Here is a 474,920-nt window from a genome sequence, read left to right on the forward strand (position 1 = left end):
GAGTTGTTTGCCTGTTTACTACAAACCTGGTCTGTTCTTTGCCTTCTTTGCCCATTGGGAGTGATTCTACCACCTTTCTGTAAATTGTTTCTTGCAAGACTGAGTTAAAGATCAACCTTTCAATAACAACAACACTACATATCAAATTTTAGTGATAGAATATCACTAAATTTCCACTGATTGAGTTAGAAATTAATCATAGCTTTGAATGTGTTAATTGCCTATCCAAGTGGTAGCGCAGTGGATGGAGCATCGGATTGGGATGCAGAGGACCAAGGTTCGAAACTCCCAGGTCGCTGGTTTGAGCGCGGGCTCATCTGGTTTGAGCACAGCTCACCAGCTTGAACTCAAGGTTGCTGGCTTGAGCAAGGGGTCACTCAGTCTGCTGTAGCCCCCTCCTCCAGTCAAGGCACATATGAGAGAAATCAATCAATGAACAACTAAGGAGCTGCAACAAAGAATTGATGTTTCTCATCTCTCTCCCTTCCTGTCTGTCTGTCCCTATCTGTCCCTCTCTCTGACTCTCTCTGTCTCTGCCACAAAAAAAATAAAAACCCAAATAAGGCAGAAAGAAAGAATTATTAGAGTCAAAATGACTAAAGATTAACAAAAATAAGAGCTAATTCCTTCTGAATGTCAATAAAAATAAGAAAACATTTGGTAAAGTGAGAGAGAGAAGACTACAAATATAAGAATGAGGATTGGTTTTAACAACAGATACAGAAGAAATATAAATCATAAAATACTATATACAATTATAGATATAAATGTTAATACATTAAATATATTAACAGCCCTGGCCGGTTGGCTTAGTGGTAGAGTGTTGGCCTGGTGTGCAGGAGTCCTGGGTTCGATTCCCGGCCAGGGCACACAGGAGAAGTGCCCATCTGCTTCTCCACCCTTCCCCCTCTTCTTCCTCTCTGTCTCTCTCTTCCCCTCCCGCAGCCAAGGCTCCACTGGAGCAAAGTTGGCCCGGGCACTGAGGATAGCTCTATGGCCTCTGCCTCAGGCGCTAGAATGGCTCTGGATGCAACAGAGCTACGCCCCAGATGAGCAGAGCATCGCTCCCTGGTGGGCATGCCGGGTGGATCCTGGTCAGGCGCATGCGGGAGTCTGTCTGACTGCCTCCCCGTTTCCAACATAAAAAAAAATTATAAATATATATATATATAACTTATATTATATATATATATATAAACAGATTGGGAGATTTTATTTAAAAATTATAAATGAACACACCTAACTTGTTTTACATGTTTTGTTAGATTCATATGTTTCATATTTTGAGCAATTGTAAATTGTATTATATTTTTAATATCCCTTTCCGTGTGTTCAACTATAGAGAAATACAACCGATTTTTGAGTACTTATTGTATATCCTGTAACTTTGCTGAACTCATGTATTCATTCTAGGAGTTTTTTGTATTCTTTGAGATTTTTTACACAGACCATAATGCCATTTGCACCAAGGCAGAGTTTTATTTCTTTTTTTTTTAAGTTCTATTTTTAGATTTTATTTATTTATTTTAGAGAGGAGAGAGAGAGAGAGAGAGAGAAGTGGGGAAGGAGCAGGAAGCATCAACTCCCATATGTACCTTGACCAGGCAAGCCCAGGGTTTGCAACCAGCAGCCTCAGCGGTCCAGGTCGATGCTTTATCCACTGCGCCACCACAGATCAGGCTGGAGTTTTATTTCTTATTTTCCCATTTGTATGCATTTTATGTCCTTTTCTTGCCTTACTGTGCTAACTAGGTCTTCCAGCACTATGTTGAATATGAGTGTTAAAAGCAGGCATCCTTGATTTGTTTCCTATCTTAGGAAGAAAGAATTCAGTCTTTCATTATTAAATATGATGCTAACTCTAGGGGTTCTGGCAGATGTTCTTATCAAGTTGAGGGTGTTTCCTTTTATTCCTAGTTTTCTGAGAGTTTATTTCATAAATAGATGTTGGATTTTGTCAAATAGACTTTCTACATCAATTGATAGAGTCTATTGTTTTTCTTTACCTTACTAATATGGTATATTACACTGACTGGATTTTGAATGTTGAATCAACCTTACAACTCTAGAATACACTGCCATGTATACAATTCTTTTTTACATATTGCTGAATTCTATTTGCTAATAATGTCTTGTTAAGGATTTTTAGATGTATTTTTATAAGGGTTATTGATCTGTATTTTTTTTTCTTATACTGTCTGTCTGGTTTTGATATCAGGGTGATACTGGTCTCATAACATGGGTTGGGAAGGGATCCTTATTCTATTTTCTGGAAAAGATTATGTAGAATTGGAGTTAATTCTTTGAATGTTTGGTAGAATTCTCCACTAAAACCATCTAGACTTGGAGGTTTCTGTTTTTGAGATTTTATAATTACAAATTAAATGTCTTTAAAAGTTACAGAGTTATTCAAACTATTTCTTTCACATTGGGTAAGTTATGGTAGTTTGTGCTATTCAGGAGTTGGAATATGGTATATTTAGTTAGTCTCAAAATACCACCTAGGCCTGACCTGTGGTGGCACAGTGGATAAAGCGTCGACCTGGAAATGCTGAGGTCGCCGGTTCGAAACCCTGGGCTCACCTGGTCAAGGCACATATGGGAGTTGATGCTTCCAGCTCCTCCCCCTTTCTCTCTCTCTGTCTCTCTCTTTCTCTATGTCTCTCCCTCTCCTCTCTAAAATGAATAAATAAAAATTTTTTTAAAAAAATATCACCTTACAAAATAGTTATGGATGATAAAGAGGAAAAGAGTAACTTTACACTGGCAATGTCTGAGAGACACCACCTTAACCAACTGATCAAGGTTAACATAACTAGCAATGGGCAAATTGAAATCATGTACCACCTGAAAGAATACAATGAGAAGAACAATTGTGTGCTATTCTTGCCAAAGATAAATATACTAAAACCCAAACACAAGGAAATCTCAGACAAGCCCAAACTGAGCACCAGTCTACATAACTGTCCTTTAATCTTCAAAAATGTCAAAGTTATGAAAGTCCAGGGAATAATGAGATCATATTCCTTGGACTAGAGGAGACTAAAGGGAGTCAACAACTACATTCAAGGAGTGCTCTCAGATTGGATCATCAAGCCATAAGGATACTTTTGGGATAAATGATGAAATTTGGTAGGCTACTGAGAAACAGATTCTGGTTTGTATCAATGTTAATTTTCTAATTTTGATGGTTGTACTAGGTTGTATATATGAATGTCCTTGTTTGTAGAAAATACATAATATTTGAGGGTGATGAAATATCAGCTTGTCAATTTACTCTCAAGTGGTTCAGAAAAAAATCTTTTTGACTTTAAAAAAATTTTCTGTAAATATTAAATATTAAAAAATTTTGTAGGCCCTGGCTGGTTGGCTCAGCGGTAGAACGTCGGCCCAGAGTGCAGGAGTCCTGGGTTCGATTCCCGGCCAGGGCACACAGGAGAGGCGCCCATTTGCTTCTTCACCCCTCCCCCCCTCCTTCCTCTCTGTCTCTCTCTTCCCCTCCCGCAGCGAGGCTCCATTGGAGCAAAGATGGCCCGGGCGCTGGGGATGGTTCTGTGGCCTCTGCCTCAGGTGCTAGAATGGCTCTGGACGCAACAGAGCAATGCCCCAGAGGGGCAAAGCATCGCCCCCTGGTGGGCATGCCGGGTGGATCCCAGTCGGGCGCATGCGGGAGTCTGTCTGACTGCCTCCCCGTTTCCAGCTTCGGAAAAATGAAAAAAAAAAAAAATTTTGTAAATGAAAAATTTTTCCAGACAGCTTCTTCCCATTTTAGTCATTCTATTATTCTAGTGATCTTAAATATTGATTAATATATTTTATATACATTTGTATTGAACATCATGTACTTATTTGGGGATCTCTCTACTTGTATATTATTTCCTCAATGAGATTATAAAACACCAAAGAAGGCCTGACCTGTGGTGGCGCAGTGGATAAAGCGTCGACCTGGAAATGCTGAGGTCGCCGGTTCGAAACCCTGGGCTTGCTTGGTCAAGGCACATATGGGAGTTGATGCTTCCAGCTCCTCCCCCCTTCTCTCTCTCTCTCTCTCTCTCTCTCTCTCTCTCTGTCTCTCTCTCTCATCTCTAAAAAATGAATAAATAAAATTAAAAAAAAAAAAAACACCAAAGAACATAGCTTATGCCTCTATTTCCTTTGTATTCCCTTATGACTGCTCTTAATAGCCACTTATACACATTAAACGTTTTGAAGCATGAATTATCTGAATAGTTGAATTGCTTCTTTCAATTTAAATCATGGAAAACTTTAAATCATCTCTCTGAAGTATTAGAATGGATTCAGGAACCAAGTATGTGTTGATTGCTCATTCACACCAATCAGTAGCCTCCAGGATTCATAGTAATACGTGCTTTGGTGGAAAAATGAGTCATTCCACTAACACACAGCTGGACTCTCACACCCAGAACACAATGGGTATGTGGAAATCTGAGTGAAGCACAAAGAATCTATATCTGAACAAGAGTTCACATTCTTCCTGTTCTGTTACATTGTGAAATGGAAACCATTTCCTGGGAAAAGGGCCAGATTCCACAAATGAAATGGTTTTGCTTAGATACGTACAGCTGCTAACCACTTACTGTTTTTATTAAGATCTGGTCTTGGTTCCAGCTGGAAAGTTGAAAGGAAGGGTGTGGGAATCCTCTTGTGAGCAATAGAATGAGTTTAACAGAAAGTCTTCTTGAATACCAGCTCTTGACTGGTTCAAGTGCTAGAAAGAGAAAAGCGTTATGTACATTTCTTGCCACCAATGATGTGTCAACCATTCCGTCATGTCCCTTTATATGTATGAACATATTTCAACCCCAAAACAACCTTAGTATTGTTTATTATGTGAAAGTTCAAGTGCGGAGAGAATAATGTAATGAATCCCTATGTACTATTACCTTGCTTCAAAAGTGCTTAACATATGACCAACCTCATTTTATCTATATCCCATCCACTTCCCTCAGGGTTATTTTGAATCATATCCTAGGTGTGGTATCATTTCATCTGTAAATACTTCAGTATATATCTCTTAAATATAAGGATTATTTTTATTTTCTTTATTCTCCTTGTTTATTTATTTTGTTTCTTTTTAGATTTAGTGACTGATATGTATTTATTGCCATCTTATTTATTTATTTTTTTTTGAGAGAGAGATACAGGAAGGGAGAGAGATGAAAAACAACCATTCATAGTTGGGGCACTTTAGTTGTTCATTGATTGCTTCTCATATATGCCTTGACCAGAGGCTCCAGCTGAGCCAGTGACCGCTTGCTCAAACCAGAGACCATGGAGTCATGTCTATGATCCCACACTCAAGCTGACGACCCATGCTCAAGCTGGTGAGCCTGCACTCAAGCCAGATGAGTCTGAGCTCAAGCCAATGACCTCGGAGTTTTGAACCTGGGGCCTCGCGTCCCACGTTGACACTCTACCCACTGTGAAACCAAAATAGTCAGGCACTTTTTATTTTTCAATTGACATACAATATTATGTTAGTTTCAGGTATACAACCCAGTAATTAGACATTATATAACTAAGTGATCACCTGATAAATCTAGTACCCATCTGACACTATACATAGTTATTACAATATTATTGACTATATTTTCTATGCTGTACTTTACACCCCATGACTATTCTGTAACTACTAATTGTAGTGCTTAATCCCATCACCTTTTTCACCCATTCTCCCAAACCCCCTCCCATTTGACAACTGTCAAAATACTCTCTGTGTCTATGAGTCTGTTTCTGTTCTGCTTCTTAATTTATCTTGTTTTTTAGATTCCACATGTAAGTGAAATCATATAGCGTTTGTCTTCCTGTCTGACTTATTCCACTCAGTACATTTCCCTTGAGGTCCATCATGTTTTTCCAGATGGCAAGATTTTATTCTTTTATGGCTGAGTCATATTTCATTGTATATATGCACCAGTTCTTTATCCACTCATCTGTTGATGGACACTTAGGTTGCTTGCATATCTTGTCTGTTGTAAATAATGCTGCAATAAACATATAGATGTATATGTCTTTTTGATGTAATGTTGTTAGGTTTTTTTGGATAAATACCCAGAAGTGGAATTGCTAGCTCTTTCTTTGTCTCTTGCTATCTAGCTTTTGTTTTAAAATCTGTTTTGTTTGGTATAAGTATTGTTACCCAGATATTTTTGTTGTTTGTTTCCATTTTCATGAAATATCTTTTTCCAACTTTTTACTTTCATTTTTAATTTTTTTGGTGTGACAGAAACAGAGAGAGTCAGAGAGAGGGACAGATAGGGACAGACAGACAGGAAGGGAAAGAGATGAGAAACATCAATTCTTTGTTGCAGCTCCTTAGTTGTTCATTGATTGCTTTCTCATATGTGCCTTGACTGTGGGCCTTCAGCAGACCAAGTGACCCCTTGCTCAAGCCAGCAACCTTGGGCTCAAGCTGATGAGGTTTGCTCAAACTAGATGAGCCCGCACTCAAGCTGGCGACCTCAGGGTCTCAAACCTGGGTCCTCCACATCCGACACTCTATCCACTGCGCCACTGCCTGGTCAGGCTCATTTTAAATTATTTTTATTGACTTTAGGGAGGAAGGATGGGTGGAAGAGAGAAACAGACAGACAGACAAGAACATCAATTTGTTCCTGTATGTGCCCTAACCACGATCAAGCTGGCAACCGCTGTGCTTCAGGATGAAGCCTTAACCAACCAAGTTATCTGGACAGGGCTCCAACTCTTAACTTTCAGTCTCTGTGTGTTTTTATTTTTATTTTTATTGAACTTATTGGGGCAACATTGGTTAATAAAATGTGTGTGTCTTTAGATCTGAAGTGAGTCTCCTGTAGATAGCATATGTAATGGTCTTCTTTTGTTATCCATTCAGCCTCAATATATTTTTTGATTGGAGCACTTAATCTGCATTTAAATTAATTTTCTTGAATATGTTTTTAATAAACAAAAGAAGAAATGAACTATTTCTCCTACAGACTCATAGGTTAATGAGTGGGTTTAAGTATTGTTAGTCTGATAAAATGGTTACAGAGTTCCCCGTCAGTTTTCACCTAATAGTTTTAGCAGGCATTAATAATCATTATCTAGCCTGACCGGGCGGTGGCGCAGTGGATAGAGCATCGGACTGGGATGCGGAAGACCCAGGTTCGAGACCCCGAGGTCACCAGCTTGAGCGCGGGCTCATCTGGTTTGAGCAAAAGCCCACCAGCGTGAACCCAAGATCGCTGGCTCCAGCAAGGGGTTACTCAGTCTGCTGAAGGCCCACGGTCAAGGCACATATGAGAAAGCAATCAATGAACAACTAAGGTGTTGCAACGCGCAATGAAAAACTAATGATTGATGCTTCTCATCTCTCTCCGTTCCTGTCTGTCTGTCCCTGTCTATCCCTCTCTCTGACTCACTCTGTCTCTGTAAAAAAAAAAAAAAAAAATCATTATCTAGATTATTATTTAAATAGAGGCTGCAAATTAGTGACATTCTATCATTCTTTCTTCATTTATGAGCTGAAATTATTTATAAATAGAAACTTTTCCACCGATGATTTGGTTTCCCTGAGGTATAATTCAGAGGGGCAGGATAAAAGCTTAGTTATTTCCTTTATTTCTAGTTTTCAAAATAATGGGTTGGTTCTTGAGTATTTTCCAAAGGTGATTTCAGGGAAGTTTTTGTTTGTTTATAATCATTATGAGGCCTGGATGGCTTGGTTGGTTAGAGCATCATCCTGAAGCACAAAGGTTGACATTTTGATCCCTGGTCAGGGCACATACAGAAACAGATTGATATTTCCTCCTCTATTTCTCCCATCCAGGTACTAACCAGGCCTGACCCTGTTTAGCTTCCGAGATCAGACGAGATTGGGCGTGTTCAGGGTAGTATGGCCGTAGACTTCCTCCTCTATTTCTAAAATCAATAAAATAAACATTAAAAATAATTATGAGCTCATAGATTTAAACATATTTGATGTATATTAACTGAAAAGTAAAGTAGCAGTGCTTTTCTATACATACTTTACTACTTATATAAAGAAAGACTGTTTTTACATTGCTTGACCTGTGGTGGTGCAGTGGGTAGAACATAGACCTGGAATGATGAGTTTGCTGGTTCCAAACCCTGGGCGTGCCCAGTCAAGGCACATGCAAGCAGCAACCTTACAAGCTGATGCTTCCTGCTCTCCCCACCACCACCTTTCTCTCTCTCTCTTCTCTCTCTCTTTCTAAAATCAATAAATAAAATCTTTTCAAAAGGAGAAAGAGGCCCTGGCCTTTTGGCTAAGTGGTAGAGTGTCAGCCCAGCATGTGGATGTCCCGGGCTCAATTCCCGGTCAGGGCACACAGGAGAAGTGACCATCTGCTTTTCCAGCCCTCCTTCTCCCCCTTTCCTCTCTCTCTCTCTCTCTCTCTCTCTCTCTCTTTCCCTCCCACAGCCATGAGTGCTGAGGATAGCTCAGTTGATTTGAGCATCTGCCCCAGACGGGGGTTGCCAGGTGGATCCCTGTTGGGGTGCATGTGGGAGTCTATCTCCCCTCCTCTCCCTTTAAAAAATTAATTACAAATAAATAAACTGACATTAAGAATGTTAATTTTAAAGGCATTTTCCAGGGAATAGCATAGGATTAGTGCATATTAAATCAAATCTTCTGTGGTTTCTACATCTGTTCTATCACATAATGAAAATTATAGTATGTTAAACTCCCCTTTCTCTGACAGTCTCTACATGTTATCAGTCACTACGCCCTATTTCTGTTTCCTCTTATAGATCTCTCGTATCAGATCTCTTCCCTTTATGTACACTGTACTCCTTTAATCTAGATGGTCATCGTTTCATGCTGGGGCTATTGCAGTTGCTCCTAATAAAGTTCCCTGCTTCTAGTCTCAGCCCCTTCCAAACTATTATTTACATATCCTCAAATAATTGTTTTTCAAAAATTCAAATAAATTTTTCTCTCTCTTTTGGTTACAATCCTTAAGTAGTGCCTTATAACCTTTAGAATAAAATCCACACCCTTTAGCATGTCTTCCGGGATGCACTATGATTGGGCAACATTTCCCTGCCCAACCTCACCTTTAGCCTTTCTGCCTTCAAACAGCTTATACTTTAGCCTCAATAAGATATTTGCCTTGGCAAATAGCCATGAGGGCTCAGATATCCTCATGCCTTTACCAAGATCTTTCCTATGTTTTGAATCCTAACCCCTCAGCTACCTTTATCTGCTTGACAAATGCCACAGCTCAACTGCTCTGAAATGTCTCCCGACCATTATGTAAACAGAAGCACTCTTTCCCCTGTGCTATCATTGCTCATTATATATATAATGCCTTTTAGGGCCGTTATCCCATTAAATTGTAGTTGTTGAGGTACATGTCTAGCTCTGATATTAGACTACAAGTTCCTAACCATATCTTTCCATCTTTGGGTCCTCATATTTTGGTATTGGGATGGGCACTTTATAGGCACTTGATAAATATTTGTTAAATGTTTGACTGAATGAGGTTGAAAATGATTTTCTGAAGCACTACAAGGTCTCAAAAGGCTTTTTAAAGTATAAAGATTAATTTCATAGGCATACTGAATGTCACAACTAGAAGGAAACTTTGAAATTTTCTACACTTATTTTTTAATTTATAGATGAAAAATCTAAGAACTAAGAGAGAGGAGCAGAACTAAGGGAAGAAAAACTATTCACTTGAAATCACCTGCTAATGTGGAAGTTGAGCCATGAATAAACATTCTGTTCAGCAGATGTTTAATATAAAATGAATTTCTTCTATTCTAATAGATTATGTATAATCTATTTTACAGATTAAACATTCAGTTAACAAGATATTAAATTAACAGGAACACTCCTCTATCTTTGGATAAATGGACTCTTTATTATAATCCAGTTCAAACTGGGATAAAGGCCCTGGCCGGTTGGCTCAGCGGTAGAGCGTCGGCCTGGCATGCGGGGGACCCGGGTTCAATTCCCGGCCAGGGCACATAGGAGAAGCGCCCATTTGCTTCTCCACCCCCCCCCCTCCTTCCTCTCTGTCTCTCTCTTCCCCTCCCGCAGCCAAGGCTCCATTGGAGCAAAGATGGCCCCGGGCGCTGGGGATGGCTCCTTGGCCTCTGCCCCAGGCGCTAGAGTGGCTCTGGTTGCGGCAGAGCAATGTCCCAGAGGGGCAGAGCATCGCCCCCTGGTGGGCAGAGCGTCGCCCCTGGTGGGTGTGCCGGGTGGATCCCAGTCGGGCGCATGTGGGAGTCTGTCTGACTGTCTCTCCCCGTTTCCAGCTTCAGAAAAATACAAAAACAAACAAACAAAAAACTGGGATAAAGTTTTGTTATCTTGGCCAGGGATCCCTATTTCCTTTAACTTGATAATATGTCTGATTAAACTTGAGCAAGTCATTATCCCCACAAGTCTAGAAGACATGATAAATACTCATATGTTAATTAAATTTACTAAACTCGCAAAGGATAACCATATTTGCAATGTTTAAAGAGAAACTCATTATTGCCACTAGTTCTGCCTATAGATGGGCACATTAAAAAAAATTAAACCCTTTTTAAATAGTAGAATTTGTGCTAAGTATGGCTGGTATGCAATTACAATTTTCATTCAAATTCCACTTATTTGTTTATCACAGAAAGATTAAGCATCATATTTATTAAGACAACTTTTTTGGGTCAAAACAAGAAATAATAAACTGAAATTTCTTTTTAAAAGTTGTTTGCTATTCCATAACGTAATGTCTGCTAATTCATTTTCTTTTTTTTTTTTTTTTTTTTTTACAGAGACAGAGAGAGAGTCAGAGAGAGGGATAGATAGGGACAGACAGACAGGAACGGAGAGAGATGAGAAGCATCAATCATCAGTTTTTCATTGCTGCACCTTAGTTGTTCATTGATTGCCTTCTCATATGTGCCCTGACCGTGGGCCTTGAGCAGACTGAGTAACCCCTTGCTCAAGCTAGCGACCTTGGGTCCAAGCTGGTGAGCTTTGCTCAAACCAGATGAGCCCAAGCTGGCAACCTCGGGGTCTCCAACCTGGGTCCTCACATCCCAGTCCGATGCTCTGTCCACTGCCTGGTCAGGCCTGCTAATTCATTTTCTAAATTTAATTTTTAAGTTTATAATTAGTTAAGTTAAATTAAATTTTAATTGAATGTTCTAAATTAAATCAAGTTGCCATTTATTTACCCCATCCCTTTGGGTCTCAATTTCCTTATCTGAAAAATCAAATCAGATTTCTAAAGTAATACCTAATCTTTTTTTTTTTTTTTGTATTTTTCTGAAGCTGGAAACGGAGAGAGACAGTCAGACAGACTCCCACATGCGCCCGACCGGAATCCACCTGGCACGCCCACCAGGGGCGAAGCTCTGCCCACTAGGGGGCAATGCTCTGCCCTTCCAGGGCGTCGCTCTGCCACGACCAGAGCCACTCTAGCGCCTGGGGCAGAGGCCAAGGAGCCATCCCCAGCGCCCGGGCCATCTTTGCTCCAATGGAGCCTTGGCTGCGGGAAGGGAAGAGAAAGACAGAGAGGAAAGTGGGGGGTGGAGAAGCAAATGGGCGCTTCTCCTGTGTGCCCTGGCCAGGAATCGAACCCGGGTCCCCCGCACGCCAGGCCGACGCTCTACCGCTGAGCCAACCGGCCAGGGCTAGTAATACCTAATCTTGAAAGAACATTGTGACCCTGGCCAGTGGCTCAGTGGATAGAGCATTGGCCCAGGGTATGGATGTCCTGAGTGTCAACACCCGGTCAGGGTACACATTAGAAGCAACTATCTGCTTCTCTTCCCTTCCTCTCCCACTTCTCTCCTTCTTCCCCTCCTGCAGCATGTGGCTTGATTGGTTCCAGCGTAGGCCCCAGATGCTGAGGATATCTTGGTTGGTCCTAGTGCAAGTGAATCAGCCACAGGCACTAAAAATAGCTCCATTGATTCAACATGGGCCCCAGTTGGGGGTAGTTGGGTGGATCCTGGTAGAGGGCACATGTGGGAATCTGTTTCACTATCTCCCCTCCTCTCATTTAAAAAAAAAAAAAAAAAAAAGGCAGCCTGACCAGGCGGTGGCGCAGTGGATAGAGCATCGGACTGGGATGCGGAAGGACCCAGGTTCGAGACCCTGGGGTTGCCAGCTTGAGCGCGGGCTCATCTGGCTTGAGCAAAAAGCTCACTAGCATGGACCTAAGGTCACTGGCTCAAGCGGGGGGTTACTCAGTCTGCTGAAGGCCCGCGGTCATGGCACATATGAGAAAGCAATCAATGAAGAACTACGGTGTCACACTGAAAAACTGATGATTGATGCTTCTCATCTCTCTCCGTTCCTGTCTGTCTGTCCCTGTCTATCCCTCTCTCTGACTCTCTCTCTGTCCCTGTAAAAAAAAAATAATAATAATAATAAATAAATTTTAAAAAAAGAACATCGTATCACTAGGTTTCCTTACTGGACTAACATTTCATAATTAATTGATTTCAAGCCATAATTCTAAATTGAATGCCCTTTGAATATATCAAACTGTGCTAGGTGCTGCATAGATTTCAAAGAAATCCAAGCCTACAAGAGTTTAGCAGAAGAGAGCAAACATACACAGAAAGAAGCAATAATATAACATGTCAAAGGGGATGATGCTCATAATGGTCTTTGGAACAGGGTCTATCAGGTACACTGAAGTAGCAGGAGGTTAATGTAAAGGAATAGAAAGAATTAATAATAATCATCAATAAATCATCAATATATATTACATCTTAGGTACCAGGCAAAATCTGGATGCCAAAAACTAACAAATCTCCATTACATTGAATAAATGAAGTAAAGCCACAGAAGGCTTTTTTTGCAGAGGGAGACAACAAAGTAACATTTTAGGAAGATTAACTGGCAGTGCTGTGCATGCAGAGTGAATTAGAGGGAAGGGGTTAGAGCAGTGGTAGTCAACCTGGTCCCTCCCGCCCACTAGGGGGCGTTCCAGCTTTCCTGGTGGGTGGTAGCGGAGCAACCAAAGTATAAATAAAAAGATAGATTTAACTATAGTAAGTTGTTTTATAAAGATTTATTCTGCCAAACTTAGCGAAAATCCAACATAAAGTACTTGGTAAGTAATTACTATTATATGCTTTAACTTGCTGTAACTCTGCTTTATAAATTTTATAAAGTAAAGTTACTTCCCTACTTTATAAATCACCATTACTGTGGAAGCGGTGGGTGGTTAGAAACTTTTACTACTAACAGAGATACAAAAGTGGGCAGTAGGTATAAAAAGGTTGACTACCCCTGGGTTAGAGACTGAGTCCAACTAGGAAAGTACAGTAACAGGCAGGCATCAGTGGGACCAGAGAGATGGCTGCGGTAATGGGAAGGACAGGAGAACAATTATGGGAGAAAGATTGGCAGGCCTTGGGATTTCATTTGCTCTGAGAGGTGAGAGAGAGAGAGGAATTAAAAATAATTGCAAGGTTGGAGGCTGGTGGTTGAAAGGATGACGGCACCACTGATGGAAGTAAGAAAGGTCATGAGAAGTGATTTTTGAGAGAAGATATTAAATTCAGTTTATCTGTGTTGAGTTGGGATGATGGTGGGATATGCATCTAGGCTATAAGCAGTGGGAGATGAGAGAGAGGCTGAAATACTGGTAAACAATCACTGCTCCTTCTGGCCTCATGGGAGTTAGCAGCTACTTCAGGACTCTTGGTAATGCCTGGCACAGCAAGGACCAATAGAACTCTGCTTCTGCATGATAGACAACATCCCTTTTGATTAATTGATGTCTGTCTATGTCACTATTTTTGGGGTTTTTTTTAATTTATTCATTTTAGAGAGGAGAGGGAGAGACAAAGAGAAAGAGAAGAGAGATAGAAAGAGAGAAGGGGGGGAGGAGCTGGAAGCATCAACTCCCATATGTGCCTTGACCAGGCAAGCCCAGGGTTTTGAACCGGGGACCTCAGCATTTCCAGGTTGACGCTTTATTATGTCACTATTTTTGTTGTTGTTGTTTTTGTATTTTTCCAAAGTTATAAGTGGGGAGGCAGTCAGACAGACTCCCGCATGCACCCAACCAGAATCCACCTGGCATGCCCACCAGGGGGCGATGCTCTGCCCATCTGGGACATTGCTCCGTTGTAGCCGGAGCCATTCTAGTGCCTGAGGTGGAGGCCATGGAGTTGTCCTCAGCACCCGGGGCCAACTTTGCTCCAGTGGAGCCTTGGCTGTGGAAGGGGAAGAGAGAAATAGAGAGAAAGGAGAAGGGGAAGGGTGGAGAAGCAGAGGGGCGCTTCTCCTGTGTGCCTTGGCTGGGAATTGAACCCAGGACTTCCACACACCAGGCCAACGCTCTACTGCTGAGCAACCGGCCAGGGCCTGTTGTTGTTGTTTTTAAGTGAGAGGAGAGGAGATAGTGAGACAGACTCCTGCGTGTGCCCCAACCAGGATCCACCCAGCAACCCTGTCTAGAGCCAATACTCAAATTAATCAAACCATTTTTAGCGCCTGAGGTCAACAGGCTCAGACCAACCAAACTATTCTCAGTGCCTAGAGATGATGCTTGCAATCAAGCCACCAACTGCAGGAGGGGAAATGGGAGAGAAGGGGGAGAGGGAAGAGGAGAGAAGCTGATGATGTGTTCCCTGACCAGGAATCGAACCCAGAATGTCCATACACTGGGTCAATGTTCTGTCCACTGAGCCACTGGCCAGGGCCTGTGCCACTAGTTTTAAGTATACTGCTCACAAAAAGTAGGGGATATTTCAAAATGAATGTGAAGTGATAAAGTATCTCCTAATTTTTGTGAGCAGAATATTTTTAACATTTAAAGGACCAGAGACATGGATTTTAGAGTCATAGCAAAGAGGATGTCAGGAGTGAAGATGGAAAGAAAAGAGGGAGAGAGACTGGAACCCGCATAGAAGGCCGGAGACAGAACTCACATTAAATACTGACATTAAGAAAGTAGCACAAGCCTGACCAGGCGGTGACACAGTGTATAGAGCATCCCAGGTTCAAAATCCTGAGGTCACTCACTTGAGTGCGGGCTCACCAGCTCACGCAGTCATAAGCGTGGAATCCTAGACATGACTTCAAGATTGCTGGCTTGAACAAATGGTCACTGACTCGGCTGGAGCACCCTGGTCAAGGCACATATGAGAAAGCAATCCATGAACAACTACGGTACCATAATAAAGAATTGATGCTTCTCGTCTCTTTCCCTTCCTGTCTGTCTGTCCTTGTCTGTCCCCCTCCCTCGCTTAAAAAACAAAAAACAAAACAAAGTAGCATGATAGCTCAGTTGGTTTGAATGTAGTGCCCAACGCAAAGGTTGTGTGTTTGATCCCTGGTCAGGGCACACACAGGAATAGATCGATGTTTCTGTCTCACTGTTTCTATAAAATGAATAAAAAATAAATAATAAAAAAAAGAAAGTATAATGAAAAAGACAAAGGAAAGGGGAAAAGGAAAATAGCATCATAATTCATAGCAGGACTATTCATAGTAGCCAAAAATTGGAAACAACCTAAATATTCATCAACTGATGAATAAACAAACACCATGTAACATATATATATATATATATATATATATATATATATATACACACACACACAATGGAATATTATTCAACTATTAAAAGGAATGACTTGCCTCGGCTGGGTAGCTCAGTTGGTTAGAGCATCGTCCCGATACACCAAGGTTGCAGGTTTGATTCTGAGATCAGGGCACATACAAGGATCCACCAATAAATACATGAATAAATGCAACAACAGCTTGATGTTTCTCGCTCTCTCCCCCTCCTCTCTTTCTAAAATCAATTTTTAAAAAATAAATAAAAGCATCTTCCTACCATTTTGTGTTCTGGAAAACAGCTTACTACAAAGAATCACCCTTCTCCTTATGACTGACTCACAGATGCCCTTCTTATTTATTTAACAAGGACATTTAGATCCTGCACATTTTCATTCTTTGCCTCATAAATGATAATAGAACTGCTTGTTCCTGCTGATCGCTCAGAACAAAATGCTTCTTAACCAAACGTTGTTTAAGCTTCTTGCCTTCCTCCAGGCTCCTGATCTTTGGCCCACTCTCAACCTCAGCCAACACACAGCTCCTCTTGAGGATAGGCTGGCTTCAGGGAAAAGCGTTCTTTGATCTACTCTCATGTCACCCTTTCACCCATTCCCTGCAACTGGCTTTTCTTTTCCTTTTTTTTAGCTTTGTTTAGTCCTCTCTGTAAAAGAAAAACCCTTTTGTCTAGCCCTTGAGACACGGGCAGGTCACAGTGTTCTGTCTATTACAATAAACCCCCTCCCCTGATTGTAATAGTCACTTTCTTCCCATGCAATAATACTTTCAAATAAAATCTCCCTGTCCTAAGTCCAGATCTGGTTTTTATTTGACAGGTGTTTATTCTGGGGATGCTAAAAATGTTCTAAAATTGATTGTGGTTGCCAACTCTGTGAATGTACTAAAAAACCATTCAATTGAACACTTTAAATAGGTGAATTGTATATTATATAAATTATATGTCAATAGAGCTGGGGCTTTTGGCTTTTCTTGAGCAGATTTAAGTGCAGTTTTTAGAAAATAAAAGGAAGAAAAAATAAGTTAGCAAATGGGACCAGAAACAAATAAAAATAAAAGGCCACAAGGGAGAATCTCAAGGACAGCAGTACTAAATTCTGCAGAGTTCAAATAAAATCAGAGAAGGAGAAATAGTTCATAGAATATGAAGTTATTAGTGACTTTTAAATTTTTTTAATTTTTAATTTATTATGTTGACATAGTTTCAAGTGTCCTACTCAATATAACACTCTCTACATCCCTCATCGTACCCCCCATATTAGTGACTTAAATGCTCTTTTAGTAGAGATAGGAAGCCAACTTTTTGGATAAACTGCAGAAATCTAAGGACTGAATCAGGGGTAACAGATCTGTAGCACAGCAGTTCTAGAAAACAACGGAATTTGAACAAGAGAAAACAGACCCAACCTGAGGAGACAGAAAGGTAGAATCAATAAAGACTGCATTTTCTGTTTGAATGTGTTTGCTTTTGTATTCCATTTGTAAGATAGGACACCAGTGCATGTTGAAGGCACAGGATGAGGCAAACTTTATGGCATTTTCGTGTTTGTATTTCCTTGATGTTTTCTGTGTTAGCTTGAAACTGTTCTTGAGACTAAAACTCTTACCCTATGGCAAACTTGCTGTGTCCTGTGACTGCTTTCCAGCACCAAATTATACACAAGTTAGCACTTACTCAATATTTTTATTGTTTTCTGGTTCAGGAAACCTACCCTATGTATTGTTTGAAGAAGAAAAGAAGCAATTTCTGAGGAAGAGAAACATGCTGACATTATAGGCACTTTCCATGTAGGTCAGAAGGACAAGAATAGTGCCTATAAATCTGGGCAGGAAAACCTGTGGCAACCAGGAACCAGCCGCTGAGGACTGGCTTTCCACGTGGGATGGTTTGTTTCTCTGATGTGAGGACACATCATTCATCTCAACCATTTATTATTAACAAAACACACTGTCTCACTGTGGCAGATGGCATGGTTGGTTAGAGCATCATCCGGAAGTGCAGAGGTTGCCTGTTCGGGTCCCTGGTCAGGGCACATGCAGGAGCAAATCAATGTTCCTGTCTCTCTCTCTCTTTTTCCCTTCTTCTGTTGCTAAAATCAATATTTAAAAAAAAATGAACAAAACAAAACATTGTCTCCCAGGGATCTCTCCCAGCATGGATCCAAAACTAAATGGAATATATTACAGGCCGCGTCCCTCACATTTTGCTGAATCTTCTTAAATATAAAGCGATAAGACTTAAGGCAGAACCACAATAAGAGATGAACCATGCCTAGCTACTCACCCCTCAGCCCCACACTTTCACATCTCTTGTTGTTACTGCAGGGAGGATAGAAAGGGTCTGCCCTCCCGCCTCCTTTATACTTAGAGACCTTCTCCTTGTGAACCCTTTCTCATTCTCCGAAAGTAGTAGCAACCTTCTCTGAGCAGCTGGACAACCCTCCACCTTGTATGGAAAACTAGGCATCTGTCTCTCCTGCTACACTAGGAATTTCTCAACAGGAAAGACTGAGCTTTATTCATCCTCCTTGAAGTCCCCAGCCCAGTAGCTGGCTCATGGTAAGTAGTCACACTTTGTTGAGCATGTGGACGGATGGAGAAATATGATAGAGTGCAATGAGATTCTAACTGCTGACATGGTTGCATCCTGGTGTTCTTTTTCTGGGCCAAAGGGTTGTTTGTTTCCACTTCTCTACCCTTTTACAGACTCTGCCTCAGCAGCTGAACACACACAATGGAACAGTGTGCCACTCAGCAGTTAGAGTGAGCAACAGAAAATGCAAAGCGTCAACCCTGAATGCAAGCAATGGTACGCTAAATGCAATTCCAAATGAAGAAAAGCTGCTTATTTTCACTGAAATGAAGTCGTTTGGGAAGGACTGTTCCGCTCCGGTTCTGGGTGTCAGTGTTGATAGTTCACCAAGACTTAGCACGCCCCCTGTTGGATTTAGCTGGCAGTTAGTAAGAAGAGAGGAGAAACTTGATACAGATCCTTTCTTGGACATGGGTGTATAGGGATAGGGCCATTTCTGCAAAATTCTCTGTTAATGAGGCATCAAATGAGTCATGTATTCATTAGACTATCCCGGTAACATAGTTTGACTATCTCAAATACTATCATTCCTTTTTAATTTTTTTGTATTTTTTCTGAAGTGAGAAGCGGAGAGGCAGAGAGACAGACTCGCGCATGCGCGCAACCGGGATCTACCTGACAAGCCCACTAGGGGGCAATGCTCTGCCCATCTGGGGCATTGCTCTGTTGCAACCAGAGCCATTCTAGTGCCCGAGGCAGAGGTCATGGAGACATCCTCAGTGCCCGGGCTAACTTTGCTCCAATGGAGCCTTGGCTGCGGGAGGGGAAGAGAGAGATAGAGAGAAAGGAGAGGGGGAAGGATGGAGAAGCAGATGGGCACTTCTCTTGTGTGCCCTGGCCGGGAATCGAACCCAGGACTCCTGCACACCAGGCTGACACTCTACCACTGAGCAAATTGGCCAGGGTCCTGTCATTCCTTTTTGAAGAATAAAAATATTTTCCTGATTGGAAAGCCAAAATGGCATGGACTTAATTCTTTTTAGCAAGCATGCAACCACAAAAATCAGTCAACCTCTAAAATTCCTCTTTAGTATCCCTCCCCAAGTGAGGTTTAAATGATAATCTAAATGTTAATTGATAGAGAACTGGTTAAAGAATCTATACTTTGGAAAACAAGATAGAACAACATGGACTGATATGGAACAATCTCCAAGATATATTAGTGATAGAAAGAAAGAAAAATGCTGAGATATATATATATATATATATATATATATATATATATATATAATTATTATATGTGGAGAGACTTTCTATAGATGGCTCCACAAAAGAATAGTAAATAGGGCCCTGGCCGGTTGGCTCAGCGGTAGAGCGTCAGCCTGGTGTGTGGGGGACCCGGGTTCGATTCCTGGCCAGGGCACATAGGAGAAGCGCCCATTTGCTTCTCCACCCCCCCCCCCTTCCTCTCTGTCTCTCTCTTCCCCTCCCGCAGCCAAGGCTCCATTGGAGCAAAGATGGCCCGGGCGCTGGGGATGGCTCCTTGGCCTCTGCCCCAGGCGCTAGAGTGGCTCTGGTCGCGGCAGAGCGACGCCCCGGAGGGGCAGAGCATCGCCCCCTGGTGGGCAGAGCATCGCCCCCTGGTGGGCGTGCCGGGTGGATCCCGGTCGGGCGCATGCGGGAGTCTGTCTGACTGTCTCTCCCCGTTTCCAGCTTCAGAAAAATACCCTGAGGTTGCCGGTTCAAAACCCTGGGCTTGCCTGGTCAAGGCACATATGAGAGTTGATGCTTCCTGCTCCTCCCCCCTTTCTCTCTCTCTCTCTCTCTCTCTCTCCTCTAAAATGAATAAATAAAAAAAAGAGACTGTCAGAAAAATAGCAAAAAAAAAAAAAAAAAAAAAAGTAAATAGTCTCCTGAGGAAGAAATTAGTTGCTGCAGACAAAGGTAGAAAAAAAATTTGTTTACACTATATTTTTGTGTGCTATTAACAATTTGTATTTTGCGTGTCATCTGTGAAAATAATCTAAGTAATTTAAAAAAATGTAAGAGCCTTGTGAAGGTCCAGTAAGATTCTTTACTGTCACTCTTCTTTTTTCTAGAAATCTACCAATTCTCAATGAAAGTAACAAACTGCCAAAATACTGTTATTTTTTTTTCTTTTCTTTCTTTCTTTTTTATTTTATTTTTTGGTGAGAGAGAGATGAGAAGCATTAATTCGTAGTGGCAGCATTTTAGTTATTCATTGATTGCTTCTCATACGTGTCTTGACTGGGGGTCTCAACGAAGCCAGTGACCCCTTGCTCAAGTCAGTGACCTTGGGTTCAAGACAGCAACCATGGGATCATGTCGATGATCCCATGCTCAAGCCAATGACCTCAGAGTTTCAAACCTGGGACCTCCACACCCCAGGTTGATGCTCTATCCACTGTGCCACCACCAATCAGGCAATATATATGATTTTATGTACCGTTCATTCTCCTTTAATCTCAAAAAAGCTATTTGTTTCTGAGAGAACAGTTATTGCAGTGTTAGGGGGAAGTATTTTTCTTCTGGGGACTATCCCAGACCATGAGCTCTCCAGCTCCTTTCTGGGTTGGTGGCTCTCCAACTGGATTGATGGTGCCCCAAGCAGTTCTTCACACTTCTGAATGAGAATGCATGCCAGACTAGACCAGGTCTTTGCCAAGACCATCATCTATCTAGCTGGGGAAACCCAAGCTTGGTTTCCTGACTAGGGTAAAGGTTTGCAGCTTTTCTGGGGGAAAGGGGTTTGATGCTGCTCCAGCAAACTCATAGCTCCAGTGCCATGCTAAGGAACAAAATGGGGTTGCATGGGCAGCCTCTTTCCCTGGACTTCTGAGCTAAGGGTCCTCCTTGGTCCTGCTCCTTGGTACCTATTATAGTTGAATATTTGTCTGTAGTTAGGCTCTGTTCTGTTGGCTCAGTGAATAGAGTGTTGGCCTGGCCTGCGGGAGTCCCAGGTTTGATCCCGTTCAAAGCATCTCTCTTCCCCTTTTGCAACCAGTGCTTCGATTGGTTCCAGCGTGGGCTTCTGCGCTGAGGATGGATTGGTTGATTCCAGCATCCACCCTAGACAGGGGTTGCCAGGTGGATCCTTGTTGGGGCTCATGTGGGAGTAAGTCTATCTCTCCTTCTCTCAGGAAAAAAAAGAATGTCTGTAGTTAATCCTCAGGCAGACAGGCTTAACACCAGCACGTGTAGGTGACCATATGTGCCTGTGTGCCTGCCCTATACAATCGAAAGATACAGTGCAAAGGTAGGACTTGATGATCTCTCTGATTGCTGAACGCTGGTCTCTAGGATCTAGACAGAAGGGTGCATTCCTAGATCCTGCTCTGAGGTTAGTGTCAACCAGGCCTCGGGGCAGGGATCAACACAGGGAAAGCTGATTTTCAGTGAAAGGCTAGAAGCGGGTAAACGGCTTTACTTTCTGTTTTATTGCCTATTTAAATTTTATTCTGTTAGGATAACCCTAAGAGAAACCGAGAAGAGTTTTGCAGCCCCTCGCCACCACTATGACCCTAACTTAAATCCTCTCTTCCGTTCGTTCCCCCAGCAAACCTTTTAGCACAGCAGCTGGTAACTTGGGGGTGGGGTGGTTAGAGCTTCCTTCGAAAAGATTGTGGGCCCTTTCCCTTTCAAATAATGGGCACAGACCAATACGATGCAATATTCTGCATATAATTTCACGATCCCGTGTTTCACGCTGTAGAACTTAAAAGGCTAAGGCAGGTTTGCGGGTGAGAAGAAAAAGAGAGAGGGAAAAGTGGAGCGACATTCTAGGACCTGTTTCCTCTCCAGATCACATTCCACCGCCCCAGTCCCGCTCTCACCGCCTCCGCTCCCAGCGGAGGGCCTAGCCTCCCGCTCCAACTATTCCAACTATCCTCCTAGGAAGGGTGGGGCGCTCGGCTCCTGGGTCTCCCTCGGTTGCCTTCTCCCCCACCATCCTCGGTCTCCCCTTCGGCTGAGGTCCCACCCTTTCTGGGGTGGGGCCAGCCAATGGGCGACGAGACTCCCGGGTTTGGCCTGAGAGCGGGGGAGCTCCGAGATCCCCCGCCCCATAGTTCTGGCCGCGGTCCCGGGGCGCACGGACGTGGTTCGAGTTTCCTCCGCTCTCCGATCGTGCTTGTTCTCCGCCCCCTCCTGCTCTTCCTCCTCTCCGGGTCTCCAGCTCCAGGTTCAGCTCCACCCGGCCGGTCCCGTACGGCTCCGGGTAGCCATGGAGGACACCCAGCTCCATATCATCGAACAGCCGTTTTCCGGGTACTCGGATGCCGAGGATCCGGGGTCCTCGCTCGTGCGGGCGCCCGCGGCGGAGGAGCCGTCGGGGGCCGGCTCCGAGGAGCTGATCAAGTCGGACCAGGTGAACGGCGTGTTGGTGCTGAGCCTTCTGGACAAAATCATCGGCGCCGTTGACCAGATCCAGCTGACCCAAGCGCAGCTGGAGGAGCGGCAGGCGGAGATGGAGGGCGCCGTGCAGAGCATCCAGGGTGAGCTGAGCAAGCTGGGCAAGGCTCACGCCACCACCAGTAACACCGTGAGCAAGTTGCTGGAGAAGGTGCGCAAGGTCAGCGTCAACGTGAAGACCGTGCGCGGTAGCCTGGAGCGCCAGGCCGGCCAGATCAAGAAGCTGGAGGTCAACGAGGCCGAACTGCTGCGGCGCCGCAACTTCAAAGTTATGATCTACCAGGTGAGCTGTCCGGGAGGAGGAGGACCTCGCCCAGAGCTCCGCGCCGGCCCGGGGGCCCAGGCCGGGGACTGGGGTGGGGGGGACTGCCGGCAGCGCGGCGCGGCCCTCGCGCCAGCCCGGCCGGGCCGGAGGGACCCCCGGCCTCGGGCGCGCGCTGCGGGGTGTGGCGAGGCGCAGGGGGCTGGGGTGAGCAGCGGGCTCCTGCAGCGCGCAGAGGGCGCGCTCTGTACCCCGTGTCTCCTTACCCGTGTCAAACACCTACTGGAACCCAGTTAGGGGGCTGGACTCGGGGACACTGCCCCCGCAGACTGCTCCCAACTCGGCTCTGTCAAAAGCCTTTCTACTCCGAGGAAGTTTTGGAGAAAGCTGTGGGTCCCTGGCGGTTTTGGGGGGATCCGCTGTAAACGGACACTGGCGGCGCGGCCCGACTTTGGGGCCTCAGGCGCTGCCCGCCCGATATAGCGGGTGATTCAGGGCCCAGGCACGCACCGGCGGGGGCGGTGTCAGGCGCGGGACGCTCCGGCCAGCACACCCCCGCGGACCCCGCACCCCGCCTCGGCTCTGGCTGCCTACCCGACCCCCTCCGTGCGACCTGCCCCCCCGGCCTAACGGCACTTTCAGGCCCTTAGGGACACCCTAGCCGGCGACGCGCCGGTACCCTTGGGCCGTTGGAAGCAGGCAGGCGGTGGTGGGTGGGTGAGGAGGGCAAGAGGTACTGGTGAAGGTGAGTGGACCGTCCCCGCGGGGTCCCGCGGTCTGGGCACAGTGAATCACCAAGCATGCCTGCGGGGGTGGCGGGGGAGCTGGCGTCCCGGCGGGAGGAGGCTCGCGCGCCCCTGGCTCCACCCAGGCCGCTTGTTGCCTTTGCACCTTTCCCCATTCCTGCCACCGGCATCAAAAGGTAGTTTTGGTATCTTAACCCCGAAAAAACCTGTCCGTCCCCAATACCCCTCCCCAATGAGGGCATCCATGAGGGAGGCCTCACTGAGGGCTTGGTGATACTTGCCTGGGTGGGAATGTGCCCTGCCTCACCTCCTCTCGGCTTCCCGCAGGCCTGGTTGACGTTCCTACCCCAAGGAGGTGAGGTCATGGGGGTGGAGGGGTAATCTGCGCTCCCTCTCTCCCTCCTTCTCCCTGTCAAAGGGAGTGGAAAGAAAAGGAAGGCTAGATTTCCTACACCCCCTAGGTGAGAAGACCCCTATCAGGGAGCTTTGGTTTCACTGACCGACTCTGGGGTCTGGGGCCTGGTCAGGCCGGATTCTGGGTGACCATCTGGGATGCCAGTGAGGTCCTTGGGTTGGTCTCTCTAGAAGGAGCTGTTCAATATGCAGATTGGGACAAGTGTTTGGAGACAGTAGACACTGGGAGGTGGGTGAGCTGGTACTTACCTGAGGAGGTGTTAGTGGGACAAAGCAGAAGTGGCACTCCCCACCCCCCCTGGGACCAGGGACTGTCCCCAAGAGGCACTTGGCCTTGGAAAAGTTTTGCTTCTCCTCACACAGCTCTATCTAGTAATGTTTGCCCAGAGTTGTTTCCACTGACCTAACTGCTTGGAGGAAGAATAGCTCTGTGTGTGTGTGTGTGTGTGTGTGTGTGTGAGAGAGAGAGAGAGAGAGAGAGAGATTTTAAAAGAGATCTATCTAGCACTGAGGGGCATTGAGAGAACAAAGCAGGGGACCAGACCAGATTTATCTTCTTTAGTGTAGTAGAAGGTTGTCATGGAGGGCTGAGTGGGTGACCCTTCTCACTTTAACTGTCCCAGACCGTAGGACCTGGGAAAATTCTTGGTCTGGGGTAGACCTCCCTATGTCAAAGATGGAGATTCTGAGAGAACAGGAATGGAGGGGAGAGAGTTCGTGCAGAGGCCATAGCATCCCTGCCTTACTCCCTCTCAGCAGTTGGCAGCGATCTGGGGCTGTATGTTGTGTGTCTGGAGGGGGGGGGGAGAGGTCTAATCTCAGGGTGGCTTTGACTGCATCGGTGCTAAACCAGGGCCACAGGGGAACAGAGAGTTGAGGTAGAAGGAATAGCTCAAGCTGACAACCCTGAGGACCCTGAGCCCCCAAATGTCAGGGGAACTAACTAAAGTGGCCCAACTCTGAGAGGAGCTCAGAGTTAAAGAAAAGATTCCAGCAGCAGGGTGGGGCTCAGGGAAGCAGAGATTCCCTGAGCTGCAGAACAGATGTTTCAGGTGGGGGCAAGCGGGTGGGGTACTCAGATGCTGGAGGAAGGCTGAGGCTACTCCTCCCTGAGGTCTGCAGGCCTGGGAACAGAATGAGGTAAAAATAGCCCTAGGCCTTGACAGAGACCTAATAGGGAAGATTGGGGGCAGCAACATTTATGGTAAAATCAAGCTGTTGGGGTAGGATACTTGGGTGGCCAGGCAGAGAGAGATTTGGAGAAAGGCTTCCCAGGATGGTGTGACTTCCCCAGCATGGGAACCAGAACAGGGGAGGAGATTCTGTATTCCCCATGCAGATGTGGGAGATGATAATATGGCCAAGGGGGCAGGATGGAGGGAAGCCTGAAAGGGTGGGAAGGCCCCAGCTGTGGGATCAGGTCTTCTGGCCTCCCACACCTTCTTCCTGGGGGACATAGGAGGGAACTCCTTGTGTGGCCTCACACCAGATTCAGGGAACTGCTACACATAATGGCATCACAGGTTCAGTTTGCATTAGACACCCCCCCCACACACACACACACAATTCAGCCCCTGCCACCCACCCCAGGATATCAGAGCCTTTACCTTGGCCTCACTTCTGAGCCGTTTCTGTCCTTCTCTGGCATTTCCCTCGGTCTCACAAACAAAAAGTTCCTATCAGGTGACACGAAGCTAGGCAACAGTTAGTGAATGAGAGAAATGAATTGTACTAGGAGTGTGGGGTCAGTGGATTGAGAACTGCTGGGAGGATCGGGCACCACGCAAACAGGAGGAGTTGTGATCATTAAACAGCCAGTTCTCCCAGACAATAATTTGGATATTATTAGAGTTATTTTAGAATTCAGAAAGGGAAGTTAAAATGGAAATGTTTCCCGGAGCAGTTTTGATGAGGCGGTTAATGACCTACACATAAACCCATCAGACCTGCTCTAGGTGCTTGAGGTAGGGCCAGGAAGCATTTAAAGGATCGGGTGGATCGTGGGCATTAAAGGGGAGGACACCAGAGCTGGAATGACGGCTTGCTGATTTCTCCCCAAATCCTCACCTGACCTACAGCTCCTTCCTGCGCTCAAGGCAAAGCAAGGTTACCTTGTTCCAGAACCCCAAACCCTTGTCAAAAAAAATTTTAACTTGGGGTTCTAGTCCCTCTCGTCCCCCTAAACCTAAGAGCCATGGTCACTGGATCCAGAGCAGGGAAGGCGTTTTTAGGGTATTTCTAAGACTAAAGGAAATTATGCTCCTTGCTCTAATTTACTTTTTTAAGAAAATAAAGTCTAACTGTTGTAAAGGTCAGAGTCAAAAATGGAGGAGATGGCACAAGGTGGCCGACTGGTAGGGAGAGGAGAAGGATTACTGTCGCTGGGCAAGTGATCTCAGAGATGATTAGTGGTTTGTTCCATTTAAAAAAAATCATACCATTGTGAAGGCTTCATCATTTTGTCATCATAGATTTTTTTTGAGCTGGAAGATGCTTTAGAGATAATCAACTTCAGTTTCTTTATTTTGTAGCAGAGGAAGCTGAGGCCCAGAAAGGGGAAGTTGCTTGCCTATTGTCACTATAGTGATTGGAGGTCAAAGCTGAGGCCAGAACCCAGGTGCATCCCATCGCTTCTTCTGCTATACTTTCTGCTGCCCACCTCCTCCCTCCATTCCTGGCTCTGCAGCAGAAATCAGAGGGCAAGGGCTCGCCCTAACAGGGTTAATTCTGGCTCCTTCATTCCTCATGGAGATAGTTTCACAGTCCTGGCACTGGGGCTGCTTTGTGTGTGTGATGTGCAGTGTTGGCTAACAGTACAGTGGCTAAGGTTGGTGGCCTTCAGCTGCTCAGCCTCATAGAGCTGAAGAAGAGGCCATGGTGATCACCTAGCCCGATGATAGTGTGGGGGGTGGAGAGCAGGGTGTAAGGACCAGAGCTCTCTGGCCAGTCTGTGTGTCCCCTGGCATGGACTCTGCATCTGGCCAGAAGAGGACCACATTAGCTCCTGTCTCCTCAGCCTCCCTGCCACTCCAGCTTTCTCCCTGTGCCCCACAGGGCAGGCTGGCCCCTGCTGCATTGTGTTTTTGTGGCTGCAGGTCTTTATTCAACACTACTGTCAATGGAGTCTGGTAGTGCCCCCGACTCTTCCTCTCCCCTGACTTCTCTGGATTGTCCAAAGCAAGAGCGACACAGCTCAGCCCCTCAGGGGGGAGAGTTAGAAGCTGCTGCGTGGTGCCCCAGAATGTGGACCCACCTGTCATAAAGACATCTTGGTTTTTTTATCTTAACTTCTCTGTGCCTCTTGGTGTCTAATAGCCTAAGCATAGGTGGCGGGAAGGGTGGCAAGAGAGGCAGGAGGTGCGGACATGACCAAAGGGAAATAGCCAGAATCTGCCTCTTCTATGAGTCTCCCTCTCCTTATCCGGGGCGGCATCCAGTGCCCGAGGGCATGAGAACTGGATCAGCAGTGTCTGAGTGAAGACTTGTTGCCTTCTCTTTTACTCACTAGAGCCTCCCCAGTTAGAATCCAATGACTGGCCTCTTAGAAAACTCCTTTTTGGCCCTGGCTGGTGGATAGAGTGTTGGCCTGGTGTATGGAAATCCCAGGTTTGATTCCCAGTCAGGGCACACAGGAGAAGCAACCATCTGTTTTTCCCCTCTTCCTCTCCCCCTTTTCTCCCTCTTCCCCTCCCACAGCCAGTGGCTCAACTGGTTAGACCAAGGCCCCAGGTGCTGAGGATAGCTCCTTCAGAGTGCATCAGCCTTAGGTGCTAAAAATAGCTCGGTACTCAAGCACTGGCCCTAGATGGGGTTGCTGGGTGATTCCCAGTTGGGGTGCATGCAGGAGTATGCCTCACTATCTCCCTTCTCTCACCAAAAAATAATAAATAAGTAAAATTAAAAAGAAAACTTCTTTTTTACCCCCAGCAGCCTCTTCCTCCCATCACTCCAAACCCTGCCCCCAAAAAGCATCATCCCCTTCCCACAGCTGGTCGGGATAGAAGGCCAAGAACAGGACTGGGAAAGATGCTAGAGGGAGGAAGGGCGGGGGTTCCATTTAAAGTGTGTTTATTAATTCATGGGCCTGAGTTTGTTCCACCCCTATCAGCCCCAGGGCCCTTTCAATGAAGCATTTAAAATGTGGTTTCTTTCCATCCTAACACATTGTGTACTCCCTCCCCCTCCCTACTCACCCGTCCCCAACTCTGCATGCTCACCAAGGCCTCTTTCTCTCAATCCTATCTGCACCCATTCCAAACCCCATTTCAACCCCTTTTCCTCATCTTAGCCCAAGAAGAAGCTGAATGCACCCTCTGACCTGGTCACGCCCAAGATCGTGCCTTTTGACCTTCTGCCTGAGACTGAGCCCTTTGACCTGAAGCCTGATACAGTACCTGAGCTCCCACCCTTTGACCAGCCGCCTAGGGCACTGCCCTATTACCCAGAGCCTGTGCCTCTGCCCACTCCAAAGGAGCCAACAGCTGGTGGGGGCGCTTAGGGTCTCTTGGGAGCCATGGAGTTGTGGGCATGGGGTGTCACTATAGTCCACCATCAGCTCACCACTTAGTGGTGGTCAGTGTGGGAGGGTTGTCCTCTTTCAAGCCACTGCCCTGCGTGGGTGGGTGATGGGTATTGTAAAACGCTCTTGCATTAGGCAGAGTTCAGGTGAATGTGGTGTGTGCAGTGGGGTGGGAGGTGAAGGGAAGGGGCCCTCCCCTACTTCTTGGTTTCTATCTTAATAGTGACACTCCAGACACCATACTTGAGCTGCACCCAGTGCTGGCCTGCATGAAATTGCATGAAACTGCGCGGTGGCTTCAGCTTCCCCTCCCCTCCCCCTGCCGCCTCCTCCACAGGGGCAGGCCATTTTGGCTCCGGGCCTCTCTACAGAAGGCCCTTATGAGGCCCAGGCCTGGAGTCTGTTCTGTGTCCTCTCTGCCTCCCCCCGTGGAGCTGGGGAAAACATTTACACTTATTTTTTTCCAGTTTTTAAAAAATGTTTTGCAAAGAGCTCCCTCATATTTGCCAGATCCTGCCTTGGGCGGGGCACTCAAAGCCTGCCAACTCGGAGAGGCCAGAGGGGGGCCGTTTTAGCTGATTCTGGCTTGGCTCCTCTGGCCTCCCCATAACACAGTGTTTCTCAACTTTTATTTTTGTAATCATCCCCCCAAGGAGTCCCTTTCAGAGATTCTACCCCCTCGGTTGTCCCTTTCCCCATGAAATGTTAATTCTACAGCTATACTATATATCTGTTTATATACCGGAACTCTTTGAAGCACCACAAACTCTTACGATATCTAAAATCTTTCCTCACCCCCTAAGAATCAATTTCTATCTTCTTGGGGACAATGTCAGCCCTTTTGAGAATCACACTGTAGCGGAGAAGAAGGACCCTCTGCCTTTGGTTTCTCCTACCTCTTTGTCTTGGCAATCTAGGGTGGAGAGCCTGATTTTTAAAGACTTTTCCGGCCCTGGCCAGTTGGCTCAGTGGTAGAGCGTCGGCCTGGCGTGCAGAAGTCCCGGGTTCGATTCCCAGCCAGGGCACACAGGAGAAGCGCCCATCTGCTTCTCCACCCCTCCCCCTCTCCTTCCTCTCTGTCTCTCTCTTCTCCTCCCTCAGCGAAGGCTCCATTGGAGCAAAAGATGGCCCAGGCGCTGGGGATGGCTCCTTGGCCTCTGCCCAGGCACTAGAATGGCTCTGGTCGCGACAGAGCAACGCCCTGGATGGGCAGAGCATCGACCCCTGGTGGGGTGCCGGGTGGATCCTGGTTGGGCACATGCGGGAGTCTGTCTGACTGCCTCCCGTTTCCAGTTTCAGAAAAAAAATAAAAATAAAATAAAATAAAGACTTTTCCTTCCTTTCACCTCTCCCCTAGTCTGCACCCTTTAACGACACCTTCTCTGAGCAGATCTTAGGTCTGTAAGATACCTTTCCAACGTCTCTGGCCAGTCCCAGACAGTATTAGGGGACAGAGCTGGTGTGCTCTAAGTCAAGTAAGGCTCCTACCCAGAACTATATGACATTGTCCCTTCTCCCTGACAAATGTGAAGTGCCTGGCTAAGGACCAGGCACATATTAGGTGCTCAATTAAATTATAGTCATAGAGGCCTGACCTGTGGTGGCACAGTGGATAAAGCGTCAACCTGGAAATGCTGAGGTCGCCGGTTCGAAACCCTGCGCTTGCCTGGTCAAGGCACATATGGGAGTTGATGCTTCCAGCTCCTCCCTCCCTTCTCTCTCTCTGTCTCTCCTCTCTCTCTCTCTCTCTCTGTCTCTCCCTCTCCTCTCTAAAATGAATTAAATTATAGTCATAAAATTTCTTAAGTTTATACAACAGGGTTGGAAGGGGCCGGGGACTCCTCTGGGGCTTCTCTAAATTCCCCCCAGACTGGCACTTTCCTGGGCTGGGGAGCTGTGTGTGTTTGGCAGGTGGGGGGGGGGGGCGGGGAAGCTGTGCATGCTTTTGTTCAGACCTGGTCATTAAAAGTAACGCTGGAAACCAAGCCTGTTGGGAGTGGTGGTTTTGTTTAATAAAAAAATGTGAAAACAGAACAAGCGAGCCCTCCCTCCTTGCCACCCTGGAGGCCTTTCCTTTGGTTCAGGAGTTCTGCCAGGGAAGTAGGGGTGGGACAGGGTGCCTGGCCTCTGTGTCCCGAGTGGGGGGAGGTGGCTTTGGGATTGTGTTTATGGTTGTTGTAGCAACAGGCAGATTGGGTGGGCCTAAGACAGCACTCCAACACTGTGAGTCATAGGGGAAACCTGGCTTGGAAAGGGAGAGAAAAGAGAAAATCCATTAACAGAGGGGAAAAGCCAGTCATGCTGGTATACCCTCTCCAGAACCAGCCTACTGGACGTTGTCCAGGAACTTGGATCATGCTGTTTCTACCCCTATCCTCTGACCTCCCACCAAGAAAGCAGCTCCTCTGGTGCAAGCCATCACTCTGGGTGAAACCTACAATGAAGGAGTCATGTTCCTGGGTACCTACCTGAACTGGGGGATGCTGCCCCCAAATCCAGAAATAAGCCTCCCCTCCCTGGGATTGCTCCCTGATGTTCTATTTGAGATCTTTCATCAGACACTAGAAGTTGGGACTGGCTACAAGAAGTCTGCAACTCTCTCCCCAGCCCTGTTCACTTCCAAGCTCAGTTGGCAAAGACCTTTATCTAGGAAGCCAGAGGCCAGGAAGACCAGCCAGCTCAGCCTTTAAGGGGTGGGGTGGAGCAGCGAGGAGAATCAGGGGTGCTGGGAGTGGGGCAGGGAGACAATGTGGATTTGTTTTCCAGTGCCTGGAACTGTTTCCTGACTATTCCCCTCCCCCCATCACCCTTAGTCCTTCCCTATCCCATCCACACTGTCTGAGCTTAGTAAAAGGAAGGGGTTCTCCTCCACTCTTTGGTGTTGAGTATGTGGGGTTTTATTCTGAGGGGCTATAAAGGAGAGATCAGAGATGAAGGTTATTTTGATACAGTGCTTCAGGTGAATTCTAGGTGGAGATAGATGAAGAGTTTATATCCCAGAGAGTCCTAAAATGGCATGAAAGAGAGATGACTCAAGTAGAGGACAGGGAGAATGAATTGCAAAAAGAGAACCAAAGAGTACAACTGGAACTAAGAGGGAATGGTAAGTGAAATTGGGACCCTCCTATACTCCAAACAAGGGAGGAAAACACCCCTTCAATGTTTCTGTAAGTGGAAAAAGGCAGAGGGATGGACAGAATGAAGTAGGATGCCCACAGTAGTACTAAGCCAGCTATGGCAAGCATAGACTACAAGTCCCAGCATGCCTGATGCCTAGGTCATCTTGCCTGCTGGGAGGTGTAGTCAAGTAATGAGAGCTTGAGGTGGCTTGATGCCCAGGAAAGCTATTGCCCAGTTTGGGAGAAGAGGTGGAGCCAGCATTCTGGCTTTGTCCTGTTAATGCTATTGACAGGGAGGGAAGGAAGTTGGGAGGGGTGTTCTTAGTTTTCAGTGTAAACCAGGAAACTCTGGGGGGATGTGGATGGGAGGGAAAAGGAAAGAGGTTGGGAGCTGGGGAGGGAATTTCTATACCAGGTGGTGTGGAGATACCAAGTGGCCAATGTATATGTATGTGTATTTGCATGTTTATGGCAGGGCTTACCTCACGTTGCCTCATTTTTCTCAGGATTTTCTTACAATTCTGGGAAACAATTTTCAGGAAACCATTTAGAAAAACTGTGTCTCATTCCTTCGTCTGACGTCTGTAAAGAGCCTGGGCCAGAGAGGAGACCCTGTTTATGTTCTGGGCGGCGCTCCCTTTCCTCTTCTGTGTCACCCTCCCCTACCTTCTGGTGGGAGGTGATCTGGAGATGCTGAAACGTTGGCTCAGAGTCAGGATCTTGGAAGATCCTTCCAGAATGGAAAACAGTGCTGGTGCTGGGTCCTCCGAGGAAAGGAGGGAAGAACAGGCTCCAAGCTACAGGATCTCAGAGGATGTGGGACCACCGTCCTACTTCTGGCCCCTTGAGCTCCGATCTGGGGGGGGGGGGCAAGAATTGAAAAATAATCCTTCCCTTCCATTCCAAAGTCAGAGTCAGAATCGGAAGGAATATCTGTGCTGGGGAGAAAACATACCCTTGGCTGCTAGCCAGCTTTTTCCTCTTTCTTTCCAAAATTTCTCCATGGGGGGAGAGGAGAAAAAAGCACTGGTGGAGCCAAAGAGTATGAGGTCAAGGAGGGGGCATGGGCCACAGCTCCTCTTTCTTAATATTTGTTCTGAAATAGTTTGAAGCATGGGAAACGCATTTCCTTTACCTTGCCTTCAAGTTACCCTACTTGGGGTCGCCTGATATTGGCTGTGTGTTTATCTCCCTTCCCCTCAACCAGAAAAAACTTTTCACAAACCGCTTTGCTTTTAGGCTTGGCTCGGCAATGTGTGACTTAGTGCACCAGAGGGCGCTCCGCCCATTTCCAAAGTTAAGTTGTGTTTCCTGGGTCACACATGGCAAGGAGCGGTGTCATGAGAGAAGGGAGGATATAGGGCGCAAGGACAGGGCTGGAGGGCTGCAGAGATATTTAACCAAAGTGCAATTACACTACAAGCCGATCTCTGACCTGTAGCTCTATTCCCATTCAACACATTTATAGGGTGCAAACAAGGTGTGCCGCTCAGTGCCAGGCGCCGGGGATACACTGGCAAACAAGTCCAGGTCGATTTCACGTGCACCACGCCCTCCCAGGAGCACTGCCATCCTGCTTCGGGTTCCCCCAGAGTCCCCTAAATGCCCGCCCAGCCCCCCTCATCTCTTCTGCTCTGCTCTCCCTTTAGGATGAAGTGAAACTACCAGCCAAACTGAGCATCAGCAAGTCGCTGAAAGAGTCGGAGACACTACCCGAGAAGGAGGGCGATGAGCTGGGCGAGGGCGAGCGGCCCGAGGAGGACGCGGCGGTGCTGGAGCTGTCGTCGGACGAGGCAGTGGAGGTGGAGGAGGTCATCGAGGAGTCACGCGCCGAGCGCATCAAGCGCAGTGGCATGCGGCGCGTGGACGACTTCAAGAAGGCCTTCTCCAAGGAGAAGATGGAGAAGACCAAGGTGCGCACCCGCGAGAACCTGGAGAAGACCCGCCTCAAGACCAAGGAGAACCTGGAGAAGACGCGGCACACGCTGGAGAAGCGCATGAACAAGCTGGGCACGCGCCTGGTTCCCTCTGAGCGCCGGGAGAAGATCAAGACCTCGCGAGAAAAGCTGCGCAAGTCTTTCACTCCTGACCACGTGGTCTATGCGCGCTCCAAGACGGCCGTCTACAAGGTGCCGCCCTTCACCTTCCACGTCAAGAAGATCCGCGAGGGCGAGGTGGAAGTGCTGAAGGCCACCGAGATGGTGGAAGTGGGTGCCGACGATGAGGAGGGTGGCACTGAGCGTGGCGAGGCCCTCGACTTGCTGCGTGGGAGCAGCCCCGACGTGCACACGCTGCTGGAGATCACCGAGGAGTCGGACGCCGTGCTGGTGGACAAGAGCGACAGCGACTGAGTGGGATGCGGGATGCGGGATGCGTGGGGCTCTGCCCAGGAGGCCTTCCCCACCCACCCACTTTCCCTGCCCCCACCCTGATTCCTTTGCATCCTGAACTTTCTCTTTCGCATACTTTCTTGGGCCCCAAACAGGCTGACATGTTTCTAAATTGAGAACACCTACCTACCCCTCAAGGAGCACGCCTCCGAGTCTTATAGCTGTTAAGTCGGGAGGGGAAGGCAGCCTCCACAGAGGACAGTCCCAGTCTGGGCATAGTCTGGGTGCCCAGAGGGGAGTGATCCATGTCCTGGTTGTGTAAGTTGGGAAACTTACGGGAAAAGACTATCATTTCTATAGTCAGCCCCACTTGGGGCAGGCTGCCTTCCCCCGAACCTCCCCTTCGCACATCCAGCTGCTGTCATTCCTGCTCACTGAGCTCTTCTTTCTTATCCTGATCCCTGGAGGCTTCAAAGCCAAAAGTAATGTAATAGCAAAGAGTGAATACTGAAGACCTTTGCCCATATGGGAGACCCCTACTGGAAAGACTGGAAAGAAGCTTTTGGGGGAATATGGGCTCTGAGGAGAGAGGGCAGAGTGAGCCATGAACCTGGATGAGGGTCTAGCACAGGCTGGATCTGCAAAGGGTCCCAAGAAGGAAGGCTGGAACCGAGCAGAGCCCTGGGGAGCTGGGTTGGAAGTGGGCACTCCTACATGCTTACGCATCTACACACAGAAACACGTGGCTATGGCTTTAGGAAGGAGAACAGAAAATAGTATCGATAGAAGGTGGAAATGGGTGAAGAGAGAAGCATTTGCCTCATTAGCAGCATATGAAATAGAGGACAAGAATCCTATCTTACTGGGGTTCTCAGAAGACTGCAGGACCATTTCAGGACAAGGAAGGATGATGAGAAAGCGATGACCCAAAGAGAAAAGAGAGGTAAGCCTCATCCAGCCCTTAAGCTGGGATCTGGGTGGTGCCCTGGCGGCAGTCTATTTCTCAGAGCCCAGAAAATTAGGATCCCAGAAGGGCAGCACCAGTCTGTGGAGAACTGGGAGTTAGGAGGGAGGCAGACTAGAAAGAAAGCAGGGGGCTAGTGGCTAGGCCACCAGGCTGAGAGCTGGAGGGAGCTACCCAGCCGATTCTTCCCAAGTCCCTTCCCTAAAACTAGGCTTGGCTCGGCAATGTGTGACTAGCACAGGCTGGATCTGCAGAGCCTGTGAGCTGCAGAACTTGCCATGGGTTCCTTTCCGGAAACTTTGGGGGTGAGAGGGTTGCTACTCCAGGTTCTTCTCAGGATACTAAACGTTCCTCCCCAGTAAAGGAGATTGTCAGAGGCAAGGACAACTCCCCTTCCCTGCAAGTCACTTGTGGCACGGCTCACAAGTTCCCTTAGGAGGCTAAAGGATTCCTCCTCCTCCCCCAGCTCCTCTGCCTTATCCTCCCTGCTCTGCTTTTTAGAATTATAGCTAATTGCTTTAAGGGTTGGAGGGAGGGAGGGAGCCCGGGGACACAAACCTTTTCTACAATATAAAGCTTTGCTTCCTCCACCCCTTTTCTTGGTTCCTTTCTCTCTTGTGAATGCTTGGAGACAGGTCAGCTGAGGGAGGATGGGGATTGGGATGAGGTCCCTTGGTGCTGATGGGCTGAAGGGGCCTGAGTTGTGAGCAGATGCAGTTTCCTGCGGGCTCTGGGGAGTCTTTCATGTTGCTGTGTCCTGGTGAGCAGCCCGACCAATAAACCTGCTTTTCTAAAAGGATCTGTGTTGGATTGTATTCTCTGAAGGCAGTTATATAGGATGGGTTACCGAGGACCGGAGGGAAGCCTGAAGGGAGAGGAAAAAGAGAAGACTGTTGGTTTAAACTTGTCTCACTTGCCTGGAACGTGTGTGGAGTGTGTTGTTATCACCCCCATTTTAGAGATGAAGAAACAGAGTGACTTGTCTAAGGTCATGTAGCTGGTAAGTGGTGGAGCTGGGATTCTAAGCCAGGCATCCTGGCCCCATGGTGTAACTCCCTGTGCAGTCTGGATTCAATTCCCGCTGTCAGAAACACGCCATCCAGTCATGCCCAGTTAGCCTGAGCTTCCCCCACATACACACTTCAAAATTATAGAGGAGGCAGCCTTGGAGAGGGGAAAAATCAGAGGCCTGACTCAGAGGGCTGAATGTCATAAAGAAAAGATTCCAGGTCCTGGCTGGGTAGCTCAGTTGGGTAGAACATCATCCTAAAACTCCAAGGTTGTGTGTTCAATGCCCGGTCAGGGCACACAGGAATCAACCAATGAAAATACAAAACAAATTTTTAAAAAATAGATGCCCGGTCAAGACACATATGAGAAGCAACTATGAGTTGATGCTTCCTGCTCCTCCCTGCCTTGCCTTTCTCTCTCTCTCTTTCTCCTCTCTCTAAAAAATCAATAAATAAAATCATTTAAAAAAAAGATTCCAGTGCATGCTATAAACCAGTCATAGCCACACACATAGATAGTTCTCCCCATGACCCGCCTATTTTGTTGTCTGTGCAGCTTCTCTTCCCCATGAGCAACCCGCACCACCTTCCCTCAGGTTAGGGATTTCCTAGCGTGATGGACTCAGATCATCCTGTGGCTTCTGCCAGCATAAAAATCACCCGGGAAGGAGCGTCCCTAATAAACATGTCACTTCTGAGGCTCTACTTTAACTCCTGCTGCTACTGTAACAAGCTGAGTCTTTCCTAAGCCAGACATAACCCTTCACTCTCCTGCCCCCAACCCGAGTTCAGAGTTCTAAATCCCCCGGAAAGGTTGGTTTCTCACTACAAGCTATAGAAACTAATACTGATAATTCAGAGACTGGGGCCAAAAAACTTCCTTCTGATTATATTATATTCGAATACTCCAGTACATAAAACATACTTTATAGTTTAAATGCCTTCCTTTGACCAACTCTTTGGCATGGATCACAAGTTCCCTTAAGAGTCTGACTCTTGCCCCACTTCATACTGTTCTTTAACATGCTCTTTAGGGAGCCTGGTGGCCAGAAATGCACCACAAACTTTCAGGCCTCTGGGCCTTTGCTCAGGCTAGTGCCTCTGCCTGGAACGGCCTCCCCCTTCCCACTTCCCCTCTTAAACCAGCCTCTTTCCCACCTTCATCCCAGTCATACTAATCACTCCCTTCTCAGGGCTCCCATAGAACTTTATGTCAATAAGCATTTGTTGAGTAAATGAATGAATAAATGAGTAAATTGCAAGACCCTTTCCATTGCGAGTGTCATAAACTCACCTCAAACTGGCTTCAGCAGAAACAAAACTGAAAACAAAAACACAAAGGGAATCAATGTAATCAAAAAAGTTCCCGCCTGACCTGTGGTGGCGCAGTGGGATAAAGCGTCGACCTGGAACACTGAGGTCGCCGGTTCGAAACCTTGGGCTTGCCTGGTCAAGGCATATATGGGAGTTGATGCTTCCTGCTCCTCCCCCTTCTCTCTCTCTCTCTCTCTCTCTCTCTCTCCCCCCTCTCTCTAAAAATCAATAAAAAAAAAAAAAAGTTTCCTATAATAGTCCAGGGGTGTCTGGATGCAAGTCCCTTATGTAATATCATTAGAAATGTATCTCTCTTCCTATCTTCTCTTTTCCACTGTGTTTGTTTCATTAAAAATCAGATTTTTCTCATGTTTTGGCAACGATGATCATCAAATAGCTTCAGCATTAACAGCTGAACAATCCCAGTTAAGAGGGTTTCTCTCCACCCTGGCTGGGTGGCTCAGCTAGTTGGAGCATTGTTCTGATGTGGCAGGGCTGCTGGTTCTACCCCTGGTTAAGGCACATACAAGAGTCAACCAGTAAATGTATTAAGTGAGTGGAACAATGAAATTGATGTTTCTCTCTTTTTTCCTTTCTCTCTCTAAAAATCAATCAATAAAAATAACTTTTTTTAAATTTTATTTTACAGAGACAGAGAGAGAGTCAGAGAGAGGGATAGACAGGGACAGACAAACAGGAATGGAGAGATGAGAAGCATCAATCATTAGTTGTTTTGTTTTTTTTTTAATTTTAATTTTATTTTATTCATTTTTAGAGAGGAGAGAGAGAGAGGGAGAGAGAGGAGAGGCAGACAGAGAGAGAGAAGTGGGGAGGAGCTGGAAGCATCAACTCCCATATGTGCCTTGACCAGGCAAGCCCAAGGTTTTGAACCGGTGACCTCAGCATTTCCAGGTCTACCTTTATCCACTGCGCCACCATAGGTCAGGTCAATCATTAGTTTTTTGTTGCGTGTTGCAACACCTTAGTTGTTCATTGATTGCTTTCTCATATTTGCCTTGACCACGGGCCTTCAGCAGACTGAGTAACCCCTTGCTCGAGCCAGCGACCTTGGGCTCAAGCTGGCGAGCTTTCGCTCAAACCAGATGAGCCTGCGCTCAAGCTGGCGACCTCGGGGTCTCGAACCTGGGTCTTCTGCATCCCAGTCCAATGCTCTATCTACCGCACCACCATCTAGTCAGGCAAAAAATAATAACTTTTTATTTATTTATTTTTTATTTTATTTTTTTTGTATTTTTCTGAAGCTGGAAATGGGGAGAGACAGACCCCCGCATGCGCCCGACCAGGATCCACCCGGCACGCCCACCAGGGGCGACACTCTGCCCACCAGGGGGTGATGCTCTGCCCCTCCCGGGAGTCGCTCAGCCGCGACCCGAACCACTCTAGCGCCTGGGGCAGAGGCCAAGGAGCCATCCCCAGCGCCCGGGCCATTTTTGGTCCAATGGAGCTTTGGCTGCAGGAGGGGAAGAGAGAGACAGAGAGGAAGGAAGAGGGGGTGGAGAAGCAAATGGGCGCTTCTCCTATGTGCCCTGGCCGGGAATCGAACCCGGGTCGCCAGGCCGACACTCTACCGCTGAGCCAACCGGCCAGGGCAATAACTTTTTTTTTAAAAGCAGGTTTTTCCAAATCCTTCCAGCCAAAATCTCAGATATGATGCCCATTGGCCCTGATAGGTCACAAATCACCATGTCTCTCACCAAATCTAGGTCATGTACCATTTCTAGACCTCACTTGAAGGGTGGAATTGAGCATGAAGAAAGGTCGATTTCCCAAAGGAAAATTGGGTTGCTATAATTAACAAAAAGGGGAGAGGATGATGCCAGACAAAACAATAGATGTTCTTTCCGAACAATCTGTTTGTGATACTGTGCTAGGAGCCAAGAGACTAAAAAGACAACAAATCTAGCTTTTTAAAGGGTTTGCAATTAGTGGCAGAGGCAGATGCTCAAAATAGCTCAAACAGATAACCGTGAGAGAGTTAAAGCAAAATGCGATGGTAATCCAGTGGAAAGGAATTAATCCTGCTTCAGGAATATTGGAAAACGTAAAGGAAGAAGGGGGCTTTTAAGTTGTGATTCTAAACATGGGTAGGATTTCAAATAGATTTTGCTTGATTTTTGTGTCACTGGCGCCTAACAGTATCTCAAATACGATTGTATTGGTTAATGTCATTTGGATAAAAGTATAAGAAAAGGACCTTGGCCAAAAAGAGAAAAAGAATTTATATTGGAAGGCTGCCAAGATATCCTATGGACTCCAAGGAACTGTTGAGCTGCCAGGCCAGGAAGAGTAGGAATCAGGGGATCTCCAGGGACTTCTGAGAGGGAGTTGATGGATGGTCCTCTCTAAAATGCTGACATTAATGGAACCCAGGCTGTGTGCCTCTCAGTTTCAAATTCCAAATTCCTGGCAGAAAGAATCTGATTGAGCCAGTTAACATCAGTGTTCACTCTGGATTGAATAATCTATGGCCAGGAGGACAGGACCATGTCATATAAGTATGGCTGAAGGGACCCATTCCAGTATATGATTGAACAGGAGAAGAGGAGTTCCCAGGAAAGGAGGACTGGAGCCAGGTAGGACCCAAGAGATATCTGTTGAAACAGTAGGCACTCCATCTATGTTAATTAAATGAAAGCAATGAAAGAGGTGGTCCTAGAAGTTCTAGGAACAGATGAGTGTCAAGGGAGGGAGTTAGGGAGAGAAGAGATGGAATTTAGGGTTAAAGGCAGGACTGCCCACTGTTAGGGGATGACGGATGTTGGGAGAGCAACAGAGTAGACTGTGTAATGGTCAGGAACAGAAAAGGATATCTTGCTGGGTGCAGGGCACTTTTGAGACAGGCTAGTAAACCAGGACAAGTGGAATAAGGAAACTGAGGCAGATAAACTGCCATGCAGTTTAGAAACATCTAGTAAATTGCAAAATCTTATCTTTCCTAATCAAGACATATAGGAGTCAATGGTTTTCACTTCCCTTTCCCAAATGCGGGGTAAATAGCTTAAATCACCCTACTCAGGGAGATAGCAGAAATCCAATTAATGCCATTTGCCAACCAGACCCAAGGACAGATGAAGTTGGAATAAATCTCATTTTGGTCCATCAGCATAAAACTGATGAATATTCTATTCTATCCTCCCTTAATACTTTCCTTTAAAAACCCTTGAAGAAAGAAGAACCCAGCATACACCCTCCCTCCTGGGAGCATGCCCACACTGTTCTCTAACCCCTCTTCTTCACTCGATAAGTATTTATTGAGCATCTATTCCCCAGGTATTGGGGAGACAAGGGAACACCAAACAGGCAAGTTTCATTGTTTGGAACTGATAGTATAATGAAAAAGACAGGTAAAAAACCAAAACATAAATAAAATGAAAATTAGGATAAGAATTCCACAAAAAATAACATATATAGAGAGAGATTAAGGGGATGGGAACAACTATAGGTGGGGGTAGCTAGAAGAGGCCTCTCTGAGCAGGTGAAACCAGAAAGGTGAGGAGAAACTAGACATATCAAAGCTGGTGAAGGAACAAGATTGCCATATGGAAAGGCCCTGGGATGGGAAGTGGATGGCTTGGAATTTAGTGGGCAGGAGGGAAGATGGTGGGGTAAGAAGGACCTTAAAGGGGATAAGAAAAAGGAGAACTCCTTTATCCTAAGCCTCATGGAAGCCACTGAAGAAACAGAATGACAATATTGAGAGGACTGTCTTTTATACAGGAAGAAAGGGAGATGATGATGACTGAGAACTGTTTTTGCGCAAGGAAAGTAAAGGTCCAAGGAGTTTGTGTTGCACAGACCTGCTCTTCTCTGTGACTTTAGTGAGAGGGGAGTTGGGTGGCCCTCTGTGAATGAACCTTTTTGTTGTTGAGCCCCATGAGAATCCCATCACCCATACAAGTGCCCCTTGCCACTTTTGGTCACTGCAACGACTTGCTACCCATGTACTACCTCCTATGTTCTTCTCAAATTTTCTCTTCCTTGTTATGTCTTCTTCTTGATTTAAAGTTTTACTATTAATTCCTCCAGGGAAGAGGAAGTAAATAAAATGTTTCTAGAACTTTACAAAGTCTGATAAGTTTCAGTTCCTGATCTAGCCTACAATTCCTCTGAGCCTCTCTGAGGTGGCAAACGGAAGCCTATCCTGGTTACCTACTGCTGGATAGTAAACCTCCCCAGATCTTAGTGGCTTAAAGCAGTGACATGTATTTATTTATTAGACTTTATTTATTCATATTTGGAGAGAGAGAGAGAGAGAGAGAGAGAAGGGGGAGGAGCAGGAAGCATCAACTCCCATAGACAACATTTATTTTACTCATGAATCTGTAATCTATGTAAGGCTCAGCAAAAATGGCTTTTCTCTGCTCCATTTGACCTCTGTTGCTGTGGATTAAAAGCTGGGAGCTGGAAACATCTGAAGCCTGGCCCACTAGTTTCTTTCTTTTTTTAAAATTTAATTTTTATTTTTTTATTTATTCATTTGGGGGGGGAGAGAGAGAGAGAGAGAGAGAGAGAGAGAATGAGAGAGGGGAGCTGGAAACATCAACTCCCATATGTGCTTTGACCAGCAAGGTAAGTCCAGGGTTTTGAACTGGCAACTTCAGCATTCCAGGTCGATGCTTTATCCACTGCACCACCACAAGTCAGGCTTTTAAAACTTTTTAAAAAATACTTTTTACTTATTGATTTCAGAGAGAGAGGAAGGAAAAGAGAGAGAGATAGACAGAAACGTCGATCTGTTTCTGGATGTGCCCAGACTGGGGATCAAACTAGCAGCCTTCAGATATCAGGATGATGCTCTAACCAACCAAGCTGTCCCACCAGGGCTCACTCACTGTTGATGTTTGCTGTCAGCTGGGCTTAGCTGAACTTTTGCTAGAACATCTTCATGTGACCTCTACATATAGCTTGGACTTCCTCATAACACAGTGGCTAAGTTCCAAGGGTGAATGTCCCGGGAGAAAGAGTCGGGTGGAAGCTGTATTGCCCTCTATGACCTAGCCTCAGAAGTCATGCAGCATCATTTCCACTATATTCTATTTATTAGAAGTGAGTCACGAGGGAATGGAATTAGACTTTACCTTTAGATGGGAGAAGTGTCAAAGAATTTGCGGACATGTCTATAAACCACCATAAACTTACTGGGCTTCTGCATTCTGCTTTTATTCACTTGATAGGTGGAGAGCGGGGTCTTGCCTCTTCCCCTGCTTTAGACTCTTCTTGGTGGATCCAAGAGGAAAGTTAGGGTGGGAGAGATAGTCAAGGAAGAGCAGTTATTCAGGCTCTTAAAGCAGACACACTTGGATTTGAATCTTGGCTCTGCTATTTACCAGCTCTGTGTTCTTGGGGAAGTCACTTAACCTTGGGTAAGCTTCATCTTCTTCATTGGTAAAATTATGATATCCTTCTGATGTGGTTATTATAGAAATAAAATATGCTAATACATGGGTTATATAATACATACTTAGAACCCCCCTGGCCAGCCACCTCAGTTGGTTAGATCGTTGTCTCAATACACCAAGGTTGTAGGTTTGATCCCTGGTCAGGGCACATACAAGAATCAACCAATGAATGCATAAATAAGTAGAACAACAAATCTCTCTCTCAAATCAATAAATACAAAAATTAAAAAGATACATTCTTAGAGTACTTACTGGGTAGTACACAGTAAACATTTTATAAGTGTTAGATATTGCTGATATGATTACTTAACACTTGTTCATTCATATTTAATTAAATCAGGCATAGGTGAGTTCTGGGCTAGATGCTAGATGCTTTCAACCATGTGGGCAGAGTCCAGCCTTTGGAGTCAGCCAGACCCAATTCTCACTCTGAGTTTACCTGTAGTTTGTAGCTGTGGGACCTTAACCCAATCAGTTTTTCACTTTCTCAGCCACAGCTTCCTTGGTGGAAAATGAGAATTATAATAGTAGGTTCTGGTGAGGATCCAATGAGATAATCTATGTAAAAACCTTAGCTCAGTTCCTGGAACATAGTAATTACTTAATAGATGTTACTCGTTAATTTTATTTATCAGGAAATAGACTGATAAATGAATACATTACAGTCTGAGGTACAGACTGCTATACTAGATGCGGAAACAACCTGCTAAGGGAGTCCAGCACAAGAAGAGATTCACCTTGCCAGGAAGAACCTCAGAAAGCCCTGAGGAAGTGATATGGAAGCTGGGCTACGATGAATAAGTAAGAGTTTTTCAGGTAGAAAATGAGGAAAGAGAAGAGTGTCCAGGGGGAGGGAAAATCTGCAAAGGCATCAAGTTACAGAGGTGTTGATACGTTTGGAGGAAGATGATAAATTCATTGTGGGAGCTTAAGATGTGTGAGATGGATGGGATGAGGCTGGAAAGGGGGGAGTTCAGGGCAAAGCATTGGCTCAAGTAAAAGAAACTGCCATCTTTAAGTGAAGGGGGACTGGCAGAATGTGGGGAAAGGCCAGTGGCTGGCCTGGAGCGAGGTTTTGTAGGTGAAACAGAAAAGCTCATGGGTAGATTTTCAGTGTGAATGCCGAGGAGGACAGCTTCTAATGAGTCAGCTTTTAAGGAGTCAGGGGAGGAGGGTAGGATTTGAGTGGACAGAACAAAGGTATGGCATGTGGACTTCAAAAACCTGGCCATGATCCCATAGGGTATACCTCTGATCATCTACATAGTCTGAGACTGTCATACTATATTTGTTTTAGTTTTCTATCAATAAGTAATATGGCCTCTCCTATCTGCTATACATAATTGTTGTGAGAAAGAAAAGAGGTAAATGAGTATGTAAGAGTTTTGTAAGCAGTAGATAACAAAACAAATATTAGATCTCATGTTATTAGGGTGGCAGTTAACTGCATGGGACAGCACAGCTAAAGCAGAGTTTTAGTGAGTTGGAAGGTGGGGGATAGCTGTCTTGGATGAAGATTAAAGATAGACACAGCAGTCAACACACACACACACACACACACACACACACACACACACACACTACAGATTGATACAGCAATATCCACACTGGGTCTATGGGAGGGTAATCTCAAGTCTATCACCAGTGAATCTACCAGTTACCCTATACGTTCAGCTCTCACTTGGATATAAATGAGGCAATCCAAAGATCCAAATCTGGAGTCTTTTGCTGGGCTTCAGGTATCTGGGGAACCATGAGAATTTAAAATGCTGCCTGACCTGCGGTGGTGGCACAGTGGATAAAGTATCGACCTGGAACACTGAGGTTATCTGTTCAAAACCCTGGTCAGGGCACATATGAGAAGCAACTACTATGAGTTTATGCTTCCCACTCCCTGTTCCTCCCCCTCCCCCTTTCTCTCTCTATCTCTCTTCTCTCTAAAATCAATAAATAAAATCTTAAAAAAATAAAAATAAAAAAGCTCATGCTGTATATTTCTAGGGCTAGAATCCATAGTCTCCAGCAGAGTCCATCCTACCCCACCACCAAAGGTTAAGAATCATTGATTTTCTCACCAGAAATTAATAAGAATAGCTATCCTTGAGGAGAAGAACTAGTGGGGGCAGGGGGGAGATTTTCATGTTTAATTTTTAACTTTTCTGAACTGTTTGAATTTGCTAACCACAAAACATGTTCGTTTCATTAAAAAAACTGCCATCCAAAAATTAATGAATGGGACTACATCAGACTAAGAAATTTTTGCTCAGCAAGAGAAACTGATAACAAAATAAACAGACAGCCAACTAAATGGGAAATGATATTTTCAAACAACTGCTCAGATAAGGGCCTAATATCCAAAATATACAAAGAACTCATAAAACTCAACAACAAACAAACAATCCAATAAAAAAATGGGAAGAGGACATGAACAGACACTTCTCCCAGGAAGAAATACAAATGGCCAATAGATATATGAAAAGATGCTCATCTTCTTTAGTTATTAGAGAAATGCAAATCAAAACTGCAATGAGATACCACCTCATACCTGTTAGATTAGCTATTATTAACAAGACAGGTAATAGCAAATGTTGGAGAGGCTGTGGAGAAAAAGGAACCCTCATCCACTGTTGGTGGGAATGTAAAGTAGTACAACCATTATGGAAGAAAGTATGGTGGTTCCTCAAAAAACTGAAAATAGAACTACCTTATGACCCAGCAATCCCTCTACTGGGTATATACCCCCAAAACTCAGAAACATTGATATGTAAAGACACATGCAGCCCCATGTTCATTGCAGCATTGTTCATAGTGGCCAGGACATGGAAACAACCAAAAGGCCTGTCAATAGATGACTGGATAAAGAAGATGTGGCACATATACACTATGGAATACTACTCAGCCATAGGAAATGATGACATCGGATCATTTACAGCAAAATGGTGGGATCTTGATAACATTAATATGAAGTGAAATAAGTAAATCAGAAAAAAACAGGAACTGCATTATTCCATACGTAGGTGGGACATAAAAGTGAGACTAAGAGACATTGATAAGAGTGTGGTGGTTACGGGGGGAGGGGGAAGAGGGAGAGGGAAAGGGGGAGGGGGAGGGGCACAAAGAAAACTAGATAGAAGGTGACAGAGGACAATCTGACTTTGGGTGATGGGTATGCAACATAACTTAAGGACAAGATAACCTGGACATGTTTTCTTTGAATATATGTATCCTGATTTATTGATGTCACCCTATTAAAAAAATAAAATTATAAAAAACAAAACAAAACTGCCATCAGGGGTTATCTTGGTGGTGACATAGTGGACCCTTTAAAAATTTTAGCTTGGCCCTGGCCGGTTGGCTCAGCGGTAGAGCGTCGGCCTGGCGTGCGGGGAACCGGGTTCGATTCCCGGCCAGGGCACATAGGAGAAGCGCCCATTTGCTTCTCCACCCCCCCCCCCCTTCCTCTCTGTCTCTCTCTTCCCCTCCTGCAGCCAAGGCTCCATTGGAGCAAAGATGGCCCGGGCGCTGGGGATGGCTCCTTGGCCTCTGCCCCAGGCGCTAGAGTGGCTCTGGTCGCGGCAGAGCGATGCCCCGGAGGGGCAGAGCATCGCCCCCTGGTGGGCAGAGCGTCGCCCCCTAGTGGGCGTGCCGGGTGGATCCCGGTCGGGCGCATGCGGGAGTCTGTCTGACTGTCTCTTCCCGTTTCCAGCTTCAGAAAAATCCAAAAAAAAAAAAAAAAAAATTTTAGCTTTATACCCCGCCTGTACTAAAAAAACACAAACTCTAATAGCTGTTATTAAAAAAAAAAAAAACCGCCTGGCCTGTAGTGGCGCAGTGGGATAAAGCGTCAACCTGGAAAACTGAGGTTGCCGGTTCGAAACCTTGGGCTTGCCTGGTCAAGGCACATATGGGAGTTGATGCTTCCTGCTCCTCCCCCTTCTCTCTCTCTCTCTAAAAATCAATAAATAAAATATTAAAAAAAAAAAAAAAAAACCCAAAAAACCTGATACCAACACACACACACACACACACACACACATCATTCCATTATGCAAAGTACATCCTCTATGATGTAAGGTAAAATGTCTACATTTCCTATAAACTACTGGCTTCAATGCAGTAAAACTTCCGATCTAAGTTGAGCAGGAAGAAAAGGACAGGTGAGTTCAAGTATTTCAACTCAGAAGCATAAAAATACTGTGTATACGTGTCAATGTTTATATGTATATACTGTCTTCTGCATTCCCGTGAATTGGACAATGTGCGAGCAGTTGGCACTTCATGCTTCAAGTGACGGCGAAGAACAGGGTTAAATCCACTACCCTCTCCCCACGCACTCTAGTAATTACTCTATTTCCACGTCATATTTCCGGGTGTGTGTGTCCTGTCTCACGCAGAAACTGAAGTTCAAAGAGGGTAGGAGTTACCCCTGTTCTTTTTGCTGTCCCCTGAAACCCAATTGAGGTGTTGGACCCCCTGAGGATCTGGCGATGCCTGGGGACTAACTGGCTGATTCCCACGTGGTAAGTGGCTCCCACTCTCGGCGCCACGTGGTGTCAAGAACAGGAAAAAGGGAGAGCAAGCAAAGAGAGCCGCATCAGGGCATTTAAAGTGTCTTGACGTCACGCACTGCCAGGAACTCAGCTGAGTTTTTAGCAGGACATTCCAGTCATCTTCCCTCCCTCCCCTTGGGCTTCTGGGCCCAAGACCTCGGCAATTCCCTTGCTGTTGAGGAGGGAGGAGCACTAGGGCTTTGGAACAGCCATCACGGGGCGTTCCCAGTCGCTTGTTGGCGCCGCCCCTTCTCTTAGAGGCTCTCCTCATTGGCCAGTTGGTGGGGCTTTGGGTGTACAGTACACTCTCTCTGGCCTCTGGGTGGAGGAGAAAACTGGCCGTCTCATGAATTATGCAGAACAGCGTGTTGAGGCCAGGCTAGGGCTGGGCGGGGATTGGCTGGAGGGGCTGTAATTCAGAGGTTTCCGGAGCTGCGGCGGCGTAAACCGGGAGGGAGAGCCTGGGGTTCCATCGTCTCAGCAGAGGTAGTGAGCCGGGTCTGGATCCTTGACGAGTAACCCTGCTTGCCTTTGCCTCTCTCCGCGTCTGCTAGGAGAGACCCTGCGGCCTGAGGGAGCCCGCGGCCCGCACACCGGCGCAAGCGCACACCCCGGCTAGTCGGGCCTCAGCCGGAGAAACAGGTGAAGGGGGTGAAGGGTGGGGCCAACCCCCCATGGCTCCCGGGCCTGGGGATCCCGAGGGGCGCCGGAGGGGCTGGGAGCTTCTGTGCTGTTTGGGGAAGTTGTGGAAGGAAACTTAAGTGGGGCGGGAGCTTACGAGGAGACAGGGAGGGTCGCTCTGAAGGGACATCTCCCGGGGATGACAAGAGTGGGCCTCGGAAGGGACAGGGCGCGCTGGAAGGAAGTTTTCGTTCTTCGGAGAAAGGGGAGGCGCCGAGGAGGAAAGAATGGGCTTGAGGGGGAGGACTTCGGGGCGAGAGCACTCTAGGGTGGGGGCGGCAGGAGTGAGGGACAGCCCCCCGACTTCCTGCTCACTGGGGCTCCGGGGGCGTTTCGGCCACGGGAGCGACTGTCAAGCCGGCGGAGATCATGGGGAGGTGGGGGTGGTGTTGGAAAGAGCCTTCTTTTCCCCAGCCTCCCTTTCCTCGGTCTTGCCCTGTTCTCGATCCTTTAGGAGCCAGCTGTGCCTCTCTCGAGGTAGAAATAGGTGTCTTCCCCCTACAGCCTCATGGACTGGTTGGTTGTGGGTAGGATTATTGCATAAGAGTCAAGTTTCCTGTAGGGAAATTGACAGTCTTACATACTTTCTAAATTCCTTGTCATATTTTTCTAGGTTAAGCATTGCTTCTCTCTAACCCCCTTCTTAAAAATCAAAATAATCCCCCCCTCCCATCAAGCCAACTTTAGGGAGAAATAAACCTCTTTTCTCCTTGACATTGTTCTTTTATAAGCACCTGGTAAACTCGTCTAGAAGATAAATAATTGAGCCCTTGCTTTTACTGGATTGTGGTGTTGCTTAATTGCATAGGACAGAATGAACCAATCGAGAGTGGGAGTTTTTTTGTCTCAGAGCCAAGATCTTGGGTAAATGCAGAAGAGAGGGAAACAAAGACAGGCTGGCCTTGGACAAGCCATGTGTGCAAACTTTACCTGAGAGGGTGTTTGGGCTTAAGTTAGTAAAATTCAAACTGTCACCCAAGTTGCTTTTTCCATGTTTAGTACACATCCCTCTGTGTTATATCAAATGGGTGTTACACACATTTTCTTATAAAAAATGTAAATCCTGTGCATCTGCTGGTTTTATTAAAGGGTATATTTATTCAGTATATGGGTGGTGACTTTGGCTAGCTGTGCTGATAAAGCGTTGGTTTGAATAAATTAGAATAGTAAATCATCTCAATCTATATATGTGGCTTTAGACTGTTACAACTTGATTCATCCAGTTTTCTGTTTGTTATATATTAAGTATCTGTATTTCAACACATTTATTTCCTTATTACATGTGCCAGACTGGAGTACTAGGAGAATTTATGCTCGTACTTTTGCATAATGGGATAGGGGAAAGAAGTCTGCAATACAAAAAAAAATGTTGTAGATGTTGGAGGGTTGATCTTAGTCTCTATATTTGTTAGTGTATCCATCACAAATAACCACTAGCAAATTTATGAATCTTTTATTTTTATATGTAGATATGACTTGATGCTCAAGGGGTAGTTCATATAATCTTATCCTATTTTGTAGATAAGGAAATTGAAGCCAAAGGAATATGACACTTGTCCAAGGCAGCAGAGTGCCACAATGGTGCAACTCACACCTCCTGAAATTTTTTGTTCTTTTGACTCTGCTTAAGTATTTCGTCTTTGTGTGTGTGTGTGTGTGTGTGTGTGTGTGTGAGACAGAGACAGCGAGAGACAGAGAGAGGGACAGATAGAGACAGACAGACAGGAAGGGAGAGAGATGAGAAGCATTTATTCTTTGTTGCAGCACCTTAGTTGTTCATTGATTGCTTTCTCATATGTGCCCTGACTGGGGGACTACAGCAGAGCGAGTGACCCCTTGCTCAAGCCAGCGACCTTGGACTTCAAGCCAGCAACCTTTGGGCTCAAGCCAGCGACCATGGGGTCTCGTTTATGATCCCGTGCTCAAGCTGGTGAGCCAGTGCTCAAGCCAGCCACCTCAGGGTTTTGAACCTGGTTCCTCTGCGTCCCAGTCTGATACTCCATTCACTGTACCACTGCCTGGTCAAGTATTTGGTTTTGATGTAGAATGAGTATAGTAGACCCTGTTGGGAAAACTGTCAGTGAAATTCTAACCTACTTGGACAGTGAAATGCTACATGGGGAATATGTAGTAAACAGAAAAGTACAAAGTACAAGTGGGACTTGTTTAGGTTATTTTTCTTTTCTTTCTTTCTTTTTCTTTCTTTCTTGTTGTTGTGGGGTTTATTTTTGTTTTTGTTTTTTTAGTGATGGGTTCTTTTTCTAATTGCTCTGTCTAATTAACTTGAGAAGACACTTTTTAGTTGGCATAATTTATCAGAATTTAGCTATTTGTTAATGGAAAGAGATATTTATTAGGCAAACTTATAAATGTCATTTCAACCAAAATGCCTTGTGACTGGATCAGTGGTCATTTGTGTTTCCACAAAGTTGCTTTCTCCCATTTGCTTCTACATGGTTTGATATTCAGATGTGAGATGGAGCAGAGATAGTGACCTTCATTTTAGACACTGAGTTCAGTACCTTTTTACCTTATAGTTTTCTCAGATGTGGTATTCAAATGAACAAATACCCTTATATTTACTTTTGGCAACTTAGTGAAAGTTGCTGTGAAGAATAAAATGACTTGTTTACTGAAGTTTACTGAGGCAACTTGATAAATGCTTTACCTATTCAATGAAACATGTCCTCAAAGAGATGGGGGACAGTGTCTGATGATCAATACATTAGCTATTTTATATAAAAAACATGTAGCACAGATAAAGAACATTTCTGTTATCATGGTAAGTTCTACTGGGCAATGCTGCAGTAAGCGCCACAATCTTTAGAGGAAGGAGAGTTTATGAGGCCTGGAATTGTCTAGGAAGTCTTCTTGCTAAAGGAGAGATTTGATCTGGGTCCCAAATGATGGTTGGAATTTGATAGGTATAAAGAATCTGAGGAGAGGAGGTATGGCGATATAAGACAAAATCCTGGTAGATTAGGCAGTTAAATAGGGGAGAACGAGTGCCTACTTATAAGACGTCTTGAATACAAGACCAAGGAATTTTACAAGACCAAGGAATTTCAGTTCTGTCTTTTTCTCTTTTTGAGTGGGGGGGGGGGGGAGGGAGAGAGAGAGAGAGAGGGAGAGAGACAGGAGGGGAGAGAAATGAGAAACATCAACTCGTAGTTTTGTCACTTTAGTTGTTTGTTGATTGCTTTTTCATATGTGTCTTGGCCCGGGGGGCTCCAGCCAAGCCAGTGACGCCTTGGTCAAGCCAGCGACCATGATATGACCCCACACTCAAGCCGGCGACCCCACGCTCAAGCTGGATGAGCCCCTGCTCAAGCTGGTGACCTCGAGGTTTTGAACCTGGGACCTCAGCATCCCAAGTCAATGCTCTATCCACTGTGCCACCACCAGTCAGGCAGGTCTGCCTTTTGTAGGGGAAGCTTTTAAAGATGTTTGAAGCCAAGTACTGGTGTTTAATTATGGAGTGCCTAATGTGTCAGTCATGTGTCGGGCATTGGTTAATTTCTACAAAGTATATCAGTGCCCATGGCCTCTGTCCTAGTGGAGTTGTCATTGAGGGTGGTGACCTTATAAACTGGGCCAGCACCCAAAGAGAGGTGTCCTGATTTATCAGATTTGTGTGGGTTAAATGAAGAGATGTTTTTTGTGTGGGTTTTTTTTGGTATTTTTCTGAAGCTGGAAACAGGGAGGCAGTCAGGCAGACTCCTGCATGCGCCCGACCGGGATCCACCTGGCATGCCCATCAGGGGGCGATGCTCTGCCCATCTGGGGGTGTCTCTCTGCCGCGACCAGAGCCACTCTAGCGCCTGGGGCAGAGGCCACTGTGCCATCCCCAGCGCCCGGGCCATCCTTTGCTCCAACGGAGCCTCAGCTGCAGGAGGGGAAGAGAGAGACAGAGAGGGAGGAGAGGGGGAGGGGTGGAGAAGCAGGTGGGCGCTTCTCCTGTGTGCCCTGGCCGGGAATTGAACCTGGGACTTCCGCACGCCAGGCCGACACTCTACCACTGAGCCAACCGGCCAGGGCCAAGAGATGTTTTTTGAGGATTTAAAATTGGCTACAAATTGACCACTCACATTTTATGTCTTCCATGTTAAAAATTTTACTATAACCTTTGATTCATTCATAAAAACCAGCCAAAGAGCACTTGTAGGGTATTCCCAAATCCTGAAGAAGCTTTGGTGGCTGGAGCAGCCTTGGTGAGGGCCAGCAGGATGACATTGCTGGGCTGTTTCAGTCTTTGTTGGTTGTGGGGGGAAAAATGTTGTGGTTACATACTCGTTGCTAGGGACCTTGGCTTTCTCTGGTGCACTTTAGTCAGGATGGACAGATGGTACTTTGGTGATAAATTGGAATGTCTCCAGTTTTTAAAGGGAACAGCATATGGAAGAATGAATTTCTTTTAGGTCAGTTCTCATTTATCATGTTAGGATGATCACAACTCTTAGTTCAGATAGACAAACATATTATTTTTTGATAGCCAGTTATTATGCTAGGCAGGATCCAAGTATAATGAAACATGGTCCCTGTTTCCACGAAACTATGGCATTATTGTGGGAGATGGGGTGTGCTGTGTCATTATGGACTTAGGGCAGAGCAGATGACAGAATAGTGGTGTGAGGCCAAACTTTGTAGTCAAACAGGTCTGGTATTGGATCACAGACCTGCCACTTCCTAGTCAGACTCCAAGCCTCGGTTTTCTTATCTGTAAAAGGAGAGGATAACAGTACCTGTCTCCTGAGGCTGTTGAAGATTCAGTGAAATAATACAAGTAAAATGCTTAGCACAATGCCTGAGACATGGTAAGAACTCCATAAATTGAATTTCTTATTAAATGTTTAGTTAAAGAGATTGACTTCTCTTCAGGGGTGAGAAAAGGCTTTGTCATTCAGGGGCTTTACTGGGTGGGAACCCATAAATAGGGTTTTGTAGGATGAATAGGAATTCTCCTTCAAAGCTGAGTAGTGAACAGTTGCATTCAAGGCAGAAGGAACAGGAGTGTAAAGAGGCTTAACACAGCATAGTCAATTCAGGGAACTCTAAGTGGAGGTCCTTAATTTAGGAGAAATAAACTGAAGGGAAAGGAAGCTGTGGAGCTACAGCTCTTATCCTTTCTCTACTGTTAATAAGTGGGTTCAAATGTCATTAAAATAAATTGTTCTGTCCTGTTTACAGAACTAATACATGCTTGGTAAGTACTAAAGGGAAAAGGGGGGGGCAAATAGAAGAAGGAAAAGGGGGGATATAGAATGATGGAAGGAGATTTGACTTTAGGTGGTGAACACAATACAACAGATGATATATTATAGAATTGTACACTTGAAACTTAGATAATTTTATTAACCCAATGAATTCAATAAAAAAATTCAGAAATAGTTTAAAAAGAAGTAATACATGCTATTGTAAACAAATTGGAATTCATAGAAATATAAACTATTTTATATATTTCTGTTACTAGTTTGGTATATATTTCTCCAGGTTTTTTGCAGCCTTTTCTACTTATTAGTTTATCTTGGACATACATATTTATTGCAAATTTCTTTTTCACAGTTTATTTTTTAGATTTTATTTATTGATTTTTGGAGGGAGCGAGGGAGAGAGAGAGAAAGAAAGAGAGGAAGAGAAAGAGGGGAGAGAAGCAGGAAGCATCTACTCATAATAGTTGCTTCCTGTATGTGCCTTGACTGGGCAAGCCCAGGGATTTGAACCGTCAACCTCAGCATTCCAGGTTGACGCTTTATCCACTGTGCCACCACAGGTCAGGCTTCTTTTTCACAGTTTAATAAAAGAACAATGTGGAAGGCAGATCTGCCCCCTCCCCCATTAAATAAGTCTGGATTATATGATTTTCCTTTCTGCTACCTCTATCCATAACAATAAATAATGTTTATAATTAATGAACTTTTACCTGACCTTTGGCTCTTTACCTACATTGGATGAAGAACTTATATTTTGAGCTTTCCCTAAGGTAACTATATATTATTGCGGTGTCGCAATGGTAGGGCAGTGGGGCAGTATGTTTACGGGTTTCATAGTCCACAGTTGATATAGGAGGTAAAACAATGGACTATGAGGTCAGACTCCTTGGGTTTTAATCTTTATCTACCACCTTGTAGATCTTGGGGGTCAGTTGCTTTAATTTCTTTGTGTTTCAGTTTATCTAAAAATGCGAGTACCCGCCCTGGCTGGTTGGCTCAGTGGTAGAGCTTTGGTCCGGCATGTGGAAGTTCTAAGTTTGATTCCCAGTCAGGGCACACAGGAGAAGCACCCATCTGCTTCTCTACCCCTTCCCTCCTCTGTCTCTCTCTCTCTCTCTCTTTTTTTTGTATTTTTCTGAAGCTGGAAACGGGGAGAGACAGACAGACTCTCGCATGCGCCCGACTGGGATCCATCCGGCACGCCCACCAGGGGCTACGCTCGCTCTGCCCACCAGAGGGCGATGCTCTGCCCCTCCGGGGCGTCGCTCTGCTGCGACCAGAGCCACTCCAGCGCCTGGGGCAGAGGCCAAGGAGCCATCCCCAGCGCCCGGGCCATCCTTGCTCCAATGGAGCCTCGCTGCAGGAGGGGAAGAGAGAGACAGAGAGGAAGGAGAGGGGGAGGGGTGGAGAAGCAGATGGGCGCTTCTCCTGTGTGCCCTGGCCGGGAATCAAACCGAGACTTCTGCACGCCAGGCTGATGCTCTACCACTGAGCCAACCGGCCAGGGCCTCTCTCTCTCTCTCTCTCCCTCTCTTCCTCTCCCTCTCCCCACACTCTAGCATGGCTCCAGTGGTCAAGCAAGTTGGCCCTGGGTGCTGGGGATGGCTCCCTGGCCTTGCCTCAGGTGCTAAAAATAGCTTGGTTGCTTGGCAACAGAGCAGCAGCCTCAGATGGGCAGAGCATTGCCCAGTAGGGGGCTTGCTGGTTGGGGCGCATGCGGGAGTCTGTCTCTCTACCTCCCTGCCACTCACTTAATTAAAAAAATGTGGGTACCAGGTCCAGTTGGAGGAGAGTTGTGAAGGTTAAGCAAGACAATATATAAGTACTTTGCATAGTACCTGATGACAAATAGCTAACACTTGAGTGCTATTAATTAATATCATTAAAAAGCGCAGTATCTAACTACAAAATCAGGAAAGTTATGATTCACAGTAGCCATTAATGACCCAAAACAAAGGAAAGAAGGAGCAATTGGGCGATTCTAACCTAATAGGAGGAAACTAAATGAAGAGAGACCTGGGGGATTTTCATTGTGGTGGAGGAGATGGAGGCTGTCACGTAAAAGAAGTAGGCAAGGCAAACCAAAAATTCCTGTTTATACCATGTCCCCATGAGAAGTCTCTCTGCATCTTTCAAAACCTATGATTGAGACTCATTTATATGTCTTAAGCAATATTCAACACATAAAAAATTTATTACCACTTAGAAATTTGAACAGTCTCTTGGAGTTCTTTGTAACACAAAAAATGCAGATAATATTGAAAGTTTGTGGGGTAGAGAAGTCGGGCAAGGAGGGTGGGAAGCATGCAGTTTGGGGGTGAGGCAGAGTGAAGGGTGTCTATGAGGCTGGGAGGTGATTTGTTCCCTCTCATCTCTGTGTGTACTTGTGTGCATGTGTATGAGTGTGTGCTTTCATTGGAGGAGTAGAGCTATTCCTGTCCTGTAACTTTAGTTTGCAAACGAGTCTGTATTCAAAATAATCTTGTGGTGAAGAAGAACTCAGCTTGTCTACGAAACAGGTTCTTACACACCAGCTCTCCCGTTTGGGATCGGAGAAGGCAGGAAGGAAAGACCTTCCAGTTGTTTCTCGGCTGTATGTGCAGCAGAGCGTGAAAGAGAAAGTAAACTTTCTGGTAAATAAATGGCTTCCCCATTGTGGAGGAGGTGTGCAAATTATTAGGGGGATGTTTGGGTAATTTTTGTAGAAGCCATTTCTGAAAATTGATTTAGATTATCGAAGGTAAACTCAATTTTGGAAAACCCTGCCTTGTCTGGTGTTAACCACCTGTTTTCCCGCTTTGTTGATTGATTTTATTAGTTTGCCGTGTCCTGACCTCTCATTCTTGTTACAAGAATTAGAACATTTGAGTCTGAATTGAGCACTTGCTTAGGGGAAAGCTTCCTAAACTGCATGGTTTTTGTATATTTTCTAATGTTAATTTTGTTTTGCTGTTTAGCAAGCATTCTTTCTGACAGATCTAAAAGCATTAGACTTTTACTTTGGTCTTCCCTGCTTTCCCCCCTCAACCCACCCAAATGTAATCCTCAAAACCTCAAAACCAAGATGTTAGCTGTGTAATTACCTCTCCTAGAAACCCAAGTGCAATATTGCGCCCAGTTAGCATTAAAATAGTCGGCCTTTGAATGTTTTTCTACTCGTGGTTTAGACAATAAATATTTAATCTCCTACTGACTGCCTGATAGATCTGTTTTGTATTTGGGCCGTTTTTTATCAGTATGTTTAGGGAAAGCAAATTTATTGAAACATGAACCAAACTAAAGCATAATTAGGATGGTAACTGTCTAATTCACAGGGGCAGGTGAAATAATTGAAGTATTCTGAAGCCAAATGTCAATATTTATTCTTAATTGCCTATGTTATTGTCCCTTTGTATTAGAGTGCATAAATAAGAGTAGAATTTGCCCTGGTTAGATAGCTCAGTTAGTTAGAGCTTTGTCCCAATACACCAAGGTTGCGGGTTTGATCCCTGGTCAGGGCACATACAAGAATCAACCAACAAATGCATAAATAAGTGGAACAGCAAATTGATATTTCTTTCTCTTTCTCATTAAAATCAATTAAAAAACAACAATAACATTGTACTTATTTAAAAAAAAAGGGGGATTGTAAGTGGGCATAAGCATGTGGGACACTTTAGGGTCTTAATTATTATGTTGAAGAATCATGGAGCCATCTAAGATTCCTGTTTCTCCATTGTACCTCTGTGGTTCCAGTGGCCATTGTGGGGGAGGTTGTGCCTATTGGGGGACTAGGGCTTTATGGGAATTCTCTGTAGTTTCCACTTAATTTTGCTTTGAACCTAAAACTGCTTTAAAAAGTAAACATTGGCATGGCGTGTGCATGTCCTGAGTTTGATTCCCATTCAAAGTGCCCGTCTGCTTTTCCACCCCTTCCCCTTCTCACTTCTCTCTCTCTTCCCCTCCTGCAGTTGTACTTGATTGGAGTGAGTTGGCCTCAGGCGCTGAGGATAGCTCCATGGCCTCTACCTCAAGCGCTAGGAAGAGCTTGGTTGCTGAGCAACGGAGCAATGCTCCAGATGTGCAGAGCATCACCCACTAGTGGGCTTGCCAGGAGGATCCTGGTCCTGGCATATGTGGGAGTCTGTCTCTGCCTCCTTTTCTCTCACTGAATGAAAAGAAAAGTAAAGTTTAGCCTGACCAGGTGGTGGTGCAGTGGATAGAGTGTCAGCCTGGGATGCAGAAAACCCAGGTTCGAAACCCTGAGGTTTCCGACTTGAGTGTGGGCTCACCAGTTTGAGTGTGGTGTCACTGGCTTGAATGCAGAATCATAGACATGACCCTAAGGTCGCTGGCTTGAGCTCAAGGTCGCTGGCTTGAGCAAGGGGTCACTAGCTCTGCTAGAGCCCCCTGGTCAAGGCATGTATGAAAAGGCAATCAGTGAACAACTAAGGTGCCACAATGAAGAATTGATGCTTCTCATTTCTCTCCCTTCCTGTCTGTCTGTCCCTCTCCCTCTCTGTCTCTCTTACTAAAAAAAAAAAAAAAAAGATAAAGTTTATTAATTAAAAAAGAAAAAGTTCTGTTTTCTACAGAAATATCCAAGGTGTCCTTGGTCCAAAGTGCCCTAAATGTAGCTGTGTGATTCCATAGACTTCTACCTCAGTTAACCCTAAGCTTTACAATGAGAGTACCATTCTTTAATACCCACTGAGAATATTTTCCAAGTAATGGAGAATGAGACTGGAGGTAGGAACAGAAAAGACCCCTACCTCTCTGGATTGAACTGCTTCCCCTTTTCCAAGGAGATGTGAGTCTTAATCAATTTGCAGCAAGAATATATTAGCTTTGTTTTTCAGTTCCAGACTCCAGTTTTTTAAAAAAACTTATTTATCAATTTCTTTTTTCTTAGAGGGGAGGAGTGAGAGAACCATTGATCTGTTCCTGTACATATGATCTGTGCCCTGACTGAGGGTTGGACCCGCAGCCTTTGCGTATTGGGACAACCCTAACTAATTGAGCCATCCAGCCAGGGTTGCACTCCAGTTTTCTTTATTGAAACTTTTTTTTTTTTTTTTTAGAAATAAAGGGTGTGTAGTATATGGAAAGGCTTCTCCTCACCTTGTCCTCTGAACCGTCTTCCTCAGAGACAGCTGGTTACCTATCTCACTAATCTTTTCAGAGTGATTTATGTGTACACATGCAAACATATTTTTTCCTTCCTTTTTCAGGTAGGAACAAATTATACCCAATAACTGTATCTTTTTTTTGTCACTTTATCTTAGAAAACACTCCATGTGGATGTTTATATCTGCCTCATGTTTTTAAAGTCTGTAGAGTAGTATTCTAGGCTATGAATGCTATTATTTACTTAATTAATCTCCTAATGATAGGCATAGATTGTTTGCAGAATCTAAAAACAGAAAACGACATTGTAAATATCATCAATTTATGTTCAGGAGCATACAAATAAATCAGTATATGGTTTTTTTGGGGGGGGGTGTTTCTTTTTTGTGGCAGAGACAGAGAGGAGAGAGAGGGACAGATAGGGACAGACAGGAAAGGAGAGAGATGAGAAACATCAATTCTTCGTTGCGGCTCCTTAGTTGTTCATTGATTGATTTCTCATATGTGCCTTGACCAGGGGGTCTTCAGTAGACCGAGTGACCCCTTGCTGGTGCCAGCAACCTTAGGCTCAAGCTGGTGAGCCTTGCTCAAAGCAGATGAGCCCGCGCTCAAGCTGGCGACTTTGGGGTCTCAAACCTGGGTCCTCCACATCTCAGTCCGACACTCTATCCGCTGCGCTACCGCCTGGTCAGACAGTGTATGTTTTAATTGTAATATGCTTACTGTTTAGAAATGTAGCTTTTCAGTTAATAGAGTGCACGTTTTCCCCCTTAAATTTGAATATTAATTCTGGGGAGAAGTCTATCAACTTCATTAAATGAAACCCCAGTGGTGTTTGTCACTTGGGCAGGTAGAAATTATTACAACTCCCCCCAACCCCATTTTTAAAAAATATTTTATGTATTGATTTTACAGAGAGGAGGGAGGAGTGAGAAGTATGAACTCATAGCTGCTTCGCTTTAGTTGTTCATTGCTTGCTTATAGTATGTGTCTTGAGTGGGCAAGCCCAGGGTTTTAAACAGGTGACCTTAGAATTCCAGGTCAATGCTCTATCCACTGTGCTACCAGGGGCCAGGTCCCACCCCAGTTTTTTTTAAAGCTTGTGTTCATACACCTATGATGCCAGGGCCCCTATTGCATTGATGTCAACTTCCCCATTCCTAAAACGGAACAAACTTTTTGTTAAGCCCCATTGCTCCATTGGCAAGTGGGATAGGGTTGTTTATGTATTGTTCCCATGGATGAGTTGCTCTCTGATGCTTCTGTTTGAGTTGTCTAAAGCAGCAATTCTTTTTTTAAAAAATTTAATCTATTTATTTGAGAGAGAGAGAAACATCAATTTGTTGTTCCACTTTTTTATGCACTCATTGGTTGATTCTTGTGTGTGCCCTGACCTGGATCAAATCTACAACCTTGGTGTATTGGGAAGACTCTAACCAACTGAGCTACCAACCAGGGCAATAACAGCACCTCTCAGAGTATTGTCCCCAACAGACCCCTGTGGATTCCTGAGATCCTTTGGAGGGGGATGTCTTTGAGATCAAAACTACTTTATTTTTTTTTTTATTCACTGAGAGGAGGGGAGGCAGAGAGACAGACTCCTACATGTGCCCCCACCAGGATCCACCTGGCAAGCCCATTAGGGGATGATGCTGTGCCCATCTGGAGCGTTGCTCTGTTGGTCAGCAACAAAGCTCTTTTTAGCACCTGAGGCGGAGGCCATGGAGCCATCTTCAGTGCCCAGGGCCAACTTACTCCATTTAAGCCATGGCTGCAGGACAGGCAGGGAGAGAGAGAGAGAGAAAGAGGAGGAGAAGCAAGAGGGAGAGGCGTAGAGAAACAGAGGGTACTTCTGTGTGCCCTGACCAGAAATCAAACCTGGGACATCCACATGCTGGGCCGATACTCTACCACTGAGCAAACCAGCCAGGGCAATTTTTTTTTAATTATTAAAAAAATTATTATTTTTTTAAGTGAGAGGAGGGAAGATAGTGAGACAGACTCCTGCATGTGCCTGGACCAGGATCCACCTGGCAATCTCCATCTGGGGCCAAAGCTTTGACTATCTGAAACCAATGCTAGCAACTGAGCTATTTTTAGAGCCTGAGGCAGAGGCTCTATGGAGCCATCATCAGTGCCCTTGGCCAATGTGCTGAAATCAGTCGAGCCATGCTGTAGTAGGAGATGAGAATAGGAGAGATAAGGGGGGAGGGGGATGTGGAGAAGCAGATGGTTGCTTCTCCTGTGTACCCAGAATGGGTATCAAACCTGGGACTTCCTACTCTGGGCTGATGCTGTATCCTTGAGCAAACTGGCCGGGGCCCAAAACTACTTTCATAATATTATTTGTGTTTTTTACTTAGTGGCCTTTTCACTTATATTGATACTACTAGCCATTGTATCCACTGCATTCACAGGGAAAAAAGAACTGATGTCAGTTAATTTGAGTGATGAAACAATAAACAATATTAATTTCATTATCTCTCAACTTTTTATTTTTTATTTTATTTATTAATTTTTTTTTAGAGAGGAGAGAGAGAGGGGAGAGAAAGAAGGGGGGGAGGAGCTGGAAGCATCAATTCCCATATGTGCCTTGACCAGGCAAGCCCAGGGTTTCGAACCGGCGACCTCAGCATTTCCAGGTCGATGCTTTTATCCACTGCGCCACCACAGGTCAGATTATCTCTCAACTTTTGAGGATGTGTTCTTTAGCTATTCTGTAAATAAATGGGAAACCTGCATAAAGTAATTCTGCTGGATATAGAAGTAGAATGGTTGTTTCAAGGAAAAGCAGTATGGAATTGTTTGAGTTGCTATCTCAAACTGGCTGCTTTTTTCGTGAAGCGCCATTTTTACTTGAAAGAATAACCGACAGACCTACAGATACTGGTAACAAATGTGATATTTTTGATAGTGTAGAATTGTAGAATGAAATGTATCAACATTTATAAGGTCTGTCTGTGTGTCTCTGAAATAACACTTTCTAAATGACTAGTGCATGATATTACAAAATCATGCATGGGAAAACATTCTATTGAAAAAGCAAGATAGATGAATGAATCTTAATATAACTGAATGTTAAAAGTTCATTGATATGGTTTCAGATTCCATGTTGCCTCTACCCTATAAAAAATTATCACTTGAGTTTTAGTATAGTATCAAAGAGGAATATCCAAAATTATCTGAAAAGGCTATATAAAAATACCCTCCTCTTCTTTCCAAATTTTCTTTATATATTTTAATGTGAGCAACATACTGCAACAGATTGAATACAAAAGCATACATATGAGACGCCAGCTGTGTTCAATTAAGCCAGATATTAGAGAAATTTCCAAAACTTTAACAATGCCACTCTTTCCACTATTTTTTGTGTTTGGAAACTATAGCTATTTTTCATAGAAATATTATCTATGTTAGTCTGTAATAGGTTTATTATTTTAAAATGAATTGATATGTAAATTATTTTTCAGTTTTTAATTTCTGATACAAATACTAACAGATATAACCTGTATAAACAAAAACTCTTTGTAGTCCTTGATTTTTAAAGATACAGAAGGGTCCTGAGAGCAAAAAGTTTGAGAACTGCTGGTGTAAAAAGCCTTTGGCATAAGAATCCTTTTGGTATTTAAAAAGAAAAATTTTTTGGCCCTGGCCGGTTGGCTCAGTGGTAGAATGTCGGCCTGGCGTGCAGAAGTCCTGGGTTCGATTCCCAGCCAGGGCACACAGGAGAAGCACCCATCTGCTTCTCCACCCCTCCCCCTTTCCTTCCTCTCTGTCTCTCTCTTCCCCTCCCGCAGCGGGGCTCTGTTGGAGCAAAGATGGCCCGGGCGCTGGGGATGGCTCCTTGGCCTCTGCCCCAGGCGCTAGAGTGGCTCTGGTCGCAACAGAGCAACGCCCCGGAGGGGCAGAGCATCGCCCCCTGGTGGGCAGAGCGTTGACCCCTGGTGGGTGTGCCCGGTGGATCCCGGTCGGGCGCATGCGGGAGTCTGTCTGACTGTCTCTCCCCGTTTCCAGCTTCAGAAAAGTACAAAAAAAAAGAAAAAAAAGAAAAATGTTTTTAAGTGAGAGGAGGGGAGATAGACTCCTGCATATGCCCTGACCGGGATCTATCCGGCAACCCTCATCTAAGGCTGATGATCGAATCAACCAAGCTATTCTCAGCACCTGAGACCAGTGCTTGGACCACCCAAGCTATCCTCAGCGCCCAGGATGTCATGGAACCAGTCGAGCCACTGGTTGCAAGAGAGGAAGAGAGACAGAAGGGGGAGCGGAAGGGGAAGAGAAGCAGATGGTCACTTCTCCTGTGTGCCCTGACCAGGAATTGAACCTGGAACGTCCACACACACCAAGCCAATGCTCTATCATCTACTGAGCTTCCTGGCCAGGGCCGTTATTTGTTTTTTTAAAAAAAGATTCTATGATTCTGCCCCAGAGAGTCTGATTTAATATATCTGTAGTCATTTTGACGGGCAGCTGGACGTTCTGGTGCAAATGATCCTTGGTTTGAAAACTGCAGTCTTTAGATTAGTGAACTCACATCCACAGGGTTTAGAAATCATTATTGTTGGCCTGACCTGTGGTGGCGCAGTGGATAAAGCGTCGACCTGAAAATGCTGAGGTCGCTGGTTCGAAACCCTGGGCTTGCCTGGTCAAGGCACATATGGGAGTTGATGCTTCCTGCTCCTCCCCCCTTCTCTTTCTTCTCTCTCTCTCTCCCCCTCTCTCTCTCCTTTCTAAAATGAATAAATAAAAAAAAATTAAAAAAAAAAAAGAAATCATTATTGTTTTGGAGGTAAAGGTGAATGGTAGAGTAGACGTGTAATCTACCAAGGAAAAATGCTTTGGAGATTTATGTTTATCTGTTACACTTCGTGGTGTTCATGAACCTGAATATTGATCAAGGGTGGATTATAACTATCAAAACAATCATCACTTTACCAAATTAATGTTCAGTCTTTTTTTTTTTTATAAGCTAGCTATGAACTTGTTAAGACAGTTTCTGACTGTTTGGATTAATTTCTAAAGACAATTTAAGAATTGTCTTTAAATAGACCATTCTGGTAAAGAATTATCTTTAAATTCTCTAAGTAGTGCTCTTTATAATAGTGTTAACTTTCATTTATTACATATAAAATAGGTAAAGCTCTCATTTTCCTTCTTATAATTGTTTATATAACAAATTCAAAGAGAATTTCACTTGTCAGAGATCTTACAGCAGAGAGAAGGTTTAAAAACAGATAACTTGACCCCACTAGCCTGGAAGTTTGAGGACTCCAAGTTTGTGTTGGGCTTTACTCTTATCTGCATGGTCACTTAACATTTGTGTCCTTATGTGTAACCTGGAAATAACCACCTACTTGATAGGATTGTTACATTATATTGGCCAGTTGAGGGTTCTCTTCAGTTGAGTGGTTGACTGGGAAATCCAATGTCAATTCATGCCTCAGGCTAGGTTCTCCATGGGTGTGATTTTTATTTATTTATTTTAATTTATTGATTCGAGATGGGGGAAGGGAGGGAGAGAAAGAGAGGAAGAAGCCTGACCTGTGGTGGCGCAGTGGGATAAAGCGTCTACCTGGAACATTGAGGTCGCCTGTTCGATACCCTGGGCTTGCCTGGTCAAGGCACATGTGGGAGTTGATGCTTCCTGCTCCTCCCCTTTCTCTCTCTCTCTCCTCTCTGAAAATTGAATAAATAAAATCTTTAAATAAATAAATTCCTTTAAAAAAAAAAGAAAAAGAGAGGAAGAGAAACCTTGGTTTGTTGTTCCACTTATTTATGCATTCATTGGTTGATTCTTGTATGTGCTCTGACCAGGGATTGAAAACCACAACCTTGGCGTAGAGGGAAGAAGCATCTTTTCATGTGCTTTTTTTTTTTTTTTTTGCCATCTCTAGGTCTTCCTTGGTGAGGTGCCTGGTCAACTTACTATTATTTATTATTATTTGAGAGAGAGAGAGAAAGGGGGAGAGAGAAAAGCATCAACGTGTTCAGTTTAGTTGTCCATTTCTTGCTTCTCACAATATGCCCTGACTGGCAATTGGAGGGGTCATGCCATGACCAAGGCTCAAACCGGTGACCTCAGGTTCGAGTGAGTGCCCTCAGGATCAAGCCGGTGACCCTAACCTATGGAGGGTGATTAGTGACTCTCTGGAGGGTGATCAGGTCTTCCTTCTGCCCAGTAGGGCAGAACCTCAGCTAGCTACCCTTGCCCAGTGTTGGGCAGATAAAATATATTATGCTCACTTTGTTAAAGATGGCACTGTCCACGTGGAAGCCCATCACCCAGGTGATATTAATGTGTGTTGGGGGCGGGCTGTGGGCAAGCAGGATTCTTGTAGCCTGGGGCTTGGTTTTAGGACTAAGCCTTTTCCAGCCTTTTTGCTGTGGGGTGGTGCAATGCCATCATGCCTCAGATAAGTAACTTTGTATTAGAGGCTTCCCTATTTTGTATATTGGATTAAAGGTTTTGATTTCTGCACTATAAAATGGGGGCAGACCAGGAGCTTGCTCTCTCTGTCGGTTCCTGAGACTAGCATTAGAGAGAAGAGCAGAGGAAGCAGCCAAGATGGTGGAGTGCTGAGTGAGAAGCCAGTTTGTGCAGAGTTTGTGCAGGGAGAAGGAAGGAGATGGGGAACAGAGGAGATTAAGTCTGGTGAGCTAGAAACCTTTGATTCTAGGAAACTCGTTTAAGTCAGTAGCTTTGTGAGCACTGAATTGAGTGGGTTTTGGAGCCCAGTGTGTGTTTTTACTTGCCTGCCGGGTACAAGCTAGGATTAAAGATGATGGCCCACCAGTTCTCGGCTCCTTTGTTTCTTTACTGACTGTCCGAATCCAGTGCGAACTGCTGTGATAGTGGCCCTGGCTACTGGCTTTACACCCGGTATACCTTACTGTGCTTCAGACACGCCCCCGTTCCCTTTCCTCCTTTACCTGAATCTTGATAGGAATTCCCCTTTCTGCTCTGTGAGACATACACACGGGAAAATTCCCAGTGCGCACTCAGCAGGTGCATCTACAAGACAGTTTGGGGGCTTCCCAGTGGGGTACCCAGTCTGCCAAATGTGGGTGCCTCTCTTCCTTGCTTCCCTGCCAGTGCACCAAAACCTGTAGCAGGAAGCGGCCCGACGAAGGATAGACACTCAGATAACTTTATTAGAGGAAAAGAGAATTTATTAAAAGCCGATGGAGCATATGGGATTAGTAGCTCCAAAGACATGTACTCCCTGAAGTTGATTTTCTTACAGGTTATATCCCTTTAAGTTTACAGTATCTAAGCAATGGGCGTGTGATTTGTTTAAGGTTTCCTAGGACTCAAGGAGAGGGGAGGGAAAGTTTCAGTGGGGTCAGCAAGGGGGAAGAGGTTTCCAGATCACTGGTCATAGTTACATAGAGATCCTGCTATTCTTGCTTTGTATTGTAAGTGACTCTAAGCACCCATTTAGAGAACTATAGGATAGAGTTAATTTATTGCTGGCTGACTTGGTTACCCCTACTGGCTCCATTCCCTTGTATTCTTTTCGTTTCTTCCTTCTCAGGGAAGAGGGGGCCTGTCCCTCCTTCCTCATTGGTGTCCTCAGGATTAAGCCGGTGACGCTGGGCTCGAACTGGCAACCGTGATACTCCAGGGTAGTGCTCTGTCCACTGTGCCACTGGTTAAGGCAGTCAGATTATTATTTTTTAAATTGAGTTGTTTGTTTTCTTATTTTTGAGAGGGTTTTAGAGCTCTCTATATTTTGGATAAATTTAATTTTTCTTCTTTACAACCTTTAAGACTGTCATTAAATTCTGTCAGAGGTCAAGCTCATTCAGAAACAAACTTTAGGATGCTTGTAGTTAGTGTACCAGGGAAAGGAAATGAAGCCTTTACCTTTTCCTTCACTAAATTTAATACTCCAACTTTCCTGGATCTAGATAGGACTGGCCAGAGGGCCATAGTCCAGAGTACAGACATAGATACTGGTCTTTATGTTTAAATCCCTCTGTCCTTGCAGATAATGTGCTGGATGGTGTATTGATCCCTCCTTAAGGCCTGAACATTGCTGAGCCTAGGTGGATTGGAATAGTGGTGGAGAAATACTGAAAATTTGTAAATCTTTTGAGGGAGGAAAATCACTATTTCTAGAGGTCATTCTTCTTGGACGCTTTGAAATCACTTTTTGGGGTCAGATTAAGGGACAAAATGAAAGACAGTTTCCAGGGGATCCTGACAGCCTCTGAGGAGATGAATCCTAGAAGAAAAGTAACAAGAGTGACTTGAATGCCTTTGTGGACTTCTTTGTGGCTTTATCTTGGGGTTCAGAAATATTAACCTAATTAAAGGAAGAAATGTGATTTCTGCATTACCAAACTGAATAGATGCCACCACTCTGTCACCATTTTGTTCATCCTTTAGTGGTAGTAGACACAGTTGAACACCTCTTTTTGTCTTAAGACACTCTCTTCTTTTGGCTTCTGTGACTGCTGGTTTTTCTTCAGTTCCATTGTTCTTTCTATTGGGCCTTTCCTAGTTCATCCTCTACTGAAACACTAATGTCAGAGTGCCTCAGGCCTCTAGTTGGGGCTCTCTTTTCTTCTCTTTTTCTGTATTCCTCCCTACATTATCTTATCTGATACTTTGGCTTTAATTATTATCTCCATCTTGATGACTATCAAACGTGTACCTCCATCCAAGCTTCTCTAGGCTTCCAAAACCTGTATCCTGCTGTTTCCTTGACATTTCCCTTTGGACAGCCTGTAGTTGCCTCCTGTGTGTCTTATTCAAAACATAACTCTTACACTTTCTCACCACAGGCTTGTGCCATTCTCCCCAACTTTCCCTTTCTAAGTAAATGGCATCACCCCACTGTGCAAGTAAAAAAATCTAGGAATATCCTTAATTGCCCTGTTCTCTCGTATCTCTGCTTCTCTTCAAGTTATCAGCAAGTCCTATTGGTCTGCCTTTCAAGTTTTCTTAAATTCCTTTAATTGTCACGTCCTGGTTTCTGTTCCCACTCTGGTAGACTAGATACCTTAAAAACCTTCCTGAATAAAACACCAAGAAGTTTTAGGTAAACTGAGCTCTTAAGAAAGTTAGGGTAATCTTCAGAGGCAAAAATCAAATTGGACCTTACCAAAAAAGGGGAGAGAAGCCAGCCTGTAATGGGGATGGGGTGGAGGGTTGGGGGAGATGCACCTAGGTCTGTTACCAAGGATTGGAAGTTAACAGCCACTCTAGGGAGGAGACATAGTCCTGGCCTTGGTCTCGGTAAGGAGTTGGAACTGGCAGATCTCCTAAAAGAATCCCTAAGCATAGGCCCGTTTTAAGATTTAAATTTACATGATCTTTTTGGTCTTGGAAACTCCAAGCTGAGATTTTAAAGTCAAAAGATCTGTTTTCCAGAACAAAGAATTACTTCCTCTAAGGTGCCTTTTACCTGATTATTTAAAGTATGCCAGCCTGACCTCAGTCACTCACTATCCTCTCATCTTTACTGCTCTTGTCACCAGTGTTAATCACCTTCCTCATTTACTTGTCTGTATTCTTCCATGGCTAGGAGGGCAGACACCTATCTGTCCTGTTCATCACTCTAGGTACCTTGCCCTTGGTTCCAAATTGCGTACTTTTTTTTTTTTTAAATGAATGAATGGGCACATGAGTGGAGTTTGGAGATTCCTTCTGAGATGTTACCCAATATATATTTTTGTATTTTAATATTAAGCATTTCACTTTAAAACATAATTTTAATTTTTATCAAGTAAAACATACAAATAATTTAGAAATTGAAGAATACTGAAATCTTTTGTCCCATTTCTCCTTCTACATACTGTTTCCCAGAGACAGTCACTTTCAGAGCATTTAGCTTTTTCTTCTGGTATTTATGTCCTTGATTTAAGTAATAAGCTTATACTGTACTACCACTGCTACCACTACTATTATTTAGCAAGAGAGAGAGACAGGAAGGGAGGGATGAGAAGCATCAAATCTTAGTTGTGGCACCTTAGTTGTTCATTGATTGCTTAGTTGTGCTTTGACTGGGGGGCTCAAGCCCAGCCAGTGACCCCTCGCTCAAGCAGGCAAACCCTTGCTCAAGCTAGCGAGCCTGCACTCAAGCCGGTGTCCTCAGGGTTTCAAACCTGGGGCATCCCCTATGCCACCACTGGTCGAGCTCTTTTTTTTTTATTAATCTTTTTAGTTTTTACATGAGTTGATTTGAGACAAACTGATGACATGTGCCAGGATGCAAGATGTCAGGTGCTCCCCTACTATTCTTGCTATATCAAATTTTAAATGTCTTGACTTTCTGTCATCATTGATGAAGATTTATGTTTTTAAACCACTACTGTACCTTCCCATACATACCTCATACCTCATAATATAAGCATCATAATTTTTAAACTTTTGTTAAACCACTAATCATACATTTTATTTCTACTAAACAAATGTGTTGTTCACTGATGAGCCGTGTAGAGTACTCTGATTATGTTTCCATTCGCATATAAATATTTGTGTTTTTTTCCTGGACCTAATATTTTATTAAAAACTTTTTTTCCTTATTTCTATTGCTAACTTTCCCAAAGGTTCCAGCAGGTTTCTGACATGCCTCGTTGTTTACTTCAAATACTTAATTAAACACATTCACAATCTCTGCATTATCCCCCCCCCTCCCCCCGCCTGCTGCAGTTGGAATCTCCTTTTACCATTCTGCTATGTTGGATTCCCCTTTCTGTGGTCCTACGTCTTCCTCTTTCTGGCTTTATCGCTTCATGTGCTGAAGCTCATATTCTAGTATCACGCTATCAAGAAAAGGTGCATGGGAAGTGCATTTTTTGAGTTGCCACATGTCTGAAATATCTTTATTCTCTCTTCATGCTTGAATGAGGTGGGCAGTGAATCATTTGCTCATCATTTTGAAGGCGTTTTTGTCCCAATTGGCTTAGTACCTGTCAGTGTTTGTGTTCCAAAGTCTGATGCTATTCTGATTTTCAATCCTCACCAAGAGACCTGGTTCTTTTCTCTGGAAGCTTGCATAACTTTTTATTCCCACTGTTCTGAAATTTCACAGGATGTGCCTTAGTGTGGGTCTACCTTCATTCATTGGATTGGTTACTACATAGATGGGTCCTTTTCAAGCTGGAAAGGGAAATTATTTCTTTGCCAATTCCCATCTTACCATTTTCCCGGAAACTGTATATTCACTTTGTCATTTACCGGAAATTTGCATGAATTATTGTACCTATTAGCTATTGCTTAATGAAGATCAGCTTATGCCATTATATTAGCTTCTTAAGGTATTTAAGTCTTCTCTATACTAAAAGTATGTTACAGGTATTTTTTAAGATTTTTAAAATTTTTATTCACTTATGCAACAAATGTTTGAGCATCCTCTAGGTCAGGGGTCCCCAAACTACCGCCCGAGGGCCGCATGCAGCCCCCTGAGGTCATTTATCCGGCCCCGCCGCACCTCTTTCATTGGTGGTCAGTGAGAGAGCGACACAAAGCATGGCGTAGCTCACGCACATACTACTTCCGGTGACGCGGGACGCACGTGTCACGGCTCTGGAAGCGCGTCATATCACTTATTACGGCTAGCAGTGACAAATATGGAACTGGATATTGACCATCTCATTAGCCAAAAGCAGGCCTATAGTTCCCATTGAAATACTGGTCAGTTTGATTTAAATTTACTTGTACTTTATTTTAAATATTGTGTTTGTTCCCATTTTGTTTACTTTAAAATAAGGTATGTGCAGTGTGCATAGGGATTTGTTCATAGTGTTTTTTATAGTCTGGCCCTCCAACAGTCTGAGGGACAGTGAACTGGCCCCCTGTGTAAAAAGTTTGGGGACCCCTGCTCTAGGTGCTAGGGAAGTAGCATTGAACAGAATAAAGTCTTTGGTCATTTTTTTTTTTTTTTTTTGTATTTCTCTGAAGCCAGAAACTGGGAGGCAGTCAGACAGACTCCCGCATGCGCCCGATTGGGATCCACCCGGCACGCCCACGGGGGGGGGGGGGGAATGCTCTGCCCATCCCGGGCGTCGCTCTGTCAGGACCAGAGCCACTCTAGCGCCTGGGGCAGAAGCCAAGGAGCCATCCCCAGCGCCCGGGCCATCTTTTGCTCCAGTGGAGCCTTGGCTGCGGGAGGGGAAGAGAGAGACAGAGAGGAAGGAGAGGGGGAGAGGTGGAGAAGCAGATGGGCGCCTCTCCTGTGTGCCCTGGCCGGGAATTGAACCTGGGACTTCCGCACGCCAGGCCGACACTCTACCACTGAGCCAACCGGCCAGGGCTAAAGTCTTTGTTCTTATGGAGCTTACATCCATCCCTATCAGGTGGTGGTGGAAGGAGATAAACAAATACAAATATATAACATATTGGAGGGTGATCAATACTGTGAAGAAAAATTCAGCAACGGTATATGTACTATTTTGGATAGATTAGTGTTGAGGGACATTTGTGCAGAGACCTGAGAAGTGAGGCATTGAGCCATGTAGCTATCTGGCAGGGGTATCAACCTTTTTATACCTACCGCCCACTTTTGTATCTCTGTTAGTAGTAAAATTTTCTAACTACCCACCGCTTCCACAGTAATGATTTATAAAGTAGGGAAGTCACTTTACTTTATAAAATTTATAAAGCAGAGTTACAGCAAGTTAAAGCAAATAATAATTACTTACCAAGTACTTTATGTCAGATTTTCGCTAAGTTTGACACAATAAATCTTTATAAAACAACTTACTATAGTTAAATCTATCTTTTTATTTATACTTTGGTTGCTCCGCTACCTCCCACCAGGAAAGCTGGAATGCCCTCTAGTGCGCGGTCGGGACCAGGTTGACTACCACTGCTAGCTGGGAAAGAGCTTTCTAGGCAAGGAACAGAAATACAAAAGGCCTGGGGCAGAAATGCCCATGGTGTGCTTCAGAAGCAGAAAGGAGACAGGTGTGAGCAAAGGGGACAGCAGTGGGAGAGCAGGTGAAAGAGGCAAAGAGGATTATCTAGTGGGCCCTGGTCGCAGTTTGGATTTGTTTCCAAGCAGGTTTAAGCAGAGGAATAAAATGGTCTGACTTCAATTTTGAAAGGACGTGTAGTGTGGAGACTGCAGTGGAGGGGGAGGGGGACAGGGTGAGAGCATCACAGCAAGCTGGGAGTTGAAGGCAGTAATATTGGTCTGAGATGATGGTGGCTTGGTTTCAGATTGCAGCAGTGGAGTTGGTGAGAAATGCTCACATTCTAGATCAATTTTGAGGACAGAGCCAACAGAATTTGTTAATGGATTGGATGTTGTGGCGGGGGGGAGGAGGAAGAAGAGAGATTGGAGTCAGGGTTTATTTTCAAGGTTTTTAGCCTCAGCACATGCAAGAACGGAGCTGTCATTTGCTAAAATGGGGAAGATTAAAGGGGAAGTTGGCTGGGAGAGGTTTTTAATGAAGGGGTTAGTGTGTGGTACATTAAATTTGAGATGCTTGTTAAACATCCAAGTGGAGATATTGAGTAGGCCGTTAGATATAGGATTCTGGAGTTCATGAGAGAGGATACGGCTGGAGATATAAATTTGGGGATTGTTAGTATAGGGTTATTTGGAAGGAGTGGGACTGGATGAACTATTTAGAAAGTGAGAACATAGAGAAAAAGTAGGCTTACTGTTAAAATACATTTAACAGACTGACCAGGCAGTGGCTCAGTGGATAGATTATTGGCCTGGGAAGCTGAGGACCCAGGTTCGAAACCCCAAGGTCACTGGCTTGAGCATGGGCTCACCTGGCTTGAGGGTGCGCTCACCAGCTTGAGCGCGATGTTACTGGCTAAGGCATAGGATCATAGACATGACCCCATGGTCTCTGGTTTGAACCCAAAGGTCACGGGCTCAGCTGGATTGCCCTGGTCAAGACACATATGAGAAAGCAATCAATAAACAACTAGTGTTACGCAACTATGAGTTGAAGCTTCTTTATCTCTCTCCCTTCCTGTCTGTCTGTTCTTCTCTATCTTTTTCTTTCTCTCTCCTTTTTTTAGCGAGAGAAAAAAATTTTCTGGGGCCTCAGGTGGGAAGACTTGAACATCTTAGGGCAGTCATTGCTGCTTCATTCACAAATGGTGGCTGAGCTGGGATGAGACCAAATGCCTTCACGTAGCCTCTCCTTCTGCCTTGGGCTTCTTACATAATGTTGGCTGGGCTCTGGAGAATGAGCCTTCCAAGGGAATTAGGTGGAAGCAGCATAGCCTTGGAAGTTGCTTGTGGATAATTCTGTCATACTCTGTTGGTTGAACAGTCAATGGGTTTAGCCAGGTTCAAGAGGAAGGGACAAAGATCTCTTCTTTCAATGGGACAAGTACCAATGAATTTGAGGTCAAGTTTTCCAACCACCACAAATGCTCTTTGAATTTGAGGTCCTGCCCCCAATCCATATTTACTTTGAAGAAAGGAGTTCTAACACAGGATCCATGAATATGGACTCTTAGCCCCCATTATAAACTGCTTCGTGCTAAGCAACCAGAATTACCTTAATATCTCTTATAGGGAAAGGGACCTAAATAAATTTGAGAAATGGCTCTTTCTACCCTGTCCTGGTAGCTCAGTTGGTTAGAGCATCATTCTGATATGCCAAGGTTGTGGGTTTGATCTCCTGTCAGGACACATACAAGAATGAATCAATGAATGTATAAATAAGTGAAACAACAAATCAATTTCTCTCTCTCTTTTTTCCTTCCTTTCTGTCTTAAATTAATAATAAGTGCCTGACCTGTGGTGGTGCCCTGGATAAAGCATTGACCTGGAATGCTGAGGTCGTCGGTTCAAAACCCTAGGCTGGCCTGGTCAAGGCACATATGGGAGTTGAAGCTTCCTGCTCATCCCCCTGCCTTTCTCTCTCTCTCTCTCTCCCTCCGTCCCCCCCCCTCACACACACACACACACACACCCACACCACACACACACACTCATTCTCTTTCATTTTCTCTCTCCCCCAGCCTCTCTAAAATAAATAAATAAAATTTTTAACAAATAAAATTAATAATAAAAATGATAAAGATTCTTCCTTCTCTTCAAAAAGTATTGAATTATATGGTGGATTTGTAATGTTGAGGCTCAAAAATATCAGTTTCCTTTCTCTGCTTCATTTCAGTTTCCTTTCTTAAATGACTATTAATAACTTACACGGGCATTCTTGATCAGTGGATACTTTTATGACTTCTTTTAAAAACTTAAAAAAGTTTTTTATTTATTGATTTTAGAGAAAGAAGAAGGGAGAAAGAGACAGACAGAAACATCGATCTGTGTCTGTATGATCCCTGACCAGGGATCGAACTGGCAACCATTGCATATTGTGATAATAACCAACCAACCGAGCTATGTGGCCAGGGATATGACTCTTACTTGGGCTTCGGCCAAAGATAACAGGCTTTTCCCAGCAACTTGCCCTTCTCCTCCCTTCAGTTGACTTCAAGCCTGGAAATTGTGACATGATGATTTGCTTGCCCAACCTACAGTTGTTTCTCAAAGGCTTTTCAGCCTGCCTCTGATTCCTGTGAGAGTGGTTCCATCAGCATCCACAGCTTGTTGGAAGGATGCTTCACTTCTCTCCAGGAAAACTTCCAAGTTCTAGGTAGCCAGTCACCCCAGGTAGAACTCACCTTGTTTTTCTAGATGCGGAAGCCATTAGGAGTACCATGCTTTTCAGTACTGTAGCCATCAGTGACTGTTCAGTAGAAACTTTTGCAGTAGAGGTGGTATTTATGTGCATGTGCAAATGTGAGTAAAGTATAAAGGAAATGTTTGTTTGGTGTCTCAAGTCTAATATCCAGTTGCAAGCTCTAAATCTGCGGGATACAGGAGGGTTGCCCGCAGAGAGCTTCTCCTCAAATGGAGAAGATGGAATTCAAATAAGAGCAAGCCTCAGCTGCATATGTAAGAACTGCAGGCATTCAGAGTTAAAGCAGGGATTGGACCAGAGGTGAGTTAGGGAAAGCCTAACGCTGGCAGGAAGGGGACATATAATGCCACCAAGGGGAAAAACATTTTAGGCAAAAATATCTGTGAGAAAGGAACAACGTCTGGGAGGGTGGGGTGGGGTAAGAGGGAGATAAGTTGACCTGATGGAAGACAGGACATTTCTGAAAGTCATCTTGAGGCCGGAGAGAGGAGCTGGCGTTGGCCTACGTTGGCTGAGGAGTCGGAGAGCCTTAGGCTAGGATAAATATTTTGCAGGGGACAATGAGAAATTTGTTATGTTTTTGAGTTGGGGAGCACTGTGAGTTTACTGTTACTGAAAGGTCACTGCAGGATCATCTTTGAATTTTTCAAAAAGCAAAACTGAGAGGTTGGTCTGCTTCTCAAAAAAACTTACTGGATGCAGTGTCCTCGTCTGGGAGAATCTAGCTTTTCAATATAATTGTAATTAATGCCAGTGGTTTATTGATTCAAGACATATTTTTGAGCGCCTGTTATGAGCCAGGCATTCTACTGGATGCTGGGGGTGAGAGGGAAGACACATAGTGAGCAAAAGCCAGGTTTCTACCTGTCCTCATGGAGCCGGCAGTCCTGCAGAGTGGCTACAAGTGCAAGTTACAGAGTCACAGTGCTTGGGTCTAAGTGGTGACAGAAAGGAGAGCATGTGCAGGGCCTGCGGAGGGAGGCCTGAGTGTTCAGCAGCTGAGAAAAAGAGCCAAGTGAGTTCCAGGAGCTCAGCCAGCAGGTTGGTGCCAAGGCCAGGTGTTTGTGAACACCTGTGTACTGTGTGCCAGCTGTGCCCAAAGTGCTTTGTGTATGTTAACTCTAATTCTAACAATGACCCTGGGAGGTACGTCCTGTTTTCTCCCCCTTTTTACAGATGAGGGGACTGAGGCACAAAGAAGCAAAATAACTGGCACTTGCCCACATACGTCTAAGTGGTGGAGCCAGGACTCAAGTCTGGGCACTGGGGCTCCGGGATCCATGCTCTAAGCGCAGCACTCTTCTGACTTAATGTTATCCGTTTTGTTTCTCATCCTAAGAACAATGCAAGGTCATCAGTGGGGTTTTAAGTGGGGGAGTAGCAAGATCAAGTCTACGTCTTGAAAAGGTCTCTCTACAGTGTGGAGAATGGACTGGAGGGAGGCAAGCATAGGTGGGGAGACGGTTCACAGCTCTTGTGGCCGAGCTGCAGTGTGGCTCCGAGATTTCTGGCTGATTTTCTTTTTTTTTTTTTTTTTTTTTTAATTTTTTTATTTATTTATTTTAGAGAGGAGAGGGAGAGACAGAGAGAGAGAAGGGGGGAGGAGCTAGAAGCATCAACTCCCATATGTGCCTTGACCAGGCAAGCCCAGGGTTTCGAACCGGTGACCTCAGCATTTCCAGGTCAACCCTTTATCCACTGCACCACCACAGGTTAGGCACTGGCTGATTTTCTTTGACTCCTTTTCTTGGGGAAGGTGGGGTTTATGTGGTAACCTTATGTCTTAAGGGAATGGAACCTGATCATAATTTATAGACCGAATAGTCTTTAGATTCCATCCAGCCCAGTTGCTCTCCCAGTATCAGTTACTGCAGTGACATTTCTCCAGACAAGCACTGCACTTAACCTCCATTTGAATACCAAACACAGTAGGAACCTGGGAGTTTGTCCCTTACTCCTCACTTTCTCTGAGTCTTCTTTGCCCTTCAACCAGTCACCAAGCCCCACGACATCTTCCTTGTTAATATTTCTGGAAGATGTCCGCTTGAAAACATTTCTGAGGTTGCCATCTAAGTTCAGGCCACCCATGTCTCCCCTTGATTATTTAATTCAAGTTCTTGTACTCCATACACCCTGACTGTCTCTCCCTGACTGTGTTTGTTTTTTAGTGTGCCATGTGATACAATTAGAATATCATTTTAGATAATGGGCCATTTTCAGTGGGACTAATAGATCCTTTACTTGTAACACTATATATATATCTATTAAAATACCATAAGGTCACATTACTTGGTATCATGGTTGACTCATGGGTTACTTTTTTTTCTTCTGGTTTTTGTTTTTTAATTTAGAAAATTAAATTTAACAGGGTGACATTAATCAACAGAAGTACATAGATTTTGGGTAAACATCTCACATCATTTGGACAGTCGATTATGTTGTATATCCATCACCCAAAGTCAAATCACCCTCTGTCACCTTATGTTTGTATCCCTCTTTAATATCCTTTTCCCAACCCTCTCCCCCCATGGGTTACTTTTCAGTGAAACCTCCCACTCTAGCAAAATGGCTAAGAGCAGGAATTCTGGCCTGACCAGGTGGTGGTGCAGTGCGTAGAGCGTCAACCTGGGATTCTGAGGACCAGCTTGAGCATGGGATCATAACCATGATTCCATGGTTGCTGGCTTCAGCCCAAAGATTGCTGGATTGAAGCCCAAGGTCTCTGACTTGAGCGCAAGGTTGCTGGTTTGACTAAGGGGTCACTGGCATATATGAGAAACAATCAATGAACAACTACAGTGATGCAACTATGAATTGATGTTTCTCATCTCTCTCCCTTCATGTGTCTCTCTCTAGAGAAAAAAAAAAGGTCTGACCAGGCGATGGCACAGTAGACCCAGGTTTGAAACCCTAAGGTTGCCAGTTTGAGCGCGGGCTCATCTGGTTTGAGCAAAGCTTACCAGCTTGGACCCAAGGTTGCTGGCTTGAGCAAGGGGTTACTCGGTCTGCTGCAGCCCCATGGTCAAGGCACATATGAGTGAGCAATCAATGAACAACTAAGGTGCCACAATGAAGAATTGATGCTTCTCATCTCTCTCCCTTTCTATCTGTCTGTCCCTATCTGTCCCTCTCTGTTTCTGTCTCTGTCACAAAAAACAGGAATTCTGAAAACAAACTACTGTATTTGGGTTAGGATACCAGCTCCTTGCCTTTACTACCTGTATGACCTTGGGTTATTCACTTAAAATTCTGTACTTTGGTTTCCTCCTCTGTAAAATGGAGATAAAAATAACATCTCATAGAATTGTTGTGAAGATGAAATAAGTACCATATTTCCCCATGTATAAGACGTACCCATGTATAAGATGCACCTTAATTTTGGGGGCCAAAATTTGAAAAAAAATGTGTTACATAAAGTTATTGAACTCAAGTTTTATTTATCATAAAATTCATACAACTCCTCATCATTGTCAAAACTCCATCCATTAGCTTGTCCTCATCTGTATCTGATGACAAATCACTGTCTTCAACAATGAGCGCAAAAACAAGTGCGAAAAAGCGGGAAAAGCAAGTAAGAAATCTACAACCACTGTATAAGATGCACTCAGTTTTTAGACCACAAATTTTTTGAAAAAGGGTACATCTTATACATGGGAAATACAGTAAATAAATATATATCAAGTACTTAAAACAGTGTCTGGCACATAGTACTATATAAATATTAGCCATATAGCTGTTTGGATTGCTAATATCTTTTTCTCTCTTTTTTTTTTTTTTTTTTTTTTTTTTTTAGTGAGAGAGACAGAGAGAGGGACAGATGGGGCAGACAGGCAGGAAAGGGAAAGGGATGAGAAGCATCAATTCTTAGTTAGGGCACCTTAGTTATTCATTGATTTCTCTCTCATCTGTGCCTAGATGGGGAGGGGGGGGACTCCAGCCAAGCCAGTGACCCCTTGCTCAAGCCAGCGACCTTGGGCTCAAGCCAGTGACCATGGAGGCATATCTATGATACCACACTCAAGCCAGCAACCCCACGGTCAAGCCTGCACTCAAGCCAGATGAGCCCATGCTCAAGCCAGATGAGCCCATGCTCAAGCCAGATGAGCCCACGCTCAAGCCAGCGACCTCAGGGTTTTGAACCTGGGTCCTCTGCATCCCAGTCCAATGCTCTGTTCACTGTACCACCGCCTGATCAGGCTATCTTTTTCTTTCATTTAGATATCACTTAGTGTTTTTACCTTTAGTTTTTTTAGAACCTGGAGCTATCCTTAGGTGAACAAGAATGGAGATACTTAAAAATTTTAATGGAATTTTTTAGAGAGAGAAGGGAAGGGAGAGAGAGATACACAGATATCAACCCATTTTTTCACCCATTTATATACCCATTGGTTAACCCTTGCATGTTCAGTTCCAAACCAGGGAATTGAACCCACAATCCTGGCACATTGGGGCGATGCTCTAACCAACTGAGTGAGTATCCTGCCAGGACAGGAATGAAGATACACCGCTCACAAAAATTAGGGGATATTTTACCACCTCATATTCATTTTGAAATATCCCCTAATTTTTGTGAGCGGTGTATTTGATTTGGGAACCACCTAACCCACTTGCCCTCCCCTTGTCCCCTTTCATACACACACCAAATTACAATCACAGCAATACTAACTTCCTTCCTATGCCACTGCCCCACCCAGGCAATGAGGAAATTATTTAGCATAAGAAATGTTGATGAAAGGGATGCCGTGTCGGGAAGGAACAATACAGCAGTAAGGTACACCCAGAACCTTACTGTATAGGAGGGATGCTGTACATCCACTGTTTTTTCTACTTTTAAAACAATCCTTAAAAGAGGGGTACTTCCCCATTGTACTGAAGAGGAAGCCTGTTCAGTGGTCAAGTAATGTTTCCCAAACAAATAGCTGCTAAGTGGCAGTCAGAGTTTACACCCAGGCCAGCCAGTGCGCAGGCTCTCGTTACCCTGACCACATGCCCCACTGCTCTGGAACACTGAGTGGAAGTGTCACAAAGTGAGGTGGCCATGTGATACACAGAGTTGGTCTGTTTTGTGGTTTTTATATAGAGTGAGACCAGTTCTCAGGAAGCTTTAACCATAAACTGTGCACGTGGTAATTGACAAAGCATGTTTTGCTGTGTTACTTTCAATCTAGAGAGAATTATGTTAGGCTCTTGCTTCTTTAGTGTGAAGTGTTTGTGATCAAACATAGTTCTATCCCAAGTGAAGTATGGAGAATATATATCAGTTAGTTTTTTTTTTAAATTTCTTAACACTATTAGATTTGAAATAATAAGAAGTCTTGGTAATTCATAGTTCCCAGAATCTTTTTCTCCAAAACAGCTGCGTGAGCAGTACTAGATTTGGAGTAACTCTTGGTTTTGTTTTTAAAACCCTGGCTGTCCTTCGAGGTTCAGAGCACTAGGTTTTTTGTCTTGTTTTGCTTTTCACATTCCTGGTAGTCTCCGCCTCTTAAAGTTTAACTCTAAGTCTGATACATTTTGTTTTCTTTATTTCTGGATCTACCTTATTATCATTATTTCTAATATGGTAGATGGATTTTATTCAGGATGAATCTGGATATCCATTAGATAACTATGCAAAGGTAGTGCTAGTGGTAAGATTTGGAAGGGAAAAATCAAGTGCTTGGCACAGATGCTTTAACTCTTCCCAGATGAATTAAAGTGAGATAAGACCTGGCCGGTTGGCTCGTGGTAGAGCGTCAGCCTGGCGTGCAGAAGTCCCGGGTTCGATTCCCGGCCAGGGCACACAGGAGAGGCGCCCATCTGCTTCTCCACCCCTCCCCCTCTCCTTCCTCTCTGTCTCTCTCTTCCCCTCCCGCAGCTGAGGCTCCATTGGAGCAAAAGATGGCCCGGGCGCTGGGGATGGCTCCTTGGCCTCTGCCCCAGGCACTAGAGTGGCTCTGGTCGCGGTAGAGCGACGTCCCAGATGGGCAGAGCATCACCCCCTGGTCGGTGTGCCAGGTGGATGCGGGAGTCTGTCTGACTGCCTCCCTGTTTCCAGCTTCAGAAAAATACCAAAAAAAAAAAAAAAGTGAGATAAGAATGAGGGAAGTAAGGGAAGTAGAGTTTTTGGGGTTTCAAGTGCTACAGAGTGTCATTAAAAACTGTTTCCTTATTTCTCTAAGCTCTACTCCGATTTTATTTATTGATTTTTGGAGAAGGAGGGAGAGAGAGAGAGAGATAGAAAGGGAGAGTGAGAAAGTGGAGGGACAAGCAGGAAGCATCTACTCATAGTTGCTTCTTGTCTGTGCCTTGACCAGGCAAGCCCAGGGATTCGAACTGGCAACCTCAGAGTTCCAGGTCAACACTTTACTCACTGTGCCACCACAGGTCAGGCTGTACTTCTTTATAGATTAAATTTGCAGGATGAGTAAGGAACTCTAATTCAACTTCTCTTATCTCTCTATGTCCATTTTAGCAAGGAACAGTTGGTTTCTAACTTCAAAGCAAATCCTATTATTAATAATTGAATATACTTGAATATTACAGTAAGTATAGTTCAGATTGGGCACTCAAGTGTGAACATTTTGTCTTTCTAGGAAATAAAAATTAGATTTAAATATAGACTTCTTAATCGTAAAGGCAAACATCAAATCTTAAACCTTATAAAGGTACTACCTGACCTATGGTGGCGCAGTGGCTGAAGCATCGACCTGGAATGCTGAGGTTACCGGTTTGAAATCCTGGCTTCCCTGGTCAAGGGATATATAGGAGTTGATGCTTCCTGTTCCTCCCCCTTTCTCTCTCACTCTTTTTCTCTCCTCTCTAAAATGAATAAATAAAATCTTAAATAAAACACTTTATAAAGATTTGTAAGATGCCTGACCTGTGGTGGCGCAGTGGATAAAGCATCGACCTGGAAATGCTGAGGTCGCCGGTTCGAAACCCTGGGCTTGCCTGGTCAAGGCACATATGGGAGTTGATGCTTCCAGCTCCTCCCCTGTCTCTCTCTCTCCTCTCTCTCTCTCTCTCTCTCTCTCTCTCTTCTCTCTAAAATGAATAAATAAAATAAAAATTAAAAAAAGATGATATATTAAAAAAAAAGATTTGTAAGCAATGAAATTCTATGTTTATTATATACAATTGTACTTTTTTGTGTGTGAGAGATGGGTAGGGGGGCAGACAGTGCCAGACAGACAGGAAGGGAGAGAGATGAGAAGCATCAGTTCTTTGTTGAGGCACCTTTAGTTGTTCATTGATTATTTTCTCATATGTGCCTTGACGGGGGTGGGGGATTGGGGGGGCTCCAGCAGAGTGAATGACCCTTGCTCAAGTCAACAACCTTGGGCTCAAGCCAGTGACCTTTGGGCTCAAGCCAGCGACCATGGGGTCATGTCTATGATCTCATGCTCAAGCTGGTGACCCCATGCTCAAGCTGGTGAGCCTGTGCTCAAGCTGAATGAGCCCCTGCTCAAGCCTTGTAACCTTGGGGTTTCGAACCTGGGTCCTCAGTATTGCAGGCCAATGCTCTATCCACTGTGCAACTTCCTGGTCAGGCCAGTTGTACTTATTTTTTTAATTATCTGTTATTAATTTGAAATTCAAAGTCTTACTGTCAAGGATAATTATGAATTGTTAAGTTAACAATGGTCAGATAAAGCTCTAACATTTAAATGTGGACTCCCTGTCATTTATTACACCTTTAATCCTACAGTGAAAAATTCGTAAAGGTTTAGTGTCTTTGACTGGCATTAATTGCCTTTTACTTTTTCTCCTCTCTAATTTACTTTAAAGAGTTTGCAGCTACCTCATACAATTTTTGGAATGTGATGTGAAAATTAATAAATTGGAGCTTGCCAATATAAGTAAATTCAGGATTATATTGAAAACACTACTAAAGAGCAACTAATTGTGTTATGGACTTTAAATAGAAATCCCTTTTTACAGAAAAACATTTACTATATAATAAGCTTTAAATGAAAATACAAAGCTATAAAAATACAATGACCTGAATTTTTAAAAAGAAATAAGCCTAACAGGTAGAGCATCAGCCTGGGAAGCTGAGGACCTAGGTTCGAAACCCCAAGGCTGCCAGCTTGAGCACAGGATCTCTGGCTTGAGCATGGGATCATAGATATAACCCCATGGTCGCTGGCTTGAGCCCAAGGTCGCTGGCTTGTGCAATGGGTCACTGGCTCGACTTGAGCCCGCCAGTCAAGACACATATGAGAAGCAATCAATGAACAGCTAAGGTGCAGCAACTATGAATTGATGCTTCTCATCTCCCTTCCTTCCCATCTCTCTCTCAAAAGAAAAATAAAGAAATTTAAAAACTATATATACATTCTTGAGATAGAATAAAAGGAATTAGATCAATATGACAGTTGTAATTCTAGATAGTGGGATGGTAGGATATGGGTGACTTTATCTTTTGGGTTTTACCCCCCAAAATTTCCACTGTGAACATTATTTTATAATCTTTTAAAAATATTTTCTTAAAAGGACTGGTTTCGCCTGACGTGTTGTGGCGCAGTGGATAAAGCCTCAACTTGGAACACTGAGGCCACCAGTTCAAAACCGTGGGCTTGCCTGGTCAAGGCACTTATGGGAGTTGATGCTTCCTGCTCCTCCCCCCTTGTGTCTCCCTTCTCTCTCTTTCTCTCTCCTCTCTCTCGAATGAATGAATAAATAAATAAATAAATTTTTATTCATTTTTTAGAGAGGAGAGGGAGAGACAGAGAGAGGGAGACAGAGAGGAGAGACAGAGAGAGAGAAAGGGGGGAGGAGCTGGAAGCATCAACTCCCTATGTGCCTTGAGCAGGCAAGCCCAGGGTTTCGAACCGGTGACCTCAGCATTTCCAGGTCGACGCTTTAGCCACTGCGCCATCACAGATCAGGCAAATTAATTAATTTAAAAAAAAAGGACTGGTTTCTATAGAAATTAGTGCAAGTATATTCCCATGTTACTTTATACTTCGATTGCTTTAGCCACTTAACTTTTCCTGACAGCAAAGAGGAGCTTAGTGTAAGCAACAGGTAAAATACAAGTATGCTCTATTTAAGATATTGGTATTTCTAATATAGAATATGGGCAACACCCAAAGAAAACTTCCCTGACACATTGGAAGGTGGAACAGAGATTGTCTTCAGATCGCTGTCTGTTCTGGATGTGCCTGGTTTTCCTCCCTGTCCTCACGGTCTCCCCTCCCGCCGCGCCCCTGTTGTAAACCCACTGCTGCGTGGATGTGAAGTACAAGTCTTATCTTCCAAGTTTTATGAAATGATGTAATGAAACCCTTTGGTAAGTGGTCCTGGCTTGTGTTTCTCAACTTGCCTTTGATTATTTTAGATCGAAGTATGTAAATGAGAACTGGGACTTGGGACAAACATTTTTAGTGATCTTTACAGTAATAAGTTCCCCATTAGACAATAGTTTGTTTGCCTTATGACTTGTTGGTAAATTTATCCCCAAGGGGTTGAGAAATTCCTGTTTTGAAAAGTCCAGAAGGTCTTTGGTGACTCATTGTTTTCTTTTTCTTTTTCTTTTCTCTTCACTTGTAGAAAATAGTATCACACTTTCCTTCATATACTAACATTTACTCTCTTCTCACCTAAATTTAGTGAACACCTTGAGAGAAGTGAGCCCTGTGTCGTGCCCTAAGCCACCCACTGTGTGGAATGAATTGACTTCTCTCCTCTGCACCCGGAATCTGCTTGGCACTTAAATTGTGCAAATCACTTTCTGTGTTCTGGGGTTTAGTGAAAGTGGTATTTAAATCACAGGCTTAGAATTATTCCATAGATAAGAAATACTTTTGTTAGAATTTAGTGGGGTTCTTTAGATTAATTTGTAATTTGAAAAACCGAAATTGAGATTGTGAAATAAAGTGGGCTTAAAAAAAATTTTTTTTTTCCAGTAAAACAATTACCACAAAGCTAGTTGGCAATGGTTTTCCTAGACAATTTGGCCAGTGATCTCTTACAGATACATTCTTCTTATGAAGAGCATTTGGTTTGATTGTCCTGTGGCCCTTGTTGGTTAAATAGGGTTTGTAGCTAAGCAGACAATAGGGTGGTCTGACTCTTTGCCCATGTCCTCCTTGAAAACGCTACCTGCTCTTTGGCTTTAATTTACAGTAATTAAAAAAATATATAATATATATATGTATATATGGTATCTATTACAGTATTGCCTACAGTGATTAGACTAAGTAGAATGTAACATGAGTCATTTTTGGTGCTTTGATTTTATGGAAAATAACTGTTAGCTGGTTTCTGGTTTAAGAAATAGCACAATTACTGTATGGTTTACTGAAACTCCAACTAAAATCAAAACAACAACAAAACCCCTCTGAGTTATTGGACAGTTTTCAACAACTTGTAATTTGTTAATGGTACATTAGTTTGGAAAAGCAAGTATTCTTGCATGACCCCATTGTTAATCTGTAATTGATCAGGTATAATTGGGATGCTGCTTTATGGCTTTACCTTGAACTTCAGGGAGCAGACTGATGGCTCTATGTTTGTATTCAAGATAAGCAGTTTATAACACTGGGGTATGTTTTGAGAAGTAGATGTCTCTTTCTTTAAATCCTGTGTTAGAAGAACCATAGCTTTTTGGTTACGTAAGAGCAGCAGTGTCCAATACAAGTAGAATGCAAGTCACATATGTAATGTTAAAGTTGTTAGTAGCTTTATTTAAAGAAGTATAAAGAAATGGGTGAAATTCATTTTAAAAGGCGAAAGATTTATGCGATCTGAAGAGAAACCAGAGTATGGGTGAAGTTCATTTTAATAATATATTTCAGTTTACCTAGTATATTCAAAATGTCATTTCAATATTAATGGAATATTTTACCTTTTTTTTATTAAATTCAAATTTCAATGTGTATTTGACACTTAAAGCATATCTCAGTTTGAACCAGCTGCATTTCAAGTGTTCAATAGCCACATGTGGGTAGTGGCTAGCATATTTCAATACGGCAGGTCTAGAGTTTCATTATATTCGCATTGCAGTATAATCTACATAAATTGGCATATTATAGATTTCTATGCAGATCAGTTCCTGGGACACATAAGGCAGATCCTAATGTTTTGTAGCCTGTGAGGCAGATTTTAACTTAGCTCTAATGCAAATATTGAAAGAGTTCTATTAAGCTTTGATTTCTTGTTAGAGTAATACATACCATGGTTACAGTGCTTCAGCATGTCGCAGGTAGTCTGCTCTGAGAAATAAATAAATCAAGAAGTCCAACTGAGTGTATGTGTTTGTATGTATTCAGTCTTTCATTAAATGTTCTCACTATTCCAGAGAACCAGCTCAGTATTCTTTGATCTGTACACACCTTAGCCTTTGGCTATTGCTTGCAGTTTTGTTGTTTTGTTTTGTTTTTACAACTTCTTAAGACTACTACTTACTTGGTCTGTGTTGCTGTTGAGAAAGAGGGCTAGAGGTGGTTAGCGGGTTGGTTTCTCACCCCTGCACCCCTGGGGTATTTATTCATTAACCGGTGGACAGTGGACAGGCCTGGTATTTAGCTTCTCTTCTCTCATCCAAGACTGAGAAAGTCATAGACAAAATTACTTTTTGTTGAATAGGAGACTCTCAGGCAAATTAATGCTCATACTCTTAAACCTGTAGTCTTGTCCTCACTCAACAGTCCCACCCCACATTTTGGTCTTAGTTCAGGTTTACTGTGTATGCCATCTAGTTCACTTAAAAGGGGTGTTGGGTGGAAAGGAAGGAACTGACACCTGTTGAGCATCTGTTGTAAGCTAGGCACTGAGCTGGGTGCCTTAGAAATAGTATCTCAGTTGCCCTGAGGGGTGGGAATTATGTTCTCCATTTAATAGATGAAGTGGAATTCTGGAAGTAATTTTTCAACCTCACATAGCTCTGGTAGAGAATTATAGCACTTGGCATTATGTCCATATTGTCGTCTGACTTAGAAGAAGCGGTGGTGTGGTTCCAGAAGGACAGATTGTGAATGTGTGCGTTGTCTAAACTGGGAGAGACATGCAGGGTCCTTTCCAAAGCATCTTTTATCCTTAAGTCACTGCGTTGTCTAAACTGGGAGAGACATGCAGGGTCCTTTCCAAAGCATCTTTTATCCTTAAGTCACTGCGTTGTCTAAACTGGGAGAGACATGCAGGGTCCTTTCCAAAGCATCTTTTATCCTTAAGTCGCAGAGCTGACGCCTGTGCTGGCTAGATAGGGTATTTCTAGGTTGTTTACCCTACCGGGGCTTGTAGTGACCATGTGAACATTTTGGTTCACAGTTGGGACCCCTGATTCCAGCAAGATGGCCCAATGGAATCAGCTACAGCAGCTTGACACACGGTACCTGGAGCAGCTTCATCAGCTATACAGTGACAGCTTCCCGATGGAGCTGCGGCAGTTTCTGGCCCCTTGGATTGAGAGTCAGGACTGGTAAGTTGTTCTTGAGAAACTCCTCAAATTGTTAGGCTTTGGTTTGCATCAAGAAGCATGATCTACTGTAGCTCAACTCTGCTATTTCATCAAAAACATATGGGTACAGGTGACGGGGTAGAAGAGGCCAGGAGATACAGAGGTACTCTTAGTCTTGTATAAAATTTTCTATATTAGAAGCACAAACCATCAATTGACTTTTGGCACACCAAACAGCTGGCTTGCTGGTAGATGTTTTCAGGACTGATTTGTGGGGTGTTTTTTTTTCATTTTTTTCAAAAATTTATTTATTCATTTTAGAGAGGAGAGGGAGAGAAAGAGAGAGAGAGAGAGGAGAGGGGGAGGAGCTGGAAGCATGAACTCCCATATGTGCCTTGACCAGGCAAGCCCATGGTTTTGAACCAGCAACCTCAGCATTTCCAGGTCGACGCTTTATCCACTGTGCCACCACAGGCCAGGCGGGACTGATTTGTTTTTAATTTTTTTTAGATCCTTTTTTTTTTTTTTTTTAAGATTTTATTTATTCATTTTTTAGAGAGAGGAGACAGAGGTAGAGAGAGAGACAGAGAGATAGAAGGGGGGAGGAGCAGAAAGCATCAACTTCCATATGTGCCTTGACCAGGCAAGCCCGGGATTTCGAACTGGCAACCTCAGTGTTCCAAGTCGATGCTTTTACTTACTGCGCTACCACAGGTCAGGCTGTTTTTAATTTTTATATATTGATTTTTATCCAAAGAGGAAGGGAGAGAAAGACAGGAATATCAATCCATTCCTGCACGTGCCCTGACCGGGGATCAAACTGGCAACCTCCGTGCTTGGGGCCAATGCTCCAACCAATAAAGCTATTCGGCCAGGGCCAGGACTGATTTGGATCTCACTGACTTGGTGAGATCCGCTCTGTGTTCTGAGGCTTCAGAGGTGTGCTACAAATATATATAAGGTCTACCAGAAAGTTCTGTCCGTCTCTATCACAAGTTTCGACACGTAAGCACATGTTTATTTGGTGCATGTGTGCCTCTCTATTTTTATCACTTAATGTATACATACTGACGTAGCAAATTAAAACAAAGTTGATTCACGTTAGTCTTATGTGTGAAGCGATAATGTACCCATGGCTACTGATAAAGTTCATTTACGCCACTGTATTGTATACGAATTTCAACAAGGAAGAAATGCTACAGAAGCATGTAGAAATTTATTGAAAGTGTTTGGTGAAGGTACAGTTTCTGATAGGACATGCAGAAGATGGTTCGAAAAATTAGAAACAGGTGATTTCGACTTTTCTGATAAGCCACGTTCTGGGTGACCATCTTTGATCGATGACGATGTTGTTAAGACCACATTGGAGCAAGATCCTTTTCTGACAACATCAGAGATCGCAGAAAGGCTTAATTCAGCTCAGCAAACCATTTCGGACCATATTCGGAAGATAGGATTGGTGTGGAAATATATTATTTAATAAAGTTTATTGACGGTACGGTAGACCTTATATATATTTTTTTGTCTAAATGAGAATTCTATCATGGGAAGAAATTTGGGTCCTTCTGATTCACCTTTAATTAAAGGAAGGAGACACAGAGTAAGAGAAATAGACTTGTTCATAGAGGAGATAATTGCATAGAATTCCAACAACTATTTCCTTCACTTTAATGTGTTCAGATTCACCTATTAATTCTGATTTAATTCAGGCCTGTGACCTAGCTTTTCCAGAATTTAGTGAAGGGCCAGGAAGGTGACTCAGAACTATTGGAGATAGGCCATCCTACCCTGGAATTTCTTATTTGCTACTAATAATCTGACCATAGAGTTGACAGAGAATTTAAAGCAAAACAGCCAAACAGTCCACTTCACTCACATATTTCATAAGTATAGACTATGACAGTGGCTAATACCATCTAGAATAATTGTATATAATTATTAAATTGCTGATATTTATTGTTGCTGAGCAAGATAAATCTAAAATGATGAGTGGGTTAAAAAATTGGCTTTGCCTTGGTTTTATTCTTCTGGACAGTGATGTTGTGTGCGTATGTTTGTGGATTTCAGAATCATTCTTAGTATTCTTCCTTTTCCCAGGGCTTATGCGGCCAGCAAAGAATCACATGCCACTTTGGTGTTTCACAATCTCTTGGGCGAGATTGACCAGCAGTACAGCCGCTTCCTACAAGAGTCCAACGTTCTCTACCAGCACAATCTGCGAAGAATCAAGCAGTTCCTTCAGGTGTGGTGAGAAACTGAACCTGCAGAGAAGGGTTTTAGCTTTCTTTCCTGGAAGTATTTATTTTCTCATTTGGCTAAATAATGAGAACCTGTCTTATACTTTAAATCAAAAGAGAAGTAATTAGCTCTTTCTCAAATTTCTATATACTCCCTATGAGCAGCATTACCTAAAATTCACTTCTTTACTCAGTTGAAGTAGTAGTAATGCGATTGTTACAGTGATATTACATTAACTGTATAAACTAGGACCCCTCATAGGAAGATGGCTTTTTAAATGTTAAAGGTTTGGCTGTATTGGATGCCCCTGGGCAAAGTCACCTTCCTTTAAGACCAGGATAACGTGTCCAAACAACCAGAGGCTGTGCCTTTTCCCACCTAGCACAGCACATCACGACTGCTTTCTTCTCTTCTCCCTTCGCCCTCTGCTGACTGCAGCCAGGCTTTGAGGCCTTTGTTCCATGTAGTGAATGGAATGCTTAGCTTAGGAGGAATTTAGCTCTCAGTTAGCAAAGTGCAGTCCGTATCTCCATAGTCTACTGCTACTTTTCATTCTCCTTCTCTCCTCCTTATAGAGCAGGTATCTTGAGAAGCCCATGGAAATTGCCCGAATTGTGGCCCGGTGCCTGTGGGAAGAGTCTCGCCTTCTCCAGACCGCAGCCACCGCCGCCCAGGTGAGACCTGGGGAGAAACACAGTGCTATTGAAGATGTACTTCCCCCTTGTGTACAAGGCTGTGCTTGCTCTTACCTGGGTGTTAGGATATATATACTCTGCCTTCCAGGGTAGAAGTGCGCATTAGGTGGGTGTTAGTTATAAGTGGATTTTAAAGTTTTATACGATGAAAATAACTTAATTTTCTTCCTGAGTATATAATGCATTCTTCCCCCTTAAAAAAAAAAAGGTTAAAACATTACAGAAAAGTACAAAGGACGAAAGTTTTTTAAAATTTTGAAATGTCACTCCCTCTGTTTTTTCTTTCCAAGAAACCAACATTAATAGCACTGGGGAACAAATTTTTTGTTGCATCCACAAAAACACTTGTTCTTACCTAATTGGAGGATGCTGATCTCAAATCTGACATTAGTTTTTCTCTGTAAGCAGAGGTTTTTTGCAATTCAAGATTTTAGGTTTTCATCTTATTGTAAAATTTTCAACATTTAGTTTAACATAATGAAGTAGAATGTCTTCTTGGGCATCATCTTTGTGAAAATATGATAATTTATATAATACAGTAAATACACTAATACACTAAAAGATATGATTGCATCAGAATTTGTCTACAATTTCGAAATAGAACATATTAAAACATTTATATTAATAATAAAATTCGTGCAAAACTTATTTAAACTCTATTCAGACAAAAATTGCGTTTGTAGCTCTTGCGTTTGTGCACTTGTTGAGGACAATCTCGTTTGATGCTCCAGCATTAGTCTGCTCATCACTAATAGCTCCAAGATTTTTGGGAAACTTATCAAGGTGACTGTTTAGGAAGTGAATCTTAGTGCTCATGTTACAGCCAATGTCACAGAAAGCCAACAGCATCATTTGAACCAGAAGTTTATAGTTTTAACTGCCACAAAAGACTGCCATGCTGCTTTCTCCTCCTTATTCATCTTCCTGGCAAATTCTTCGTCACATATGAGGGTTCGAATTTGAGGTCCATCAAATACACCTGCTTTTATCTTCTCGAAAGACAGGGCAGGAAAAGCAGAAATAATATGTTGAAAGCATTCACTTTCTCTATTCAAAGCCTGAACAAACTGCTCATTAAGCCAAGTTTGATGTGAAGTAGGGGAAAAATGATCCTGTCTCGATTAACTACAGGTTCATTCAACAATATTTTGCATCCCTACTTCCAGAGCTTCACGTTTCGGCCACTCCTTCTGTGTCCAGTGTTTCTCCCGAGCTCGGCTGTCCCACAGACACAGAAAGCAAGGATACTTTGTGAAACCTCTCTGCTGTCCTAGCAGGAAATTTACCATTTTAAGATCCACACAAATGATCCAGTTATGCTCCTCATACTTCAGAAAGTCGAGGACAATTTTTATGTCATTCTTACTAAGTCATTCAATTCGGGTTGGCTAAACTGCTGAGGGGTTAATGACTGCTTGGCATCAGAAGAAGACCCTTCAGATTTTATAGCCATTTCCTCATGCATCTTATCAAAATACACTTGATCACCATGTTCATTTTCTTCATCCTTAGAAGAATTAAAACCATTGAAACCTGGAACCGGGAGTGTCTCAGAGTGTGGGATAGATCGTATTGCTGAAGGAATATTAGGATATGCGATCATATGCCATTTTTTCTTGCCGATGCCCTTTGTGTGGATCAGACAGAAATAACAGTCACTGCTGTGGTCCTTAGGTTCACGCCAAACCATGGGAATACCAAAAGGCATTCCTTTGTGTTTTCCTTTTGTCTAGTCACGAAGCATTTCCTCATAATTATGACACACAATATGAGGAGCCTGATTCTTGTCTTGATTGCTAAGGGGAACTTGAAAATAGGCAATATATGCACGTGTCACAAATGATGAAATATTGTGCCTTTGACGTTGAAGTGTGTAACAGCCACATCTATAACAGAAGGTGTCAGGACTTTCTTTTCATTTCTTACATTTACGCCTACTTGAAGAAGCCATGATTCAATCTTAAAATAAGAGGGTGTTTTTATCAGATAATAATTTTTTACATTTAAAAACAACTACAATTATGTAAAAGTGATGTTTGTAAAGCATTAATTACCTTGTGGTTATGTTCAATCCAAGAGTCGTTGCCCTTTAACTCCAATTTATTATTATTTTTTTAGATTTTATTTATTCATTTTAGAGAGAGGAGAGGGAGAGAGAGAAGGGGGGAGGAGCAGAAAGCATCAACTCCCATATGTGCCTTGACCAGGCAAACCCAGGTTTTGAGCCGGCAACCTCAGCATTTCCAGGTTGACGCTTTATCCATTGCACCACCACAGGTCAGGCCCTTTAACTCCAATTTAAAAACCAATGCATGCCATTGGTAACTGTAACAAAAAGAAATTAAAATTGCATAAAAACTAGAGCATGCACCAAAAAACGGATTTCAGATTTGGAATCAGTGATGCAGAAATATATAGAAACAGTTCTAAAACCTCATGCAACAGGAAATGAAAATATAATTGTTCCCCAGTTTGGTCTGGTGTGTATCCTTTCACACCTTTATCCAGGCTCATATAAACTAAATAAATATGCATACACAAATTATATTTAAATGGGCTTATTTCATTTAATATTATATCATGTGAATCTTAGTTCTAAGTCACACAATCTAAAGCTAACCCACTTTTTTATTCACTGTGTTGTAGTCTGTGGTAGAGTTGCTATAATTTCTTCAGATAGTCCCCCTTCAATAGATTTTCACTTAATTCTGGTTGTTTTTTCCATTATAAAAACCACTGCAGTGTCCCTCTATATGTCTTTATCTATTCATGCTTTGATTTCTCTGTGATAGATTTTTAGGCTTTTTAAAATTTTTTCTACAAAAAGCTTCATTGTTTCCATTTGGTCCAGTGTAGGCTGATTGTTTTTATAAATGATGTTCTTTTATAACATAGCAACACACATTTATATGTGCCTTGTCTATGGGTGCTTTCGTGCTGCAATGCAGGACTGTTTTTGACAGACTATATGACCCACAAAGCCAGAAATATTTAGCACCTTGCCCTTAGAAAGTTTGTAGTCCCTGGCACAGAGCTACCAGTTGGGTATCTGAGGCCTCAGCCCAGGCCTCCCTGTTATGTTCTCTGTTTACATCATCAGGTGTCTTCTTAAGTGTTTTTTATGGGTAAAGCACAAGGAGATAGGAAGACAAGCAGATGTGATTCCTGCTACCAGGGCTCTCAGTCTAGGTGGGATCATAGGTGCATGACACTCAATGTGAAAAAAACAGACCGAGGATGTGAGTCATTTTGCCTGGGGAAGTTGAATAATGTTACCCAGGAGAGCAAAACATTGCAGTGAGTTTGAAGGTGAATGAATTCAGGTGTGCTTGGCAGAAGCACATGCCTGGCTGAGTGGACAGCATGTGGGGAGGTAAGAGTGTGGAAACCTGCTGCATGCGGGAAGAGTGGGTGGTTTGGGGTGACTGAAGCACAGGAGGGAAGGTTTAAGTTGTTACGGTATAGTGTGAAACCTCTCGGTTCTGGGCTGAGATGTTTATTCCTGGAAGCAGTGGGAGACAATAGCTTACAAAGGTATTAGAAGCAGGTTTCTGCTGATGATATTCACATCTATTTTCTCCCTTTTAGTGAAGTTCCAACTGAGAAGTAGGCATGAGAATTGAATACAGATTAAGTGATCAGCTGTATTGTTGGTATTACAAGACTGGAAAGCGTGGCTTGGGTGGGTGACCATAGGGCTTTCTGATGCCTGCCCCTTGAGTTAGATCTTGGGGTGGAGAATTGGATTTATCAAGCAGCACTTCCCCAGCCATCCACAAAGAGCTTCAGAGACCATAGACTCATGCCCACTGACCACAGAGAGGTCGGCCTATAGAACAGTTTCTAGGAACCAGGCCCTTACTCCTGCCCCAAGGGGTGCCCCACAAAGGCAAGAGTGGGAGGAGGCACCAGTTGAGTGCTGGGTTCTTTGAAAATCTCTGTGTGCAGTCTCTCTCAGTCTCACCAATTGGATGAGTCACCTGCTATGAAGAGAATAAGTAGGGGTGGAGGTTGCCTTCTCAAAACTTCTAAGGGAAGTTTGTGATCTATGAGTTTGGGTATGGACCATGGGAATGGTCCCCTCTAAAATGGCATGTTTAGATCTATTTTGGAGACTTCTGGTAGCAGTGTACAGAACTCATTGGAAGTAAGAGAGCTTAGAGGCCAAAAGGTCAAGGGTTGGGGTTGAAACTGAGCCAGTGCACTAGCAATCAATTTGAGACTGTGGAATATAGAGCCAGGAGGATTTGGTGACTCTGAAGTCAGAGACAACTGGGAATTTCTCATTCAGAGCACTGGGTGTATAATGTCTTCCCTAGACTATCAATTCTGTTCCATTGATTGTATCTCAGTCCTATACCAGTATGTACCACACTGTCTTGAGCACCACAGCTTTTCCATGGTCTTTTATTTTCTTTATCAGAAGATAATCCTATTACTTTGACAAAATTTACCATTTTTAAGTTTTATGTGCCAATTGATATTTTTAAGGTACCAACCTCCCCTTGTACCCCAAGGTACTATCTCTTGATATGGCACTTCACCCTGGGACAGAACAGTTTTTTGTTATTCCACAGAAATGTATTGGACAGTGGGCGGGTGGGGGTAGAGGAGAATATAGGGGGGGTAAATGGTGATGGATGAAGACTTGACTTGGAGGAAGTAAACACACAATATGGCGTACAGAAGACATGTAGAAGAATTGTGCACCTGAAACCTGTATAATTTTGTTAACCAGTGTCATCCCAATAAATCCACTTAAAAAAAAAAAAAAGAAATGTTTTGGACACTACATACATTTAAATAGGCATAAAAAATCTGCTGTTGTAAATTGATCTGAAAATGTTACATACTTACCTCGGAGGAGCTTTTAGAAGGTAGGGACCATGACTCAGCGCAGCATGGGGTGTCCTAGTGCAATACACAGAGTAGGCTTATAGTATGACCTAGGGGGAAAAGGCAAGGGCACAGGTAGACGATGTGAGAGCTCGCTTGGCATCACTGCGACAGCAGCTGGAGAGAGTGCCAGCTGCTGCAGAACTGCCCGTCACAACGCCCGGCACGCTGCCTCTGTCTCCCTGTCCTGCACAGTGGCAGCAGCGTCTCAGGCCAGACAGGAAGGGTAGTGGCGTGGGATGGAGACTGGACAGAGGGGTTTTCTCCCATTTCCTGTGTTCACATGTGTGTCGACTCCCTCTTTTGGCAGCAAGGGGGCCAGGCCAACCATCCCACAGCTGCCGTGGTGACAGAGAAGCAGCAGATGCTGGAGCAGCACCTGCAGGATGTTCGGAAGCGAGTGCAGGTGAAGCAAGTGGGAATGGTGCCTGTGGGTTCTGCCTGTATCTTTTGAGGTTTGGGCTTAATTTTCATTCTTCTCAGCGACTTTCTTTTCCCTCTCCCCAAGGAAGTATTTTCTGCTTCTGTTTATTTCTTTTTGTTTCAACAGGATCTAGAACAGAAAATGAAAGTGGTAGAGAACCTCCAGGATGACTTTGATTTCAACTATAAAACCCTCAAGAGTCAAGGAGGCAAGTGAATATTAGAGACGTTAAAAGTCTGTAGAAAGTGAGTTTATGTTACTTGAGTTTCAGGACTTATTTGTCTTGACTCTGTGTTCAGGCTTTGGGGGTGGGTGTCCTTAGGGGCTACTGCTGCTTACGGGAACCTAGTTACGAAGGATAGGAGTGGTCCTTCAGGTCAAGGAGCTTTTTCTTCCTCCGCAGACATGCAAGATCTGAACGGAAACAACCAGTCAGTGACCAGGCAGAAGATGCAGCAGCTAGAACAGATGCTCACTGCGCTGGACCAGATGCGGCGAGTAAGAGCGTGGGACAGCTCCCCTGCGTGTCTCGTTCACCTGTGGGATCTCCGCATCTCGTGACAGAAGCTGCTTGGTTTCTAAGTTCCTTCTCTGGACTTGACTACAACATGTGGTTAGAGACGGTCTGAGGAAATGTTTTCTGACTTTTGTTTTGGTTTCCAACCAGAGCATCGTCAGTGAGTTGGCGGGGCTTTTGTCAGCCATGGAGTACGTGCAGAAGACTCTCACGGATGAAGAGCTGGCTGACTGGAAGAGGCGGCAACAGATTGCTTGCATTGGAGGCCCTCCCAACATCTGCCTAGACCGTCTAGAAAACTGGTAAAAGATGAAAGAAGCTTTTCCTTACTTCTAGAAAACTGTGCTAAATTATGGTCATAACTGCAGGCCCAAAGAGTTGGTATTATATCTCAAAGGGTGGGGACTTTTTGTCTAGAAAACTGGTAAAAGATGAAAGAGAAGTTTTTCCTTACTTCTAGAAAGCTGTGCTAAATTATGGTCTTAACTGCAGGCCCAAAGAGTTAGTACTGTATCTCAAAGGTAGGGGCTTTTACCTAGTCAAATTAAGTTCTAAGAGGTAAAACTTTCACTTTATTTGGACAACTTTTAAAATAAAAAAATATATTTACATTACTCTATTCTGAATCGGTTTTATTTTATAATTTAAATAAAGCTTTTGGTCTAACTATTTAACAGGCTAGATTTAAAATAATTATTATTGGCTCTGGCTGGTTGGCTCAGTGGTAGAGCGTTGGCCTGGTGTGCAGAAGTCCCGGGTTCGATTCCCGGCCAGGGCACACAGGAGAAGCGCCCATTTGCTTCTCCACCCCTCCCCCTCTCCTTCCTCTCTGTCTCTCTCTTCCCCTCCTGCAGTCAAGGCTCCATTGGAGCAAAGATGGCCCGGGCGCTGGGGATGGCTCCTTGGCCTCTGCCCCAGGCGCTAGAGTGGCTCTGGTCGCAACAGAGCGATGCCCCAGAGGGGCAGAGAATCGTCCCCTGGTGGGCAGAGCATCGCCCCTGGTGGACGTGCCAGGTGGATCCCGGTCGGGCGCATGCGGGAGTCTGTCTGACTGTCTCTCCCCATTTCCAGCTTCAGAAAAATACAAAAAAACCCCAAAACAAATAAAATAATTATTATTTTAATAATTAATAATTATTAAAGTTATTTTAATAATAATCTAAGATGACACATGCTCTTTATAAGGGAAAAAGTTCAAATCCAGAAAATTAACAAAGAGAAGAAAAGTCTTTTAAAACAATTACTCAGAGGTACTTACAGTTAAGATTTTGGTAAGCGTCGCTTGAGATAGCTGTTATTGTGTATATACGAAAGAGAAATCTGAACGTTCTCACATTAGTCCCTTTACATGCTGTTCTGCTCTTTCACGCATTCATCAGCTCTTTCACGCATTCATCCAGCATGTCTTTATGAGTATCCTGCTATGCAAGGCCCAATTATGAATGGGTTGCACCAGCTTGAATAAATTAGAAACCTGACATGGTGGGGAACCCAGATAGAGCATGAAATTGGAAATTTGGGGCAACTCTACATGAAAATGCCTGTTTGTTCACATCCTGACTAACCCCGAGTTTTGTTAATTTACTAAAAGCAGTTTTGAATGCTTTCTAATCAGGGAACTAAAAAGCCCAAGTTCTGGGAATGGGAGAATATAGTGCCGGAAGGGAGTTGGGAGCTCAGAAGTCCCGTCAGCTGTCCTGTCCCACCCCTGCCCATCTCCCGGCATCTTTGACTGTCCCTCTTTGAGGTCTTTCAGTCTTTATTAAACTGTGGTTGATGACCAAGGAGAGACACTAATATTTTCTATTCTTGGAGACAGACTTAATCAGCTTTCCTCTCCCTGTCCACTTTTTCTATGTGCATGTTATCAGTATTTTGCAACATCATGTCTTATCCTTTGATCTGTCGAAAGGGCTCATGGGGATCATGCAGTTCACCCCCCTCTCTCATGCAAGGGGACAGTCAGCCCCACGGGGGTGAAGGGACTTGGCCAAGGCTGCACAGATAGTGAATGAATGGCAGAGTTACCTCAAACCCATCCTTCTGGGCTCTTACCTCCTATGTTCCCACAGTCCTCACATTTTGGTGCAAGTATAAGTTAAGGTAAAAAAGTGAGTGCCAAATTCTGTATTTTACATTCTCCGTATGTGGGTTCTATTGCTTGTCACTTTCCAGTGATAACTCTGTTAGATACCTCCTAGTAACATAAGTTTTGACATCTCTTCCTCTGTGCCTAGCTCCCTCTTTGAAATGTAAAATTTTAGGAAGGGACTATTTTAAAAAGGCATAATAAATTCCCCTTTTCTTTCTAATGAAAAATAAATCCCCTCTTATTTAATGACATTGAATTGTACACATACAAATGGTAAGTTTCATGTTGTATACTTTGCCACACATAAAAGTCCCTCTTTCTTATTTTAGGGGACTGCATCGTGGTGTTTATATATTTATGGCATTCCCTTCCCCCTCATTTACCCGTGTACCCTCCCTTAGGTAACTGGTAGCTTTCTTATTTTATTGGCAGGATAACCTCGTTAGCAGAATCTCAACTTCAGACCCGCCAACAAATTAAGAAACTAGAGGAGTTGCAGCAAAAAGTTTCCTACAAAGGGGACCCCATTGTACAGCACCGGCCAATGCTGGAGGAGAGGATTGTGGAGCTCTTTAGAAACTTAATGAAAAGGTAACTTAGAATCCTTGTCCCTTTCCGTCATCACGTCCTTAAACGAGAGATTGGCTCGCATCAGAGGCCCAGCACAAAGCTGGCCCGCTGCGCAGTGTGTGAGCTTCTGTCCTCTTTCCCTTCCAGTGCCTTTGTGGTTGAGCGGCAGCCCTGCATGCCCATGCACCCCGACCGGCCATTAGTCATCAAGACCGGTGTCCAGTTTACTACCAAAGTCAGGTGGGCCACGGCACTTCCGCTTCTGCTAGCTACTGAGGGACGTGCATAGGATAGCAGAGTTGGTGGCCAGTCACAGGCAGTACTGTGGCGGGTATGGAACGGGTTGGTGAAATGCAGACTTGCTCTTTGTTTCTTCTGTCAAAAGCTAAGGAAGGAACAGCCATCTTTTTGAAGTTACCAGGGTTTATGTCTAGGATTCCACTGCTACAGCCTGGGTCCACAGTGTCTCCTGCTGCAAAAGGGGCAGAGTAACAACACTGATCGTTTTCTGTTCTTTGAACCTAGTTTCCTCTGAGAATTTTAAGGGAAAGAGGAAGGCTTAGTGACAGAGAAGCCGAGGGGGACCACAGGGCAGGTGGGTGGCGGCCTGCAGGGCGGAGTGTTACTTTCACACTCGAGTCCCACAGGTAGGCTGGGGTTTGCCCTTCTGCAGTGAAATTCCCCCCTTAGAACCTTGGTTTGGTGATGGGTTTCAGGTTTAATAGGAAGAAGACCAGCTGCAGAGAGCGTATTCCTGGAATATGTTTTATGAAATGGCTTTTATTATCCTTTGTTGAATCTCTCACAACCTTGTCCAAGTTCTTAGGCTTTTTTTCAATCCCTTTGGCCTAAAGGGGTGATGCTTAACTTCAGATCAAAGAGGGTCCTGGCAGGAAGAGGGATTTGGGCTGTCAAGTATTCACCTCGTAGAAAGAAAGAGTTAGGAATTTTACATTTCTGTAGCTAGAAGTTGCTGGGGAAGCCTACTGACACTTTTTTTTTTTTAAACTAGATTGTTCTTTGCTCAGAATTTTTTTTCTTCTTCTTTTGAAATAGATTGCTGGTCAAATTCCCCGAGTTAAATTATCAGCTTAAAATTAAAGTGTGCATTGACAAGTAAGTACTCCTTATCTTAGCTCTTTTTTTCCCAAATGACAGAGAAATGAGAACTGTGACAGATATCATATGAACTTAAGGGACTTTATCTCCATTCAGAGATCTTTGTTTTTCTGAACAAAAGTTTTCCTAAGACTTGCTGTGCGTTGTCATTTATGTGCCTGAACGAAACCACAAGGCTAGCGGTAGAGATTTGAGTTGTGATCACTATTGTAACTTTGACTCTCTCTTTTTCTTTAACTTTTTTTTTTTTTTCATTTTTCCGAAGCTGGAAACAGGGAGGCAGTCAGACAGACTCCCGCATGCGCCCAACCGGGATCCACTCGGCATGCCCACCAGGGGGCGATGCTTTGCCCATCCGGGGCATCGCTCTGTTGCGTCCAGAGCCATTCTAGCGCCTGAGGCAGAGGCCACAGAGCCATCCCCAGCACCCGGGCCAACTTTGCTCCAATGGAGCCTCGGCTGCGGGAGGGGAAGAGAGAGACAGAGAGGAAGGAGAAGGGGAGGGGTGGAGAAGCAGGTGGGCGCCTCTCCTGTGTGCCCTGGCCGGGAATCGAACCCGGGACTCCTGCATGCCAGGCCGACGCTCTACCGCTAAGCCAACCAGCCAGGGCTTTTTCTTTAACTTTTTACATGTAAATATACTTTATGCATAGGATATAAAATGGAGAATATATGGGAGAAATGGATACTTATAATTGTTCTATACTTTACCACAATAGAATACTTCTCAAAATTTGGCAATACCTTTCAAAAATGAAAATGCACGTACCCTTTGAAGAGATTAGAAAAGAGAAAATATATTCTTATTTTTAGGTAATATAATTATCTGGAAATTTTGTCAGAGTGAATGAACATAATTACTAATGAAATAAGAGATTTGAGGAAGGTGGTAGGTTTAATAAATAAGTAAGCAAAACTAATAACTTCAACCATATATTAGCATTAACCAGGTAGAAATTATAATAGAAAAATGATCTCACAATAAGGAAAAATACTCATATGTATATATAGTGATCAGCTTAACAGCAATGTTTAAGATCTATTTGAAGAAAATTATGACATTTTAGTGAGGAAGGAATATTGTAAAAAGTGATGAGACAGGGGTATGCAACACAATCAAATGTCAAAATAATCTGGAGATGTTTTCCCTGAACATATGTACCCTGATTTATCAATTCACCGCATTTTTAAGTGTATATAGTTCAGTAGCGTGGAGTGTTTTCACATCGTTGTACAACAGATCTCTAGAACTTTTTCATTTTGCAAAATCAAAACTGTATTCCTTGAACAACAAAATCCCCATTTTCCTCTTATCCAAGCCTCTGGTAACGACTATTGTAGTTTCAAAAACATTTAAAAATATACATATAAAAATAATGGGAGCCCTGGCCGGTTGGCTCAGTGATAGAGTGTTGGCCTGGCGTGCAGGAGTCCCGGGTTCGATTCCCAGCCAGGGCACACAGGAGAAGTGCCCATCTGCTTCTCCACCCCTCCCCTTCTCCTTCCTCTCTGTCTCTCTCTTCCCCTCCCACAGCCAAGGCTCCATTGGAGCAAAGTTTGCCCGGGCGCTGAGGATGGCTCTATGGCCTCTGTCTCAGGCACTAAAATGGCTCTGATTGCGGCAGAGCAACGCCCCAGATAGGCAGAGCATCGCCCCCTGGTGGGCATGCCGGGTGGATCCCGGTCGGGCGCATGCGGGAGTCTGTCTGACTGCCTCCCCATTTCCAACTTTGAAAAAAATATAAAAAAAAAAAAAGGGAGACGAGGTAAGAAACTGCCCCACCAGATATTAAAATGTATTCAAGTTGCAGTTACTAAATGAGTATGTTACTAGGAGAGAAGTAAACTGATCATTGTAACAAAATCCCAAGTCCAACATAAACTTTTAAGTTTATATAAGGAGTGAATGTATGTTTAAAATGGTATCTCAAATCAGTGAGGGAAGGATGCATTTTTCAGTAAGTGGTTTTGGCACAATTTGGTATCGACAGGATTCCAGTGAGAAGTTAGTTCTATTTTTTACTATCCATCTGAATAAATTCCAAGAGTATTTACATATATAAAACAAACATATCTTAAAAGCATAGGTGAATGTATAATATAATGGTGGTGAAACAGCAAAGTGGTAGCACCCCTTTGGAAAACAATTTGGCAGTTTCCTAAAAATGTAAATGTGCATCTATCTTATGACACAACCTTTCCACTTCTATGTATTAACCCAAGAGAAATGAAGGCATGTGTCTACAGAAAGGGTGTACACAAATGCCCATTCATAGATGAATGTCCATTAAGAGGTGAATGAATAAATCAATTTGTGGTGTATCTATAGAGTGTAACATTACTCACCAACAAAAAGGAATGGACTACAGGCCTGACCTGTGGTGGCGCAGTGGATAAAGCATCAACCTGGAACACTGAGGTCGCTGGTTTGAAACCCTGGGCTTGCCCGGTCAAGGCACATATGGGAGTTGATGCTTCCTGCTCCTCCCCCCTTCTCTCTCTCTCTCTCTCTCTCTCTCTCTTTCGCACTCTCCGCCCCCCCCACCTCTCTAAAATAAATAATTAAAAAAAGAATGAACTATTGAGACACATGGATAAACCTCAAAATAATTATGCTGAGTTAAATAATCCAGACCAAGAATAAAGAGTACATACTTTGTTTCCATTTATGTGAAATTCTGGAAATGCAAATGAGTCTGTAGTGACAGAAAGCACAGGAGCGGTTGCCTGGGGATGGGGGTGGGGTGGGTGGAGTGTGAAATTGGGGAATGGATCGCAAATGAGTATGGGGAAACTTTGGAAATGATAGGTATATTCGTTATCTGGACGGGGCTGATGTTTTCACAAATGTATATAGTATATATACATATATCAAACTGTATCAAATTATACATTTGAAATAGTATAATTTATTGTTCAATTATACATCAAGGCTGTAACACAAAAAAGAATGTTTTTTTAAAAAGAAACATAGGTTAGACATAGGGATACTTTCCTGATAATGAGGACTCTTAAGTTTTAAAATGTGATATATGAAAATGTATATATCTTCTGAATGGCTTAAAAATTGATCAATTTTAATCTGTTAACTCATTTGGGATGCAGTATTTAATAAATAGTAGTTACTAATTCTAAAAATGTTAAGTGAATATGTAGCAAAGGAGAAGGACTTTTAAAACAGTTTAACATAATAAAAAAGCAAAAGACCAGGAATGTGACTATATAAAAAGATTTCATATTAAAAAATATATGAGTTAAAGGGTAGTGGACACACTGGGAATATTATATCAGATGGGATGCTCTGAGTTGCAGGTAACAGTAAACCTGTTACAGAAAATCCAGTGTGACTTAAATAATAAGGAAATTTGCAACCCAGTATAACTGGAAATGCAGAGTTAGGGCAAGTTCCTGACAGTGAGGTCAGTGACTCATTGATGGCATCAAGGATGCAGAATCTCCTGTCTCTTCTCTGTCATCATAAGCACCACCTGCATTCCAAGGTTCCCTTCTGGGTTGCAACATGGTTGCTTGTAGTAAAGGCCACACGCTTCCTCGCCTGTGTTCGGCTGAAACTATGGAATGTAAATCCTGGTATAACTCCTTCCCAGCCTGACTGAGACCATGTAGGTCACATCCTCAACCCCTGGACCACTGCTCTGTGGGGATGCTGTGTTCTGATGGGAAGTGGACCTGAGCCGAACTGAAGTCCTTTTAGGAAGGGGCAGTAGATTCTGGGTAGGCAACCAGCTGTGTCTACTGCTTAAGCAGAAGCAGGGTTGTTACATTTCACATGTAAAATGTAAATGAATAGCTTATAGAAATTTCCAGCAGTGCAGCAGTTTTTCTATCAGAGTAAATTACAGGTGTTTAAAGTGGGTTTTAAAAAGAAATACGGGGCCTATTTTATATTAACACTGACTTCTGTTCTTAACAGAGACTCTGGAGATGTGGCAGCTCTCAGAGGGTGAGTCCAGCCTAGAGGCTTCCTTTCGTCCCGTTTAGTCTAACTTTGTCCTCTGGCTGTTCCGTCACTTACTTGGTTGGTTTTTCTCCTGTGATCAGATCTCGGAAATTTAACATTCTGGGCACAAACACGAAAGTCATGAACATGGAAGAGTCCAACAATGGCAGCCTCTCTGCAGAATTCAAACACTTGGTACGCAGGAGAAACCTGGACGCCCCTTCCCCAAGGGCCTCCGGCACAGGGAGAGGGTAGTGGACAGCCTCTCGTGACAAAAGTGCTCTTTGCTTTTCTTACAGACCCTGAGAGAGCAAAGATGTGGGAACGGGGGCCGAGCCAATTGTGACGTAAGTTTTGTTGGGACTGAAAACGAACTGGGAGGGTTTTCTTTGAGGGGGAGAAAAAAAAGGCCCAGAATTAGAGACACCAACCTGCCATTTCAGCTGTAGGCATTGAGAAAAGTCACTGTGGGCAAAATGACATGATCAGAAGTCACATTGTCCACACTGCTCTGGCTTGGAGCATTTCCTTGCTGGTCCCAGGAGTTAGCTCTCCATTAAGCAGGAGTGGAAAGTCCCTTGCTGCTTACCCACACCCATTTAGTAGAAAAGAAGCCTGCCACCTGGCCTGGGGCTTTCCAGATTCCTCTTCCAGCCTCTGCCAGCTGACGCTGCTTGGCTCCGTTTTTGAGGCCTGTTTTTCTCTCTGAGGTGGGGTGTAACATCTGAGTTAAAGTAGTTTTAAAAAGAAAAGAGCAAAACCTATCTGTTTTTTACCCTTTTTGTTTCTTCTCTGCCTCCCATTGATTCAGATTATTAGATTCTTAGTGTCAAGAATAAACTTTTTTTTCTAAGTGAGAGACAGACAGACTGACAGGGACAGGCAGGAAGGGAGAGAAATGAGAAGCATCAACTCGTTGTTGCAGCACTTTAGTTGTTCATTGATTGCTTTGCCATATGTATCTTGACAAGGCGGGGGAAGGGACTCCAGCCGAGCCAGTGACCCCTTGCTCAAGCCAGCGACCTTGGGCTTCCAGCCAGCGAACATGGGGTCATGTCTGTGATCCCACACTCAAGCCAGCGACCTTGGGGTTTCGAACCTGGGTCCTCAGCTCTATGCATTGCGCCACTACCTGGTTAGGCAAGAATTAACTTTAAAAAGAAAATAGGTACATGTGACCAAAAACTAGTTTTTAATCTTTTTAGAAAATTGCAATGCCTGTTCTTTTTCTGATATTTTTCCCTGATCCATTTTTCTCTTTTTAAAAATGTAGCAGGCATTAAACAAAAACAAAAACAAATTGAATTTATACTACTTGACGGTAAAGAGTGAAGTAGTTTATGTGTGATGGTAAAGAAAAATGTATGTGACACATTTGCTTAGAAAAAAGCAAGATACAAAACATTGTGAGTAGTATATTAGCATATTTATTTTAAAAATACACTACACTGTTTTTGCATGTTCATGTATGCATTTAAAAATTCTAGAGGAATTTGTACCAAGCAGTGCTTATGTATTTGTGCTGTTAGTATCTGATGCCACTCTATACTGTTTCTGTAATATTTGCATTTTAAATTAAACACATATTACTTTTATAATCAGAAAAGGAATATTTAAAAATGAATTGGCCTGACCAGGTGGTGGCGCAGTGGATAGAGCGTCGGACTGGGATGTAGAGGACCCAGGTTCAAGACCCCGAGGTCGCCAGCTTGAGTGCGGGCTCATCTGGTTTGAGGAAAAGCCCACCAGCTTGAACCCAAGGTCGCTGGCTCCAGCAAGGGGTTACTCGGTCTGCTGAAGGCCCGCGGTCAAGGCACGTATGAGAAAGCAATCAATGAACAACTAAGGTGTTGCAACGCGCAGTGAAAAACTAATGATTGATGCTTCTCATCTCTCTCTCTCTGTTCCTGTCTGTCTGTCCCTGTCTATCCCTCTCTCTGACTCACTCTCTGTCTCTGTAAAAAATAAATAAATAAAAATTAAAAATGAATTGGAATTCCATTTCTTAGAATCCATTGGTAGCTCTTGTTCAAAATAAGGTTGCTATACTGCTGGTAGAAGTATCAGTTGTTGTAGTGGTTTTGGAAAACAATTTGGCATTATAAAATGAACATGCCTTACAAACCTAGCAGTGCCACTCCTGGGATTTAACCACAGCGACCTTTGCACACGTGTACTGGAGACGTGTACAGAATGGCACAGCAGCCTGATAAGCCCTAAGTACAACTCACATAAACACCCAGCAGCGCTAGCATGGGTGAATGATTTGGGGTGCGGTCATATGATGGAACGCTATGCAGTGAAAATGAGTGAATTGCTGTGAAAAGCGGGTCACCAAAGAACACAGACAGTATGATTCCAAATGTATAAGGTTCACAAACATCTAAAACTTAACAATATATGCACTGTTTAGAGATATAATTATGGTAAAACATAAAGAGAAATTAGAAAATGATAAATCCAAAAGCAAAAATAGCAGTTACGTCTGAGGGGAAAGGGCCTGGTGGAGTTGGGGAAGGACACCCAGAGAATCTCAGTGAGAATGGCCTTATTTTTAAACTGGGTGGTGGATACATAGACGTTCATTGTATTGCTATTGTTTATGCCTTTCTCATTTTGTAAATGACCTGTTGGATCTCTGTACTGTTATAAAACCCAGTCAAGGTTCAGGTTGAGGCTTGTAGCATTGGAGGGTCTTGTGTTGAAGAGCACATGTGCATAGAGGTATGTCCGTGGCAGTTTGTCTGTGGCCACCTGCTGGATTACCCTGCTTAGTGCAGTGTGGCTGTGGTTGTTAGTTAGTACCAAATGTCCTTCTTGATGTTGTAGGCCTCCCTGATTGTGACCGAGGAGCTGCACCTGATCACCTTTGAGACTGAGGTGTATCACCAAGGCCTCAAGATTGACCTAGAGGTGAGTTCTGCTGCAGACGGGGGATGGCGCTGCATGCAGGGGTGAGTCAGGACAAGAACTTCTAGAGGGGGTTTGTACTGCAGAAGGTGGAGTGATGACTTTATTGGCACCGTGTTGATTTTTCTCCAAAGAAATCTTTAGTATCTAATCTGAGAGTATAGTTTTACTTAAGTGCTTAAAAGATACATGTGTAGGCCCTGGCCGGTTGGCTCAGCGGTAGAGCGTCGGCCTAGCGTGCGGAGGACCCAGGTTCGATTCCCGGCCAGGGCACACAGGAGAAGCGCCCATTTGCTTCTCCACCCCTCCGCCGCGCCTTCCTCTCTGTCTCTCTCTTCCCCTCCCACAGCCAAGGCTCCATTGGAGCAAAGATGGCTCGGGCGCTGGGGATGGCTCTGTGGCCTCTGCCTCAGGCGCTAGAGTAGCTCTGGTCGCAACATGGCGACACCCAGGATGGGCAGAGCATCGCCCCCTGGTGGGCAGAGCGTTGCCCCTGGTGGGCGAGCCGGGTGGATCCCGGTCGGGCGCATGCGGGAGTCTGTCTGACTGTCTCTCCCTGTTTCCAGCTTCAGAAAAATGCAAAAAAAAAAAAAAAAAAAAAGATACATGTGTACTCAGTTTCAAGCAAACTTGATATGAAAATCTGTATTTAGAAATTGATTTGATAAGCCCTGGCCGGTTAGCTCAGTGGTAGAGCATCGGTCTGGCATGTGGAAGTCCTGGGTTTGATTCCCGGCCAGGGCACACAGGAGAAGCGCCCATCTGCTTCTCCACCCTTCCCCTCTCCTTCCTCTCTGTCTCTCTCTTCCCCTCCCGCAGCCAAAGCTCCATTGGAGCAAAGTTGGCTCGGGCGCTGAGGATGGCTCTGTGCCCTCCGCCTCAGGCACTAGAATGGCTCCTGTTGCAGCAGAGCCATGGCCCTAATGGGCAGAGCTTGCCCCCTGGTGGGCATTCCAGGTGGATCCCGGTTGGGTGCATGTAGGGGTCTGTCTTTGCCTCCCTGCTTCTCACTTCAGGAAACTACAAAAATACAAAAAAAAAAGAAATTGATGATAGCTAATTTCTTAAAGTTAGAGCAAAACAATCTTTAAACATTCTAATGTTTTTAGTATGCAGAAAATCATGGCCTTTGCATTCTCTTTTTCCAGCTTGCGTGATCTTTAAATTAAAGATAGACCTGAAAAAGCAGGAATCCTAGTCTTTGATTTCTGAGGCCTCTCTGTTTAATAAGCAGATACGCTGCTATTCTTGAAGAATCTGTGGACTGTGACAGTGCAGCTTTGAGCGAGCCAGATTTTACACGTTCCTGGTTCTGTTCAGACAACACCTGAGTCCTGGGCCTGTGTTTGGCTTTCTCCCACTCTGGTGGCAGCGGGTGTGGTTCAGGGCATGGCCTTTTATTCTGAACCCCAGGAGATTCTGGTATAAGGACCTTTGAAGCCATGAGGGCCTTCCAGCACCCCAGCTCATCTCCCATTTACTCCGCAGACCCACTCCTTGCCAGTGGTGGTGATTTCCAACATCTGTCAGATGCCAAATGCCTGGGCATCCATCCTGTGGTATAACATGCTGACCAACAACCCCAAGGTTAGTGCCTGGTCCCCTGGACGGAAACCTGCCTTCTCTTCTGCCTCCTCGCTGCCCAGTGGTGGTTGTGGTACCTCGTGTGGGGCCTTGAGCCCCGCTCTCTCATCTAAATGAGCACATATGTTATTTTCAATAGAACGTGAACTTTTTCACGAAGCCCCCGATTGGAACCTGGGATCAGGTGGCCGAGGTGCTGAGCTGGCAGTTCTCCTCCACCACGAAGCGGGGGCTGAGCATCGAGCAGCTGACTACGCTGGCAGAGAAGCTGCTAGGTCAGCATTTTACCCCTTCGCCCTCCCGCGCTCCTCAGACAGGAAACCCAGCCTGTGGGCTCTTCAGTTAGGAACCTTTCCTGAGCGAGGCTCTGTGCCGGCCGAACGCGTGTGCGAACACGTGTGCGCCTGCAGGTGGGGAAGTTCGGTGCAGAGGAAGTGTGCCTCCCAGTGGTCATTCTCATGAGGTGGGAGGCAGATGGCTTTTCTCCTGGTGGCATGTCCCTTACGCTCCCAAGGTACTACTTTGTCCAATAGGATGGTATTTTAAAGTGCAAGTTAGAAGTTGGAGCTATAGGCTTGATGTCCCTGTTCAGTTCTTCAGCAAACTGTAGGTTTGTTTTACATTTTTTTTACCCTGGGAAAAAATTTTAGTAGAATAGTTTATGTGCTGCCTAGGCTATAAGTATCTTTGTCCTTGCTGCCACTAACTGTGACCTTGTAACGCCAGTTGTCAGCTTATTAGTGTGCGTTGCTGGTGCCTAGGCGCCCAGAGGAGGCCAGGTGACAGCAGGGGGACTTGATACACCATCTGCCATCTCTCCTGGGCTAAACATCAATTCAGGAAGCAGAGGGCTGCCAAATGATGGGATTGTGTGTGTGTGCGTGCGTGCACATGCATGAACACATGTGCATATTCACATGGTGGCAACTTTCAAACACATGAAAACCAGCGGTTTCATGGCCTATTGTAGGACAGAAGTGTATGAGTGTGTTCTGTTTTGAGAAATAAGATCTTCATTCAAAGCTGGAAATTATACTACTTTATTCTCTTTTTCCTTCAGGACCTGGTGTGAACTATTCAGGGTGTCAGATCACATGGGCTAAATTTTGCAAAGTAAGCATTCTTGTTAACTCCTTGCCATCACCTCTTGGGAATAGGTGCGGGAGGTGCTGCTTACCTGTTAGGTTGTCGTGGAGGGCGCTGGGCCAGTAGGACCTCCCTGAGGGCAGATAGGCCTGAGGATGTTGGTGGCCCGGAGACCCTAGAAAGGATAGAGCTGGGATGGTGGTAGACTTGGCTTTTCCATTATTATTTTCTCTAGGAAAACATGGCCGGCAAGGGCTTCTCCTTCTGGGTCTGGCTGGACAATATCATTGACCTTGTGAAAAAGTACATTCTGGCCCTTTGGAATGAAGGGTAGGTTGACAAAGTATACAGGGGTAACACCTCTCAAGGCCAGTGGCTGGAACCCCTTCAATCCAAACCTTTTTGTTCCTCTTTGGCTTCAGATACATAATGGGCTTTATCAGCAAGGAACGAGAGAGGGCCATCTTGAGCACTAAGCCCCCAGGCACCTTTCTGCTAAGATTTAGTGAAAGCAGCAAAGAAGGAGGCGTCACCTTCACTTGGGTGGAAAAGGACATCAGTGGTAAGCTTGGCTACATCCCCCTCTCCCCCACTCCACTGCTGCTGTCGCCCTGGCTGCTGCTAGTTTCAGGCACCCACTGCCCCCTAGTGGGCAGAAGATGGCCTTGCACCCCTGCCTGAGACTTGCAAAACACATTTGGGCGACTTCTTTTCTTTAAATATTTCCAGCTGAAGGATTAGTTTGCCAATTTTGTTTTGCTTGTTCCAGAGGCTAATATTTGCCTAGACATTTGTAATTTAAGTTTTATTCTTCATCTCCTTTCTTACCTACCCTGTTACTATATCTTGTGCAAGTAGTGGTTCAAGTGTATTATCTGTGACTCAGCTGGCTGGCTTCTCGGGAAGCCTGTTGAACATGTCCACAGTGCCAAGAGACAGGGCAGGATGTTCAGGGTCTCAAGTGCCAGGTTGACCTAAGTCTTTCCTTCTCAAAGGAAAATAAATCAGGTAGTTTTCTCTGAGGTCACCTAGCCACAAGTTCCATTATCTTCCCTCTCCATATCCCATGACAGGAAAGACCCAGATCCAGTCAGTGGAACCCTATACCAAGCAGCAGCTGAACAACATGTCATTCGCGGAAATCATCATGGGCTATAAGATCATGGATGCTACCAATATCCTGGTGTCTCCACTGGTCTACCTCTACCCCGACATTCCTAAGGAGGAGGCGTTCGGAAAGTATTGTCGGCCAGAGAGCCAGGAGCATCCTGAGGCTGACCCAGGTAGTTGTTGATTTTCCATGTCGGGCATTTAATTCTGGGGAAAAGTGGCAAATTGAAGGATCCTTGGAGAAGAGACAGAATGCCTGACCTTTGTTCTTCTTTATGGGAAAGACTGTTGTAGCGAGTGCTCTTGGGGTGGCTGACGGGTCAGAGAGAGGAAAGGACTCGGGGTCACTGGCCTCTGGCCCTCCGCGAGCACCCCTCTCCCCAGACACACTCCACACGCTGAGGAGAGAAAGCAAGGACTGGCTCTTCAGTAACAGGATGCCCAGCCAGCACAGCGCCTCTCACGTAGTAGATGCTGCAGCTTTATGACCCAGACTGAAGTCTAGCGTGTTTCCTTTCCCCGTCGCTGAACAATGCAAGCAGTGTCGAGTGGGATGAAGAAAGGCTCTCGGGAGGAAATGAGTGTCAGCAGCCCCGGGACCTGGCTTGAGAGCAGAATTAGGGAGAGTGGTGATTGAAAGGCGAGGTGGCAACTGGTGGGAGGGGTGTGGAATTGGTATCTAGAATGTGCAACCTATTGAAAAAAGGTATTTTTTAATGTGTTCATGTAAGTGACATGCAAATATTTGACACTAAACCCGACTCTAGTACTGTCATCAGCGTGGAGGGGCAGGGCCCTTCGTCTGATCCCATCAGCGTTTGCTGGTTTCCAGTCTCTGGATTCTCTGTTCAGATCCTGATAAGGAAACTATGATTTGCCATTTTTGTTTTTATTTAACTTTTCTTAACCATAGAGCCAACGGTGGCTTAAAGTGATCCTTTGAAGTTAGCTGCCCTGCCCCCATTGCTTTTGAAAAGATGGTTTTTGTGCAGATAGCTCACACACAAACCCACCAGCTTCCCCTCCCACTTTCATAGGAATGCCCTCTGAAGAGTTTCTTAGAGCAGGAAGACTAGGAATTGGAAGAGGGAATTTGGGCTAATTGACAACTGACTTTTCTTTCCCCCTTGTTCTGGTTTTGAGTTTTGTTCATATTCTAGAATAGTTTAACTCTCACTTCCTGTCTGCTACTTATCTCTCTTTCCACGTTGTGCTTCAGTTGGGAGATCTGTTTATCAGCCTCTGTCACACTGCTCTTTGTTCCTTCTGCAGGGGACAATTAGGTCCACGTGCTGGTCCCTAGACTAATTTCTTTTAGGCGAGAGACAGGAAGGGAGAGAGATGAGAAGCATCAAGTCATAGTTGTGGCACTTTAGTTGTTCATTGATTGTTTCTCATATGTGCCTTGACTGTGGGGTTCCAGCAGAGCTGTGACCCCTTGCTCGAGCCAGCGACCTTGGGCTTCAAGCCAGCGACCTTTGGGCTCAAGCCAGTGACCATGGGATCATGTCGATGATCCCATGCTCAAGCTGGCGACCTTGGAGTTTCGAACCCAGGACCTCAGCATCCCAGGTTGACGCTCTCTCCACTGCACCACCACTGGTCAGGTGATCCTTTGACTAATTATGCTTTCAAGATCCAAGTTCCCACTCTGAGGCTGTGCCCTCCATTATGATTCACCCCTCCTGTGTGATGGGGAGGCAAGGTTCTTTCCTACCTGGAGGCATTAGTGTTGTCTCAGGGCAAGATGCCAATCAAAAAAAGGAACTAATTACTGAGTGCTCTGCCTGCCCCCTGGGGAGGCAGGTGTATGTAGTGTGCAGGGAGGCGCTCGGTGTGGTGTGAGCCTGGAGATGTTGTCAAAGGGACATGTAGGGGTGGGCGGGGGTGTGTGGATCCCCTGGATCAAATGGGCATCCTCAGGAAGGTGGACCTGTGACTATTTCCTTCCAACTCCAGTCAGAAAGGGATTATTACCTCCCAGAGATAGATTTTCTTCCCAGGACTCTCCCTTCCTCTTTAGTTCTCCATGAACCCACACAGTGTTTCCTTATGGCTTTGGCAGAGGAGCCGCTCTTAGAAATGACAAAACCCTTTCCTTAAAAATTGGATAAAGTGGCCCTGGCTGGCTGGCTCAGTGGTAGAGCATCAGCCTGGCGTGCAGAGGTCCCGGGTTCGATTCCCAGCCAGGGCACATAGGAGAAGCGCCCGTCTGCTTCTCCACCCCTCCCCCTCTCCTTCCTCTCTGTCTCTCTCTTTCCCTCCCGCAGCGGAGGCTCCATTGGAGCAAAGATGGCCCGGGCGCTGGGGATGGCTTCTTGGCCTCTGCCCCAGGCACTAGAGTGGCTCTGGTCGCAACAGAGCGATGCCCCGGAGGGGCAGAGCTTCGCCCCCTGGTGGGCAGAGTGTAGCCCCTGGTGGGCGTGCCGGGTGGATCCCGGTTGGGCGCATGCGGGAGTCTGTCTGACTGTCTCTCCCCATTTCCAGCTTCAGAAAAATACAAAAAAAAAAAAAAAAGAAAGAAAAGAAAAGAAAAATTGGATAAAGTACATTCACAACCTTGTTTGGAGCCATAAATCAGCTTTTTGCCTTAGCTCTCCTATGCTGCTTCTGTTCCATCTCAGGCTGAAGCTCTTTTTCTCAGCTAAGTTAAACCCTTTTCTACCTTGGCGTGTCGGCTTCCCTCAGGTCTGGGCCAGATGGACTTCTGAGACACCAGAACCCTGCCTCAGTAGCTTCTTTGGATTCTGCTCTGAATGAATCTTATTTCGTGGCCAAAAATAAACTTAGGTGACAGGGCTCTAAGGACCCCCTTTTTCTCAGATAGCCATCATACTTCCTGATTCCTCGGTTTCAATATAAGCCCCTAGCTTTATAAATGTGCATCTTTCAACCCAACCCCCCCCCCCGACCCTGTGCCTCCAACGTGATGTTTCACCTGGCCCCCCCAGATTTCATGCCAGTGCCTCCAAGGTTCCTTGACCTCTCGGGGTAAGCATTTAGCACCTAAGATTCATTGATTGCAGCTCTCACGTGTCTAACTGGAGAACAGGACTTATAAATGGCAGAGATGGCACTTTCCCTCCCCCCGTTTATTTCACACGAGGGCTTGAGAGCTTTGCTGCAGGTTCTTCACCTTCTATTTTCCTGCCCGGACTCAACTATACTTCCTTTTATAGAAAGGCTGCTTTTTGTGTGATGTAGTTATTCAACTGGAAAGTCACTGGTACTGTCATCTAAAAATGTAGTAAGAGCAGATTTGTGCCAATAGGAATCGAAGCTGTAACCCTTCGCTTTGGAGCCACCAGCGTTAGAGGCTGCACGTTGTCTTAGACTTGCTGGCATTGGTGTCTGCACAGGACACTTGGACTGCATCAGCTCTGCTCCTGTGTTTAGAGAAGTCACTTGAGTGATACTATCCTCAGACCACATCCAGGCAGTTAAACGTTTACACAGTCCAGGGAAAGAATGAACACAGTCTGGCATTCATCTGGGCGCAGGTGGGACAAGGCTATGCCGAAAAGTCTTTGTAGTTAAGGAAAGCTTTATGGACAGACTTGAACTTCCTTCCAAGCTGCAAGGGCCTAGGTCATCAGATAGTGCGCAGGGAGGGAGGGCGGCCCTGAAGGGAATCGCAGAGAGTCCTGAGTCAGCCCTGGGCAGCAGCCGGTGTCCTGCCACCCTGTACCCCGAGTGGGGGCACAGTCAAGTCAACCGCGTTCTCCTTCCCAGGTGCTGCCCCCTACCTGAAGACCAAGTTTATCTGTGTGACACCGTAAGTGGCTTCCTTTCCCAATTTCACCTTCATTTCTGATGTCCTCAGTTACCCCAGGGAATGGGACAGTGGGTGAGAGTTATCCTGAGAAGGGTTGGAAGGCCCAGGGCTATGTATAGTACTCAAAGTGACCTTGTGTGTTTAAAAAGCTTGAGTTTTTATTTTTTCTGTTGGAGACCAGAGTTTGATGGCTTGTGTGTGTGTGTTTTGTTCTTTTTTTTTTTTATCCATTGTGTCTTGTCAACCCGGCCCTTCCCCTCCTGCTGCTCCCCATTTCCTACAGAACGACCTGCAGCAATACCATTGACCTGCCGATGTCCCCCCGCACTTTAGATTCATTGATGCAGTTTGGAAATAATGGTGAAGGTGCTGAACCCTCAGCCGGAGGGCAGTTTGGTGAGTATTGGCTGGGCAGGCGGTCCCTGTGGGGGAAGTTGGTCCCCTTTGTGTGACGGCGCATGCGCGGAGCCAAGAGCTGGTCCCGCGGGTTCTAGCAGGGGCTCTAGCGCGGTGCCGTCCAGCAGAAACGGGCCGCGCCACGTGTGTAAGTGTCTGTTTCCCAGTAGCCACGTTAAAAACCACGAAAGGAAACAGGTGAGGGTAATTTTAATACTTTTTATTTCACCCAATAAATCCAAAATACTATCGTTTCAGTGTGTAGGAAATGGGTGCAGTGCTTTTGCACTGAGCGTTTGGCATCTGCGGGGTGTTTTGCAGCCACAGACCCTCTTGCTCCAGACTAGTCACGGTGGCCCAAGCTGCCGCGTTCCGCGGGGCAGCCCGCATCTGCTTTACCCTCGTAGAGCTGGGGATGAGTTCAGGGAGGACGGGGACTGCGCCCTTCCAGAGGGCAAGAGCCTGTAGGAAGGAGAGTGAGTCTGGGTTCTCTGACCCCGCCCTGGCCATGAGGGGTGGGACACTGAATGGCAGAGGTTGCCCTGAGCCTTTGTCCTCCGGAGGGCTAGGGTGTGTGCCCTGCCAGCCGAAGGGCTCAGGCGACTGAACCAGCTCTCCCTGTCTGTCCCTCCAGAGTCCCTCACATTCGACATGGAGCTGACCTCAGAGTGTGCTACCTCCCCCATGTGAGGCGCCGGGGACCGGAGCTGCAGAGATGACGGGCACCTGTCTGTGTTCCACAGCCGAACCCCAGAGCATCGGAACCCCTACCTTTGTGGTTCCAGATTTGTTTTAATCTCCTACTCTGCTATCTTTAAGCAATCTGGGCACTTTTTTTCAAATAGAGAAATGAATGAATGTGGGTGATATATGCTTTTATCTAAATGCAAATAAGAAAGCGTTCTCTGAGACTGTGATCAGAAGATGTGGAAGGGGTGGCAAGAGGGAGAAAAAGGAAATGTCTTTGTTGCTCCCCTGCCCTCCTTTCTCAGCAGCTTGTTGTTGTTAGACAAGTGCCTCCTGGTGCCAGCGGCATCCCTCTGCCTATTTCTGTAAGCTAATGCCACAGGCTGCCTCTAGCTGCATACCCCTGGCATTGCACTTTTAACCTTGCTGACATCCAAATAAAAGATAGGACTTTCAGAACCAGTGAAAGATAGGACTTTCAAAGCCCCTAGATTTCTTTTTAAATTAAAAAAAGAATAATAATTAAGTGGGAAGAACACTGTTTCAGCGTAGCTTTTTCTGTATTTAAGAAAACTCAGTCAATAGCCTCTTCGGTGCTTTAGGCATTCAGCTTTCTTCAGGCTGATACTTTATACAAACCCCGAGAAGGACTTCAGGTCCAACCCTTAAAAGACACCTGGAACTGTGGCTTGGCCTTTGGTTTTGAAATAGGAAGCTTGAAGGAGAACCTGAACAGTCTAGGCTTTTTTTATAAACAGAGTTTTTATTTTCCCTTTTATGTGTTGGCCTATTCGTAGGTAGGCTGGGCGGAGGGTGGCTTAGAACCTGTCTCCCCTTTCCTCCTGGACTTGTGCTCCTGTTCCAGAGCCCGGGTGGTTCTGTGGGTGCCTTATAAGGAATGGGAGGACTTTCTTTCCTTCCCCTAGTCCACCTGACCCCTCTGGTGGCATGGCTCCTAGCAGTGTCCAAAGGTCCTTTTTCCTGTTTGCTTTAGGGATCCTGGTCTCAGGACCTCCTGAACTAAGAGGGAGAGAGTTATAGGTTGAACATGACTCAGACTGTGGGGCCCCAACCAAGGGTCTGGTCGAGCTCAGGGAATGTGGTTCTTATCCCAGTTTCTTGGTGATTGCCCACAGCACCTGTAATTACTTCTTCATTTGGTTAACCCAGGGGCAAAGGCTTACAGATAAACTCAGTCTGTGCCTGCCTGAGGGAGTGTGCATCTCCCTCCCCGCAACACTGGTGACTGTCAATCAGTTCCATTGGGGCCCTGCAGATGAGGCCGAGCAGGTCGAATATACTGTGCACTTCAGAACACTTAGGAGCATGAGGGGTATTGCTCTTTGATACTGGGTCTCCTCTGGCCAGAGGCAGGCTCTGGACAGTGCTCCAGAACCACCTTGTCAGCTGACCAGAGTTTCTATAGAATGCTGTTTGTTACACCCACATTAGCCAGTTCTGAATTAAGGGGATGAGGGCCTTCTCTCTAAGACGAACAGGGATTTGCCCTTGGTCATCCCTGTCGTCCTGCCTAGAAACAGTTGACAGGTAGTACAGAGCTCTCCTTTTTCCAGCAACACTCTCGTTCATAATAAGCTTGACTCATAAGATGAAAGATTTAAATCAGATAGACCTGGGGCAAGAATCCGGGCTGCTTCGGAGCAGATATTGGAAAATTCGGGACTTTGAGGTAGCATTTGTACTGGGTTTAAATATGATTGTAGCAAAGTTCTGAGAGGAGCTGAGACTTGGTTCAGCTGCTCCCTGAAAAAACCAAGCCCTCCGGGACGCGCCCACCTTTTCTCCAGTGCCTGCCCCGCCCAGCCCAGCCCAGCCGAGGGGGTCCCGTGATCGCTTCACCTACTTACGCAGTGGTTTGTAAGCTGCTGTCCTGGTCACTGCATCAATTCCAATGTATACTTCATAGTGTAAAAATTTATATTATTGTGGGTTTTTTGTTGTTGGTTTTTTGTTTTTGTTTTTTTGTATATTGCTGTATCTACTTTAACTTCCAAAAATAAAAATATATAGGACCTATGTGACAGTGTGGCAGCTCTGTCTGTGGCTGCTGGAGGTTCCCTTTCCCTGCACAGTTCTGAGGGGCCCTGACACACAGGCCAAGTCTGAGTCTGGGAGGAAATGGTGGCCCCCACTCCTGGGCTGGTCACCTCAGTCTCTCATTCCCGAGTTGACCCAGGCCTACTTCTGGGGCACTGAGCAAACCTTCCCAACTCATGTTAGTCACCAGCATCCCGGTGAGGGGTCACTGGAGGATCCAGGGGTCATACTCTTTTGCACAAAGGTGTCAGAGTGGAGGCCTCCCTCCTCCCTCTTCCCTTCTCCCTCCTTCCTCCTGTGGCCTTTGCAAGCTGGGCCTCCTGTCTGGGGTCTGATAAGCTACCTAAGGTGGGTAGGGACAGAGAGCCTCCCACCCCACCCCCAAAGCCTCTCCTTCCACAGTTGCTCCATTATCACTTTCTCTTCAGTCACCCAGTGGGAATGAACTAAACACTGAGCTGGCTGCTGCTCTGGGCCACAGTTGGTGGTGATAATTCACAGACAGCAGCGCCCACTCGCTCCCCACCCCCCTGGTGCAGAGGCCCACGGAGCTCGAGCTGATCTGAGCAGGAGTATGAGATGCGAGCCTCCTTCCCCTGCTGAGATGGAAGCGAGATTAGTGTGCTCAGGCGGGGCTGGCGGCTGCTTCCCTCCCCACCCCCACCCCCAGCGCCCCGCTCTGGGCCTCTGCTTCTCCTGGGGCGGGCTGCCAGCCCCTTCCCTTGCTTTGAGCTCAGACTGAGGCTCGTTAGCAGGTCCTTGCTCTCTCCTTCCCCCAAGGGCCCCAGTGACAGCCCCTGGACCTTGGTGCCAGAGGGGTCCAAATGGGGAGACCATCCTCTCCTGCTCTCTGCCCAGGCTCCTGTTTGGTCTCAAGCCACCATTTGAGAGCCCAGTAGCGTGGGATGGTGCCACCTGCTGGTGTCCGGGAAGAGGGACTGTTGTGAGGCTTTCCTGTGACCCTGACCCCGGAGGATGGAGAGTCATCTTGTGCCCCCCACCCACTCAGCTGCCAGCTTCAAGACTGCGCCTAGCGGCAGCCACAGTTCTTCCCCCACTCCTCGCGCCCCTTTCCCCCCAGTAATTCCCCATCTTTTCCCAAGACCTCGAGTCCTAGCTCGTTAGTCTTCTGAGAAACACTGACAGTGTTCCAGGGTGGTCAGCACCCTTAAAACACCAGCAAGGTGCAGAGCTGCAGTTCCAGGCTACACGACAGCGTCAGCCACATAGGTCGGAAGGAACACCACGCCACCAGCCCCCAGAGCTCCCCAACCAGGAGCCATACCAGCAGTTTTATGAAAAAAAATATTTTATTCAAAAACACTTTTCACAAATGTGTGTGGCCTATGTACAAAGTACAAAAGATTCCCTCTTGTCATCCCTACCTGCCTTCAGAGAGCTTTAAATCTGGAGCTCCCCATCTCCCGCCTCAGCTGCTCCTGGCTGAATGCCAGATAGCCTTAGAGGCCGGAGCGAGGGAGGCTGGGGGCCAGGCCTTCTCAGACCGCAGCCAGTTATGCAACTGTGATGAGGCCTCTCCCAGGTCCCACCCCCAGCGGAGTGGAAGCCAAGACCAGCTTCACCCTTCAGGCGGGATCCCACAGACATGCAGCGAGCGGCTGAGTTGCTGCCGTCTCTTGCTGCAGGTTCTTTCCAGGATTAGAGGAGATCAGTCCCGGGTCTCCAGGTGACCCACCATGTCCTAGGCCTGCCTTCCCCTCTCTTACCTCTCCTGTAAGCAAGAGAGGCAAGGGAAGAAGGCAGGCTGGGTGGAGGGGAGGGGATATTGGGTGGGAAGTAGGGGAAGTGTGGGCAACAGCATCAATGCTCCGGACGGGAGACCAGAAGGCCAAGAAAGGTCGCACTCAGAGCAGCTTTGACAGGTCCGACTCACATGACCCATTTCCGCAGTGTTAAGGACATGGCCATACCCTGGATAAGCTCTTAGTGCACAGAACGTCTGGAGTCCATATTCATTAAAGTGTAAAATATTACCTAAAATTGAACGCCAACCTCCCTCCTAAGGGAAGAAGCAATAGACCAATACGTGTACAAGAACAGATGCACATATATGCACATGCGCGCGCACACGCGCACACACACAAACACTTGGGGCACAAAGCTTCTAAGTCAGGAGTAAAGCTTAGAGACGTCACCTGTCTCTATTTCCCTTCTTGAATAACTTCATTCGAATAGCTGCTGCTGCTGAGCAGATGAAGGCCCTGCCTGCGCTGAGTACCTGGCGCGACAGAAGTGGCTCAATCTCTTCCACAACAATGAGGCCCGGGGGCTCCTGGGATACCTTGTTCTGAAGATCAAGGCGGCTGCCTGCCGCTGTTACAGCCACACACCCAGGACGGCGAAGGCGAGGCGGGCACACCTCCTACACAAATATACACAGGCACACGTACATGTGCTGCCTGCAAAGGCACCGATATGCACAGCAACACTAAAATCACAACAGGGCCCTTCACACAAGTATTGTTTCCAAAGAGAAGTGTGGGATTCAAACATTCAGGAGAGTGAGCCTCTGGCGGAGGTGAAGAGCCCATCAGGTGGGGACAGGCGGGGGTCCAGACTGTCCATCGGGCGGCGTAAGAGTTCCTCCACGTGCCGGGCTACATCCATGGTCTCATCCAGGTCAAATTCCCCATCCTGGTCAAGGACGGGGTCAGGACTGGTAGAGAAAGGGGGATGTCAGAGGGAGCTGGCCCGCCTCACAGCCCCGAGCTCCCAGGGGCAGTCCCGGGGCCTGCTCCCTACTCAGACCATAGTCTCTCATGGGAACAAGACCAGCTCTGGCCAGACTCCTGTACCCCGAGTTGAATTCATCAGTCCCTGGCTTGCTAGGAAGCACCCCAGTCTCATCTCTCACTACCTCACTGAGTGAGCGCAGGGATTCACTTTCCCTGTCCTCATCTGTAAAACCAGGTGGTTGAGCCAGTGAGCTCTGCCCACCTGCAGCGCTAGCCCATTATATCCTAGGACCATTCACTGAGCACCTATGGTGACCTGGACCTTGTAACCACGTAACTGCAATTCTTCCAGGCACCTGGAAGGTAGGCATTTATTCCACTTTACAAAGGAGGAAATGAGACTTGACTGCGTTTGGAATCTTGCTCAAGGCCACCTGGCTGGGAAACCCCAAGCCTGTGGTGGTCCCACTACAGCTTGAGCCTCTGAGGCATCCACACATCCAGCCCAGGCCACCCATAGCTCAGAAGAAAATTTATTCTCTACCCTAGGAGCTCCAGAGAGGAGCACTTGATACCCTGTTCCCATCCGTCACCTAAGGACAACCAACCCGTTCATAACTGTCCTGTGTAAAGCCCCTACGACAGCCTCATCTGTGCTAAGTGCTTGCCCCACACTCTCTCATTTAGCCCTGCCCCCAACCCCAGGAGACAGGTGTTCTTGCTTTCATTTGACAGATGAGAAAACAGCACCAGAGAGGCTCGATAATTTTCCCAAGGCCACACAGCTAGTCAGCACCACAGCAAGGACCCTATATGTAGTTTTGAAATGTTCTGTACTTTTTACTGCTGAGCTCACCCTCCCTGAGTCTGGGCACATGCCAGAGCCCAGCCTCGGCTGGGTGGTCTCAGACCTAGAAGAACTCTGGATTCCTGGGCCCACCAGCCCTCCAGGGGTCCAGCCCGAGGCCAAGCACCCAGTTTCACCCTTCCCCCATGGAGCCCCATAGGAAGACAACCTACTTCTGTGGGTACATGTTGTAATGAGCCTGGGGGCACACGGCTGGGGAGGGGGCTTGGTCCATGTAGGTGGCACTGCCCGCAGCGGAGTCTGCAGATGTCACGAACCTGTAGGAGGAAGCGGAGCAGAGCCTCAGCAGCCTCGGGGCAGCAGCTGACTTGGGGAGGGGCTCGGGGGGTATCCTGATGTCTTTCTCAGGGGTAGACGGACGAAGCGCCCACTGGGCCTGGGGCTCTGGCTGCAGAAGTGGAGCCCTGGGTATTGGCCCCGTGGTGACCAAGCCCAGTTCCCTCCGCAGGGTGGAGCCAGGTCTCAGGGGAACAGAATGCTGGGCGTGTGAATGGGAGATGGGGGTGGCGGTGAGGACAGCCAGGGGAAGACAGAGACAGCAGGAGGCCAGAGCTGGACCCCGGACACTTACTCAGGGACCACTTGCTTGATCTGCGGCTTCACGTATCCGTCCACTGCTTTAGCTGCCGAGGGGGGAACTGTGATGAGAACCAAAGTTTCCAGGAGCTCACCAGGGTGGCAGAAGCCTACCCCGTGGAGTCTGCTTTCTGTCTCCCTGGGGGGTCTCAGCAAGGATAAGACTTCCCACAGACCCCAGATGAACACCTGCTGGAGGCTACCCAGAGTCTGGCTTCAGTCCCCTCCCTTCTCCAGCTTCCTTTCCTGGCCCTCGCTTTCTCTCCCTCCGCCCCCACCCCTGCCAAGGCAACAGAATCAACACCGAGGAGCAAACCCAAGCACCGGATAGGGGACAGGTTGAAGAGGAAAAACCTGTCCACTGTGCTTCCTACACTCAACCCGGCGGCAGGACTCAGGGTGGGGGGTAGAGACAGCGTGGCGTGGACGGAGACAGGAGCAGAGCACTGTCTGTGGGTCTGAGCTACCCTGGCTCCTCCCCCAGCCCTGCAGCCTCTCCTTCCAGGGGTGCAGAAGTGAGAGTCTACTCAGCTCCTTTCTCTTTGCAGAGAAGAAAGTAGGCTCAGAGGTTTCACTTTCCCTCTCCTCACTCGTGAGCCCTGAAATCCTCCCACGTGCTCTGCACCATCCCATGACCAAAGCCCACAGGGGGAATGGCCCTGGGCTCTTCTTGGAGAGCTCCCGCTGCCTAGCCCAAGAGCGTGTCCTTGGGTTAGGGAGGACGAGGGCAGGACGTACCGAGCACAGGAGTGTAGTACTTGGAGAAGACCTCATCCTTGGGCCGGTCCGGAAACACGTAGATGAGATAGTTCAGGTCCCCCAGCCGGTCAGCCAGGGACCGGATAGAAAAGTCCCGCGTGGTGAATGGCTTCAGGTCCCACAGGTTGCGGTCAGCTGTGAAAAGGACAAGCTTGTTTCCACAACCCAGCACTGTCAGGAGGAGGACCGGGGTTGTGGGGTTTTAGGGACGGCCTGCAGACACATCTGGGCTTTTACCAGCCTGCGCTGCAAGCCCGTCCCTTGTGCTCCCTGGGCAAGAAAACAGCCGTGGGGACATTGTACCCAGCAAAGCAGCAGAGCAGATACCAACAAGGCTGGGTCAGGGCAGAGCAGGGAGAGCCTGAGACTGCTGAAGGACTCACCCAGCGATTCCAGAGCCTAGAGAACCAGTGATTTTAGATACTTCAAAATAGAAAATGATAGAAAGGGAATGTTTCCTCCCAGACTCGGAGCTCATTTCCTATCCCCCCCACCCCCCTGCCCGGGTATCTTCTATGGACGCGTGCCTGACGGAGAACAGGAAGCAGGAAAATTGGGGCTGGCGTGTGGACAGAACAGGGCACTCACGAGAGTCAAACTTCCAGGCAATGGTGATGCCCCCAATCTCTGAGTCACTGAAGCGCAACAAGAAGGTCCCATCGGGTTTGTTGATGAGCAGGTCATGGGCCTGTTGCTTATTCACAAAACCTAGGATGGCCCTGGGTGCATGGGGCATAGAGCATCACCGCTGGGCTAGTAGCCACTGTCCCGAGCCCACGCCCTCCCAACCCCCAGCCCGCCATTCCTCACCCGTCATTCCAATGGGGCTTGTGATGTTTCTTCAGAACCTCCATGACGCCGTCAAACCACTGCCAGAAGGTATAGTTCCAGCCTGGCAGGTTCTCCTGGGAACCCCGGGGAAACCCCAAGTCAGGGCTTGTGCCCCTGTAGACACGGGTGGCCCAGGAAACAGTCAGTGCCTTCTTGTCCCCATCTAGACCCTCTCCCAATTGCTCACCCTATCTGTCCCACACTCTGGCAGTCCATGAACTGACACAGTCCCCAACTCCTATCTTAGGGAACTGGAGAGTTAACTCGCTCTCTGGCCTCTCAGACACGGAGATCTAAGACTGTCCCATGGGGTGGGGATAGGAAGGCAAAGAGTTGTTTGAGCTATACAAGACCTCCCCAGTCATTCCCACCCAACCCCTGCATTTCAAAGAAGGGGAAACCACTGCACAGAGAAGGGAAGGGACCTGGAAGACTAGTGAACAGAACTACGACCCAAGGATCCTGCCTCTCAGCTCCGGGTGCCTTTCTGTGGTCCTGCTTTGGCTGTCCCGGCTGCCTGCATTTCTCAGGCTACCAGCCCCCTCCATCTCTCCAGCTTGTACGAGAGGGAGAGGCGCTGAGCTCAGGCAGTGCCCGTCGGTAAGGGAGGGGAGGGGCGGCAGGCACGGGTGGTCCCAGGCAGGCAGCCTGCGGTGGGCCCCTCACCCTGTTGAACTGGGACCAGGACACGGACATGCTGCTGTAGTCCTCGACGTGGCTGCTGCTGCTGTTGAACAGTTTCTGCGCCAGGAACAGGAGGTTCTCCTTGGTCAGGCCCCGGTTGCTCTGCACCTCGGCCTTGAACTTCATGTTGAGCGCTTCACACAGCTGCGGCCACAGCACTTTGTCGGGCACGGCAAACGGCACCCTGCCCTGCGAGGGAGAGAGGAGCCGGGGGAGAAGGCAGACCGATGGAGTGGGAATGTTTACACACTGACACAGAGACACAGACAGACAGATACTTAGAGGCAGAGGAGACTGAGAAAGAGCCAGAGAAGGGAAAGAAAGGTGGGTGTGCAGGCTAGAGACCCAGACGAGGGGACTGAAGACAAATATCAGGGACGTAAACCACAAGCAGAAGGAAGATCAGGGACCAGCTCCCAAAGATGAAGCTCACAGACCTGGGAGACCCTAGTCCAAGACCGAAGCCCACACAGAGCTTGAGGACATGCCAATGGCAGGGTGCTCACACCAGCTGCCCCCTCACTGGCGGTGAGGGGGCCACTCAGCAGATGCTGGAGGGGCTGGGAATGACCCTGGGGGATCCTAGGGTCTGGAGATGGGGGTCCCATGGGGACTTACCGGCTCAGCAAAGGCGTTGTCCCACAGCACAGTGGCAGTAGCATTGTGGTCCTGGCTGCCATGAACGATGACAACCACAGGAAGGGACAGGGTCTAGGGGAGGCAAAAGAGTGAGAGGTGAGGGCATACGACCACCATCTTGCCCTAAGTTTAGGCAAGACTCCCAGCCCTCTTTGCTCACCCACAGTCCCAACCACAAGCCCCTCCCAACAACACCACAGCAAAAACAAACACAAAATACTCAGCATCTTTCTTCTTGGCCCATTGCCTAAATTCTGCGGGCTGATGCCAGATTATAATACAGCCTCGCCAACAGGCACCAGCAGAGCGAAAGTCGGCTTTCTGATAGCATCACAGGGTAACTTGTCCAGAGCGTGTGAGGGAGGATTCAGAGCTCTCTGGCTTTCGCAGACCAGCCACGTGGCCTCAGGCAGGCACCTCGGCTTTCCTGGGTAATCTGTGGGGGATGGGCGTGTGGGGCCTCACCTTCACCTGGAACACGAGCTCATTGCTGCCGACACTGAACTGAGACTCAAAGAGGACCGTGAACTTCTCCTCGGTCACAGACTCCGCGCCTCGCCGGTCAGCACGCTTGATCCTCTTCAGTGACTGCAGGGTGAGGTCAGAGGGGAACAGGGAGACATGAGCTGTTACAAGGGCTGAGCTCTAAGCAGACCTTCCCTCTGAGACCCAGGCCCTGTCCTCACCATGTTTCTGAAGTGGGCGCTGAGGGTGCCCGTGGCCTGGTGGTATTCCATCACACAGCAGTTGTTCAAGATCTCTCCACTGCACTCACTGTGGAAGAGAGAGGAGCGCCATCTCCACACAGGCCCAGGCCAGGAGTCTGGTCCTGGCTGCCAACCGGGGCCTGCAGCCTCTGTGCCGTCACCTAAGAATGTTCCTTGGTGTGTCTCTGGCCTTACTTTCCCACCAACCTGAGAGTGCCCAAGCAAAATCTTCAAATGTCATTAGGTAGCAAATACCTTGGACATCAAGATTGATGTGAGGGCCTTCAGGGGCCTCCAGCAGCTCCTAGTGCACTTAAAATAAAAATCATGATCTAGGCCCACACGAATCACCGCGATCACCCCCTGTCCACCTCCCTGGCCTCTCCGGAATCCCCTCACTCAGGACAAGCAAGCCACGTCGCTCTGTTTGCCGAACATACAAACTTGGTGACAACCTCAGGACTTTTGCACTTGCTCTTTCTGTTGCCCCAAACACTCAAATATCTTCTGAGAAAAGGCTTTCCTCAAATCATCCATGTAATATTGAAACATCTATCCAGATGCTGTGATACCAATCTGTTTTCATTGCTTTCTACGGTTTATCACTCTTTGAAAACTGTCTTATTTTCAAAAGTATATGACTGTCTCCCTTCCCAGGCAAAATGTAAGATCTAAGAAAGGGAGATTTCTTACTTGCTTTATCATTGGATCCCTGGGTCACATGATAGGCACTCAGCACACATGACAAAGTGTGGGAAGCTGAACGTGCACATGAACCGCCCCCCAGGTGAAGGCCACCATCATCAGTGAGCAGCAGGCCAAGTCACTGCTCAGGCCCCCACTCACACAGTCACTCCTGCCTTCATTCATTCACCTTTCGTGGGTGGCCTGCCCTGACCCTAGAACCGAGCCCTGGGTTCTCTATCCACACACACACCTTTAGCACAAGGCCCATGTTCCCGCTGCCCAGAAGCCTTCCCTTTCCATCCTTTTCACCAGCTTCCTCCCATCCATCCTGCAGCCTGAAACTAAGTGTCACTGTGCCCCACCCGCACCGTGACCCCCTTCCACAGTGCTCTACAAGTCTCCTTCATCGCGCACTAATCATTTCCCATGTCTGCTGCCTGTTCTGCTAGTCAAGAGATTGTCTGAGGACACAGCCAAGTTCTGTTTAGATGACACTGTTTCCCAGTACTTAGCCCAGATCCTAGAAGACCCAGAGTGCACAGGAGGGACTGGGGAAGACCTCAAATCAGGAGGAGTGAAGTGTACGCGAGGACAGAAAGAACAGACTGGAGAGATACTGGGCCACGTCTGCAAAGCCAGGACAAAGGACTCAGGGAGGGAGGCCACGCTGTTGCATCACAAGAACTCCATGGGTAGGACAGAGGCAGCCCCCAGACTGATCTGGGAGAGGGGCAGACGTGAGGAAGGACACACGTACTTGCGGGGGTTCTCGTTCTTGAGCAGTGACTTGGCCTGCTGCTCACTGATGATGGTGGCCTTCACCTGGGGGGGGTTCATGTGCACGTTCAGCTTCCCACCCACCAGCAGGCGCACGGTGGCCGCAAACTTGGTCTGGGTCTTCAGGACCTGAGGGGGCTGCTTCTCAATGATGAATGTGCTGTGGGGACACAAGCGACAAGATGCTGTCTCAGGGGACAGGGCTCTGGCCCCTCCATGTGGGGAGGATGCCTCACACAGGGTTCAGCAGGCAAAGGAAGAGCAGGTGGCAGAGACCCTGGTCCCAGGGAATCTACTGGGAGTTGGGGAGAGTAGGGGGAGGGGCGGCAGTGATATGAACTCGGCGGCAGCCCACGCAGTGTTCACAGGAAGCTGGGGAAGGTCAACACCAAGCAGCCATAGCAACTGGGGACAGAGGGGACGGGGCATGAGGCAGAGACAGACAAGGATTCAAGGGAGAGCCACCCATCTGCAAAGCACACCCTGCCTCTCCCAGGCCAACCACAAGCGGGGCTGGGCGTGGCCGACAGGCAGCAGTCACCTGGTCACCAGGGCGGAGATGATGTCTGTGATGGTGGCGTTGACCTCAGCCAGCATCTCCTCCACCGGGCCGTGGATGGGCAGCTGCTGGCACAGGTGCTCAGCCCTGCGGATCTGCTGCCGGTTCTGCCAGATGATCTCGGCCAACTTCTCACACCTGCACACGAGCCCCAAGGCCAAAGGGAAGGAAACCGGCTTTACCCCAGCCCCCAGGGCAGAGGTGAAAAGGCTCCCAGTCTGGGGAGAGCCCCGAAGGCCCGCTCCACGCTCACCGGGAAGGCTTTCCGCCTGAGCCACCACTCCTGTCCACCAAGCAGGGCAGAGCAGCCCCGCCTTCCAGAAACAGAGACACGCAGGAGGCGAGACCTGATTTGGACCCAACCAGCCCGAGCATCCCTCTGCACAGCCAGCCCTGCCCCCTCCCCAACACATGAGTCCTTTTCCAGGGAGGGGGCAGGGCTGGGGGCACCGAAGTCTGTGTCAGAACCAGAACCACAGGTGAAATAAGACCTGTCACAGACAGAGCGAGCCAGCTGCGTAGGGAAATGGGAGCAGGATGAGCAGCTGGCAGCAGCTCGGTGAACCCCTGCCCCGCCCTCCCTGCCAGCCCTGCCCTCTCCCCAACACATGAGTCCTTTTCCAGGGAGGGGGCAGGGCTGGGGGCACCGAAGTCTGTGTCAGAACCAGAACCACAGGTGAAATAAGACCTGTCACAGACAGAGCGAGCCAGCTGCGTAGGGAAATGGGAGCAGGATGAGCAGCTGGCAGCAGCTCGGTGAACCCCTGCCCCGCCCTCCCTGCCAGCCCCTGCCCGCCCCACACCCATTACCAGGACTGCAGCACGTCCAGGCTGCCCTCAGGGGGCCCTCCGTTTCCCGCCAGCTGCTGCTGCCGCTTCCACTGGATCAGCTCGTCATCCAGAATGATGGTCTGCTGCTTCCGCAGCAGCTGCAGGGTCTTCTGGTGCTTCTCGGCCAGCTCCTGATGGAGGGGGGGCAGGCACTCTGGCTCCCAGAGAACGGCCCGCAGGGCCTCGCTCAGGGGGCAGGGCCGCCCTCTCCCCAACCTGCTCTGCCTCACACGCCCCCACAGGCCTCCTGCTCCCTGGGTCCTCTTCCTTCCTGGCTCTACCCCTCTCTCGGGTCCCCGACAGCCCAGGACGTGGACCCCCAAGTCCCCCAAGCCCGACAAAAGGGACGCAGACCCCACTCACCACCCGGTATTGCTGCAGCGTCTGGGCCTCGCGCTGCAGCCAGGCCTCCAGGGACACCTGCTTCTGCTGCAGGGCTGTCTCCCGGCTCAGACGCTCCTGGGGGTTCAGCTGGGCCAGCTGGGCAAACTGAGCTAGAGGAGGGACACGACACCCAGGACCATCACCTCCCAGCGTCCAGCAGCGAACCCACAGGAACCACACTCACCCCTTCTGCAGGCAACGCCCTCAAGGTGACACTCTGACCAATGGCAAGTCAGGGCTCCGGCAGCCAAGGGCACCAGGGATGAACAGGCTCCACTCCCTGGCCCCCCGACTCTCAGTCCCCTCTAGAGACTGGGGACACAGAGGCTGTGGGGACAGCTGAGGAGGCTCCTGCCACCCTCGCCCATGGCCCACACAGCTGGGTGCCCAGCCTTCTTCATGCTACACTGGGGTCCAGCTTGGAGCCACACTGCCTAGTAGGAAGTCGGCCCTGGCCGCTGCCTAGCTGGGTGGACTTGGGAAATCACTGCACTCTCCTGTGCTGCCGTCTCCCGTGGGTAACACGGGACGCTGGTCCCTGCCTCAGGGCTGCCGTGGGGATGAAAAGTGATAACACAGAAAATGCTCGAGAGGCTGCCTGGCACGTGTCAGCTCCGGCGGGACTTAGTCCTTGTTGGCGAGTGGGTAGAGGACAGGAGAGGGGACGAGCAGCTCTGAGCCCCAAGCTCCCACGCGGCCTCATCAGGGAAGCCCGGCTCCATGGCTCTGTCCGCCTCCCAGAGCGCAAGCCTCTCCCGGGAAGGAGTTTCCCCACCTGCTGGAAGGTGCCGAACAAGTTTGTCCAGGTTGGGTCACTGTGCGCTCAGCTGACCAACAGGAAGAGAAATGAGAGAAGAAAGAGAAGAAAGAGAAAAGAAGAGCGGCAGAGAGAGAGAGAGAGAGACCACTGCCCACACAAAAGCAGCAGGATTCTGTCGGGAGAGGAGGCGGTGCTCTTCACACGAGCTTTGGGAAGGTCACCAATGGCAGGAATGGGGTCAGTGAGGTCTAATTTCCTTTTTAAAAAAATCACTTATAGATACTTAAGACATAGGGAAGATAGAAAGAATGACACAAGGAACACCTGTGAATTCATAACCAGCTTAAGAAATCAACATTTTTGCTTGACCAGGTGGTGGCACAGTGGATAGAGCATCAGACAGGAATGCGGAAGACCCAGGTTCAAGACCCCGAGGTCGCCAGCTTGAGGGCGGGCTCATCTGGTTTGAGCAAAAGCTCACCAGCTTGAGCCCAAGGTCGCTGGCTCGAGCAAGGGGTTACTCAGTCTGCTGAAGGCCCACGGTCAAGGCACATATGAGAAAGCAATCAATGAACAACTAAGGTGTCACAACAAAAAACTGATGATTGATGCTTCTCATCTCTCTCTCTGTTCCTGTCTGTCTGTCCCTATTTATCCCTCTGTCTGACTCTCTGTCCCTGTAAAAAAAAAAGAAAAAGAAAAAAAAGAAATCAACCATTTTCACAGAGACACCTGTGTGCCTTCCGCAGCCTGCTAACCCATCTCCCCACGCCGAAGGGAATCGATATCCTAAAGACTGGGATACCTGCACCCTCCCAATAGCCTGTTTGAACATCCAGCGTCCTTACTTGGGCTGAGTCAAGAAGATATGAATATCTTGGTCAAGTTCCTGGCAGGCCTTGAGGGCCATGTCTCACCGAACTAGGTCCTGCCGCACGGTCACACATGCTGGGACAGACCAAAGCAACTCTAGACAGTCAGGAAGAGCCCAGAACAAGAAGAGAATCCAGTAATATGGCTCCAGTCACTGCCAGGGCCCAAGCAGGAAGAGCAGTGCCCAGCAGGGAACACAGCAGGAGTCTGGATGGCCACCTCAGGAGTCCTGCACCCACAGGGACATGGTGGTGTTCCCCCACCTGAGTCCAGCCTCCTGTGCAAATGACCCAGTTAGGTTTCTTCTGGCAATTTACAGAAATTTCTAGGAAGGACACCAGGAGAGGTGGGGCAACTGTCTGTTCCACCAGGGGAGCTGAGGCTTCCCTTGCTCAACCAGATCAATAGTCTGTGTTTCTAACGGGCGACCTTGATAAATGAGACTGAACTGACATTGCCTGATGGGTACAAACCCAAACAAGAATCCACACTCTAACCCATAATTAGGAAACAGAAAATCCAAGAACAGGCTCATAAATACGGTCAACTAGTTCAAGGCCTTGGGTAGAGAACTAATAGCCCGAATCTCCTGTTCCTTAATCTACGAAGTGGGACATCCTCTCTGGGGGATGGAGTCAGATGAGTCAAAGACATGATAGACTCATCCCACCAACACTTACTCAACACCTATTGTGATTCAGGCTATGTGCTGGCCTGAGGGTACAGAAAAACAGTGACAGAGCAGGGTTAGGAGGAAAGCTGAAACAGGTAAATTAAAAGAGAATCCTAAAAAAATTAAATAATAAAAAAAAAGAGAAACAAACACTGATAAGGGACAAAACTGAAAATAAATACTAAAGTGGAAACTTCAATCAATCCCTGGCCAGGTGGCTTACTGGGTGCCAAGGTCGGGGGTTCTATCCCCAGATAGGGCACATACAAGAGGCAATCAACGAGTGCACAAGTAAGTGGAACAACTAAGTGGAACGAGTTGATGTTTCTCATTCTCTCTCTCAATTCAATGAAAATATGTTTTTAATTTAAAAAATATTATATTAAATGTTAAGTACTAAACACTTTAATTAAAAGCAAAGATTAGCCGTAGTCAGCTGGCTCAGTGGTAGAGTGTGGGCCCCGTGTGTGGAAGTCCCAGGTTCGATTTCCGGTCAGGGCACACAGTAGAAGTGCCCATCTGCTTCTCCACCCTTCCCCCTCTCCTTCCTCTCTGTCTCTCTTTTCCTCTCCCGCAACCAAGGCTCCATTGGAGCAAAGTTGGCCCGGCCGCTGAGGATGGCTCTGTGGCCTCTGCCTCAGGCGCTAGAATGGTTCTGGTTGCAACAGAGCAACGCCCCAGATGGGAAGAGCATCGCCCCCTGGTGGGCATGCCGGGTGGATCCCAGTCAGGCGCATGTGGGAGTCTGACTGCCTCCCTGCTTCTAACTTAGGAAAAATACCAAAAAAAAAAAAAAAAAAGGCAAAGATTATCAGAATAAATGCAAGAGCAAGACAACTATATGCTGTCTACATTTTAAATTTAAAAAAGCATAGGTAAAGATGTGCTGTGCCAATCAATATAGGAAAGGAAGGCTGGAAAAGTTACAGTCACATCTAATAAAGTAGACTTCAAGACAAACATTATTTCCAGAGATCAAGAAAGATATTTCATAATTAGTAACCAATCAGAAGGACAATTACCATAAATATATATGAATCTACAAAGTTTCAAAATACATAAAAGAAATATTTACAGAAATAACTGGAGAAGTACACAATTCCACAATAGAATAGGAGATTCTAATACCTCTCTTTCAGCATCTGATAGAAGAGTAAGGCAAAAAAATAAAGACAGATCCGTGGTTCCCTAAGCGTGGGCCAGAGAGGCCTGGAGGGTTCCCAAGACCCTTATGTAAGGTCCACAAAGCCAAAACTGTTTTCCAAAGTCATAAGACTTTGCCTTTTTCTCTTTTAACCTCTTGAAATTATACACTGGAATATTGTAGAGACTGCAAGATATGTGAGGTTACAACAGGTTTAAAGCAAGACCCAGCTACCTCCTATTCACCCTAACATTAAAAAGATTGGTAAAACTGTAAAGCAATGCCATTATACTCATTAAACTTTGGTTTGGAAAATATAGATGTTGTTAGTTTTTTGTTTTTACCTTTTTTGGTAAAACTTTAGGATGTTAACATCATAAATATATACTTATTTGATATATACTTAAATATATGTATTTATACTGTTTTATATAATAAAAATATAAAATGTAGCATGCATAATATATAGACTATTGTATAAGTATTATATTATAACACACATTTAAATATATTAGTTATATATTTAAATACTTATTTTAAAATAAGTATTGTTATATTTGTTAACATTATTGAATTTATTGTTGCTGCTTTTAATGAAATATGGTAGAAAATACATCCTTTTCAAGTCCACCAGATACATCCATCACGATTGAGCATATGCTGGGATACAAAACAAGTCTCAATAAATTTAAAAGAATTGAGATACTACAGATTATATTCTCTGACAACAATAGAAGTCAATAATGAAATGAAAATGAAATCGATAATGATATGACATCTAGAAGAAACCAAATATAATATTTGGAAATTAAGCAATAGAACCCTAAGTGCCTCGGTAAAAGAATCAGAAGAGAAATTAGAAAAGGCTTTAAACTGAATGATGATGATGATACACAGTAAGTCCAAAATCATGAGACACAGCTGAAACATTGCTTCACAGGAAATTCATGGCTCTGAATATATATACATATTAGGGAAGAAGAAAGATCTAAAATCAGTGACTGAAGGTTCTACCTGAAGAAGCCAGAAAAAAAAAAAAGTGCAAAGGAAAAGGCAGTTGACATTTACTGTTGTCACTGGGATGGGTGACACAGCTCTGGGGTCAGTCTGGCATGGGAGGAAGACGGGTCATATTTCCAGAATCATCCTCAAATTGTACCTGGGGTTAATTCTCTTGAGTTCCCCCCCATACTCTTGTCATGGTTAAGTATTGGCATAAATATTAGTTAATAAAGTACAGGAATTTTTTTTTTTTTTCATTTTTCTGAAGCTGGAAACAGGGAGAGACAGACAGACTCCCGCATGCGCCCGACCGGGATCCACCCGGCACGCCCACCATGGGGCGACGCTCTGCCCACCAGGGGGCGATGCTCTGCCCATCCTGGGCGTCGCCATGTTGTGGCCAGAGCCATTCTAGCGCCTGAGGCAGAGGCCACAGAGCCATCCCCAGCGCCCGGGCCATCCTCGCTCCAATGGAGCCTTGGCTGCGGGAGGGGAGGAGAGAGATAGAGAGGAAAGCGCGGCGGAGGGGTGGAGAAGCAAATGGGCGCTTCTCCTATGTGCCCTGGCCGGGAATCGAACCCGGGTCCGCCGCACGCTAGGCCGACGCTCTACCGCTGAGCCAACCGGCCAGGGCTAATAAAGTACAGGAATTTTATGACACATCTCTGCAACTTATAAGCAACCCAGGCCAACTTACTTGTTCTCTTTGAGCCTCAGTTTTACCATCTGCAAAATAGGGATAATACAACTACCTACATCTTGGGACTTGTAAAGGTTGAACTGAATCATGCATGCAAAGGGCTTAGCCTGGAGCCTGGCCCACAGCAGGGGCTCCCTTACACAGAGCCATCACTCCTCCCAGGCTCTGGGGAAGGTTCCCTGGAGAGAGACACCCACCTAGCCCCAACCCTGCCGGAGCTCGCAAAGTGGTCCTCACTCCTATCCTCACAACACACAGCACCCGCGCTGCAGCAGCCTCACCCTGGATCCTCAGGCTCTCCTGATACTGGATGATGAAATACTCCTGGGTCTGCTGCAGCTTCTTCAGTTCATTCTCGGTGTCCTGTGTGACCAGTCGCAGCTCCTCAAATGTCTGGTTGATCTGAAGGTGTTTCTGGGACATGGCATCAACCAGGATCCCAGCAGGAGAGGTCCCCTGGAGACAGATCAGAGGTATAAGCAGCAGTGAGCTGGGCAGTGAGGATGGGAGGAAACCTCAGGCCTAGGGGAAACACCAATACTACAGACCCCAAACTCCAAACCTTGAGTAAGAAGAAAGGGCAATTTGAGTCAGAAGGAGAGGCATTTGTCAGAATTGGGGAGCAAGGCTAGGTGAAGACACGTGGTCTTTGTTCTCACTCAAGACCTTCTGTGACTGAGGGACGAGGGACTGAGGTGAACCTCTCACAGGCGGTGTCTTAGACCCCAAAGTGAAGTTATAGGGGAGGCATCGACAAGGGCTTTGCGGATCCAGACTTTAAAGTGACCTGGTCTGGCCCGACCAGGCGGTGGCGCAGTGGATAGAGCGTCGGACTGGGATGCGGAAGACCCAGGTTCCAGACCCCGAGGTCGCCAGCTTGAGCGCGGGCTCATCTGGTTTGAGCAAAAGCTCACCAGTTTGGACCCAAGGTCGCTGGCTCGAGCAAGGGGTTACTCGGTCTGAAGGCCCATGGTCAAGGCACATATGAGAAAGCAATCAATGAACAATTAAGGTGTCGCAACACGCAACGAAAAACTAATGATTGATGCTTCTCATCTCTCCATTCCTGTCTGTCTGTCCCTGTCTATCCCTCTCGCTGACTTTCTCTCTCTCTGTAAAAAAAATAAAAAAATAAAGTGACCTGGTCTGATCTCAACCAAGTCTTCAGGGCCTTTCCAATAAAATGTTCTTAGAATAAATTCCCAACTCCTTCCCATAGCCTCCATTGCCCCAGCTGATAGTCTCTGCCTCTTCCCACCCCCAGCTCCACTGCTGCCCAGCACACCAGCTACTTTCTGTTCCTTGAACACACAGCACATTCCTGCCTCAGTACCTTTGCACTTGTTCCATCACTCTGGAACATTCTGGCACCAAATCTTCCCGAGGCTGGCACTTTAACTCGCATATTTTCAGAGTGGCCTTGTCTGAAGGGTGAATTTCAAACAGCACTACTCTTGTCGGAGAGTATCTATGTAGTTCTTGGGTTTATTTCTCTCTTGTCTGCCTCCCTGTACTAAGATGTGAGCCTTCTAAGTGAGAGGACCTTGTCTGTCCTGTGCAAATCAAGGCCTTGAATATCAGAGGTGTCCAGGAGCAGCTTAATGGCTGGGGAAAGGAACGATTCCCACCCTCCACCCCCAGCCACATCAACACCTACACCATGGACAAGTATTTCTTTCTTTTTTTTAAATTTTTATTTATTCATTTTAGAGAGAAGAGAGTGAGAGTGAGAGAGAGAAAGGAGGAGGAGCAAGAGGCATCAACTCCCATATGTGCCTTGACCAGGCAAGCCCAGGGTTTTGAACTAGTGACCTCAGTGTTCCAGGTCAACGCTTTATCCACTGCGCCACCAAGTATTTCTTTTTTTTTTTTTTTTTGCATTTTTCTGAAGCTGGAAACAGGGAGAGACAGTCAGACAGACTCCCGCATGCGCCCGACCGGGATCCACCCGGCACGCCCACCAGGGGCGACGCTCTGCCCACCAGGGGACGATGCTCTGCCCATCCTGGGCGTCGCCATGTTGCGACCAGAGCCACTCTAGCGCCTGAGGCAGAGGCCACAGAGCCATCCCCAGCGCCCGGGCCATCTTTGCTCCAATGGAGCCTTGGCTGCGGGAGGGGAAGAGAGAGACAGAGAGGAAAGCGCGGCGGAGGGGTGGAGAAGCAAATGGGCGCTTCTCCTGTGTGCCCTGGCCGGGAATCGAACCCGGGTCCTCCGCACGCTAGGCCGACGCTCTACCGCTGAGCCAACCGGCCAGGGCCCAAGTATTTCTTAATTGGAGCCAAATTCACTTGTACATTTATAGATAGCTCTGTGATTGCAACAATTCAAGGGACACAAGGGTTGTCCTGGAAGACCCTTTGTGGCCTGACTTCTGCTTCCTCTCTGGCTTTACCTGTTGGGGCTCCTCACTTGGCCCCTTTCTCCCCAGCTGCATTGACTACTTGCAAGTCTTCAAATGTGATAAGATGCTTTCCTGCCTTCACATATGCTGTTGCTACTTTTTTTTTTTTTACAGAGACAGAGAGAGAGTCAGAGAGAGGGATAGGCAGGGACAGACAGACAGGAATGGAGAGATGAGAAGTATCAATCATTAGTTTTCCGTTGTGCATTGTGACACCTTTGCTGTTCATTGATTGCTTTCTCATATGTGCCTTGACTGCGGGCCTTCAGCAGACAGAGTAACCCCTTGCTCAAGCCAGCAACTTTGGTTCTGAGCTGGTGAGCTTTTGCTCAAACCAGATGAGCCCACGCTCAAGCTGGCGACCTCAGGGTCTCGAACCTGGGTCCTCAGCATCCCAGTCCAACACTCTATCCACTGCGCCACTGCCTGGTCAGGCGCTACTTTTGACTAAAAACTCCTCCCTCCTGATTTCCCCACTGTAGTTCAGACCTCCCCTTCCCCAGGACACACCCTCGGCCAGCCCGCCCAGTCTGAGCGGGGCACTTCTCCCATATATGCCCCCTTAGCACTCAGCTCGCCACTAGAGAATCTATCATCAGCTGAATTCCTTTCAGGGGGGCCCAGGTCTGTATCTATTTCTCCAGTCCTAGCCCAGGTTCAGACACACCACAGGACCTCAATAAAGGTTTACTGAATGAACTGCCCAATTCCTGATATCAGTGCTCGCAACAACGATAAATCTGACCCGTGCTCCTGGCACTATTCTGTGGTCTTTACCTGTGTGATATCATTTTATGAAATTTATTTTGCGTTACTGAAAGTAGTATATATAAGATTTGTACCACTGTCCAAGCAGATGTTCAATTCCTTTATGATTCCAGGACTTGAGGGATGAGTCCCTGTTCTGCCACTCTGGGCCTCACTTCTCTGAGCTTGCCTGTGTTAGTTCTTCTGACACAGACTTTGGCTCCATTTCTTCTCACAGACTTCACCAGAGAATACTTCTTATTTGGCCCCAGCCCCATTTATTGAATAACAATTTTTTTTTTTTTTATGACAGAGACAGAGAGAGAGAGACAGAAAGATAGGGACAGATAGGCAGGAAGGGAGAGAGATGAAAAGCATCAATTCTCTGTTGTGGCGCCCTACTTGTTCATTGACTGCTTTCTCATACATATGTGCTTTGACTGGGGGGCTACAGCAGAGCGAGACACCCTTGCTCAAGCCAGTGACCTTGGGCTTCAAGCTAGCAATCTTTGGGCTCAAGCCAGCGACCATGGGGTCATGTCTATGATCCCACACTCAAGCAAGTGAGCGACCCCGCACTCAAGCTGGTGAGCCCGTGCTTAAGCCAGCGACCTCAGGGTTTCGAACCTGGGTCCTCTGTGTCTCAGTCTGACACTCTAGCCACTGCTCCACCACCTGGTCAGGCTTCCCTGGTGATTTGTAACACCATCTCTGACAGAGTGAGTTTCCAGGTGTGTGTGTGTGTGTGTGTTTTCAGCTTCCTCTTCTGTTTCACTGATCTGTTCGTCTATCTGTGGCCCACATAGTATCTTATTTACTATATTTCCATGTATAAGACGATCCCTTGTATAAAACACACCTTAATTTGGAGGCCCAAAATTTGAAAAAAAATTATTACATAAAGTTATTGAACTCAAGTTATATTCATCATAAAATTCATACAGGCCCTGGCTGGTTGGCTCAGCGGTAGAGCGTCGGCCTGGCGTGCATGGGACCCGGGTTCGATTCCCGGCCAGGGCACATAGGAGAAGCGCCCATTTGCTTCTCCACCCCCCCCTCCTTCCTCTCTGTCTCTCTCTTCCCATCCCGCAGCCAAGGCTCCATTGGAGCAAAGATGGCCCGGGCGCTGGGGATGGCTCCTTGGCCTCTGCCCCAGGTGCTAGAGTGGCTCTGGTCTTGGCAGAGCGAAGCCCCGGAGGGGCAGAGCATCACCCCCTGGTGGGCAGAGCATCGCCCCTGGTGGGTGTGCCAGGTGGATCCCGGTCGGGCGTATGCGGGAGTCTGTCTGACTGTCTCTCCCCATTTCCAGCTTCAGAAAAATACAAAAAAAAAAAAAAAATTCATACAACTCCTCATCACTGTCAAAACTCCCCCATCCATTAGCTTGTCCTCATCTGTGTCTCATGAAGAATTACTGTTTTCAACAATGAGCGCAAAAACAAGCGTGGAAAAGCAGGAATTGCAAGTAAAAAAAATCTACAACCACTGTATAAGATGCACCCAGTTGTTAGACCCCAGATTTTTCGGGAAAATGTGCATCTTATATATGAGGAAATACAGTCATCCTCACAATAATCCTTCATGGTAGGTACTGTTACTACCCCTACCTGAAAAAATACAGACTCAGAGAAGTTAAGTAACTTGCTTGTGTTGCACAGCTAATAAGTGGTAGAGCCAGGGACTGAAGCCAGTGGGTTACTCTATCATATTGCCTCTCATACTTGCTCGTGTCTCTTATTTCTCCAGTGCTCTCATGCCAGTATTTATAAATCACAGTGTGTCTGGAGAGAAAGGACTTCCCAACTCCTCTCTCCATACCCATGGGACACTTACATTGTTGGCTTCTCGGACCAGCCTCTTTTCATTGTACAGAATGTGCCGGATGCAGCGGACCAGCTCCATGGGGTAGCGGTCATATGTGTTCTGAAAGAATCCAAGAGCAGCTGCCATGGCCATCCTCTGACCCACCATGCCTGCCTCAGTGCCATGCCCACACCTTCCTCTCCTCCAGCCCTTGCCTCGGCTTTCCCTGGGAAGCCTCAGGAACTGTCACCGGATGCCTGATTTGATTTCCTCTCCTATATCTTCATTTAGTTTGCAGTGCACTGAAACTCACAATGTACAAAGCCTTTCTACTCAACCATCGCCTAAGACTTTCACATCATAGAAACCTTATGATATAGCAGAAACGATTATCCCCATTTCAAAGATGAGAAAACTGATACTCAGAGAGGTTAAATTCTTATCCACAGACAAACAAGTCAAGGTACTTTCCGGCCTGGTCAGCTCTGGGTTCCTATTTTGCTTCCCTCTTCACCTCAGGTTTCTCTTGCTTCCTCCCTCTTCTGGGATGGATTTTTTATTTCTCTAGCACCCTGCTGCTTATATTTAAGAATAATTCTGTAAGAAATACTAGAGAGTTCCAATACATGCTTGACTATGATTACCACCCACACCCCTTTCCTGCTTCCACAAAAACTTCCTCTCTCCCCTATGATCCACTCCTCCAACCCTAAGGGAAGGAGAAACTACATCTTATATCTAAACTCTAATTCAAGGCTCTTTTATCCAGTTCTTGCCTGCAGGGCAACTCTGCTCCTCTCCTGCACTACTTTAAGAGCCCCAAGAGGGATGTCTGGTTGCCTCATTCTCTCATTTCTAGAATCTGTCAGTCTTCCTTTCTCCAATAAAGGAATCTTGAAGTCCTGACCAGGTGGTTCACTTGGTCAGAGCATACTCCTGTTATGCCACAGTTGAGGTTTGATCCCCGGTCAGGGCACATACAAGACACAACCAGTGAATGCATAAATAAGTGGAACAACAAATCGATGTTTCTCTCTCTTTTTCTGTCTACTTTCTTCCTCTCTAAAATCAATCAATAAAAATTTTTTAAAAAGGAATCTTGATTCTATCCCTTCTGCTTGCTCTGTCTAGAATGCCATTTCACCCATCCCCCTTCTCTTGGGGACAAACACATTCCACCCCTCACTTTGTAATATGCAAAAGAAATCCAACAGGTCTGATGTAGAAAGAGGGGGTGGGGGAAATTGGAGCACAGAAAAGTTGCCGATAAGTTCAAGGTCACGCTGTGAGTCAGTGACCAGGCCAGGAAAAACCCAGAGGTTCTGATGCTGGAAAAAGAAGGCGGACACTGCTTCCCTGCAGATGACCCAGGTTCACACCCACCTGGAGCTGTGTGGCATAGTGCCCCAGCTTGATCTTCAGCAAGAACCCATCTTCCCCCACTTGGTGCTCCGCCTTCTTCTGCAGCTCCTGCACCAGGCCCTCCAGGAGCTGGGTGGCCTGGGCTTGGTCCTGGGGATTTTCTAGATCAATGGCATCCCTTGGGGTAGGAAAGGGGAGAAAAGCCTCCTGTGATGTGCCCTTGGCAAGAAAGTCAGGCACCAAGAGGGACACAGAAATCCCAGACTCCTAAGGGTACTCCACAGTCCTCAAGACTTGTTCTGGGCAGCTCCACAGGTATCAGAGTCTAGAAACAGACCCTCTCCCTTCCCAGGCTCCCACTTCCCTGTTCTCTTTTCTCAGGAGCACAGCCCTTTCCTCGCAGAAAGTACCAGAATCACACCAGACCACAAACAGGAGACCAAAAGGCCAAGGGGCCTGAATGGCAGGCATAGGAAGACAGGCCAGGGCCACCTACCAAGGCTGGCTCTCGATCCACTGCGCTAAGTAGTGCCGGACCTCGATGGGGAAGTGCTGTCCATACAGCACCTGCATCTGACGCAGCGCATCTCCTTGCAGCTGCTGGGCCTGGATCCAGCCCGCCATATCCGTTCACCTAGGGTGAGTAGAGGGCTGAGGAGGCAGCTCCTCAGCGGAGGCGAGGGCTGGGCCTGTCCCTGTCCCTGCCATGCCCACCTATGCCTGGACCGCGGTCAGGCCAGGCCCCTCCCCTCCCACAGACACGCTTTCCTGTGCGGGAAGAAAGATGGTGAGGAGGGGAAGGGCGCCCTGCCCTCCAACAAGGAACCCGCTGAGGCTTGGGGAGGGGCTCTCGAAAGTCAGGTGCCCTCCTCCTCTTCCTCTCCCCTCGCCCCACCGGTGCTTCCCCAGAGGGGGGACAGCTAAAAACTGAAAGAGAAACTTGACGGCAGAGGCCCAAAGCTCTCTGGGGAGGGTTGCAAGAATCCCCCTACCCTACCTCGAACCCTGAGTACCAATTTCTGGGAAGGGGGGATATTCCAGCCCAAAGTTACGCCACCGACGGCGTCCGCTGGACGGCTGGGTCCCTGCGGGCACGTGGCTAGGGTTGCTAAGAGAGGGTTGGGGAGACAGACGCTCCGGCTCTTCGGTGGTGCCCGCGCAGCTGTGCCCCACGGTCTCCCACTAGGAGACCAGCCCGACAGCGCCCCCTGCCCACTGCGGGCGAGGTCGACGCCCACCCGCGGCGCCTTCCCTGGATCCGCGTCCCTCGTCCCCCGTCCGCGCTGCGCCTCAACTCCCTCTCGGTCGCGGGGACCATTCCCTGCACCCTTCCCGGCCGTCGGGCTTCGGGTTCCGAGGCACGGGGTCGAAACAGGGGTCCAGTGTCCCCTCTGCGCGCGCCGCCCGCGACGCGCTGCCTGGCCACCCACCTGGTGGCACCGAGCGGTCCGGCGGCGGGGCCGGCTCTGCGCCCGCGGCTCTCGCTCCCGGCCCGGGCTCCTGGCGGCTGCGGCGGCGGCTGTTACTACAGGAAGGAGCAGAGAGCAGCGATTTCCTCCTCAAAGGTCAGCTGCCTCCGATAGACCATACACAGCGCGCGAGCTCTCGCCAACACCCCTCCCAGACTCTGTCGCTCCCTCCCCGCCTCCGCCCTCGGTCGCTAGCTCCCCGGAGAGTGCGCAGCGGCGGCCGCGGCCCGGGCCCCGCGCGGTAAGCCTGGGCGGCGCCGGGCGTGGGGACTGCCCCGACGGCGGGGTCCCCCGGGAGTCCCAGGCGGCCCGAGCCTGCGGCTCGGACTGTGGCGAGCAAGAGGCGCAGGAGTGGCAGGGGAATGAGGGTGGGAGGGCCGGGAAATCCCAGGCTCTGGAAATCCCAAACCCGGGCCTCAGTTTTCTCATCTGTAAAAAGGGAGGAAGGAAGGGTTAGACTGGCTGGAGATGCCTTCCAGCTCTAGCATTTGTCATCATTCAAATTTTTCGATTTAAAAAGTAAATGTGTGTGTTTATGTGGGTTGGGGACACAACTTTTGTGACTTCAGAGGCAAAGCCCTAGGGAGGGGAAAGACTGGGGATTCCAGAGAAGCCAGCTCACACCAGGGCCCCAGCGCCCCTCCTTCCATTACTCCCACCACGGTGCACACACCCTCTGCAGTTGAAACAGGAAAGAACCTTGGCAGTCATATGTTTGGACCCTCCCCCCACCGAGATTTTGCAGATAAGAAATGAAAGTCCAGAGAGGGGAGGGGGCTTGCCCAGCATGACACAATGGGCACGTGGCCTAGTTGGCAAACTATGATCCATACATGACCCTACCCTTCCCCTCACCCAAGCCCAGTTGAATCTGAGGCTGGTCCTACCTTCAGAAAGGTCCAGAGAGGGCTGTCTTGAATCCTCACAAGTTCACGACAGCCTATAGGCCTGAGCAGAGCAGGGAACACCCTCCCTGAGCCTTGCCTGGGCCACAGCCCCTCCCTGAGAGCCCCCTAAGGGGCCTGAAGAGTTGGGCAAGGCTGGACTGGAAACCTTCCATCCCCTTTGCCCAGCTTCCCTCTCCTCTGGGCCCCCTTCTGCCTGACAACTGGTATTACCAGCACCAAGGGAGGGGCCAGGCTGGCTGCCCGCTCACAGCCCAGCTGGGCCAAGACTTCTGTCCTGAGGGGATCTTCTCTCTCCCACCATCCCTCCCTAATGTCTCCATGGACCTGCCCTTTTCTCTCCATTTCTTCCCCCCTCTCCCCCCTCCATTTCCCCACCTCCTTACCCCTCACTACCTCCCTGCTTTCATTCTTTATATTTCAGAGAAAAACCAAAGTTTAAAGCTGCAGAAGCTGGAATGTCTAGGTCCCACATATACACTTCCACGTGTGGCCACAGCCTTAGTTGGCAGGTTGACAAGGAAAGGAATTGAAAAGTGTAAGGGAGTTCGCAGAGGACTGAGGAAACCTTGCTCCTTAGATGCTCCACAGGGGACCCCTGGGGAGGAGGGAGCACAAGGCCCTGCCCTCCCTTCCTCCCCGCTCTGTGCCATGGGTTGTCAGAGCTGGGGGAGTACCTGCCATGAGAGTTAAGTGTCAGAGCTGGAAACAACCCTAGAGGTGATTTTACAAATGGGGAGACAGAGGCTGGAGAGGGGAAGTGACTTGGCCAATGTCACGCACCCTGTCGGGGGCAGTTCTAAACCCTTACCGCATGGAAAGTGGGGTTGACTTGGCACCTGGGCCCTCCAGGGTCTAACTTTGAGCAGGTGGGTAAGTCAGTTGGTGGGAGCAGATTCCTTGGATTTCCAAGTCCTCTGAGTTGCATCTGAGGGCAGAGGACCACCCTTGCCATGCACCCACATCTGGGCATTGGAAAAAAAATGATATGGGGGTGCCAGCTCCAGAGTGGAAGCCCTGCCTGCCCACTTCCAAGCAGCTGCCTCTCCAGCCTCCTCCCCAGGGTCTTCTGGGGGCCTGCTGCTCTAGCTGGCAGCCCCACCCACAGAACATCTGGCTGGGTTGGGCTGGGCTGGTTAGGGGATGGGTAATCCTGGGTCCTAAGAAGCTAACATTGAGGTGCCTGTGAACAAAACTGGAAGGGTTTGCCTAAGAGGATGCGCCCCAGTACCCTCAGAGCCCTCCTGGGTCCCCTCCCCACTTTGTGTCCAGCGGTAGCAGCTGTTCCGCTGGCTGAGCTCTGGTTCTCTCTCTTTGGCCTCTTAGACTGTGAGGCTCTGAATCACAGTGTCCGTCATCGCATGTGTCCTCCTCCCGCAGTGTGATTCTTATCCTTTCGATTCTCTCTCTCTCTAGGTCCTGTCTCATTCCCCATTTGCTTCTGTCTGGGTTTCTCCCCATTTCTTTGTGCCTCTGTTCTCCCTTAGAGATGCAGTGGGAAGGGGAGGAGCTTTGGAGCTTTCCCAGGATGGGCAAAGGTCACCCAAGGGAGTAAAAGAGGGAAGGGTGTCAGCGTTGGGTTGGGGCCAGAGGTGGCTGTGGTCGTGGCTCTGGATAACACAACTACCCAGAAATGACAAATTTGGGGTTTCTTTTTGCTTTCAGTCCTCTGGTTTGGTCTCTGCTATTTCTTACCACAAAGCACTCTGGTGGTTTTAGGGGCCCAGACTATAGAGGAGAAAAACTGAGGCCTAGGGGGTGGGGTTCAGGAAATTCAGAAACTGCCTAGGGTCTGGGCTGAGCTGGGTTCCCAGGATGGCCTCCCCTAACTGCCTCTCATCCCCAATTTCAAGTCGCAGCATTACATGAGGAGTGAGGAAGGATTAAAAAATAATCTTACAGATAAAAATAAAATCAAATAATTTAAAATATCTCACGGGAAAACATTCCCTCAAAGAATACTGACCTAGTTTATTTAAAATAATAATGATTCCTGGCCTAAGCTGTAGTTAGCACAGTATGCACATATCCTAAACCGAATCATGGCACATTTGTGTACAAACATGTTTTCTCTCTTTAGTTCAACTCCTCTTCACAATAGCTTTGAAGGTAGACAGGGCCAGAATCATCCCCTGTAATTAGTCCAGGAAAGAGACCTGTCCACAGCTGTCTGGCCAGTAAGTGCACAGCTGGCCTAGGACCCAAGTTGCCTGGCCCTCTGGGAAGGGTCTCAGTACAACCATTCTTGACTTCTCCCAACCCCAGCACACACCTGCAGAGTGAAGATGTCTCCTTCGACTGGGCTAGTCCATAATTGTTCTGTGGTACTTCACGTGGCACCTTCATCTCCAAGTCAGTCCATGTCCCTGCTCTGTGGAATGAAGCAGTATGACCTGTGTGTTGATCTGAGTCTATGGAGGAAAGGGAGAATTTTCCCAAGTCCTATTTCTGCCTCGCCCTTGGAGACCAGGTTAGCAGAGAAGGTCCTGATGATGCCTCTATCCCTGGGAAGAACAATTAGGGGTCACCTTGACCTAACCATCCCTGCAGGGTGGAGGGACGCCGCCGTACAGAGATGCCTTTGTTTTCTTTGCTGCAAGTCTCTTCTCCAAGGAGAGTTCCTGTTGTGCGGGAGCCAGAGGGGAGGTGTAGTGGAGGTGAGGAGCCTTCCCATGAAAGATGGACATGGTCCAGGAAGGATCTCTGTGGCCAGCAGAGAGGGGAGAGCTGAAGCTCTTGGGCTCTTAAACGTCCAGTTTCACCCCTACCTCGTCTCTGCAGGCATTGTCCACCTCCACTCCAGCTCCCACCCCAAGGCGACTAGAAGGGGACCACAGCCTCGTCCTCGGCATACACTGCCCCTCTAAGACCAATGTCCCTTCCTCTCCCTGAGGCTCTTCACCTTGCTGCCTCCCCGGAGAATTGCTGCCCCAATTCTTCTTGTCATTAAGACAGGGCAGGACCGAGGGCGAGTGTGTGTATGCATATGGTGAGGAATTTTGTGTGAATTTGGGGCTGGGGAAGGAGCTGCTGGGTCCTGGGTGAAGCCTGTTCCCCCTTCCTGCCTCTGTCCCCCTTCCTCTACCACTCTTCAGGGAAGTCAGTTTACAGTGAAGTCACCTAGAGAACACAAGGCCATCCCGCCTGAGGCATAGCAACTGTCCTCTATTTCTGGGAAGAGAGTGAGAGGAAGGGTGTGGGACTGACAGGGTGGGTGGGAGGGGGAGATCCTGCCGTCCTCTGCCCAGCGGCCCTGACCACCTGCCTTGGGAGAGATGCGGGCAGGACCTGGGCTAGGGTGGGAGGTCTTCTCCAGCATCCGTACTGAGTGTACAGTTCCCACCCTATCAGCAGGGCAGGGAGGAGCCCACCCTTGGCAGGGGTAGGCTCTGGAGCCTGGTGAGAGAGAGGAGAGGTGGGCATGGGCACAGAGCTGGCGGCTCAGTGAGACCGGGTGCTGTCTTGAGCAGGCCTAGGTCTGACCTTGCTCCCATCCTCATCCACAAAGACTGCCAGGCCCCTCTTCCCACTGAGCTACTTTCTCCTCCTTTCAGCTTACCAGGAACGCTCTTGTGGTTCCACCAGGCCAGCCTCCGACCTCAGGCCCTCTGGGGGCAGTGTGGAGAGGGCTGTGCGTCTGCTTTGCTGCCGTCCCCCACCACGCTGCCACTTTCCTTTGTTATGACTGGAGGGATTCTTTTCTCCCTGGCTTTGTTTCTCATTGTTCTCGGTCTCTTACTGCATAAACCTGCCCATACCTTCCCTGCCCTCTTCCCTACTCTAAGCCTCAAAAATAGGCTCCCCAGCCCCAGGAGCAAGTGGGGAATATAAAGCCAAAATGAAGAATGGGCCAATGTCCCATCCACTCCTCATTGGCTACCGGCCTGGGCTTCACTTGCTGCTGCGATCACACCCTAGCATGGACCTCCCCACCACTCTGGGCTTCAGCCACGCAGTTCCCCCAATGCACTGGCTTCTTTTCGCTGCAAGCCTTGGCCTCTTCCATTCTACCTACCCGGAATGCCATTCCTCTCTTGGTGGCATCCTCCTTATATTTCATAGGATCAGAGTGGCACAGAGAAAAACACAAAGGCTCTGGAGTCCTGAGGACCTGGTGCAAATCCTGGCTCTGCTGTGTGACCCTGGGCATGTAAGTCTGCCTCTCGGAGCTGAGTGTGCTCCTTTTTAAAAGGAGAACAGCAAGACCAATCCAGTCCCGGGATTGCCATGAAGACTCACTCCAGTGCCCAGCACATAGTAGGTGCTCAGAGACCTTGGCCAGTACAGCTCGGCATTTTCTTCTCTGTAGCCTCCCTGTATCGCAGGCCTCTGTATGGCTCTAACTAAAGGGGTGTGTCTCACTGGTTGGTTCATAATAGTGGCTTCATAAATATTTGTTGGATTAATGAAGACCTCTATAAGAGCACAGGGCTACCCCAAGCCCTGACAGTTCAGAGATTCCCTTGGCCCTTGTGCAGACCTCTGTTTCCCTCTCAGACATCCTGACCCACAGCATCCAGGAGGTTCTGTCCTCTGCCGCCCTGTCCCCTGCCTGCTTGTGTCTTACTGACCTGCTTTTCTGCTCATGGCAGCAGCCGCATCTTTGCCTGGTGCTGGGCTGACTGACTTTGAGTTCTTAAACCACCAGGCAAGCCAGCAAGATCGTGGCCCGGGGTGATTTTCTGCTGCCTCCTCTGTGTCAGCCCCGCCTTCTCTGGATAATGCAGGATCGCCCCAGGACTCGGTGAAGAGAGGACACAGTGACCGTGTCCCACGAGGTGGGGTGAGGGGTGGCCGGTGCTTTCCAGAGAGCCACCCCCTTGGCTCAGGCAGGAAGGGAGCCCAGACAGGTGAGACATACAGGGATAAGAGGGAGAGCAGCGTGTGAGAATCTCCAGGTGGCAAGACCCACAGTCACCTGCACGTCATCATCCACATCCACCTCCCTGCCACCCCCATGTCTGCTCCCTTCTGGCCCAAACTGGCTGGGGTTAAGCTGAGGTTCAAAAGAGGAAAAAAAAAAAGTTCATTCATCGAGTACCTTCTGCAAGCCACATACGATGCTTGGTTACTTTCATACTCACCTTTCTGCATTTTTCTTTTAAAAAATGTTTATTTTCCTAATGTTTTAATAGGTAGTACTGCATAAGGTATAAAATTCAAAAGAGTTAAAAGGATATATGGTGAAAAGTTAGTCTCTCTCCATTCCTGTCCCCCAGGTCCCATCTGCAGGGGCAACCATAGGGTCTTGTGTGTACTTCCAGAAAGATTCTATGCATTTGCAAACATATCCTAGACTTTAGCTCCCATGACTTACACGTGAGGGAAACTGAAGCCCTCAGAGGAGTGAAGCACTTTAATTAAGGTCACATAGCTGATAAGTTGTCAGAGCTGGGATTTGGAATCAGATCTAACTGTAAAACTCAGCTATTCTCACCACCCACACTCTGGCAGAAATAAGCCCTGGCCCCAATAGAGTGCCTGCTGAGCCACTGGCAGTGACAGACCACCAGTCTGAGGCCCTGGAGAGCTGGGTCTCTGTTGTCCAGTCTCGGGTATCTGATGCCTCCTCCTTGTGGCTCCAGGGTCCTGTTCTAATTTAGTTGGGAAGAATCATGCCCCTATGGAGGAAGGGAAGTTCCTAGGTGTCCTTCCATGGCTACTGTGTGGCCAGTGGTCCCCCAGGGCCAACCTGATCCCTGGGGTCTAGAGCAGTCTGGAGAGGGAAGCTAGGTGAGTGTAGATCTCTGGTAGAGTGGATCCTGGTTGTGGTTTCAATTACATTTCCAGAAAATGGCTTCATGATCTCCCTGTGGCTAGGCAGGGCTGGGGAAGAGTGGGAAGTGGAGGACCTGTTCTCTGTGGCAGCCACATAATTGTCCATGAGAGCAAGGGAGAGGGGCTGGAGTCAAGCCCTGGTTAAGAGTAAGTGATGTATGAACAAAGCTGCCCACCAGAGTTCTAGGCTCTCCCTCAAACCTTTCTCTTCCGGGTCAGGTTCGCTAGGAGATGACATCAACTCCCTCCTCTGGACATCTCTGCATGTGCCGGTATGCCTCTGGGACCTTTCTGTGTGGGTTCTCTAAAGGTTTTTTGGGATATCAGCTTCCTGTCCACTTTTTTTCTTTCTAGGATTCTTCATGTGTCTTATCTCAGTCTGGTGTCCCCTCAACTTAGATTATATCCCTGAGGCCCAGAAGAGGGTCTCACCTCATCTCAATTGGCAAGTAAGGAGAGGTAGGTATTGAACCTTCCTTCCTGTCTCAGGTTGACAACATTCTTGTTTTGCTGAGGTAGTGACCCAGGACATTCTGTCCTTTGTGCCTATGCACACAGGAGATGGACAAGAAAGAGCCTTCCCTGCCCCACCCTCCAAGGCATTCAAACGGGCACCTGCAGCACAGCGGCTGAGACAGCTGGACTGAGTTCTAGCCCTGACCAGTCCTAGGAAAAGGGGTACAAATCTTAGCTGTTACTAAAAACAATTATAATATTGATAGTTAATAGTGCTCTAGTGCTTTACAGCATTGGAAGCACTTTTTATGTATTAACTCCCTTCTTACCAAAAGGCGGTGAGACAGGTCCTATTACTATAACCATATTACAATGAGGAAATTGAGGCAGAAAACTTGCTCAAGGTCACATGGCTGAAGGAGTTGACAGTGAGCCTGGTTTTAGTCTGTGCTTTTAATTACTCTACAGCCCTCCTGGTTTCTATTTCTATTCCTAGAGCACAGAGTTTGTTCCTCAAATATTTACTGGGTGTCTGCTCTGGGCTGGGCACAGGGTGGACGTTTCAGGGGGCATGGGAAACTGTGTCTGCCGTTGGGGGAACATGTAAACAAATTGTCCTTCAACACAAGAGAGGTGCCATAATAGAGGCACTAACCTGTGGTGGGGAACAGGAAGGGCGAGGTTCGTACTGCCTGGAGCAAGTGTCACCAAAGGGCAGACATCAAGAGGGCAGGAGGACATTCCAGGCAGAGGGAACAGTATGCGTGTAGGTATGAAAGCTTACAAGAAAGAGCGATGCGGTGTGCCCTGGTGTCGAAACATCATAGACAGTGGCTGTCAGAGGGGTTGCCAGAGAGCTCAGGGCTGGTGCTTCCGTCCAGCTTCCTGCTCAGGCCTGTCCTCCTGCTCCAGCCTCCAACCTACTCTGTGCAAAGCATTGTGCCCGGTTTTGGCCCTGAGTGTGGGATAGAAGCAGGAGCCTGGGTCAGGGAGAAGGACTTTGTGATCAGCTATAGACACAAGGATCTTTGTGACTGGTCTTATTATTCTGGAGGTGAAGGGGAGGCTGCTGGGAAGAGCTGCCAAAAGGAGGATTATGGGAGAACTTGAGGCCTTGTTGATCGTGGTTATCCCTAGACATGAAGATTTTCAGACTGTAGGGAAAGGACCTCTGTGTGTATGTGTGGAGTCCTTTTCCTCCTTCTGCCACTGCAGCTGGGGCTTTGGAGATGTGACATGCCTTGCTTTGGTGCTGGCCCTTGGAGGGTTGCCAAGGAAACTGTTGGCCAGCTCCAGAGATGCATCTAGTGGAGAGGAGAGTGGGTGACTCAGGCTGCCTTATCACACACGGCATCGCCTCCCCATTACCTGGAAAAGGGTCTCAGAGACTTCTTTTCCCTGGATCCTACAGCAGTAATCCTGTTTATTCTTCCTTTTTTGGATAACAGTCAGGCCCTCCTGCAACTCTGACTGGTGGGAGCTAGTAAGATTCCCCAGGGAGTGAAATGGTCTCAGACGCCTCTGTCCCCATAAATTCACTCTGCAACAGTGGCCGGATCCAGTTGGCCTGGATGATTGTAAACTGCTGTGTCCATCCAGGCTTTCCGCTATCTGGGTGGTAAGCGGCCGGAGCCCTGACTGAAACGCTGTCCTGGGAGCAAACGCGGGATAATTATTGATGGGCCAGCAGTGGACTTCTGACCTCGGCCTGGGAAGGACAGGACCCTGAACGCGGGCCTCAGCCCGGGGGAAGGGAAGAGGGCGGTAGGCGGAGGGGGTGGCAATCCACGCGCCACAACAGTCTGGCCAGAGCCCTTCTAGTGGTGGTCGACACGAAACCACGCAGCATGTGCTCGTGGCCCGTGGGAGTTGACTGGAAAGCCAAATGGGGAAGCCACTCCACCTTGGCTACTAGGGGCTACGCGTGGCACCGGCCCCTCGGAGCGTGCAGCCACCGGGGTGTGCAGAGGGGGATCGGGTTTCTCCAGGGCGGCCGCGGAGAGGGTTAGAGGGACCGCAGGACTCGCGAGCGCGCTCCAGGCGGAACCAGGAAGCGGCGCGCGCCGGCGCGGGGCGCGCTCTGGGTAGCGGGCGGCGCGCGTGGCCGGTCTCCGCGCGCGAGCGGCGCGCGCGCCCTCGTGGGCCCGGGCGCTAGGAGAGTCGGCGGCCGGAGCCGTCACCTAGGCGGGACCCTGCGCAGGCGACTCCGGGCGTCGGCCCGGCCAAGGGAGGGAGCGAGCGGGCGAACGAGAGGCGGGCGGAGGCACCCGCTGGCGCCCAAGGGGCCGAGCGAGGTAGGAGCTGCGGGGCCAGTCCTGGGCTCAGCCCCCGGGGGAGAGGCCGGGGAACCCTCCCGGACGGGGCCCCGCGCCCCGGCCGCCGAGACGCCCGGCAGGGCCGCGCGCCGCCATCGCTCCCGGGCAGGGTGGCGGTCGGGGTGGCCGCGCGCTGGGTGAGGGGCGGTGGAGGCGAGGGGCCGGGACGCGCGAGGGCCATCGCGCCGAGGCCGTGGCGGGTGAAGGTGTATCGCAGAGGCGGTGCGTGCGCGCGTGTCTGAAGAGGAGGGTGTGGGGGACCCCGGCGCCCACCCCTGAGAGCCAAAGGGGCGCTGTCGGCCCCTCTCACTTTCGTGGTGCATTTCCGAATAGCCCCCGTCGTCGCCTTACTTTCCTCCTTTCAAAAGAGGTACCCGCGATTCCCGGGGGTGGGATGAGTCCGGGGGTGCCCGGTGGGGTAGGGGGTATTAGCGAAGCTTCAGGCAACAGTGTCTTATAAGGAGTCAAGGCAACAAGTACGAACATTTCGATAAGGCTCTGGGTGCGGGACCCCACATTAAGACCAGCCAGGCCCCGGCTCGTGTGTGTGGTAGTGGGATGCAGCGTGTTCTTTTTTCCTAGCCCAGGATAAAGAGTAAAAAAGTGCTCCTGGTGTCGGTGTAGGTATAGAGACGGAGGAAGGGGAGAGGAAGGGGAGTCGTGTGTCACAAAAACTGGTCTGAGGCTAAAGGAATCTGGCAAGATGGTCAGGCTGATCAAAGAAGAAAGAACTTGTGTGGGGCAAGAGGCGATTGCAAACACTTGTAGCCAGCAGTGATGGAAAAGGCAAAGAAGAAAAACAAGTACCAGCTTTCAAGAAGATGAGGTTAATGGAAACCACAAAGAATTTTAAAGGCAGAAAGATAGCAATCCTTCCCAAAGAGCCATGCCCGGTTCTTTTCCTTCGTGTCCTCTGTGATCCTGTCATAGCTTTGTATCAAACAAACAGTGCTCAAGGTGGGTCATAGAATGTTCGAGTTTGAAAGGATGCCAGGGATTATGCTACATTCTTTGTACAGATGAGGAAACTGAGACCCAGATAGGTGGAGTAGGTGGCCTGCCCAATTCACAGAGCTGTGTAGTAGTAGTTCAGGGACTGAAATGTCGGTCTGAAGACTCAGATCATTGCTCTTCCCAGAGCACAGTGAAGTAGATGTTCGCCTAAATACAATTTCATAAATTGTCTTTGGAATATTTGGGGGGAATGCCCTTTGAAAGGGCTAGTGTGTCATCAAAATATTAAACTGATCATAGGTCTTTTTTTTCAGTCTCGAAATGGTGTTTATCATCTGCTTGTATCTTAGGTTTCCAAAGTGGTTGGATAGTCGCCTAGGCCATAATAAGCTTTCAGCTGTTGATACCGTATATTATCTCAAATAATTTTGTTATCATTCAATTAAGATAATAGAACTTTGCCTATTTTCACTAGGTTCTTTTGTTCTTGTACATTTGTTTATGTGGTTTATAGTCATTTGCTGTAGTTTTTAGAAGAGGACATATTTAGTGTACCTTTTATGTTTTTCTAATTTTATTTGTAACACTGTGAACATTGGATTGGTTCTGATAATTATTAATGGATTGTACCATTTGAAGATTTATTTTAAGGCTTTGATGTTTTTGTTTGTTTTGGTACCAATTTCCATCTCATGGATGATCACAACTGTTAGAATTGGTAGCATAAATGGGAAAGGGGCTGTGGAATTTCAGAAAAATTGAATGTCTATAGGCAATTTGTGACGCCTGTCATGTTTCATTAAAAAAGTATCACACCTTTGGACAGGTAAGTATTATCTAGTAGATTACTTGTTTTCTGTAGCATTTGAAAGATGAACATTTCAAGCTCCTGGTTGAGACATAAAGGAAGGAATGAAGAGATCTTTCTTTAAAAACACAAAACATCAGGGAAAAAAAAAGTTGATTTCTATCACCAGTAGTTTGGTTATTGCATAACTTGAAGCTAAACTCTGTACAAAATCTTTGCTGTATACCCAGCTAAATAAATTATCCCACCTTCCCACTAGTCCTTGCCTTTTTAGGATTCACATTTTTGCCAGCAGGATATTAATATAGACTGTATTAAGAAATTTAAGGTGGATGTGTTTCTTAAATGGGTACTTCAGATATATGTGATGGAAGGGGAAAACAGCGCTATCATTGGAGTGTTACGACATCGGTATTTTGGTCAGCACTTCCTATTGTACCCCAACTTCTCATTTCATCTTTGTTTTCTTGCTCTCAATTGATATTTAAAAAAATATTGTTTCTATATACAAAACCCACACCAAGACTAGTAAAAGGTGTCATTTATTGCTCTTTTGGTATTTATGTCAACTTTTAAGTTACATTAAGTGTATTTCAAGTTATATTCAAATTATTTGTGGTGTGTGTTAGGTTTCTATTTATGAATGTCCATGGGGTGGTTCATTTGGCTTATTTTGGTATAGGTAGGTAATACAGATAGTCGTAAAAGGAAGGGTGTTATAAATAAGTAAATTATATGCTCAAGATTTTATTGCAGTTTAAAGGTAGAAGCAAAAAAAGCTTACCTATTCTAGTGCTTTATGAACAGGTATGTATTCATAAAATACTTACAGATTTCTGGATGTTCTAATTATCAGTGACACATTTTTCTTTTCTACTAGAGTATACATTACCACATTATTCCTACAAAAGGAAGCAAAAACCTCCCTTTTTAAAATTAATTTGTTTAGAGTATTTGAAACTTATTCAAGTTATCTGATAAGTCCAGGTTACTGAGTTCTTTAGAAAAATATACTTTTAGTACATAGTAAAGTATCAAAATTGTGTGACTCTGGAACTTCATAATAAAAATAATGTTTAAGAGTTAGCTCTAAAGTGTCACTGTCCCCAATTTTATGTGGTGTTTAAAGGAAAAAGCTTTTCTTTAAATCTGAGCTTTGTTAATAGAACTGTTCTAAAATCAGAAGTATTTTTTCCCCTGCAATGTTGGAAACACAAGAGTTTTGTGCTTATTTCTGGGAATAGAAAGTCAGATTTAACAATCTAGTTTCTGTTGATCAGACAGGTTTTTTTATATTTAAATTGTGAGTATCACAGTAATAAAAAGGTTTTTTTTTATTGTATTCATGCTTAATTAGCATGACCTTATTTTAAGGATTGACATTGTATTTTTAAAATTATTATTAATGATGATTCTTTACAATTGAAAAATCTAAGCCAGTTTAGAGAAGATGTTACATATATCTAAGTCTATGTGATTTTCACTAATCAAAGTGAGGAGTAATTTACAGGTGTTAGATTTTTAGTTGGTTGAATGAGACCCTCGCTTTTGGTGGTTTCAGGGTTTTAGATGACGTTTCATTACTTTTGTTAGTTTTGGTCACACCCATGACTTCCTTGGAAGGTATCTTTGAGGTTTGGTTTCCTTTTTTTTAAAATGGTAATATTGGGGTGGGGGTGCTTCCTGTTTGTATTTTCAAAATTAGGTCCACATATTAACCTTCTCGGTAGTGTCACATTGTAATTTTAAACAAAGCAAACATCACATGGCACATGGTTTGTCTTTGACCTGTTGTACTACTTCTTGACAGTTTTACGGAGCTTAGCCTGAATACCAATTGGGAAGGCAAGACTTTCCAAATCTTTCCCCAACTCTCTTCAGGGTGTAGTGGCCTTGGAAGAAATATTAATAACAGAGATGCAGTTAACCAAAAAAGGGAGGGGAACACTGCTGCCATCTGTTTCCTCCCAGGTATCTAGAAAATGCACAGCACTAAGAGTTGAAACAGGTTATGTGGAGCCTTGGATGCCAGCCCTTAAAGAAGGGTTGCACTAGATTTATATAAGATAGGATTCCATGTATTAAGCCAGGGGTCCCCAAACTTTTTACACAGGGAGCCAGTTCACTGGCCCTCAGACCGTTGGAGGGCCGGACTATAAAAAAAACTATGAACAAATCCCTATGCACACTGCACATATCTTATTTTAAAGTAAAAAAAAAAAACGGGGACAAATACAATATTTAAAATAAAGAACAAGTAAATTTAAATCAACAAACTGACCAGTATTTCAATCGGAACTATAGGCCTGCCTTTGGCTAATGAGATGGTCAACATCTGGTTCCATATTTGTCACTGCTAGTTGTAACAAGTGATATGACGCACTTCCAGAGCCGTGAGGCATGCTTACCACGTCACTGGAAGTAGTACTGTACGTGAGTGATGCCACGCTTTGTAACCTCTCACTGACCACCAATGAAAGAGGTGCCCCTTTCCAGAAGTGCGGCGGGGGCCAGATAAATGGCCTCAGGCGGCTATGTGCGGCCCACGGCGGTAGTTTGGGGACCCCTGTATTAAGCAGTGTCTATGGTAGTTTTTCTGACTTCACCCGAAGGCCATCCAGAATGTCATGGAGGAGTTAAATAAGAATGAGGAGACATTTAGAGTATGGTGGTAGAACTTTGGAGGAATCACTCTGAGACATATAACTCTTCCTTGACACTCCTGAGTAATTTCATGTGGTAGATTACTGTCTGTATGAACGTCAGAGTATGAATTATATGGAGTCTTGAGAAGTCCCTTCTTGAAAAGAGCATGTACTCATATTGTTTCAGTGATTGAAGCAAGTGGCCTTTTCTGGGCCTTCAACTAACATTATTCTAAGAAGTAACATGACTAAATAGACTCCTAATTAAATTGGCATTCAAATTTTCTTTTGGGATCAGTATATTAGCACGTAATACAGTTATTATAATTATGCAATTTGCAAATGGGGTTAACACAGAGTATTTTAACCTCTCATTCCTCCCCTCAGCATTCAAGAAAGGAGAAGTTATAATTTGTCATATACTGAATATTTTCTCTTTATGGTTTATTCATGATAATTACATCAATCCCCATGTATTATAATAGTGTTAAGATGAAGAATACATATATTGATTGATAAAGAACATTTATTTAGCATTTTGAAGCTAACTTGCAAAATCTCCACTCACTGTCTATTTATTCTTTCCTTGCCTTTGGTACTCTGACTAACTCTTTATTTTCCCCGATTTCTATTATGAAGAGAAATATCTCCATATTCTATGCACTGCTAGTTTTTGGAAGTGCTTGTGCTGACTCATTTTTTTAATTATACTAAGATATAGAGTATGGTTTGAGAGCAGTAATGAGATTCTCAGAAAATATGAAAACTTTCCTTTTTGACTCGTTAGAGAAAGGTTGGGGAAGACAAGGGGAAATACATCAATGAGCCAATCAATTATAGTTATTTGTTGGGATTAATTTGGTGACTAATATTTTCAGTGCCCATAAGGCTAGTAAAAGTGAATTTGGCTTGACTCTGCAATGATAACAGGACAGACCCAAGGGTTTTCTAATACTGCTTGTTTTCCCCAGTAGGGGATTTTTTTGCGTATGGGAAATCAAGCCGAAGTTATCAGTAACAGCCACATCCATGATTTGTATTAAAAGTGATGATTTACCACTCCGGGTTCTAGCACTGGTTACCGTGGGCTCATCTGGGAAGATATACTATCGATTATCTACGTAAGCATTATTATGTTGCCTTTCAAAAAGTAATCAGAAAATCCATTGAACAGTAAGTCAGATTATGATCCTAAGCCTAAAATTACAAGGATAATAAACTTAATATCTAATACTGTCCACTTAATAGTGCCAGGCAGACACTGTTATAAGCTCTTGCCATGTTGAACTCATGATCCTCAGAGGGGTGGGTATTATCCTCAGTTGAAAGATGAAGAAATGACCACAGAGAAGTTAAGTAACTTGTCCAAGGTCGCAGTGTTAGTCATGACGGGCTGGATCCAGATCCCGGCCCGTCCATTTCAGCGGCTGCATTCCTAACCCTTGCACTGCAAAGGAGTGCAGGCAACTGCAGCTTTGCAGGAGGACTGGCTTCTTTAAGGCTTCTGTTTCTTTATTTGTGTTCCAAAATGGACTCTTGTTTTTATTTTAGTAGAAAAATTTTAATATGTATTTGGAATTTTTTAAAGTTTATGAAGGTGATAAGTATTTTCCCAACTAATTGTATATGTTCCTGGTGGAAATTATATTAAAACAGAGCCTTAATGTTTAAGTATAAGTTGTCCTGTGTTCTTCCACTAGCATTACCATATACATCCTAGGAGAAGAGCTCTGAGCTGTCTTCTTGACCTCTGTTTACAAACAAAAGGATCTTTTGTGCTAGTGTGGCACGTGACATAAATATTGACTGAGGACACAAGTATCCAGCTTGTTTTATTTACAACTTTATTTTAAGGGGATTTATGGCCCTATTCTTGCTTTATTAAAGCTTTTGAGAGCCACTAATTGTGATTTCTGAGATAGAAGGACTCAAGAATTTAATTTGGGCAGAGGGTAAAGGCAACTGAACGAATTACTGTGTTTAGAGCTATACAAAGGTCATTAGAAATGAGTCTTAGAAATGTATTCCTTTTCATATCTGATGCTTACTTTCAGCACTTTTCCTTGGAGGTGGGTTGTGAAGTTAAATCTTGCAGATATAATTTACAGCCCTAAAGTATAGTGATTTGAATTTGAGAGATCAAGTCAGGGACGAGAAAAACTTCAATTCCCTGGGCAGAGAGTATAAACCATTTCAAATAAACAGAGATCTCAGCTTCCAGGATTGTCAAACTGTCACCTTTGACCAGGGTTGAATTTTCTTTGAATGTTGACAAAAGTTACAGTGTCAGTGGAAAAAGCTTAATGTGAAGTATCTATAACTCAGAATTTCCTTATGTTTATGTCAGTGAGATCCTACAATTAAAGCTTTTCTTTCTTTTTTTTTTAATGTCTGTTGCGTTTAAAAAGCTTTCAGTGGGGTTTTCCAGTGTTTAGGTAAGAGTAAGTTAGAAAGTTTGTGAAAACTATTTTGTGTTGTCTAAAATTCAGAGCCTGTAGCTGGCAAATCGCTTTGTTTTTTGTAAAGAATAGGGTTTAAAAATCCAACCTGGGGGAAGTGTTTTAACTAAGCTACGTTCATAGATGTCATTGTAGTATTTATAAAAAGAAACTCTTGAGCATTTAATCTGTTGAAGTTCTAAAAATTGGAATTGATCAGCTTTATTATATAACGTTCTTCCAGACATTCATGTATCCATAGGTTAGGTAAAATGATCTCTCAGAAATAATGCTGTTTCTATTTTTTCACTTTGTTTCATGTTTCTGAAATTTCTTGGTCATCCTTTAGGCTGAGAAAAGTAGTAAACTGGAGATCTACAGAAATCTACAGCTCTTTCCAGGATTTAACAGTCAGTTTGCCCTGTGGGCTTATGTTTTTAAGATTCGTGATCTGTTTCTAGTAGAAAGTGAGGGAGAATTATAGTGAGAATTGGACATTGTACAGCCTCACTCCAAAAGGTCTGGAAGATCTCTAATATATAGAGATGCAATGCAAACATTCCTTCTTTTTATGTTGTTGTTATTGTTTCAATTATGTAATGATAAATGGAAACCCTGAAGCTTATCCTAAGCATATTTTAAAGATGAGTTTATCTTACAATGAGTTTAAATAGCAAGTAAAAATTCTAAAGTCATTGTAAAGTCAATAGAGATTGGCCTTCCTCTTTAACTGCTGAAGGTATCAAAACAAAATGGAAAACATTTGGCTTCCTGAATGACATGGCTACAGTTAACATGCTGAGCTGGTGATGAAGCATGAGCCTTTGATTTTGCAACACCAGAGCAAAGCACCTAAGTTTAAGGAATGGGTCCTCAAGTAAGATAACTTACATTATCTTACCCACACATTTTAAATTTTGTCATGGAATGTGACATCGTCAAAATTCATGGTTTTGAATTTTTATTTGCCACATATGAACAATCTGAATTTGAACAGAATTTAGCCTTATGTACCAGTTATATTGGTAATTCTAACAGTACACTTAAAACAGTGGCTTTTATGGAACAACTCATGAAAGAATATATGGAGATATGTATATACATATAGATATATGTACATAAATATTAAAAACTTCTTTATGCTCACAATGCCAGAAACTGAAGGTAAATGACAAAACAAGAAAAATATTTTTAAGGTAGAACAAAAGTTAGTGGGTTAATATTCCTAATATATAAAGACTATATACAAATAATAAAGAAAAGATTATTTTCCCAGTGGGAAAATGAACAAAAGAAGAAATACAAATGTCCAATAATTACATAAAATTATGTTCAATTGCACTAGAATTCAAGAAATGAAAATAAAAATAATAACAATTTTTCCATTTAACAGATTTACAAACACTAGCAATATATAAAAAATAAAAACAGTGTTGCTTAGGAATGTGAGGACATGGATGCCTTCATTACTCATTGGTTGAAATGTAAATCGGTGCTTTTTTGAAGTTTGATGTGTGGATCAAGAGCCTTAAAAATGTGCCTACTCTTTTGCCTAACAGTTTCATTAAATGACATCATCTGAAGTGTGTTCAAAGATTTGGATATAAGGATATCCCTTATAGTGTTATTTAAAATAGCAATAACTTAGAAACAACTTATGTTCAGCATTAGAAGATTACTGAACTAAATTGAGGAGTTTCCATACAATGGAAAATCAGCCATTTTAAATCATGTTATAAAAATTATTTAATGACCTGGGTAAAGTTTATAATATATTACTAAATGAAAAAGAAAATAACAAAATCACATACAATTGCATTTGGAAAAAAGAATAGGCATTGAGAAAAGATTTCTTCTGGATTGTAAGATTCTGGGTGTGTGCGCATGCGTGTGTTGTGCACCTCCTGTTCATTATTACCTGAAATGCTTTTTCCTTTTTTCTTTCTTTTTTTAACAGGAACAGAGAGAGAGAGAGAGAGAGAGAGAGAGAGGGATAGATAGGGACAGACAGGCAGGAATGGAGAGAGATGAGAAGCATCAATCATTAGTTTTTTTCATTGCGACACCTTAGTTGTTCATTGATTGCTTTCTCATATGTGCCTTGACCGTGGGCCTTCAGCAGACTGAGTAACCCCTTGCTCGAACCAGGGACCTTGGGTCCAAGCTGGTAAGGACCCGCACTCAAAGATGAGCCCGCACTCAAGCTGGCGACCTCAGGGTCTCTGAACCTGGGTCTTCCGCATCCCAATCCAACGCTCTATCCACTGTGCCACCGCCTGATCAGGCCTGAAATGCTTTTTATTTTTTTTATTTTTATTTATTTTTATTTTTTTTCTGAAGCTGGAAACGGGGAGAGACAGTCAGACAGACTCCCGCATGCGCCCCACCGGGATCCACCCGGCATGCCCACCAGGGGCAACGCTCTGCCCACCAGGGGGCGTCACTCCGTTGCGACCAGAGCCACTCTAGTGCCTGGGGCAGAGGCCAAGGAGCCATCCCCAGCGCCCGGGCCATCTTTGCTCCAATGGAGCCTCGGCTACAGAAGGGGAAGAGAGACAGAGAGGAAGGAGAGGGGGAGGGGTGGAGAAGCAGATGGGTGCCTCTCCTGTGTGCCCTGGCGGGGAATCGAACCCAGGACTTCTGCACGCCAGGCCGACGCTCTACCACTGAGCCAACCGGCCAGGGCCTAAAATGCTTTTGTAATCAAGAAAAGTAATCACTTTTACAGAATGGATAAAGAAAATTTGATACATATATTCCTTCTTTATATTATATATAATGGAGTACTATTCAGCCAAAAAAAAAAAGGAAATCTTGCCATTGGCAGCAGCATGGATGAACTGTGAGGGCATTATGCTAAGTAAGTCGGACAGAGAAAGACAAATATTGTATGATCTCACTTAAATGTAGATCTAAAAAAACAAAAACAAACTCATAGAAACAGATCAGATTGGTGGTTGCCAGGGGCCAGGCATGGAGGAATGGTGAAGGTAGTCAAAGGGTACAAATTTCAATTGTAAGTTCTGGGGATGTAATATACAGCATGGTAACTGTAATTAACAATACTGTATTGCATTATTTAAACTTGCTAAGAGAGGTCTTAAAAGTTCTTACCACACACATACACAAATTGTGACTATGTAATGGCTGTGTTAACTAACCTTGTTATGGTAACCCTATATACATACATTAAGTCATCACATTATACATCTTAAACTTAGACAGTGTTATATCAGGTATATCACAATAAAGCTGGAGGGAAAATTAATTTTTAAAATGACATGTGTATTGATTTATCTTAGAATAAGAAACATTTTTGTTTTCAATTAGTATTTTCTTTCTAGGGGCAGAAAAATGACTAGTTTGTGATGCTTTTGTTAAATAGTTGGCATGGTATACTTATTTGGTATGGTTAAATGACATTTGTTGAACTATATTAAAATCATTATCATTGTATTCAACATTTGCAAAGTTAAAATAATTTGTGAGAATTGAGTTATATCCTGTACTTGGTGGAATGCTCCATATGCTGATAGAGAATTTTGTTTTCTAAATAGGATAAAGAAATTTTATTGTTTCACATGTGTATATGCTTTGCTAAGCTACCATTTTTTTCATGTTGAAGGTGTTTGTTTGACTTTTGAAAGAAAACTTAGATTAATTTATTTTAACGTCTTACAACCCTGACTATTGTATTATTTCAATGTATTTTCTGTATTTGTTTTTGTACTACTTTCTCTTTCATGATGATACCTACAAAGATTGCTAAGTTTCTTTTCCTTGTAATTCCATTAGTCGTGCTTAATGGCTTCCCTAAATGTTTATTATGGTATTTATTTGTGAATGTCTGGTAAAGGAAATCTCTAGTGAAAGATACTTTCTCTTGGGTATATGTCAGTGTTAATACAGAATACTTGTATAGCTAGCACTCGACTTACGACCACAATTGGGTCCAACAGACCGGTCGTAACACGATTTGGTTGTAAGTTGAGTAGGCTATATGCACAGTACTGTGAAATGATGTTATAAAAATCTTTAAGTCATATCTTATCATAATTTTCTTTCATTGTTATATATCATAATTTTCTTTGTTCATTTTATGCCATTTGTATCATCTCTACACCATTTTGTTTCTATTTTTACATTCATCAGGTTTAAGTAAAACACTGCATTACCAGTACAACTGGTTTAATATTTGCAAAACATACAAAATTACAAAATACAGGTGCATACAAAAATACAGGTGTAAAAAATACCATAGGAAACATTTTTCCAATTACAAAACATATCAAAATGTATAAACATGTAGGAAACATTTTATTGGCCGCTGGTGCTTGGCTGCGGATCGTTGATGTCGGTCATCTGAGGCAGCAGTTGGGGTTACCGGAATTGGTTTTCTCATAAACATTTGCGATCACATTCACTTTCTTTCCTCCTTTGTACTTGTTCATTGATTGCTTTCTCATATGTGCCTTGACCAGGGGGTTATAGCAGAGCAAGTGGCCCCTTGCTCAAGCCAGTGACCTTGGGCTCAAACCAGTGACCATAGGGTCATGTCTATGATCTCATGCTCAAGCCAGCGCCCCTGCACTTAAGCTGGTGAACCCATGCTCAAGTCGGATGAGCCCACGCTCATTTTCGTGTCAAGATCGATGGCCTTTCTTTCCTTCTTGGCAGGCTGAGGCGTAGACAAAGATAATTTCCTCTTGGTAGACATCTTGGGAGGGGTTTGATGAAAAATATCCAAGACACAAAACACAAATTGCTGTACTGAGTCTAGGATAACGTTTAAATGGTGCATGCGGAGATGGTAGTGCTGCCGGAAGCTGGTCCGCACTGTCCTACACCCAGCTGGGCAACGCTTGCGCTGCCAGACACTGAGCAATCATGGCTAGTGATTGTGGTCGTAAAGTCGAATGGTCGTAAATTGCATAGGTCGTAAGTTGATCAATATCTGTATTCTGACTTAATTAAATTGACATTATTTTTTTTGTAACTAGATTTAGTGTTTTTAAATTTTTTTATAGACTTTATTGGGGTGACGTTGATCAATAAAATTATATAGATTTCAGATGTACAATTCTATAATACATCATCTGTTTATTGTATTGTGTGTTAACCACTCCCAAGTGAAGTCTCTTTTACCATTTATTCCACCTTTCCCCTCTTGTACCTCCCCCACCCCCTTTCCCTCTTGTAACCTCCATAGTGTTGACTGTGAGTTTTTTCCTTTGCTTAATCCCTTCATCTTTTTCACCTGTCCCCCAAACCCCCAACCCCCAACCCCTCTGACAGCTGTCAGTCTGTTCTTAGTATCTATGACTCTGGTTCTAGTTTGCTTTTTAGTTTATTTTGTTCAATAGATCACACATATAAGTGAAATCATATGGTACTTGTCTTTCTCTGACTAGCCTATTTCACTTAGCATAATACTATCCAGGTCCTTCCATGCATTTTAACATTTTAAGGAGTTTAAAGAAGGAAAATAAAAATAAATTACAAGTTGATGTTTTAGAAGAATTCTGTACAACTATTTAGGTTTTACCACTTTGCAACAAATAAAGCTACAGTCTTAAAAAAAAATACGCATTTTTGAGCCCAGCAGACCTACTTATTTTCTGTAAAATTCATCTCAGTAAAAATCTGCCTTAACTTAGATTATGCCTTGTAATTTATTGTAATGAAATTAACTGAATTTTAAGTCAGTTTTAAGACAACTAAAATATAAAAGAAACCATATAGTATCTTTAATGCTTTTTAAACCTAAATCCATAAGTAGTTAGTTCAAATTCATGAAGATAAATATTTTCATGTATTGAAAATAAAACAGTAAACATATAGTGCCCAATATACCTTCATTAATAAATTCTGTTGATTTTATGGGTTTTTTTTGCTTATCACTTCTTACCTCCTCTGCCTCCTGAAAATGTGATAATTTTATTTAATACAAAAGTATGTTTTCCTTTGGTTTCAGTTTATTTGTAGTGGCTGATTTTCTCTGTAATCTGTTTTATCTGTGATATTATTGTGACCAGTTAGACTAGTTTCTTCTCTTATGTATCTGAGTCATTTTCACCAAACCATGAGCTATTTTATAAATCATGTAAATTTGGGACCTCAAATTTAACATCATATGTTTTATAATATGGCCTCAGTCAATTATACAACATATTTTTAAAGTTGATATATAAAATGATTTATTGCTTCCCTCATTAAAGCTAGTTACTTGTTTGTGTTACTTGTTATTTTGTTATTTTATCCAATTTTGAGAACTTGGTTATCCTCACAATCTTTTTTCAGTCCATAAACCTGAAGGTTATCCGTTAAAGTAGTTCAAATGTATGTAAAATTCAAAAGACTGCAAAAAAATTACTACTCATTTCAAAAGTTAACATAATTTTGTCTGAAACTCTTTAATCTGCTTCTTTCTCTTTAGCAGTTAGAGGGCTTTGTGAAGTTTTGTTTGTGTGGGTGGGTGGGGAGGGGGATGTTTAAAATACTCCCAAAGAGAGTAAAGAAATGTATTCCAAAATGTTATAGTAATTTGGCTACCAATCAAAGTAAGACTTAATAAGTACTAAGTAAATATTTGTTGACTAATGAATGAATGGGCTGTACAATCACATTTGCTTTTTAAGGCAAAGTTAGACAATACCTTGATCCATTAAACTATATATGCCAATGGTCCTTAACCATTTGGGGATTAGGGAACATTTGAGACTCCAATGAAACCATTAATCCTCTTCCCAGTAAAATACATATACACATAAAATTCTGCTTACTCTTCAAGAGGTCCATGGACTCTGGTTGCAAATCCCTAATATAAACAACCGGCTCCCCGTTAACACAGGTTATGGAGTTAGAAAATATGGAGAAGAGATAAATAATCCAAATATGCGGTTAAAACAGACCTCTAGTCTAATCTTATTATTTGGGGGCTCAGGAATGACTTGCTCCCTCAGAAACAATATCAATCTCCTTGAACATTTAAAGGTATTCCATTGTGTAGCCCTACCATAATTTAGTTAATCTATTAATGGATATTTAGGTTGTTTCTGGTTTTTCACTTTTATAGACAACATCATTGTGCAGATCCTTAGACTAAATAGATTTTTTCATATTTAACAGACCATCTCCTTAATGTAAGTTCTAGAAGTGGAGTTGCTGAGTCATGTACATAAATAGTGTCAACTGCCCTCCGAAAAGGCTATCCCAGCCATACGCCCACCAACAACTAGTGCGTGAAGGGGATGGCCATCTGCCTACATCCTTCATGACTGAGTTGACAACCTTTATGTCTGCTAGCCTCTTGTAGTTGTATTTCTTTGATTTCTAGCAAGATTGGACAGGGCCTCATATGTTTATTGCCCATTTTTATTTCCTCTTTCTGATTTATGTTTTTATATAAGTAGCCTGTTTTTCTATCTGGGTGTTTGAGTTTTCCCAAAGATCTTTCTGTCTAATATATTACCTCCCAGTTTCTTCTTCTTTTTCCTCTTCTTCTTCTTTCTTCTTTCTTCTTTCTTCCTTCTTCCTTCTTTCTTCATTCTTCTTTCTCCCTCTTCTCCCTCCTCCTCCTCCTCCTCCTCCTCCTCCTCCTCCTCCTCCTCTTCTTCCTCCTCCTCCTCCTCCTCCTCCTTCTCCTCCTCCTCCTCCTTCTTCTTCTTTCTTGTTCTTCCTCTTCTTCTATATTTTAGATTTCAACTTTGTGTAGTCTTCTGTTTTTGTTTTTTTGAGGTCCAAAGTATAAATTTTTAAAAAGATTTCATTTCTTGATTTTAAAGAGAGGAGAGAGAAAGGGAGAGAAAGGGGTGAGGAGGAGTGGGAAGCATCAACTCATTGTTGCTTCCCATATGTGCCTTGACTGGGCAAGCCCAGGATTTTGAACCAGAGACTTCAGTGTTACAGGTCGATGCTTGATCCACTGCGCCACCACAGGTCAGGCCAAAATGTAAATTTTTATGTAGTCTAATTCAGCAGTCTTTTCTTCTTTGATCTTACTATTAAGACATGCTTAGAAATACCATTCATACCCAAGAATTATTAAATTTTCATTTCTCTCTTTTTTTTTTACAGAGACAGAGAGTCAGAGGGAGGGACAGATAGGGACAGACAGACAGGAACGGAGAGAGATGAGAAGCATCAATTATCAGTTTTTTGTTGCAACACCCTAGCTGTTCATTGATTGCTCTCTCATATGTGCCCCGACCGTAGGACTTCAGCAGACCGAGTAACCCCTTGCTCGAGCCAGAGACCTTGGGTCCAAGCTGGTGAGCTTTGCTCAAACCAGATGAGCCCGTGCTCAAGCTGGCAACCTCGGGGTCTCGAACCTGGGTCCTCCACATCCCAGTCCGAGGCTCTATCCACTGAGCCACTGCCTGGTCAGGCTCATTTTTATTTTCTTTAGAATATTTTATACTTTTTTTTTTTTTACATTTGTCCTCAATCCATAGGGGATCTATTTCCTTTTTTATTTATTTATTTATTTTTATTTATTTATTTATTTTTTGCATTTTTCTGAAGCTGGAAACAGGGAGAGACAGTCAGACAGACTCCCGCATGCGCCCGACCGGGATCCACCCGGCATGCCCACCATGGGGCGACGCTCTGCCCACCAGGGGGCGATGCTCTGCCCATCCTGGGCGTCGTCATGTTGCGACCAGAGCCACTCTAGCGCCTGGGGCAGAGGCCACAGAGCCATCCCCAGCGCTCGGGCCATCTTTGCTTCAATGGAGCCTTGGCTGCGGGAGGGGAAGAGAGAGACAGAGAGGAAGGCGCGGCGGAGGGGTGGAGAAGCAAATGGGTGCTTCTCCTATGTGCCCTGGCCGGGAATCGAGCCCGGGTCCTCCGCACGCTAGGCCGACGCTCTACCGTTTTATTTATTGATTTTAGCAAGCGAAGAAGGGCGGGGAGAGAGAGAGACAGAGACACCAAGCTGTTTCTGCATGTGTCCTGACCAGGGATCAAAGCAGCAACCTTTGTGCTTCGAGACAATGCTCCAACTGAGCTGTCCAGCCAGCGTGGGAATCTATTTCTGTGTGAGAAGTGAAGGGGGAATATAGCTTTGTTTTCCTGAAAATGACAATAATCTACACTTATTGATCACTGACTGTGTGCCAAGCACTGAGATAAATGTTTCACATGTATTAACAGTTTTAACCTAAATCAATTCCAAATGGCTAGTCAGGTTTTTTTTAAATCCACCATTTTCCACCAGCTCCCTCTTTTTTCCCATATGAAAGTCCATCTTTATTCTCATATATGTTCAGATCTTCTTTTTTATTCTGTTCCATAGGTCAGTGTGTTTCTGAATATACTACATTGTCTTATTAGGGATTTTATTTGGACTATTAAAATTTTTCAGAGAATAAGTCAGAGAGATTAGAATTTGCATAAACTTCCTTTGAAATATGCAATAGGATAGATTTCTAATATGACTCAAAATGAATTTCACATTCTTTGAACAGATGGTAGATAATCACTAGTAGTTTCATTAAAGAATCACTAGATCTGGTTTTCTTAAACATATCTTTTTTTTTAGAGAGATTGTGTAACAGAAAAGGAATTTGTTCTTTTTCAAGTGAGAGGAGGGGAGATAGAGAGACAGACTCCTGCATACGCCCCAACCAGTATCCACCAGGCAACTCCCATCTGGAACCATGCTCACAACTGAGCTATTTTTAGCACCTGAGGTGGAGGCTCCATGGAGCCGTCTTCAGTGCCCGGGGCCATTGTGCTCGAACCAATCAAACCATCACTGTGGGAGGGTCAGAGAGAGAGAGAGAGAAGGAGAAAAGGGAGAGGTGGAGAAGCAGATGAACCCGTGACATCCGTATGCTGGGCCACGCTCTACTGCTAAGCTGACTGGCCAGGGCCAGAACAGGAATTTTTAAAAATAATAATACTCTGTAAACTTTCAAGTCAAAATAGTGTAGGCCCTGGCCGGTTGGCTCAGTGGTAGAGCATCGGCCTGGCGTGCAGGAGTCCCGGGTTCGATTCCCGGCCAGGGCACACAGGAGAAGCGCCCATCTGCTTCTCCACCCCTCCCCCTCTCCTTCCTCTCTGTCTCTCTCTTCCTCTCCTACAGCCAAGGCTCCATTGGAGCAAAGTTGGCCCAGGCGCTGAGGATGGCTCTGTGGCCTCTGTCTCAGGTGCTAAAATGGCTCTGGTTGCAGCAGAGTGATTCCCCAGATGGGCAGAGCATCGCCCCCTGGTGGGCATGCCAGGTGGATCCCAGTCGGGCGCATGTAGGAGTCTGTCTGACTGCCTCCCCGTTTTCAACTTCAGAAAAATACACACACACAAAATAGTGTAATTTCAGTAAGTACAGTAAGACTATGTATATATTTAAGTTTTAATTTAAAAGCTTAAGATTGCTTTCAAGAATTTTTCCTTCTAAGCAAGATGTAGAAGGAAAGTTATAAATGTTACAAATAAGACATTTGAACTAGAAAACTGTAAACAAGAGTTATATAGGAAATATGTAAAATATTATAGATGAGCATTGTCCAGGACAAATATATATAAATGTAATTTCATAGTAGCCACCTTAAAAAAAAGTAAAAAGAAACCAGTAAAATAAATTTTAATATTTTTCTTTAATCCAGTGTATCAAAAATGTTTCAACATGCAATCAACATAAAAACTACTGAGATGTTTTACATTTTTTTTTGTGCTAAGCCTTCAAAATCTAGTGTGTATTTACACTTACAGCATATCTCAATTTGGATGCAAAATGGTCACCAGAAATACATGAGCTGTGTTCAGATTTCATAAAATCTCTACTTTGTCAATAGAGTCGCATACCCAATTTGTCCCAAGTATATGTGCAAGTTTTCCAGTAACCGAGCATCAGTTTTCCAGTTTACATTTAAGTTAATTAAAACAAAATAAAAATTTTAAATTCAGTTTCTCAGTGACACTAGCTGTATTTCAAGTGACCAGTAGCCCATGTGACTAACGGCTGTCATATTGGACAGTAGTACAGTTACAGGCTTTCTCAAGAAACACAGTATATATAGGCTGTCTCCGACTTTTAACATCTGGCTTATAAAGACCACAAATTCAAATAGGGTCCCTCTCTCTTTTTTAAAGATTTTATTTATTTATTTTTAGAGGAGAAAGGAAGAACTGGGCAGAGGAACAAGCAGCATTAACATGTAGTAGTTGCTTCTGGTATGCGCCTTGACTGGGCAAGCCCAGGATTTTGAGCCAGCAACCTCAGCATTCCAGGTCTACATTTTATCCTCTGCGCCACCACAGGTCAGGTCTCAAATAGGTTCTCTTGCCCTCTGGGAACTGAAGCCTACTACTCTATTAGAGTACAGAAGGTTCTCTAACCTATAGAAGATGACACCCTAAATTCTCACCAGACAGCCACCCCAAAACACACAGATATAGTCTGCTGCACCAAGGGATGGTTGAAGCATTGTCCATGTCCTTGGAGGTCGCTCTCTTTCCTTGGGAGTAGAATTTCTCTAGTCCGTGCTATGCGGCACTGGGGTGAGAAACAGACAGGGTTGGAGGGATTATTTTGTTACTAATGTCCCTGACTAGAAATTCTAACCTCTTTTTCTTCAGAAACAAAATTATAAAGGGCAACGAGGTTTTGTAAGATTGTAGCTTAACTGAGGTTTTTGGGTTTTTCTAGGGACTTTACATCTCTTTATAACTTTGTTTCTATGAGAAAATATTCTATGTTCCAAACAGCAAACATGCAAATAGATTTCGGAATACAATTTCATTTGTAGGGTGACCAGAAAGAAGGTATAGGGAAGAGGCTGGGAGTTGGCTGCCTGTTGTTTCATTACAGAAGTGTTAAACTTTGATGCATCAGCCTAAATTGTCTCTTGTTACCTATGTGACCTTGCTTACAACTTTAAAACTAAAACAACCCCATTCTGTTTTGGGTATTGCTCTACTATCAGATCACTTTTAGACAGAGTTTTTGTTTATTTTGGTTTGCTTTGGGGAGGGAGTTGAAACTTAGTTTGCCTAGGAAACAATTGTATTCTTTTTTTTTGGTCTTAGCTATTATTAATTTTTTTATGGTATACTTGAAGTTAATGCTTAAAATTTGAGTTCTAGTTACAGCTGAAATTTTTCTTTCAAAAGAACCCCCCCTCCCCCGTCGGTTTAGTCTTATCTAAGGGAGGGGAGTAGTTTCTCATTCTCTGTGGATGAGGTGATGCTAACGCCAACCCGGAAAGACTGAACGCAGCTTTAGATGTCTGTCTTGGTAGAAAGATTCTGGAGCCTCTGTTGAGGCCTGAATGCCAGTGCGCTTGGTTCTTCAGGCCTTCCTACTTAGTTTATATTAATTTTTTTAGATCCAAATTCTAGAAAGAACTTTTGAAGAAATGGATAGCACTTCTGTGTTGCTCTGAATATTGGCTGATGTCTAAGCCAAATTAGCTGACTTTTTAATGTTAAATAAAACATCCAGTAGCTTTTAGTAAGGTGGGCTTTAGGAACCCCTTTATTTTAGTATGGTGCCAAAGTACGTTAATTCTAACACTTAAAACATTCTGATAAACTTTATTGAATGTTAATTCCTCAATATGATTGAAGATTATTTTCATAAAAGAAAAACATTTTCCCTAATATAATATGACAACCTATTTTATTTTTAAAATTTTTTATTGAATTTATTGGGTGACATTGGTTAATAAAATTATACAGATTTAAGGTGCACAATTATACAACACATCGTCTGTACACTGAATTGTGTGTTCACCATCCCAAGTCAAGTCTCCATCCATCACATCTATCCCCCCTCTACCCTCCTCCACCTTTTTTTTTTTTTCTACAGAGACAGAGAGTCAGAGAGAGGGATAGATAGGGACGGACACATAGGAACGGAGAGAGATGAGAAGCATCAGTCATCAGTTTTTCGTTGTGACATCTTAGTTCAGGGGTCAGGAACCTTTGTGGCTGAGAGAGCCATGAATGCCACATACTTTAAAATGTAATTCCATGAGAGCCATACAACAACCTGTGTACCTTAGCATTATCCAATAAAAATTTGGTGTTGTCCCGGAGGACAGCTGTGATTGGCTCCAGCCACCCGCAACCATGAACATGAGCGATAGGAAATGAATGGATTGTAATACATGAGAATGTTTTATATTTTTAACATTTTTTTTTATTAAAGATTTGTCTGTGAGCCAGATGCAGCCATCAAAAGAGCCACATCTGGCTCACGAGCCATAGGTTCTCGACCCCTGCCTTAGTTGTTCATTGATTGCTTTCTCATATGTGCCTTGACCACGGGCCTTCAGCAGACTGAGTAACCCCTTGCTCAAGCCAGCGACCTTGGGGTCCAAGCTGGTGAGCTTTGCTCAAACCGGATGAGCCCGTGCTCAAGCCGGCGACCTCAGGGTCTCAAACCTGGGTCCTCTGCATCCCAATCCGACATTCTATCCACTGTGCCACCGCCTGGTCAGGCACCATCCTCCACCTTTGTCAGTTTGTTCTCCATATCTGTGAGTCTGTTTCTATTTTGTTTGTTAGTTTATTTTGTTTATTGGATTCCACATATAAGTGAAATCATATGGTATTTGTCTTTCTCTGGCTGGCTTAGTTCACTTAGCATAATAACTTCCAGGTCTATCCATGCTATCTCAAAAGGTAAAATTTCCTTCTTTTTATGGCTGATGAGTAGTCCATTGTGTATATGTACCACAGCTTTTTTTTTTTTTTTTTTTTTTACGGAGACAAAGAGAGAGTCAGAGAGAGGGGTAGATAGGGACGGACAGACAGGAACGGAGAGAGATGTGAAGCATCAATCTTCAGTTTTTTGTTGTGACAACTATGCCTTTACCGTGGGCCTTTGGCAGACCGAGTAACTCCTTGCTTGAGCCAGTGACTTTGGGTCCAAGCTGGTGAGCTTTTGCTCAAACCAGATGAGCCCGCGCTCGAACTGGCGACCTCGGGGTCTCGAGCCTGGGTCCTCTACATCCCAGTCCGATGCTCTATCCACTGCACCACTGCCTCGTCAGGCTGTACCACAGCTTTTTTAACTACTCATCTACTGATAGGCACTTCACTGCTTCCAAATCTTGACTATTATATATAACATTGCAATAAACATAGAGGTGCATATATTCTTTCAAATTTATTAGTGTTTCGGGTTTCTTTGGATATATTGCCAGCAGTGGAATTTCTGTGTCATAAGGCAGTTCCATTTTAATTTTTTGCAATAATGTTGTACTGCTTTCCACAACTGCTGTACCAGTCTGCATTCCCACCAATAATGCACAAGGGTTCCCTTTTCTCCACATCCTCTCCAACACTTGTTATTTGTTGATTTATTGATGATAGCCATTCTGACAGGTATGAGGTGATATCTCATTGTGGTTTTCTTTTCTTTTATTATTAAAAAAATTTTATTTATTCATTTTATTTTTTTGTTTGTTTGTTTGTTTTATTTATCCATTTTAGAGAGGAGAGAGAGAGGGAGAGAGAGAGAGACAGAGAGACAGGGGAGGAGCTGGAAGCATCAACTCCCACATGTGCCTTGACCAGGCAAGCCCAGGGTTTTGAACCGGCGACCTCAGCATTTCCAGGTTGACGTTTATCCACTGTGCCACCACAGGTCAGGCTATTTATTCATTTTAGAAAGGAGAGAGAGAGGGGGAAAGAGAGAGAGAGGAGAGAGAGAAGTGGGGGAGGAGCAGGAAGCATCAACTCCCATATGTGCCTTGACCAGGCAAGCCCAGGGTTTCAAACTGGCGACCTCAACATTTCCAGGTCGAGGCTTTATCCACTGCGCCACCACAGGTCAGGCCCCTCATTGTGGTTTTAATTTGCATTTCTCTGATGGTTAGTAATATTGAGCATCTTTTCATATCTCTATTGGCCATTTGTATATTGTCTTCAGAGAAGTGTCATGACAACGTACTTTAGAATATTTAAAATATTTTCTTTTTAAAATTTATTTTAGAGAGAGAAGAGAGTGAGAGAGAAGGAGGGGAGAGAGAGAGAGATTCTTGTATGTGCCTTGACTGGGAATTGAATTGCAACCTTGGTGTATTGGACGATGCTCTAACCAACTGAACTGTCAGGCCAGGGCTAAAATATTTTCTTAGATGAAAATTTAAGTTGTTATGCTCCAAGGAGTCTGATTCTTTTGTCTTAAAATTCATTATATTATATTAAGTAAAATACTGTTGTGTTAATTTGAGAAACAGCTGGCACATTTTCAAGTATTTCTAAATATTTTCATTATATCTAGGTTTTACTGTGATAGTATTTGTTTGTTTGCTAGCTTCTTGTTTTTTGTTTAGCAAAAGAGAGACAGACAGGCTGACAGGAAGGGAGGTAAGTATCAACTCGTACTTGTGACACTTTAGTTGTTCATTGATTGCTTCTCATACGTGCCTTGACCCCGCGGCTCCAGCCAAGCCAGTGACCCCTTGCTCAAGCCAGAGACCTTGGACTCAAGCCAGCAACCTTGGGCTTCCAGCCAGCAACCTTTGGGCTTAAGCCAGAAACCATGGGGTCATGTCTATGACCCTACATTCAAGCCAGCGACCCCACACTCAAGCTGTCGAGCTCGCACTCAAGCGGGTGACCTCAGGGTTTCGAACCTGGGTCCTCAGCGTCCCAGGTTGATGCTCTATCCACTGTGCCACCACCTAGTCAGGCAATATTTGTTATTTGAGTAGCATTTGACCTATATTTTATTTCATGGGGAAAAAAAGAAACTAAATATTTGCTAGCCACCTAGCACCTTGTGCTGCTATGAGGTGATGGGTAGAAATTTGAGTTCCGTTGTGAATTTTAGTGTATGTGCTACTGAAGCGAGCACTCATTGCGAATTTTAACTTGATACTCTATATCAGGGGCCCCCAAACTACGGCCCGCGGGCTGCATGTGGCCCCCCGAGGCCATTTATCCGGCCCCCGCGGCACTTTTGGAAGGGGCACCTCTTTCATTGGTGGTCAGTGAGAGGAGCACTGTATGTGGCGTCGCTCACGTACAGTACTACTTCCGGTGATGCGCGACGCACGCGTCAGGGCTCCAGAAGCGCGTCCTATCACTTGTTCCGGCTAGCAGTGACAAATATGGAACCGGACATTGATTATCTCATTAGCCAAAAGCAGGCCCATAGTTCCCATTGAAATACTGGTCAGTTTGTTGATTTAAATTTACTTGTTCTTTATTTTAAATATTGTATTTGTTCCTGTTTTGGTTTTTTACTTTAAAATAAGATATGTGCAGTGTGCATAGGGATTTTTTTATAGTTTTTTTTTTATAGTCCGACCCTCCAACAGTCTGAGGGACAGTGAACTGGCCCCCTGTGTAAAAAGTTCAGGGACCCCTGCTCTATATTTTTTAGTACCTTGTACAGATTAAATCTGGAAATCGTCTTTGAAAGGTAAATTATTTGCTTGTGGCAAGCATGGAAGTTATTCTCTAAATAAAACTGTGTATGCTGGAAAAAAAGCTGGACTAATACCACACTGAAATGATCTTAACTGTGGAATCCTTGATTAGACCCAATTCGTTTTGCACATCCTATAGCTCCATAAATATGATAAACTCTGAGCAGGGATGAACAGATGTCCTGGTTTCATAAGAAATTGCTTTTATATTGTCAGGCCTTTCGCAAAAGCTAGTCATCGCCCTTGTCATTCTGATTTTGTTGAGATCCTTTGAAAACTTTTTTCCAAATATTGCTTTGAGTGCACAGACTTTGTTGTTTACCTGTAAGGTTTTATAATAGTGGTATCCTTTCGACCCCCAACAGAAATAAAAAGAAAATTAAAAACAGAAATGAGAAAGTAGACTATATTTATTTAAACTTTTAAGTGTTTAAGAGTAGATACTTGAGTGTAAGTTCCATAAAACACATGTTTATTTTGTCTCCTGCTGTATCTTCAGTACCTGGAATAACCCTTGCTCTAGTAGGTGCTCAGTTAAGTATTCATTAAATAAATACTGACTGTTTCTATGAGAAGGTTGATCGCATACATTTGTTTATGGTAGACAGGTAGATAGATGCTCATCTCTGATAATAAGCGTTGGTTGGTGTTGAAGGTACCTTAATTCCACTCATTCCCCTGTAATCTCCATAGAGGGGGTGTATTCAGAGACTGCTTCAACCCTCAAAGCATGCTTCTTACTGTGGAAGGGAGAAAAGAGAAGCGAAAGCCAATTCTCCGTTTCCTTAGGATTCAGTTAAGGATGGAAGAAATGTGAGTTTACTAGGCAAGAACTAGCTTTTTTTCCCCCATTAAAATTAAAATTTTAAAAAATTAGCCTGACCTGTGGTGGCGCAGTGGATAAAGTGTCGACTTGGAAATGCTGAGGTCGCCGTTCGAAACCCTGGTCAAGGCACATATGGAAGTTGATGCTTCCAGCTCCTCCCCCCTTCTCTCTGTCTCTGTCTCTCTCTCTCCTCTCTAAAAAATGAATAAATAAAATTTTTTAAAAAGTTAAAAAAAAATTAAAATTTTTACCATTTGAACCATTTTTAAGTGGTATTAAGTGTATTCACATTATAATGCAACCATCACTACCAGCTATCTCCAAAACTTTGTTATCCCAAGTTGAAACTGTACCCATTAAACAATAATTCCCGTCCTCCTCCCCCAGTCTCCAGCAACTGCCATTCTACTTTTTCTCTATATAAATTTGACTACCCTGGGTACCTTATACAAGTGGAGTCGTACAATATTTGTCCCTATCTGTCTGGCTTATTCTTAACTTGTTTTTTTAATTTGACCCTTTTGCTTGGAGTCTTGACAATTTTTCTTCCTCCTGGATTTCGAGTTCTTGCTTTGTACCTCGAGCTAGCCAATGATGCATACACAATAAGTATCCAAAGACAAGTTAATTCAACAGCTTGTTCCATACCGCCAGGGGGTTATTAAGCTTTGAAAATGTGATTCCTAATCTTTATGTCAGTAGGCTTATCTCTTCCGAGTCTTGCTGATAAACCTGCACTGACAGCACTATCAAAGATCAGTCTTTCTCTGTGTTTCATAAAGCAAATTGTTCTCATTGTTACAGCCTGATTATGAACTGGAAAATTACCGGTACATTATTATAATTGTTTATACAGACATTAAGGCAGACTCTACATGAAGGGCAGCAGCTACAAAAGAGGTGTTGATTGCAGCTTCATTATGAAATGATATGCTCATACTCGTTCCTTTTCTCTGTATTTTCCTTCCTGCTTCCCTCCTTCTCTCTCCTCCCTTCCCTTTCCTTTCTTTCCAGTCTAGCCCTCCCTCCCTGCCTTTCTTCCTTTTTCCTTCCATCTTTCCTTCCTTTTTTTCTCTCTTTTTTCATTCTCATTTTTCTGAGTAGTTGCTACAGAGACAACCTGATTCTATTATCCAAATATAAATAACATAGTAATGGCTTTCTATCAGTCTGCTCGGAGGGAGAGGGAAAACGAGAGTAAGAGAACTGAAAGTAAAGAGGAAATACCCTTAATTTTTTTTTGTTTAAAGGATAGAAACTAGTTGAGGAAAAAGAAATATCCTGGGAGAGCTGTTTGGTAAAGAAACACAGAGAAAGAGAGAGATAGGGCCTTGGAGAATGATTTAAAAAGTAGCCTGTGCAATATAGATTTCAAGCAGGATCTTAATTTATGGGTGACTTCTAGAGCCCCTTAACACTGAACCCTGAACACCAGGCTAGTAGAGTGATTTTTTCTACCCCCCTATAGCCACTGCTCATTTGCACTGGGCAGATCACTTCTGCATTCCTTGACTCCATTTTCTCTACCTGTAAAGTGGAGGGACAACAACTAGATCCAACCATGAGAGTTTGGGCCAACGCCATGAGAATCTGAAAGGTATTCTTAATATTCAATTTTAGTGATGTCTATAAATGCAGGTGTTAGTATACCAGAGACAAAAGTAACAATGAAAAATTCCCCCATATCAAATCTGACTCCTGTTGGAGAGGTGGAAATGGTTGTGATGGAGTTCAGTAATCTCAGTACTATGGGATTTCTGTGACCCTCAGGATGCTAGGAGACTCTTCTAGTCCTTCTTGTTTAAATGTGAAGGCCATCAGTTGCCCTGCCGCAGGACTCCCACATTTAGATTGCCAACATTTTGAAAGTTTACTAGTCACAAATAGATTCTTGCATTTTCCGTTCCTTGTCATAGGGCCAGTTCAGTATGCTTTTATTGGCGCTTGGTTTGGTTTTCTTTATAGCAGCAGCTGCTAATTAGTGACAGCGTCTGAGCAAGCAGCTTGTCATTTTTGGCAGGGGTAGGAGACATCCATAGCAGTTCAACACTGTATTTTCATTTGCTAAATTTACTTTGCTACATGGAAGTATGTCTTGAATAAAAATTGGTCTGTAATCAAACATGGTTGTATTTACTGAAATACCTGTGTGAGCTGGCATTTGATCCTGTCATTGAAGAACTCTTAGGAGATAAATAACAGATGCAGTGTCTATCAGACTAATGCTATTGGTCCTGAGACATCCGTCCATTGTTAATCCACATTCTGCATGTAGAACTTTATCCTATTGTTTTGGCACAATGATAAATCTTTCTGGATTGTATCTGGTAATATACATGTTAGCAGAAGGAGTGAATTGTTGATAAACATTGCACTTTCTGTTTATACTCAACTTATTTTTGAGATATCTTTTTTAAAAAAGAAACAGTTTAGTTTGCACAAATAAAAAGCTCTCTTTGGAATTTCTGCTCATATTAGCATCATCACATTTCATGTAATTTTCCTTTTTGAAATTGCTGCACCAGGGTGTTAGGTCTGTTTTACAAACTTGTCACGATATTTATGGAATGGTACAACTTGCAATTATATTTGCCTTGATTAGCACCAATGATGAGTCAAAACCTCCGTCACAGTTTCTACAGTGTGTGATTCAGTCCCATTATTCCTGTAATAAGGACTCAACTTAATGACCTCCACAGTGTTAAAAATAACATCTTGAGGAAATAACTGACCAACCAGCCATTTCCCACAATTTCGGTTCTTTGTGTAACTCAAGGTCTACCAAAATTATATTTATCACACAATTTTTTGAATAGCTACCATGTACCATGGAATCCAAATGAATGAGAAATGGTTCCTGTCCTATGATATCTTACAGTGTAGTCAAGTAACAGGTAGCTCAAAATTGCTCTAGTTCTTATGCCCAGAATAGAGGGCACATTCTCATTCTAGAGAGGTGAAGCATTCTACCTTTTAAAACTAGGATGATCGCCCTGGCCGGTTGGCTCAGCGGTAGAGCGTCGGCCTAGCATGCGGAGGACCCGGGTTCGATTCCCGGCCAGGGCACACAGGAGAAGTGCCCATTTGCTTCTCCACCCCTCTGCCGCGCTTTCCTCTCTGTCTCTCTCTTCCCCTCCCGCAGCTAAGGCTCCATTGGAGCAAAGATGGCCCGGGCGCTGGGGATGGCTCTGTGACCTCTGCCTCAGGCGCTAGAGTGGCTCTGGTCGCAACATGGCGACGCCCCTGGTGGGCGTGCCGGGTGGATCCCGGTCGGGCGCATGCGGGAGTCTGTCTCTCCCCGTTTCCAGCTTCAGAAAAATGAAAAAAAAACACAAAAAACTAGGATGATCAACATGATAAAAGGCATAGAATACAGGTATTGTGTTGATTCTTTTTTATTTTATTTATTTTTTTAATCTGGAAGCGGTAAAGATGGTATGAGGCACCTTTCTTTTTCATTTTTTTATTTTTTACAGAGACAGAGAGTGAGTCAGAGAGAGGGATAGACAGGGACAGGGACAGACAGACAGGAATGGAGAGAGATGAGAAGCATCAATCATTAGTTTTTCATTGCACATTGCAACACCTTAGTTGTTCATTGATTGCTTTCTCATATGTGCCTTGACCACGAGTAGGCCTTCAGCAGACCGAGTAGCCCCTTGCTGGAGCCAGCGACCTTGAGTCCAAGCTGGTTAGCTTTTGCTCAAACCAGATGAGCCTGCGCTCAAGCTGGCGACCTCGGAGTCTCGAACCTGGGTCCTCTGCATCCCAGTCCGACGCTTTATCCACTGCGCCACCGCCTGGTCAGGCATGAGGCACTTTTCATTGAAGTGTAGAATTTCCAGGTTCCTTGTTCCAAATTTCCCCTTGACGTGTTACATAACACTGTTAAATTCAGAAGTTGTCTTCCACTTATGTAAGAGTAACTACTTCTTAGTGGTGTCGTTAGTGAACCCAGATGATCTGCTAACATTTGGCCAGGTATTTAATGTACACTGTACACAGCAACGTGGTTATTTCTACATCTGTCATGTCAGTATTTATTATCTCAGGAATTTATCATTTATACCTGACCCATAACTTCATATGCACATCAGCATTAAGTAAGTTGACATTTAATTATCAGTATAATGTGAACAGTTATCCAGATGACAACTGACTTGAGTATCCTTTACTGTCCTATCTTACCCACTGGAATATTTCTCAAGCTGTTTTCTCATTTGTATCAATATGAATGATTATTGTCACTTTAATGAGAAAACTGGAGATTAGGATGTTCCCTGGTAAATACTGGGGATGGATAATAATGTATCTAATGGAAAACCAATAAGGCATTTGGGAACAAAAATAACAAGTATAACCAACCACTCTGCCCCTCATAGGAAATGTCACAATGTTAATTCTGACCACAAGCGGTCAGGATCTAGGTTTTGGCCTCATTGGAAAGTTACCCACCCCCAGCACTGTTCTTGTTTCTCTCCTCTCCTCCCACTCCCTTTTACAATCTTAACACTTTTGGCTAATTTCTGATTGATGTAGAGGCGTGACCGTGAACCACCAAACCCCCAGTATGTCTTCTGTTGGTTGTCAGTCAGGTTTGTCACCTAGATTTTCTCTGCCCTTAGGGTAGGGAATCGTATATAAAGCATTTTTGGAGTGTCAAATATTTTTTTATAGCTACCTGTGAGTTGCATTTTGTGTTAATTTACTTTGTAGCTTTTATCATAAAGCAGTCTTAAACCACAGGTATCTTGTGAGAGAAAATGCATTTGGATGGGTGAGAAGTTTCAGTAAGTACTAGTGTTTTAATAAGCAAAGAGCTGGCGCCCTGGAGGTGAACAGCGGTGCTGATCCTTCACTTTCTTGCTGCAGGAGTTTGGGCACATTTCCTGTTAAGCCTGTTTCCTCATCTGTAGAATGAAAATAATAATTGTACTGCCTTACAGGCTTTTCACGAGGACTAAATAAGGGTGCATATAGAGGGCATACAGGAGTGCATGAGTTCACGACGTAGTAAGAGCCCCTCGAATGTTTATTATTACTACTGTTGCTATTATTTACTATCACTACTCCTACTCTCTTTTTCTCCTCTCTGTGCTAGTTCCTTTGGTGTTATTTAAAGTTTGTTGATGAAGTGTAGAAAAGGCTTAGATATGTAATCGTTTATTTTGTTTCCAACATGAAACAGTTTCTAGTGTTGGTAACAGCAGTTAACTTAGCATGTATTACAAACTAACAAGTTTTTCCTTGAGCCCCAAGCTGTGTTCCTTTTGAAGGAGGTAATCTTAGAGTGGGTTACATACTCTCCATCATCAAAGCCTAGAATCTTTAGAACACAAGCCTGTCTCACAAAAAGCCTGGTGTCTCTGTTGCCACCACAACCTGAAACTAGAGGGTTGGAAACCACATAGAGCCCTATGACATGCTGTAGGAGCCCTTCTGAAGGACCCATCACATTTTCTTGTAAATCGTATGTAGACAAAAGTAAGCCAGGAACCAACCTGGTTGAAAAAGCTTCAAAAGTTTTCTACTTTTCCACCTTTACACTTAAAAGGCTCTAATTTGTAAATACTGCATGTATACATATGAATTTAAGAAAAAATATAAAAGCAAAATCTTAGTGATAACAACAGAAATGTGAAAAATAAATTATCTCTTAAAATTGGCAGTTAATATAATTAAATATGCTACTGTTTATGGTATTGAGCAGGTTCTTATCAATCTGATTCTTAGGGTTTTTTATATAAAAAGTGCTATTACTTTTTCAAAAAAATTTTAAATCTATTATTTTTTTTTAGAGAGACAGAGAGAGAGTCAGAGAGAGAGGGATAGATAGGGACAGACAGGAACGGAGAGAGATGAGAAGCATCAATCATCAGTTTTTCGTTGCAACACCTTAGTTGTTCATTGATTGCTTTCTCATGTGTGCCTTGACCGTGGGCCTTCAGCAGAACAAGTAACCCCTTGCTTGAGCCAGTGACCTTGGGTCCAAGCTGGTGAGCTTTTTGCTCAAACCAGATGAGCCTGTGCTCAAGCTGGCGACCTTGGGGTCTTGAACCTGGGTCCTCCGCATCCCAGTCTGATGCTCTATCCTCTGCGCCACCGTCTGGTAAGACTAAATTCATTTTTGAGAGGGACAGGGGAGAAAGAGAGAAAGAAAGAAAGAGAGAAAGAAAGAAAGAAAGAAAGAAAGAAAGAAAGAAAGAAAGAAAGAAAGAAAGAAAGAAAGAAAGAAAGAAAGAAAGAAACAAGTAGGAGGAGTAGGAATCATCAACTCCTATATGTGCCTTGTTGGGGCAAGTCTGGGGTTTCGAACTGGCAACCTCAGCATTCCAGATCAATGCTTTATCCATTTCGCCACCACAGGTCAGGCGCTATTACTTATCTTGAGGGACGATTTTGACAAATCCATAAGGTAACATTTGTTTTCAATCCTGAAAGATAGGAAAAGGTCAATAAACATTAGTTGACTGCATGACAAATGATATATAACTGTTTTGTAAATGTAACTATTTTGGGTTATATTTCACTTAGTTTTATCAGGCTAATAAAATTAATTGACAGTATATGAATATATATCAGCTAATTACAAAAAGCTGATTAGAGGCCTGACCTGTGGTGGCACAGTAGATAAAGTGTTGACCTGGAAATGCTGAGGTCGCCGGTTTGAAACCCTGGGCTTGCCTGGTCAAGGCACATATGGGAGTTGATGCTTCCAGCTCCTCCCCCCTTCTCTCTCTCTGTCTCTCTCTCCTCTCTGTCTCTCTTTCTCCTCTTTAAAAATGAATAAAAAAAAAAAAAAGTTGATTAGAGGCGTTCTTATTGGGGGACCATAGGGGGGAAAACAACATTTTACATAAATTATGATAATTGGTAGAATTGATGTTTTCCCATGTTATATTTTGCTAATACTTCTTTAAAATTAATATACAGTGTGTCCATAAAGTCATGGTGCACTTTTGACCAGTCACAGGAAAACAACAAAAGACGATAGAAATGTGAAATCTGCACCAAATAAAAGGAAAACCCTCCCAGTTTCTGTAGGATGATGTGGCAGCATGTGCACATGCGCAGATGATGACGTAACACTGTGCATACAGTGGAGTAGCCCACAGCCATGCCAGTCGAGATGTGGACAGTACAGAGGAAAGTTCAGTGTGTTCTGTGGCTCACTAAATTCAAATCCGTGACCAAAGTGCAACGTGAATATCGGTGCGTTTATGATGACGCGCCACCACATAGGAATAACATTACTCGGTGGGATAAGCAGTTGAAGGAAACCGGCAGTTTGGTGGAGAAACCCGTTCTGGTAGGCCATCAGTCAGTGACGAGTCTGTAGAGGCTATACGGGATAGCTACCTAAGGAGCCCTAAAAAATCTGTGCGTGAGCCCACATCGAACTGCACTGAATAGGTATGAAACTGGGAGAGTTTTCCTTTTATTTGGTGCAGATTTCACATTTCTATCGTCTTTGTTGCTTTCCTGTGACCGGTCAAAAGTGCACCATGATTTTACGGACATACTGTAGATGAAATGGCCTTTATAAGTCATTAAAAATGTTACAACTCAGTTTTTATACCTTGTATACCTTGTAATTTTTATGTATTTAAAGTTATTTAACTAGCTCTATTTCTTTAACTTAATAAATTATAATTTTTTATTTTTATTTTTATTTTTATTTTTTTTTTCATTTTTCTGAAGCTGGAAACAGGGAGAGACAGTCAGACAGATTCCCGCATGCGCCCGACCGGGATCCACCCGGCACGCCCACCAGGGGCGGTGCTCTGCCCCCCAGGGGGCGATGCTCTGCCCATCCTGGGCGTCGCCATATTGCGACCAGAGCCACTCTAGCGCCTGAGGCAGAGGCCACAGAGCCATGCCCAGCGCCTGGGCCATCTCTGCTCCAATGGAGCCTTGGCTGCGGGAGGGGAAGAGAGAGACAGAGAGGAAAGCGCGGCGGAGGGGTGGAGAAGCAAATGGGCGCTTCTCCTGTGTGCCCTGGCCGGGAATCGAACCCGGGTCCTCCGCACGCTAGGATAAATTATAATTTTTAAAAAAGTGATCTAATTTGTTGCCACTAGGAAGATTGGATGCATAGATGCTCTCTTAATTTAAAGAAGTCTACGTGAGAATGTGTTGTTTCTTTGAAGGTGGGCGGGTTTTCAATATTATTTCATAACTGTTTGGGTTACTACCTAAAGAAGATTTAAAATAATTTTTTCTGTCTGCTTCCTCTTTTTGTTCCTTGTCATTCAGTTTTTTCTCCATGTCTAATCTAAGAAACTGTATGACCACTGTATACATGCTTCTACTGATTGTCAGCATTGAACTTGGCCAGGGCCTTAGTGTGTTGGGCGATGATTTGACTTTAGTTTGAGAAGGGGAAAGCTAAAGATTTATTTTTATGTCAACCAACTAGGAACCTTACATGTTGTCACATTTATTATAGCCCAAATACCATTTTATTTTTAGGCAGTGACTTCTGGAGCGTTAGTGTAAGTCCAGGATGGTTCCAGCCCTGTCCTTTTCCTCATGTAAGTCCACATTAAACCTGGTAGTTTTTCACAGCCTCACTGCTGTTTAAAGTGTATCTCTGTGTGATTGTATTGGTTTTAATTTAGCCAAGTGAGACACTTTAAGGTTCTGGTTCTCACATTCGCTTTGTTTTTCTTTGGAGCTTTACTGGAAACCAAATGCTATTGCGTACAAGCTGCAGAAGCAGGAGGGGAAGTTGGCAAGAATTAACTGCTTTCTGTTTGGTCTGTCTGAGGCAGCTGACCTTTTGGAAGGAAATCGCTGCTCTTTGCTTCTTCCTGTAACAGTGCAGCCTGTAAAAGAGTGTAGACGTAGAAGCCGTTATCCTGGCTGGTGTATTACTGGCGCAAAAACTGTTAGTTCAGAGTTGGGAGTTTTTCAGTACACCTGTTGTACATCTTAGGAACATTCACCCAAGCTCACAGTGCTAGGCTCTGAATAGATATCCCGGTAGGGACATAGTGAGAAAGAATGTTTCCAAAAAAGTAATTTGTTTTTGCAAAAGTAATTGTATATTATACTTTATTGCAAAGTGCCAGTGTTAATGCTGTGATAAATGTTACCTTGTACACAGTTTTAGTTCATCTTAATGTTGACCATCCTGATACTGTTATTACTTCTTATACTGGATAACCTTTTTTCACTGAGAGGCCAAACATTTTGACTTCTAAGACAATAGTGAGATGTCACTTCATCTCAGAATTAGAATTAACTTAACACCTGCAACCCATTGTTGGAGCCACCTTTACTGCAGGTCTTGTTTTATTTAAACAGTGAGTGTTATACCCACACTTTCACCTTATCCTCAGAAAGCTGTAGTCAGGCTTCACAAATGGAATACCATCCAGCAAGCAAACAAACGAACTAGCTGACAAGGCATTTCTCTCTTAAAAGACAAGATTTGGCCCTGGCCAGTTGGTTCAGTGGGAGAGCATCAGCCCAGCCTGTGGAAGTCCTAGGTTCGATTCCCGGTGAGGGCACACAGGAGAAACACTTACCTGCTTCTCTCTCTCTCTCTCTCTTCCCCTCCTGCAGCCATGGCTTGATTAGAGCAAGTTGGCCCTGGGCACTGAGAATGGTTCCATGGTCTCTGTCTCAGGCACTAAGAAGAGCTCAGTTGCTGAGCAACAGAGCAACACCCCAGATGGGCAGAGCATCACCCCCTAGTGGGCTTGCTGGGTAGATCTCGGTGGGAGAGCATGCGGGAGTCTGTCTCTGCCTCCCCTCCTCTCAACGAATTAAAAAAAAAAAAGACAAGATTTTAGTTTTCCATTTATTTTAATCAAAGCATATTTAAGTTTGTTTTCTGTCATATTTTTTGAAAGGATTTACATTCAAATAAGTGTATATTAGCAAAAATGAAGTAGATTATGATTATGGTAAATGCAAAGAACACAGTTACCTGAAAATGGGGGGGGGGACATACTATATTCTTCTGCACTAAGTTTGGGTTTGGTGGGTAGGTGTGCTGTTCCCATGTAGTTTGGTCTTCCTCCCAGGTTACCTGTTGAGAGGGAAGATTGTTACGTGTGCGTTGCTGTCGATGTGCATGAAAGTGTAGAGCGCAGCCCAAGAATTGTCTCAGGGCTTCCATAGCAGGATTGCCCTGCAGTGCTGCCTTTCTGTTCTTGGGAACTGGCCTGCTCTGCTCAACCTTACTGAGATAGTGAACCATCCAAGAGGGAATACAAGTCTTGCTCTGGCTTTCAGTGTATGTTCTGGGCACAAAGTAAGTTGATGTCAACAGAAGAGGAAGATTTCCCCCCAGTTCTGTTGGCCTTTGGATAGGAATAAATTTAGGAACCAACAGCTAAGGCTTTCTGGGATCTGATCTTACAACTATAGCCTTCTAGAGGCCTTGAATTGTTACCCTTGAACTATCAAGGGCCTTCTCATAGGCCAGTTGTGTTCAAGTGTGTCATTAGGGGTAAGGGAATGCAGTTTTGAAAAAGAAAATTTTGCACCACTGTGTTTGGTTTTTTTTAATTTGATTTTAGAGTGAGAGTAAGGGAGAGAGAGAGAGAGAGAGAGAGAGAGACATCAATTTGTTGTTCCACTTGTTTATGCATTCATTGGTTGCTCCTTGTATGTGCCCTGACCAGGGATAGAACCCGCAATGTTGGCAAATCAGGATGACACTCTTAACTGAGCGATGTGACCAGGGCCTATGAGTGGTCTTCTGGGCACTTCATTCTATTAAGAATTGGTACAAGTTTGCAGGGTCAGTTGCTTAGTCATATCAAAGATGAAAAAAGAGCCAGACATGAACTTAAATATATGTATTTCTTATCCTGAAATATGACTTTCCCAAATACTTTTTTTCTTTTTCTATTTTTCGTATTTCTTTCAGGAATCAAAATTAGACCTCCTAAATTCAAACTCCACTACCTCTGAGATCACTCTTCTCCTGGTCTCATTCCAGTTTACCTCCCCTCCCTTTTGGTATTCTGAACTTTGGTAAACATTTTCACACACACTAAATATGGGAGAGTAGTTAGTATTAATATAATGAATTTCTATAGATTCATCACTTGAGTTCAAAAATTACCAAAAAATTTTCATATACTTTTCATATACATACTTTTTGTTTCTTCTGGACTTCAAAAAAATATTTACTTTTACACTACTTCTAGAACAGCGGTTCTCAACCTGTGGGTCGCCCACAGGTTGAGAACCGCTGTTCTAGAAGAAGGGTTTATTTTAAAAAGAATAATATGAATAGTTATTGAGTACAAAGCATCTTAAAGGCTTTTAATACCATAAAATATTAAATAAGTAGATGTCAAAATTACAAATTAATCTTAGCTGTTAGTAGTCCTGAACCACTACTTGAAAACACATTAAGTTGGTATATATTTGAAAATGATAGAATTGCATTTTTTTAAAAGAATTTTTATAATTCTTCCCTGGCCAGATAGCTCAGCTGAGCTTCATCCTGAAGCACAGAGGTTGCCTGTTTGATCCCCCGTCAGGGCGCGTACGGGAACAGATCAGCGTTCCTCTCTCTCTCCCGTCCTCTTTCTCACTAAAATCAATCAATACATTTAAAAAATATTTTATAATTCTAAAATCTTACTATTTCATGCCCTACTTAAATTAAGACTACCTAATTTGTAAGGAAGTGTCATAATCTGGATGCAATCGTGTTGGGAAATACTTCTTCCCGTGTCTTTTGTTTGTTTGTGTTTGGTTTTGGTTTTTTTTGCTTGTTTGTTTTTTGTTTTGTTTTTTTATTCATTTTATTTTATTTTTTTTTAATTTTTTAAATTTTATTTTATTTATTCATTTTTAGAGAGAGGGAGAGAGAGAGAGAGAGAGAAAGAAAGAGAGAGAGAGAGAAAGAAGGGGGAGGAGCTAGAAGCATCAACTCCCATATGTGCCTTGACCAGGCAAACCCAGGGTTTTGAACCTCAGCATTTCCAGGTCGACGCTTTATCCACTGCGCCACCACAGGTCAGGCCTATTTATTCATTTTAGAGAGGAGAGGGAGAGGGAGGGAGAGAGAGAGAGAGAGAGAGAGGAGAGGAGAGACAGAGAGAGAGAAGGGGGGAGGAGCTGGAAGCATCAACTCCCATATGTGCCTTGACCAGGCAAGCCCAGGGTTTTGAACCGGCGACCTCAGCATTTACAGGTCGACGCTTTATCCACTGCGCCACCACAGGTCAGGCCTATTTATTCATTTTAGAGAGGAGAGGGAGAGGGAGGGAGGGAGGGGGAGAGAGAGAGAGAGAGAGAGAGAGAGAGAGAGAGAGAGAGGGGAGAGGAGAGACAGAGAGAGAGAAGGGGGGAGGAGCTGGAAGCATCAACTCCCATATGTGCCTTGACCAGGCAAGCCCAGGGTTTTGAACCGGCGACCTCAGCATTTACAGGTCGACGCTTTATCCACTGTGCCACCACAGGTCAGGCTTTTTTTGTGTTTTTTTTTTGTATTTTTCCGAAGCTAGAAACAGGGAGAGACAGTCAGACAGACTCCCACATGCGCCCGACCGGGATCCACCCGGCACGCCCACCAGGGGGCGATGCTCTGCTCCTCTGGGGCATCGCTCTGCCGCCAGCAGAGCCACTCTAGCGCCTGGGGCAGAGGCCAAGGAACCATCCCCAGCACCCGGGGCCATCTTTGCTCCAATGGAGCCTGGCTGCTGGAGGGGAAGAGAGAGACAGAGAGGAAGGAGAGGGGGAGGGGTGGAGAAGCAGATGGGCGCTTCTCCTGTGTGCCCTGGCCGGGAATCGAACCGAACCCGGGACTTCTGCACGCCAGGCCGACGCTCTACCACTGAGCCAACTGGCCAGGGCCTTCCCGTGTCTTTTGCATGTCCCTTTATACTTGGTTCCAATGGGACAATGAGTTGTACTAACTGCCCCTGATTATTAAATTTATATTTCAAATGTTATATTCTAAACAAAATTTAATGAATAAAAGCTTTACCAGAAAACTGAACCCAAACTCCTTTACCTAAATGTAATAAGGGTTTGATTCTCTTTGACCTTTCTCTGGTATTTGTCCTCCAGCATAGATGCTGCATACACTTTTCACTTAACATTCTTCTATTTATATAATACTTTAAGAAAATGTGTCTACCTGGACTTATGTTTTAATGTAACCTTTCTATTTTAAATTGTTGCATGATATTTCATCAGGTTAAAATGTTATAGTTTAACCATTCTCCTATTCTGTACATTTAGATTATTAACAGTTTCCCACTGTTGTGTATTCTATTGTCTAAGGCTGTTCCTAGGAGCTGACCTAGTAGTGCAAGGTGCTCTTCAAAGCAGATTTTGTGAGGTGGGAACTTTATACTATAATTCTCAAGGATAATGAGAGGGAAGGGATTCTCTTTCATCTAAATGGTACAGAAACTCAATATATTGTAGTGACTGAGGAATTTTTATTTCCTGAACTAAAGGACTCATGCTGTACAAAAGACACATTCTAAGATGAGTTGGTGGTCTTAATGATCAACAGTGTAAAATGGATAGAGATCCAAACCTCACTAGAAATTCTGAGGCTCTCACAGGGCTGCCTGAAATAATTTCTTCCTCTTCCATAATGCAGATGGCCGTTACTCTTGGGCTACAGCAAATGTTTCTAGTTATGTGGAAAAGGGTATTGTTGTAGCTTCTTCCCAAGTAGGTTGTTCAAGTTGCTAAATGGATTTCAATCCAGGGAGAATGAAACTCACATGCATTCAAGGTACAGGCCACTGCGGCCGGCCGGCGCGAGCCCAACTTGCATGATAGCCTCCCACCGGCTGCAGCACAGAGTCTGAGAAGTCCAGATATTTATGTACTGCCAGGGACAATTTCCAGATGAGAGTCAAGCCTCTGCTCTCACTGCTTTGATGTTGTTGTTTCTGTCTTGAATTTTTGCCCTTAATTTTGATTTTGAAAGCATTTTTAATTACTGTGAAAAATGGAAAGAATAGAACAATGAATGTGCACATACATTTTGCCTAGATTGACCAATTGTTAACAGTTATTACATTTAGGTAACGCCTCTCACTATCCCCCATTCCTTTGAAAGTAAGTTGCAGACATGACTTTACCCTTTAATACCTGAGTGTGTTATCTACCAATAATGTCATTGTTTATCTTCTCAATGCCATTATCGCTCTCAAGAACTCTAACACTCTAATATTGATACAATAATATTCACTATATAGGCCATGTTAAAATTTAATTTAAATTTAATTGTCCCAGTAATGTCCTTTAGAGCTGTGGGTTGTTTTGTTTTGTTTTGTTTTTGTTTTTAATTATGTTCTAAATAGTTGTCTTTTTTTTTTTTAGTCTCCTTTAATCTTGAACAGATCCACGTTTTTGTCTTTGCTGAGTCTCACAATTTGTGTTTGATTGTTTCTTCATAAGCAGAGGTAGAACATTTCGTTTGTGTGTTCCTTTCTGTGCCTCACATCTGGAGGCATAAAATGTCAGTTTGTCCCAGGATTGGGGATGTTTGAGTACTTGGTTAAGGAAGATGTTGTCTGCCAGCTTTTTCCACTGAAAATATACCCTCTCCCCTTGGTGCATGAGAAGTGATGTGTGAGGTAATACTTTGACACTGTATAGAGATACCTGTCCTCCAACAAGTATCACCTGCTGTTTTTAGCAGCTGTGATGATCCTTGAGTGAGTCTACTCTTTTTATTTTTGAGATTGTGAGTGTTGGACCAAGATATACTTAGGGTGAGAGTTCTAAATACATAATAAATAACTCACTGATAAAAACTTGATCTTTATATTTAGCAAATAGCTGCTCTCCCTCTTCCCTCATGCCCTTCCTTCCCTCCCACCCCCGATTCTCTCTCCCTTACTTTTTCTCTTCTTCCCAAAATAATATGTAATGATTTGGCTGTGACGTCAAGATTTATGACTGATTGTCTTCCCAGAATGTTATTATCTCTATGTTGCCTGGGCAGATTTTTCCTTGTTTATTTCTTTGTGAGCCAAATACTTTTATTCTTTCTGTTCTCGTCCCATCTGTTTAATAATCTGACTTTGTTAGAGAATTGCCTTCTTGATGGCTTATAAAGTAGTGTTTAGAAATTTTTTTTTAAAGAGCAGATGGCTCTGGTATTGAGCTACTTCTAGATGGGAAAGTTTTACTCTAACCTTCTTATTCCGTGTAAAGCCAATTTTAATATGAACAAAGTCTTAATCCTTTATTGCTACTATTCAATATTTTTTCTGTCCCTCCAAGTTCCTCTTACTGGGTAACCACCACCACTGACTACATGTAATTATATTGATATTGACGCAACCAGGGAACTTGCTATTTATATTCTCTCCAAAGTCCCTTAGTCTTTAAATGACACTGATGTGGGTAACAGTTTTGGATCCTGGTTCCTTGCCTTATACTTTCCAGATTAGAAGCAGTGGCTTATACACCTTCTGTTTCACCTGCCACCTATCCCAAGCCTTTGCCCAAATCAGAGCCTCGCAATATTAGGTTTCTTATTCTAATCTCTTATTCTTTTTTTTAAAACTATGAAATATAGCAAACATACCGAAAAGTACAAAAAATAATAATGACCAACCACTAAAGTCTTCAAGACAAGGGGATTGTGGTTGAGGGGTACAGGCTCTGGGGCCAGACTGGCATATCCAGCCCAGACAATGCCCCTCGGTAGTGTGGGACCTGGAGCAAATACATCACCTCCAAAATTAACCTGTACCCATTAAAAGTCACTCCCTGTATGGGTTTGTCTATTCTGGACATTTCATATAAATGGAATTGATAATATGTGGCCTTTTATGTTGGCTTCTTTTCCTTAGCATAATGTTTTCAAGTTTTATCCATGTTGTAGCATGTGTCAGTACTTTATTTCCTTTTACGTCTGAATAATACTCCATTTTATGTTTCCATTTATATCCATGTTATTCATTCACTGATGGACATTTGGGTTGTTTCTACTTTTTGGCTATTATGAATAATGCTGCCATGAACATTTGTGTACTTGTTTTTGTAGACATGTGTTTTCAGTACTCTTAGGCATATATACGGGAGTGGAACTGCTGGGTCATATGGAAATTCCATGTTTAACCCTTTGAAGAATTGCCTGGTTACTTTCAAAGTTGTTACAACATTTTACAATCCTATGTAATATGCTGAGCCTCAATTCCCTCAACTATAAAATTGAGATAGTATTAATGCTCACCTCTAGGGTTTTGTGAGGATTAAATGGGTAGATTCATAGAAGCAGGTTTTTTTGTTTGTTTTGTGGCAGAGACAGAGTCAGAGAGAGGGACAGACAGATAGGGACAGACAGGAAGGGAGAGAGATGAGAAACATCAGTTCTTCATTGTGACACCTTAGTTGTTCATTGATTGATTTCTCATATGTGCCTTGATCGAGGGGCTACAGCAGACTGAGTGACCCCTTGCTCAAGCCAGCGACCTTGAGCTCAAGCTGGTGAGCCTTGCTCAAACCAGATGAGCCCGCACTCAAGCTGGCGACCTCGGGTCTTGAACCTGGTTCCTTCCGCATCCCAGTCCGATGCTCTATCTACTGCGCCACCACCTGGTCAGGCTGAAACCTTTTTTAAAACTTTATTTTTTTTTTTAAATTTTATTTTATTTATTCATTTTTAGAGAGGAAGAGAGAAGATAGAGAGACAGAGAGAGAGAGAGAAGGGGGGAGGAGCTGGAAGCATCAACTCCCATATGTGCCTTGACCAGGCAAGCCCAGGGTTTCGAACTGGCGACCTCAGCATTTCCAGGTTGATGCTTTATCCACTGCGCCACCACAGGTCAGGCTGAAACCTTTTTTAAACAAATGCCTGAGGGACTTTATTTGGGACTCTTAGGACACATCCAGATAAGTAACATTGATATAGATGCTTACATTTTCACAAAGTACAGTATTCTGCATCCAAAGCTGTTTTGTGTTGTTTGGAATGCTTGTGAACACTAAGTGTAAATAAGTAATGCTCAAAAAGTTCTCATCTTTGGCTAAAAATAAGATTGTGAATCCATTTCTCAGACTTTAGAGAAGCCCCTGTGATGATTTACCAAAGATACAAACCACTTCCCTTGTCAGAACATCACGCATTGAAGATGGAGCTGCCCGTAAATAAGCAGAAGAGAGTGTGTATTGAGGACACGGGGTACTGTCACTGCTTTTGTGGAGTAGAGTTCAATGGCAGGAGAAAGACTGGTGAGAAAGGGCAGGGAATCAGCTTATGACAGGTGTGGGTGTAGCCTAATAGTGGCCGTGAAGAGTTCTGACATGTATGAAAAAAAGCACTCCGTAGAGGCCAGGTTATATTGATATACTTGAAGGGAAAGTGTTTCTCTTCTTTCATAAACCACATATTTTAAACTGTTACATGATAATCTCAGTAAGTCATCTCATGTTCCATGTATATATAATTTTTAGTTAAAATGTAAAAATGATTCTATATTATTCAATGTACTTTTATTTTACATTTTTGATCACTCTTAGGCAAAACCTACTTTCCAGCACTATCACAGCATTATTTTGGAGTGGAATTATAAAGCACATGATTTATCAAAATGAAGTGATTACCACCTTACATTTACCAGCTGTTACTCTTCAAATGGCATTTTAGAAAATATTATGACATGTTCATATTTAGAGCCATAAAAAATATTCTGACAAGTGCTAAGAGCTTAGCATTCCACTCTGATAAAAACTGAGAACCAATATAAAACACAAGACAAAATAAATAGTGTGATGTTTATATATATAGTACTCCTGCATACATGGCACATTAACGTAGTCTTTCTTAAAACAATAATAAGCTCTTGGAATATGCTCAGCCAGCAGGACATGTGAAATATTTACCAAATGTTTGGTATGTATTTAATTTATTCAGCAAATGTTTATTGACTATTTACCATGGCAAGCCACAGTGCTGGGCACCAGGGACACAGTAGTAAATAAATGTGCTCCCTTCACTTACTGTTCTTACAAGTGCAGTGGGAAAGATGGACAAAAACAAATTAATGAAAACTAAAAGGAAAAATGACAAATTGTGGCATATGTTATTAAGGAACAAATAGACCATTGTAAATACAGACTCATCCAAATTATAAAATCGTCCAAATTATAAAATCTGTTTCAATATCTTGCCTGGGTATTTCACACTGATATCTTGTTCCATAATAACTTTTATTTTTTATTTTTTTGCATTTTTCTGAAGCTGGAAACAGGGAGAGACAGTCAGACAGACTCCCGCATGCACCCAACCGGGATCCACCCGGCACGCCCACCAGGGGTGACGCTCTGCCCACCAGGGGGCGATGCTCTGCCCATCCTGGGCGTCGCCATGTTGCGACCAGAGCCACTCTAGCGCCTGGGGCAGAGGCCACAGAGCCATCCCCAGCGCCCGGGCCATCTTTGCTCCAATGGAGCCTTGGCTGCGGGAGGGGAAGAGAGAGACAGAGAGGAAGGCGCGGTGGAGGGGTGGAGAAGCAAATGGGCGCTTCTCCTATGTGCCCTGTCCGGGAATCGAACCTGGGTCCTCCGCACGCTAGGCCGACGCTCTACCGCTGAGCCAACCAGCCAGGACAATAACTTTTAAAATAGCCTATACATTTGACCAAATTGTGTGGATACAGTTAAGCAAAAAATTTACTGATTGCTTGCTTATGTGTCACGCACTGTTACACACCCACGAGAAGGAGCAGTGAACAAAACAAGTCATTAGTTTGTGGTGATTTCACCCTAGTGGGAAGACAATAAACAAATATATGAGGAAGGTCAGGAAGTGAGCAATGATAGGAAGGAACAGGAAGTGGACTGAGGATAGGGACCAGAATACTGTGTTATTCGGATGGACTGAAAGGAGTCTCAGGAGAGAAAAGTTTTCCCCCTCTTTTCCTTCTTTTGTCTCTTGTGTCGATTCAGTTAATGTATGCACAATGCAAGATAAATTTCCTATCTGTTGGTATTGTTCACATACTCACTAAGAGAGCTATGGTGAGGTCTTCTTTCCATTTCCTTACCACTAAAAGAGAGTCATACCTACACTCTTTTCTTCATTCTTTTTTCATTCTTCCACACGCGTAAATGCCTAAGCACCTTCGTCCATCTATCTCTTTACCTTGTATCCAAAAAAAATATGCTTTGGTATCTGGTTCCAAGTTTCCAAAATCTTTGGATATGATTTATTTGATTAAAAATTACACTGTACAATTAAATGTCTTCCAGATGTTTGGTTACAACGTGGAGAGGGCTCTTCTAAACCAAGTGTTTCTCCTAGTTAACTCTCAGCCATTGAAATTTGATGTCTTGGGTGATCTTATTGATCCCAGCTTTCCTGTCCCAAAGCCATAAATAAAATTGTACACTGCTCAAGTGTTCTATAGCATTGCACAAGTCTAAAATAGGTGACTGGCACCCACCCCACACCTCACTGTTGGCTAACTGACTGGTCCCATAAATAGCTCAGTGTTACACGATCAGACAACAACTAACGGAGATGGGATTTTTGTTTCCTAACATACACATGTTGTCTCTGGTATTCAACAAAAATCAAAGTCTAGTTCACTGGACCCTAACTGTAACATCGCTCTTGGGAGAATTTTGCGAATCAATAGCCAAATTGTTTTGGATGGAATTCAAGAGAGCCCTGCCTTATACAAAATTCTACATTATGGATCAGAGTGTTAGAGCAAAAATCAGTTTTAGTCCCTTCTGTGTACATGAAAGTAATGTTGCTGCTGCAATCAATTTAAGCCCAGAGAGTTTCTGCTGCTTGAATTAAAAATTCTCAGGTGTGTCTGGGAAGATACCTTGGTAGTTTTATAAAACCATTTTTCTGAAATCAAGAGCATGTTTTAAAAACCTACCCCACTACTGGAATATAATGGCTCTTATTTCTGACTCTTTGCTGGAATGTATTGCTTTTATGTTGGGAAGTTTTTTTTTTAAGATTTATTGATTTTGCAGAGGGGTGGGGCTTGAGAAGTATCAACTCATAGTTGCTTCACTTTAGTTGTTCACTGATTGCTTGTCTGCCTTGACTGTCCAGGGTTTTTGAACCAGAGATCTCAGCATTCCAGGTTGACAATTTTTCTCCACTGTGCCACCACAGGCCAGACTGTTGGAAAGATTTTTTAAAAATTATTTTTATTTATTTATTCATTTTAAAGATGAGAGAGAGAGAGAGAGAGAAGAGAGAGAAAGGGGAAGAAGCAGGAAGCATCAACTCCCATATGTGCTTTGACCAGGCAAGCCCAGGGTTTTGAACCAGCAACCTCAGCATTTCAGGTCAATGCTTGATCCACTGCACCACCACCAGTCAGGCACTGTTGGAAAGATTTTTTAAAGGCTATAATTTAATCGATCATTGCTTCATAAATTCCTAAGCAATAGGCCCTGGCCGGTTGGCTCAGTGGTAGAGCGTCGGCCTGGCGTGCAGAAGTCCCGGGTTCGATTCGATTCCCGGCCAGGGCACACAGGAGAAGCGCCCATCTGCTTCTCCACCCTTCCCCCTCTCCTTCCTCTCTGTCTCTCCCCCTCCTGCAGCGAGGCTCCATTGGAGCAAAGATGGCCCGGGCTCTGGGGATGGCTCCTTGGCCTCTGCCCCAGGCTCTAGAGTGGCTCTGGTCGCAACAGAGCGATGCCCCGGAGGGGCAGAGCGTCGCCCCCTGGTGGGCGTGCCGGGTGGATCCCGGTCGGGCGCATGCGGGAGTCTGACTGTCTCTCCCCATTTCCAGCTTCAGAAAAATACAAAAAAAAAAAAAATTCCTTAGCAATAATTCAGAAGGTGAACCTTAGAGCATTTTCCCAAATAAATCTGTGCCCTTTGTGTGCAAAACATTGTTCCTTAGATAACTAGTGATAACACATAGGGTTCAATCCATGCTTTATATATTTTCACTTTTCTTTCATTGGCTCTTTATCAAAATGGCGGTTTTTTGTTTTTGACTTTTTTTTAATTAAGTGAGAGCAGGGGAGGTAGAGAAACAGACTCCCGCATGCGCCTCAATCAGGATCTACCCTGCAAACCCCCTGTAGGGGATGCTCTGCTTATCTGGGGCTGTTGCTCTGTTGCTCAGCAACCAAGCTATTTTTTTTTTTTTTTTTTTTTTTAGTGCCTGAGGCTGAGGCTGTGAAGCCATTCTTAGTGCCTGGTGCCAACTCACTCAAACCAATCAAACTGTGGCTGTGGAAGGGGGATCAAAAAATGAAAGAGAAGGGAGGAGAGGGGAGAAGCAGATGGTGGCTTCTCCTGTGTGCCCTGACCAGGAATCAAACCCGAGACTTCCGCATACCAACTGATGCTCTACTACTGAGCCAACTGGCCAGGTCTATAATGCCAGTATTTCTTAAAAGTCAAAATATCAAATCTAAAATAAGTGATTTTTTAAAAATCCCCGTGCTAATTCTTTATCATTACTGTTTAAATGCTGCTTATTCTTGCTTCAAGTTTGGAACAGAAGTAAAGAAAATGTCTATGGTGTTAAAGCTATAAGCAGATTTTCCCCTAATACTAGATCGGTACTTTTGCTTATAGGACTTCAGTACATTTTATAGTTGGAGCTTTACAGACCCAGTTATATAGCTGTTCATGGCCACACTGAACATCTACATTTGGAAAACATTTTAAAGCTAAAATTCAGTTCAAGAACCTTGATCTTCAGTCTACCAAAAAGGGCTTAAAAAGCATTTATCTTTAGCTTTTATGACTGTAGTAATATTTACTATAGTGGATTTAAAAGGGGAAGGGGAAAAAACACCCAAACCACCGATTGTTTGTTTAGCAGACTGTAAACATGGCTGTGTGGATCCAGGCCCAGCAGCTGCAAGGAGATGCCCTTCATCAGATGCAAGCATTGTACGGCCAACATTTCCCCATCGAGGTGCGCCATTACTTATCCCAGTGGATTGAAAGCCAAGCTTGGTAAGTGAGCAAAGTTTTCTACATTATATTTTGTGCAGCACAAGCATTTTGAAATTTGGAAAGATAACATGATGGAGACTTCAAACCTAATACATTAAAAAAAGTTGTGATCCATGAAGGGGTATTTAATCCCATCTGAGATTTTAGGAAGATGGAATAACTCTTGGTATATTTAAAATAGGGTATTTTCCTTTTAATAGTAAATTTGGGCTAAAAACATTTGAGCATTGCAGTTAATAAAAAACAATGAAGAAACATGTTTTGAGTGCCTATAGGGTGCCTAGCAGAGTCATGGGTAGTAGAGTTCATATGAAAAACTTAAAACCTTTGTCCACATAGAATTAGTGCTGAATGGGTGCAGATAAGGTATGTCTATTTGCATAATTTAATAAAATGTATTACTGAAAAATTTAACAATGAAGACATTGGTGTTTTTAAATTTACATGTAATTTATATGTGCACATAAAGAGTAAAATATTAATAATTATATGTTAGTGGCAGATATAACAAGCTTGTTACTTCTCAAATTACTCTTTATATATTCAGGGGGGGGATTGTTTTTAAACTCTTTTAGAGATAGTACAATGCAGTACACTTATAAAGCTTTTTAATTGACATTATTGCATGCCAGGCAGTAGGCTGTCCACTGCTCTGCTCAGGGCCGGGAACGTGTTGCTTGGTTACCAGTCTGTTGGTCTGATCCGACATCCATTCTATACTTCAGGCCCCCACCATTGTTGGTGAGGTGTCCTCTTTGACAGAGCCCGGGGGGAGACAGTCTTTATGCTACTGTCTGAGGAGGGCTGTATACCCGGCAGTAACATTGCCTTGGAATAATTGCAATTGTGTGTTAATAGCAGATTTCTCTTCAGAAACTAGAAATCACCAGGAAGGCAATTTGCTAGGCAATTTAAAAAAGAAATCTCAGCTTCATGTAATTAAGTGAGAAAAAAGAGAGCTAAATGTAAGCATGAGAGTTGCACCTTGCTTAGTGCTTTTCCATTTCCTTTTCTGGTTTGTTTGTTTGTTTTTCCCCCAGGAACAGAGAGAGAGTCAGAGAGAGGGACAGACAGACAGGAATGGAGAGAGATGAGAAGCATCAATCATCAGTTTTTCGTTGTCACACCTTAGTTGTTCATTGATTGCTTTCTCATATGTGCCTTGACCGTGGGCCTTTAGCAGACCGAGTAACCCCTTGCTCGAGCCAGCGACCTTGGGTACAAGCTGGTGAGCTTTTTGCTCAAACGAGATGAACCTGTGCTCAAGCTGGCAACCTTGGGTCCAAGCTGGTGAGCTTTTGCTCAAATCAGATGAGCCCGCGCTCAAGCTGGCAAGCTTGGGGTCTCGAACCTGGGTCCTCTAAATCCCAGTCAGGCTTCTTTTCTGTTTTAACGACTTGGAGAGTTCAAAAAAAACATTAATAGAAAGTTCCTGTTGATTTAAAATTTCATTTAGATTTCCCATGCCCACTTATTACTGAACAAATGTTTTTTTAATAAGTTATTTATTTATTTTTATTGATTTAGAGAGAGAGAGCGAAAGAAACATCGATTTGTTTTCTTTATTTATGCATATTCATTGGTTGATGCTTATATATGCCCTGACCAGGGATCAAACCCACAACATTGATATGTTAGGATGATGCTCTAACCAACTGAGCTACTGAATGAATGTTAAAAGACTTGTGTTGCTATTAAAAGAAATCTGAATTTTATTTAAACATATTTTTCAATTATAGCAACATACAATATTATATTAGTTTTAATTTATAAAGTAGTCACCCTGATAAGTCTAGAATTTTCCTTAGTTTTAGTTTTCTTAAGAATATAAGAATTTAGGCCTGACCTGTGGTGGTGCAGTGGATAAAGCGTCGACCTGGAAATGCTGAGGTTGCCGGTTCAAAACCCTGGGCTTACCTGGTCAAGGCACATATGGGAGTTGATGCTTCCTGCTCCTCCCCCCTTCTCTCTCTCTCTCTCTCTCTCTCTCTCCCCCCCCTCCATAATGATTAAATAAAATCTTTAAAAAAAAAGTAACTAAGTTACTAAATTATTAAAAAAAAAAAAAGAATATAAGAATTTAGGCCTGACCTGTGGTGGCGCAGTGGATAAAGCCTTGACCTGGAAATGCTGAGGTCGCCGGTTTGAAACCCTGGGCTTGCCTGGTCAAGGCACATATGGGAGTTGATGCTTTTTACTCCTCCCCACCTTCTCTCTCTCTCTCTCTCTCTCTTCTCTGAAATGAATAAATAAAAATAATAATAATAAGAATTAAAATAAAGAATATAAGAATTTAGTTTTAGAAAATATTTAGTTCTTCATGTTTACGCTAAGAAAATCTTTCTTATTTTCGTCAGAGAATTAAGTACAAGAACCAGTAGTGGGTTTCCGTGAGTTGTGCTCTGAGCCTGGGTCCTCTCCAGAACAGCTTCCTCAGCTGAGGAGCACCACTGCCAGTGAAACAGGCATCCGTGCCGGGCCACCGTCCACTGCTTCCAGGCTTTTATTTAATATATATTTTTATTTAGGCCATAAGAGCACACAGATTTAGAGTTTGGCTTTCTCTACTGCCTTCTCCAAGTGCAGATTTGAGCATATCATTTGATGAAATCCATTATCAACGTTTTGGTACACCTGTTTGCGCCTGTATTTGAAATTAGTTGCTGACTGACTTCAGGTTAGAGATGACAGCACTTTTTAGTGACCACCAGATCTCGTTTGGTTTCAGACCTGCGCAGCAGTCACTGAATGTCATCTCAGTCTGATAGCTGTTTGGTTTCTTCAGTGAGCTGAGGAATTGAGCATGCCAATAGCAGTCGTGGCCTGGGTTGGTTAAACAAAGAGAGTCAGGGCCAGGAGTTGGGATGGCGGGGCAGGAGGGAAGGAAGGAAGGCCTCCAAACCCTGTCATCTATGAAATGGCTTCTGAATGAATATGTACTTGTAGGATATTCTGTGTTCATATCACATGTCCGAATTAAAAAGTAATTCCCATTGATTAGAGAGAGAAAGGGAAAGAGAGAGGGGGAAAGGAGGAAGGGAGAATGGAGAGAGAGAGAGAAGCATCAACTCCTTGTTTCACTTAGTTATGTACTCATTGATTGCTTCTTGTAGGTGCCCTGACCAGGGCTCGAACCTGGGACCTCAGGTGCCCTATTGTGACGCTTTATCCACTGAGCCAAGTGGGCCTTCCAGGGCTTCTTAGAAATAGCAATAAATGTTGTTGCACCTGTCTTAAGAAATATTCTATGTGAAATTAGCAACATAAAGAACTACTTGAGGGTGGGAAAAAATGTAGGACATCTTTTTTCTTTCTTTTTTAAGGAAAATTTTCTATTTTTTTTTAAAGATTTTATTTATTTTAGAGAGAGAGAGGAAGGCAGTGGGGGTGGGGTGGCAATGCTGGAAGCATCAATTTATACTTCTCATATGTGCCTTGACTGGGCTGGCAACCTCAACGTTCTAGGTTGACGCTTTATCCACCGCACCACCACAGGTCAGTCATTTTCCCATTGATTTGAGAGACAGAGCATCAACTTGTTGTTTCACTTAGTTTGTTTTATTTAGTCATGTACTCACTGTTTGCTTCTCATCTGTGCCTGACCAGGAGTTGAGCCTATGACCTGTAGCATGCTGGGTTGACACATTAGGGCCTAGAACACCTTGATTTTACACTTCAGAGATACTAGATTTGACTCCTCAATCTCACTTTCAGGGCCTAGAACATTCTTGACCTTGTGCCCCTTACACCTGTGAAGGGGTGACTATAAATAGGAAGTTATCGGAGGCCTTGTTTCCCTCAGTGTACACAAAGCACTTTCCCTTCCCCTTCATCCCTAGCAGATAGCCCAAGCCCCAGAGCAAGTCAGTAGGAGGAAGGAGAAAGGGCAGTACGTTGTTTAAACAAAGAAAATGTACTACTGTACAGTTTACTGAGGTAGTTAGTGGACTAGGAATAGATTAATGTAGGCAACCAAGCAATTTGAATTGAACTCTCCTAAAAATTTTTTTTAAATAAATTTTTATTAATGTTAATGGGATGACATTAATAAATCAGGGCACATATATTCAAAGAAAACATGTCTAGGTTATCTTGTCATTAAATTATGTTGCATACCCCTCGCCCAGAGTCAGATTGTCCTCCATCACCCTCTATCTAGTTTTCTCTGTGCCCCTCCCCCTAACTCTCTCCCTCCTTCCCTCCTGTGTCCTCCCTCCCCCCACCCCTGGTAACCACCACACTCTTGTCCATGTCTCCTAGTCTTGTTTTTATGTTCCACCAATGTATGGAATCATGTAGTTCTTGTTTTTTTCTGATTTACTTATTTCACTCCGTATAATGTTATCAAGATCCCACCATTTTGCTGTAAATGATCCGATGTCATCATTTCTTATAGCTGAGTAGTATTCCATAGTGTATATGTGCCACATCTTCTTCATCCAGTCTTCTATTGAAGGGCTTTTTGGTTGTTTCCATGTCTTGGCCACTGTGAACAGTGCTGCAATGAACATGGGGCTACATGTGTCTTTACGTATCAATGTTTCTGAGGTTTTGGGGTACATACCCAGTAGAGGGATTGCTGGGTCATAAGGTAGTTCTATTTTCAGTTTTTTGAGGAACCACCATACTTTCCTCCATAATGGTTGTACTACTTTACAGTCCCACCAACAGTGGATGGAACTCTCCTAAAATTTGCAGTGAGTATTATGCAGAAATCACTTTAGCCAAAGAAAAGGTGTGATATGTTGAGGCTGCATTTATATAGTCTCAAGTGCATGTATGTATACATATGTATGTAATTTTTTTCCCCTAGGGACTCAATAGATCTTGATAATCCACAGGAGAACATTAAGGCCACCCAGCTCCTGGAGGGCCTGGTGCAGGAGCTGCAGAAGAAGGCGGAGCACCAAGTGGGGGAAGATGGGTTCTTGCTGAAGATCAAGCTGGGGCACTATGCCACGCAGCTCCAGGTGGGTGTGAACCTGGGCCCAGCTGTCTTCCCTGGGACAGACTCTTCCTTCAGTTAGCACTTCCTGTCGAGATTTGAGCTCTCTTCTTCAACTCAGCATTATTAGTTACATGTATAAAGTTCTTATTGTGTATTTTCCTGGTGGTAACTGTTTTTAAACTTCGTACTTGAAAATTATTTCAAATTTATAAAAAGTTGCAAATTGATACAAAGAAGAACCCCTACATATGCCCAGATTCACCCATTGTTAGTTAGCATTTGCTTTATCCTGTGCTCTCTACATACACACATTTTCGTCACTTGAAAGTAAGTTGCACACATCATGTCCCTTTGCCCTAAGACCTTCAGTGCCCATTTCCTAAGAATGTGAACCTTCCCGTACGTATTTATAGTACAGTTATCACCTTCAGTAAATTTTACATTGCTAGAACACTTTTAGGTAACTTTTGTCTATATTTCTATTTTGTCAATCGACTTAATGCCCATTAGGACAGTTTTCCTCCCTTCCAGTCCAGGATCTAGTCTAAGATCCCGTACAGCATCTAGTTGTTGGGTCTCTTTAATTGCCTTTAATCCTCAACCTTTCTTTGTCTTTTGTTACATTGACATTCTGCAATAATTTAGCTCCTCTATTTTTTTTTTTTCTGAAGCTGGAAACGGGGAGAGACAGTCAGACAGACTCCCACATGTGCCCGACCGGGATCCACCTGGCACGTCCACCAGGGGGTGATGCTCTGCCCCTCCGGGGCGTCACTCTGTTGCGACCAGAGCCACTCTAGCGCCTGGGGCAGAGGCCAAGGAGCCATCCCCAGCGCCCGGGCCATCTTTGCTCCAATGGAGCCTTGGCTGCAGGAGGGGAAGAGAGAGACAGAGAGGAAGGAGGGGGGGGTGGAGAAGCAAATGGGCGCTTCATCTATGTGCCCTGGCCGGGAACCGAACCCGGGTCCCCCGCACACCAGGCCGACGCTCTACTGCTGAGCCAACCAGCCAGGGCAGCTCCTCTGCTTTTTAAAGATAAAATGTATCTCATTTGGGGTTTGTGTGAAGTTTCCTCATGATGAGATTCAGGCTACATAACCCTGATCAGAATTCTAAATAAGTGATGTTGTATCCTTCTCACAGTATCACATCTGGAGACATACAACGTCCATTTCCCCCTCATTAGTAATTTTGATTGCTCAGAAAGGTGGTGTCCTAGTTTCTCCTTTGATGTGGCCTTTTTGAAATTTATTGATCCTGTGTCCAAGAATGTTGCCTTAGTACTTCAGGCAAATTAGGATACAAGAAATAAAATAATCTTCTTACTGTAGTTAGGCTTTTTACAATGTGCTTTTCTTGCCCCCATTGATACTGGAGGAGCAGCATTTCTCATGATTACACCATCGTGTCTCTAGGAGTCTCCTTCAAGGTGAGGTTAGGTCCATAACATGGAGTGGAACAAAGTGATGTCTGCTTTTGGATTCTTTCAGAACACGTATGACCGCTGCCCCATGGAGCTGGTCCGCTGCATCCGGCACATTCTGTACAATGAACAGAGGCTGGTCCAGGAAGCCAACAATGTGAGTGTCCCATGGGTATGGGGAGAAGTAGGAAGTCCCATCTTGCCCAGTTCTCTCTGGTCCCAGTTTTGTCATGGTGACTCAGGGTGCATCTATTGGTATCTGTTTAGATAGGACAGAGCATTGTCCTAAGGGGCACAAAGAAATAGAAGACTGTTCTCTGCTCTTAAGTGATGAAACTGCAACCACAAAACAATGTGAACAGTGTGAAATAATTTAACCCCAAATGAATAATTTTTTAGTTCAAGTGGTGTTTACATTCAGGTGAGATCACTTAAGAAGGACCTCTGCTGAGCCCTCTCTCAGCCAGCTGTTGAGGGAGAATCAGACCAGGTCCCTTTAAAGTCTGGATCCGCAAAGCCCTTGTCGACGCCTCCCCTATAACTTCACTTTGGGGTCTAAGACACCGCCTGTGAGAGGTTCACCTCAATCCCTCGTCCCTCAGTCACAGAAGGCCTTGAGTGAGAACAAAGACCATGTGTCTTCACCTAGCCTTGCTCCCTAGCACATGGCATTGATCAGTGAAAGAACATGGAATGAGGGGTCACCATCATTAGCAGGGAAACCCGGGTAACTCGGGCATGTTGAGCTCTGGTGTCTCTGAAGGGAATTAGATGAACCGTGTTGGGATACTCTGGTGGAGGCCAGAACTGCAACAGAAGTTTCTGCTGCGCTTTATGAGGATGCCATAGTCTGCCAGCTCACCGGTTTCTTCTCTTTTTCCACTCTGCCCCGATTCTCACAAATGATGTTTACAATTCCTGTGACTCAAAATTAAGCTTTTGGGGTTCCAGCCCAGTTATAGGTGCTAGCACTGGCTTTTCATTGGCATGAAGGCCTGAGGTTTTCTCCCATCACACTGCCCAGCTCACTGCTGCCTTCACTTTCCCCTGATCTGTGTCCAGGGCACCTCTCCGGCGGGAAGTCTGGCTGACACCATGTCCCAGAAACACCTTCAGATCAACCAGACATTTGAGGAGCTGCGACTGGTCACGCAGGACACCGAGAATGAACTGAAGAAGCTGCAGCAGACCCAGGAGTATTTCATCATCCAGTATCAGGAGAGCCTGAGGATCCAGGGTGAGGACGGGAGGGAGGGCTAGAGAGCCGCTCAGTATTGGAAGAGAAGCAGTTTCCTTTCTCTGGAGCAGCAGGGAGTCGTTTGCATTGAGAGCAGTGCTGGGAAGATGAGGCTCAGGAAGGAGCCAAGACAAAGACTTGCTGCTAAGAGTGTGGCTTTCACTGAGGCTTCCCATGCCCAGGGCGCCCCTGGCCCACTGGGGAAGACATCTCCTCTTGTAGGAAGGAGCTCCCAGTCTAGTGCACAGTACCAGGCAATGGTTTTGTATTTTATAAGTGCTACTTTACTGAAATTTTAAACTGAGTAGGGCCAGTGTAAGGGCTAAGGACTGTGTTTGAGGTGACACATCTTTAATGTTCTGCGCAGTTATTCAGACAGGCCATCCTGGGGCAGAGACTTCAATGCACATCAGTTGCCCTTAGACAAAGGCTCCCCTTCCTGGTGCTTTGGGTACAGAGAACTTCAGAGTCAATCTTGAGGCTGTGGCGCCTCAACAGCACCCCCTGTTGTTCTTGTGGGAATCTGGCAATGTGACTTAATAGTCTCCTCTCCTTGCATGCATGACCAGCTCAGTCTCAGAGAATCCGCACCACCAACCAGCCATTCAGGCGCGCGCGCACACACACACACACACACACACATCCGGTGCTTTTCTACTACCAGGCATGTGGGCTGGATCTTATTGATATTATTTATTAACTTTGTCTTTCCCATCAGAATATACATCCTTTGAGAAGGAACCATGTCTTATATTTTTATATCCTCAGGCCAGCACATTGCCTGAATCATTATGGAGTTTGAGTAAATGTTGGTGGGAAGATGCTACCGTGTCTCCTGCCCACCTGGTTCCACCAGACTGACCCCAGAGGAAAGACGGCCCAGTCCTAGATGAGGGAACAGATCCAAGCTATGAGTTCTACCCAAGGCCCTGGACTAGTTATCAGATTAATTATTCTGTACGTGGGTTTTCTGTTTCTTAGTTATGGGTTAGAGTGTGGATTCTTGTTTGGGTTTGTACCCATCAGGCAATGTCAGTTCAGTCTCATTTATCAAGGTCGCCCGTTAGAAACACAGACTATTGATCTGGTTGAGCAAGGGAAGCCTCAGCTCCCCCAGTGGAGCAGACAGTTGTCCCACTCTTCTAGTGTCCTTCCCAGAAATTTCTGTAAATTGCCAGAAGAAACCTAACTGGGTCATTTGCACAGGAGGCTGGACTCAGGTGGGGGAATACCACCACGTCCCTGTGGGTGGCAGGACTCCTGAGGTGGCCATCCAGACTCCTGCTGTGTTCCCTGCTGGGCAATGCTCTTCCTGCTTGGGGATTTGCTTCTTATTCTGGGCTCTTCCTGACTGTCTAGAGTTGCTTTGTCCCAGCGCGTGTGTCACCATGTGGCAGATGCAGCAGGACCTAGTTCGGTGAGACATGGCCCTCAAGGCCTGCCAGGAACTTGACCAAGATATTCATATCTTCTTGACTCAGCCCAAGTAAGGACACTGGATGTTCAAACAGGCTATTGGGAGGGTGCAGGTATCCCAGTCTTTAGGACAGCGATTCCCTTCGGGGTGGGGTTGGCTTGCACGCTGGGGAGGGCGCACAGGTGTCTCTGACTGTGGAAATGGTTGATTTCTTAAGCTGGGTTATGGATTCACAGGTGTTCCTGGGTCATTCTTTCTGCCTTTCCTGTAGTAGGGAAAACAGCTGTGTTAGGCTTGTTGGCTTGTTTCCTCGCTGCAAGCACTTTGCCTGATTAGTGCATGAGTATATGGCAGAAAGCCACATGTGTGTAGCCTATGTAAGGCTGCTGGTGCTTTCCTTGGTGGCGATTTTCCCAGATCACACTCCTGCCGTCACAAGAAGCAGTTCCCTGACTCGCTTAGCCGCCACTGCCACTGTGAGGGACTGTGTTCCTGATCCCTTACCCTTCACTGCAAAAGCAGTGTTCCTTTCCTTACTCGCTTACCCGTCTCTGCAAGCCTCCCACAGAGGAATGGCCCTATACTTTCCGTCTCCACAGTTCCTCTGCTGTCTGCCTGAATCCAGTGTGAACCTCTGGCCCCGACCACCAGCATTACACCTGTATGTTAATATCTCATAACTGATTTTTTAAAAAGAAAAATCAGACCTCACTGACCCCATTCCTGCCATTGGTGACCTTCCCAAAGCTCGTGTGAAGAGCGCCACCCTCCTCTCCCGACAGAATCCTGCTGCTTTTGTGTGGGCAGTGGTCTCTCTCTCTCTCTCTGCCGCTCTTCTTTTCTCTTTCTTCTCTTTCTTCTCTCGTTTCTCTTCCTGTTGGTCAGCTGAGCACACAGTGACCCAACCTGGACAAACTTGTTCGGCACCTTCCAGCAGGTGGGGAAACTCCTTCCCGGGAGAGGCTTGCGCTCTGGGAGGCGGACAGAGCCATGGAGCCGGGCTTCCCTGATGAGGCCGCGTGGGAGCTTGGGGCTCAGAGCTGCTCGTCCCCTCTCCTGTCCTCTACCCACTCGCCAACAAGGACTAAGTCCCGCAGGAGCTGACACGTGCCAGGCAGCCTCTCGAGCATTTTCTGTGTTATCACTTTTCATCCCCACGGCAGCCCTGAGGCAGGGACCAGCGTCCCGTGTTACCCACGGGAGACGGCAGCACAGGAGAGTGCAGGGATTTCCCGAGTCCACCCAGCTAGGCAGCGGCCAGGGCCGACTTCCTACTAGGCAGTGTGGCTCCAAGCTGGGCCCCAGTGTAGCATGAAGAAGCCTGGGCACCCCGCTGTGTGGGCTGTGGGCGAGGGTGGCAGGAGCCTCCTCAGCTGTCCCCACAAGCCTCTATCTCCCCAGTCTCTAGAGGGGACTGAGAGTCGGGGGGCCAGGGAGTGGAGCCTGTTCATCCCTGGTGCCCTTGGCTGCCGGAGCCCTGACTTGCCATTGGTCAGAGTGTCACCTTGAGGGCGTTGCCTGCAGAAGGGGTGAGTGTGGTTCCTGTGGGTTCGCTGCTGGACGCTGGGAGGTGATGGTCCTGGGTGTCGTGTCCCTCCTCTAGCTCAGTTTGCCCAGCTGGCCCAGCTGAACCCCCAGGAGCGTCTGAGCCGGGAGACAGCCCTGCAACAGAAGCAGGTGTCCCTGGAGGCCTGGCTGCAGCGCGAGGCCCAGACGCTGCAACAATACCGGGTGGTGAGTGGGGTCTGCGTCCCTTTTGTCGGGCTTGGGGGACTTGGGGGTCCACGTCCTGGGCTGTCAGGGACCCGAGAGAGGGGTAGAGCCAGGAAGGAAGAGGACCCAGGGAGCAGGAGGCCTGTGGGGGCGTGTGAGGCAGAGCAGGTTGGGGAGAGGGCGGCCCTGCCCCCTGAGCGAGGCCCTGCGGGCCGTTCTCTGGGAGCCAGAGTGCCTGCCCCCCCTCCATCAGGAGCTGGCCGAGAAGCACCAGAAGACCCTGCAGCTGCTGCGGAAGCAGCAGACCATCATTCTGGATGACGAGCTGATCCAGTGGAAGCGGCGGCAGCAGCTGGCGGGGAACGGAGGGCCCCCTGAGGGCAGCCTGGACGTGCTGCAGTCCTGGTAATGGGTGTGGGGCGGGCAGGGGCCGGCAGGGAGGGCGGGGCAGGGGTTCACGGAGCTGCTGCCAGCTGCTCATCCTGCTCCCATTTCCCTACGCAGCTGGCTCGCTTTGTCTGTGACAGGTCTTATTTCACCTGTGGTTCTGGTTCTGACACAGACTTCGGTGCCCCCAGCCCTGCCCCCTCCCCGGAAAAGGACTCATGTGTTGGGGAGGGGGCAGGGCCGGCTGTGCAGAGGGATGCTCGGGCTGGTTGGGTCCAAATCAGGTCTCGCCTCCTGCGTGTCTCTCTGTTTCTGGAAGGCGGGGCAGCTCTGCCCTGCTTGGTGGACAGGAGTGGTGGCTCAGGCGGAAAGCCTTCCCGGTGAGCGTGGAGCGGGCCTTCGGGGCTCTCCCCAGACTGGGAGCCTTTTCACCTCTGCCCTGGGGGCTGGGGTAAAGCCGGTTTCCTTCCCTTTGGCCTTGGGGCTCGTGCGCAGGTGTGAGAAGTTGGCCGAGATCATCTGGCAGAACCGGCAGCAGATCCGCAGGGCTGAGCACCTGTGCCAGCAGCTGCCCATCCACGGCCCGGTGGAGGAGATGCTGGCTGAGGTCAACGCCACCATCACAGACATCATCTCCGCCCTGGTGACCAGGTGACTGCTGCCTGTCGGCCACGCCGGGCCCCACTTGGGGTTGGCCTGGGAGAGGCAGGGTGTGCTTTGCAGATGGGTGGCTCTCCCTTGAATCCTTGTCTGTCTCTGCCTCATGCCCCGTCCCCTCTGTCCCCAGTTGCTATGGCTGCTTGGTGTTGACCTTCCCCAGTTTCCTGTGAACACTGCGTGGGCTGCCACCGAGTTCATGTCACTGCCGCCCCTCCCCCTACTCTCCCCAATTCCCAGTGGATTCCCTGGGACCAGGGTCTCTGCCACGTGCTCTTCCTTTGCCTGCTGAGCCCTGTGTGAGGCATCCTCCCCACATGGAGGGGCCAGAGCCCTGTCCCCTGAGGCAGCATCTTGTCGCTTGTGTCCCCACAGCACATTCATCATTGAGAAGCAGCCCCCTCAGGTCCTGAAGACCCAGACCAAGTTTGCAGCCACCGTGCGCCTGCTGGTGGGTGGGAAGCTGAACGTGCACATGAACCCCCCCCAGGTGAAGGCCACCATCATTAGTGAGCAGCAGGCCAAGTCACTGCTCAAGAACGAGAACACCCGCAAGTACGTGTGTCCTTCCTCATGTCTGCCCCTCTCCTCAAGTCCTCGCAGTAGGAAGAAGTGATCCTCCTAGAAAGCTTTCTGGACTCAGCCATTCCTATGTAGGAGTCCTGTTAGCCCTTCTGGCCTATTATGGCTCTCCGTGAAAGAATGCCGCAGGGTTCTTCTGTGAAGATATATGATTTGATTTCACTTAGTAGGAATGCATTCAGGAAAACATTTGTATATTTTTTGTGTACTGTATTTATTTCTTGTATATTTTATGGAGCTGACATTCCTTCTAAACACCACAAGTTTTTAAATACCTTCTGTGTGTCTTTCTACCCCATGTGAGCTGAGCCCTATTGGATTTAGAGTTGCATCTCTCTCTGGTTTGCAGTGATTACAGTGGAGAGATCTTGAACAACTGCTGTGTGATGGAATACCACCAGGCCACGGGCACGCTCAGCGCCCACTTCAGAAACATGGTGAGGATGGAAGAAGAGGAAGAACTGCTTTTCCTTAGTTGCCTGAGGGCTTTGTCACCTTAATTTTCTCCTTTGCAGTCCCTGAAACGAATTAAGAGGTCTGACCGCCGTGGAGCAGAGTCAGTGACAGAAGAAAAATTTACAATCCTGTTTGAATCACAGTTCAGTGTTGGTGGAAATGAGCTGGTCTTTCAAGTCAAGGTAAAGCCCTCCCTCAGCAGTGTGTGTGAGCACGTGTGTGAGTGTGAGTTGTGTATATCACAGAAGAATTGTTTGGATCACATAGTACCCTCTTTTTCATTATCAATGAACAGAAAGTGAGTAGACATCATCGTTAGAACTGTGTCTCTTAGATTCTCTTAAGAGGAACAAACAATAATGAACAGAAATAACTGGAGATGTGGGTAGAAAGAGTCAGGAGAAATGTCACTCAGGGTGAATCTGAGTAACAGTTGCAGTAAGTTTTAGACTTTTTTTTTTTTAAGGTTTTATTTATGGATTTAACAGAGAGGAGAGAGGCGGGAGGGATGAGAAGGATCAATTCATAGTTGCTTCACTTCAGCTGTTCATTGATAGCTTCGTGTGTGTGCCTTGACTGGGTGCACCCAGGGCTTCAAACTGGTGGCCTCAGCTCTCCAGGCCTACGCTGTGTCCACTGTGCCACCACAGGCCAGGAGTTTTAGAAATGTGTTACTTGTGTTTTTCCTACACTCTTTTCTCTTCTCTTACTCTCCAAGTAACTTAGAGAATTTGCTCCATCCTCTAGAAATATTTAATAAAATCTCTTTTACTCTATCTAAAATGTCTAAGATTGTGCCAGAGTGGAAAAGTCATATTATTCCCGGAACCATTCACATTCTGTGTCTAAGCATCCTCAGACTGAAACTCGAAGAAACAGTGACTGTGCTGTGATTAAAAAACAAAACAAAACAAAAACAACAACAACCTAACCAGATGAGAATGGGAAGAACACGCAGCCCATGGTGCTCAGCCCTTCTCCTGTCTCCCTGTAGACCCTGTCCCTCCCGGTGGTGGTCATTGTCCACGGCAGCCAGGACAACAATGCAACGGCCACTGTTCTTTGGGACAACGCTTTTGCGGAACCGGTGAGTGGATGCCTTGGGCCTGTGGGTCTCAAGGTCTTGGTGCCGGTGTCCAGAATCTCTTTCATGCGTTATCCCCGCAAAGAGCATAGAGATAATGCTGCTGCTCTGGGCGGGAGGCAGAACAGGGCGCAGGTAGAAGACGGAAAGCAGACGGGCTGGAAGGCAGGTCGAGGTTTCGATTCAAGCTCCGCCGTTTCCTCGCTCTGTGACTGTGGGAAATTCACTGGACCTCTCTGAGCTTAAGTGTCCCCTAAGTGTCTGCATACTGTTGTTAGACAGGTTAAATTAGATAACATGCAGAATACTTGTCACATACTCAATACTCAGTCAGTATTGCTCTGAGTCCATGGTGGAAACCATACATGGACATTCGGACTTCCAGGTCCCTTCTGAGGTCCCCTCTCGGGAGGTTACTTTAGCTTAGAAGCTGCTTCCTGTCATCTTCCATCCAATAAAGGACAGTGACATTTCATGTTTTTTTCCAAATTTTAGATTCTGTGATTCATCCCGTATCTCTCATGAAGAATGAGACGCTTTGTCCAAGGCTAACAATACACGTTTCTGGCTTCATGCACCCGGGTGCTATCTGAATGCCACTGAGTGCTGCGTGCTGAGCATTTTCAGAGCATCTCAGCAGGCAGAGTTCTGTGTGTCGCATAGTTCCAGTGGAGATTAGTCCAGAAAAGCAGGAGAAGAGGGTTATAGTTCTCTGGGACATAAAAGTATATTCTTTCCTAATGTAAACAGTCTTCTATTCTTAATAGTTTTCCCTGGAGAACAATATTTTTGCTGCAGAGGTGAGATTTTTATCAGAAACCCTATTTTTGTGCTCCAGACCCTGAGTTTGGGGCTCCTGTTAAAGACCACCTGCCTGCATCATATCCTGAGAAGCCTGGATAGGGTTACCCCATCTCTCATTTCCTTCCCTGCCCGCCCACGGACCTCCCTCCCCCGGCCACTTTGGCAACTCCTGCACCGTGTCATTGTGAAAGGATCCTGTCCAAATTAATAAACATTTTCAGAATGTTCGTAACTAGTATACATTTTATGCTATTTTAAAATAAATACATGCTTGAGGGAATTTATAGATACATGTGTGTATATGTCATGAAATAAGCACATTGCAGCATTGCTTAGCTAAAGATTGAAGGTTAATAAATAAATATCTATCTATGGGGTCTGGTTAAATATATAATTGTTCCCCCCTACTGTAGAAGCATTAGCAGCAACAAAAGAAATGAGGAGTTTCTTTATACTCTGATGTGAGGTCTCCTAGCTATAGTATTAAGTGAAAAAAGGGAGATGCAGAACGTGGATTTTATGCTTCCATTTATATTTTTTATTTTTTTAATTAAGTGTGTGTGGGGGGGAGATGGAGAGACAGAGTCCCGCATGAGCCCTGCCAGGGATCCACCCGGCAAGCCCCTCACAGGGCAATGCTCCGCCCATCTGGGCAGCTGCTTCATTGTTTGGCAATCAAGCTATTTCAGAGCCCGAGGCAAGGCTATGGAGCCATCCTCGGTGCCCGGGGCCAACTTGCTTGAACCATTCAAGCCATGGCTGCAGGAAGGGAAGAGAGAGAGAAAGGGGGAAGGGTAAAGAAGTAGATGGTCGCTTGTCTTATGTGCCCTGACCAGAAATTGAACCCAGGACATCTGGATGCTGAGCAAACGCCCTACCGCTGAGCCAACCAGCCAGGACCTTTATATATATGTGTGTGTGTGTGTGTTTTGTATTTTTCTGAAGTTGGAAACAGAGAGGCAGTCAGACAGACTCCTGCATGTGCCCAACCGGGATCCACCTGGCACATCCACCAGGGGGCGATGCTCTGTTGCAACCAGGGCCATTCTAGCACCTGAGGCAGAGGCCATGGAGCCATCCTCAGCGCCCTGGCCAACTTTGCTCCAATGGAACCTTGGCTGCGGGAGGGGGAGAGAGAGACAGAGAGGAAGGAGAAGGGGAGGGTGGAGAAGCAGATGGGCGCTTCTCCTGTGTGCCCTGGCCGGGAATCAAACCTGGGACTCCTGCACGCCAGGCCAACGCTCTACCACTGAGCCAACCGGCCAGGGCCCCATTTATATTTTTTAAAGGTAAAAATGATATATATTTGTTGGCCTGTGTAGAATACCTTTGAAGGTATGAACAAGAAGCAAGATTACCTGCGTTTGGGGAGGGAACTGGGTTGCTAGGGGACAGGAATAGGAAAAGTGACTTCACTGTATAACCTTCTGATACTTTTGAAATTTGATATCATGTGAAAGAATTGCCTGTTCAAAAACATATTTTATGATAATTAAAATGAAGTACTATGGCTGAATGGTATGGAAAGCAGTTTATTAAAAATTCATATTCTAACCTGTTTTTTGGGGGGGGTTGTATTTTTCTGAAGCTGGAAACGGGGAGGCAGTCAGACAGACTCCCGCATGCGCCCGACCAGGATCCACCTGGCACGCCCACCAGGGGGCGATGCTCTGCCCATCCGGGGCGTCGCTCTGTTGCAACCAGAGCCACTCTAGCGCCTGGGGCAGAGGCCAAGGAGCCATCCCCAGCGCCCGGGCCATCTTTTGCTCCAATGGAGCCTCGGCTTTGGGAGGGGAAGAGAGAGACAGAGAGGAAGGAGAGGGGGAGGGGTGGAGAAGCAGATGGGCGCCTCTCCTGTGTGCCCCGGCCAGGAATCAAACCCGGGACTTCCGTACGCTAGGCCGACGCTCTACCACTGAGCCAAACGGCCAGAGCCTCTAACCTGTTTTTAATAAAGATGTCTAACTCACAGTTATTATTCTTCCTTACGTTGTTTCACTTTGAACCAGAGTTCTTTCTTGGCAGAAGGTGTCACAGGCAGGGGTTACAATTGAGCCTACCTGTGTATGAGCACGTATGTGTGTACACACACACACATTCTCTCTCTACCTAGAGAACCAGTGCTTTAGATTTCTGTTTCCATTGAGTTTACAGTATAAGAGCCAGACCTCGATCATGTTTTGTTTTCATGGCCAGGAGCAGGTAGGATTGGACCATATATACGTTCAGCAGCTGATTTACAGGACACTGTAGATAGCATGAATTTATCCTCAGGCTCGGTGAGACAAACGTCTGTAACTACATCCAGCCATCAAGGATTTTCTTTTGCAGATTGAGGGAAGAAATCATGCAGCTGTTTTCTCATAAGGTTCCGGCCTCTCTCCCTCGCAGGGCAGGGTGCCGTTTGCCGTGCCCGACAAAGTGCTGTGGCCGCAGCTGTGTGAAGCGCTCAACATGAAGTTCAAGGCCGAGGTGCAGAGCAACCGGGGCCTGACCAAGGAGAACCTCCTGTTCCTGGCGCAGAAACTGTTCAACAGCAGCAGCAGCCACGTCGAGGACTACAGCAGCATGTCCGTGTCCTGGTCCCAGTTCAACAGGGTGAGGGGCCCACCGCAGGCTGCTCTGAGATCAGTCCTTCCAAACCAGATGCCTTCAGGAGTCTCCCTGGCCTGGCCCTCGTGCTCCCTGTCTCTTATAAAATGCACCCAGAGTAATAGGGAGCTTCTGAATAGATAGACAGCCACGTACTTCTTATGTGGAATATTATATCTTTAAATGTTTAAGTAAATTGGGCTTTGCATGCAGCTAGTGCATTTTGCAAAGGAAACAGAGCAAAGCATATCTCATGAGAAGGAAAGCCTTGGGGTGATCAGAAGGTCATGCTCTGATGTTCCCTGGTGTGTGATGCAAAGGCAGGCTCCCACGGACTCCTCGGCCCGCCAGAGGGAATGCCAAGGAAGGAAACTTCTTCCTCTAGCATCTGCTAATTGATATGTCACCTGTCACTCACATCTTTGATTTTAAATTTAACTTTTCTTTCTCTTTTTATACCATTCCCCCCCTTACAGTGCTTTAAATGCCCTAATTCAGAGATCTCATAGTCTTTAAGTCTAACTCTTTAATTCCTTTAAATGGTTGTGTGTTAACCAGTTGGCCAGCATGTTTGCTGGCAGTCAAAGGAGTTTTTTTAGGGGAGGCAGGAATTCCACTAGAATCAGAAAACTGCACTTTACTGGAGTAACTGCTGTGTGATGGAGCAGTCTCTGTGGCCTCCCAGTGTGGTCTAGTCCAGTTCAAATTTACAGACCCTCTGGGCATCTTAAGATGCAGGCTCTGACTCCATGGGCCTGAGATGAGGCCTAAAAGTTTGCATTTCTTAGAAGCCCTTGGGTGATGCTGCTGGTGCTGGTCATGGACCCCACATCAGAACAGCAAGGGACCAGCCCGCCCAGGCTGGAGGTGTTCGAGGCAGGGGTCCGGGTGTTGGTAACTGCTCTGTGCTGTTTTCCCCCACTTCCTCCTCTTCTCTCTATTTTGTTTTTTGTTTGCAGGACCATTTATTTGGGAAAACTCGGGCCGGTCTTTATATTTGTATGATTCTGATAGTGTAGAATAGATGTTTGTTTTCCTTTTGATATTTCCAGTGAAAATAGATCCAGGTAATAATACTGCTAGTGTTACTTTTGCCTTCTTGTATTCATTGTTGTATCTCCAACCAGGAGAATTTACCAGGGCGAAATTATACTTTCTGGCAGTGGTTCGATGGTGTGATGGAAGTGTTAAAAAAACATCTCAAGCCTCATTGGAATGATGGGTGAGAATCATCACTTCTTAAGTCAGTAAGTGTAAGAAGATCAACTTTCTGGTGTTAAAAAAAAAAAATCACACTCTGCTCCTTTGACCTTTGTGATCCAGGGCTATTTTGGGGTTTGTGAATAAGCAACAGGCCCACGACCTGCTCATTAACAAGCCTGATGGGACCTTCCTGCTGAGATTCAGCGACTCTGAAATTGGCGGTATCACCATTGCTTGGAAGTTTGATTCTCGTGAGTGCCCCTTTCTTTTTAAGAATAGAGCTTTTGTTGCAAAGTAAATACAATTTATTGAGTGCTTATTATTTGTTGAGGCCAGTACTAATTATGGGAAGCACACATGTACATCCGTGACAGAGCCGCAGATAATGAGGGAGCCTGGGTGAAATATGTATTACTGTGGGAAACACCCGTCCAGTTTTGAGCTGTGCAACCCTGACGTAGCTGCCTGTAATCCAATGTCTGTCCAAATCTCAGCTGCTTCCCTTTTGAAAGGTTCACCTTCTTATTACTCAACTTTGAGCTTATTTCAGTGAAGAATTCCTTGGATAGATTTGAGCCATTAGCATAGAAGTAATCTGCCATTTTAATGATTCCTTTATCCTAACATAAAAATATTGTCATTGATCGTTTTCATCTAAGAATGTTAGTTCTTTTCTCTGACCCTCACAATAAGAGTAGTTTTAGAGTTTGTTTCCTGTGACTTACAAAGATTTTAATAGCATTTCATAGTGCTCACACTTGTGGCTGTGAACATGCATTCTCTCTCTTACATCCTTTTGCATTGGGAATCAGGGAGTCAATAAGAAATTTCTTCTAGAAAGGAATAGAATACCATTTGAACTTGAAGTGACCTGAGGGAGATCATTGGATCTTTTTTTAAATTTTTTTATAGAGACAGAGAGAGGGATAGACAGGGACAGACAGACAAGAACAAGAGATGAGAAGCATCAATCATCAGTTTTTCGTTGCAACACCTTAGTTGTTCATTGACTGCTTTCTCATATGTGCCTTGACCGTGGGCCTTCTGTAGACCGAGTAACCCCTTGCTCAAGCCAGCAACCTTGGGTCCAAGCTGGTGAGCTTTGCTGAAACCAAATGAGCCCACGCTCAAGCTGGTGACCTCAGGGTCTCAAACCTGGGTCCTCCGCATCCCAGTCCGTCGCTCTATCCACTGCGCCACCGCCTGGTCAGGCAAGAGATCATTGGATCTTTAGGACAGTGGTATATGCATTGCCAGCTGTCTAACAGCTACTTAAAAAAAAAAGAAACAAACAAACAAAAAACAGCTACTTGTAGTATGTTTGGGTATTAAGATTTCCTGTTCAGAAATCATGTTTAGAATATGATTGTTCTGTTTTTTGATCTAGAGGAAAGAATGTTTTGGAATCTGATGCCTTTTACCACCAGAGACTTCTCCATCCGCTCCCTGGCTGACCGCCTGGGAGACCTGAACTACCTTATCTACGTGTTCCCTGATCGGCCGAAAGATGAAGTGTACTCCAAATATTACACGCCAGTTCCATGCGAGCCTGCCACTGGTAACAATGTTCGCATTCTGATTTGGTTTTGTTGTGTTTTGGTTATGTTTTAGTTGTGTGTGTGTGTGTCCGTGTGTGTGTGTCCATCTGTCTGTCTTGCATGACAGTCTTCACAGCACACAGTCACTGCTGTTTGAGCATTATCCAGGGCAGATGTAAATCCTGGGCTTCAGTCTTCAGTCGTACACAAAACACATCTGCCACTAACCCCAACTATCAAACTGAAGGGAACAAATTGCTTTAAGCTAACAAAATTAGGATGGTAAAATTTTGTTTTTCAATACAGATGGTTTTGTTTCCTAAGCACAAAAATATTAGGTCTTTATTATAAAATTTCTAGAAAAGTATGGAAAAGAACATTGCTATCACGCAACATCTCTCATCTAGAAACCACAGTAAATAATTTGGTAAATATTTTTCCAATCTATGTAGCTATGTAGTCTTCATTCAGTCAGTCAGTCACCAGATGCTTATGAAGTACTTCCGGTGTAGAGGTTAAAGTCTAATGTCAGAAGGAAGACAACAAACAAGTCAATAAATATGTTTATGTAGTGATGGATGCTGTGAAGGCAAATAAGCAAAGTTAAAGGGACAGAGAAGTGCCAGGGAGGAGAACGGGGGACAGTGTCTCACTGCTGCTCTGCCCCCTCCCCTACATTTCCCCCTACCCATCCAGCTGGCCTCCCGGGCCCTCCACGGCATTTTCTTTTTTTTTTAATTTTTTTTTAAAATTTATTTATTCATTTTAGAGAGGAGAGGGAGAGACAGAGAGAGAAAGGAGAGACAGAGAGAGAGAAGGGGGGAGGAGCTGGAAGCATCAACTCCCATATGTGCCTTGACCAGGCAAGCCCAGGGTTTCAAACCGGCGACCTCAGCATTTCCAGGTCGACGCTTTATCCACTGCGCCACCACAGGTCAGGCCTCCGCGGCATTTTCAAACACGCCAGCCGCCTTTCCATCCCAGGGTTCCTACAGCAGCCAGGGAAGGTTTCCCTGAGAGGGTGACATCAGAATAGACCTGAATGAAGTGAGGAAGTTCTACGAAAGATCTAAAGAGAGAACATTCTAGGCCTAGAGAACAAGTGAAGAAACCCTGAGATAGAAATGAGGTTGCCATGTTTGAAAGCCTCCGAGAGGACCCGGCAGGCCAGAGCTGGATGAGCAGGGGTGAGTGGTAGAGGGTGAGGGGAGAGCAAGAGAAGGGGCCCGATCATGTCAGATCATTCCATCCATCAGCTGCTGGGATCTGATATTTCTTAACTTAAAAATATTGGCAGAGTTACAGCTCAGTAAATATAATCTTACAACGTCATTGTAATGATTGCATAGAATTCCATTGTATGGTGATTCCACATGACATCGTCCATGTTGGTTATTTAAGGCACTAACAATTTAGGTTATTCAGTAATTTGTTATGATTAATATTGAGATAACCTGGTACATGCATCTTGTTCAACTATTTCCTTAGGATAAATTCCTAAAGTAGAATTTGGACCGAAGGGTATATATCATACTATTTAAGCGTTTAGACACATCACGGCCGAATTGCCCTCCAGAAAGCAGAATCTGTTTTCACCCCCATAGATGTCTGTTGGAGTCTCTGCTTCTCCATCCTCCTGCCAATCATAGATTCTGTCCATCACTTTCATGTTTGGCAGTGTGATCGGCATAAACATGATATCTCAGTTCTTATTTTCATTTCTTTGATTCTAGGTAAGGTCAAAAGACATTTTCATTAATAGTAATGATAACAATAAATAGAATACTAATAGCAGCTAACATTGGTTGAATGCTTCCTGTTTGCCAGGCCCTTTTCTGAGCACATTTTTATGTAGTATCTCATTTAATCCTCAAAACAGGTCTGTGAAGTAGGTACTATCACTGTCCCCCTTTTACATAAGAGGAACTGAGGCACAGAGAAGTAAATAATTTGCCAAAGGTCACACAGCTAAGAAGAGGCCAAGCTAGAATTTGAGCTCAGAGACTCTAGCACCAGAGCCTGTATTTTCTTAACCTCTGCTTTATTGGCCATTTGTCTGTTTTTCCATGAAATGTGTTCATGTTCCCTGGTTATCTTTCTTTTTTTTTTTTTTTTTTTTTGCATTCCTTTTTTTCTTGATGTGTAAATGATTTTCTATAGTAAATAAACCCTTTGTTATATATAGCAAATATTTTTCTCAGTGTGTCATTGTTCTTTTAATATGTAAGTTTTATTTTGCTGAAGTTTTATTTTACAAAGACTTGTAATTGGGCTATATAGAGCAATCTCTGTCAGCCTTTTCCCTATACTGTCTCTCATGCCTTCCCACCCTAATGTGATGGTTATATATCCTTGTGGGGGAAAAAAGCCAAAATATTACTAGGTGTATATGGTAATTGAATTAAATCTATCATTCCTGTTTTTTGTTAGCACAGTTAATCTCGATTTTTAAAATCATATGTTTTACAGCATTTCATAGGTTTTTATCTCTTCTGCCAATTTATAAAATTCTCTGTAGACTATAAAGCACAAACAAGCAGGAGATATTAAGAAAACGTAGCCCCTGACATTTGAGGCCTAGAAGAAGCAGGTTAGGATACCAAGCAATTTGTGAACCATGAAGCATTTTACTCTCTTGGGCTCCTCCATCCCGTTGACCATAGTTTAATCTTCATTGTGTTACATAGTCCAGATTATACTTATTCCCATACATCTCCAGGAAGCAAGGCTTCATTTGCCGACTTCAGACTATCCCATTCCTACAACCTATTAGCGGGATTTCCATAATCAGCCTTTTAAAAAGTTGTAACCACGGCTAGCCAGACCGCTTCCAGGTTGACCCCCTCGCCTGCCACGTCCCAGTGGGATTCTGTGGTGAGCGGAAGAGAAGCACACACCAGCATGCATTCTTTTTAACCAGCCACAAGCCATAGACTGTACTCACTGGAATGAGGAACTATCGGATTATCCCCAAATGCAGAAGCCCCAGGGGCATGAAAGAGCTTGCAAGTACATTCACTTTCCTAAAAGAGTGGATACTTCCGGAATCGTCAGATCAAATTAATTCCTCTTTAATGCTTAGATTTTTTTGTGCAATCCCTGCCAATTGTTTGTACATCTGCCACTTAAAAACCTTCATTGATAAGGAAACCAGTTCTTTCCAAGAGAGCCCATTTCTTTTTCGGGCACTTCTAATTATGAGAATATTCTTCCTTATAGGACTAGGACTTTGTCCTCTTCTGACCTCCTCCTGCTGGTCCTAATTTTGTTTCCTAGGACACAGAGCAAGTCCTGTCCCTCTGCCACATCTGTGACTTTAAACTTTTTAAAGACACTTTTTCTTTTCACAGTTAGTATGTAATTAATGCTTGATTTTGATTTGTATTGAAGTATGTATTTGCTGTGGTTTGAAGAATTTATGAACATATCCAAGCCAACTTGGGACTTCTCCCTTTCAGTTTTAGTTATTGAGGTTTGTCTACGCCACGTCGTCCTAACAGATTGAAATGTTAAGTGCTGTATCATTTCCTAAGATAAAATTAGGTGGTTGTCTCCTATCCTAAGAACAGAGATGATTCATAAGGGAGATTTCATTTTTATTCCATTTGAGAACTTTGGTTCTCATCACCGTTCCCCCCTCGGCAGCTAAAGCAGTGGACGGATACGTGAAGCCGCAGATCAAGCAAGTGGTCCCTGAGTAAGTGTCCGGGGTCCAGCTCTGGCCTCCTGCTGTCTCTGTCCCCCCCTGGCTGTCCTCATCCCTCACCGCCACCTCCTCCTGTTCAAGGCCCAGTGTTCCCCCTAAAACCTGGCTCCGCCCCTGGGGAGGAAACTGGGCGTGGTCACCATCAGACCAGTCCTGCAGCCAGAGCCCCAGGCCCAGTGGGCACTTGGTCCTTCTGCCCCTGAGAAAGACATCAGGATGCCCCCCGAGCCCCTCCCCAAGTCAGCTGCTGCCCCGAGGCCACTGAGGTTCTGCTCTGCTTCCTCCTACAGGTTCGTGACATCTGCAGACTCCGCTGCGGGCAGTGCCACCTACATGGACCAAGCCCCCTCCCCAGCCGTGTGCCCCCAGGCTCATTATAACATGTACCCGCAGAAGTAGGTTGTCTTCTTACAGAGCTCCACGGAGGAACTGGGTGCTTGGCCTCAGGCTGGACCCCTGGAGGGCTGGTGGGCCAAGGAATCCGGAGTTCCTCTAGGTCTGAGACCACCCAGCCGAGGCCGGGCTCTGGTGGGAGGGAGAGATTTGACTGGAAGATGTTGGTAGTTCAGAGTGGGGTTGGCCAAATATCATCTCCCAAAATGGAGATATTTTTCTTCAGTATAAGGACCAGATGGGGTTTAGATGTGTCTGGACAGCCAGTGTTAGGGGCAGTGGCAAGGGGAGGGGGGAATTTTATTTTATATATTTTTTTCTATTACAGTTTACATTCAATGTTACTTTATATTAGGTTCGGGTGTACAGCACAGACGTTACTGCGGGGGTAGATATTTTAGTCTGAATCTCTCTGTCCAGCTGGTGAAGGACTCTGTTTCCAAGTGTTCAGATCAGAAGAGATTCTTTTCCCATGAAGCGTAGGCTGAGGGTGCAGGCAGTCTTTGGGCGGCTCACCTGGCGGGCTGTGGGGTTTGGGGTGCTCTACTTCTCCTCGTTGGCCTCTGACAACCATCCCCTTCCCCTTCCTCTCTTCTCATTTCCTCCCAAGCCCTGACCCTGTCCTTGACACCGATGGGGACTTTGACCTGGATGATACAATGGACGTGGCGCGCCGCGTGGAGGAACTCTTAGGGCGACCTATGGACACTCAGTGGATCCCGCACGCACAGTCATGACCTCGCCTCTCCACCTTCCGCTTCTTTGTCCTCACCAGAGGAGTTACTCTTGTGGATGTTTTAATTCCATGAATCGCTTCTCATCAGAAACAATACTCATAATGTGAAGTGTTCATTCTAGTTGTGACTTTAGTGTTTCTGTGCACAGTGGCACCCGTGAAGGGAGTGTGTGTGTGTGTGTGTGTGTGTGAGAGTGAGTTTGTATGTTGTGGTGTTTCTCCCCCTTGCTGTCCAGAGTGTAGCTGCAGCACTGGGGCTACAAACACAGGCTGTGGTTGTTTTAACCTTGTACAAAAAGGCAGTTGGTTCCTTCAGCCCTGGAACTTGGCCGTGTGTCTTGACAGTGACCTGTGGCCGTTCAAGTAAGAGGACAGAGGGAGGAGAAAGTACCTCCTCTCTGGTGAGTCTTTGTCACTGTGTCTGCCAAGCAATTGTTATATAACCATGACCGTCTCTGCTTTTCTTCTGAAATGTAGAAACTGCCTTTGACAGAAAGCCAGTCCTCCCTCCCTGTCCCCTTACCCCGTTTGCCTGGGTAGGGATGGGAAAGGGGGCAACACAGGAGGGTTGTTGGGGCAAGGGGAGTGAGTCTCATGTCTTCAGATGGGTAGTGGCTTTTTAAATGACACGTATCCCATCTTACTGTTCTCTCTGGCCTTCCTCCCCCCTCTCTGTCCCCCTCCCTGCTTCTCGCTCAGTTGCTCTGTGTCCACATGTGCAGACCTGTTTGATGAACTGGAGGGAAGGAGAGAAGGTCCCGTAACCGAAGCTTACAGTGTTGATGGCCTTGGTTTTGCGGCCGGAGTGGGATGCCCAGCCCTGACTTGCGGGTGCTGAGAATGTTGTCCTGTGGCCCAGGGAAGCTGCCGTCCGTCCAGTCTGCCCACCCTTCCTCCGTGCTGGAAGGCTTATTGACAACAGCTTTCTGCTAATGTTGGATGGTATTTTTGTTTCTAAATTGGGATTTCTTCTTTTCCCCTTCCCACCCTAATTTGACATCAGAATTCTTTTTTCCTGTGCCAGGCCCTGTGCCATTCACACCTAGGTCACCTCGTTTCCCTACACTGTTCACACACAATGTCTCGGGGAGGGCCAGCGTGTTCAGCAGGTGGTGGTGCCCGCCTTGTGCAGGGTGCTGGGTGTTAGGCATTGGTAATTTGGGGAAATGCAGTTGGTGAGTTTGCTGGAAGTTTGGTGAGCTGCAAAAACAACAGAAAAAGCCTTGGCATAATCTTGTCCATAGTTTCTTCCACAGCTTTATACCGGAAGGAAGGAATGGGCCCTGGCAGGCAGCGGGGAAGAGAGGGGAGCAGGTACACTTTCCGGGTTAGGCCTACAAGGCCACCCTAGTCCCCCTCTCCAAAAAAAAAGGGACATGAGGACACCCAGGAGAGAATGGCCCTAAAACCTTATTTTTATACATGTGAGTAAATATATTTTTTTTACAAAAATAACTTCTGAACTTAGCGTTTTGATGATAAAGGAAAATATTCCTCTGTAGTAAATTATTTATTGGAAGATGACTTTTTAAAAGCTGCTGTTTGCCCTGGCTTGGTTTCATACACTGATTTATTTTTCTATGCCAGGCAGTAGAATCTGTCTGCCTCTGAGGAGTAGACTGACCTTCCATGGATACCAGCATTGGTGTAGGATGCTGCTAAGCCCCTATGTACCCCTCAGGATTAGATTAGAATTGCACCCGCGGGGATGGGGGTGCCGGGGAACGGTGCGAAAGGAAGGCTGACTGCGCTCAAACCCAGCCTCAGCCCTCGCCTGCCCCTGAGGATGTCCTCATTGTCCCAGCATGGGGGCGGAGGGCAGACATACTTTCAGACTGGTAGCGGATCCAGGGCATGCTGAGGGTGGAGTTGGGGTGGGTGGGAGGGTGGGTGCTGAGTGTGGGTCCCCATGCTGTAGAGTTGCTGAACTGTCCTCAGTTTTCCTGAGGCTGTGCCTATTGATGGGAGAGGTTTTTGACTGAAAAGTGCACTCGCTATCTGCATTGTACTTGCTCTCTTCTCTCTGTTCCTGCAAACCAGAAGAGGTGATGGGAAGCCTTGGCCGCCCCCACCTCTCACTCGCTCCCAGACACACACACAAGTCATCACAGCGTTCCGACTCCACGTGTGCTGTATGAGGGTTTTGTAAGGGGCGGGGGAAGACAAAGTGGATATAACTTAAAATGAGAGTATACTTTTATAACTTTTCTTTTTAAAACTTTGTGAAATTATTTCAGATACATATTTTAGTGTTGAGGAAGATTAGTATATAGACACCAAGAAAGTATTGTGTACAATTTTACTTGGAACAATCACAAAATAGTGTATTTTATGTTACAATAAAGGCTTCCTCTAAAAGGACAGTACGGAGTTGTGTTTTAATTTTTTTCCGTCAGGTGGCGGGGGAGGGTGGTTTGACAGGGAAAAGTTTGAAATCATCAGTGTGACTGAGAGGAGGAACTAGTTGGGAATTGGCTCCTCTGAGAGCAAGTTGCCAGCTTTGATGCAGATGGGGATATTTTCTCCCTTCCTGCTCATAGGATTCTTTGAAAATTAGAATGATAGTCTTTGTCTCCTAGTTTCCCGACTCCCCACTCTTCCTATTAGAAAGCTCACCTTTAAAATTCAGCACGGGTAGATTGCTGAGCCAGGTACTGTGCGAGTGTATGGGATGAGAAATTGTTCCTGCCTTCAAGAGGATTAGAGTTCAGGGAAAGGCAGGTAACCACCAGTTGTGATAAAATAGTGGTTCATGCTGCTATTAGTAAAGGTACCCCAAAACCATTGTCGAATACAAAAGAACACAGAGGAAGGGCACTGAACAGCTTGAGCTGGCTTTTTTTTTTTTTGTATTTTTCTGAAGCTGGAAACGGGGAGGCAGTCAGACTCCTGCATGCGCCCGACCAGGATCCACCCGGCATGCCCACCAGGGGGCGATGCTCTCCCATCCGGGGTGTTGCTCTGTCGAGACCAGAGCCACCCTAGCGCCTGGGGCAGAGGCCAAGGAGCCATCCCCAGCGCCCAGGCCGTCTTTTGCTCCAATGGAGCCTCGGCTGCGGGAAGGGAAGAAAGAGAGAGGAAGGAGAGGGGGAGGGGTGGAGAAGCAGATGGGTGCCTCTCCTGTGTGACCTGGCCGGGAATCGAACCCTGGACTTCCGCACGCCAAGCCGACGCTCTACCACTGAGCCAACTGGCCAGGGCCTTTTTTTTTTAACAGTGACAGAGTCAGAGAGAGGGATAGATAGGGACAGATGGACAGGAATGGAGAGAGATGAGAAGTATCAATCAGTTTTTCGTTGCGACACCTTAATTGTTCACTGATTACTTTTTCATATGTGCCTTGACTATGGGGCTGCAGCAGACCGAGTAACTTCTTGCTCGAGCCAAGGACCTTGGGTCCAAGCTGGTGAGCTTTGCTCAAACTAGATGAGCCCGCGCTCAAGCTGGCGACCTCGAGGTTTCAAACCGGGGTCCTCCGCATCCTAGTCCGATGCTCTATCCACTGCGCCACCGCCTGGTTAGGCTTGAGCTGGCCCTTAAGGAACAAAATAGGAGTTAAAAAAGGGAAAGGCACCCTGGCCGAAAAGCTCGGTTGCGTTAAGCATCGTCCTGAAGCACGGAGGTTGCTGGTTTGGTCCCCGGTTGGGGCACACACAGGAACAGATTGATGTTCTTGTCTCTCTCTATCCCTCCCTCTCACTAAAATCAATACATTTTTTTAATTAAAAAAAAAAAAAGCCTGACCTGTGGTGGTGCAGTGGATGAAGCATGGGCCTGGAATGCTTAGGTTGCTGGTTTGAAACCCCGGGTTTGCCCCGTCAGGGCACATAAAACAAGCAACTACTATGAGGTGATGCTCCCTGCTCCTACCCCCACCTTTCTCTCTCTCTTCTCTAAGAAAATCAAAATCTTTTTTTAAAAAAAGGGAAAGGCATTCAGTTTTTGGGGGGAGTTTGTGTGTGTGTGTGTGTGTTTTTTTGTATTTTTCTGAAGCTGGAAACGGGGAGAGACAGACTCCCGCATGCACCCAACCAGGATCCACCCGGCACGCCCACCAGGGGGCGTCGCTCTGCTGCGACCAGAGCCACTCCAGCGCCTGAGGCAGAGGCCAAGGAGCCATTCCCAGCGCCCTTGCTCCAATGGAGCCTCGCTGCGGGAGGGGAAGAGAGAGACAGAGAGGAAGGAGAGGGGGAGGGGTGGAGAAGCAGATGGGCGCTTCTCCTGTGTGCCCTGGCCAGGAATCGAACCCGGGACTTCCGCACGCCAGGCCGACGCTCCACCACTGAGCCAACCGGCCAGGGCCCATTCAGTTTTGAAATGGGCACATCACACACAAGTGTGCCATCATCCCCACCCCTGGAAATTTCTAAATATATGGTAATAAAGTAATACACTCCTAAATAACAAATGGATCAAAAAAGAAATCGAAGGTAAATTAGAAAATACTTCGAGACGAATGAAAATGAATACACAACATAAAACCTACTTGGTGCAGAGAGCAGACCTGTGCGAAGGAGCTGGGCTGTGGAAAGGAGAGAGAGGCTGCGGGACAGGTTGGGGGCTCAAAGGGAGGGTGTTCGTTTCTGAGAGCCTGGGTTGAGAGCACAGCGGGAGGGAGAGAGGGCTTAACCATGGCAGCAGAAGAACCTCATTCTAGAGCACAGCTTCTCAAACTTCCCAACAGTAGAGTAAGAGCCTAACTTCAGTGGGTGCCTTGCTCCAAGTTGCAAAACTACTACCTTGTGTCACAAAGAAGTTTGATTTTCCCTGGGACAAAACCAGTAAGCTAACACAGACGGTGACCCCAATTACCAGGTCAACTTAGGGTGAACTACATGCGACAAATGGTGCCATGGAGTTCTCTGACTTGAGGACTAGTTGTTATTTATCTTGAGAACACGTGTCATGGGTCCTATCTCCTTGGCTATAAACAGGAGTGAGACTCTTTTCTGTATTTGACAATGTCTTGCCTGGGATGCACATCACATCCTGGCTTAATGTTTATTCAATAGTAAAAGTGTTTTCTTTCCCACTACCTTTGCGGAGAGAATTTCTGGGTCGGGAGAAAAATGTTGGTTTTGAACAGTTCTCAAGCTTGAATCTGCTGCAGGATGGGGTGCGCCCCACCCCAGTTGAAACTGCTTCCTGGCACTCTTGTCCACAGTCAGCTTTCTCTTCCTCCACTTGCACAAGTTTGAGGACCACGCTATTCTAGCCCTAGCTTCCCAAGTCTGCCAGCTTGGGCCAGCACCCAGCTTGTCCCCATCAGGCAACCTGCTCCTTTAAGAGCACCCCCCCCATCCCAGCTCCTCCCTCAGGCCCAGTGGCCGGATTTCCCTGTTGTGAGGCCCAACCCTTTAAAGCAATGACTTCATCTTGCTGGCCGGCTGTATACTGAGACCAGAGTGCTGAGGGGGCTCTGGGTGCTGGGAGTAGGTACAGGTGGGCTGTGACAGGTGCGTGTGGGACATGAACCACTGCCTAGGGCTCGGGAGGGACACAAAGCTGGAACAGGGCGGATCCTGGGACAAAGCAGAGCCCCTTGGGAGTGGTCAAGACCTGTCATCCATTAAGCAGCCGCTGTGTGCCAGGCACGGTGCCAAGCCCTTTCGGCACCTTCTGAGGGAGTATTATATTCCCATTCAACAGATAGGGGGACGGAGCTCAGGGCAGCCACCCGAATTACCTGGGACTATACAGATAGCACGTGGCAGAGCCAGGATCCAAACTCAGGTCAGTGTGACTCTACAGCCTGATGCTCTCTCCTCTGCCTCACCTGCCTGACAGGGATCCTTGTCTTCTTCCCAAACTTCCTTTGAACTTAGTTTTCCCATAGAATGGGGGGGGGGGGTAAGAAACCAGTTGTTCCCTGAGGTCCCAATGCCAGCACTCTGGTCCAGTGGTGGGATTCGGCCTGTTCACACTGGTTCGGCAGAACAGACACCTAATTTTTTGTTGAGTTTGGCAAACCGATTGTTAAAATGGCATTTGTAATCAGGGTTCTCTCCAATGTGGAAATCATAAATTTACATTCCTTACTCTTTTTTAACATTCATATGCGCAACAGCGTATTCTAAGCATCTGTAGTAATGTTCATTCCATCCATAGATATAAAAAAATTGACAAAACTATTCTTATTTATTTATTCATTTCACAAAACTCATACCATTAATGAAATACTACATACATTTTAATTTCCTCACGTTTGGTACTTCAGTAAATGCATAACGTAAAGAGAAAAGGTTCCAAACAACCAAGGAGTGACAAGCTGTCATTGGAAATATCTTTGTGTGTGTGTGTGTATTTCTGAAGTGAGAAGTGGGGAGGCAGAGAGACAGACTCCCGCATGCACCCGACCGGGATCCATCCGGCATGTCCACTAGGGGGCGATGCTCGGCCCATCTGGGCTGTCGCTCCATTGCAACTGGAGCCATTCTAGTCCCTGAGGCAGAGGCCATGGAGCCGTCCTCCATGCCCAGTCCCACTATGCTCCAATGGAGCCTTGGCTGTGGGAGGGGAAGAGAGACGGAGAGGACGGAGAGGGGTAAGGGTAGAGAAGCAGATGGTCGCTTCTCCTGTGTGCCCTGGCCGGGAATTGACCCCAGGACTTCCACACACCAGGCTGATGCTCTTCCACTGACTCAGCCGGCCAGGGCTGGAAATATCTTAAGTAACAGTTTTATTATTTTTTTTGTCAGATGTTATTTAATATTTTTTCATTAATATTTTAAAACTCTTATAGTCTAGTTTTGTGTACCTCTTTTATTGTTCTTATTTGTTTTAAATGCATGAAATAGTGAACTATCTTTTGGTGTATCTTTCTTTATACTTACAACGGTCATGAGGGCAGAGAAGCAGTTCAATTATTTGAATCCCATCACTGCTCCAGTCCCTTCCTCCTCCCAGGAGCTGCCTGGAGATGCTGCTGCTGCTCCTGCTGCTGCTGCTGCTCCTGCTGCTGCCGCTGCTGCTGCCGCCACCACTGCGCATATTCCAGCAGCAGCAGCAGCAGCGGTCCCGACGTCCCAGGCTGTCCTGGCTTGCTAGCCTCCGGTACCGTGTGGCATGGGGGACCCTGTGCTGGGCGGCCGCCTGGCAGCAGTGGAGACTGGAGCAGAGCACGCTGCAGGTGGGCCGCTGCCAGCGGCAGACCCTGCGGTGGTGTCTGAAGCGGGCCCAGGATCCCTGCCCTCCCCTCAGGGGGAGCACAGGTGTGTTTTCCAGCGTCAAGGGAGGTGGTCCAAAGAGAAAGAAACCCCACAGGACAGTCAGATTCCAGAACCTGAAGACTTCCCTTCCCCTCTCTGCTGCCGTCCCAGAGAGGCCAGACCCAGAGACTCTCTCTCCCAGGCTGAGGGTTGTTCACAGTGAACTTTCCCATCCTGGACCCTGATAGCCCCCTCCCCAGATTCTTCTGTGTCCCTTCCTCAAGAGTCTCACCAATCTTGCTTGAAACTCTTGGGAAACCCTGTGGCTTCATGAGGAATTTATGATGTTTTTGGGGGCCACAGATATGAGCACCTTCCAGAATCGTCTCCCTCTGACCAAGGCCAGCCAGGCCCAGGGAGAAGAAAGTGGGGAGCAATTCCTGCCCCCTTCCTCAAAACCGCACCTTGGGGAGGCCTCTCTGCAGGTAAACTAAGAAGGCTGGAGCCCCACCATAGACCTCTACTTGTAGCCACAACCCTCCATCAGGGTGGGCAACGAATCCCCAAATGGGGGGCTCAGGGTCTGACTCAGGCTGGGGCCAACCACCTCTTTCATCTCCCCCCAGGCTACCTTTCTGGGTCTGGCAGCCCTAAACAAGGCCTACCCAGAGGTGCTGGCCCCAGGAAACACAGCCTGTTTGACTCCTACATCCCCCTGGCCCTACTCCCTCCCCTGGCCTTGGCAAGCCCTCAGCCAACCTAGCCCTCCTGGAGCCAAGGACCCTGCGACCCTGCTCCTGGAGGCACTGAGGTCCCCAGGGCTGCGGGCACTGGAAGCCAGGACAGCAGTTGAACTCCTGGACATCTTCTCAGGCCTGGAGGCTGATGGAGAAGAGCTGGTTGAAGCAATAGCTGCTGGGAGCCCAGGGGCACCTCTCCCTAGACGGGCAGCTGAGCTGCGGGAAGCCCTAGAGCAGGGCCCCCGAGGACTGGCCCTGCGGCTCTGGCCAAAGCTGCAGGTGGTGGTGACTCTGGACGCAGGAGGCCAGGCGGAGGCTATGGCTGCCCTGGGGGCCTTGTGGTGCCAAGGGCTGGCCTTCTTCTCGCCTGCTTATGCTGCCTCTGGAGGTCAGTAGGACTCAAGGGTGGTGAGCTGGGGCCAGGGGCAGAAGGCACACAGCTAGCTGCCATATAGTGAGGCCTACATTATCATCTGATTTAATCCTCCCCAACACCCTGTGCATCCTCCCCGACACCAGCAGCTCCATGTTAGAGATGGAGAAACTGAGGCTCATAGGGGTTGCACAAATGCGCACAGCACCAGCACCTGCCATATCCAGACCACTGCCTCTTCCCAGTTAGGGCCCCAGAGGCAGTGTGCGGAGCCTGAGGAGGCCACAGAGGGGATGGAAGGGTAGCAGTAGGATCAGATGCTCAGAGGATTGAGGCCCCAGGGTCCAGGGTGAGGGCCTAGCAGAAAGCAATGGCGCCACCAGATGAAGAGGCCGCTTGCTCCTCGCAGGGGTGGTGGGCCTGAACCTGTGGCCAGAGCAGCCCGGTGGGCTGTACCTTCTGCTCCCTTGTGCTCCCTTGATTGAGCTGCTCCCAGCCAAGGAAGAAGGCCGGGAAGAGGCTGCCACCACTGTTCTGTTGGCCGAAGCCCAGAATGGCAAGGAGTACGAGCTGGTGCTGACCGACCACGCCAGCCTTACCAGGTGACCACCTGCCCACCCCCCAGCCACCTCAGGCCTTCCAGGACCCGGTTGAAGGGCAGGGGCAGGCAGGAGCTAATGAGTCCTTGGGCCTGACCTCACCCCCACTCCCACCCGTCAGGTGCCGCATGGGTGATGTGGTACGGGTGGTCGGAGCCTACAATCAGTGCCCAGTCGTGAGGTTCATCAGCAGGTAGGTGACTCCTGGGGAGCTGAGGGGCTGTCCCTGTGCCCTGGGTTCCTCTGCCTCCCCCTCTCTTCTCTCCAGGCTGGGCCAGACCCTGAGTGTGCGAGGAGAAGACATTGGCGAGGACTTGTTCTCCGAGGCCCTGGGCCGGGCAGCAGGGCAGTGGCCAGGGGCTAAGCTGTTGGAACACAGCTGTGTGGAGAGCAGCGTTCTGGGTAAGCTTCTCCATCGGCTCCCACCCCTTATACTTGGTTGGCTGTCTCACAGCCCATACCCATCCTGCTGGGAGACCTCTAGGAAGGAGGTAAGACCCAGCCTCCTTTGCTGCTCCTAACAAAAGTCCTTCCCATGTCTAACTCCCATCCCTCCTACAGCAGTCTCTCCCCATTTCCTTTCCTGGCCAGTTTCATATTTAGGACTAGGCTCTTGGTTCCTCTCCCCTTACCCCCCTCCAAACCAACAAACCCCCAGTTTCCCATGAACCTCAGAGTAGAGAAGACCGGGGTGGGGCAGTGGGCACTGGCTTTGGAAGCTGCCCTATTCACAGGAGTGTGTGTGCACGGGGTTTGTCTGCAGATTGCTCTGGGGGCTCTGCTCCTCACTATGAGGTGTTCGTGGCACTGAGGGGGCTGAGGAACCTGTCGGAGGAAAATCGAGACAAGGTATATGAGACAGACACAGGATCTGACTGCATGTCCCCTTCACTCTGCACGCCCCCAGATGCAGTGGGTACAGCAGAGTGCTGAGGAGGTGGGGGCAGGGAGGAGAACCTTCCTGAGGCCCTGGGAAGGGAAGGATGAGTCCCACAGACACGCGTGTGTACACACGAAACTCCTACCCACACGTACAGTGGGCACAGTCGTGTGCACCTCATCCAGCCTCACGCAGGCCGTTCTGTTCTCAGCTTGACCACTGCCTTCAGGAAGCCTCTCCTTGCTACAAGTCCCTGCGGTTCCGGGGCAGCGTGGGCCCTGCCAGAGTCCACCTGGTGGGGCCAGGGGCCTTCAGAGAACTCCGGGCAGCCCTCGCTGCCTGTCCCTCATCCCCCTTCCCTCCTGAGATGCCCCGGGTTCTGAGGCGCAGGCCCCTGGCCCAGCTCCTGCAGAGGAGAGTGTTGTCCTGAGCTAAGGCCTGCCTACCGCCCTCTCCACCCCCTGAAGCTGCCTCGCTCATTTCTCTGGGGCCTCTCTGGATGGGAAGCCCTTGGCCAGGGTCTTTGATTCTGTGTCACCTGTTAGTTGCTTATCAGAGCTGCTGGGCCTTGGGGAGGTCCAACCTAGTTGGTCAGTTCTGAGGACGTAACTTCAGGGGTGTAGCTGATGCCACCAGTGACCTGCCTGGAGTCCCCTTGGCCCACCCTGGAGGACACTTCTAGAGAGTTCCCATACATGCTGATGGCTCCTGTGCCTCTCAGCCCAACGTGCCAGGCAGGCTGCAAGTGTTCCCAGGAGCAGCCCTCCGTCGACAAGGAATAGGAGTTGTGAATACCGACCTAAGCTTTATTATCCTTCAGTACGACACCTGAAGCGTATTCTGCATCAGCTGTCCACAGTGGAAAAGCTCTAATTAACACCGTTCTTAAGGCTTTCCTCCCATCCCTCCCATCTCCACTCCCTTATGTGTTTTCTAGGATCACCTCTCAAATAAATCTCTTGCACCCAGATTCTTGACTCGGGGTCTACTTTTGGGGAAACTGTTGTGGTCCCTTCTGCTCTGCTGCTGCCACGGCCTGCCCCTTCCCTTCAGCTCTGACCACCAGGGCTCTCCCCCCTCTCTCCACTGGGGTAGGCCCCACGTGTGTGTGCACTCAGGAGTCCTTGCGGACCTCTGCCATGGCCTAGGTCAACCCAGAAGACACAGAGCCCCCTCCTCCTACCTTCCCCACCCCAAGCTTAATCTAACCGTGAAGGGGTACTCTAAACTCCCCTGGCCCTGGCTCAGCCCAGGTCTCTTTCCTGGCCTGGCACCCACAAATCACCTCCATGGGAAGTGACTATACTGCCAATTATAAAGCGTCACAGCCGGAAGTGACTGCAGAGACCATGTGGTTAACAGCCCATCTTACCAGTGGGGACACTGAGGTTTCATGACGTTGTGACACTTGCTCCTCTGGAGTAATGCAGCACCTGTGTCTAAGTCTCCAATTCTGCCCCTGAATTATTTCTGGATTCCATGCCCTACATCCAGCTCCCTGTGCCCATCTACCAGCCCCTACATCAGCCCATGATTCTTTCCTACTGAAATCCTCCATGGCTCCCCAGTGTCCACAGGATCAAGACTAACCAGCTTAGCCACAAAGACCCTTTGACCAATCCCGGGCCTTGCTTGCCTGCCCAGCCAACTCTCTCCTCTTAGGGAAGCCATGAGCATGAGGACCACACCCTACTATCCCACATGAATTAAGCACTGTCGCCTCTGGGTCTCTGCTCAAGTTGTCCTTTCAGCAGAATGCCTTGTCCCCCAACCTTACCTGGTAGAAATCCCCTTTTCATTAAAAGCCTTTTCAGGGCCCTTTCTCCCACTGAGCTACCATTATATGCTAGGTCACACCCCCACCTGGACTTCAGAGTTCCTTGAAAACTGGGCATGTCCTATGTATACTGTTGCTCCAGAGCCCCGTGCAGGGCCTGACATAGAGCAGGTGCTCAATAGACAGTGTCCTGAATAGGAGAGACTCCAACATGGCGGCTCACTCACTGCTGATGGGGGGATGGAATCCCATCCCTCACCTCCAGGAAGGAAGCTGGGGAAGTCGAAGGATAACAGTATGTGCTTTTTCCCACTGCCCAGGTTCAGTTTCCAAGGCTTTCCATTTTGGAGGCTAGTGGAAGGGGCAGAGGGAAGAGAGCTGGGGGTGGGGGAACCCAGTTCAAAAGCATTTTTCAGTGGAGGAGGGAAGCCCTGGGGCCTCACAGACCTCAGGGGCACAGGCAAGGAGCAGGGGGAGACAGGCCTGCTCCGCGTGCCCTCCCCCCACACGCACCCTGTGAAGAATGGGTTTCATGACTACCTCCTCTCCTGACCCTAATTAGCAGCTGCCCCTCCCCACATTGTCCCAGGCCAGCGCCCCAGCCAAGGCCCCCTTTGTGCTCCCAGATTCCTGGGTGCTAGGTGGCCTCATTAGTGCCCGGAGACCGCCCTATCTCCAAGGAGCAGGCAGACAGACAAAGGGGCTCAGTGATCCAGTTCCAGCCTCTGAGTGCCCTGGCGGCCATTCTTTGGGCCCAGCCTGGAAACGGCCCTTCTGTGTGAAGCTAATCTTAGACTTGCCTTTGTCTGGCCCCAGAGAGGACGCAAGTTGCCTGTCTCTCCCCCCACCACCTCAGAGCCCTATAAACCCCAGGCTCCTGGTAGCAGGTCACAATCGACGGCCTCAAAGTTCCTAGCTATTTGCTATTTGGACCAGTGGAAACGACACCTTTCCCTGCTACTCCATTCTGAGCTCCAGACAACCATGAACCCTTCCTCCACAAAGGTAAAGACCCAGGGATGGAGGGAACTCATCATACCAGGGGGCAGTGAGAGTGCTTGCTCAGGGACTGGAAGAAAGGCTGAAGGTGTCTCCTCTCTTGGTCTTCACCTATGTAGGCTCTGAGGCAGGCAGAGGACCCTTGGCCGAGAACCTGCCTTTGTTAATGTTCAGTTGTGCCCTGTTCACCTAAGAGCTCGTGTTTATTGAGCACTTACTATTTCTCAGGTGCTGTGTTTGCACCTGTCATCTAATTTCATCTTCCCAGCAGCCCTGCAGAGTAGGAATTATTTAATATCCCGTTCACAAGTGAGGAGGCTGTGGCCCCTGCGAGTGTAGGAAACTGGGCCAAAGCCCAATTCAGGGTCCCCAGCAAAGGAGCAGGCAAACAAGGCAACTTGGATCCTGCCAGGCCATGTTTTGGAAGGGTTGGCCGCTATGGATAAGGGGAGCAAAGACTAAGTAGGACCTGTTACCCTGAGTGTATAAACTTCTGGTGCAGACAGACTCAGACACACCTATGTGTTTCAGGTGGAGTGGTAAGCACTCTAATGGGGGTGCAACGAATTAAGGATACTCAGAAGAGTCAGGGATTCATTCTGCCCAGGGGGCCTAAAAGGTTTCCTGCAGAAGATGCTGTGCTAGGACTTGAAGGATGAGAAGGTCAAGAAGGCAGATGAACCCTTCTTCAACCCTTCACACAGCATTGCCAAGAGGCAGGAAAACGAAGGGACAGCGAGGGAGGGACGAAGGCCAGGAGGGGGCGCCCAACCATCTGGGCAGGGTCTCGGTGTAAAGGCTGGATGCAGATGCTGGGGAAAGACTCACAGCGCCCTGTCTCCGCCTCCCTAGGTCTCCTGGGTCGCCGTGACGCTGCTGCTGCTGCTACTACTGCTGCCGCCCGCGTTGCTGTCGCCCGGGGCGGCAGCGCAGCCCCTGCCCGACTGCTGCCGCCAGAAGACATGCTCCTGCCGCCTCTACGAGCTGCTGCATGGTGCGGGCAATCACGCAGCTGGAATCCTCACGCTAGGCAAGCGACGGCCCGGCCCCCCAGGGCTGCAAGGCCGGCTGCAGCGCCTCCTACAGGCCAATGGCAACCACGCGGCCGGCATCCTGACCATGGGCCGCCGCGCAGGCGCAGACCCAGTGCCGCGCCTCTGTCCCGGGCGTCGTTGTCCCACTGTGGCCGCCACTTCTGTTGCTCCTGGGGAGCGGCCCGGGGTCTGAGCCGTTGCTCAGTCTATGTCCTGGTCCTGCTCTCTTCCCTCTGCCCTCTTGGTGTCAGCCCCCAGAAAAAAGTTCAATAAAGACGAGTCTCAGTTACTGTGTCTGGTCTCTGTTCCTGTGTGGTAGAGTCCTGCCCTCCAGGGGGCGTAAGAGTCTTGCGAACTATAAAGAGCCCGAGGGCCTAGAAACCTGGCTCTGGGGCACCTTACTTTGGGTGTCGTTGAACCCGAAACACTCTTAGATGGGGGGCTCCCAGAGCAAGGAACCGTGCAAGGCCCGGGGGTGCAGAAAGAACCACAGATGTGCATGCTTGGAGGGGAAGATGCGGGATACGTTCCTCGATACTCTGCTGTATCGGACCTTTAAGGACAGACACGAGAGGGGAGGGAGAGCAAGAAAGCCTGCGCAGGGGAGCCGAATGCGGCTGGGTAGGGTTGGAAGTAGAGCCGGTGGAAAAGGCAAGGAATATGAGGTTCAACATGAATCATCCAGAGTGACTGCAGCGTCTGCAGTGGCTGCAGGGTAGAGGTGTGGGGAGGAGTAAGGGACTGGATGGGAGATAGTTTGGCCATGCAGCCCAGATTTTAAAGATCCTCACAAGTCATCAGGCTTTGAGCTTTATTCTGTAGGTAGATGGGAGTCACGAGGTTTTATACTGAGATGGAGCAAGGTTTTCCTGTAACTTCAGCGGAACCCATCTGTTACGTGTTGAATTGTGCCCCATCCCCAAATTCACATGTTGAAGTTCTAACCCTTAAGCACTTCAGAATGTGGCCTTATCTGGAGGGTCGTTGCAGATATAGTTAAGATGAGGTCATATTGCAGTGGAGTGGGTGTCCATTGCAATATGACTAGTGCCCTTATAAAAAGGGGGAATTTGGACACAGAAATGCACGCAGGGAGGACCCGTGTGAACATGACAGCAGAGGCGGCTGATGCATCTAGAAGCCAAAGGATGACAATGATTGCCAGCAACCCACCAGGAGCAAGAAGAGAAGAATGAATCAGGTTTTCCATCACAGTTTTGAAAAGGAACCAAACTTGCCATCATCCCGAGCTTGGACTTCTGGCTTCCAGAACTATGTGACAAGAAATTTCTGTTAAGCACCCAGTTTGTGGTACCTTGTTACAGGAGCCCTAGGGAACTAATATAACCCAAAAGTAGAGAGAGAAAGATATGTCACTTTTAAGCAATCTAAAATCCTGATAATGCTGGGCTCAGACTGGGGTGGGGGCACACAACTGGCTTGCTCTCTCCCAAGACCATCTTTCCATTCTCAATGGCTTTAACTGTTTTGTTTCAGGAAGCAATAACCCTAAGCCTCCACACTGTCCCTGTAATTTTCTGCTTCTGGAGTGAAAAAGTCCTATGTCTGCTCTCACCTGGGACCTTCTTGCTGCTGTACTGGTTAAGTCTTGGAGAAGTTGGAGTTCAAGGTCCACCAGGAAATCTTTGGAGATTTGCAGACTGATTCTGTCCACCTTGAAAGTGTCTTTCTCTGCCCCAAACTTGCTTCTAGCCTCTCCTCCACTTGAATGGCAGCAGAGAGGAGGAGTGTTAAATCAAGACCATTGGAAGAGGGAGAATGGGTAGAAAATTGCTCTCCAACATAGTTATTTTGTGCCAATGACATGCATTATGTCATTAAATTCTCACAACCGCACGAAGTAAAAATTTTAGGTATTAGCTCCATTTTACAGGAGAGAAAAGTGAGGCTTTAAGAGGCCAAGTCACATATTTAGTAAATGGCAGAGCCTGGTTTCTATCCAACGGACTCCAAAGCTCGTTCTATCCACCCTGCTGGGCTAAGAGGCAGAATTTGGCAGTGTGAGTAATGCATTCTAGCAATTGAGTTTTTAGCCTTGTCTATCCCCAACCAGAAAAACTAGCCTCTTTAAACCCCTTGCCGTCTCACATGGGAGAGATCTAGGGGTGCTGCAAAATAGCCCAACTCCAGCAGATAGCACTGTGAACCAGGTACCATTCCCAGCGTGGGCGGAGAGTGGGGAAACCCGTGGGGCGGAGCCACAAGGGGAGCCAGAGAACCGCGCGTGGGCGTGGCCACCAGGAAGAGGCGTGCCTGACACTCAAGCCACGCCCCACCTCTTCGAGCCTCTGCTCTGGGTAGGCGTGTCCCAAATTCTCTCCTAGAAAGACTCGCGTGGGCCGCTCCCGTCCTGAAGGAGGGCCGCGGAGAGAGGTGCGGGTGTTGCTGCCGGCCCCTCCCTGTGCGGGGCACGTGGCGGGCACAGACCAAGCCCGGGAGAAAAAACCTGGACTCGTGGGAAAAAGAACCACTGGGGCGGCGCCGAGCCCAGCCGAAAGCTGAGGGGTTCGGAGCAGAGAGGCGGCGGCGGTTGGAAGCAGAGAGGGAGGGGAGGAGGCAGGTGGGCGCATGGGGCGCCCCGGCCCCGCCGGCAGCGCGCCCCCTTGGGCCCGACCGCACTGAACGCTCCCCGGCGCCTCGCCTCGAACTCTCCCCCGCAGGCCATGCCGGTCATGAAGGGGTTGCTGGCCCCGCAAAACACTTTCCTGGACGCTATCGCCACACGCTTCGACGGCACTCGTGAGTGGGGCCGAGGCTGGGGCTGCGGGTTCGAGCTGGGGGCCAGGACTTCTTCGGGGCTGGTTGGGGTCTTCTGGATGTGATGAGACCCGAGGCGAGAAGGGAGAGTGGGTCTGCGGGTCTAGGAACTCCCGAAGCCGGCTGGGAACGGTCAAGGAGCCGGCTGGGAACGCTCTGCGAGAGGAGGCGTGGGGAGGGCCAGAAGCGTGGGGGCTAAGACATGGGGTGCGACTGGAGGGACGAAAGGCCCTTCGTGCGGCCTTGGGAACGAGGCCTTGGGAGCAGCCCACTCGGGGCAGAGCTCCGCTGGGAGCGTGTGCGGCGGTGCCGAGATGCGGAGGTCGGACGAAGTGGTCAGGCGCTATGGAGTCTACTCCCAGGCGGCTCCAGCATCACCTTTCCCCAGGAAAAAGAGGGAGGGAGGGAAGGAGAGAGAAAAGATCAGACTTCGGCAAAACCTAGTTTAGATTAAGGCCACGCACTCCAAAATCGTGGCGCGTCTGTGTCTGAAGAGGGTGAGGCAGGAGGAAGGGTGTGTGTGTGTGGAGAGGGGGATCCGTGTGAGAAGGGGAGCTCCCTGCTCGCCCACCGCCGCTTGGGCTCCAGGTTCAGCACCTTGGACAGCCACGCTCCTTCCCCGCCTCTTCTCCCGTCTTTCCCTTTTCCTACTGTGCAGCCTTTGAGATCTTTGACTGCCCTACTGGGGCACCCTCGCCGGGATTTGGAAGATATAGGGAGCGATACCTGAGGGCGGAAACTGAGCGGCCGGGTGCCCTACTTGCCTCCCTAACCTTCCTCCACACTCTCCTCCCTTGTTTCCATAGTGCCCATCACCGGGGCAACAGTCCTGGGAAGGAAGGAGGCTGCTGCCCAGAGCCCAGCACCTCCCAGGCACCCTCAGTAACCCCATCATCCGCCCCCAGACATTCACCCTTCTTAGTGTCCCGGGACTGTTTGTGTCTCAAGTCCCTCTGCTCAGCTGAGACTCTGTCCCTGGATGGCCCATAGAGCCCCCCATGGCCTCCCACCCACTGGAACTGGAGGGAGCCAGGTCAGGTCTTGTTGCTGGGGTTGCTGGAACCACAACTACATTGCTCAGTCCCATCAGACTCTGAGCACTGGCGACAAGCCTGCTGAAATTAGCTAAGGGGATGCTGAAAAGAGGACCTTTCTTGGAATGCAGGAACTGAGGACGCTACTCATTACTGTCTCCCTCCTCCCACAAAGGAGGTTTGTGAGTTTGGGTAATCTCTATCTTTTAGTCTCCTATCCACAAAATGGGTGTGATACCAGTAGAATCTCTGCTCTGCCCTGTTCACTCTCCAATAGGTGGCAGGGTAGTGGCTATGGGTGTGCTTTGAAAGCTGTGCAAATGTGGAGGCGTCATCTCACCTTCTCAGTGTAGCATTGACGATGTTATCAGAGGTTCTCCCCTAGGTAACTCCTGTAACTTACAACAACCATGTGAGGAAGATATATTATTCCCTACTTTGCAGATAAGGAAGCTGAGACGCAGAGGAGTTAACTGCTCAAGGTTACACAGTCAGTAAGCAGCAGAGCTGGGGTGCTGGAACCCATTCCTTAACTCACCATGCTATGCTGCCACCTATAGTAAAAGCTTACTAGCTTGAAGGCAGGGGGATGAACTGCATGAACTCTTGGGGTTCCTTCTCTAATCCCCTAGTAGTCCCTGTCCCAGTTCCAAGCCATCCTTAAGTCCTTGTCTTTTTGCTCTATCTTTTCTTACTCTCATTTCAGAATATGCCAAAGGGGAATCCAGGTAGCATGTGGAAGCCTAGAAAGCTTCTGGCTCTGTGACTTCTGACCATAGCTTGGGGTCAGGGGGTGGCAGGGTTACTGCCCACCTGGAAGCTGAGCTCCATTCCTGGACTTGACCTAATCTTGACCCCTTCTTTCCACAGATAGCAACTTCCTGCTGGCCAATGCACAGGGCCCAAGGGGCTTTCCCATCGTCTACTGTTCTGACGGCTTCTGCGAGCTCACAGGCTACGGACGCACTGAGGTCATGCAGAAAACGTGTAGCTGCCGTTTCCTCTATGGTCCAGAGACCAGTGAGCCAGCCCTGCAGAGGCTTCACAAGTCCCTGGAGGGCCACCAGGAGCACCGGGCTGAAATTTGCTTCTACCGGAAGGATGGTGAGGGGCCTGGCCTGCCCTGCAGCCCTGCCCAGACCCCAGGCTTTACCCAGAGTCCACTTGGCGCAGTGGAAGCCTGAGTGCTGGCCCCCACACTTCCACAAGCTGCCTGTGTGACACTGAGTATATCCCTGACCCTTTCTGGGCCTTAGGTCTCCCATCTGGAAGGTGAAGGAATTGGCTGACATATCTTGGGTTCTTTCCAGCTCTAAACATTTGCCACACCCTTTGACTATGCCCAGGAACCAGGGGGTTAGGGATGCCAGGGGCTGCTCACCCTCGCCCTCCATCTTTCCACACCTACAGGCGCAGCCTTTTGGTGCCTCTTGGACATGATGCCCATCAAGAATGAGATGGGGGAGGTTGTGCTTTTCCTCTTTTCCTTCAAGGACATCACTCAGAGTGGAGGCCCAGGACTTGGCCCCTCAGGAAGCCATGGGGACAGTAATCATGGTAACTGCAAGTCTGGGGAGAAGGCGCAAATGGTCAGAGGTCCTTGCCCAAGGTCACACAAGACCTCTCCCAACCCAGCCTTATGGGATGTGCCCCCACTTATCTCCATATGCTTCTTCCCAATAGAAAACTCCCTTGTCAGGAGGGGAACCAGCTCAAGACTTCGATTCGCCAAGAGACAGAGCCGTACTGTCCTACACAGACTGAGTGGCCACTTTAGTCGCCGGGGCCAGGGAGACATGAAAACCAATAATGTGAGTTTTGTCTCCACCCCAATATCTCCCAGCCATGATGCTGAGGCACCGTGTTACTGTCTCCCTATTCCCCTATCTGTGAGGTCTCCCACCAGTGACTTGTTTCTGTCTGCCCATTTCTCATGTCCAGCTCTATGCTGTCCCATGTCCCTCCTTACCTCCTTCCATCCCTACCTCTTTGCTGCCTTGTTATTGACATTACTCTGCTCAGAAGATGTCACAAAGCTGGGACTCTAACAGCAATGACATCACCTACCTCTGGCTTTTAAGGCTGCCCTATGGGGAGGTGAAATCACAAGCTGTGGTCCTAGGGAGAAAGCCCCCACTGGGGGCCTTGCATCTAGCCCTGTGTACCACTCCAGGGCCCTGATAAACCATGGGATTGAGTCTCCAACCCTCTTTGTAGTCTCTTAGGGCTATAAGGAATGGGGTGCTGTGCCAGCCTCCCCTCACTCTGGGATATACCAATCCCCCACTGGGCCCCCAGAATCCAAGAGGAACTTGAGGGAGAAGTTAGTGACCCCTCAAGCTAGGGCATGTGCCTGATTTGTCATTATATCCTTAAGCAGGGTGCAGGTCACACCTTAAAATACTCCCCACAAAACATGATTCATTCAATAAGTGTCAGGTGCCAGCCCCTGAGCCCTTCTCCTGCACCTTCTATCTCTTCTCATGGCTGTGTTTGCAGTGCCCACTTCCCCCTTTCCCTATTCTCTTCCACTTCCTCCCCCATCCTTGGCTCCTTTTTCCCTCAGTGTCTCCAATTGTCACCCTTTTCCCCTTAGAACGTGTTTGAGCCAAAGCCATCAGTGCCTGAGTACAAGGTGGCCTCCGTGGGGGGGTCCCGCTGCCTCCTCCTCCACTACAGCATCCCCAAAGCCATCTGGGATGGTCTCATCCTTATCGCCACCTTCTACGTTGCGGTCACCGTCCCCTACAATGTCTGCTTCTTGGGCGATGATGACACTCCCATCACTTCCCGACACACCCTTGTCAGTGACATTGCCGTGGAGATGCTCTTCATCCTGGGTTAGACCATCTGCCCCACATACCCTGGTGGGTGGGCTGGAGGGACCCACTCATCCAAGCCCCACTCTATCCTGGGCTGCAGGACCCAGTCATTCAGAGCCCATCGATTTCCGGGTCTTTAAGTCCTAATTGTCTATGTGCCCTTACTCCTGATTGCTACAGCCATCTGCCTTTAGACCTTTCCTCCCTAAGGAGCAGCCAAAAGTCCAGTTTGTCTTCCCCATTCCTGCCTCTAATTCCATCCTGGGTCTCTAAGGCTTGTTTCCAGTTTACCCAGTTCCTCATCCCCTTGGCCTGAATTTCTAGGCCTAGACACCCCAGTAACAGCCTCTTGCCCCGCCAGATATCATCCTGAATTTCCGCACCACCTATGTGTCCCAGTCCGGCCAGGTGGTCTCTGCTCCTCGTTCCATTGGCCTCCATTACCTGGCCACCTGGTTCTTTGTCGACCTTATTGCTGCTCTGCCTTTTGACCTGCTTTACGTCTTCAACATCACCGTGGTGAGTGACCCCTGTCCCACTATGCAGCCTGACCTCCCAGCTTCAGCACCATATCTTCTGGTAAGGGATTGACTCCAGACCCAGACGCGGTCCTTCCCAGCCATCTTTCTGTGAGTATTTGTCAGGCAGCTGCGATGAGCAGAGCCCTGTGCTAGAAGCTGAGAAGGATCTGAGAGGGTCTGTGCTCTTGGGGAGCTCAGTTCACAATCTCTGAGGGAAGCAGAGACAAATGAAAAGCTAAGTGGGGCTACCAAGGCAGCACTGGTCTGATACTAAATGAGTGGTACGCTTCACATTTTTATTTAACAACTGATGAGCATTTAGCTGTCTGCAAAGCACTGTGTGGGGGGCATGACTACCGAAAGGGACAGCAGGAACAGGAGAGATGAATGAAGTGGAGAATGGGGCCCAGGTATTGTGGGCACGGAGCTGGCTGACCTTGGAGTTTCGGGCTGGAACATGGGCATGGGGAAAAATGATCTAAAATCTCTGTCAGTGCCAGGGAGGCCAAAACACCCCAGTTGGACAGAGGTGAGTGTGGCCTCAGAAGGGTTCCTGAGGGAGGGGAGAGGAGGGCTAGACTCTAGATAGAGAGTAGGAGTTAGCTGGCATACGATTCGGCTGGCAGGAGACGAGGAGAGAGCATTTGTGGGGAGCACAGCAAACCCAGACAAGGAGGGAGAGGCTGTGGGGTGGGTTTGGGGGCAATGCTAAGACCTGTGTCCTCCCGGCTCCCTAGAGACTGCACGGAAGTGCTCTGGAGTGGTCAGCTCTGCACCAGCCAGCAGATAGTAGGTCTTCTCAAGTCCAGCCTCTGTCCCCAGACCCCCTAGGTTTTGGGTGGGGAAGTGGAGAGCAGTTTCCCTGTGTGCTCCTCTCTCTGCCACACTTAGCTATAGTGGGAAACCACCTACACGCAGCCAGATTTAACTAGCCGCCAACGAGCTGTGGGCCTCTTCTGGCTGTGTACACGTGTGTGCACGCTCCCATGCACGTGCTTGTGTATATCTGCCCTGAGGCTCTGGCCATTCCAGGCAGAGCTTCCGACCCCTCCCCATCTCCTGTGTCAGCTGGGAAGACAGTTGTCCCCGAAGAGAGGGAGAGCTGCAGAGAGCCCCTGTCCCTCTTCCTAGGCAGTTCTTCCTCTGGGACCTTTAGGAGAACTCTACAGTTCACTAAGTTCTTTCACAAACATCATCACATAGGAGCCTCATAATAACCCTGCAGGTAAATTCTCTTATCCCTCTTTTTCAGAGATGGCTACAGAGGCTCAGAGAGGTTAAGTGGCTTGCTGAAGGTCACACAGCAAGCAGTGATAAGCAGGAGATTGGAATGAGGTCTCCAGACTCCTAGTCTAGTATTTTTTCCAGTATGGTTCCCTGCTTCCCAGGGTACCTAAGTGTATGGTGTGGTATAAGGGAAGGTGAAGAGCAAAGAGAGAGGATGAGGAGGCTTCGGCAGAGTTGCAGAATTGAAGGAGCCAGCCCTGGGACAATCTGGTTCAAGAGGGAGAGGAGGGCCCTGACCCAGGTCAGGTAACTGGGGGAAGCGCTGAAGGACTGAAGTCAGGAGCTCTGAGAGCTGGGGGCAGGCACTAAACCCCTGAGAGGGTCCGTGGGGGACCCAGGGCCACCTCCTTCACCTAAAATGAGAGAAAATAGCATGAGGTGGCTCAGGAGCCATGTAGTGCCAGCCCTGAAAGGACAGTGAAGGGTCTTCATACCAGCTTACCCACGCACTGTCCCAAAGTCCCAAGCCCTGCAGTGAGATGAGCTCCCACCTGCTCCTCATCTCCAAGATTGGAAGAACTAATTGAAGCATTAATAACCACAATGAAAATAGTCGTAATGGTAATATTACCTATGCTTACAGGATAATGACTAGGTTCCACTAGCTCCCCCAACCCCCCTCTAGCCCCACAAGGGCTGAAATCTCAAAGCCCAGGCTCCCTCAGTCCTAGCTCTCCTTCCTTCAACATTTCAGCATGCCCCTCTCATCTGCAGCTGACCCACAAGTAGAGAGGTCCCCTAAACCTTCCCCAGTCCTTGCCTCTTCCTACTCTACTATGCGTCTCTCTGTCTTGAGGTGACTTTCACCACACTGCTGTTGTCACTAACAGCCAGCTCTTGCCCACAGCTAGCTGTGCCTAGGACACTAGGGGCTCCATGCAGGGCCCAGAGGTTATCCTGTCTCTTCCCCGCTGTGACCAGGACTTACTCTTTCACAGCCCATGGTGAAAGAGGCAGTATGACTTTGGTGTTAGCCCAGATCTGAGTCCCAGCTCTATCATTTCCTTGGTCTGTGACCTTGAGCAAGTCACTAATCTCTCTGAACCTTAGTTTACTCATCTGCAAATTGGGAATGATGATGATAACTGGACAGAGGGCACAACTTTTAATGAAGATTACAAATACTTAGCCCAGTCTGACACATAGTAAGTACTTACTGTTGGCCATTGTTTTAGCATTATTCCCCCACCCACCCACCCCACCCCTGCATTTCCTGGTCACCTTCTCAGGACAACAGAGATATTTTTCCTGCTGCAGCTCCGCCAGGGTGCTGGGGAGGGACATGGAGACCCTAAGGAGTTGTGCCTCTGACAGCCTCCCCCTCTGCACTCCTGCAGACCTCACTGGTGCACCTGCTGAAGACGGTGCGGCTGCTGCGGCTGCTGCGGCTGCTGCAGAAGCTGGAGCGGTACTCGCAGTGCAGCGCCGTGCTGCTCACGCTGCTCATGTCCGCCTTCGCGCTCCTTGCCCACTGGATGGCCTGTGTCTGGTATGTCATCGGGCGCTGGGAAATGGAGGCCAACGACCCACTGCTCTGGGACATCGGTAAGCCAGTGAGGCCAGGCTCTCACTGACCACCCATCCACCTGCCCTGTCCACTCAGGCACCCAAGCTAATACCTCTACCAGTACCCACACCCACCACTCATATTCCTCTATTCATCCAACCAACATGCATTGAGCTCCTCCCGGATCAAGCAGGGGAATACTGATTTGACAATTAAGGGCTTTGCCTTGGGGGCAACTCACAGCCTACCAGGGGAGCAATCAAAATTCAGTATGGGCCCTGGCCGGTTGGCTCAGCGGTAGAGTGTCGGCCTAGCGTGCAGAGGACCCGGGTTCGATTCCCGGCCAGGGCACACAGGAGAAGCGCCCATTTGCTTCTCCACCCCTCCGCCGCGCTTTCCTCTCTGTCTCTCTCGTCCCCTCCCGCAGCCAAGGCTCCATTGGAGCAAAGATGGCCCGGGCGCTGGGGATGGCTCTGTGGCCTCTGCCCCAGGCGCTAGAGTGGCTCTGGTCGCAACATGGCGACGCCCAGGATGGGCAGAGCATCGCCCCCTGGTGGGCAGAGCGTCGCCCATGGTGGGCGTGCCGGGTGGATCCCGGTCGGGCGCATGCGGGAGTCTGTCTGACTGTCTCTCCCTGTTTCCAGCTTCAGAAAAATGAAAAAAAAAAAAAAATTCAGTATGGGACACACTCTGGTGGTAGGGAGGGTATTTGGGGAGAGGGAGCAATACCCATCCCTGGCCCCTTCTGGTAGCTCCCTACTGCTGTCAAATAGAGTTCACACTCAGTGCATACTCCATATAGTGCCTCAGCCTTTTTCTGTCCCCACCTGGTTTTTTATCCCACACCGCCTGTGCTACAGCCTCACTGGCCACCCTCAGCACCCAAGTTGTACTGCTTTCTCACCTCGGGCCTTGAACATGATTTCCTCTCTGTCTATTCTGTGCAGTCTCAGCTAAAATGCGCTGTCCTCAGGGAGCCTTTCAAGAACCCTACTTGCCTCCACCGCCCCATTGGGCTGGCTCTCCCTCACCCAGTATGACTCCTAAGATACCCTATGGTTCCCTTTTGCTGGCTCACCTCCCACCTCTGATGATTTATTTCATGTCTTTCTCCCCTCTCCCCTCCAGACTATAATTTCCACAGAGCAGGGAGAATGGCTGGCTCAAGTTCTAGCCCCCTGCACACAGGAGGTCCTCAATAAACTATTCAAGAGTGGCAGAGGCCCCTGAACAACTTCCCTGTAGGGAGTTGATACGCTTGAACTGCAACTGTAACCAATTCATGGTGGGGAGGCCCAGGCCCAAGCTGCTCCTCACATTTCCTGTGCCAGCCCATGCAAACCTCCCCTCTCTGTAAACACTTAACCAAGGTCAAGTGCAGGCAGCTCCGGGAAACCCAGTTCTCCACCACTGGTGCAGCCAGGGCTCCTTGCATCCCTCCATCCCCCAGGCTGGCTGCATGAGCTGGGCAAGCGGCTGGAGGTGCCCTATGTCAACGGCTCGGCAGGCGGCCCATCCCGGCGTAGCGCCTACATTGCTGCGCTTTACTTCACGTTAAGCAGCCTCACCAGTGTGGGCTTTGGCAACGTGTGCGCCAACACTGACGCCGAGAAGATCTTCTCCATCTGCACTATGCTCATAGGCGGTGAGGCCGGGCCTGCCAAGCCCCGGGGGTGGCCATGCTAAGCCAGCGTGCAGATAGGGAAACTGGGGCCCAGAGAAGGCCATCCGGACGTAGCCGTTCATTCATAGACATTTCCTCTGCACCTACTATTCTACATGCTGGCCCTGGGGAGTGCCACAAACAGGTGTGGCCTCTTGCTAAGGGTATGGGAAACCCAAGTTCATGACCTAATAGCGCGGTATAAGAGAAAAGTATCAGGTCTGACCCCTCTCGGGATCACTCTATTCCTCTCCCCAAGCCAGCACCTTGCACCAGGTAGGCTTGTAGAAGCCCAAGGGTTCTCCTGCCCTTCCCCAGGAACGGTTCAGGGCAGGATGGGCTTGGGAGTGGTGGGGGGGGGCGGGGTAACCTAACCGAGGCCCGCCGCCACCGCCGCTGCAGCGCTGATGCATGCCGTGGTGTTCGGGAACGTGACAGCCATCATCCAGCGCATGTACTCGCGACGCTCGCTTTACCACAGCCGCATGAAGGACCTCAAGGACTTCATCCGCGTGCATCGCCTGCCACGGCCGCTCAAGCAGCGCATGCTCGAATACTTCCAGACCACGTGGGCCGTCAACAGCGGCATCGACGCCAAGGAGGTAGTGTGCTGGGACTCCTGGTCTGCAACGCAGGCGGCGCGATGGGGCGGGGGGCGCCGCCTCGCTGGGTTTGGAATGGAGGCAGGTGGGGTCCAGGGAGGTGAGGTGTTGTTCACAAGGGCACACACCCACCAAAGTTCACATCCCTTTTCCTGTGCACTAGAAATTGGGAGCTGAAAGGGAGCTCAGGCCTCAGCTAATGCCATGTTCCCTTTAGTCAACATTTCCCAAGCACCTGCTGTGGGCGAGCCTCTGTGCTGGATATGGGGAGCTTGGAGGTGATCATACTCATCTCCTTCCCTAGGGAGACACCAGTCGGTTAAGGGAGGCAGACGGATAAATAAATTACACAACGAATGGGACTCTGCTGGAGGGATGTATGTGCCACTTGGGATCCTCATTGTGTCTTGGCCTAAAGGAGTCAGGGACAGAAGAGGGGTCACCATGAAGGACAAGAAGGAACTCGCCTGCTACTAGAAGGCCATCCAGGCAGAAAGAGCAATAGGAACTCAGGTCCGGAAATGTTGACGTAAAAGAGCACATGAGTTCAGGGAACTGAAAATAGTTCAGTGAGCCTTCAGGAACAGGGATGTGAGCACTGTAGGATGGAGAGGAAGAGGAGTTCAAAAGACTGAGCGATCAGACCCAGCTCATGGATGGCCTTGACTTTAGACTGTATCCTGCAAAGTGGTTAGGTGGGGAACGGCCTGCGGATTTCAGAGGTATTTCTGAGAGCGGACACCGTGAGACTCGGTGATCCTGATTGCAGAAGAGGGTCTCTGAGTGATTCCCAGGTTTTTGGCTCGGGGAGTGGGGTATGATGGGGCCATTACAGGGGTGACCATGAGAGACCAGTGTGGGGCCGTGATGAGAATGTGGTGCCTGTAGGAGATCCAGGTGGAGTTTGCCTTGGAGGTCATTGAAAACATAGGTCTGAACCCAGGTGTAGGGCTCTGGACTCACAGAGAGTGGGAAGTCATGGAGCTGGTTGCCATGATGCTGGAGACTGTGGAAAGTTAGAAGACAGCCAAAGAGGAGGAGCCTGGGGCAATAGGGACAAGAGAGAGAGCGGTCAACAAGCCACAGGAGCCAAAGGGCTCCATAACATGAGAATGGAACTGTGACTATTAAGTTTGGCTCCTAGGAGGCCATTGGTAATATTCAAGACGTAGTGTAAGCCTGCAATTTACAGATGGCCCAGAGGAAACGGATTGCTCCAGGTCCCCAGGGATTCAGGAGCAGAGCTGATTTCTTGTCTCCTGACTCCCCGTTTGACGCTGACCCACCAGGAATGACCCTTGCATTAGTAGGGTTGAATAACCCAGACATGTGTGAGTGACCAGTATGTTAACCACAGTCATTGGACAGACAGAAAAAGACCTAGTATCTGCCGCAGCAGTTGTGTTGGGAGGTCCACACACAAGTAAATTTGAGGTTAAACACACACAAGTCTTCTGAAAGGTCAGAAATGGTTAACTTCTAAGCAAAGGGCAAGTTGGAGTTATCTCTTTGGAGACAGCCCAGCACATCTGTAGAAATCAAGAAGCAGGGGAGGGGTGGCCAAAATGACCTATGCCCTCTATGCAGTTACTGCGCGACTTCCCGGATGAGCTGAGAGCTGACATTGCTATGCACCTGAATCGGGAGATCCTGCAGCTGCCGCTGTTTGGAGCAGCAAGCAGGGGCTGCCTGAGGGCCCTCTCCCTACATATCAAGACCTCATTCTGTGCTCCGGGCGAGTACCTGCTGCGCTGTGGGGACGCTCTGCAGGCACACTACTATGTCTGCTCAGGCTCCCTCGAGGTGCTCCGTGACAACATGGTGCTGGCCATCCTGGGTGAGGATCCTACCACCGCCAATAACTACCCTGGAATTTTCCCCCGGAGGTTTTGGGAGTGGCCAAGAATCTAGGAACTAGGATACTCCTAGTAGATATCTGGAATTCCTGCTGAGGAATACTCTTCCTTAGTCCCTTCACACTACTAACATCCCCTTTTGACCATCGTCCTCAGACTCCCCTAATTCCATTGGCATCCCTCAATCCATCAACCCTTCCTCAGTGACTGTCCCCCAACTCAACTGACTCTTCACCATTGACCTTTATGCTTTTTATTTTATTTTATTTTGTGACAGAGACAGAGAGAGGGACAGATAGGGACAAACCAGAAGGGAGAGAGATGAGAAGCATCAATTCTTTGTTGCGGCACCTTAGTTTCTCATTGATTGCTTTCTCATATGTGCCTTGACCCGGGGGGCTACAGCAGAGCAAGTGACCCCGGGCTCAAGCTGGTGAGCCTTGCTTAAACCAGATGAGCCCGCGCTCAAGCCAACAACCTCGGAGTTTTGAACCTGTGTCCTCTGTGTTCCTGTCCGATCCTCTATCCACTGCACCATTACCTGGTCAGGCTGACCTTTATGCTTTAACTGATCCCTCTGACCATTTTTTATTGATTATTCCTCCAGCCTTACATCACTCATTGACTATCTTCCAACTTCACCAGTCTTTCTCCACTGACCTTTTCCCAATTCCATTGATCATTTTCACCAATCCATTGATTGAGCCACCTTCAACCATCCTTCAAACACACTGACCATCCCTCAAATCCATTGACTAGGTATACCCTTATGATCCCTCTGCCCCAGCTCACTGTCCCCCCGCCTTACCCACAGGGAAGGGGGACCTGATTGGGGCAGATACCCCTGAGCCAGAGCAGGAGACGGGGTCAGGAGCAGGCCCAAGCCGTGTGCTGAAGACCAGCGCTGACGTGAAGGCACTGACCCATTGTGGACTGCAGCAGCTGTGCAGCCGAGGCCTGGCTGAGGTCCTGAAGCTCTATCCTGAGTGTGGGGCTGCCTTTAGGGCTGGCCTGCCCCGGGATCTTACCTTCAACCTGCGCCAGGGCTCTGACATCAATGTATGTAGACCCTCTATGGCCTCCATTTCCTCCGAGCTTCCTTCCTTCAAAGCAGACCTCCCCCAGCCCCAGAGGGAGCCTCATGCATTGCCTTCCACCTGGAAAGCATCTCTCTCAACCCCAGGCCCGCACATCCATTGCCCCTTCCGTGCTTAAAATTTTCCCAACCCCACTGGCCCTACTCCATTGGCTATCACCCAACCCCAAGCAGCATCTCTCACTACCTTTACTTCCAACTCTAGTGACCCATCTCCTGTTGTCGACTCCAGACTCCCCAAAGGACCCCCACTTTGGAAACACTCCCCCTCGTGTGCTCCTCCTTCATCAAGTCCCTCTCTAGACTGGGCACCATCCGCCTGGGCTTCCCCACCCACCAAATATTTCCTGAGCCCATTTTGGTTTCACTTTGTAGGTTACACCTTAGGCTTTTGTCTTTTATTGTTTGTCACACTGATTTTCCACTCAGGATTTCTCTGAGTTAGAGTTGGAGGTATCTCTGAATCAAATTTACAAAAAGACCCCATCTTCTCAAACCCCACAGCATCGATGGGTGGGTCTAGGAGGTGTTACACTAATGGAGTGGGGAGGTGTGAGTAAGCGGAACCCCCTCTGTCCCGACAGGGCCTCAGCTGCTTTTCCCGTTCCCCTAGGCTCTACCAGGTAACACTCCCTTCCTGGGTGGAGTTGAGATTGCATGGGAGAGAGGTTGGGATTGCTGCACCTTTCCTTGCTCCTCTGCTGCAGAGAGAGGGAGGGGGGATGGGGAGAGTCATCTACCAGTGAAGACTGTTACTTAATAAAGGGGCCTGTTGTTCACTGTCCTGCACCATCAGCTGCCTCCTTTGCCCACAGACACACTCAGAAAGCCTCGGCTCCTCCTCAGACAAGACCCTGCCATCCATCACAGAGGCTGATGCTGGGTTGGAGCCTGGAGGTGGTCCCAGGCCCCGCCGGCCCCTCCTGCTGCCCAGCCTTAGCCCAGCTAGGCCCCAGGGCTCCCTGGTCAGCCTTTTGGGGGAGAAGCTGTCCCCATTCTCAGCCCTTGTCTCCTCCCCTTCCCTTTCTCCATCCCCTCCCCCTGCCCTGGCTGACCAGGGCCACAGCCCCTCCTCCCATGGTCCTCCCAGGGGCTCTGCAGCCTGGAAGCCCCCCCAGCTTCTTATTCCCCCACTGGGACCCTTTGGACCTTCAGACCTCAGTCCCCGGTGAGACACCAGCCTCCCCTGGCTTCCCCATACCATTCCTGGTTTCCAGAACCTTCTCTGGACTCTTTCCCCAGTGCTCCTCCCTGTTTCAGTTCCATGAAGCCACCCTGCCCTTCCTGATTCCCCACAGCTTGCAGCCCTGTCCCACCCCTCTGACCATTGCTTCTCCTCAGCTCCCTGGCACTGCTGCCCCCATTCCCCCTCTGCCTGCTCTGTTCTGGCCCTGACCCTCTCCCCATGGGACTGATGACCACTGCCCCTGTCCCAGGATAGTGGATGGCATTGAGGACTCTGGCAGCACAGCGGAGGCTCCTACGTTCCAGTTCAGCAAGAGGCTTGAGCACCCTAAGCCCCATTCTCAGGCCCCTCCTACAGGTAAGGACCATACTCACCCGTTCATCTGCTATTTACTCATTCATTCATTCATTCATTCATCTACCCAGCTATCCATCCCACCTGTAGTAAGGGCCTACTATGTGCCAGGTGCTGTGCTGGGATACACAGATAAACCAGACCTGGCCCGCACTCCTAGTGAACTCCAAGCCTACTGGGGGAGACACCCGTGTACTCAGATAAACAATTCCAGAACAGCAGGCTGAGTACCACAACTGAGACAAGAACAGGCTCTGAGCTGGGACGAGAGAGCTCCCCTAACTCTCCCTTCTAGAGGAGGGACTCTTGAGTTGGGTCCTAAAGAGTAGGTAGAGTTTGAGGGCTGTTGCAAGGCATAAAGGCATGACAAGAGCACATTATGTTCAGGTATCACAAAGAAGATCTGTGCTTAGAGTGGAGGAAAGCAGGGGGTAGGGGGTGGAAAAACTGGGAAAGTCATAGGAATTCAAAACTAGCCTGGGAGTTGGGTTTCCCCATCACCCTGAGCCCAGAGTTTCCTGTCCCCTTGCTCTCTGTCTACCCGGCAACAGGAGGGGGCCCAGCTCAAGCTGTAGACTCATGCTCCCTGCACTCCCTGCATCTCACTCTGCCTGCAGGGACCAGGCCTAGCCAGGAACTGACCGCTGGGGCTGAGGAGGTGAAGGAAAAGGTCTGCAGGCTGACCCAGGAGGTGAGTGGGGGCTGGCTCCTCCCCTTCAACCTTAGAGAATATCATTTTAGGTTACGAGACATGCCTCATATAAAAGTATTTCAGGATTTGGAGTCAGAGTCTTGAATTTAAATATTTACACTAGACCTGTGGTGGCGCAGTGGATAAAGCGTCGACCTGGAAATGCTGAGGTCGCCGGTTCGAAACCCTGGGCTTGCCTGGTCAAGGCACATATGGGAGTTGATGCTTCCAGCTCCCCCCCCCTCTCTCTGTCTCTCCTCTCTCTCTGTCTCTCTCTCTCTGTCTCTCTCTCTCTCCCTCTCCTCTCTAAAATGAATAAATAAAAACTTTTTTAAAAAAAGAAAAAAAATATTCACACTAGTTGGATGACCTTAGGCAAGTCCCACAACCACTCTGAACTTCAATTTCCTCATCTAAAAATGGGGGGAAAGAATCCATTCTTCCCAGAGTTGTGAGGATGCAGTGAGAGCACACATATAGTCTCTCTGGAGCACTAGGTACTCAGTGATCACTACTGCCCCTCATTCCCAGCTGGCTCAGGTTGTCCACCCTGGAAGGAGGCCTCTCCCCCCTGCACCACCATGGGATGCTCTCCTACACGGAATGGCCCTCAACCAAGTCACAGTGCTCCAGGCCTTTCCCTACCCCAGCCTGGGAAATGAGTGCTAAGCAAACATGGGGGGTAGAGGACAGGGAGGCTGAGAGGCCTTCAGCCTTGGGGGACCTGGAACCCGATGTCTGAATCCTGGTCAGGAAGAGCCCAGATACTGTGTGTGGAGCCTCTGTCTCTGCCTCGTCCTCAGGGATCTCAGAGTTGCCACAGCAAACCAGGTCCAGCCTTGGGAGCTGGCCTTCCCTCCTTCTGATAAACATCACGCTTCCCAGGGGAGCACCTGGGCTGAGGCGGAGCCTGGGGTTAAGGGGTGGGGCCAGCTCCTGTACAGCAAGACTGAGGGCCAGTCCTGCTTCTGCTCACAGTTCTAGGCCAGTGGCTCCAGACCTGAGTGTCTGTTGGCACCTGGAAAGCCTGATAAAATGTGGACTCCTGGGTCTCTCTTTCTGGGGTAGGGCCCAGAAATCTGCATTTTTACAGTTATTGGTTGATTCTGCACTCTTTGAAATTTGAGAAACACGTGAGCTTATGTGATGGAATCATCTGACAGTAAGGCTCATCCGTCACTTCAAAGCCATGCAATCTCTTTGACCATATTTTTCTTCTTTTTTTTCTTTTTTTATTATTTAGTGAGAGGGTGGGGAGGCAGAGACAGATTCCTGCATGTACCCTGACCAGGATCCACCCAGCAAACCCACTAGGGGGTGATGCTTTGCCCATCTGGGGCCCTTGCTCCATTGCAACTGGAGCCATTTTTTAGTGCCTGAAGCGGAGGCCATGGAGCCATCCTCAGTGCCCGGGGCCAACTTGCTCCAATTGAGCCATGGCTGCAGGAGGGGAGAAGAGAGAGAAAGAGAGAGAGAAGTGAGATGGGGAGGGGTGGAAAAGCAAATGGGCACTTCTGTGTGCCCTGACTAGGAATCAAACCCAGGACATCCACACGCCGGGCTGATGCTCTACCACTGAGCCAAATGGCCAGGGCCGACCACATTTTTCTACATCTTGTAAAAGTGGGGTGTTGAGGAGGATGTCAATAGCTGCTGTCTATAATCTTTTTTTGGAAAGGGGCTGGCGTATTTACATCAAGACAAAAGTAATCTCGGCCCTGCCTTTTACTCAGGGTGGCCATGAGCAGAAAGTGGTTATGAAAGAACTTTGTAAACTGTAGAGGGGGCGCACCTAAGAGGGTAGTGAATGTTATGACACCTGGGAAACAATTTTGACTTGTTTTTAACAGATCTCCCACCTCAACCAGGAAGTCTCTCAGCTCAGCCAGGAGCTCCAACAGATGATGGGCCTGCTGCAGGCCAGGCTGGGTCCCCCAGGCCATCCAACAGTCTCAGCTTGGCCTTCAGACTCTCTGTGCCTCCAGCTGAGGCCTTCATTCGTCTCTCCCTGTCTGTCAGGATGCCCACCTAGTCTCCAGGATACTACTCTCGCTGAGGTCCACTGCCCAGTCACTATGGGGACAGCAGAGATCGGGGCTGCCCCCCCAACCTGAGACTATGTGTTATCCCCCTACTCCTCAAAGACTGACCTTGTGGGACCCTCCCCAGTGCCAGAGGCCTCACTCCCGACCCCAAGCCTCATGAGGCACAGCTTCTGGTCCAGGTCAGACTTATTCCACTGACTCTGGCCCTGGGCCCAGGCCTGTCTGGGGTGGGCATGGCCACCTGCCATCAGGGAGGGGCTGGGCCCGTGGCCTCCTGCCTTGGATCAGCAGCCATCAGCTGGTCTGGTTGACTCTGGATTCTCATGACTTTTTCACAAAGCCTGGTCACTTCCAACCCTTTTCCCTTTTCTAAACCTTCTCCTACCCTCCTCCTCTGGGAGGGGAGCCACCTGAGGTCATGGAACCCAACAGGCATGAGACAGAGCGCAGTGCCGATTGGGCTGGGCAAATGAGATGGCCTACCTTCTCCCCAGGATCTGGAGGCAGGTAGAGATGGGGAAGCCGAAGGGGATGGGGAAGGGCCCAGACACAGCCCAGGAAGTAAAGAGTGAGGCAACAGCAGGCAGGATTTGGGTGTCTACAATGAGAGGGATAGATGGCAGATTCCACAGCAGAGACAGCATAGTGATACAGTGAGGTCTTCTGTCCCAGCCCCTGGGTCTCTGCTGGACACCATGGCAGCAATGTTGCCTCAGAAGGGCTAGGTTTGAAACCCGGGTTGGTGTTTGAGCAGCCCAAAACTTCTTAGGCCTCTTACTGCTAGCCCCGCTGGAGGGGCTCCCGGCATCCCACAGCCTGTACAGGAAGCAAACAGATGACCCCTGTATATGTATTCTTTGGCTCTCAGCATTTTTTCAAAATATTAATGAGTTGCCAACATTAAAAATCAAGAGAGTACACATAAAAGTCCAGCTATTCCAGCCTCTCTAAAAATTTTGGGAGATCTGGCAGTCTCAGCGGGTATTGGGTGGCCACTGTTGTCTTTAAAAGGGGACTGCATTCTCAACTTCTTTACAGTCCCCATGTTTCTTAATCATCTCCTGATCCCCAGATCATTTATTTGTCTGGCCTCTGTGGATTTTTGAGCGTGCAGTCTTTGCCTTAGAGCATGCTCCCAAGTTCCTGTGTCCCAGGGGGTACGTTTTGGGCCCAGCAATATCTATTTCTATCACTGGGCACGGGCCTTTAACATCTCTATTTCTTTCTGCAGGCTGTCACTGAGGTGGTCTCTTCTGCTGCCAGCAACTTGAAACAGTCCCAGCAGCACTCCCTGTCCCTCCCCTGCCTCCAGACTTCAGCCAAGCCTGTTCTCCCCTTTTTCAAGGGCCCTGACTTCTCACAAACTCACCCTCGTCTCCAGCTCTCCTTTACCACTCAACACCTTGGGCTCACTTTTGGATAGGAAATAAACTCTTTATTTTTGCAGTTGTTGTCTCTGGCTGTTTCTAGAAGTTGGTCTGAGAGCCCCAGGGCTTTGGAGGAGCCTAAACTGCGGTCCTCCCCTACTATACCCCAGAGCCCTCTTGCTTTCTCTAGAAAGGGCAAAGGAACCAACCAATTCACTTGGTGTCACATTCATGCCACCAGAGGCCCCAGGGATGAGGCAGAAACCTTAATGAGTCACTATGGGTCATTATACTCCCTGTTATCCTTATCCCAGCCACAACTATAGATTCAGACTCTGTATGTGTGGGGACAGAGTTCCGGCTCAGCTTCACCTTCAGGGCTGGAAAGGTGGCCACAGGACCCCTTACTGATCCTGTACCTGTTGCAGGCCAGGTACAGCAGGGTCTGGGGGAAGAGCTTGTCACCAACCAAACACCTGGTAGGCATCCCACGCTGCTCCATCCTCTTTGCTTTCCTAAGCTCTCTCTTCCCTCTTAGCTTTCACTTTGTTGATTATCATTGCAGGGGTGGAGAAGGTGAGTGTTATGAATGTTGTTAGAAAGACACCCTGGAGCCTGACCAGGCGGTGGCGCGGTGGATAGAGTGGAGGACCCAGGTTCGAAACCCCAAGGTCACCAACTTGAGTGCGGGCTCATCTGGTCTGAGCAAGGCTCGCCAGCTTGAGCCCAAGGACGCTGGCTTTGGGCAAGGGGTCACTCACTCTGCTGTAGCCCCCAAGTCAAGGCACATATCAAAAAGCAATCAATGAGAAACTAAGGTGCCACAACAAAGAATTGATGCTTCTCAACTCTCTCCCTTCTTGTGTGTCCCTATCTGTTCCTCTCTCTGTCTCTCCATCTCTCTCTCTCTCTCTCTCTCTCTCTCTCACACACACACACACACACACACACACACACACACACACGACACCCTGGAGACCAGATGGAAATAGGTGTGGGTAGTTTCATGGCAGGTTGTCCCAGAAAGTTCAGTTCTCCAGCTCAGGCTCCAGAGTATGATTAGTGTTGGCTTGTGTCACAGGAACAATGCCCACAGTGGTCTCTAGGGTGAGCTTTGATCCCATACAGGTTTTGAGCAGTGCCCTTGGGGTTGAGATGCAGAAGCAGAGGAGGTATGGTTAGGGTTGGTTTAGGGGGTGGGCATATGCCTAAGTAAGTAGTCCTAATCCATACTGGGAGGAGCAAAGTGCAGGCAAACATAAATTATTCTGATCTGTATTTGTGGATGGGGAGAGACACAGCTCCCGCTGGGCAGTGGCGGGAGCTCTCCCTTTGATCTCAGCCAGTAGTCTCTAAAGAACTCTTCCTATGGCACTTGCATCACCTTCCCCATCACAGAATGTCCCCAACAATCGGCCTTCTATCGTTGACTTGGCCCGAAAGTGCAGACAAGGGCTTTCTCTGGGTTAACGAAAGCTCAGGACCGGTCCACGCGGCCTCAGGTGCATATTCATTCACATCATGTTCTTCCTTCCCCAATTCTGCACACACAGTCTACTGCCTTCTTCCAGCGCTCCACCACCCGCTTCTCCCGGGGCGCCTGGAACCCTCAGTGACACGATTGGCAGGCCTGAAGTTACCGGCCGGGCTCCGCCTCGCGGGGAGCGGGCTCCACCCTACGCCCAAGTCCTAGGCAGCCACCCGCTCCGCCCAGCGCTACGAACTACAAGTCCAGCCTTTCCTCGCGCGCGCTCTCCCGCCTCTCCTGCAGCCTCCACCCGCGTCGTTCGCGAGTTGGCCAAGAATGCCCCTCATTGGTCTCCCCGCTGTGTCAGTCACCTGGGAGTATTGAGGGGCGGGCCGGAGGTGAAGATCCGGATCCGGAGCGGCTGAAAGGCGGAAGTGGAGGCCGGAGACACCGCCGGGGGGAGAGGAGCGGAGCCTGTCCGAGCCCCGGCCCCAAGTAACGCCGCCGCCCCGGAGCCGCCGTGAGTGTCCCTGTCCCGGGACCCAGTGTCTCGCTCGCGTTGAGGTGTCTTCGGGGTAGTCCTTCCTCCCGCCCATCCCGGCTTAGAGTGAGACTGACCCCTCCCCCGACCCGTAGCCCCCTCTTAAGGAGTTCCCCAGGCGTCGGGCCAAAAGGGGAGCCCTTCTTTGCTTCCCTTCCTTGCCTTTCATGACTCCTGGGAAACTCTTAAGGCTCCCCTCTGGCCTGTCCAGTCCACTTGTGAGAAGGAGAGACCCTAAGTTCCGCTCCCTCTGCTCCCAGAATTGGAGGAATCTTTGCCAGGTGTGAAGGAGCCTGTCCCCCTTCTCTTTTAGAGGTGGTGAGGAGTGCTGTCTGTCGTCGTTTTCCTTCCCTCCGTCCCACAAAAACAGTTGTTCCTCCAACCCTAGAGGAATTTTATGTTGATTTCCTGGAAGGACGCGGGGGGTGGGCTTCCTGGGTGAGACCATTCCACACACACGCACACACACACAGGCTCCCACAACTCCTTACTTCCTCTCTTTCCTCGAGCCAGAGAGCCAACCAGGATCTCAGTAAGAGTTTAAATAGGAATGGCTGTCTTCTCCTTGTCTTGTCCCCTCTGCCCCAAGCCCTGCCTTCTAGTTATGTTGTTCTCTTGTGTTATCCTCTGAGTGTATCTCCCTTCCTGCCTCTAAAAATTTCAGCTGAGGTTTGCTCAATTCTAGCTACAGATCAGGGTGGATCTGCCCATTCATTATCTTCTCACTCCCCTCCTCCTCCCCCCTCGCTCCAGGCCCAGGGCTGTCCTTGCAGAGCATTTGAGTGGTTTCCAAGCGGTCTCAGAGGCACTGCTCCTCCTCCTGGGACTGCTGTCTGCTGGTCTTTGGGGAGGAGAAAAAAAGACCAAAAATGAGCAGCCTGGAATTGATGGGTCCTGGGCTATTTGTTTCACAACCCCAAACACACACACACACACACACACACACACACACTCTCTCTCTCTCTCTCTCTCTCTCTCTAACAGGTATATGCCACTTCTAGTTCCAGGGTCTATCTCTAGTCTCTTCTGGGCTGAACAGATTGTAGATTACAGAGGAATATATTGAAATCACAGGAGCACCTTTGGGTTCTTGATGTGCTAAGGCTTGTAGCTCAAATAATTCATACACATGCCAGAAAGTGCTGATTCCCCCGCCTTTCCAAGATACAGCCCATGCTGACATCTGATCCTTGTCTATGCTTGGGACTTAGGTGAGTGAAATGGCTGCTGTCTTGGATCATGCAGGGACATTCTTTGTTATGTGGCCAAAGTACAGGTCAGAGACTGTTCCTTAATGAGGGCAGCCTGACTCTTTGAGGCCATGGCTGACCCTAGCTATCTACAGTTGAGGGTGGGAGGGAAGGCCATGCAATCTTTGGGAATTTCTGTAGCTCTTCAGTGTTCTGGACTACCTCTGCTGCTCGTGGATGCTGCTTACAAGTGCTAGTCTTCGCCTTGAGATCTTTTTGACTACTGGACTGTCATCAGTGTCTGACTCCTACCAACTTTTGAGCTAGATCTGGAATGCACTTATTTCAGTTTTTTTATTGGACAACAAAAACACCTTTCTTATCAGGATCAACAGTCAGATCACAAGCTCTCTATCTGTGTGGGCTTCTTTGGAGGGTCATTGACTTCTACGGGCAACCTAGTTTTCTGTAATCTGGTTAGCCTGTGTCTGTGAGGGGCAGAGCCAGAGAGGCCTGTCTGCTCACCAGGCCTGACTCTTGGCCAGAGTTACCTCCTCAGCAGTAGGCTGTGGTTTCTGGAACTCTTTGGGAGCCCCGGGATAAGGCAGGTCAGTCTTCCGAGGGGACCTTCTTTGTCTGGACGTGCTCTCCTAGCTGTGATTCTGAAATAGGCTTTTGAAGGAGAGGCTCTCCCATTCAGAGAGACAAGAAAAGCACCAGTGCTCCGGGTGGTTAGGCAGCCACTTCTGGCATCCAGAAATCTCAAGAGATCTGACACTGTTTGGCAGAAAGAGAGAGGGCTCTGTGTGGGATAGAAGGAAGCCCCTCCTTACTAAGGTCCTTTCTCTCCTCTCTTGCCTTTTACAACTAGTGAGCCTTTTTCTGCCTTTATGCTATAGAGAGGCAGGAACAACTGATTTAGAAATCATTTTCAAGTTGCAAAGCTATTTTACCATGTGTTTGTCACAAAGATTCTGTGAGATAATGGGATTTGTACCTCCACTTTAGAGATGATGCTAAAAGAATTTAAGTGGCTTGCCTTAGAACATACCGTTAGCAAGCTGGGACATTGGATTTGGGATTAAATGTGCCTCATCTTTCCTGATAGTGGGTCCCCCTTTGGTCTGTTTGTTAGAAGAGTGAACATGCAAGGTGAGCAGGCAGTGACCCAGGTACAGACCCTTTAGCATTCCTCATCCTTGGTACTTCTGCTCTGCTTCTGGTTTTCTTTCGCTCTCTTACTCCACCCTCCTAGCCTCATTTTTTTTTTTTTTTTTATTGATTTTTTTAGAGAGAGAGGAGTGAGAGAGAGAGACAGAGAGAGAGAGAAGGGGGAGGAGCAGGAAGCATCAACTCCCGTATGTGCCTTGACCAGGCAAGCCCAAGGTTTTGAACCGGCGACCTCAGTGTTCCAGGTCGACGCTTTATCCCACTGCGCCACCACAGGTCAGGCCCTAGCCTCATTTTTAACCACCTTTTCCTCTGCCTGTGTAGACCGTGGCTGTTATAAGTCTCAAGTCAGTACTCTTTAGGGCCCAAGAGTTTGCTGACATCTGCATGCCATTAATTTCTTAGGAACCTGAAAGTCGTGATGGCTAGAAAATGAAAGTAAAAGTGAGTGAACTCAGGGGTCCCTCTGCGCAGGGTTAAGGGCATGGTGAACCAGCAGAACTGACCTCTGCTTAGCCCTCTGGTTCCCCTTTGGTGCTGCCTGCTGCTTCCAAGTGGGAAGAATGTGGCTCTCCACCAAGAGCTCTTTTCACTAGAATTTACATTGAAACACAGCAAGGTCATAAATTTAAATTCAGCCCCATCAAGCAAGTACTTCTTAGGAAGAACTTTCTTCTCACCCTTGCCCTATAAACAGGGAGGCAGTGTGATGGGAAGACATGAGAATTTGAGAGTAGCCAGACCTGAGTTGTCATCTGGATTCCCCTATTTAGCAGTTGCATGGCCTTGGGCTTTTTACTTGACCTTGCTGAGCCTCTGTTTCTTCCAGTATATTGAGGATACAAAATATCTTGCAGAATCAGAAACAAGGGGTAGTAGGAGCTAGTCCAATCCCTGGCACAGAATAGATACTCAACAAAATAACAATTTTGTGGGTCCATGGGATTTTGAAGGTACATCATAATTCATCCCTATGATTCTGAGTCAACATTTGTACCAAGTGTTGCTATGATGCCCAGTGCTTTGCTGAATGGTTTCCCATGTTTCCTTTCTTTCCTTCTTTTTCCCTTCCCTTTCCTTCTCTTATTTTCCCTTCCCTCTCTTCCCTCTAGAGAAAGGGTGAGGGAGGAAGGGAGAGAGATGAGATGCTTCAACTCATAGTTGCGTCACTCTAGTTGTTCATTGACTGGTTCTTATACGTGCCTTGACTGGGGGGTTTGAGCCAAGCCAGTGACCCCTTACCAAAGCCAGCAACCATTAGATCATATTGGTGATCCCAGACTCAAGCTGGGGACCATGTGCTCAAGTTGGCAACCTCAGAGTTTAGAACCTGGGACCTCAGCGTCTCAGGTTGACGTTCTATCCACTGTGCCACCACCAGTCAGGTTCATGTGTTTTCCTTGCTTCATAGATATTAAACAGAATTGCTGTGAGTTGTACTCCCATTTTACAGAACAGAATGCTAACTAAGCCCATGGTTATGCTTCTCCCACTGGGTTTCTCAGATCCTGCTGGGGTCATGTCCTGTGGATACTCAGAGCCACAGATGAGATGAGGTCTTTGCATCTTCTAGGCACTTCATTCCTACTCAGTTTTAAACATTTTCATATTAAGACAGTCCTGGATTGCCTGACCAGGCATTGGGGCAGTGGATAGAGCATCGGATTGGGACATGGAGGACCCAGGTTCGAAACCTCAAGGTCGCCAGCCTGAGCACGGGCTCATCTGGCTTGAGCACAAGCTCACGGGCTTGAGCATGGGGTTGCTGGCTTGAGCCCAAAGGTCACTGGCTTGAAGCCCAAGGTTGCTAGCTTGAGCCCAGGGTTGCTGGCTTGAGCAAGGGGTCACTTGCTCTGCTGTAGCCCCCCCCCCATCAAGACACATATGAGAAAGCAATCAATGGACAACTAAGATGTCTCAACAAAAAATTAATGCTCTCATCTTTCTTCCTGTCTGTCTATCCCTATCTATCCCTCTCTGACTCTCTCTGTTGCTGTCAAAAAAAGTCCTGGATCTGTTCTAAACTGGAATGCAAAGTTTGCATGAATTTAAGCTAAAACAGGAAACTTGACGTCAATAATTTGGTTGCAGCAGATTGCTTTGGGTTCGATTCCCAGATTCCTGGGGTTTTGCTTCCCCCACCCCCAACTTGAGTCAGGGGTACTTTTGTTGTGGCCATTTGAGAACCACTGCTTCAGGTAAGATTTGTAAGCTAGGATGTCCCCAAATTCAGGTAAAAGCACCTTGAAGAGCTTTGGCAGAGTAGAATAGGCTGTTCTTTAAATTAACTGTCTGATATTAAGAGATTAGTTTTCAGAGTTAATATCCTTAGCTCTTGTTTATGGGAGCGATAAATTCAAGTAAAAGCTAAACCTTTTGAGCTTTGTTTCCTATATGCCAGGCACTTCAGAGCCCTTTGCAAATATTGACTCCTTCAGTCTTCACAACAGGTCCAGGAGGAAGGTACTGCATTTAATCCCCATGTGATGGTAGGGCACTCTGCAGTAAGTGGCAGAACAGTGGACAGAATCAAAAGCCTGTGCTGGGATCCCTGTGCAGCACAGCCCCTCCTTGCCCCGCCTCTGGGCTAGCTGTGTACTCTTCCCTCTGCCTGGAAGGCTCTTCTCCACCTCACCTGCCTGGAAGCCGCACCTCTCTCCTTTCTCTCATAGTTCAGTTGGAATGTCACTTCCTCCACGAAGCCTTCCCTCCCCCAGGTAGGCTAAGGGCTTTTCTCTTCCCTTTGCTTTTCTCGCATTGCTTCTTGTCTACCTTCTGTCTCCTGTGTGAGCCCTGTTGGGGCACCAATCATGGCCTGTTTTGTTAATGTATTCAGTTCTACCATGGTGCCCAGCATAGTAGCCTCCACTGTGAGTATTTAAGGGCAGACAGTCACACCTGCCTTTGAAGCAAATACCTGCCCATTTCCCTTAACACTTCCTAAGCTCACACATCTTGGATATGGTGACCTGAGATTAGCATTCACATCCATCTGATCCAAAAGTTAGTGCCATGTCTTTGATCCATCCACCAGAAAGTTACTCACAGATGGGAGAGAAGACAGGTAAATAGGATGACTGTTAAGTATAGATGATAGAGGAGGTGGGTGGGGAGGATGTGGGGATAGCTCACAAACTAAATTCCAGAAGGTGGAGCTCTCCAAACCATTTCCAGCGAAGGATTTCACAGGGAAAGGCTGGCATGGCTTTGGCCAGCCACTGTCCTGTTGACTACTTGCTACAGCATGTGGATCTGGTCGCTGTGCTTCTGCAGCTGTGTGGGGTGAGGCAGCAGCAACCCCAGGCCAGGACTTAGCAAGGGTCAGTGGAAGTGAATTTAACTGTGGTCTGTGGGTGCGACTTTCCACGGATGCGCAAGGCTCATTTTTGAGAGAGGGTGGACATAGGAAAGTGGCCCAAGCAGCTGTTTACATCGGTATAGTGAGAGCAGCCCTCCCATTTGTAAGCCATAGGTGTGGCCTTTAAACTCCCCTGCCCTGTGCCTGCAGGATTTGGGTATTACCCTCTGATCACCAACTCGAGACTGTTAATGGGTCTCCCACCAAGCCCCTTTCCACTCCTTCCTTGGCCCAGCGCCCTGTAAAGTTAACTTATCTTTATGAACATAAGTTTGTGGTAACCAGAATCTTTGGATCTCTTTTTTTTTAAGTGAGAAGAAGGGAGATGGTGAGATAGACTTTCATATGTGCCCCAAGTGGGAACCCCCATCCTAGGCTGATGCTTAGGCCAACCAAACTATTCTCAGCCCCTGAGTCCAATGCTCAGACCAACCGAGGTATCCTCAGCACGTGGGGCAATGCTCTAACCTAGTGGTAGTCAACCTGGTCCCTCCCGCCCACTAGTGAGCGTTCCAGCTTTCATGGTGGGCGGTAGTGGAGCAACCAAAGTATAAATAGAAAGATAGATTTAACTATAGTAAGTTGTTTTATAAAGATTTATTCTGCCAAACTTAGCAAAAATCCGACATAAAGTACTTGGTAAGTAATTATTATTATATGCTTTAACTTGCTGTAACTCTGCTTTATAAATTTTATGAAGTAAAGTTACTTCCCTACTTTATAAATCACCATTACTGTGGAACCGGTAGGCAGTTAGAAAATTTTACTACTAACAAAGATACAAAAGTAGGTATAAAAAGGTTGACTACCCCTGCTCTAACCAGTCAAGCCACTGGCTGTGAGAGGAGAAGAGAAGCTAATGGTCGCTTCTCATGTGTGCCCTGACTGGAGATCAAATCCAGGACATCTGCACGCCAGGCTGACACTACCCACTGAGCCAACTGGCAACAGCCTGGATCTCATTCTGTCACAAGATGAGCTGCTGCCTTTTAATTTTTATTTATTTATTTATTTATTTATTTATTAAGTGAGAGGAGGGCAGATAGACTCCCATGTGTGCCCTGGCCAGAATCCACCTGGCAATCCCTGTCTGGGGCCAGTGCTCTTCCCATTTGGGGCCGTGCTCACAACTGAGCTGTTTTTAGCACCTGAGGCAGAGGCTCCATATAGCCATCCTCAGTGCCTGGGGCTGATGTACTTGGACCAATTGAGCTATGGCTGCAGGAGGGGAAGAGAGAGAAGGGGGCGGGGAGAAGTAGATAGTTATTTTTTCTTTGTTCCCAGAACATGAATTGAGCCTGGGACATCCACATGCTGGGTTGACACTCTACCATTGAACCAACTGGCCAGGGCCACCTTTTTTATTTTTAATACACTTGTTTCAGAATAGTTTTAGAAAAATTTTGACGGTAATACAAAGTTTTCATAAACCTCTGCATCCAGTTTCTGCTATTGTTAATATCTTACGTTAGTATTGTACATTTGGTACAACTGCTGAACCAGTGTTGATACATTATTATTAAATAAAGTCCATACTTTATTCAGATTTCCTTAGTCTTGATCTAATGCCCTCTTCTGTACCGGGATCCATGACATTCAGCTCTCATCTCTCCTTAGGCTCCTCTTGGCTGTGAGTTTCTTAGACTTTCCTTGTGTTTTGTGACCTTGACAGTTTTGGGGAGTACTGATCACGTATTTTATAGTGTGCCTGTCAGTTGGGATTTGTCTTATATTTTTCTCATGATTACACTGTGGTTATGAGTCTGAGTTTTGGGGAGGAGGACCACAGGTAAAGTGCTGTTCTCATCACATCATATCAAGGGTAAATACAATCACCATGCCTTATCACTATGGATGTCAACCTTGGTCACCTGACTGAGGTGATGTTTGGCAGGTTTCTCTACTATAAAGTTGCTCTCTCTCCTCCCCCTTTCTTCCTGTCCTCTTTGGATGAAATCACTCTGTGTAGCCCACAGTTGAGTAGTGGGGAGTTATGCTCCTCTCCTTGAGGGCAGAGTATCTACATGAATTATTTGGAATTCTTGTACACAGACATTTGCTTGTTCTCCATATTTGTTTATTTATACTAGTATAGACTCATGGATTTTTTTTTTAATTTTTGCCTCGATTTGAGAGAGAGAGAGAGAGAGACAGAAACATCAACTTGTTATTCCATTTAGCTCCATTTAGTTGTGCACTCATTGGTTGTCTCTCGTGTGTGCCCTGACCCGGGATTGAACCCAAAGACCTCGGCGCACTGGGGCGATGTCCTGTCCACAGAGCCACCCAGCCACGGCCAACTCATGGATATTTATTTTACATTTTGGTTTGTAATCTAATACTACTTTATTTTATTGCTCAAATTGTTCCAGCTTTGGTCATTGGGAGTTCTTTCAGGTCCCTTGGACATACCCCCATCATTGTGGGGGTTTTGGTTTTCATTTTTTGAGCATTTACTTACTTTTCAGCATTATGAGATATTCCAGACTTCCCTTGTGTATTCTTGCCCCAGTCCTAGAAGCAGCCGTCTCTGCAAGGCCACTACCTTTTCGGCAAACATTTTCTCTAGGTTTTGTTAACGTGGATGGATTCAGGTTGTTTTTTCTTTTGATGGTTAGTCAGTCACTGAAGACTCCAGAGTTGGGTAAGGTGAAGGTGCATCCAGGAAATCCACTGTGTAAGAATCCTGGGAGTTAATCCCAATAGCAGTCTGTTGCCTCTCTACTCACCCATTCATACCTCTCATACCCCTGCCGAATGCTTTGACTGATCCCCAAATGGTCAGATCTGTTGTTTACCCTGGAGTTTACTCTCCAGTTGGGAAGATGAGGTAATAATTGTTCTCTCTTTCAGACACTAAGTTTTCCAGCCAAACTTTTCAGGACTCTGAGTCTCATAAGAGAGTCCACATGGTCTGGGCCAGCATTCTTTTGCTGGCATTCAAAAATGGACCACCCCTTTGGGAAGGTTTGTGCAAGGTTTATGGCTCTAGGCAGGCTCAACGCAGGCTGTCACTTTGAGCTGTAATCCTGAATCATTGACTAGCTTAAATCCTTCCATTCTGCTGTCATGCCTCTGAAGATGTGTAACTTGAGCACTGCTAGAAACACTAACTTGGGATCTTAACAGGAGTTGGTTTACAAGCCTCTTGCCTTCTATTCATAGCTCTGTGTGTGTCCCCTTCAGGTGGCTCTGTTAGAAGCATCCCGGGCATGGGGGAGGGCGTGGGTGGCCTCCCTAACCCTGGCTGCTTTCCTAGTCATCAAATCGCTCTTTGAGCTACTCAGAGGCTGTGGTGATTAATGGTGCCAACTTCCAAACCTCTAGTATTTTCAGCCTGGTTTTTAAAAGGAACTCTGGTTTCTTTGTCAGCTGTCCTAGTCCTGTCCCCTCCCCCTCCCACAACTGAACTACTTCTTCCCTTTCTTGAAAGAGGCTTTGAGATGGAAGGGAGGGCACTTGAGCTTTAAGATGCTTTGTGTTGTGGCGCTATTTTTTTTAAGGGGCTATACTTTGCCTGATTGCAGGGTTTTGACTCATTGCTGATTTTTTTTTGATGGTGGTGGTCTCTCCCTCCATTTTTGTGACTTTGGAAGCCAGTCTTCAGAGAATACAAGGTTAGGCTTGTTGATAGGACAGCAGGTGTGAGCTAGTACTTTTTCAAGGACACTGGTGAAAGTTGTTTTAGACCAGGCATTCCCAAACTACGGCCCGCGGGCCGCATGCAGCCCCCTGAGGCCATTTATCTGGCCCCCCCGCCACACTTCCAGAAGGGGCACCTCTTTCATTGGTGGTCAGTGAGAGGAGCACTGTATGTGGCAGCCCTTCAATGGTCTGAGGGACAGTGAACTGGCCCCCTGTGTAAAAAGTTTGGGGACCCCTGTTTAGACTGTTGGGGCTGCTGTACTAAAACCCCAAAGACTGAGAGGCTTATAAATAAGGAAATTTATTTCTCACAGTTCTGGAAGCTGGAAGTCCAAGATCAGGGTGCCAACGTGGTAATAATCATAAAAAATGGAAGGCCCTGTTCCAGATTGCAGACTGCTGACTTCTCTCTGTGTCCTCACATGATGCAAGGGGCAAGGAAGCTCTCTGGAGCCTCTTAAAAGGGCACTAATCCCAGTCATGAGGGCTTTGTCCTCATGGCCTCATCACTTTCCAAAGGCACCAACTCTCAATACCATCAGGTGGGGATTAGGATTCCAGCATGGATTTTGGGTGGACACAAACATTCGGACACAGCAATTGTCCAGCTCAGCATTCTGTCTAAATGAGGGGCGCTGAACCATGTAGTCGGGAAACTGAAAACAAAGGAATTCGTTAATAGTACCTGGAGTTCTAGATTGAGGAATCCACTTTATTCGGAGGAGCTTCGAGGGGCAGGGCTTCCCTGCCCTGGGAATATTTACTGCATGCTTACTCAGAGCCAGGCCCTTGGCTCAGAGTCTTATTATGTGCAACCTCTTCCCAACAGCCCTGGGAGATGGGTACATTCTCTCCATTTCATATGTGAGGAAATGGATTCAGCAACACCACACAGGGTCACCTTAGTAAGTGGTGGCTCCAGGACCTGAACTGCAGCTTGTCTGACTTGAGCACTTGTGCTCCACCCCAGTGCAGAAGGAACTGCCTGGGGTAGTGAGGGGTCTTCTCTGCTGGGCTGCGGCTCTCTGGGCATCTGAGCCATCCTGCAGAAGGGTGTGTATTTAAGCCCTTAGCTGCCCCATTTACTTTCCAAACCTAACCAGGCCTATATTCAGGCTTGCTTCACCACATTTACGAGCACCTATTGTGTGTCAGGCTGGATATTACATGTTGTTAAAACAAAGGAGACCCACATAATCCAGCCTTTGAGAATCTGTGTCCTTTTTCTTTTCTTTTTTTTTTACAGTGACAGTGAGTCAGAGAGAGGGATAGACAGGGACAGATAGACAGGAATGGAGAGAGATGAAAAGCATCAATCATCAGTTTTTTGTTGTGACACCTTAGTTGTTCATTGATTGCTTTCTCATATGTGCCTTGACCACGGGCCTTCAGCAGACTGAGTAACCCCTTACTCAAGCCAGGGACCTTGAGTCCAAGCTGGTGAGCTTTGCTCAAACCAGATGAGCCTGCGCTCAAGCTGGCGACCTCGGGGTCTCGAACCTGGGTCCTCCGCATCCCAGTCCAAAGCTCTTATCCATTGCGCCACCGCCGGGTCAGGCTGTGTTTACTTAAATGTTTGTGAAAAAGTAAACTTTTTCATCTGCAACAGTGCTCTTAACTTCTCTCACCTTCTCACTCCCAACCCTCAAGCCCCCAAATTCTCCAACCACTCCACATACAACAGTGTTTTGAGAATTTGGGGCCATTGAAGTAGAGTGTGATTCATTCATTGAAACTTGTTCAGACCCATTCATTACCTGACTTATTCACCTGACACCATTCTACATTTTGTTCAGCAAAAATTAAGAAAGAAGAAATCAGCCTAAAATACTGTTCTTTGGCCCCCAGGCTCCTGAGAGCAGCCCTCAGATCTCACAGTGGGAACTTTGACCTCATTTGTTGTTGGTCAGGCAGCCTCTGACCACAATGTGTGTGGTAGCTGAACAAGAGGAATTTGATTTGCTTGTCTCTGATTCCCAATTCTCTTTTCCCTGCTCTCCTTTCAAACACAACCTCTGTCTTCCACTGTCTGTTTAGGAGCTGAGGGCCAAACAAAGAGGGCAGTCAAGTAAATTGGCCTTCTTGTGATTGTTTTTTATAAAGACAGGAAAGGTTTATGAGAGTTATCTGTTGCAGTTGTTGGTATGAATAGCTGAATGAACAGGTGCTGCTGATGACATGACCTTCAGCAGAGGTTCCTGGAGTGTTTCTGGGCCTGGGGCAGCAGTAGACATAGCAGCTGTCCTGGCTGGTGCTCCTGCCCCTACAGAGACCCTCCTGAATCAGAGGGGAAGGTGGGCCCTGCGTTGATGGGATTCCAGTTAGAACTGTCTTCAACAGTAACTGCATGAGGAAGACAAATACAAGATAGTTCTGAGGCTTGTGGGTCAGCAGGGAGCCTACATCTATCCGACCTGCTTTCATATAACTCGTGTTCCATCCTGGGGCCATGGCAGGTGTACGTTGGGGCCAAGGAAAAATCTGTGCCTTGGCTGGCTCTCTTCTTAGCATCCCGTTTGGCACAGGCAGGTGAAGAGTTGGGTGGTGGGTGTGAGCTATCACCCAGCCTTAATCCCAACCCCTCCATGCCTGTAGTTGGATGTATGTGTTGATTTGTGCTGCAGAAAGTGCCAGACTTCAAATTGAACTTTTGCTTGAGTTGTCTTATAGAGCCGCTTATAGATGGGACCAGAAAGTCTGCTACAGCCTTGCTGACTGAGCTGTGCTGAGTCGAAGGTCAGGCCTTCTAAGGGAAAATCATCTCTTGGGAATGTCATTGTTAGGGCCTAGGGCCCCTGGTGCCCCTTAGAATCAGGAGGCAGGACAAGCCTTGCTGGTACTGGTACAACTGCAGGCTGTCCTGTCCAGCTGGCCTTCCTCCCTAACCTGTCACCTAGATGCCTGGCTCCTTTGTTGGATGCCTGGCTTCTTTGTTGGCCACCAGGACCAGTGGGTGAGAATCCTAGAGCTGTCCATGAATCCTGGGGCCCTTCTGTGGACAGTACAGGCAGATCGTACTGGCCAAGCTGTGTCAGCAGCTATATAGAGATCCCCCCCCCCAGCAGCCTTCCTCCCTGTGGGCGCAGGAGGAGAGGGAGCAGAGACTGGAGGTTTCCATCCCCTGAAGTTAGCGCTGACTCTGCTTCTCTCAGCCTCCCGTAGAACCCATCTGTTGTCAAGAGCTGAGAAAGCAGCTTGGAGCTCAGGGAAGGATTTTTTGGTATTCTTGGTGGGGCAAGGCTCCAGGAAGCTGGGGGTCAGTCCCTCAAGGGGCCTCCACCTAACCCAGCTTAGCATCTGCCCTGAGTGCCACAGCCCGCCTTCCCGCACGAGGGGAAGAGGTGCAGAAGCAGCTGTGCTCTGTCTGGGCTGACGCCTGGCAGAGTTCCAGGTTCAGCCTGGACAACGTGGTGAAGGACCACTTGGTCCTGGGTATGCAGGGTTTAGGCCTCCTGGTGCCCCTGTACACTGGCCCCTTTTTGCAGGTGTTGGTGGAATTGGTGGCCTCAGCTAGAGCTCTTGTGGACTTCATCGAGGCTTTGCTGTGTTGTGCAGTCTAGGCCAGGCGTGGCCAACAGTTTTTGCCCCGGGCCAGATTAGAAAGAAAACATTTTCACGGGCTGGATGAAATATTAAAATTAAAAAATGTTAAATACAAAAACGATTCATTTAAGTAAACAAAATTTTATTATGTAATTTGTTTATGAATAAATGTGAGTGAAAAAATTTAATATACAGTATTATTTTAATAAAAATATAATTACATACCATATGAATACCAAACTATCACAATCAATCGAAACAATATTTAATTAATAGAATGAGCTTGAAGGGGTTATATCGCAAATAAAACAATTATTTCATTTTACAAACAGCCTGGACACGTTTTTAGTTATCAGCTGCAGCTATTGTCTATGCTACAATGCCACTTGATTCAGCACACTTGACCACAAAACTAACGAATTGTTTGACGTTGGGTGCACACTGGCAAACTCCACCTAAAAGAATGTGGGTTTCATATTGCCACTAAACGTCAACTAGTTCATATCGAGTACAGACGAGTACAAAAGTTGTAAATCTTTATAATGGAATTTTTTTTTTGTATTTTTTTGAAGCTGGAAACGGGGAGAGACAGTCAGACAGACTCCCGCATGCGCCCGGGATCCACCCGGCACGCCCACCAGGGGCTACGCTCTGCCCACCAGGGGGCAATGCTCTGCCCCTCTGGGGGGTCGCTCTGTTGCTACCAGAGCCACTCTAGTGCCTGGGGCAGAGGCCAAGGAGCCATCCCCAGCACCCGGACCATCTTTGCTCCAATGGAGCCTCGGCTGCGGGAGGGGAAGAGAGAGACAGAGAGGAAGGAGAGGGGGAGGGGTGGAGAAGCAGATGGGCGCTTCTCCTGTGTGTGCCCTGGCCGGGAATCGAACCTGGGACTTCTGCACGCCAGGCCAATGCTCTACCACTGAGCCAACTGACCAGGGCCTAATGGAATTTTTTTAAAAAATAAAGAGTATTGCAAATTATTCGACCAATTATTGGAAGTTAACCCTAGATTAGTCACATGTGGAATTCTTTTCCGCGTATCACTATCTTCTTAAATATCTCCTTAAATATCTCGATTTCCAATAATCAAAGACACTTCCGGCCTGACCTGTGGTGGCGCAGTGGATAAAGCATTGACTTGAAATGCTGAGGTTGCCGGTTCAAAACCCTGGCCTTGCCTGGTCAAGGCACATATGAGAGTTGATGCTTCCTGCTCCTCCCTTCTCTCTCCCTCTCCCACCCCCTCCTGTCTAAAACGAATAAAGTCTTAAAAAAAAAAAAGACGGCCCTGGCCGGTTGGCTCAGCGGTAGAGCGTCGGACCCGGGTTCGATTCCCGGCCAGGGCACATACGAGAAGCGCCCATTTGCTTCTCCACTCCCACCCCCTCCTTCCTCTCTGTCTCTCTCTTCCCCTCCCGCAGCCAAGGCTCCATTGGAGCAAAGATGGCCCGGGCGCTGGGGATGGCTCCTTGGCCTCTGCCCCCAGGCGCTAGAGTGAGTAGCTCTGGTCACCGCAGAGCGACGCCCCGGAGGGGCAGAGCATCGCCCCCTGGTGGGCGGAGCCTCGCCCCTGGTGGGCGTGCCGGGTGGATCCCGGTCGGTCACATGTGGGAGTCTGACTGTCTCTCCCCGTTTCCAGCTTCAGAAAAAGAAAAAGAAAAAAAAAAAAAAAAGACGCTTCCCCTTCTAAGTAGCTGAGATTTTAAAGCAGCGGAGAATAGTAAAAATTTAATCGCGGGCTGCATAAACTCATTACGCGGGCCGTTTGTTGGCCATGCCTGGTCTAGGCAGTCAGTCCCAGAAGAGTGTTATCGTTGGGTGGCCAGGGAAAGATTCAAGGCCTGTCCCAGTGGAATGGAACCCAGCTCACTGCTAATCCCCTTCTGGGATGATTTATCTCCCATTCCCCTAGAGAGGCAGTCGTCCTGCTGTGGCTATGTAAGGGCAGCACCCCCTTCCTCTCCTTCCATTTCTCCTAAATCTCCCGCCTACTGGTAGGATGAGGAGCCCCAGCCCTGGCCTGACACACCCAAGCAGAGTGCTTCTTAAATCTCATCCTGCCTTCCAGGGCCAAGCTTCCTCTGTTTAAAACTCTCCAGGGGAGACATAAGTCCTACTAAAAAAAATCCTCATTTTTCCATAGTTAAAAGCCACGTGTTAAAGTGTACATAGGAGGTGGCAACCCCCATTTTATGTCGTGGATGTAATGGTATTGGTAATATTCTTGGGTTTTCTATCTCTGATGGGGAAGCCTTGCTGGAGTTAAGAGTCCCATGCTCAGCTTTGCCACCATCTGGCCGTGACCCTGAGCAGGTCACCTCATCTCACCTTACCTTACCTTCCTCTCGTCCTCTATAACTGGGAAGAGGAGGCCAGTGAATCAATAGTAGTTAGACTCTTAGTATCATAAACCTGCCACTTGTTGGAACCTTACCTTCAGCTTAACACTGTGCTATGTATGCTGTGCATTGTTTTGTTTAACCTTTTCAACAGCCCTGTGTGATTAGTATTAATACTATTTTACAGATAAGGGACTAAAGCTGACAGCAGTTGTTTGTCTGACTTGGCCAAGATCACTTGGCTAATAAACAGCAAAGCCAGACTTTAACCAAACCTGGTTTAGTCTCCCAAGTCCTAACCTGCTAGTAGTGCTGAGGAATGGTGAGTGGGTACCTCATGTGGCTCATGGCTTGTGTTGCTTCAGATTCTTCTTTCCTCTGGGTCTATAGCCAGCTAGAGGCCTGGGAAGTCCTGCTGTGAGTCTGCCCTCTGGCCCAGTGTGTGGTAGTGATGATTTTCTCCTGAGGAAGAGCTGTGTTCTTGAGGTTTCTGGTAAATCATCCCCCAGCTGATCTGAGCTTTTAAATGTCTTCCACCTTAGCCTGTGCACCTAATTACCTCTCTTCCTGCAATCCACATTTTCTTCTCTTCTACTATCTCCTCTAGCCCAACTCTTGTGTTAAATATTCAAATATTCAGGAATGCATTTTTCCAGAGTAAAGTGTAGCTGAAGAGTCACTGACCAGAGCCACCTCCAGGAGGGATGGGGCAGGGCCACTTGGTTCTTACCGCCCGCCTCCCTCCCCCTTTCCGGCTAACCTTGAGTGAGCCTCCAGCCCAGCCCCTGGTCAACAGAGTCTCATTGGTTTCCCTAATCAGCTCACTATCCAAGCTGTGCTAGGACTGTTAGCTAGAGGAAGTCGCTGAAGCAAACAGGAAGCGTGAGAGACACCCATCAGCTGGAATTGCTCAGCCTTTTACCAGGAAGAACACAAAGTATGACGTGGGTGACTTCATGGATTAAAGGCTCCACCTCTAGAGATTCTAATTCAGTTGGTCAGGGTTATTTGTGTGTGTGTGTGTGTGTGTGTGTGTGTGTGTGTGTGTGTCAGAGACAGAGAGAGAAAGAGGGACAGACAGAAAGGGAGAGAGATGAGAAGCATCAATTCTTCATTGTAGCACCTTAGTTTTTCATTGAATGCTTTCTCATATATGCTTTGACTGGGGGGCTATAGCAGACTGATCCCTTGCTCGAGCCAGCGACCTTGGACTCAAGCTGGTGAGCTTTTGCTCAAGCCAGATGAGCCTGCATTCAAGCTGGTGACCTCGGGGTCTCGAACCTGGGTCCTCTGTATCCCAGTTTGACGCTCTGTCCACTGTGCCACCACCGGGTCAGGCGGTCAGGGTTATTTTCTAAATGCCCAGGGCGATTCTGATGAAAAAAGTCTGAAATCCACTGACTTATAGTATCCAGAGCAGAGGAATCCAAAGCAGGGAAGATTAGTGTTCTGCTTTCTCTTTCTCTGTGCCCTTGGCCCTACAGCTAGCTGGGCATATGCCCATTATTCCTGTTCACTGGGCTGGAGTGTTTAGGAGCTTGATCTCTTCTGCCCTTTCATACGCATTGTGATAAGAGGCATAACATTCCCCCTAATCCTCACATTCGTCCTCATTCCTGTGCAGATGGGAGGTTAGGAATAGTGTCCATTCTCCATGGCCGCTGACAAACCATGGTTCTGATCTGGAGGGTGAGGCAAACAGGTCATGACAAAGAGAGTCTTCTGTCATGGGTCCGAGGCTCTACCCATTGAGAAGCTTCAGGTTTTATCCAGGAGGAAATTTATCCTACTCATGTGCTTTTCTTGGTGCTGAAAAAACTGGTTTAAAAATGTATTTCTTATAAGATACCCATTCTTTAGCTCTTAAAGAGAATTGATTTTTGTCTGAAAGGAGACGTTTACTGTGCCATTTTGGTTATAATTCCATTATTTGACAGAATCCATGGATGATTCTTGTCATTGGTTCAGAAGGAAAGATTCCCACAGTGAGATTCTCTCCCCTAGGCGGCAGTCCAGCTCTGTGCATGAATTCACCTTTACCACCTGCTCGGGAGGGGAGGGCATAAAGCTTCCTAGGGCTCTGGGTGTGGCCCTTTCCTGTCTTAGACATACCCCTGTCTGGGTGTGCCCTTCATGGCAACATCAGCTTCCTCCGTGCTTTATTGTCTGGGAAGGTTCTCCAGCTCAGTTCATGTGATCACCAAACGGGGCCAGGAAAACCACGAGGCAGCGGGCCATAAAAAGTGTTGCGTGTGCCTGCTCAGGTGTCTCCGGAAGGCAGGACCAGCATCCAGGCAGAACGTGTCACCAACCAGTTTGTGCCAGGCAGGCACCTCTAGCGCTTTTAAAAAATACAGATCCCGGGCACTCCTCCAAACCTCCTTCTTCCAGGGGCTGGCTGCACATGCGATTTTGATATGCAGAGTCAGGAACTGCTGCATAAGAGTTATTTGTCTCTCCTTGTGACTTATAAAAAATCAGATTCTGTGTGGGCGGGTTTGGAAACCCACTGGTTTGATAGGGACAGGACTTAGATATCACTTCTATTTTTCTGATCTTGGAGGTGCTGGTGGCCATGATCTCAGCTGCTTTGGGTTGTGTTTTGTTTTTTAATAGGACTTCATCATTTGTCCCCCTCTCCCCACTCATTCATAACTCTTTCTCTAGTGCCCCAGCCACACTCTGTTGCTTGGCCAAGATTCTGTACCACGTGGATTCGTGGTAATAACCAACTTGTAATTCCATTGTGGTTTTCCTCTGTCGCTGTGGCCCTGCCCGGCCCTGCCGGCTTGCTCCTCCCACAGTGGGGATTACTCAGGGATGGCAGGATCACAGTGATTGTCGGCTGGAGCCAGACCTGCTGGGCCAGCAAAACTGCTGCCACAAAAAGAGGGTCTTGTCCACCCGGCAACCCAAAATCAAACACGGGTGGGTGTTGTCTCCGTCACTCTGCCACAGCAGGGAAATGGCAGGGGAGACCTGTGAGCATGCAGGCAACCCAAGTTTGTGGACAGGTTGTCGCCTGTATCCTGGGTGGCCTTGAGCAGGGCATTTAATACCCGAATGCCAGGCTGTTCATCTGAAATAGCCTTTACTTTAAAGGTTAAGGGAGATAATGGTTGTGCAATTGCTAAGTAAATGTTAGCTGTCTCTGAAAATTATTTCATTTGGGAAGCACTCTGAATTCCCTGTATGTACGTAGGTTTTGTGAGGAAAGCATCTCAGAGAAGCCAGAAGCACAGGCCTTGTTTCAAGGGCCATAGAGTCTTGCAAAACCATTGATGGGGGTGAAGAGGGACGGCATCTTAAACTATAAAATATTTGAGAACTGGCATTTCTTGACACTATTTGAAGTTTCTGGCCTCCCATTCTTCCTTCCTTTTTACTCTTGGGGAAGAGGTGGCCCCATTTCAAACCTCTTTTCCTTTGGTGCTGTTTAGAAAGGAAACTTGTTCCTGGTAATGAATCATTCTTCCTGAAGCTCAACTCTAAATGAGTTGGCTGGGAGAACTTGGACATAAAAAATGATTTGAGGTTGCACAAAGCCAGCCCTTTGCTGTCAGCTTCTTGCATAGTGTAGACCTCTGCTTCCTACAGAAGTCCCCCTCTTCGTTTACATCCTTGTCCTGTCCTGACTGCAAGGGAATATACTCCCCTTGCTCAGCGGGCAGGTCAAAGCTGTCCCTGGATCCTGTTCCAGAGACCCTTCCTGTAGAGACCCCACTATGCAAAGTGCAGTCTAATCAGAACCTTTGCTTCCAACTTGAGTTCACACTCTGTACATGACACCTACTCACAGTGCTTGTCTATAAAACACTCTGTGTATTTTCTGATATCTTTTGATATGTCTTCTAGAGACTTCTGAAGATAGGCCCCTCATTCATCTTTGCAGTTTCAAAACCTAAAAAAACGACAAAGAGTCTGCACCTCCAAAGTTATCGCCAGGTGGCTAAGATGTCAGTGCTGGAACAGCGGCTGCTGGGGTGCAGGTCTTGGTGTCCCCGTTTGTCTCCGCCCTGCCATACCTCCCCCCTCTTCTTCTGCGTCACCCTCTGCCTCTGCCAGTAGAGAATGGAACTGAGGTCTCTATTTGAAAGGGAAATTTGGCAGCCGCTCTGACTGCCAACAGCATTCTGGCTTTGGTGTGTGCTTGGTTTTGTGTGTGTTTGGTTTTTTAATGTGTGTGAGACTTCTTGCCCATAAAAATGAGAGGACTAGGGGGAGAAGCTAAGGATGAGGCTTTGATTCCAGTGCACAGCCCAGCTTCAGACTGAGAACCCGGCCAGTCCTTCTGGAGATGGCAGGACAAGATGGCTCTTTTAGTAACAACTCTCACTGGCCAGGCCCTGGTCCCTGAGTGCCCACAAGGTTGGTTGAGCATCTTGTCTGAGGAGTTTCCTTTTGGGACTCACTATGTCCTGGTTGGCTTCACACTGGCTTTGCAGAGGTGAGCTGTGGTCTTAGCTGCCATACTGCAAGTTTGTTGTTTGTTGATCTAGATCCTAATTTCCTCCTGGGCGATTTTTTGGTGCCCCAAGGAACCTGTTGACTCCACTGTCGCCAGGCTGGCATACGCCCATTCCTCCTATGTGTGTATCTGTATGTGAATGGACACATTTGGGATAGGGAAGGCAGTGTGTTTGCTCAGAAGCATGAGCCTAAAGTGGGTAGACCACTTTTCTCTTTACCACTCACATGGTTGTGGAGCAGATATGTGTGTGTTACAGACTAGTCGGGGCTCCTCGATCTTCTGGGTGTGGAGGGCAGGGAGTTGGGGTGAGGGCAGTCAGCCAGGACATCAGGGAGCTGATTTAAGAAGGGCTCACTGTGCAACAGTCTCTGGACTAACCCGGTACTTCTGATTTCTTCCTTGCAGTTGGAGGCCCCCCTTCCCACTAAGTGCCTCTTTGCATAGCACCGGCCCCTGCCCCCACGCTCACTGGTACCACTACAGCAGGACGGGCCATGGCGGGTCGGGGAGGTGCAGTGCGACCCAACGGACCAGCTGCTGGGAACAAGATCTGTCAGTTTAAGCTGGTCCTGCTGGGGGAGTCCGCAGTAGGCAAATCCAGCCTTGTCCTCCGCTTTGTCAAGGGACAGTTCCACGAGTACCAGGAGAGCACAATCGGAGGTGAGTGGGCACAGGGGAGCAGGGGTGGCCTCCGGAAGGCCAAAGAAATGCCTCAGCAGGGAGGAGAAGGGAGCCACCTGCCCAGCGAAACTAAACACACCTGGGGTGGCAGCGCCTCCTCCTCTGGTCTCTGTGTCAGAGTCCCAAGAAGCTTCTAGTGAAAATTAGCTGGGAGTCAAAACTGGCTTCCTCTCCTGGTTCTGCCTCTTAATTATTTGTGTGGCCTTGGCAAAGGCCCTTCCACTGACCCAGCCTTTGGGAAGGGAGAGAGGCTCGTCTGGATTCCTGTATGGCCTTCTTACTGTGCCAGGCTGTGCATCTGCCTGGGCCTCTCCCACTTTACAAAATGGGGAAATGGCTCGGTGAGTGGGCTGGCATTTCTAAAGCTGACCTCTACCTTTTCTTGAGCTCAGGGCCCATCATTGATTTCCCAGTCATCAGCATTTAGGACGTGAAAGTCTGGACTCGACCTCCTGCCTTGGTAGCCAGTAGAAACCTTGAGGGGCCAGGGCCGACCTTGGGCTTGAGTCATCTTTTCTCTACCCCGTTGGTTGGTAGGAGGCTTCTAGGCAGCTGGAAACAAAACGGGTCATGTCAGCAGTCTTCTGTTGCCTCCTCAGCACTCGAGTTAGGAGCCGGAGAGGGGGAAGTGGGGCGGTGCCCTGTGTCCTTAGGGAGGTGGGGGGAAGGTAGGCAGGAGAGCAGATTTTCAAAAGCAGAGCTCTGTCTGGGATCCTGTGCTGGGTCCTGGGGCAAAGGGGACTGCCACCTGCCTGTCCCAACTCTGGGACTCATCCTTGAAACATACATACAGGTGCCACATGTTCCCTTGCCTGCTCTAGCCCCAAATAAGGTCACTGTGTTTCCTGAAGGTCAAGCCACTGGGTGGCCAATCAGGCATTGGTCAAAGCTGGGGGTTGTGGCTAGCCAGAGCTCCTGGAGGTGGCAGGGGCGGTTAGGAAGCTGGCCACCCAGCCTCCGCCTGGCAGTGGAACAGCTTGTACTTTCAGGCGTCCCCAGCATAGCTAAGTATGTAAGTGTCCTCAGGAAACAGAATGCTAGCGACACCCTTGGGCTGGAACAAACTGAGGGACTAGAGAGGTTTCCAACTGAACTGTTCTCTCTGAGGGGAGGGAGGAGGAGGAGGAGGAAGAGAGCAGGTGGGCCCACCCTTCTGAGCTTGGAGTCAGGTTTTCCCTGGGCTTTTCCTCTCCCACCCCTGGTTTATTCCCTTCAGAGAGTACTCCTGAAATGGCTCGAGTGCGAGCAGGCTTCCCTTCTCCTACCCTTGCCAAGTGTGGGTCTGTAAAGCCTGTGCATTTTGCAGTCCCCTCAACACAGATACAAAAATACAAATTCCACCTGCCCTGCTCACACCAGCTTTGGTCACCATGTTGGGGACGTTTCTGTACCCATCTCAGCAGGCTTCTGTGGCCAGAGCTCGGCTGCAGTGGTGGAGATAATGTGCGGTGGCCTCTCGAGCTGCTGCTTGCCTGGTAACACCACCTTCCCTCTTACAGCGGCCTTCCTCACACAGACTGTCTGCTTAGACGACACAACAGTCAAGTTTGAGATCTGGGACACAGCTGGACAAGAGCGGTATCACAGCCTGGCCCCCATGTACTATCGGGGAGCCCAGGCTGCCATCGTGGTCTACGACATCACTAACACAGTAAAGATTTTCCCTTACTCCTCGATCCTTGTTCTTAGACGGGGTATGGGCAGATTTCCTTTATTGTTTGGGGGTGTTTCACCAGAGTCATCCGGCTGGTAACATCTTAGACACCTTGGCTCTGCCAGCTGGAGCTTCCCTAGTGAGGAGCCTTTGGCACAGTGCCTCCTCTGTCCCTTTGACATTCCGGCCCTGTCTCCCCAGGATACGTTTGCACGAGCCAAGAACTGGGTAAAGGAGTTACAAAGACAGGCCAGCCCCAACATTGTCATCGCGCTTGCGGGTAACAAGGCAGACCTGGCCAGCAAGAGAGCCGTGGAATTCCAGGTGTGGAGGATGGACAAGACTCGGGGAGGCGTGAGCCAGCTGCACTAGGCTTTCCCCAGGCTACTGGGGGCTTCAGGAAGGGCCACACTGGGAGGCCGCAGGGGCGCTCCTCTCTGCTATCTTCTCGGGCTTGAGCCTGGGCAGAAAGGAGCCGTCACTTGCCTCTCCTTGTTTCTCGGCAGTAAGGTGTATGCGCATATGCATAGCTGAGATTTCTGCTTGTTTTTTCTGTAAACTTTTTGATGAAAATTACTGAAAAGGGAATGCTTTTTTTCTTGTAATATATGCACATAGTAAAATTCAAACAGTTCAAGAAGGTATATAGAATTAAATTTAAGTCTAACCCTAAACTCAATCTCCCTTCCCTCAAGTTCCTCAGTTTCTGGTCTTTCCAGAAATATGTGCGTGTATGAATCCCTTTGTTTACAAAGATGGGAGTGTGTTTTACCTACCAAATACTTAACTTATTTTTTTTTTCCCAGTCCTGAACTGATGGACTTTGAGGTTGTTGGAAACAATGTTGCAGTCACTATGCACATACTTCTGTGCTTCTGTTCAAATGTGCGACTGTATTCATAGGCTAACTTTCTAGAAGCATTCCCTAGCCTAGTGCTTTTGAAGAGCTAGAAGACAGAACGCACATAAGGACACCCGCATAAAGCACATGCTGATGTTTGCAAGCTGCGAGGTGCTATGCCTGAAGTGGGGTGCAGGCGTCTCAGGAACCCAGAGGGGGAGCTGCAGGCCTCAAAACCCTGGCCTTGTCTCTGTTCTGTAGAAGGCACTGTAATCAGGGAAGATTTTTTTATTCTGGGCCCCTGCCAACTGTCAACATTTCCCTTCCACCTGCTTTCTCACCTCCATCCGATCAGGAAGCACAGGCCTATGCAGAGGACAACAGCTTGCTGTTTATGGAGACATCAGCAAAGACTGCAATGAACGTGAATGAGATTTTCATGGCAATAGGTAAGCAAATGCCTCTCCTCCTCTTCCCCCATCGGAGCATAGCAGTTCTATATATAGTAAGTCTGTGGGGTCCCTTCACCAACAGATCTTTCACCATTTTTAATATTCTGATAAAATCATTTTCTTCTTCATCTGACTCCCAGACATAGATAGTTCACCCCAAAAGTTTTATCTAAAGCCTGGGTCAAATTCTCAACATTTCACCTCTGAACTTTTAGTTTGTCACCGTCCTAAAACCTGGTGTTCCCATCCTACTCACTTCTTAGGATTTTTTAGCCCATTTGGCTCTGAAGTCTGCCTGGGTTTGAGTCCTAGCTCTACTATTTATTAACTCTGGTTTTTTGTTTTTTTTCTGAAGTTGGAAATGGGGAGGCAGTCAGACAGACTCCCGCATGCGCCCGACCGGGATCCACCCAGCACGCCCACCAGGGGGCGATGCTCTGCCCATCTGGGGCATCACTCCATTGCAACCAGAGCCATTCTAGTGCCTGAGGCAGAGGCCACAGAGCCATCCTCAGCGCCCGGGCTAACTGTGCTCCAGTGGAGCCCTGGCTGCGGGAGGGGAAGAGAGACAGAGAGGAAGGAGAGGGGGAGGGGTGGAGAAGCAGATGGGTGCTTCTCCTTTGTGCCCTGGCTGAGAATCGAACCCAGGACTACCGCATGCCAGGCCAACGCTGTACCACTGAACCAACCGGCCAGGGCCTATTAACTCTGGTCTTGAGCAAGTCATTTTAACCTCTCTTTGCTTCAGTTTCCTGAAACACTCAGTGCATCTGGCACATAGAAGTGAAGCCTTCAATATGTTCCTGAGTGGGTGGTAAAGGCCGGATTTGACCCAAATGGACTTGGGAGACAGTATTGGAGTACCCCCACAAATACATTCCCCCCCTCCCAAACAGCCAAGAAGCTCCCTAAGAATGAGCCCCAGAATGCAGCTGGTGCTCCGGGCCGGAACCGAGGTGTGGACCTCCAGGAGAACAACCCAGCCAGCCGGAGCCAGTGCTGCAGCAACTGAGCCCCCCTTGCCTGCCCACTGCCCCCACCTCCTCCGCCTGAACGACCCGACTGGAATCCACTCTAACCAATCGCACTTAACTACTCGGGCCACCACTTGGGGAGGAAGGGGGGTTGGGATGGGGCAGGGGGAGGGTCCACCATGATTTCTCCATATAATTTTGTTCATAGCCAGAGTGAGTTATTTCACCTGCACCTTTCTGTACAAATACTAATTCAATTTTAAGTCTTAAGTCACTTTTTTAATATATATGATCTTCTCTTCCCACTTCCTGCCCTTTCTACTGTTTTCCCACTTCTTCCTTTGCTGGTAGTAGCCACATGCCCGTTTTCCCCACCCTTGTATATGGGGAGGCAGGGGTTGGAGCAGTTACCCTCCTTTTCTCTTGCTGATTAGCGGGCTCAGCAAGAGCATCCATATCCTTACTGTGTTTGGAGTGTGCTTTGTTCTGGGCCATGGGGCAGGCCCTAGGGACTAGGGAAGGGAGAGACAGCTCTTCCCTTCGCTGACTGGCATCAGGCTGCAGTCCCCTCTCACCCCTCTCACAGCTGGGAGAGAAACCACAGCATTATTGTGACAGCCACGAACCCATTGCCCACAGCCCCTCCCCCCCGCCCTCCCCTCATCCTTGGTCACCCTGACCTCTGGCTCTGAGCCCTGTTCTGACCAAATCACGATGATGAGTTTTTGGGGGGCGGGTGGGTAAGGGGGGGGAGTGGGAGGGAATGGAACCAACTTTTTCTGTATTTTGTATTGTATGTTTTCTTCAACATGTAACCAATCAGTATCTTGTCAATATAGTCAGCCAATGGATCGACCTCCTGCTTGTCTTTCTTGTCTTTCCCTGGCAGAATTTATCAGACTATATCTTCTCTAGCTTACTTGAAGTTAATTTAAAATGGACCACTGAATCTTGTTGAACAAAAGCTGCTCCCCTCCCCCAAATGAGGGGATGCTGGTGGTCATAGTAACCAAGAGAAGGAGGCCCATACTGTTATGTGTTAATGGAATGGAGGTTCAGTAAGAGTGACCTGGAACTGAACCTCACCAAGTTTGAGGTTGAGGGGCCTGCAGTTTCCTCTCCACCACCTCTAGATTATATTGGGATGAGGTGCAGTCTCGGTTTGAAAGAAGTCAGTTTCAAAATCAAATCAAAAAAAGCAACAAAAAAAGAAAATAGTTGGTTTCTTAAAACACCAGAAAAAAGCTCTTTGGGGTCTGTGGTTAGTCTGTGTCAGGCCTGTGAGGGGCTGGGTCCTCTCACTCTCTGACATGAAGAGGAAGGAACACCAGTGACCTCAGGAACTTTGGACTGATCATAAGGCCAAGACAGCAGCCTCACACTAGGTCCAAGCCATCTAGTGGGCCCTCTACTGGTTGTGGAGCCAGGTAGGTGACTCTTGGGTCCTCCCAGTTCTCTGCTGCTCCCTGCTGGCTCTGTTGCTCCTAGCTGCTGAGGGCACGGGCTATTGGTCCAAGCCGAGTGGAGCTGAGTCGGACCACATTATTCTCCGCTACCCAGCCCCGCCCCTGCCCCCATCCCCACTTTTGTCCATGACCACTAAGGCCTGATTCTTGGTGGATCACCACCTTGAGGTACCTTTCTGGCCTCCATCTACCTTCATTATACTTCCAACTCTGACCCCAACCCCGAGAAAAGACCGTGGACACGAAAGCTGTTGCTCACTATGGTGGTTTTATCAGGTCAGGCTAGGTTGGAACCCGTTTTAGAGCCGCGACTCCTGGGTCTCAAGGACTGTCCTGGCGGAGCTCCTGGAGAATGCAGCGAAGGGCACTGGCCTTGGACACACAACTTGCCCGAGGGGGTCGGGCAGCAGGTCATGGCAGCAGGATCCAGGTCCCGAGGTAGTAGCATTTGCTGGTGCATCTTCTGCTCCATGCGGTAGCTGCTTCCATCTGGGCTGTAACTCTCCATTTGCCGCTGGCCTATCACCATCAGGCACTGGCGATCCACTCGCACCACCAGCTCTTTGGGGGTGAAGCTGTGGGCATCCACCTTCATCTGGAAATGATTCTCCGTGTGGACATTGTCCCGCCTAGCTACATCATCCCTGAGCACCGGCAGCGTGGCACCCTGGTTCTGTTCTGCGAGGGCCGCACTGGGAGACTGGGACGCTACCCGACTCCCGTTGGGGAGACCGCTACCGACCTGCTGCATCCAAGTGAGCAACTGCTGTCCAAGGGTATGCGGCTCTCAGTATAGGGCTGGGTGCTCGAGCAGGACACGAGAGGATGATCTTCCTGCTGCCCAACCAGCAGCTCCACTCCTGCTCAGCGGGGATCCTTCCTCGGCAGAGGCAGAGTGGGAGTTCAAGGTCAGCTACCTCTATGGGTCATGTTGCCATTTGCCCTGGCGCGCCCGCTGCTGCTTTTATCCTGGACCCCGCCCCCTTTTGGGGGGGACCCTCGTCACCTCTGTCGGAGGGCCCAGTTGAATATGCTAAAGAAGGCTGGAGCTGTTACCAGCGAAGAGTGGAGATAACATTGAGCCATCAGGGGTCTTGCCCTTCCAAGAACCGGGCTTGGGGGCCATTAGAGTATGAGCACATAATTCCTTTTGGAACACCCTGCCTTTCTCTGATAGACCACAATCCTGTGACATCGCGGGGGGTGGGAGGTGGACACATCTTCCTGCTTCCTTTATTCATCCCATCTTGGGCCTGCTGTGCTGCAGGCTCAGGCTGGACTCAGGGACCACAAAGATTAAGACGAGGCCCAGCCCTCAAGGTGCCCCCAGGGCTGGAGGAGAGGCACTCCCATACAAAAAGGTTTCCTCCTCTGCTTCTTCATCCCCACTTTGGTAGCCTTGTTCGTGGCCACGGCCATGCCTCTGGTGCTCGGTACTTTTACAGTAAACCCTTTTTGTGCAAGTATAATGGACATACAGAAAAGTGCACAAAAGGGTAGAGTTGCCTTATCCCAAAGAGAACACACCTGTGTGACCACTTCACAGGCCAAGAAAAGAACTGTTGCCGCTTAATGTCTGCAGCTGCAATTTTGTCTCCGGAAACATGAGACTGGAGCAGGGTAGGGATGGGAGGCAGATATGCCAGGAAGCCAATTAGACCCCAGGCCTGTACTTCTAGGCTGGGGACTTGGGAGGAGTGCAGAGCCCACAAGTTCTCCATCCAAAAGCCCGCTTTCTGGGATGTTTCTCTTTATCTCCAAGAGGACAGCAATTTTGACTATCCTGGAAGACTTCGAGAGAGATTAAGAGTGAGGAGGAATCTATTTGGGGTGCTGGCTCGGGCCTTATTTGGCGGTCTGGGATTAAGAGGCAGCAAAGAAAAGTCTGGAAGGTGGAGGCAACGGGAGCAGCGGTGGAAGACTACAACTCCCATCGTGCTCTGAAACAGCGGCGCTTGCGCAGTAAGCGCCCGTTGCCCATGCGGCCCTAGGGCAGGGAGCGCCGCGCCGCGCTCCGCTGCGGGGGAGGCCATGGCGGAACCTTCCCAGGCTCCGGCCCCGGCTCCGGCCGCACAGCCTCGTACCCTCCAGTCCCCAGCCCCTGCCCCAACTCCGACTCCTACCCCCAGTCCGGCTACGGCGCCGACTCCGGCTCCCACTCCGGCACCAGCCCCCGCCCCCGCTGCAGCTCCAGCCGGGAGCACCGGGACTGGGGGGCCCGGGGTAGGAAGTGGGGGGACCGGGAGCGGGGGTGATCCGGCTCGGCCTGGCCTGAGCCAGCAGCAGCGCGCCAGCCAGAGGAAGGCGCAAGTTCGGGGACTGCCGCGCGCCAAGAAGCTTGAGAAGCTAGGGGTCTTCTCGGCTTGCAAGGTGGGGGCGGGGCCTGGTGTGAGAGGGGCGGGGCTTGGGACATCGACATCCTAGGGCTCGGGTGGCATGGAAAGCAAACCTCTGGCTAGGAGCGGCTCCTCGTCCCCGGGATACACACAGGGTTTTTGACTGATCCTCTGTCTCCAGGCCAATGAAACCTGCAAGTGTAATGGCTGGAAAAACCCCAAGCCCCCCACTGCACCCCGCATGGACCTGCAGCAGCCAGCTGCCAACCTAAGTGAGCTGTGCCGCAGCTGTGAACACCCCTTGGGTAAGACAGTTCCCTTGGAGCTGAGGGTGAGGGAGAAGCAGGTGCTGGCTTCTGCTTGGGCAGGATGACTTAAGCGCCACGAGCTTCATCTCTTAAAAAACTAAAGATGTCTTCTAAGGAGGGATTGGATTAGGAGTGTGTATGTCCCAAGGGAAGAGAAAGAAAATCTGCCAATAGCAAACATACGAAGGACCACCAGGGGCTGACACAGGAGCAGTCTTGTTGATGGTCATAGTGGTTGGAAGGACTGAGGGTGTATCTTGGCTGGTGATGAAGAGGGGCAGGAAGTCCTGTTGATCTCTTCTTTCCATTCTTCCCAACTCTACCACCTGTTCTTCTTGCAGCTGACCACGTGTCCCACCTGGAGAATGTGTCAGAGGATGAGATTAACCGGCTGTTGGGGATGGTGGTAGATGTGGAGAATCTGTTCATGTCTGTTCACAAGGAGGAGGACACGGACACTAAACAGGTCTATTTCTACCTCTTCAAGGTGAGCTTCCTCCAACTGAAAGTGAGTGAGCATAGGAGTTGAGATTGTGGGTGTGCAGCTCTGATCTCTGCTGACCTCTACCCCTTCCTCTCCTTCTTCCTCTTCCTCTTCCTCTTCCTCTTCCTCTTCCCCTTCCTCCAGCTTCTTCGAAAATGCATCCTGCAGATGACCCGGCCCGTGGTGGAGGGATCTCTGGGCAGCCCCCCATTTGAGAAGCCTAATATTGAGCAGGTGGGATGAAGAAGGGGCTAAGAGAATTGAGGGCATCTTGGAGGAGTGAGGAGCCTATTTTCTCTATCCTCCTCAAGCTGGGAATAGGGAAGAAGTTTCAAGAAGAGGAGATGTTTTGTGCTAACCTTAGGGTATGCATGGGGGTAGAGAGAGGACATGGTTTGTGTTCACAGAGAGCCTCAGAATGAGAGGAGAGCCTTGCCCCTGCCCTCAGAAAGCCTCTAGTTTTGGATAGGAAGCCCGTGCTGGCTGCTCACACCTCCTTCTGGGTTTTGTCCCCTGCCCACCCCTTCTCAGGGTGTGCTAAACTTTGTGCAGTACAAGTTCAGTCATCTGGCTCCCCGCGAGCGGCAGACAATGTTTGAACTCTCGAAGATGTTCTTACTCTGCCTTAACTACTGGAAGCTTGAGACACCTGCCCAATTTCGGCAGAGGTCTCAGGCTGAGGACGTGGCTACATACAAGGTCAATTATACCAGGTAGGCCCAGCCAGGGACAGCATGGGGAGAAACTTACTGGCTCAGCTTGGACTCCATGGTTCCCACTCTCACGACCTCCCACTCTCTGCAGATGGCTCTGTTACTGCCACGTGCCCCAGAGCTGCGATAGCCTTCCCCGCTATGAGACCACTCACGTCTTTGGACGAAGCCTTCTCCGCTCCATCTTCACCGTCACACGGCGGCAGTTGCTAGAGAAGTTCCGGGTGGAGAAGGACAAGCTGGTGCCTGAGAAGAGGACCCTCATCCTCACCCATTTCCCGAAGTAAGGCTCCTTCTGGCCTGTCAGGATTTTTCCCCAAGTTCATATCCTCCCTGTTGTCCCTCCCTTTTTTTTCCAGGAAGGCTTCCTGGACTGGTCCCTCCGCTTCCCTCCATGAGCCTTCTGGGATCTGGGTACCTGCCTGGCAGAGTTGCCCATGGCCCAGATGCAACTCGCTAGCATTAGCCTTTTTACTAGTCAGGGGACGACAGGTACATGGCCCGAGTGCTAACATGACCCCTGCCTACACCCCTGCCTATGCCCCTGGTAGACATTACCAGTTTTTTCTCCTGGGGCCTGGGCACAGCCTCAGAATCTTTCCCACCACAGCACTCCAAAAAAAACCCCAAAGAAACAACCAGCTTACAATTTAGGTGAAACCAATTTCTGCTCCCATTCCAGGTCTTCCTGAAAGATTTTCCTCTGTTGTTGCCATACCTTCCTTTCATATTAAAACTGCTTCATAACAATCCATCTCAGGAAGCCTTCACTGATTAATCCAGGCCCTCCAGTGCCCCTTCTGCGACCAGGTGGGAATACGGTGGCAGGAGGGCATAGATTCTGAGTCCCATCTTGATCCTGAGGCCCAGAGTGACTTGGTGTACTGCCTGGTCACACATTACAGGATGGCATCAGTTCAGACCTGTCTCCCTGTTCTGTAGACTATGGCCTCTGATCTCTGTTCTGGATTTGTCCTGTCTTCCTTTCTTCAACTAGGGTCTCCCAGAAGGCAGAGGGCTGTACCTCCCCCCCATCTGAAGGTGGAGGTTGTCTCTCTTCTTAGGCTCCTTGTTCCCTGAGGAGAGGGTCTGTCTCTCTGACCCACCTCCAGCCACCCTGGTGTCTGGCCCAGCTGCTCCCTCGATTGGACAGAGGAGTGGACATACTGTACCCTCCCACAGGTTCCTGTCCATGCTGGAGGAGGAGATCTACGGGGCAAACTCTCCGATCTGGGAGTCAGGCTTCACCATGCCGCCCTCGGAGGGGGCCCAGCTGGTGCCTCGGCCGGGTACGTGCCTCAGCAGGTTCTGCAGGATCTTTGCCTGGCCTTTCTGGCTGAGCATAGCCCCTTCTCTCCACCAACACCTTTGACACCCCCCCCCCCGGCCCCTGACTCTCATTCTTCTCTCTCAGCTACTGTCAGCGCAGCGGTTGTGCCCAACGCCCCCATCTTCAGCCCCACCATGGGTGGGGGCAACAACAGCTCCTTAAGTCTGGATTCCGGAAGTGCTGAGCCCATGCAAGGTGGGTCCTTGACCCCTGACCCTCACTCACTCCTCCCCCAGTCTCTCTAGCTGTCGCTAAGAGACCTCGCTTTCCTCCCCAGCAGGTGAGAAGAGGAAGCTTCCCGAGAGCCTGACCCTGGAGGATGCCAAGCGGCTTCGTGTGATGGGCGACATCCCCATGGAGTTAGTCAACGAGGTCATGCTCACCATCACTGACCCCGCGGCCATGCTGGGGCCCGAGGTAGACAGCCTGGCTTGCTGGCCAGCAGGAGTAGGGTGCCCTCGTGGACCCGAGAGCCTGGCTCACCACCCCTTCTCTGGTACCCAGACGAGCCTACTGTCAGCCAACGCGGCCCGGGACGAGACAGCGCGCCTGGAGGAGCGTCGTGGCATCATCGAATTCCATGTCATTGGCAACTCGCTGACACCCAAGGCCAACCGGCGGGTGTTGCTCTGGCTCGTGGGGTTGCAGAATGTCTTCTCCCATCAGCTGCCACGCATGCCCAAGGAGTATATCGCCCGCCTCGTCTTTGACCCGTGCGTTCCCAGGAAAGCCCCAGTCCCAGGGCACCACACCCTCGGCCTCCACACCCCTTGTCCAACTTCTGGAAATTCTTCCTCCTCAGTTCCCAGCCTTGAATACAGCTTAGGGCTCCAGGGCTGTGGGGACGTGGGTAGCATTTAGGGGACAGGTAGGGTCTGTGACCTGGCCCTTCTCCCCTCAGGAAGCACAAGACTCTGGCCTTGATCAAGGACGGGCGGGTCATTGGTGGGATCTGCTTCCGCATGTTTCCCACTCAGGGCTTCACAGAGATTGTCTTCTGTGCTGTCACCTCAAATGAGCAGGTCAAGGTGAGTGGATGGCCCAGCCCCGTTCCTGCCCCGTCCCACCACCTGCTTCAGAGCAGAGGACATGGTGATGTAGCAGACCCCAGCCCCTTTTAGTGGCCAGTTTCTCACTCACCCACAAGGTGGCACTTGTACTCTAAGAACGGTCAATTAAGAAAGCACCTGTTGACAATGGATCATGAGAATCAGTAACACTTTTAAATGGATGTCACTTTTCTTACATACATTGGGGAGTTACTAATTTTTATGGTCGCCTTACACTGGGCGACAGTCCTGGCTTTTATCCTTTCATTGTCACAACAGACGCTCTAGTAGGGTTCCCCGTTCTTTTTTTCATGACCCAATTCTGCATGGTGCTTCCTAGGTCCTGACACATGTGGAAGTCAGTGTCTCTTCAGGGTTCAAAGGCTGTGACAGTCAGGGTCCTTGGTATTCCCCTTACACGTTCTGAGGCCCAGGGACCAGGAACTAGTGGCCCGTGGATAGCAGCTTCTGCCTGACGTTGGCCACGTTTCCTCATGTTGAGTTTCAGTTTTTCCTTCTGTAAGTTGGCAGTAATACCTACCTCATGACTTCAACTTGGGACTTGGTCTTTAACTTGCACCTGGCTCAGAGCAAGTGCTTCGAAAACCAGTGTCTTTCAGTTTTCTCCTGGTAAACTCCCCTCCTCTGCCAGTCACCTTTCCGCCTTCCTGCCTTGGAGCCCCTGGCTATCCGTACTTCCTCTCCAATTTGCTCCCTCCTCCCTGGGTCCTCTTGAGCCCTGTGCAGCCCCAGGCCTGCCCCCTCCGCCACTGAAGTCCTGCTCCCTCCCCTGCAGGGCTATGGGACTCACCTGATGAACCACCTGAAGGAGTATCACATCAAACACAACATTCTTTACTTCCTCACCTACGCAGATGAGTACGCCATTGGCTACTTCAAAAAGCAGGTGACCCTCACCTCTCCCCCCACACTTGCCTGCCCCCTGAGGCAGGAGTCATTCCCTAGCCCCCTGGTGTGTATGGACTGGGAGTCCATTCAGGTCCCCTGTTCCCTACAGTGTCTGTAGGGATGTCCTTCCTGCCTGTCTTCCTCCCTCCTGCTGCTGCCCCAGGGGCCTGCAGGGCAATTGGCAGAATTGGGAGGTTCTTGGGGGTTAGGAGGGGCAGCTGACCTAGAGTCTTTCCAGGGACAGATTGGGCCTTGCGGGGACCAGCGGAGGGGACCTGGGAACTGGAGAGAGGAGACACGGCAGGCAGTGCCCCTCAAGTGCTTCTGGGGGAGGAGCTGTTAACGTTGGAAAAGTCTTGTTGATAGATTGAGTCATGACTCCCACTTCCTAGGGTTTCTCCAAGGATATCAAGGTGCCCAAGAGCCGCTACCTGGGCTACATCAAGGACTACGAAGGGGCAACCCTGATGGAGTGTGAGCTGAATCCCCGCATCCCCTACACGGAGCTCTCCCACATCATCAAGAAGCAGAAGGAGGTTGTGTGTGTGTGTGCACTCATCCATGGGGCTTTTTGTGGAATGTGTGTATGGGATGAGCACATGCGTAGGTGTGTACCTGTGTCCGTGCTTGTGCATATGTGAGGTCGGGCCGGGATCTCCGTTCTCACTCTGCGTCTTGGAGAAGTTAGGAGGAGCGGCAACTGGATTCAGGGGCGGAGGCTCTGACTGGCTCTGGGAGGGTAGGGTAGCTGCTGGGGCTGGATTGGCCCCTCAGACCCTGCCTTCCTCAGATCATCAAGAAGCTGATCGAGCGCAAACAGGCCCAGATTCGAAAGGTCTACCCCGGGCTCAGCTGCTTCAAGGAGGGAGTGAGGCAGATCCCTGTGGAGAGTGTCCCTGGCATTCGTAAGCAGGGCCCTTGGTGCGGGAGGGGCATGCGGCTTGGTGTGTGTACAGGCATTCTTAGATGTGTTCTCCACACTCCGCTTTGCAGGAGAGACGGGCTGGAAACCACTGGGGAAGGAGAAGGGGTGAGTGTTGTGTGGAGGGAGAGGTTGTTGGGGGAGGCGGAGCGACAGGAGCCTCAGACTTGTCATCTTTTGCCCCAGGAAGGAGCTGAAAGACCCTGACCAGCTCTACACAATCCTTAAAAACCTGCTGGCTCAGATCAAGGTGGGGAGACCAGGTTCCCTTCTGGGATTCCCTGCACCAATGGCTATGGCTTTATGACCCAGTGAGGGGTGGGTGACAGCCACGAGCTGGGCATGGGGCCCAGCGGGCCTGGCTCCAGCTTGGCTCTTCTCTCCAGTCACACCCCAGTGCCTGGCCCTTCATGGAGCCTGTGAAGAAGTCGGAGGCTCCTGACTACTACGAGGTCATCCGCTTCCCCATTGGTGAGGATGCTTCATCCCGACCCCTTCCACTTGTGCCTGCAAATTTGCTCATGTCTTCACTGGGCCTCACAGCCCCCTGTGACCCACTCTTAGCCTCTTAAAGGCATTCCCTTCTGTCCTGCTGCCCCAGACCTGAAGACCATGACGGAACGGCTCCGCAGCCGTTACTATGTGACCCGGAAGCTCTTTGTGGCTGACCTGCAGCGGGTCATTGCCAACTGCCGCGAGTACAACCCCCCAGACAGCGAGTACTGCCGCTGCGCCAGTGCCCTGGAGAAGTTCTTCTACTTCAAGCTGAAGGAGGGAGGGCTCATTGACAAGTAGACTCCAGCCTTGGACCATAGCCTATACCTTGAATGTCTCCATCTCAGGTTCTGATCTCATCTCTAGGGAGACCCCTGGTGCCCAGGTCCCTCTCGGCTTGAGACACTCCAGCCCCTGATCCTGCAGCCCTTGTTGGGCCCGTGGGCACCCCCAAGGCTGCAGTATTGTCCCACCCTGCATTGTGTCTGACCTTGGGAAGGGCCTCCTGGGTCTGGGGCTCAGCCCTTCTACAGAGACTGGTGTCCAGAGGGTAAACTGTGTCCAGTTCTAGTGGCTTTCAGCCCTGGTCCCTACAGAGCTATGGTGTCTTAGAGTCCTGAGCCTGGCCCGGTCACTGTTTCCTCGAGGGCAGGACTACCACTTTTAGATTGAGTCAGGGGGCTTCAGAGGTTAGAAGTTCAGCCTGGACTGGAGGGGCCATGCCTTGCCTTGCCCTGCACTGTTCTGTCTGTCCCCCAGGGGTGGGGGACATGGGGACCATTCATTTCCTGGCATTAATCCCTTGGAGGGATCAATAAAGCTCTTTTTTTTTTTCTCTGTGTGATTACTTCTTTAGTTGCGTCCCCACCTTAGCAGGCTAATCTTGCACCTTCTAGTAAGTTGGAGCCTGTTAAGTTCAGGTTGTGCTGAGGACACATCCCCAGCAAGCCTTATGCCTAGTGTGCCCCTGGGGCGACGGGGCTTGCCTGGCTGCAGCTGCCACCTCTCCCTGCGCCTGGTTCCTGGTCCAGGTGCTTGGACGGCATGAGTCCAAATCTCCCACTTGCTGCCTTTGCCTGGGTGACATGGTTACAGCTCACTCCAAAAGGAGTGGGGGTGGGGTGAGGAAGTGGATACTTCTCTCGGGAGGCAGGGGTGGCTGGCAGGACCCAGAAGTTAGAGTGCTTTCCTGTCAATCGCTGCTTTCCAGTCCTCACTCAGGCCAGTGGGGGGCGGGGAAGAGACACTGGGAGGCTGAGCTGGGCTGGCCCCTCCCCTCAGTTTCAGTTTTCATTTTCGATTCTAGCAGAGCTCAGGAGCTGGTATCTGGACTAAGCCAAGCAGGGCTGCCCGTGGCAGGTGGTACAGGTGAGGCTGGGCAGGGATCCGATGCAGTCTGTCTTACTCTCGCCTCCCCTCTAGGCCAGATCAGGTTCCTGGGAGGTGCCTTGTTCCACCTCTCAAGCAGGATGGAGCCTTGGGGAACGGGAGGTCTCTGCACCAGACTGAGCTGGCCAGGAGCATGTAGGGGGCAGATCTGAGGGAGGTTGGACCTAGGAGGGGCCCAGGAGGTCCAGAGGTCTGAGTCCTTTAATTCCCAGAATGGAGCTGCGACCCTACCAGTGGGAGGTGATCATGCCTGCCCTGGAAGGCAAGAACATCATCATATGGCTGCCCACGGGTGCTGGGAAGACCCGGGCGGCTGCTTACGTGGCCAAAAGGCATCTTGAGACTGTGGACGGAGCCAAGGTGGTTGTATTGGTCAACAGGGTAAGTGGCCTGCCCTCTCCTCAGTGAGTTCCCAGCTCAGACACCTCTCAAGACCCTCCAGAACTCCCGAGCTGCTGTGAGCGGTCCTAAGCTCCTTTTCTCACCCATCCCTGTCATTGCCTCCCCCCCCATTCCCTTGACCCAAATCCAGCTTCATCTCCTCATCCCCTCTGTACCCCCAGGTACACCTGGTGACCCAGCATTATGAGGAGTTTCGGCGCATGCTGGATGGGCGCTGGGCTATTAGAACCCTGAGTGGGGGCATGGAGTCACGACCTGGGTTTGGCCACGAGGCACAAAGGAATGACCTGCTCATCTGTACAGCTGAGCTGCTGCAGATGGCACTGACCAGCCGTGAGGAGGAGGAGCATGTGGAGCTCAATGGTGAGGGTTGTGTGCCCCTGATGCACCCCTGCCTGCCAACCTCAGGGCCCCTCTTCTAGTAAAGATGTTGGGAGATCTTGTGAGAGTGAGGACTTCCCCATTCACCAAGCCCCAGGATATGCCCTTGTAGAAAAAGAACTGGCTACAGTGGCGGGTCATAGGCAAGTCGCTTTCCCCAGCTTGAGCTTTAGTTTATTAATCTGTAAAACAGAGGTAAATCATCCCAACTGGCCATTCTCTGTGGTCTGGCTTCCAATTGTGAAGGGGGGAAGAAATTCTCAGATGAGTTTTGGAGCCACATGAAACAAAGCTTATGGGAGAAAGGGTTTTGCACGCTTTGGTTCACAGCCTTCCTTATGCGCCCCCAGCCTTCTCTCTTCTTGTGGTGGATGAGTGTCACCACACGCACAAAGACACTGTGTACAACATCATCCTGAGCCGGTACCTAGAGCATAAATTCCAGAGGACACAGCCCCTGCCGCAGGTGCTGGGTCTCACAGCCTCCCCTGGCACTGGCAGGGCCACCACGCTCGATGGAGCCATTGAACACATCCTGCAGGTCAGCTTGGCTTCTGTGACCCTCCCACCACTTTACCCACCAGGGACCTCCCAGGCCTGCCCTAGCGCGTGGCCACCGGCCCTAGCCCAGTTCACCCAGGCAGGGTCTGGACCCCTTCCTTGCCTAAATTCCAGCCTTCAAAGACTTCTTAGTGCACTTAAAAAGTTCCGTGTGACCTAACCCCTGCTCAAGTCTTCGACCTCGCTTCCTCTGCCCTCCGCCTCACTCCTGTATTGGCCTTCTCTCCGTGTCCTGAGCATGTCAGCCTTGTTCCCATCTCAGTGTCCTTGCACTTGCCATTCCTTCTGCCCTGGATGCCCTTTACCCTGTACTTTACCTGTCTGGCTGACCTTATTGTCATTCAGGGAACAGCTTAACTGTCACCCCTTGGAAGCCTTCCCTGATCACCCCCACTGTACTCTGTCATATCATCCAATTTTATTCTCTTCAGAGCTAGTTAACATGATCTGCAGTTCTCTCATTCTGTTGTTCTTTACTAGTTTATCAACAGTCTACTCAACTCTAATTTGAGATGCACTATATTTCGAGTACCTGGAACAGCACTAGGTACAGAGAAGACAAACAATGAATATTTATTGAATAAATGAATCCCCACCCCTAATAGCCCTGCCTCAGCTGGGACCCGTCCTGCCCCAAAGTTCTGCCCCTTGTCCCTACAAGACCCCCCCCCATTTCAGTGAACTCCTCTCTCTTGCCTCAGCTCTGTGCCAACCTGGACACATGGCGCATCATGTCACCCCAGACCTCCCGCCCCCAGCTGCAGGAGCACAGCCGTGAGCCCTGCAAACAGTACAACCTCTGCCAAAGGCGCAGCCAGGTGTGTGGAAGGAAGAGTGGGGCTGGGCTTGGGTGGGGGGTGCAATTAGGGCACCTGGGGTTGACCCTTGACTCCACCCTCTGAGACTGCAGGTTACTTGTTTATGTATCTGAGTGTCCACTTCTTTCTGTGAAATGGGGCAGATCCTACTGTTTGGTTTCACTCAGGTGTCACCATAGACATCTGTCACACATCTGGGCATGCATTAGAGTGCTTTGCAAGTCATAAAGCTGGGGCAGTTTGTAATGAGGCTGTTCCAAGCTCTTTCCTGCGGTGTGGACACTGACTGGTGTCTGCTATGACAGGCTGGACAAGGACTGGACATCACTGTGCTCAGGCCAGAGGTCAAGGGCATATATAGGGTGGAGACAGAACAGGGGCCAGGTGCAGAAACCTGACCCGTGCCTCCAGCCAGGACTCTGTCCCACCACAGCAGCATAGAAATTCCATCATGCCCTCACTTTCTCGTCTAGGACCCGTTTGGGGACATGCTGAAGAAGCTCATGGAACAAATCCATGACAACCTGGAGATGCCTGAGTTGAAGCAGGACTTTGGGACACAGACGTATGAGCAGCAGGTGGTGGAGCTGAGCCAGACCGGTAAGAAGGGAAGACGGGAGGACTATATGGTGCCTCCAGGACCCGGCCTGCCTGGGCGGAGCCTCTAGGGGGTGGGGCTCAGTATTTGGGGCGGAGTCTAGGCAGAAATAGGCCCTGGGGGCGTGGCCGCTCAGACCTTGACTCCCTGCGGGTTTGCAGCGGCTGAGGCCGGGCTCCTGCAGAGGCGGGTATATGCGCTTCACCTGCGACGCTACAACGACGCGCTCCTCATCCACGACACGGTCCGCGCTGTGGACGCCCTGGCCGCACTGCAGAGTTTCTACCACTGGGAGCGCACCACTAAGACCCAGATCCTGCGTGCTGAGCGCTGGCTGCTGGCACTGTTCGATGGTGAGGCTTCTCTGGAGGAGGTGTGTTGGGAAAAGAGGTCAGAGGCCAGCCGAGCGCAGGCACAAACTCGAATTGGAAAGGTTCCAACAAGAGTCCTCAGGCCCTATTTTTCTAACCAAAAGTCAAGGCTGTGGATATGACAAAAGATGTATGCCCTCATTTGTGAAGGTTTACATAGGTTTAAAAACTAATACTGTATATGTTATTGACAAAAAGTTTTTGAAAACCATTTAATTGGAACTGTCCCTGAAAGTCTAGTGTGTGTGGTACCTTTAAACTGGAAAAGTGAGGTGGTCAGAGGGTGAAATTTAAGGCTAGAGGCCTCAGCACAGCTGAGGACAAGGATCTTTCTGAAGAAACCTGACGTTGAATCAGTTCTGGGTTGCAGAGGTAAGCATCAAAGGTCAAGGGTTGTCCTGGTAGCAGGGTTGAAGACGGGTGCTGGATAAGGTATGTGAGCAAAGGATTCTTGACTGTAGGCCTCTGGTGTAAGGCTGGCCGGCCTTGAGGCTGGGCAGGCAGAGGTTATTCTTACCTGTGTTCTTGGTACTGCTCAGAGGAAATTCGGCAGAAGCAAGTATCCTCAGGCCCCCTCTGGACTCCTGCAATCTTGTCCCTGTGGGCCACCCACTGCCACATCCTGCCCACTTCCAACCTGAGTCCTGCACCTCTGATTTTGGGCTTGTCCGGCAGACCACAAGAATGAGCTGACTCGCCTGGCAACTCATGGCCCAGAGAACCCCAAACTGGAGACTCTGGAACAGATCCTGCAGGAGCAGTTCGGAAGCCCGGGCAGCCCCCGGGGCATCATCTTCACACGCACCCGCCAGAGTGCCCACTCCCTCCTGCTCTGGCTCAAGCAGCAGCCAAATCTGCAGACAGTGGACATCAGGCCCCAGCTGCTGATTGGAGCTGGTAACAGCAGCCAGAATGAGCGCATGACCCAGGTATGGGCTTTGGGGAAAGGAGGTGGGGCTGGGGCGTTCCCTTAGGGGAGAAGAGGAGAGAGTCTTCAGCACAGAGAAATGGGGGTACCGATTATCCCCAGGCAGAGGATAGAGCTGAGACACATGGACACTGAAATCCCAGGACTGACAGTTCCCCAGGTCTGAGGGTCTCTGGCTGCAGAGGGGCAGCAACCTGAGCATCTGCAGGGAAAGAAGTGAGTGATGTCCTCAGGACAGAGGGTCAGGAATCTGGAGTCCCTTGTGGGAGAATAACAGTCCCCAAGAGCTCCTAGAGCACAGGGGCAGGGACCCTTAGGAGTCCCAAGAGGAGAGAGAGGTTAAATGTTCAGCTGGGAAGAGGGCCAAGATCCTGGGGGTTCTTGGAGATTGAGGTGGAGACTCAGGGTCCCTCAAAAAAAAAGGGACCAAGACTAGTAAAAGGACTGACCCAGGAGAGACTGGGCTAGCAAGAGGATAGGACTGAAGCCACCTCATGTACCATCCTTTTTTTCCTCCCTTACTCCCAGAGGGACCAGCAAGATGTTATCCACAAGTTCCGGGATGGCAGCCTGAACCTCCTGGTGGCCACGAGTGTGGCAGAAGAGGGACTGGACATCCCCCAGTGCAATGTGATTGTGCGCTATGGGCTCTTGACTAATGAGATCTCCATGGTCCAGGTGCCCACCCACCCCCCGAACAGTCCTGAAAGGGTCATGTGTGGAAACCTAGCCCCACTCAGGCCCCCTCTCATCTCCCTACCCAGGCAAGGGGTCGTGCCCGGGCCGATCAGAGTGTGTACTCATTCGTGGCAGTCCAAAGCAGCCGGGAGGTGCGGCGGGAGCGGACCAACGAGGCACTAGAGGCTCTGATGGAACGGGCCGTGGCTGCCGTGCAGCAGATGGACCAGGCTGAGTACGAGGCCAAGGTCTGTGGGCAGTCCCTGTGCCCTGTGGGGCAGGGGGCTATAGACATTCTGCCTGGAAGGCCTCATGCAAACACACACACACCCCTCCGCCTCCTTTCTCTGGGAGCCAACTTGGCCCACCTGGTGAAGGTCTGAATCCAGGGAAGGGTAGAGGCCGGGGATGGCGTTGCCAGGAAGACAATGGCTGTTTTTCCACAATGCCTTGGGAACAGGCTCCATCTTGCTTTTAAGTTACCTTCATCACCAAATACTTTGTGTATCTTTGACAACCACCTTTCAGCTCTTCTGGAACCAAGCAGAAGGGGAACAAAATTAAAAAAAAAAAACAAACCCTGCACAACGTAAGCCCAGAACCAGGACTCAAATCAGTCCCCTGAATAGAGTCACCATTGTTCAGCCCCGCACAGCATTGTCCCTGTTTACTGCTGTCGTCCAGAGTAATGGGACCCGATGTTAGAGTCAGAGAAGCAATTTTCCACAAAACCCTCCGAAGTGGGGGCAGAGATTCAGTGGGAAAACTTGCCCGGCTCCCATTGTTGCCCCCAATCCAATATTAGTTTTCTCTACTGAGCTGCTTCTGAAAGCCCCAGGAAGGGTTGAGGAAAGTCTCTCCGGGCACTAACAATCTGAGTGAGGCCTTTGGGAACCCTTTGTTCCCCTGGGCATTCCTGCAGTTGAGTATCTTGGGCCAAAGCCGTGCCTGGTGTCCCCTCCCACCCTAGGTCCGGGACCTGCAACGGGCAGCTGTGGTCAGGCGAGCGGTCAAGGCGGCCCAGCAGGAGAGCCAGCGGCAGCAGTTCCTGGCAGAGCAAGTGCAGCTCCTCTGCATCAACTGCATGGTGGCCGTGGGCCACGGGAGCGACCTGCGGAAGGTGGAGGGCTCCCACCACGTCAATGTGAACCCCAACTTCTCGTGAGAACCTTGGAAGGGGCTGTCTGGGTGAAGGGAAGGGTGGGGTGCATTATGAGTTTGGGAGGCTAAAGAGCATTTTAACAAGTACCGAGTTTGCATTTTCACAATAGTCTGGTTAGATCGGGTTTATCACCACCCTGTTTCACAGGTGAGGAAGTAGAGGCTCAGAGGGGCTCAGTAACGTGCCCAGACTCCCACAGCCACTATGTGGTTGAGCAAGAGTTGGAATTCAGGATGCCAAATGCTAGTTTGAGGGGCCACAAACTAGCCCCCTGGTCCTACATACTCTGAAGACATCAAGAGGGGCTGTTTGTCCCTGAGCCATCCCCTCATCCTCTGCTTCCTAGAGGGTAGTCTTCCCCTATCCTCCATTCATTTATTTATTAAGTAAGTATTTATTAGGTACTTACTGTGTGCCAGGCCACCATGCCAAGGGTATTTACACATTTTCTCTCGTTCGAGGAGGTAGCAACCAGGTCTTGAGGGCTGGATTGGGCTTGACTGTGAGAAGATGAGGATAGGCAGGAGTGATGGGCTGGGAGTAACGGTGGTTGACTTGATCGGAAGAGCTTGTGAAGGATGAGATTCTGCAGACAGACAGACTAGCCTTTGGAGGACCTTGAAGGTCAGACTTGAAACTTAAGCTTTTATCCTGTAGGCAGTGAGGCGACTTGGATGGATTTTGAGCAAAGGGGTGTCAGATTTACATTTTTAGATCACTCTGGCAGTTGGCAGAAGGATAGTGTGGGGGTGGGAGTAAGGCTGGAATGGGGTGGAAGGGTGGGGCAGGAAGGTCCATTGGGAAACTGTTAGATCATCCAGGTGGGTAGTGCTGAGGCCTGAACTTGGGCGGAAGGAAATGGAGTGGAGGCAGCACAGGCAGAGCTTCCTGAAGTCTCTGTGCCTCTTGACAGGCAGGAATGCCAAGGCTCAGGCAGAGGCTCAGCAAGTAGGATGGCATGTGGTCTGGAACTGGGGGTCCATGAGGCTGTGGCCACGCCCATTCCTTTCTAGGGTCTACTACAATGTCTCCACGAAGCCTGTGGTCATGGACAGAGTCTTCAAGGACTGGATACCTGGGGGTGTTGTTAGCTGCAAGAACTGTGGGGAAGTAAGTGCTGGGGCCGTGGCCCTTAGCTCCAGTTTTTAGAAGTCCTCATTCTGAGCAGGAGGCCCAGTGTCTACCATCAGGGTGTCCTCAGTGGGATGGGGAGACAGCCTTGCCCCAGGAGTCCCCAGTCTGAAGAGAGTGGTCCAGCCCCTAATTTAGGGAGCCCACAGTATGATGAGATGGGAGACATAAGCCCTGCACTCAGAGACCCTAACTTGAGGAGAGAAGCCAGTCTGAGGGCAGACACCCAGACCCACTGTCTCTGTCCCACCCCCAGCCCTGGGGTCTGCAGATAATCTACAAGTCAGTGAAGCTGCCGGCTCTCAAAGTCCGCGCCATGCTGCTGGAGACACCGCGAGGACGGATCCAGGCCAAGAAGTGGTCCCGTGTGCCCTTCCCAGTGCCTGACTTGGACTACCTGCAGGACTGTACCCAGGGCCTGTCAGACCTCTCCCTGGACTAACCATTTTATCACTGCAGTACCCATCTCAGGCTGTAGAGGGCAGGAGAATCTGCAGCAGGCGTCATCTTCCCCTGAGCAAAGTCTGGGTGCAGGTTCCTCTTGCCTGAGTCACCAGCTCAGGGCTGGGTGATGACTAGCCACAGAAGAACCCCAGGTGCCCAGGCTGGCTTCAGCTCCCACATTGAGGAAGCAGCTGAAGGACCACAGCTCACTGACCCTCCTCACACTCACTCATACTTTCTTTCTTTTTTTCCCAGAGACAGAGTCAGAGAGAGGGATAGACATATGAGAAGCATCAGTCATTAGTTTTTCGTTGCGCATTGCGACACCTTAGTTATTTATTGATTGTTTTCTCATATGTGCCTTGACCATGGGCCTTCAGCAGACCGAGTAACCCCTTGCTCGAGCCAGGGACCTTGGGTCCAAGCTGGTGAGCTTTTGCTCAAACCAGATGAGCCTGCGCTCAAGCTGGCGACCTCAGGGTCTTGAACCTGGTCCTCCGCATCCCAGTCCGATGCTCTATCCACTGTGCCACCACCCGATCAGGCTCACTAATACTTTCATACACACTGGCTGGAGTGAGAGTGGGCAGGGCGAGAACAGAGGCAGGAGAATGCCCACACTATATAGTACTGCCCCTTTAACCATGGTTTCGCTTTTGCAGTTTGTTACTCACAATTAACTGTAGTTCAAAAATATTAAATGGAAAATTCCAGAACTAAACAATGTATAAGTTTCAAATTGCACACCATTCTGAGTAGCATGATAAAATCTTGCGCTGTCCTGCTCTGTCCCACCCGGGACGTGAATTTTCCCTTCGTCCAGCATAACTATGCTGTACATGCTATCTGCCTGGCAGTCGCTTTAGTAGCCATCTGGGTTATCAGACCGTCTGTCAAGGTTTCACAGTGCTTGCATTCAAGTAACCTTTCTACTAGCCTAACCCTACATCACAATGCCTACGTCATTCACCTCACTTCTCATCACAGGGGTGTTGAATCATCTCACATCACAAGAAGATGAGTACAATGTTTTGAGAGAGACCACATTTACATCACTTTTATTACGGTACCTTTTATAATTGTTCAGTTTTATTAGTTGTTAATCTCCTAGTGTACCTCGTTTATAAATGAAGCCTTATTAAAGGTCTGTATGAATAGGGGGAGATGCAGTATATGTAGAGTTTGGCACTGTCTGTGATTTCAGGCATCCACTGGCGATCTTGGAACGTCCCCATGGATAAGGGGACAACTGTGCTAGGAACCACTATAGTTCCCTTGGCCCTTTGACATTCTTTCCCCGCAAGTCTGTCCCCATTTTTTGAGATTCTTCATAAATTAAAAACAAAGAAATGGGAAGTGGTGTAGAAAATGTATGGCATTTTAAAAACAGATTTGTTGAGTAAGTGACAAAATAAACTGTACATATTTATAGCATTTAATCTGATAAGTTTTTTTTATTCATTTTAGAGAGGAAGGGGGGGAGAGAGAGAGAGAGAAAGAGAGAGGAGCAGGAAGCATCAACTCCCATATGTGCGTTGACCAGGCAAGCCAGGGTTTTTTTTTTTGTTTGTTTTTTGTATTTTTCTGAAGCTGGAAACGGGGAGAGACAGACTCCCGCATGCGCCCGACCGGGATCCACCCGGCATGCCCACCAGGGGGCGACGCTCTGCCCCTCCGGGGCATCGCTCTGCCACGACCAGAGCCACTCTAGCGCCTGGGGCAGAGGCCAAGGAGCCATCCCCAGTGCCCGGGCCATCTTTGCTCCAGTGGAGCCTTGGCTGCGGGAGGGGAAGAGAGAGACAGAGAGGAAGGAGGGGGGCAAGGGAGAAGCAAATGGGTGCTTCTCCTATGTGCCCTGGCCGGGAATCGAACCCGGGTCCCCCGCACGCCAGGCCGACGCTCTACCGCTGAGCCAACCGGCCAGGGCCAAGCCAGGGTTTTGAACCGGCAACCTCAGCGTTTCCAGGTTGACACTTTATCCACTGCGCCACCACAGGTCAGGCTAATCTGATAAGTTTTAATGTATGTATGCATGTATGCTCCTCTACAATCAAGATAATGAACACAGCCATCATCCTCAAAATTTACCTTGTGCCCATTATAAGCCCTCCCTTCTCCCCTCCCATCCACCAATCTGCATTTTTTTTGTGTGTGACAGAGACAGAAAGAGAGACCAAGAGAGGAACAGATAGGGACAGACAGGAAGGGAGAGAGATGAGAAGCATCAATTCTTTGTTGCAGCACCTTAGTTGTTCATTGATTGCTTTATCATATGTGCCTTGACCAGGGGGCTACAGCAGATCGAGTGACCCCTTGCTCAAGCCGGCGACCTTGGGCTCAAGCTGGTGAGCCTTGCATGAACCAGATGAGCCTGCGCTCAAGCCGGTGACCTCGGGGTTTTGAACCTGGGTCGTCTGTGTCCCAGTCCAATGCTCTATCCACTGCACCACTGCCTGGCCAGGCTTTGTGGTACATTTTTAAGGTTAAAAGTTTTTGGGTTTTTTTTTATATATATATTTTTCCTAAGTTGGAAACGGGGAGGCAGTCAGACAGACTCCCGCATGCGCCCGACCGGGATCCACCCGGCATGCCCACCAGGGGGCGATGTTCTGCCCATCTTAGGGCGTCACTCTGCCGCAACCAGAGCCATTCTAGCGCCTGAGGCAGAGGCCACAGAGCCATCCCCAGCGCCCGGGCAAACCTTGCTCCAATGGAGCCTTGGCTGCGGGAGGGGAAGAGAGAGACAGAGAGGAAGGATAGGGGGAGGGGTGGAGAAGCAGATGGGCGCCTCTCCTGTGTGCCCTGGCCGGGAATCGAACCCGGGACTCCTGCATGCCAAGCCGACGCTCTACCACTGAGCCAACCGGCCAGGGCCGGGTTGTTTTTTTTTAACACCCCCCTTTCACTATCATGTAACCTTATTTGGAGAGAGCATCAGAAGTCTAAATTTGAGCGCCATCAAGAATGCCCCCCCACACACAAGAGGCTCCAACCTCAATGCCCCTTCTTCCAATAACCCCAGGTCATCTCCCCTGGGCTTGGGAGAGGCCAAGAGGATTTGAGGGGTAGGTATAGGGGGTGGGGGAAGTGATAAAAGCCTAAATTTTCTGTTCTCATTTTTAATAAGAAAGAAAGAAAAAGAAAGGCAATATCTAGGTTGATTCTTCAGGGAAAGGGCTATTTCTGTAGTAAGAAGCCCAGCAGGCAGGAGTCACCTTCAAGAGGAAGGGAGGGGGGCTAGGGTAAAAATCTGAGAGCAGGACGGCAGTCCTTCCTGCCATCTAACCTCCTCTCCCACTACATCCTTGGTCCTGCCTCAGGGTAAATGAGAAAACATGCACTCTCCCTTCCCCAGTATTTTCTTCCTTCAGTTCACCTCTTCTCTGATATACAGCCAAAAATCCAGTTCTAGGCTTTTTGGTTTCCATCCTCCCTCCCAAGAAAGTACCCTCCTTTCCCAGGGCCAGTGTACCTTGGCCCTGCCTCAGAGTCACTCTTCTTCCTCCTGCCCCTCTTGGCTTCTCAGGGTCCCTTCTGCCCATTGGCTCCCACTTCGCCTTCAGTTGTTATCGCCCCTGCCAGCAACGTGCCTTTCACAGGTCAATAAAATTAACGACTGGGGGCAGAAGCAGGGAGGCGGGGGCTCAGGGGTGCTAAGCTCAGTGGCCTTGAATGCGACTGGACACACGAAGTCGGGACGCCTGTCATTCCAGGGCTAAACAGTGACAGCTGAGGGACCTGAGCTGGCGTTGGGAGCGGAGAGGGGCTGTGTTGCCGGGAGAGAGATGGATTGAGGAAAAAGATGACCAGGGTATCTAATGGTCCCCTCATTGGCCTGAGCCCCTGGATAGGGGATCCTGACTTTGGAGGGGGCTTCCTTTCTCGCACCCACCTTACCAGGCTGGGAGAGCTTGCTTGAGCTCAGACAGAAAGGGGAACTCGGACAAGAAGGGGTTCCAGGGCTTTCTTCTTCGTGTGAGGGGTCTTCTTATGAAGCCACTGCCTCCAGGGCAAGGCTGCCCGAATGAGAGGATTTCATGAGGTCCTCAGGATCCAGTCATCCTAACTTCCCAGCCCTTGGAAAAGCCAGAGCTCCCGACCTCCCTAGTGGCTCCCCCCTTCCTCCCCACCTGAATAAGCCGGTCCACCCACCCTGCGGAGACTCAGGGAGGGGCTGGGCCGCGACTCCCCCTCCCTGGCCCCGCCCCCCGCCCCGCCCCGCCCCCTCAAGCCCAAAGCCGCGGCGCTCCGGAGCGCAGCGAGAGCAGGTGGCCACGGCCGGCTCCGTCTCTGTCCCGCAGGTAAGTCAGCGACGCGGTCTGGTCCGCGCCGAGGACCTTGAGGGAAGCTCGGGAGAACAAGGCAGCACCTTACACCTGTCCTGTGCCCTCGTCTCAAAACTGGGGGGCCCCAAGGAGCAGTGAGAACATCCCTATTAGCTCTAAGCTCTGACGCCGGCATCTAGCGGGTGGGACTAAACTCTGGGGAAGTTTAGAGGGTCCTGGCTAGTTATTCCTGATGCCGGGGCCAGCTCCGATGAATAGGAAAGGGCAGAGCTGGGTATTAGGCATACGGTTTTCTGGAGAGAGCATATTGGGGTTGGTGACTGCGGGGCTCAGGGTAAGGAACCTCATTGATTAGCATGCCCCATGCCTAGTTCAAGTGCAGCACCCTGTCCATCCCCACTTTAGAGAGAACAGAGCCCAAAAGTCTTATGTTCTATGTGCAAATGAGGTAAGAGCCCATGCACAGCTGAGCTGGGGCCTGGGTTTTCTGATGAGCTCCAGGGCACCTGCATCACTTGTTTACACCTGGGTACAGATATGCTAGGGTGAAGGGGATAAGGGAGCAGGGGTCGTCCAGATTGCTTGGGAAACCCAGAGGCCTGGGGACTGATTAGATTTTTCTGCTTCCATGTCTCGGAGCTAGGTGGGGGAGGTGATCACATAAGTGACCCTTATTGTAGGTATGGGGTGCATTTACACTTCTCCATGTTGGGATTAGGGCTGTAAAAGAGGGGTCCTGCCTCCCAGAACCTCATGGGAAGCTTCCTGGAAGATGAGGTCCTCGACTGACAACTCAGATGTGATGCTTAGCGCTCTGAGCCCCAAAGGAGAGTCAGACTTTGGGCCTTGATGCTGGGTTGGGGTAGAGCAGAGGACTCAACTGTAGAAAGAAGGGAGATCAGAATACTGCCATAGATCCAGCCAGAACCCCGTTGACCTAGCCTAGATCATTGCAAACCTACAGACAGACTAACATCTAACCTTGGGTGGGAGGGCTTCCTGTGTCGGATTTCCCTATTCCATTGTCTCCTCCCACCACACACTATCAGTGTCAGGAAGTTCTTTCTCACATCTGACCTTCATCCCTTCTGCTTCTGTGCCAGCTTCTTATTTCTGGGAGGCAGTGTGCTATAGTGGAAACAGTGGGGGCTTTGGGGTCAGTTAGACTTGAATTCTATCATCTCTACCTACTGTGTGACCTTGGGCAAGTTATTTAACCTCTTTGAGTTCGCTTCCCCACCTGTAAAATGGGGATAATAATAGCATCCAGCTCATAGGGTGGCTGCAAGGATTAAGTGAGAATACGTCTGCAGAGCGCTTAGCACAGTGCCTGGCGCCTGGTGAGGGCTCAACAAGTATAAGTGTCCCCACATGTGTAGGACAGCAAAGCTGATCTGCAGTGGTAGGGGTGGGGGTTGGAAGTTTTTTTTAAAACTTGGCCAGAGCGAGCAATGCCCTTCGCCACCATTATTCCATCAGCCCCCACCCCTGCTGGTCGCTGGATCTCTGCTGGACCTGTCTGGGCCGCCCAGGGCTCCTCACCTCCTCACCTCTTAGTCACCCTCTTTTTGTGTCCAGGGTGAGGAGAGGGTTCCCAGCAAGGGAGGGACTGATGGCAGCAGGAGCCCACTTAGAACTGTGCCTCAAGGGAACACATTGGCTTAGACACCCAACTGAAAAAATGACCCTTTGTAGTCATCTCCCTGCCCTCTCCACCCCCAGAAATCCATGTTGGGATCAATCTGCACTTTTTCCAGGAAGATAAATAATGAGTGACTTAAATTCCTATTTGGGATCATCCAAACAGCCCTCCAATGGAATGACAGCTTCAGTCCCTGGCCCGAGGTCTGGAGCCTGCTGGGGAAGGCTGGATCTAGTAAAGCACCGTTAAACCTGGCGGGGGGGGGGAGGGGTGCCCATGCCCTAACTGCAAGTTTCTCTGACCACTGCCCTCCCTGTGGGGTGAAGAATCAGCAGGGCTAAGGGTAAGAACCTGTTCATCCCCTTCAAGACCACAATCCTATTCCTGTGACTCTGGAGGCCCCTGCCCAGATGGTTGCCAGCTTGCTTCCCTGGGCCTGTTCTCCTCAGGGCAGATTATGCCACTAGGTGTATACCGTAGACCTGCTGTTTGCAAGGCATGAAGATGGAACCAGGGTGTGAAGCTTGGTATCCACATACGTGCATGTGAGTCCCTTGTAGTGCAGAGAGGAGCTGGCAGTAGGAAGGAGGGTGGAATGGAGCTGTCTCTCCCTCCACATCATTGTCTTTTTGCAAAACCCTCCGGAGTCAGAGAAATCTAAATTGGAACCTGCTCTTCCAGGTCATTAATAGTCTGTTTGCTTGATTTGTAGCTTAATATTCAGACATGTGTATGTGGGTCCCCATTTGTCCTCTTGCCCCAAGCCTGGCAGCACCTGTGACCGACACTGCTATTTGGTGAATTCCCTTCCCACTGGTTGTCCCCCAACATAGCAGTGCTCCTGTAACGCTGGGCTTAGAACACATCTTCTCCGGACTAGGAAGGAGCTTCAAGGTGAAAGGAAAACTGTCAGCTGTCACCAAAAAGCAGTCCCCCCCCCCAGGGCCTCCTGACCTCATTCTCTACCCAAAATTGGGACAGTTTTTTAAAATGTCCTGTGATGCTTAAGAGGGAAAGGATGAGCAGAGGAGAGGTTGCTTATCTCCTGAGTGTGGGGAGGCTGTGGGCACTCACAGATCCAACAGCAAGGAGGGAGCTGAATGGGGCTACAACAGCAGGAAGGATGGAAGTTAGACTGGGGGAAGATCAGAGCGGACTCCACCATCCCTCTAGTGGCCCCTCTCAGGGGGAGCTGTGCCTGAGGTCAGGAAGGGGGCCACATGTCTGTAATGTGGGTCCTCCTATAAGTTTGCATCCTGGGCCTTGAATGAGGAGGAGTGTGGGGCAAGCTGGCCAGACTGTGGGGGTCATCCCTGGTAGGAATAAATGGCACATTGGTCTCAACTGTAGTTGAGTGCCCTATGGCACCTGGACACACTGTCTGGTCAGAAAAGAGATGTGGCCTTTTGGTGGCCATCCCTGACTCACTCCATTCCAGATGGGCTATTTGAGGATCATACCTGCCACCTTGGCCTCATTAGTGCTGTGAAGTACTTGATGGAATTGGACACCCTCACATTCAAACACACACACACACTCACTCTCAGACACACATACCCAGGCGTGCATGCCAACTATACTAATTCACAGATGTTGCTGTATGCAGTTGTGTACCCCTAGACACTGCTTCAAGGTCAATCTTGGGGATGGACCCCCCGCAGAACCACCCTACACGTGCACTTTGCAGACCCCTGAGCCTTCACCACAGTCAAGGTCTCACTCTCCCCCAATGGTGACTTTTCATTCACCTTGGGGGACCAGCCAGCTCCAGTGGCCAGGGGCCAGGGGCCTGCAGTGGTTTAGTGTCGGGGACAGAAGGCAGCTGCACTGCCCTCCTGGGACTCCCCGCAAACCCCCCCAGGCTCAGTGTTTGGGACCTCTGCTCCCCCAAGTCTCTCAGAGGGTGTCTTCAGTTTCCATGTCACACTCAGTCCTTCTGTCCCCGTGTGGTTCTGTGGTCCTCTTTCGGCCTCAGCCTGTCAGTGATCCTGTCCTGCACCTTCTGCGTGCTCTCTGCTCAGTCCCTCCCCTGCTCCGATGCCTGTCACTTTCTGTTTGTCTCTCCTCTCTCCCTGTCTCTTGAGTTTCTCGTTTACTGTGTCTTTCTGTCTTTCTCTTTTTCCCTGTATGTTTATCTCTGTCTGTCTCTCTCTTTCTCTGATTTTCTGTGGGTGTTTCTACCTTTCTGTCTAACACACACACACACACACCATCACTCTCTCCTGTCTCTAAGCTCTGTCTCTGATTGTGTGACATCTCTCTAGTCTGTCTTTCTGTGTCTGTGTTTCTGTCTTCACCTCCTCCCTGTGTTACTCTCATGAGGTATCCCAAGGGAACAGGACAGCCAGATGTCTCTGAGTGTGAAGAAGAAAGCACCGGGGGAGGGGTCTGCCATCACTGCTGGGCCCCTCCAGGGGCAGACAAGGAGTAGGGGAAAGAGCAGGCTCTGGAGAGGGCAGATGTTGGCGTCTCCCCCGGCTCCTCTGCTGAGAACTTGAGATATTGGGGGCTTTGGCTCTAGACTCTGAAATGTTGTTCTTCAGTGACAAGGCCCAAGGGAGTATACCTGAGCAGGGCTGGGGTTCAGGGTGACAGGGGAGAAAACCCCTGGCTGTCTGGTTGATCTGGTTGGCACTGAGCCAAGGGTAGGGTGTTGGGGACTTGGAGCCCCCTCAGAAGAGGCATTGACCAGAGTGTGGCTGAATTGACACTTTTCTTTTTCCTCGAAGCAGCCAAGCTCAACGCAGCCACCTCAGGCCTCAGCTTCCTGCTCCAAACCACCACCGTTCCCCACCCTGTTCCAAACATTTCCGCCAATGCCCCTGGGCCATGGGGCCTGTTCAAACAGCCTCTCTGCCCCCTCCGGGGCCTCCCCACCTCCTCAGGCCTCACCTCACTGACATGGCTTCGTGCACAGGAGCCACTGTGTTGACTGTTTATTTGACTAAGGTTTCCTTGGGTGGGGTGAGGATTGACTCCACGGATACTTCTCCCCACTTCAGATGCCAGGCAGGAGGCCAGGCGGACCCCGCCATGCTCCCACTGCCCTCGCTGCCCTCCCCAGGACCCCACCGGCCTCTCCTACACCCCAAGCCCCAGATTCCTCTGCCCTCTGACCTCAGGTCTGTCGATTCCTACATCTGACACCAGCCACCCCCCTCCCACAGGACAAGCAGACTAGGGAGGTCTGAGACACACCCCTGCACACTCCTGCCTCGTCCCTGGCCTAGGGGAAGGAACATGTCCAGGGAAAGTGCTGGGAACTGGAACCCTTCAGTTCTCTGGGGGAATCGCAAAGAGGAACACACGGGGTGTGGTCTTTGGAATGTGGGAGAAATCTGCCCACCTCTCATTGACCAAGCTTAGACTAGCAATAGACTTGGCAGAGGTATAGTTCCCTACTGAGTTTGGGACCCCTCCCAGGATCCATCTCAGAATGATCTTCCTGGGACCCCCGGGGTCTTTCCATCCCTGGAATTTGTACGGTGCTGCACTATACACAGAACAGTCTCATCCCAACCTGTGAGCACCGGGGAAGGTAACAGAATCCCCATTCAGGCAGAGTCTGGACTCGAACCCATGTCTCCTCACTCCCCACAGCCAGGCCTCTTCCTGGGACTGAGCTAGCTGCTCCTCGGGCAAAAGGAACCCCAGGCTGCAGCCATTTCTTGGCTCTCCCTGCACTGCCCCCTCACTCACATCCCCTCCGTCTTCACGGGCCTGCAGTGGAGATTCCCGTCCCCACTGTGTGTCTGCCTGGGAAGGGAATGTAGGAGCAGGTAGCATTCTGTGACCTCATTCTGAGATCTGCTGTCCTAGTTAGCGGCTTCCTGAGGGGAGAGGGACATGAGAAGCTTTTAGAGATGGTTTCAGCCATTTGGGTGCTAACTGGGAATGAGACTGTCCCTAGGTTAAGCCTGGGGACAGCTATTCCCAGGCTGTAGGATGAGATGTGGGGGCAGAGAGGCCAGAGAGGGGATCAGGAAGTTTCCCCAAATAGCCTGGCTAGCGGCCAAATGTAGGAGCCAGGTCTGGGATGGGGGGGGGCAGCCCAGCTGGGGAGCAGCTGGCCAGTTGGCACATGGGTCTGGACCTTGGGAACCTGGTCAAGGGGCAGAGATGAAGGAGGGCTACTACTGTCCCCTCTTTTCTCTCCTGCTGAAAGGGCTTCTCTGGAACTTGAGCAAGGGGGAGAGAGAGAGAGAGAAGAGTGTGTCTACACCCTGTCCCTTTTCTCTCACAGGGGCCCTTGGAAGCACCAACCTATTCTCCTGCCCTTCATCCCAGTGATACTGATGTATTTATCTATTCAACAGATATTTATTGAGCACCTACTATGTGTTATACTTGCTAGGCCCTGCCCCAGGAATTGAAGGAGGAATAAGACAGAGTGAGTAAGAAAGAATACAAGGAAGCAGGAAGGAAGTCTCCCTTAAGGAGGGCAATGAAGGAAAGTCCTCTCCTGGAAGCAGTGTTTCAACGTCATCCCCCGAAGGGGAGCCAGGAGCCAGGAAGAAGAGTGTGCCAGGCAGAGAGAACAGTTCCCGAGGATGCTCGGAGGTGTGAGCGAGCCCGCTGTGCTCTGGGGAGAGAAAGAGCTCAGTGTGGCCGAAGTATCATCAGCAAGATAGGAATTGACACAAAAACAGATCAGGGGCCACAGAATACTTTGACCCAGATTTTTGACCCCCAGGATGTTTTGAATGCAAACATTTCTAAACCAAAACATACCAGCACTAGGGACTTTTTTAGAACGTGTTTTCCAGTTTGAACGCTATTCATCCAACTTAATTTCTTGGTCAGATTTCCCCATTTTTTCTCTCTGGTACAATTAAACAAATTTCCATTTTTTTCCATTCCATTTAATTTTACTGAAATTATTTTCACCGGCAATCATTCTGTAGTACATTTTGCTATTGAAATTCTATTCATCAATTGATTTGGCATTGATTAAAGTCCTGACCCTATTATCTTGTTGTTGAGAAACTGATTGGGTAAACTCTCCAATTTGGTAAAGTTTAAATTTAAAAACAAAGAATCTGTGGTCAAGATTGGATTCTTTTGGTCCTGGCTGGTTTGCTCAGTGGTAGGTCATCGGTCCAGCGTGTGGAAGTCCCATGTTCGATTCCCAGTCAGGGCACACAGGAGAAGTGACCATCTGCTTCTCCACACACCTCCCTTCCTCTCCCGCATCCATGGCTTGAATGAGCAAGTTGGCCCTGTGCAGGGAGGATGGCTCCATGGTCTTGCCTCATGTGCCAAAATAGCTCAGTTGCCGAGCAACAGAACAGCTGCCCCAGATGGGCAGACCGTCAGACCCAGACAGAGGTAGCCGGGTGGATCCTGGTCGGGTTGCATACAGGAGGAGTCTGTCTCTCTGCTTCCCTGCCTCTCACTTGATTGAAAAAAAAAAGATTGGATTTTCTTTTGTTCATTTTAGTCAGCAACAAATTTTCTTGTATCCAGTTCTAACCATGGTCAGTGTAACTTTTACCAGTAATATCTTTTTTTTTTTTTTTTTTTTTTTTTTTTTTCATTTTTCTGAAGCTGGAAACAGGGAGAGACAGTCAGACAGACTCCCGCATGCGCCCGACCGGGATCCACCCGGCATGCCCACCAGGGGCGATGCTCTGCCCACCAGGGGGCGATGCTCTGCCCATCCTGGGTGTCGCCATATTGCGACCAGAGCCACTCTAGCGCCTGAGGCAGAGGCCACAGAGCCATCCCCAGCGCCCGGGCCATCTTTGCTCCAATGGAGCCTTGGCTGCGAGAGGGGAAGAGAGAGACAGAGAGGAAAGTGCGGCGTAGGGGTGGAGAAGCAAATGGGCGCTTCTCCTGTGTGCCCTGGCCGGGAATCGAACCCGGGTCCTCCGCACGCTAGGCCGACGCTCTACCGCTGAGCCAACCGGCCAGGGCCTTTACCAGTAATATCTTATGTGGAGAGTTGTATTTATATCTCAGTTGGTCTGTGGAAGGGATCTGGTAGAAGGGGCGGGTTGGGAGAGAAGAAGGCTGGAAGAGGATTCTCTTAAAGCAAAGAAGTCTTTCAGGGTTTCAGGCAGGAGAGTGTCACAATCAGATCTGTCTTTTTAAAAGGCTCCTCTGGCCACGTGGAAAGCAGACTGAGGGGGCAGGCAGTGCAGAAGTGAAGGCAGGAAGGCCTGTCAGGAGGCTGTTAATGCTAATCCACACGGAAAAGAGAAGTGAGAGGATTGAAGAAAGATTAGGGAGGTAGAAAGGGCAGGGAAAGTCCTGCCCCTCTCCTCACGGACCCAGCACAGCCCTCTCCATATGCCCACAGTGACCTCAATGGCATTCCCCACACCCCCAGCTCCTGCGCCTCTCCTCCAAGGCCCCAGACACCTCAGATTCTGGCCTCTGGAGTTTGCACAGGGTGGAGACCAAGAACCAGAGTGTTTTTCTTGGGGCTCCCTCCCAACCTTTCTCCTGACTGAATGTGGCTGAGGGTCAGGGATGCCCTGCTGAGGTTGGGTGGGGGGTGGCCCTTGGGTTGGCCCACCAGAGCACAGGGCTGGAGCAGCCAGGGCGGCCACAGAGCTGGCAGTGAAACAGACCCAGACACAGGGTGCTTGTCCGGCCCCTGGCTCCAGGCTCAGGGTGTGACCCTGGGCAGGGGGACAAAGAGGCCTCTGTCAATGTGTGCAGGGCACAGAGCCCACCTGGGCCAGTCCAGGCGCCTGAGGAGTGAGGGAGGTGGGCCTGGGGGTACTTGAAAAGAGAAGGCTTGAAGTGACAGACCTGAGGTTTGAGTGTCAGCTGGGTCAAGTCACTTTCTCACCTTGGTCCTCACTCTTCTCCCCTGTAAATGGCATCTTAACCCCAGGTTCCCAGACCTAGTGTATTATCAGGACCCCCTTAGTTGACTGACTAAAGCATTGCCTTCTTTAGAATTGTATTTTTAAACATTCTTTAACACATAGTGATTACTTTGTGCCTGTTTGCAGAACACTTTGCAATTATTGATTCATTTAATCCCCAGAAGGACCCTCTAAGAGAGGTACTATTTATCCTTATTTTACAGATGGGGAAACTGAGGCACGGAGGTGGCCACGGTCACACAGGAAGTGGCAGAGGTAGGATTTGAACCCAGGTAGTATGGGTACACTATGGTGTTTCCGGGAAGGAAGGGTGGGGCAAACCATAGGCCAAGCACCTGAAGAGGGGGCCTGATTCTTCAGCGGGGACGGAGGTATACTGGAGCGCCTTGGGCAGCATAACTGTGATGTCTCCCATCCCGGAGCCTGGCCTCCAGGGCAGGGCTGGGACTGCAGTAGGAGAGAGAGAAGTCAGACTTCAGGAGAGGAGCCCAGGGACCAGAGAAAGGGGTGGAGCAGGGATCTCCTGGAGCAGGTCACAGCCCTGGCATCTTTGGCCTGGAAGCAGCTGTGCCCATGACAGGCGGGGCAGATTTGGTATTCCTTCAACAACGATGCGTCATACTCTGTGGGGTGCCAGGCTTTGTGCCACATACCTGGAGGAACCAGCCCGACCCCTGGGAGCCCAGGGTCTGGCCAGACTCAAAGCATGAACATGGGCCGGAATGGCAGGAGATCTCAGCCAAGGGACTGAGGGTGCTGGGGGAAAGAGTCCAAGCCCCCAGTGGTGGGTACCTTTAGGCTTCAAGATAAACCTAGGCGCATGTGCAGGGCTTGACTGACTGAGAAAGGAGGCGGGGCCTCCCAGGCTGAGGGTGAGGAGCTGGGACAGAATGCCCTGAAACAGCAGGTGGTCCTGGTGGGCGTGGCTGGAATCAGCATGCGTAGGCCTCTGAGCTGGGGTGTGCTCTCATACACACGTCTCTAAATCTGTCCACTCTTCAGACTCTCATGGGCGCTTGTTAAAAAGGCAGACGCTGGGCCTCTCCCCACCACTGAATCCGAACCCCTGGAATTAGCCCAGGATGCCTGAAAAGCTCTCAGGGCTAGGAACTTGGGAATCCTGCAGGGCAGGATTAAAAAGCCCCAGTGACCAGCTCCACCTCAGACCAATCCTGTCAGAATCCCTGAATAGGGGCCCAGGCATTAGAAGTTTTCTAATCGCTGGCAATTTCCAGAGGGCAGTCATGGTTGAGGACCCTCAGGTAGGCCGGTCCTTCAGTCGGCCAGGTGTGAGCTGAACTGTCCCCTCCTCATAGAGGCCTTCCCTAGCCACTCGTCCTCTTCGACCTTATGTATTTAACTGCTTATTCGTGTGCCCATCCTCCCTGGACTGTAGGCTCCACGAGGGCCCCTCAGGACCTTTGTTCACTGTTGGATCTCCAGGCTTAGAATGTAGGGCCTGGCATATATTTATAGTAGGTATTCAACAATTTTTGTTTTTTTTTGTTTTTTTTGTGGGTTTTTTTTTGGTGCCGAAACCCAGGAACGAGCCAAACAATTTTTTTTAAGGTATCAATTCCCATTTTCTCTCTTTCTTTCTTTCTTTCTTTCTTTCTTTCTTTCTTTCTATTTATTATTTTGTATTTTTCTGAAGTGAGAAGCAGGGAGGCAGAGAGACAAACTCCCACATGCTCCCGACTAAGATCCACCCGGCATGTCCACTAGGGGTGATGCTCTGCCCATCTGGGGCGTTACTCCATTGCAACCAGAGCCATTCTAGCACCTGAGGCGGAGGCCATGGAGCCATCCTCAGTGCCTGGGCCAACTTCGCTCCAATGGAGCCTTGGCTGCGGGAGGGGAAGAGAGAGATCGAGAGAAAGGAGAGGGAGAAGGGTGGAGAAGCAGATGGGCATTTCTCCTGTGTGCCCTGACCAGGAATCGAACCTGGGATATCCACATGCCAGGTCGGCACTCTACCGGAGCCAACCGGCCAGGGCCCCATTTTCTTTCTTTTAAAATTTTTATTTATTAATTTTAGTGAAAGAGGAAGGGAGGGAGAGAAAGAGAGACAGAAACATCAGTCTGTTCCTATAGGTGCCCTGACCAGGGATCAAACCTGCAACCTTTGAGTATTGGGACGACGCTTTAACCAACAGAGATATCTGTCCAGGGATTTTTTTATTTTTTTTTTGGCTTTTGGTTTTTGGAGAGAGAGAGAGAGAGAGAGAGAGACATCAATTTGTTGTTCCACTTATTTATATATTCATTGGTTGATTCTTTTATGTGCCCTGACCAGGGATTGAACTTATAACCTTGGCATAAGGGGACTCTGGCCAGGGCTCAACAAGTGTTTATTCAGCGAGTTTACTGAGCCCCTACTCTGTGCCAGCTATAAAGGGAGACATGCTCCCTATATTGTCTCTTATTCTTCTAAGAACCCTGTGAGATAGATACGATTGGGCCTGTTTTACAGGTCAGAGAGCTGAAGGCACTTGCCCAAGGTCTGGTGGCTCCAGAGCCCAGGCTCTGTCCCGGGCTCCGAGCTGTCTCCCAGCCCAGGCCTTGGAACAACCCTGCTGTGGGAAGCAGCTCAGAGCCTGGAGGCTGGACAGAAGGCCTGCGAGGGGACGGGCTGTGTTGAAACAGCCCGACCTTAGGGTGTTTCTTGGAACCTCTTGGTTGGTTTTGAAAGGCCTCCTTCATGGCCTGCAAGGGCCGTGTGCTTCCACCCGCTAGACCTATTGAGAGAACTCCCTGATGTGGTCGTCAGCTGCTCCCTGGCTAGCAAGGGTCCGGACTGTGGCCGACCTGCCGTTTCCCTCAACCAGTGGGCTTGAAGGCACTCCCTTCCCTCCGGCCCCAGGTGAGGCTGGGTTCTCAGGGTCATCCTCAGCTTCCCCCACCTTCATCCTTCTCAAGTTAGAGTGGGCTAGGTTCAATTTCTCATACTGAGTAAGGGAAAAGGACCCAAAGGTCTGGAGGGGTGGGCAGAGGGCGGGGGAGAATTCTGCTGGACAAACTAATTAAATAAAAGCATCAGGAAATGAAGGGTGGGTCAGGGAGACTCAAAGATCTGAATTTCCACAGGGTTGATCCTGGCTGGTAGTCAGGGCCTCTCCCAGCCTCTTCTGAATGCAGCTCTTTAATTTAAGTAAGAGGAAAGGAAGCCAAGGTCCCAGTGAGGACCCCTGAGCCTTTCCCATCCCTTCCATAGGGCAATATGGGCAAGTCCCCCCAGTAAGCTGACTGCCTTCTAGACTGCTCTGTTGCAGCTAATATTCCGGGGAGGGGTCCACCCTTGCTATGGGCACCCTGGTTCCCAGCCTCCTGTTCTCTAGCTCCAGCCTCTCCTACACAACTAAGGCAGCTCTGCCAGGCTGGGTAAAGAAATTGAAATCATTTCTGTTGCATTGGCTACAGCTCTGGACTGGGAAAGATTGGGAACAGGCTGGCAGCGTTGGAGGCAAGATGATGGGTTGGGAGGAGGGGTTTAGTCCGGGCAGGGGATGGACACCCTGGGTCGGGAGAGGGAATCATTGGTAAGGTTTTTCGGGTTCCACCGAGGTCCATTTGTCTTCCTTTTCTTTTTGCCCCATTAGTTTCCAGTGCACAGCTGAGAGGAAGTTCTTTCTGCGGTCTTATCACTATCCCTCCTACTATAACTAACAATGCCATCTCTCATATCGCAGTGGTTCTTTGTAGCTTGAAAGGAAATTTTCTATATATGTTATCTTATTTAAACTTCTTGGCTGTCAGCTTGGGGTCAGGAGAGTCATTATTAGTTATTGTCCTCATTATGCAAATTTCATAGAGGAGGAAACAGGTATGGAGAAAAGGGGCGTGTTCCCAGTCACAGGTTATAAGTGACAGAGTTGTAATGTAAGTACCTGTTTGCCAGGTACTCCCGTTCCACGTCACTCAGGAGGCCTCCAGAATCCTCTCACAGACACACACCCTCTTCCTGGCCCCTCCCCCTCCCACCTCAGAACAACTCAGCAGCAGCCTGGGCGAGGTCGTCCTGTCCAGCCCCCTGTCTCCAGGCCGTGAGGCGGAGCCTCCACGTGGCCCATCTCTGGAGCTCACCTGGCCGTGGCCCAGGAGAGGGTGATGGTGGCAAAGTCGGGGCAATCAAGGGTGTCAGCTGCTGCTGTTTCTTTTTGGGCAAAGACTTTTAAAGTTTAATGTGATAATCTCGTCCTGATTACTGCAAACTGAGGACCTCTGGCTCATCCAAGAATCCATTACCAGCCTCACATGAGGAGCAGGAGACTGTGCGGGCCCTTCCAGCCCCCCAGCCCCCCAGCCCCCAGCCTCCTGCGTACTGGGGAGGACTGAGCCTTGGTTTGTTTTTGTTGTTTTGTTTTGTTTTCAGTGGAAAGGTGTTTCTAGTTCATGGTAGAGGGGCTAAAGTGGGGTCTTCCTACTTCAAGATCTGAACGAAGTGACCCCAACCTTCCCTTCTACATCTGAGAAGTTATTGTTCTAGAAAGGGGCTTCTGGGGGATCTGGGTGTGAGGCCGGTTGGAGGGCATAGAAAGTCAGCCCAGGCAGGAACACGGGGAGTCTCCTACCCCATTTTACTAGCTGGGAGACCGAGGCCTGTTGCTGTTGTCTCCACATCATGCCTGCCCACGATAAACCAATTAGCACCGTGTCTGGTTCTGTGTTCCGAGTGCCTGTCTCATTATTTGGGGATTTATGTCTCGGTCACCGTGAAGGACAACTGTCAAGGTTTCCACTGGGAGGAGCCTGGCCAGCCCCGGAGCCCAGGCGGCAGGAGGTGGTGCCATCCTGCTTGGGGCAGGATGGAGATTTAATTTCAGGGGGATTTGCAATGGGTGGGGAGCCACTCTGGGCACATGGTGGCTCTGGGCTATTTTAGGAGGCAAAAGGCTGGCCCAAGGGGGAAGGGAGCACAGTGGACTTGTTCAAGCCATCAGTGATTCTGCCCTTTCGGTGGGAACAGAAATGACCCATGGTGGACAGGCAGGCCAACCAAAGAAAGGTTGGGGCTTCTCCCACCTGCCTGGAACCCAGGAATCCAGAATTATAATGCCACCCTACCCCAGTCCAGGCAATGAGAAATATAGCTGTGGCTGGCTGGTCAGGGGTCTGTGGCTTCTTGCCTGAGCCCCTTGGCTCTAAGGCTTTGCCTCAGCTCAGCCCTTGGTATTAATAGTGTGAACGATTAGTGTAACCATCCCTATCTTTGTAGTAGAAATTACACTCAGGAAAGGTGCCATGAGGCAGGGAAAAGGGCACGGCCATAAGGCCAGCCTCCCTGGGCTCTTGTTCTGTATGGGTCACTTCCAAGCTGGTAATGTGGATTGGAAAGTCCCTTCACTTTGCTGAGCTTGTGTCCATCTTCAAAGCAGGGACAATAACACCTCATTAACACCATATTATTAATTGGGCACATATTATGTTAGGGATGATCTCACATCACCCTCAGAGATGTTGTTACGTGCTAATTGCCCCATTTTACAGATAAGAACACAAACCCAGAGAGGAAAAGGAACTTGCCTAAACCCACACAGCCCGTTCCATTCCTCATGCCCACATTGCGTCCCTCAAACCTGGCGGTATGGATTGGCTGCATTCGGTGTGCCAGGCTGGGAATTCCTCACAGACAAAAGAGAGGAAGAGGAGAGAACGGGATGAGACTGGGCAGCAGTGAGAACTGAGTGGTCCAACTAGAGACTCGGTGGCATTATTTAGACTAAAGGTCATTTTCTGGCCAGGGGGAGGGCATTCCGACCAGGGGCCTGACCCCTCCTTAAACAAGTGGCAGGTATGCAAGGGGGCATCAGCACTACCCAGCACCTCCAACTCTCATTACTAAGAACAGGTTTTCTGTTTTCATCCTCCTCACCCCACCTTTATAGCAAAAATTAATAATTTTTTTTTTTTAAATCACAGGGCACATTGGGAGAAGGCCTTTAAAGGCGCCATGACATATAGGAAAGGGAGCCTAGAGTTTGGAGACAACCACATGGGGGTCAACTCCACCCCTTTCTTGCTGTGTGTCCTTGGGAAGATAAACTGACCTCTCTGAGCCTCCCTTTCCTTATCTTCAGAGTGAGGACAAGAATACTGGCTTTTCAGGCGGATAGAAGTTATGGCAAGGGCCTAGAATACAGACACCACACTACTAAGGGCAATGCTTTGTCTGTGTGCAGGGTTGGAGTTTAGGAGCATGTTATTCCTAGGTATCTAGGTGAAGCCACGTCTTTGTGGTGGCTCTAAGCTGGCACCTGTGGTCCTGCTGAATGATTTTGACAGGCCAGGCAGAACAGGAGAGCCAGCCAGCCTAAACCTAAGGTCTGGTGCTGACAGTTTAAGAAATCACTCTCTTGGCAACTAGATGGGGATGTTGAGCTTGCCAGCATATTACATGAAAATAGATATGAGGGGTTTCATGGACCCCCAGCTCTATATAGAGCAGAGTCAATATTGTAGAAAAGTTAAGGGCTGGACAGCATTAATAGAGGACAATGTTGAGGGTCAGGGGAGGTGATTCTTTCCCTTTTTCTGTTCTAAGGAGGACATTTAAAGCTTAAATAAGTTTAGAAGGATGTGACTGAAGTAATAAAACACCTGGAAACCGTTTAGCCAACATATTTTTATTAAGTTGCTAAGTTCAGGTCAGTTGGTCACCATGCAAAGTACTGAGAAGAAGGGAATTAATAAAGGCCCAGAGTTAACTTAGTAGAATGGGGTATCCAGGGCAGGTTTTAGGAACGACAGTTCAATACAGTGTGATAAGTGCAGTGTTTGGGACGCATATGAGGTACCCTGAGAACACGTAGGAGGGGCTTCCTCTTAGGGGAAGAGGGGGATAGTGGAGGGAAATGAGTCTCTTTAGCTGGGAGAAGAGACCTCTTAGAAAGAAGCTGCCAGTTGATTTTAGCTGGCTGTGAAGAGTGCAGTGTACATTTTCCAAATGACCAAGGACCAGATCAAGAGTCAGTGCATGGCATTAGAGGAAACAGCTTTCAGCCCCCCATAGTGATGATGTTTCTATCACTGAGAACTACCGAGCAATGGAGTGAGCTATCCCAGCAGGCAGTGAGCTCCCTGTCATTGGCATGTTCAAGCAGAAGCCAGGGGGTAGCTTGTGAGGGGCCATTTACAAAAAGGACAGTATGACCTCTAAGATCCACTCTGAGTCTGAGCAACCACAGTTCTCCATGGACAGACAGGATGTGGACCATGAGGGGAAGAGGTGTGAGGGAATCAGGTTAGAGAGTGGGTGTGCTGCGGGATGGTAAGTTACACATGGTGTGCCGTGACTGTCATCCTCTCCTGGATTGATTGATTGTTTTCAGTAACTGCTTTAATGAGATATAAGTCACATACCATACACTTCACTCATTTATAGTATACAATTTAATGTAGGTTTACTTTTAGAGTGGAAATGAGTTCATGCATTCATTCAAAAACTATGTCTCGAGCATCTATAAATGTACATCAAGCTTTGTGCTCGTACTGTGGATACCTGGGAAGTAAAAGCCCTGCCCTCATATGGGAGACAGGTAAGTATCCAAGCAAAAGAGTTATGTCTTGGGAGACATGGTAAGAGGGGTATTAACCAGGGACTGAGACGAAGAATAATGGGGCTGGGGAATGCAGGCCTGGGGAGATGACTTGGAGCTGAGGCTTGGGCAATAAGGAAACAGCCGTGTGAAGGTCAGAGGAGTATTCCAGGCTGAGGAAACAGCAGGGGCAGAGGCCTCAGGACAGAAGTGAGTTGGTGGGTGGAGGACCGGAAAGAGGTGCTGGGCCGCTGGGTAGCAGAGGTCAGGGCATTGCCAGGGCTCCTCGCCATGGGGCCTCCTCTCTGAAACGTGTGGTCCACATGAGGCCTGCCAGGGCACGAGGTGAGTGAGCAGCACCACTATGTCTTCTGGTATAGAGGAGCCATTTCTGTCCCCTTTCTTGGGGACTCGCTTTTTTATCATTCCTGCCTCCCCAGGCAGACGGCGGAGCTCTCTCAGGAGGTCGTGCCACCGGCCCCTACCTTCTGCCCTCCCCTTCTTGGCTTTATGCTCCTGCATGTGCCCCAAACCTGTGCATTCATTCCCAGGGGGGATCAGGAATGAACCCCAGCCACACATGGGGGTGATGTGTCCCCAGCAGGCCCTCTGGCTCTCTCCTCTGACTTCCAGAAATGGTTCCTAGGACCAATCTGATGTCTCCCATTTGGGGCTCGTTTCCTGTGAGACTCGGATCAGTTACTTAATGTCCCCAGTCTTCCACTTCCTGGTCTGTAAAATGGGGATCAAACCAGGCTGGGCAGAATAGTTAAGAGGATTGACTGCGATCCCTCCTGGCACCCAGTAGGTGCTCCATGAATGTCAGCTTCCTCCTCCTCGCTGAGCTTCCCTCCTAAAGAAGGGCAGTCCACAAGGGTCGGGGAGGTAGCAGGAGGACTGTGGGAGATGGCCACTTTGCGGTCCCCTTCCCTGAATCTGGGACCCCTGGGAAGCTGCAGGGCGCTCAGGCCTTGCCGGCCAGCCTTAAGGAAGAAGCTCCCCGATGGGCCCAGGACTTCCGCTGGAAAAGCCCTTGCCTGGCTCCTCTCCTTCCTCCCCAGGGAGCCCCACCGCGCGCCCCTCGGCGGCCCGCTAGCCCGCCAGCCCGGGCTCCCATCCGGACAGCGCGGCTTCTGGCACCTACTCCGCGGCCGCCCAGGGGCGGGCTTGGGAGACGCGGCGGCCGCTCTGGGACGCGCGGGCCCGGGACTCGCCCGCCGCGCACCTCTGGGAGCCGCGAATCCGTACCGCCCTGGTGGCCGCGGGCTGCCGGACGCAGTCCTACTCGGGCCGGGAGCACCCTTCAGGTAGGTGCCGGCGCGCTCCATCCCGGACCCGCACGCCGCTGGGGCTGAGCGCCCGAGGGGGTCGCGCGCGGGGTGGGGTGTCGGTGGCTCAGTAGAGCTGCTGGCAGCTGCGAGGACCTTGCGCCACCTGGAGTCGGGGGAAGGTGGGAGACAAGAACCCCAACTTAGCCAGAAAGTGAGGTTGGGAGCGGGGACAACCAGGATGATGGCAAGGACTTCCAGCTCCTGGTAGGGGGAGGGAGACTGAGCACCACCGGGCTGGAGAGGTGAGACCCACGTCCCCTAAGAAGGGGACCATTCTCTGGAGATGGGGCTCGACTCAATACCTTCTTTTCCTATGGAGTTTAGAGAACCCCAAAACCAGTCTACCCTTATCAACCCCAGGGATGGAATTGAATGGGAGTGTGAGAACGGGGAGATCTATTGTCTCTTTGGGGGTGCAAAGTGCACGCTGGGCTCCTCCACCTTCCTCCATCACAGCCAATGGAGGCCTTCCTGTCCCGCCCCTCCCCCTTCAGCAGAATGCCTCCTCTCCAGCAATGGGTATAGATTGGCCTTCGTGGCCTGCCTCCTACCCACAGCAAACAGTCCCAGGACCTCCCAACCCGCCTCCCTCTGGCCCCCAGACCCATTCCAGCCTGACTTGGAAGTGCTGATGGTTGGGCCATCACGGGCAGGGAGTAGGGTTTGGGGGAGCTCCTTCTCAGTCCTATGGGGAGTTGGGCTGGGAGAGCAGGCCATGGATGAGGCTGAGCCGTGCCAGGATCCTGGGCCCTGGTGTTCGAAGAGGGGGCCGCAGGGTATGGGGTGTCTCCTGTACAGGTCAGGTTTCCTAGGTCTTGCCTGGAAGCACAGGCTAGAAAAGGTGGCACTGAGGCTAATACTCCCTTCCTAACACTGCCCCCTTCACCACCACCTAGAGGCAGCTGCTCTGTGTTGCTCTGTGGACCCTGCAAGGAGAAATGCAGTTAGATGTTAGATAACAAGAAGGACTTCCTGAGAGTGGCTTGAGGGTCTTTGGGAAGCGGGTCTCACTGCCCACGAGAGCCAACCCCTATCTTTGTGTGTCAGGAGGGCCTCTGGAACATTCAGGCAATAGAGGGTAAGGACAGAGCAGACTGGGGGAGGGGAATTAGTGGGGGTTAGTGACCTCATCCCTGGACCATTATTCTCCCTCACCTCCCATGCCCTCACTCTCTCCCTTCCTTGGAGCTGGCGTGTTGACTTTCAGCACCTCTTAGCCAGCTCACTCCTGAAATTCCCAGCACCCAGCAGTCCCAGGGGAAGGTGACCACTTTGAACAGGAAAACAGACATGGCTGCCTGTGTTTGCCCAGTGGAACTGTCACCTGACCCCTGACACCTGAACCAGGTGTTACCTGGCTCCCCCCAGGACCTCCTGCTCCAGCAAAGCAGGGGTGTGTGGGCTTGAGCCTGGCATGACTTGCCCAGGTCAAGCCATCCTAACCTCTAGGTGGGGATCTCTGGGTAACCCCAGCTCTCTGGGCCCACAGGATGGCTGGGATGGTGCCACTATATGATGGCCACACACTAACATGGATTGTTCCCCATTCCTCACTCTAGGAAGGTGTTGGCCTTGGGAGAGGGGTGGTGGAGAGAAGAGAGACCCAAGTGCTCGGCGGTGGCCCCTCAGTGGCATTGAGGGAACAGCCGGACCAGGAGGGCTCAGACTTGACTAGGACAAGAATAGATAAGGCCTCTCTTTTCCAGACCCTTCTCTCTGCAGCTGGGTCAGTGGGGATGGGAGATCCCACACTCCTGCTCATGGCAGTGAGTGACTGGGATGGGGGCCACCAGTGTCGGCACCCCCTGCCCCTGAATCATAGGATGGAAGAGAACTGGCCCTATTCACCTGAGACCCTCTTTTTGACTCTGAGCCTCAGTTTCCTCATTTGTAAAGCCTCACAGAATTTTTATGAGGGTAAATGGAGGTGATGTTTCTGTAGTGCCCAGAAGGCGGTGGGCACTCACCAACTGAGCAGTTCTTTCTCCGTACCCACACTGCAGGCCTCCCCCCACCGCCTTAGAGGCAGCTGCTCTGTGTTGCCACTGCCCCATGGCCTGCAAAGGACCTAAGAGATTATTAGCTCAGCCCAACCCCCTCTCCTTAAAGACAGAAACCAAAGCCTAGAGGGGCAGGGACAGGCCCAAGGTTGGCCAGCCAGCCAGGCTCCCTTCTCAAAGGCAGGTCCTGGGACCTGGCTGGGGGAGGCGGGAGGGTAAGTGTTGGCAGACGTGGGGGAAAATACCAGAATGTAATTGGGCTCATTAAAGGTTTGGTAAGGGAGTCCTTCATGCCTGGCCAAAGGCTGGGGACAGGCTGAGAATCTTCCTCTCCTGTTAACCCTTTGGCAAAGCAGCTCTTTCCTGAGGACCTCCTTCCCAGGCTACAGCTGAAACAACTCTGGCTCCGCATTTCATGACTCCAAAATTCTTTCTAACCAACCCTCTTCTAGCAGGCAGAGGATTCTACTCACTGCAGTGCCAGAGGGCCCCACTGAAACCCAGCCCTGAAGTCCGTTGTCACTCAGCAAGAAATGGTGGAGATGGGGCCCTGGGGCCCTGCCTGAGTGCTCCCTCCACCCCCTAATCTCTGCAGCTTCGTATGGATGGACAGACAGGCAGACAGCAACCCTGGCCTCCATCAGCTCTCCAGCTCTGGTGTGCGACAGCCTTCAGTGGTGGCTCCCCCACCCCAGCCCAACTCCCCACCCTCCCTGCTGCGGCTTTGACCCATCTCTCAGAGTGAGAACACAGAGATTTACATACACAGCCTCTTATGAAAATCACAGACAGGCACACACCCAGACACACACATGCTTTTTTGCTCTGCCTTCACCTGGTCTTTTCTCAAGTTAAGTTCAGTTCTGTTCTTCACACCCCTTCCTCCCAGCCTCTCTGGCCCTGGTTCCGACTCCTCCTGACCAGAGTGTGGCACCTTGCTGCCTGGCACCCTGGCCTGATGGGGGCTGGGCAACTGCACGCCTCCCCAGGAGCCCTTCTCCGACTTGGTAACCCCTCTCCCCGCCCAGCAGCTCAAATCAGGGCTCGGCAAGGTTTAAGAAGTGGGAGGGCCGTGGTGAAGGACTTGGGCTCCAGAGACGACAAGTATAGGTCTGGCCATGAACCCTCTGAGCCTGTTCTTTAATCTGTGACGTGGGGTAATAGGTTAATAATAGTGCCCACCTCATGGGGTTGTTGTGAAGTTTCAGAGAGATCCCATTTGTAAAGCACCTGGCACACAGTAAGCTCTCAATGAAGTGGTGGTTGTTATAAAGAAGAGGTAGCCTGGCAGCTGGGTGGTTGAGAGGACAGGGAAGTTTCCAGAAGCAGCTCTTGCACTGTCTTTTCATGTATTTTGAAGAAAGCTCCCTCCTCTGCTCTGAGACTCGATTTCCTTTTCTGTTAAAGAGAGCATGTGGGCCAGGTCCTGTCCAAGTGTATAGGTCCAGCAGGTGTAAGTCGTGCTGGTTCTGAATAGGGGCCAGTGCAGGGAGTGCTGACCTGCTGGTGTCGTGACAGGGTTAGATAGATGTGTGTGTGCCCTAAATATTACCCGCCCCTCCAAATTTTCTGGGTGGGAGCCCTAGCTTAGCTGGAGTGGTGTAACTCCTGCGGGGACAGCTGGGAAGGCTGGATCCGGCCGGGCAGGCTGGGGCAGGCCCAGAAGCCTGGCTGTGGGGGGACACATTTAGCCCCAGAATCCAGGAGGGCCCTGTGAGCCCAGAGGCTGTATATCATAGAGGTTTAATCAGCCCCGTGGCAGATATTTGTCTGTTCTCTTGGACAATGTCCTCGGTGTGCCTGTCATAAATTGCACCAAGATCTCAAATCCCCGTCCCCTTTCTGGCAGGGCCAGGCAGCTCCCTTGACATGGCCAGAAAGGTCTCATTCCTCAGACACCTCTGACCCCTGGCCAGTTGGGCCCCCCCTCTGATATTTGCACTTTCTTCCTGCCCTTTCCTCCAGCTGGCAGGGTGAGGGAAGACTTGTAGAGGCAGGAGAATAGCTATGGTGACCTCCATCTCCAGGTGAGAGGGTGCAGAATGTTGGGGGGTGCTGAGTGCCACCTTGAAGGGGGGTGATTCTCACAAGGTGATGGGAGGGACTTTTCAGTGTGGCAGAGTTGTGCCCTGGACTCCAGACAAATTGCCCAGAAGCTTGGAATGGCTCGGAGGGGCAGGTTAGTTGCCCCAGGAGTGGGGTACCCCTGCCTGGAAGGGTACCGATTTCCACCTGTCCTCTTCCTGCCAGATGCTCGCTGTGCCATCTGGAGGCTATCTCTGGTACTGCATCCCAACCACACCACCCGGCAGCCCTCAAATCACCTTTGACCACACAGAAGTCGGACCCATGGTGTGTTAAGTTTTCTAGGGCTGCTATAACAAAGTACTACGAACCAGGTGATATAAACAACAGAAATTTGTTGTCTCATAGTTCTGGAGGCTACAAGTCCAAGATCAAGGTGTCATCGGGTTTAGTTCCTTCTGAGGGCGATGAAGAAGTCTGTTCCACGCCTCCACTAACTTTTGGTGGTATGCTGGCAATCCTTGGTACATCTTGGCCTGTAGAAGCATCACTCTGATCTCTGCTTTCATCTTTACATGGCGTTCTCCCCGTGTAAATTATTGTGTCCAAATTCCCCCTTTTATAAGAACACTGGTCATATAGGATTCGGAGGCCAGCCTGCCCCAGTACGCCGTCATCTTTTTTTCTTTTTTCAGTGAGAGGAGGGGAGGCAGAGACAGAGTCCTGCATGCACCCCAACTGGGATCCACCTGGCAAGCCCACTAGGGGGCAAAGCTCTGCCCAGCTGGGTCATTGCTCCGTTGCTCAGCAACCAAGCTCTTAGCACCTGAGGCAGAAGCCATGGAGCTGTCCTCAATGCCTGGGGCCAACTTGCTGTAATCCAGCCATGGCTGCAGGAGGAGGAGAGAGAGAGAGGTAAAGAAAGAGGGAGAGGATTGAAGAAGCAGATGGGCACTTCTCCTGTGTGCCCAGACTGGGAATCAAATCCGGGACATCCACACACCAGGCCAACGCTCTACCACTAAGCCAACCGGCCAGCGAGTATGGCCTCGTCTTAACCAAATTAATAATATCTGCAATGACCCTATTTCCAAACAAGGTTGTATTTCATATTCTGACGTGCTGGGGTTTGGGATTTCAACATACAAATTTGAGGCAGCGGTCACAACTCAACCCATAACACTTGGCGAGTCTCAAATGTTCAATGACAGTCTCATTCCATAATGTGGGCACAGTGACACATTGCAACACAGCTCCACTATGACATATACACAGATTGAGCAACACAGATTTACCTCAACAAACAATGGGTTAAGAGAGACATTCACAGTGACCCAGGTATGCCACGACAGACACACAAGGTGGCAGACCAGGTGACTCCACTGACAAGCTACAAAATACAGCCACACTGAGGATTAATAACAGCTGACTTTTATAGGACACTGAGAAATGTTTTATAGATCCTCTAATCCTCACATTGTGCTGTGACTTAGGAACTGTTAGCCATCACTCCCATTTTACAGGTATACAGATGAGGGAACTGAGGCTCAGGTCAAACCACCAGTAAGTAGTAGCAGAGCTGAGGTTTAATCCAGGTGCAAGTCACTAGAGATCCCACACTCCTAATGCCTTTCTGTTCCATTCACACACAGGCCCCACACATGTAATGACAGATTTGTTATATGGAAGCACCACCCGCAAAAACTAAGCAGCTTTCTGAGAGCAGGAGCTGGTCCAGGGACTCCAGGGTTTTGGCTGTGAACTTGAGAAATTGTTACCTTTGTTTAGATATGGGTGCCACCATTGAGTGTGTGGCCTTATGAGAATATTAGAGCATTGCTTGACTTCCCTTGATCTAATTTACAACAGAGCATGAGCCCAAAGAAAAGGAAATCCTCTTTAGGGAGATGGATTAGTGTGCTAGGACGTCCATAACAAAGTACTAGGCTGGGTGGCTTAAACACCAGAAATTTATTTTCTCACAATTCTGGAGGCTAGAAATCTGAGATCTGGATGGCAGCCGGGTTGGTTTCCTCTGAGACCTCTCTCCTTGGCTTGTAGATGGCTACCTTCTCCCTGAGTCTTCAGTCTTCCCTCTGTAACTGTCTGTGTCTAAATTTTTTCTTCTTATTAGGACACCAGTCATATTGAATTAGGGCCCACTTGCCTGACCTGTGGTGGCACCATGGATAAAACAGCGACCTGCCCTGGCCAGTTGGCTCAGTGGTAGAGCATCGGCCTGGCGTGCAAAAGTCCCGGGTTTGATTCCCGGCCAGGGCACACAGGAGAAGCACCCATCTGCTTCTCCACCCCTACCCCTCTCCTTCCTCTCTGTTTCTTCCCCTCCTGTGGCCAAGGCTCCATTGGAGCAAAGTTGGCTTGGGTGCTGAGGATGGCTCTGTAGCCTCTGCCTCAGGCACTAGAATGGCTCTGGTTGCAACAGAGCAACATTCAGATGAGCAGAGCATTGCCCCCTGGTGGGCATGCCAGGAGGATCCCGGTTGGGTGCATACAGGAGTCTGTCTGACTGCCTCCTGGTTTCCAACTTCAGAAAAATACAAAAATACAAACAAACAAACAAATAAAAAACAACAGCGACCTGGAATGCTGAGGTTGCTGGTTCAAAATCCCAGGCTTGCCTGGTCAAAGCACATATGGGAGTTGATGCTTCCTGCTCCTACTCCCTTCTCTCTCTCTTCTCTTTCAAAATGAATAAATAAAAAAAATTTAAAAATAAAGAAACAACTACTACAAGTTGATGCTTCCCGCTCCTCCCCACTTTATCTCTCTCTCTCCTCTCTCTAAAATCAATAAATAAAACCTTTTAAAAATATTAAAAAAATAATTAGGGCCCACCCTAACAATCTCATCTTTACTTAATTACCTCTTTAAAGACCCTCTCTCTAAACACAATGACATTCTGATGTACTGGGAGTTAGCACTCCAACATATAAATTGTTGGTGGACACACTTCAGCCCATAAGAGAGGCTCAGTCCTGCTTCAACCCTTGAGGACCCCCCAATCTGAGAGAGAGACACAGTCCCTGACCTTAGGAACTCTCTGTCCTGGCAATGGGTGACATAGGCCCTGCCCTCAGGAAGTCCCCCGTCTAAAGCAGAGGCAGGAAGCATGCACACGGATTCAGGCAAGAAGTGAAAATTGACACAGTTTAGTTGAAAAAGGTCACTGGGCAGCCCCAGAGTAGAGCTCATTAGAGGTAGAAGAGTCAGGAGGGAACATTTCGGAGAAATGAATTGGAAAGACTGTCTATGAAAGATCAGGGTCCTGGAGGGGTGGTGTGCCAGCTCTGAGGGACCCGGGGTGTGTGTGTGTGTGTGTGTGTGTGTGTGTGTGTGTGTTTCAGCAGACCCAGGCTGTAGGGCCCAGGTCTCTACTAAAAAACGCCAACTGTTGGCCCTGGCCGGTTGGCTCAGCGGTAGAGCGTCAGCCTAGCGTGCGGAGGACCCGGGTTCGATTCCCGGCCAGGGCACACAGGAGAAGTGCCCATTTGCTTCTCCACCCCTCCGCCGTGCTTTCCTCTCTGTCTCTCTCTTCCCCTCCCGCAGCCAAGGCTCCATTGGAGCAAAGATGGCCCGGGCGCTGGGGATGGCTCTGTGGCTGCTGCCTCAGGCGCTAGAGTGGCTCTGGTTGCAACATGGCGACGCCCAGGATGGGCAGAGCATCGCCCCCTGGTGGGCAGAGCGTCGCCCCATGGTGGGCGTGCCAGGTGGATCCCGGTCGGGCACATGCGGGAGTCTGTCTGACTATCTCTCCCTGTTTCCAGCTTCAGAAAAATGGAAAATAAATAAATAAATAAATAAATAAAAAACGCCAACTGTTGCCACAGGTTGGATGGCCAAGACAGCAGGGAGCATCTGGAGCCACGTGAGGCTGGGGTGGGGATGACTTCACACACTGTCACTGTTTGTGAATGTCACCCGGCTGGGGCCCTGGACACAAGGAGGTTGGGTTTCTGTAGTCACCACCCTGGCCAGCGGCTGCTGCATCCCCAGCAAGCGCCACATGCCTGCCTGTCACAGGATTGTCAGCGCCTGCCACAGAGCTGAGAACAGGGTGCTGGCTTCCCAAAATATGACTCCACCAACCTCTCCGCTGTCTGTCCCTAAGTGCTCACCTGCTCTCCAAGACCCGAGCCGCCCTCTCTGAGCTTTGCTCTGTGGCCGCGTCCTGAGGGGTAGGCTGCCCTGTGTGTAGACATTTCTGACACTTCCAGATAGTCCTACCTTTTAATGAATGCTGCTTTGTTTGAAATAGACCCCATTATTCTCCCTTTGCTATCCTAGGTTGGGTCTTTCCAAAACCTGGGGACTTTCAGCTGGGATAAAAGGCCCAGGTATCTCTGGATATTGAACCCGTCTTGCCCCTTCTACATATTCGCAACACTCAGCCTTTGTTCCTTTGTCTCCCTCTCTATCTGCTCAGGTATGAAGCGGCCACTGAGCCCGTCTCCCCCTGCTGAGAAGGAGCCTCCCACATCTGGAGCTGCTGAGCGCCCCCTTCAGCCCCCAGAACCGCCCAAGCCCAAGCGTGAGAGAAAACGGCCATCATACACGCTCTGCGACGTCTGCAACATCCAGCTGAACTCGGCGGCCCAGGCCCAGGTGCACTGCGAGGGGCGGGCTCACCAGAGGCGGCTGCGGCAGCTCAGCCTAGGGAAGGCCCCCGCAGGGCCAGGTCAGTGCGGAGGGGCACTGTGCCCACAAATGTGGCCCTGGGCCTCTCGGAGGGGCTCTGGGTGTGTGGCTTCTTTCGGTTGGGGTCTTTGGGTCTGGGGTGTCCTCAATGGCCTTCAGAGTTTGAAGTCCCCCAGATGCTGTCAAGTTTTGTTTTGTATCTGGACAGCCCTCTTGGGGATCTCTCAGGATCTGAGGGTCTTTAGGTCTGACGCTTCCTCTTGAGGTCTTTCTGGGTCTGGGGTGTCTCCTTATAAGGTCTTTTGGAATCAGAACCTCAGTCTGGAACACACTCCCCCCCCCCCGCACTCCCACAGCAAGGATAGTCTTTTATTTTATTTATTATTATTATTATTATTTTTATTATTATTATTTTGCGTGTGTGTGTGTATTTTTCTGAAGCTAGAACCCGGAAGAGACAGTCAGATAGACTCCCGCATGCGCCCGACTGGGATCCACCCGGCACGCCCACCAGGGGGCGACACTCTGCCCACCAGGGGGCGATGCTCTGCCCCTCCGGGGCGTCGCTCTGCCGCGACCAGAGTCACTCTAGCACCTGGGGCAGAGGCCAAGGAGCCATCCCCAGCGCCCGGGCCATCTTTGCTCCAATGGAGCCTCGGCTGCAGGAGGGGAAGAGAGAGACAGAGAGGAAGGAGAGGGGGAGGGATGGAGAAGCAAATGGGCACTTCTCCTGTGTGCCCTGGCTGGGAATCGAACCCGGGACTTCTACACGCCAGGCTGACGCTCTACCACTGAGCCAACCGGCCAGAGCCAAGGATAGTCTTTTAGACAAAGTTCTCACCTGCAGAGTATCCTGGTCTCTGAAGGTCAGGGTCAGCAAGGTGTGTGACGCTGCAGCTGAGGAATGGACTAGGGAAGCCCCTCTTCCTTTGGCCACTGAACTCCTGGCCAGGATTTCTGCTTTTCCCTAGCTGGGGTGACTTTGCAGAGGTTTGGCCTCAAGCAGGAAGGGGCAGCTGGCTGCAAGGCAGATTTCTGGGGGAAATGGGTGAATGCGTTTGTGAGGGTGATTCCAGCTGACAGGCACATAGGGGCCACAGGGGAAATGAGAGGCGGGCTGCTGGCTGGCAGGGGAAATGGGTTCAGAACCAGGCCCAGTGTGGGGAGGTGGGAAGGGCAGTAACGTTAGCCTGGTTCATGGGGATGGCCGCTGGAAACCTACCTTGCAACCCAGGTTTGTAGCTTTGCCAAAGGGCTAAACTTTGACCTCTGAACAGGACTGCCTGTTCTTTTGGTGAATATTTGGGCTCCCTCTGTGTTCCCTGTATGACTGCCTGGGGCTTGGAAACCATAAGTTCCAGTCTCCCTCCTCCAACCTCCCTCCCTCCCCGGCCAAGACTGAATGTCTTTTGGACTGAGACGGACAAGAGCAGATAAATGTTGTGGTTGCTTCATGGGATATATCCCCAGGAGTATGAAGGAGAGAAAGGTCAGTTATACATTATGGCACCAGAAAGGCCTCCTGGATGAAGTGGGGCATGCTGAACTTTGGAACAGAAATAAGGGACATTGTAAGCAGAGGTCACTGCATGAGCAAAGCAGGGAATGCTCCAATGGCTGGTACCAGCTCCTCTGAGTGGGGGACACCTGATTATATGGATGTTTCTGGGATGTGTGTACCTGTGTATGTGTGTCTGAGTTCAAAAGACACTCATTCCCTTGGCCGGGTAGCTCAGTTGATTAGAGCATTGTCCCGATATGCTAAGGTTGCAGGTTTGATCCCCAGTCAGAGCACATTCAAGAATCAACCAATGGGCCCTGACTGGTTGGCTCAGTGGTAGAGCATCGGCCTGGTGTGCAGGAGTCCTGGGTTCGATTCCCAGCCAGGGCACACAAGAAAAGTGCCCATCTGCTTCTCTACTCTTCCCCCTCTCCTTCCTCTCTGTCTCTCTCTTCCCTTCCCACAGCCAAGGCTCCATCAGAGCAAAGTTGGCCCGGGTGCTGAGGATGGCTCTATGGCCTCTGCCTCAGGCGATAGAATGGCCCTGGTTGCAACAGAGCAACGCCCCTGATGGGCAGAGCATTGCCCACTGGTGGGCATGCTGGGTGGATCCCAGTCGGGCGCATGCGGGAGTCTGTCTGACTGCCTCCCTGTTTCCAACTTCAGAAAAATACAAAAAAAAAAAAAGAATCAGGCCCTGGCCAGTTGGCTCAGCGGTAGAGCGTCGGCCTAGCATGCGGAGGACCCGGGTTCGATTCCCGGCTAGGGCACACGGGAGAAGCGCCCATTTGCTTTTCCACCCCTCCGCCGCGCCTTCCTCTCTGTCTCTCTCTTCCCCTCCCACAGCCAAGGCTCCATTGGAGCAAAGATGGCCCGGGCGCTGGGGATGGCTCCTTGGCCTCTGCCTCAGGCGCTAGAGTGGCTCTGGTCGCAACATGGCGACGCCCAGGATGGGCAGAGCATCGCCCCTGGTGGGCGTGCCGGGTGGATCCCGGTCGGGTGCATGCGGGAGTCTGTCTGACTATCTCTCCCTGTTTCCAGCTTCAGAAAAATGCAAAAAAAAAAAAAAAGAATCAACCAATGAATGCATAAGTAAGTAGAACAACAAATTAGTCTCTCTCTCTCTCTCTCTAAAAAAAAATCAATAAAATGTTTTAATGGGAAAAAAAAAAGACACTCATTAATTCATCAAATACAGACAATCCTCTAGGTACAAGCCACTATTTGGAGGATTTGTATTTTACCCCCAGCTTTATTGAGATACTATTGACATATAACATATGTAAGTTTAAGGTATAGAATGTAATGACTAGGTACACATATATATTATGAAATAATTACCACAATAAGGTTAGTTAGCTCCTCCATCATCCCCTCAGATCATTACAATTTTTTAAAAATTGATTTTATAGAGAGCGGGAGAGAGAGAGAGAAATAGGAACATTGGTCTGCTCTTGTATGTGCCCTGGCTGGGGATCGAACCAACAACCTCTTTGCTTTTTGGAGTGAAGCTCTAACCAACTGAGTTATCAGGCCAGGGCGATAATTATGATTTTCCACGTATGTGGTGATAACAGTTAAGATCTATGCTCTTAGTGACTTACAATTATATTATACAGTATTGTTAATGTAGTCACATGCCGGGCATTAAATCACAGACCTTATTTATATTATATTTGGAAGTTTGTACCCTCTGACCAACATCTCCCCACACTCCCAACTCCCTAGCTTCTGGTAACCACGTTTCTACTCTACTTCTATGAGTTCGGCTTTTTTACATACTGCACATAAGTGAGAACTTACAGTATTTGGCTGGGGGTCTATATTTTTAAAAGGCAACATACCTGCCAGTTAGGAAAGCTCTGTCTAAACAACCACACGTGCGGGTAAGTTTGTTCAAGATAACAACTGGCTTCCTAGGGGCAGGTAATGGGTGCTAAGAAGTCAGAGGAGGCAGAGGTGAATTAACAGGAGGCAAGGAAAGCTTCAGAAGGCTTTTTATTTTATTTTATTTTTTTCCAAGTGAGAGGAGGGGAGATAGACTCCTGCATGCACCCCGACCAGGATCCACCTGGCAACCCCCGCCCGGGGGCCGATGTTTTGCCCATCTGGGGCCATGCTAGCAATCAAGCTATTTTTGGTGCAGGAGGTGGAGGTTCCCAGGAGCCATCCTCAGCACCTGGGCCAATGTGCTCCAACCAATCAAGCCATGGCTGCAGAACGGGAAGAGAGATAAGACAGAGGGGGAGGGGTGGAGAAGCAGATGGTCGCTTCTCCTGTGTGCCCTGGCCAGGAATCAAACCTGGGACATCTGACGCTGGGTCAATGCTCTACCACTGAGCAAACTGGCCAGGGCCTCAGAAGGCACTGAGGTTGGATCTTGGAGATGGAAAGGGAACGCCAGGCAGGGAGAGAGCTGGAGCAAATGCACCAAGACTTGAGGCCTCTGGCCTTCCAGGAGCAGCAGGCAGTGCTGGGCACGTGGCGGGCCTGGCGAGAGGTGAGCAGGAGCCGCCTGTGAGGGCCTCCCAGGCAGGCTGAGCATTCGGCCTTGGAATGGAAGGTGATGGGTGTCACTGAAGGGTTTGGAGCAGAGGTTATTCATGTTTTCAAAGGTCTCTGGTGAGGGGAAAGGGTAAGACTTGGGAGTATATGAGAGAGAAGGGGGGGGGATAGAGAAAACAGATTCTGGGGCCTTTTCTGTGGTAGAACCATTAGGACTTGGTGACTGATGGGATATGGGGGCCCCAGGTGAAGGAGGTGCTAAGATGGCTCTAGCTTAGGTGATATTGTGATAGATAGCCCCATTATTAGAATGGGGAGGTGCCAAGACAGATACAGGTCTGGAGGGCTGTGTTGGGTGAGGAGGGCCAGTCCTATATCTCAAGAACACTGTCTGCCCCTGCTCCCTTCTAACACAGCCTTCTAGGCCCTGCTTCTGGGCAGTGGTCACTATGCTACAAGCCCTCCCTTTGCCCTTCCCCACCCACCAAGCCAGTGTGGAGAGAGCAGGTGGGGTGTGAGTAGAAAAGACCCCAGTGCAGTGCCAGCTACCCATGGCCAGAGTCAGGCTGCCCAGAGGGAGGGGCCCCCCTTCACTTGGCTTTCCCCTTTCCACAGTCTTTATCCCCTGAGTACTGGGTAGGAGTGGGGAGACACCAGGAGACACTGGTATTCTTTCCAAGTAGTTAAATGCGACCTGGTAAGTCACCATCCTCCCCCACCCCCCAGCCATCAGTCCATCCATCACCTAGCCCTCCAGCCCCGTGCGGTCCTGGGCTGAGCCAGGCATGGTGCCCAAGCCCTGCAACCCCATGCGGTCCTGGGCTGAGCCAGCCCGCATTCTGCACTGAGCAGGGCTCGGTGCCTGCCCTCTGAGCACTCACAGTCTACAGGGGAAGTCAGCTATGGGGCCAGACCTTCACAGCTGCCGGGCTAAGAGGAGCGAGTGGCATTGTGGGAGCACAAGCAGATGACAGTTGTGCATAGGGCAGGGATGAAGGGTCCTCAGGTTTCTGGGAACCCTGGAATTCTGGGGCTCCATTGGCTTAGTGATCTCTGAGCCTGCTCTGGGACATGACCCTGCAACGTCCACTCCCCTCCTGTGGATTCCTCCTGTCCCGCTGACTCTCTGAGAGCTGGGGGTGGGAGACAGCCCTCAGCGAGAGGATGCTAGCAAGTGCCCCTGAGGTTGGGGGCGAGGGGGTGTGCACAGGGGCCTCAGGACTGGGCTGGAGCGGAGCAGAGGGCCTCAGAGTGTGTCTGACCGGGGTGGCCTCAGAAATGGAGAGAGCCACACCTAAAGTCAGGGAGACTTGAGGGGCCCTTAGCACACTGCTTTGTTCCCACACAGTCTTCACTATCTGGGAGGGCGATAAAGGTGTGGGGGTGGGACATCCTCGTCATGCCCCTAAGAGGCTTCCTCACTGGGAGGCCGCCTGGAGCTGTCACTTTGATTAGGGGTCTGTGGGGCTGGCGGCTTGCACAGTGACAGGCCGTCACAGGCAGTGAGGCGGGGACCCTCTTCTGCTCACGTCCCTTAGGCTGTCTGCAGGAGGGTGATATTGGGGGTGGGGGGCTCTTCCCTCGCTGAGCCTCCTCACCAATGCCTGGGTCAGAGGCCTCCTCACTCAGCCACACCCAGCTCCCAGAGGGAGCCTTGGACACCCACGGGGGCACAGGATGGGGAGACCCCGGGTACTCCACGCTTCCCCATCCCCTCCTCCAGGTACTTCTCCACCTTTCCCAGCCCACCCTCCACCGTCTGTCTCCCACACAGCAGCCTCTTTATTCTTTGGGAATGTGTCTGCAGCCATCTTTCACCACTGCAAGTGTGGGCACCAGAAACCCCGCCCCAGTCAGGCTGAACTCAGTAACTCTACTGACGAACACACACACACACACACCCCTAAACAATTTTAGGTGGTTCCTGAATAGCTTCAGGGAAAAGGTTTGCTGGCTCAACCCCTCTGCTCCAACCTCTAGTGTGGATATTGGGCCAGCATAGGGCAGGGTGGACAGCAGCTGCGACCTCCCTCCTGCACAAAGTTGAGCATCTGCTTTGGAGATAAACTGTTTACAAAGCACTTCCACACACAGCAGGGCATGCCCTCCTCACCCAGCCACCCCGGGCACAGACGATGACATTCAGTCCTCACATTAGAAATTGGGACTCTGGAGCTCAGAGGGTTTAAGCAACGTGCCAAGGGTCACCCAGCTGGGTTCAGATCCCAGGGTTTCTGAGTCTAAATCCAGTCTCACATGCTTTCTGCCCTGGCTGCAGGGGCTGAGCCTCAGTGTTGCAGGAAAGGGTTAGGAGGGATGGCTCAGGGTAGGAGGGATGACTCAGGGTAGGAGGGATGGCTCAGGGTAGGAGGGATGGCTCAGGGTAGGCGGGATGACTCAGGATAGGAGGGATGGCTCAGGGTAGGCAGACCAGCTCCCAGGAGTTGATTCCTCAAGTTCTAAGGCCCTGTGGCCTCTCTTCTTGCTGTGTCTTCACCTTGGTGTCTTCACCTGAAGAATGGGGAGACGACAGCCATTACCCACTCTGCCTAGGCTGGCTAAGGAAAGAGACAAGACCCTCCCAAAGCCAATTGGTCCCTACACACACACACACACACACACACACACACAGCCAATTGGTCCCTACACACACACACACACACACACACACAGCCAATTGGTCCCTACACACACACACACACACACACACACAGCCAATTGGTCCCTACACACACACACACACACACACACACACAGCCAATTGGTCCCTACACACACACACACACACACACACACACACACACACACACACACAGCCAATTGGTCCCTACACACACACACACACACACACACACACACAGCCAATTGGTCCCTACACACACACACACACACACACACACACACACACACGGTCTCTTGGCAGAACTGACCCAGCCATCCAATTCAGAGCCCACCTCTCTCCTCCAGCATCCACTGCAACATGACCCTGGAGGGGAGAGAAGGAGGTTTTGAAAACGATTTAAGCTCTAGCTTACTGAAATGGCCAGAGGAGCTTTGGGTGGGATTGCAGGGTAGACACTAAATGGGACAGGAAAGCAGAGATGGAGTCAGACTGTAGTGGATTGCAGGGCAAAGACGGCTGCACCAGACATCCCTGTGTCATTGGGGGCCAGAAGGGATCAGAGTGGCAGGTGGGGGCCGTCCCTGACCTGCATGCCCAGACCTCCCCTAGCTCCTGTCTAATCAGTCCTTCCATCTCCTTTCCCAGTCTCAGACTGCAGAAGCCTCTGGCTGCATCCTGAGCCCCAGAGATCACAGTCCTTGAGCTGGGTCACACCTGAATCACTGGCTTGATGAGCTCCTCACCTCAACTCCCCGCAGATAGATTAATTTCAGTCCCATCAGGAGGCCCCGGAAGCCCTCCAGCCCGTCCCCCCCCACCTCTTCAGTGTCTCCCTGAGTTGCTGGTTCCTCCTCAGCCCCTCCCCGCAACCCACCCCGAGGCCTTTGGGTGAGTATTTCAGAGAAACCGTGCTCCCCCAAGGCCACTGAAAAGTTCTTAGTCTTAACCATCGCCTCCTGCCACTGTTCTCCTTAAGTGACACCTGATAGAAGTGTCCCTCGAGCTCCCTGGATGGCCACCACATCCCCCTCTGCCAAGGGTGAACCTGACCATCAGCACCTCCCCCAGGGACCACCAGGAAAGGCAAGGCCATCTGGGTGGAGATTTAGGGGGCTTAGCTTAGATCCCTGCTCCTGCGGAAGACAAAGGTTCCGTCTGTGTCTCTCGGTGGGTTAATTAGCTCTGGGCTTGAGTTTCCTTTTTCTCCCCACACCAGCAAGTCCTGCCCCCAGAGCCTCTTCCTAACAAACCTGTTTTCAGGAGCTGCTGCTGCCAACCCCTCCCCAGACCTTCCTTACAGCTCAGGTACTGGCTGCCCCAGAGATTACAGGTTATTGTCTGGTGGAGACAGGATGCTGAGTGGGTGGGGCCAGCGCGGGGACCCAGGCTTGGAATGCGAGACTGGATCCAGCTGTGGGTTGGCTGTCTCCTCTCCGTGCCCCCTCCCCCCCTCCCAGCCAGCCACCAGGTGCTCAGGTGAATAGAGGGACCGCCTGTTTTCAGGACAGAGGAGGGGAGAAAGGGCAAATGGGGGAGAGAAAAGACTGGAGGTGGGTGGGTGGAGGGGAACCAGTGAGGGAAGGGCAGAGGTGTCAGAAGTTCTGGCTGATCAGATGACCACCACCACCCCTTCCTGGCATTGCCCAGGCAGCAGGGCCAACAGTCCAGGTACTGGACTAAGAGGGGCAAGCCCCTTGGGCTCCCTCCCCCCCAAGGACATAGCCAACGCTGGGGCAGAGTAGTAACACCCCTCTGAGCCTCAGTTTCCCCTTCAGCAAAAGGAGGTGAATTTAAGGGGCCGAGGATGAGTCAGGCTGGCCAGGAGAAGGGGGCTCCTGAAGCAGCAAGCCCGAGGCAGGGCTTCAAAGTTTAGCAGCAAGAACTTCCTGGCAGGCAGAGAGGGGCTGGCAGCGCCCCCGCTCCTGGAGGTGTCTGTGGGCAGGGTCAGCTATCTGCTTCCGAGTAAGAGGCACTGGGCAGGGACTCTCGGGAGTGGGGGGACTGGGTGCTCCCTGACACTCTCCCTTTGTCTCCAGTCTCTGCATTGCCCCCTACCCTGCCCTTGGGGAAGGAAGTGCCTGGTTCTTTCCACCCCTGGTTGGGAGGGAGAAAATTAGGGACTAGGCCGCTCACTGCTGGCCAGGGGAGACAGGGCCTGGTCACTGCCGCTTTTCAGGCAGGAGCAGGAGTCCCTCCCTCGTGCCCTCCCCTGCTGTCCCTCGCATCCCCCACCCTCTTCCCTCTGTCACTCTCTGGCTGGGTTTCATTTGCTCCTCACTCTGCGCTCAGTGCTCAGCGCTGCCTCCGAAGAAGAGAATGCTCTTGGGTGAGTACTGAGGGCACAGGAGCCAGGGTGTGGAGGGGGCTTGGAGACCAGGGTGGGCCTCTTCCCTCTCCCAGTTCTTGGCCCCCAAAAGTTGTCTGTTAAGAGACTCCCATTGCTAGTTGTCGCTTGGTACCCTCCCTAGGTCCAGGGCTGGGCAGGGGAGCCCCCACTCTGGCTGGGAACAAAGGCGGGGCGGGGGTGGCAGGAAGAGTTGCTGAGTACAGGTCCCCCTGCAGGAGTGAAGTGTGCCACACCTTGGGACAGACACGCATCCAGGGAGCCTGTGTCAAAGGTTCCTTGTATCAAATCATCCCTTCGACTGCCTCTCAGGGCTGCTGGGAGCCTCCAAGGAATGTTAGGGGAGGGGGCTGAAGAGGGAGTTGTTACTATGGCAGAAGAGACAGAAGGAGACAGGCAGAAACCTGCGGGGCTCCTACCTGAGGTCCCACCACTGCACTGGGTCGACGCCAATGCCTCGCTTTAGCCCTGGCCTCCTGGCTTACCTCTCTACCCTGGGGTGGACTGGCCCTCTTTGGGGGAGCCAGCCAGCCATTACCATTTAAAGGGTACTTTTGGGAATCCCTTCCATGGAGGCAAGGGCTGGGGGCTTTGGGGGTAGGGCAGAGTCCCTTTTGTGACTGGGCTTGGGAGGGGTCTTCCTCCAGCGCGGGAAGAAGGGAGCCTGGAACATCAGCGCCTCCTGATTGCTGGCTGACCCAGAAGTAGATTGGGGGCTCTGGAGAATGTGGGGAGGACACCCCTGGACTTGAGGGGAGTAGGCAAGCGGGGGTCTTGGTTCAACCTCCCATTCCCTGCCTTTGGCTCTCCATCTCCTGGGCTCCCACTTTCTTCACAGTTTTGGTTTTACCTGTGATAGAAACAGCAACTTTACCATTTGAGGTGTGTGTGTATGACTGGGTGGGGGACCCTGCACTCTGCCCCTATGATCTGTGGGCGAGACAGAAAGAGACCCTGGGTTTGGCTACATTAGCTTGTGTGTGTATCAGATGCATCTAATTCCCAGGTGGGGTATGTGCACACACTTCTCTCTGGGGAAACGTCTGTATATGGACCTTGGTGAATATGCAGCTTTGTGATGGTGTGTGCTGCTGTGTGCCTGTTGTTTTGAATCGTCTGTATGTGCCTTTCTAAGGGTCTGTGCATCCTCGTGTGTCCATCCCTTTGGGTATATACGATCTGAGTGCATCTTTGTTGATCTTGCCTGTCTGTGTGTACGTGCATGCTCGTGCGTGGCCACTGTGCCTGTCTTTGCCCCCTGGCCAGCACGGGTATCTGTCTTTGTGTAGGTACCAACTCCGTATGTGAATACATCAGTTTGCGTAGACAGTGTCATCATGAGGAGCTGTGTGTCTTGGGGTCTGTGCCTATAGCCTGGGGACCTCATGGTGTTCGTCCCTGTGCTCTTCTGTGTGTCTTTCCCAGTGATGCCAAAACAGCAAAATGTGGTTTCCCCAGAGCCTCTCCCTTGGGTGGCAGCCAGAGTGGTGTTATTTCATGAGACCTCTGCTCATCTCTCCTGCCCCAGCCTTAGTTGGACCCCTGGGAGTGCCCTCTTTTCTGCCACATGGTCTGATTTGTTAATGTTTGACCAGAGCAAAAACCTACCCTCAGGCAGCCATCCAAAGAGCCGTGGGTCCCAGCTGGGAGCCCTGGCCAGGGTTGGGAGGGACTGCTCTGAGACACTTAGCCACCGCGGCTGTTCTGCTGCAAAGCGCCATCAGAAGAGACCCTCCACACCTGACCCTTTCGTGGGTGCAGAGTTTTAGCCCCAGCAGGCTGCTGTGTGGTGCCATCCTGGGGCAGGCGTGGGGGCTGTGATGTCTCCCTTCATTGAGTGTACCTGCAAGCAAAGTAGTCACACGTGTGTGCACGTGCCATGACTCATGCGTCACCCCAGCAGCCCTGGGACCCAGGGTTCACAGTGAGTGTCAGGCAGACAGTGGACGGCACACAGCAGCACTGGGTGGACGGTGCTGGGGAAAGTTCCCAGCAGCCCCCAGAGGGGCCCTGGCCTCAGAGCAACAATCAGTGTGTGCCCCTAGACCTTGTATGGGAGAGGAGTGGGCCCAATTGTGAGGGGACTGAAAGGCTTTTCCGGCTGACTCTGTGCTGCCTGGAGGGGGAGACTGAGTCACCAAGTACCCTGGCACCCTCTTCCTCAAATGACCTCCACATCCTGCAACTCACTTGGTTCTCAGATTCATTCCTGTCCTGCCCTTTCCTCCTCACCTGTCTGCAATTCCCACTTCATGGATGAGGAAACTAAGGCTCTAAGCTAAGTGTTCAGTCCAAGGCCACTTCAATGTCATTGGACCTCCACTGCAGGCCTCTAGACCCCAAGACTGAGAGGGTTGGGGTGCCACAAACCCACACTCCTCCTGTAGGGAACCCGCACCCTCTCTTCTATGCTCCCGGGAACCAATGGGGGGGGGACAGTCCCCTGTGCATCTGAGAGTTCACCCTGCCTCTCCCTGACGCCCCAGCCCCACTTGTCGTCCCATTACAAATAACTACAAATGAAACATCGAGCCCCCAGCTCAAACTCCTCCTGCGGTTCCCCACTGGGCCCGAGGGTCAGAGAGCCCAGCGCTCACTGCAGAGCCCTCCAGCAGCGGGCACTGCCCGCCCCAGCCCCCACACCGCCACTCTACTGTGACCGTTGTGAACCTGCACTGCACTTCCAGCTTCCCACGCTCTGCCAGGCCCTCTGCCTGCAATGCTCTTCCCCTGGTAAAACTTCACTGACCCTGCTGTGAAAACTAATTGTGAAAATCTTGGGCTTCCTGATTGCTCCTCCGTGATCCCCAAGCATCCGGGTCCTAACTCGCAGAGCACTGGCCAGACTGGAGCCTCCATCCACAGAGCTCTATCTGGTTCGGCTACCTACCTGTGAGCTCTCACCTGTGCCCTCCCACCTGTAAGCTCCTGTAGGTAACTGTGATGAATGAGTGACTCTGATCTCTTCACTCGGGGGAACTTCCTTCCTGCGATCTAATCTCAGTAGCTTCTGCTGCAGCGTATGCAGCCCGGAGGGATGGAGGGGTGAGGGTGACCTGGGGCTACATGCACCGCAGGGACAGAACGGTAACCCGGCCCGCGCTGGCTGCTGGCGCCTCTTTGCCGCGGTTACCACTAGTGGCTGCTGTCGCTCGGTGAAGCCCAGGGAGACCACGGCCAGAGCGTCCACCGAGCAAGATGGTGGCCCCCGAGTCTCTGTGAGTGTGTGCGGGTGGGGCGGGCTGGGCGGGGCACCCCTCCCGGAGCTGCCTGGCAGGGGGCGGGCAATTGGGGAGGGGTTTTGGGGGCCCTGCGGGTGGTCAGCACTAGTTAGCTGAGGGCTGGTGCCTCAGAGAGACCCATCTGAGGGCTCCTCCCCCAAGCACCTCCAAGAAGTTCCCCTGCCCTTCGGGTCCCCATCCCAGGAGGACAGGCCCAGCATGCAAGGATCCCTAGCCTCACCAGGGATGCCAGGGGAGGGGTCTCCCCTCCCACCTCTCCTCAGCCCAGAGCTAGGACTCTTTTAGTGGGGTCCCAAAAGGAAGGGGTCTAAAGGAGCTTGGGGAGGATGATGGGGACCACCATTCTAGGACTAAATAAATTCTATGTTTTAGGCTTACAGGGCAGGTGGAGTGGGGGTGGCCGACCCACACACCGTTACCCCAGGGACACTCATGGAGTGCGTGCTCCCATCCGGCCGGCCAGGGTGCTGAGAGGTCTGGTTCCCTCAGGTTGGGGCAGGGGACTGTCAAAGGCTTTTGTCCATTTTTTGTTTTGTTTTGTGTGTGGCGCTGTCCAGTAGAACTTTTTGGGATGTTGTGAATGTTCTCTGTCTGAGCCATCTAATACAATAGCCACTGGCCACATGTTGCTATGGAGGATTTTAGCTGTGGCTAGTGCAACCGAGGAACTGAAGTTTAAGGGTTTTATTTACTTTTTAAAATTCTGCTCAATCTTAAACAGCCACATTTGGCTAGTGGCTACCACACTGGTCAGTGCAATTTCAGAATCTCTGTCTGCCCACGCATCCTTCCTACATACTTTTTTGATGTTTTACCAAAACTAGCTTAGGTCTGATAGTCACTTTATCCCCTCTGCAGAATGGGGCGGGGTAGCCAGTTTCTAGTCACAGGGGAAGGACCTGACAAACCCCTGGAAAGGTGTCACCTTGGCCTTGCACCTCCTCCCCATTCTAAGACCCTTTGGGGGGTGGGCTGGACAAGGTCCCCAACTCAGGATTTGGGAGGAAAGGATGTCAGAGGCAGCTGTTTTAACCAGCCAACAGGTGTCCAAGGGCCCACTCCACTGCTTGCTGCCTGAGAGCTCATGCTTCCTTACTTCATTATTCCCCATGTTTTTTGGTACAAATGCTGTCCGCCAGGCACTGTTCCCTTCTCTGGGGTTCCGTCATGAACAGGGAAGTCACCTTTCCTGCCCTCAGGGAGTGAAAGAGAGTGAATACCATGTGATAGAACTGCATAAAAATAAGCAGATTTGTAAACTGGGGGATGCAATGGAGGAAACAAAATAAGGGGACTTCTGGGAAAGGATAATTAGAGAAGCCTCTTCTGAAGAGGCTAAGTTAAGCTAAGACCAGAGGGGAAGCAAAGGATGGGAACATTCTGGAAGAAAGCGCAGCATGTGCACAGGGCCTGAGGATGGGAATCAGGCATTCTGGAGGAACCAAGAAAAGATGGGTATGGCTGGAAGCAGACAGAGGGACAAGTGGCTGCCAGTGAGGTCAGCAGTGCCTGGGCATCTGGCAGTTTTAAAAAGGGATTCTGGCACTGGTCTGAGCAACAGGCTAGAGTGGAGGGATTTTAAAGTGTTTTATTTATTTATTTATTAAAAAAATTTTTTTTAATTACAGAGACAGAGAGTCAGAGAGAGGGATAGACAGGGACAGACAGGAACAGAGAGAGATGAGAAGCATCAATCATTAGTTTTTCGTTGTGCATTGCGACACCTTAGTTGTTCATTGATTGCTTTCTCATATGTGCCTTGACTGCGGGCCTTCAGCAGACCAAGTTACCCCTTGCTCAAGCCAGCGACCCTGGGTCCAAGCTGGTGAACTTTTGCTCAAACCAGCTGAGCCCACGCTCAAGCTAGCAACCTCGGGGTCTCAAACCTGGGTCCTCGGCATCGTAGTCCGACGCTCTATCCATTGCGCCACTGCCTGGTCAGGCTTTAAAGTGTTTTTAAAAGCCCGCTCCAGCTGCTAGCGTTTGAATGGCTGAGACGGGTAATGTAAACCCAGAGGGCCATCAGGAAGCAACTGGCAGTCCAGGCAAGAGGTGAAGGTTACCGGAATGAGGATGGTGGCAGCACCACAAGAGAAGGGATGGATTCGAGGGAGATTGTGGAGGTGGAATCAACAAGACCTGTTGATGGACGAGGTCCCGCATGGGGAAAAGAGTGGGGCTTAGAGGGGCCTGTTTCTGGCCAGAGCACCTGGGTGGGAGGATGGGCCATTTCCTGGACTGGTGACAACTTGGACAGGAGCATATTTTGTAGGGACAGCGAGTTCCATTAGCCAAGCCAGGAAGGTGGCTGGATGAAGAGGTGTGGTGGGTACCCAGAGGAGTGGCCCAGACTGGGGCTGTGTATTTCAGTGGCTAGCACAGATGGTTCTAAACTCTTTGGACAAGTTGAGGTTGGAAAGAGGAGGTGGAGATGACAACACAGACCAAGGAGTGGCTGATGGGTGAGGGTGGGAGGCCAGGGAAGGTAGACTCTTGCAAGCCAAGAGAAAAATGTGTTTCAAGGATGGCATGGTGAACAGTACCAAATGCCACTCAGAGTCCAGGGGAAGATGAGTCCAACGAGTTTCACCCACATCTGGCAACATGGAGTGCCTTTTCTTAACATTGAACAGGCTTCCCCTTAAATTCTACTCATCTGCCCTTATTTCACCTACCCACTAAGTGCCAGGTTCCACACGGGTGCTGGGTGTAATATTAAGTGGACATGAAGAGAGTCACAGCTTTCTTAGAGCAAAGATTCATCTAGCCGACAGCCTCAGAAACAAGAAGCTCTTCCACATAGCCAAAATAAATCCTTTTATTCTTTTAAACAACCAGCTTCTGCTGAGAGGCATCTGCGTGCCCAGCCCTATACAGGGACTTAGAGATCCACAAATGAACAAATGGGATCTTGGCCTTCCAGGAACCAAATGTGGGATGCACAGAGAATCCCTGTGTTCACTACATTGTATTACAAAGACTCACACGTGACATGGGGGATAATGGGAGACAGGTGGGGCAGGTATCAGCATCGGGGATGTCTGAGCTGCTCTGCAGGAATGAATGGGAAGTAGCCAGGGAAAGAGGAGGGACAGGGAATTTAGGCACAGAGGATGAGGCTAAAGTAACAGTCAAATGTGTGGGGAATGATAAACTTGGAATGGGCTAACCATACAGGAGTGATGGACAGAGGCTCTGCAGGAGTCCAGAGGACTGGGGGCAGGGTGGGGACTTAGCCAAGACACCACTGAAGAAGTGGAAGCAAGGGAGTGACAGTTGGGTCTGTGTGCGGCCTTGCTCTCTGGCTGCTGTGTGATGGATGAATTTGGGGGATGGCTGCAGAGGGGAGGCTGCTGCATACCCTAGGTGAGATGGTGCCGGCCAGCATGTCAGTGTGGCCCATGGGTCAGGAGGACTTAGGATCTAATTCAGGTACTTACTGCTTGTGGACCTTGGGTGAGTCACTTAAAGTCTCCAAGCCTCAGTTTCCTCCAGTTCCAAATGAGGATAATGTCATCCTCAGAGTCTCTGCAAGAAGAATCTTGGTTTCCTCTTCGAGTCACTGCAGCGTCCACAGCACAGGGCCTGAGTCTGTTCACGCCTGATAAATGGTAGTCACTGCTGCTGTTATCAGTAGGCATGGAGGGGGGGACGCACAGGTTTGAGAGATGATTAGGAAGCAGGGTCGGCAGGCTTGGGCCATCAGCTGGACATGGCCTTCTGGTCAGGAACCGCTCATCCTGGCCCCAGGTGGCGTGGTAGGGTGAGGTAAATAGAGAAAACCAGCTGAGTGGCTTTCATCTGAGGTCCAGCCTGCTTCTTGGCTACCCTTCCCAAAACCACACTACCAGTGTGTGTGTGTGTGTGTTTAGGGAAGGGAATTACAGAGAAAATATACCCAGTTCCTCAGTCCTGTGGCCCTGGAAGCTCAGCTTTGTGCTGACTTCCTCCCTATGAAATAAAGGACTGTGCACTGGATGAATCAGTCATCCTTTGGGTGACAAGTCAGGCGGTCTGAATTTTTGTTCAGGCTCAGCCACAAATTATTCTTTTTATTAATTTTTTATTTTTTTAATTTATTCATTTTAGAGAGGAAAGGGAGAGACAGAGAGAGAGAGAGAGAGAGGAGAGACAGAGAGAGAGAAGGGGGGAGGAGCTGGAAGCATCAACTCCCATATGTGCCTTGACCAGGCAAGCCCAGGGGTTCGAACCGGCGACCTCAGCATTTCCAGGTCGACACTTTATCCACTGCACCACCACAGGTCAGGCCACAAATTATTCTTGAGCCCTGAGAACCACTCTGTCTCTAGGACTCAGTTTCTCCACCTATAAAATGTGGTTGCATAGGCGGTGCCAGTCTCTCCTGCTCTGAGTTCTGGCATGCTTCACCTGTCAACACCCATCAATGACTTGTCCTGGATGGAGGGAGATGCTTAGGTGGGGCTGGGGCTCCCATACCTCCCTACTTTGGATAACATGCTATGGGCCTTGCATGACCCCGCCCACTCCCAGTAGCCCTTCCCCATTGGGTCCCGTCCACCCCTCAGCTGGGGAGTGCTCTGTGGGCCGTGGGAACCCACCATGGACTCCCTAACACCCCTCCCTTGTCTCTTTCATCTCCAGTCTCCCACTGATGGAGCAGGAATAAACTTTCCTGGCTAAGTTAGATGGATGGTCCCCATTAGCCTGGCAGGCTGTTCCTTTCCTGCCTCCCTCCTTGTCAAGGGAGGTGCCTCTGTGTGGGGGTGAGGCTGGGGGTTTAGAGAATTTGGGTGAGGGTTGGGGGTACCCTGCCCTTCAAGCAGGCATGGTGCCCCCTGGGAAGAAACCAGCTGGAGAGGCCTCCAACTCCAACAAGAAGTGCAAGCGCTACTTCAACGAGCACTGGAAAGAGGAGTTCGCCTGGCTGGACTTTGACTACGAGCGGAAGCTGATGTCCTGCCTTGAGTGCCGCCAGGCCCTGGGATGGAACAAGCACGGCAAAGCTGAGAACGCCTTTACCGTGGGCACCGACAACTTCCAGCGCCATGCCTTGCTGCGCCATGTGACCTCGGGGGCCCACCGCCAGGCTCTGGCCGTCAACCGGGGCCAGCCCACTTTTGAGGGCCAGGCTGAGGGAGGAGGGGCCTACCCAGGCCCGGCAACCACCCCTACCTCCAGGGGCATCAAGGCGGAGGTGGACCCAGCCAAAGTGGCTGTGTTGACCACAGTGTACTGCATGGCCAAGGAGGGCGTGCCCGACGACCGCTGCTCTGCCCTGCTCAAGCTTCAGCGGTTCAACCTGTGCCAGGCGCTGCTGGGCGCTGAGCATGGTGATGACTACAGCCCCAGGAGGGTGAGGGACATGCAGGTGGGTGGCAGCCAGCGGTATGGGGGAGGGTTTGGGGAGGGAGGACGTTGAGCCATCTGACACAGTGCCAGCATGCCAGGCCCCTGGGCAGCAGCCAGAGCACTTCATTCATACCTTCAGCCGTCAGAACCTTCACTGAGAGCATACTGTATGCCAGGCCCTGGGCCAGCTGCTGGGAATACAACAGTGAAGCAGCCAGACCAGGCCCTATCCTCAGGGGGCTCAGGGACGCTCTGCTCACCACCGGGGCCAGAGATGGCAAACTGGTGGCCCTGGGGGCTTGACTGACCCACAGAAGTGTTTTTTGGTTTTCACTGTGTTTTCGAAAAACTTAAAGTAGTTTCCAAGTTTAACAAAATGACAGATAATATATAAAATGCTGGACCTGTTACTTGTTCTAACAAACTAGGTCCCCATGCTGTCAGGGCATGAAGAGGTGGAGTTGGGGAACAGGCATGGACATCCCCATTCCCTTTGCTTTATCCCTGGGCTGACTTCAAGCTCAGTATTTCCCACATGGCTCCTGGGGCTTTGCAAGCTGCAGCTCTGTTCTGAGTCCTGGGGGCTGGTGGGGGTTGGGGAGTTGAGCTCATCTTACAGAGAGATGATAGACAAACAGTGCACACAGCTGAGGCCCTGTGTCACTGGAGTTGGGAGTGAACATGTCTATCACTTAATCACTGAGCAGCAGAGAGGAGGGAGACCGCCAGGAATAAGGCAGAATGAGTGCTGCCAAAGAAACACACACCCAAGTCGATAGAACTTTTACGGTTCATAAAGCATTTTACATTTATAAGCTCATTAACAGAAGGTTACATTTATAATGCACAACAACCTTTTGAGGAGATGTGGGCACCTATTAGCCCGATTTTAGAGCTGAAGAAACCGAGGCTCGGAGAGGTAGGTAAAATGACTTGCCCAAGATCACACAGCTAGTGAGTGTAAAGCTAGGATTAGTTCCTAAGTCTGTCTGACCCCAAGGCCTGTGCTCCTAACACCTGTACTGTCTGCCTCCCCTTCTCAGGACAAGCCTAATTCTGCCCTCCCTCCCTTTTTCTCTCTGGCTGTCCAGGTGGCCATTGCCAGTGTCTTGCACACAGAGGCCTGCCAGTGCCTGAAGGCATCCCCGTATGTGGGGCTGGTGTTGGACAAGACCAGGGACTGGCCTGAGTCCCACAGTCTGGCCCTGTTTGCCACTTCAGTGTCCCCCTGCAATGGCCAGTCTGCTACCACCTTCCTGGGCAGTGTGGAGCTACAGGAGGGCAAGGCCATTGCTGGCCAACTCCTGGACATCCTGCAGGCCTTTGGCGCATCTGCGCCCAAATTAGCCTGGCTCAACTCGAGCCTCCCCAGTGACCACCTGGGAAGTGTGGCCCTGCAGCTCCAGGCAGCCTGCCCGCTGCTCATGGAGCTACATTGCCTCCCTGGCCGACCAGATCCTGAGCCCCCTGCCTACCTAGGTGAATATGAAAGTGTACTGGATGCTCTATTCCGCCTCCACGGTGGCCCCAGTTCCCACATGGTCCCTGAGCTCCGGGCGGCACTGGACTTTGCAGCTATTGACTTGGCAGGACCACGGCCAGTGCCCTGGGCCTCCTTGCTGCCCGTTGTGGAAGCAGTGGCTGCAGCTTGGCCTTGCTTGGTGCCTACACTGGAGGCCTCTTCCCCAGCTTCGCCGACAGCAAGGGCATTGGCCCTCACCTTGCGTCAGTTTACCTTCGTGGCCTTCACCCACCTGCTGCTGGACACTCTGCCGTGCATACAGAAACTCGCCCTTGTCCTGCAGACAGAAGACCCAGACTTGGCCTTGCTGCAGCCCCTGGTGATGGCGGCTGCAGCCTCCCTCCAAGCGCTGCAAAGTTCCGGTGGCACGCGCCTCCAGGGCTTCCTGCGGGAACTGGCGTCCTCCAGCCCCGACGTGGGTGGTAGGCGCTGTACCTACCTTGGCCTGGAGCTGGTCGGCTACTCCGAGGCTGCAGTCTGGGGCTTGGAGCGGCTGCAGGGGGCCTTCTTGGACTCCATGCGGCGGGGGCTGCAGAGCTCCTACCCCGGACCCTCGCTGGATGCCGTGGCTGCCTTTGCTGCGATCTTCGATCCCCGCCGCTACCCGAAGGCGCCAGAGGAGCTGGGCGCGCACGGCGAGGGGGCGCTGCGGCTACTGCTGCGCGCCTACGCCCCGGCGGTGGTGCGCCAGCGCGCTCTGGGCCACTTCGCGCTCTTCAAGCGCGTGGTCTGCAGCCTCAGGCGGCTGGGCCCGCGGGCGCTGTGCGCCAAACTAGCGTGCGCGCACTCTGAGCTGCACGAGCTCTTCCCTGACTTCGCTGCCCTTGCCGCCCTGGCCTTGACGTTGCCCGCGGGTGCCGGCCTCCTGGACAAGGTCGGCCGCAGCCGGGAGCTGCGGTGGTGGGGGCAGGGCGGGGCCGGGGAAGGCTGGAGTGACCCTGCGGTCAGGATTGCTGTGGATGGTCCCCCACTGCACGAGTTTGACTTTGCGCTGGCCGTGGAGTTCTTAGAAAGTAGATGCGGGGAGGGGCTGCTGGGGTCACAGCTCACGTGAGGGTGGACTCCTTCCCTCTACCCAGCCAGTCTGGGGCCCTGGTCACTCTAAGGGCCAAGCCAGACTTGACCATGCTGCATCCAAACTAATTTACTAACTGTGGCCTTCCATCCACCTCCCCATGCTTCCTCTGTTCTGTGCTGAGTACTAACCCAGCCCCGTGGGCTGTGGAGGGCCTGGGTCAAGGGGGCCCTGGGCAATTGGCCGAGATGCTAGGGTCTGGGACACCATAAATAATGTTCCTGACCATTTTAGAGTTTGGTGAACAGTAGCTCATCCTTTTCCCTCTGGACTCATCCCAAATTTGGGCCCTAAAAAAATGCTAGTGGTGGTTGGAGAAGGAAGACTAGGTCCTTGACTGTTTCTCAGCCGCTGCCCCCCCCCCCCCAGCATCTTTTCTCTTCAGATATGACTAGAAAGCAGATCGCTGTCCTTGTTTTGACACACAGCACAGCACCCTCTCTGTGCACAAGCTAACGGTTCGAGGGTGTGGTGTGCCCTCTCTCCCCTCCCCACCAATAGACTGCCTGAGGTTTTTGTGTATATGACTGTGAATATAGACATATTAATCTATAAATGTGAAATAAATCTATTCTATCTTTCATAGTGTTAACACAAAAAAACTTTTCCCCAATAACTGAATTTTTAATTTTTAATTTTTTTTTACAGAGACAGAGAGAGTGTCAGAGAGAGAGATAGACAGGGACAGACAGACAGGAACGGAGAGATGAGAAGCATCAATCATTAGTTTTTCATTGCGCGTTGCAATACCTTTAGTTGTTCATTGATTGCTTTCTCATATGTGCCTTGACTGCGGGCCTTCAACAGACCGAGTAACCCCTTGCTTGAGCCAGCAACCTTGGGCTCAAGCTGGTGAGCTTTTTTTTCTTTTGCTCAAACCAGATGAGCCTGCACTGAAGCTGGCGACCTCGGGGTCTCGAACCTGGATCTTCCACATCTCAGTCCAACGCTCTATCCACTGGGCCACCGCCTGGTCAGGCATGTTAACACATAAATTTAAAAGGACTTCTTTTCATTTTGCAATGACAGGGGTCTAAAAATGTCCCAAATGAACTGGGTTTACTTCTAATTTTATTCTTTCTTTTTTTTTCAAATTAAAAAAAATTTTTTTTAATGTTTATTTTATTGATTTTAGAGAGAGAAGAAAGGAGAGACAGAGACAATAGGAACATTGACCTGTTCCTGAACATGCCCTGACCAGGGATCGAACCGACAACCTTTGTGCTTTAGCATGATGCTCTAGCCAACCGAGCTATCTGGTCAGGGCTAATTTTATTCTTTCTTGAAGTCAGGTTATTCCCCCAAGTTCCTTGCCTCAGACCTTTAAGACCAAAGACTAAAGCCACAGTGCTGTGCCCGCCTCCGGGCCTGACCCAGGGGTGCCACTGGAGCACTTTTTGCCTCCTGGAGGAAGCAGCAGGGGTCTCACCAGAGCTTGGGTGGGGGGTGGGAGGGATACATCCCTTCAGATTCCAGGGGTTTCCCATCCCCTCCAGCAGCCCTTGCTGGGAATGATATGGGGAACTGAGATGGGGAATTAATGAGAAGGGAAGGGGCTGACCTTTCTCCAAGTTTGGGTTTAATTTGAAATAAAGAGGAAACCCAGCTCATGTGCAGTCTCCATGGTGGTGTGTGTGTGTGTGTGTGTGTGTGTGTCAGGGGCCTGCCCTGATGCCTCTGTCCCCTCCCTTGGCCTAACTCCCTTTGGGTGTTCTTTTGGGCCTCTAGGGGCGGGGGGGGGTCATCCTTCTGGGCTGGGGGCCATAACTGTGGATTCCTTACTTCTGCTTCCCCAGTTGTGGAGAGGAGAGGCACAGAGATGGGCTGTGTTGGCCCTGGGCTTGGCCAGTGCTACTTTGTGAAGAGAGACAGGAGCTCTCCCCTGGCTCCATCCACACCCAAGAAGCCCATCAGCCTCTTCAGGCTGTGGAGGTGGGATTGCCCTGTGGCTCCCCATTTCAGACCCTGCCCTTCTTCCTCCTGCAGCAGGCCCAGCATCCAGCACCCCCAGTCCCCTGCTGGCCTCCCTGCCCCTGCCCGCCAGGCCTCTGCAGCCCCCGCTGGACTTCAAGCACTTGCTGGCCTTCCACTTCAATGGCACCGCCCCGCTCAGTCTCTTCCCCAACTTCAGCACGGTATGGGGCTGGGCTGGTGGGCGGGGCATGCAGCCAAGCTGGGGGTGGGCGGGGAAGATGGGCTCAGAGGGGCTGGCTCTCAGAAGCTAGGTCTAACCAGGGGCTCATTCTCCTCCAGCATCCCCAAGTGACTAGGCATTCCCAAAATCAAGACCCCCACCCCCAGGCCCAGGTGTCTGGGCTAGGGGAAGAGGGTAGTGTCACCCCCTCCCCAATAACAACTGGACCTGTAGAATCTGGACTGTAGATTTCACTTGAGTTTCCGTAGAGAGACTGCTGTGGATTATTTGTGTATGCCTGTGTGCAGTTGGGTGTGCCTGCTTGTGTCTCCATAGGTCCTTGGGTATTATCTGTGGATGTGAATTTGTGTGTTGGTGTCCTGTACGTGCATGTGTGTGTGTGTGTTTATAAACAACTCATTATTTCTTAGTATGTCATATGTGTGCCTGGGTATCTGAGAGGTGTTTTGTGTCTTTCTGTAGACTATGTATGTATTTGGTGTATGTCTGACCTCTCAGTGTGTTTTGTATGGGTTGGATGATTGTGATTGTGTGCCATTTGTGTGTGTGCAAGTTATGTATCACTTTGCATGTCTCTGTAATCGCTGTAACCTATAATTGTCTGTAAGCTCACTGCTATCTGTCTGTATGCTAGTCTGTATATTTCTATGTGTGTGTGCGTGAAAAACAAGTGTAGTAAGCGTGAGTCAGACTTCACTACGTGAGCTATAAAGAATGCTCTCCTTTTTTAATTTTGAAAAATCAAATGTAATCATCAGTGAGCCCCACCTCACCCTAAAAAGATAGTGGAGAATTCAGCCTCAGCCACCCTGAGGAATCCTTTCCTTCCTACCCTTCAGGGTTGCACAGAGGTTCTCAGGAGCCTGAGACATTTGAGGAGGGTCACCAGGTCTCAGGTTTCTGCTGTCACTTACTGACATGCTCACTGTTCAAGAGCACGTCCCTCAGGAGCGGACGGAGCTGCTGTGGTCCTGATCGCTGGGGGCCCTGGGGCCGTTCTCTGCGGCTCTGACGCCCTGCTGCCCCGGCCCGGGTTGCCGTGAGAATTAGAACCTCTTTCTGTTCTCCAAGAAGTTACCCAAATCATGCTTTTCTCCCAAAGTCTCTGTTCCCTTCTCTCAGGAAGGCTTGGGAAGCTCTTGACAAGCAAGCCCAGATAGCTTCTGCTTTTGGCCCAGTGGTCTAGGCCCCTAAGACAGTGGTTCTCAACCTTTCTAATGCCGTGACCCCGCAATACAGTTCCTCCTGTTGCGGTGACCCCAAACCAAAAAATAATTTTGATGGCTACTTCATAACTGTAATTTTGCTTCAGTTATGATTTGGAATGTAAATACCTGATACGCATTATGTATTTTCCAATGGCTTTAGGCGACCCCGCTGGGGTCGCGACCCACAGTGAGAACCACTGCCCTAAGAAAAGGGAACATAAAGTCTTGGTTTGAAAGGAGAAAAAGTATTTAAAATAAGGAAAAGAAAAAGACACACAAATTAATATTCCAAATAAATGATTCTACTACTTAGGGAACCCTCTCGTCTCTACTTGCGGTCATCTGCCCCACCCTGGCCCCTCACCGCCGCTGGCCGTGGCTCCCTCTCCCTCTCGGCCCCGTGGCAGTGGTGGAGCTCATATGATAGGCCTGACCTCCCCCGGCCCATGGGTCTGACATGGAAAATTCCAACAGAGGGACTCTGTCCCTTCCCTGCCTCTCTCTGTTCCAATAGTTGTGATTCCTGTGAATGAGAAAACAAAACAAAACCAGAGACCAGAGGGGCAGCAAGAGATGCCAAGGTGAGGACCAGGACATGGTTCTCTCTCTCAAGATCATGGAGGCCACCCTGGCCATCCCCCTGCCTCCAAACAGAAGCCCAGGCTGACAGGCTATTTTTCTGTGTCTAACATCACAGGGATGGGGAAGTTCTTCCTAGGGGCTGACCTCTGCTCTCCTTGATAGTCTTTAGTTTTTTGGTATTTTGTACTGTTCCCCCTGTCTGGGGCCAGCCCCAGAGTTACTGTGCCCTCCCACCCCCCTTCACAGATGGACCCAGTCCAGAAAGCTGTCATCAGCCATACCTTTGGGGTCCCCACCCCTCTGAAGAAGAAGCTCTTCATTTCTTGTAACATCTGTCACTTGAGGTTCAACTCGGCGGTGAGAGGGAGTAGTGGAAGCAGGCTGGGGAGGGGGCTGGCCAGGGGGAGGGTTGGAGGCTGGGCTTGTGGGGTCTTCCCTGGAGGAATAGGGGTAGCAAAGGGGCTGTGGTCTGTATTTTCCATCCATGGTTGCGGAAGAGACACTCTTCATCCTCTAGCCCTCCATCCTCTGCTCTATTCCGAGTCCTCTGCCCCTTCCTTCTCTAGTCCCCCTGAGACTCCATTTCCCTGCTCTGTGCTCTGGGTCCTCTGCCCACTCTGGGTCCCTGGGTATCAGCTCCTGGTTTGGAGCTCAGTTCTTAAACCTGGGAGTTTACAGAATATGTTCATGCCTATCATCTTCATTAGTTCTCATGGCACAGCTCTCAGGTGGATAGAGGCACAATTGTCCCCACTCTTCAGATGAGGAAACTGAGCCTCAGAGAGGTTAAGTGACCTGAGCTCAGTCCTGACTAACCCCAAGGCCTGCAGGCTCTCTACCATTGGCTGCCCCTAGATATTGAGGGAGCCTCATTCTGGTTTGCCGGGGGAGGTTTACCTTTTGTCTAGGCAACTCTGGGGTTTGGGGAGATGCTCTCAGCTGACCTGTTCTGGTGAAAATGTCCAGGGAGGTACCTGTCTTTACTGCCTTTGGAAGCAACAAGCAGGGACCCCCTGATTGAAGGAGGGAGGACACGGCCAGGGCAGATATGGGGGTTCCCTCCAGGCTTTCAGGTCACAAGTTGTGAACGAGCCAGACAGAGATTTCACTCTGAGAGAGGGACCATCTCCATGTGGGGCCCTTTGCAGTGCCTGGCAAATAGCCAATAACTATTCATTGAAAAAAGGGACAAAGGTGTGAATATTCTGGGGTGCACATACTTCAAAGGGTGAGGATTGCTCTGTTTTCTCCATTTGTGCATTTATAAACGGGGTAACTAACATTCTTGAGCACCTACTGGGCACTAATTCAGGTTCTCATTTAATTCTCACGATCCCGTGATGTCAGTATTATCTCAAAGTTTTTGAGTCAGGAAACTGAGGCTCAGAGAGGTGAGGTGACTTGCCCAAAGATGCACAGCTACTGAGTGGCTAAGTCAGAATTTAGAGCCAGAGGCTGCTTGCCTGAAAGCTCATGTATGAGAATGCACTCTGTAAACCTTAGGGCCATGCCCGTACTGTGATAATGTTGGCAATGACAAGGATTCACCCCTGGTGTGACATGAGCCCTGCCTCCTTCTGACCTGTCCCTTGCCTAATGCTAGCTTGTGGAGTAGACATGTAGACTCAGAGTAAATGGTGACCCCATGCCTTTCCCACACCAGAACCAGGCTGAAGCACATTATAAAGGCCACAAACATGCCAGAAAACTCAAGGCTGTCGAAGCCGCCAAGAGTAAGCAGAGGCCCCAAACCCTGGTCCAGGATGGGACGCTGGTATCCCCAACCCCAACTGCGGCCAATGGAACCCCTGAACAGCTGCAGAGCAAAGGTGAGTCCTAAACTCTTCTCCCCACTCCCCACTCCCATTCTGGTTTCTGATCAGGAGTTGAGAGGTTTCTTCTTATTTCTGCTTGGGTTGGAGTATTCTATGAAAAAGGCACCCATCACAAGGAGAGAGTTCAATGAATTTTCCCATCTGAATATATAGAAATCAAGAAACATCTCTCAGCCCTGGCCAGTGACTCAGTGGACAGAGTGTCGTCCCAGTGCACCGAGGTTGCAGGTTCGATCCCAGGTCAGGGCACATACAAGAAGCAACCAGTGAGTGGACAACTAAGTGGAACAATGAATTAATACTTCTATCTCTCTTCTCTTCTCTCTTTCTTCCTTCTTCTCTCTCTCATATCAATGGCAAAAAAAAATTTTTTTAATTAAAAAAAAAAAAAAAAGAAACATTTCTCAAGCACCCAGAAACCCATGGTGAGCCTCCTTCCAGTCACTTGTTGTACTAGTTTCACAGGGCTGCTCTATGGAACGACCACTAACTGGGTGGCTGAAAACATAGAAACGTATTTTCTCACAGTTCTAGGGGTCAGAAATTTGTAATCAAGGTGTCAACAGGGTTGGTTCCTTTCTGAGAACTGAGAGGGAGAAATTGTTTCCTGCCCCTCTTCCAGCTTCTGCTGCTGGCATTCCTTGGCTTGTGGCTGCTTCGCTCCGATCTCTGCCTCCACCTGCACATCTCACCTCCCACGCGTCTGTCTTTACCTGGTCTTGTAAGGACACCAGTCACTGGTTGAGGGCCCACCCTGACCCAGTATGACTTTATCTTAATTACTTCTGTGAAGACCCTTTTCCCAAAACAAGGTCATGTTCTGAGGTTCCAGAGGGACATGAATTTTGGGCTGACACCTCTCCCCACAGGCACCTATGATCCTGACTTTTCTCAGCATAGACAAGTTTCACTTTTGCTTTTAGTTAATCATATAGAATGGAGGTTTTTGTTAAGTCCTGAGTATTTTTATAGTAGCAGTATCCACCATGAACTTGTGCCCACCACAAACAATGTGTCTCAGATAATGCTATCAGTAACCTTTATACTTCTCTCTGAGAGATTGAGTAAATCTGCTAGGTAAGTGGTAAATAACTAGCCAGACAAAATTTGAGAATGCATAAACTCATTGCCATGGAAACATACACAGGACACTTTTTCCTTGATTGGGCGGGATTTTTCCTTTTTTATGTGGGATAGTAGTTATTTGTGACCTAAGATTAATTTTGGAATGATTTGTATTAATAACTCTGAAGCTAGTTGTATTCATCTGACATTGTGTTTGTTCATAATAAAAGTGAAGTGAATCTGGAAAAAGAAGGGTGTAGGCTTTTGTGTCTGGGTTTTGCTCGCCTTTCAGGAACATTCATCACATTCATTGTGTTGTGGTGGTAGCTATAGTTTGTCTTTTTTAGTTCCCTGTAGTATTCCATTTTATGAACATTTAGTGATTTCTAAAAATTTTTTTGATTGATTTTTAGAGAGAGGAAAGAGGGAGAGAGAGAGAGAAAGAGTGGGGGAGAAGCAGGAAGCATCAACTTGTAGTAGTTGCTTACTGTGCGTGCCGTGACCAGGCAAGCCCAGGGCTTTGAACTGCGACCTCAGCGTTCCAGGTCCATTGCACCACTACAATGATTTTTTAAAAACCTATTCTACTGATGGACATTTGAATAGTTTCCAGTTTATGCTATTATGAATAGTGCTCTATGAACATTCTTACATTTTTTATTTCTATTTATTTAATAGCTAATAACTAGACTATCAGGGCTCTGAGGACTGAGATTACTCTGTCCAACTTTGATTTCAGATGGGGAAACTGAGGCTTAAAGAGGCCTATCTGCCCAGTAAGTTGGTTGGTAGAGTGGGGTCTGGAATCAGTGCTAGTGCCCTGTCCACTCTGCCTTACCGTCATGGCCTCCAGAATCAGCTCTGGTGATTCTTACCCGATGCCTCCCATCTCCTCAGCAGTTTCTGCAGACCCTCCTCCTGGCCCCCCGTTCCAGCCACCACTGACTCCAGACCCGATGCCCCGGGAGCCAGCCCACTCAGACCTCTTGGATGCTGCCTCCTCTTCCTCTTCTCTCTCCTGCCCACCCTGCTCCCCAGAGCCGGGGAGAGAGGCCCCAGGGCCTGAGCCTGCGGCTGCTGCTGTGGGAAGTGGCGTGAGTGGGGAAGGCAGGAGTGAGAAGGGGCGCCTCTACTGCCCCACGTGTAAGGTGACAGTGAACTCCGCCTCCCAGCTCCAGGCTCACAACACAGGTCAGTGCACCCGCCAGCTGGAGTCTAGGGGAAGGAGAGGGGTAGGGAGACGGCCCCTCAGCAGCTGTGGGAGGCTGGAGTTTCTGGGCACTTTGCTCAAGGACTTGGTAACAGAGGCGCTGTGCTTAGTGGTATTGGGTAGGTGTTTCAGGCCTTTCCACTGATGCTTGAGGGGGACATCTGGGAAGAAAAGCAAGAATCAAAGGGACACTCCAGGGATGACAGGAGACACCTCCTCCATCTTTCCTTAGGTCGGACCCAGAGGAAGGGATTGAGTTGAGAAGGGAAGTTGACCAGTTACATTGCAAGAAGGCCTTCCTTGGGGGAGGTTGGCTCAAAAATGAGAGAAGCTGGGAGGACCTTGTGCAGATGGGAAAGAGAAATCCCTCGGCTGCCAGGGATTGGATGTACTGAGCAGCCTCGAAGCTAAAGGGACAACCAAACTGACCTAGTTTGGAGGGGTCTCTGCGGCCCTTGCAGCCCCTCTTCAGTGCTGATAGGCGGTCTTTTCTTTCCACCAGGAGCAAAACACCGCTGGATGGTCGAAGGTCAGCGAGGGGCTCCCCGCAGGGGCCGGGGCCACCCAGTGCCCCGGGGAGGAGCCAGAAACAAGGCCAAGAGAGTGCCTGGGAGCCGGGGCAGCCGGCAGGGGCCCAGCCCTCCTTTTCACTGTGCTGTCTGTCAGCTCCAGGTCAATTCAGAGACCCAGCTCAAGCAGGTGGGAGAAGGGAGGCCAGGACTCGCGTTGGAGCGGGGCGAGGGAGTGGGACTAGATCCAGGGGAGAAAGAGGTAGCCTGAGGAGGTGGGCAGAGCAGGGCTAGGTGGAGGAAGCCTAGCAGGGCAAGGCTAGCTGGACGGCAGGCCTCTGGCCAGCAAAGGCCAGTCCTTACCTCCCCTTCCCAGGGCCACTCCACGTGATGTCCAGTGAGTGCACGTAGGTTGTGTGTGAACCGTTGAGTTGAGAAGGGGAGCTAGTTGAAGATAATGTGGTAGTTGGGGGTCCTTGGGCTTCCTCATCTTGTTCCCAGTTTGTCTGTCTGTCTATCCATTAGCACCTGAGCAGCAGAAGGCACAAAGACCGCCTGGCCGGGAAGCCCCCTAAGCCCTCCAGCCAGCACAGTAAGCTGCAGAAGCACGCAGCGCTGGCTGTGAGTATTCTCAAGGTATCTGTTCCCGTGCAACAGGGCTGGGACCCTGGTCAAGAGGGGGCGGGGCGGGAACTGGGAGCCAGCTGGGGAGCTGAGGCAGGAATAAAGCCACCCTACTTCCAAGGCGGTCTGGGCAGAGAAAGAGCTGGGGCTGAGTGGCTATCTTGGGATCTGCCCACAGGAATTTCCGGGGAGGTGGGCCTGCATAGGAATCTCAGGGGCAAAAGCAAGGGGTGGGTGTGCCATCTCCTAGAAACCATCTCTACCTCTACCCAGGACAGCCACCTCCCTTGGCCCGTCATGACCTCCTCCTTCTGGGCAGGAAGACAGGTGGTGGGAAAAGCCCTTTGGAATGAATGCTTGGGGGTGGGAAGGGAGGAGGATTTAGGTTTGGAATCCTAAAAGGCATGTTTATCCTGCAGCAAAAAGCCCAAGGACTGAGCCCAGGGCAGGGGGGGATTTTCTGGTGTCAGACTGTGTCCAACTCTCTCTCCTCTTTGCAGTCTAAACTGGCCTTGCAGAAGCAACTCACCAAGACACTGGCAGCCCGCTTCCTGCCCAGTCCAATCCCCACCACAGCTGCGACCATCTGTGCCCTGCCAGGGCCCCTGGCCCTCAGACCTGCCCCCACCGCAGCCACCACCCTCTTCCCGGCTCCCATCCTGGGCCCAGCTCTGTTTCGTGCCCCCGCGGGAGCCATCCGCCCTGCCACAGGGCCCATCCTCTTTGCCCCCTATTAGCCCTGAGGAGGCCGGGCCGACTTCCCAGCATCCCTCTCCCCAAGACGCCTGGGTTCCTGGGACTTTCTACAGCCCAGGGGTTCCTGACCAATCTAGGAAGAGCTGGGCTAGTTCCAAGGGCAGCTGCCCTTCACTCCATCTGGACTGGGGAACCCACTAATACCCCTTAGCCCAGGTCCACCCCCACCCTCGTTTCCCCAGCCTTCTAGGGCTAGTCCTGGGCTCCCTTCATTCCCCAGCCTGACTACAGGAAGCAAACTGAGGAATCCCAAAGATCTATGCAAAATCTTGGCCCCAGCCCCATGGTGCTCTCACTTCCCTACTCAAGACCTGTATTCACGTGGCCAAAGGCCCTAGAAATCGTAACTTCTAGATTGGGGACAAGCCTGTCACTGACCTCTACTCCCATGCTCTGGGGAGGCCCACCCCATTCACTAGATTCCCTGGAGAATGACCAGAGATAAGGGGTGAGCTCTCAAGCTGGGGTCGGTTCAATGCTGTCTGGACAAGATGACCATGGGGGGTGGGGGGAGACTGGAGGAGAAAGGGAAGCACACAGCCATGGAAGGGCCGGTGCTGAAAGCTTTTGGGGGTCTTCATCTGCTTCAAAGGGATGGGGCTAGGACAGGGGTGGTGAAGGTGATTTTCTGACTGGACCCAATTTCTACAGAGGAAGGCCTTTTATTGATTCCTCAGTTCCGGGATGGCGGACACTAGGTCTTCCTCAATGGACCCAGCTAACACTGAATCCCCGCAGGACTCCCAAATCAAGAGCTTTCCTCTCTAGCTCCTCAGCCCAGACTGATCCCCAGCACTAAATTCAGCTTTCCCTCCTCCCACCCAACACCACAGCCCTCCCTGCGGTGAGGCTGTGTTGGGATCCAGTCCGATCATTCTACAGCCCCACTTTCATTCTGTCACAGTAATGTCCAGACCTCCCTCCTACCCTCTGATCATTCTACAGCCCCACTTTGTCACAGTTAATGTCCAGACCTCCCTCCTACCCCAGTCCTGCTCCCCTCACCTCACAATATGCAATACGGGACTTTGCCAGTATACACCTGCATCTTTTTTTTAAAGCTATCTCCAATGGGAGAATAAAGGGGGAATGGGAGGGAAACTTTTTGATAACAGTTGTGGTTTTATTGTCCAGTGAATCAATAAATGAACTTTAAGCCCGAGCCTGCGTATGCCCTATTTTGACTCGCCCAGCCCTGGACCACCTATCCCTGTTCACCTCTCCTGTTCCGGAGAGAAGGGGCATGCATCGGAGGTGGCCTAGCTACAGGGGCTCACCTCTGGTAGCTGTGCCCATTAGAAGCAGCACAAAGTGGGCACAGGAAGTTGTGGGTCACAGCTCGCTTTATAGCGTGTTGAGAGTATAACCACCCTTCTGCGCCCCAACAGACCTGTCTGCGCCTGAGAAGCTGCTACTAGTTTGCCTTGTTCTGTTGAGGCATCTGAGGTAAGAAGGGCTAGAAAAGCACCTTGTCCGGCCTTCACCACGGCAGCATACTAATTTATAACAAGTAATTTATAAATAACGTCCAGCTAGTAGCTGAAAACGACCATAGGAAGGGGTGAAGGCTAGGCCTCATGGGTGTGAATTCCCCATTGGGCACTAAGGAGCCATTCTGGCAACTAGAGTAGATAGTGCACTCCTGCCCCCTGGTGGTTGTCAGAGAGCAGTGTCCCAGCCTCCAGGGCGGGTAGGCATAGCACCTTGAAGAGGGAGAGAAGCAAAGGATATAGTCAACTGGCCCGAAGCCACGGGCATTATAAAATCACAGGGCTGGAGAGGATCTAGGTCATCTAAGCAACTCCTGTTATCGTACAGATGAGAAAACTGAATCTGAGAGAAGGTAAAAGCCTTGCTGGGTCACAAAGCCAACTGGTGACAGCCCAGTCATTATTCCACTCCTCTACCAAATGAGGCCCATCTATTCTGTAAGCAGGAAGAGGAAGTGAAACAATTGGGGGGAAGAGGTCAAGTAGAAAAACCACACTTCCCATAAGGCTGGCTTCTCCCAGCCAATGTAGACAGGAGAAAGGTCAGGGTGCTGGATGAATCTGCACACATATACACCATACCTAGAAGCCCTTTCCCCTAAAGTCCAGGCTGGTGCCGTGAGTGTGTGAGTGTGAGTGTGTGTGTGTGAGTGTGAGTGTGTGTGTGAGTGTGAGTGTGTGTGTGAGTGGCAGAAGCCCAGAGGCGTGGGCCTGTGATCAGAACCGGAGCCTAGCCTGGGCACTTCTGCATGGCAGCTCTGCTTCCCACTCAGGGCAGGTGGAAGGGGCACTGACCCTCAATTAATCTAGGTTACAGTGAGGCAGGTATGAAAGCTGGGGTGGAGGAAGAGGTTGGGGGCACTAACCTAGATTATCTGTACTTCTCAGAGTTGGGAGAGAGCACAAGTTGCCTCAACCCATCTTCCAAAGCCCCAGAAGCTGGGCTGGGGCTGGGAAGGTGAAGAAGGGATGGCAGCTCTTCAGCCATCCAAGGAGCCGCTGCCCTTGTTCTTGCGGCTGAGGGGGAAGGCCGACTTGCTCTGGGGCTGGGTCATCTTGCTGGCCAGGTAGATGAAGGGCTCCAGGAGGGAGCGGCGGTCAGCCACGGATACCTCCCACAGCTTCACCTTCTCCGACTTGGCCCAATGCTGAGCCACATCTGCATCCACACGCCTCTGCTCTTGCAGGTCACACTTGTTGCCAAGGACCACAATGGTCACCTGAAGAAGAGAGAGTAGAGACTCGTGCATGTACCATGGGCTTTAGGCATGGGAGTGAGGGCTGGCCACCACCCAGGAGTCCTAAGAGAAGGAAAGTCTTACTGGCTGATGTCTCAATCTCTTCCTGTATTAGAAACCATGAAGAGAGAGAAGTAAGATAGTTTTCTCTCCTCCTTCTGTTCAAATCCTGGCCCTCCCTCCAGGAGTTCCATTACAAGCCCCGAATCACCCATGCCTGCTCGTCACTAGCAGATAGTTTGCTTTTGGCTAAATAACTGGTGAGGAAACATTCCAGAACGCCCTCAGCTTAAAGCGGGACTTGAGAGAAGAAGGGCTGCCATAATAAGAGCACAGAACCACTGTAAAGAATGACTAGGGGGCCCTGGACGGTTGGCTCAGTGGTAGAGCGTCGGCCTGGCGTGTGGGGGACCCAGGTTCGATTCCCGGCCAGGGCACATAGGAGAAGCGCCCATTTGCTTCTCTACCCTCCCCCCTTCCTCTCTGTCTCTCTCTTCCCCTCCCGCAGCCGAGGCTCCATTGGAGCAAAGATGGCCCGGGCGCTGGGGATGGCTCCTTGGCCTCTGCCCCAGGCGCTAGAGTGGCTCTGGTCGCGGCGGAGCGAGGCCCGGAGGGGCAGAGCATCGCCCCCTGGTGGGTAAAGCGTCGCCCCTGGTGGGCGTGCCGGGTGGATCCCGGTCGGGCGCATGCAGGAGTCTGACTGTCTCTCCCCGTTTCCAGCTTCAGAATAAAGAAAAAAAAAAAAAGAATGACTAGGGGAGCTTCATGTGTTACCTCAGGAACCTCTTAAGCCACAGAGAAGCCTCTTTGAGCTGCCTCAGCATGGAGCCACCTCTGTGGGTGAAGACACCCCCCAGTGACCACCATTCCCTAGCTCCTAATCCACCTCTGGGAAAATGAGTGGGAAACAGCCACACCTCGCCTCCCAAAGGCAGCCCAGGGCCCACTGTCTCACCACCGGGCCTCCATACACACCTCCTTCTTGTCCTTGGACTTGTCAATTTCCTTCTTCAGGAGCTCCACCCGCTGAAAGGACTCTCGGCTGTCAGTACTGTAGACCAGGACGTAGCCGTCAGTGCAGGAGAAGCAGTGCCGGGGCAGCTCGGCCCCATCGCGAAGCCCCCGGGTGTCATAGAAACGCACCTGCTCCCGCACCCCCCGGTCGGTCTCAATGGAGCCTACGTAGATGTCTTCCTGTGTCTCAATCATCTCAGAACCTGGGATGAAATGAGGGAAGAAACTTGTTTTTAGGGAGGAAGGAGATGGGAAGCATGAGGGACTGAGTATATCCTCGCAGCCTGACCAGGCAGGGAGGGAAAGGAACGTGCGGGCTGAGGAGCGGGGGCCGGACCACGTCTGGCAGGACCGGCATGCTTTGCGGCAATAGACTCTAATCTCATGTTCACGACATGCTAGGCACAAGTGAGACTTGGGAGCTTTTCCTCCTCATCTCCGATACTGGGCTTCCTTCCTCCTAATCACAATGTTGTAGAGCTGGAGGGCACGACAGAGACTTGACTTCAGGAGCAGATTTTAGCTTCCATGTTATCAAGTCCTACTCCCTGTTCTTCAACTTCTTCCACCATCGCCCCACTCCCGGAAACACTCACCCACTACATGGTTCCCGTACAGAAGCTGCTCCAAGATTGATGTTTTGCCCACAGATGCCTGGCCACACACGACCACCTTGCAACTCTTCCCCATGCTTAGCCTTCAGCCCTGAAGAAGAGAAGCACACTGGGTGAGGTGGGATCAAAACAGAGAGCCCAAGTTCTGAACTGCATGCGTAGCCTCCCGGATTGAGCACTGGCCCCTACTCTAGTCAGGGGGTATGCCAGGAATAATGCGCCCATGTCCACTACTGGACAGGGAGCTGTATTTTATTGATCTTTGTTATTCCCTGTACCTGGCCAGGAACTGTTGGTGCTCAGTCAGTGTCATAAAGGGGGAGGAGAGATGCTGGTTGAAATGCAACACTGGCGAGGTTCCTCTCGGTGCACAAGACTCAGAGGGCCAGTTACAGAAGGGAACTGAGGCTCAGCTTCCCCTTTCACCATAACCCCACGGAGAAATAGGCAGAAACACTATTTTGTACGAATCTGCCTTAAGCTACTCTTTCTGGTGAGCAAATAAGATTTTGCTTTCCCTTAGGACTCATCTAGACAACTATTAACTTCTTTGACTCTTGGTCAAGTTCATGGTTACGATAAAGACCATCAGACAAGAAAGGAGTGAAGAATCTAAGAAAAAATAGGCTCCGGAAAGGGGACAGTTTTTGCCGCCCTTGACTGACAGACACAGATGAGAAGGCTCAGACGCAGAAACCCCTTCTTAGAAGAGGTCCCAGAGATCTCGAGGGTATCCCCAAATACAGGCTTCCCAAAAGCAGACCCAGACTCCTCCAGAGAGCCACTCCCCAAAGGGGTTCCAAACAGAAACCTCTCCAGAGGACACTCCTGATACAGACCCTCCTACCCCGCCCAAAGGACCCCAGTGAACCACAATTAACAGATACCCCAAGAGAAACAGCCAGTGGGGCCTCCGCCACAGATTTCCCCACGAGGGGACCCCAGAGGGGACGAAAGGCGGCAAAGATCTGCCACCTAAAGCGGCCCCAACGCAGTGGCCAATCCCGGCCTTCCAACTTCGTACCTCCAGGGGCCCTCGCAGCACCCTGGCCGGGCCCCGAGGCGCGCCGGGACCGGGGAGGGGCAGTGCGGCCGCAGGGACTCGGTTCTTCCGGGTGGATCCAGGCTCTATCCGCCCCCGACCCCCAGCTTCCGTCGGACTAGACGAATTCCGGCGGCAGAAAGCGGGCGCCTTCCACCCAGCGCCCCCAGAGGCCGGCGAGGGAAATGACCGCCAGGGCCCCAGACTGGTGAGGTGCTCGACGACCCAGCACGAGATTCTTGGACGCGGGTGCCCGCCGTTCTTGTGTCTAATGGCGAAATGTTCTTTTCCTAAAGGATACTATAGTATAGTAATACTTAACTTATTCAGTAGCTTATTCATCAAGTGCATTGTGAGCACCTATTCTACGCTAGGTTCAGGACCACGGACCTAGAACAGTGGACGAATTAGATAGGATACCTGCCCATTAGAAAGTCACGGTCTAGAGGAGTTAGACATCTAACCCAAAAATTACAGTACAACATTATTACAGAGATGCTATGCGGGCACAACAGAAGGGCATTTAATTTGGGAGCAGTGGGCATTACGGAAAACTTCCTGGGGTAGGTCCTGTCTGTGTTGAGGTTTGAAGGGCTTGGGAGGAAAGGGTAGAGAAAGCATGGCAAAGAATCATGGTATTTTGGTAGGAGATGCAACAAGATTTGGTGATAAACAGGGAGTGTGGAGTGAGAAAGAGGGAGGAATTCATAATGTCTCCCATCTGTCTCATTTGATGATCAGGTGAAGGGTGGTGAATCCATTCAAATAGATAAGGAATTAGCAGAAGAGAGTCAAGTACAGCATTTGTTTTTTCTGTTGTTCAGGGATGGGGAGAGAACAACAAGTTCATTAAAAAATATATTAAGCTTTAGGGATTTGTGAAACATCCAAAAGATACCAGTAGATAGTTGGATATTCAGATCTGAACTCAGAAGAGAGGTCTAGGTTAAAGATATCAACAGAGTTGAGAGTCACTAACAAAGTTAAAGCGGTGGGTGTAGACGAGTTGACTTAGATGCAGAAAACACAAAATGGGAAAATGGTGGAAACTGCCTCCTGCATATTAGACTGTAGACTGTGAGCCACTGGCAAGGCAGGGCATGTGGTGAATCTGTACCCTCCCAACCTAGAATAGGGAGGCTAGGCACTTTGGAGACAGCTGGGTAAATGACCTCTTTTTTCCAACCCACCGAGCCTCTCTCATGTTCCCCTAGCCATGGGTGATTTGGGTTTCAGCTCCTTGGCATTCCAATGGGCAGGGACCATGCAAGCAGCCTGTGGATGAACAATGGCACGTGATTTGACAGGAGAAAGAGAATAAGGTCCCTTTTAAATTACTTTTCCTCATTATTTTAATTCCCCTTAGCTTTAAATTTTAACCTCAAATTCCCTCATTTTAACCTCAAATTCCCTCATTTTAACCTCAGAAAACTCCAATTTATATAATTCAAGTCCACAAATATTGGTTTGGGTGAGGTTAAAACTACAAAGATGAATTGGCTGTGTCCTTGCCTTCTGTGAGTTCCCAATCCAGACTGCATACAACAAGACAAGCGTGCTGAGCAGGGAGTTTATATGGCGGGTGGGAATACTGGGGACTCTGGAGCAGAGAGCCCTCACCCTGTCAGCTGCCTTATAAACTCCAGGGCAGTGTCTGGGGCGCTGTGCCACTCTTCCTAGGCCTAATGCTGAGATGGCACTCCAAGGCGGCTGACATGAAAGCATCATCATAAAAGGGTGAGCGTCATTGGGGTGATGAACCAGTTGGTGCTTGGAGATCCAGAGGGGATGAAAGGCACAGGGTGAAGACGCCCCGCGTTCCCCTGGCTTGGTTGGGCAGGGCTTCCAGGGGCCGATGAAAGCTGGGGGAACCAGGCTCAAAGTGTCTCTTCTTGTCTTTCCCAGGAGGAAGCTGTGTACACACTCCAAGTTCAGGAAGTTAGTAGGGGGCTGTTTTCCTCCAGAGTCCCAGGTCACCTGATCCCCACAGCTGAGACTTCCCTGAACCTTACAGAAGACGCTCTAGGATTGGAAGTTACTATGCCAACTAGGCTCTCAAAATACTGAGGAAAATCAAGGTCTAGAAAAGCGACACCTTCCTGCACCACTTCACGATCTACGGTAAACGTGGCGCCCCCTACGCACAGGAACCGGCCTTGGGGATCCGTCCCGTCGCGGAGACCACCGTGGACCTCCGGTGGCGGAAGGCCGCTCTGGCCCCAAACGGAGCCTCTCGTTGGTAGACGGGCCCGAGGGAGCCCCTCTGGGCACAGCGCCGCTGAGCTGCTCGATGTCCCGGCCGGAAGTGCTCTTCACCGTCGGCCTCCCACCCGGCTCTCTGGTCTCGGCGGTAAGATGGCGGCTGCCGCGGAGTGCGATGTGGTAATGGCGGCGACCGAGCTGGAGCTTCCCGACGACGAAGGAGCGAAGAGGTAACTGGGTGGCAGGGTAATGGAAGGGGCGAGCTTCAGCTCCGTGGCTCTGGATAACCCGTTCCTGCCAGGATGCAGCGCCTAGCACTAGAGGCAATGCCCCGCCCTCCACGGCACCCCCCACGCTTGAGATCCAGTGCGGATGGACCCCCTGAAGGGGCGCTCTCGGAGGTCGGCCCTTCCCTCCCGCTTCCGCCTGGCCGGGGAGCTGAGGCACCGCGTCGTTTTCCAGTAGAGAGGAAGGTCATCCCTGCGGTGGAGGCTTGGTCTCTGAGGGAATTTGAGGTCTGTTGCGGGGTGGGGGAGGCGGCACGGCGACAATGACAACTTCGTTACTGCGCCCTCGACCCCCGTCTTAACTTCTGTGCGTTATTGTCTATCAGCATTTGGCATCTCTAAAGCCAGTGCTCTCTTCACCCTTTTCTTTCTTAATGATACCCCAGCGAGCACTAGTCTGGGTCGGAGGTGACTGTGTGTCTTCATTACTGACCTGGTCTTCTCCCCCCCCCCCCCGGTTACCCCAGAAATCGAAAATGATACAGAAAAGGAGGAGGAGTCAGGGGTTTGTTGCATACTCCACATGTCAAAATGCTCTTCCTCCGCCCACCGTCCCGAGTAATAACCTCGTTCTTCCTACTCTGGTTCCTTCTTAAGCAGCAAGGGAGAGGGCAGCTGCTTGGGCGCCATTGACACTGCTGGGCAGCTGCAGGGGCTCCAGATTGCCAGTCCAGACCAGCAAAGGGAGCTGCTGAGTGAGTGTTTTTCGAGAACACTCTGGATTCTGGCTACAGCTGAGGCAGGTTGTTGGAAGTGGGGTAGGAACACAGTGATGGGTTGTTTTACTCGTCCTAATCCTGAAGCAAAATTAACGAAAAGGTTCTGGAAGCTTGGAACCCTTATCAGCTGCAGATTACTTGATCACGATTCTCTCAGTCTTCTCCTGACGTATTTCATACTTTTATATCAAGCCCGTTATATCTTCAGTCTGGGTGATTTGAATTGGTAGTGTAGAATTAGTGCATGAGATCTGAAATCAGGATTCTTGAGATTTTTTTTTTCCCCTGTCTAAATTAGAAACCTGACAGGTATTTGGTGAGGCAGAATGAATAGTTAAAGAGCATAAGGGTAGGTTACTGCAACCTGTGTTCAGAGTTCCTGACCTGTTAGGAACTGAGAGACTTGACAGAGTATAGTAGGTCCCTGGGATATTAGAGAAGTCAGCACACCAGAGGAGTCTCTCCTTTCGGCGACAAAAGGGCACCAGAATATTAACGGCAATTGGACCTCAGTTCAACAGCATCCGTACTTGAGTTCTGGCTAAGAAAGAATTCAGAGCCAAGACTCAAATACAAGTAAAATGTACTTAGAAAGTCACAGAGGTAGAAGGAAGTGAGCCAGCTGAGCTATATGAGCTCAGGAAACAAGTAACAGAGGCAAAAGAAGGGACCCTGGAGCTTAGCAGAGAGGCAAGGAAAACCACCTGGGGGAACTGGAGGGGAAAGGTGAGGGTGCCCCATGGCGACAGCCACTCTGGGCCCTCTGTCTTAAGGATATCTATCTGGAGGTCTCGGGGGAGGGTCCCAATAGAGTATACTTTCCGAGTGTGTCCTTTCAGGGTCTTGGTCTTCACTGATACCAGTGCCAGGGCGGGGGGTCATTAGTCAGTGCAACTGGTCCTAATGTCAGGTATGGCATTGTTTATCTGGTTTTGCTGCTTTTCTGGGCCTGGAGCTGAAACACAGCTGAGGCCTAGAAGTATATATTTATATTTGACACAGGTCAGAACCTCACTGTCCTGGGGCTGTTCCTTCTGCCTCTAAGGGGGTCTAACCAGAATGACTAACAATTTGCCAGGAAAGGAAAGGTCAGGGGAGGGTCAGAGTCAGGAGACCAGATCAGCTAGGGGAAGAAAGGTTGCTCTGGGGGCGATGGGGGTGAGGTCCTTGTTTTCCCGTTTCCTACCTGGTGGCCTTCTGTACTGGCTCATGGTCCTTGCTCTGCTCATGTCTGTCTGAACTGCCTACCACACTTAGTTTTGAGTGTTCATATCAGGCCTAGTTCTTTCCAGGTATTTAGAATTAAGCATGGTCAGCATCAATGCAGAACTAACTGCAAAATGGGAAATAAAACTACCCCCAACACAGAGCTCACATTAATTGTAAGGAATAACTTTATGTGAGAAGAGTTCCTGGTTCTTTGGCTCTAAATAAGATCTTGGGCTATATGCAATTTTTTTGTGTGTGTGTATTTTTCTGAAGCTGGAAACGGGGAGAGACAAACTCCAGCATGCGCCCGACCGGATCCACCCAGCACGCCCACCAGGGGGCGATGTTCTGCCCCTCCGGGGCGTCGCTCTGTTGCGACCAGAGCCACTCCAGCGCCTGGGGCAGAGGCCAAGGAGCCATCCCCAGTGCCCGGGCCATCTTTGCTCCAATGGAGCCTCGGCTGCGGGAGGGGAAGAGAGAGACAGAGAGGAAGGAGAGAGGGAGGGGTGGAGAAGCAGATGGGCACTTCTCCTGTGTACCCTGGCCGGGAATCGAACCCGGGACTTCTGCACGCCAGGCCGACGCTCTACCACTGAGCCAACCAGCCAGGGCTGGGCTGTGTGCAATTTAAACTCATACTACTGCCTGACCAGGTGGTGGCTCAGGGGATAAAGCATCGGACTGGGATGCAGAAGACCCAGGTTCAAGACCCCGAGGTCACCAGCTTGAGCGTGGGCTCATCGGGTTTGAGCAAAAAAGCTCACCAGCTTGGACCCAAGGTCACTGGCTTGAGCAAGGGGTTACTGGGTCTGCTGAAGGCCCACGGTCAAGGCACATATGAGAAATCAATCAAAGAACAACTAAGGTGTTGCAACAAAAAACTGATGATTGATGCTTGTCATCTCTCTCCGTTCCTGTCTGTCCCTATCTATCCCTCTCTCTGACTCTCTCTGTTTCTGTAAAAGAAATTAAAAAAATAAAAATATGTAAACTCATTCTACTTAGTGTAAACATCTGATATAGGGACTGTACCTAATGTGGGTTCCTCTTCAAATCCCCATATCTAGAGTAAATCCTTTTCCGTGAAAAAATAAATAATAATAATAATAAAATAAAATAATAGAGACTTAGGTCATATTCTGTCATAAAATTATTCTATCATAAAATTATTGTGAATGAGCCTGAAGATAATAAGAAACATGCAACTGGCTGTGCTATAATGTGACTACATTATCCAGAAACGTGGTGTTTGGTAGCAGCACAACAAAATAAGGGCGGATGTTGACTTGTGTTAACTGCCTTATTTCTTTTTTTTTATTTTATTTTATTTTATTTATTCATTTTAGAAAGGAGAGAGAGAGAGAGAGAGAGAGAGAGAGTAGAGAGAGAAGGGGGAGGAGCGGAAGCATCAACTCCCATATGTGCCTTGACCAGGCAAGCCCAGAGTTTTGAACCGGCAACCTCAGCATTTCCAGGTCGACGCTTTATCCACTGTGCCACCACAGGTCAGGCACTGCCTTATTTCTTGAAATTTAAGATGTCATTGTTTGTGAACACACAATACAATGTACAGATGATGTGTTATAGAATTGTACACCTGAAACATAATTTTAGAAACCAGTGTCGCCCCAGTAAACTCAATAAAAAATTTTTAAAGGGTGTCATTGGTTGTAAAATGCACAATTGTTTCAACTACCACTAAAAAAAACAACTATAGGCCCTGGCCGGTTGGCTCAGTGGTAGAGCGTCGGCCTGGCGTGCGGGGGACCCGGTTTCGATTCCCGGCCAGGGCACATAGGAGAAGCGCCCATTTGCTTCTCCACCCCTCCCCCTCTCCTTCCTCTCTGTCTCTCTCTTCCCCTCCCGCAGCCAAGGCTCCATTGGAGCAAAGATGGCCCGGGCGCTGGGGATGGCTCCTTGGCCTCTGCCCCAGGCACTAGAGTGGCTCTGGTCGCGGCAGAGCAACGCCCCGAGGGGCAGAGCATCACCCCCTGGTGGGCAGAGCGTTGCCCCTGGTGGGCATGCCGGGCGGATCCCAGTCGGGCGCAGGCGGAAGTCTGTCTGACTGTCTCTCCCGGTTTCCAGCTTCAGAAAAATACAAAAAACAACAACTATAAATTTAACTATGAAAAATGCATTCTTAGCAAATAGACGTATGTTGTACATATATATTCAGGGAGGGACAAAAGTAGGTTTACAGTTTGGAAAATAATACAATAGTTAATAAATAATCTCAGGAATAAATTGTTTTATGTACTCATAACTAAACATACTTTTGCCCCACCTTGTATAGATTTCTCATGAACATAATAGGACAGATGTTGATTGGATACCACTTAGTTGAACAAATCAAAAAGAAAATATAGTGAAATAAACAGAATTACAATTTGACTTTCTGTCATCCTTAGGAAGGTAAACATTGGGGTCTGTTAGTAAGAAAAAGCCTGTTTATGAATGGTTTTCCAATGCCAGAAATGGAGTGGGGAAGTTAGAAGTCTTGGAGTAAAGGTTGGAATCCTTTGCGGCCATAGGCAGGGACAGGGATAAGAACATCTCTTCCTGGAAATGCTGAGGTCACCGGTTCAAAACCCTGGGCTTGCCTGGTTAAGGCACATATGGGAGTTGATGCTTCCAGCTCCTCCCTTCTTCTCTCTCTCTGTCTCTCTCTCTGTCTCTCTCTCCCTCTCTCTCTCCTCTCTAAAATGAATAAAAAAAAAAAAATTAAAAAAAAAAAAAAGAACATCTCTTATAAGTGCCCTTTACTATCTGGATTAGTTTGTCATTTGGCTAAGTTCTCTTCTCTGGTTACAGCCCTACTACCAGTTCAACTGGTGACGTGAGAGTTGATGGGTCTCTTGGGTTATTTTTGTGAAGTCCAGCAAAGAGTCCTTCCTTGCATCTTGGCTTAGGCACATGCTGCTGCTGCTAAATTGTTATAGTCCCACAGGGACAAGACCAGAGGAGCTTTCAAGACAATGAACCTCATGGTTACAGCATTTAGCTTTAGTGTCTCTAGAGAGAAAAGAAATGGATTTTTTTGCCTGTCACTCTTAAAGTATTTTCCCCCATAGTAGCTGAACAGCTAAAATAAAAGATGTTATTAGTTGGCACTCCAAAATAGGTCAGCATTCTGTACATGAAGATTACTGTATTCCCCATGTATAAGACGCAGCCCCCCCCATTTGGGGTCTAAAAACTGGGTGCATCGTCTTACGCAGTGGTTGTAGTTTTTTTACTTGCATTTCCCGCTTTTTCACGCTTGTTTTTTTTTTAAATTTATTTTTATTTATTCATTTTAAAGAAGAGAGACAGAGAAAGAGAGAAGGGGGGAGGAGCAGGAAGCATCAACTCCCATATGTGCCTTGACCGGGCAAGCCCAGGGTTTTGAACCAGCGACCTCAGCATTCCAGGTTGACGCTTGATCCACTGCACCACCACAGGTCAGGCCTCGCACTTGTTTTTGCACTCATTATTGAAGATAGTGATTTGTCATCAGACACAAATGAGGACAAGCTAATACCGTGATGGTGAGCCTTTTTATTAAAACCACCCACTTTTGCAGTGCTAGTCAATCTGGTCCCGAGCTGGAGCTAATGGATGGGAGTTTTGACAGGGATGAGGAGTTGTATGAATTTTATGATGAATAAAACTTGAGTTCAATAACTTTATGTAATACTTTTTTTTTTTTATTTCAAATTTCGGGCCCCAAAATTAAGGTGCGTCTTATATATGGGGAAATACGGTATTTATTTTTCTTTGTCCACCAGAACAGATAAAGCAACTTGGAAGCCTGAGGGCTAAATTTCATGGGTTTGACATTTCAACTGATTTAAAACCTTTACATTTCTAGGAAGTTGCTGATTTAAAACCTTACATTTCTGGGAAGTTGCTGATTGCTTTACCTAATTTATGAATGCCTGCTGTTTTTTGTGTTTTTTTTAAAGTGAGAGCAGGAAGCAAACAGACAGACTCCCACATGCACCCCAAGGAGGATCCACCTGGCAAGCCCCCTATGGAGTAATGCTCTGCCCATCTAGGGTCGCTGCTCTGTTGCTTGGCAACTGAGCCATTTTAGCGCCTGCGGTGAGGTCATGATACCATCCTCAGCGCCCAAGACCAACTTGCTTGAACCATTCAAGCCATGGCTGAGGGAGAGGAAGAGAGGGGAGGGAGAGGGGTGGAAAAGCAGATGGTTGCTTCTCCTGTGTGCCCTGACTGGAAATTGAACCCAGGACTTCCACATGCCAGGCCAACACTCTACTGCTGAGCCAACCCACCAGGGCCATGAATACCTGCCTTGATTAAAGGCTCTGGTCATGTTTCTTGGGCTGGGGAACAGCTTGTTCTCCAAATGTCTTTATTATGGTAAAATCGAAGGATTTCAAGTTGTTCATTAATAGAAGAGACACTTCTGTGTCTCAACATGTACCTGGCATGACTAGACAAAGAGGTTTAAGAAAAACCATAGACTGAGGAACAAGGACATCCTTACCTGATTCTGTGAGCTGATAATCTTAACTCCTCTGTATCTGCTTTCCTTATGGACACAAGCAAGAGCAATTCTTTTTAGGCCCTTAGTGCCTAGGTATTCCTAGGTATTGTCAAGTCTGTGGATTTGCCTTTTATTTGTCTGTCCATGTTGTTGATGGGACGTACAGAACCCTGAATCCATATCCCAGGGTTTGATCTAACTGCTATTTACTGTGGCTTTTGGGGACATTTTGGAGTTCAGAATCTTCAGTGAAGAGTTTGTGGCGGTGTCTTCCCCCGCTCTTCTTCCTCACCCTGTTTTCAGTTCTTAGGAATTTGTCCCCTTAAACTTTCTCTTGAAGTTCCAGGGCAGACAGCTAGACATTTCAGTAAGCCTGTGAATTGAATGGGAATTTATCTTTGACCTTGAACCCAATCAGTCAGAAACACTGTTCTCAGCTTTCATTTTTATTTTGGAGTCAGAGATGAAGAAATGGGAAATGGGACAGATGGGTCATGGTTAAGGAAGGGGTAAACCTAGGAATACAGAATCCTGAATATCAGCAAATTAATTGAACCCTGATATTAACAAGTGACAAAATTGTTAAATAATCATAACCAGAAGGAAGGGTCTCTCTGTTCCTTGCTACTGTACTTTGGATTCACATATTAACTAGAGCCAGGTAAATTGTGCTATTTTAATATAATGTTGGGCCAGTGAGTGGCAGTTGCTCTAGTGTCTAGTCTGCGCCCAACGACCAGAACTCTGATTGGTTAAAGCCTAGCTGTATTTTACATTCCAGCCAATCAGGAATTAGATTAGTCATTGAAGCTAATATTTTTAAAATTTTAAAAAGCTGACTGAGTACTGGGCACTTGCCTTTGCTTTCTTTTTCTAGGACTTTAGAAGATTGGAGAACAATGGTCAGCGGCTGCCTAGGTGCCTTGTGGTCTGATGCAGAGTCCCTCTGAGAGCCCATTTCTCCCTTACTCCACTAATGTTTGGTCCCCTTTCTCCAGTGCTGAGTGATGTGGAAGTTACTTAGAGGTCGTTCCAGGTATTCTTTTAAACTGTCTGAATTTCAGCAGTAAGGGCAAGAATCAGAGTGTATGTTATCCCAGTAGTCTATTCATTTTATTGGACTGACAATTTTTTCTCCCCTAACCAGATCAAAATGGCAGTTCCTGCGTTTTATTCCACCATTGGCAGGGGTATGAGTGGTTTGAGAATGGTAATAGGAGGAGGAATATTTGACTTTTAAGTCTGATTATGAAACCTAATGTTCTTTTGGTATATAACAATGTTTGTGTGGGGAGGCCAGACTGATAAGCAAAGTGTTAACTGTCTCTTCTGATTCTAATATTAAATTGGGGGGGGGGGGAGGCAGGCAGGACCCTCTTTTATTCTTGGAGTTTCTGTCCTGAGAGTTCTTAGACAGTTTTGCTCTGAGATAGTCGACCACCTGTTAAAGTAAGGAACCTAGAGAACTTTAGAGGCAAAATACTAGTTGACAATCCAGATTCCTCACATTGGTTCCCTCCACTCTCAAAAAAGACGAAAGCAGCTTTTTTTCTTAGGGCCTCAGTTATGGGTGATAGTGTCTCCATGAAGGTGGGAGATGTCACAGAATGGGAAACCAAGGAATAGGAAATGGTGGGTTTTCAGGTATGTTATGAAAACAAACCTTTGACTCATTCTGAAAGCTGATGACCTGTGTCCTCAGAGTGGCTTCGGGGAAGATTGTTTCTCAGAAGCACCTTAAGGTCCCCCGTCCTTTCCCCAGAGCTAATTGAAGTTAGATATGTGCCACAGGTTGTAACACCTCCCACCTAAGGAACTAGCATAACTCACAGTTGAAGCAGCTATTTTTGTGAGAATATCCTTCTGCCTGCACTGATGGGATTTCTGTCCAGACTGATTGGTTGCTCGCTCCCCCATTGAATGAGACAGGGCCAACTCCATCATGTTGCCTAGCGTCTGTGCTTCCCTATGTGAGCAGTAGAGAGTGCTGCTGCCTTGTATAGACTGTGTCTGTGACTCACTTGGTGCCTCTGGTCCCTCTGGTCCTGTCTCTCTTGAGGCTTCCACCTGAATATCTAAACAGAATGGTTTAAACTGCTATGTTTAGAAGTTTTGTTCATCTTTCCTCTTTGTGGGGGACAGGTAGGAGAGGTATTTTAAAGTGAAAACAGAATCTGTTTATATAGAAAATTGGGTAAAGAAAACTGGGTAGCCCATCTTGACCAACATTTGGCAATTGGAGGAGCCCACCCTCTGTTTTCTCTGAACCATTATGAAGCCTTTATTTGCACCCAGTATGCAGTACCTTGAAGTTAGCATGTTCTCAATCTGTGGAATTATTCTAAATCATATGTGGCTTCCACTTATCTTTGTGAAACTCAGATTGTCAAATCACTCCTAGATTAGTTGGAAGATAAAAAAGAATAGATGTTTTTTGTAAGATAGAATCAAAGGTAGGCTCTTGGGCTCCTTTTTACTCTCTCATGAGGGTCAGAGAGAGTACAACATGAAACAGGCCCTGTGACATGCCTTTGGGGACAAGAGGTCTCAAGCTGTGGGAAGGAGGAAGGAATTTCTACTCTGACACTGGCCAAGAGCCCATGAATTCTGAAGGGTGGAGGACATTTCTAGATCAGTGGGCAACTATGTAGTAAATCTGACTGAATAAAAGAAATGGGTGCAACAATCATAGAGTAAGGGTGACATTTTATAAGTAGTAAATATAGCAGGATTGCATAAAGGATACTTGTCTCACTGGCAGTATAAAGTATTGTTGTTAATAGCCTGAGTGTAAGAAAAGGAAAGAATCTTTTTCTAAGGTTCTTCTGCCAATAAAATAGTTTCCAAAATCAAAGGCCCCTAAACACTCCTCTGTGCTAACAAAAGAAATCATTTTGTCTTGAGTTGTAATTTCAGCAAAGCTAGATTCTTCTAAAGAAAAAGAAAAAACAATATTCAAGCTGCTGCATCTGTTTTGATTTAAACTATTAATACCATTGGAAGGGCTGAACTTTATTAAAAATACATTATTCTAGCTAAATACTTTAAATAAAGGCAATGTGGAGTGTTTTTGTCATACTAAAATCTAATCAGCATCTCCTAGGTTAAGAATGTTGCAGAATCATGAAACCATGCTGGTCTGTATTTTTCATGCACTGAGGTAGAATATATCTTAAAATTATAATGTACAAATGATGAAGCATTTCATCTCTTTTAATAATCTACCAATGTGTGGTATGTAAGTGAACCCAGCTAGATTGAGAATATGGTATTTTAAAAACTACCCAGTGAATTTTGCATTAGTGAAAGCTGATTTCTGAATACCACTTTAGTTACTAAAAGATAGACTAGTTGGTCTAAGGCAAAGATCTTCCTCAAGTGTACAACTTACAAATTATTTAGAGAGAAAATAGAAATTTTTATAGAGCATCTAATTTGGGGCACATTGCAGTGTCAACTAGGGTGTTTTAATGTGTTTTTAATTTAGCTGAGCTGTGCAAAGTTGGCTGGTGATCATAAGCCCAAGCTGTCTGTTTGATCACATAACGCTGAGCCCTGCTAAGACCTGTATGATACCAAATAATTCCCTTGGCAGTGTTTGTTGGAGTAATTAGCATCTGCGATGAATGAGTGGCCAATTAGGAGAGAAAGAATGTACCTACATGATCAGAGGATATGCAAGCACATAGTGTAGAAGAGCAGGTTTTAAGAGCTGAAGTTTTCCAATTGATGAGATTATTTATTTTTTAAATCATTTTAGAGAGTAGAGTGAGAGAAGTGGGGAGGAGCAGGAAGCATCATCAACTCCCATATGTGCCTTGACCAGGCAAGCACAGGGTTTCAAACCAGTGACCTCAATGATCCAGGATGACGCTTTATTCTCTGCACCACCACAGGCCAGATGATGAGGTTGTTTTTGAAAAATAAAGAAATATATATTGGGATGTATTCTCCTTACCTATGTCTGTCTGAGGGAAGGCTGGCCCCAGCCTTCTGGCAATGATTCTATTGTGGGAGACGATCCATCATCCATCCAGAGAGAACAGAGTTTCGAAGTTGCCAGCTATTAAAGTGAAAAGACGGGTTTGCTGGAAGTAGTTATTTCTAGCATCTCTTAGAAAATCAGAAAGATGAAGTTTATTTTGCTTAGAGTTGAGGAACTGGTTAAATTCATTTTAATCTAAAAACCTTGAAACTACCAGGATGTGGAGGGGAAAACATAGGACTCTAGAAGTTAGAAACCAGTGCAGCCACCTTGAGTGCCTGAGTTACTCTTCCTTTGTTGGAGGACGTGCAATATTATCACCATAACTACTTCATAAGCCCATTTCAAAGGTCTTCATTGGAAATTCTGTGAAAATCTGACAAGGTACTGGAGATAGAGTGTAGCTGTTAGTAGTGCCATCAGGTCAGTTATGACCAAGTCTATAGTTTGCTGTGGTATTATGTTTCTGGGTTTAGTCTGAATTCTATTTTGTGGCTGAAGATGATAACCTGTAGTTTAGTTAGTCCCTTTTGGAATCCTTTCCTTTTTTAAGATGGTCTTGGTGAATGCAGTTAATCCTAATTCTTCCTTTCTCAGCACTGATGTGTTTTAGTAACGTGTTGTACCTCACTTGCTTATCAAATGAGTTGACCTTAGCAGTGAGAGGAATGACAGATGCCATCATCAGATTGCCCTCGGTTCCAGTGTTAACCAGCTCTTCTCCTTCTTTTCCAGTCCCACGCCTTTGACATCTCATCCTTCAGTCCCTTTGCTATAAGGGCAACTTGAACAAGCTTCAGACCTTTCTCAGACTCCCAGGGCAGGACTTGAATGGATTTGACCCTCGAATTGTTCCTGATGCAGCCTTTTTCAGTTCTTGCTGCTGCCATGCTGGATTCCAAAGATCCACTCTTTCCTCGGCTGGTCTCGCAGGGTCAGGCCCATTGGTTAAAGCTTGTCATGTATTTGGTGGGGAGGTTCAAAATGGAGGAGGGACTCCTCTTTGGGTGTTGGACCTGGGGGCAAAAAATAAGCATTCAGTCTAAAAGCACCAAGTGCCCATTGTTTAGGCAGCTGTTAACCACCATGTTTCTATGAAAATAAGTCCTTTTCATGAGGCAGTTGTGTGGGAATAGCTAATTCTGGCCTGATGCTCTGTAATGTGAGGTTAAAATCATGGTAACTTGTCACAACACAATTCTTGTTCTTTCTGCTGTGGGCTGACTCTACATTACTCGCTTTGTTTGCTCTAGAATGGAATCTACTCACCATTTACTAAACTGAAATGCATTTCTTGGGGGTGGCAAAGTCCAGTTCACTAGGTCTTGTATCTTAAAGGAGCCCTGCTCTCTCTACGACTAATTGTTAGTATGCAATTTAGCTCATTTAAATCCAGATTGCAGTTCTGGAGTTGGATTTTATGCATTGGGCTATTTTGTTTCTTAGTTTAAAGAAATTCATGTTCATTGCACACCTGTTGTTCCTAGCAGTACAGATTAATTTTTAAAGTCTTAGGCGATAGTTAGAGGTGAGCATTAGAGAGAATGCATAGTGTGGTACAAAGTGCAAAACTTTGAAATCTGACAGTTATGGATTAACAACCCATTTTTTACCTCTAAGCCTTAATATCTTTGAAAAATGGGGAAAAGGAAACTCATGTAATAAGATAATGTATGAAGTTCCCGGCCTGAATGATTATTACTATTCTTCCATAGAAATCTTTTTTTTTTAATTAATTTATTGATTTGAGACAGACAGAAACATCAATCTGTTCCTGTTTGTGTTCTGACCAGGTATCGAACCTGCAACCTTGTGTATTGGGACCACACTCTAACCAACCAAGCTGTCTGACACAGAAGTCGATCTGACACAGGGCACATAGAAATCATTCTTTGCATTTTTACTAGAAGCCAGAGCTGAACTCACTCCGCCTCCATGGGATTAGTGTTTCACAAAAGAAAGGACACTTTGTATTAGTGCTACAGGTTGTTTCACCTTTGACTAATAACCTTTATACTGCTGATACATCTATCTGAGTGCTTAGACGCTTTTGGTTTTCCTCGAGGTGTGTTCTTAGCCATTAGCCAGCTGAAGAGATAGCTAGACCTTCTTGGGTGCCATTTGGGCCTGATGTTTCCTTTGAATTTACTACTCCACTTCTTCATAGGAATTGGACTCAACTTCTGAAAGCCAATGTTGGGGAAGCCCTTTCTTCAACTTTCTGGCATGTCTACTCTGAAAGGATAGGCTCCTTATATATAGTTTTTATGTAGTGCCTTGGTTCACTGAGAGTTATAGGATGGTGTAGAAATGGTTCTTGTCATTGGTCCCATAAATCTTGCAGTTAGGGAATCCTTGAGGACTTTCGATAGTAGATGGCCTCTCTTTATACATCGTGACAGTTGGTATAAAAAATACTCAGGTATCTATCCATCACAATTCAAATCTTCCCGCAGTTATAGAGCTTTCCCATTTTCCTTCTCCTTCTAGCAGTCTTTTCATGTTAGTAGGTCTTACCAGGACAGTCATGGAGAAGAATGGGACGGGAGATCACCTCAATAAAAGTAGGGCAGCTTTGCCAGTTTGTAGTGTAAAATGCATACGTAAATAAATCACAAATGTCCCCAGTGCCAATATCCATAGAATCAAGCTGTAAACTCCCATACCGTTACCAAGATTAAGAACTACGTACATTTGTCCTCACTACAGGCAGCCCTTGAATTCAGTTTGTGTTTGTACGTGTGGAGGACAGGAAAAAAACCCAAAGACTCTTCCTAGTAACAAAAACACTTAAACATTTAGTGATGTTTGCCGTAATCATTTTGACGAAGAGTTATCATTACTCATGGTGGTCAGTAGAATGATTTTGAGTATCTTGGATAGAGATTACTAGTTTGCTGGTCCTTAAAACATTGTTGGTCATGGCTGATTTCGTTTTTGTTCCTTGGTCAGGTATAGTTCCCAATGATGAAATATTGTTTCTTTTGGAAAGAACAGTTTGTCTCATGGCACAGTTTTAAAAAAAATGTATCTTGGGTTAGGGCAGAAATTCTGATATTACCAAACCAGTGGTTATACAAGGTACTACAGTAATAGAAGGGACAGAAGGTACCCATGTAGATATAATGGACAGAGAGAACACCAGTAGATGGGTAGTTCTTAGAGCATAGCGTGGCATACCTCATGTCCCTGTCATTCAAGATCTTGGTTTTTGCTGTCACTCAACTCTGTTTTCCATCTTAAACATCATCTGCTTTTGCTCTGCTGTCCTTCCAGATGAGTGCATGAGCCACTTTTCAAGAGAATAAATCATTAAACCTCTAAGGATATGACCCATTTCACAGTGAGAAATCAGTTACCCGAATGAGATTATCTGTAGCTCATTTTTTGTAAGTTTGCTCAAGTGGAAGCAGTTGTGACACAGTGGACAGGAGGTAAATACACTGCTCACTAAAATTAGGGGATCAGGGAACGTGCAGATACTCCAGTACTTGCAGCCTTTTGTATAGTGCATTTTCACCAATGAAATAAAAGTTGGTTTTGCATTTCATTTGCATAATTGAACAACTTTCTTTGACTTGTTTTTTGCTTTTCTGATCTTGTTTAATAAGAAAAAATCAAATGCTTCTTTTTTTATTGCTTTACATTCATTTTGAAATATCCCCTAATTTTTGTGAGCAGTAAAGATTCAGTCTCAGATAATGTCTAAATTTGCCTGTCGTGTGGAGAGTAACTATAGAGGGGAGTAGTGAAGCAAGGCAGGTGACACAAGAGAGGTTTCCTTAGTTTAAATCTAAGTGACAAAGATAGCATCTGAAGACCCTAGATTCTTTTATTAGCACCTCCTTTTTGGTCCGTCAGCCAATCAAACAAATCTATAAATTCCTTCAAGTATCTCAATACATTCAAAATAAATACATAAATAAATAAAAGTTTTTTCAAAGTGTTACACTAACTTTCAACTCAGTGTGCAGGGCCTCTAGACCAGAGATTGCTCCCATGCGACTGCAGAGGTTATTGACTGTGTCGACAGTAACGGATTCCTTTCTTTTTTCTTTTCAGGGAAGCAGAGTCTTTCAAGGAACAAGGAAATGCATACTATGCCAAGAAAGATTACAATGAAGCGTATAACTATTATACAAAAGCCATAGGTGAGATGGACCTTGTGCTTACGCTGAAAAATAATTTGCCAAAAATTGTTATAAATAGCTTCTCGCTAAGAAGTAGGACATCTTCATGCTTCATGACCCCATAAGGGAATCACTTTTTCTAGCTGAAGTGTGTGGTAGTTCTTTTGGCAACTTAAAAGCAATTCCAGAAATTCTAGATAATGCATGACCTGCGGTGGCATAGTAGATGGAGTGTTGAACTGGAATCCTGAGGTTGCTGATTCAAAACCCCAAGCTTGTCTGGTCAAGGCACATATGAGCAACATCTACTACAGATTGATTCTTCCCGTTCCTCCCCCCCTTCTCTAGAATCAATAAATCTTAAAAATTAAAAAAAAGAAAGAAAGTCTAGATCAGTGGTTCTCAACCTTTTTAATGCCGTGACCCCGCAATACAGTTCCTCATGTTGCAGTGACCCCAAACCAAAAAATAATTTTGGTGGCTACTTCATAACTGTAATTTTGCTACAGTTATGATTCGGAATGTAAATACCTGATATGCATTATGTATTTTCCGATGGCTTTAGGCGGGGTCGCGACCCACAGGTTGAGAACTGCTGGTCTAGATGTTACGGCAAAATGGTGCCCACCTAAATGGTTTTCAGCCATTGCCAATTCATTGACTGTCTTAGAAGATGGTTTTGAAGGATATTGTCAGGTCCTAGTTACCGCCATGCTCAATTTGGTAACATGTTTTTAACCCTGTGCCAGCACATTTCCCACCTGACTTGCTTTGCAGGCTTCCCATCCCCAAGTAAACAAAGCAAATAAATACATTTTCGTATCTTATATAAAACACAATCCATTAAGAAGATAAATATGTTGATCCCTATTACAAAAGATACATTAAAGCTACATATAAGTGATTTTTTTTATAACTTGTTTTCATTTTAAATTGGTTGTGCCATTGCTGCTGTCCATTTGCACAGGTAGTCAAAAATTTGATGGTGGCTTTTTTTATTTTTATAATTTATTTAAAAGAATTTATTTATTTTTTATTATTTATTTATTTTTATTTTATTTTATTTTATTTTTATTTATTTATTTTTGATAGAGAGAAAGAAACAGAAAGGAGGAGGAGCAGGAAACATCATCAACTCCCATGTGTGCCTTAACCAGGAAGCCAGGGTTTGAACCAGCAACCTCAGCGTTCCAGGTCGATGCTTTATTCACTGCATGATGGTGGCTTTTTAAACAGAGTGTCACCAACCTGACTGATCCCATGGTTGCTAGCTTGAGCCCCCTGGTCAAGGCATGTATGAGAAGCAATCAGTGAACGACTAAAATGTTGCAACTACGAATTGATGTTTCTCATCTCTCTCCCTTCTTATCTCTAACTAAATAGATAAAATAAATAAAATAGAATGCACCATTTCTATTAGTTTGATACAGTTCTTAGGGACATGACCCGTGAATTTTTGAAGCAGTGACCCATTCTAAACCTTGTTTTATATCTTTCTTCCTTTCCTATAGATACATGTCCTAAAAATGCTAGCTATTATGGAAATCGAGCAGCCACCTTGATGATGCTTGGAAGGTTCCGGGAAGCGCTTGGAGATGCACAGCATTCAGTGAGGTTGGATGACAGTTTCGTTCGGGTATGTAATGGGATTCTTTGAGGGCACTGGGTTGCTACAGTTTACTTCCTCTAGCCCAGTGTTTCCCAGTCTCAACACTATTGACATTTTGGGCCAGATGATTGTTTGTTGGGGTAGGGGCTGTCCTGTACATTGTAGGATGTTTAGCAGCATACCTGGCCTTTTAAGTTATCAGTAGTACCCCCTTCCTATCCAGTTATGACAATCAAAAATGTTTCTAACATTGATAAATGTCCTATGAAAGGCAAAATCAACCCTGGTTGAGAACCACTTCTCTGACCATTTTCATCCCAGATTGGTTTTGTGGGTATTTGCTGCTGCTGTTGATTTCTGTCTGCTGGCCACTTATGCTTTTTGTCTTCCTTCTTTGTGTCTCTAATAGGGACATCTCAGAGAGGGCAAATGCCACCTCTCTTTAGGGAATGCCATGGCAGCATGTCGCAGTTTCCAGAGAGCCCTAGAATTGGATCACAAAAATGCTCAAGCACAACAGGAGGTATGGTTCTGACCCCGTCTGTATCAAAAGAAGCAGGGTGATATATTTGGGAAGAGTAGTGACTTGAGATCTAGTCTCACTTCTGCCATCAGTCATACCTGGGTGACTGGAGGCAGGTCTCAAAGTCACTCTGAGCCTCGGCTTCCTTCTCTGTCAAAGGAGTTTTGAATATGATTTACAACTTTTGAAATCTGAAAATAGGAGGGTTTGTGATATGGCTGGGGGAATGGGCAGATGCATCAAGGAACCGATTTGAGTGAAGCTAAAGAATTTAGTAAATTCAAGTCCTGATTAAATTGTTACCAACTGAAACATGTTTTAGTTTCATCTCCATATATGCTCAGTTTATAAATGGATATATTTTAGAGAGATTCTCCAGGCTTCTGCTAAGTCCCTGACAGTGCCGTGCCTTGCCTTTAGTTTATATATATCAAGACTGACCCTTGTGTTCCTGAGTTTAAGTTCAAACTGAGGGTGAGGTTTGGGCTTTAGCTCTTTTGTTAAGAGTCTTGCTGTATCTTCAGCTTGATTTGTGTAAAGTTTGAGGTTCTGATTTTCTTGAAGTAACATTCATCAGCCTCCTTAATTTTTGTGGTTGTTGAATCTACAACTTCATTAAAATTTTTCTTTATGGGGATGATAGAATGGGATGATCCTGGAGGGAAGGGGGGAGGGTGTTGTGGGGAAGGAGGCAAGGGGGATGCTGAGGGGGTCAGGGGCAGGGGGGATGCATTTGGGGGGACACTGGAATCTATGTAAACACAATAAATTAAAATCAATAAAAAAATTTTTTTCCTTATATTCTGCTGTAGTTCAAGAATGCTAATGCAGTCATAGAATACGAGAAAATAGCAGAAGCGGATTTTGAGAAGCGAGATTTTCGGAAGGTAAAGTAGAACTATCAGGTCTCCTCTACCCTTTCTTACAGGGTGCGTGTGTGAGTGTGTGTGTATGTGAGTGTGTGTGTGTGTGTGTGTGTGTGTGAGAGAGATAATTAACATTAGTATGATCCAGAAGATATAGACTAGTAAATTTAAGACCTTATAATTTTTAGAACAGTTTTAGGTTTACAGCAAATCTGTGAAGATACAGAGATTTCCCATATACTCTCTGTCCCCACACAGGCATAGCCTCTTCATTGTCAGCAGCCCTCCCCTAGAGGTGCATTTGTTACAACCAGATTTTTGAAAATTATGAGTAAAGCTTTCATAAAATCCATGTGCAGATTTTTTTTTAATTGAGAAGTGGGTAGGCAGACTCCCACGCGCACCGTGACCGGGATCCACCAGGCAAACCCCCTACCACGGGATGTTCTGTTCGTCTGGGGCATTGCTCTGCTGCTCAGTAACGAAGCTATTTTAGTGCCTGAGCCAAGGCCATGGAACCATCCTCAGCGCCTGGGTCCAACTTGCTTGAACCATTTGAGCCATAGCTGCGGGAGGGGAAGAAAGAAAAGGAAGAAAGGGAGGGGTGGAGAAGCAGATGGGCGCCTCTCCTGTGTCTTGACTGTAAATTGGACCTGGGACTTCCACACGCCAGGCTGACACTCTACCGCTGGGCCAACCGGCCAGAGCCATGTGCAGATTTTCATGTGGATGTTTTTCAACTCTTTGGGGTAAATACCAAGAAGTATGGTTGCTGGAGTATATGGTGAGAGTATATAGTTCTACAAGAAATTGCCCGAATGTCTTCTGGAGTGGCTAGGCTATTTTGCATTCCCACCAGCAGTGAAGAGAGTTCTGTTGCTCTGTATCATCACCAGCATTTAAAATTATCTTTTTTTTTAGCACAGAAAAAAAAAATTATTAAGATACTTTTTTTTTTCAGAGACAGAGAGAGAGAGAGAGAGAGAGGGATAGACAAGGACAGACAGACAGGAACGGAGAGATAAGAAGCCTTATTCATTAATTTTTCGTTGTGTGTTGTGACACCTTAGTTGTTCATTGATTGCTTTCTCATATGTGCCTTGACCGCGGGCCTTCAGCAGACCGAGTAAACCCTTGCTCGAGCCAGCAACCTTGGGTCCAAGCTGGTGAGCTTTGCTCAAACCAGATGAGCCCACGCTCAAGCTGGTAACCTTGGGGTCTTGAACCTGGGTCCTCTGCATCCCAGTCCGACGCTCTGTCCACTGCGCCACCGCCTGGTCAGGCCAGGCAGTCCATTTTATTTGAATAATGAGAGCTAGCTTTAACTCATGTTTTGTGAAAGCTAGATGGAGCTAAAAATCAAAACTAGGTAGAGGTCTCTTTTACATTTTGAATAGTGTAGGCAACCTGTTGTCACTCCCTTTTTGATGTTAGACCTTTCTACAGAAGCACACTACTGTATCTGTTTTTTTTTTTTTTTTTTTTAAATATCCAGTGGGTTTTTTGTTTTTTTTTTTTTAATTTTTTTTTTCTTACAGAGGCAGAGATAGATAGGGACAGACAGACAGGAACAGAGAGCGATGAGAAGCATCAATCATCAGTTTCTCGTTGCGCATTGCGACTTCTTAGTTGTTCATTGATTGCTTTCTCACATGTGCCTTGACCGTGGGCCTCCAGCAGACCGAGTAACCCCCTGCTGAAGCCAGCAACCTTGGGTCCAAGCTGGTGAGCTCTTTTGCTCAAGCCAGATGAGCCCGCGCTCAAGCTGGCGACCTCGGGGTCTCGAACCTGGATCCTTCCGCATCCCAGTTCGACGCTCCATCCACTGCGCCACCACCTGGTCAGGCTGTATCTGTTCTTTACGGAGCTCTGTGATAGTTCATGGAAATTGAAATCCAAAGGGGTTGACAAATCTGAAACATGGGAAAAGTGTAAAAGTTCTAGGTACCTTCTGGGTCATTTTCTTCTTTAGATGGTACTCAGAGTATCTTTTAGTAGAGCTTCAAAGGGGAGATAAGTGTCCCCCCGAAAGGTTAAAAACCGCCCTGGCCGGTGGCTCAGTGGTAGAGCATCGGCCTGGTGTGCAGAGGTCCCAGGTTCGATTCCCAGCCAGGGCACACAGGAAGAGTGCCCATCTGCTTCTCCACACACCCCCCCTCTCCTTCCTCTCTATCTCTCTCTTCCCCTCCCGCAGCCGAGGCTCCATTGGAGCAAAGATGTCCCGGGCACTGGGGATGGCTCTGTGGCCTCTGCCCCAGGCGCTAGAGTGGCTCTGGTCGCAGCAGCGACGCCCCAGAGGGGCAGAGCATCGCCGCCTGGTGGGCAGAGCGTCGCCCCCTGGTGGGTGTGCCAGGTGGATCCCGGTCAGGTGCATGCGGGAGTCTTTCTGTCTCTCCCCGTTTCTAGCTTCAGAAAAATACAAAAAAAAAAAAAAAAAAGGTTAAAAACCACTGATCAGGATTGATTTTTCAGGATCACTTAAAAGAAGTATCCTCCAAAGAATGGAGTTGTCACTTCATATGTTAGAATTTGTTGCTTTCTGCAGCAGGTACTCAGTAAATGTTTGATAAATGGTACAGTTAAGAATTATTCTTGCCTGACCCTTGCTGACACAGTGGATAGAGCATTGACCAAGAACACTGAGGTCCAATATTTGAAACTCCCAAGTTCTCCAGCTTGAGAACCTAGGATCACTGGCTTGGCTTGAGTCCCCCAGTTAAGGCACAAGAAGCAATCAGTGAATAATTAAAGTAAAGCAACTACAAGTTGATGCTCCTCACTCTCCTCCATCTTTCTCTCAAAATAATAAAAAGTTATTCTTTAAGCTCAGGCTGGGTAGTTCAGTTGGGTAGAGCATTGTCTCAGTACGCCAAGGTTACAGGTTCAGTTCTCCAACAGGGCACATACAAGAATCAACCGATGAAACCTGGCTGGTTGGCTCAGCAGTGGGGTGTCAACCTGGCATGTAGCAGACCTGGGTTTGATTCCCAATCAGGGCCCACAAGAGAAGCAACCATCTGCTTCTCTACCCCTTCCCCTTCTCTCTCTTCTCTTCTCTTCTCTTCTCTTCTCTTCTCTTCTCTTCTCTTCTCTTCTCTTCTCTTCTCTTCTCTTCTCTTCTCCTCCCACAGCCATGGCTCAAATGATTTGAGCAAGTTGGCCCCAAGTGCTGTAGATGGCTCCATGGCCTCACCTCAGGTGCTAAAATAGTTCAGTTGCCAAGCAACAGAGCAAGCGACCCCAGATTGGCAGAGCATTGCCCAGTAGGAGGCTTGCCAGATGGATCCCGGTTGAGGTGCATGTGGGAGTCTGACTGTCTGCCTTCTTGCTTCTCACTTAATTTAAGAAAAAGAACCAGTGAATGCATAAATAAGTGGAACAGATCAATGATTCTCTCACTCTCTCCATTCCTCTCTCTAAAATCAATAAAAAATAAAAATAAAAAAGAACTCTTAAGTCACACACTGTTAAGGTCTTTTATTTGGTAGTAAATATATCTGATTAGCTTATGGAGAGTCCCAGCATTAACTTTTAGCACCCCTCTTCTGTACATCAGTTTTAATAATCACAGTGTCTTTATAGTGTGTGTGTGTGTGTGTGTGTGTGTGTGTGTGTGTGTGTGTGTTTGGAAAGCAGTTCTGCCTCTTCTCATGTTCTGTGAGGTTTGCATAGGCAAATGCTTTGTCTCGGAAGGTGGTCTTTGGGCTTCTTTCCTTTCTTCCCCATTCTGGAACCAGAATCCCCAGTTTGTGACAGAATCCTCTGTTTGCGACCTCCCCCCCACTGTAGCTCATGGTGATGTCACAAATGAAGAATTATGATCCTGGGAGGGGAAACAGATGAAGTTGGAAGAAACAAAGATCTTCTTTGCTCGCAGCTGTCCCTAGTCACGGGGAGGTGGGGGTGGGAAGTGTAGCACTGCGCCTTTGACACTCCGCACGATGACAGAACCATCTCCATCCAGAACGTTGTGAAGCCGGCAGGGTGTGGCTGCTGAGATTTTGACTGCCTGCTCTCCACTTCACCCCGTTCTTTCTCCATTTAAGGAGGAAAATAGCACCATGACTCTGCCCTGCACAACACTTGAATTGTCTTGTTCTTAGAACTTCCAGGACAGAAACCTGTGCCATTGAAGGAGAGGCATTTCTACCACTGCCCAGTTAATACTGTAGAAAGTGCCCAGTGAGACAGCTCATGGTGTTTGCCCACTTCCCCAGACTTTTAAATTTAATTTTCAAATGAGTGCTTTTTGTGGTTCAGAAGCTAGAAAATATGATCATGTTCATTGATCTATGTTGCCCCAAAATTGCCCTCTTACCTGCCTCAATCTCACTGTGAGGATCTTGTTTCTATTTCCTTTCATCATTTTGTTCTACATACATAAGCAAATGCAAGAGAGTCTTAATTTGTTTTTGCATGACAGGTAATATGCTGCACATAATTCTGTACCTTTTTTTCATCTAATAGACCTAGGAAATCTTTCCATACTAGTGCATCATATTCCAGTATATGAAGGTCTACATTATATACTGTTCATGGAATTTGAGTTATTTCTGCTTCTCAGTTTTCCAACTTCATCTCTTCCTGATGCCTGTGGCCAGATTCTTGGAGGGAATGGGTGTCCCTTAACTCTGTATTTCTCCTTTGGGTCAGTTATTCTTGGAGGAGAATATAATTCAGCAGGGATCTCCCAGGAATAGCAGCTAAACCAAAAATGAAAGCTCAAAGAACATAGAAATATAGAGAGCCTTTATGAAGCTGAAAGTGTGAACTAAACCCGTGTGTGTGTAGAGAGATTTGGCTTTTGGTTTGTATAGCACTATGTTTAATATATTTAGTAATCTGATATGGTCTATTTAGGATCATTTAAAATGAACTTTTATTGGTATATGTCAGTGCTAATATAAAAGTGGAAGCGTGGCCACCAAAGTACTTTGAGATGAGAGGCTCATGGTACAGTAAGGAGAGACCTTTGAGCAATATCAGTAACATAGAGAGCAACAATTCCGCACCAGGTTATTTTTGGTACTTGTTGTCTTACTAGGCTAAGCGTGATGAATTATGCAAATAACAGTTTCTACACTACAAGAATGTGAGTTTTAATCATAGTCATTGTGGATATGATTCACTGTGGAGGCAGCTTAGCATGGTGATTAAGGTTATAGGCTCTGGAGTCTTAGTGTCTAAGATCAGATCCTGTTTCTATTGCTGACTAGCTTGAACAAGTGATTTAATCCTGGTGCTTTGGTATTGTCATCAGTAAAATAATAATAATAATACCTACCTTACAAAATTGTGGAAACATCAAATGAGTTACTGTATAAAGTACTGGTAAATGTTTGCTGTTATCATTATCGTCTGGATCAACTGCTCTCCTCATTTCAATGATCTAATCCAGGGGTCGGGAACCTATGGCTCACAAGCCAGATGTGGCTCTTTTGATGGCTGCATCTGGCTCACGGACAAATCTTTAATAAAAAAAATAATGTTAAAAATATAAAACATTCTCATGTGTTACAATCCGTTCATTTCCTACCGCTCATGTTCATGGTTGCGGGTGGCTGGAGCCAATCACAACTGTCCTCCGGGACAACACCAAATTTTTATTGGATAATGCCTAACGTACACGGGTCATTGTATGGCTTTCACAGAATTACATTTTAAAATATGTGGTGTTCATGGCTCTCTCAGCCAAAAAGATTCCTAACCTCTGATATAATCAAACGAATTAGTTATGTTCTTAAACTCTGATATTACTCTTTTCTGAATCAGTTACTTGTGACCAATATAAATGAAGACGTTTCTGGAGTCCAGGATGAAGAGCTTATTTGCTTTCTTCCTCCCCATAGGTGGTTTTCTGCATGGATCGTGCCCTAGAATTTGCCCCTGCTTGCCATCGTTTCAAAATCCTCAAAGCAGAATGTTTAGCAATGCTGGGTCGTTATCCAGAAGCACAGTCTGTGGCCAGGTATGAAGTCAGGCCAGTTCTGCACTGAAAAATCAGATTCCACTGGATGGGTGCTATCTGGTAGTCTCTGTAGCAGTAGCTACCATATGTCCTGTAGGTAGGCTGGCTGGACCTTTCTGAGACTTGGAGCCAAAGATTAGACTAAATTTGAAAACCCGTTGGGAATATAATAGTTACTTGGGCTATATGTGCAGGAACAGATGTGTGGACAGATCAATGAGTGATGTGGCTTGGTTTCAATCAAATATTACGTACAAATCCAGAGACAGACAGGATTTGGCCCTAAGGGCTTTAGTTTGTTTGCCAACCCTTGTTCTGATAACGACACTGAGACATAAGAAGTGTATTAAAGGTAAATATGGGTGGCTTGTTTGGGAAGAGTTCTTGAGAATCTACCTACCTTTGGATACATTCCATACTAAACACATGTCAAGTAAAGAAAAACTACAAATGATAGTCATGGGGAGAGCCAAACCACAGCTAATGTGCCCTCTTTCTGGCTGTTGCAGTGACATTTTACGGATGGATTCCACCAATGCAGATGCACTATATGTACGAGGTCTTTGCCTTTATTATGAAGATTGTATTGAGAAGGCAGTTCAATTTTTTGTACAGGCTCTCAGGATGGCTCCTGACCACGAGAAGGCCAGTGTTGCTTGCAGAGTAAGTTCTAGGCACCAGATCTGCGGGAAAGAATGCTTCTCTTCCAAGCCATTGAGAGAGTTGTAATAGAAGGTTTTAGAATCATAGGAATGTGATAGCCCCTCTTCCTGCCTTGCCAGGATGCTTGGTCCTTTTGTTAGAAGTGATTTCAGGAGAGTATTTGACATCTTGCTCTGCAGCATATGTCACCAGTTTGGCTCAGATACGTTCTTATGAAAATTCTCTTAAATTAAATATATATATATATATATATATATATATATATATATATATATATATATGGACTACTTTATTTTGACTGAAGGTAAATGTGATGAGATAGGTCAGATCCTTTTAATGACTAAGTGCTTTTTTCTATTGTTCTTTCCTCAGTAAAGAAAAGGTAGTAGTACTTGTCCTTGGGAATAGAGGTAAATCCTGGGAAACCTTGGCTGCCTTGGTATTCTTTGTAAAGCTCAGTTTCTCCTGTTCACTCTGTAGTTAGCAGTGAGGTATGGTGGTAGTTAGCAGTGTAGTTAGCAGGCGTGTAGTTAGCAGTGATAGCCGGGGGGGTGGTATGGGGGGCTGTGTGATGCTGAACTACTGGGTCAGGAAATTGAAAAGGAGACTCGGCTTCTCTGTGCAGCAGTGTGAGGCTTCCCGAGTGAGAACTGACCTCCCCTTGCTTTTTTTCTGTAGAATGCCAAAGCACTCAAAGCAAAGAAAGAAGATGGGAATAAAGCCTTTAAAGAAGGAAAGTACAAGCTAGCATATGAACTGTACACAGAAGCCCTGGGGATAGACCCCAACAATATAAAAACAAATGCTAAACTCTACTGTAATCGGGGCACGGTTCATTCCAAGGTAAGCACTTGGTCTTCGTCTGGGGCCTGTGGAGAGATCTAAGGGACATCGAAGAGGTCTTGGGAAATCTGCCCAATAAGGGTAAACCAGAGGACAGGAGAAACTCCCAGCTGTTCTTTCTGAAGGTCCTTTTCTTCCAGAGAACGACCAGAGCTTTGGGATAAGTTTTTAAGCAAGTATTATAGCTTCTTTTTGCCTAAGCAAGTGATAATTTCTTTTTTAGGAGTGATTTGGAGGAAGTGAGAGTGTTGGGAAGGCTTAGCTTTTTCTAAAGCATAACTGACAGTCACCGTGCTCAGCTGAAAGTAGCCCGAGAGCCGCTGTGGCTCTACACCATGGGAAACAAGTGGGCTCCTTGCAGAGTGCTGGTACTTCACAATCCCAGCCATTCGGGTTCCGCTAGTTGGTCTCTGGAAGAGGGGCAGGCAGGAACTGCCCTTACTATTTCACGTCTTGGTTGGGCACTAACCTGGTAGAGTAGGAGTGGTTTTATCTTGGCAGGTAGGTGTGCCGGTTTCCATTACTTAGAAAAGAAACCAGTTTCGAATTTGGTGTCCTTAACCCACTGAGGTACAGGCTTTCCCAGTGACCAAGAACAAGTGTGACAGGGAGCCAGCATGCCTGGTCCTCTTAGGATTTTAAAGCCATGCTCACAACTTCTGGGCTCCCTCAGTCACTATGATGTGAAGTATGACTGCTTTCTCTCTCCTGAAGCTTAGGAAACTAGATGATGCAATAGAAGACTGCACAAATGCAGTGAAGCTCGATGACACTTATGTCAAAGCCTACTTGAGAAGAGCTCAGTGGTGAGTGCCTCTGCGGGGTGAGGGCAAGAGGGCGTCGCTGCTGGCCTGCCAGGGGAATGGTGTTATGGATGATGGAGCAGACCTGGGGATGTTGTGAGGTCATTTGGTCCTTCCCCCTGCCTCTAGGTGGGATTGTTCCAGCCCTAGACTATCTTTATAGACCTCCGCGGAGGACATTGCACAAGCTCCCTCAGTCTCCCATGCCTGTGTCTTACGCCCCTCACGGTCAGTAAGTTTCCTTTGATGCCTGACCCAAATTCCTTTTGTTAAAGTTTACATCCATTTTCTTTGGAGGTTTTGTTTTGTCTTGTACACTTTTGCTCTAACTTGGCACAGTGCTTGGCACATAGTAAGTGCTCTCAACAAATGTTGAATGAATGTGTTGCGCTTGGTAGAAGAATAATCTTGGAGACAGCTGAGTCTTGCTTAGCCTTTGTTATGGGTTAGGGAAGATAGTCTTAAAAGTTAGAAGGGATTTAATCTAGCTCAACCTTCCAGCAGTGTAAGGGACGCCCTTTGAAAGACCCATCTAAGCAGGTGATTTCTGAGCCAGGACCTGCCTGTCTCTGCGCCCAGGTCCGCCTTCACAGCTGGGGTGCTCCCCAGCACACAGTGTATCTTACTCCGGGGCCCATCAGTCCTCTCCAGGTCCGCCTTCACAGCTGGGGTGCTCCCCAGCACACAGTGTATCTTACTCCGGGGCCCGTCAGTCCTCTCCAGGTCCGCCTTCACAGCTGGGGTGCTCCCCAGCACACAGTGTATCTTACTCCGGGGCCCGTCAGTCCTCTCCAGGTCCGCCTTCACAGCTGGGGTGCTCCCCAGCACACAGTGTATCTTACTCCGGGGCCCGTCAGTCCTCTCCAGGTCCGCCTTCACAGCTGGGTGCTCCCCAGCACACAGTGTATCTTACTCCGGGGCCCGTCAGTCCTCTCCAGGTCCGCCTTCACAGCTGGGGTGCTCCCCAGCACACAGTGTATCTTACTCCGGGGCCCGTCAGTCCTCTCCAGGTCTGCCTTCACAGCTGGGGTGCTCCCCAGCACACAGTGTATCTTACTCCGGGGCCCGTCAGTCCTCTCCAGGTCCGCCTTCACAGCTGGGGTGCTCCCCAGCACACAGTGTATCTTACTCCGGGGCCCGTCAGTCCTCTCCAGGTCCGCCTTCACAGCTGGGGTGCTCCCCAGCACACAGTGTATCTTACTCCGGGGCCCGTCAGTCCTCTCCAGGTCCGCCTTCACAGCTGGGGTGCTCCCCAGCACACAGTGTATCTTACTCCGGGGCCCGTCAGTCCTCTCCATGTTTGCAAGAGCTACGAAAGACTCCTCCCAAAAATCCATCTTATTTCAGATTTCCGTCCCAGACAGAGACGAACTGCCCATCTTTAATGTTTCTTGGAGAAGACCTAGTTGTTGTGTATCAATTTTCCAGTCCCGGTTCCTGAACCCGTGGTGCCTGCTGAGCCCTTAGGGTTTTAAGTGCCCAAGTCTCATCAGTAGCACCTATCTCCCATTTAGTTTTCCCAAAAATAGCCATATTTTTTCCTAAAAAATAGGGTAACTGCTATGTTTTTGTGAATTTCTAAGTAAATAACTAAGTCTGTCTAACAGAAATATACACAGAATTATAGATTTTGTGAGACCAACTGTCAGTTATCTCATCTTTACACACCAGTGGTAGACATATTTTAACAGATGTAAAATGCTGTATACAAGTTCACTACAGTTTTATCTGTAATAACAGCAAAAATGAAGAATCCCCTATATGTTTAGATATATGATACTGGATCACATTTGGAATACTCTGCAACGGCAAGAGTACAGAACATACTTGATTTCTTGGGAGGATGATGAGATGGAGGGTTTTTTCCCCCCCCACATGTGTACAGTAAACAATCTGGAGTTGCTTTGATCAGACATCTCCTTATCTTTGTGGTAGAAATAAAGCTGTCCTCTGACTGGCTCTGCTTTTGAGATCCCACCACAGGCAGCAGCATGCACTGTTTGGCACAGTTGGCTGAGAACTTGGCATCAGTCACCTCCAGCAGCTGTGATTAATAACAATTGGAGATTAGCTCAGACCAGAGCCTTATCAGAGGCCTGGCTATTGCCCCAGTCTGCCTCAGCTACCCCTAAAGTTGGGGAGATGTCAGATCTTTGCTATACCTCCCATCATGAGCTGGGGTTTCCTGTTTTCTCTGGGACTCTATTTACTTATTTACTTTTTCTTTAACTTTAGAAAATATTAATGTAAGAATGTCTTAGAATTCTCTTTAAATTTATTGATTTTTAGAGTGAGAGGAAGGGAGAGAGACAAACATTGATCTGTTTCTGTATGTGCCCTGACCAGGGATCAAACCATCAACCTTTGCATATTGAGATGAGACTATAACCAACTGAACTATCTGGCCAGGGCTCCCAGAATTTTTAAAAAAGTGTAAAGTAGGCCCTGGACGGTTGACTCAGTGGATGGAGCATTGGTCCAGTGTGTGGATGTCCTGGGTTCGATTCCCAGTACACACATGAGAAGCTACTATCTGCTTCTCTCCCTCTCCCCAACCCCATTCTCTCCCTCTTCCTCTCCCACAGCCAGTGAATTGATTGGTTCAAGTATTACCTGGGTGCTGAGGATAGCTTGTTGTGCCAAGTGTCAGCCATAGGTGCTAAAAATAGCTTTGTTGATTGAGCTTTGGGCCCTGGGAGTTGCTAGGTGGGTCCCGGTCAGGGAGCATATGGGAGTCTCTCTCACTATCTCTCCTCCTCTCACTTAAAAAAAAAAAAAGGTGTGGGCCCTGACTGGTTGGCTCAGTGGTAGAGTGTCGGCCTGGCGTGCAGGAGTCCCGGGTTCGATTCCCAGCCAGGGCACACAGGAGAAGCGCCCATCTGCTTCTCCACCCCTACCCCTCTCCTTCCTCTCTGTCTCTCTCTTCCCCTCCTGCAGCCAGGGCTCCATTGGAGCAAAGTTGGCCCGGGCGCTGGGGGTGGCTCTGTGGCCTCTGCCTCAGGTGCTAGAATGGCTCTGGTTGCAACAGAGCAATGCCCCAGATGGGCAGAGCATCACCCCTTGGTGGGCATGCCGGGTGGATCCCGGTCAGGCATATGCAGGAGTCTGTCTGACTGCCTCCCTGTTTCCAACTTCAGAAAAATAAAAATAAAAAAGTGTGAAGTAAACATGCAAATAACCATAATATAAGCTTGTTGAACATATCACATATGGGCTTGGAAAGTTCATCCAGATTGCTTGTTTGTCAGTTCATTCTACACCCAGGGTTATCAGTTACCAGTTTTCTTTTATTTCAGCTCATATTGTACGTCACCCTATAAATGGGTTCTCTGAGCTCCTAATAGCATTTGTGCTCTGTGTCCACGGGGCATGGTTTTGTCACCACTGTTTTTAAAGGCATAAATCAAGTTGTTGACAGAAAGTCAGAGATGCTTCAGATGTGGGCTTCTCTTTGGCCTGCCACATAAGAAACACTCCCCTGCCCTGGATTTCAACCCTGGGGGGGCTCTGAGGTGTTTGTGCGGTGGGCCTCTGTCGGAGCATGAAGTGAATTGGATCTCTGTTATGCAGTGGCCGGCTGCACCGCACAGTCACTTCCCACCCCCCAGCTGATGGTGTCCGTCTCTAGACCTCCTACCGCAGTCTCTCTAATCAGTAGGCTAGTCTTGCTGCCAGTGATCTTATCAGCACACAGAAGATGCCCCTTTGCTTCTGTGGAAGAAACATTTAAAAGGTCTGGCAATCAGCCTATCAAGCTAGATTCCTCTCGTCTTGGGCCAGGGCCCCTCCTTTCTTCTTTGCTATCAAAATGGAAGCAAGCCTGTAACATTTAGAGTGCCTTTTTCTGTCTCACCTACATCTCTCAGATTGATTGGTCTTAATGGAAGCATTTGCTGGCAGCTACCACCTTGACCTTGATCCTTCTAGTGGCTCACTAATCCCACCTCTGCCCTGGATTGAAGCTGGCCCTGCATGTTTATGGCACTCTAGGTTTTTAAGCTCTTCCATATCCATGTATCTCACTTGATATCTCGTGTGTTTCAGTCCCAAGTAATCAAGTAGGTGCTTTCACATCGCTTTTTCTAAGGCGGGCCAGATTCCTCTTGGCGGCACTTTGTGAAACCAGAAGGAACCTTCTCCTCATGGTTGCTTTCTGCTCAGAGCAGACTATCCCTTTGCTGCCTGGGTGCAAGTGGCATGGGACCTATCTCTTTTTCTCAAGGAAGGGGTGGTTAATGTTTCCTCATGGCTAGCTTAAGGGCTCCTGTTTCATGAACCATCTCAACCAAAAGTCTGTGTATCTTGCTTGAGCCATGCCTCTTCCTCTAGAGTGAAACTGAAGGCCATTGCTACTTAGGTCACTGTATGGCCCTGTATTTTCTTCTCAGTTACATGGACACAGAACAGTATGAAGAAGCAGTGCGGGACTATGAAAAAGTGTATCAAACGGAGAAGACAAAAGGTAAAAGCATTGGGGAGCATGTTTCCAGGGAATTGTGGTCTTCCTTGTTGGCCTAAAAGTGGACACAGGAGAGATTTGATTCAGGGATCAGAACTGTGGCTAGAGCTTGTTCCATCACCAGCCAGGAAGTAGAAATTCTGAGTGCAGGATGAGGCACCTATTTTCTGGTCCTAAATTTTCCGTCACTTTCACTTCCTTTTCTATGTGATGAGGCCGTTATGAGGAACCGCTAAGTATGAGTAGGGTTTTTTTAAATCTCTGGGGTGGGCTAACACCATAAAAAACCCCTGGTATGGTTAATGAGGCTTCCGATTCCAAGGCCTCTGGGCTAGGACCTGGTCAGGGAAGTGAAGCCAGTCAGATATGCCCTTGATGCTAGATGTCTCCCTCTAGAACACAAACAACTCCTTAAAAACGCACAGCTGGAACTGAAGAGGAGTAAGAGGAAAGATTACTACAAGATTCTGGGAGTGGACAAGAACGCCTCTGAGGATGAGATCAAGAAAGCGTATCGGAAACGGGCCTTGATGCACCATCCAGGTAGGACAGGTGGGGTGCTCCAAGGGGAGAGCAGGCCGGGCCCGCCCACTACCACTCAGTCCAGAGTGGAGGCCTCAGCCAGCTCTTCGCTGGTGAGAAGGTGTTGCTAAATTCGAATCAGTACCCTCCAGATTTGGGAAGTACCAAATTCTAAAGTCAGACATAAAGCGGTCTTTTCCTTAAACTTGTTTTTCTTGAAATTCTGAGAAAGGTCCCTGTACTCCTCCTCCCTTTAGATCGGCACAGCGGAGCCAGTGCCGAAGTGCAGAAGGAGGAGGAGAAAAAGTTCAAGGAGGTCGGGGAAGCTTTCACCATCCTCTCTGATCCTAAGAAGAAGACTCGCTATGACAGTGGGCAGGACCTGGATGAGGAGGGCATGAATATGGGTGGTGAGTTGACTGGGGCAGCTGTGGAAGAATCTGACAGCTGTTAAATTCCCTGACCTCTAGGAACCAAGTCTAGGGATTTGTAAACTTTGGCCCACGAGACCAAGTCTGACCTCCAACTCTCCTACTTAAAACCCTTCGGTAGCTTTTGATGATGCATCAGTAGACATGGAACCCAATGAGTGCAATCGGGTGTAGCAAGTGCCCAGGGTGCAGAATTGTTACCAGGACTAAGCACTGGCAAGGGAAGGCATGGGAGTGCAGCAAAGCAAAGCATCCGTGGGAGCTTCAGCGGGGTCAGTGTAGGAGGATAAAGGGTGCTCGAGGCGGGACTGGGAGAGATGAGACCAGAAAGTAGCCGAATCAGCCCTCAGTAGGCCCTTAGGGGCTGGAGTGAGAAAAACAGGCTTTTCCTATTGGCTGGAAGTTCTTCTGTCCCTCACTGCAAAGTGTATGCTGATATTTATGTGCATCATACATTCCTGTGAGCCCTCACAGATTTTGATTTCCCCAGAAGATGTAGAATGAAGTACAGTACAGCTATCAGCATCATTGCTCACTGTGAGCTTGGTCAGAGGTAAAAGAGGCCTTGAATTATGCCTACTTCTCAGACCTCTGTCTCTAATGCCAACCCTTTCTCTTCCACTAATAAAACTTGTTGGAATTGAAAGTAAGATTAATGATGATATATAGATAATCCTGACCTCTCCAGTTCAGGGAGACAGTTAAAAATTTAGGTTTACCAATAATAAACATTGCTTTGTCCAGCAGTTGAGAAGAGCTAGAACCCATTAAAAGCCAATGAAGTGTGTTAAGTAGGAGGAGCTGTAGGCCAGATTTAGGCTCTAGAAATACGTTTGTGGTGGCAGCAAGGAAAGGTGGTTTAGCAGGAGAGGTGGATAACAATGGCGGGAAGACTGTGATAGGAAGGGACTGGAGGGCATAGTTGGGAGGTAGTGGTGGACTCGGCGGAAGTCGGTTGCTCAGTGTGTTGGGAGAGGGAAGGACTAAGCTGAGAGAGGCTTCGGCATAGCAGTCTCAGTGAGGCTCTTCACTGAACCAGGGGACCCAGGAAGGTGAACAGATGTGCTGGCAGAGAATTCACTTTTGGACACAGTGTGCGCCTGTGAGATCCACTGGTGGAGATATATCTTGCTGTACAGCTTAGGTCAGGCAGGGTTGGGGACATCAGACCTGCCATGGCCTAGTGACAGGGTACAGTGCTGGAGTCAGACAAAAGTTGGAATTTTCAGTTATTTTGCTTTTACTGTCCATGTGATCTTAGGAAGATTACTTGAGCTGGCTACTTATGTTTTGTTGAGTACAAGTTGTAAATACCTATGACAAACTGTTATTAGGATTAAATGATACAGTGTATACAAAGTATCCAGTACCATGATTGGCACCTAGTAGGTACTTTAATGAACCACAAGTTTTCTGGCATTCAGTTTAGACAGCATAGAATCTAACAGATACGATAAATCATAGGTCTTATATTTAGTATTGGTAGCATGCTACTTCTCAGTAGCAGCCCCAGCATTTTAGGGCAACAGTATGGGGAAAGTCTGGGTCGGTAAGTGCCACTGTCACTCCCCGTGTGGGGAAGAGAGGGCCAATGAAGTGGGGTGAGGCAGAGGACGCTTTCCTTTGGGGTTGCACTTGTGAAGAGGAGAGAACATAGCCCAGGAAGGGATCAAGTGGTAAGATTGCATAGGGTGGGGCAGATCTGCTCACCTCTAGTTTTGGGAACTGTCTGGGCAAGTGTGGAGACACATTCTCAAGATCGAGGGAAATTCCCTTCAGACATTTTTACTCTTTTCACCTTTTGTTCCTTCCCTGTTTCTCACCTTGCTCCACAGATTTTGATGCAAACAATATCTTCAAGGCATTCTTTGGTGGTCCTGGGGGTTTCAGTTTTGAAGGTGGGTATGCCTGCTGTTTGCCGCAATTCCCAGGTCACAAAGTGACACAGTGACTCCATGGGGAGGTAGCTCTTTGAGAGTCAGGGGCCCTCATGAGTGGAGGCAGCTGAATTCTCCTCCAGTAGGGCAGGGAGCCTCCTGGGCACACCTTACCTTGGGATGACCATTATCACCACACTTCCACGGGGCCTGGGAGGCATCACGAAGCTGCCTAGGACCAGGGCTTTTTTAAAGCATGAGAGGTGTTAGGAGCTGCATACACACAACATACTCACACACACCCTTATACCTAGGGCCCGGACTGTTTGATACCCTTAGAGCTTTTTCTCTGACTTGGAAGCAGGCAGCCCTTGGAGACTTTTCCATATCAGAGCAAAATGATGTTTCCTAGAAAACCTAGAGTCAACTAACAAGCCCTTCTTTCCCTTACAGCCTCTGGTCCAGGGAATTTCTTTTTTCAATTTGGCTAATGAAAGGAAGCCATCCAGAACCCAGAAAATGCAGACTTGCTCAGTTTAACCTTGAATGTGGACACAATTCACCTCCTCCTTCATGTCTCCATGTACTTAGAGCAGTTTTGTTTTCTCAGTGGGATGCTGTGTCTGAGCAGGGTGAAGGAAAGGGAGCCAGCGCCGAAGACCGCGGGTAGGGGAGGGAGGCGGGGGGTGGACAGGGAGGCAGCCTGTGAATTTTTGTTTTACTGTTTAACTTTATTAAAAAAGAAAAACGTAAGAGAATAAAATGTTTTGACCCTTTCTGGCACATTGTTCTGGCAGCTGCACTGTGTCACACCAGTCAGTGGGCCAGAGCTGAGCCCCGGCCCGGAACCCACGCCGGCACGGACCTCGGGCTCAGCAAGCCGCCCCAGAGGCCTGGGCGCCCGGAGCCTGGTGGCTGGTGCAGTGCTGGCTGCTGGTCCTGAAGAGGTGCAGCACGCAAGTGCTGAACATGGGCTGAGTGTGCTGCGGGGCCCGTCTGCTGGCAGTCATAGGGAACTGAGTTCAGAAAACATGCTTATTTTATGGTGGGGGCTGCCAGAATCACTAGAAGCTGTGCATATCCAGAGCTCACATAGAACATGGGAGTATGCTATGGGTGAGGCCTGCCTAGCCTAGAGAGGGGAGGTTTACACAAACTCCTCATTCCTGGGGCCAATGCAGGCTTGAGGGAGATGGAGACAAGGCAAAATCCTGCCCCACCCCCACCCCCCAGACCCTCTCTGAGACCCTGTCTGAGTGAGACAGGCAGCTCCCAGGCCCACTGCTGGTCAGGTCAAGCTTAGCATTCGGGGAGGAATTTTGGGATTGCCATGCAGACAAAAGACTGGCTAAAACTTAGGCTTTAGTGCTTTGGTGGTAGAGATAGTGGGGTAAGACATTGGGCCAAACATATATGATTTCTCTTTGGAGGCCCTGCCCTTCTCTTTCCAGTGTCCCCCTTGGTGCCAAGGCCATGGTGCAGTGATGACTGATTCAGGCCTAGGAAATTCCCTGTGGAGCTGTTCAGGCCCTTGTTGGCTGGAAGAGACTGAATGTCAGGCCTACTCTTGTGTTTGAAGCAGCACTGACCGGGGTGGCCTTCCCAAGAGAACTGGGGAAACCCAGAGTAGGGATTGGGGGGTCTTGCCTTTCTGAGAAGTCTTTCTGATTGGGCTGGGCGGGGCACACCTGTGGGCTCTGTGAGTTGTTAACAGGTAGGGGATGAGAGACTCTGCTCTCCGTCCCCAGGCCTGGCTTTCTGTGTGCATCTAAGGCCAGCCTCCTGTCTTTCTGCCTCCTCATGAAAGCCAACACTGTTCAGCTGCCCGGCCTCGCCCCAGCTGTGCCCAGCCAGCAGCGGGGAGACAGGACCGATGGCCCCAAGCTGTGGGACAAAGCCAGTCCTAACACACCCAGCCCTCACCCCAGGGAAGATGAGCTGGGCACAGAGCGTGAAGAGACTGCACACGGCTAGGATTAACATGATTTATTTCATTATCAGTCTGACAAGTTGCTGAGTTTGGGTAAAGCCAGGACGGTAACACAAATCCCAAGCACTTTTGTCAAATGACAACCTAATTAGCAAGGCCCTGTTACTGAGCAGAGAGAGGGGTAGTGGAGGGCACCCCAGGAACCACAGCCCCTGGAGCAGTGTTAAAAACCCCTTCCCAAAGGTACCAGGCCCTTAACAGCCAGGAGCCTACTCCATTGGTTCTCGGTCCCCACCAGCCCCCTTTACAGGAGGCACGGAGGCCTCCAGAGGCACCAGGGAGGCAAGATGGGCTGGGCAGCCGGCTAGGCTGGAGCTCCCCCCAGCACTGTCTCTAGCCTCTGTCTCCTGCCCCTCCAGTAGAACCATACCATCCCGTGCCTGGGGCATGGCTGCTGCTTACTGTTCTTGTTTTCTTCCCTAGTTATCCAACTGTTACCTAGTTACAGAGTGAAGAAGGAAGGTACAGGCACTTTGGACCCAAGGTGGGAGACAAACCCCCTCTTCTACCCTGGTAAATAGCCCCACCCTTCTTGGGGCTACAGTGATTAGAAATGGGATCAAAGCCCAGGGATCCTCCCCTCTCACATCCACCACCAGCGTTCCATGGCTGCCATGGTGTGAAGCCCTAAGGCCTTTCCCACCAGCCAGCTCTGGGCAGGGCTGGGCACTGGCTGTGGGCACCAATAACAAAGTAGGGCGCAGGGCTGTGGCTCCAGGCTCAGCTCGGCCCAGCCTTATCAGCTTTGATCCAGGTTCCTGAATGGTACCTGCCCCTTCCCCCCTTGTGTTGAGAGCTTGACTGTTAGACAGGAAGAGGGTAGACAGAAAGAGGCAGTTATTTTACAAGTTTTTTAAAAGTTACAGAAGGTTAACTTTGAGTAAAAAAAAAAAATCTTAAAGATCAAGAGGGTGTGCTTCCCTCTTCATCCCTTCCCCTCCTAAAGAGCATGGGGTGCACCAAGGGTGGGGGAACACTTCAGATGATGGTACAGGACTGAAAGGCTCCCCCCTTGCGACTGCCGTGTGTGGGCACAGGTTTGCCCTTCCCGTAGTAGCCCGTGAAGATGGCCCTGACCTTCAGCTTCTTGGCCAGGTTCAGCATCCAGCGCCCATTGCCCAAGGAGAAGAGCTTGCCCCGGCTCAGCTCCCCCACCTCCTCGCTGCGGCTGCCCGCTTTCTCCTGCCGCATAATCTCCAGGAGGTCGATGCCCGTCTGCACGGCCTCCACATCTCCCGCGCAGCCCAGGGTGATGTGAGCGCGGCTCCCCCGGGGCAGGCTGTCAGAGGGGGACAGCCTGTCCACATCATTTGGCCACAGGGGCAGCTCCTGCTCGCTCAGCTCCACCTGGGCTCCCGTCGTCTTGGGAGTCACAAAGAGGGCAGAGATGGTCAGCGTGAAGGCCTTGCAGTAAGACTTCTTCACCACCTGCAGAGAGTGAGAACGAGGACCATGCTAGAGGGGGTGGACTCTAGGGAGGACAGCTGTGAAGGGTGGGTCTAACTGGTGAGCACAGCTGAGCAGAGAGCCCTTTGGTAAAGGCACGTCACCACATCTATAATAGCCTGTGTGGTGTTGAGGTGTTTTCCACTGACTGTTGAGGCTGATACTGAAAAAAATGAAGGTACTGGAGAGGTAGTGGTTAAAAGCCAGACTTCCTGAGTTCAGACTCTGGTCTACACTACTAGCTGCAGGGCCATGAGCGAGCTGTTGAACCTCTCCACTGTGGCTTCTTCACCTGTAAAATGGAATGCCACCAGAACCTACCTCTGTGAGGAGGAAAGGAGTAACAGGGTGGAGCGTTCAGAACAGTGGCATATAGCCTGACCAGGCAGTGGCGCAGTGGATAGAGCGTCAGACTGGGATGTGGAAGGACCCAGGTTCGAGACTCCGGCATTGCCAGCTTGAGCGCGGGCTCATCTGGCTTGAGCAAAAAGCCAAGATGACCTAGCATGGACCCAAGGTCACTGGCTCGAGTGCTGAAGGCCCGCGGTCATGGCATATATGAGAAAGCAATCAATGAACAACTACGGTGTCGCAACGAAAAACTGATGATTGATGCTTCTCATCTCTCTCCATTCCTGTCTGTCTGTCCCTATCTATCCCTCTATCTGACATTCTTTCTGTCCCTGCAAAAAAAAAATTAAAAATTAAAAATTAAAAAAAAAAAACAACCAGTGGCATATAACAAGTGCTACTGTTGTTATTTTGAGCAAAATCTCTGAACACCTTGGTTTACAGCTGATTGCACATCTGGTTATATCTGAGTCTCTGAGAAAGCCCATCTCTTCCATCTGACCATAAAAGCTTCTGTTTTTTCTCCCAATCCTTTTATGTGAAGGACAGCAAAGATGCTTAACACATATTACTAAAGGAATGAATGGTTAGAGATGGTAGTGGTGCTAGGATTACAGGGATAAACCAAAATACAGATGCTTGCCCTCAGGAAGCTTTCATTCAAATGGGATGGCACAGGACTGAAAGGCACCCCCTTGCGACTGAGACCAGTGACCACACAAGTAAGCTGGCTACATTAACCTAGGCAGAGAAGTTGGGGCAGATGGGTGGAGAGTCAGAGAAGGCCCTTCTGAGAAGGTGACCTGAAGAAAGCTAGAGAGCCACGTACATCCGGGCAACAGATCACCAAGTCAGAGGCCTTGGGCGAGGATACCAGCTGTGAGGTTAGGAAGGGACTGGTACCTCTAAGCCAACAGGCTGCACTATCCCCGGACACTCCCTTACCTTGGGGCAAGGCCAGGCTGCAGACCTGGGGACAGAAACCTCAGAGAACCCGGCTCCCTGGGGACAAGGAATCCCTAGCCTTTGGACTGAACAATAGGCTTACAGAGGCCAGGGCAGGAGCCTGCTCCCAGCTCCCAGCCACCGGTCTTCATACTCTAGGAAGAACCAGCACTGGGGCAGGCCCGGGGACAAGTGTAGTGGCTGGCGGCACGGGGGTGGCCCCAGAAGAGGCGCCTGAGGTCTGCAGCTGAGCCACCCAGGGGGCGAGCTAGAGCAAGAGATAATCATTTTTCTTCACTATTGAGCATTTACCATTTCCGACAGGGTTCTCGGTTCTGGGATACAAAACTGAATGAACAAAGATAAAAATCCCTGCCTTCGTGGAGCTTATATTCTAGTCAGAGGTTGAAAGGCGAGGAAGGACACACAATGTATACAACTGACCCCTGAACAAAGCCACTGCAGGGAGTTAGAGGTGCCAACCCTTCATACAATCGAAAATAACTACAGTTGGCCTGGCCCTCCACATGCAGATTCCCAGTCATGGATAGGAGATGCAAAAACACAATATGTAAGTAAGTTTTTTATAGAGCTATAGAAAATAATGTAAAAGTCATACGGTGTGTAGGGGCCATACCACAATTCCAAATAGTGATTAGGACAGGTCACCGAGAAGGTGACTTTATCTTTTTTTTTTTTTTTAATTTATTTTTTACAGAGACAGAGAGAGAGTCAGAGAGAGGGATAGACAGGGACAGACAGACAGGAACAGAGAGATGAGAAGCATCAAACATTAGTTTTTCATTGCGCGTTGCAACACCTTAGTTGTTCATTGATTGCTTTCTCATATGTGCCTTGACCGTGGGCCTTCAGCAGACCGAGTAACCCCTTGCTGGAGCCAGCGACCTTGGGTTCAAGCTGGTGGGCTTTTTCCTCAAACCAGATGAGCCCGCAGTCAAGCTGGCGACCTTGGGGTCTTGAACCCGGGTCCTTTGCATCCCAGTCCGACGCTCTATCCACTGCGCCACCACCTGGTCAGGTAACCTTTTTTTTTTTTTTTTTTAATTTTTTTTTTTATTTATTCATTTTAGAGAGGAGAGGGAGAGACAGAAAGAAGAGACAGAGAGAGAGAGAGAAGGGGAGGAGGAGCTGGAAGCATCAACTCCCATATGTGCCTTGACCAGGCAAGCCCAGGGTTTCGAACCGGCGACCTCAGCACTTCCAGGTCAACGCTTTATCCCACTGCGCCACCACAGGTCAGGCGCAACCTTATCTTTTAAAACAAAGATCAAGTTTGGCAGAACTACAAATTCTATCAGCCTTTGTTCAATATACAAGTTCTGTAACTGCATCTGAGATGTCATTTTTCTTGAGCTGCCACCTGGCTTCTGGCCCCTGCTTTGCGCCTGTACCCACCCCAGAACCCTGCCCCTCCCCACCAGCAGCACCCTGGGAGCACTCACTTCCTGCTGGGCATACTCCTCCGCCCCGGCAGCCTTCCCGTAGTCACAGAACTTGGTTGTGCAGTGCAGCACGCCTGGGGGTCTCTTCCCAAAGTAGGTCACCAGGTCGATCTTCTCCCTGGGCTCATCCCCAGAGACAACTGCAGGGAGAGAGAGTGGGGTCATCAGGGCAGGAGGGCAGGAGCATCCCAGCACCTGTCACCAAGACCACTGAGGCCCAGGCGGAAAAAATTGGACAGTAAGCATAAATTCTCAAGCAACCCACTGTTAATTTATTTATTCACTAGTTAGTTAAACTAATAGCAACTCCAGAGCTATTATTTAAAAAAGGGCTTATATAAAAATAAATAAATAAATAAATAAAATAAAAAGGGGCTTATGCCTGACCTGTGGTGGCGCAGTAGATATAGTGTCAACCTGGAAACCCTGAGGTCGCCGGTTCAAAACCCTGGGCTTGCCTGGTCAAGGCACATATGGGAGTTGATGCTTTCTGCTCCTCCCCCCTTCTCTCTCTCCCTCTCTATAATGAATAAATAAAATCTTTAAAAATAAAAAAAAATAAAAAGGGGCTTAAAATTCCTTGGCTTTACAGTATGTAGATTTTTACACCTCTTCCCCAGATTTGAACACCAAGGCACTTGTAACCCAGAGGTGGCAACATAAGCCAAAGGAATGAGATTCACCAGCATCGCATCTTTAAGGGAGAATCCACATTGTAAAAAGTGGGGTAGAAAGAAAAAAAGGCAGGAACTATGTGATATAGTAGAAAGGGCCAAAAACAGCTTAACTAACATCACTTATAAGCCATTTGACCTGGGTCAAGTGATTGACCTTTATCTGTCAACGAAGTACAATTAGGGTGACAATACATCCCTGTTTTCCCACAACCACTCAGGTACTAATTAACAGCACCTTAGTTCATTCAGTGGTATAGGTAACCTAGTCACCATACTGCCTAGTATAGGCTTGTTTGATGGGTAAGAGCCTATGCAAGGCCTGGGATATAACAGGATGACATTATGTAGCTGACAGACACGGCAGGTTTGGAGTATCTGTGATTTCAATTTCCAGATCCCGAGCCTTATAGCTAGCTTCGAAGTCACTGTTTTTCCCTGTTTATTCCCAGAATCAAGTACCTGCAGGACATCACTCACTCTCTACAGGGAAAGCCTCGACTGAGAGCAGGCCTTGTTCTTGGCCCAATACATTTCTCCTGCTGTATCCCAGGCAGAAAAGGATTCCAAGTTATAATAGTAGAAAGCAGCTTCAAGAGAAGCCTGCCTCTAGGGTGCGTTTCTCTCGAGTTCTTCACTGGTACAGGACCCATGCCTGGCCAGTATCCGCAGGTTCCACAGTTCCCTAGTTTCCTAGCAGTTACGATTAAGAAGTCAAACAGAGTTCTCTGAGAACATATACAGGCACAAGTTACCTGCCTCTGAGCCACACAAATATGGGGATGAAGGGACATTTCTTTTTTTTTTTTTTTTTTTTAATTCATTTTTGGAGAGGAGAGGGGGAGACAGAGGGAGAGAGAGAAGAGATACAGAGAGAGAAGGGGGGGAGGAGCTGGAAGCATCAACTCCCATATGTGCCTTGACCAGGCAAGCCCAGGGTTTCGAACCGGCGACCTCAGCATTTCCAGGTCGACACTTTATCCACTGCGCCACCACAGGTCAGGCAAGGGACATTTCAAGTATGAAAGTAACCTAAACTTTGGGGGAACTAGAAATAAGTTAAACAGACAGATTAGTGGTTGGCATAGACCCACTAAACCACTGCAGCAGAATGAGGGCCAATACAACCCTTGCCAGTACAGAACCCTGGGGAGGCCACTGCTGGAGTTGATCAGAGTCCAGGCTCTTACTATGGCTTTAGGCAAACCCCACATCCCTTGCAGATCTGTTTTCCCATCTACACAACAAGGACACTTGGACTAGGTGGGGGACTGTTCTTTCAAACATGGGATGCCACCGGAGGTACACTGTGTAGCCCAAGGCCTGGGAACCGTCCCCAGTGAAGGCACAATAGTCCCAGTTATTATACAATGTGTTTGCAGCATAGGAGTCCACAGAACACTTTATTTTAGAAAAATGGTTCTGCTGCTAAAAATGAGTTGGAAAACATTGGACCAGATTCTCCCTCTCTAAGGTTATAGGAAATGCTGACACAGTCTCTGATATGACAGTAATTTGTTTTTCCTATCTGTAAGACAGGGGCAGTGGTCTAGATTCCCCTGGGGGAGGGAACTAGGAAGAAGAAAGGTGAAGTGGGACGGAAGCACCTCTCCCCAGATCCTGCTGTGCTCCCACTACCCAAGGCTATTTCTGCCTGGTTCTAGGGGAGTCTCCACCCACTTCCCCACTTTCTCCAAGTACTCCGAGAACATGGTGGTCCTGTGCATGCAGCCCCTTGTGCACAGCAAAGAGGGTCTTATGAATGAGCCTAACTGCTCCCACCCTGCCCACTCTACCACCTACAGTGTGGCAGCTCGTTCTTGAAAGCCTTGTGGTTCCCCAGCTCATCCAGGAAGACCTGGCCAACTTTCCGGAGGCTCTCAGAACTCTTCTTGGTCAGGAACCAGCCGAAGAAGAGTGGTAGGAAGTCCTTCTCCAGCCCAGGCTTCAGCTTCTTCAGCTCCTCAACCGACAGCTGCCACTGGCTCTTCTCCCTGAGCTGGGCACAGTCCAGCCGCCACGCTGTCTTGGGCTCCACCAGGACCACCTGGTACTGGAACTGGTCAGCTACTTCAAAGAGCTGCTCCAGCCTCTCCCGCTCATGGTTGGTGTCATCCAGCACGAGGACGCGGATGTCCCGGCGGCAGCAGTCGGCCAGGTCCTTGTCCAGCTGCTTGTACTCCTCGGAGAAGCCTCCTCGAGCGGGAATAATCTTGTAAGTGTCGGCAGACACCGTCTTGGTGCTGTCACGGTACCTGTCCATGATGGCCCGTGCCAGGCTGGACTTGCCGCTCCCTGGCAGGCCGCGCAGGATGAAGAGTGTCTTACACTCTTGCAGCGTGCCCACCGTCTCCTCATCCTGCAGGAAGGGAAACTGCAACTCAGGCTTGTCCTTGGCCCCTAAGGATGACATCTTGCGGAAGATCTTGGGCAGGAACGTATGGCTCTTTCGAGAGAAGCCTCTATTCTGTGTGAGGAGGGGAAGAGCAGATGTTAACCAAGTCACTCGTCGCTACCTTGCCCCCCTGTCTCGGGCCTCATTCTAACCTGGAACCCCTCCCTGCTTGGAGCTTTCCAGCCCTGATTTACAGCTACCCTGGGTGCCCTCCAAGCCACAAAGCAGTAGACTTTCCTTCTCTCTTCTGTACCAACTGCTTCTGGTTATGGAGGATGAAGAGCGGGCTTGTCCAAGCTTTTCTAAATGCTTCTTTTCCTCTAGTAGAGCTGGAGCCCCAAAAGTCACCCGCTGCTGCCAACTCTGAGGGAAAATGTGCTGGAAGTGTGTGAAGGGAGGACCTACCGCTGTGGCTCTGGAGTGGACCCCTAACTTTTATAGCCTCCACACCTATTACGGATGGCTTCTTTGGAGGTAGGTGTCTTAAGTCTGGGTACAACCACAGCTGCTCTGGCTCTGAGTGTGCAGAGGAGGGTGGGGGTGGAGAAGGGTTACCCAAAGACTGCCTCCCTTCCCCCAACAATGGCAGCAACAGATAATACTCTCTTGTCTAGGATAGGGGGTACAATGGTCCCACAGAAGGACTGGTGGGGGGCAGGGCGGGAGAGCGCTGGACAAAGGGCCTCTTTCACCACGCGTGCCACCTCCTCCTCTGCTCTCGGCCCCCCACGGAGTCCTGGTCTTTGTGCCTGCACCAGGACTGGGCAGGACTGGGCACCTGCGTTCAAGGTCCAGCTCTACCCAGCACTTCGCTGTGTGTCACAGCCACCTGTCTGAGCCACTTGCTTTCCTGCCAGCTCAAAGCCACCAGAGACAAGTTTTTACTGTACACTGTCTTCACACCAGCTCCACCTCCCGCCAGCACCCTGAGAGCTGAGCTGGCACACTGTGTTCCCAGACAATTGCCCAGGGCAGGGGAAGGCGATGCAGCCCGCCCAGCGGGAGCCGCGCGCCGTCTGGTCCGCAGCCTCGGAGTCCCTTCCTCTTCCAGCAGCGCCGGCCCTCGGCCCACTCGACCGCCTCTCCCCTACCTCAGGGACGCACCGGACCGCCAAAAAGCCTCGACTCAAGTCCGGAACCTCAGGGCCTTATTTGCATGCCACTTCCTCCCGAAAACCCCCCCGTGCTCCCGTTTTCCTTTAAGGCACTAGCCCAGGCCCGGCCCGCTCCTCGCCTCCCGGCCTCACAGCGCCTGCTCACCATGATGAGGAAGGGGCGCCGCCGTCGCCGCCCTCGTAGGCACTAGCTCTCCGGGGCCGCCCGCCTGCGCGGAGGGACACGGAGTCTAGCGATAGCGCGACCCCGCGCCGAGCCGCCTTACATAGCCTGGGGGGCGGAGCGCTCTCGGGAGGGCTGGGGGACGGGGGCCGAGGCGCCCTCGGTTCTGCGCAGGCGCAGCAAATCGAAACCCGAAACTAAGCAAACACGTGGGTAGGGGGAACTGGGGAGAAAGCGTCCGCTTGTGCAGCCGTCACCTGCGGCGCACCTGGGAACCGCAGACAGAGCAGCAGCAGGGGGTGTCGGGTAGGGTTTTGTCCGGCCTCTTTTTTCTTGTAGATGTTAATGAACTCTTAAGAGAGGAAAACAATCACCCTTCCCTGGTCTTGCATGGAGATAAGGATGAGGGTAAGGAAGCAGGGCCGTGCAAGTGCAAGGTCAGATCCTGTCTTTACATAAAATTTAGTCATTTTTTCATCATGGGTTTTTGCATTATTTTTTAAGTATTGCATTAAAATAGTTTGTCTTGCTTACTGAGTTTTTTGGCACCCCGTGACATGCTGCAGCTGGAGTGTCTCACTTGCTTCACCCTAGTCCAGGCCTTCAACCAGCCTAAATTCAGCCTCAGCCCAACCCTGCCGGGAATTGTGAGGACAGAGCCAGGATGTCAACGGCCAAAGGGACGGCCAAAGAGACGGATGAATAACTGTGGTGAAATTCTAACTCATCCTCTGAGGCAGCTGCCAGCTGCCACTTCCTCTGTGAAGCCTCTGAAAGCTTGGGTGGATTTTGGACCGCTTCCTGTGTACCAGATGCTGTGCTAAGCACTCATATGATCTTCACAGCAACCCCTGAGGCAGGTACCTGTTCTACAGAGGAAGAACCAGGCTTGGGAGCCTGACTTCCTTGACTGTATCGGTAGAGGTAGCCCCGAAGGACCAGCACTAGCTCCTGCTCCCAGCCTACTTCCGTTCTGGGTTAGGAACCTTTTTTCTTTCTCTGGGCTCTTAAGAGGATAGTGCCCCTATCAGTGCCAGCATTCACTTCATCCTGGTTTCTGGTCTTAGGGGTTTACATACAGACCTTCTTCACTGAGGGATGGTTGAGGCTGTCCCAACATTTCTTCCATAGAGCCTCCCCCAGTGCACTGCACAAAGTAGGTAGGTACTCAGCAAAAATGAACCAATTGCCAGCAGCTGGGCAGACATACCTCCACTCCCAGGCCTTTCTCTTCCCTCCTCACTTTAAACTGTCCTGGCCCGCCTACTGGTGGCGCAGTGGATAGAGGGTCGGACTGGACCCAGGTTTGAGACCCCGAGGTCACCAGCTTGAGTCCAGGTTCATCTGGTTTGAGCAAAGCTCACCAGCTTGGACCCAAGGTCGCTGGCTTGAGCAAGGGGTCACTTGGTCTGCTGTAGCCCCACGGTCAAGGCACATATGAGAAAGCAAACAATGAACTAAAAGTGCCACAATGAAGAATTGATGCTTTTCATCTCTCTCCCTTCCTGTCTGTCCCTATCTATCCATCTCTCTGACTCTCTCTCTGTCTCTGTCAAAGTAAATAAACAAACTGTCCTGGCCCTTAGAGTTCACTGTTAGGCTGGCTGAAGGAGGCGGCACAGGCCTGATGAGTTTTACAGGAAGTTTATTTATGCATCTGCAAACCAGATGGGCTGAGACCCTAGTGGCATCAGCAGAGAGCTGTAGGAAGGGGGTGTCTGATAATTGGGGTTGCTGCAGGCATCTGCTGCCATGGGATTGGGTGCACCTGGACATGCATATCCTGGTTTGTGGCCTTGGTTACAGACTGTCTCCCTTTCCCAACTCTCAGGTCCCTCCAGATGGCCTTGTCCCAAGGACATTTCTCAAAACCTTCCCAGGGTGGAGGGAGTTGCTTAAGGGAGGGGGAGGTTGGGTGAGGGAGATGCTTAATGAGGAAGTTGCCCTTGCCTAGTGGGAGGTTGGATGAAGAGAATTTGAGTTGAGAGGAGAATTTGAGTTGAAAGGGGCTTTGGATTTATTTTTTTTTTTAATTTTTTTTATTTTTTTCATTTTTCTGAAGCTGGAAACAGGGAGAGACAGTCAGACAGACTCCCGCATGCGCCCGACCGGGATCCACCCGGCATGCCCACCAGGGGGCGACGCTCTGCCCACCAGGGGGCGATGCTCTGCCCATCCTGGGCGTCGCCATGTTGCGACCCTCCTGGGTGTCGCCATATTGCGACCAGAGCCACTCTAGCGCCTGGGGCAGAGGCCACAGAGCCATCCCCAGCGCCCGGGCCATCTTTTGCTCCAATGGAGCCTTGGCTGCGGGAGGGGAAGAGAGAGACAGAGAGGAAGGCGCGGCGGAGGGGTGGAGAAGCAAATGGGCGCTTCTCCTATGTGCCCTGCCCGGGAATCGAACCCGGGTCCTCTGCACGCTAGGCCGACGCTCTACCGCTGAGCCAACCGGCCAGGGCAAGGGGCTTTGGATTTAAAGGAGTCCCAAACCCAAACCTGACACATCTGTTTCTTCACCCTCCTAAGACTTTCTTCTGAGCACCTTTCTCTTTCTCCTATAAGATCCTTGGACGGGGAGAGGGCCACACTTCACACCGTGATCACATCTGGCTCAGGCCTTGTTTGGGGACCTCTGTGTTTCTCACCCAGTCAGGATAAGGTCCGCATTCTGCTTGAGAGGTGGTTCTGTTACCAGAAAGGGGACCTGGCCCAGAGCAGGTCTGCCTAGGGCCACTGGTAGTGTGTGGGTTCTTGACTTCACGCAGGAATGATCACAACAGGAGTCCAGGTGAGTTTGAGAGTAGTACACTTATTAAAGCTGGGAACGGTGAAACAAGGAAGGGCTTAGGATAGAAGAAGCAAGAAGCAACAGGAAAGAGAGTCTAGGGGGGCCTGCTTTGGCTTTCTAGAAATCTTACAGGAAAGAAATGAGCCTAGGTGGGGCTGCTTTGGCTCACTGGAAAGTCAGAAAAAATGGGAGCCTTGTAGACAGGGTCAGGGGGTTAGCCTGGGATGAGCTGCTGCTGCCTATTGCTCCCCTGGTTGCAAGTCTTGTGGGACACAGGGTTTAGGAGAAAGAGAGGGGCAAGGAAAATGCACCTTGGGGAGAAAAGAAGGAAACAGAGAAGGCACTGGGTCCTGTGTCCCAAGGGTTTTCTAAGAGTGGGGGTCTTTAGGGGCGGTCCCAGGGAAAGAATGGTAGAACAGTCATCAGCTCTCCAGGTATGTCCTCTTAGGGTCATGGTCAGCAGCAGGGCAGGGGGTCATTAGTCAGTGCAGCTGGTCCTGAGGTCAGCAGTGGCATTGCTTGTCTGGTTTTGCTGCTTTTTTGGGCCTGGAGCTGAAAACACAACTAAGGCCTTGATGTATTTGATGTGGGTCAGAACCTTATTGTCCTGGGGGCTTAATGCTGAAGGGCTACTCTCTTGCTCCATCATTCACTCTCTAAAGGGGTCTAACCCGCATGACTAGCAACATTTCAGGGTAGGAAAGTTCAGGGGAGGGTTCAAACTGCATGACCAGCAGTATGCTAGTGGAGGAAGGTTACCCTGGGGGTGAGGTCCTTGTTTTCCGGGGTTTTCCCATTGCTAGGTACCTGGGGCTTTCTACCCTGGTGACCTGTTCCTGGCCTATTCCTTGCTCTGCTTATTTCTAACTACCAACCACAGTACCCCATGCTAGGTCATTCATTCTCTAAGGTTCTTCTGAGAATGGATAAGGGTGAGGAGGCAAAATGATACATTCAAGATTTGTAAGAGTAAAAGGTCTATATTTAAGGGAAAAACTATCAGAGGGAGGCAGACGTGACCTGTGGGGCCCAGGCCACATTTTTTCCTATTAAAAAATCTCAACTCAAAAGTCTAGTTTAACAAGATCCCCGTGGTCCCTATGAATACCAGCCTCCTGATCCTAATGCCTACTTAGAATGGTTTCATTCATCTTCCTTCTTATCCTTTTTCATATTTTCAGCATTTTCTGTTTTCATTTCTGCCATTACTTCGGATTCTATTTCCCCCAATTCTTCCACCTCTCTTCTGCCGGCTTCTGGTAGCCTCTCCTCTTCTTCATCTGATTGCCTTTCAATTAATTCTTCTGACAGTTTTTGGTCCAGATCTGAAGGTCTCCTGTAAATTTCTCTGGATTCCTTTTTGCTCACTCCTAATATTTCCCCGCCTGCTTCTCCTAATCTTACGTCTAGTTCGCCAGACAGTTTCTTGGCAGCCTCTCCTGTGTCTCTCCCTGTGGCTCTCAATTCCGTTCTTGAGGAGCTGGATATGTTTTCTGGTCCCCTCGCCGTGCCGGTTAGGGCTTCGTTAGACAGCTCGTCTTCTGTGTCTTTCTCACCGTCAGAGCGCTCTCTTTCCCAGTGCTTCATCACTGTCTCAGGTTCATTCTTTCCTTTTCTCATTTTTCTTTTCTCTTTTGCCTTCATTGCCATATTATCCAACGCAGCAGCCTCATCTGAAACACAGGAGAGAGGAAAGCAAGGTAAAATTTTGTCCATCTCTGAGCCTGGGTAAATCCCTGTCTGTGCAGCCCCATGCTTCTAAGAGGAGCATTCCTTTCCAATAGGAGAAGAAGGAACTCATCCATGACCAGTCCCGTTCCAGGCATCGTGTGAAGCTGCACAGATGATACCAGTCAGTCATAAGTGCACAGTGTCGTGAAAGTGTAGTGTCATTGGTTTGAGCTTGCACTCAGGGACCTGGACTTGATAAAGAGAAACCACACACCATGATCACCCTGCTGAGTCAGAATTTGCACCCAGGAACAGTCTGCCCCCACAGTACGTTCCCTTTCTCTACAGGAATAGAACAGGTGCTGGGAAAGGATAGTAGGGGTCTTTTCTCTGGCAGCCTCATTCTGCATTTCTCTTTGTCCCTGGAAAGCACTTTTCATCATGTGTTGGGAGGTTCCCTGTAAAAATATGAGCAGACTGCTCGCAGCAAGTTCAGCTGGAGTGCTGTTTTTCAACCAGGAGAATCCTTGCTCCTTGCTTTTACCAGCTGCAGAGAAAAGTCACCAATCTCCTCCCGAGCCGCCCCACATTCTCTTCCTGGGAGCCCTTGGACTCTGAGGCACCTACAGGCGCTCTGGGTTCATAGCTGGAAAAATGCTGCCGTTTGCTGCCACCTGCTGTTCTGGGAGGGAAGTGCCCAGCAGCTGCCACTGGCAGCAGGGCCTTCCCAAAGTTCTCGGGAGGACACCTTCCCCAGGACATAGCCCACCAAGGTTGTCAAGGGCTGTGGGAGGGAGGCTGCTTGGAGCATCTGCCGTTTCCCAGCTGTGTCCCTTCACATCTGTTGCTCCTGCGGCTTCTGAGAACAGCTCCAAGGTCATGTGGGGCAGAGGCATGACCTCTCTCTGCGGGGGTCCGGCCACCACATGGCAAGCACTGGATAATAAAGGGCAGTCATGTGCCTGCAAACTCCACACCCAGATTCCCACTACCATGCCTGGATCAGAGAGGGCATCGGCCTTGGTGCCTGGAGACGGTTCTGTCATCTTGGGGTACGCAGAGTACATGTGATACGGCTAGGGCACCCCAGAAGGGCAGACGGAGGCTGTGTTGTCACCAGGAAGAGTGTCGAACCGTGGTAAAAGCCTGGGTTCTAGAGTCAGGCTGCTGTCTGAGACAGAAAACCTCTGTGGGACTTCAACCCCGCTGCCTCCTTGTCATCCGTAAAAATCAAACAAATAATGATACTTATTTCATCGTGTTCTTGCAGAATCAGATGAGTCAGAACATAGTATATAAAGTCCTGAGAAGAGTGCCTGGCACATAGGAAACCCTGAATGGAGATCATCTCTTATCCCCCGTCCTGTCTGGGGTCTGTCCCTAATGACTTGGTGGGGCCTGGGGGCCTGGAATCCCAACCATCTCCTCTTCCTCGTTTCCTTCAGAAAGGCTGGAGCCAGGGAGTCAAAGGCCTCTTTACTCCCCGAGGCCCTGAGAGAAAGATTGATCAGGCACATCCATCTCTGCACCCGAGCCCACCCACATGCCCCTCTGACACCCTCTCCAACCCCAGCCCTTCCCTACTCATTCTAGTCCCAAAGAGCAGTACCACACAGCAAAGGACGGTGTGGCTCTGAGTCAGACTGCTGTGACCCAGGCAGATCCCTCAACTTCACTCGGCCTCCATTGCCTCCTAGAGTGGTGAGGACTCAATGAGATGCTTAACCCAGTGCCTGGCACACAGGAAGAGCCCCAAAAGTGTGACTGTCATTCTGCCTCTGTCTTTGCTCCTGCTATTTATTCCCTGCCAGAAATGCCCTCCCTCTTCCACCTCGCACCTGGGAAAGCCTCGGGCATCTTTTGGAGCCTGAAATGAATGATTCTTCCCCTTGGAGCCTTCCCTGTCTCCCCAGAGGAGTCAGAATGCTTTGCCTGTGCTCACAATAGAGCAGTTCCTCCAGCCAGTTCAGCACTTGCCTGCAGGAGTCCATTCAGGGACCACTCTTTTTTTTAATTTTATTTATTCATTTTTAGAGAGGAGAGAGAGAGGGAGAGAAAGAGAGAAACAGAGAGAGAGAAGGGGGGAGGAGCTGGAAGCATCAACTCCCATATGTGCCTTGACCAGGCAAGCCCAGGGTTTCAAACCGGGGACCTCAGCATTTCCAGGTCAACGTTTTATCCACTGCGTCACCACAGGTCAGGCCTATTTTTTTTTTAATTAAAAAATTTTTTTATTAAGTGAGAGGCAGGGAGGCAGAGAGACAGACTCCCACATGTGCTCTGACTGGGTTCCACTGGGCAAGCTGATGCTCTGCCCATCTGGAGCAGCTGCTCTGTTGCTCAGCAACCGAGCTATTTCAGCGCCTGAGGCAAGACCATGGAGTCATCCTCAGCGCCCGGGGCCAACTTGCTTGAACCGTTCAAGCCATGGCTGTGGGAGGGGAATAGAAAGAGAGAGAGAGAGAGAAGGGGGATGGGTGGAGAAGCAGATGGTCACTTCTCCTGTGTACCCTGACTGGAAACTGAATCCAGGACTTCCACATGCTGGGCTGATGCTCTACTGCAGAGCCAACTGCCCAGGGCCCAGGGCCCACTCTACTTCTCTGGTTTTCCCACTGGGCTGTGGTCTCCTCCAGGGCAGGGGCTAAGCCTCTGTCTCCCCCAAATCTCATATCTTCCTGGCACTTGACAAGTGCTCAGCAAATACTGATGAGTGAATTGAAACACAGGAGCGGGCTGTCTGGGCGACAGCATGGGCTCAGACTCATTTAGGCTGAATCACCTCCCTCTCCTGCCCCAGGGAAAGGCTGGGGCTGCTGGTGGCACTGAAATCAGAGTGCTCGGTAGATGGTGCACTGGGACTGGAGCAGCTACTGGAAAGATCAGCTGGGGGGCCCTGGCCGGTTGGTTCAGTAGAGTGTTAGCCTGACGTGTGGAAGTCCCAAGTTCGATTCCTGATCGGGGCAGGGGATCCCCTCCTTCTCCCCCTTCTTTTTCTCTTCCCCTCTCATAGCCAGTGGCTTGATTGGTTCAAGCACTGGCCCTGGGTGCTGAGGGTAGCTTGGTTAGTCCAAGCATCGGCTCCAGATAGGGATTGCTAGGTGGATCCCGGTCAGGGTGCATTCAGGAGTCTGTCTCCCCTCCTCTCACTTAACACCAGGAAGACAAACAATCCAATCAAAAAATGGGCAAAAGAGCCTGACCTGTGGTGGTGCAGTGGATAAAGCGTCGACTGGGAAATGCTGAGGTCGCCGGTTTGAAACCCTGGGCTTGCCTGGTCAAGGCACATATGGGAGTTGATGCTTCCAGCTCCTCCCCCTTTCTCTCTCTCTGTCTCTCTCTCCTCTCTCTCCCTCTCTCCCCCTCTCTCTCCTCTCTAAAAATGAAAAAATAAAATAAAATTAAAAATTTTGAAAAATGTTAAAAAAAAAATGGGCAAAAGAAATGAATAGACACTTCTCCAAAGAGGACATACAGATGGCCAATAGACAGATGAAAAAATGTTCAACATCACTAATCATTAGAGAAATGCAAATAAAAACCACAATGAGATACCACCTCACACCAGTCAGAATGGTGCTCATTAACAAAACAACACATGATAGGTGCTGGCGAGGATGTGGAGAACAGGGAACCCTCCTGCACTGCTGGTGGGAATGCAGACTGGTGCAGCCACTGTGGAAAACAGTATAGAGATTCCTCAAAAAATTAAAAATTGAACTGCCTTTTGACCCAGCCATCCCACTTTTAGGAATATATCCCAAGAACATCATATCACTGACTTAAAAAAAGAAATGCACCCCCATGTTTATGGCAGCATTGTTCACAATAGCGAAGATCGGGAAACAGCCCAAGTGTCCATGAGTGGATGAGTGGATTAAAAAGCTGTGGTACATATATATACACACACAATAGAATACTATGGGGCCATGGCCCTGGCCGGTTGGCTCAGCGGTAGAGCATCGGCCTGGCGTGCGGGGGACCCGGGTTCGATTCCCGGCCAGGGCACATAGGAGAAGCGCCCATTTGCTTCTCCACCCCCCCTCTTCCTCTCTGTCTCTCTCTTCCCCTCCCGCAACGAGGCTCTATTGGAGCAAAGATGGCCCGGGCGCTGGGGATGGCTCCTTGGCCTCTGCCCCAGGCGCTAGAGTGGCTCTGGTCGCAGCAGAGCGACGCCCCGGAGGGGCAAAGCATCGCCCCCTGGTGGGCAGAGCGTTGCCCCTGGTGGGCGTGCCGGGTGGATCCCGGTCGGGCACATGCGGGAGTCTGTCTGACTGTCTCTCCCTGTTTCCAGCTTCAGAAAAATACAAAAAAAAAAAAAAGAAAAGAAAAGAATACTATGGGGCCATGAAAAAGAAGTAAATATTACCTTTTGCAACAACATGGAGGGACCTGGAAACTATTATGTTAAATGAAATAAGCCAGGCAGAGAAAGAAAAATATTATATGACCTCACTCATTTGAGGAATCCAAGAAACAATGTGAACTGAGGAACGGAATTGAGACAGAGGAGGGATCAAAGGGACCAGAAGAAAAGAGGACAGAGGGAAAGGGGACGATAGGATGGGATAAACCTGAAGGGAAGGGGGGAGGGCGCTGTAGAGAGGGGGGCAAGGGAGATATTGAGGGAAATATGGGGCAGGGGGGATGCATTCGGGGCGACACTAGAATTTATGTAAACACAATAAATTATTATTATTATCTTTTTTTTTTTTTTTTTTTTTACAGAGACAGAGAGAGGGATAGATAGGAACAGACAGGAACAAAGAGAGATGAGAAGCATCAATCATCAGTTTTTCGTTGCGACACCTTAGTTGTTCATTGATTGCTTTCTCATATGTGCCTTGACCGTAGGCCATCAGCAGACAGAGTAACCCCTTGCTTGAGCCAGTGACCCTGGGTCCAAGCTGGTGATCTTTGCTCAAACCAGATGAGCCCGCGCTCAAGCTGGCGACCTCGGGGTCTCAAATCTGGGTCCTCCGCATCCCAGTCCGACGCTCTATCCACTGTGCCACCACGTGGTCAGGCTCAATAAATTAAATTTTTAAAAATAAATAAAAAAGAGGCCCTGGCCGGATGGCTCAGCGGTAGAGCGTCAGCCTGGCGTGCGGGGGACCCGGGTTCGATTCCCGGGCAGGGCACATAGAAGAAGCGCCCATTTGCTTCTCCACACCCCCCCCTTCCTCTCTGTCTCTCTCTTCCCCTCCCGCAGCCAAGGCTCCATTGGAGCAAAGATGGCCTGGGCGCTGGGGATGGCTCCTTGGCCTCTGCCCCAGGCACTAGAGTGGCTCTGGTCGCGGCAAAGCAACCCCCCGGAGGGGCAGAGCATCGCCCCCTGGTGGGCAGAGCATTGCCCCTGGTGGGCGTGCCGGGTGGATCCCAGTCGGGCGCATGCGGGAGTCTGTCTGACTGTCTCTCCCCGTTTCCAGCTTCAAAAAAAAAAAAAAGAAAGAAAGAAAGAAGAAAGGGAGGGAGGGAGGGAGGGAGGGGGAGGGAAGAAAGGAGGAAGGAAGGGCTGGCAGCTGGGACTAACAGAAAGGAATGCAGAGGGGAAATTCTGCAGTTGCCCTCTCAGGGGTAGGAACTCACCTTTCTTTTCTTTGAACACATTCCTGTAGCTGGTTTTCTTCAGCTCATCAATAATGCCCTTGTTGGCATCATCCAAAGCCTGTGGGTGGTAGAGTAGCTGATAAACTCTCATAACCCCTATTTGGCACCTACACTCCCCCTTTCTTCCAGGTCCCAACTCCAAGAGGCAGGGCTCTGCACTAACCCTGCCTTCTTGTTTGCTCCTGGATCCTCTAAAGCAGGGGTCTCAAACTCAACTCAGCATGTGGGCCGCAGAGCAAGATCACAGCCGTTAGGCGGGCTGCACTAGGTCTACAAAAGGCAACTGTTACGCAACACTTTTCTCACTGCAGTTGAAAACAAAAAAAAATCAGTACAACAAGCACAATCGTACATGCAGTTTACTCAGTGTCACAAAACGACCAGAAACTGTAGTTCGCATCACAACTGCTGTTAACTAAGCTAATATCTAGCTAGGATGCTAGAGAAATGAAAAATACAAGTAGGCCCCTAGGCTTACTTAATTTTATCCAAAATATTTTGAACTTCGTGGATTAGTCTGTGGGCCGCACAAAATTGTTCGGCGGGCTGCATGTGGCCCGCGGGCCGCGAGTTTGAGACTCCTGCTCTAAAGGCTCCTGCCCAGAGGTTAGCTGATTCCTAGGGACTCAGAAATACCCAGGCTAAGTGGCATGAGACACAGGACTGCAGATAATTCTGACTTCATTTCCCTTGGGCTTACACATGTACTGGGGAGGAGTGTGTATCCCCTGATTTCCACTTTTTACCTAAAGCTTCCTTTGGCTTCAGCCAATGCAGAGACACAGTGCAAATCCCTATGCCCACAGCAGGGTAGCAAGCCGGGGAGGAACTCAGACACATTGCAGGGTGGGCCTGGGGCTGACCTGCCTTCAGAGGGGCTTCAGGGTGACTGCAGGTTCCCTGCTTGCCTAGGACTCTGCCCGTGCACATCCGTGTGTGTGTGTCTGTGTGTGTGACTGAGACAGAGAGACAGAGAGAGGAACAGATAGGCACAAGCAGACAGGAAGGGAGAGAGATGAGAAGCATCAATTCTTCACTGCGGCACCTTAGTTGTTCATTGATTGCTTTCTCATATGTGCCTTGACTGGGGAGCTACGGCAGACCGAGTGACCCCTTGCTCAAGCCAGTGACCTTGGGCTTCAAGCCAGTGACCTTGGGCTTCAAGCCAGCGGACCTTTGGGCTCAAGCCAGCGACCATGGGGTCATGTCTATGATCCCACACTCAAGCCAGCGACCCCCGTGCTCAAGCTTGTGAGCCTGCTCTCAAGCCGGCAACCTCAAGGTTTCGAACCTGGGTCCTCTGCGTCCCATTCCAACACTCTATCCACTGTGCCACCACCTAGTCAGGCCTGTGCACATCTTTTTTTTTTTTTTAAAGATTTTATTTATTCATTATAGAGAGGGGAGAGAGAGAGAGAGAGAGAGAGAGAGAAGGGGGAAGGAGCAGAAAGCATCAACTCCCATATGTGCCTTGACCAGGCAAGCCCAGGGTTTTTTTTTTGTTGTTGTTGTTGTTTTAATTTATTCATTTTAGAGAGGAGAGGGAGAGACAGAGAGAGGGAGAGAAAGGAGAGACAGAGAGAGAGAAGGGGGGAAGAGCTGGAAGCATCAACTCCCATATGTGCCTTAACCAGGCAAGCCCAGGGTTTCAAACCGGCGACCTCAGCATTTCCAGGTCAACGCTTTATCCACTGCACCACCACAGGTCAGGCAGCCTGTGCACATCTTGAAGGCAGGCTCTGCCTTATTCCTCTTGACTTGCACTGGCAGAGCACCAGAAGGCACTCAAAATCAGCTGCTGAAGGACCACTAGGCCTGGACACTCTCGTGCAGCACTGGTCTGTACTCCCTGTATGCCTTCCTGCCTGGTGATGCCAGCCCAGGTGGGTAAAAAGTCAGGGACCTGGTCCCATGAGGAGTCACTTAGGGCCATGGGACTGTTTGTCCCAACAGGCACTTCTCTCTGCTTCACAACCTTTCAAAGCCCTGCCCTGCCCTCAGGGTGCCCTAATGCCCTCCTCATGGGAAAGCCCTGCCCTGCCTCCCTGCTGGGACTCTCATTCTGAATCCCCTGGCCCCTATTGCACTGGGCATGAACAAGGGTTTTTTGTGTTTGTTTTTTTTTTAACTTTCCAGCTGACACCAAGTTTCCTGAGGACCAGAATCACGGTTGTCACCTTTGGGCTGACAGCCCAAGCTGACTTGGGGTCATCAAATATTTACTGAATGTAAATTTGCCATGTTATCTCTCCAAATACTTGCAGGGCGATCACGTGGAAGAGGATTAAATGAGAGACCATGCATATGAACCGAGGGGCACAAAGCACACGGCTGGGCTCAGGGAAGGGGAGCGCTCTGCCTCTGGGGGCTGGGTGTACAGGCAGGGTGCACGTGCAGGGAGCAGACCCCCTCGCCAGGAAAAGAGAACAAGGTGACAGGCCTAAGTTGCCCTGGGCCAGGTAAAATCAGGGCATGGACTGCCACATGGTGGGGTATCTTTGGGAGCGATTCCTCCACCATGGCAAAGAAAAAATGGTTTCACTGTGGTTCTCACAAACCATAATCTTGCTCCTTAAAAAAAAATCCCAGGGGGTCAGGTGGCTTCTTTGCCATTCCTAGACCTACAAATCCAGGCTGGTCCACCGACTGTCTGGGGTTCCTTGCTCCTACTTCTGTCATCATGACCCAGCCCTTGGGTCCAGGCCAGAGTCTCCTTTTCTGTCTCCCATAGGTTCCTAAGCCCCAACAGCCTCCCAGGCCTTCGGCCTGGCCAGATCCTGTAGTCCTTGTCCTTCAAAACCAGCATGAGATCCACCTCCAACTGCAGCAGTTCAGAATATCACTTCCCAGGGTCCCTGCTTCCTTTCTGGAATGCCTGCTGCATCTCCAATGTATGCTGTTCACAAAAACTATGGGATATTTTATCGCTTGATATTAATTTTGAAATACTCTCTAATTTATTATTATTATTATTATTTGTATTTTTCTGAAGTTGGAAATGGGGAAGCAGTCAGACAGACTCCCGCATGCGCCCGACTGGGATCCACCCAGCATGCCCACCAGGGGGCGATGCTCTGCCCATCTGGAGCATCACTCTGTTGCAACCAGAGCCATTCTAGCGCCTGAGGCAGAGGCCATAGAGCCATCCTCAGGGCTCAGGGCCAACTTTGCTCCAATGGAGCCTCAGCTGCGGGAGGGGAAGAGAGAGACAGAGAGGAAGGAGAGGAGGAGGGGTGGAGAAGCAGATGGGCGCTTCTCCTGTGTGCCCTGGCCGGGAATCGAACCCAGGATTCCTGCACGCCAGGCCGACACTCTACCACTGAGCCAACTGGCCAGGGCCTACCCTCTAATTTTTGTGAGCAATATAGTTCCTGAGGCCAGGCCCCTCGTGTTGCCCCTGAGTTACACTGTCCGACCTCTTTCAACAACAGGACAAGCTCCCAGGGGATAAGCGCCCTGTTTAATACACTCCAGCAGACGCTTACTGGGGCCCAGCTACATGGCATTTCAACATGGGACAGCTTAGGGGCAGCAGTCTGGGGGGCAGAGGGAGGGGAGGTGGCCAGCAGATTCATGCTAAGGCGAGCGTGCTGACCTTACTGAGGTTGTCCGTCTGCCTGGAGTGGCACTGGGAGCAGTGGCTTCACCTGTGGCTTCGCCTGTGGCCTCTGCCGCCTGAAGATGACAGTCTAGCCAGCACCGGCCAACAGAAAGTTCCGCAACAGCGAGGCCGACTCGAGATCGGCACCCGCCGCACCACAGCCACAACCCACTATGGAGTACCTGGCATGTGGCTAGTGTGACTGAGAGCCTGAATTTTAAATGTAACTTTTAATTCATTTTTATTGAAACCACCACACGTGGCCAGCGGCTGCCTCAGTGAGCAGTGCCGGTAGAGGCCAGTGAGGGAGGCAATCGTATTACATGTATTTCTTACGGTCTCCTGGCAGAGGTAGCATTTTTGAAACTGTAAGTCCTGAAATCAATTTAGAAGCTCTCCACCATCATTAAGGAAAAAGAAAAAGAAGGGAATTGGAAATACCAGCGTCCAGAGTAAAGGTAAGTATGTTTTTTAAAACTTTTGTTTCTATTTTTTGTTTATTTCACATAAAAATATGTCTGGCCCTGGCCGGTTGGCTCAGCGGTAGAGCGTCGGCCTGGCGTGCGGGGGACCCGGGTTTGATTCCCGGCCAGGGCACATAGGAGAAGCGCCCATTTGCTTCTCCACTCCCCTCTCCTTCCTCTCTGTCTCTCTCTTCCCCTCCCGCAGCCAAGGCTCCATTGGAGCAAAGATGGCCCGGGCGCTGGGGATGGCTCCTTGGCCTCTGCCCCAGGCGCTAGAGTGGCTCTGGTCGGGGCAGAGCGACGCCCCGGAGGGGCAGAGCATCGCCCCCTGGTGGGCAGAGCCTCGCCCCTGGTGGGCGTGCCGGGTGGATCCTGGTGGGGAGCATGCGGGAGTCTGTCTGACTGTCTCTCCCCGTTTCCAGCTTCAGAAAAATACAAAATATATATATATTTATATATATATTATGTATGTGTCTGGGTTGCTACATAAACCGTGGGGAGTGGGGAATATTTGAAAGCCACTGCCCACCTACAATGAGCCCGGCACTTAGGAGGAGCGCCTCCATTTTTGTGGAATGGCCTTCCCAGATGGCTGGGGGCTGAGGCCCCGCCCACCCCGTGCCCACAGCAGGGCCCAGCTGGGGGAAAGGCTCACGCTGATGATGGCCTGCTGCGCCTCGTTGTTGTGGACGAGCTTCGCTCTCTCCAGGGCCTTCTCAAAGTTGTTCACGGCCAACTCGAAGTCTCTCAGCTTCACTGGAGAACAGAGGGGAGGCACAGCACAGGTAGGTGGTGACATTGTGTGTTGCATGATGTGGCTGCCAGGCTCCCTCTGGAGCCCCTGGCCTGCCTGGCCCCTCCCACGGTCGTTAGAAGCTTGTGTGAGCTGGACTGAGCCCCAGGTCTCAGGCAGCATCAGCGAGCTGCCCAGGGCCATCCTTTCCATCACATTCCTGGGCCATCTCCAAACTAAGACAGAACCAGGGAACCTGAGCCGTGGGTCTCAGGCCATTCAGAGGCGTCAATGAAGGAAGGGGACCTATGCATACATCATCTGTCTCCAGAACAGGGGAACAACTCCATCTTGTCCCATCTTTAGATTGTTCCAAAGAGGAAATTCATATTTTAAAAATGTTCGCTTAACTTTTTTTTAATTCATTTTAGAGAGGAGAGAGAGTGAGAGAGAGAGAGAAAAAAAAAGAGAGAAAGGGGGAGGAGCAGGAAGTATCAACTCCCCTATGTGCCTTGACCAGGCAAGTGCATGGTTTTGAACCGGCATCCTCAGCATTCCAGGTCGACGCTTTATCCACTGCGCCACCACAGGTCAGGCCGCTTAATTTTTTTTTTATTTTTTTTAAAATACTTTTTATTTATTCATTTTAGAGAGGAGAGGGAGAGACAGAGAGAGAGAGAGAGAAGAAGGGAGGAGCTGGAAGCATCAACTCCCATATGTGCCTTGACCAGGCAAGCCCAGGGTTTTGAACCGGCAACCTCAGCATTTCCAGGTCGACGCTTTATCCACTGCGCCACCACAGGTCAGGCCGCTTAATTTTTTTTTTATTTTTTTTAAAATACTTTTTATTTATTCATTTTAGAGAGGAGAGGGAGAGACAGAGAGAGAGAGAGAGAAGAGGGGAGGAGCTGGAAGCATCAACTCCCATATGTGCCTTGACCAGGCAAGCCCAGGGTTTTTTTGAACCGGCGACCTCAGCATTTCCAGGTCAATGCTCCATCCACTGCGCCACCACAGGTCAGGCAGGCTGCTTAATTTCTTAAAGAACTCTGTGGAGTCCTGGCCGTTTGGCTCAGTGGTAGGTAGAGCGTCAGCTCGGCCTATGAAAGTCCCGGGTTCAATGCCCGACCATCTGCTTCTCCACCCCTTCTCTCTCTCTCTCTCTCTCTCTCTCTCTCCTCTCTCTCTCTCCCCCTCCTCCCCTTCCCTCCCCCCCACCCCCTCCCCCTCCTGCAGCCCTCCTAAGAACCGGGAATAGTTCTAGGAAAATCTGCTGTAATCATGTCTGTGATTTAGGTTTAAACTTGCAGTAGTTTTCTCTATGCTTTTGGAAACAGTCTATGATTTGCCCTCTGCATATGGCCCCTCATCAGTCTCCTTCTTCCAAACCTCCCTGGCCCCCAGGAGCTCCAAGTAACATTGGTCTCCTTCGGCTTATAAAATCAGCCCAATTCCTGCCCACCATCCTAAATGCTGTTCCTTTGACCGGAAAGCTCGGTCCCGGTGCCTTCTCGTTCTTAAAGTTTCAGCTTACAAGTTACCTCTTCTAACGGGAGGGCAAGGAATTGGTATCAGTTTTGCTCCCTACTATACGCCTAGAAGGTACCAAGTAAGTATCTGTAGTATGAACAAATGAATGAAAGATTATGCCCTCAGCATAGCACTGGTCACATTTCCTCCCTCCATGGGGGTCGGCTGTATACCGGGGGCAGGAACAGCTTAGCACAGCTTAGCAAAGCCTGAGCTGTGGAGTCAGACAGAACTGGTTTCTAGTCCCAGCTCCATCGCCCATTCGCTTGTAACTTGGAGACATTTCCTTTCTAACTTTATATTAGGAAATATTTCAAATACACACAAAAGTAAAAATAGTATAATGAACCTGCATTACTCATCACTTAGCTTGAACAATTATCAAAATATTGCCAGTCTTCTTTCATCTCTTTCTCCTTTCCCCTGCTCCTTGCTTTTTTTTTTTTAATTTTTATTTATTTTTCTTTACAGAGACAGAGAGAGAGTCAGAGAGAGGGATAGATAGGGACAGACAGGAATGGAGAGAGACGAGAAGCATCAATCATTAGTTTCTCATTGCGACACCTTAGTTGTTCATTGATTGCCCTCCCACATGTGCCCTGACCATGGGGCTTCAGCAGACCGAGTAACCCCTTGCTCAAGCCAGCGACCTTGGGTCCAAGCTAGTGAGCTTTGCTCAAACCAAATGAGCCCGCGCTCAAGCTGGCGACCTCGGGGTCTCGAACCCGGGTCCTCCGCATCCCAGTCTGACGCTCTATCCACTGCACCACCGCCTGGTCAGGCTGCCCCTTGCTTTTTTAAAAATAATTTATTTATTTTTTTTGTATTTTTTTGAAGCTGGAAACGGGGAGAGACAGTCAGACAGACTCCCGCATGCGCCCGACCGGGATCCACCCGGCACGCCCACCAGGGGCGACGCTCTGCCCACCAGGGGCGATGCTCTGCCCCTCTGGGGCATCGCTCTGCCGCGACCAGAGCCACTCTAGCGCCTGGGGCAGAGGCCAAGGAGCAATCCCCAGCGCCCGGGCCATCTTTGCTCCAATGGAGCCTTGGCTGCGGGAGGGGAAGAGAGAGACAGAGAGGAAGGGGGGGGGGTGGAGAAGCAAATGGGCGCTTCCCTGCACGCCAGGCCGACGCTCTACCGCTGAGCCAACCGGCCAGGGCTAAAAATAATTAAAAAAATAATAATTTTATTGAGCCCTGGCTGGTTGGCTCAGCGGTAGAGTGTCGGCCTAGCGTACGGAGAACCCGGGTTCGATTCCCGGCCAGGGCACAAAGGAGAAGCGCCCATTTGCTTCTCCACCCCTCTGCCACGCTTTCCTCTCTGTCTCTCTCTTCTCCTCCCACAGCCAAGGCTCCATTGGAGCAAGGATGGCCCGGATGCTGGGGATGGCTCCTTGGCCTCTGCCTCAGACGCTAGAGTGGCTCTGGTCACAACATGGCGATGCCCAGGATGGGGAGAGCTCGCCCCCTGGTGGGCAGAGCGTCGCCCCATGGTGGGCGTGCCGGGTGGATCCCGGTTGGGCACATGCGGGAGTCTGTCTGGCTGTCTCTCCCTGTTTCCAGCTTCAGAAAAATGAAAAAAAAAATTTTATTGAGATGTAATTCACATATTATAAAATGCACCCTTTTTTTTTTTTTCATTTTACTGAAGCTGGAAACGGGGGGTGGGGGGGGCCGTCAGACAGACTCCCGCATGCGCCCGACCGGGATCCACCCAGCATGCCCACCAGGGGGCGATGTTCTGCCCCTCTGGGGCATTGACTCTGTTGCATTCAGAGCCATTCTAGCGCCTGAGTCAGAGGCCACAGAACCATCCTCAGCGCCCGGGCCAACTTTGCTCCAATGGAGCCTTGGCTGTGGGAGGGGAAGAGAGAGACAGAGAGGAAGGAGAGGGGGAGGGGTGGAGAAGCAGATGGGCGCTTCTCTTGTGTGCCCTGGCCAGGAATCGAACCTGGGACTCCTGCACACCAGGCCGACACTCTACCGCTGAGCCAACTGGCCAGGGCCTAAGTTTATTTCTTTATTTTTAATTTATTTTTATTTTATTTATTCATTTTTAGAGAGGAGAGAGAGAGGGAGAGAGGGAGAGACAGAGAGAGAAGGGGGGAGGACCTGGAAGCATTAACTCCCATATGTGCCTTGACCAGGCGAGCCCAGGGTTTTGAACTGGCGACCTCAGCATTCCCAGGTCGACGCTTTATCCACTGCACCACCACAGGTTAGAAAATGCACCCTTTTCTAAGTAAACAGTTCAATGGTTTTTAGTCAACTTATAGAGTTGTACAATGACCATCACAACAGTTTTAAAGCATTTCCATCACTCCAAAAAGCTCCCTCGTGTGACCTGGGGCAATCTGCAGAAACACTCAGTGCCCCAGTTTCCCCATCGATAAAATGAGGACAATGATGCCTATATCACTGGCTTTCATAGTGATTAAATGCAAGAATGCTAGCCCTTGCCTGACCAGGCGGTGGCACAGTGGATAGAGCGTCGGACTGGGATGCAGGGGACCCAGGTTTGAGACCCTGAGGTTGCCAGTTTGAGCGCGGGCTCATCTGGTTTGAGGAGAATCCTACCAGCTTGAACCCAAAGTCGCTGGCTCCAGCAAGGGGTTACTTGGTCAGCTGAAGGCCCGTGGTCAAGGCATGTATGAGAAAGCAATCAATGAACAACTAAGGTGTTGCAATGCGCAATGAAATACTAATGATTGATACTTCTCATCTTTCTCCGTTCCTGTCTGTCTGTCCCTGTCTATCCCTCTCTCTAACTCACTCTCTGTCTCTGTAAAAAATAAATATATAAATAAAATTAAAAAAAAAAAAAAAGAATGCTAGCCCTGGCCAGTTGGCTCAGTGGTAGAGTGTCAGCCTGGCTGTGAATGTCCTGGATTCTATTCCCAGTCAGGGCACACAGGAGAAGCGACCATCTGCTTCTCCACCCTTCCCCCTCTCCCTCTGTCTCTCTCACTCTCTTCTCCTCCCACAGCCATGGCTCTATTGGTTTGAGCACATCAGCCCTGGGCACTGAGGATGGCTCCATGGATCCTCTGCCTCAAGCACTAAAAATAGCTCAGGTGCAAGCATGGCCCCAAATGGGCAGAGCATCGGCTCCAGACGGAGGTTGCCAGGTGGGTCCTGGTCGGAGCGCATGCGGGAATCTGTTTATCTCCCCTCCACTCACTTGGAAAAAAAAGAAAAAAACATGCAAGAATGCTGAGGTAAAGAGTACCAAGGCAAGAGAAGTGGCACTGTTTTGATGATGACACAGTGTTGTCCTGGTCTGCAGCTGAGCTCCTCAAGGGCAGGGGCAACTCTCAGGGTATTCCAAATCCTCACTGAGCTTAGCCCAAAGTAGGCACTCACAAGGGTCGAAATGGAGGGGTTGATCCCCACTCTCAGAATCAGAATTAATCTGGGCAGAGGCACACTGGGATGATAAGGATTCTCAGCCCAGGCGTGGCAGTTGGGCCTGATGGCTGGGAAAGGTAAGGTATTCTCTCTGGCCCATACCTTGTGCCTGTGCCACCAGAACACTGGCGTTCAGCTGCCACTCGATGTCTCCTTCTTCCTCAGCACACTGCAGGGACCTCTCCCCGTAACTTTGGGCCTGCCTGGCCTGGTCCAGCTCTAGGTAGCAGCGGCCAATCTCATGGAACAGCCAGGTCTTCTCCAGAGCGGTTTTCGCCAGAGGGATCTTCTCCTCCCACCTGGGGAGATGAAAGCCGGTCAGCCTCTTCCACTCTGACCCGGCCCGTGGCCATGGGAGGCTCGGGCCTTCTCCTGGGAGTCAGAATAAGAACTTTTGTTTTCCAACCACCAGTTCTTTTAGATACGAGATAGTGCTAATAAGCAGTAACTTTTTTTTTTTGGTATTTTTCTGAAGCTGGAAACGGGTAGAGACAGTCAGACAGACTCCCACTTGCGCCCGACCGGGATCCACCAGGCACGGCACGCCCACCAGGGGTGATGCTCTGCCCACCAGGGGGCGATGCTCTGCCCCTACGGGGGGGGGGGGGTCGCTCTGTTGCAACCAGAGCCACTCTAGTGCCTGGGGCAGAGGCCAAGGAGCAATCCCCAGAGCCCGGGCCATCTTTGCTCCAATGGAGCCTTGGCTGCGGGAGGGGAAGAGAGAGACAGAGAGGAAGGGGGAGGGGTGGAGAAGCAAATGGGTGCTTCTCCTATGTGCCCTGGCCGGGAATCGAACCCGGGTCCCCCGCACGCCAGGCCGACGCTCTACCGCTGAGTCAACCGGCCAGGGCCAGCAGTAACATTTTTTTTAAAACATCCAAAATTAATTTTTGCCCTGGCTGGATAGGTCCTTTAGTTAGAACATCAGCCCAAAGTGCAGAGTTTGCTAGTTCAATCCCCGGTCAAGGTACATATAGGAACAGATTGATGTTCTTGTCTCTCTTTCTCTCTCCCTTCCTCATTGGCTAAAATCAATAAATAAAAAGTAAATAAATAAATAAAACATCCAGAACTATTTTGCAACACCTATGGGATCAAATTTGATACAACAGTTGCAAATAATGTTTACAAAATGCCATTTAAAATAACATAAAAATAATGTTGCCTAACCAGGCAGTGGTGCAGTGGATAGAGCATAGGACTGGGAGGCGGAGGTTCGAGACCCCGAGGTCGCCAGCTTGAGCACGAGCTCATCTGGTTTGAGCAAAGCTCACCAGCTTGGACCCAAGGTCGCTGGCTTGAGCAAGGGATCACTCAGTCTGCTGAAGGCCCACAGTCAAGGCACATATAAGAAAGCAATCAATGAACAACTAAGGAGTCCCAATGAAAAACCGATGATTGATGCTTCTCATCTCTCTCCGTTCCTGTCTGTTTGTCCCTGTCTATCCCTCTTTCTGACTCTCGCTCTGTCTCTGAAAAAAAAAAAAGTTTAACAATATTCTTAAGTACAATAAAAAGAAGAATCAGCCTGCCTGACCTGTGGTGGCGCAGTGGATAAAGCATTGACCTGGAAATGCTAAGGTCGCCGGTTCGAAACCCTGGGCTTGCCTGGTCAAGGCGCATATGGGAGTTGATGCTTCCAGCTCCTCCCCCTTCTCTCTCTCTCTCTCTCTCTCTCTCTCTCTCTCTCCCCCCCCTCTCTCTCTCCTCTCTAAAATGAATAAATAAAATAAAAATTAAAAAAAAAAAAAAGAAGAATCAGCCTGACCCGTGGTGGCGCAGTGGACAGAGCGGGGTGCTGAGGTCCCAGCTTGAAACCTCGAGGTCGCTGGCTTGAGCACAGGCTCATCTGGCTTGAACGTGGGGTCAGTGGCCTGAGCAAAGGTTCACTGGCACGGCTGGAGACCCCGGTCAAGGCACGTATGAGAAGCAATCAATGAACAACTAAAGTGACGCAACGACAAGTTGATGCTTCTCATCTCTCTCCCTTCCTGTCTCTCTCCTCTCTCTCACACACACATACAAAGAAAAAAAAATCACAAAAACAAATGGAATGAAAAAAATAAAGAGTAGGATTAGAATTAGTACTTATCATTGGGTGGTGGGACTGAATATTTTGTCTTCTACTTTTCTGTATTTTCTAAATTAATATTTTAATAATAAGTATATACTCATTATAAAATTATTTATTGTAAATATATATAGGTGAGCTCTCATACTGCTCTGTCTTTTGGCATATAGACACGAGGGGCCATTCAGGAAACCAAATGATGTAAAGCAGAGATGAACAAGTCTACTTCAATCAAGCAACGAGGGCCTGACGGACATTTCTCTCTGCACTAAGCGAGGGGGCCCAAGGAGCTGGCTCAGCCAGCCCAGGAGGGTCTCTGGCTCAGGCCTTCCCCGAAGTCTCCCTGGGGCTGAGTACCCTACTGGAGTAGGTCACTAGCTGCCTGGTTGGACATAAAAAATCCAGCAGTTGGGCCACCTGGAGAATTCAAACTCTGTTCCCTTTGACCCACGTGACCACAGAGTCACAGAGTAGTGTCAGAAAAGGTCCCAGACACAATGGGCCCACCAATTCCTGCACTGCTCCAAGGTAAGGATCACTGGAACTGTCCTAGAAACAGATCCCAGGGCTCCAACCTGCACCTGTGGAATCAAAATTTCCAGGGACGAGGCCAAGTCATTCACATAACTAACAAATGCTCGAGGTGATTCTTGTCATCGGGACATTCCGAGAAAATGCTGATTGTAGTTTAGTAATTAATTCAACTGATGAGCCCCTGAATTTACAGAGCGGCTCTCCCATGGTTGCCTAGCAGAGCCAGGAGCCAACTTGGGTCTTCTGATGCCTCTTTACCTGACATTGGGGCCGGAGGCTGGGAGTCTAGTGGTGGGGGGAGTCCTGAGCCCGAGGCGGGGAAGGGGCAGTCCTTGGTCACTCACGTGTCAATGGCTTGCTGGAATTTTCCAACTCTGGCAAAAACCCTGCCAATGTTGTCAAGGGCTCTCGACTTGGCATCAGGAAGGTCACTGAGGGGAAGAATCATGACAAGTTGTTCACTAGAAATCAGTCATTCTAGGCACTGTGGAAACAGAAAAGAAGTCAAATGCAGGGGCCCTGACCTCAGGGACTTAGGGTCCAGTCTGAGGGACACGCCCAGGCCGGCAGAGCTGACACACAGGGCCCCTTATGCCCTGTAGCCAAGAATAAACATATATATATATATGTGTGTGTATGTGTGTGTGTCTATGGCCATATATGTGTGTGTGTGTGTGTGTCTATGGCCATATATGTGTGTGTGTGTGTGTGTGTGTGTGTGTGTGTTTTTACAGAGATAGAGCGAGTCAGAGAGAGGGATAAAAAGGGACAGACAGACAGGAACACAGAGAGATGAGAAGCATCAATCATCAGTTTTTCATTGTGGCCCTTTAGTTGTTCATTGATTGCTTTCTCATATGTGCCTTGACCGTGGTCTACAGCAGACCAAGTAATCCCTTGCTTAAGCCAGCGACCTTAGGTCCAAGCTGGTGAGCTTTGCTCAAACCAGATGAGCCCATGCTCATCAACTCCCATATGTGCCTTGACCAGGCAAGCCCAGGGTTTTGAACCGGCGACCTCAGCATTTCCAGGTCGACACTTTATCCACTGCGCCATCACAGATCAGGCTTTATCTGTTTTTAGAACGTGGGATATAGTTGGATCCAAATTACTGTATATATATATATTTAGTTCTCATAATCCCCGAGAGTCAGTATTATTATGCCTTCACTAGAGATGAGGAAACCGAGGTGAGCAACTTAATCAAATCCACACAGCCTCTGAGTGCCAGAGCCAGGAGTCAAAGTCAGGTCTGTCTCCCAGGCTGGTTGTTTGTTTTGTTTTTCTACTGGAACAGCCAATATGTGATGCCCCTGCTCGGCATGGGGCAGGCAGGTGAGAAATGAATGGGGAATGTACAGCATGCAGGGCTCCAATGAGTGAGCAGGAGAGGGAGGAGACAGGAATGCTCAGGAAATCCAGTTTGACCCAAATGGAAGACCGACATCAGAGGGCTTTGCAGAAGTAGGTTCAGAAACGGCCTTGAGTGCCAAGCAAAGGCATTTGGTTTTAACCTGGGTGGATGGATAAAAAGCAGTGTCTCTGGAGGTGACGGTGAAGTGTGGGGGTGGCTGGAGGCAGGGAGAGCTGAGGGCTGACTTGTGCGTAGAAACAGGATAATAGGAGGCTGAAAGAGACTCAGAACTGAAGGGTAAGTGGAAACCAGGTAGAGAAAGTCACAAAGGACTCTCAAGGTTCAAGCCAGGTGCCCAGAAAGCCATAGTACCTCTGAGAGCGAGCGAGCGGGCCATCAAGTTTGGGAAGAGATCGGTAGTAGTGTAACTATGGAAACACAGCAGAGGCCTGAGGTTTTCCTGTGTACTCTGCATGTAGTCTTCCCTCCCATCCCATCAGGTGGGGCTATTGTTATGTCCACCTGACAGAAAAAACAGGCTGGGAGAGGTTAAGTGCCTTGTCTCAGGTCCCACAGCTGGGAAGAAGCAACTCCAAAGCTTAGGTCGGCTGGACACCGGAACCCAGGCACTTGGTCAGCACAGTGGTTTGCGAGGCCCTGGTTGGATCTGACCCCTGCCCACTTGGTCCAGCCCCCTCTTGGCCCCTCATCCCCTGCAATACCCCATGCTCTCCAGCCCCAGCACCTTCCCAAAGGTCAAATGTGGTCCCCCAAAGCCCATCAAGTCCTCCTGGGATATACAGTGTGTCCGTAAAGTCATGGTGCACTTTTGACCGGTCACAGAAAAGCAACAAAAGATGATAGAAATGTGAAATCTGCACCAAATAAAAGGAAAACTCTCCCAGTTTCATACCTATTCAGTGCAGTTCAATGTGGGCTCACACACAGATTTTTTAGGGCTCCTTAGGTAGCTATCCCATATAGCCTCTTCAGACTCATCACTGACTGATGGCCACCAGAACGGGGTTTCTCCACCAAACTGCCGGTTTCCTTCAGCTGCTTATCCCGCCAAGTAATGTTATTCCTATGTGGTGGGGCTTTGTTATAAACGTGCCGATATTCACGTTGCACTTTGGTCACAGATTCAAATTTAGTGAGCCACAGAACACACTGAACTTTCCTCTGTACCGTCCACATCTCGACTGGCATGGCTGTGGGCTGCTCTGCTGTATACACGGTGTTACGTCATCATCTGCACATGTGCACATGCTGCCACATCATCCTACAGAAACTGGGAGGGTTTTCCTTTTATTTGGTGCAGATTTCACATTTCTATCATCTTTTGTTGTTTTCCTGTGACCGGTCAAAAGTGCACCATGACTTTACGGACACACTGTACTTCTCACAGCACTGGGTCCTGTACTTTTCCTGCCTGACATTTATCTCAGTGGTGATTTCTTAGCTATGTCACATTTCCTTTCACACCTGCGGGAAAATAACCTGTGCCTGGTCGTTGTGTTCTCGATGCTAGCAGCACCTGGCATGCCTGGGGTTGAGGACTCTTTTTTTTTTTTTTCTGAAGTTGGAAACGGGGAGGCAGTCAGACAGACTCCCGCATGCGCCCGACCGGGATCCACCTGACATGCCCACCAGGGGGCGATGCTCTGCCCATCTTGGGACGTCGCTCTGCCGCAATCACAGCCATTCTAGCGCCTGAGGCAGAGGCTACAGAGCCATCCTCAGCGCCCGGGCCAACTTTGCTCCAATGGAGCCTTGGCTGCGGGAGGGGAAGAGAGAGACAGAGAGGAAGGAGAGGGGGAGGGGTGGAGAAGCAGATGGGCGCTTCTCCTGTGTGCCCTGGCCAGAAATTGAACCCAGGACTCCCGCACGCCAGGCTGATGCTCTACCACTGAGCCAACCGGCCAGGGCCTGGGGTTGAGGACTCTTGTCCACATAGTGTAAGAATAAAAATATCCCTAAGAGTCAGATCATTTGGAGCTTTTTAAAGTTTGGGGCCAGTGCCCTCCTCTTTGGCAAAAAAGCTGACAGTCTTGTTCTGCTCCTTACTCTTTGTCCTGAGCAGGTGGTTCCCACCCTTTGTAGGATCTACCTCAGGCACGCAGGGCAGAAAACGGGAGCTTAGCTACCAGCAGCCTGGCAGAAGGCAGAAGGCCAAGATATGGCCCCAGCCCAAGTCCTCCGTAGGCCTCCCCAGCCCCTCCCCCCAGGCATCCCCAGGCGCTCACTATTCCTTGGCGATCTCTAGGTCCTTTCTGTGGCTCTGCAGGGCTGCCACCATCTGCCCCAGCTCGAACTGGGCATTCCCTATGCAGCTGTACAAGTTTCCAACCAGCTCATCCTTGTTGGGCACTTCTTCTTTGTTCCATTCCAGCACCTTCTTCAGCACTTTCTCAGCTTTCTGAAGGCTCCCTTCAGCGCTGCCGCTGGTCAGCACTGGGAAGGGAAATTGGTGACATGGAGGTAGGGGCAGCCTCTTCCTGGGGGGGGGGGAGAACCCACCTCCCCCAGACACCATCCACAGCCCGGGGAATCGAGGGGCTCAGGCTGCTCTGTGGCTCCCTTCCCACCTGGCAAAATCCCCACCGCTCTGAGACCACCACCCACATATGTCAATGTCCTCCAGGCTCTTGAGGATGTAATGGATGGTCTGCGAGGGACGGCGTTTACGGTCCCGCAGCCATTTCTCCTGCATCAGCTTCCGGTCACGTTCCCTGGCGTAGATGGGCTTCTGCTGCCTCCAGAAGTTACTGCGGTTGTCCAGGTAGTTGATGCCTGTCATGATGAGGTCCTCCACGGTCAGGCCGTGCTTGATGGTGCCTTTGATCAGGTCTGTGGGGAAGGATGTAAGGAAGAACCAACCAGAACAGGCATCTAAGGGAGTCGTCTCCTCTTGGCGCAGGATCCCTGTTTTGGGGTCCCCTACGTGGAGTTCTGCCTGGAGTTACAGAAACAGTGAGCAAAGCAAGAGCACATGGGTGACAGAGTGGGTCTATTTGGGCCCAGAAAGGCCAGGGCCCGCCCCCTGCAGACATTCCCATTGTACAAAGCTTGGTGCATAGGCCCCTTATGGGCAGATATGAGGAGCTAATGGAAGGGGCAGCTGGTGAATAGCCTTCAGCCTTCAAGCTGTATCCTTAGAGAAGACAGTCTAAGTGCACGACAGCCCAGGTTGCCAGTGCCAAGTGATTCCCCAGGTGCTCTGTGGACCAGTGTAAGCTGGGAGCTGGAGGGGTCTTATGGAGATGTGCCAGCAGGTGACCTCGAAAAACCCATTTGATTCAAGGGTGATCCCTGCTCAGGCTTATCAGCTACCGATAGTACTCCCATCCTGCAGGCTTATGTTTGGCGTTCACTTCAAGGCTCTGTCCCATTTCCTGTCACTGCCAGCACAGTGTGTTTGAGAGAGTGCTGAGCCAGAGGTTAGGAGGCCTGGACTCTGGTATCAACTCCACCATTAACTTGCTTGTCACCTTGAACAAGTTACTCCCCATTCAGGGTCTCTCTTTCCTTATCTAGAAAGAAAGGGTTGTACCAGATGAAGTGGGACATTCTAGTATTGGTGTCCTAGGACTCCCCTTCTATTGCCTCGCAGCTGGATTCCTTTGCTCTCTGCACTCATTGAAAGTTGAGGGGACGCCCCCTTCAGGGGGCTCGGTGCTAGAGGAACGTAGATCTTCGGCGTTCCCTCCCAGGGCGGCACACTGCTCAAGAGCACTGGTTCTGAAATTGAACTTCCCAGATTCAAATCTGAAAGCCGTGTCACTGCTTACCTATGCATGACCTTAGGTGACTTAACAGTTCTGCACCTCAGTTTCCTCATCTGTAAAATGAGAGTAAAACCTGTCCAGAGAAACATACCGGCTAACATTATATGATAGGCTCTGCCTCCTGCCTCTGCCTCGTGCATTAAGCATCCACCCCAGGTTCCCTTTGTCCTGTTCCCTGTTGCAAACAAAGTGCCTGAAACCTTCATCCAATAGGAGCTTCTCCAGATACTCCTTGTCCACATAGAGCTCGCCTAAGAGCTGGCGGATAGTCCTCTCGCTCTTGAACGAGCCCTTCCGCTTGGACTCTTTTTTGTAGTAGTGTAGGAGGTGTCTCACAGTTTGCGGCTTCTGCAGGGCTTTCATACTCTGGGGAGATGTAGCAACACCAGACAGAGCCTCAGCAAGGAGCAGAGAACCCAGGGACCCAAGAGTCTGTGATCCCCAATTCTTCCTCCAGAACCTCCCTGTGGGCTGAGAACCATGGAGTGTTTCTGGTACGAAACAGCTAGACTCCCAGAAACCCTCTCGAGCTGGGGCAGAACTCCATGGCTGCCTGTAATGGGAAGGTACTAGCTCTCCCAGGCGACAGGGCCACGGCCTCTTCCCTTGAGGGGAGGTAGCATCAGAACCAGGGCCCTTACCTCAGCCTGCTTGCTTAAGAAGGAAAGGTCTCCTTTGTTCTCCAGCTTAATCGAAGAAGGACCTGCAAGGGCAGAAGCTGGGACTCAGGTTAGCCAGGCCCCCAGCATGACCTATCACATATTATGTGGAAATGGCTGCTTTTGGCAGGAGGAGGGTGACCATTGTTGCAAAGCTGGCTCTAAGCCAGCCTGGCAGGCAAACGGTATCTTACGCAGCTAGGCAGCCCTGCTATCCCATGGCCATGGCCGCCAGGTTTCCAAACAAGGGGAGCTCTCCATTCCATGTCATTTCCATATTCTGCCATCTACATGGCAAACTTTCACTTTTCTTCCCCTCTCCCCAAGGCCAGCTCTTGGTGCATGGGTGGTAAGGGAGGAAGCCAGAGGCTAAGGAAGACCAGGCTCAGGACTCCGTTCTGCCCTATGGCACCACGCCAAAAATAGGTGCATGCACATGTGACTTGGAATGAATGAAACAGCCTTTCTTGTCTGGTTTTGCAGATAACCAGACACCGCAGTGCTCAGTACAGCCAATCGGGGATTGGCCCTCCCAGTGAACAGTTCCTAATCTTCAACAAAATCAGCAGCAGCTAAATCCAAGCAGGGAGCCCTGGCCAGTTGGCTCAGTGGTAGAGCATCGGCCTGGCATGCAGGAGTCCTGGGTTCGATGCCCAGCCAGGGCACACAGAAGAAGCGCCCATCTGCTTCTCCACCCCTCCCCCTCTCCTTCCTCTCTGTCTCTCTCTTCCCCTCCTGCAGCCGAGGCTCCATTGGAGCAAAGTTGGCCCGGGCGCTGAGGATGGCTCTATGGCCTCTGCCTCAGGTGCTAGAATGGCTCTGGTTGCAACAGAGCAATGCCCCAGATGGGCAGAGCATCACCCCCTGGTGGGCATGGTGGGTGGATCCCGGTCGGGCGCATGCAGGAGTCTGTTTGACTGCCTCCCCGTTTCCAGCTTCAGAAAAGTAAATTAAAAAAATAATAATAATAAATAAATAAATAAATCCAGGCATGGGACTCCCTGTAGGCCACTTGGTGGTCGGCACCTGAGGCCGTCCTCCAAACCTAAGAATTCTAAGAGACTTCCTGGATACGGGCATCAGCCCCATGGTCACTCACTTCCCACTGAGTTGTTGATGGCTTCCTGAGCTTTCTGAATTCCAACTTTGAATTCCCGATCAGGCCGTAGTTTATAGCCTCGATGATAGAACACCAAGGCAAACTCGAAGTCTCCCATGGTGTACAGGGTCTCGGCCTTTTGTAAAATCCCCTGAAATGAGAGATAGTCAAATTGAGGTGGACAGACAGGTCTTACAGGACTCAGGTGTGGTGGAACAGAAGGGTCCTGGGTTAAGGGTCAAGTTTGGGATACTAGGGCAGGGACAAGACAAGTAACCTATGAAAAAAGAGAAAATGGCCTGACACAGTGGATAGGCAGTGGCACAGTGGATAGAGCATCGGACTGGGATGCAGAGGACCCAGGTTCGAGACCCCGAGATCGCCAGCTTGAGCGCGGGCTCATCTGGTTTGAGCAAAGGCCCACCAGCTTGAACCCAAGGTCGCTGGCTCCAGCAAGGGGTTACTCAGTCTGCTGAAGGCCCACGGTCAAGGCACATATGAGAAAGCAATCAATAAACAACTAAGGTATCCCAATGAAAAACGGATGACTGATGCTTCTCATCTCTCTCCATTCCTGTCTGTCTGTCTCTCTCTGACTCACTCTCTGTCTCTGTAAAAATAAATAAATAAATAAAATTAAAAAAAGAAAACGGCATAAAACTCTAGGTAGTCTGGCTGGTTCTTCTACCACTTCTAAGCTAAATATATATCTTTTTAAGATTTTATTTCTAGATTATAAAGAAAGGATGAGTGGGGAGGGACAAGAAGCATCAACTTGCTTCTCATATGTGCCTTGACCAGGCAAGCCCAGGATCTTGAACTGGCAACCTCAGCATTCCAGGTCGACACTTTATCCACTGCACCACCACAGGTCAGGGTATTTCACCACTTCTAACCAGAGAATGCTGCAGACAATGGCTGTGGTGAAAGCAAGGTGGAGTTCTTTACCCATACAGTCACCTTGCAGAAAGTTGGGTCACCCTGGAGTGAAGCCTCAGCATCCTTTAGGGATTTCTCCAACTCGCCCATCTTCAGGAAACACTTGGAACGGGCAACCAGGCAGTTCTTGTCTCCATTCTGAAGGTCAAGAGCCTGAGAAAGGAACCAGTCAGGTTGACAGGTAGCAGGCAGGGAAAGGTAGAAGCTACACTGGAAATAGCCCAAACCCTCCTGCCCGAGTTTCAAGGGGACTCCATGGTACAGCAAACAAGTCTTTGGATCTTATCAGTGGAAAAGCAACACATTATCAATCTTTGCTTAGTCAATTCCATTATCTGCAAGTAGCACATCTTAAACAAAGTCAAATCACAAGCTATTCTGAGCGTGCGGAGGACCCGGGTTCGATTCCCGGCCAGGGCACATAGGAGAAGCGCCCATTTGCTTCTCCACCCCTCCGCCGCGCCTTCCTCTCTGTCTCTCTCTTCCCCTCCCGCAGCCAAGGCTCCATTGGAGCAAAGATGGCCCGGGCGCTGGGGATGGCTCTGTGGCCTCTGCCCCAGGCGCTAGAGTGGCTCTGGTCGCAACATGGCGACACCCAGGAGGGTCGCAACATGGCGACGCCCAGGATGGGCAGAGCATCGCCCCCTGGTGGGCAGAGCGTCGCCCCCTGGTGGGCGTGCCGGGTGGATCCCGGTCGGGCGCATGCGGGAGTCTGTCTGACTGTCTCTCCCTGTTTCTAGCTTCAGAAAAATGCAAAAAAAAAAAAAAAAAAAAAAAAAAAGCTATTCTGGAAGCCTCTGGTTGAGATGTGAAAATATACATAATACTACTCTGTGGATATACTGAATTTCTCTGTGTGTCTGGGACTCCTCCAGTCCACTCAGACAACAGAATCTTAGGACATTTGGTGCATGCCAAATTCAAACACAAACCTAAAATGGCTGCATAACACTCTCAAAGTACATTCCAAAGGCTAAGCATTCTGAGGCCCTGGCCGGTTGGCTCAGCGGTAGAGCGTCCACCTAGCGTGCGGAGGACCCAGGTTCGATTCCCGGCCAGGGCACACAGGAGAAGCGCCCATTTGCTTCTCCACCCCTCCGCCGCGCCTTCCTCTCTGTCTCTCTCTTCCCCTCCCGCAGCCAAGGCTCCATTGGAGCAAAGATGGCCCGGGCGCTGGGGATGGCTCTGTGGCTTCTGCCTCAGGTGCTAGAGTGGCTCTGGTCGCAACATGGCGACGCCCAGGATGGGCAGAGCATCGCCCCATGGTGGGCATGCCGGGTGGATCCCGGTCGGGCGCATGCGGGAGTCTGTCTGACTGTCTCTCCCTGTTTCCAGCTTCAGAAAAATGCAAAAAAACAAAAAAAAAAAACAAAGGCTAAGCATTCTGAAGGCTAACAAAATGGATTTCAGGACAATCTGCAACTTGAGTTATCCGTTCCTCTAGCCCTCTCTTTTTACATAGCTTATTGAGAATGAATCACTATTTCAGGTGATTAAGAGGAAAATATCGCCTGACCTGTGGTGGCGCAGTGGATAAAGCGTCAACCTGAAAACGCTGAGGTTGCCGGTTCAAAACCCTGGGCTTATCTGGTCAAGGCACATATGGGAGTTGATGCTTCCTGCTCCTTCCCCCTTCTCTCTCTCTCTCTCCCCTCTCTATAATGAATAAATAAAATCTTTAAAAAAAAAAAAAAAGAGGAAAATGTCAGCAAAACTGAAATTGTGATTTTGTACCTAAAGTGGGAGCAGAACCCTCCCCCTACTCCCATGCCCTCTGTTTTTGTTTGAGATCATTACTATCCACCCCTTTCTTAGACCTTATTACTTTACAGGAAGAGGAAGTAGATATTGTTGCACAGGAAAAAAAAAGCCACTTCTCACCCAAAGCTATCTTCCCTCATAGTGTTCTTTTATCTCTGCCTGAGCTCCTCAAGGATAAAACATGATCCAAAAAGAGGAGAATGGGGAGGGGCAGGGGTCCTGAACTCAACTGTTGACCCATCTGCTCAATCATTTCTGGCTTTAGGATGTGGTAGGTGACCAAAGGATAAAAGACTCTGGGTAGTAGTTCAGAAGCTTGACTTTAGGGGGAGTCTTAGAACTGGTTAAAGAGAATTAATTCTGCCAGTCCATTTGGAATAAGAAGAAGCGAGCTATTTGCTGTAAATGAAATTGTTGTAAGAACATCTAATAGCTAACTTGTGAGGGAGTATCATCTGTCCTTTAGCACCTCAGAAGTAGAGTCTGAGCGTCTGAGGTTGAATTCTTCCTCTGACACTTGCTAGTTCAGTGATCTTGGGCACCATCACTCAACTTATCTGTTTCCTTATCTATAAATTGAGTAATAACAGTACCTCCCCCATAGGCTAATACTGCACTTAGGCATATGCCTGGAACCCTAAAACAGCATTCGATCCTCTTAGGGTGGGGTGGAGCAATTTATACCAAGGTTATGTATGATATTTTTAGTTATTTACTGACCACCTTCCATAAGCATTCGAGACTTTTTAAAAATTTTTTTACAGAGACAGAGAGAGTCAGAGAGAGGGAATAGATAGGGACAGACAGACAGGAATGAAGAGAGATGAGAAGCATCAATCATTAGTTTTTCGTTGCGACACCTTAGTTGTTCATTGATTGTTTTCTCATATGTGTCTTGACCGCGGGGCTACAGCAGACTGAGTAACCCCTTGCTCAAGCCAGCGACCTTGGGTCCAAGCTGATGAGCTTTGCTCAAACCAGATGAGGACCTCGGGGTCTCGAACCTGGGGGCTCCTCATCCCAGTCCGACGCTCTATCCACTGAGCCACCTGGTCAGGTGAGACCTTACTTCTGCAAGAAATCTCCCAACCAATCTCCTGGCCCAAGATGGGAAATTGGGCATGCTCTGCAGGAGACCAGTCAATCACGAAACATTTGAGGAAAAAGAATACAAGAGGTCACTGTTAACACACAGAATGGTTACTAAGAATCAGGCAAAATGCAGTTAGGAATTGGTAGAAAATGGTTCTGCAGGGGCGTATCTGTCACAGTAGTGCATCAATCAGGAACAAGTGAATCTAAACAATAGGGTCATCCAGGCATTATCAGGACCTCAGCGTTATTAGGAATCCAAAGTGGTAATGGGTGTTTGGTAGGTTCGAAGCGCGACTCACGTTGCTGAAGCTATGGGCTGCTTTAGAGAACTCCCCGCAGAGATAGAGCCGCTCGCCTTCTGCCATGTAAGAGGAAAAGGTGCTTCGCAAGCCCTCAGTTTCTGGGTCCGACATGATGACGGGATTCGGAGACGCTGAAGAGGACAAAGGGAGGAAGAGAAGCCGTAGAACCTCTGTCTGGTTTGTGGAAACCCCGTCTCTTAGCAACCGAGATACAGATTGCTACTTCCGGCCCCTCCCCTGGCTCGTGCGGAGCCTACAGCCTGGGGACCACAGCCGCCAGGGTGCGCCTGCGCCCGTGCAACTGCGTGCTGGTGGAGGTGTGACTGCCGCTAGTCGCTAGTCGGATGGGTGTGCGGAAGACACGCTCCATTGGTCGGTGTTGTACACTTCACCGGTTCTCTTTGTAGTTAAGTCGTGTCCAGAATTTACAGCCAGAAAAATAAGTAGAGGATTGTGGGCAGAATCCCAAGTAGGGATAAGGCACACGTGGCAAGGATATATGTGCACCGCATGTGCGGCCATTACGGGGAGAGCACGGGCTTGGAGTCGGAGGAGTCCTTGCACCGTCTTCCTTCCCTAATTGCATAACCTGCGGCTGGTACATAAGGGCTCTGAGCCTTTAATTTTCCTCCTGCCAAAAGAACAGGGAGATATTAAAACCTTCCAGATTTGAGGGTCTGCATGAGACAATGTGGAAAATAACGTTGGATTCAACCTTCAATTTAACACATTTATTGGACCCCTGCTAATGGTTGGCCTGCATCAAAGTCTTTCCAGACCTTCTTCCCTATTCCCAACATCCTCCTCCCCCTGAAAAAGGACTAGGTTCCAACAAACACCCTTGCCTTTACTATATTACTTTTAAAACATCAACTTCCAATATCAATGAGATTGTGACTTATCCTAAGGCTCTTGCAGAGGTTTAAGTCTCTGGCATGCAGTTACTTATGGAAGGTGGTCAGTAAATAACTAACATTATCAAACCTAATCTTAGTATATAAATTGTTCCACTCCATCCTAAAAGGATTGTTGTTTCAGGATACTAGGCATACTGCTAAGCACAGTATAAGCCTATGGGGGAAGCACTGTTATTTTTCGATTTTAAAGATAAGAAAACTGCTAAAGAAGTTGAGTAACATGCCCGGGATCACTAAACTAGCAAGTGGCATCACTGAGCTAGCAAGTGGCTAAGGAAGTATTCCACCCCAGGCACTCAGACTCCAGTTCTGAGGTGTTACCCACCAGACTAAATAAGGCAAGGATGTGTTAACCTTGTAGTGTGTCCGTAAAGTCATGGTGCACTTTTGACCGGTCACAGGAAAGCAACAAAAAACGATAGAAATGTGAAATCTGCACCAAATAAAAGGAAAACTCTCCCAGTTTCAAACCTATTCAGTGCAGTTTGATGTGGGCTCATGCACAGATTTTTTAGGACTCCTTAGGTAGCTATCCCATACAGCCTCTACAGACTCGTCATTGACTGATGGCCTACCAGAACGGGGTTTCTCCACCAAACTGCCGGTTTCCTTCAACTGCTTATCCCACCGAGTAATGTTATTCCTATGTGGTGGGGCTTCGTTATAAACGTGACAATATTCACGTTGCACTTTGGTCACAGATTCGAATTTAGCGAGCCACAGAACACACTGAACTTTCCTCTGTACTGTCCACATCTCGACTGGCATGGCCGTGGGCTGCTCTGTTGTATACACGGTGTTACATCATCATCTGCGCATGCGCACATGCTGCCACATCATCCTACAGAAACTGGGAGGGTTCTCCTTTTATTTGGTGCAGATTTCACATTTCTATCATCTTTTGTTGCTTTCCTGTGACCGGTCAAAAGTGCACCATGACTTTACGGACACACTGTATTTCCAGAATTCAACTGTCTGACATATAATAGGAGCTAAATAAATCATTGTTAAAGTTTAAATAGTAAAACAATAACCTTAACTACACACACATACATACATAATGAGTACACATAAGTTTAGGAAATATGAATAAGATCAGTAGATTGTGTCATATCAATTTTCTGGTTGTGCCTGACCAGGCGGTGGCGTAGTGGATAGAGTATCGAACTGGGATGTGGAAGACCCAGGTTTGAGACCCTGAGGTCGCCAGCTTGAGCACGGGCTCATCTGGTTTGAGCAAAGCTCATCAGCTTGGACCCAAGATTGCTGGCTTGAGCAAGGGGTTACTCGGTCTGCTGTAGCCTCTCGGTCAAGGCACATATGAGAAAGCAGTCAATGAATAACTAATGATTGATGCTCATCTCCATTCCTGTCTGTCTGTCCCTATCTATCCCTCTCTCTGTCTCTGTAAAAAAAAAAAAAAAATTCTGGTTGTGTTATTACTTGTTTTTCAAGGTGTTAGTTACCATTGGAGGAAACTGGGTAAAGGGTACACATGCTCTCTTTATATTATTTCTTACAACTGTATGTAAATTTACAATGATCTCAAAATAGAAGGTTTAAAAGAAGAATGCTTTTAATACCAAGATTAAAAAATGCATATAACATGGTTCCTTCTCTGAAGATGTTCTAACTAGGGAGAGAGATGCATAAAATAATGACTACCCAATTGGATAGTAAGTTATTCAAAGTTTTATGTGCCTGAGAGGGAGATGAAGACAGAGCGCTGTGAAGCCCGGGTGAGCAAGTGACTCAGTTAGGGTTTGGTATGGGTCAGAGACAGCCTAATGGGATTACGATGGAAATTTCAGCACCCTGGCCAGATAGGCTGGTTGGTTAGAGCAGTGGTCCCCAACCTTTTATGGGCCACGGGCCTGTTTAATGTCAGAAAATATTTTCACGAACCGGCCTTTACGGTGGGACGGATAAATGTGTCACGTGACCGAGACAAGCTTCAAGAGTGATTCTTAGACGGATGTAACAGAGGAAATCTGGTCATTTTTAAAAAATAAAACATCGTTCAGACTTAAATATAAGTAAAATGAAAATAATGTGTTATTTATTCTTTCTCTGCGGACCGATACCAAATGGCCCATGGACTGGTACCGGTCCGTGGCCCGGGGGTTAGGGGCCACTGGGATAGAGCATTGTCCCGAAGCGTAGAGGTTGCTGGTTTGATCCCTAGTCAGGACACAGACAGGAATAGATCAATGTTCCTGTCTCCTTCTCCCTCTAAAATCAATAAAATAAACATTAAAAAAAAAAAAGTGGAAATGTCAGCATAGCCTGACCTGTGGTGGCATAGTGGATAAAGCGTTGACCTGGAATGCAGAGGTCACTGGTTTGAAACCCTGGGCTTTTTCCGGTCAAGGCAAATAAAAGAAGCAACTACAGTACTACGAGTTGATGCTTCCCGCTCCCCGCTCCCCCCAACGCCGTTCTCTCTCTCTCTCTCAAATCACTAAATAAAATATTAAAAAAAAATTTTTAAAGGAAAGAAAATGCCAGCATAACTGAACTGAGTGTGAGTATGATGGTGCCCAGGAGACCTAAGCAGAGAAGAAGGTGAGCAGAGACCAGACATAAGTTCACAAGGTGAGCAGGGAGCAGCAACCCCATTCCCTGGACTGAAAAGTGTCCTGTTTTACATTGAGATGGGCACAGAGATGAGTTGAACACACTGTTGAAGTAATCAGCAGTTAATTGGGGGGGAAAAAACACCTCCTGCAACAAGGGAATCTACAGATTCAATGCAATCCCGATCAAAATCACAGTACACTTTTTTTTAGTAACTGACAAGCTGATTCAAAAATTTATGTGAAAATTCAAAGGATGTAGAACACCAAAAACACTTTAAAACGGACAAAGACAGCCCGGTGTGTGGAAGTCCTGGGTTTGGTTTCTGGTCAGAGCACACAGGAGAAGCAACCATCTTTTTCTTCACCCCTCCCCCTCTCCTTTGTCTCTCTATTTCTCTCTTCCCCTCCCGCAGCCATGGCTCAAATGGTTCAAGCAAAGTTGGACCCGGGCTCTGAGGATGGCTCCACAGCCTGCCTCAGGCACTAAAATAGTTCGGTTGCTCAGCAATAAAGCAGTGGCCCCAGATGGGCTGAGCATTGCCTGGTAGAGGGTTTGTCAGGTAGATCCCAGTTGGGTGCATGAGGGAGTCTGTCTCTCTGCCTCCCCACCTCTCACTTAAAAAAATAAAATAAAAAGAGAACTTACCATTTCTGTTCCTAAGACGGATTTTAAAGCTATTTAACAATGGTAGTAGCATCAAGATCAACATATACATATATACTACACACACACACACACACACACACACACACACACATAAATGGAACAGAATAGTTCAGAAATAGATTTACACTTATATGATCAATTAATATTCAACAAAGTTACCAAGGAAATTCAATGGGGAAAGGATAATTTTTTCAACAAATGATGCTGGAACAATTGGATAGTCATATGCCAAAAATAATAATAATAATAATAATAATAATAATAGGGCCTGACCTGTGGTGGCGCAGTGGATAACGCATCGACTTGGAAATGCTGAGGTCGCCGGTTCGAAACCGTGGGCTTGCCTGGTCAAGGCACATATAGGAGTTGATGCTTCCAGCTCCTCCCCCCTCCTCTCTTTCTGTCTCTCTGTCTCTCTCTCTCCTCTCTAAAAATGAATAAAGAAAAAAAAAAAGATTAAAAAAAAAATAATAGGAAAAAACCCTTGACCCTTACCTCACTTTATATTCAAAAATAACTCAAGAGACTTAAATGTAAGAGGTAAAATTATAAAGCCATAAAAAAAACCTTTTCTTTGGGTGTGTGACAAAGACAGAGAGAGGTACAGATAGGGACAGACAGACAGGAAGGGAGAGATGAGAAGCATCAACTCTTCGTTGTGGCACCTTAGTTGTTCATTGACTGCTTTTCTTTTTTTTTTTTTTTTTTTTTTTTTGTATTTTTCTGAAGTTGGAAATGGAGAGGCAGTCAGACTCCTGCATGTGCCCAACCGGGATCCACCTGGCACGCTCACCAGAGGGCGATGCTCTGCCCATCTGGAGCATTGCTCTGTTGTAACCAGAGCCATTCTAGCGCTTGAGGCAGAGGCCATAGAGCCATCCTCAGGGCCCGGGCCAACTTTGCTGCATTGGAGCCTTGGCTGCGGGAGGGAAGAGAGAGACAGAGAGGAAGGAGAGGGGGAGGGGTGGAGAAGCAGATGGGCGCTTCTACTGTGTGCCCTGGCCGGGAATCGAACCCGGGACTCCTGCACACCAGGCCGACGCTCTACCACTGAGCCAACTGGCCAGGGCCTTGACTGCTTTCTTATATGTGCCTTGACTGCGGGCCTTCAGCAGACCGAGTAACCCCTTGCTCGAGCCAGCAACCTTGGGCTCAAGCTGGTGAGCTTTTGCCCAAACCAGATGAGCCCACACTCAAACTGGCGACCTCAGGGTCTTGAACCTGGGTCTTCTGCATCCCAGTCTGAAGCTCTATCCACTGCGCCACAGCCTGCTCAGGCCAGAAAAAAAAATAGGTGAGAATAATAGAGCATGGAAAGCATGAAGAATAAAAAATAAATTTAATGCCATCAAAATTAAAATCTGTTGCTCTCCAAAAGACACTATTAATAAAATTAAAAGGCAAGCTTCAGCCTGGCCAAGTGGTGGCGCAGTGGATAGAGCGTCGGACTGGGATGTGAAAGGACCCAGCCAGCTTGAGCACGAGCTCATCTGGTTTGAGCAAAGCTCACCAGCTTGGACCCAAGGTTGCTGGCTTGAGCAAGGTGTCACTAGCTCTGCTGTAGCCTCATGGTCAAGGCACATATGAGAAAGCAATCAATGAACAACTAAAAAAGTGCCACAACGAAAAACTGATGATTGATGCTTCTCATCTCTCTTCGTTCCTGTCTGTCTGTCCCTATCTATCCCTCTCTCTGACTCTCTCTCTGTCTCTGTAAAAAAAAAGGCAAGCTTCAGATTGGGGTCACATATTTGCAAAACATGTATCTAACAAAGAACTTGTACCTACAATATACAAAAAGCTCTTATAACTCTATAGTAAGACAGATAATTCAAATAAAAAATAACCAAATAACCTGTGGTGGCGCAGTGGATAAAGATTTTAATTTAATCTTTTTCTTTCTGTACCTGGCTAGCTATTTACCCTTCCTGCATAGGTATGGGGGAAGGTCAGAGAATCCAAGTCTCCTTCCTCTTCTGCATTTACAACACAATGCTATCGGCCATCTTGGTTTTATGCTAATCACACAAGTATAAAGATTATTTTCAAAATCTCTCTTGTCTGACCAGGCAGTGGTGCAGTGGATAGAGCAGGGGTCCCCAAACTATGGCCCGCGGGCTACATGCAGCCCCCTGAGGCCATTTATTCGGCCCCCCTGCACTTCTGGAAGGAGCACCTCTTTCATTGGTGATTAGTGAGAGGAGCACTGTATGTGGTGGCACTGCAAAGCACAGTGTCGCTCACTTACAGTACTACTTCCAATGATGCGGGATGCACACGTCACGGCTGTGGAAGTGCATCATATCACTTGTTACAGCTAGCAGTGACAAAGATAGAACTGGACATTGACCATCTCATTAGCCAAAAGCAGTCCCATAGTTCCCATTGAAATACTGGTCAGTTTGTTGATTTAAATTTACTTGTTCTTTATTTTAAATATTGTATTTGTTCCCATTTTGTTTTTTTACTTTAAAATAAGTTATGTGCAGTGTGCATAGGGATTTGTTCACAGTTTTTTTTATAGTCCAGCCCTCCAATGGTCTGAGGGACAGTGAACTGGCCCCCTGTGTAAAAAGTTTGGGGACCCCTGGGATAGAGTGTCGGACTGGGATGCAGAGGACCCAGGTTTGAGACCCTGAGGTTGCGAGCTTGAGCGCGGGCTCATCTGGTTTGAGCAAAAGCTCACCAGCTTGGACCCAAGGTCGCTGGCTTGAGCAAGGGGTTACTCAGTCTACTGAAGGCCCACAGTCAAGGAACATATGAGAAAGAATCAATGAACAACTAAGGTGTCAAAATGAAAAACTGATGATTGATGCTTCTCATCTCTCTCGTTCCCGTCTGTCTGACCCTATCTATCCCTCTTGCTGACTCTATATCTGTCCCTGTATATATATATAAAAATCTCTCTGCATGCCTAACCCAAACCAATAAAATGTTCTTTAAACTTCCTAAAATATTAATATTAATTATGTAGCTTTTGGCACCTTATAACATTAGTGTTTCATCTGTGAAACCAGAAAGATACTACCTGTCTCCCTTCCTCATTGGGGTGTGGTAAAGATCACGAAGTGTTTTGTAAAACACTATGGCCAGGTAGCTCAGTTGGTTAGAGCATCGTCTGGATACACCAAGGTCGCATATTTGATCCCTTGTCAACCAATGAACTTATAAATAAGTGGAACACAAATCAATGTTTCTCTTTCTCTCTCTCTTTCCCCCTTCTTCTCTCTCTCTGAAATGAATAAATAGAATAAAATTAAAATTGAACAGCTTTATTGATGTATAATTGATGTACAATAACTGTACATATTTAAAGCATACCTTTGAAGAATTTTAATGCATGAATATATTATGAAAACATTACCATACCCACCCTGGCCGGTTAACTCTGTTAAGAGTGTTAGCCATGCATAAAAGTTGCAAGTTTGATTCCCAGTCAGATCACATACAGGAACAGCTCATTGTTCCTCTCTCTCTCTCTCTTTCTCTGTCCCCTTCCTCTCTCTCTAAAATCAATAAATCTGATGTGAATTAATAATAATAATAAAACAACATTGCCACAATCAAGATAGTGCATATATCCTTCATTCTCAAAAGTCTCTCTGGACGCCTTTGTAATTTATCCTGTCCTCTCCAACTGCCATGTTCTTCGGAGGCACTGTTTGCTTTGGGGCAATAAAGATTGTTTGCATCTTCTAGAATTTCATATAAATAAAGTAATATAGTTTATTTTTTTAAGATTTTTTTTAATTTTTTTTTTTTTCTGAAGCTGGAAACGGGGAGAGACAGTCAGACAGACTCCCGCATGCGCCCGACCGGGATCCACCCTGCACGCCCACCAGGGGACGATGCTCTGCTCACCAGGGGGCGATGCTCTGCCCCTCCGGGGCAGGGGGGGGGGTCGCTCTGTTGTGACCAGAGCCACTCTAGCGCCTGGGGCAGAGGCCAAGGAGCCATCCCAGCGCCCGGGCCATCTTTGCTCCAATGGAGCCTCGGCTGCTGGAGGAGAAGAGAGACACAGAGAGGAAGGAGAGGGGGAGGGGTGGAGAAGCAGATGGGCGCTTCTCCTGTGTGCCCTGGCCAGGAATCGAACCCGGGACTTCTGCACGCCAGGCCGACGCTCTACCACTGAGCCAACCGGCCAGGGCTATTTTTTTAAGATTTTATTTATTGATCTTAGAAAGAGGAGAGCAAGAGAGAAAGACAGAAGTGGGGGGAGGAAAGGAATGGGAAGCAACAATTTGTAGTTGCTTCTCATACGTGCTCTGACTGGGCAAGCCCAGGGCCTTGAACCAGCAAACTCAGTATTCCAGGTCAATGCCTCATCCACTGCGCCACCACAGGTCAGGCAAAGTAATATCGTTTTGTCTGAACTTTTTCACTCAGCATATTTATTTTGAGGTTTATCCATATTATGCATGTATCAATAGTCTTTCAATTTTGGGGGTTCTGTTTTGTTTTGTTTTTAGCGAGAGAGAAAGAGACAGAGAAAGGGACAGACAGACAGGAAGGGAGAGAGATGAGAAGCATCAATTCTTCATTGCAGCATCTTAGTTGTTCATTGATGGCTTTCTCATATGTGCCTTGACCGAGGGGCTACAGCAGAACGAGTGACCCCTTGCTCAAGCCAGCGATCTTCGGCTCAAGCCAGGGACCTTTGCACTCAAGCCAGTGACCATGGAGTCACATCTATGATCCCAGGTTCAAGCCAGTGACCCCAGGCTCAAGCTGGTGAACCCACGCTCAAGCTAGCGACCTCAGGTTTTCGAACCTGGGTCCTCTGCATCCCAGTCCAACACTCTATCCACTGCACCAATGGCCATTGGCCGGTCAACCTAGTCTTTTTGTTTTATCACTGAGTAGTATTCCCTTATATGGATAAACAATGATTTGTTCATCCATTCACCTGTCAATTGATATATTTCCATTTTGGGGTTATAATAAATAAAGTTGCTATATATATTCCTGTAGAGCTTTTTTTTTTTTTTTTTTTTTTTTACAGAGGCAGAGATAGACAGGGACAGACAGACAGGAACGGAGAGAGATGAGAAGCATCAATCATCAGTTTCTCGTCGCGAGATGCGACTTCTTAGCTGTTCATTGATTGCTTTCTCACATGTGCCTTGACCGTGGGCCTTCAGCAGACCAAGTAACCCCCTGCTGGAGCCAGCGACCTTGGGTCCAAGCTGGTGAGCATTTTGCTCAAGCCAGATGAGCCCGCGCTCAAGCTGGCGACCTCGGGGTCTCGAACCTGGGTTCTTCCGCATCCCAGTCCGACGCTCTATCCACTGCGCCACCGCCTGGTCAGGCTTATTCCTGTAGAGCTTTTATTTATCTTGGGTAAATTCCTAGGAGCAGAGTGGCTGGGTCATATGGTAAAAGTATGTTTTTTTTTTTATTAAGCAAGAGAGAGAAAGAGACAGATAGGGAGAGAAATGAGAAGCATCAACTCATCAGTACTTTAGTTGTTCATTAATTGGTTCTCATACAAGCCTCGACCAGGTACCTCCAGCCAAGCCAGTGACCCCTTGCTCAAGCCAGCAACCTTGGGCTCAAGCCAGTGATCTTGGGCTTTAAGCAGAGACCTTTGGCTCAAGGCCATGACCATAGCATCATGTCAATGATCCCACACTCAAGCCAGCAACCCTGCACTTAAGCTGGTGAGCCTGCACTCAAGCCAGGTGAGCCCTTACTCGAGCTGTCAACATCAGGGTTTTGATGTTGACTTAGTGTTCCAGGTCGACACTCTGTCCACTGCACCACCACTGGTCAGGCTGGGTATATTTAACTTTTTAAGAACCTACCAAACTGTTTCCCAAAGTGGCTATACTATTGTGCATTCCTGCCTGCAATGTATGACAGCTGGTATGAGAATGTACCATTGTACACTCCTAACCACAGTTGCTCAACATCCTCTCCAACACCTGGTAAGGTCAGGCTTATTTATTTGTTTGTTTGTTTGTTTATTTATTTTTCTGTAGTTGGAAACGGGGAGGCAGTCAGACAGACTCCCGCATGTGCCCGACCGGGATCCACCCGGCACGCCCACCAGGGGCGATGCTCTGCCCACCAGGGGGCGATGTTCTGCCCCTCTGGGGGGGTCGCTCTGCACAATTTGGGTCTGTTGCCCTGTGTCAGCCATATGCGGCCGGCACATTTAATAAATTCCTTCCTTTAATAAAACGTTTCAAAAACTTATTTGGACTACGTGCCTCTACGAAAACCTGTGGAATTGGGTACTTGACAACATTTGGCGCCCACTCGGGGCCTACAGTGTTTCGCATCACCAGGTAGAGGCACCCCGAATCAGCTGGTCTCTTAGGGAGGCTGCCTGGTCCCGCTTGAGTCCTGAGGAGAGGTGAGTCACCTGAAATGTTGTCAGTGCTCCCGGTCTTCCTGTGGGTCCGGACAGTTCCCTGGTAGACACCCCCGGTTCCCAAATTCAATAATTTGGACTATTCAGCAGAGAAATCAAGGAAGTAAGTAAAGCAATTCTTTCTGCTTTACTGAATTTTTCTGGCTTTCCTCTGAATACTTGCTTTCACTTTTCTGTCTGAGGCTGGTACTGGTCAAATTTGTTTGGGACTAGAAGTAGGTAGAGTGGATTTGGGGGCTTTTGATGAGTGTGACTCCAGGGATGTGGAACCCCGGTGGAGTAGGTAGGGCTTTCAAAACTGCTTTGCTGTTTGTTTGTAACTAGTCTATAGACTTTATGTTTTGGGATACGGCAAAATAAATCAGACGTGGTCGGCATGTTCGCAGTATGCTCTCCAGGACAAAGACGTTGGTGGAGGGTCTCTAGGTCCTGCCTCAGACTCTGGGGGATATGTGCTTGTACTCTGGAGGGACATAGGTGATAACTGAGTGGACCAGGTCCATCAGTTCTACCTTGGGACTTCAGAGATGTCAGGTTCTCTAGAGAAATAGAAGTGGGGACAATGTGTCTATCTCTAGGAAGGCTAATAGAGATTAAGTCAGTTCAGGATTAGTTAGTCTCACATCGCACTGAATCAGTGGAGACTGAATGTAAGGCCAATTGCCACGGCCACCATCACAGCCACCTGGCCCATGCAGGTTTGCATTAGATTTAGACAGATGGTAATGAAACAATGGAGCCAAAAACTGGTGGGCCATTACCTTTAATCCTAGCTTGTACCTGATGGGCAAGTAAAAACACACACTGGGCTCCAAAACCCATTCATTCAGTGCTCACAAAGCTACTGACTTATCTGAGTTTCCTAGAATCAAAGGTTTCTAGGCCCTGGCTGGTTGGCTCAGTGGTAGAGCGTCAGCCTGGTGTGCAGAAGTCCTGGGTTCAATTCCCGGCCAGGGCACACAGGAGAAGCGCCCATCTGCTTCTCCACCCCTCCCCCTCTCCTTCCTCTCTGTCTCTCTCTTCCCCTCCCGCAGCCAAGGCTCCATTGGAGCAAAGATGGCCCGGGCGCTGGGGATGGCTCTATGGCCTCTGCCCCAGGCACTAGAGTGGCTCTGGTCGCAACAGAGCGACGCCCCGGAGGGGCAGAGCATCGCCCCCTGGTGGGCAGAGCGTCACCCCCTGGTGGGCGTGCAGGGTGGATCCCGGTCTGGCACATGCGGGAGTCTGTCTGACTGTCTCTCCCCGTTTCCAGCTTCAGAAAATTACAAAAAAGAAAAAAAGGTTTCTAGCTCACCAGACTTAGCTCACCAGACTTATTCACCTCTATTCCCAGTCTCCTTCTCTCTGCACAAACTCTACACTAACTGGCTTCTCTTTCAGCACTCCGCCATCTTGACTGTTTCTCCTGGCCTCCATGTGGCCTTACTCTGCTCTTCTTTCTCTGCTCTCTCCTCTAATGCTAATCTCAGGAACCAAGAGAGAGCAAGCTCCCAGTCTGCCCCACTTTATAGTGTATAAACCAAAACCTTTAATCCAATATACAAACAAGGAAGTCTCTGATTACAAAGTTACTTATCTGAGGTACAATGCACCACCCCACATCAAAAAGGGTGGGAAAGGCTTAGTCCCAAAACCAAGCCCCAGGTTACAAGAATCCTGCCTGTCCACAGCCCACCCCCAACACACGTTAATATAATCACACCCATCCCAAGCAAGAAGGGCAACCAATATCATCACCTGGGCAACAGGCTTCCACGTGGGCAGCGCCATCTTTAACAAAGTGAGCATAATATATTTTATCTGCCCTACAGTAAGTAATCTGTTTTGTCTTTTTGTTTGTCAGAAAATATCTCTAATATAATTTTAATTGGAATAAGTAAAACACGCTCATTTAAATTTCTTAATTTATACAGTATGTCCGTAAAGTCATGGTGCACTTTTGACCGGTCACAAGAAAGCAGCAAAAGATGATAGAAATGTGAAATCTGCACCAAATAAAAGGAGAACCCTCCCAGTTTCTGTAGGATGATGTGGCAGCATGTGCACATGCGCAGATGATGACGTAACACCGTGTATACAGTGGAGCAGCCCACAGCCATGCCAGTCAAGATGTGGATGGTACAGAGGAAAGTTCAGTGTGTTCTGTGACTCGCTAAATTCGAATCTGTGACCAAGATTCGACGTGAATATCGGCATGTTTATAACAAAACACCACCACATAGGAATAATATTACTCAGTGGGATAAGCAGTTGAAGAAAACCGGCAGTTTGGTGGAGAAACCCCGTTCTGGTAGGCCATCAGTCAGTGATGAGTCTGTAGAGGCTATACGGATAGCTACCTAAGGAACCCTAAAAAAGCTGTGTGTGAGCCCACATCAAACTGCACTGAATAGGTTTGAAACTGGGAGAGTTTTCCTTTTATTTGGTGCAGATTTCACATTTCTATCGTTTTTTGTTGCTTTCCTGTGACTGGTCAAAAGTGCACCATGACTTTAGGGACACACTGTATATGTGAAGTCTTTTGTTTAATGGGTAACTGTGTCTGTTTCTAAGGCCTGAATTGAATTTTTGCATACAAAATTAGAAATTTCTAGACAAAAGTAAAAGGAAATTCGTTAAACAAGCCCAAAAAATATAAAATCTCTTCTTTTGGATCCAAGACCCCTAGCTTCAGGGTTCTCTGTCTGATGAAGAAATTATTCTCTTTTGTTAGTTCCTACTTCTTGTCTTGCGTCCTCTATAGTCAAACACCCTTTATTCCGGGTGCTAGTTATTTTCTGTCTTATCTTTCTTGCTTGTTGTGTACTAATTCCTGCCTTCTCTCTGGGCAGTTTGAAGTGTTTCCCCAGCCTCTGGGGCGAAGGGCTGACAGGTAAGCAGTTTGGGTGAGAAAAAAGCGGAGCCGGGCTGGGACAGCCTGTGGGTGGTATAGTGGGGGAAGGGCGCTAGAGTAAATTGGCAAGGACAACTAAGGGTGAAGTAACTAAAAAAAGAATGAAATAGAAACTAGTCTCAGTTTTTACCTATTTGGAAAATACAAGGTAGGAACAACATTAAAGATTAGAACCTTGCTTTAGAAAAATCTTAGAAAAGGAAAAAAAAACAACAAAATTAGGTGAAAAAATTTAGAAATTAACAAACCACAGATGTGGACCTTGCTAGTTATCAGAAATAACTTGCAACTCTAGAATAAGTGATAAAATCAGGAGTAACAGGATTGTAGGGAATGGAATGATCAAAAATAGTCCCTTTAGCTGCCTCTCTCTTTCCCCTCCCTAGGACAGAGGGGTCGCATGGGCCCTCCATGGATTGCAATTAATAGCTTGTTGCCCTCCACTAATGTATAAGAAATTACAGAAAAAACTAAATATAATAAACACAACTAAAACTGGGAGAAGGGTTCCGACTCTCTCCCGTGGGACCAAAGCAGGTGCAGGGTCCCCTCTAAGTTTCCTCTACCCTTCCCCAGTTCCTTCATGTGGCATAGTTGTTATCTGATGTGGGAGACATAGGATTCATGGAAAAGACCCACTGTTTTAGCCATAATAGTAAAAATTGTAAAAAAAAAAAAAAAGAGAGACTTTTCAGGGAATTGCAAGAAAAATTGGAAACCTCAAATAGGCTAAAACAATCCACTATTGGGAAAGTAATTTTGTGAAAATTATATAATATATTTAGCTGCTCAATACAAGGCAATTAGTTTACAGGTGGAAGATTGATTCAAGTCCTGCTTGGGAAAAGCCCCATTATCTTGCTAAGGAGCCTGGCTACAAGACAAAATAAAAAAAGGTAAAAGGGACAGACTCCGCTTTCAGTTTTTTGGGTTTTTTTATTTTTATTTTTCTGAAGTTGGAAACAGGGAGGCACTCAGACAGACTCCCGCATGTGCCTGACCAGGATCCACCTGGCATGCCCACCAGGGGGCGATGCTCTGCCCATCCGGGGCGTCGCTCTGTCGCTACCAGAGCCACTCTAGCGCCTGGGGCAGAGGCCAAGGAGCCATCCCCAGCGCCCAGGCCATCTTTTGCTCCAATGGAGCCTCGGCTGCTGGAGGGGAAGAGAGAGACAGAGAGGAAGGAGAGGGGGAGGGATGGAGAAGCAGATGGGCATTTCTCCTGTGTGCCCTGGCTGGGAATCGAACCCGCGACTCCTGAACACCAGGCTGACACTCTACCACTGAGCCAACCGGCCAGGGCTCCGCTTTCAGTTCTTTTTTTTTTTTTTTTTAAAGGGATAGAGAGTCAGAGAGGGATAGATAGGGACAGATAGACAGGAACAGAGGGAGAGGGAGATGAGAAGCATCAATCATCAGTTTTTCGTTGCGATACCTTAGTTGTTCATTGATTGCTTTCTCATATGTGCCGTGACCACGGGCCTTCAGCAGACTGAGTAACCCCTTGCTTGAGCCAGCGACCTTGGGCTCAAGCTGGTGAGCTTTTTGCTCAAGCCAGATGAGCCCGTGCTCAAGCTGATGACCTCGGGGTCTCGAACCTGGGTCTTCTGCATCCCAGTCTGACACTCTATCCACTGTGCCACTGCCTGGTCAGGCTGCTTTCAGTTCTTAAAGTCTGCTTCCCCCTCAGGCATCCATCCCGCCCCTCATAATTGACTTAATAGTGTAAATTACTGTAGGTCAAAAGAAAATTAATATCTCTTTACCAGCTGAGTAGTTTGTACCAAGAATCCTTTATTGTATAGAAAATATTTTCCATATTAATATATATATATTATTTTAAAAACCTTTTGTTAATTCTTTATTTGGTGTTTTTTTAAATTTTATTTTATTATTTTTATTTATTTATTTTTGAGAGAAGAGAGAGAGAGAGAGAGAGAGAGAGAAAGAGAGAGAAGGGGGAGGAGCAGGAAGCATCAACTCCCATATGTGCCTTGACCAGGCAAGCCCAGGATTTCAAACCGGCGACCTCAGAGTTCTAGGTCGAGGCTTTATCCACTGCGCCACCACAGGTCAGGTTATTTGCTGTTTTATAGCCCTATAATATTAAAATCTTAGTTTAAATATTAAAAAAATTTAATATCTTTTTATGTAATTGTAAAGCCAGAAGCCATGGCCAGGGCCATTATCACAGCAGCCCGTCCCATGCAGGTTCGCATTGGATTCGGACAGTTGGTAAAGAAACAGCGGAGCCAAAAACTGATGGGCCATAGTCTTTAATTCTAGCTTGCACCCAGCGGGCAAGTAAAAATACACACTGGGCTCCAAAACCCAGTCACATTCAGTGCTCACAAAGCCACTGACTTATCCGAGTTTCCTAGAATCAAAGGTTTCTAGCTCACCAGCCTTATTCTCCTCAGTTCCCCATCTCCTTCCTTCTCCAGCTCCAAACTGCACAAACTGGCCTCTCACTCAGTACTCCGCCATCTTGGCTGCTTCTCCTGGCCTCCTCCACGTGGCCTCCTTCTCTGCTCTCCTCTGCTCTCTCTTCTAATGATAATCTCAGGAACCAAGAGCGTAAACTCCTGTCCGGCCCCCATTTTATAGTGTAGATTCATAACCTTTAATCCAATATACCAAATAGGGAAGTCTCTACTACAAAGTCACTTCTCTGAGGCATGATTGGATTGTACCGCCCCACAGCAAAAAGGGTGGGAAAGGCTTAATCCCAAAACCAAGCCTCAGGCTACAACAATTCTCAACACACATTAATATCACCTGGGCCACGGCATCTTTAACAAAGTGAGCATAATACATTTTATCTGCCCAACAGTAATGTTTAGTTTATTATCCTTTTGAAACAATATTAAATAATATTAAAAAAAGAAGTCATATCCTAAAACTCTTGCGAATCTATTTTATCATGGTTTTGTTAAAATTTCTCTTAAATACTAATGTACTGCCTGACCAGGCGGTGTCGCAGTAGATAGAGCGTTGGACTGGAATGCGGAAGACCCAGGTTCGAGACCCCGAGGTCGCCAGCTTGAGCGTGGGCTCATCTGGTTTGAGCAAAACCTCACCAGCTTGAGCCCAACATCGCTGGCTCAAGCAAGGGGTTACTTGGTCTGCTGAAGGCCCGTGGTCAAGGCACATAAAAAAATAAATAAATAAAAATAAATACTAATGTACTGAATTATTCAGCAGCGAAGAGACTCTGGAATTCTAAAGGAGGCATCAAAAACCTGTTTTTCTTAATTTAATCTAGCTACTAACGCTGTTTTGTCCTTTTTCAAGAGTTTATATAAACAGATAAGGGCTCTCAAGCCCCTCAGCGAGATCTTCTGAACATGGCTTTTAAGGTCTATAATAACCAAGATAGAAACTGAAAAGACAAAAAAGGCCCAAAAGAGATCAGGAAAATACCGGCATATACTGTTAAAAGGCTCCAGCGCCCCGAAAGGCTTCATAGGATTCCATCAGGGCCTTGCATCAAGAGTGGAAAAAAGGGTCATTGAGCTGAGGCCTGCCAGGCTTCTGGCAGGTGACATGCCTTGCTGTGAAAAAAGGATATGAAAAGGTAAGCTGCCCCCTTGCTCCACGGAGGGAGGGTTCAGTCTTCCAGCCCTAATCCAGCTAGCTGTGACCTGACCTTGCCCAGCCAGCTGGGATTTGCCACTGAAAAATTAAAAATTGGCCCCATCGCACAACACCATTTATGAGCCTGAGGTAATTCTTCCAAGTAGCAGATAAAACTAATCTAATTTCTTATAAATACAAGGACCATTTACTATGCCCTGCCTGAAAATTTGTTTTATTTATCCCTCGAAGATCTTTACTGGGGGTAATGACAGTCTGATTTTTGTTGGTTTATTTAATGTATAGTGTCTCCTTTATTCCTTTTATCTCAATGCCCCATGTCTATTATAGGCTGGGATCTAATCCTAATTCCAGTTAAAAGCAGTAATCACAAGGGCTTAAACTCTAACTACAAAAAGTGTAGAAAGGCTTGACCTGTGGTGGCGCAGTGGATAAAGCGTCAACCTGGAAATGCTGAGGTCGCCGGTTCGAAACCCTGAGCTTGCCTGGTCAAGGCACATATGGGAGTTGATGCTTCCAGCTCCTCCCCCTTCTCTCTCTCTATCTCTCTCCTCTCTCTCTCTTTCTCTCTCTCTGTCTCTCCCTCTCCTCTCTAAAATGAATAAATAAAAAATTAAAAAAAATAAAAATAAAAATAATAAAATTTAAAAAAAAGTGTAGAAATATGACCATGGTTCCAGTGCCTTGTAGACTTTTCCTGAATGTATATAACTCCTGCTCTGCTCTTTAGGACATTTCTCAAACTGAAATAAGCTTTTTATTTGTGAATAAAAAGCTACAATAGCCTGACCTGTTGTGGCGCAGTGGATAAAGTGTTGACCTAGAGCGCTGAGGTCGCCGGTTCAAAACCCTGCACTTGTCTGGTCAAGGCACATATGGGAGTTGATGCTTCCTGTTCCTCCCCCTTTCTCTCTCTCTCTTGCTCTCATTTTCTCTCCTCTCTAAAATGAATAAATAGAAAGTTTAAAAAAAAGCTACAATAGTGTCAATATAGATTTAGTAAAATTATATTAACATATTAAGGACATTTGTAATTATAAAAATTTTATTTTAAATTCTATTATATTAATTAAAATTTTATTTTTGTTTAATAATCTAATAGGCTTTAGTTACTTTATTGTATTAAAATACTTATAGTATTTATTTATATTAACATTAGCTATTTGAATTTTATTGTTAATTGTATATTCTTCCAGTCTGCCTCAAAATCGGAACATAGTAATTCAAATAAATAGATGCCACCCAGAATCAGTGGGGTTTTGAGACCCTTATTGCCAAAGGTTTATTTCAAACCAATTAGAAAGGATTTAAAAAATGAAGAAGAAAGAAATTTTCTCAAATAAACATTTAGAAATAAACTTTAATAAATTAATTGACAATTGTTAGGAAATTGCTATATATAATTCTTTCTAGGTTTAGCTTGCCCATTCTAGTATTGGACCTACATTCATGTCCACAGTCTCAAAGCTAGTAAAAAAGGAACTCAATATTAATTAAAAGCTAATTTAAAGTTACATTATACTCACAAGTACCCAAGGTTCAGAGCAAGTAAATTACATGAATCAAAAAAAACAAAACAGCCTGACCAGGCGGTGGCGCAGTGGATAGAGTGTCGGACTGGGATGCGGAGGACCCAGGTTCGAGACCCTGAGGTCGCCAGCTTGAGCGCGGGCTCATCTGGTTTGAGCAAAAAGCCCACCAGCTTGAACCCAAGGTCGCTGGCTCCAGCAAGGGGTTACTCGGTCTGCTGAAGGCCCATGGTCAAGGCACATATGAGAAAGCAATCAATGAACAACTAAGGTGTTGCAATGCGCAATGAAAAACTAATGATTGATGCTTCTCATCTCTCTCCATTCCTGTCTGTCTGTCCCTGTCTATCCCTCCCTCTGACTCACTCTCTGTCTCTGTAAAAAAAAAAAAAAAAAAAAAAAATCAATTCAAAAAAAACAAAACAAAAATGTAACCGCTCTTTCCTAAGTACTTACAGGATCTACAGGTTATTCAGCAAATTGTTCAAAAGACTGTCCAAAGATGCTTCCAGCAGATCCAGTACACCACCCAAGGACTGACTCCCACACAGACGGGTCCACACACCGTGATCCTGACAACTCCTACTGCTGCCAAAACAGAAGACATAAACCACAGACAGGAAGCTGGTTGGTTTATGTATGGCAAATATATGAAGAAACTAAGAACTCTTTTTAATCAAACTTTGGGGAAAAGGAAAACTAGGGTAAAACGAAAGCCAACTTAATTGTCACTAAAGGTTAAAAATTTTAAATTAAAAATTCTGACTAAAAATAAATTGTTATAAAAGCCAATTAGTTTTATATAAATTACAAAAGGTTTGTACAGTTTATAAAAAATTAATCAATAACATTTGTTTCTTTAGTAAACTGTATTGCTATTAATGCTGTCTGTTAAATATCTGTTATATATTATAAATTAATATTCCTAGACAATAGCCTTATGCTCATCAGTAAATTAAGTAAAAAATTTGACTTAGAAAATAGAATCAATGAGGAATGTTGTAAAATGCCAAAAGCTACAGAATTAATATTAATATTTTAGGAAATTCAACAAACATTTTATAAGTTTGGGCTAGGCGTGCAAAGAGAAATTTTAAAAATAATCTTTGTACTTAGGTGATTAACATAAAACTAAGATGGCTGATGACATTGTGTTATAAATGCAGAAGAGGAAGGAGACTTGGATTCTCTGACCTTCCCCCATACCTATGCGGAAAGGGTAAATAGCTAGCCAGGTACAGAAAGAAGAAGATTAAATTAAAATCTTTTCTTATACTGATGAACCATTTACAGGCATTTTTCCCTATGGAAACTACCCCTCCCCTCCTGAAAGCATGTAGTTAATGTATGTATCTCTAAGCAAAAGATATAAACTTATGCCGTGATGTCAGGTTTTTTCTCCTCCCATGTATAATTAAGAGTATATAAACAGCCCCTGAACTACTTTTGGGGTTTGCACAATTTGTGTCTGTTGCCCTGTGTCAGCCATATGCGGCCGGCACATTTAATAAATTTCCTCTTTTAATAAAACATTTCAGCTTGACCAGGCGGTGGCGCAGTGGATAGAGCATCAGACTGGGAAGCGGAAGGACCCAGGTTCGAGACCCCAGGATAGCCAGCTTGAGCGCGGGCTCATCTGGTTTGAGCAAAAAGCTCACTAGCATGGACCCAAGGTCACTGGCTCGAGCGAGGGGTTACTCAGTCTGCTGAAGGCCGTCGGTCATGGCACATATGAGAAAGCAATCAATGAACAACTAAGGTGTCGCAACAAAAAACTGATGATTGATGCTTCTCATCTCTCTCCCTTCCTGTCTGTCTGTCCCTATCTATTCCTCTCTCTGACTCACTCTCTGTCCCTGTAAAAACAAACAAACAAACAAACAAAAAAACATTTCAAAAACTTATTTGGACTACGTGCCTCTATGAAAACCCGTGGAATTGTGGATTGGTACTTTGCAACACTAAGGCCAAGAGAATTAGTAGGGTTTGCCCTAAGCACAGCAGTAGCATCTAGGTGAGCTGTCTGTGGTCCATACTTTGAGGTGTATTGGTAGGGTAAAAAGCTTTAGAATTGGATCTCAGCCTGTCTTAGCCATTTACTAGCTGGACTCCTTATGTTACCACTTTATATCTTTTTTAACTGTGAAATAGATAGACCACAGGTACCAAGACATACATAAAACCGATCACGTACAGTTTAGTAAGTAATTATAAAATAAACACCCATGTAAATATCACAATATATTAAGAAACATAATGTCAACAGCGAGCTTCCTGTGAGGCCCCTCCCAAATCACAACCCCATCTCCTGCACTGCCACACTTCCCCAGGTAACCACCACCCTCCTGGTTACCACCCTGGTTTAAGCCTGCATCATCTCTCTCTTGAATTACTTACTACATTATCCTTCTAACTAGATCTCCACGTTCTACCACCACCCCCTGCCTTCCCAACATAGCAGTCAGAACATTCCTTTTGAAATGCAAGTCAAATCTGTTCAAGCCCTGCAATGGTCCACTTCTCTCAGAATAAAAGCTGCTCTCTACATCAGCTGTGCTCCAGGCGCCTGGCCTCCTTAATGTTCCTTGAAGAGAAAAACAGCAGACAGACTCTTTCCTAGGGCCTTTGCTCTGGGTGTTCTCTCAGCCCCAAATGGCCCATAATTTGCCTGGAATGCTCCCTCCCAGCCACTTAACTGACTTTCTGCCCTCCATGTATTGCACAGATCCTTCCTCTGCAATGAGGTATAACCTAACCACTCTGTGTAACACTGCAACCCACTTGCCCTCCACCTCTGATTCAGGAATTCTTGATCTATTCTGTTTTCTTTTTTCCATACCACCTTTCTTTCTTTCTCTCTCTTTTTAAAGTGTTTATTTCATTGATTTTAGAGAGAGAGAGGTAGGGAGAGAGAGAGAGAGTGAGAGAGAGGGGAACATGTATGTGCTCTGAGCCGGGATCAAACTGGCAATTCCTGTGCTTCTGGATGATGCTCTGACCAACCAAGCTATCCGGCCAGGGCACCACTTTCTAATACAGTATACTAAATAACTTCTTTATTTATTTTATGGATTCTGTATTGCTGTTCCCCCTGATAAAATGTAAGCTATAATAAGGGTGAGCACCTTTGCTTATTTCATTCACCATTGTTACTCCAGTGCCCAGAATAGAACCTGACACATTGCAGGTATTTAGTAAGTATGTATCGAATAAATGAATCACTGTCCAGTGCTTTGTGATAATCATTTTCCTGTTTTGTTTTGGAGTTTTTTTACTGATGTGTTCATCCTAAGTAAAACAATTTAGGTTTGTTTGGTTTAACTACGTAAATTGAATTATACTATTTTTATTCTTTTATGTTCTACTTTCTTTTACTCAACATCATGGGTTTTTTTTGTTTGTTTGTTTGTTTGTTTTTACAGGGACAGAGAGAGAGTCAGAGAGAGGGATAGATAAGGACAGACAGACAGGAAGGGAGAGAGATGAGAAGCATCAATCATCAGTTTTTTGTTGTGACTCCTTAGTTGTTCATTGATTGCTTTCTCATATGTGCCTTTGACTGCAGGCCTTCAGCAGACCGAGTAACCCCTTGCTCAAGCCAGTGACCTTGGGTCCAAGCTGGTGAGCTTTTTTTTTTTCTCAAGCCAGATGAGCCCATGCTCAAGCTGGCAACCTCGGGGTCTTGAACCTGGGTCCTTCCGCATCCCAGTCCGACGCTCTATCCAGTGCGCCACCGCCTGGTCAGGCCAACATCATGTTTTTGAGATTAATTTATGTCTTGTGTGTAGCTGTAAGTCATTCATTTTCCCACGCCTGTCATATTTTTCATCGCGTCAATATAACGCAACCCACCCATCAATTCAGCTGTGGAAGGACATCTGGCCTTTGTCTAGTTTTTGGACAATCTCGCATGTGTCCAGACACATGTGCATATGAGATTCTCCAGGTACATACCTAGGACAGGAGCTGCAAGGTCTTAGTGTATGTGACTCTTCAATGCTTTTCAAAGTGGCTGCATCAATTTGCCCTCCCATCTACATTAAGGTCACCTGTTTGGCTTCAGTTCCCCCTGCATTTTTTATTTTTATTTTTATTTTTGGCAAAATAGGAGAATTGGACTAGGGAATTCCTGCAGTTTTTTTATTTTTGGTTCTCGTGTTCTATGTATCTGTAATCAAGTAGTCCTGAATAAGCAGCACTTGGGGCTGTGCATCCTTGAGGCGGTGCCTAAATGATGAGGGAGACTGGTGAATGCAACCCATGCTTGGAATGAGGCCTCCAAACATCGCAGCTGAGGTGCCGCCCTAAACTCTTAAGATTGCTATTGGGGTAGAGATTTGGGGCCTATGGAAGCTGGCAATGCTTTTCTGTACACCATGACTTCTGCTTCTGCTTGGCCTCAGAGACTTCCCAGACACAGACATGGCAAAGAGATACAAGGCAAAAGCATAAACCCTTTCAGAGATAAGGTTAAACATGTCAAATAAAAGTCAAGGGTAAGTGATCTTAGTGTGGGAGAAGCTGTGTAGGTTCTGTCTCACTACAGGAAGTGGTCAACGGCCTTCTTAGAGGAAGGTTTCCTGCAGCAAGAGGAGGGAATGCCACAGGAATACACCTGGTGGGGAGGAGGCAGCAGCAGTTTTTAAGACAGGATGAGAGTTGAGTTGTGGGTGACTATGGAAAGACACTAGCCAGGAGCCATTTGGTCTGGCTAAGAAATACTGCCTGAGAACAGATGCTGGCCTGGCTGAACCCCCCTGAGGAGCTTCCCCAGGACACATGGACCCTTGGCTCCAGTTGGAGGCTGGTCAGTGTTGGGCAAAAAGTGAGTGAGAACCCCATGGTTCTTCCCAGGGTAGATCATGATGGGTCTTTGCTGTCAGCCCCTGTCTCTCGTGGTCACAAGTAGAGATGTGGGTTTAGAACTGTACATGCAGGTAGACGCTGCTCCCCCTACTCTTCTCTTATAATTTATTCTTTCATTTACATGTTCATTCCAGTGTTTATTTAGTCATTCATACAGGAGTGCCTAACATGTGCCAAGCCCCAGTCTAGGCACTGGGGATGCCAAAATAAACAAGACACACACTCCTGGGTCTTGAGGAGCTCACAGTCAAATGAGGAGACCCGGCCCTGGCTGGTTGGCTCAGTGGTAGAGTGTCGGCCTGGCGTGCAGATGTCCCGGGTTCGATTCCCGGCTAGGGCACACAGGAGAAGCGCCCATTTGCTTCTCCACCCCTCCCCCTCTCCTTCCTCTCTGTCTCTCTCTTCCCTTCCCGCAGCTGAGGCTCCATTGGAGCAAAGATGGCCCGGGTGCTGGGGATGGCTCCTTGGCCTCTGCCCCAGGCGCTAGAGTGGCTCTGGTCGCAACAGAGCTACGCCCTGGAGGGGCAGAGCATCGTGCCCTGGTGGGCGTGCTGGGTGGATCCCGGTCGGGCACATGCGGGAGTCTGTCTGACTGTCTCTCCCTGTTTCTAGCTTCAGAGAAATACAAAAAAAAAAAAAAAAAAATTTGGGGAGACCCATGGGATATGGTTTTCTCCCCCTCCTCACCTGCAGCAGGTTTTAGCGAACCAGACAAGGGACTTGGCATCAGGGACATTGCTCATCTGCAAAAAGATGTTGCTATGAGGAGTGCTAGCACCCATGCCTTTCACATAATAGATGCTCAATAAATATTAGCTAACATGTATTAAAATCTAGAAGGGAGTCATTAGGCAGTCCAAGGTTTCTGAAACTGAGATAGATAAAATGCCCAAAGCCTGGGCACAGAGAGGATACCTATATCCTTCAGTGTCTAGTGAGATAAACTGTCTTCCAGCCCATTTTAGAAGATTCAAAAGATAAAAGCAAAAGAATTTAGAGCTTTTAAGTCAGAAAACAGAAGGATGAGAAGGGGCACAGGAGTCTCTGTGGTGACATGGTGGGGTAATGAGAATCTTTTTGGGGGAGATCAGGGGTTGGAGTTTGGGGACAGAGACCTAGAATGGGACCATTGAGAAAACTGAAAAACCTCAGTGATTGGCTTATGGACTCTCTGGCTAGCACCTCTCCTCCCTCACTCTCTGGATAGCTACTTTCTTGTTGCTCCTACCCCAAACTAGTCAAACTTGGTCCCAACAACACCCAGAGGAGGAACTTAATCACTCAGCAAATATTTACTAACCGTTTACAAGGTACCAGGACCTATTCAATGTTCTGCTAACAAGGCAGTGAAGAAAACAAAGATACCTATTCTCAAAAATTGTTGATTGATTTTAGAGAGAGAGAAAGGGGGAGAAAAAGAGAGAGAGACAGAAACATCAATCTTTTGTGTATGTGCCCCGACAAGGGATTGAATCCACAACCTTTTCATATGGGGACGACAGACTAACCAACAGAGCTATCTGGTCAGAGCCAAAGATCCCTATCTTCATGGACATATGCAAGTATATCTGACGGATGTTGTTAGAAATGAAATAAATTGTTGGGGCAAAGGGCATGTGCCTTTAAAATTTTTATCAATATTGCCAAGTTGATATACAAAGAGTTTATTATAATTTAAGTTCCATCTGGATGCTTGTTTCTGGACCAGTCTATCTTTCTAACCAGAGGGGTAACTCCTGCACAGGTAATCCCTCATGACTGCAATCTTTTTGCTAGTTTACCAAGACCCTGAACTGCTGTCCCCCAAGGCCAGAAATGGAATACCTTCATAGATGTTTTCTTAACCTGCAGAGAGGTGATGCTTCTCTGAGATTTGTGCTATTTGGGTGGATTCTTGCTAAGAGCGGAGCTGAGTCCATGTAGGGGTGGGAGACGCCCTAGGGACAAGAAAGAGATGAGGTGTTATTTTCAAAGGATGCCTGTGAAGGAAGGAACCAGAAAGTGATGTCATCATTACTTGTTTTAGGCATGGGCAGCAAGATTAGCTGCCCCATTCCTGGCTACAACTGGATTGGAGGGGAGGAGGGCTTGGCCAAGTTTTTGTCCATAAGAACATCACAATATTGCTACATTGTGAGTATCAACCAGGTACCTGGCAGCTGCACAGGCATGCTGACTCTAAGTACACTGGCCTGACCCCTCAATCTCGGCTGCTCAGCTGTAATTTTCCTCCCTGGAGCTAGTCAGCTGTTAGGGTCAGGGAGCAGCTGGAGAGACCTGTAGGAGTGGGGTATAGGTAGCAAAGCTGTCGAATGTCGAGTGTCAGAGCAGTAAATGTTATGTCCTGGTTTCTAAGACTGTCTGATTTCAAACATTCTGTCACACAAGTTCACCAGTACCTATCAGACTGGGTGTCTCAGTTTTTCTTTTGGAAAATATAGTTTGTCTCACAGGTAATGGAGAATGAGGCAGCACTTCATTCATTCCAGTGTCTATGCGTGGGTGGTGGTGGAGAAGCAGGAGAGTGGCAGAGATGGCCCCAGACCTGCGCTAGTAACTTCTGTGAGTCCTGGCCCTGAGCCCTGGCCAGATAGCTTGGTTGGTTAGAGCAGTGTTTTTCAACCAGTGTGCCGCGGCACACTAGTGTGCCGTGAGACATGGTCAGGTGTGCCATGGGGAAATTAAACATGGGTCCCCAAACTATGGCCTGTGTGCCGAATACGCCCGCGGAGGCTCTTTATCCAGCCCGCCACCAGCTGCTTCCATCCAAACATAAACATTCCCCTCACAATCCCTCCAGCTATCAGCGACAGGAAGAGTGGAGGCTCAGGGAACGCTCACTGACCAATCACCTTCTAGGATTCATCCCGACCACTAGTGATGAACCAATAGTAGGCCGCCTCTCATCCACACCCAGGAAGGTCCCTGCTCGGGGAGTAGTTGAAGCTGCTACTCCTCCCCATGGTCCCGGATTTCTAATCCTGGTCAGGACTGGAGGTAAATGTTGCCATCACTAGATGAAGCCTCAGCCTCAGCTGGTTATGTCTATCCTGATGGTGTATATAGATATTTGACCTTTTTCTTTTTAAAAGAGGCCCCGCAGAGGGTGATATATACAATGCATCACAATGTTATCTATATTGTATATGGCCTCCTGAAGGGTCATCTTCTTAAAGAGCTCAAATCTCTATATACACCACCAAAACAGACAGAACCAAGGCCCCTGCACCCAGCTGACCATGGGATTTGAACCCACAACCTCAGGGAGAACTCTAGTATTTATCAGAATCTTTACCTAGAAAGCAAACTTCTCAATCTGACAGTAGATATGCTCTGAGGACTTATGATGTTACACAAGTACCCAACATTTTCTAAAATTGATTTTGTCCAGTCTCTAAATAGATAGAGTATTTGCCAAATTGATTTGAACCCACAATCTTGATGAAAGCTCCAATATCTATTAGCGGGGACTGTATATATGAGGGGATACATGGGACTGTATATATGAGTTTACATGGGACTGTATATATGAGGGGTTACATGGGACTGTATATATGAGTTTACATGGGACTATATATATGAGGTTACATGGGACTGTATATGAGGGGATGTTACATGGGACTGTATATGAGGGGATGTTACGTGGGACTGTATTTATAAGGGGATGTTATGTGGGACTGTATTTATAAGGGGATGTTACATGGGACTGTATATATGAGGGATGTTACATGGGACTATATATATGAGGGGGTTATCCTTTTTTATTTAACTTTTTTTTAATAAATGTTATTTATTTAAAGGACCTCTGCCAGGCATATTTCACTCTTATGACAGTTTGGGATCTCAGCAAGATGAGCAAGTGACAGTGGTGGAGAAGTTTTTGAGAAGGTAAAATGCAAATGCCAAACAGGGCCCTGGACAAAATTCTGATCCAGATGAAGGCCATAGTATGAGTGGTTGACAAAAGAAAAAAGACAAGACGGTGAGCTTGAGGCAATACAGCGAAAGGTATCTTTCATTTGGATTTACTTTCACCGGGGATGAGACAGCACCGCCTCTGCTGTGCTTGGTGTGTGGTGAGAAGCTTAATAGCGCCATGGTGCCAAGCAAGCTTAAACACCATCTCCAAACAAAACACCCTTCCGTTCAAATCAAGCCGAGGGACTATTTTGTACGCTTACGTACAAACAATGAGAAACGGGCAACTTTTTTGGGAAAAACCACAAAGGTAAACGAGAGAGCCCTCAAAGCTAGTTACCTTGTTGCTGAACTCAAGCTAAATCAAAAAAGTCTCACACTGTGGCAGAAACATTAATACTGCTAGCTTGTAAAGCCATTGTAAATGAGATGCTTGGCCCTACCGCGGCCAAAGAGATAGCTACAGTGCCTCTCTCAGATAACACAATTGCCAGACGTATTGATGACATGTCTGCAGACATTGAAACTGTTGTGTTGGAAAAGGTGCGCATCAGTAAGAAATTTGCCTTGCAACTTGATGAGTTGTCAGATATTAGTGGACATTGTCAGCTCTTGGCCAACGTGCGTTTTGTGGATGGAGAAGCCATTAGAGAAAACTTCCTATTTTGCAAGGCACTGCCAGAAAAATCAACAGGAGAGGAAATATTTCGGGTCACATTGGAATATCTTGATAAAAGCGGACTTACATGGGAAAACTGCACAGGTGTCTGCACTGATGGAGCCGCAGCCAGGGTTGGGCGCATCAAAGGCTTCGTAAGTAGGGTCAAAGAAAGAAACCCAGATGTTATTGGTTTTTTTTTTTTTTGGTTTTTTTTTTTACATAGGCAGAGATAGACAGGGACAGACAGACAGGAATGGAGAGAGATGAGAAGCATCAATCATTAGTTTTTCGTTGCACGTTGCGACTTCTTAGTTGTTCATTGATTGCTTTCTCATATGTGCCTTGACCGCGGGCCTTCAGCAGACCGAGTAACCTCTTGCTGGAGCCAGCGACCTTGGGTCCAAGCTGGTGAGCTTTTTGCTCAAGCCAGATGAGCCCGCGCTCAAGCTGGTGACCTCGGGGTCTCGAACCTGGGTCCTTCCGCATCCCAGTCCGACGCTCTATCCACTGTGCCACCACCTGGTCAGGCCAGATGTTATTGTTATGCACTGTTTTTTGCACCGTGAGGCCCTCGTTGTAAAAACCTTACCAGCAGATCTAGCTCCTGTGTTGGATGATGTTGTGAGCATAGTGAACTTTGTGAAGACGCGACCTTTGAGATGTCGCTTATTTGCGTCTTTGTGTAAAGAAATGGGAGCGGAACATAAAATCTTATTGCTCCACATGGAGCTCCGGTGGCTGTCGTGCGGCAAAGTGCTGGCCCATGTGTATGAGTTGCAAAAGAAACTTAAAATATTTCTGACAAACGAGAGGTCCGATTACTCAAAGCTGCTTGCAAGTGATGAGTGGTGTGCAAAGCTGGCTTACCTGGCTGATATATTTCATTATCTGAATGAACTGAACACACGGATGCAAGGCCAAAATGAAAACCTGCTTACAAGCAGTGATAAAATGAACGGATTCCGTTTAAAGGTGCGGCTCTGGCAACAACATGTGCAGCGTGGCAACCTTGAGATGTTCCCGCTCACCGAGAAACAGCATGATGGCAACACTGCTGCAATGTGCGAGGTGATTGGCAGACATTTGAAAACTCTTGAGAAGACATTGTCATTTTATTTCTCTTCAGCCTTCACAGAATGCCTTGACTGGGTTAGGGACCCATACAGCTCAGTATCCGTTGCTGGAAAGGACATGACTTTAAAGGAGCAAGAGGAACTCATTGAACTGAAATAAGATTGTGGTTTAAAGCTAAAGTTTCCTGATCTTCCTTTGGACAGTTTTTGGTTATCTATTGCCAAGGAGTTTCCCATCCTGGCCAACAAAGCTATTTTGACATTGCTCCCGTTTTCAACCACATATCTATGTGAGCTGAGCTTCTCAAGCTTGACTGCGATAAAAACTAAAAACAGAGAGAGACTGAGAACTGTTGAGGAAGAGCTTCGTGTGTGTCTTTCTACCATTCCTGCCAGGATATCCCTTTTGTGTTCATCGAAACAGGCCCAG

General features: G+C 48.0%; 17 protein-coding genes across 45 annotated transcripts; 12 read left to right on the forward strand and 5 right to left on the reverse strand.

Annotated features, from left to right (window-relative positions):
* The first annotated feature begins 21,734 nt into the window (after positions 1–21,734).
* Positions 21,735–35,664, forward strand: CAVIN1 (caveolae associated protein 1). The gene is made up of 2 exons (XM_066263591.1): positions 21,735–22,794; positions 33,221–35,664. The coding sequence occupies exons 1-2, from the start codon at positions 22,324–22,326 to the stop codon at positions 33,920–33,922; spliced, it is 1,173 nt and encodes a 390-aa protein (XP_066119688.1). The 5' UTR covers positions 21,735–22,323; the 3' UTR covers positions 33,923–35,664.
* An 11,872-nt stretch (positions 35,665–47,536) lies between these two features.
* On the forward strand, positions 47,537–116,268 carry STAT3 (signal transducer and activator of transcription 3). Of its 4 annotated transcripts, none has more exons than XM_066263594.1 (24): positions 47,537–47,801; positions 86,042–86,192; positions 88,269–88,413; positions 88,985–89,083; positions 94,311–94,406; positions 94,551–94,632; positions 94,828–94,922; positions 95,092–95,243; positions 97,466–97,624; positions 97,751–97,843; positions 98,660–98,719; positions 102,657–102,686; positions 102,785–102,878; positions 102,983–103,030; positions 105,513–105,596; positions 107,082–107,180; positions 107,317–107,452; positions 108,238–108,290; positions 108,499–108,593; positions 108,686–108,825; positions 109,337–109,549; positions 113,106–113,148; positions 113,482–113,544; positions 114,179–116,268. In XM_066263594.1, exons 2-23 carry the CDS (start codon positions 86,065–86,067, stop codon positions 113,504–113,506), a joined length of 2,169 nt encoding a protein of 722 aa, XP_066119691.1. In that variant the 5' UTR covers positions 47,537–47,801; positions 86,042–86,064; the 3' UTR covers positions 113,507–113,544; positions 114,179–116,268. The 4 variants fall into 4 exon arrangements, with proteins under 4 accessions (XP_066119691.1, XP_066119690.1, XP_066119692.1 ...); XM_066263593.1 differs by having other exon boundaries at positions 109,337–109,546; positions 113,432–113,544; XM_066263595.1 differs by having other exon boundaries at positions 109,337–109,546.
* A 1,363-nt stretch (positions 116,269–117,631) lies between these two features.
* Positions 117,632–140,330, reverse strand: STAT5A (signal transducer and activator of transcription 5A). Of its 3 annotated transcripts, none has more exons than XM_066263598.1 (19): positions 140,186–140,330; positions 139,252–139,389; positions 138,777–138,933; positions 137,424–137,513; positions 132,721–132,895; positions 127,267–127,397; positions 126,883–127,034; positions 126,055–126,210; positions 125,494–125,673; positions 124,029–124,116; positions 123,808–123,930; positions 123,322–123,414; positions 122,686–122,892; positions 121,999–122,093; positions 121,777–121,907; positions 121,168–121,323; positions 120,425–120,476; positions 120,006–120,110; positions 117,632–118,966 (listed from the first exon to the last, which is right to left on the reverse strand). In XM_066263598.1, the coding sequence occupies exons 2-19, from the start codon at positions 139,377–139,379 to the stop codon at positions 118,804–118,806; spliced, it is 2,382 nt and encodes a 793-aa protein (XP_066119695.1). In that variant the 5' UTR covers positions 139,380–139,389; positions 140,186–140,330; the 3' UTR covers positions 117,632–118,803. The 3 variants fall into 3 exon arrangements, with proteins under 3 accessions (XP_066119695.1, XP_066119693.1, XP_066119694.1); XM_066263596.1 differs by having other exon boundaries at positions 120,425–120,491; XM_066263597.1 differs by having other exon boundaries at positions 120,425–120,491; positions 139,252–139,406; positions 140,186–140,264.
* A 9,110-nt stretch (positions 140,331–149,440) lies between these two features.
* On the forward strand, positions 149,441–222,877 carry LOC136326952 (signal transducer and activator of transcription 5B). Of its 7 annotated transcripts, none has more exons than XM_066263602.1 (20): positions 149,441–149,657; positions 182,210–182,271; positions 195,499–195,638; positions 200,452–200,608; positions 202,077–202,166; positions 203,072–203,246; positions 206,267–206,397; positions 206,630–206,781; positions 207,259–207,414; positions 207,796–207,975; positions 208,352–208,439; positions 208,518–208,640; positions 209,453–209,545; positions 212,738–212,944; positions 214,066–214,160; positions 214,262–214,392; positions 215,529–215,699; positions 219,325–219,376; positions 219,676–219,780; positions 220,389–222,877. In XM_066263602.1, the coding sequence occupies exons 3-20, from the start codon at positions 195,511–195,513 to the stop codon at positions 220,513–220,515; spliced, it is 2,361 nt and encodes a 786-aa protein (XP_066119699.1). In that variant the 5' UTR covers positions 149,441–149,657; positions 182,210–182,271; positions 195,499–195,510; the 3' UTR covers positions 220,516–222,877. The 7 variants fall into 7 exon arrangements, with proteins under 7 accessions (XP_066119699.1, XP_066119698.1, XP_066119700.1 ...); XM_066263601.1 differs by having other exon boundaries at positions 195,502–195,638; XM_066263603.1 differs by lacking the exon at positions 182,210–182,271 and adding an exon at positions 194,830–195,043 and having other exon boundaries at positions 195,502–195,638.
* Positions 222,878–225,853: 2,976 nt separating this feature from the next.
* Positions 225,854–231,217, forward strand: GHDC (GH3 domain containing). 3 transcript variants are annotated; one of them, XM_066263607.1, is made up of 10 exons: positions 225,854–225,970; positions 226,164–226,247; positions 227,421–227,725; positions 228,026–228,147; positions 228,289–228,790; positions 229,185–229,377; positions 229,496–229,567; positions 229,643–229,776; positions 230,138–230,223; positions 230,466–231,217. In XM_066263607.1, the coding sequence occupies exons 3-10, from the start codon at positions 227,434–227,436 to the stop codon at positions 230,682–230,684; spliced, it is 1,620 nt and encodes a 539-aa protein (XP_066119704.1). In that variant the 5' UTR covers positions 225,854–225,970; positions 226,164–226,247; positions 227,421–227,433; the 3' UTR covers positions 230,685–231,217. The 3 variants fall into 3 exon arrangements, with proteins under 3 accessions (XP_066119704.1, XP_066119705.1, XP_066119706.1); XM_066263608.1 differs by lacking the exon at positions 227,421–227,725; XM_066263609.1 differs by lacking the exon at positions 225,854–225,970 and having other exon boundaries at positions 226,166–226,247; positions 227,404–227,725.
* Positions 231,218–232,832: 1,615 nt separating this feature from the next.
* On the forward strand, positions 232,833–234,257 carry HCRT (hypocretin neuropeptide precursor). The gene is made up of 2 exons (XM_066255413.1): positions 232,833–233,036; positions 233,883–234,257. The coding sequence occupies exons 1-2, from the start codon at positions 233,016–233,018 to the stop codon at positions 234,255–234,257; spliced, it is 396 nt and encodes a 131-aa protein (XP_066111510.1). The 5' UTR covers positions 232,833–233,015.
* Positions 234,258–236,511: 2,254 nt separating this feature from the next.
* Positions 236,512–254,005, forward strand: KCNH4 (potassium voltage-gated channel subfamily H member 4). Its single transcript, XM_066255414.1, has 16 exons — positions 236,512–236,824; positions 238,747–238,980; positions 239,287–239,433; positions 239,560–239,687; positions 240,473–240,716; positions 241,060–241,217; positions 243,844–244,051; positions 245,464–245,658; positions 246,079–246,278; positions 247,866–248,115; positions 248,949–249,193; positions 249,815–249,853; positions 250,046–250,398; positions 250,667–250,773; positions 251,388–251,461; positions 253,312–254,005. The coding sequence occupies exons 1-16, from the start codon at positions 236,749–236,751 to the stop codon at positions 253,573–253,575; spliced, it is 2,922 nt and encodes a 973-aa protein (XP_066111511.1). The 5' UTR covers positions 236,512–236,748; the 3' UTR covers positions 253,576–254,005.
* Positions 254,006–256,728: 2,723 nt separating this feature from the next.
* On the forward strand, positions 256,729–281,941 carry RAB5C (RAB5C, member RAS oncogene family). Its single transcript, XM_066263610.1, has 6 exons — positions 256,729–256,861; positions 277,004–277,258; positions 278,779–278,930; positions 279,135–279,257; positions 280,130–280,223; positions 281,123–281,941. Exons 2-6 carry the CDS (start codon positions 277,093–277,095, stop codon positions 281,236–281,238), a joined length of 651 nt encoding a protein of 216 aa, XP_066119707.1. The 5' UTR covers positions 256,729–256,861; positions 277,004–277,092; the 3' UTR covers positions 281,239–281,941.
* A 1,002-nt stretch (positions 281,942–282,943) lies between these two features.
* On the reverse strand, positions 282,944–283,417 carry HSPB9 (heat shock protein family B (small) member 9). Its single transcript, XM_066255415.1, has one exon. It carries the CDS (start codon positions 283,415–283,417, stop codon positions 282,944–282,946), a length of 474 nt encoding a protein of 157 aa, XP_066111512.1.
* Positions 283,418–284,603: 1,186 nt separating this feature from the next.
* KAT2A (lysine acetyltransferase 2A) lies at positions 284,604–292,027 on the forward strand. 2 transcript variants are annotated; one of them, XM_066263611.1, is made up of 18 exons: positions 284,604–285,036; positions 285,184–285,307; positions 285,652–285,797; positions 285,939–286,028; positions 286,326–286,507; positions 286,599–286,790; positions 287,690–287,796; positions 287,922–288,032; positions 288,115–288,254; positions 288,342–288,550; positions 288,739–288,865; positions 289,683–289,793; positions 290,188–290,331; positions 290,586–290,700; positions 290,789–290,825; positions 290,904–290,967; positions 291,104–291,188; positions 291,319–292,027. In XM_066263611.1, exons 1-18 carry the CDS (start codon positions 284,698–284,700, stop codon positions 291,510–291,512), a joined length of 2,517 nt encoding a protein of 838 aa, XP_066119708.1. In that variant the 5' UTR covers positions 284,604–284,697; the 3' UTR covers positions 291,513–292,027. The 2 variants fall into 2 exon arrangements, with proteins under 2 accessions (XP_066119708.1, XP_066119709.1); XM_066263612.1 differs by having other exon boundaries at positions 284,606–285,036; positions 288,118–288,254.
* Positions 292,028–292,498: 471 nt separating this feature from the next.
* DHX58 (DExH-box helicase 58) lies at positions 292,499–301,493 on the forward strand. The gene is made up of 13 exons (XM_066263613.1): positions 292,499–292,580; positions 292,814–292,982; positions 293,165–293,366; positions 293,735–293,925; positions 294,647–294,763; positions 295,237–295,363; positions 295,523–295,714; positions 296,408–296,661; positions 297,189–297,338; positions 297,425–297,586; positions 298,309–298,499; positions 299,514–299,610; positions 299,888–301,493. Exons 2-13 carry the CDS (start codon positions 292,815–292,817, stop codon positions 300,071–300,073), a joined length of 2,037 nt encoding a protein of 678 aa, XP_066119710.1. The 5' UTR covers positions 292,499–292,580; position 292,814; the 3' UTR covers positions 300,074–301,493.
* A 2,867-nt stretch (positions 301,494–304,360) lies between these two features.
* Positions 304,361–362,234, forward strand: ZNF385C (zinc finger protein 385C). 10 transcript variants are annotated; one of them, XM_066263622.1, is made up of 9 exons: positions 304,361–304,376; positions 330,178–330,429; positions 352,519–352,667; positions 354,724–354,834; positions 356,141–356,306; positions 358,275–358,568; positions 359,090–359,286; positions 359,622–359,732; positions 360,221–362,234. In XM_066263622.1, exons 2-9 carry the CDS (start codon positions 330,180–330,182, stop codon positions 360,455–360,457), a joined length of 1,515 nt encoding a protein of 504 aa, XP_066119719.1. In that variant the 5' UTR covers positions 304,361–304,376; positions 330,178–330,179; the 3' UTR covers positions 360,458–362,234. The 10 variants fall into 10 exon arrangements, with proteins under 10 accessions (XP_066119719.1, XP_066119711.1, XP_066119715.1 ...); XM_066263614.1 differs by lacking the exon at positions 304,361–304,376 and adding an exon at positions 320,594–320,722; XM_066263618.1 differs by lacking the exon at positions 304,361–304,376 and adding an exon at positions 320,594–320,722 and having other exon boundaries at positions 359,622–359,717.
* On the forward strand, positions 347,181–351,044 carry C2H17orf113 (chromosome 2 C17orf113 homolog). Its single transcript, XM_066255416.1, has 2 exons — positions 347,181–347,954; positions 349,027–351,044. Exons 1-2 carry the CDS (start codon positions 347,412–347,414, stop codon positions 350,509–350,511), a joined length of 2,028 nt encoding a protein of 675 aa, XP_066111513.1. The 5' UTR covers positions 347,181–347,411; the 3' UTR covers positions 350,512–351,044.
* On the reverse strand, positions 361,670–366,004 carry NKIRAS2 (NFKB inhibitor interacting Ras like 2). 2 transcript variants are annotated; one of them, XM_066263625.1, is made up of 4 exons: positions 365,857–366,004; positions 364,815–364,923; positions 364,180–364,421; positions 361,670–363,186 (listed from the first exon to the last, which is right to left on the reverse strand). In XM_066263625.1, exons 2-4 carry the CDS (start codon positions 364,906–364,908, stop codon positions 362,947–362,949), a joined length of 576 nt encoding a protein of 191 aa, XP_066119722.1. In that variant the 5' UTR covers positions 364,909–364,923; positions 365,857–366,004; the 3' UTR covers positions 361,670–362,946. The 2 variants fall into 2 exon arrangements, with proteins under 2 accessions (XP_066119722.1, XP_066119723.1); XM_066263626.1 differs by lacking the exon at positions 365,857–366,004 and adding an exon at positions 365,720–365,847.
* Positions 366,005–367,916: 1,912 nt separating this feature from the next.
* DNAJC7 (DnaJ heat shock protein family (Hsp40) member C7) lies at positions 367,917–402,238 on the forward strand. 2 transcript variants are annotated; one of them, XM_066263628.1, is made up of 15 exons: positions 367,917–368,306; positions 375,661–375,819; positions 382,831–382,919; positions 384,410–384,534; positions 384,917–385,030; positions 385,843–385,917; positions 391,746–391,864; positions 392,374–392,527; positions 393,206–393,370; positions 394,085–394,176; positions 398,562–398,635; positions 399,029–399,175; positions 399,412–399,564; positions 401,421–401,483; positions 401,916–402,238. In XM_066263628.1, exons 2-15 carry the CDS (start codon positions 375,791–375,793, stop codon positions 401,951–401,953), a joined length of 1,437 nt encoding a protein of 478 aa, XP_066119725.1. In that variant the 5' UTR covers positions 367,917–368,306; positions 375,661–375,790; the 3' UTR covers positions 401,954–402,238. The 2 variants fall into 2 exon arrangements, with proteins under 2 accessions (XP_066119725.1, XP_066119724.1); XM_066263627.1 differs by lacking the exon at positions 375,661–375,819 and having other exon boundaries at positions 367,920–368,306.
* A 1,195-nt stretch (positions 402,239–403,433) lies between these two features.
* CNP (2',3'-cyclic nucleotide 3' phosphodiesterase) lies at positions 403,434–412,158 on the reverse strand. 2 transcript variants are annotated; one of them, XM_066263630.1, is made up of 4 exons: positions 411,987–412,158; positions 410,135–410,798; positions 407,658–407,797; positions 403,434–404,880 (listed from the first exon to the last, which is right to left on the reverse strand). In XM_066263630.1, exons 1-4 carry the CDS (start codon positions 411,987–411,989, stop codon positions 404,431–404,433), a joined length of 1,257 nt encoding a protein of 418 aa, XP_066119727.1. In that variant the 5' UTR covers positions 411,990–412,158; the 3' UTR covers positions 403,434–404,430. The 2 variants fall into 2 exon arrangements, with proteins under 2 accessions (XP_066119727.1, XP_066119728.1); XM_066263631.1 differs by lacking the exon at positions 411,987–412,158 and adding an exon at positions 411,818–411,841.
* A 2,843-nt stretch (positions 412,159–415,001) lies between these two features.
* On the reverse strand, positions 415,002–445,570 carry ODAD4 (outer dynein arm docking complex subunit 4). Of its 3 annotated transcripts, none has more exons than XM_066255421.1 (12): positions 445,412–445,570; positions 442,278–442,409; positions 441,318–441,468; positions 440,201–440,262; positions 439,760–439,925; positions 438,397–438,621; positions 438,018–438,225; positions 434,762–434,848; positions 431,915–432,111; positions 426,794–426,894; positions 422,053–422,131; positions 415,002–416,465 (listed from the first exon to the last, which is right to left on the reverse strand). In XM_066255421.1, exons 1-12 carry the CDS (start codon positions 445,523–445,525, stop codon positions 415,936–415,938), a joined length of 2,052 nt encoding a protein of 683 aa, XP_066111518.1. In that variant the 5' UTR covers positions 445,526–445,570; the 3' UTR covers positions 415,002–415,935. The 3 variants fall into 3 exon arrangements, with proteins under 3 accessions (XP_066111518.1, XP_066111517.1, XP_066111519.1); XM_066255420.1 differs by having other exon boundaries at positions 442,266–442,409; XM_066255422.1 differs by lacking the exons at positions 439,760–439,925; positions 440,201–440,262 and having other exon boundaries at positions 442,266–442,409.
* Between the last annotated feature and the right edge of the window lie 29,350 nt (positions 445,571–474,920).

This window comes from Saccopteryx bilineata, chromosome 2 (genome assembly GCF_036850765.1).
Source record: "Saccopteryx bilineata isolate mSacBil1 chromosome 2, mSacBil1_pri_phased_curated, whole genome shotgun sequence".
Lineage (NCBI taxonomy): Eukaryota > Metazoa > Chordata > Mammalia > Chiroptera > Emballonuridae > Saccopteryx > Saccopteryx bilineata.

Coding starts and splice junctions, on each gene's coding strand:
- GHDC (XM_066263607.1), top strand. CDS start 227,434: ATGCTGCTGCTGCTCCTGCTGCTGCTGCTGCTCCTGCTGCTGCCGCTG. Junction 228,148..228,288: donor TTGGGGAGGCCTCTCTGCAG/GTAAACTAAGAA, acceptor ATCTCCCCCCAG/GCTACCTTTCTGGGTCTGGC. Junction 229,378..229,495: donor GACCACGCCAGCCTTACCAG/GTGACCACCTGC, acceptor CCCACCCGTCAG/GTGCCGCATGGGTGATGTGG.
- DHX58 (XM_066263613.1), top strand. CDS start 292,815: ATGGAGCTGCGACCCTACCAGTGGGAGGTGATCATGCCTGCCCTGGAA. Junction 293,926..294,646: donor CCATTGAACACATCCTGCAG/GTCAGCTTGGCT, acceptor CTCTTGCCTCAG/CTCTGTGCCAACCTGGACAC. Junction 295,715..296,407: donor GCTGCTGGCACTGTTCGATG/GTGAGGCTTCTC, acceptor CTTGTCCGGCAG/ACCACAAGAATGAGCTGACT.
- CAVIN1 (XM_066263591.1), top strand. CDS start 22,324: ATGGAGGACACCCAGCTCCATATCATCGAACAGCCGTTTTCCGGGTAC. Junction 22,795..33,220: donor TCAAAGTTATGATCTACCAG/GTGAGCTGTCCG, acceptor CTCTCCCTTTAG/GATGAAGTGAAACTACCAGC.
- KAT2A (XM_066263611.1), top strand. CDS start 284,698: ATGGCGGAACCTTCCCAGGCTCCGGCCCCGGCTCCGGCCGCACAGCCT. Junction 285,037..285,183: donor GGGTCTTCTCGGCTTGCAAG/GTGGGGGCGGGG, acceptor CTCTGTCTCCAG/GCCAATGAAACCTGCAAGTG. Junction 290,701..290,788: donor GGAGAGTGTCCCTGGCATTC/GTAAGCAGGGCC, acceptor TCCGCTTTGCAG/GAGAGACGGGCTGGAAACCA.
- ODAD4 (XM_066255420.1), bottom strand. CDS start 445,525: ATGTCGGACCCAGAAACTGAGGGCTTGCGAAGCACCTTTTCCTCTTAC. Junction 439,926..440,200: donor TCTTAAGCAAGCAGGCTGAG/GTAAGGGCCCTG, acceptor ACATCTCCCCAG/AGTATGAAAGCCCTGCAGAA. Junction 438,226..438,396: donor CCTGGAGGACATTGACATAT/GTGGGTGGTGGT, acceptor TTCCCTTCCCAG/TGCTGACCAGCGGCAGCGCT.
- NKIRAS2 (XM_066263625.1), bottom strand. CDS start 364,908: ATGGGGAAGAGTTGCAAGGTGGTCGTGTGTGGCCAGGCATCTGTGGGC. Junction 364,422..364,814: donor GTACGGGAACCATGTAGTGG/GTGAGTGTTTCC, acceptor ATTTCATCCCAG/GTTCTGAGATGATTGAGACA. Junction 363,187..364,179: donor AGTCCAAGGACAAGAAGGAG/GTGTGTATGGAG, acceptor TCTCTTCTTCAG/GTGACCATTGTGGTCCTTGG.
- STAT5A (XM_066263596.1), bottom strand. CDS start 139,379: ATGGCGGGCTGGATCCAGGCCCAGCAGCTGCAAGGAGATGCGCTGCGT. Junction 138,934..139,251: donor TGGATCGAGAGCCAGCCTTG/GTAGGTGGCCCT, acceptor TCCTACCCCAAG/GGATGCCATTGATCTAGAAA. Junction 121,908..121,998: donor AAGCCCCATTGGAATGACGG/GTGAGGAATGGC, acceptor CCATGCACCCAG/GGCCATCCTAGGTTTTGTGA.
- HSPB9 (XM_066255415.1), bottom strand. CDS start 283,417: ATGCAGCAGGTCGGTAGCGGTCTCCCCAACGGGAGTCGGGTAGCGTCC.
- ZNF385C (XM_066263614.1), top strand. CDS start 320,701: ATGAGGCCTGCCAGGGCACGAG. Junction 320,723..330,177: donor GAGGCCTGCCAGGGCACGAG/GTGAGTGAGCAG, acceptor CTATCTGCTCAG/GTATGAAGCGGCCACTGAGC. Junction 330,430..352,518: donor GAAGGCCCCCGCAGGGCCAG/GTCAGTGCGGAG, acceptor TTCCTCCTGCAG/CAGGCCCAGCATCCAGCACC.
- KCNH4 (XM_066255414.1), top strand. CDS start 236,749: ATGCCGGTCATGAAGGGGTTGCTGGCCCCGCAAAACACTTTCCTGGAC. Junction 238,981..239,286: donor TTGCTTCTACCGGAAGGATG/GTGAGGGGCCTG, acceptor CCACACCTACAG/GCGCAGCCTTTTGGTGCCTC. Junction 241,218..243,843: donor ACGTCTTCAACATCACCGTG/GTGAGTGACCCC, acceptor GCACTCCTGCAG/ACCTCACTGGTGCACCTGCT.
- CNP (XM_066263630.1), bottom strand. Junction 407,798..410,134: donor CAAGAACGAGCTGCCACACT/GTAGGTGGTAGA, acceptor CTCTCCCTGCAG/TTGTCTCTGGGGATGAGCCC. Junction 404,881..407,657: donor AGGAGTATGCCCAGCAGGAA/GTGAGTGCTCCC, acceptor CACTCTCTGCAG/GTGGTGAAGAAGTCTTACTG.
- DNAJC7 (XM_066263627.1), top strand. CDS start 368,230: ATGGCGGCTGCCGCGGAGTGCGATGTGGTAATGGCGGCGACCGAGCTG. Junction 385,918..391,745: donor AGAAGCGAGATTTTCGGAAG/GTAAAGTAGAAC, acceptor TCCTCCCCATAG/GTGGTTTTCTGCATGGATCG. Junction 394,177..398,561: donor TACTTGAGAAGAGCTCAGTG/GTGAGTGCCTCT, acceptor TTTTCTTCTCAG/TTACATGGACACAGAACAGT.
- STAT3 (XM_066263592.1), top strand. CDS start 86,065: ATGGCCCAATGGAATCAGCTACAGCAGCTTGACACACGGTACCTGGAG. Junction 97,844..98,659: donor CAGTTTACTACCAAAGTCAG/GTGGGCCACGGC, acceptor CTTTTGAAATAG/ATTGCTGGTCAAATTCCCCG. Junction 107,453..108,237: donor GCTGGCAGAGAAGCTGCTAG/GTCAGCATTTTA, acceptor TTTTTCCTTCAG/GACCTGGTGTGAACTATTCA.
- HCRT (XM_066255413.1), top strand. CDS start 233,016: ATGAACCCTTCCTCCACAAAG. Junction 233,037..233,882: donor TGAACCCTTCCTCCACAAAG/GTAAAGACCCAG, acceptor CCGCCTCCCTAG/GTCTCCTGGGTCGCCGTGAC.
- RAB5C (XM_066263610.1), top strand. CDS start 277,093: ATGGCGGGTCGGGGAGGTGCAGTGCGACCCAACGGACCAGCTGCTGGG. Junction 278,931..279,134: donor TCTACGACATCACTAACACA/GTAAAGATTTTC, acceptor CTGTCTCCCCAG/GATACGTTTGCACGAGCCAA. Junction 279,258..280,129: donor AGAGAGCCGTGGAATTCCAG/GTGTGGAGGATG, acceptor CCATCCGATCAG/GAAGCACAGGCCTATGCAGA.
- C2H17orf113 (XM_066255416.1), top strand. CDS start 347,412: ATGGTGCCCCCTGGGAAGAAACCAGCTGGAGAGGCCTCCAACTCCAAC. Junction 347,955..349,026: donor GGAGGGTGAGGGACATGCAG/GTGGGTGGCAGC, acceptor CTGGCTGTCCAG/GTGGCCATTGCCAGTGTCTT.
- LOC136326952 (XM_066263602.1), top strand. CDS start 195,511: ATGGCTGTGTGGATCCAGGCCCAGCAGCTGCAAGGAGATGCCCTTCAT. Junction 200,609..202,076: donor ACTATGCCACGCAGCTCCAG/GTGGGTGTGAAC, acceptor GGATTCTTTCAG/AACACGTATGACCGCTGCCC. Junction 214,393..215,528: donor TGCTTGGAAGTTTGATTCTC/GTGAGTGCCCCT, acceptor TTTTTGATCTAG/AGGAAAGAATGTTTTGGAAT.